The 576,716-nt window shown below is 38.1% G+C and overlaps 3 protein-coding genes and 2 long non-coding RNA genes across 8 annotated transcripts in view; 3 read left to right on the top strand and 2 right to left on the bottom strand.

Annotated features, from left to right (window-relative positions):
- Nucleotides 1-30,520, bottom strand: part of GRIK2 (glutamate ionotropic receptor kainate type subunit 2) — a 522,039-nt gene extending 491,519 nt beyond the window's left edge. The window contains exons 1-2 of one of the 3 annotated variants that reach the window (XM_087882606.1): nucleotides 30,341-30,520; nucleotides 21,729-22,216 (exon numbers count right to left, since the gene is read on the bottom strand). In XM_087882606.1, coding sequence (XP_087738732.1) covers nucleotides 21,729-21,843 — 115 coding nt within the window. In that variant the 5' untranslated portion in view covers nucleotides 21,844-22,216; nucleotides 30,341-30,520. Of the gene's footprint in view, nucleotides 1-21,728; nucleotides 22,445-29,196; nucleotides 29,327-30,340 lie in introns of those variants that run through there. The other 2 variants (XM_034409067.3, XM_087882605.1) reach the window with 2 other exon arrangements.
- Nucleotides 30,521-46,948: 16,428 nt separating this feature from the next.
- On the bottom strand, nucleotides 46,949-61,950 carry LOC117660804 (uncharacterized). Its single transcript, XR_004589805.3, has 3 exons — nucleotides 61,723-61,950; nucleotides 59,501-59,573; nucleotides 46,949-47,309 (listed from the first exon to the last, which is right to left on the bottom strand). It is a non-coding gene; the product is annotated as an uncharacterized LOC117660804 (long non-coding RNA).
- Nucleotides 61,639-66,773, top strand: LOC117660805 (uncharacterized). The gene is made up of 3 exons (XR_004589806.3): nucleotides 61,639-61,667; nucleotides 63,244-63,444; nucleotides 66,391-66,773. It is a non-coding gene; the product is annotated as an uncharacterized LOC117660805 (long non-coding RNA).
- A 129,844-nt stretch (nucleotides 66,774-196,617) lies between these two features.
- On the top strand, nucleotides 196,618-407,832 carry ASCC3 (activating signal cointegrator 1 complex subunit 3). The gene is made up of 42 exons (XM_060689118.2): nucleotides 196,618-196,768; nucleotides 201,407-201,557; nucleotides 204,408-204,558; nucleotides 205,371-205,954; nucleotides 217,644-217,764; nucleotides 218,616-218,823; nucleotides 220,503-220,644; nucleotides 222,371-222,496; nucleotides 237,375-237,575; nucleotides 238,023-238,163; nucleotides 260,255-260,419; nucleotides 271,608-271,784; nucleotides 274,244-274,315; nucleotides 292,550-292,684; nucleotides 303,240-303,431; nucleotides 303,754-303,978; nucleotides 312,999-313,118; nucleotides 314,164-314,328; nucleotides 315,060-315,146; nucleotides 317,514-317,690; nucleotides 318,717-318,942; nucleotides 320,548-320,702; nucleotides 322,998-323,096; nucleotides 325,994-326,162; nucleotides 330,046-330,266; nucleotides 330,829-330,914; nucleotides 331,627-331,793; nucleotides 331,893-332,038; nucleotides 332,138-332,258; nucleotides 333,710-333,852; nucleotides 340,378-340,515; nucleotides 342,162-342,282; nucleotides 343,229-343,361; nucleotides 344,535-344,660; nucleotides 355,127-355,238; nucleotides 355,957-356,091; nucleotides 381,743-381,967; nucleotides 396,733-396,884; nucleotides 398,796-398,937; nucleotides 405,733-405,942; nucleotides 406,760-406,935; nucleotides 407,025-407,832. Exons 2-42 carry the CDS (start codon nucleotides 201,468-201,470, stop codon nucleotides 407,170-407,172), a joined length of 6,630 nt encoding a protein of 2,209 aa, XP_060545101.2. The 5' UTR covers nucleotides 196,618-196,768; nucleotides 201,407-201,467; the 3' UTR covers nucleotides 407,173-407,832.
- An 8,906-nt stretch (nucleotides 407,833-416,738) lies between these two features.
- Nucleotides 416,739-505,466, top strand: SIM1 (SIM bHLH transcription factor 1). Of its 2 annotated transcripts, none has more exons than XM_034409063.3 (12): nucleotides 416,739-426,441; nucleotides 427,627-428,273; nucleotides 456,774-456,856; nucleotides 458,336-458,425; nucleotides 460,187-460,295; nucleotides 460,426-460,511; nucleotides 464,003-464,202; nucleotides 464,993-465,099; nucleotides 469,566-469,713; nucleotides 482,084-482,249; nucleotides 493,371-493,779; nucleotides 497,950-505,466. In XM_034409063.3, exons 2-12 carry the CDS (start codon nucleotides 428,099-428,101, stop codon nucleotides 498,684-498,686), a joined length of 2,310 nt encoding a protein of 769 aa, XP_034264954.1. In that variant the 5' UTR covers nucleotides 416,739-426,441; nucleotides 427,627-428,098; the 3' UTR covers nucleotides 498,687-505,466. The 2 variants fall into 2 exon arrangements, with proteins under 2 accessions (XP_034264954.1, XP_034264952.1); XM_034409061.3 differs by having other exon boundaries at nucleotides 464,993-465,159.
- Nucleotides 505,467-576,716: the final 71,250 nt, after the last annotated feature.

The following is a 576,716-nucleotide window of genomic DNA, read 5'->3' as shown; positions in this document are numbered from 1 at the left end:
TAATGCTAAGAACCACCACTAGAATAGGCAAATCTGAGCTACCGACAATCATCCAGTTTTATCAAACTAATAAAACCAAATTAAGCTCCCAAAAAAATGATGTTATATTCCTCTTGGCTGCAAAGTGTATCTTGGGATTATAAATTTTCCAGATTTTAGGGATTTGAGCAATTTGAAAAGTCCTTAATGCAATGAATTAAAACAGATTTATTATTAATGGTCTTAATTACATTTTGAAAAGATTATCTACAGCATTTTAATCAGATCTTTTCAGCTTCACTATACAGAAAAAATAAATCTTCGGTTTTTAGAAAGCTTGCATGTTTTTCTTGTAGCCCAAAATGAATGGCTCATCCCACCCATCCACCCACCCACCCAAAAAAAAATCAGCCCAGAATTCTCATTCGAGGAACAACTGACCAGATTCAAATCATCCTACTTTGGAAACATGATGTGAAGACTTAACTATAGAAAAGGTCTAATACTGGAGGAAATAGAAGTGAAGTGAAGAGGACAACTAGAAGCAAGGTGGATGGACTCTGTTACAACGGTGATGGGGGCACCATTGGAAGACCTGAAATTCTAGGTTAGGAGTGATCGTCACGGAGAAAAATCTATCTATGTGGTCACTAAGAGTCAACTTGAGTTAACTTGATGGCACATAATTAACCAATCAAGGGTTAAGTGCACAATAGACATTTAACATAAATGGGATAAACCATTTCCCTAAAAACAGAATGCATGGAATCCTAGGCTGCATCAACAAAGGGCTAGTATCAAGATCACATGAAGTGTTAGCACTGCTTTTTACTGCACTGGCAAGACCACACTTGTAATACTGCATCCAGTTTTGGTCACCACAATACAAAAAAGATGCTGAGACTCTAGAAAGAATGCAGAAAAGAGCAACAAAGATTAGGGGACTGGAGGATAAAACATGTGATGAATAGGTTGCAGGAACTGGTTATGTCTAGGGAAGGGAAGGACTAGGAGTGCCTTGATAGCAGTCTTGAGGGGCTGTCACAGAGAGGAGAGAATTGACCTATTCTCCAAAGCACCTAAGGACAAGAAATGACAGTTGGAAACTTATCAAAGAGCCAACCTAGAACTAAGGAGAAATTTCCTGGCAGTGAAAACAATTAATCAGTGGAACTGAGTTGGACTAGAAAATCCCCAAGGTCCCTTCTAACTTTGTTATACTGTTACTGTAATTGCTGTACTGAATTATCAAAATGTTATTTCTTATTTTTTGAAATACATAAATAAAATAGTTTTTAAATTAGCCTGAACCTACCATACCTACTTTTCCAAACTTCAGAACAATCTGCTGAACCATTTTCTCAGTTATAACTTTTATTGTCCAACAATTCCCAAATTCCTGGATATAATAGCAGTACGTGATTCATCTATTTTGCCCTTAATACAGGGTCATAAAGGCCATTCTCTCATATTGCAGTTTCAAAATCTTCTATACTCCTGGAAATGATTCAGTGGAAGAATTCTTCCTCGTCTAAATAAACACGACAAACACTATTTAAGTCCCATTGCCTGCATGACTGCATTTCCAAAAAGTAAATCAAAACAATTCACACAGAATTATTTTAGTTCAAAATATAATAAGTCAATATGCAAAATCTTAAATTAATGAACTGACTCACAGTAGACATTCCCCATTCCACTGGTTCCTATGAAGGTGACCCTACCTCAAAAAAGTCAGCAAAGAGGTGAAGAAAATAATATAGTTAATTTCAAAAGCATATTTTATTTTCTTTATGTTGAATATCTCCATTGGGCTATGAGGATCGAATGCATATATGAGTTACCAATCCTGCCTTCCTTTTTATGCTATGATATTAAATAATCTGTAATTCTTCAGGTAACAAAAAGAAAAAAATGATCATCACTGAATGAAATTGTTATTAAGTGTAAGCTGACTTGCTAAACAATTTCTCAGATCACATTTTCTCAGGTAAGGTGCAGCTCTTTGATGTATACAGTTGAAGTATATAACTGATGACTATAATTGAGCCTGTAATTACGGTCATATATCATGATGGTTGTTAAATGAGTCATTGTGTGATGATGTCTGATTTTACATCCTTTTTTGTGTCAGCCATTAAGTGAACAGAGCAGTTGATAAGCAAGCACAGCAGTCAATAAGCAAACCCATTGTTCGCTATGGGCATTTTTTGCTGGAAACTGGAAGTAAATGCTGTTTCCAGCAAAACTGTTGTTAAGTTGTGGTCACAGGACTATGAGATGCTGCAAATCATTGCATTTTCTTTTGTAAAATCCTGCTAATCATGATCTGGTCAGCACTGTAATTTAGCCTTTTATCTAAATTATGGATTTGGCTTTTCTTTCTTTTTTAATATAGCTGATTTATCTTTTGTAAGATTGATCTTTCTCCTAGAGAAAAGCTATATCCACGATGCTCTGTGCCAGAAGATGTCTTTCTAGATAGAAACTATTTCACTTTTTCTGTTTTGAGTTTTTAATTGCCAGAAAGGCAGCACAGGATGTGTTCTACCTTTTGCATACACTGGGATAGGAGATGAATACTGGATGAGGTGCCATGTCAGCCCTTCATGGTAGTCCAGTCCAAAAAGCCAAAGTTATGACTTTTATTATAATATTTCAATAACTTGCAAGTCTGAAGGCACCTCTCCCATCTTTATTTGTACATTACTCTTAGGTGGGTCAAAACTTAGGTGCTTTCTCAAATTACAGTCCTGCGTTGGCCTCAGATTTCTCTTATCCAACCAAAATCTTAGTTTGAATCTTCTTCCTGTTCCTCAAGGTTATTCTCACATCCCATTACATGCCTCCCAGAAGATAGATTACAGTGGCAGGATCTACCATCCCAAAGCAAGAGGCAGGCTTAGTTCAGTTGTAAGAACCCAGAGGTGTTCAGGGAGAGAAGTTTTCAGACTTTCCACTTTACAGGTTTACATTCCTTTACAGTATTTATTTTATTAATGTTTTATATCTGAAACAAGTGAACTCCCTGTGGAAGCTTCATGTAAGAGCATACAAGGATGCCTTAAATTGAGGTAGATAATTGATCTATCTAGCTCAATATTATCCACATTCAACTGTAGCAGATATCTAGATTTCCCACAGAATTCCTTCCTGGCCCCACTTGTGTTAGCCCCACTAGATAGACCAAACCAGAAAATCAACTCCACAGGAAGACTAAAACCATAGCTACTTGAGACAGGCTATAATAACAGAACCTTGCAAGTCTGATTGTGCTTTACCTGTCCTCTTTCTTATATCCCTGTAAATTAGGGAGGTGGGCCATTTCCAGATATTATCTTGTTTCTTAGGACTTAAATAATGTTTCAGCCCACTTTGTCTTTTTCTGTCAAGATCACCTCCCTTATCCCCTACAACTTTGAATTCCCTCCAAGGGGAGTTCACACAAGCATGAGACAAAGTACAAAGTGGGTTGCTTCACAGGTTCTTATGTCTAGTATGCTATGTCATCCATCTGTACAGTGACAGAAAACTCTTCATCTTCCACTGAGGAGGAAACTCAAATGAGCCAGATCGTTTTCTCACACAAAAGAGTTTTGTATGTCTACATCACTATGGATGTACTTTAGTCTTTAATTCACGCTGTCTGAATTTCTGAATCCATGCATCAGTCCATACTGATGCATGGATTCAGAAATTCAGACAGCGTGAATTAAAGTCTAAGCTACATGTAGCATGGACTTTATTCCATTCTATCTGAATTTTCAAACGGTGGGAAGTGTTTCCACAATGTTGGCCTCTTGGTGGCGTGTCTAGGATATGAAGAAATGAAAGGCCCTAGTCTACATGATATTATACTCACATAGAAACATCACAGGTGTCACATTAATGATCATTAAAATAGATTATTAATATGAGGGATAAATTTGGAGCCATTGTAACGTCAGAATATTAAGGTTCTATTAAGGAACAAAAGTATATTATTCATTTTAATTTTTGTGTTTTGGAGATGTATTGATTATAGAGTAGAGTAGAGTAGAATAGAATAGAATAGAATAGAATAGAATAGAATAGAATAGAATAGAATAGAATAGAATAGAATAGAATAGAATTCTTTATTGGCCAAGTGTGATTGGACACACAAGGAATTTGTCTTTGGTGCATATGCTTTCAGTGTACATAAAGAAAGAAAAAATAAAATATATTTGTCAAGAATCATAAGATACAACACTTAGTGATAGTCATAGGATACTAATAAGCAATCAAATCATACTACAATCAAACAATAAAAACAATATAAGTTGTAAAGATACAAGCAACATGGATATAGCCATACGTGGGAAGAGATAGGTACTAGTAAGGATGAGAAGAAGAATCTTCTACTAAGAAGTCTTAGTAATTAATTTGACAGTTGTGGGAATTAGTTGTTTAGCAGAGTGGTGGCATTCGGGAAAAAACTGTCCTTGTGTCTAGTTGTCTTGGTGTGCAGTGCCCTGTAATGTCGTTTTGAAGATAGAAGTTGAAACAGTTTATGTCCAGGATGTGAGGGGTCTGTAGATATTTTCACAGCTCTCTTTTTGACTCGTGCAGTATACACGAGTATAGAAGGCAGGTTCGTAGCAATTATTTTTTCTGCAGTTCTAATTATCCTCTGAAGTCTGTGTCTGTCTTGTTTGGTTGCAGAGCCAAACCAGACAGTTATAGAGGTGCAGATGACAACTCAATTTTCTGACCTGAATTGTCATTGCATTGGGGAATGCTAAAAAAATTTGCTCTACTGTTTTTTCTTTCTTTCTTTAACTATCAAATTAATTCTGGAATTCTATTCACATTGCTGCAAATCTTAAAACTGGCTTTTAATTTTTATTTTATGGTTGTTAATTACCAAACATGGTTAACAAGAACATGAAAGAGTAATGCTTTACCAAAAAGGAATAAAATAAAGCTATCTGAATCACTTAAGATTTTTCTCCCTTATCAAAGTTTATAAAGTATTTGAGTAAAATTATATCTTGGTATAAAGGTATAAATTAACCTGTAAAATGTTGGTGATGTAATACAAAAGATCAGCACTGCCCACTGCTGAAGATAATGTCCATTTGCTAGCTAATGTTATTTTGATTTTAAATGTATCTTTCTTTTCAGGTATTTAAGATGATATTTTTAATGTTTTCTTTTTACATTGTATTTTTTTTTAAATTACTTGGCACAAATTGCAACCTAAATGAGTAGGCTGATACAAAGAGTGTTGAAATTCTTCTATACAGGCATAGAAACATTACTAAGAGTCATTGTTTCTATTCTTTTCATTCTAAAATATTGTGTGTGTATGTGTGGATATACACACAGAGAGACATTTCATTAGTCTAACCATAGCACATAATTAAGCACTCTATTGGTGTCCCTGAGCTACTCAGAGTTTAAGGAATATATATATGTATTCTTATACCTTGTATCCCAAACAGTCCACTCATCATGCACTGTTTGAAATTCAAACATTTTTACACAATGGTAGCTTTTGGATTCACTTCTTTTGTTATCGAAATGTTTTGTAGTTTTTCCAGAGACCAAACTGGTTTTTAAAAGATCAGTAAAAAGTATGTTCAGGGTTTTTTTTTCTTCAAGGCAATAAAACTATGTTCACTATTTTCAATCTTAATGCAAACATACAGTATTTTTTAATAAATAAAGGAGTTACAAAAAGAGTAGAGTGGAAGATGCTGAGAGATAGACCAGTAAAAGTCTGAAACAAACGACTATACAACATGTATCAATAAACACATGTGAAAAGAAGTTTGTTCTTACTGCACACTTTCTGATTTTGAATCTTTCAAGTTTTGTTGGGAGCTCTCTAACCTCATGTAACTGTTTGAAGGGTTGTGATATGTTTGTTATACAGATAGTCCTCACTTAGTGCCACAATTGGGATCAGCAACTGTACTGTTAAGCACCATGGCTGCTAAGCAGAAAATCATACGACCATGGTGGACTTACGATATCACTTCCCATCTGGTCATTAAAGAAAACATCATGTGACCACAATTTAAGATTTCATTTCTTCCTTCTCCATTAACTCTGCTTGTCACAAGACAGTTGGGAAGCATAGAAATGGCAATCATATGATGATGGGACTTTCTGACAGTCATAAATGCAATAATTGGTTGCAAATCTCTTTTTTTGTCAGCATCATAACCTTGAAAAGTCATTAAACGAGGCAGTCAGTAAGCGAGGACAACCTGTATGTGCAATCACCCTTGGGATTGACCCAGTAATTTTAATAGGGCAGAATGAACTTTACAGTTTACATAAGGGGAATATTGTTGGAAATTCTTGTTTCTCAATTCGTATTCTACTTGAGGCACAGGTGCACAAGCTGAAGAGGCAACAAAAGGCAACAAAAGACACACCATCTTATGATGACTGATTTGAAGGAAAGCTTGTAAAACCAGATCAAAATTAAAGAAATAAGATGCTGCGAACAAATCTTCCCAAGATGCTGAGTCATCAGATTGGTTTTGATTAAGAAAAGTAATGGGCAAGCAGAAGAATGGATGATTTATGTAATATTTGACCTTGTTCTTAGAATTTCTGTAGGATTCTAGTGGAGGAAGGATAAGAATAAGACTGACTTTCAGCTGCTGAGATGAGCAAAAAGTTTATGAGAGCAAATTAAGCATGCATTCTAGAGATGTTTGTGCTACTATAAATAGTAAATAGAATAGAATTATTCCATTAGAAATTGCTTTGATTGCAAGAGAATAATTATGATTTTAATGTACTGAAAAGAAGGAGCTTGTTGGTGAACAAAGGGAATATGTAGGTCCATTATTTTCATCATTATGGAGCCATAGTGGCGTAGTGGTTAGAGTGCAGTACTGCAGGCTACTTCTGCTGACTGCCAGCTGCCTACGGTTTGGCAGTTTGAATCTCACCAGGCTTCCACCCTTCCAAGGTTGGTAAAATGAGGACCCAGATTGTTGGGGCAATATGTTGACTCTGTAAATCACTTAGAGAGGGCTGTAAAGAACTGTGAAGTGGTATATAAGTCTAAGTGCTAATTGTCAGGTCTCCGACAAATGCCCTAATTAACTCATGAGCCTTGAGCCAAGTTTCAAAAGAAATCCAGTTATTTATTAGGAGCTTGCCATGTCGGCAGCTTGCCAAGTGTAGTCAACTCTACTGCACATAATTTACGTCTCACCTATGACCCTAATTCCCCCCCTCCTCCCAGGCTGTATCATAAATCACATTCTCCAGTGAGGCACTTCCGCGGGCTGTAGAAACTACGCCTCACAAACTGCCTCTGGTAATCCAAGATCTGAAGTTGAAGGAAGGAATGTGTGAAATGAGCTTGTAAATGTGGCTGCTGAACTTCTCCAACAGATCTCCCCCCTTTCAGCCCATGACAACTCGAGAGTGAACTATAAATGCTTTGCGAGTTGACACTATTGCTATTATTAATCCTTCTTCATAGAAAGACTTCTAAGAATCTGTAGTATTCATGATAAACTATATAATAGAAGGTCCTATTGGTCATTATGCAGTAAGTACAGGATTATAATTTTAACTTTAAAAATGTGGTAGATTTTAGGGAAACCAAGATATCATTTGAAATGCAGAATGATTTTAATTTGTTGTTTGGCTTGCTTTGGTTTTAAACTTTGTTAGTCCAATTTTCCCTCTATGAACTCAAAACAGCATTAATGCTGCTCTCTTTCTTCAATTTTTACATCTGTAATGACTCCCTATGGGGAAGGTTTAAATCAACAGATGATAATTGGTCCAAAGCCAGTTAATGAATCTTAATTGCTGAGTAGGTATGAGTCTGGTTATTTACAGTCTAAATTCTACTACACCATACTATTTAAGTTAGTATGCTAGTTCTTCATAGTATCTTTCAGATGCAGATTGTCCTTGATTTATGACCACAATTGGAACCACGGTTTGTATAGTAAGTTGTTATGGTCATAAAAATTAAGTCAGATCTGATGTTTTGACCATTTTTACATCAGTTGTTAAGTCAATTTCCATGGACGTTAAGAAAATCCGGATTCTCCAATGAGCACTTTTACCATAAATTGGCACAGAACAAAACCATAAATTATGATTGTTTGACTGCAGGATGCTGCAACTAGTCATAAATGTGAGCCATTTACTAGTCATAAATGTGAGCCAGTTGCCAAGCATCCAAATTGTAATCCCGGGACCCCGAGGGCAATATGAAAGTCATCATTGAGAGTACAGATTATATAGTCACTTTTCCTGAGGTTGTCGTAACTTGAAACTATTTAAACTATTGTTAAATGAAAGGTTGAAAGTGGAGGACTAGTATGCTAGAATTCAATTTCCATAATTGCATGCCTGCACAGGGAAAGTGAGAGTCATCATATCTGAATAGCAGCAGGTTGAGTCCAAACTGTGCAGTGGTAGCAACTCAATTCACATTATTCAATTCAGAGTTCACATTACTCAATTCAGAGTACTCAATTCACATTACTCAATTCAGAGTTCACATTACTCAATTCAGAGTACTCAATTCACATTACTCAATTCAGAGTTCACATTACTCAATTCAGAGTACTCAATTCACATTACTCAATTCAGAGTTCACATTACTCAATTCAGAGTACTCAATTCAGAGTACTCAATTCAGAGTACGCAATTCACATTACTCAATTCAGAGTAAGAGTGCAATAAGCAGGTGTAAAATCCCTAAAGAAATAAAACAGTTTTCCATATATTTTTCAATCAGTTTTGTGATCTTTGTTTTACACTCTCCTCCCGTGTTCTTTGCCCCACCACTCTTTCTCATTTGGTGAGATATACTGAATAAATTCTGAGTCATGGCAAGAGAAGGATTCAGGACATTCTGTGTGATAGGCAATTTAAGTTTAAAGTTAAAATGTCTTGTAGCAATTTGCTGTTCCTTTTAAACAGAGCTTTATTTTAGTTTTAGTTTTTTTATGATATATTTATTTTATCAATGAGAATGAAATAGAAAACAGGAAAAAAACCATACATCCAACAGTAACAAAACAAAACAAAACAAAAATAAAAATGTGTACAAAAAAGAAAAATAATGACCCAAATATCAAAGAAGTCCAACATTAAACATAGAAAAATTAATCTTGGCTGGATGCTGAAAATAAAATTAAAAAACCAGATCAATTCTCTTCTCTTTGCATAATGGGTTCCGACCAGTTCGCAAGAACCGGTAGTAAAACTGGTGGGAGGCCCCGCCCACCACCCCAGATGTCGTCATCAGCGATCTGCACATGCAGAGATCCTGTTGCGAACCGGTAGAAAAGGTAAGTAGAACCCACCCCTGATAATGGGTCTGCAAATAGTTATAACCTTTGTCACCCTTATTTAATAAGAAAAATATATAAACAAATATTTCAGATGAAGATGAAGAGGTCTCTATCTAATAAAACTGAGCCAACATCTAATATATACAAAAAGTGAAAGAAAAAAAGTAAAAAACAAACAAACAATAGTCAACAGGTAAGCCCAAATATTACACTAGTCTTCAAACATATCCAACACCTTCCTCCTCCTATTTTCTTCACAATAATCCTGTGACATGAGTTGGGTTGAGAGAGAGTGATTGGCCCAAAGTCACCCATCTTAACCCAGTCAAAATATATATAGGCTTTCCAGCAAGAGCCCCAGAAAATTCAACCCTGAAAAAGTTCCTGTTTCTCTTTGGTTCCATCCAACTGATACATACCCAATTAAGAGTAGGTATGCAGTTGGAAGTGGAATGGATGTTTAGGTGCCCACCATTGGCCGTGCCCCCTTCACCCGCAGCCACCTGCCTCAGCTGATTCACAGCCAGCTTTCTTCCTCCACTGCTCTTCCCTCAGTGATGCTCCATGGCCAATGGCCCTCTGGCCCTTCACCCTTTGTTCTTTGTCCCTGCCCATTTGCCCAGACACCATTTGACTGGGGCCTTTGGCTTCACAGGACAAGAAGCCGCCAGCAATTGGGGGCAGCGGCAGCGAGTAATTGATGGCAGGCTGAGAAGGGTAAGCATGCCATTGCTTGGACCATTGGGGGGGAGAGATGTGCCAGGTAACTGGCAGTGGTAGCCAGGACTTGAGGATTCTATCAGCTGCGATAAGCAAAACTTTAAAAGAATGATGTGCATTTATCATAGTCAACACTGCAAGAAAACTCAAGGTCAAATGGGATTCTGCATGTTTCATGATTGTAATCTTTGTAGGAATTGAGAAAAAGTTTCACATCTTTGCAAACTAAACTGAGTTTCTCCATTCCCAGAACTCTGTCTCCACAAGGGAATGATAAAAGGCCCAAACCTTCCTTCTTAAAAAGGGTAGGATCATTCACTGAGCAGGAGAGAGAAGAACAGAGCTATCGTTCTCTGTAGATATTTTGCAAAGTGTAGATAACAAATGGGGAGAATTGTGTTCTGAGTACTCACCTCATGTTTTTAAATTCCATTCCAGTTTAGGCATTGCTAAGTACTTCAATAATGTTGTGCGCTAATTAAGATAAGAATATTGATTTTTGGATGTGGAAGTTTTTTTCTCCTATACAGGAGAATCCATATTTCATTTTTATAATTACTTAATTGTTAATTTTGGGACATGCATTTCATTACTGGTCAGAGCACTTTACTGATGGAACATCCATGCAAAGCTTCAGTCTCTGGAGTTGTTTTTAAAGAAAAATAAGTGGAGTCAAGAATACCTTTCTTACAGACTGTGGACAAATATTAAAGAGCAATTTGAGTAGTAACAATAGCACTTGGACTTATATACCACTTCATAGCACTTTACAGTTAATAAATATATGCATTTATCTATGCATATATGCATACTAGTAGATTTGATGATTTCAGCAATCTCATATTTAATGCATAATATTCAATAAAGTATCTCGTGAAGGGGGAAGTACATAATGTTTCCCTAAAATATAAATGGTCCAGCTATTATGGTTCCTTTTTCTCCTCTATTGTCTGGACTTGAAATTTTTGTTGAATCAACATGTAAAAGTCATGGCCTACATGTTTTGGCTGGTGCACCATTTTGTGGCTAATTGTAGAACAAACATGCTGACTCTGTAACTCATGGTCATTATAACTCATGGTCACTGTAACTCACTCTTTATGGGGCTGCTCTTGAAGATTATTCAGAAGCTACAGCTGATACAAAATGCAGCAGCTTGTCTAATGATAAGTGAGAACCAGTGGTGGGTTTCTACCGGTTTGCCCCAGTTTAGGAGAACTGGTAGTGGCGGCCACCCACCCGGACATCATCACGGACGCTCTGGACATGTGTGCAAGCAAAGAGAGCATGAGCACGCTCCCGATTCCGAACCAATAGCGAAGGTAAGTGGAACCCACTACTGGTGAGAACCATTGCAGCCATATCATATCACTGTTGGCAGCAGTGACTATTTCCTTCTATGTGATTTTAAAAGCTTTGTTCTATCCATTAAAAGAAAGTTATCATCTTCCCTTAATATTTGTGAACTAGAAGTATTTAAAGAGCTGTCGTGTTTAAGCATCACTTCTGACATTTGCTACACATTGCTGCACAATATGAATGCATAAGTGTATATTATATCTGTATCTTAAGTCTGTTTCTGCGTCTACATATGGAAATATAAGCTGCATTGTGACAAAAATGATATATCTAAAATCTTGATCCAAATCAATGAGCATAAATTTGGAAGAACAAAATGATGGCTGCACTTTTATTCAGCTAGCCTTTTTTATTCTCCAGCTATGAAAATATGACTATATATTGTTATGTATTACATTTTCTCTGATATCCCAAAACACATGATAGTACCACATTTATAATGAGGAGTCTTTAAATCAAAAGTGTGTGTAGACATCCCACCATCCAGTTATTTATTTTTAGTTCTGAGTAGGCATCTAACAATACATCATTATCAGACATTTAAGAAACAAAAATACTAAACTTAAGTAGAAAAATGAGGCTTCCTCCCTTATCTCTAAAGAAGAAAGCACATCATTCATTATTGCTCACATTTGCACTGATAGTGTTAATTGAATTCAGAATACACACAAAAAATAAATACAGGCGCTAAAAATAAAAAGGATGTATTTATAACCAGCAGGATATTCTTTCATTCAAATTGACTTGACTTGAAATGTATGAGTAAGGATCCCCAAAGATTTTTTTTTCCATATGAGACTCTTCATTTGACCTCCCTTAAAACTTGATAATGTATTAATGAGTCATTTTAAAAGGATCATGTTAATTTCCCTGTCTCTGGTCATAAAGACAGCATATATCTAATCAGGTTTGCCCTTTCAATTAAACGTGTTCCGGGACATTCTATTTAGTCAGCACCCTGAATGGATCATTAAAATTCTCGTTCGGTAAGAGTTGTGCATGGAGCACTGTTGTTTTTAAATTCCATTAAATCCAAATGGTCTTTATCGCCCCATGACCACTGTGACTTCAATCAGCCAATTTAATTACCTTACAAAATAGTTGGCACACGCAGCAAAGAAAAACAGGAAGGACTATGACGTTATCAAATTGAAATCTTCCTCTCTGCTCTTTAATCTGGACCAGTCAATAACCATGCTCTACATCCCTTTCCTTCCTTCAGGGGACTCTTAACCTCCACTTTCCTCCAAATGTCTTGCTCTTTCTCTCTCTCTCTCTCTCTCTTTCTCTCTCCCTTTTTTTTTTTTTTTTTTTTTTTGCTTTTAGCATTTTACTATTGAAGCCTTATTCTCTACCTTCTTGCAGCCCTTGCCTTTAGCACACAAAATTTCCCCCTGGTTCCTGGTAACCAAATAGAGGTGGGTGGGTCTGGACTTCTCCCTGTGACCCCCTAAGCAGTTTTTCTACATCATCCCTAAATCAAAAGATCAAAATTAGCTTCTACTATATAATGTGCTACTATACAATGTGCTATGTGCTACTTCAAGCACAGTTTAAACACCTGCAGAAAAATAGTGAGGGGGTAGTGATGATTTATTCAAGTTTAATGTGTTAATACATAATTCAGCTTGACTTTATTTTCCTATGCAGAGGATTGACTGCAAGAACCAGCAAGAATCCTTTTTCTGGACTGAGAGCAAATCTTTGTAAAGAAATCTGACTCGAAGTCCCTGCTGTGGGCACATTCAAGTAAAAGACACTATTACCATTCAGGAAAAGACCACGGAAAGCACATAGACAATCCCAATACCAGCCGTTTTCGCTCCCTGTACCTATAATAATGGCTTTGTAAAAGCAACCATCCAGCTGTCAGTACTATATCATTACATCGCCATTAGCAAGAATACCATGCAGGCCATTCTATTCTAAAACCCTCGCTGGGTTTCATTTCCCATCATCAAAGATAGAGTAGAAGGTGAGATTTAATTCTGGCTGTCTGCGTGGCCATTTTCATTTCTGATTTCTTTTACCTACCCTGAGAAAAGCAATAGTAACACACTTTCAGCAATGATTAGATCACATTGTTTGTTGTCACTTCTGATATTCTAACCAGAGACCTTTTCCAACAGTCTTCAGTTAGCTGCTTCTAGCAGAAGTCACACCGAAGAGTTTTAGTTTCTACCTTGTCTATGAAAGTCTCTATTTCTTAACCTTCCTATAAAAGCATGAGCACCCTTAACTAGCCGCCAGGGCTCACAGAATGTGCTCGATAATGGAGTGCCATTATTTCAACCATAATCTTTAGAGTACTATAAAGTTTTAAAGAAGTGCTAGATATGGGTGAAAATCTAAAGCAGGGATGTCAAACTCGATTTCATTGAAGGCTGCATCAGGGTTGTTTTTGACCTCGGGGGCTGGGGGGGTTGGTCAGAGGGCATGGTCAGCTCAGTGTCACTTGTCAAGGCTCCATTTTCGACTGCAACAGCTTCCTGCAGCCCTCTGTCAGCAAAAATGGATTCCCCCTGAGCTCTGTTTTTGCTGGCAGAGGGCTGCAGGAGGCCATCGTGGCCAAAAATGGAGCCTGAGAGGGACACATGCAGCCCACCTGAACTCCATTTTTGCTGGCAGAGGCACCGTGAACTGGTCCTTCACTGTTTCCAGGAAGGCCAGATGTAAGCACCGGCCCACCAGCCCACTGGCCCACCGGCCCACGGGCCTTGAGTTTGACACCCCTGATCTAAAGCAAGATTCATTACCTTGTGTGTAGTCAACTTGAAATCTCCAAAAGATACAGTGGATTGAAAATACGGCTGTCACAACTTCATAAACAGAATCTTTGCTGCTCCAGAGGAGTATCTGTTTTTGATATAAATGTTCTCCCTGGCTCCAGTAACTAAATTCCCCTTGTCACAAGATTCACTAAAACAGCATATTGTTTAAAGGTCATGTACAAACAAAAATAAAAGTCATAAGTGAAAATGTTAATATCCTTTTATGTCTAGTTTGTTCCTTTGTTACTCAAGATGCCTGTAATTATATAATAATTTTCCAAAAGAGTAATCAGGCAGACTTGACTCAAGAGGCCCTGCAAGTTCAGAATTCAGAAAAATGACACACGCAAATAAAAACACCAGAAGTCCTTGAAAAATCCGTATGACAAAATGTAAGAGCCTTTCTACTGCAAAGATGACTCTCGAGATGTTACTTTACCAATTTTCTGAACTCAGTTAAAAGTGCTGATTTTAATTTTTTTTTAAGTCCGTAAACTCTTGTTATTTGATAAGTTTTAATCTTGTTTCTGGACCTAACAAGTCTAAAAAAAAATCCTTCTGAAGATGATCCTTCCTACAGAAGCCTCTTGTCACCCAGGCAGGAAAGTTCTATCACTCTAACTTCTAATATACTCTCTCACAATGCATGACTGCAAAATCTAAACCTCCCGGCCAGGTGCTTCCAAAGTGTTGATATTCTATTTACTTTTGATAAGTGAATTGGGAAAATAATGAGCCTTGGTGGCACAGCAGACTAAAGTACTATTAAATAACACCAGCTGCCTGCAATAACTGCAAGTTCAAATCTCACCAGGCTCAAGGTTGACTCAGCCTTCCATCCTTTTGAGGTAGGTAAAATGAGGACCCGGATTGTGGGGGCAATAAGCTGATTTTGTATAAAAAAGAACACCGCTTGGGGGGCCCGAAAGCCCTACTAAGCAGATATATACAAAAGTATGAAGGCTACTGCTTAACGCATTGTAAGCCACCCTGAGTCTCCGGAGAAGGGCTGCATATAAATTGAACTAATAAATAAATAATAAATAAATAATCTTGATTTAATTGACTTTAAAATAAATAATGGCTTTTATCCTGGCCATGCCTATCTTTTTTTTGGAATCCAACCCTTGAATGAGAAGCTAAATGCAATTGTTGACCTATACTTTACTTTTGTAGGACATCATCATCATCATTGTAGCTATTGTATATTCACTGCAGGAGGAAGGCCTCTTCTGCATGTTTCCAACCAATATGGTCTTGAATCTTTGTAGGACGTATCTGCTTTGAAGCTAGAACTGACCCTTATTCTTATTCTTCGGTACAAATGTATCTTTTTCAATCTGAGTCTTGAATTACTTTTAATTATGTATTTCGATTTTATTTGTTTTAACCATTCTTTCGTATTGCTTTGTTATGGCTTTTTCTATTTTTTTTTTTTATTACACACTGAGTTTGTTGCATTTTAACAGTAAGAAAGAAACCAAAGGCTATAATAATAATAAATAATTGGTTCAAAATATAAAAATGATAAATACATGTTGCTCCCTTAGCTGCCATTATTATACATTTGCATACCCTTGAATAGTTTTTGGAATGAAGAAGCAAAAGAAGATAACATAAGAATGAAGAAAAAAAATGAAGAGATGCTGCATTTTATGGCATTAAGCAATATACTACTCACTCTATGAGGTGAAGTATGCAGGATAATTTAGATGATAGTGTAGAGTAAATTCAAGACTTATATGTACCTCAGCTTTAAAGATAATTCGTATGTGAGCCCTGAGACGCTATATATTACGTCTCAGCTAGGCCTCAAAGAAATTTCAAAGGAAAATAAATGGTTAATTCAGAAGAAACATGGACCTAAATACTGTATTTGTCCTGAAGCTCTTCATCATAGACACCATGATGATGATGATGATGATGATGATGTATTGCAAATTCATGTAAATATAAGGTTAGCATTATATTTCCAAAGTATTTGATTCTACACTATATGATACTTCATTAGTTATGACTAATAGTTCCAAAGGAAGAATGAGAAATTCATGCTGCTTATGACACAATCTCAAAAGAAAAATTTACACATTTTATCCTTTCTGCAGTAATTTCTTATTTTCCACACTTCTCAGGAAATTTATTTCTATGCTGTATATATATTTTTATTAACTTTGTATCAAACTTTAAATTCTGATTTATATCTCTCAGTCCCTGTAGGCCATTGTTACAGAATTGTAGAGAGATACCATAAAGAAATAAAAATTGTATTTGCAGTCAGTCTTTATGGTCAATTGTAGATGTTGTGAGTACAATCAGTTTAGGATTTTATAGAAAATATATTGAAAAGTTTAAAATAATTAATTTAAAATTTTCTATAATATTCTATCTATTATTCTGGAAACAGCTAATAAAATATTATTTTAGTGTTTATGAAAAGTATAGATTACAAGAGCAATTAGAAAATCTGTATTCTGTCATGCATTTAGGAGATAGAATGCCTCTTCCAAAATCCTGGTTATTTAGCAGCAAGAATATAATTTAACTCAAAGAAACCAACCTGTCTACTTTTATGCCACTGCTATTATTCATATGCAAATGTATGCAAATAGATGAATTGAATACAAGTTATATAATATAGCACTTATACATTGGTTATGATTTCTTTAATCAGATGACATGCCTAAGTTTAATCATTACTTTCTCAAGATTGATAGATCAATTGTACACACAGACATTATTATGAACAGCTTGTTAAAATATATAAATTCTCATACCAGCAAGAAAACGTTACACACGTTTAAGTGAGGAAGTAACTAGGCAGATAGATTTGACATAAAACTGATTTCAAAAGAGAAATGTTGCCAGTTTAAAAACAGGGTAGTAAAAAGCCTCAATATTAAAAACATGCAAGTCATAAATGCACAAAGCTGAATTGTGCATATCGATGCTTAGAGATGGATGTGCAAATTGACAGAGAAAAATGCAAAACAATGAAATAAGCTTTCCATCAGATCAGTATAATCTCCCATAGCTTATATTTTTATGGTTAATTTTATTATTATTTATTTATTTATTTTGGTGGTTGTCCTTATATTGCTTTTTTTGTTTTTAATTCTGTAAATTGGCAAGGGGAACAATCCTGATATAGCGGTTAAGGCATCAGGTTAGAAAACTGGGAGGCCATGAGTTCTTCCCGCCTTGGCACAAAGCCAGCTGGGTGACTTTGGACTAACCTCTTTCTTTTAGCCCTAGAATGCCAAACCACTTTTGAAAAGCCTTGCCAAGAAAACTGCCGGAAGTTGTCCAAGCAGTCTCTGAGAATCCCACAAGATCACAGGGACACAGACACAATTCCATAGAAGAAGGGAAAAAATGAAAGCTTCCAATGAGATGAGCAACTACATAAATGTGTTAGAGTGTTTTTGGCGGGGGAAAAAAACCCCTCAAAACAACATGTACTTTATCAGGTTTTGAAATGATACCACAACGTACATTCACTTGGCTTTTTCCCACGGTAATTATAAAATAAATCTGCATTCAAAAAAAATATTGACGTGGAAAAAAGTCTCAAACCTGTCTTCAAAAGGAAGGACCATGCACTGAACTGCACACCCTCACGAATATTTAGCTTTTGTTTGCCTGCCACCTTCCCTTAAAGAAAGAATCTAAAGATTGAAAGCTTTCATCAGATTGTTTAATGAATATCTGGGAGACCAGTCTGAAACTCCCACATCAATCCTTTTCCTTCTGCTGGTCCTAGGACTGTCCCATTGCAATAAATCTTTCCTTGGGCTTTTCTCTCACTTCCATGACCCCTTCAGATCTGAATGTAACCACCAGGATGGTGTTCTAAATATTTTTTGAAGGGATTGTTTTTCCCCAGAAAGATTGGGAATTTTCATATTTGTTGGTGGCAAAGAATAAGCTAGCGAAACAATAGGCAGCCAAAAGCTGGTCTGTTTTCTTGGCCAAGAATCTGATTTGGCATTTGGTTTTTGTTTCCCTGGCCTTGATGGCCACTGGCCTTAATATCTCTTTCTCTCCCTTCCTAGCTCCCTCTTTCCCTTCCTCTCCCTCCCACAGGATTAATTATTATTGTCTAACATAGGGCTACCGTTTCTAGGCTGCAAAACCGCTACATTTACTATTACATGCATCTAATGCCAAATAATACAAGAATAATGCCAATGTTTAACCACAAACATAGTAGCTCTTTTCTAGCACCACTTTCCATTGAGGTTGACTGTACAAATGCACACTCATGTGCAAGTGTTAATGGGATAAGCCTGGGCAACAGCTGTATGGATTTATGCATAATGGCATTAAAGATTCCCCAGTCGCCCAGAAGGAACTTGGGGGGGGGGGAAAGAAAGCAATGGACAAAATTATTTGCTGACTATGCTTTAGATTAGTGATTCTCAAACTTTTCTTCACCATGGACTCCCTTTAAATATCTTTTGTGGCCAGAGACCACAGACCACCAAGACTTAACTCAAGATTTAAATCATAACATTTCTTCAAGCCTTCGTGGACCCCCTGTGATGACCCCTGTGCCCCCCCCCAGGGGTCCGTGGACCACAGGTTGAGAACCACTACTTTAAATCAAGGACCAAAAATACCAGCTGAAGACACAGGACAGCTAGTGTGACAGAGCAATTAAGATGCGCAGAAGTCTATCCACAGCCCCAAAGACCCTTTAGATGACTTTTGGCCAGTCAATATTTCTTAGGCTTGCTCTGAGGAAAATTGGGAGGAGGAGTACAACATATATTCCCTTGATCACCTGAAGAAAAGATGAGATAACAGTCTACCAAATGTTTGATGAGGCAGGGAGGAGGAGTAACAGAATAAAAAGAGGAGGGGACTGGTGGTTGGAGAACCCTTACTGTCAATGTTCCAAGTTCAGTAGAGCAGAAAGAACAAACAGCAAATGTCTGGGCATGTTCCCTTATCTGCTCAAAGGATGCTTTCTTCCTTTAGCCAGATATTCCCTCAGAGTGAAACTTCTGTTTGTTTTGGATGGATTTCATTCATTTTTATTTCCCTACAACGGTTGATTCCTACTCCAACAATCCAAGGGAGTGCTTATTTTGAAGTTTGAGCACACACAGTGCCTGCACACACGCACGCACACGCACACACATACATACACCATGCGTCAGTGCTTCAACAAATTCTTTGACATTCTCTGGCGAAATCAGGCAATATACACAGCTGACAATTACCAGGGTCCCCTCGCCTGCACATCCTTGCATCTCCAGTTTTGCTGCCTCTGATCAATAAAACTACGCTGGGAAAAGGCAAATCTCTGAAATCTCCGGATTTCATCCCTTTTCTGCCTCAGCTACCTTCTGTGGCAGAATAAAGCTCTGGTTGCTGTTTATTCATATCTCTTTTACCCAGAACATAGTTTGGGGAGTGAGAATGGTATCCGATTCTGATGAAATTGAAAAAAAAGGGGGGGGATTTAGATGAGCTTCAGATCCATTGCCCCCATTGGGGTTACACAGACTTAACCCACCCAGATCTATCTTCCACCGGACAAGTCTGGAGAAGTGAGAAGGACATCCCGCAAAAAATAAAAAATAAAATTCCAGTGCTTGGAGAAGGAGGGAGCGAAACCTTCATTGTCTGATCAATTAACATTTCACTAAACTATTCCTTGAAACAAGCCTAATGGGATGAAGTTGCCCACAGGGGCAGCTTTAATTAACCCCACAGAACCTCTCTGGTGAAAGTTGCAGAGAAAGCATAATATTGTCATCCAAAGCCCAGCGGATGTCTGTGCTCAGTCAACATTTAGTGACAGTGTCACAAGCAACGTCCATCTGCTTGGTGCTTTCAGCAGGCTACGGATCAGTTCCCTGCCAGCCATGCCCCACAGGTGTTTCAGAACTACCTCGCGCTTCATTCCAAAGAAGGGGGCATTCCTGATGATGGTTGCTAACAGCAACGCGACAAGAATTGTGGACAGGGGCTTGGAGGGGGGGCAGGAAAAGAGAGAGGGGGGGGAAAGGTAGCTAGGAATAATCTACCTTGTCACATAAAGATCACTGAGCATCCTCACTTCTTCCCAGATCCCAGCTGCGAGTTCCTTCCTCAATTTTTAACCATCTATCTTGTTCCAACGCACACACAAAGCAACGTTGTCGATGCTCACTGGGAAGGAATTGTTTCAGCGGCAGGAGAAAGCTCGGAAGACAAACACGCCTTGAATTAGGCACAACTTTATCCCAATATTATTTATTTCTCATTGTTCTAATAACGACAATCTGGAATGATTCCAATCGAACCCTCAGTTTAGCTATGGGCTTCATATGAGGAGCCGCTGTTTCGGACCTTAACTTTCTCTTTCTGCCAGACTTAACTTTTCTTGGATAGATTTACAGCCCAGGGATGCCAAGAAGCCTGACCTTGAACCCTTCCTCCCCAACATTGTCTATTTTGCTTGCATTACCCTCCAAAGCTTGAGTTTGCACCCTGTTTATTAAATAGCAAGGTTTCTCAAGAATGCAGGACGGAAAGGGAGACGTAAACTCCTTTGAAAAAAGTCAAGACTGAAATGTCCCCTCCGAATAATTTTTTTTTAAAAAAAAAAAATCCAACGATCACAGCCATCCAGCGCCTCTTTCGAAGAAACTCTGGCCTTCAGGCAGCCTACTAGAGCGACTACTTCAGGACACAGTATTGACATCTCCAACCAAGCCAGGTACTTTGCTGCTAAAGAACTCGCCTACCGTCCCACTTGAGAAAACCACCCCCGTCCTTCTCCGCCACTGGCTTCTGGGGGGTCTAGATTGCCATTGTAGTCTCAGGCACACTTCCTCCTAAAGTAAAAGCCCTTGCCTGGCTCAAGGTAGGCATGCTTCACCCCTCTCCATATACCGGTAACAAACGAACCCTTCCCAGCTCATTTGGAGGAAGGCGGAATGGGGCGGGAAAGAAAAGTACGAGCGTTAAGGAGTTTCCACAACTGCCTGTTCGCCAATCATCGATCCGTGGATGAAAGTGCTTTGTAAACCAAGGAAACGGCGCGAGAGGGACCTTTCTATCCGGCCGGGAATTTAAAAGCTTGGAAGCCACTGACTCGATCAGACGGACAATGCCTTCGATCCTGGCAAATCAGAAGGGAGCCAACTTCGAAAAAGGCATACAGAGGCTCGCATACCACCACCCCCTTGCAACTCCGGGGGGGAGGGGAGAGAGAGAGAGAGAGAGAGAGAGAGAGAGAGAACTACAAAAGCCAGCTTTTCTTTGCTAAAGAGAAGTCCAGCCCGCCCTGCCTGGCTTGGCTTAGCTTGGCTTGGCTTGGCTTGGCGGGGCGGGCGCTCCCTGGCTAAGCGGTTTTTCCCTCGGCTTGTTTTCGCTCCTTAAGCCGCTTCGCTTCCAAGTCAGACGGTGGGAAGGAAGGGGCGCCTCAAATGCAACCGGGAAGAGTCTAAATAGCGATTAGCCCGGAAGTAGCTTCCTCTCCTCTTCCCTCCGACCTCCCTTTCCCTTCCCTGACCAAATCCTGGGGACACAACATAAAGGCAAAGCGAGTAAGGGGGCGAGGAGGAGGAGGAGGAGAATAAAACGGCCGCCTTACCGAATCTCAACACATGTGTGGTGCCTTGGGAATATCCAATCCACATTAAGCAAAGCAGGAGCCGAGCGGTGCCTCTGAAGACTGGATGAGTTAGAATCGGGGAAATAATCTTCATGGTGTTTTCCCTACGCACACCCGCGCCGCTTCCCTTTCGGCCCCCTTTTGCTTCAGCGTCAAGGTTTTTTTATTTTTCCCCCCCCACGCGGGTCGGGTTAAAAGCGCCGAGGAAGCCGTCCGTAGTCAAAAGTGCCTGGCCCTGAGACGCGATCACGGCATGGTCACAACAGAGGCAAGGGACTCTCCGCTTCCCAACGCCGCTAGCCGAGCCTGCATGCTCTTCATTCACTGCGCCAAGGAGCAGCCTTCGCCTGCAAGGAATGGTGGGACATCCATGGTAGTCGGGCGAGCGGGAGCGGAAGGAGGGGAGAGAGGAATCCGGGAGAAATCCAAAGAGGGAGGCTGGGGGCGCCTTGGCCAGCCGGGCGAACCTGAGGAGAAAAGCGAAAGGAGGGAGGGGGGGGGCGAAAGAGAGAGAGAGAGAGAGAGAGATCAATAGGCGATCCGAGCGGGCGAAACCGCCACCGAGCAAGAGGCGGGCGCTCGCTTTGGCCGATGGGTTTCCCTTCCACTGAACTGCCGCACAGCTTCTGACGCGCAGCCAAAGATGAAGTGTGAGAAACGGAGACAGCTCGCCTTGTCTTGAGGCCGCCAGCTAAGGCGGCCTTCCCCCCCCCCCCCAAACCCGCTTTCTCTTATTCAAGCCGATGCCATCGCCAACCCAACCTTTGGGAGTAAACCATGTTACAGTTTGAAAGAAACGTGGCGGTCGTGACGTGCCTGGCGTTTGGGTGATTTCCTTCCAATAACCTGTTGTTGTTGTTGTTGTTTTGTTTTTGTTTTTTTTTCCTGGGGCGATGAGCAAATGGGCTACTTGAAGCGAGAATGGTACTATAACGCAGCCGAAACTGAGACTAGGGAGTCTGCGGGAAGTCTGGGGTCAAAGTGAGTGACGGGGAGGGAGGTTTGCATCCCGGATTCACCTGTCTGGGGAGCCCGAAGTCCCATGCTGGGCCCTTCTCAACATTGCTCCTCCGATTGTGAGATTGGCGTCAGTTTCAGTTCCAAAGTCTTGAAACTGAGAGCGGATCGATTTCCATAGAAGCAGCTTCAGGCTTAGCATGAAGAGCAAACAAGACCGCTCCATCAAAATTAAGTCACTGCTGACTGATGGGTGACAGAACATCCTTTCTTAAGACTTGGGGGAAAATGACGTTTCTGTTGATTCCAAATGTATACAAAGAAGCAATAGGCATTTGCTTTTTCACAAGTATTCATTCATTCGTTCAATCAATCAATCAATCAATCCACACAACTAATTTTGCATAAACCCATAGGAAGAATGACAACCAGAATTAAACGCTTATCTACAACCAAAGCTGTAATTTGATGTCAGATTATCTGGAAGGAAGTTATACTGAACCCAGGAAGCTTACTTTATGTAGACCTATATTGTATAGGTGTATATATGCTGTTGTCAGAAATAACAGTGAGTGAAGGAAACTTTTTTTCCCCACGTTTCTAAACTCTGCTCTCATGTATATCCTATTACAAAAGTTCTGTTTTTAATGTCCTTTATATACTTTTGTAACAATGGCTAAGTTTTGTAAGACTAAAAACACCATATAAACATAGGTAGCAAATGCAACCTAAAATGTATTCATCAGGTTCATGTGTAGTTCTTAGTGAAGGCCTTATTAATGTAGAAATTGAGATATCTGGAAGTTTTAGATACCTTTAAACTTAATAGGAATTCATCTTGTCTAGAGTTGAATAGAGTAATCTGAGAAACTTTTCATCTCTATTTTCACTACTCTCCCTCAGTCTGTCATACAGATATACTTATCAGATTAAAGACATATTTACTAGGGTCATATTTCAACAATTGAGGGGCTTTTTTAAAAAATGGAGAGGGGGACTCATTAAACCACATTTTGTGGAGAACACAAATCTTTTTGCATTTCTTGAAAGAAAGACATTGTCATTCAAATTGTTAGGCACTGATTATGGTTCAATAGGGGGAGAGGGAAGGGTAACTTTTATTACTGTCCTATGAAAATGAATGGAGATTTATTCTGTCTTGGAATGCGCCCCTCCCCACTTTAATGCAGAAGAAGATCCAAAAGACATTCTATAAATTAAGATGACATAGAACCACATCAACAAGTGTGACGATCTATCTCTCCGTAAGACTGTGGAATGAAAAAAAAAAAGGATAGGCCCAACTGCACCAAGAAATTTAGAATCTGATTCTTCTTATGCTGTTTTGTGCCTTGCTTTATCTAAACCTGGATTCATTTGGTTCATCTAGAAGAATAACAATTGGATATTAATATGATAGGTTGCACCTTTCATGCATCTATTTCAGACCAAACGTGTTAGGAAGCCATTCCTTGATGTGATGCCCTCCATGTGTAAGCAACTACAGTTTTCATAACCTCCCAGGAATACTGCAGAGGGGATTTGATGTCAAGATGGGTAAGGCTACTCCTTGTCATGAAATAACTAAGATTTATGACTGTTAAAGCTTGTGTTATGGGAAAACAAATCAGAATAGCTTTCTACTATTAAGGTATTTATCGTATCTGCAATTGAACTGAAATTTACATATTAATAAGGGATAAATAAATAACCTTGGGATTTTTTTTAAACTATTAAAATTTGGGACTTACAGTGATGTCAAAAGTAAGTATCAGCAATGGCTACTTCTGCAGACTAACAGGCAATTCAATGAACTGGAAGGGGAGGGAATTAATAATGAAAAGAAGGGGATCTAGCGACCCCTTCAGTGCACTTCTGGAATATTTTACCATGAAACTGCAGTGTGAGATTGTCTCTATTGGATATATTATTCATTTCATAATACTTTAATTTGGATCAAAAACAAATACAAGGTAATACAAGGTAAAACCAAGCTTATATTAAAATGAATAAATATAATTCTAGTTTGGTGCCTCTAGATGAGACAACATAGTTTTGAAAATAATTTCTTTTATTTGTAAGACTTCCCTTTCCAAAAATGTTGTAACTTAACTTTTATTAACAGCCACTGCTAGATTTGAATCCCGTTATTAATTTCATGAGGATTTCTGCATTTTCTTTGTTTTTCTATCTAGTCAGCTTGACATTATTTTATAAGACTCACCAGATTCTTTTATCTAGGGAATTGAATTCTGGCATGAGATATTGCATCTGTTTTTACTTTGCAAAATTATTTACTCTCAACTTTTGTTGGATGATTGTGAATCAGAAAGATATCATCAAATCTACTTTGCTGGATTCTTCTTTTTCTTCTTCCATCCTGTCCTATTTTTGGAGACTGCCTGGACAAATCCCTACAGTTTTCTTGGCAAGGATTTTCAGAAGTGGTTTGCCCTTGTCTCCTTCCCAGGGCTGAGAGAAAGTGACTGGCACAAGGTCACCCATCTGGGCTTTGTGCTTAAAATGGAATTAAAACTCACAGTCTCTTGATTTTTAGCCTGATGCCTTACCACTATGCTAAACTGGAATTTTAGCAACTAAATATTGGTTCCCTTTTTCAGTACCATGGAGAGCGACACACATTTGAACTTCCTAACATGCTGAATGCTTTATATATGTGCAAAATATGTTGTAAAATATAAAACTAAAATCACCCTGTCAGGGTATTTTGAAAAAGCAGACAAACAGGATTGAACAAGATTTAGGGCTGATTAAATTACAGGACAAAATTATCATTTTGGGTGATAAGTAGGGTATTCAAACCTTATAAATGATTACTTGCAATGGTTGTAAGTTTCCTTCTATAAGCAAAGTCCTTTCCTCAAATATGTAACTCATTTTGGTCCTAGATTTTTTTTTTAAATAAATATTTAAATATGTTCATTTAAAAAAAAATGAACATGCCTCAAGAGGTATGCACCACTTTTATGATAATTTTCTGAAATAATTAGTTTTTAATTTATTTTTCTAGAGGTGGCAGATCTGTTATATATACATGTATTTCAGATAAATGGAACCTTGACTGTGCTCTTTGTTTCTGCCTCTTTCACTGAATTGCAGTGAGTAGAGGAGAAGCTAGAGGAGTAGCTGTGCGTGTCAGTTCCATGCTTGGGTGCCATTGGCAACTTGATGTACTCTTTTTCTTCAATATTTAAAGCCTAGGAAAGAACATATTTTCTTTCCTGCCCGAGCCAAGTGTGCAGGTAAAATGGAAATTCAAATGCATACATCAAGAATAGAAGGCTGGTCTGTTAAAAGCATGAAGCCAATCCAAAATTGTCTGTGCTGGACAATAATGTTACGTCAGGCTTTAGAGTTGCATGATGTTGAGAGATCATTTCTTGGTACTATCCCCAATCAGCACTTTCCTCATCGCTACCACTAGCGATGGAAAAGAACAGTTCCTCCAGTTTGCTTTCATGAAAGCATACATATGCTTCCCCAAAAAGCTTGCAAATTTTGTTTCATCTACAGGTTAAATTGACTCCATCTGGGAAGGACTTAACAAGACTAACGGCATGTCTATGGAGAATTAATTAGATTGAATTCATTAGGATTTATTCCCAGGTATTACATCCTGACAAAACTAGGATGGCTTTAAAGTTGTAAAGCTAGGTGCACTCTACAAATCTTAGGAGTTCAATCCCAGCAGAGGGGCTTGAAACAAGAAAATCTTGAGTAAATATACATAAAAGGTGTGGGCAGTCTTTTTGGCTTTTCCTGTCCTGTCCTTTGTTTGATGCACCTTTCCTTTCTCATCAATATATTTAGAACCTATCTTTGACAGATTGAGTCTCCAATATGCTTTCCCCCCTCCTAAAGAAAATATTTTTTTAAAATCTGCTGGCAGTCAGCAGAGTTCAAATCCTGCTGTGGCCGAAGTATTTTGAGATGTTCTTTCTTAATATACAGTTGTTATCTTCTGTATCTTCCAAAACTCTGCTTGTAAGTAGAAAGAGACCTGTCACAGCTTTTCAGAAATAAACCAGGCCACCTTCTTTCTGTTGGCTATTCAAAGTATGCAAATAAATGTTGATAGTTCTGTAAATGTTGATATTCTGTTTCTTTAAAACATCCCATGGACCTCACAGAATCCACTTGTTTTCCACTCCAAAGAAACGATAGATTCCCCTTTGCCTGTTATTAGCTCAGCCAAAGATTCACCGTCTTTCCGTTTCTGCCGAGCCCATGATTAATGGCATTTTAAGATGGTAATTAATTTTTAGCTGCCTAAGAGTTGTGCATCCTAATTAAGGATCTGAGGAGATGATAGATTTACTTGTTCGAGCACTTTTTGGGGGGAGGACTCCATCGCAATGCAATTCTTCGCAGATTTTTAACCATGGGAATGCAAATATTTGTGATTTGATCCATTCATCACTCCTACACCCCTGCCACCTTCTCTTGAAGCCCCCTGCTTGCCTTCCTTCTTCTTTCTTTTCGGTCAACACTCAGGTTCTCCTTTATCCTCCTTTTCCTAAAGTTTTTACACTATATGCAACACTTCAATGTAAGGTTTGTTCCTACCGCTGCACAAAGAAGCTTCTGATTAACATTTTCATTGTTGGGAATAGACTGCTGGATTCTTTTAAAAGCATGACAACTGGGTCCGATTCCGTAAAGTAGGTTTCGCTTTTTGAAACCCCAGTTTATTTAACAAAGTGCCAGATTATAAAACACAATATTTGAAAAAAAAAATTGGCTTTGGTGGTTGAATGTATAGCACAATCTATCCAAGCTAAAAGCCTAATCTAGAAATCAATTAAACAGAGATGCTTGGCTTTCAGCCGAATAAGGATCGCTTGGCAGCAATAAGTCCTAGATAAGCCGGAATGTATTAAAACGGCTGAGTCCGATTGGATTCAGTCCAAGAACTTCGGTGTATCTTGGCGATAGGTCGGACTGAGAACAGGGTTCAGTGCCAGAAGGATGGCTTAGCTGATTGCCGATCAGGTGGCGAACAAGACGGCGTTTTTCTGACTTCTGCACAAAGGCTGCATCCCACATACTTTCAAGCAATTCTACTGCAAACAGGGGTTGTAGTGAGAAGCCGAACGTGGTCGCGAAAACTAAGTAAGGCATTTTCCTTTCCCGCAAACCAGATTTAGTGACTTGTTCTACAGAACAAGTCTTTTAGCAGGCTTTTTTGAGGTTCTCGCGCGCTCTCTCTCTCTCTCTCCCTCTCTCTCTCTCTCACACACACACACACACACACACACACACACAGAGAGAGAGAGAGAGAGAGAGAGAGAGAGAGAGAGAGAGAGAGAGAGAGAGACTGTTGCTATGGAGAAGAAAGCTTCAGGATGAGGGAGGGCAAGGGAAAGAAAGAAGCAGACGGAGATCGACGCCCGCAAGCCTTACTCCGGAGCCCCACTGCCTCCCTTCCAACGCTCCGGGTTCCCGCTTTACAAAACTAGCGGGCAGGTCGGAAGGAGGCTACAGCGAAGGTCCAGTTTGGGGGTAGGGTTCCCTTGCCAACAGGCAGGGTGGGGAAAGAAGGGATTTTTAGACTGATGAGTGGCTGGCTGGCTGGTGACAGCAAAGTTACTGCTCAGCCTTGGCCTTGACTTGGAAAGGAGCCGCGGCGATTACTGTTAAAGTTGTTTCCAAGTCCCGTAAGTGGATTTAAGATTGCAGAAGGAGAGGGAGAGAGCAAGAGCGAACAGGAGAACGGATTGTTAAATTAGATAGATCGAGTAATCAAAGATGTGGGGGCAATTATTATTATTATCTTTAGGGGAAAAAATATGCTTTTGCTAAAGAGTTTGGCTGGTCGGGTCGCTTTCATTGCGCTCTCGCCTGGATTTGCTTTCAAGAACGCTGAGCAAGGTAGCTGTCCGCAGAGGTCCGGTGTCTTCACCACTTGGTCGCTCTGGGATGCTTTTCTTTCGGTCTTGGTAGTTATTCATCCTCCCTTCATCCTCTCTTTCTCTCTTTCTCTTCCCCCCCCTCTCTCTATCTTTCTCTCCCTCTCTCCCTCTCTCACTGTGTCCCTCTCTGCCCTTCTCTCTCTCTCTCTCTCTGTGTGTGTGTGTGTCGCTCTGTCTCTCTCTCTCTGCCTCTCTCTGTCTGTCTCTCTCTCTCTCCCACTCTCTCCCTCTCTTTCTCTCTCCCTCTCTCTGTCTCTCTGTGTGTGTGTCTTTCTCTCCCTCTTTCCCTTTCTCTCTGTCCTTCTTTCTCTGTGTCCTTCTTTCTCTCCCTCTCTTTCTCTGTCTCGTGTGTGTGTCTCTCTGTTTCTCTTTCTGCTTCTCTCTGTCTTTCTCTCTGCCTCTGTCTGTCTGTCTGTCTGTCTGTCTGTCTGTCTCTCTCTCTCTCTCTCTCTCTCTCTCTCTCTCACACACACACACACACACACACACACACACTAACAGCCTGTTGGGGATTTTTTTAAGCGGGGGAGGGCGACCAAATATGCAAGTCCCCTTACCTTGTCGGCCGTTCGGAGAAGCTAGGCAGGTGGCAGGGACGGTCCTACCGCAAAAAAGTCGCGGAGCTGCTGTAGTCAGACCGGGCTCTGGACTGAAAAGCAGAGGCGGCGCGCGGAGCTCAATTGAAAGCAGCAGCCGCGGCAGCCGAGCAGAGGCGGGCGGACAAGCTAAAGAGAGGTACGCCTCCTGCCGGGAGCTCCGCGCAGAGCCCTTTAAAGACACAGCGCCTCTTTTTCCGTCAGGATTCCGGCCTCAAACCAAGGCGGGAGCAAGGGAGAAGCGACGGCGGGAGCTCCGGAGAGGGGCGGCGGTGGATCTAGAGAAGACCCGGGCAATAGGCTCTTCGTTTTCGGAGAGTCATTCGGAGCCAGTCCCAGTCACCCCCACCCCGAGCCCGGTTGCCTTTCCTACGGGCCTCGATCCCACTTTGCGGACACGTCTCAGAACTTCTGACTTCAGACACCGCTGTTACCGAGAAGTCAGTAACACCGTTTAGCAAGCAAGAAGTCCCGGGAACCCATCGGTGTGAAATAGGACCCGGGCGGAAGAGATCACTCCTAAGCATGTGCAGAGTGTGTTTCCCTTACCAGAATGCTTGGTTACCCCCTTGGGAGTCTCAGAAAGTGGCAATCTTAGCAGCATCGGAGAAGGATGGTGAAAGGATGGACCCCAATCAGGTTTGCGTGTTTTACTGCCATGAGGATCGCCGAGCTTCCCCGATCTGCCCCCACTCGCCTTTCTCTTTTCTTTTTCTTTCTTTTTTTTTTTAAAGCACCTTGTAGTACGAATGGTTTGTGAACCACGGCACTTTTTCGCCGGCAGTTCTCATGTTATTTTAACCCCCCCCCCAAAAAAAAGGGGGGGGGATCGAAGCCCCTTCCGCTTCTCATGCCGATTGTAGCCGTGCCATCTTGGGGAGGCTAAAAACGAAGGGCAACCGGTCCCAACGATCTGCCTGGTTTGCTTCTTCAAAGAGAAGGGAATAGGGATGAACAGCCTCAAGCTCTTTAGGGTTAAAAGTAGCGGGGAGCGGGACGCGCCTTTATAAACCAGGCGTGGGTAAGGGGACTGGTGACCCTGAATGTCTTCTGACGGGGTGTGGGGGGGGGAGATCTGTGTTCATTCCATGCTGCTTTAACTAACCTATAAGACTTTCGCTCACTTTTCATCGGTTCCGTAAAGACTCTGGCGTCCAGCTTTTTGAGGGATTGTTTGGGGAGATCCAAGGGAGTTCGGCCTGGCAGCCTTCTGCCCGCCCTCCAATTCACAGCGTTGGAGATTTTGCAGCCGCCTCCCCTCTGGCTAATTTTCGAAAGTAGCCAAAGTCAGCTAGGTGAGCTGCAATTACAGTAACAGTAAAGCTTTTGCAGCCCTCTGGAAATACGAGCTGGCGGAGAGTATTTTCACACACACACACACACACACACACACACACACACACACACACACACACACACACACACACACACCTCAAATCGTAAAGCCACGGCACTTCTGGCTCTGTCAGTGGTTCTGAACTTGCAAGCAAGCGCATCTCAGGTGAGGATCTCCAACTCATCTCCCTCTAACTCTGAACAAGACCGTTTTTCCAGCCACCCCGCTTGGGGGTCTGCCTTGCATCAGAAGACCGTTGGGGAAATCCCTCGCTCTTTTCTCGACCTGCTGCAGTGACAGCTGGGGCTTTGCCTTTTGGCCATTATTTCGTGGTTCCCAGTGGTGTCCCCCTCCCCACCGCCACTTCCCTTCCCCTCCCCCCCCCCCCCGCCCTCGCCGCAGGCAATCCCCAGCCAGGGATCTCCAGCCCCAATCTATTTGTTTTCCTAACTCCTTTCTGATTGGACAGCTAAGAGGGATCCGCCTACATATAAAAGTGGGGATAAGCCGGCAGTTCGCCCCGTCTCTCTCTCTCTCTCTCTCTCTCTCTCTCTCTCTCTCTCTCTCTCTCTCTCTCTCTCTCTCTCTCTCTCTCTGCCTCTGTCTGTCTGTCTCTCCCTCTCCCTCCCTTCCTCCCTCCCTCCCTCTCTCTCTCTCTCTATCCCTCCCTCCCTCTCTCCCCCTCCCTCCCTCCCTCTGTCTCCCTCTCCCTCTCTCTCTCTCTCTCTCTCTCTCTTTCTCTCAGGTGACGCTTGCAGCCGGCTAACAGCTGGGTCCTGATGAGAGAGGGGAAGGGGACGGGAGAGAGAATGAGAGATGAACCGTGGAGCATCCGCGCCTTACTCTCTCTGTTACTTAACTAAAAAGGCTCCTCTGACTTGAGCAAACAGCAGCCTTGTTGTACGGCGTAAATAAATGGTCAATGCGAACCATTGTGCGGCAAAAGAAAGAGGCAGCGCGTAACTCGGAGCGGGTTTCGCCTGGGCGGGTGGGCTGGCTGGCTGGCTGTGACTTGCAGCTTAATCGACCTCAGAGCAAGCAACGACGATTCCCTGGACGTCCCCCCACCCACCCACCCCGGACGATAATCAAAAGAGGAGATGCGGGAATTGAGGGACCGCCTTCCTGCAGAAGGCATGTCAAAGCGGAGTGCTCCTTACAGTTAGCTTGAGGCTGGGCGCAAGAGCAGTTCTAGTTCGGCAAAGAAAGGGAGAAGGCTGTGGCAATGGAAATCTTAAACTGGTATAAAAGGGAAAAGGGAATCTTGGGGTCCAAAAGGGTTAGTTTTTAATATTGAAAGAAGGGGGAGGAGGAGGAGAGCCTCCTTTGGTAGGGGATTCAATGGGAATTGGGAGATGATTTTATTTGTCATTTGCTCTGCTACCTAAGGAAAAACTAGCGCGAATTAGAGACTGCACTTGTCCCAAAGGTGCTTTTTCAAGAGGCAACTGAACTTTCTGGTTTTTCTTTGAAGACATTTCGCTTCTCATCCAAGAAGCTTCTTCAGCTCTGACTGGATGGTGGGGAGAATGGGGAATCATCCAGTCAGGGCTGAAGAAGCTTCTTGGATGAGAAAGCAAAACGTCTTCAAAGAAAAACCAGAAAGTTCACTTGCCTCTTGAAAAAGCACCTTTGGGACAACCATGACCTGGATGACTGAGAATCTCCATATGCACTAGTGCATCCTGTTTGGTGCTAAGAGGGCTTGATTCTCTGTGCAGACTCTTCCTAATGTACCTGAGCAATAGTGAGAGTGGAAAAGAAGGATTGTAACCAGTGAAAATGGGGGCTCCCTTTCCCTGCTGAAGCATCTTCTAATCCTCTGAGTTTAAAATGGCAAGAGTATATTTTCCCAAAGCAAAGGATACACAGGTACTGTCGGTGGCTGGGCAAAGTAATGATGAATAGAGCTAACTCTCTTTATCGAGCATGTACAGATAGCCCGTGGCCACAACTGAGCCCAAAATTTCTGTTGCTAAGTGAGACAATCATTCATTTTGCCTCATTTAACGACCTTTCTTGCTGCAGCTGTTAAGTGAATAACCAGAGTTAATAACCCAGTTAAGTGAATCTGGCTTCTCCCATTGACTTTGCTTGTCAGAAGGTTGCAAAAGATGATCCTGGGACACTGCAATTGTCATAAATATGAGTCAGTTGCCAAGCAACTGAATTTTGGTCACGTGATCACAGGGATGGGGCAACTGTCGCGTGAAAAACAGTCATAAGTCACTTTTTTCAATGCTGTTGTAGCTTGGAATGGTCACTAAATGAACTGTTGTAAGTCGAGGGCTACCTGTATCACTGCAAAAACAACTTGAGCCAAATCTTCATGGGCCGTTTTTTGCATCCTCTTTCCGAATATCCTGATTTCCAGCTGCTTCTCCTATCCTGTTCTTTTCCTGAAAGCCAGCTGAGGGTTTCTTGTTAGGGTTATAAAGAATGCAAATTTTCCTCTCCACCACCAACTTTTACATGTAGTTTACAAATATTTATCCTTCTTACTTTATTTGGGAAAATGTGAGGAATCTGGCCTATTGAATATTTTTACTTGCCAAAGGAGATTGACACGATGAGGAGTTAAATTGCATATATGCCTGTAATTTGGCAGTTCAAATCCCACCAGGCTCAAGGTTGACTCAGTCTTCCATCCTTCTGAGGTCGGTAAAATGAGGACCCAAAATTGTTGGGGGCAATATGCTGATTCTGTAAACTGCTTAGAGAGGGCTGTAAAGCAGTATATAAGTCTTAAGTGCTATATCTATTGCTATATATAAAAGACTAGAAATTCATATTTATTTCTTGGTTTCAAAAAGTATTGTGTGTCCTGCTGCCACTGTAAGATCCTGGATATTCTTACATTGCAGCAGCATGATCATACCAAAAGGAATCAGAACTACTTTTCAGATTAGAATAGAATAACAGAGTTGGAAAGGACCTTGGAGGTTTTAGTCCAACCCCCTGCCCAGGCAGGAAACCCTACACCACTTCAGACAAATGGTTATCCAACATTTTTTTAAAAATTTCCAGTGTTGGGACATTCATAACTTCTGCAGGCAAGTTGTTCCACTGATTAATTGTTCTAAGTGTCAGGAAATTTCTCCTTAGTTCTGAATTCTATCAAATGTATAGAGCTACCTAAACCCAAATGTGACTTTATCCACTCCTCAGATTCAACCTCTGGAATTGCAGTGTACTTTTTCAGAAAGGATAAGGAAAGAGGGGGAGGGGAAATCAAGAGATGAACTCAGCCTTTTGGACTGAGTAGGTTAGAAATAGAGAAAAAAACAATAACAGAACAGCACTTTAAGTCATTTGGATAAGATGTCAAGGATGATATTGTTAATAAGGCTTTGCCTGCACTGAAAATTACTGTATTTGGAGGAAGGCTTTCAAATCTAGGGCGAGGACAGTGCTTTTATGATATTTCCTAAAGGATTCTGACCTTTCTCATGCTTTACTGCAAGCCTGAATTTGCATTAACTTTAATAAATGGATTCCTTAAATCAGAGCCTTGGTAGTACAGGGGTTTAAGGCACCCTGTTATTAAGCTGGTTATTAAGACCAGCTGCCTGCAATTACTCCAGGGTTTGAATCTCGCCAAGGCTCAAGGTTGACTCAGCCTTCCATCCTTTCTAAGGTAGGTGAAATGAGGACCCAGTTTGTGGGGGCAATAAGCTGACTTTGTATAAATATACAAAAGGATGAAGGCTATTGCTGGGCACATTGTAAGCCGCCCTGAGTCTTCGGAGAAGGGCGGCATATAAATCAAATTAAAAGAAAAAAAAAAGATGGATTCCTTTTTTTTTAGACTAGCAAAGATAAGGTGATACTTTTGGATCATTTTAGAAGTGTGCATAAGCATACATGTCAAAAAGTATTTAACACAAAGGTAGACTGTGCTCTGTGCATTAGACACCCGTGTGGATTCAATTTGAATAGCAACTTTTTACACATTGAAAGGATCAAAATATCCAGCTGCCTGCTTCATTCCTCAAAGCTTTTTAAGCAGAAGATTTCCTCGGTTTCCTGAAGTTCTGAAAGCTCTTGAATTTTTCTTTTAAACCAGCAGGCACTTTCTCCAACCGGCCAATGGATCAGCACTAAAGGGCACCTAAGTAAAATTGTGCTCCTTTTGCATCTTGCAGTGAAAAAGAAAAGCAGAAAAGTGGCAACCAAGGGACTATTGAAGGACCAGAAGCCAGAGGAAAAACAGCACAAGGCAGCCTGGCACATTTCACAAAAGGGAGGGAGGGAGAGACCCAGGAATCCAGTGGCAAGATGACCCAAAAGTTCCCTCCAATGGGGAATAAGCTGTCTTTGCTGCCTGTCTCTGGAGCAGTGTTTCCCAACCTTGGCAACTTAAAGAGGACTGGGGAATTCTGGAAATTTAAATCCACTCATTTTAAAGTTGCTAAGATTGAGAAACACTACTTTGGAGCACCAATAGGCAAATAAGCTTCTGAAGTCAATTGGTCCAGGATGTGAAGGCCACTAGAAACTTTATAAGTTATAGTACAAGGGCAGCATTGATCCCAGACAAACACAACCTTATGTGAAGGAGGGATTCAAGCCACAAAATGAGGCTTTTTGTGACCTTTTTACCCAGGGAAACAATAACAAAGGAATCCAAGAGCAGACTAGTGGCTTAACTACCTTTACTTATAAAGGCTAGGTTATAAAGGCTAGGTTTGAAAGATAATGGCTTGGTTATGCACTGTTTGGTTCAACAGGAAACAAACTGACAATATTTTTAAACAAATTTAGTATAGAGAAACTTTCACCCAAGTGGATAATCATGGATTATGAAACATAATCAACATGATCTACACCCAAGACCAATCTTGTTGGATATCCTGGAGTTTTATTGCACCAGAGAGTGAATTTTAAATGTTCCGTAGGATGTTCTCTGTACCCCAACATTTTGCAACCTCAAAATATGTGAAGGAAATAAATTGTTTTTATGCAAAAAAAAAAAATTTGAAGGATAATCACACTAACATCCATGCATAATGATAAATGCCAAAGGATGGCATTTCTGCAATTAATAGAAAAACTAAATTATGGAGTTTGGAAATGTGTCATCATAGTCTTTGGTTAATCTTTGCCCAAAATCTGGGGGGGAGGGGGGTGACAATTCAATAGTAGCTCCTGGTAATAAAAAACGGGGGGAAAGGCTGGAAGTATTTCTTCAGTGTAAGGTTTTCTTCGGAATTTAATTTAATAAATGGATCGAGGACTGATTAAAAAGCCATTCATTTATGAGACTATGCCAAGCAGAAGGGGCAGTCAGGATCCAGAAACACCTTTTTCCAAGACAAAACAACTACTCTGATTTGCTGCTGATTCATGTTTTAATTATTATTTTTATATAATTATTTTTAATAAGAAATGTAAATGCAGGCAATTGTCAGGCGCAAGAGATCAGGAACCAGGGTTAGGTCCAAAATGAGTACAAGTTTATTCCATGCTACTTCCAAACAAAAATCTGAACTACTAATGGTCAAGACAAATTGATGGTAGATAAGAGTCAACAGAATTCAAGGAAGGCTGGAGTTTGATCTCTTGTGGGTGCGAAGGGACTCCAAACTAATGATGCGCTTGACCCCTCCCTTGAGCTCAGCCTGGTCATCTCCTACATCATTTTTCTGATGATTTCTCTCTTAAAATGCTTGTGCATGGAATATGAGAATATTAATCTATAACAAAGCACAGCAATTATTTACACAGAGCTTCTTGGTTGCTCCCAAGCCATGAAATGCTCCCTCAAATACCACATCCACCTCTCACTCTTCTGGTTTTTCTAGGAAAGCAGCTAAGACCTCCTCTTGATCAGTGGCTAGTAGTTTATGCTTTTATTATTTAGTTATTTGCTGTTTTGAAGGCTTACTAGAGGAGAGAAAACTGGTATAATGTATTGTTACACTTATTGAATAATCTTTTCTGGTGTTACCATTGTCTTTTTGTTGATCGTAGTTCTATTGAGGTGAACTATTCTTTGAAGTGCATGGAAATCATGCACATACTAGACTAGTTTTAGTTCAAAGGAGCTAAGAGAACAGAGCAACTGATATCCCAGTTCACAATTTAATTTGTGGTTTTGAACGGGAGCTTTCTGTTGGTACAAGAAAAGAGCCCTCTTCAAAATTTTAAACCAGCTGCATCATCCAGGAAAGGTCAGCTAGGGTATTTCAAAGGTGTTCCCCAGCTGTACAGAGACCAACACTTTCAGTTCACATCATCTGTGAAGTAAAATGGTCATGCTTGTACATGCCACAGGCAGACCACAGGAAAGCCTTTGAAGCAGCCATGCCAATCTTTCTGGAATATGCAGCTATTTTAGTGCTTTGAGGATTGTTCTGCTTCAAAAAGCACCCCTCTTTAATCTTTTGCATAGCCTATTAAGATGAAGCAATTTAAATCAATATACACAAACACACATACATGACTTGACTGACAGAATTATGACACCCAAATACAAATCCATAAGTTAGATTGTTTGGGAATTCCTAAGTTGAAACATTATCAATACCAATAGAAGAGAACAGACAGTATAAGGATTGTAGCAGCCATTACTTAACATACATAGACAGAATACTAGCAGAACATATTCATGAATACCACAGCTGTCAGAAGACACAAGGAGAGCTCCTTAATTTCACAACATATAGTCTCAACTAGAGTTTTAGCTGGGAAACCATCAGCATCCTAGACCAAGCTAAACCTAAAAAAACTCTAGGGGATTCCTGGATGCTTGGCATTCAGCTATCAATAGACCCATCAAGATAAACTACACTTACACACTATTTTTTTTTTTTTAAATTTGATTTATATGCCGCCCTTCTCCGGAGACTCAGGGTGGCTTACAATGTGCTCAGCAATAGCCTTCATCCTTTTGTATATTTTATACAAAGTCAGCTTATTGCCCCCACAAACTGGGTCCTCATTTCACCTACCTTAGAAAGGATGGAAGGCTGAGTCAACCTTGAGCCTGGTAAGATTCAAACCTGCAGTAATTGCAGGCAGCTGTGTTAATAACAGGGTGCTTTAAACCACTGTGCTATCAAGGCTCCTTCCATTTGAAAGAGACAATAAAATAAAGGTAAGAAGGTCAGAGAAAGACCAGAACACATACTATCCAGCAACCAACGCCCAGATAAGCAGGGATTAACACCAGACAAATAAGCAGAAAGCAATATGCTAATCAAGGAGAAAACTACATTTTTACCAACACTGGCAGGGCAAATATTGTATATAAAACCCTATACTCACTAGCTGATGTTACCTAATCAGGTAATGAAATGCCTGCAAGCAAATAAGAGCACCAAGGACTCTATATTATTGCTAACCCAATTTATACTGGATTTATTAATATTTCCTATTTATTAGGGATTTTTAATGTTGTAAGCCATCTGCAGTCAACATGCATTAATTGGGCAGCCATATAAATTGTTTAGTAAATAAATGAAAATCACTCTAGAGAATTAAGATAGAATCTACTGAATACAGTTTCCATGTGCAGTGCTCCTGTGCATGTGGGATTCCCCCTCCCATGTTAATAATTTCAAAAGCTGAATGGGTTGGTTCTCTCGAGATGCCAGGAGAAAAGGTTTGAAGTGGATCCTGGAGTCATCATCCTGCTGTCAAGGAATCCTGTTGATTTCCAGCTATTGAAACTTTTTTTTTGATCAGCAGAATCCCTAAAAAGGACACGATGCAATTTTTTTTTTGCATTGTGTCCTCAAATATCTAATGTAGATTTTTAATATTCTACATTATTGTACACTCAATAAATGCGAAGTATTGGTGGGTTTTGTTTTGTTGTGTTCCTCCTTTGTAAAAAAAATAAATAAAAATCTTCATTTGTAATTGTTCCCATGAAAAAACCAATTCTGATATTAACTGTGGGCAAAAGCTATCTAAGGATGTTGTGCCAAGCTCTTTCTGGATATAAAATTCCATTAGTGTCAATGGGATTCTACAATCAAAATAAATTTCTCCCTCTGGCCCTATGGTACATTGTTGCTGCAGTAAATAGGAATGAGAAAGGCAACACAGAATACTGGAATAAAATCATTTACATATAATAGAAACACTACAGTATTAAATATATTATGTAATGCTTTGTTATTAAAAAAATATTTCTTGCTCATTTAGCAACTTGGCAATTGGTGCACAAGTTGAAGTATACAAACAGTCAAGACTGCTACACAATTCCTTTTTTCACCAGGAAAACAGCTTTTTGACCTGGGCAGCCAACCTCACCAAGATTGGTATAACACAGAAAGTGCTGGCCTTCCATTTTCTGTACTGTACCTGCACATTTTTCTCTCTACCTTCATGCTTAGAAGTCAGTTGAAATGTTCTTGAATGCATAATTTGTGGCAATTTTTGTACACTAAACTCTGGAGTGGATGGATCATGGCTTTTACTTGTAGTATGTGACTGAATGAAACTAACTACCAATATCCTCAACATACAACCACAATTGAGCCCAAAATTTCTATTGCTAAGCTAGATAGTTGTTAAGTGAATTCTTCCCCATTTTATGACCTTTCTTGCCACAGTTGTGAAGTGAATCACTGCAGTTGTTAAGTTAGTAACACGGTTGTTAAGTAAATCTGGCTTCCCCCATTGATCTTGCTTGTCAGAAGGTCTCAAAAGGTGATCACATGACTCCGGGACACCGCAACCGTCATAAGTATGAATCAGTTGCCAAGTGTCTGAATTTTGATCATGGGGATGCTGGTCGTAAATGTGAAAAACAGTCATAAGTCATTATTTTTCAGTGCCGTTGTAACTTTAAATAGTCACTAAATGAACTGTTGTAAGTAGAGGACTACTGTAGTTTTTTAAAGAAACAGAGACGGCCCTGTTGAAGATGATTCACTGCCGTAAGCTTACCCAGAAAAACACTTTGTCCTTTGTGGCTAAGCTAAGGAATACTGTCCGGAAAGAAATGTGATTCCCACAACATTTCCAATATTTTGAAATTTGTCAAAAACAAATGTCTTCCACCAAGCTCTTAATTATTTATTATTTTAAGGATTAGATTTTAATTCTATTCTATTGATTTTGCTTTGCTTTATGCTTTTTAAAAATTGCTATAAGTATTTGAATAAATAAAAAAGACATAAATTCAACACTAAATAAATAACAATACAATTCTGGGGTTGACTGGCAGCACAACTATTGATATTTTATCACCGCTGCACACAGCCAAATAATTTTATGTTGTGTGCACACTAGCATTAGGCAATTAAGGCAACATATAACCTGATTTTATAATAGCATTACAAAATAATAACTCTCCCATTATTTGGAAGATGACAAAAGCACATCTTTTGATCAAGCTTTTAAATGTTAAATTATATTTATTGTATTTATTTTAATTTTAATTTTACATATTTGACTATTCTGTAATTTTTTAATTGTTGTAAGCTATTTTGAAGCTATACTAGCAGAAAAGTGGGGTATATATTTAATACAAAAATAAATAAAATAAAATATATTGTTCTGCTTCTGCTATGAAAGATTGTTCTGTAAAAATCTATTTCTGCATTTCTAGTTAGCAGATAAAATTAACTTTGTTGACCTTAAAAGACATCTCCTTTACCCGTGATGGATTTTCTAGCTATTTCCTTAAGCTATCCTTAGGATGCCAATAACCATATGTTGGATTATGCTACAGTGTGGCTTTTCCTAAATTAAATAGTTTCTTTCAATTGTACGATGTTCCTAATTTATCCTATCATATGGAACATGGACTATAGAAACATTTAAGGCTGCAAAAATGGGTCTGTGATGCAATGATGCAATTCGTAATAAATGGACATTTTCTGTTTACATTAAAATTTAGTAATATATCAATATACAATCACTTCCAGGTCTGCTATTTAGTTCACAGGCCAGTCTACAATTCTATAGCAATGCTTTCCAGATGCAGGAATGAAAGGTTTTCAGGCTATGTTGCTAGAACTACCAGATGTGAAAACCAGCCACACTTTGCAGTAAGAGGCTAAGGGCTTGTTTTGTTATGTGTGTCAGTAAATTGCCTGCTCATCATTTAGGGCTGCCTAATATTTAAATAACAAGAGAGGAAAAATGACATTATAGCACTGATTGTATGGTGTCACAGTGCAATTAAGAGGTGCTATTTTTTCAATCAGTCCATTATTGCACTGGTTTTGTGTTTGCAGGTATTCTATCATACGGGAGCGGTTAAACTCAAAGAATGGACAGGGAGCATCTAATGTTGTGGAGTAATTAAAAAAAAAACCAAGCAGGTCCCAACTTAATTAACAATCAAGGTAGTATATCACTGGATTTGGTATAATATACAAGATAGTTTTCATCACATTTTGATTCAGTTGATTTTTAAAAAAATTCTTGTAAGCAATTGTGGTTGAAGATCATAGATGTTTGGCCACTTGGTCCCACGTATTAAACACACACAGACACACACACACATGATTAAATGTATAGATGGATGGATGGATGGATGGATGGATGGATTGATGGATTGATGGATGGATACTACTGATAATATACTGCTCAAAAAAATAAAGGGAACACAAGCAGAAGACATCCAAGATCTGAATGAATGAAATAGCCTTATTAAATACTTTGTTCGTTACATACAGTAGTTTTGTGTTCCCTTTAGTTGTTTGAGCAGTGTATAAACTACTGTATGTAAAGAACAAAGTATTTAATAAGGCTATTTCATTCATTCAGATCTCGGATGTCTTCTGCTTGTGTTCCCTTTAATTTTTGAGCAGTGTATAAGTTAAGTAACACAGACAAATCTTTTAAAGAAATATCATTTAGAGCAGAGCTGTCAAACTCCCAGCCTATGGGCCAGATGCGTCACACACCGGCCACGCACATGCCCGGTTTAGCAAAGGGAGGGAAAGTCTAGATACATCACGTGATGCCACCATGACGACATGAGTTTGACACCCTTGCTTTGGAGCAAGGGTGTCCAAACATTTGGCTTGCCCGGACCACATTGGATGAAGAGGAATAAGTGGCATATAAAATGTGCAATATAATTGAAGTATATAAATCACATAATAATGTTAATGTTTATGATCTTGTGGGATGCATTACTAGCTGTCCAGGGCTGCATGCAGCTTGCAGACCACTCGCCTGCTTTAGAGAGTCAAGCTATTGACTCACTGAAACACATAGAATAAAAAAGCCATTACTTTTTTTTTAGGCTAATGGCAATTTCTTCTATCTATGCTTTTATTACCTCTGATTTTACTAAAATGTCTTTAATCAGGAATCCTGCAGTCTAAATGACTGAATTGGTTAGTCAATGTATTAATTGCTGAAATTGTGGGACTTCTCCTAACAAACATTTGGACTGAGTCTGCTTCACTTCAATAGCAATAGCACTTAGGCTGAGTCAACCTTGAGCCATTGAGATTTGAACTGCCAAGCTGCAGCTAGCAGTCAACTGAAGTAGCCTGCAATGCTGCAGTCTAACCACTGCGCCACCTCGGCTCACCTCAATAGGTCATTCCAATACATGAATTATGTTCAACTGAACTTGTACTGAGCAGACAATAAGCATGCCAAATTGGGCAATGGATTGGGTTGCAATTCATTGTAAAGATAAAGATTTCAAACTTGATTCTCAATGAGCTGATCTATAGAGTAGGTTGTGCAGTTTTTGGCAAAAGGGTTTTGCAACTGTCTTTTTCTGGGACTTTATTCAGGCAGGCCTATAATTATCAGATGGCTCCTCATCCAAATGTTAAGCAGGGTTGACTCAGCTTAACTATTATAATTTAGCAAATAAGAAAAAAAAATACTTTCATTATCCTGAGAGTAGCTTAGAATGGCAAGAAAAGCTTTCTTTACATAATCAAGTGCTATCTCACAGCAATAATATGTTTACAATTCTTAAAAGCAAAAATGATTAAATACTTGGCTATATCCCCAGAGCCAGTACCAGTTTGGAGAGGCAATTTGGTTAACTTCTGTGGAGAAAAAATTCAGTAAAATTAGCAGGAGCATCAGCAAGATTTAACATGAGTGGTAAAATAGATCATCAAATAATTTCCTAATGAGAATTAATACAACCACATGCTTAAGAGGAAAAATCCATAGCAACTTTTACAGATTATGATTTCAGTATGTATAAATGTACCATACTTTACACCTATTGATTCAGCCCCAGTTTGGAAAATCATGAATTGTGATTCTAACTAAATCAGAGACTTTCTAATTTGATTTAGTGCCCAAATCCAAAGAGACATTTTGCAACCCAAAGCTTGGTGCATCACAACGACCAGACCATGAAATAAACAAATTCAACTAGGGGGAAGAGAGGTAGGATTGACAGAATCTTTTTGTAGAAATTTTGCTCAATAAAATTCATTATTATGTAATACAAAATATACAAATTTCCTCAAACATCTCCCAACAGTATCACAAAATATTTCCAGAAGAAAATATGTATAAATAGCCTCAATCCCTCACAATAGTCACAAATAATCCTTATAATATTTACAAATGATACAAAGATGTCTTTTCCCGGAATGGGACAACTTGCTACAGTCAACTCGCTGCAGGCCAACTCATCACAGCCAACTCACCATGGGACAACTCTCTGCGGGACAATTTAACAATTCTATTTAATTATTTAAAATAAATAAAAACATTATTCATTTTGTGTTGTCTTATCTTAAAACATCTACTTTGTTAAGGTTCATCTTATTTTATCCACAGAATTCACTGACCATGCAAAGTTACAGTGTGCATTCCTTATTTGTAGTTTAGCACTATGTATATATTTCACTATTGCTGTTTCTAAATCATGGCTTATAACTTCATATTTTATAAACCTGTAATAAAGCATAGTTAATCCTGTCCTGCCTCTGTATCAGTGGTGGGTTTCAAATTTTTTTACTACCGGTTCTGTGGGTGTGGCTTGGTGGGTGTGGCTTGGTGGGTGTGGCAGGGGAAGGATACTGTAAAATCTCCATTCCCTCCCCAATCCAGGGGAAGGTTACTGCAAAATCCCAATTTCCTCCCAATCAGCTGGGACTCAGGAGGCAGAGAATAGACGGGGGCGGGGCCAGTCAGAATTTTTACTACCGGTTCTCCGAACTATTCAAAATTTCCGCTACCGGTTCTCCAGAACTGGTCAGAACCCGCTGAAACCCACCTCTGCTCTGTATCCCCCTGACCTAAGGCTGGACCAATTAAAATAAGGTTTTTGTGATAGATTGGAACTTCTAATCATTTGACAACATTTGATAGTCTACCCTGTAACTTTGTATATAGGTCTATATGTTGTGGGATTCTGTAAACAGACTTATATTTTAGTCCATTTACAGCCATCTTTATTTATATCTACGACATTAATATCTATTGCTTAGGAACATAAGTTTCACTTGACAACATATTGGGGAGAGATTAACAAACAGAAGTTTTTAATTTTTAGAAATTCCAACAATAAAACTGAATGCCTTTATTCATGGACTGTGTTTAAATCAAAATAGGGTTGGCTTGGTTTCACCTTTAATATAAAATGTGACACTCCTTCTGGCAAACAAAATCATTATGGCTTTTTCAACAAACTGGAGTTATAACAAACCATGGCTTAGTGAAAGATTTGGGCACAATGAGATAATGAAGATCTCTTTAAAGATACAGATTTGAAATATGCATCTTGATCTAACTCCTGTAATCTTCCAATCTGAGCAGTAAAAGGACAATTGTTGTACAAGTACACAAGCAACTAATATTTTTGATTACTTTAGAATAAAAAATGAATTAAGATTTGATTAGAATAGTTTTAACTGCTGCTACATTAATAAACGTCTCCCATCTTCCTTTTCTTTTCCAAGTCAGGTGAAATGCAAGCACAAGAGACAATATTTGCAAATTTAATATCTTCCTAAGCAATAATCAGTTATAAAATTCCTCCTAGAGTTTGTCAGGACCTGGAAAATACACTCCCAACAAGACTTGTGTGCAATTATATCAGTTCCTGTGTAAATGGCCAGAGGAATTTAGTATTGACAAAGTGTAATATGCCTGAGACAGATTGTGTAAATGTCAGTATATTGTTAGGTGTAATTTACTGGAGAGCCTTGCTAAATATAGAAATGATGCAGTAGATCATTCTCCTACCACACCTGGTTTGCAGCATTAAATAATCAGGAAAGAATACCAGCTACTTAGCTAGCAAGAATGGTCATTAATAGACTTCTTATCTTTTAGCTATTAAAGATAATAGGTTTTTATCATATGCTTAATAATTAAATTCCCAGAAGAGTTTCTTATTTTTATTCGCATGCCAACAGATTAGAGCCCAGCTCTTAATGACAGTTGGTTTTAACTATATTAACTTGATGTTGCCTGAAAATAATGACATTTATCATGGTGTATGTGCAATGAGTACACGCTACTGGCCCTGATACAGATTTTTTTTAAAAAAAAATCCTAAATCAAAGCTACAATATTTTAGTAGAAAATTAAAGATCTGGGAAAGAGGAATTTGGACAAGTGCCTATTGCTTAGCAAAAAGACACACACATCCTCCTTGTTTTTACATTGCACTAAGCTGTTATGTGTTACAGCTATGCGTGTTACGTAATTTTGAATATTGTAATTAGTGAGCCATGCTTTTTGACTCGGTATGTTGCATGAAATTAGAAAATTCAGGTTTATATACCATTGGGGTAGAAGTAAAGTATCCTTCAGTGCCTGTTTGAATGTGTCCATAATGTAACATTTCTGTCTTTCTTTGCTTCCAATCCATTCCATCAGGAATTTATTTTAACCTGATATTCAACCTTTAGCCTGAACTCTCAACAGAAACCATACCAACCCTTCTCTATGAACTGTAAAGGCTGCAAATAATACCCTGTTTTCCCCAAAATAAGGCATCCCCTAATAATAAGCCCAATCAGGCTTTTGAGCGCATGTGCTAAAATAAGCCCTCCCGAAAATAAGCCCTCCCTGAAAATATTTAATTGCAGAGCTGGAAATCAGGTAAGACGGCAAGAGGTGCTCCATCTTGCTCCACGCACCCCAAAATAATTTATTTATTTATTATTATTTATTAATCAAATTTCTATACCGCCCTACTCCTGAAGGACTCAGGGCGGTGAACAGCCAAGATAAAATACAGATAATACAAATATTTTAAAAAAATCCCTTAAAATTATTAAATATTCGGCCGAAACACAGATTAAAACACCCAATTTGTAAAATCACAAATTTAAAAATTTAAAAATTTAAAAGATGGGAGTTAGGCCAGGCCAGCTTGCTGAAATAGAAAAGTTTTGAGAGCACGGCGAAACGTGCGCAGGTCCGGGATCTTCCGTATCTCTGGGGAGAGCTCGTTCCAGATGGTAGGTGCCCCCACAGAGAAGGCTCTCCCCCTGGGGGCCGCCAGTCGACACTGTTTGGCCGACGGCAGCCTGAGGAGCCCCTCTCTATGGGAGCGTACTGGTCGGTGAGAGGCTATAATAAGGCCTCCCTGAAAATAAGGTCAAGCGCTTATTTCGGGGTTCAAAAAAATATGACGGTCTTATTTTCGGGGAAACACAGTAGGCTTTGGTTACATGGACAAGAGAGACATAATTTTAAAAGGAACTAGTGAGTCATGTGTACAGTCCTCCATTTGTGCAAGCCAGAGATAGACTAAACCTGTAAAAATTTCCAGCTGCTACTTGTGCTTGTTCTTCTTGTACTGCTCCTATAATAAGAAGAGGAAATGTTTTATGAGAGGCCACACCACTTGTCATCCGCAACTCATATTCTATTCATCAGCTGAGAGACTCTGAACTGAGATTTGAACTTTTATTTGTTTCGCTTGTGTGTCTGCTTTGTGGTTATACAGATGCAGTAAAAAGAGACTGTTAACCTTTGAATCTAAATCAGGTTGTTTTTTTAAACCTGGCAATTTTAAGATGAATGTACTTCAATTCTCATGTTGGGATTTCTGTACTTCCGATATGTAGATTTCAACTCCCATGCTGGCTGGGGAATACTTGGAGTTGAGGTCCACGCATCTTAAGGCCATTATTATTCTTTGCTTATACATTCCCATTCTTTTTTCCACCTCTTTTCACAGCTACGAAGAGATTGGAAACTTTCACTTTTAAACTAACTATCATTTCCCATGATGACTGAATAGTGGAAATGATAACAATTTCATAATGGCTATCATTTTAGATCCTAACTTGTTCTGAATCCATTGTTCCACAATTCCCTCAGCTTAAATGCTTAGATAATTATTGATCAACACACACACACACGTCCAAAATGAGAATGCATAAAACCAAGGTTTGTCATAGCTGTTTATGGAGGAGAAAAAAAAGATTTTCTGTTTTGTGTGAGTCAAAACATATGAAATTTGTGCCAGTTTTATGTTTTTATTGTTAATTTCATTTTTTAAAAGCAGAAAGAACCAGCATTCTGTTTATACAGAGAAAACATCCAGCTTAATATATCAAAACAGGCTCTTCTTAGGAACTGGATGGTAGATAAAGATCTACCTTTACCAAAGAAAAGCCCCTGTACAATGTAAACAGCAGGAATTTCATTCCAGAAAGTATAAACAGTGCTATAAAATTAAACATTGGGGACTGTGTAGCTGAAAGCTTTGTCAAGGCTTCACAAAAAAAAAAAAAAAGATCCATCTTCCTTTGCTTTGCTCTTTAACATCCTTTTGATCTGCTCAGTAGAAATACATTCATTGGCTCCGTCTGTTCTTCTGCAGCATTTCAAATAAAAAGAAAGGAAAGGAAAGGAAACATTACTAAATGCTAAAACAAAAGTAATTTTTTTAAAATTCAATTTGCTTTATTACTGCAAATGTAACAAATGATCAACAATATTTTTGATGTTTACATTAACCCTGGCATAGTTTTTGACAGCTGAATACAGCCAAGGAAAAAAAAAAAGGCATTTTCCTTAATTTAATCATCCAAGCGGGAATGCTATCAACATACTCTCGTTGCTCAATTTGAGTCTCCCACGTCTATTATGCCAGATGTTAAAATAGCATGCCTTGAAGTGAAGAGATGGGTTGCCATTTTCTCCTGAGGCAATTGTGGCATACGTGTCTTGCTGCTGAGCTGCCAAAAGCCCCAAAGAGAAGGCTGGAGGGCTTACATCCAGCTGTTCACCATTATATCCCCTGATATTTCACATATTCAAATGAATTTTTCAAGACAGGGAAGGCAGCTCCTAACTAACTCATGCTTGTATTAATCGCAATAGATAATGACATATATATTTCTAGATAGATTTTCTATGTTCTTTGTTGAATATTGTCTTTGTGCAGATTTACTGTTATTATTATTATTATTATTATTATTATTATTATTATTATTATTATTATTATTATTATTAATCAAATTTCTATACCGCCCTACTCCCGAAGGACTCAGGGCGGTGAACAGCCAAGATAAAATACAGATAATACAAATATTAAAAATCCCTTAAAATTATTAAAAATTTTGGCCAAAACACAGATTAAAACACCCAATTTATAAAATCACGAATTAAAAAATTTAAAAGAGGAGAGTTAGGCCAGGCCAGCCTGCTGAAATAGAAAAGTTTTGAGAGCACGGCGAAACGTGCCCAGGTCCGGGATCCTCCATATCTCTGGGGGGAGCTCGTTCCAGATGGTAGGTGCCCCCACAGAGAAGGCTCTCCCCCTGGGGGCCGCCAGTCAACACTGTTTGGCCGACGGCACCCTGAGGAGCCCCTCTCTATGGGAGCGTACTGGTCGGTGAGAGGCTATTGGTAGCAGAAGGCGGTCTCGTAAATACCCCGGTCCGATGCCATGGAGCGCTCTAAAGGTGGTAACCAAAACCTTGAAGCGCATCCGGAAGACCACCGGGAGCCAGTGCAGCTCGCGCAGGAGGGGGGTCACATGGGAGCGCCACGTCGCTCCCATAACCACCCGCGCGGCCGCATTCTGGACCAGCTGGAGCCTCCGGGTGCTCCTCAAGGGGAGCCCCATGTAGAGAGCATTGCAGTAGTCCAAGCGGGAAGGTATAATACATCACCAGGTATAAAAATATGATACAATTAAATATAGTAGATAAAGGATAGGGATGCCAAGCTCTGAATAAAAAGGTTGTCGAGATCTATTATAAGTAAATCTGCATGAACCACGTCTAATTGGAAATGGGAACTAGAAAAATGTTTTCAGAATTTATAGAACTATCCCACAATCAACCTTCTCCATCCTTAGCTTAAATCCAGCATCTCTCTCTCTCTCTCTCTCTCTCTCTCTCTCTCTCTCTCTCCCTCCCCCTTTCCGTCTCTCTCTCTCTCTCTCTCTCTTTCTTTTTCCTGTTTTGACCACCTAATGCTCTAATTTCTTTGTGTATGTTATAAAGTGTCAGTTTGTACTACATACAGTCCTCAACCTGCAGTTTGTTTAGTAACTGTTCAAAGTTATAACAGCACTGAAAAAAGTAACTTCAACAAATCCTCATGCTTATGACCATTACAGCATGGTCATGTGATCAAAATTTGAGTGCTTGGCAACCAGCATATATTTAAAAAGGTTGCACTGTTCCCAGGTCACATGACTACCATTTGTGACCTTCCCAGACAGCTTTTGACAAGCAAAGTCAGTGTGGGAAGCCAGATTTGCTTAAGGGCCACATGATTCACTACAATGATTTGCTTAACAACTATAGTGAAAAAGTTTGTAACATCAGGCCCAACTCACTTAACAATTGCCTTGCTTAGTAGAGGCAATTCTGATCCTAATTGTGATCATAAGTCAAGGACTACCTGTATTGAACTGTTGTTTTATTAGAACTATAAGGCAATTACATGATCATCATCAGCCTGGAAAGTAGGGACAGGAGATATGGGAAGAAGAATAAAATGTAAAGGTAGATGAACTTTTATTTAAAAGTAGTTAAGCTTGACTTTATTCTCATGATTCTAACTCCCACATAAGGTTTTCATAATCAGATTTAATATGCTCGAATAGCATAGATCAGAGCTAAATTATCATAGATGTATGTTAATGTATATATTGGGAAGCACTCCGCTGGGAGGAAGGATCAAGTGTATAGCTAGCCTGGAAAAGGCTAAAAGGACAAGGACTTAGTTCCTTGGAGCCTTATCTAATTGTTCTCAAGAAGAGGCTGCAAGACTGAGAAGATCCCTGTACATAATAAAGTAGAACATAATAAAGTAGTTAGCTTGAATTCTGAACATGTGGGTCAGGTTCTTCATGCCCAACAGTATACAAATAGGTTAAAAGAAAGAATCAAAACTTTAATATAACCCAGAAATATGTACATCATGGAAATATATATTATGGGCAGATGGTCTCATAGAATTAAGATTCATAGAAATATTTTTGTTGTGATGTGTTAAAGAACATACTATAAATTTAGCTCTCTGCAATATGCAATTTTAAATTGATTTGTGGGAACTCTTGAAAAGGCTTTCATGAAAAGGAAGATGCTTTTAGCTGAACAGTTGTTTCAATCTCAAAGAAGCAACAGAATTTAAATAGTACTATTCTGGGACTAATTCAATAGCTGCTCCTAAATAAACCAAATTCATAACAGGAGGTTAAGCAGAACTCAACATTTTTTTAATAAAATAATTTATAACTAAAATTTTAAAAAGTTAGCAAACAGTATATATATATATACATACAGTATGTATGTGTATATATATATATATATATATATATATATATATATATATATATATATATATATATATATATATATATATATATATATATATATATAATATTTTTGTAGTCAGGGTTTTTTCCTATGTAGATCAAGTTGTTAAATGGCCATAGTGGGATGATATCTCAAATCATCACTTTCAGGCTTGTCAGACATTTTGTGTTGTTTGTTCTGAGACTTATGGGAGACTGGGATAGCACTATTTCTGTCTTTTTGGACTTCATCGGCCAGCCACACCCATATTTTATGACTCCTCCCTGTAAAGGTCAAATATTTATTCTTTTGAATAAATATTTTTGAACCTATGAATTAAAAGAATAAATATTTGACCTTTACAGGGAGGAGTCATAAAATATGGGTGTGGCTGGCCGATGAAGTCCAAAAAGACAGAAATAGTGCTATCCCATTCTCCCATAAGTCTCAGAACAAACAACACAAAATGTCTGACAAGCCTGAAAGTGATGATTTGACGTATCATCCCACTATGGCCATTTAACAACTTGATCTACATAGGAAAAAACCCTGACTACAAAAATATTATACATTTGAGATGTTAGATGTTAAAGCTTATTTCACTCTTTATTATTATTCCATTTTTTAAAAAATTGCTGTAATTTACACTTAATAAAGCTCTTACACTTAACAAAGATCTGGTGTGTTCTTATTATTTGCTCATGAAATTTGTCTTGAATTTTAGCTTTTACTTTCATTGACCATAACCTAAACAAGATAAGAATATTTATAAATTCCTATAGAGGGAAAGGCCTTGAGGGATAGGATGCAGAGCTGCTACCAAAGCAATTATATAATAAAAAGTGTCTGGGCCTGACCAAGAAAATAACTTTAAAAAAAAAAATCTCAGACAAGACCCTCTCTAGTTCAAATTCAAACTTGCAAGATTCTCTTACAATAAAAGTACTAATGACCTGCATTGGTCTACCTCATAAAGTGACATCAAACTTGCAAATCTCCTAATCTCTTTCTAGAGAAGAGATTAGAAGAGATTATTAGAAGAGATTCTGAGAGATCATTTTGGGTATTGGAGATGGCCTTTGATCTTCAGGGGTGGAGTGGGGGGCTCACTGCTATCTATTGATCACCTCATTGAAGCATTGTTGCAACACCAGCAGTAAATGGTTATACAAATGACTGATTTATAAAATGCCATGATGCAGCAAGCAACAATTGGGATATAATCTGCCTCAACCTGCCCTGGCACAGCAGCCTACAGCATAGCTGGTGTTTCTGAGTTCTCTTGGGAGCTTGCCAGAAAAAAATTGGAGGAGACCAGGACCAATTCCTGACCTTCTTGACTTAATATGAACTGTTTATGGTTGGCAGACCAGCGTAGTTTCACACAGATGACACCAAGGTGACTTTTATGCTAAGTTTACTAAAAGCTGGAGCAGCTAAATGGGCCTCACCAATCATTGATAGCAATTGCCTGGTACTGGACAATTATTGAAAATTTATGTGAAGATTTACACGTTGCTTTGATGATACCTTGGAGCACCTGACTTCCATCTATGAGATCTGCAAAGGTCAGTGGAGAATGAGGTTATATATATAACCTGAGAAAACAAATATATATATATATATATATATTGGATTTTAAATTACTTGCCAGAGATGTAGATGAAATGACCTGGACCTGATTGACCAGTTCAGAGAAGATTTGCTGAAGAACTAAGATAAGCATGTGAGACAACGCAACACACCACATAATTTGAGAAAATATTTCCAAAGTTGTGTGATAATAGATGACATGTTGGAATTGTTGAGGCAAGGAAGAAATGGCCCGGGGGGGAGGGGGGGTTTACAGTCTCTCTTTCCCCCTTCCTCCATTCTGCTGACCATCTTGGAATCCAGGAAAATGAGAGGCTGTATGAAGTATGAACTTGAGCACCCAAGAGAACATCAAGAAAGAAACATCTGACCCTCTGTTTTTACTGTTTTTACTTTTACTATGGAGCTTGTATGTACTTTTACTATGGAGCTTGTATGCACACTGAAATTTCAGGATTCTGACATAGCAGCAAAATGCAAGACTTACAAGTCTCTGGAGCATGTAGCAAGCAAGTGCCCAACTCGTTTCAAAATTCATCAGGAAACTTTGCAAGGCCCTCTCTCAGGGGTTTCAAGACAACTAAGATAGCCAATAGCAAGCAATCATACTTTATTGTGCTTTTTACTCTTTGTTTACATTCAAGCCAGTAAAATGTTTTGATCTTCTGGACTCAGGGGCAATCTCTGATTTCTAGATGAAGCCACAATGCAAAATTAAAGTAGCTGAACCAGAGTCTCAAAAGATAGTGATGATAGAGACAGTAGATGGACAGCGTTGGAAAACAAACATTGTCTTACCTGAATGTTCCTTTTCGGAGTACTGCGACTGCAGTCCATAGCTGGGTTCCTTCATCTTCAGTTCCTTTTGACTGGGTGATCTTTAAGAATATTTCTCTCTTCGCCCTGTGGCCACGCCCACTGCTCCCATAATGCACCAGTCTTTGAACGAAGGCGCGACCACCTAACATAGTCCAAGAAAAGACCAACAGGCCGACAACAATAACAAGTCCAGACATCAATAGTCCAATAATAGAAGAAAGGAAAAAAAACAAGGGAGGGGATGGACTGCAGTCGCAGTACTCTGAAAAGGAACATTCAGGTAAGACAATGTTCGTTTTCCAGAGTACTGCTCCTGCAGTCCATAGCTGGGATATACCCAAGCTCAGAAAAAAACAAGGGTGGGAAACTAAAGGCCCCCGGAGTCCTGCGTCGCTAGCACACTCTGCAGGACACGACGGCCAAAAGAAGCCTCAGCCGAGAAAAATGAATCCACCCTATAATGTCTGATAAAAGGTGTCACAGAGGACCAGGTGGCAGCCCGGCAAATGTCAGAAACAGATGCCTGAGTGGCCCAAGCAGCTGACGTTGCTGCACTACGAGTAGAGTGAGGCAAAATCCCGGATGGGACCTGCCTGGCCTGACGTTCATAAGCGGTAGAGATGCACGCCTTAATCCACCTGCCCACAGTCGATGGAGATATTTTTTGACCCAAGGATCTTGGATGGAAAGATATCAAAAGGGCCTCCGTTTTCCGGAATGACTCAGTCCTGCGAATATAACGCCTGAGGGCCCTGCGCACGTCAAGCGTGTGCCAATCTCTCTCACGTTGGTGCTTGGGTGACGGACAAAAGTCAGGAAGGATTAATTCCTAAGCGTGATGAAAATAAGAGTTCACTTTCAGCAAAAAAGCCGGGTCCAGGCGAAGAACAACCGTATTAGCATGGAAAATACACAAGTCGTTCCAGATCGACAGAGCTGAAAGTTCGGCTATCCGTCTGGCGGATGTGATCGCCAAGAGGAAGGCGACCTTATAAGACAAGTACTTAAGAGACACAGAGCCCAGCGGTTCGAAAGGGGGACTCATAAGCGATTGAAGAACAAGGGAAAGGTCCCAGGACGGGTATCGACGAACCGGAGGTGGACGCAAGTTCATAGCCCCATGCAAGAATTCTCTGATTTGGGGATGGTGAGACAGAGACGAGTAAGGCGGACAGCGAACTACAGTGGACAAAGCAGCAGTCTGTCGACGAAGGGTAGACGGTGACAAGCCCTTGTCCAGGCCAGACTGTAAGAAGCAGAGGATGTCCACGACCTGAGCCGACGTAGGGTCCACCAAGTTGTCAGCACACCAGGCGCAGAAAGCCCTCCACGAGGACTTGTATATGCGCGATGTCGAAGGTCTGCGAGATGCCTGTATAGTGGTTATGACAGAATCGGGGAGACGGTCCTTGCGCAGGATGACCTGCTCAAACGCCAAACAGCCAATCGGAGCCATCCTGGATCTGGGTGGAACACCGCTCCTTGGCGTAGAGAGAGACGGCTCAGTGGGATCTCCCATGCAGGGAGTATGGACAAAGCCACCAGGTCGGCATACCACGGCCGACGAGGCCAACTGGGAGCCACCAGCAGAAGTTCTGCACGTTCGTCCAACAACTTTCGAATGACTTGAGGAATCAACAGAAGTGGGGGAAAGGCGTACAAGAGGCCGGGAGGCCAGCGGCACCATAGGGCGTTGTGGTCCTCTGCCATCCGAGTTGGATAACGTGACACAAATCTGGGAAGCTGGGCGTTCGCCGGACTGGCGAAGAGGTCTACAACAGGCAGGCCGAAGATGGTGACAGCCTCCTGGAAAATCTCGGGATCCAGTTGCCATTCCGACTGGTCTATCAGTTGCCTGCTGAGCCAATCTGCCCTCACATTGTCCACGCCCGAGATGTGATCGGCCTTCAGAGACAGAACGTGACCCTCGGCCCAAGAGAACAGCTTCTCTGCCTCCAGCATCAGGTCCCTTGACCTCGTGCCCCCTTCCTTGTTTATATGGGCCTTGGCAGAGATATTGTCCGTGAGGACGAGGACATGCCGGTCTTGCAACAGGGGGCGAAAATGACAGAGAGCCAGGCGAATCGCTCTCAACTCCAAGAGGTTGATGCTCAACGTCTGTTCCGATGGAGACCAGCGGCCCTGCACCATCTGATCGTTGAGATGGGCTCCCCAGCCCAAGAGGCTGGCATCTGAGGTCAAGGTCAGCCGATCCGGGATCAGAAACTGTGTACCGAGGAGAAGCTTGGGGCCTGTCCACCAGTTGAAGGACAGGGCGATTTGAGGGGGGAGCGAAACCTTGTGGAGAGAATCGCTGCGACCCGAGCGTTGAAACGGTAGCAGGAACCACTGCAACGGCCTCGTGTGTCTGCGCGCCCATGGCACTATCGAGAAACATGAGACCATTTTCCCCAACAACTGGGATAGATGTAGAAGAGGAACAGTCCGCTTGGATTGGATGAGTCGAATCAGGTTGCGAATGCTTTCCGCCCTGTCCGGAGATAGGGAGACCTGGCCCCGAGCGGAGTCGATCACCGCCCCCAAGTGTTGGAGAACAGTGGTTGGGTGTAGATGACTCTTCGGGAAGTTGATCGAAAACCCGTGGTCTTGAAAGGATTCGATGACCAGGGCCAGGTCCCGAGAGGCTTGGCTTCTGGAGGAGGACAGGACTAGAATGTCGTCCAGATAGCACAACACCCTTACAGGTAACACTCGGAGAGCAGCCGCCACAACCGCCACCAGCTTTGTGAACGTCCTTGGCGCAGATGACAAGCCGAAGGGCATTGCACAGTACTGATAATGGTCCTCCCCAATCTGGAAACGTAGGTATTGGCGGTGGGCCGGAAGGACCGGAACGTGCAGATAAGCCTCCTTGAGATCGACAGACTGGAGGAAGTCGTCCCGTCGAACACCTGCAAGGATGGATCCCAAGGAGTGCATTTTGAATCTGCGGTAGCGGACCGACAGATTCAGCTGCTTTAAATTTAAGATGGCTCTCCAACCCCCCGAATGTTTGGGGACCAAGAATAGGGTTGAATAGAAGCCCTTGCCCTGCTGATCCCGAGGAACAGGTTCTATTGCTCGGATAAGGAATAAGTGGAGGACCTCCTTCCTCAGAAGAGTCTCTTTGTCGGGGGACAGGTGGGCCGGACAGCGGACATAACGAACCGGAGGACGTCCCAGAAAGTCGATGGCCAGGCCTTGAGATACCGTCCAAAGAATCCAGGCGTCCTTGGTTGAGCGTTCCCATCGGTGGCTGAAGTGTTGAAGATGCCCCCCGATGGGATCCTGCGACCCATAGTCATTTGCCCCGACGGGCCTGGCGGAAGCCCGATCCACGGAAAGGGCGTCTGTAGCTGTTGGCCCTGGACCTGTCTCGAAACCGCTGCCTATCCGATGAACGGTCGGGTCCAGGAAACGAACCTCGCTGTGGATAGGGCCCCCCTGAGCCCGACGAAGTCCGAAAGGGCTGACGTTGGGAATAGGGCGTGTAGCGTCGTTCTGGTCTGCGGTAAGAGGACGCGGGCATCACCTTCCTTTTGTCCTTGTCCTCGACCAGGACAGGGTCTAGAGCAGGACCAAAGAGGTTCGGGGCCTTAAAGGGGGCTGCCGCCAATTTCCACTTTGCTCTGGCATCAGCTCTCCAATTTCTGAGCCAAAATAGTCTGCGAGATGTCACAGAAGAGGCCAAGGCCCTTGAGGCAAACTTCACCGAGTTTAACGAGGCGTCTGCCGAGTATTCGGTGGCCGCTACGATCTTATTTATATCTTGGTGAAGCCGTGTGTCTTCCGGTGGTAGTTTTTCTTGAAGCTGCCTCAGCCATATCAATGTGGCCCTATTAAAGAACGACGTAGCCATCGCCGTCTTAATTGTCCAAGCAAGGGATTGATGTTCCTTACGAAAGGAAAGTTCAGTCTTTCTGTCCTCTGACTTAAGAACGTCCAAAGCATCCGAGGACAAAAGTGAGGAGGACGAAAGGCTCGCAATTGGAGGGTCCACCGCAGGTAAGGCCAATAAGGAGTCCAACTCAGGAGCCCCACAGTATAACTTTTTGTCCAGGCTGGTGGGGCCCATCAGAGACCCCGGTTGAGACCAGGGGGACTGTAGAACATCTGCAAACAGTTGAGGGCAGGGAATAAAATCCTTCCCTGGTTTGGATGATGAAAACAAAGCCTCATGAGGGGCTGCAGACGTAGACGGTTCAGTAAGTGGAACTCCCATATTGGTGGTCTGTCGAGCTTTATGCAGCAAAGACTTAAATAGCGAAGGTCGGAATAAGCCGGAGAAGGCGGGAGTGTCCGGTGGAAGGTCCTCATCCTCTGAGAATTCCAATTCTTCAGGTAGCTCCTCATCCTGCTCGGATTCCCCAGAGGAAATGTGAACCAACCGAGATGGAGATCTGGAACGAGCAGGAATTGCTGATTGGGAAGAGCAGGCCTGAACTGGAAGCGTCTGTTGAAGGACAGATTGGTGAATCCCCGCAGCCAATATGGAGGACAGGGCATTGGACAACGCCGCCTGTAAATCCACCTGGGGGGCCAACAACTGACCATCCGGGCCCCGTAAGCCCGCAGCAGTAGGTGTAAATGTAGCCTCAGCCCGACTGGAAGCAGGAGCATGAGTCTCTGCAAGGCCCATGGTCGAGACGTCAGGTAAGGACATTGAGGCCCTCTTAGTAAGAGACAAGCCAGATGGGGCCCGAGATGTGGAAGTGCCACGATCCTCACTGGGACCAGGAGTGGCATCGGGTGTCACAGAGGAGTCCTCTCGAGGACAAAGCCGTTGAGCAGGAGCAAAGACAGAGGACGAAGTGGCCAATCTGGCTCTATCATACTGCTTCTCAAGCGCCCTATGCCGGCGCTGGGCGTCCTTCTCCGCCGCTGACGAAGGTCTACGCTGGTGAGGTTCAGTGGAAGCGGCAGTAGACCTCCCTCGTGACTTAGACCTGTGTTTGGACGGGGCCCTAGGTGGACTGGGCTCCCTCTCCGAGTCAGAGGACAAATAGGAATCCGCCATCTCAGGAAGGCAAGGTAAATATATTTATGTATGTACAAGACTTATTATTGTCCTTTTTTTTTTTTTTTATGAAATTTTTTTTTTTTGGAGATTTTGAATTTGTATTTTATATATATATATATATATATATAACAACAAGAAAACTATATACAGGAGACGCCCAAAGTCTTGTAAGATGGGGTGCGACCAGAAGGCGTAGGCCTAAGGAGCCCCCAATATCACGGGCAAACAGTCCGGCTTAGATCAAAGAAGGTCTGCCTCTGGCCCGCGCACCACAGGGCAACAATGAGGCGGAGACAGTTAACGAGCGTGCCAAGCACTCAACGTGGCGAGATCAAAGGCCTGCCGAAAAATCACCAGAAAATGGCCGCCGGAACGATGACAGTTCTAAAATGGTGCCCGCAGCTGCAGGGGACTGCGTGGGCTAATGGCGGCTAGCTGAGGGCGCGCTCGAACAGATCCAAAATGGCGCCCGCTGCTGCTCTAGGCTGCGCTGGGTAGACGGCTAATGACTCGGAGGGGTGCCGGACACAAAGCGAAGGCACCACAACAACACGCGCCTCCGTCCCGGCAATAAACTTTAAAGGGGGCGCCGCCCAAAGGTCGGGCGCCTCGATCTCTCACCGCCGGCAGCTTGGGACAGCGCGAAGCTCCAGAGATCGACGCTTGAAAAATGTCGTCAGCGCAGCAAGTTCGGCACTAAAGGGAGGCCCCGGCTGAGTTGGCCAGTAATCGCAGCAGCAAGCTAGCATCGAGAAATCAACATCAGAGCCTGCAGGGCAAACCATGCACAACTCCGGAGCCGCTACTACGAGAGCCGATTCAAACCAAATTAAATAGAATGGTGTGGGGGTGATCACGGCGACTCGCAACCCCGCGCTCACACCAGCGGCTAGAAGCAAGGACGGGGAACCGCCCCGAAGGGTCGGAAAGCCCCTGCTGCGGTCTGACGGCCGTCAGATGCCCGGGGGGAGAACGGACTGGCGCCCCAGCTCCGATTCCAGCTCCCTGCAGCTTTCTGAAATAGGCTCTCACCGAGAGAAAAAACACTAAATGAAAAATAAATAAAATCCTAAACGCTAAAGGCTAATTCAAGCAAAGGTGAACACGAAGAGAGAAAAAAACACACCAGTCTTCAGTGACTGAGTGAAAAGACTGGTGCATTATGGGAGCAGTGGGCGTGGCCACAGGGCGAAGAGAGAAATATTCTTAAAGATCACCCAGTCAAAAGGAACTGAAGATGAAGGAACCCAGCTATGGACTGCAGGAGCAGTACTCTGGAAAATAGGACCACTTTTGCAGCACACAAACCTATTGCAACTGACAATGCAAGATTATAAAGCCTCTTTTGAACACCAACCATGAATTACTGGGTTTTGAGGCAGATGTATCATTTTGGGTTTTGCAGCAGCTGAGATCCCAGTGAGTGGGCAGTGGCTGTTGTCATCTGTGAGTCCATACAGGTTCACAGAGGCAGATTTAAGGGACTTAGTTGAAAGTGAGTTTAAGGAAACAGTTAAAATTGCTGCTGATGTATTGTACTCCCAGCTGTCCATAATTACCCCTTTTTGTTGGATTTTGTCTGGCAATAGAGTCTCCAAGGCTGCTGGTGTTCAGGAATTTCAATCTGCCATCTGGTGGCATTAAGACTGGGGTAGCCCAGGAGTTCGTGGCCTCCATAGCCATCCTAAACCTATGTATAGTCATTGATGGTCAAATATGTACCAGTGGCTGCATATGTATGATGCACACAAAAACATGCAGAGCTCTGATTGCTCCATTATAGTTGCCATCTTGACTTTTTTACCACATGTTGCAGACTTGCTTGGTAGTAGTATAGCAATGGTTTGCCATTGTCACCTTCTGGATTTTCTTTTCACCTTCCCAATTTAGTCTGCAATCAGAGAAAGGAGAACCAGTTAACTAGAGTTCACCCATCCCCAATCCCCAAAGCTGATGCAGAAAGAGACCATGGTCACAGGTATTGAAGACTTCTGAAAGGTCAAACAGAGCAAGGATGGATGCATTAGTCTCAAGGGTGAAATCCAGCAAGTTCTGACAGGTTCTGGAGAACCAGTAGTGGAAATTTTGAGCAGTTTGGAGAACCAGTAGCGCAAATTTTGAGTAGTTTGGAGAACCAGCGAATACCACCTCTGGCTGGCCCCAGAGTGGGGAGAGAACGGGGATTTTGCAGTATCCTTCCCCTGGAGTGGGGTGGGAATGGAGATTTTGCAGTATCCTTCCCCAACAGGCCCACCAAGCCACACCATACCACACCCACCAAGCCACACCCACAGAACTGGCAGTAAAAAAATTTGGATTTCGCTACTGATTAAACCCCACCGTGTCTGGTAAGAGATCATCTAAAAGTGCAACCATTTCTGTTTCCATTATCAGGCCTGAATTCTGACTGAATTTATGTACTGTACAAGAAAGTGAGAAGATTTTTAATGGCTCTCCTTTTATAATTTAACTGGCACAAACATGATTTGCTCTCCTTTGCCAGGTATCTTAGATTGTTTGGTGTCTGGACCATAACATTTTGTATGTCAGCACTTCAACCTGCATTTACTCTAATGCTGACATAAGAAGGAGAAGAGCACATTGTAGCAATTGTGGCTTTCCTTTATACATAGCTTGTGTAATAGTGGCTTAATATCAATTTCCCTCAAGTTAGTTAAATATACCATATATATATTGTATGTTTATTGTATATTTATTGAGATTGTTTTATCACTGAGAGGTGTTTGAAAAAGTTCACTTTGGCTGAGGTATATAAATTACAAATGAAAACAATAAAATTCCTCTAAGCAATTTGACATGCCTATTTCCTTTATTTAAAAGAGTCAATGGTTGCTTGGACCATCTCCTCTTAATAGGAGAACAGTTAAAATGGTGTTAATTTAAGATTCTGACTTATATAAACCATCCAGATGGAGACCTTCTTAAAAATCTATTTCGATTCTGGTTTACAAAAAACAATAATTCAGTGTTAAAATTATTTATCAGTCTTATAAATATACCTGTGTATGTGTAACCCCTAAAAGATAGAATGAAAAGGCTATTTTACACAGACATATATAAATTCTTGAGAGCTTTCTACGGAGTAAAAGAATTCTTCAGAGCTTTCCATTCAAGGGCCAAGAGCGGTCCCCTATTCCTTTTGCAGCACACCAAATAGCAAAGAAAGTACCGGGACAAGATTTTTGCATCAAAATGTGTCAAGTACCAAATTCAATGAGTTTTGAAGCAGAATATTGAGGTTCCATTGTATATAACTTTACGTAGTAGAAAAATGCATGGAGAGAGAAGCACTAAAATTTAGAAGTATAACTCTAGTAAAGAAGTATTCTTGTGGCTGGTGTTTATGTGAAAAACAAGAAAGATAATCTTTATTTGGGAAAACTTGAGTCTGTATAGAGCAATGAGCCTTGGCTCTTCTCAAGAGGCCATCACTAAACTACCCTGAACAATTATCATTCACTCTCCAATTGTCCCTTTATGGGAAAGTTGATTGGGCCGCAATTACAGAGGGTCCTAGACAAAACAGATTATCAAGACCCCTTTTTATCATTCTCTCTCTCTCATGTATCTTACATATTTTCAGGTTGTTGCTCTTCAACTGAAGCACTCAACTAATGCTCAGGGAACAATCTGTCCAGAGCCATCTCCTTTGGTGCTCATTTGACTTTTCTGAGTTTTAAAAAACTTTTTTTTAATTAAAAAAAAAATGGCAGCCTACATAGCAAATGCAATCCTCTGGCATCATCTTTATTTCCAACTAGCTGATAACCCGGCGCTGCCCGGGTATTTATAGACATCAAAGTGTTTGTCTGATAGGGAGCCATTAAGAGGGGCCTTCCTTCCCCCTACTCCCATGCCCATCATCCCTGCCCTCTCCCATCCCCCTCCCACCCCCCTACCTGTGCCACCATCCGTTTTACCATTTCCTCAAACTGGGCCTGGGGCTGGAACATAAATCCCTGAGGTGGGCCATGCTGCGCCTCCTCCACTCCTGCTGAAATAGGCTGTGGCCTCCATACCTGTTTCACCTCGGTTGGTGTGGTCCCGTCCTTCATGCGATGAGTTGGGGCAAAGGACGATCCTGGGAAAATGGGCCGAAGCTGTGAGGAGGGGGCGGACGATCTGGTTAGGCCGTGGCCAGTCTAAGTCCTCTGTACTGGTCTAATCAGGCTCCCTTAGCTTCATAGGCCTACTGTGTGAGGGAGGCCTAGGCCTTAAAGGCCCACTGTGTGAGGGAGCACGCTCAATCAAAGGTCTCTGTACTGGCCTAATCAGGCTCCCTTCCCCCTCCCATGACATCACAAACAAATGTTGCTATAGGACACCGCACTCACTCTCCTTAAAGGCCCAGGCTTTCCAGAGTTAGGCTGGGACACACACATATACAGACACACACACACACACACACCAGGGGTGTCTTAACCCCACAGTTCTTGTCTCCAGAGGATAAGTCATCTGTGTGCCAAGTTTGGTTGGAATTGCTCAAGGTGTTGCAGAGTTATGCTTAAACAAACATACATACATACATACATAGATCCTGATAGATAGATAGATAGATAGATAGATAGATAGATAAGAAGATAAAGTGACAATGTGATGCAACTTTGTGATTTCCCTCAACACTTTGCTCTATGTTGTATGCAGTGGTGGGTTCCTCCCGGATCCGCCTGGTTCCGCTGAGCTGGTAGCGGTGATGATATGACATCACCGAACCGGTTCTGCCCCCACCCACCCCGCGTTATTCTTACCTTTTATTTGGCCCAACCCAAATCTATTGCTGCCTCCTGAGTCCCAGCTGATGGCTAGAGAGAAAAAAACTGTTTAAACTCTTGCCGCAGGGCTTCAAAGGGCCGCCCTACAGCTGATCAGTGTTAAAAGAAAACAAATGAGTAGACCGGTGCCTGCAAAAATACATGAGTAGATCAGTGCCTGCAAAAATACATGAGTAGATCAGTGCCTGCAAAAATAAATGGGTAGATTGGTACAGCTCTGCAAGCAGTTAAAAGCCTGGTAGACCAGTACCTCTGCTAAATCCTAAATAATTGTCACATGACCATCAAGCCACGCCCACAAAATAAGCCATGCCCACAGAACCAGTAGTAAAAAAATTTAGAACCCACCTCTGGTTGTATGTCTTATGCTTTTAGTTTATGGAGTATTCCAGAGCTATTTGGAAGAAGCTATTTGGAATGCAACAACTAAATAAATAAATCAGATAAGTATCTAAACTGAACAGAACAGTCAGAAGACAAAAGGAAGTGGACTTAGATAAAAGCCCTAAGAATATCACTATAATATCAAGAGGCATGTTATGTAGAAACATGAGAAGTAAGTCCTGTAAACAAGGAAAGGAGATCAATGTGAAGATTCCCTCTGATAATTATTTCTATATCTATGTCCCCTAAGCAATCAATAGTATATAAGGGCAAAAAGCCAGCATTTGAACAGCTGAATTCCAACATCAAGCTTCCTTCATGAATCTGTGGAATAATTTCCAGCTGTTTATTTCTATATTTAAAGTCATTTTGGTATCATTTCAGGATCTGAAGATCTGAAGAATGCAAACTTTTCACATGTTCTAATGTGCTAAAGATACAGTGATATGTTATTGATGCCAGTCCAACTGTAATTAATTTATTCTGTTTGGAATCTGTGAAAGGAAAACAGGGTAGGAGCAAAAGGAAATTCTCTTCCAAACATTTTTATATCTTCACCCAAACAGTATCTTTCATCCAAAGATGGTGAGTTCAGAAATATGCTAAAAACTTAAGACAATTTCCTTGAACCCCATATAGGTAGGCCTCGCTTGACAACAATAATTAGGGCCAGCAACTTTGTCATTAAGTGAAGTGGTTGTAAGGCATGATGTCACATGACCGTGCCAACGTATGACAACAGTTCCAGTAGTCCAAGTTGAATCCTCTGATGTTGCAGGATCTCACAGTCAGGTGCTTCCCATTTGCCTCCTTCTGCTGGTTTCTGTATTGATTTTGCTTCTCAGAAGCCAGCTCTAAAAGTTGCAAATGGCAAGCCCATAATTATGAGATGCTGCAACTGTTGTAATTGTAAGCTTGTTGCCAAGTACACAAATCATGATCACATGACTGTGGAGATGCTGTGATGGCCACAACTACAAGGAGAAGTTGTAAGTGTCCTCATTTAGCACCCCTGAAATTTTGAACCTTCTCTGAATGAGCAGTCCCTGAACAGGGACCACCTGTACTGCTAGTGAACAAATACTCATGATACGACTTATATGCCTTCACCTAAATATTTAACCTTGTTAATGCACTGAGGCTGAATTACCTCCTTGCTCTATAGCAAGGGGGTCAAACTTGCATCATCACGGAGTTGTCACATGACCTATCATGAGTTTTTCCCCCTTCGCTAAACCGGATGTGGGCATGGCCAGTGCATGACGCATCCGGCCCGTGGGCCACGAGTTTGACACCCCTACTTTATAGAATTAAGAGTTAGTCAGATTGATGGAGGTAGATAGTAGTGATCTGATGTGACAGCTGCCTTCCTTTATCATGTTTATCATTTGATGAGTGCACTGCAAGTGACAATCTCTGACCAAGATGTCATGCATTTCCATTATATTCAACTGTAAATTAAAAATAAGCATTGAAATTGCTAATGTTACATGGATGTAAATGGAGCTCAAATGAGATGCAATCAAAGCTTTATTTCTTAATAAATTTACTGAGTCACCCATTTCGATTTTTTTAAAAGCACTTATTCTGTGATGTAAGCAAAACAATAAAATATACAGCATTAAGGCTCAGTATTGCATAGCATAAACTTGTTTCCATTTAAGCCACTTTCCCCAAAATAACTCATTAAATGTATCAGCAATAACAAATATTTTCCAGGAAGTTATCTTTTAGTCGCAACATATCTTGGACACTCCTGTTTTCATACACTCCTGATTCAGACTATTTGAAAATTAAGGACAGAACAGAACAGATTATTTGCTCAATAGGACATACTCACAAATAAGGACAAACTGGGATATATTTGGTGGTAATATTGTGCCAGGGGTGACATCTACTTACTTTCCCAACCGGTTCGGAAGTGCACGCACTGGACCCTTTGCGCATGCACAAACTCTTTTGCGCATGCGCAGAGGGTAAACGACCAGGCATGTGGGTGGAGCCTCACGCCGCCATCACTACTGGTTCTCCAAACCACCGGCCGCCATCGCTATCGGTTCGGCCGAACCTGTCCAAACAGGGAGCATTTCACCCCTGTACTTTGCCCATACCCACTCATTGTTCACACCCACACTTATCAAGGTTAGATTGGTTTTTTTTAAAGATTTTAAGAAGAAATATACCACTTTTTAAAATTCCACAAAACTTTTGGTTTTATGTAACCCTTACCTATATTTTTCAAGTGGATTATATTTTATTTTGGTAATCTCTGGTTTCCTGTTTTAATGTTGTAAATTCTGTTATGGAACCTTTTGAAGGCCTCAAAGCATTTATAAAGTGATTTAAATATAAATATATTGGATTATTACCAGGTCTCCTTGCTAAAATAGAGCTAAGGATGTCTGTAAAAGTATCATTCCCTCTCCCATATATTTTACCTATTTTCAATTTATTGCTCTTCAACTGAAGCACTCAACTAATGCTTAGCAAACGCTCTGTCCATAACCATTTCTCTCGGTATTCATTTAACTTTTTTGACTTTAAAAAACATTTTTAAATTTTTTTAAAGAAAAAGTTGGCAGCCTATATAGCAAATGCTATGGCATCATCTTTATTTCCCATAATGCCCCTAAGTGTCCAGTGCTTCCTGAAAGTGTTCTTAGAACATAAAGACATTATGGGGCTGCATCCCAGTGTTGGGTGGTTTGGAAGACTGTTCATCTGCCTAGAAAAAGAATAAAGATGAGCAGGGGGAAAAAAGCAGTCCCCTGTAGAAAGAGAAGGATATAGTGAGAACAGCAAGCAGCTTATTTTGCACGGCGGCCATTTTATTAAAGAACAAGTTCCTGTAACAGCCTTTTCCCAGCTCTCTGGTGGTTGCAAACAATGGCCAGCTACCATGTAATTTCAAATGAATTTGATGGAGGTGTAGAGTGACAAAACCTTGCCCAGTAATAAAACACATTTTACTTGAGGAAGGTATTTTGTGAAGGACACCTCTGTCTCTAAAGTGGATAAACTTGTTTGGAAAAACCAGTGCAGCATATACTACAAGGCCAAGTATTATTTTCATGTACAGTATTGCTTTTTGCACTGCCAAATTATAGCTATCTTTTTAACAGGAAATGTTGATACCACCTTTCTACAACTTTCATTGTTTGTTTTTAATGTTAGGGGTTGGGTGGGAAGGAAAAGAGACAGGGTAAGGTTTCTTTCTTCTTAAACAAATTACTCTGCTCCCATCTTCTTTAAGTTCACCTAGTTCAGAAGTGTCAAACTGGCGGCCCATGGGCCAGATGCGTCACGCAGAGGCCACGCCCACCCCAGCTCTGCGAAAGGAAAAAACGTTACGAAACATCATGTGATAGCAACATGTGACATGGCGAGTTTGACACCCGTGACTTAGTTAGTGGAGTAGATGTTATTTCCCTTTAATTGTTCTTCTGATCCACAGTTAGCTTATTATGCTGTTGCAGTTATTCCTTATTTCAATGCTAGTCTCGCTTACCACTTTGCAATTCTTCTTTTCAGATGAGGAGATGGCTTCAGAGAATTGGGATGCCCTTGGGGCATCAGGCTGTGGATGACTGGTTTCAGGACTGAGATCTGTACCCAGCCAAAGTGTGCAAAGCAGGTTCCAGCTGTAGGAATGGATACATTGCAATAAGCAGTCAAGAGCAGGAGGCTTTTAATAGAACTGCATTCATTGTTCCTCTGCCTCAGATGTGGGCAACTAGATACAACTGCTTCAAAGATCGCTTCTACTGAACACAGAAGCAAAGCTACTCACTGTGTCTTATTCCACCAATGCCTGGTCAAATCACAATCCACGAAGTACATTCTGAGTTAATGACTGTTTAGCGTTCTTCAATTATACCAAAATTAAGCATTAAAAAGTCTTTGTATAAAGCACAGCCTTCTCGTACCTCACTGTTTAACATTCCACATTGGGCTTCACATCAAACCCATGCATCTGTTTGTACACTATCTGCCCCATTGCTAGATGAGGTATGTTTTTTTTTAAAGAGACATTTTGGAGACAACCCTGAAGCCCTCATAAAGTTTGCTTAAATTCCCACATATTCAGTGCAAAACCTTTATGAGGTTAGACTGATTTAGGACTGGCCTCTCAAGAATTACCTTACATCAGCTTTCTCATAAATCTTATTGTAATCCCAAACTTCCATCTATATGTTGAGTATTTCCATCTCAACAGTAAATGACCGGGGATTTATTTGTTTGTTTGTTTGTTTGTTTGTTTGTTTGTTGGTTGGTTGGTTGGTTGGTTGGTTGGTTGGTTGGTTGGTTGGTTGGTTGGTTGGTTCAATTTATATGCCACCCTTTTCTGGAGACTCAGGGCGGCTTACAATGCGTTAAGCAATAGCCTTCATACTTTTGTATATACCTGCTTAGTAGGGCTTTCGGCCCTACACCTAAGCAGTGTTCTTTTTTATACAAAGTCAGCTTATTCCCCCCACAATCCGGGTCCTCATTTTACCTACCTCGAAAGGATGGAAGGCTGAGTCAACCTTGAGCCTGGTGAGATTTGAACTCGCAGTAATTGCAGGCAGCTGGCAGCTAAGTGCTACTTAACAACACTTTAGTCTGCTGCACCACCAATCTGATTGGTTATCAGAGTCTCAATTTCAGAATCAACCATAGCAATAGGGGGAGATTTCTACACCACTTGTGGTATAGCAGCATTCCCCTTATCCCTGCAAACAACAGATCTATATTCCCTTGTGTTCAAAGCAGTGTTTCCAGTTCCTGATAAATTCAGCCAGGATGTTGATGGTATCAAAGTTTCTACTTCGGCATTTAAGCTCCTGAATTCTTTGAAACCCAGTAATGTATTTCTTAGGACAAACAGACCCTGAAGTTAAGCCTCATTTTTCACTGTAGCTGACATCATTCTCTTAGGCATTCTTTTATTGCAGAAATCTGCACACAGTTGATGGCTTTTCTAGTTCAATTCCTGGCTGGTTCTGCCAGAAGACAACAAGACTACTCTAACCAAATTTGGGTTAAATGAAATATTTCTTATAATTAGGGATTAAAGAGACTGCATGACTTTCATCCAGGGGTTTATACTTTAGCACTTTCCAATATTGAAAGAAATGGTATAACGGAGCAGGAGAGGGAAAGCATCCCCATCTATTTCACCAGCAGAAATACTCTGCTGGATGATGTTACTCCAGGGAATTCCTTACAAGAAAGATAAGTGAGAAGAAAGGAAGTCTTATAGGACCAGTTTTTCTTGTCCACCCATCATATTCAATGCCCATGTTCTGAAATTTATATTCCTTTGCTTTTTTTCTGGAAAAGAATAGTAATATCTGTTGGTGAATTGACAGGAGGGAATTGTGAGGGCCAATCTTAGAATTGTTATGCTGCTGCAAATGGCATAAGCATGACCTTCCCCCCCACCCAATCCATGAAGCCTTATTTGGTCTTTCCAGGCTTCACCCAGTGTAAGCAGAATCTGACAGGTTGTCCAGGAAGGATGGAAAGGTCGAAATATTTTTCCCCCAGTGGAAGACAAGCAATCTGGTGAGATTCTTGTAACATAGGTGATAAACAATAAAGTTATACCTTGAAGCTATTCATGGATGGTTCTGGTTGTTTGTGCCTCACATTATCCTTGAAAAGGCCTTCTGCAGTCATGAAGGATATACTGACCTTGATTTTTATTTATTTCATTGTAATTGGTTAGTGGGCCTAAAATACCAGAAACAGATGCTCAGTTGGTGGTTATCAACCAACTTATCTGAGCGGCTTTCTAAGCTTTTCCTAGAATTTCTTTGCTGGAATAACAAAATTTCACATTTGCTTCAGAAGAAAAATTTTCCATGATGGAACTACTGTTATCCAAAGTTCTAGGATGACATCATATTTTAGAGAAAACAAAGCCCTCAAGAAACAGATTTCAGAAGAAAATATTTCAGTCTTCTCCACACTACTTAGTAAGAAGACAGTAGTGTTGATTGCTACATATTGCAATCTCTTCCGAAGCTGCTCAGTATGCAAACAACACATATTTAAAATGTGAAATGTCTGGCATAACTATCAAATGAAGCACATTTCTATCAATCCATTATTGACTCATCAAGTTGTGACTCTGAATCACAGCACAAGTGTACCCTATGCGAAAGCACAGATTGTTCCAAGTCTCTGTCACCACATGCAATTTCTTCCTTCTCGAAACCCTAACAAAAATGTATTTTGTAGGGCAAATTACCCACAGGCTGATGTATTGAAGTTTGAATTTATTTTGATAGTGAAAGGGAGCTTCAAGGAATTGTTATCTTGAGTATAGAAGCAGTGAGAATGAGGCCGGGGGGGGGGGAGGCAATTGCTAGAATCCAGTTAAAATTAGAGGCTTTTACAGGTACATATTCCTTTAAAAAATTAGATAATCAATACAAGATCTCTAACCAGCTTCCTTCATTTGTTCCTGAACCTTCAGTTTATCAGACAGTAAATAACAAAGCTGGATGATTGTTAAAGTAGGCTGCCTGCCTGACAACCTAAGGATATTTTTATTGTTCATTTGCTTTAGCAAATCTGTAAACAGAAACATAGATGTTATCAACCAACGTGCTCAGCAGCCCCTTTTGTAAATCTTTAGTAAAGATATTAAATAAACAGGGACTTAATAAAGTTCCCTCTAACAGGCAAAGCCAAAAGATTGCGCTTGAAGGCTGTGTGAAAACATATATATTAGAACTATTTATAATTCAAGCCAACAGTCATTTTTCCTCTTTGTGAACTATTTGCATCAATTTGCACGCACGCAGACATAAGCCACGCACCAGGTTTTCTTCTACTTTTCAGGCAGTTCAAAGGGATTTTAAAAATATAGAAGAATTCCATGCTGCATCCCAATTTGCTTCAGTCCCATGGTACTTCCAGTTTTTTTTTCCTGAACCAGCTGCAGAAATTCTGGTCCAGATTACAGTGGCTGGCAAGAGGTCCAGACTGATCTATGGTCACTGCAAAACCTGTTTCTCTTCCTTCTTGTCTTTCTTATCCAAGCAAATCAGGCCAGCCTCACTAACTAGCTCCTTTGTGGACCAGTTTCCTAGTGCCTCTAAAAAAAAAAAAAAGATTGTTCCCTCCTCACTAGTCCACCCACGTGCCTTTCTATTGTTTTCCCAGATGTTTGCACAGATGGAAGCCTTCACACACACTCCCCTTCCCATGTTATCTCTTTTGACACTAACGCAGACTGCTTTATTTTCTTTTTTCCCCTTATGCTACCATTATACTCTGATGCTACACTGATCAAAGCAATAGCAAACAGGTTGTTCTTTTGTTCTTTTCTTCCTCTGTAGTTTCATACAAACTTTGTAACAAAGAATGATAGTTCAGCTTTTTAGAAACAAAGTTCTTGTGTTGCAACTTCCAGATGTTTAAAAGGAGTTAAGGAAGTTTTGCAAGTATTGAGGGTGGGAAAGCTAGAGGAACAGGCTTCGCCCAGTCTAAGAATCTGAAAAGCTGTCCAGGGAGGATAGAAAGGTGGAAAAGTAGCAGATAAGAATCTAAAGTTGTGGATATTTTATTGACTTAATGGACTGACATGGATCGACCTCCAAGATTATAAAAATAACAGGAACTAATGACCATGACAAAATATAGAAAGCCAGCAGCAGCCCAGAATAAAATGACCAAGTGCTGGAGGGGAAGGTCCTGCCGTACTCCGCAGCCAATCAGACCTGGGGCCGCTGCTCGAATGGAATGAAGTACTGAAGATCATCGATTTTGAAGGGCACAGAAGTTTTAAATCCAAGTTAGAAAGCACTGCCCACTCTTAGCATTGGCTAAGAGTGGGCAGAAGATGCTGTCACCCATCACTCATTCCTATATTCAGGAAGTGATGAGTGGCCTATACTGGCAATGGACCAGGAAGAATGTATGGATCGCTATTTCATGGGGTTTTTTAAATTTGATTTATATGCCGCCCTTCTCCGGAGACTCAGGGCGGCTTACAATGCGTTAAGCAATAGCGTTTATACTTTTTGTATATTTATACAAAGTCAGCTTATTGCCCTCACAATCTATTTCATGTCATTCCAACTATTCTTATTTTTCATTAACACACTGAAGGATGTGCACACTACTGTTCCCTGTAGACAGCAACATGTTTAGATGGGTAGTTATTTCATGCATCAGCCCATCTCAGACACAAAATATCAGATCCACAAGGCTTCAATTAAACCACTTTACTGCTAAAGCCTATGCACAGAATCTTCTCAACTAAAAGTTGACACCTGGTTAGAGTTAGATGATAGCCAAAAGGACTCAAGGGGGTTATGTCCATCGCTTCTAGGCTGATCCCCCTTTTCATGCCATCCCCAGGCCCTGCTACTCCTTCTCCTATGTCCCATAGACTTTACGTCTGCTGGACTATTGGTACAGTGATATATGAATGTATGTCATGTTATTTTTCATGTTGTGCCAATGCCATAAGGTTCCTTTGTAAACATGGTATCTGGAGTACCCAGCATTAAGTAATCAGTTCTTTAAAGCTAGTACACATAATCCCTATTGATATTGTGGACTGGATAAGGATCAAGATAGAAGTAATGACAACTATACAGAAAAAGAAAGAACTTTGGAAGATAACACTGAGATGTCACAGGGAAGAGAAAACTATTGCTTTATATTATTTTTACTCACAGTGTGTTTTGAGTTATTCTAACAATCAAATATTTCTTAATTTCCTGAAAAGACATAAGCTTGTGAAATCCATAATTTCCTCAATTTGGTTTCTCCCACCACACCAACAAATTCTTTACCCTAGCTGTAGATAATGGCTAGTCTTCATTAACTAAAATGTATAGGAAAAGTATATACTTTTTCATTTAGATTGCTTTAGATAAGGGGCAGGAGGAGAATGGTGATGGGAGGCAGCAGAGAATGGCGAAGCTTCCCCCATTTTCTGAGATGTTGTACATATAGGATATAATGTGGTTATATAAACTGTTTCAACTCCTACCCTCAAAACGACGCTATAGAGCACTGCACACCAGAACAACTAGACACAAGAACAGTTTTTTCCCAAATGCCATCACTCTGCTAAACAAATAATTCCCTCAACACTGTCAAACTAGTTACTAAGTTTGCACTACTATTAATCTTGTCATCGCTCCTATCACCCATCTCCTCCCACTTATGACTGTATGACTGTAACCTTGTTGCTGGTATCCTTATGATTTATATTGACTGTTTCCTAATATGATTTGATTTTATTTGTACCCTATGACTATCAAGTTTTTTTTAAAAAATTTGATTTATATGCCGCCCTTCTCCGGAGACTCAGGGCGGCTTACAATGCGTTAAGCAATAGCCTTCATACTTTTGTATATTTATACAAAGTCAGCTTATTGCCCCCACAAACTGGGTCCTCAATTTACCTACCTTAGAAAGGATGGAAGGCTGAGTCAACCTTGAGCCTGGTGAGATTCGAACTTACAGTAATTGCAGACAGCTGGTGTTAATCACAATGCTATCAGTCTGCTGAGCCATGAGGAAGTGTTGTTCCTTATGACTCTTGACGAACATATCTTTTCTTTTATGTACACTGAGACAGGGGTGGGTTCTACTTACCTTTACTACCGGTTTGCAGTGGGACCGTGCGCGTGCGCTCTCTTCACTCGCACGTGCACGCTCTTCTGCGCAAGTGCAGAAACTTTTGCGCATGCACAGAAGAATTTTGATGATGTTGGGGTCAGTGGGCGGAAACTCCTGCCGGTTTTACTACTGGTTCTAGAACTGGTGAGAACCGGGGCAACCCACCACTGCACTGAGAGCATATGCACCAAAACAAATTCCTTGTGTGTCCAATCACTCTTGGCCAATAAAATTCTGTTCTGTTCTGTTCTGTTCTGTTCTGTTCTGTTCTATTCTATTCTATTCTATTCTATTCTATTCTTTCCTTCTGTAACCCCTAAAGACACCATCCTTTAGAAGCAATACAAATATTCATGCATTTATTATTTTAGCTTCAACTGATCCTGTCCACGCATTTGAATTAAAATATATATTTCTTAGTAAATGGTTACAATTTGAGCATTCTGCTCATTGGAATGTCCTGGAACAATTGATTTCTTCCTCTGTAAAAGAAATATACAGCTGCCTAGACACAAAAATTATGAGTCAAAAAGCTTTAGCTGATGAATATTAAAACAGCTGATTCAACTCGTCAAGACTAGAATTTATAGAATATGTAACACTCATTTTCTTCCAAAGTCTGGTATACATTGAGTGTAATTATAATTTATCTGTTTTCATAATTGTGGCCCAGCTGCAATTTCACACATATTATAAGAGAAACATTTGGGAGAAGTCATATGTATTGGTCTTTATAAATTGCTAGAATACACTGACCTCTAGTAATCTACTACCTAGAAAATTTGCTAAAATCATTTTTGGAAACTTACATATTTAAAACACTAATCTAGTAACTAGTAAAGGAATTCTCTTGATGTGCTTTAGTCTGCCAATTCCATTAATTTTAGCAGTCAAGGATTCAATTTATTTTGATTTTTATTGATGATGGTGGTGACTCTTAAACATATAAATCAGAGATCGGTTTCAGCAGGTTTTGACCAGTTCTGGAGAACCGGTAGCGGAAATTTTGAGTAGTTTGAAGAACCGGTAAATAGCACCTCTGCCTGGCCCTGCCTCCATCTATTCTCTGCCTCCCGAGTCCCAGCTGATTGGGAGGAAATGGGGGATTTTGCAGTAACCCTCCCCTGGAGAGGAGTGGGAATGGAGATTTTATGGTATCCTTCCCCTGCCACGCCCACCAAGCCACACCCACAGAACGGGCAGTCAATTTTTTTGAAACCCAGCACTGATATAAATAGACTTTCTAAAAGATGATCTGTCTCCAACTTGACCCTTCAGATTTTCTAGCGGTATACCCATCCCAGCTACAATTGAGTCTATTCACCTCACTGCTAGTCATCCTCTTTTCTTTTATCTTCTACGTTTCCCAGCATTATAGACTTCTTTTTTTAAAAAAAAAACCTAGGTCTTCATATATTATGTGTAAAATTTGACCATTTGAACCTGATCGTTTGTGTCTTGAGTTAGAATTCTGGTTCAATTCTTGTATGATCCATTTGTTGTTTTTCTGATTATCCTTGCTATTCCCAAAACTCTTTTGAGAAAGTATGCAAACGTGTCTCATTTTTGTGCCAACTTGCAACCATTCTGTTTATCATTTCCTCTATAGTCTTAACCCTGTGTATAGTGTTTGCTTGAGGACAATCAGATGTCCTGGGGACTCATTTTCCTAAGCATATCACACAGTTTGACATGGTAGACATTAATGAAAGTCTTTCCATAAGCATAACATACTCTTTTTGGTATTCTTTTTCAGTATACATCCATAGTAATGTTTGAGAGGTCCTTGGTACTCTCTGAGCTTGGATGTTTTCTAGCAGATGTTTCATTACTCAAACTAGGTAACATCATCAGGGCTAGTGATGATGTTACCTAATTTGGATAATGAAAAGTTTGCAAAAAAAAAAACCCAACAACAACCAAGCTCAGAGAGCACCAAGGACCCCTCATTTCAACCCTGAGCTACACATATTCTCCTTTATTGGTACAGTAATGTTTTTTATTCCTTGATCTTTTCTAAAACTATTTTGAATATCTGGCATCTCTGTTTTCAGGTGTGTCTTTAATCTGCATTGGATGATCCTAAGCATTATTTAACTAGAATCTTTATAGATGTTGTAACACTACTTCTTCTCTCTGGAACCTCTTCAGGAACGACTCTGAAATTCTTTCATAAATTCATTCCCGAGAATTTTGTCTTTCCTGGTTTTGGCTTATCTTTTTGACAATTTTCTCCATTTGTGAATCTCAAATGAGCATTCTTGGAGCATTCTTGAACAATTGTTAGTTCACCTAATTGTTAATCCACCTAAGAACAGTTCTTTCTAGCCCATTGTTTACCATTTCTTTAAAAAAAAGAATAATAACCTAAAAGACTTTCTTGAGGGCTTTATTCAAATATAATTGTGCTATGTCTACAGTATTCTTCTAGTCTACTAAACTAGATTACTATCATAGAAGGAGCTAACTAACTTTACTCTGAAATAATTTAATTGCAACAGAACCGAATTTGCAGCATGCCTATCCAAGTGTTCAGGAACATGTCTAAATAATCAGTTCAAGGACCTTGCCCAGCACAGACATCAAGCTGACTTTTACTTTCCTCCTTTATTCTATTCTTGAAGATGAAAGTAACATTTGCTTTCCTCCAGTCTTCTGGGACCAAGCCAGTCCTTCAGGAGTTCTCAAAAATTACAGAGAGCTGTTCTGTTATTATTTCTGCTACTTCATTCGGTACTCTGGGATATAATCCATCTGACCTGCAAAATCGAATGTATTTAAATTAAGTTCCCTCTTACATTCTCCTTGTCTATTTTAGATCTCAATTCCTTCTTCTACCAGTGGCATAATTATATGACTAGTTAAGATTCCATTTCCATTCTATGGAATACTGTTGCAAATTTGGAATTAAGTTTTGCTTTTGCAGTCATCCGCATTGCCAGTTGGCAATGTATCCCTTCTTTCTAATGTGTCCAAAGAGAGCCTTTTTGATGATTTTTGTATTTTTCACAATACTCAAGATTTTCCTTTTCTGATACAGTTCTTTCAGTTTCACAAGATTCCCTTGTATCTCTCTTTAGTTATGTGTCCTCCTTCAATTTCCTTTGTGTTTCCCTTTGTGTTTTTTTATTATTATTATTATTATTATTTTGAAGAGCTTGATATGTATTCCTACTGGCTCTTTTAAATTTCTTCCATTTTTTAGAATGATGAATTTTCATAGAGTTTTCCATCTGCCTGGGCATATTTCTTCTTCAGGATTTCAAACCAATGCATCTGGCTTATCTTCCTTCAGAGGACCTCAAAATCTGCTTTTCTGAAATCAATTCCTCCTCCAAGGGATAACATTTTATAATCACCTTCATTTCTTCAATCAATTCTTCACTGTTGGCAGGACCAGCTCTTGATATTTTGGCATCCTAGGCAAAGTCATATTCTGGTACCCCTTTTGGTTTAGCTCATCTTCCAATTTTGTTAGGAATTTCAAAAAGGCACCTGCTTGTTCCCTTTTTTCTTCAAGTTTTTGAGCTTTATACGTAAGATTTTCAGCCCTGGACAATTATTTTTTGTTTCTTGGACTTTTCATACTATTTATGTGATGTACAAATAATGGGAATCACAGTAAATAATGTTAATTACATCAGTGCCCATTGTTGTCATATGGCAATACATCTGTGAAATTATATTTAGTCTTTAATAGCAGCACTGATCCATAGAATATGCCATTACTACTTTTCGCTTTTTATTGTGTTTTTCTTTTCAATTTTGGCATTCCCTAAAATTTGGTGTCTTAGCCCACTGGCTAGGTTGCTTAAGCCTAGAACTGTCCCTGCTGCTGATAAGGATTAAGTCTAAGATAGCAAATCTTTTTATCTTTTTTCAACCTTTAGCTATGTAACCATGATGAACAGGAAGAAGAGCCTGAACCAAACCACAGATAAAAGAAATACGAGTCCAGGGCAGAAATGTAATTTAAGAAAACATCTTAAATTCTATTGAAGATAAAAAGGGAGGAAGGGGGGGGGAGTTAATTCAAACTTGCAAGATTTTATTACTATAACCTTATAATAAAAGTAGCTTTAACTTACATATCTTTGGTTTCAAAGTTTGGTCTATCTTGGAGGGCTGACAGACAAGTGAAGTTGCTATCAAGAGAGGGCAATATTTTGTTGAGCCTTAGCAAAGTTTGGTTGCCAGCAGATGTTAGGATAATTGAAATTTCCTATTAACAGAATTGCATATATCTTTAAAAGACTGGTCATCTGACACAGAAAGAACCCATGCATATCTTCCAACTGTAAAATCAAACACACTTTCCAAATAACTTTTTTTTCCAGATTGTGGCCCTTATTTTAATGTAGTGAATCCTTTTTTATGATAAGATGAAAAAGATCTTTCAGTCAGACTTGAGTAGAAATCTTATAAATACCAGATATAAACCATACATAGAATGAAGTTTGGGCCAATTTGAAGCACACATCACAAAAATTAAACAAAGGAGGAAATGAAGCATAGAGGTTGATATGTCATTTTCCAAAATGATCCAAATATTCCAAATACATGGATTCCAAATATTCTGGATCATATTTTCATATAGTAGCATCTACCCAGTGCTCTCAACATCAAATGCCACAATCAAGATTGTGTAGGACATCTTTAGAATTCATTGTTTCTTTAAAAGAGAGAGCCAGTGTAAATATTGTGCCATTGTAAATTTAACAGTTATTGAGACAATGCCAGATGCAGATTTATCCTAGAAGATTTTATGTTTGTTGCAGAAGCGCATCTCATAAAAATGGCAATAAATATGCTAATTTTAATGTCTTTTTAGTTTAGTTTCATATTTTATCAATGTATAAAACAAAGATTAAATGTATATGGATATTGTATTTCTGGGCATTGCTTTCAAGGGTGATATGATAAGGGGACTATCAAGATTAATATTTCAATAAAGAGGGCGCAACTATTTTTCATTTGGAATTTGGCAGGCCTGAATCTCAGCCTCAAGGTGATATGATCAATTAATGGAATTAATGGAATTGGCACCTTTACTTTCATCTTAACTGTGTAATACTAATGTATATTGGTAGCTTGCTTCTTTATGAATGGCTCTGTGCCCTCAGGCATTTCATTAAAATAGGGGAAAGTGACCTAAGGAAAATACAACATATCCTGCAATTTTAACAACAGTAGAGAAGTGGTTTGTCACAGTCATCTTCTAGGATGACTTACTTATCCCCTAGTTCAGGGGTGGGCAATTGTGGCTCTTTTACAACCTGTGGACTTCAACTCCCAGGCTGTCTCAGAAATTCTGGGAGTTGAAGTCCACAGGTTGTAAAAGAGCCACAATTGCCCACCCCTGCCCTAGTGCACCCCACATCTTTTAGATTTCCTGGTAATCTATCATTCTAGCTCCTTTGTGGCCCTACGAAGTATTACCAATAAAAGAGAACATTTGTAGCTCAGGATTGAAAGAAGGGATCCTTGGTGCCCTCTGAGCTTGGTTGTTTTTCAAAAGGCAACTGGACTTTTGGGGTTTTTTCCTTTCAAAACATTTCACTTCTCATCCAAGAAGCTTCTTCAGTTCTGAATTCTTAGAACTGAAGAAGCTTCTTGGATGAGAAGCAAAACGTTTTGAAAAGCACCTTTGGGACAACCATGACCTGGATGACTGAGAATTTCCATAGACACTCTGAGCTTGGTTATTTTCTTGCAGACATTTCATTACCCAAACTACTGTAGGTAACATCATCATCAGTGCTAGCAAGAAAACAGCCAAGCTCAGAGAGCACAAAGGACCCCTGCAAAATGTATTCTGAAGAGAGAAAAGGTTACAGTTTGATGGATAAACAAAACAGATGTAGGTATTACTGTTTGTTACAAATCATGCAAATCAAAGTGTCTCTAGGTAATCACTGATTTTGACTTTCAAAGAAATGGAAACATATGAACAGAAACTCTGCATGTGAAGTGCTTCTCTATGATTATGAAATTACCTCAAATCTAAATGTAGATGAGACACTGACAGGGATTTTGAAAATACTTTTGCTTAGGAAACTGACTTGAAAATGCCATAATAAGTTCCGGCATTACTGCCTTCAGTAAATTCCATATTGTTAAATCTGTCCCCTCTGTGGATCATCTTACCTACAAGTCTAGATCCACAAATGTAAAGCTTTCATTCCAGGGTTAAAAAAAAAAAACATTTGTAGCTACCTGAGTAGCTTCTAAAATGTTATTTTTCAAATGACTTTCTAAAAATCAGTTTGCTACATTAACTTGTGATTATGCACAATCAAGTGATTAGATATGTTCTTATTCATGTGCAAAACCCCTTGTAAAATTTCCATGTGTAATTTCCCTTTAAAAATCAGTTCCACCTTGCCAATTAATGCCTCAAAATGAAACTGCAACAATCCCACCTGATTTGTCTAAGCAAATAAGAATGGATGGCAGAAGCAAACTTTTTTTTTATTTGAACTTTGAAGGGAAGACAAAATAGCATCCTTCAAATAAAATAACCAAAGTGGAACATACATATGGTTATATTTAAAAAAGGAAGGCAGAAAAGCAGAAAAACTGCAAATTCACTAGTCAAGGGAGTAGAGTTCATTGTGCTTGTATATTCTGTGATGATTCTCATGCAAATATATATCAGGACTGATGTTGATAACCAAATGATTAAGAAAAAGGTTATGTTATAACCCTGGTTCTACCCTTGTTTGTGCCTGGTTCCAAGGTGATTTTTCCCAAAACATCATTCTCAGCTTCTGCCAGTTGAGTCTACTTTCTCTTTTCTGTGCTGTGAGTTCAATAGCAGCAATTTGGAACTGAAAGAGAGAGAGGCATATACAGTGGATTAAGGTCAGAATTCGGGGATATAGTGCACTGTCTTCAATTAATAGAGGTGAGAAGGAATGTCTCATTCTCTTGAGAGTGAGGAGGACAGTACAGGGTTGCTTGCCTCCCCACCCACTGCCAGAAAATTGATTGGCAGTTTTATTGGGTGGTTCATTGACTCCAGAGGTAGTGAATGAACTTTGATTTTGAGTTGTGCTTTACCTGTTCAAGCAGCACAGTTTGTACTTGGCTCTCTATGGCTGGACCAGGAAGAGTCACCTTTGCAGAGCATTCCTTAAGAGACTTTGAGTGGCTGTTTACCTATGTAGCAGTGATAATAGCAGCAGTGTCCTGTGCTATCCTCAGAGGCATGGATAGCCAGCATCGAAAGCAGGTCCTTTCAAGGAAAAAGAAGGATAGTTCTTTGCTGAGTGTTACTTCTCTTCTGGATGGGATTATACCAGGTGATTCATTAGTTTGGGTGCAGTATAAACTTCTGTTGGTCTATTGGGTTGCAAACATCTGCAGGATTAAGGGGATAATTCAGCACATTATTTCTGGAGTTTGTCTCTTTGTGTATATTGTTTAGAATGTATTCTTTATCTCTTGAACTATTACTGGGGAAATGGAAAATGATACCAGTGGGTTTGTAGTTGTTGCAAAAAAGTGGATATTCTTAGGGTTTGTGTACTAGATAAAGCAAGTAGCATAATCCTATCCAAGACTTTGCATGTCCATCTTGTTAGGATAGAACAATTCATTTGTTGATTTTTTTTCTACTGCCATCATATCTTACAGTATTCTCCTTGATTACTCAAGAGTAGCTCTTCAGGAGGGATACAAGGAGGTACAATAAATAGGAAATAACTGTGAACGCTAAGCAAAGCTAACATTGGATATTTCCCTAATTATACCATGCTAAGAGTGAGAGCGGAAGACAATTAAGGCTATGTATAAGATACTTATGGACCAATAGGCATATTTTGAATATTGAGAGAACATAATGACCATTCTGTTATAACCACAATGATTGCTATGGAGGGGAACTTACCCCTGTTCACAAAATGATTGCCAGGATGGGTGAATTGAATATTTTTTTTCAATAGGAGGCAATTTGGTTAGGTTGCTTCTCTAACCACAATAATGGGGTGCACCTTTACTTTCTAAACCTGCGGAGCAGAGGTGGAATTCAACATTTTTTTAATACTGGCTCTGTGGGCGTGGCTTGGTGGATGTGGTGTGGCTTGGTGGACATGGCAGGGGAAGGATACTGCAAAAGCTCCATTCCCACCCCATTCCAGGGGAAGAATACTGCAAAATCCCCATTCACTCCCCACTCTGGGACCAGCCAGAGGTGGTATTTGCCAGTTCTCGGAACAACTCAAAATTTCCACTACTGGTTCTCCAGAACCTGTCAGAACCTGCTGAATAGCACCCTTCCTGCAGAGAGACATTGTTGGAATGATTATGTTAAAGGACTTCTGGTACCCCATATTATCTCTTCTACTTTTAAGTTAATATAATGTTTTTAAAAAACAGGTCAGAAAATCTAGGAGGAGTCTTCTCAAAGGTGCTTTTCCAAAAGGCAACCAATTTGCCTTGTTTTTTTTTTCTTTGAAAATGTTTCATTTCTCATCCTAGAAACTTCTTCAGTTCTAACTTATTGGTGGGGAATTCTTCTTATCAATAAAAAAAAAAACAAGAAAGTCCAGTTGCTTTTTGGAAAAGCACCTTTGGAGCAACCAGGACCTGGATAATTGAAAGTCTCCATAGACACAGAAGGAATCGTCTTCATTTACAGTTGTTCCTAGGAACATTGTATTGCCTATATCTAACCAAGCAACATTGAAGCGAGTGAGATGAAGCATTATAACAATAATGTAGAAGCAATTAAGATTAAAACTCATACACAGAACCTAGTTCAATTCAAAACAAGATGTTAGAATGTCATAACAATAATTCTATATTGATGGTATTGACATCATTTAATAACAGACTGAAAAAAACTGTGGTACAGCATTGTAATTTCACCTGCTCTTCTTTAAATTGACCCAACCACACATTAAAAAAATTAAAATAAATAAATAAATAAAATTATATAGTAAGATATTTTGAGGAAAAGAGTAGACACCAACCTATTACAAGGAACTTTCATTACTGAGATGTACCAGGAGAAAAGCCTGGATGTATTAGCTAATACTGACAATGAAATGACATCTTATATTTGCTAGTGGAGTCCTTTAATTCATCTTATCCCTCCATATTTGCACTGAATCTGCTTCAGAAAAGGGCATTTATTAATCTTAGATGTTGCCTACACCAGCATATTTTGCTTTTGACATTAAAAAGTACTTTTGAATCCTGCAACATCAGTGTTCTTCTTTGCATATTAGTCACTCAGTAATTAATTACTTTCATTATTCTTTCACTTTATACCTATTTTTATCAAGCAATTTGCATATTTTTAACAGATGCTTCTGAGAAGTGAAATATTTTAGCATTACATCCTTAGATGTATCATGCAGAGTTCCAGTTTGCAATGGCATCAAATCATGGCATAGAAAAATCTACATCAGAAAGTTTAATAGGATTTTGAAAACTAGAGAGATTCAATTCTAATGTAATATTTTATTAATATTACATGTAATGAATTTTCTTTCTAGCCCTATGTGTCCTCCAGTGAGTTTTAACACTTTAATTCTACTAGTAACTTGATCAGTAGTAAGATTTTGCTTTATATTTTTGAGGAAAAATGACTATTAGTCAGGATTCATTAGTGAAGAACATTGCATAGTTGGTGAAAAGACACCAGAGTTTGTATACATAGAAATAAAACTCCAATGCCTCCGTTTTCTAGTTCCTTCCCATCTCTTTTCTTTATTTTTAAAAATCTAGATAATGTCTGTGTAGATAATCAGAAAGCATTTTGCTGTCATAGCTACAGCCTCTGGAAGAGTACTCATGCTGAATGTTAAATACACAGATGTACTCTTGAGAATCACATGCATGTCACAAAGTTACATGCAGATATAATACAAGAATGATGATATGCAAACTAGCCCAGAGACAAAGCTGAAAATTACCATATGGCAGTTAGAATATCACCAGAAATCATGCAGATATGCCTTTAATTGTAGCATGTGCTGCTTATCAATATCTTAAAAACAGCATGGTTGGTAAAAAATATATATCTAGTTTTGAATATTTTTTTCCTGTCAGGGTAGTCTTTACATATTCAAATAACCAATATAGAAAAAAGCTTAACAAAAGATCCAAAGATCTATATAAAAATAACTTGGAAAGTCTGCTTAGATCAATTGCTTGCAGAGATGGAGTTCAACTGCCAAGCCTTCACTTTTGAGAAAAGCTATTTTACTGAGATACATCTAAAATGAAAATGTTTAGGGCAGATCAGGGGTGAAATGCTCCCGGTTTGGACCGGATCGCCCAATCCAGTAGCGATGGAGGCGGGTGGTTCAGAGAACCGGTAGCAAAAATCCCTGCCCCCCCCCCCCATGCCCAGCTGAGCCGCACAATCATCAGAGGCTTTTTTTTTTTTACTTTTAAAAGCATTTTTTCTACAATCTCTTCGGCCGAAAAAATGCTTTTAAAAGTAAAAAAAAAAAAAAAAAGCCTCTGATGATCACGCGGTTCAGCTGGGATCATCAAAGGCTTTTAAAAGAAAAAGACCCTTTTTTTCTTTTAAATGCCTCTGACTATACAAGCTGAGTTGCCTGATCGTTAGAGGCATTTAAAAGAAAAAAAGCCTCTGCCGATCAGGCAAGTCAGCTGGGATCGTCAGAGCCTTTTGAAAACATTTTTTTACAACCTCTTCGCCAAAATGGTTTTAAAAGTAAAAAAAATGGCCACCCCCACTCAGTCACATTACACACACCCCACCAAGCCACGCCCACAGAACCGGTAGTAACAAATTTTAGATTTCACCACTGGGGCAGATCTCCCATTTTCCCCATTTTGTGAATGACATCAGCTTCCTCCTAGTTCCAACCTTTTGCATGTGTACCCCATCTTTAATTGAGTATATTAAGCTCTTCAGGAAGGATGGTCTATAGCCGTAATGGCGAACCTATGGCATGTGTGCCCAAAGTGGCACATGAAGCCATGTCACCCAGCATGTGTGGCCTTGCCTGTTTGTCTTCTGGGTTTCTGGCGTGCATGCACATGTGACGATCAGCTGTCCTTCGCATGCGTGACAGTGCTGAAAACCAGTGTGAGCAGGCATGCCGGCCAGCTGATCATTGGGTGCGCATGCGTGCCAAAACCAGAAGTTTGGCTTTTCCAGAGTGTGATCCCTTCATGCACACAGCAGTGCTGAAAACTGGCCTGTGCATACGCACCGGCCAGCTGATCATCGGGTGTGCATGCATGCTAGAATTCGGAAATTTGGCTTTTCTAGAGTGCGGCCCCAACGAGCGTGTGTGCCATTTCCGCGCAATCTGGTCACTGGTCTATAGCAATGTTTCTTAACCTCAGCAACTTTAAGATGTATGGACTTCAGCTCACAAAATTCCTCAGTCAGCATACTGGCTGGTCTATATAGTATTTAGTTCCTTTGTAGTAACAGCCCTGGCTCTGATTGGCTGTAGTGCCTGGCACATCCTTAACACCTGATCTGCGAGGGGAACCTTTACCTTTAAAGGGAAAACACCTGGTTACAATTTTATATTTGTTTTAAAAATCTTCTGAATTAAGACAAAAATCTAACTGCAATATGTCTTTATCACAAGTCCATCACAAGTCTGATATTTTCAAATACTGTAAGATGTTATTGTGTTTGCTGAAATTTTTGGAATACTTTAAATGCAGAGGTAACATTCAGCAATAATATTAGGTGGATTGCAAGTTTAAGTATCTTGGCAGCATACAGATAGTCCTCGATTTATGATCATTCACTTACTGAATGATTCATTCAAAGTTATGACAGACCTCACCAGGACTACTATTTACAACCCAGATTTGAAGTTCTGACAGCCAGGGGGGAGGGGAACAAGGGTCATGTGATTTCATTTATGGCATTTTTTGCCAGAAAACAATGTCTACTTCCAGTTTCTAGCAAAAATTACACTTTATGGACAATGGATTTGCTTGATGATCATGGTGTTCACTTAATGACTGACACAAAAAAGGTTGTAAAATCAGATATGTTCACATAATGACCCATATAATGACTTATAACCATAATTACGGGCTCAGTTATGGTTGTAAGTTGAGGACTACCTTTCTTGCTATCTTTTGCCAGCAGCAACATTTGTTTACCAAAGTATCTACTTACTCACCATACAATAGAAAGCCAAAAGTTGACAATATACCAGATACATAGTCCTATACCAACTCTTGACATGTAACCCATAACTTGAAGTATTTTTAATCTATAAAGTCCAATTGCAATTCTACAGATCTATTGATTTATTAAATGTGCAAATAGCCCAACCAGCATTACAGAAGCTTATATCGCAGCAATGAATTTTAGATTATATGAGGCCCATTCTCCTAAAATAGTGCGAAGTGGTTCTTTTTAACTGGGTCTGTGAAATCTGGGCCTGATTTCAGATGATAAACAGATGTCAGCAAAGAATGAGAGTTTCTGTGCATCTTTGCTGCCATCTGAGGGTCATTTGGATTTTGAGCACAGATGAACTGTATGCCTAGCTATCCCCAATAAACTAATAATATAAAAATGTGCTTTAGCATTCTCCTCATGTAAATGAACTCCATGCTTAATAAGCATTTTTTCTAACAGCTAATTATAAAAAATCAAATTTTAAATATAACTCAGAATTAGTTTGCATTCACGAATTGATTAAAGTCTAATGAATAAGAAATCCAGCTAATTTGGTCTAATTGTTGTGTCCCTCTGTTACAACGAGTCTTGTTAGTTTCCACTTTTTGCTCAAAATGTTTCAGAATACTATATTACATCCCACTACTGTTGGTGTCTAATGACCTATGTTGGTCATTAGTTGATATCTAAAAGCCTAAGTCATTCATGTTGAAGCCTGTAAGCAGCTATATATTCTTCCACGTAGTTTTTTTAAAAAATCTCAATTAACATAGAACATTGTGGAATACTTGGGCCCTGGCCTTGAAACAAATGGATCTAAAAGACCTTTCATCTAAGAAGACTTTTCAAGGAAATGTCAGGATTCCTCTTTAAACAAGATCATGTGTGGAATTCAAAGAATCATACGGGGAATGTATAAAATAAAGTTTACTTACTGGATGGCTGAAATCAGCTTTTGTGGAAATAGCACAGTACAATGTCTTTAACTTAAAAAAAATTAAGCAACAGGGGAAATGAGGCAAGAAATACAGTTGTCCTGCTTCTAGTTTCAACATCCACACAACCAGCTACAGAAATTAATTTATTCTAGGCCAAGGAGATAACACAGACAAAGAATGAATACCAAAGCAGAATCTCTAAAGAAAACCTTGCCTGAATGGTTTTGCTTTTAACTAGTGCACGCAGAGGAATAGTCAAAATCCAATCCACAGTTCCAAGATCCAGGTCAGAGTTGTCAGACAAGTCAGAGATCAGAATTCCATGAGCAGAATCTACATGAACATCACACAAGAGTCAAAAATCAGATGGTTGATTCCAATGAAAGATCATGGGTTGAGGTTGCCTCTTAAATCAGGCTGCAGTCAGCTGCCTTTAATCAACCTTGCTAGGTAAGGAGCCTCATAGAATGTCTCTACTCTGTTCTCCAGTCTACTTGCTGGGTGTCATGGCTGGGAGGCCTGACATCATTATCATCTAACTGCTCCAGCTGTTCAGGTGGTTCCTGTGTTTGATCAACTTCAGTTGATTCTTGGCTGAGGCCGATATTCCATAGGTTTCATCAAATTCAGATTCTGTCTGAGTTCTCAGTCATAATAGCAGCTTATAAATTTCAATGGAATAAAATATTCCTGCAAGACCACCATATTACTGTACACCATTTTGGGAAACAATTGGATGGATAAACCATGTTTTATCTATATGACAAAAAACAAAAGAACATTTCAGTGAAAGTGTGTTTGTGTTATAAAGTCAGCAAAGTACAGTTTGTATATCAATATCTTCACTGTCCTCAACCCAACTTCAGCTTCCCCAACTTCAGTTAAATATTAGTATGATTTTCAGATTTGGAAACAGGTCCAACCAAAAAAGCCACAGAATTATCAAAAGGTCTGTAACAAACCAAAATAGTCTTCAGTTACTCACAATAATTATATAACCACAAAACTAACTTCAAACAAAATTCTAAAACCATAATAATTTAATAGATGTGGAAATAAGGCCGGGCTGGCTTAGAAAATGAATTTTAATTGGGTGTATGTAGTTTTTAATATAAGGGCCAAATTTTTAATATATTTTAAACTGTTTTTAAATTTTGTGGGTATATGTTCTTTTAATATGGCTGTACACCGCCCTGGGTCCTTCGGGAGAAGGGTAGTATAAAAATTTAATAAATTTAAATAATAATAATAATAATAATAATAATAATAATAATAATAATAATAATAATAATAATAATAATAAAAAGCAATGGTGCAAAGACAGTCAAGAAAAGTGAAGAACTGGAGTGCACCTGGACCGGATGAGCTGCATGGCTTCTGGTTAAAGGCACTTACAAGTCTGCACAAAAGATTGGCAACCCAGAAGAACCAGATCCTAAAAACACCTGAAAATGATGGATGGATGACAACTGGAAGGACATTTTTGATCCAAAAAGATAAAGAAAAAGGAAAGGACCCTGGAAACTATAGGCCAATCACCTGCTTGCCAACAACATACAAGCTTCTTACTGGTATCATTGCAAATCAAATCTATGGATACCTGGAAAGAAATAACTTGCTTCCTGTAGAACAGAAAGGATGCTGCAAAAACTCAAGAGGAACAAAAGATCAATTGCTGATCGACAAGATAATCCTAAAGAACTCAAAGAAAAGACGAACCAACCTGTTCATGGCTTGGATAGACTATAAGAAAGCATTTGATTCAGTTCCCCATAGCTGGATCAAGAAATGCCTGGAAATATTAGGCATCAGCAGCAACATACAAAAATTCATGGAATCTTCAATGAACCTCTGGAAAACAAAACTTATGGCTAATGAAGAAGAACTGGGTGAAGTTGAAATTAAACGAGGCATTTTCCAGGGCGATTCCCTTTCACCCCTACTTTTTATACTCTCAATGCTACCACTGACAATCATTTTGAAGAAGATGAACTGTGGATACGAACTTGCAAAGAAAGGACTGAAAATCTCACACTTGATGTACATGGATGATTTGAAGCTGTTTGGTAAAACAAAAGCTGAACTGAATTTATTAATTGAAAACACAAAAGAATTCAGCCAAGACATTGGTATGCAGTTTGGAATTGACAAATGTGCAACAATAACAACCAAAGCAGGCAAGATCATAGAAGAGGATGGAATAGAACTAGAGAATGAAGAAATGATAAAGGCAGTAAAATCAGAAGAAGGCTACAAGTACTTGGGAATTTTAGAAGCCTCTGACTTAATGCATAATAAAGTCAAGGAATTAACTTCAGCCAAGTACATTCGATGAATTCGTAAGATATTAATGTCCAAATTGAGTGGAGGAAACATCATAAAAGCCATAAATACCTGGGCTATACCTGTGATTAGATACTCTGCAGGAATAATTGACTGGACCCAGATGGAGTTAGACAATTTGGACAGAAAAACAAGGAAGCTTATGACAATGAATCATGCCTTGCACCCTAAAAGTGATGTTGACCGATTATATTTACCAAGAGCAGAGGGTGGTCGAGGACTCCTACAAGTAAAGCAGACTGTGGAAGAAGAAAAATGCAGCTTGAATGATTACATCCAGAAAAGTGAAGAACCAATGATTAAGGAAGTAAATAAAGGAGGCCTTTTAAAGACAACTAAAACAAAAGCAGAATATAAGAAAGAAGTAACTGAGCAGCGAGCTGAAAATTGGAAACACAAAGCTCTGCATGGCCAATACCTGAAAAGTATTGAAGGCAAAGCTGACCAGAAACTAACTTGGAACTGGTTAAGATCAGGAGTACTGAAAAAAGAAACAGAAAGCTTTATTTTGGCAGCTCAAGAACAAGCCCTAGCCACAAACTGTATGAAGGCAAAAATTCAACATGTTACCACCAACAGCAAATGCCGCCTCTGCAATGAAAAAGAAGAGACAGTCGACCACCTGATCAGTGGGTGCAGCAAAATTTCACAAACTGACTACCTACAACGCCATGACCGTGTTGCTAAAATCATTCACTGGAAATTGTGCCAGAAGTTTGGATTTGAGTACAGCAAAAACCACTGGGAACATCAGGTTGAGAAAGTTTTAGAGAATGAGAAACTCAAGATCTTGTGGGACTTTAGGATTCAGACTGACAGGCACTTGGTCCACAACACACCTGACATAACAATAGTTGAAAAGAAAAAAGTATGGTTCATTGACATTGCAATACCTGGTGATGCACGAATTGAAGATAAGCAGCAAGAAAAAATCACAAAGTACCGGGACTTACAAATTGAAGTTGAGCGACTGTGGAAAAAGAAATCGTGTGTTGTCCCGATTGTAATTGGAGCCCTCGGAGCAATACCCAAAGGGCTACCCCGCTATTTAGAAATTCTAAATTTGCCGGACTTGAACATTTTGACTCTACAAAAAACTACCTTACTCGGAACAGCTTACATCCTCCGACGATACCTTAACAGTTCCTAGGTCCTTGGTTAGGACTCGAGCTGCTGAGCTATTAACCAGCCTCAAAGGCTGTGAATCTCACTAAAGATTAACCAATAAATAATAATAATAATAATAATAATAATAATAATAATAATAATAATAATAATAATAATAATAATAATAATAATAATAATATCTGGACGAGAAACTAGAAAGATAATTTATATCAATCCATGACATAAATATAAAGCAGTAGTCTTATTTTTAATCTCATGTGCCCCATTTTTTTCAATTTAAATATGAATTGGATCCTCTCAGAAAATCTCATAATGAACAGTAGGTTAAAAAATCAAAGCCACAATAATTCAGCCAGTCTAAGAAAATGTAGTAACAAAATCCAATAAATAAGCAAATTTATCAGCAAATGCTGTAGGAAGGGGGAGGGGGTAACTAAATTCTGAATGCCAAAGGCACACAAAATTCAATTAGGCTTATTTAACTGTAACTGAGCTCTCCAGAAAATACAAACATAAAGTACAAATAATGACAACATACTAATCATCTTGAGTTTGCCAGCATCCTTAATAACACCTTTAAATATTATGGATTGAACACAGTCTTTCTTACACTGTATTTAGAGATATCTAAAATAAGTCCATCTGATATTGGTGATGTCTACATCTGGGTTGAACTTAATTCAACTTAATCCAGATATTAAACCTCATTCATGTAACCTATTATAAATAGCAAGATTACCCCTAAACAGGAAAGTTATAGTGATACCTAAATGTTGCCCACAGTTTATGTAAACTTATATTCTTATACTGTCATTCTCATCTGCACTGAGATATTCTGAATTGAATAACAAAATAATTTTGCTTGCACCTTTTTAATATGTAAATTAATATATTAATAGTATTTTCATGTTATCTATTAATTTTAATCTGACCAAATAATCATTAATCTTATAAATCTTAATCTTATAAATGAAGTGATTGTATTTACTTCATTGACCAAAATAATAGTCATTTCTAGAATTGAAAAGATAACAGTTATTATATTTGTCTATACCTAGCCATAATGATAGCAAAATTACAAAATGCCTATAATCAGTGGTGGGATTCAGCCAGTTCTCACCACTTCGGGAGAACTGGTTGTTAACTTTCTGAGCAGTTTGGCAAACTGGTTGTTGGAAGAAATCATTAGGGCAGAGAACCGGTTGTTAAATTACTTGAATCCCACCACTGCCTATAATGGACTTATGGTACAAGAGCCACTCTTTGGTACTTGGGTTGTAATGTTACATACAAGTCCATAAGCGTAGAGTGTATATGACAATGATGCAACACTTATTCTATCGCTTGCTCTCTCATCCAGGTGCATATGAAGAAGCTGCTGTTCCATCCAGCAGCTTTACAGAAAGTATAGCATGGATTTCCATTCAGACACTGGTTATTGATGTGACTTGATGAAGAACCTATCAACTTCGATGGCCAATTGAGCAGAAGCATGAAAGACCCCCTAACTGGGCGTGCCCCAGGCAATGGTGATGCCACCATTCATTCTTTCGACTTGGAAGTGCTCCGGTATGCCCGACACGACTGTAGTAATTGACCATATCTGCAAAAATCTGTCTGTCTGTCTATCTACCTAAGCACAATCTACTCTTAACTACTATCACAGGCTTCTAACATTACAAAATTCTTTCATCAACTCCATTTATGTATCCGGTCTAATTGTCAGACACTGCAGCCAGCCTACATTTTTGTTGCCTCTTCTTTTACTCAACTCATGTTTTTCTTATGATGTTGAATGTTAACATACTATGCATATATCAGGAATTCAGCCAATGATTGTGGGTCTGTCTGTCTGTATATGTGAGGAGATTAGCTTCCACAGCATTACAGTTCTGTAGGTAGGGCACCTGTAGACTACATAAACCTAAGAAAGCCTTCACCATTGTTCTCTCCAACTATTTATTTATTTATTTATTTATTTACTTATTTATTTATTTATTTATTTATTTATTTATTTATTTATTTATTTATTTATTTATTTATTTATTTATTTATTTATTGGTTCGATTTATATGCCACCCTTCTCCGGAGACTCAGGGCGACTTACAATCCTTTTAAGCAATAGCCTTCATACTTTTGTATATACCTGCTTAGTAGGGCTTTCAGGGCCCCCTAAGCGGTGTTCTTTTTTATACAAAGTCAGTTTATTGCCCCAACAATCCGGGTCCTCATTTTACCTACCTTGAAAGGATGGAAGGCTGAGTCAACCTTGAGCCTGGTAAGATTTGAACTTGCAGTAATTGCAGGCAGCTGGTGTTGCTTAACAGCACTTTAGTCTGCTGCACCACCAAGGCTCTTCATCTAGCTATATTAGATGTTCAATTCTCAATTTTCCAAATCATAACATGTAGAGTCATAGTAGTTGAGGACTACAAGAATTAAGTTCAGACTGACTCAACAGTATTTGTTGGCTTATATTATACAACTTTACAAACCAATTTTTGTTGGTTCTGGGTTTTAATGTTGACAAAATAAATATCTTAATGTGGCATGATTGTTGGAAGAAAGGAGAAAGAAATATACAATTGATTACTTTATTTACATGTATTAAATAAAACAAATTACAATGAAATCTGACTGAGCTAAGGAACATCAAAAGCATACAAATTATCAAACGCTAGTAGTAGGACTCCAGTGAATAAATGGATAAAAACAAAGCACAGCAAATTCAAATTACCTGTGAAATTTTGACAACGTGATTTGGACAGGCACCAATAATGTCAGTTTTATTGCATTAAAAATGAAGCAATTATATACAGGGAACATTTTTATTATAATGCCACTTACCATTTATACCGTGCTATTTAATCTTCAAAGTGCACCATTAACTTAACTAATTAATGGAGCTTCTTTGTATATAAAAGCTCTGATAAATTCTTCTGCATAAAGCTATTAAAGGAATTTAGTAAGCACTCAGTGAAATGCAAAAATGTTTCTTATCTGAAGATGGGCTCTGAAATGAAGAAAAACAAAGGTTAAGAACAGAAGATTAGTTACAGAGAGGTGAAGATTTAACAGGAATATGTTCTGGTAGAATTGTATTTGTGCATTAGTTTAGTTATCTATGGATAGGGAGAAAAAATGCAACCAAGCCATTTAAAATCCCTCTAAAACACTCAGGCGCACACAAATACATATATGGCAGTTTCTGAACAATAATGTTTTCTGATATAATGACCAGTGAATAATTTCATATGGATAGAATAATGTATATGTTAAATTGGGGGGGGAGGATTGATGAAAAATCTGTAAACGTTTTGAGCGGTGGCTCGGTGGCTAAGACACTGAGCTTTTTGGTCAAAAGGTCGGCAGTTCAGCGGTTCAAATCCCTAGTGCTGCGTAACAAGGTGAGCTCCTGTTACTTCTCCCAGCTTCTGCCAGCCTACCAGTTTGAAAGCACATAAAAAATGCAAGTAGAAAAATAGGGACCACCTTTGGTGGGAAGGTAACAGCGTTTCCATGCACCTTTGGCATTTAGTCATGCCGGCCACATGACCACGGAGACGTCTTCGGATAGTACTGGCTCTTCGGCTTTGAAACGGAGATGAGCACTGCCCCCTAGAATCAAAAACGACTAGCACATATGTGCAAGGGGAACCTTTACCTTTTTAGAGTATTTTGGACTATAAGCAGATCATTTATTTATTTAATAAAATGTACAGATCATCAGCATATAATGTCCATTTCAGTGGTGGGTTCCTCCCGGTTCGGTCCAGTTCGGCCGAGCCGGTAGCGGTGACGATATTACGTCACCAAACCGGTTCTTCCCCCCCGCCCTCCCACCCCCCCCACCCACATTATTCTTACCTTTTATTTGGTCCCACCCCCAATCTATTGCTGCCTCCTGAGTCCCAGCTGATGACTAGAGGGAAAAAAACTGTTTAAACTCTTGCCGCGGGGCTTCAAAGGGCCGTCCTACAGCTGATCAGTGTTAAAAGCAAACAAATGAGTTGGGTCGTAAGTGCGAGGATTGGTTGTAAGTGCGAGGATCTTCCAGAAATGACTGACCAGCTAGCCACACCCACCTAGTCACATGACCTCCAAGCCACACCCACAAAATAAGCCACGCCCACAGAACCAGTAGTAAAAAAATTTAGAACCCACCCCTGGTCCATTTGATATTTGTATGCCAGCTACTAGCAAAAATCTTCACATTCTTACAGTAAATAAGCCTTCTTCCTTATCAGTAATATAATCCATCTTCAATAATTAAATCAGCATGTGCACATGGGTCAGCGAACCATCCAAGTTCCTATTCCAATTTTCAATATCATTCATTGATCTGATTAAAATTTACATTTTAATTTGAAAACATAGCTTGGTTTAGTTGGAATATTTGATCTGAAAAATGGGCCAAAGCCCACGGATCGTCTGAATAAAATCAAAGGCACATGATTCAATTTGACATATAAAATTAATGCAATATCTTGATTTAAAAATTAGATAAAAATTTGATTTGATTACAGCTATAAAAATCTGATCATGGTATAGCAACAACAGAATCCAAAACACTTTTTGCTGTCGTCCATTTATCTAGAGTTTGGAGTCCACATGTATTATTATTATTTATTATTATTATTTATTTGAATTTATTGGCCACCCAATTCCAATGGAATCTATCATCAAGTTACCTTCAGGTTGAATTTTTGCTCAGCCCTACATATATAGGTTCAAATATGCATGGCAAAGGCTTGCAACTGCATAATGATTTAGAGAATAAAGAGGATCTTGACACATGTGTGATCCATTACTAGATCAATAAGGCAAAAACATGGCTTAAGCCCAAGTCGTGTAGAAGGCATGCAAAAACATCTTACGTGGACACTTCCCTAATTCACAGGAATATAAGAGAAGGTAAACTTTAATCTGAATATTTTTATTGTTTTTATTGTTTTAAAATATTTTTTAAATGCAATGTATTTTTTAACTGTAAACCACCCAGAGTCATTGACCGACATAAGCAGCTATATAAATGAGTGAATGTATGAATGTATGAATATATTAATTAATTAATTAATTAATTAATTAACAAAATCAAAACAACATGTCCTTGGTGATTGGCAAGGCCCAACAGAGACTTCATTTCCTTAGAGTCCTGCAAAAAAAAGCAGGTGGAACAACGGCTGATGACCTCTTTGTATCGGTCCACGATATAAAGTATGCTCACATACTGCATTATAGTATGGTACACTGGTTTAACTGTTGTGGACAGGAAGGCACTACAGAGAGTGTTCAATTCGGCACAAGAAACCATTGGTTGCCCTCTAACTCCTTCCATCGAGACCTAAAGATTTGGCTGTTTCTACAAATGGGTTGATTTGGATTCCTGGGTTTTATTATTTATTGTCGCTGTTTTAAATTGGTTTTAAATACGTTTTCTTTTATTATTGTATGTTTTTAACCTGTGTTCCCCGCCCTGAGTCCTTAGGGAGAAGGGCGGCATATAAATTTGTGTAAGTAAATAAATAAATAACACCACCGGATGACATCGCCAGGTCTCACTGCTTTAGCAGACTAAAGAAGATACTCAGAGATGATTCACACCCTGGCCAGTGTCTCTTTGCATTTCTACCATCGGGCAGAAGACATCGAAGCATAGCCAGCCGAACAAATAGATTTAAAAATAGTTTCTATCCTTGGGCTGTCAGATTCTTAAACACAACCACAATCACTCCACGTCCACGCAGAAACATATGACTAGTTTTTCTTTTTCTTTCTTTTTCTTTTCCCCCCCTTAATTACTTGCATAGGGATTATTCTTTATACTATTTATATTGTTTGTATTTTTTGTCATGGATTGCACCAGTGAGGCTAAAACCAATTTCGTTGTATACATGATATACAATGACAGTAAAGGCTATACTATACTACATGATGCTACCTAGTTTGGATAATGAAAAATCTGGAAGAAAAGAACCAAGCTCAGAGAGAACCAAGGACCCCTAATTTCAGCCCTGAGCTACAAATATTCTCCTTTATGGACTGAAGCACAGATTTGCAAGACACTATTATTCTAATCTTAATTTAGCCGTAAGATGGAACTGATATTTTGGTCTGGTCTACATCATGGAGCTGGTAGTTTTAAAGTAGGAAGGACCTTAAATATGTAAAAGTATTTCATCTGTAAATCATTCTCATTGGAGGAAATGTAAATTTTATATTATGGTTAACTGTACCCCACTGAGAGTGCATTATGAATTAAAGTTTTGTTTGTTTTTTGTTTGTTTGTTTATAATCAGTGGTAAAATAATTAGAAAAAATATATCAAGAAGTAATATGATAGTGTCTTTCATAAATATTTATTGTGAAAATATAATATACAAAACAATGTACAGATTTAGGGTTAGGATTAGGGTTACTAAATAAGTTAAATATTTTGAAACATTTCTCACTCTTCGTAGTTTGTTTATTATGTAAAAAGTGCCAGCCTTTAAAAAGATTTATTTTTCAGATAGATTTATTTTCACTCATTAATTTGTTCTAATTTTATTTTAGAACATTGTGTTGGTATGGCGTAATGCAATAACAAATCTAATATGGCTTGAGCTGGCAACTTTTTTAGGAATGTTGCAGAACATAAAATAATTATGGTTATTGTTCTTTCTTAATTACAATGATAATTATCTCTGAAAAGATTTAAAATGTATAAATTAAAAAGCAATAACATTACCACCATGCAACTAAAACAGCATACTTACGTTGATAATACAAGTTCAATGTAGACAATATATAAAATGTTTATCAAAGGTATAAATAACATATATAGACAGTCCTCAACTTACAACCATTCATTTAGTTCAAAATTACAATGGCACTAAAAAAAATGACATGACTGTTTTACATACTTAGGACCATTGCAGTATCCTCAGGGTCACGTGATCAAAATTTGGATGCTTGCCAGCTGATTGTATTTATGATGGCTGCAGTGTCCTGGGCTCATGTTGTTCCTTTTTGTGACTTTCTGACAAGCAAAGTCAATGGAGAAGCCAGATTCACTTAACAGTCATGTTACTAACAACTGCAGTGATTCACTTAATAACTGTGTCAAGAAAGGTCATAAAATGGGGCAAAACTCACTTAGCAAATATTTTGTTTAGCCATGAAAATTTTGGGCTCAATTGTGGTTGAGGACTACCTGTTTTATGATCGCATTTTGTGATCCTTATGTATTTCAAATAAAAGGGGACTAAATCCTAATAAATGATTCCTAAATCTATTTATTTCCATTGAATACTTTCTATTTCTTTAATTTTAGAAATGTGAGTTTGTGGCAGTTAATTTTTTTTTTTTTAAGAAATGGGTAAATGCATTTGAAATAGATAGACAAAATAGTAATCTCTGCATTTTATTACATAAAATATTTTTTTTAGAAACTAGAATAAAAGGAAAAGGAAGACCATCTCTGCTAGTAAAGGAATGATTTGATATAAGTATGGAGTAATTATATCAGACTTCTCTGAACTGATGTTATCCAGTTGTAGTCAACTGAAACTCACACAACTTCATTAGCAATTAACAACAAAAAAATCAAGATATCTAAGAAGTATTAGACTCTAGCTAGTTGGATTTCATATAGTTGGGCAGAATCTGGAATTTTCCATTTGGATTAGGACAATCAATTTTCATGTCCTTTTCTATTTTTGCTGGGAATGAGGTAGCATTATAAATTTAATAAATTATCTATGTTGGAGGAAGATTACTGTATTTTTCGGAGTATAAGACGCACATACCTTTTTTGGTGAGGAAAAGAAGAAAAAGAAATCTCCCTCCGCCCTCTGAGCAATTTTGCCTCGTTGCAGCAAACAGCAAACACCCTACTTTACTTTCATTTTCGTTTTCAGCATAGCTTGATTAGCACAAGGAAAAAAAATCTGTTCCAGCAATTTATCTCTTTGCAGCAAGCAGCACAGCCCTGCGCAAAACACCTGAGAGCAAATCAGCTGAGAATCGGGAGGCCAATCCAAACAACTTGTGCTAATTAGGCTGTGCTGAAGCTGAAAGGAGCTGTTTTTTCTTGCTGTTTGCTTGCAAGGTAGTAACTGCTGCGAGGCAGAGGCCAAAGGGTGGAGGTCAGTGGGTGGGCGGGGCTACATTCGGTGTATAAGGCGCACCTAAATTTTCATCCCCTTTTAGGGGTGAAAACGGTGTGTCTTATACTCCCAAAAATACAGTATATCTGTTAGAACAGAGGCATCCAATAACAAAAGCAGCATGGTGCTACTTGTGGCACAAGATATGCTTCTTTTCTATGTTTGTGTGTACACGCACATGTGTGCAGAACAATTGCATGCATACATGCAATTCACATACAACATTGCATCTCAACCACCTGGTGATGTTTTATGCTAATAAGCCATTTTTAGAACAATTCTGGAAAGAAACCCTGCACAAACACAGAATGAAGGTTCACAAAACACAATGATTGAATTCCCATATTAATCTCAGCCAGAATGAAATCAATGAATCTAATCTCAAAGTCAGCAGATGGAGTGTACCTTGCAGCCAACCATCTATGTAAAATGGAATTAATTACTCCATGAGATATCACTTTGCCCATCCAAATGTTTGGCAGGAAACACACTATGTGATATTAATTAGCCCCAGCTTTGGGTAAGAAGATAGGAAATTGCATTCTGCAGAGACAGATCATTGATCCATCTTCTCTGGTACTGTCAATGTAGACACCTTCACTATGTCAGTGCTTTGCGGAAGCGCAATGGCTGATTTGGAGAATGGAGTTGATATATTTCTGGCTCTGACTTCTTTAAAAAAGCTTGTTTTTTTGTGTGTGTGTATCTTGTAGCCAACAAAAGATACACAAATCTTGTGTGTTGTTGGTTTTTGTTTTTGTTTTTTTGCATATGAGCTCTGCAGTGCTCATAGGATGGTTGCTTTCTCACTGATTTAACTCAGTGGTGGGATCCTTCTGGCTTAACAACCGGTTTGCTGATCGCGCGTGCCCAGAGCCTAATGCATGCTGTGGACGTGTGCATAGTTTGAACAAATCTTCGATTCCAGGTTTCTTTGGAGGAGTAACACAGCTTATTCGCACTGCAATCAACTCTGCCGCGTGAATCAGCTGAGGAGATAAAGATAGGAAAATAGCGTGGGTGGGCAGGTGAGTCCATCTGAATGTTGGGGCGAACCAGTTCGCTCCCAGCTGATCATCAGAGCTATTGGTTCACCTGAACCGGTCCAAACTGGTAGAATCCCACCAGTGGTCTAACTTTGGCCAACTCCTGCTTCCTGGATCTTAGATTCAAAGTAATAATTTACCCCTCCAACCCTCAGGGAGACAGGGATTAGAATGTATCTCCCTTTCCTAGCCATCAGAACCATACTCCAGAGCAGTGTTTCTCAATCTTGGCAACTTTAAGAAGAATGGATTTCAACTTCCTGAATCTCCTAGCTGGGGAATTCCAGAAGCTGAAGTTCACTCATCTTATAATTGCCAGAGTTGAAAAACACTGCTTAAGAAGACTACAGGTAGTCTTTGACTTACAACCACAATTGAGACCAAAATTTTCATTGTTGAGCAAGACAGTTGTTAAGTGAGTTTTGCCCCATTTTACAATCTTTCTTGACACATTTGTTAAGTGAGTCGCTGTAGTTGTTAGTAACACAGTTGTTAAGTGAAACTGACTTTGCCATTGACTTTGTTAGTCAGAAGGTTGCAAAAGGTGATCACATAACCATGGGACACTGCAATCATCATAAATACATGCCAGTTGCCAAGCATCCGAATTTCGATGTGAATGCTGCAATGGTCATAAGTGTGAAAAACAGTCATAACCAGGGGTGGGTTCTACTTACCTTTACTACTGGTTTGCAACGGGGCATGCGTTCTGATGACGTCAGGGTTGGTGGGCGGAGCCTCCCGCCGGTTTTACTACCGGTTCTATAGAACCGGTGCGAACTGGGGGCAACCCACCACTGGTCATAACCCACTTTTTTTCAGTGCCATTGTAACTTTGAACAGTCACTAAATGAATCGTTGTAAATCAAGGACTACTTGTAAGGAAAATCTATTATTTCATTATCTGGGTTTGCAAGAATTTTCAAATTAGCAGCAATATCTTTACAGCTTAGAGGTTTCCGATTTTCTGTCCTTCCTTCAAAACATGATATAAATACAAACAGTTCATTTTTCATCAAGGAACTCAAGGACAAGATAACATAATTTTTCTTTCTGAAGTCCTGGGAAGGAAAAGTTTCCAGCAGACTTGTGAAGGTTAGGGAAAAAAGAAAGGTATGCAGAGGAGGTTGTAAAGGTTTTTGCAGCAGATTTTTAACCCTTGGGTTGTCCTTATGAATTGATTAAACATGCCTATGATCTAATATAGTTATTTGATTATCTTATGCTGATGTATGCATGGCATATTTTTTTGAATTATTTCTATAAACTGAATAAACAGCATAAATCCTACTCCAAATTCTAACATCATTAAAGTCACAACTTTAACTGTGAGAGAGATCTAGGTTTCCTGATGGACCACATACTTAAATAAGTGCCAGCAGTGTGGTGCAGTTATCAAAAATTAAACAAACAATGCAGTTGTGGGCTGTATCAACAGAGGATAATATCAATATCATGACAAGTGACAATACCCTTTTATACTGCACTAGTAAGGCCACATTTGAAATGCTGCATCCAGTTCTGGTCATCATGATACAAAAAAAGACAATGAGAAATTGTCTAAAAATTGTGAGGAGAAGAGCAACAAAGATGGTAAAGTGTCTGGAGGCTAAACCATATGGTGAACAGTTGAGGGAGTTAGGTATGTCTAGCCAATCAAAGAGTATTAGGGAGGACATGATAACTGTCTCCCAGTACTTGAGGGGCTGTCACAGAAAATAGGAATATTCTCCAAAGTACCAGAGAACAGGACAAGAAGTAATGGGTGAAAGCTTGTTAAGAAGAGATCCAACCTAGGAGTGTCAGAAGAATAATTTGGGGTTTCAACTCGAGCCTGGCTTGAAATCCAGACAGCTGTGAGGAAAGGAGATGTATTTATTCCCAAAAGCAAAGAGGTTTGCTTGTGGGAATAGCCAGAGAGAAAATGAGGTACAAAAAGGCTGTTTTATAAGGCCTTGTCCTTGGTCTGGGTCTTGAGAGGTATGTAGGTGTGTACATGCTAGTGTCACTTGAGGGGTGTGGGCACATGGGTACATGTCATCTATGAGGTTTATTCTGGTGAACATGCAGTTCCACTGGGAAACAGTTTTAATTAACTCTCTGTGTTTCCAGACATTCTTCTTTGCTGTGTGGATTAAGCCTGGATAATTTATTTAGAGGTTTAAGGAAGTTTGAATTTAGAAAAATTACCCCGTTTGCTATTTTTACTTAATTAACTTAGTTTCAGCTTGACTATCAATTATCGGGTAGAGATGCTGATTCTCAGTCCATTGTGGATTCTGTTAATGCTTAAGAGAAGATGGAGACAGTGTAAGGAATAAAATAGATTTTTATATAAAACTTCCCACAGAACAAGAAATGTTCGGACAGTGAGAACAATTAATGGGTTAGAATGTCCTCTGATTTCTATGCTGATTTTGTTCTTAAATAATATTTTTCCACATTAGACTCTTTCACAGGTACTTCACTCAAAGGTCAGCATTCAGAGCAACATGTTTAAGCAGTTCCTCCTGTTCACATCGGTGCAATTGTGAGTTTTCACACAAGCAGGGAATCCCTTCCGTGCCAAACCCTAACTAACTGAGCTTCAAAATCTAAGGAATCCTATGTGCATTCAGATATCCAACAGGCCATGTCAGTTGCGTATTTAAAGTTTGGATGACTCAAAAATGGTCAGGAGCACAGCTAAAGGTTTCTCTTCTGAATATGTTTTGTATCTTCATAATTATTCCAGGTTAGTCCAAAATGGGTATATAAATTTGGAGACTTCTGTAAAAATGTTTTAGAATGTGGAGAGATTATGTACTATACTACTTCAGACACTATTATTTTTGCATGTTTCTAAGTGTTTTATTTTTAAACACCAAATGTCCCTGAAGATAAAATTTACCTTTTCTTCAGCTTCCAGCCTTTGGAGAAATTTTAATTTGGGGTGCATCCAAAAATATCTGAAAAAATATAGTCCACTCTATTATTTGGGCATTCTGCCATTCACACTGCTGTCACTTAGAGATTTTATTCAGTTGTGCTCCGAAATAGCCATATACATTCACCCACTGTATTTCTCCCACTGCTTCCTATTTTTAATAGCAATAGAACAGTTGTTTTTAGTTTCTATCATTTCAACCCCAGCCTTGAGTAATGTTAATTAGGGCACAAGTGATTTTATATTTTGACAGCTAAAAGTTGGTTTGGGTGCATACCTATGTCCTTGTAGTTTCGTTTGTCACTGCTTGGTGACTCAGCACTTGCTGACTCACAGATTCATACATGAATTGACTGTGACAGTAGTACTGAAGAAACCCATAAAGTAGAATGAAAAATTCATCCTTGGCTTTCAGTACTGAGTAATGATGGCAACATTATTATTCTTGGCAAAACAAGAAACAGTGGATGCCTTTAACATTTAGTATTTGCTTAAAAATCAAAATGGGAAAAGAAAACCAAAAATTCCAGTTTCCCTCTTCCCCAATTCCAGTTGCATCATTTTGTCAATAATGGTAGAAATGTTTCTCACAGTTGTGCTAGACCATTAGGAAAGTTACACTTGATTTTTCTGAATTACTGCTGATGCCATTTTCAAGAGCTGTGGAATTTTCTATGCTTATTTAAAATAATTCTTTCTGTATTTTCTGTGAATAAAAAAAATTGAGTTCCATTATTTCCATGTTCTCTTACTTTTATTTATTATACTTTCTTTTTTCATACTTAAAAACACAAAATCGTTCCATAAGATTTTCATTCATGTTTTTTTACCTAGTATACCCAAGAAGAGTCACTTGTAAACTTAAGATGCTAAGTGGAAGATGGTCATTCTTTTCAGCTGTTAACTAAGTTCTCACTGATCCAACTCTGGAGTACTTATTTAAACAGTTACCAGAGGTAAGATGTTACTTCCTCAAAAACATTATCAAGGAGAAAAAAATATTGACTGTTTTACTATTACTTTCTCAGTGATAATGTACAAAACACTGCCAATATCAAATTATATATACAAATGCTAGTATATGGGGAAAGTACAGACTAGAATTATGTTGCCATGGAAAATAAATATAGAAATGTTCCATTTATGTTAATACCACTAGGATACATTATTAGATAAATGTGCAATAACTGCTTGTTCCTTCAGTGCAAAACTGTTTTCCCTGTTTTCTAGTGCTATATAATGAATGCTGTTCTTTTTAAACATACGCACACAAACTCATTTCATCTAGCATATTAAATTTCTAGGATCTAGCCCAATAACTCTCAGTAATTCATCAATAACAGAAATAACTTATTTATTTATTTTTGAGAATATAACTTAAACTATTCATATACATCTATAACCTTGCTTCTGTATCTCATAGGTATTCATCTAAATCTGAGGGAGAAGTTTTACAGACAAGGACTTATATACCTGGAGGGAGGAGTCAAAGGTAAGGCGGAGTTGGGAATGGGATGGGTTTAAGGGATTTAACCCATGCTAAACCATAGAGTGCAGAATAAATACAAGAGTTAGACATTTTATCTGACAAAACCCCCTCTAAATGTCTAACTGATAGGTAGATTTTGAACATATATACATATATATACATATATTTGTATAAGCATTACATATATACACACAGTTTTGACATTAAATAGGCATGTTGTTTACGTTGTAAAGGCTTGGTGAGGATATCCGCAGTTTGCTCTTCGGTTTCACAATGAACGGCCTTAATAAATCCAATTTCTGCTAGTTGTCTAACGTGTTTGTATTTAATGTCTATGTGACGTGATCTTTGTCCAATAGCATCAGACTTGGATATATCGATGGCAGCTTTATTGTCTTCATGAACAATAATTGGATATGAAGGTTTAGTCCAGATGTCGCAGAACAAATCGTCGAACCAGGTTAGGTTGTTAATGGCCATGGATAAGCATACAAACTCTGCCTCTGTGGTGGAGGTAGATACAAGCTTCTGTTTGCCCGTATACCAGTGTATAGGGCTATTATTGAGGAAGAAAATGTATCCAGAAGTACTTTTTCTACTTTTGATGTCTCCTGCCCAGTCAGCGTCTGCATAGCAGGATAATTTTGTTTCTTTCGAGACATCTGGTTCAAGGCATAAGTATGCATCAGAGCTGTATTTTAAGTATTTGAGTAGTTTCTTGATTGCATCCCAATGGTAAACGGTGGGATCACTGACATGCCTGGACAAAAGATTGACTGGTAAAGCAATATCAGGTCTTGTCCAGTTGGCTATGTATAACAGTGAACCTATAGTGGATCTGTATAGTTTGTTGTCTGTGAATGGTTCTGATTCGTTGTACATGTTATTAATAAAATCAGGCTGCATAGGTATCTCGCTGGGTTTGGTTTCTGTCATGTTGCATCTATGGAGCAGTTCTATGATTTTTTCTTTTTGGGAGAGTTGAAATCCTTTATCTGTCTTGGTGATATGGACTCCCAAATATTTGTCAATAGTCCCCAGGGATTTAAGTGAAAAGTGTTTTTTAAGTTCAGCAGCAAAAGCATAAACATTTGGATTTATGTTTACCAATATATAATATATCGTCTACATAAACAAGAACATTTTCAATTAAATTATTATTTAATAATAAATTTAATAATAAATTATTTTCCCTCTTTACAAAAAAACATTTATCTGCTGAGGTAGCCATAAAACCTATTGATTTGAGAGTCCTAGCTAGGCAGTCATACCATCTCTTGCCAGATTGTTTTAGGCCATACAGACTCTTATTTAAGAGCCACGTTTTACCGTCCCTATCATCGATTCCTGGTGGGGCTTTAACATAGATTCTTTTATCTAATCTAGCATATAGGTATGCTGTTTGGACATCGAATTGATATACTTCAAGCCTTAATATGGAAGCTATTACTAGGTGTTGTTAACGCTCTCGGCTCTGGCTTTGGGGGAATAGGTGTTGGTGTAATCATTTCTATATTTTTGTGCAAAACCTTGGGCAACTAGTCTTGCCTTGTATAATACCTTGTTGTTTTCTAAAGGTTTGATTTTGTAAATCCATTTTGTTCCAATTAGTGTCTTGTGCTTTGGTGCTTCAGCTGGTTTATATACCTGTAAGTCTCTGAGTCTATTCATTTCCGTTGCCATGGCCTGTTCCCAATTCTTTCTTTCTTCCTGGGGCAATTTGAGTACTTCCTCATATGATTTAGGAGTGGTGTTATATGTATGTATGGAAACAATATAGTCTTCGAATCTTTTGGGTGTTTTGTACCTATTTGTTTTGACTGGCCTGTCTGGTGGTGTGTCTGCTTCGTGTAGGTATTTGGCTTCTTTATCAGTGAGTTTGTCTATTCTTAATGTTGGGTGTCCTTCCTTCCACTCTTTGATCTTAACCTCGTGATGTTTAGTTCTATATTTTTTGTGTTCTTTTGCATTGTCTGTGTCTTGGTTTCTGTTATCTTGTTCTCTTTTAAATAAAATATCGTTTAAGTGTATTTTTGACCAGTTGGAGTGTTCGTGAAACTCTGCTGATCATGATACTATGAATTTGTTATTATTGTCTATGAATCTAAAACCTTTTGTCCCTGGTTCGTATCCTGTGAATCTCAGTCTCTTGGAGACCTTGTCTCCTTTCCTTCTTAATTGTTTGGGTATGTGAACATCGGCGGTGACACCGAATACATGTAGGTGTGCTAGGTTGGGTTTTCTTTTGTGCATTATTTCATATGGTGTTTTGTTTATTATGCTGGACCATAATCTATTTAGTGTATAATTGGAGTAAAAAAGAGCTTCTGACCAAAAAACCTGACTCATCCCTGCGTCTTCTAGAACGCATCTCATCATGGTTTGGAGAATTCCATTTCTGCATTTCGACACTCCGTTCTGAAAGGCTGAAAAAGGAGAAGAGGTGAAACGCAATACGCCATGTTCTTTTAGCCATTTTGAGAAATCCCTGGACATAAACTCTGAGCCTCGGTCTGTCATTATTTGTCTGATCCTAATGTTATGTTGAGTTTCTATCCTTTTGTAAAACTCTTTGAATTTCTGGAATGCCTCGCTTTTCTTCCTAAGAGTGTATACAAAGCCGTAACGACTAAAGTCATCTACAATTGTTAAAAAGAATCTTTCTTTGTGTCTAATAGAAGGTTTAAGTGGGCCTACTAGGTCCATATGCATTAATTGAAAAATAGAGTTAGTGGTGCGTCCTGACCTTTTTGGTCTTGGCTTTACCTTAAGTTTCGAACTTTTACAGACAGCGCATTCAAGGTAATTTTCACAACTTTTTACTTTCAAACCTTCAGTACAGTTAACCATCTTTTTTATAACCGGGAAACTAATGTGGCCCAACCTTCTGTGAAGGAGATGGGCACAATTGTCGTGTATGGGTTTCCCTATAGAAAATTCATTATCTTTAGGCAAATTACAATCATTGTCAGCATTTTTTAGATCGACCCCCTCTATTTCTCTATTCCTTTTTACATTGGTTGAACTTGCATATACACATTGTTGACTACTCTTTTTTTTGGTACAAAATATGATAAACCACCGTTTACTATGACATCTCCTATTCCTTCGCCATTATTGGACATGAATACTCTACCATTTTTGAACACAACCTCCACATTGGTATCTTGGCATAGTTTTATGGTGGCTAGTACATTGTATAGTATTTCAGGTACAAATAGTACCCCTCTATTTTACAAATCCCTGGTATGAATACGTTCTTTTTACCTACTACCCTGGCGTTGTTTTGATTTGCTACCTTTATTATGAAATCCACTTCAGTAAATGAAGTAAATAGTTTGACATTAAATGTTGTATGGCTAGTGGCTCCTGAGTCTATGAGCCATATGTTCTCCTTCTCTTTTTGGCTAAAGATAAAATTTCCATTTCTAAAACCATATATGGAACCCATATTGCTGTCTTGTGAGTTGTCCCTGCGTTCTCTTACTTGTCTGGGGATAGGGGACCCTCTACGCCCTCTCCCGCCTCTGGGTCTGCGTTCTGGGGAATGCCTTCCCTGATACCTTTGCCTGGAATCAGATCTTTCTCTGCATTGATTGTATTCTCTATTTCCTCCTTCCTCTTGTTTTCCTCACAACAACCCCCTGTGGTAGAGTCAGCTGAGAAAGAGTAACTACCCCAAACTCACCCAGCTGACTTTCAAGCCTAAAATGAAACTAGAACTCACAGTCTCCTGGTTTCTAGTCAGCACCTTAACCACTAGGCCAAATTGTCCGAATCATCTCTGATTTCCATTGATCACTGATTTGTCACCTTTCACATATATTAATGCCAATATGGTTTTGTCTCTAGCCTCTGGGACTAATCTTTATAAAGTTTCTCTCTGGGTCAACCATATGACCTTTAGCATATCTATATTAGCATATTTTCTCATAAGTGCACATGTAATATATTGCTAGTGGATTAACTATAATAGAAATTTTAATTACAAAGGACTTTTACTTAAATCCCTGAAAAATCTAGCAAAAAAGTAATTGAAATACATTAAAATGTAATGCATTTTACAATGTAATTCGTGGTTTGTTTGAAACATGATTTTAATAGCTTATGAATCATGCCAATCATTCTTAACGCACGTTAAAACCCATCAGCTTAATTCCTTTAAATTGTCAGGACAATGTAGCATTCTCAGGAGACTGTGCCACATTGTTTATTCCTGCACTACAGAAATTTTACTGTATTTACTGTACAGACGACATATACTGATATGAGAGATAAGCGATAAGCAGAAGCACAAGAGATAAGTAATTATGGCTTTACAAAAAAATAAATAATATTTATATACATATACTGATATCAGCGATAAGAGATAAGTATATGCATAAGTGATAAGTAATTATGGCTTTACATAAATCAAAAGCTGAAGGCATGATGCATAGCAGTTTAAACCAAACTGCTGAAGAAATATTTATTTCTGAAGACACAGAACTACTCAACATCTCCTCCTTGTGACAAATTGTAAGGTTTCAGAGAAACTTCATCCTTATCAGAAAGATATATTAGCCTTTATCAGTTTATGAATGTTAGCAATATTCTGGTCCTTTATATTTCCTGCCAAGTTTTTGTACCCAGTCACTCTACTCCTATAAATAGCCAATTGGAAAATTCCTGTCTAACAGCATTAGACATCAAGCTTACTGTAGATATGCAAGAACAAAAATACAGAGAATTTAGGGAAGGGAAAGATATTTTTTTGCAATATGGGTCTTATTCTTTTTAGTACATATCAGCTATCCAGTATAATCAGTAAACAGTTCATACTTTGGAGGAGATAAGGGCAAAGAATGTGCACGTAGCTTCTCAATGACATTTCAAAAATATCAAAGTGAAAAATGAGAAAAAACCCAGCTCTGTATTTCCATCATGTTTATTGAGGGTCAAACTGGTTGTAGTTTTAGGATTTCCATATCTAGGCAACTTTTCCTCCCAGTTTTTGAAAGAGCAACTGGTGACTTGTTTGTGTGTTTGGTTAAATGTTCTCATTCTCTGTCAGAAATAGTAGAGGAAAATATGAGCTCTATAAGCAGAGGTGGAATTCAACCAGTGTAACAACTGGTTCTCTGAGTGCATGCGTGCCAAACATGCACTCCACGCACATGCGGTACATTTCAAAACCGGTCTAAAACTTACCTTCAACTGCAGCCCCAGTGAGTAAAACAGCTGAGGCGTGGCAATCCGCTCTGCCGTGCCTATCAGTTGGGCTTCAAAAAAAAAGAAAGAAAATAAAGGTCAGGATAGTGCAGTGACAGGCAGGGACAGGCAGGCAGGCGGGCCCACATGATAGTTGGAGCGAACCGGTTCGCTCTCAGCTGATCGTTGGAGTAACCGGATCACCCGAACCGGTCTGAATAGGCTGAATCCACCCCTGTCTATAAGCTTTGCTTTTTTATCACAGAAGCCTTTGTACTTTGTCATTAGGCATTCATTTCTGCTGTTTTGCAAAATCTGTAAGTTTCTTGTATGCTATGCACCATGATACCTTAATACTGTTGCCTATCTTCATAAAAGCTATTAAGAAATATGAAAAAATCATTTGCAAAAGCACTTAGAAATATATATTGCCCCATAGTGCTTTGCAGCTCTCTCTAAGCAGTTACAAAGCTTATTGCCCCCAACAATCTGGGTGCAACCTTGGAAGGATAGAATGCTGAATCTACCTTGAGCCGGTCAGGATCAAATTCCAGACTGTGGGCAGAGCTTGCCTGCAATACTGTATTCTAACCATTGCACCACCAAGGCTCCACTAATTACCTCTGATAGATTCTCTCTCTTCTGTTGTATCTCTTCAATGAATTATTGACTCTTAGTTCATCTCATTTACTAGCAAGACCAACTCTTTTGGCACATACATGTACAATACGTTTCTAATTAATTCAGAGCAAGGATAGCTGGTTAGTTACTAAAGGATAATACTGTTAAAACGTTCTGCTTCTGATCCAAATAAATGGAGCGGATATTGAATAAGTATTGCTATATTATATATAATATATTATAAGCTTAACCATGAGTTAGAGTGCTGCTGCCAAAAAAGCCAATGCAGTCCTAGGCTGCGTACATAGAGTGATAGCATCAACAACCTAGGAATAGAATAGAATAGAATAGAATAGAATAGAATAGAATAGAATAGAATAGAATAGAATAGAATAGAATAGAATAGAATAGAATAGAATAGAATAGAAACAACATCATAAGGTACAACACTTAATGATAGTCGTAGGGTACAAATAAGCAATCGAATCATACTAGGAAACAGTCAATATAAATCTTAAGGATACCAGCAACAAGTTACAATCATACAGTCATAAGTGGGAGGAGATGGGTGATAGGAATGATGAGAAGATTAATAGTAATAGTAATGCAGACTTATTGAATAGTTAGACAGGGAGATCCTTGACAGTGAGAATGATTAATGAATGAAACAGCTTGCCTCCTGTAGTTGTGGGTGCTCTATCAGTGGAAGTTTTCAAGAAAAGATTGGATAACCTTGGGAACGACTAATAGACCTCCAAGGTCCCTTCTAACCCTATGACTTTATGAACATAAAAACAAATTAAAGCAAATAAAGCAATACAAAATAACAATATATGGTTACGGAGCAGCAGTATTGCCCATGGATGCTAATACACTCATGAAACGGGGCCCTTCACACATATGGGGCCCTGTTTTGTGGTTTGGGCACAAAGTCAGGTCTTCAATAACTTACAAAAGGCCAACAGAGTTGGGGTTATCCTCAACTCTACAACAGAGAAGGCACATCTCCTGGTACCCACCAGTTAACATAACTTGGCTGATGGGACCCATAAAATGCTTAACCTGCCACATTAAATTAAATAAGACATTTCAGAGTCTAATCTACATTCTCCCTCCTTCACATCACTTTTTCACTTTCTGTTTTTCTAGCTACCTACAGCACATTTTACAGTTTTACAATGCTCTGTGAAACTGAATCAGCCAAATCTTAAAATTCTGAAACCTATCATAAGAATGCTCTTATAGGAATATAAAGGAAAATCCATGCCCATTTTGTTCATTATATCAGTGGTGAAATGCAGCCAGTTCTATCTGGCTTGGGTGAATCAGTAGCGTCAGCAGCGGGAGCATCTGCCCACCTGCCTGGACATCATCACATCCCATTTTTGATGCTCTGCGCATGCACAGAAGGTCCTGCACATGCGCAGAGGTGTTGCACACTTGCTTTGCTTGCGTACTCGCTTTGCTTGCAGGCATCCGCACGCTCCCATTTGCAAACCGGCAGTGAAGGTAAGTGGATTTTACCCAGGGGTGAAATGCTCCCAGTTCGGACTGGATCGCCTGATTCAGTAGCAATGGCAGTGGGTGGTTCGGAGAACCGGTACAAAAATCTCTGCCCCACCCCCCCATGCCCAGCTGAGCCGCGTGATCATCAGAGGCTGTTTTTTTTACTTTTAAAAGCATTTTTTCTACAACCTCTTCAGCTGAAAAAATGCTTTTAAAAGTAAAAAAAAAAACAGCCTCTGATGATCGCGCGGCTCAGCTGGGATCATCAGAGGCTTCGGTTCTTCGGCCGAAGAGGCTGTAGAAAAAAAAATGCCTTTAAAAGTCTCTGGTGATCCCAGCTGAGTTGCCTGATCGTCAGAGGCTTCTAAAAGCATTTTTTTTCCTGCAACCTCTTCAGCCAAAGAGGTTGTAGGAAAAAAAAAAAGCCTTTAATAGCCTCTTGCAATCCCAGCTGAGCTGCCTGATCACCAGAGGCTTCTAAAAGCATTTTTTTCTGCAACCTCTTCGGCCGAAGAGGTTGTAGAAAAGATGCTTTTAAAAGTAAAAAAAAAAAAAGTTGGCCATGCTCACCCAGTCACATTACCCACCCCACCAAGCCACGCCCACAGAACCGGTAGTAACAAATTTTAGATTTCACCCCTGAGTTTACCCCTGCATTAAAACCCAAAGTTTTTATGTAAGTTATACTCAACAACATAATAATTATTAAGATAAGCTACTATAAATTCTGTCCAAAATCACTAAGAGTGCATTCCTATCTATGCCTACAACACCCAAGTCCTCCAGCATTCAGTCAGGATTTTCTTCCTAACAAGCATGATTACTGTCAGCCCTTCTCTTCCATATAATTGTCTGTATATAGTTTAGGCCCATAATCTTGTTCATTTATCTCTTTCTTAAACATTAGTTGCTAAGCAAATTTGTGAATGTCAATTAGTTACACATATAATAGGATGTTTTTAATTATGCTAAGAATATTGCTTTTAAAACAATCAGTACTATAATTAGACATAAAATATGTAAGTCTACTTCAAGAAATGAAGTTTTGAAATGACTGACATTCTGTTCAATGAGGCATAATGAAACACAAAACTTGGATATAGAACTGCATCAAAATGTGAAATACTTGCCATCAACAACATTTCTTTTAATGTCTTTACTGGTGCTGCAATTCCTATACATAAATATTCAGAAATAAGTTATTTCAATTTAAAGGAGGATATGATGAAAGAAGAGGGAAATAGTGAGAAACATTTTTAATAGCTAAATGTACCTTCAACTAAAATAAGATGATAATGATAATAACAACAACAACAACAATAATAATAGCCATATTAAAAACTATATTAATATTAATAAATAATATTAATATCGTTTATACTAGTAGATGACAGGCTAACAATTTGTAAGCAGATATAGTAGTTTAACAGTTTAAAATTATTTTGGCCTGTTTCACAAGGGAAACAAACATTGTTGTATTATACTAATCAGCATTCAACTAGGGAGTAAGATATATATGTGTGTGTTAGGGTTTTTTAAAGACAATTTTGGTTAAGGTATTTTTGTTGTATTTTTTTTAATAATTTGACATTTTGTATTTTAATCTTCTTTGCAAATTAAAAAAATAATAATAGCCAGTAGTGTTAGATGATCACTCACTAGATTATAGACTCTTCCCACTCATGATACTAGTTTGTTTTTTCTAAACATATAGAGCTTTCACTGTGTTTTTTCCTCATCCTTCATTCACACACACATGCACATGGATTTTGGGGATTTTTTTAACCAATTGATTATGATTATGCAAACAAGGTAAATTAACACAAATGACAGGCCTTGTGTAAATTCAGTTTTAACAGACATTTGGATCTGAAATATATTTGTTCAAATAATTCAGTAATTCAAACCTTTACTATACTCAATTATAAACAATAACTTGACCTAGAGAAGCCTAGGACAACTTTCATGGATGTGATATGGATTTGCAAAGGGTTGGGAGAGCACAAAGCAGTGTACTGGCAAAGGGTTAAGCAGAAAGTGTGCATCTGCCTTAACAAGTGAATGAAGGATTGATGTGGGACAAGTTAGGGGAAAGGATAGCACTCTTTTGGGAAAGTTCTAAGCTTTAAATTCTAAGGTGGGTTGGAAGAACAAAGGAAAAAAGAGGAGTACAGGATGAACCAAGAGAGAGATTATCCGATACTTCTTCCATGCTGTTTCACTTATCACTCCAACTGTGAGAAGCACTGGACAACTTCTCTCTTATTTTGTCCCATGCCCTGCACTATGCCTATAATCTTTTTCCCAGTTAATTCTTGTTAATTTTACCCCAACTCCCTTATATCCCAGATTGATAAGTGTTCAAGGGAATGGCAGTACTGGGAGAAAGTAGCTGTAACCAGCAATATCCAGAGTGCTTGACTACGTGTTGTTGGGTACCCCACTGGAAGGTCTGAAGAACCAGGTTGGGGACAGATCATCCTAAGCAAGTTCTACCTATGTGGTGACTAAAGGTTGGCCCCAACTTGAGGGCATGGAATCAATCAATCAAATGTTTGTTTTGGTTCTTTGGGATTGTTAGAAAGAATTCTGAAACAATAAATCATGTCAGGCTTCGAAATGTAAAGATGTATAAAAAATGGTTTTTTAAAAAAAAATGCCCAATGAGGCATTTTTTTAAAAAAATAGGAGACAGATCATCCTAAACACTTTTAGCGTTCACTAAAAGTTGGCCCCAATTTAAGGGCATTAAATCAATCAATCAAATATTTGTTTTAGTACTTTGTTATTAAAAAAAATTGAAACAGTAAATTGTGTCAGGCTTAGAAATGTAAAGATCTGAAAAAAATGAGTCGCTCCCAGAGGAATTTAAAAAAATAAAAATAAAATAAGTTAAACTACTTTTGTTTTACAAACATGGTTTAAGAAATTGGAGAATTTGGGGACAGACGAAAGAAATATTTCTTAATATTTTAAAGTAATATAGAACAGGGATCCTCAACTCCCTGGTCGCAGCCCAGTACTGGGCTGCAGCCCATTCAGAACTTGGCTGTGGAAGCGATGAGCAAGTGCACTCAGTTCCATTTGTGAGAGTGGTGCATGTGCACACACATAGCTCCATTTGTGCAAGTAGTGGATGCGTGCTTGCCTACCACTCACACAGAACCATCCTCCCTGCTCTGGCGGTCCACAAAGCCAGAAATTTTGGGGAACCCTGAAATAGATCCAGTGACATTATGTTTGGAAATAATCCAGATCAAATTTACAGATTAAAGGGAATTTTCCAGAAAGCATTGAAAATGAAAAATAATACTGTACAACGAAAGGCACAGATGTAGGAACTTTTGATAATATTTCAGATTCAAGAAGTGAGACAAATTATACAAAATGCTATAGGACAAGATATGTATTTAAATGGAAAGATGCTCAATTCCTTTTAACGCAGCAGTTTTTGCTTCTATTTGTAATGAAAGGAAAACACTCAAAATTGAGTCAATACACCTATAATTATTTGGAGTAAAGCATATTTTTCAGAAACATCCACCAAATGTACTTGTATAAGCAATCAAGATACACAGAATACATTTTGTACAGTTAAGAAAATAACATTATATTTATAGAGTTCATTTTGCGAAATTAAGCATCACATATATTTTCCCCAAAACTTTTGAATTTTTCTTTAAAAAAGAAAAAAAATCTTTCAATGTTTCTGGATATTTGAAATCTCAATACTTTATTTGAATTTTGAAAGGACAATGATAAAAAAAGATGTGACATAGGATGAATATATCCCATTGTCACAGTGATAACAATTGATCTTTGTCAAAGGTTAACTTGTAAGCAGTAATCAAGGTACCTTGCCTTGACTGAGTTCACACATAATAGCAGTAGCAATTAGACTTATATACCACTTCACATCCCTCTCTAAGTGGTTTACAGAGTCAGCATACTGCCCCAACAATCTGGTCCTTATTTTACCAACCTCGGAAAGATGGAAGGTTGAGTCAACCTTGAGTTGGTGAGACTCAAACTGCCAAATTGCAGGCCACCAGCAGTCAGCAGAAGTAGCCTGCAGTGTTGCATTTTAACCACTGCACCACCATTGTTCCTGATAATGATAAGCAATTGTTTTTTTGATTATGTATTTCAAACAAACCAATAGGAGTTTGTTTATGAATCTTGGCACAAGTCTAAATCAGCATTACCTTTAGACTATTTAATTAAACTATTTAATTAAGCTTTTCAGCAGAGGTGGGTTTCAGCAGGTTCTGACCAGTTCTGGAGAACCGGTAGTGGAAATTTTGAGTAGTTCAGAGAACCGGTAAATACCACCTCTGACTGGCTCTGCCCCCCATCTATTCTCTGCCTCCCGAGTCCCAGTTGATCGGGAGGAAATGGGGATTTTGCGGTATCCTTCCCCTGGAGTGGGATGGGAATGGAGATTTTACAGTATCCTTTCCCTGACATGCCCACCAAGCCACACCCACAGAACCGGTAGTAAAAAAATTTGAAATCCACCACTGCTTTTCAAGTAGAATATAGGAAGTATATTATCATAGGTGTCCATGGGGAAGGAGAAAATGTATGTAACAGAAGAATCATTCTCCCTTACAAACTTGCGTATAGCACTGCTAGGCCACTATAAAACAATATAGCTTGCATTATGATGTCACAATGCACATTTTGTCCTTCGAGTAACCATGTATATTCATGGTTATGGACTATTGTTTATACACAAATTTCTCCTAATATAACTCTGTTTGAGCTATTTGCTTACTAGTTATTACACACAATAATGGATATTGGTCTCCTGTAATTTAAACACACAGTATTTGTCATACCCTGGCAAATCAGACCTCCTTGCAATTTGTCTATTGAGCAAATAGATTGACAGATGATGCTGTTAATATGACTCTGCACTACATCCTACAACATCTTGAATCTCCAAAGACCTATGCAAGGGTCCTCTTTGTAGACTTCAGCTCAGCATTCAATACCATAATTCCAGATATTTAAGTTTGCAGATGATGCAACAGTGATTAGTCTCATTCAAGACAATGATGAATCTGCATACAGACGGGAGGTTGAACAACTAGCCTTTTGGTGCAACCAGAACAATCTTGAACTAAATACACTCAAAACCGTAGAAATGGTGGTATTTTAGAAGAAAACCTCCTATACTACCACCTCTTACAATACTAGACAACACAGTATCAACAGTGTGTTGATACACTTAAAGTTGATACTTTAAGTTTCTAGGTTCTATCATATCTCAAGGCTTAAAATGGACACCTAACATCAAAAACATCATTAAAGAAACTCAACAAAGAATGTTCTTTCTGCACAAATTCAGAAAGCTCAAACTGCCCAAAGAGCTGCTGATTCAGTTCTACAGAGGAATTATTGAATCTGCCATCTGTACCTCCATAACTGTCTGGTTTGGCTCTGCAACCAAATAAGACAAACACTGACTTCAACGGATAATTAGAACTGCAGAAAAAACAATTGCTACCAACCTGCCTTCCATTGAGGAGCTGTATACTGCACGAGTCAGAAAGAGGGCTGTGAAAATATCTACAGACCCTCACATCCTGGACATAAATTGTTTCAACTTCTACCCTCAAAAAGACACTATAGGGCACTGCACACCAAAACAACTAAACACAAGGACAGTTTTTTCCCGAATGCCATCACTCTGCTTAACAACTAATTCCCACAACACTGTCAAATAATTTACTAAGACTGTATTACTATTATTATTCTCTTCCTTACTAGTATCTATCTCTTCCCACTTATTACTATAACCATGTTGCTTGTATCTTTCAATTATATTGTTTTTATTTGTTTGCTAGTACGATTTGATAGCTTATTAGTAGTGTTATGTCTTTTTATTCTTTTTTTTTTTTTTATTTGTTTTTTTTTTTTATTGAAAAGGTTTTCAAATACAAATTTTTCCCCCTTTTTCCCCCCCCTCCCCCCCTCCCTAACCCCCCCTCCCCACCCTTCCCCCCCTGTGACTTCTTCGTAACAAAAAAAAACCCTAATTCATAACAGATTACTTACTCCCTCCTCAAAATACTGACCTTTACTTACTAAAAGTATTATAAATCCCCCTTTATCCATACATTTCAGAAAAGAAGAAGAGAAAAAAAAAAACAAAAAAAAACAAACACATTATACTATAACTATTATAAAATAACTCTAATTTAGCATAATAGTGTTTTATATCTATGCATTATTGCAACAATTCAAAACCACCTTCCACTTTAAAACTATACAATAAGTCCTACTTTAATAACATTTCAAAGCGGACTCCCCATAAAATCTAATTTAACATTTATTCCACTCTATCCATTTCCTCCACTCCCCTAAATGTATCACTTAAAAATCCCTTTTCTTAAACTAATCAGTCTGTAGCTAGCTTATTCACCCACTGTCTTACAAATTTACCATACACAACAATTCTTGATATCTTTAATTCACTGCCCACACTACTTAAAAATATATATATATATATATTCCATTATATCTAAATAAAAAAAGAAAAGACAATAACTTTAAATTTATAGTCCATATAATATCTTCTTGAAGTCTTTCCACTGGATTGTTAAAACCAACATCCATAATAGGGTGACATAGCTTGCGGATGCAACAGTTTATTCAAGATCTCCAATCATATCTGCCCCCATCAGTAGTAAACATCTTCTTATATATATAAAAGTAAAAACAACCACCCGAGTGACATTATAATTGTATTCCATATAATAATAATTGTGGGTTTCATCAGGATTATTAATTTCCATCATCGTATTGGGTAACAACCCGATCTTCTGCATGTCCCAATGTGATTCTCTTGCCTTATAATTCAAGATAATTATAATATATTTATCAACACAAAAAGAAGTTTCAAAGTAGATAATTCAAAACCATCAATTTGAGGCTCTTTCCATGTCCCAAAATTACGGCAATGCAGAGATCTGCCACTATCCTCAGGATGATATTGACCAATATGTCGCCTCCTCTATGTTTTCACATAATCATTCATATTTTAAAATCACTGGCTTCACTGTTGCTTGGGTTAGAAATTTCTATTTTTGTACAACCTATTTCTTTTTTTGTTTTCTTTTTGTGGGTTTGACCTCCATCCTAATTTTTTGTGTCTCGCATTTCTTTTTTATCCCTTGTATATCCTCTAATTGGTTTCCATGCTTGTCCTTGCCTTGATAAGTCATCACATTAAAATCAGATGGCACTTCTCTCAAATTTGTAGATAATCCAGCTGGGGTATCCGATAAATCCAAAGGCAATTTATCTGGTACAGTCTCTGTCTTTAGTTCCAGCTCCTTCTGCTTATCCTGTATTATATCTAAAGACGTTAAATTCATTTTCAACCTATTTTGATAAAATTCTTCCGCCCTTTCAACAGTATTTAACTGGTATCTTTCTCCTTGATATCTCAATATAATACCAACTGGGACGTCCCACCGGAATTGAATATTTCTCCTTTTTAACTCAGACACCAGAAAGCCAAATTTCTTCCTTTCCATTAGTATCTTAGGTGGGAGTTCCTTGTAAATCCAAATCTTTCTTCCATACAATTGCAAATTAGAATTGAAGGAATTTTGCACAATTTTATTCCTAATTTCTTTATCTGAAAAATAGATTACCACATCTCTAGGCAATTGCCTTTGCTTGGCAGTCCAGGAGTTTATTCGATAAGCTCTGTCAATCCTACAAAACACTTCCTCAGGTTGAATCTTTAAAATCCCAGCTAGAAATTCAGAAGATATTTTCCTTAAGTCATCTCTGTTATTTTCCTGCAAACCTCTAAGTCTTATTGCATATTCTGTGAAATTATATTGTATCTTTAGAACCTCTTTTTGAATCCTCTGTTCCAGATATTCTACATTACCAGACTTTTGGTCAGCATCCATTTTAAATTTTTCTTCTGAACTATAATCCTGAATATTTAACAAATCATTTTCAATTTTTTGAATTCTATTGTCCAATTTATCTTGAATTTCATCCATTTTTGACTCTAGTAAATTAGTATTTGTATCCAACCGAATCATGAATTCTGACAATTTTAAAATTTTTTGCTGCAAAAAGTCAAACTTGGATTTCACCAATTCCTTAGTTTCCTGCTTAAATTTTTCAAGTTGCTGATTCACAATCTCATCCCTTCTTTCAATCTCCTCTAAGAGAAATTCTATTATATTAAAATCAGGTTTCTGGGACTGAAGAGTTAAAACTTGTTTCTTTAAATTCTTAGTGGGGGAATCCCCCCCACCTATTTGTTTGTCTGACTTCACAAGCCTCAGTGCCATGTTTCCGCCTAAGCAGGCTTTGTTAGAAGAAGAAAAAAAAAAAAAAACAAGACAAAAGACTTCCAGCCAGCAACACTCAAGCCTCCAGGGAAAAAAGAGAAAAACAAAAACAGGAGCGGAGTTTTGTCTACAAATGTAGCCAGTGGTATTTATTCCGCTACATTGTAATAATAAAAAACGGAAGAACTTTCCCTCTCAAACTCTTCTCCAGCCGCAGCAGACGCCATTTTAAAAAGAAACTTTTTTCCTCTTTCTCTTCCTCTATTCTCTTAAGTAATTTTTAAAAGATAAGTAAAATACTTGCGCTTCAGTATTACAGGTCCAGCTCACATTTTCTTGAGTAATCTGTCAAATTCGCAGGCTTGCTTTTGACGCCTGGCTCTGCATTAGCAGAGGTCTCCCAAAGCCCGGAGCAGCGGCTGGGGATATGGGGCATCTCATCCGCTCCATCCCAAAAGTAAAAGAAAAACTTTTGGGACTCTGCAGAGAGTTCTACCCACCCCTGCCGGCTCTATCTCCGTTTCCTCATGGGAACGGAGTTTTTTCGAGCCGCCGTTCCGTTGTGAAGGCGGCTCTATGTCTTTTTATTCTTTTTTTTTTTTTTATTGCAAAAGTTTTACAATTACATTTTCACCCCTTTTTTTCACCCCCCCACCTCCCTCCCCAAACTTCCCGTCCTCCCTAACCCTCCCTAACCCTCCCCCCCCCAGACTTCCCTATTATGTACTCATAACTAATAACACTGATATATATACCTGAACCCATCCCTCCCCCTACATAATTTTCCCTCTTTGTCTCTTTATATTAAAATATTTCTAATACATTGTTTTCAAATAAAAGCTATTTGATACTTTCTAATTTGGTATTTGTTCTGAACATATTCTATCCACCTTTTCCATTCCCATTCATAAGTCTCTTGTGAACAATCTTTTAAATATGCTGAAATCTTCGCCATCTCTGCAAAACTGGCCATCTTCGAAGTCCATTCCTCGATAGTAGGCAAAGCTTCATTCTTCCAATATTTACCTATCAACAATCTTGCTGCTGTTATCATATACAATATTAATTTTGTTTCATCCCGTGTAAAACCCTTAACTATGCCCAATAAAAACAATTGTGGAGAAAATTGAATTTTTTTCTTCAAAACATTCTGCATGACCCACCATATTTTTATCCAAAAAGCCTTAACTTTCCTACAGGTCCACCAAACATGATAATACGTAGCATCCAAACATTCACATCTCCAACATTTTGGCTGAACATTAGGGTACATACATGACAACTTTTTAGGATCTAGATGCCATCTATAAAACATTTTATAGAAATTTTCCCTCAAATTCTGCGACTGTGTAAATTTAACATTCTGAACCCAAATTTTTTCCCATGTTTCCAACATCACTGGTTCTTCAAAATTTTGTGCCCACTTAATCATACAATCTTTAACTAATTCCGTTTCTGAATCCCTTTCTAGCAAAACATTGTAAAGCCTTTTAATATGCATTGGACCTTTCTCTCTTATATGTCTAACCAATTCTTCCTCATGCAACATAATACCAGTTTTTTGGTCCTCTTTCCATCTCAATTGTAATTGATTATATTGTAACCAGGTTAAATTAATCCCTTCGTCCAACAGTGTCTGCAATGTCTTCAACTGCCATCTGCCCGCATCTGTAAAAAGAACCTCTTTGTATAAAAACCCCCCGAGTGACATTATATTTGTATTCCACAAGGTATGACCAAGATCCAGCCATAGCGGTATTTTATAATCCCATTTGAGTCGGTGCTTCTTCCAAACTCTCATCAAAGAGTCTCTAAGTATATGACTTTTAAATACTTTATCAACTTTGTCATCATAAAATAGGTAAGCATGCCATCCAAATTCAAGATCAAAACTTTCTGCATTCAATATTCCAGCCTTTTTACTTCCAAACCAATCATTTGTTAAAGTTAAAGCTGCTGCATCATAATATAACTGTAGGTTTGGAAGTTTAAGGCCTCCTCTTTCTGGAACATCTTGCATAATTTTCAATTTCACTCTCGGCTTTTTCTCGTTCCAGACAAACTTATTAAGTCCAGTTTGCCAAACTTTCAGTTGTTTATCACTTTTAAGCACCGGAATCATTTGAAACAAAAACAGAAATCTTGGCAAAATGTTCATCTTAACTGCTGCTATTCTTCCAAGTAAAGACAGTTGCAGCTTTTTCCAAGTCTCCATGTCTTTCTGAACCTCTCGCCACAACACCTCATAGTTATTTTGAAACAATTTCATGTTTGATTCTGCAACCTGAACTCCAAGATATTTTACCTTAGGTACAATTTCAAAACCTGCCCTCCTTTCAAACTCATATTTACGATCTTGTGTCATATTTTTGACTATCATTTTAGTCTTTTTTGAGTTCACTCTGAAACCTGAAACTCTACCATAGTCTTGTATAATGTCGTTCATCAAGATTATTGATTCCATTGGTTGTGATAGGGTAACCACCAGATCATCTGCAAATGCCTTTACTCTATAATCCTCTTGCCTTATCATTATGCCTTTCAAAATTTTTGAGTCCCGTATTGTATTTAGCAAGACTTCCAATGTTAAAATAAATAAAAGTGGGGACAACGGACATCCCTGTCTTGTTCCTTTTTCAATTTTAAACTCTGTCGTCAAACTTCCATTAATAATAATCTGTGCTTTTTGCTCTTGATAAATTGCTGAAATTGCCTGTGTAAACTGGTCCCCAAAGCCCATCTTTTTTAAAGTCTTTAGTAGAAAATTCCAATCCACTCTATCAAAGGCCTTCTCCGCATCCAAAAAGACCAGCACTGCAGAAATCTGTTTATTCTTATCAAGATATTCCAATAAGTCTATTACTTGCCTTACATTGTCCTTCATGTATCTACCCTCAATAAATCCCGCTTGGTCCTCATGAATCACCTTTTGGATTACTGGCATCAACCTGTTGGCTAATACCTTCGCGTAAATTTTATAGTCTGTATTCAAAAGAGATATTGGTCTATAGTTCTCTGGTTTTTTAGGACCAACTTGTTCTTTTGGTATCAAAGATATATAAGCAGTTGTCCAGGATGGGGGTATTTTACCCCCTTGTTGAATATTGCAAAATAAATCTCTAAGTTGTCCCACCATTTCAGCTTGTAAAGTTTTATAATACACTGCAGTCAAACCATCCGTGCCAGGAGCTTTGGCTGTTTTTAGCTGTTTAATTGCTGCTGTTATCTCCTCCTCTGTTATAGGATAATTCATTCTTTCCTTTTGTTGATCAGTAATTTTTGTAACTCTCTTATCCTTTAAATATTTTTCTATAAGTCCATTCTGCACCTCATCTTTGGCATATAGTTTAGTGTAATAATCCACAAAAGCTTCTTTAATTAGTTTTTGTTGAAAGATTTCTTTCCCTCCAATATCAATACTATCAATAGTCCGTATACTTTGTTTTTTCCTCAATGTGTAAGCCAACCATCTGCCCGGTTTATTAGCATTGCAAAATGTATTATGCTTCGCGTATTGTAAACTTGTTGCAACTTGTTCCGCCATAAGCATTTGGAATTGGTCTTTCAAAAGTTTTATAGCACTTCGTATTCTTTCATCTGTTGGGTTTTTAATAAGTAACTGTTCTTTATTCTTTATTTCCATTTCCAACTCAGATCTTTTCTTTTGTCGGAACAGTCTATGTTTAGAATTCATGTAGATAAGTACCCCTCTCATATAAGCTTTACTTGCATCCCAAACAATTTCAACTGGGGTACCTTTATTCAAATTTATTTCAAAAAATTCTTTCAAATGCTTTTTAAGTTCTATTATATTTTTTTCATATCTAAACAGGTTCTCATTTAATCTCCAAGAACGTCTCTCAACCTTATCCATCTCGATTTCTATCCATACAGGACTATGATCAGTCAAAATTCTTGGAAAAATCTTTGTTCTTTTTGTCTTAACAAGTAGATCATTTGACAACAAGATAAAATCAATCCTAGAAAAAGATCTATGTCTATCAGAAAAAAAAGTGTAATCCAATTCATTTGGGTTATGTATTCTCCAAACATCTTTTAGTTCCATATCTTCTTTCATATCAAAAAAGGTCTGTGGTAATCTAATTCTAGACTTTGCCAAGCTCTTTTTATCTAATTTAGAATCAATTACTCCATTCCAATCTCCCATAATTAAAATAGATCTGTAGTCCCATTGCAATATTTTAGTATGTAACATCTTGTAAAAATAATCCTGTTGTTGGTTGGGAGCATAAATTCCAATCAAAAGAATTTGTCCATTTGCTGTAAACAATTCAATTGCTACAAATCTACCATCTTGATCTACTTCTATAACTTTTGCTGTTAATTTTTTATTTACATAAATAACCACACCATTCTTTTTCTGCGAAGTTGAAGATATATAATGTGCTCCTAGTTTTGAGTTTATCAAATATTTTTGATCTTGAGTTGTAATGTGCGTTTCTTGTAAACATATTATATCATTATTAAATTGTTTCAAATATGTAAATAATTTTTCCCTTTTCTGTGCTGAATTCAACCCATTGACATTCCAAGATAAACACTTAAAGGTCATTAGCCTCTTCATGGAGCGCGGAGCAATATGCTTGAAGTTCATCCACAAGCTTCGATCTCGCTCCTCCCATAGCGCCAATCTCTTGTGCAGTGCTCTTAACTGCCTTCTTGTCTTGTCTTTCCTGTTGTTGTTGTTGCTTCTGTTTAAGTAGCTTGGATTGAGCTCTAGTTATACGTTGATCTTTAACTTCAGTCAACTGAATCAAATCCAAAATTGGAGAAGAATCCAGCGATGGCTCACTCAGAATACCTCCTTCTGCACCTTGCACGTTTTCTAATTCCTGCTTAGACTGTTCTTTCAATTGCCTCTCTTCACTCTCCTTAATCTCCAGAACTGTAGATGTACGTGGAGATGGTGTTCTTTCCATAAGAATAGTACTGTAAAAGTGTTGCGCCTTCTCCACGGTATTCAACCGATATCCTTCTCCCTTATATCTGAAAATTACCCCAGCTGGTGCATCCCACCGGAAGGGTATCTGTAAATTTTTCAATTCCTTAACAAGAAAACCAAATTCTTTTCTAGCTTTCAGCATTTTAGGAGGTAACTCTTTAAAAATTACAAGCCGTGAGCCCCCCACTTGTATAGAGGTGTGGAAAGATTTTTGCAGGATATCATTTCTAATTTCTCTCTCAGTAAAGTATATGACCACATCTCTGGGTAATTGTCTTTGCCTGGCCACCCAAGAGTTCACTCTGTAAATTTTATCTATTTTATGAAATACCAAATCAGGATTAACTTGTAGAATCTTAGCCAGGGCTTCAGAGCAAACTTGTCTCAAGTCCTGTCTTTCCTCCTCTCGAATTCCCCGAAGCCGTATGGCAAATTCCATCGCCCGGAATTGTATCATAACAATCTCATCTTCCATTCTCTGCATTTTATTGTCAACTTCATCAATTTTATAATCATTGTCTTTCATCCTAACATTAACTTCTGATTTAAATTCTTCAACTTTAAAATCAACTTTCCCAATAAAATCTGCCAGGCCAGACGCCACTTCTGATATTTTTTTGGTCACCATAATTTGATTCTGTTTCACCATGTCTTTAATTTCATTAATTTCCTGCAAAAATTCCTGATGTGATTTTTGAAGTTCCTGTTGTGATTCTTGAAATTTATCATCCAAAGTTTTAGAAATAAATTCTTTTAAATCTGCCACATCAAATTCTTTTTTCTGAGTTTGTAACTGTTGAGCAGGGGGAAGTTGCGTTTGCTGTTTGTGTGTGGGGGATCCCCCCCCTAATGCCTTCCCTTCCTGCTTCTTTGAAGCCATCCTGGCTCGTGATCTAGTTTTTCTAAAGAGGGAGGTTCCTTTTCCTTTCCCTCCTGCACAAAGACTTCTAAAAAAGTCCCCCAGATTTGATCAAACAAGGGTTAAAGTAAAGCAAAGTCCAATATTGAAAAGGGAAAAAATTTCCGAGTTATTTCTCTTATAACAAGCAAGGCAGCTTAGTAGCAACTTGGAAACTTTGTAGCAAAACAAAGTAACTTCACCAATCCACACTCGCTGGCTCGTTAACTCTGAAGCTAGGCGCCATGTTTTTTCAAAGCACTTTCACTCATTTGCATTTTCTCAGATTGAAAAGTCAACAAAGTGCTAATACTTGCGTTTCCAAATTTCAGGATTCAGGTAGTTTCGCTGTTTATTAAAGCTGGTTCTTTCGCTTTAAGTTTCCTGCAGCCGGCTTGTTCTGCAGAAGCAGAATCGTCCCACGCCGCCCGGAGTCTCAGCAGGTTGGAAGGGAGCCGCGCCTGTTTCCTCCCCAGAAACAATTCCCTGGGGGGTTACAGGGGCTCGACCTGTGCCCTGCTATCTCTCCTCCAACAATCCTCAGGATTTTGAAGTTTTCGAGCCGCTTCTCGATCGCGAAGCGGCTCTACAGGCGGCGGGGCTGGCGGAGCTTCAAAGAGCGCCGCCGTCGCCGAAGACAAGGAAACCGGAAGTCAATGTCTTTTTATTCTTGATGAATGTATTTTATTCTCCTTATGTACACTGAGAGCATATACAACTAAGACAAATTCCTTGTATGTCCAATAACTCTTGGCCAATAAAGAATTCTATTCTAGTCTATTCAAAAAGTGTTCCCTTTCCCTCCCTCCCTCCCTCTCTCTCTATCCTGAAATGTAAGAATTTGTGTCTATTCCTGGTTACATCAAGTTAAAATAGTATCAGACAATTGTAGAAATAGGATACTATAGGACAACATTCATCTAATCAACTCACTAATACATTTCTACATTAAGATGTATAAAAATAACTTCCCCATCTGTCTGAACCAGGAAAAAAGAAAATTGAGTTAGCCTTTCCTTTACTGGTTTCTCTAATTAATAGCCTAATATTTATGTCTGATGATTACTAGTCATAGGCATTGGAGTTAATGTACAGTGATCTGTAAAATGTCTTTCTCTCTCTATACAACATATTGGCTTAGATAAAAATATATGGAATTGTCCTTCCAAAAGTTGAGATCTCTATGCCTTGTTTTTTATCAGCTTTTCTATAACTTTTGGGAGGCTAGTTATCTAAGGAACAAGAAGGAATGTATGCCTTATTTTTGAGGGTTTCTTCTACAATTAATTTCTCTGTCTGGGTACACTGGAAGGCAGACAAAGGAATGTAGATGCAGTTTGTCTTCAATCTCTTGTCAGGGATTTCTACTGTTGGAGAAATGTCCATCTGGATTCTGTTCCAAGTGGGGAGAAAGACACTGGAAACATGAAGGCTGTTTGGCAAGATGGTGGACAGGACCACATGGTTTGAGGTCCTGGGCAATTGAGCACATGGGAGAGAGAGAGAGAGAGAGAGAGGGAGAGAGGGGGAGGGAGGGAGGGAGGGAGGGAGGGAGAGAGAGAGAGAGAGAGAGAGAGAGAGAGAGAGAGAGAGAGAGAGAGATACCCTCTCTTGGGCTTTGAACTTGCTTCCTGTTTCTGTGGCAAGGCCATGTATTCTGATTGGTTGTCAGGCTGGGGCCATGCAGGGGTAACTTTATAGGCTGTCTTGAGTCCCAGGCTTGGTTAAACCTTGCTGGGTGATGCAATCTTCTCAGGTGCCTTGTGGTAAGATGGGTAGAGGGCTAATCCTATTATGTCCTGAGGGTGAAGGTCCTTTGTTTTGTAGATAAGTGGCCCAGCCTTTTGTCTTGTAGATAGTCTTTCTGGGGCTATTAAGAAAGGTGCGGGCTGCTATCCAAGAGCATGTTTCTTCTTTTCTCATCCAGGGAGGTAAAATATTCTGCCTTTTTAATATTTCCTAAAATATTTCATTCTTCTAGGAGAAGTGTGGATGCTAACTTTGTACACTACATTTCATTCACTTTATACCACCAAATGTTATTTTCTTGAAGCTCATATCTATTTGTACTTCATTTACCTATATCCTCTTCAAATTGTGACCTTTTTTTTTATTTATGGTACTTACTTTAAAAATGTTGTACTGTATGTCACCATTCAAAACAATGAATTTGGCTTAATAATATTTAAAGTGCTCTTCCAAAAGGAACTGGACTTTCTTGGGAGGTGTTTCTTGAAAAGTTTCATTTCTTATCCAAGAAACTTCTGAAATGAGAAGCGAAAAGTTTTCAAGGAAGCTTCTTGGTGTAGGAAGTTAGCACCCACCCCTCTCCTAGAAGAATGAAATATTTTAGAAAATATTAAGAAGGCAGAATATATTTCCCTGGATGAGGAATGGAGAAACATGTTTTAAAGACAAAGCAACTCCCACCTTCCTTCCTCCTCCCCCCCCTTTGTTAATGGGCCAGAGGCAGAAACCCAATCCTTCCCCACCTTTGTCAATGGACCATCATCTGCAACACAATAGGACCCATCTAGCAACAGAAACTCACCACATGGCATCTGGGAAGATTGCATCAGCCAGCAAGGCTAGCTAAGACCCCCACCCCCTGGGAGTCTGACAACCAATCAGGATACTCTTCCTATGCCCCAGGAAGTTGAGGGCTCAGAGAGGCCATAAAACCCAGGGACTCGCAGCATCTCTGCTCTTTTTCTGTTCAGGAACTCAAACCATGTGATCCTGTCCACCATTAAACCATCTTTCCAAGCAGTCTCCATGTTTCCAGTATCTTTTTCCCCACTTGGAACTGAATCCAGAAGGATATTTCTTCCAACATTGGATAGAAGTAAAACATTTTTGAGGAAAAAAGTCCAGTTGTCTTTTGGAAAAGCACCTTTGGGATAACCATGACCTGGATAATTTAGAATGTCTAAGGACACTTGGGCCAGTCACTGTGTCTCAGTCCAACCTGCTTCACGGGATTGTTGTTATGGAGAAAAGAGAAGGAAAGAGTGTAATTTGTAGACTAGCACTGAGATTGTTACCTAGTTTGGGTAATGAAACATTTGCAAGAAAACAAGCAAGCTCAGAGAGCACCAAGGACCCCTCAAGAGTATAATTTGTCACATTGAGTTACTTATTAAAAACAATAAAGGCCGGATAAAAATCTAATAATAAATACAAATACAATAAATTATGACCTATCTGTACCATCCAAAGGACTAATTCTATTTCAGTGACATAGAAATTGTTTTTGGGAAAATACTTATTCACCAGATGGCCAGATGCACCTGTAAACAAAAATAGAAACTGTTACAAAGAAAGAAAAAGTTCACTGTACACCAGTGAAAATTGTTATTTGAAAAGCCACTGAGCTTTATTGTGTTGTAAATGTGATTAAACACTGCCAGCTCATGCCAATCAGTTGTTAATGAGTCTATTGTTCATTTTTCGAAGTACTGTTATATAATGCAGGCAGTTATCTGAAGCATCATCAAAGCTATTTACCAGCCATTCATCAACATTAACTCCCATTGTGGAAATTGTGCCTCAGTTTTAGGAGCAGTTGTTAAAACTACACACAAAAGGCAGGAATTGCAAGCCCTGATCAGTTCAGATGTTTGCTCTACACCCTCTTGCTACTACTGGATTGTGCTCTGGATCTATACAGATGTAATAGCCTGAAAGAACAGAGGAGAATTATAATAATAACAAAGTGAAAATGGAAGGCTTTCTAAGGTCTAGAATAATGGTGCCTGTAAGTAATAAGACTCAGCAATCTAGAATGAGGGTGACCGCTTGAAGCTGACACACAGCACGTAAGGGCAAAAATACTCCTTCAGATGGCAAAAGCTGCTGGGAACAAGGGGAAAATGTACATTTATTGTGTTCTCAGTGTGAGCAAAACTAGGTGGCTCATTAATGCTTCACCATTAGAACTTCAAGCTAAAATGGTTCAACAATCTTCCTTGAACTTTATGTGAATTATACCCTTTTTTGCTGAAAAGGTTCAACTTTGTGTATTTTGAAAAGAGCTTGACCAACAGAAAAACACATAGTTTCCATATTAAAGCTTATCCTAAATAATGATATTATTATTGATTTAGATTTCTATTCCTTCCTTCCACAGTGAAGTAGCTTCTCTGAGAGACTATCCTATTAATTCAATGGCTTCTGTTAATTCAATAGATATGAAAAGAATAATTTTATTTTTATTATTTATTTTATTTTGGATTTATATACCGTCCTACTCCCGATAGGAGAGTAGGTATTAGTATTAAAACTAATACTTTTAGTTAGTATGCACAACACTTAACTGGCATATAAGCATATATTTTAGAATTTGCATTAACAATATATTTTACTGTAGCTTAGTTTTATAATATACAACCTAGTTGGATATAAAGACAATTTCAGGCTGCTTTAATACCACTAAAATCAATATAGTTTTTGTTTTTCTTTTCATTACATACAAAAATAAAAGGACAGAAGAAGGAACAACCTTTGTGTGCAAAATCATATATCTACCATGTGTTAGATCAAGGTCTAAATATGCTATAAAATTAAACCATTAATATTTTTCAGCTCACTTTAAAGGGGAAAAAAAATAAACTAATTTCTTCAGCAATTCAAATTTTTCAATGGTTCTTATATGGGAAATTTGGCAGTAAAATGTATATTGAAATCCAGAAAAAGAGATAAACTCAAAATGGGTAATCATGAAGACTTGGTGAAATGCCAAAACAATGAGATAGATAAAATACTGTGCTTTCTGGCACTCTCTGGGCAGTTTATAATGTAGAAGCATGATTTGCCAATCTGGGTCCTGATTTTACCAACCACAGAAGGATGGAAGGCTGAGTCAACCTCGAGCTCCATTAGAATCAAACTTCAGACTATGAACAGAGTTTGCTTGCAATACTGAACTTTAACCACTTATGCCACCAGGGCTCCTACGTTCCACCATAACAGAGAAGATTCTATCCTAACCAGGGGTGAAATGTAAAATCTGTTACTACCGGTTCTGTGGGCGTGGCTTGGTGGGTGGTTGGGGGTAATGTGACTGGGTGGGCATGGCCAACTTTTTTTTTAACTTTTCAAAGCATTTTTTCTAATGCTTTGAAAAGCCTCTCTGCCGATCAGGGAACTCAACTGGGATCGTCAGAGACTTTTCAAAGCATTTTTTAAATCACCTCTTCAGCGAAGAGGTTGCAGAAAAAAATGCTTTGAAAAGCCTCTGATGATCCCAGCTGAGCCGCGCGATCATCAGAGGCTTTTTTTTTTCACTTTTAAAAGCATTTTTTCATCAGAAGAGGTTGTAGAAAAAATGCTTTTAAAAGTTAAAAAAAAAGCCTCTGATGATCGTGCAACTCAGCTGGGCATGGTTTGGTGGAGGGGTGCAGAGATTTTTTCTACCGGTTCTCCGAACCACCCGCCACCATCGCTACCGGATCCGGCAATCTGGTCCGAACCGAAAGCATTTCACCCCTGATCGTAACATAACATCATAACAGACTTTTCAAGATTTTGATGATTGATTTTTTAAAGAAACTATTATGTGAGATACTTGCAGCCAGACTTGTGTCCCTTCTAGGATATTCTATGGCATGGCTTGGTGGGCATGGCTTGGTGGGCGTGACAGAGAAAAGATACTGTAAAATCTCCATTCCCTCCCCAATCCAGGGGAAAGTTACTGCAAAATCCTCATTTCCTCCAGATCAGCTGGGACTCAGGAGACAGAGAATAGATGGGGGCGGGGCCAGTCAAAGGTGATATTTATCGGTTCTCCAAACTATTCAAAATTTCCCTTTCTGATTCTCCAGAACTGGACAGAACCTGCTGAAACCCACCTCTGGTTCTTCCCATTCAGCTGCCGATACTATCACAGAGTCTTGCTAGACTATACTAATAGATCATATTTATTTATAAATAAATATTTTTAAAATATGATTGCTGATCATGAATGGATAGTACCATTTGCCTCTTGAAAAAAGGACATCAAAAATGAGTTATGTTTAAGTTTCTATTAGAGACTGGCCATTTTGGATAGTTGCACTTAACATTTGAGTGGAGGGGCAAAGGCCATAATGGATATGTAAAAGTTGATTAATGTATGAAGCTAGAATTTGCACTTTTGGGATAAAGTTAAGAGGATAGTTTAATTTTTTTTTTTTTGAAAAAATTATATTTACAAAAAACATGCATTTGCTTACAGTATTCCAGCTCCAAGCAGCAGGTAATCCTGTCACCCATTTTAACAATTACTAGAAAGGGCTCAGAAGAGAAGAAAGAAATGTTTGTTGGGGCTACCGAACAGGCTGGGTGCTGAAGGTTATAATTCTTGTGCATACAAGAGCTATTTCCATAACATTTCTTGATAAGGTATCCTAGTTGGAACCAATGTTGCAGAGTGATTTAAGTGTTGGGTAAAATGAGGGAGACCTGGCACAGTTCCAGAGTTGAACATGGAATGCATTGACTTTGGGTGAGTCACCATCTTTTAGCCCAACCAATTTCAGAGGGTGGATGGGATTGAAAGAAAATAGGGACAGAAAGAAGGAAGCGTCTTCTTCACTCTTCCCCACATATTCTGTCTTGTTCTTGCAGAGATAAATATAATGTGCTGCACAGAGTTGGATTTATCAAAAAATGCAGATCTATCTGAACACTTATGTGGATGTCCTTTTGGTGATGTTCTAGGAGTTAGGCCAGAACGTGATGGTGTAAAGACCTTCCACAATGATCAAACTACTCATTCAGTCCTCTTTCTATGCAGCTCAGCCTTTTTAGGGGAAAAAAGAAGAAAATAAAACACACATCACAACAATGGTGTGTGAGAGGTCTCCATCACCTGCATGGGAATACCCCCCAGAGCCATCTAATTGGTCATTGTGAGAAACAAATGGTGGATAAGGATTTGACTCAGGAGAGTTATATTCTCATTATTTTCTTATTTAGGTGTGTAAGTCACCATGTTTTGCCCAGATATGTAGGAGAGTTGTATACCTTTGGGGGCTTTAAGATGCAGTCTACCATCTGAATCAGCTGAAGTTGCATATACTGTGAAGTCAAATAGAACCTCGGTGATGAAGAATTGGGGAGAGTCCATTGTCACACCTAGAATTTGCCCCATCAGCTACCCAAAGCAAGATATAACTCGAACCATGGGTGACTTTGCTGTTCTGCATTTATTTTCTCCAAACAATCCCTGTGTTTAGTCAGAAATTAGCAACTCCATAAACTGTTGCCACAGTCAATCAGGCTGGCATTTGAATAAAAATTACTGTGCTTTTTGTCCTATAAATCACCATCTGTCAAAAAGATGCTGCAATTAGATGTAGCTGATGATACATGTGCCAGACGAAACAAAGTCCAACTCATTTTCTGTCATTTCACTGAATAATGAAAACAGCTTCAATTCAGAGATCCATTGAGATCAATATGCCTGGTAACAATGTGATGCTTCTGCTCACACTGGATTATAATTTTAATTTTTAAATATTGGTATTGAATGTTCACCGGTATTCTGAAATCTGCAGAAGCAACCTCTAATTATTATTATTTTGGTTTTTTGTACAGTCAGCCAGATGATTAAACTGGATTTGGCATTTTTATCTACCTATTGAATCCTGCTCAATGACTTAGGATAGGCAGATATTGTTGTTTGAGTGTATTAAAGGTACTGCTGCAGGATGTAAGCTGTTCCAAGTAAGGCTGCTTTTTGCAATTGACTGATGGTGATTTTGTCAATGCCGATGGTCCTCCAAATATTTTGGGATTGCACCCAATTACAGATAATCATTTCTTTGATTTTCATCTTTGTATATCTTTTCTTCCAGTAGTACTGCAGCTTCTGGCCCTCTGTTGCTCAGCCATTATTATTATTTCTGGGTTGGGTGGGGAGGGTTGCAGCAGAGAAATTCTCTCATATGAAAACAAATATATTGTATGATAAGAAAAGCTAACTCAGTGGTAGGGAGTCCAGATCAAATCTAAGTTTCATTTTTTAATTTGAGTTTTCATTTGTAATTTACATTCTCTTAACATTATCATATTTTCACATGCCATTAGACAAAAAAAAAAAAGTCAGGTAACAATGCAGTGCTAAGAGCCACAAATGTAAGATATCATTCATTTTTTATTTTCTCCCCTCATTTGAACACTGGCAGCATTTATATATTGCCCCAAAGATCCTCAGTTTTGCAGCTAAGTAATTTGGAATTTATATTGTTACATGGTGTGATTTCCCTTTACTTAAGGATGAGCAATATTTTATTGCAGAACAGTTAAGGACAATTTGTTTTAAAGTGAAATAAAGATAGAAACCTCTGGAGCCACCGTAGTACTGGGACTGAGATAAACTTTAAAGGGTGGTTTCCAGAGGAGATTTGAACTAATCAATCTTTCACACTACAACTTCGACCAAATGATCATGTTAATTCAAACAATCAAGTTGAATCAGTGCCTTCAGGTCACTTTAGAGAGATTTGAAGGTGATTTGGCGATTCAGTAGACTTGGTATTTTTGCAAAGTCTCAAACATTACTCCCATACATGGGCAAAGTGAAAAGAGAGATTGAATAGCCTCTTTTGATATTAACACAAGTGATTGCTTTATTATTTATCATGAAGTCAATGTCAATAGATAGATAGATTTTTCTCCATGACAATCTGTTCCCCAACCTGGAATACTACATCCGGTTTTGGTAGGCACAATGTGAAAAAGATGTTGAGACTCTAGAAAGAGTGCAGAGAAGAGCAACAAAGGTGATTAGGGGACTGAAGGCTAAAACATACAAAGAACATTTGCTGGAATTAGGTATGTCTAGTTTAATGAAAAGAAGGACTAGGGGTGACATGATAGTAGTGTTTCAATATCTCAGGGGTTGCCACAAAGAAGAGGGAGTCAAGCTATTCTCCAAAGCACCTGGGGGCAGAACAAGAAGCAATGGATGAAGCTAATCAAGGAGAGAATCAATCTAGAGCTAAGGAGAAATTTCCTGACAGTTAGAACAATTAATCAGTGGAACAACTTGCCTCCAGAAGTTGTAAATGCTCCAACATTGGAAGTTTTTAAGAAGCGATTGGACAACCATTTGTCTGAAATTATATAGGCTTTCCTGCCTAAGCAAGACATTGGACTAGAAGACTCCAAGGTCCCTTCCAATTCTGCTATTCTATTCTATTCTATTCTATTCTATTCTATTCTATTCTATTCTATTCTATTCTATTCTATTCATTACCCCTTTTTTCAGGTCTTCCAACAGTATAACCAATTGTCATCGTCACTGTGTTCATTCACCTTGCTGCTAGCAGCTCTCTTCTTTTCTTTCCTTCTACCTTTCCCAGCATTAGATTAATATGTGTATGTATGTATGTATGTATGTATGTATGTATGTATGTATGTATGTATGTATGTATGTATGTGTGAATGTAGTCCTTAACTTACAACAGTTCATTTAGTTACTGTTCAAAGTTACAATGGTGCTGGAAAAAGTGACTTATGACTGTTTTTCATACTTATGACGGTTGCAGCATCCTGTGCTCACGTGATCAAAATTTAGATGCTTGGGAACTGACTCATATTTATCACAGTTGCAGTAACAACCATGTGACTAACTTAACAACGGCAGTGATTCGTTTATTTATAGTGGCAAGAATGGTTGTAAAGTGGAGCAAAAGTCACTTAACAAATGTCTCACTTAGCAACAGAAATTTTGGCCTCAATCATGGTCATAAGTATACAGTATACACACACACACACACACACACATATGCCGATTCTGTCTATCAAACACTTAGAGACTGCTGCTCTGCAGTCTACTGATAGAATTTGTTTATGTAGGTTTACTTGAAATAGAGAAAGGGATTCAGAGATATTAATCTGTTCTTTCAAAGGAGTTGCTATGTCCGTTCTTGTTTAATCTACTGTCTTTCTCAATTCCATTGCTCTTATTTGTATCTTACTTTCATTCTCAACTTGTTTGACTTAAAACATAATCTCTCTTAATATTCAATTTATCTGCAGTCATTCAGTTTTTTCAATTCAACTATATATTGTATTTATTTAACAAAGTTATAGAGCCACCAATCTCACTAAATATGATTCTGGATGGTATACAACTAACAATTACAAGAATGTCACAACTGTTAAAACGAGAGAGAGAGAGAGAGAGAGAGAGAGAGAGAGAGAGAGAGAGAGAGAGAGAGAGAGAGAGAGAGAGAGAGAGAGATAAAAGCAAGATTGTGGGAATGGCCCCTCTTTTCTATGTATATATTTCATAGCTAAAGCAGTGAAAAAAAGATATTTTTTCCTCCTATCTATTCCATTAATTTAGGCCTTTAATGAAATTAAATGGAGAACATTTGTAATACAAGTTATAAAAACTAGTGGGTCTGTCAAGCTTCCAGTATACCACAGCTTTTTCTTGGGTTGCCAATAAAAGCAGATGCATAAATTTCCTGAAATGTTTACATTGCAAGGCAGTTCATTTATATGCTGAAAAAGACAGATGTCAGAATGGGGGTGAGCAAGGGAAGATGATGGCAGAACTCCTAATCATACTGACGGTATAAGCTATGCTGTTCCAGTATCTCAATATGAATTTAATTCTTCTTCCATTAAAGTCAATATGAATGTGGATGTTGAATTTAATAAGACCAGAAGATAACGTACAAAGGCAGACAACAACTGGCTGTGAACAGAGAACCATTTTACATCTTGAATGGTTAAACAGCAAACTCAGTGAATTTCTTTTCCTAGAGTTATGGTCAATCGTAGGTAGATTTGTTTGTGGAAAAATAACCAGGGCATGCCACTTGAGTAGCCAAAAGAAAGACAAGTTGATAACAAGATGAAGGCTAGTTTTTTATGCTTGTAACAATTGTAAGCCATTGTTCTGTCCCTGTCGCACGCACACACACAAACAGACAGCCAGGAGTTCATGAATCAAACAGTCAGGAATTCCTTTAAGATAACAGTCTTAGCAGCGACCCATGAACTGCCTGCCAAGAGATTTTACTCACTAAGGGAGGTTTTTTTCTCCTCAGTCTGATATACCAAATTAATTCCACAAAGCAAAGAATTGTCAAAGTCCAGTCCGAAGAGATCCCAAAAGAGATTCTAACAGGGTTCTAGAAACACGATATGACTTCCGAGCTTTTCAATTTGTCCGTCACAAGGCCTGAAGAGCCAACACACCCACTTTTATCCCTTGTGGGGTGTGGTCCAGTGACTAAGCTCAATCTCTGGCCCTCCCATGCATCTTCTGTTGCTGCACACGCTTCTCCCTCCGACGCTGCCTGGGATCAAGCCAGGATTCATCATCCTTGCTCCCTATCAATTGGTGCTCCAATATGCCTTCCTCCTGGCACATCCCAGGCTGTTTCTCCTGGCCTTCGGATGGAACCTGAGGCATTGCCAGAGAGGAGGGTCCTGGAGAAGGAGGCCTTGCCAAATCCTCTCCTTCACCTTCTGAGTCCTCTCCCTCTGTTAGGACAGGCTCAGGGGTCAGAGTTACAACAGCCATGTACCTTTCAATCTTTTCCAGATTACTTCCCTAAAATTTTGCTTGAGATCTGAGATTTCCCTCCAGGTACTGGCTAGGCTAAAGCAAAGCTTATGACTATTTAATTGCTGTCAGCACTATAATAACTATGAATAAGGGACAGCACGGGGGTTCAGCGGTTAAGATGCTGGGCTTCTCAGATGGAAAGCCAGCAGCCCAGGTTCGAACCGACATTCAGTGGTTAAATCCAAATTTTTTTACTACCGGTTCTGTGGGCGTGGCTTGGTGGGCGTGATATGGCTTGGTGGGCATGGCTTGGTGGCATGATAGGGGAAGGATACTGCAAAATCTCCATTCTCTCCCCACTCCTGGAAGAAGGATATTGCAAAATCTCCATTCCCACCCCACTCTGGGGCCAGCCAGAGGTGATATTTGCCAGTTCTCTGAACTACTCAAAATTTCCGCAACCGGTTCTCTAGAACCTGTCAGAACCTGCTGGATTTCACACCTGCCGACATCCATGTGATGCAGTGAGCTCCCACCCTCACCTAGAAGTTTGAAAACATACAAATGCAAGTAGATAAATAGGTACCACTTCATTGGGAAGGTAACAATGCTCTGTGGTGTCATGCTGGCCACCTAACCATGGAAATGTCTTCAGACAGCGCTGGCTTAATGGCCTTGAAACAGAGATGAGCACTACCCCCTATAGTCAACAATGATTAGTAGAATAAAATCTGTAGGGACTCCTTTACCCTTTTTTTACCATAATCTTGGTAATGATTATGTGGTAATTCTTCCAAGATGAGTTCTTTATTGTTTCACACCTATAGGGAAAATCTTGCCCGACTGAAGACTCTACCATGTGCAAACACAATATACTCTGTGAACTATTAAGGGAGGAGCTGTCTTTACCCTCTTTCTCGCATATATAATATCTGGAGTGAGTTGCTTCTTACTCCTCTAGGATGCACCCCCTCCCTCCTGGGAATCCATCTCCTCATTTCATTCCCTCATAACAATGCTCTGATTAAACCTCTCCAGCGAGTTGCTATCCATGCCCTAAGTTAGCCAGTAGACATCTCTCAGTTTTACTTTATGCTGACTATGGAGTTCTTCTAGCCTCATATAGGTTTGAAGCAGGCCCTGTGAATCTTGTCATCCTACTGTAATGAGGAACAATTAATAACACTTAAACTGTGTATGACTAAAACAGTTTCCAAACTATTATATGGGATATAATTTGGCTCACAACCCAAGGGTTTATAAAAGAAAAAAAATCCAGCAGAGTAAGATTGATAGGTGTCCATGGCAAATAATATCCAGGAGTCAAGACTAACTGAAAGGCAATCTAGTTAAAACTATTTCAGCTAGGTAATCTCTTTCTAATTCCCCCTCTTTTCTGATGGCAGTCAGGTGTCATTCCATGCATGGACATCCTTCTTTTTTCCCGCAGGTTAATACATTTTATTCCTCCAGGAAGAAATATATATTTTAACCACAATGTCTGATAGGAAGAGCATCAAACTTTAAAATATAGGGACAGGGGCATCCAGTTATCAGAAAATTTATCTTTTCTAGACTGGCTAATGATTGTTTGTTTCCTTTGTGTGGTAATTTGCTCCTTATAACATATATAATCAGCCATCAAGTACAGGTAGTACTTGACTTACTACCACAATTGGGGCCAGAATTTCCACTGGTAAGCAGGGGATTGTTAAACGAGTTGTGCCTGATTATATGACCTTTTTTGAAATGGTTGTTAAGTGAACCACTGGAATTGTTAAAAATTGCCACATGCTTATTAAGCAAACTTAGCTTTCCCCATTGACTTTGCTTCTCAGAAGCCAGTTAGGAAGGTTGCAAATGGGATGTTGCAACCATCGCAAATACAAGACGGTTGCCAAATGCCCAAGTTGGGATCATGTGACTGGGGGAAAGCTACAATGGTTATAAGTGTGAGGAACAATTATAAGTTACTTTTTTCAGTGCTGTTGCTAAATGAATGGTTACAAGTCGAGGACTGCTTGTGTCTTAAAACTTTAAGTTTTCACTCACCAGGTTAAATGAAAAATCCTTATATAACATTTTGATGATACCACTGCAATAGGCTTTTACCCATATTTATAGCTTCTATGGATGAATACAGACATCTTCTCTATTGCAAATTAGAGGCTCTGTGCAATCCTATTTGTGTTTCCCACATTGGTCCACATAAAGACAACACAGCTTCTGGAATATAGCACAGGGAGTCATTGATAAATGCAGGTTCTGGGTTTATGTGAAATCCCCTTAGACAAGGAAGATATATTTTTTTTCTGAATACTCTATGAAATCAAGGATGGCATTAAAAACAAGTTCCAAATTAGCATTAACTTTATATAAATACATCATCATCTTGGGGACATTGATTAAGGGATTATGTGCCATCAAGTCATTTTCAATTCCTAACGATCACATAGATTTCCACCACAACACTCTATTCTTAAACTGTTGGCTTCAAGTCTCCCAATAGTGCATTTATCACCTCTGTAAATCCATCCACCCTGTTCCTTGAAATCCTCGTCTCTATCTTTTCACTTTTCTTAGCATTACAGCATCTTCCAGAGAATTCAGTTTTCATGTAACGTCTCCATAATAAATTAATATGAACCTGGCCATTTGTGGCTCAAGTGAGAATTTTGGATTGATTTGTTCAATAATCCATTGCTTTGTTTTCTTAACTGTCCACAATATTCTCAGGAATCTTCTCCAACATCAAAGTTCAAAAATGTCAATATTTTTGCTTCCATAGAGTGTCACGGGTAATACCATGGCTTGTATGATTCTGATCTTTGTAAGATCATGGCATTTAATACATTTTTTCCAATGGCCTCATGCTCCACCAAGTGTTAGTCTGCTGCATATTTCTTGACTGCTTGTTTCTTTATTGTCCCAAAGGTGCTTTTTCAAGAGGCAACTGGACTTTCTGGTTTTTCTTTGAAGATGTTTTCGTCTGAAAAAACGAAATATCTTAAAAGAAAAACCAGAAAGTCCAGTTGCCTCTTGAAAAAGCACCTTTGGGACAACCATGACCTGGATGACTGAGAATCTCCATAGACATTTGTTTCTTTACTATTAATGGTTGATCCCCAGGGGCAGAAATTATCTACTATTTCAGTATCCTGGAACTGTCAGTTCTAAGACTCAGTGTTCCACCAACTGTCATTAGTTTGGTCTTCATTAGATTTAATTTTAGTCTCATTTGTTCCATCTGCTCTTTGACTTTTAATGCTAAGGCTTGCAGATCTTCAATATTTTTGGCTATCAGGACAGTATCATCAGCATAGCTGTTGTGGTCCACCAGCAGCCTGCAGAACTGGCAGTGGAGTCAGACAATGAGGAGGCTGGAGAGGAACATGGGCCAGTCCTGGAGTCTGGGGAAGGCCCTGATGAGGGCTCTAGGTCGGAAGCAGAGATGGGACCAGGGCCATCTGGGAGTGTTCTGTCCCCCTTCCTCACACAGGCTAACGTAATACCAAGCACGCCTGCCAATATTTTATTAGGTAAACAGATTAGAATTCTTGGCAGACCAAGGTTTTGGCAGCAAACTGCCAAATGCCTGCCAAGACCGTTTTCATTCCCATAAAGCAGAAGAGGACTTATCTTCAGTCCGTTCCAGGAGCAACAAATTATCCACGAGACAAGAGTTTAGTCAATGTTCAGTCCAAAATATATCCAAGCCGAATTTCAGAGATCACGATGTGACTTTCAGGGTTTAACTTTGTCCGTCACAAAGCCTGAAGAGCAATCCCACCCACTTTTATTTCTGGTGGGGCATGGCTCCGTGACTCAGCTCAATCTCTGGCCCTCCCATGCCTCTTCCGTTGCTGCACCTGCTTCTCCCTCCGACGCTGCCTGGGATCAAGTCAGGATTCATCATCCTCGCTTCCTATCAATTCGTGCTCCAATATGCCTTCCTCCTGGCACATCCCAGGCTGTTCCTCCTGGCCTTCGGATGGAACCTGAGGCATTGCCAGAAAGGAGGGTCCTGGAGAGGGAGGCCTTGTCAGTTCCTCCTTTCCTCTGTTAGGACAGGCTCAGGAGTCGGGTTCACAACAGGGAGTGATGTGCGGACTCCGGAGCCCCCAGAGTTGGACAGCAGAGAGGCAGAGGAACAGGAGGAGCCTGTTCATAGTGCATGCATGCGCAGAGCTGCCAGAAGGCAAGAGCAGCTAAAGCAAAAGGGATGACTCGGGAGTAAGGCCAGGAGATGATTGGCCCCTCCCATAAAGCTTAAAAGAGAAACAGAGGCACTTGGGCCATTTTGTAGGAAAGCAACATTGCTAACTCTGTTTCCAGTCGGTGTCTCTTGTTTGTTTCTGAACTTTGTAGGGCTTTGCCAAGTAAGGCCTTTGGCAGGGTGTCAAAGAAGATAAAGGTTGGTGATTATCCCGAAGGACTTCTTCTGAAGGACTTGTTTTGCAATTAATTGGGACTCAGCTGGGAATGAACATAATTCTCAGCTGTTAAAATAAAATAGGTTTGTTGGGAATAATTGTGTATTGTAATTACTCAGTAAGCCTAGGTCACAACAATAGCACAGTTTATTGAGTTTCTTCTTCCCACTTTAAAACCACACTCATCTTCTTCCAATCCAGATTCCCTGTATATTAATACAATATATTCAACATATAAGTAAACTCCATAAGAGAGAATATGCATTCTTGTCACCCTCCCTTCCTGATTTTGCCAGTCAATTTCACCACATTCTGTTCCCATTGTGGTTTCCTGGCCTGTATGTAAGTTTCTCACAAGAGAAAAGAGTCTATGGTCAGTTGCATGATGATAAACTGCTCTTAAGGTAGCATTACTGTTCAAAGTCACACATATTCGGATTTCAGTATTGTTGCCACTGATATATGCTGTTTTTGTTCTGGTAAGCCTTTGGCTTAGCTGATAATTGGATTGCATTTTTAGACCTTAATATGATGCAAACTGTCACTCTGTGCTATTAATTTTGTATATATTTTATTTTGACTTGCTTGGAACTGATCTCTATTTTTTTTCTGAATAGCCTTGAATGCCAAACATTGATACATAATAGGACACCCATCATATGTGTATATGTGAATTTAAAAAATACTAAATAGTATCAACTCAGATCTACCACACAATTACTTACAATTATTATTTTACATTTATCAATTATTTGTAATTCCCAACAAACTTTAAATGCAACCAATATTTGTCCTTGCTATCTGCAAATAAAAAATGCATTCTACATACTATAGTTCAGGGGTGTCAAACGCGTGTCGTCACGTGATGTATCACAATTTTTTTTCCTTTGCTAAACCGGGCATGGGTGTGGCCAGCTTGTGATGCAACTGGCCCGTGGGCCACGAGTTTGACAGCCCTGCTATAGGTGGTTAAACTGTACCACCTGCAAGATTTGAAAAGGCATACTGTTGTGGCCCGTCAGCGGCCTGTGCAGCTAGTAGCTGATTCTGACTGTGAGGAGGCTGGTATGGTGCTGCGCCAGCAGTCTGTGCAGCTGGCACTCATGTCAGATAATGAGGAGGCTGGAGAAGATGTGGTGCCAGAGGCGGGGATTCAGCCAGGGCCTTCAGAACCTCCAGAAGTTCCCATAAGTGAAGAGGAAGAAGAGGAGGAGCCTCTTCTCAATGCATAGGCACGCAAAGCTGCCAAAAGGCAGGAGTGGCTCCTCAGGAGGAGGTCTCCTCAAGAGTAAGGCTTGGGGCTAATTGGCCACTCCCTTAGCCTATTTAAGGAAGGATGACGACTGAAGCAATTTGCAGGAAACAACTTTGTTCACTCTCCTTCGCGTCTTGATCTTAGTGCTCTTATCAGTTTCCTGCAAATTGCTTCTGGACTTTCTGCCAACCATAGTAAGATTATGATTATTTATTCTTTGGATTCTTGTAGGCTGTTAAGAAAGTTAATTAACAGCCTTTGTTTGAAAAAGACTGATTTAATTTAGTAAACTAAGGTTTGTATAGACTTTGTGTGTGCTGAGTTCTTTGGTGTCCGTAGCTGGGGCAGAACACATACCCTGTAATCTCTCCCTTTTTCCACTGCATTTAAACAGCTACACAAGCCTACACTGATGGATCTAGGTAGCACAAAGTGCAAGAATTTAGAGTGCAGAGGGGAAATGTGTAAAAGAAAGACATGGAGATGTCCCCCCCGCCCCTATACATTAGAGTAATAGGGTGGGGGGTGAGAAACTAAAAAAAAATACTGCTGTTCATAAAAAGAAGTGGTAAAGCTTTTTTCCCTTAAACTAAAGAGCTGGGAGTAGCTAATGCCAAAAAGAAAACAACAGCTAGCTAATCTTTTAGGCTACAGCAGCTGAAGCAGGCGAAAAGAAGGCAGCCTGAAGGATAAGGCCCAGCAGGAATTGGAATATCAAGTCATCAGGGTCTTTAGGGAATATAGGCCTTTGTAAAAGGTTGACAATAGATTTGCTATGGGAGGCCAGAAGCCACCCAGGAAGAGGATCCACCAGTATTAGTGGCACAGTAACTTTCAAAATAGCACAGTAGTGGTTCATGTGCCCTGCCAAGAATCCCTGACCGTCATAGCAGTAACCCTCCAAAGCAAGTCCACCACCTTTTGGTAGCAGAAGGCTCGGATTGGCTGAGGTGACTTTCTGGAAGAAGATCATGGGAGGCCCAAAGGAAGAAAGAGTTTGTGCAAGGTCTCACAGGCACTTAGCCTCAATAGACATTTAGCCACCAAAATATCCATTGAGAAAGCACAGAAACCTCTGTAGTTTCCAAGGCAAGAAGGGAAAAGACCTCTGAGTTGGCAGCATGAAGAAAGTCAAATTCTTTAACTATCCTGTAATCAAACAATCTAATAAACTGTCCATCACAGGACTTCTGCCCAACCTGTCTGACTTTGTCATCCTTACCTAAACCTATCCTAATGATTTGTGAGTCAGGCAAATCTGACTAAAGCCAATCATTGCTCTGCCTTGGTTAACCAAGAGCTGAATACAGAAAACGAAAGCCTATCACTATTCACTTTCTTCATTTCAAACTTGCTAATCAATGAAGTCATTGCTTCCCCACAAGCTTCCAGCACTCAGTGAAAAGCAAATAGCAAACAGCTTTCTTTTGGAGGAGGGAGGGAGGGAGGGAGGGAGGGAGGGAGGGAGGGAGGGAGAAGGAAGGAAGGAAGGAAGGAAGGAAGGAAGGAAGGAAGGAAGGAAGGAAGGAAGGAAGGAAGGAAGGAAGGAAGGTTGGTTGGTTGGTTTCTGGCATCCCGTTCTCCAAATATACACAATCCAGATATTTGTCCATTTGTGTTTCTAGGCATTTGTCTGATGGTTTATAAAATCCTCTTAATAGGCTATTATGGAGCCAATCTCAATGAAAGGCTAACTACTAAAATTATTATCAAGCATAAAGGACTTAAAACAATATTCCCTTTACCACATCACCACATCTGCAAATCCTAAACTAGGTGGCAACTTTGTAAGCATCCAAAATATTTATCCTAGGCTGGAATAAATTAGGAAAGTTTAAAGTGGGAGACGAGGAAGGGGGCATGATAATGAAAACAGACACTTGCAAACATGGGAGAAACAGGCTATGAATGTAATCCATCCCATTGGGAAGCAAGGGGAATAAACCGTAAACAGCTGTTTTTTCAATAATGAAACTAGTTCTTTGCAGTTTTAATGTGTTACCTTTTGCAATGTCTACAGGGAAAAGATACATGTAGCCGTAGAAACATCATTAAACATAGGGTGTGGCAAGGCTGGATTGTTTTTTTCTCACTATATACAGTTGAACATAAATATCTTTATCATTTGCATTCCTGAAAGTTATGAATTTATAATACTATTCTGGCTATAAAATGATTCTGCATACCTTTTATAAATATGAGCAGTGAGCAGTAATAACTATCTTTCCCCCGTTACATAAATCAGGGTATTCCAACCTTTTCACCCTGGGGGCCATATTATGACTTTCTATCCAGTCTGATTCTATGAGGAGGTGGCCAGTAATGTGGCAATTAGAGTTGCCAGATCTGGGACAAAAATCCCCTTAACTCCCTCAAAAAAAAGTTTTAAAAACTGGGGACTCTGGTAAACACAAATTGAATGCTAGAGAAAATAAGGCCCATGGGAGATTCTCATTATGGAAGATAAATAGAAAGCCAGAATTTCTCAAGCAGATGGGTAAATTATGCCATCAATCAATAGTTGCCTAGCTTTAAGGCCTAAAAATGGAGGAGAAACACCTGTTTAAAAAATTAGGGAGGGAGAAACAAATATTCTATAGTGGATCTAAAAGAAGAATTACGTTTTTGTGTTGCAGCTAGTTTTAAAAGAAAGCTGGCCACATCCAACACATCTGATCATGATGTACATGGAATTTGTCTTTTTCCAATCACTTTCTTCATATTATTGCATTTACTAAATCTGAAGTGCCAATGTGCAATTAACATAAAGTAAAAACAAATGTGCTTTTCTACCATGCCATGTTTTATGTCTGAAAGCATTAACCCAAATGTGAGTCTAGAGCCTAATCAGAAATCCTCAGAAATGGAGTATCTCGTAATTTTTGCCTAAGTCTTAAAAGTGAGCCTGACGATGTTATTAGTTCTTCACCTATTCCTACCACACTGTTTGAGGATCAGAAGGATGGCTACCAAAGCCTTAAGAAGTCAGCTGATCATAAAAAACCTTCAGCCAGTATTGGAATCGATGGACTATCCAGATGGATTGTCTCTAGCCTATGAATCATCTAGTTCAATAGTTATGACAGAATGAATTACCTCCATAAGATGTCAGGGTTTTAAGTAACATACCCGTAGCAAACAAAATTTTGAGACAGGTAGATTACTCAAAGAATAAGTTTATTGGATATATCATATTGTCTCAGGATGGTTAAAACCGATTCTGATTATTTCCCCAGTTTTCACCTAATTAAAAGTAAAAGTTTTTCACTTTCTCAAAACAATCAGTCACATGGTCCAATCAGGATACTGTCCAGTTACTAGGTGACTCCAGTCCCCTCCTTCTGAGCACCTACAGGAATGTCCTTGGTTCCCAAGAGAAAGTATTTTATTTTGACTACAACACCTCAACTATCTCTATTCCCTCCCCCTCTCCCTGTCCCTCTTCTCCAGTGTGTCAGTGCTGAAGTCTCAAAATGGCCTCAATCAAGCCAGCTTCAGGGTTGACATAAGAACTGGACATACTACCAACAGGCTGATCCTGTAGCTACTACCAAAACATTTTGAACTGGCGTTGTTCCTGCTACAAACTTTCAACAAGTGTGTACTCTATTGCCATACAAATAGCACAGGGGAATTCAAAGAAATGTATGGAATTCACCACCTATTGAGCCTGCATACCTTTTGTGATAATTTAATAACAAAGGGTTGCAAAGTGGACAGAATCACTTCTGTCTGAATTAGCATATGCATTTTGTGGCATGCCTGATAGTTAATTTTGAACAAACATTAGGAAAAAATAGACTCTAATAGAGAAAGAATTTTGTTTGCTCATTTTTAAAAAACTATTGAATATGTAAGGAGGTAGTAAGGCTTATACTAAGCAAAAACAATCAAAGATACTCAGTATGATTGAAAGGATCCAGATATTGTTGTTCTATTGTTGTTATCACTGTTATTACTAAGTCTTTAAGGGTGGATTTATACTTGTGAAGAGGCCAGTTCTGATTTATTACCATATGTGCAGTAAAATAGTTATTGATTACGACCATAATGGAATCTACCCATTATGGTCATAAGTGATGAATATTGTAAAGCAGGTAATCAGTGAGGGACTTGATTTTTTGATTTTTGCAGTGGTTGTTAAGCAAATTAATGGTCATTAAGCAAACACTGCAATCATTAGGCAAATCCATTCTTTGTTATGGATTAGTTTTGCCAGAAGTAAATGCCAGGTTTTGGCAAAAATGTTGTAAATCACAGACGTATGACTGTAGGATGCTACAAATGGCTGGAAATGTTGCGCCGAGTACCTGAAATGTGGTCATATGACCACGGGAGTGGACAGCTGTTGGAATTTTGGAACCAGGTCATAAGTAACTTTTTGGGAGGAGGTCCATTGTAACTTCAAACAGTGACTGGTCGTAAATCAAGGACTATCTGCAATATGAAGAAAGCGGCTGCAAAAGATAAATTCCACATACAGACTGATGTAATGGATGTTGTGACTTTCTTTTAAAACTAGCTGCAACATGTTCCAGTCTTAGAATATGTCACGGTATCTATGGGGTGTAGACAGCTTTCTTGATTCTTCCTGAGCTTGAGCAATGCTAAAAGAGGAACAATAAGCCAAATAAGGTGAACATGAGTTAATGGGAATTTCAAAATCCCACGACAAGATGTATTTTCTTTGAGTTCATATATCTTATCCATCACACTATGTTTCGCATAGCCATTAGTCATTGGGATAGTCTCAGTGAAGGTGAAAAGAGGCAAGCATTGTATTTTTTATTCCAGCAGGCTCCTGTAACTATCAGGAACATTTTAATAAAGGAGGTGGGAAAAGAAATGTCTCTCTAAGCCAGGGATGGGCAATTAATTTTCCCACGGACCATATGAGAGTCACTGCTGCCCCCTCCCCTGCCACTGTCCCTGGGGCAGTGGTGGAATTCAAAAAATTTTACTACCGATTCTGTGGGTGTGGTTTGGTGGGTGTGGCATGGCTTGGTGGGCATGGCAGGGGAAGGAAACTGTAAACTCTCCATTCCCTCCCCACTCCAGGGGAAGGTTACTGCAAAATCCCCATTTCCTCCCAATCAGCTGGGACTCCAGAGGCAGAGAATAGATGGGAGTGGGGCCAGTCAGAGGTGGTATTTACCGGTTCTCCAAACTACTCAAAATTTCCGCTACCGGTTCTCCAGAACTGGTCAGAACCTGCTGAATACCACCTCAGCACTGCCCCCTGTCTGCTGTGGACCAGACAGGGTCAGTGAAAGGACTAGCTGTGTCCACAGGCTATAAAATGCCCAGGTCTGCCCTAAGCAAATTTTCACTGACATCCAGTTTGGTCAGGTTGTTGCTCTGTTCCATCCCATTTTTATTTTATTTTATTTTATATTACTATGTTCTCCCTTTGATTGAATGACTTGGTATCAGCTCCCTGACTTGCCTTGCCCTCTCTCTAATTTGAGAATGCAACTCTGCAGTGTAATGAATTTTAAGGCAATCCAACTCTGTATTGCCATACAAAGAAGTCCTATGGTGGTTTCTTAAATGTGGCTGTATTTCTTACAACGTCTTTGTTGAATTTGTAAAAGCCATCCATCTGAGCAATCCATTCCCTGTCCTGAAGTGGAGGACCTCTTCTCTGATCTAGGCAGCTGTAGCCATAACTTTCCACCATTCTGAATTAATTAGTCATCCGTAGCTAAACAAAGACGTTCTACAGAGATTCACAATGTATGGGCTGGATTACCAAGTGCTATTTACAGATTGCCTTTTTTAAAATATATATATATATGTTCCTGAACATATGGAGAAAACAGGATTAGTTATTCCTAGAGCTGGTGCAAAGAGAAGGAGAAACAGACATTTAAACAGCTATACCAAATAAAATTATTGTGCTGGAAGATTGAATTATTCAGTTGGTTGCTGGATTCAGCTCCAAGTCTGATATAAATAGGCAGAGTAAAGCCATTGACAGTCAAGGGACTGCCCTGACATCTGAATTTGGCATACTGTTTCCATGATGCTTTTATAATTGTTTGAATTAAGAATGTCATCATTGTGTTCAGTGTAAATCTGGGGAGTGCGGTTTGGATGCAGTGGGCCACAAATTCAATAGACCAATTCAGAGAGTACTATAATCAATCATGTCCAACTTCAGCATCTTCACTATCCGGCAAAGTTGCCACCTGAGAGTCGGTCTAAAATAACATGAATATCCTATCGATTGAATACACCACACAAAGAGTTGGTTTTAGAAAAACAGAAAGGTTGAATTTCAGAAACTGACTCAGCCTCACATGTTTAAAGCAAACTTTTTATTGTGCATTCAAATTTTAGCCTTGAGATCTTAAATTTATTGTGCTTATTCATGGTTTGTTTCAAACACACTTTACAATTTAATGATGTTACTTAACTAGCCTCCAAGCTGAAGCAGCCAATTTCCTGTTAATTCCATCCTAGCCTATACATACAAGATGATGCAAATTCCTAGAAGCAACATAGGAACCATTTTGTGTTAGAGAAAATGGGTTCCTTAGAGAGAGGAAATGTCATAAATTAGACTTATCCTGCCCCTTTAATGTGAGTGGTGCCAAAATGATTTGTGAATCAAATGCCTTCTCATCAACTTTCCATTGCAGTCCTGTTAAGAATGAATTAATGGTTGACTGATTTAAGCAGCTAATTTTTAAAATATGTATTGTCAAGTTTCTGGTTCCCGTATGCTGACATTTGCTGTTTCTGTACTATAAGCTACCATTAATTTTTCTTTGGCTACAGTGTGCATGTTTTAGTAGCTCAATGTTAGCTTTCAGTTCTGAAATAGTTGAATGCTAACAAAGTGAAATGATATTAAGCATAACAGAAAAACTCTTTTATAATCCTTTAGAATAATCCTTGACAGCGCTACTTAAATAAGCAAGAGAAACCATTGTTGTAAACTTGAAAAAAACTCTCTAAAAGCCAACTATATCATAGTTTACCATGTATTAAATGTGTGAAATATACACATTTTAAAAAATATATTATTCAGAAGAACAGCTTATCAGAAGCACACATGCATCCTTCATCTCATCCTTCATCACTGAGCTGTGGTGGCGCAGTGGTTAGAATGCAGTATTGCAGGCTTATTCTGCCAACTGCCAGTAGTTCAATTCTCATTGGCTTGACACAGCCTTCCATCCTTCCAAGGTTGGTAAAATGAGACCTAGATTGTTGGAGGCAATATGTTGACTCTGTAAACCGCTTAGGGAGAGCTGTAAAGCACTATGAAGCCGTATATAAATCTGAGTGCTATTGCTAGGGCTATCTTGCAACACCATATTTAAAGGAATCCATCTGTAGTGGACCTTGCAAATCTCATGTTTTAATGGGCCCCAAATTTCTTAAATCAATTCTGATTGGTGCGAACTCTTAATTTGTCCTGTTTCCTTCACCTTCTCTCCCTCCTGGTTGAAATCAATGTGACATACTGCTATGTCATAGTACTTTATAAATTATGTGATTTTTAAAAATAATTAATACACAAGTCATATAAATAAATAACCATGAAGGACAGGATGCAGTCTCAATACCAATTATTATGCCCCTTTATGAATTAGCTAGAGATGGCATTGGTTGGCTTAGAGAATATGTCAGGGATTATAAAATCAAAAGCAGTGAAGACGCATTTGAAACAGGGCAAAAATGTCTCAGAGATTTAAGGCAAATGGTCAACAGCTGTGTGGAAGTGAGTGACTTACTTGAGGCACTTGTTGGGGAAATTTTGTTATACAATTTCAACTTTTTGGATCAGATCCTGGAGGAGAGGGGGACATGGAAGTAGCTAAAGAAAGGAAGTGGAATTGGCAACAGCCACCTCTCTTTCTGCTCCAGGAAATTGTGCATGCAATCATTGGCATTTGCTCTTGTGATGTTTCAGTGATTGAACTCTAAGGATGCATATCATCAGTATTCGGCCAGGAGTCATTACACTAAATGGGTAGATTATCTAGTCATTTGCAAAGGCCATATCACTTTTCAAAGACATGTTGAGAAATACAGATGTAAAGGAGATAAATATTATCTAAAGCACAATACCATTCACCTATCCATCATGAGAAACATCAGCACAATGTATTTGAATGTGAATATTTCATGTGCCTATAGAAGTCTTGAAGTCTTATGGACAACTAAATCATTTGTACTGGCAATGGTTAATGGTTTGTTTACTCCTCATTTTTCATCATGTTTCTGTCCAACTTTAAAATGTTGTCCAGTGAATCATATTTTCCCAATATGACTAACAAGAATCGTATTAGTCATTTATCATCTTAAATCAGGTGAACCACTAATCTTTTGGGAACTCTTGTATTTCAGGCTACCTTGAAGAATATAATCAATTCTAATTTTAATAAAACATGAAAACCTGTTTGGCAGATTTAACAAGTCTGTTGGTGGTTACTTGTTCATGACATAATTTCTGGCCTTGCACAGCGTTCACACAGAAGAAATTCTCAAATGGAATTCTTCTTTATTTATTCACTTGTTATGTACTGCTTTTCAGCAGTTCACAATATAACAGAAAAACATTTAAAAATATGACAAAATAACAGACTGACATCAGCTCTTCGCCAGGAGTTAATAGCATGATAAATTCTGTAAATTAGTTAAAATCCAGCAAATTGTTCCTATTCATGCAAAGGGATCTAGACCAGGTCTGTCAAACTTGTGGCATGTGGGCCATATATGTCACGTGCAGGCCAACCCACTCTGGCTCCGCAAAGGCAAAAAACATCACGATACATCACGATCTGGCCCTTGACGTGCTTGAGTTTGATCAAGCACGTTATCCCTGATCTAGGCTGTACTTAGAACCATAGTATTTATCTATGACAAAATACAAAGCAGTAACCAAATCTAAAACTCATCATTTTAATTCAATCCTTATTTAAAAGAAATAATTGTGTTCCTGAATTTATAAATAAATAAATACACATGAGATCCCTACAACCAATATATGCATGTAGAGCCCTAGTTGCTGTACTTTGGGGAAAAGAGTAAGTTATAACAATTGACATCATATTTCTTGGCTACTCTGAACACGCTTAACACAGTTTAAGACAATTTTTAAAAAATCTAATTGCCTAGGAATCAAATACAACCAAGCCTGGAATGAATGAATGAATGAATGAATGAATGAATGAATGAATGAATGAATGAATGAATGAATGAATGAATGAATGAATCTATCTATCTATCTATCTATCTATCTATCTATCTATCTACCTATCTATCATTTATTATGTTCTGTGATCAGTATATTATATACCCGTGATGGCGAACCTATGGCACACGTGCCAGAGGTAACACACAGAGCCTCCCTATGGACCCATCTGCCATCACCAGCTGCTCTTCTGGTTTCCGGCATCCACATGCATGCCGGTTAGTTGGTCTTCAGGGCAGGGGTGGGTTCTAAATTTTTTTACTACCAGTTCTGTGGGCGTGGCTTATTTTGTGGGCGTGGCTTGATGGTTATGTGACAATTCTTTAGGATTTAGCAGAGGTATTAGTCTACCAGGCTTTTAACTGCTTACAGAGCTGTACTGGTCTACCCATTTATTTTTGCAGGCACCGGTCTACTCATTTGTTTTTGGAGGCTCCGGTTTACCACCACACTGCCTTTTAACACTGATCAGCTGTAGGGCGGCCCTTTGAAGCCCCACGGCAAGAGTTTAAACAGTTTTTTTCCTTCTAGCCAATCAACTGGGACTCAGGAGGCAGCAATAGATTGGGGGTGGGGCCAAATAAAAGGTAAGTATGATGCGGGGGCGGGGGGGCAGAACTGGTTCAGTGACATCATATCATCACTGCTACTGGCTCGGCGGAACTGGGCGGAACCGGGAGGAACCCACCACTGCTTCAGGGGCACCAGAGTGCCAGAAAACAGCCTGAAAACAGCCAAAAACCAAGCCATTTTCCGGGCCATTTCTGGGCCGTTTTCTGGACCCAAAAAACTGCCCCAAAACAGCCTGGAAACTGGCCCGAAACTGGCCCAAAAATGGCCTGAAAACAGCTGGGAAACAGGCATGCGTGCACCGGCCAGTTAGTCTGGTGCGCGCACATGCATGCACATGCATGCGTGTTCCGGTTTGGGCACTCGGTCCCGAAAAGGTTGCCATCACTGTTATATACCAGTGGTCCCCAACCTTCTTATCGCCGCGGCCCGCTGAGCGCGCGCAGGGGTGGGAGCACGGCCCAGGAGCTTTTGCGCACAGCCCATTGCGCACGGCCCAGGAGCCTTTGCGCTGCAGCGTTCATGTCCCCCGGCTGCTGCGCGGCCCGGTGCCAGGTACTCCACGGCCCGGCACCGATCCGCAGACCGGGGGTTGGGGACCACTGTTATATACAGTCCTAGACTTATAATCACAATTGGGACTGGAACTTCCATCACTAATAATGCAGTCATTAAATGAGTTATGTCCAATGCTATGACTCTTTTGCCAGCACCATTAAGCGAATCACCACAGTCAATAAGTTTTCTTTTCCCTTGCTTGTCTCATAAATTCTAGTTTTCATACATCGTGCCAAGTCAGAATATGGTTTGCTTGCTCTTAGGATCATCACAGTGTTCCCCAGTCATGTAACCAGGGTGATTGGCAACCAGCATATATTTACAATGGTTGCAGCCTCCCAGGATCATGTGATTGCCATTTGCAATCTTCCCAGGGGCTTTTCAACAAACTTAATGGGAAAAGGTGGCTTTACTTAATGACTATGTGATTTGCTTATTGACTGTGGTGATTCGTTTAATGGTGGTGGCGAAAGAGTCATAGCATTGGACACAACTCATTTAATGACTGCAAACTTGGCAAGGATGGATTTCTCACCTCTGCAAGAATTTATGGAAACTTGGGATGACTTTTTCTTAAGCTTAAATGGGCAATAGAGCCAGTTAAGCAGGCTCACAAGAATCTGAGACTTGCTGGTAAATAATTTTTACTGAAAAAAATTTAGGTAACCATTATGAAAGAATCCAGCAAATGCTGTGTTTCAAGAGCAAGGGTTATTTATAGAATCAATATTGAAGTCCTTCTGTTCCTTTTTCTTTAGCCCACTCTACTGTATATCATAGCAGACTGACTGCCTCTTTTGGTTTTAATCTGTTCTTTGTTCTGGCAATGGTCAGATCTGCTATCATGTTTTCTCTGACTTGAAAACTCTTACATTCTTAATGGAAGATGGGCTGAAAATGTTGTAATTACATAAAAGAAATAGTGACTCTCAGATCATATTGGGCAGGCAATGCAACCCTTCAACCAGCCTTTTTTTATCAATGTTGTGACATGCTCTTACTCATCATTCTGTTGTTTAATCAATTTACCAAGAATGGATTATTCATCTTCTTTGTCTTCTTATTGCAGGGTTATGAAAATAATTTGCATGGAGTCCAGTTACAGACACGCTCCCCCCAACCTTTCCATTACCCAGACCTTTTGACTTCACGATTAAAACTAATCAACCGTTCAAATTATTGGAGTATGCCAGGATGCACAAAAACTTACTAGATTGCAAGTGTTCAATGCTAATGGAGAACTAACAACCAATCCATTTTTGCTAGTTATAATGAAAAAACAAACACAGAAATCAGTCAGCTGCTCAATATTCATCTACCAGGCAGCAAGGAGTACCTTATTCTACCCTTCAGTTTTGTGCTGCAAAAAACAGCTACAATTGTTTTTTCTGGTCCATTAAAAGAAAGAATAATTCGTTAAGACAACAAACTATTTATGCTGCCCTTTCATCCAGTTCTGATATTCAACCCAATAGTCTGGGAGATGAGGAGCTGGGATACAGAGCAAGCCAAAAATTCCCTGCAATAGTCACACGGGATGCTTAATGGAGCCCAGCTCAGTTCAACACAGTTATGTGTGTAATGACATTTACGCTTGCAAACAGAAATCCCCAACTGATGAAAACATCCATACTGCAACAGAAAAAAGCTAAGATACAGGCAATGGTGAGTCTCCATTGGGGGGGTCCATCAATTTGCACCCGATTTTGAGAGTTTTCTGCACTCATCCATAACTCCTTGGAGAGAAGGACGTTTTAAAGAATCATACCTCACAACCTCTATGCTTTGACAAAACTGGAAAATCAATGTTCATTAATCTTATAGGATGGCACCATTAAGGAGAAGCAGTTACCCCTTCTATAGAGCAAAGCCAGAGCTTTGTTCATGCCCCAGGAGTGCTGAAGTGACCAGACATCCAAAGCTCAATCATCATGCCTCTTCAAAAGCATCTCCATGAGAAAGAAACATTCTTTCTCATTGGGATGTGACTTTACTATGTGTAAAGGGGAGACACCCCTTTTTTTCTCCTGAGCAATGCAGTTAAATGGAATTACAGTTGAGGCATCTCTCTGAAGCCCTTTGATGAAAAGAAGAGCCTTCTAAAAAGCAGATGAGGATCTGTGCTGCTTTTCATCACTCAAGAAAAGCACCATACTCATACAGAGCAGCCATGTTTTTAGACCACAAATTGGCCATTTGAAGCAAACCTGCTCTACCAGAGGTGAAATCCAATTTTTTTTACTACCGGTTCTATGGGTGTGGCTTGGTGGGCATGGCTTGGTGGGCGTGGCAGGGGAAGGATGCTGCAAAATCTCCATTACCACCCCACTCCAGGGGAAAAGATATTGCAAAATCCCCATTCCCTCTCCACTCCTGGGGGAAGGATATTGCAAAATCTCCATTCCCACCCCACTCTGGGGCCAGCCAGAGGTGGTATTTGCCGGTTCTCCCAATTACTCAAAATTTCCGTTACCGGTTCTCCGACCTGCTCAAAATATCTGCTACCGGTTCTCCAGAACCTGTCAGAACCTGCTGGATTTCAACCCTGTGCTCTACCTTGTTGCGTTCACTGAAAGCACTGAAGAATACTGTAACAGACAACAAGTGGTCAAAATAGGAAGCACTCTATCAAATCCTGTACATGTTAATATCAGTGTTCCCCAAGGCAGTGTTTTAGGTCCAACACTCTTCATACTTTACATAAATGACCTTTGTGATCATATTAAAAGCAACTGTGTTCTCTTCGCTGATGATGTTAAACTATTCAACACCACCAACAATGCAACTACCCTTCAAAAAGACCTTGACTATGTGTCAGATTGGTCTAACAAGTGGCAACTTCAAATCTCAACCAACAAATACTCTGTCTTGCACATTGAAAGATCAAAACATAAAATACAAATTAGATGGACATGACCTTGTAGATGACCCTCACTCTGTCAAGGACCTTGGAGTACTCATTTCTAAAGATCTAAGTGCCCTAGCCCACTGTAACAACATTGCCAAAAAGGTATTAAGAGTTGTTAACCTAATCTTGCATAGCTTCTTCTCTGGTAATGTTGTACTACTAACTAGAGCATACAAAACATTTGCTAGACCAGTTCTTGAATATAGCTCATCTGTATATGCACTGCATATTGGACATAAATACAATCGACAGAGTTCAGAGATATTTTAGGTGAAGAGTCCTCCATTCCTCTAACTGCAATAAAATACCTTATGCCACCAGACTCCAAATTTTGGGCTTAGACAACTTAGAACTTCAGTCTGACCTAAGCATAGTACATAAAATTATCTGCCACAATGTCCTTCCTGTCAATGACTACTTCAGCTTCAACCACAACAATACATGAGCAAATAATAGATACAAACTCAAGGTAAATCGCTCCAAACTCAATTGCAGAAAATATGACTTCAGTAACAGAGTGGTCAATGCTTAGAATGTACTACCTGACTCTGTAGTTTCTTCCCCAAACCCCCAAAACTTTAACCTTAAACTGTCTACTGTTGACCTCACCCCATTCCTAAGAGGTCTGTAAGGGGAGTGCATAAAAGCACCAGCGTGCCTACCATCCCTGTCCTAATATTCCTTTTTACTTTTTTTATGTATTCAAATTATGTTTATACTTTTACCTGTTATCTTATATATGCTTGACAAATCAATCAATCAATAAATAAATAAAAATCTGCTCTCAGATGAAGATACAATTAGATTGATGTTTACCTCTAGGATTTCCATGGTCTAGATTGCAAAATCATAGCACTGACTTCAAATCTCAGAAATGAAAGCATTATGATTATGACTATTCAACTCTGTGATTTAATATGATTTAATACAAGTTCTTTTGAGCATCAGTTGCTTTTAATTACATTTCACTTGTCTACTTTTTCTCTGTAGATGGCAAACCTCACAGTATGAAGGGAGTTTTCAGAGATCTTGATTGATGGATAGATTGATAGTTATGATGTTAAATTTCCAATGTTCTGCTCAGCTTTTATTGTATGTATTATTGCAGAATCTTATGAGCATTCTGAATAATATAAAATTTCCAAGTATCTCTATGGGAATAAAGGGATTAAGAAAGCATTAATTAAGACAAAAAAGAGATATTTTGGGTTACATTCTTGAAATTCCTGAGGTCATTCTTCCCTCTTCAGCCACGTTTCATTTTTGTTATATAGCAAGAAAAAAAATCTTACTACAAATGCTCATAATCCTGGAAGCTCCTGGAACATTTGCTGAAGAACAATGTATCAAGATGGGTGTAAGAGACTTGCTCGGAATCATTCTGTTAGCAGAATGGCAGATTTATTTATTTAGTGTATGATGATGTTACATTAGCCAGGAGACTACAGTGTATTAACAAAGTAGTTGTTTGATTGTTGACAATTGTTCAGTTCACACTTGCACTCTATCCAGAGTGCAACACAGGGGACAAGCTAGCTCCATATTCAGAAGGCTTGACGGCATTCTGTAGCATCACCCAGAGTTTTTCCCACCACCTATGTCACTCTGCATTTGGACAGGGTAGACAGCCATCCGGCAATGGTTGAATTCATATTACCATACAAAGTACCATTTTTTCCCACTGAAGTAGTACCTATTTATCTACTTGTATGCAACAGGCTTTCAGACTGCTAGTTTGGCAGAAGCTGAGGCAAGTGATGGGAGCTCACTCCATCACATGGTGCTAGGACTTGAACAACTGGGATACAGACCTTCTCCAGCATCATTAAGCCATTAAGCTACTAAGCCACCATGCCTCTGTGAGAAGAGCAGAAACAAAAAGGGAATATAATTCTTAAAACAATACTGTCTATGCAGGGGTGGGTTCTACTTACCTTTACTACAAGTTCGCAATGTTTTGCTTCGCTCGCATGCGCGCTTCTGAGCATATGCAGATCATCCATTTTGACATTCAGGTGGGTGAGCGGAGCCTCCCGCCGCTGTTACTACCAGTTCGCAAGAACCAGACAGAACCGGGAGCAACCCACCACTGTGTCTACGGGAACAAATTCTGTAAAAGGAAAATAAAAGTCAGTCATCCAACTTTAATAACCATGCTGATTTTATTAGTCAAAAGCAGTGCCCATTGTTGTCACACACACAATCAGCACACCACAAGACATTACTACTAGATGATCATTTCTTCTCATTATCTGCTGTAATGCCTGCCAGTACAGAATTAACATTTTAGAAATATTTTATAACATTTTAGAGAAGACAGAAATACCTTTTGCCCATGCACATAGAATACAGAGAAAATAATGTAAAGACCAAAGCTAAACAAGAAAAGAAACTTTTTGGTTAAAATGTGACCGTTTGTGATTCTAAATCTCAAGTCGGAAAAATAGATCTTTTGAATTAGGATACGATGAAAGATCCTTTTTTAGGACACATCTTCATCCCCCAACTATGGCATGAACATGTCCTAGTAACCACTTTTGTATGACATTGTCAGGATGCAATTTGCAATCTCTTTAATTAGGTCAGTCACACACTTCAGTGGCTTATCTTCTGGATGACAATCCAAATTCACCACCATGTATTTTGTTTCTATTTGGCACAGTTTACATCTAGAGTCAAAGTGACCTGTCCTTTTAAAAAGGCTCATTTAGTTTTCTGCTATGCCAAATAATGACTGCTCATGGGATAGCAAGAAAAATCATGCACTGAGAATCCTACACACATTACACAAGCTTCACATTTACAGATCTGATCCTGACTATGTTGCTGCAAGGAAATACAAGCACCAAAAATAATCAATTTATTATCAATACCTTATGTAAAAAGTCATTATAGAAGTAATGTCAGTGAATGGGTGATTACCAAGACACAATGTAGATATTAAGGAACAGCCCAACATTTCTTTTACGAGATGTCTCTTATGAGTAGATTTAGATTAAGGATGCTATCATGCAGTATGAATGGAAGGTGTGCACACAAGTCTGATGATCATCTTCATTACTAGGTCAGTTTAAGGGAAATCTTATTTGCTTCAGGTCCAGACTTTGTACTGGAATTCTTTTCTCTCTAAGTAGCCAGGTTCACATCATCTGACTCTGGTCTGCCCATATTATCATACCTTAATAACATGTCTTCATGATATTGTAATGGTCTGTTAGAATGTCCATTAGAGACAGGACCAATAGCAGATCAGAAAAGAGACAGCGTACCCTACAGAAGCAATGGAGGCATGACAAATGTCTCCGAAGGAACCCTCACTAGTTTCTAGGACTGCAAAGGTGAGGGGGCAGAGATTTATTTTCAGACTTGCAACACTTTGCTAGTTAGTGCTTCTTGTCTAGACAACCTCTAAAGCAGGGGTGAAATCCATCAGGTTCTGACAGGTTCTGGAGAACCGGTAGCAGAAATTTTGAGCAGTTCAGAGATCCGGTAGCGGAAATTTTGAGTAGTTCAGAGAACTGGCAAATACCACCTCTGGCTGGCCCTAGAGTGGGGTGGAAATGGAGATTTTGCAATATCCTTTCCCCAGGAGTAGGGAGGGAATGGGGATTTTGCAGTATCCTTCCCCTGGAGTGGGGTGGGAATGGAGATTTTGCAGTATCCTTACCCTGCCACACCCACCAAGCCACACCACGCCCACCAAGCCACGCCCACAGAATCAGTAGTAAAAAAAATTGGATTTCACTACTGCTCTAAAGGCTGACTGCATTGCTTGTGTAAGTCCCAATCCATAGCTGAAACAGCGTCAAACTAACTTTAGCTGTTCCAGTTTTAATGTATTTTTCTTCTGAAACAATTTTTGATGTGGATACAATCAAAAGGAGGAGGCTTAGTCAACTATATAGTTGATGACATGGTCAGGACTGGAATTTGCAGAGGTCCAACCTGTGACCTGTTGTTAGGATAACCCACCTTTAAAAGACCCGTGAGACACAAAAATTGCCCTATCACAATTAAGGAAAGAGATAGTGGTTTGTGTTTTCTTCGTCATGGCAGGCAATGTTTGGTAAGAGAACAAGGCTAAAGGGATTGCTGTCCTTGTCCCATATTAAAACAGGGAGGGCAGAAGTATTTGCTGGTCTCATCACTGAGACAGAAAAGTCACTGGCAACAAGGACTAAGGTGTAATATGAGCTGACCTACTATCCTTCAAGCACAAGGACTAAGATTGTATTTTAACATGGCTGCCCGGTTATCACTTCAGAATGAGAGTTAAGAGTTAACTATCAAATTCTCATCTATAAAGCTAAGAAAACTTTAAAAATTCAATTCAAAGGATGGCAATTAAATGTTGGATAGGGTCAAAATAAGAAAAGGCAAGTGTATCTAAGGGAGGGGAATATATACAAAAAGGGGAAACCTGTGAAATCTGTGCAAATTGCCTATGACAAATTTACTATTCATTTTGAAAGTAATCATAACAACATAGATTCATTGGTATATTTTTAAAAATGAAACAATTTATACCCTATACTAACTGTTCATTAAGGCTATTGTTAAATAACATTTTAATCTTTAATTATCAATTTGTCCTCTGAGTAAAGAAGATATAGAATTATTATACTAGGAATATATTGGCCCACATTCCATCCAAACTACGATGCTTCCAGGAAAAAAGCCAATAAGCAAGGCATAAAGATGCATGGTATATGAATTAATTCTCAACATATGAATTCTAAGCTTCACAATTTTGGGGTCGTGACAGAAGACTCTCAAAGTTTATGCTATTTTTTCCCATATCTGCTTTGGGCACAATGTGATCTAACCCCCAATGGGGTCTGTGATTGAGAGAGAGAAATGTTAGGAATTAAAGAGGCTATTTGGATTGGGAAAGGTACAAATCAATGCATCTGATAATTGATGGGAGGGAACTGTTGCCATGGCGGCATCAAAATGAAAGATTGGGAAATTAAGAAGATTATGGAGATAGTGGAGTTTATTTGGAAGGATTGTAAGGGTTGGATTATTGCAAATGTTTCTTGTCTAAGAGACTAAATTTCTTTTATTAATGTTTTTAGTCATGGCCTCTGATTGGATCATTCTAATCCCAATTAAGAATTAGGAGTTTCACACAGCTCAGATTCAGCAGACTGGAGTAATGTATAAGCCCTGTACATAAATAACATAAATAAATGTACTGAAGAAGTGGCAGAGCAACAGTAAATAATGCAATGGTGAAGTCAGTGCCTTTATTGAATAACGAAGTAAAAGGTATGTTAGGTTCCCCAGGATTGTTGTAATTCCAGAGCATCTCAGCGGAGAGACCCTTATGGAACCAGATCTAGCTTAGCAACTCATTCATGTTGTACAATATCAAGTTTGCAAGCTTCAGCCTTGAACAAATAGATTAGTTAATCCTTATAGTTGGTTTATTCTTTCTTAAATTTCATAGAGAATGGAAGATGGAATATATACTGTACCTGCAGGAGATTGGGTTAGTCCATATCAAATATTAGAAACTAACTGGTGGACTTAAAAAAAATACCTTTGCCTTGCCTCTGGAATTCTTTTTTATATTGAGAAAGTTCTAGGAATTGACCCAGGTTGGGATATTCTTGACAAAAGTCGAAATAGAGGGTTTTTTTTGGGAGGGAGGGGATTGTAAGTGCGAACATCTGATGTCTTGCAGGAAAATTTCATTATAAGACAGACATTTATAAAGAGGCCATTGGTTGAAAATCATTGATTCGATTATGCAGCAATTTACAAGTTATATAGGATGTCTTGCCTAGAAGGCTAACTGTAATTATTGTAAAAGGATGAGGCATTTTGCCAGTATTTGTTGTAAAAGCCAAGCCAGTATAATCAGCAAGTGCATGTAATTTTGGTAGCAGATGTTAATTTCTTGAGTACAGTCAGGTTTAGGTCTATAAACAATACAAATCAAGTAAAACACTAGGGATAGTGACGGATACAGAAATGATGCTAAATGCTGACTCAGCAATTTCTACATTACCTATATTAGCTGGTTTTCATGACTCTTTGGGTTTTCCAGTCATTATCATAACTGCATATTTTGTTATGTGATAATTCACCTTTTTATACAAGTGTTTGTCTATAATATCTACAGAGCTTTATTTTGGCCTTATGCCAGGGGTGAAATCTACTTACCTTCCCTACTGGTTCTGAAGTGCATGCGCGCGTGCACATGTCTCATGCGTGCGCTGACCCTCTGCACATACGCAAACCCTTCTGCGCATGCGCAGAGTAAAAAACAGGTTACTTCCTGGTTAAAACCAGGAAGTAACGACTACCGGGCGTGTGGGCGGAGCCTAGCGCTGCCAACACTACCGGTTCTCCTAACCACCCGCCACCATCATTACCGGTTCAGCCGAACCGGTCTGAACCGGTAGCATTTCACCCCTGCCTTATGCCCATACTGACATGAGGGGCTCAATTGTAAAAACACCCAAGAAGGTTTAATTTAATAGAACAATTAATCAGTGGAACAACTTGCCTCTAGAAATTGTGGGTACTCCAACACTGGAGGTTTTTAAGAAGAGATTGGACAACCATTTGCCTGAAATGATATAGGATTTCCTGCTTGAGTAGATGGTTGGACTAGAAAACCTCCAAGATCCCTTCCAACTCTGTTATTCTGTTCTATTCTGACCCAGTGAACTAACTTAACAGAGTTAAATCTGTTAAACTTAACAGATCCATTCAGGTACAAGAACATATCCAACCCTGATGCCATTGGTCATAAGGAAATCAAACCACCTCCTCCAGTCTTAATATAAGCCCTGATAACCAGCAATAAAAGAAAACGGAGCAGTCTCTTTTGCTTAAGTGGCTGAGATAATTGCACATGTTCCCATGTGTCCCATGAACTTGTCCTGTGGCAGCAATTGAAATGCAAGAATGCAAGAACTCAGGAAAGCAAATATGTTTATTTCAGAAGCCGAAATTCCACACTGAAAAAAAATCCAAGTTCCAGGAATCAGAGTGAAGACTACTCTTGTACTAGTCCAAAGGTCAGTTGGGGAATCGTAAAGAACATACGTATAGGGAGTCAGGTCCAAAGTTAAAAAGCTGTTTACCAAAAGAAGTCTGGCTTTCAATTCCTTATTTTAAATAATAATAATATTTAAAGAAAATCCGGAGAGTGGACATGATAGTACCTGGAGACTGAAAAATAGAAGAGAAAGAACTGGAGAAAATAACAAAATACAAAGACCTGCAAATAGAAGTAGAATGACTGAGGCAAAAAAAGCAAAGACGGTATCGATAATGATAGGCGCCTCGGGTGCAATTCCAAAACATTTGGAACACCACTTAATACCATCAGCATTAACAAAATCACCATCGGTCAATTGCAAAAGGTAGCTTTACTTGAATACCGTACACCCTAGGCTATACACCATTAAGTATAAGGGTCTGCTGCTCCCAGGTGCTTGGGAAGGACTCAGTCGGTGAATAAAAATGCAAATCCAGTCTAAACTACTGCCTGACTATGCAACCAACCATAATATCACAATGATAATACTTTATTGATTAGTCAGTTGAGCATATCAAAGCATGAGCATCAGCCACAATAAAATTTAATAAAATGAGGTAAGGTAAGACACAGTGCAATAAGATAGAATAGGCTACAGAGAGATAAAAATGGAATTAATTACAATACGGTAAAATAAAATCAAGATTAAAAGGTAAGATAAAAGAGCATAAGATAAAATAGAAAACAAGGATGTATAATAAAATGAATATTAAATTTAAAAGTGTGTGTTTAGCTGAATTCATTACCTTTGTGCACAGCCCCAATGTGTTCTATAAAATGTGTTCTCTGGTGGACAGCCCTGATTATAAACTTAAAAATTCTAGTGACTATATATACAGTATATTTATGTACTGAGGTAAATAAGATAACCTTTTATTAGAATATATGGTTCTTTCAAATAGTATCTCTAAGCTCTGAGATCCTTCTGAAGCATATCATTGATAATCAAATGTAGACATGCAATGTCTTCTATTTCTTTTTTTTTTAATTGAAAAAGTTTTTCAAATACAAATTTTCCCCCCCTTTCCCCCCCCTCCTCCCTAACCCCCCCTCGCCCTCCCCTCCCCCTGTGGCTTCTTCAAGGTACAACCCAAATTCATAACAGATTATATAATACTTTACCATCCCCTTGCTCCATCCCCCATATGCTGATCCTTTCTTTCTAATAATATTATTATATCCCCCTTATACTATACATTTTGAAATAACATTCTACTATAACATTATATAATAACTCCTAATTTAGCATAGTAATATTATTATATCCCCCAATTTAACAATTTCTACTCATGCTCTACTCTTTTACTCCTCCCCCATACATATATCTCTTAAATCAAATCTTTTTTGTATATTAATATGACATTTCAAAGCAACCTTCCACTATAAAACTATATAATAAATCCTAATTTAACATTTATTCAACTCATAGTCTGCCCATTTCCTCCACCCCCATAGATATATCTCTTAACTCAAATCTTTTACATATATTCATATCTAAACATAATATCCCTTTTCTTCAACTAAACAATCAATAAGCTAACCTATCTCCACCCACTTTCCTACAGAACTACCATACATAATAGTTCTTGATATCTTTATTCTTCTGCCCACACCACTAAGAAGTATTCCCTTATATAAATAAAATCCTCAAATGACTTTAAGCTTGTAATCCATATAATATCTTCTGTAGTGTCTTTCAGCTGGATTGTTAACTCCATCACCCATATTAGGGTAACATCACATCCAAATTCCAACAGTATGTTCGGTATCTTCAATTACCATCTGCCCCCGTCAACAATAGATGTCTTGATATATAAAAAACAACCACCCGAGTGACTTTATATTTGTATTCCATATAGTGTCTATAGTAGTGTCTTTCATCTAAATTATTAATTCCAACCACCGTAATAGGGTAGCAACCAGATCTTCTGCGTGCCCAATCCCATAACTCTCTTGCCTTGTAGCTCAACATAAACGTAATACATTTATCAAAGAATCCAGAATAGATAATTCCAATCCATTCAGTTTAAGGCCCTTTTCACATCCCAAAAGTAGAGCACTGCAGAGGTCTGTCACTCTCCTCAGAATAATATAACAATGTCTTCTATTTCTGAGGCTCCACAAATACGTTCTCTCAAAATATGGCACAAATATATCATCCATATTTGGCCATAAAATCTGCTTGAATTGTGCTCTTACACTATTGAATCAAACCTATGACACAGACAAACATTTACAGATATTTATTACACTCATTTGTAGATTATTCTGTAAGTGTATGGAATTGTGTAAGTAATATAGGCAATGGCTTTTCCCCAAGACCAAAACTGAATCTGGACGATTTCCTTGACATTTATTCAAAGTTAAAATATATTTAATAAGATTAAATATGCATTCAGTAATTCTCCACTTCTGATACTTAAAAGAATGTTCTCAGTAACAACTTTTAAAACTCTCAGAGAGTCTTAAATGAGGTTTCAGTGCTCACAAGCTGCCTTGGGAAGCTTCAGATTGCTCTCTTTTGATTTATTGTCTTTTAAGCTTGTCATTACTTCTTAAGCCTGAAATCCCTTCTTATTTTTATTTAGATGCTGTATATCATGCTTGGGAATACTCCAGGAGAACAGCCAGGGAACAACTATTTGATGTATAGCTATTATCAGTTCAGCAGACTTAATATTTAATGCGGACACATGTACATTTAGGCAAAGTATTATGGAACCTGGCTACTGGGGGCATGTTACCTTGTTCAGAGGAAATGAAATTTGCTCCTGGTCATTTGTTAATAGTTTACAAGCATCTCTTCCAAGAACTGTGCAAATGTTAGGTTCCTTTTTTTGGCTCTTATCTCCTGATATGCAAAACTCAATACACCATGCATCTGTTATTGACTCCTCTGGGAACTTTTGCAAGGAAGTAGTGATTTGGTTAGCAGCTGTACATATTAGTTTTGAGAATGTGGAAAAAACGTATTGTTGACAATCTGGACATGCATTATTTAATTACGCGTCAGCTTTAATGTAGTGATAGATGCTGTGATCCTTCACCAAGTGCAGAGCTAGAAAATATTTTTTGCAGCAACAAGCCCTATTATTACTATTACTGGCAGTTAAGGATTACAGGCAGTTTAGCAAAGGTGAGATGATCTCACTAGAGGAAGAGAGATCTGGATTCTTGACTTTCAAAATTAGGGGGGGCAGTGGTGGGTTGCCCCCGGTTTGCACCAATTCTATAGAACCGGTAGTAAAAGCGGTGGGAGGCCCCGCCCACCAACCCCGACATCATCAAAACGCTTCTGCGCATGTGCAGAAGAGCGTGCGCATGCAGGAGCAAAGCAAACGTGTGCGTGCGGCCCCGTTGCGAACCAGTAGTAAAGGTAAGTAGAACCCACCCCTGGGAGGGGGAATATCAGTGGTTAAAATAATTAAGTTCATCAAATCTTAATATATCTATTTCATTTATTTTACTTTAAACATGCTGTTATTTAAAGATTTGCTGCTGAATTTCATTTGTGCCTGGGGAGGATATTGAATTGGGCTTTTATGTATAAATATCCTCAATTTCTTCTATTTTTTCCATGCATATTATTCATTTTGGTTAATTATTGCAGTTATTCTAGTCTCTTTCTTAATAAGAAATTTTAATCATCGTCTTTATTAAAAAGCTACCATTAAATGTATTCATTTTTAAAAACAGCTCATGATATTCTTCTGGATTTCAAATATTTCATGATGACATAATTGATTGCTGCAAACTATTTGGATTTTTAATGCAAGGGCTTCATTCACATGAGTAAATATGCTTGAATTTATACCTTTATCACTGGATTAAGCACCAGTATTTGAGTTTCAGCTAGTTTCACATTTTAGTGGTATTAACCATACACACACACACACACACACACACACACACACACATATATATATATATATATATATATATATATATATATATATAGAGAGAGAGAGAGAGAGAGAGAGAGAGAGAGAGAGAGAGAGAGAGAGAGAGAGAGAGAGAGAGTGTTTTTCTATCGAGTCACCTGGTCTACCCCAGCATGTGGGAGGGAGCGTACTGCATCCCTTTTGCCTTTCAGCTCCAATCCAGGAGCCCTCAAGCAATCACATTCATGACAAACCATTTTATACCAAATTTATATTTCGCTGATAAATGGAAATATAAATTCGATACACACACACACACACACACACACATACACACATATCTACGAAACTATGTGATCAGGCGTGATAAATTGGCACTTAAAGCCTGAAAGTTAATGTAGAATGTGTAACTCCGTAGCATCAGGGCATGTTAATATAAGGCAACTGGCAGTTGGAACAGAGAGGGAGTAGAGTGTCTCAGCCCGCAGGCTGGATGAGTCATGCAGTGACCACGCCCACGCCTGGTTTAGCGAAGGGGTAGCATCAGAGCGTGTTAATATAAGGCAACTGGCAGTTGAAACAAGAGTTCCTTTCAGGTGGGGAGGGAGAGTAGAATGTCTAACTCCTTAGAATCAGAGCATGTGAACATAATACTGTATATGAAATACTAATGATCCGATAGGCATTTCGAAAAATCCTTTCTTAGTGAGCACCTAGAAGCCAAGAGGAACATACGTGCCAAATTTCAAGTTTGTAGGCTTTATTGTTCTGGAGATGATTTCGTCTGCCAGGCAAAATTTCAGTCACTCAGAGACACCCTATTAGGGAAATTGGCAGCATATACATTTAATAGATAAATAAAAAATATATAAAAATAAATTTCAGAAGTGGCAATGAGGCAATGAGAGACAGTGACCCAATGGCTTTGTGCCTAAAGTGGGACTAGAAATCACGCTATCCTAGTTTTTAACCTATGACCTTAACCACTGCACCAAATTGGCTCTTATAGAAAAACAGAACCATATAATTAATAGTCTGCCTTCAATATTCTGAAAGGCTAAATGTTCTGAATATTTTCAAAGGCTGTCTACACGTTATACAGTTAATGCACACATGAGGCAAATATTGCTTGTATAGTTCACCCATATAGGTGAGACACCATGCCAGAAGTAAATAACACATTTCACAATGCTATTATGAGGCAATTGGATGGATGGATGGTGATTCAGAAAGTAATTATGATTAATGGCATCAGAAGTTACATAGGAGTCCAATGGAATCAACAGCAAGTTCATTTCCTAGAGGAGAACATCCACAAAGGAGATCAAGCCTGTCTCTGTCTTTAAACCAGTCATGAAGCCATAATGAAATGGGCATAGATAATCCACATCATTCAAAAACTAATTAATATTACATTGTTCAATCTCTTGCCTAAGCAGAAATTACCCAATGCATGCAGGAGTTAGAATGATGCAGTGATTGCTCCTTTAATTTGAAAAGTCACATTCTGTTGTGTCACCACATGGGATGCCATTTCTTATTAGGTAAAGATATTCTTGGAATTTAAAAAGGAGGATAAGATATAACTTTCTGTAGCTACTGCCCTTACATATCACCTGCTTCCTGTAACTCTCCCTTGCAGGGAGCTTTTGTCCGGAGACTTCCTTTTTTCCTGCCTGTTGCAGTAAAATTCTAACTTCAGAATGAAAGTCATAAATTATAAAGATACACTTCAGGATCCTACATATAATAGAACAAATGTCCTGCTCAATACAGGGCTGCAGCTGTTTCTAGTAAACACCGAGGAAAAGCTTTCTCCATGCAATTGATCTCCCAGACAATCACATGAACAGATGGAGAACCACATCCACAAAGACAAGTTGAAAACATCAAAATCAGAAATGAATCATGCTGTGTTTTCTTATTGATTCCATTAAAGTAACAGTGTTCCACACAATCCTGTTTTCTACTTTTCACCAAGGGGGGCCTGTTATTAGGATGTCAACATATATCTAAGACACTTTTTGCATGTTTTGGGGGATGTTTTTATAAAGGTAAAGGTTGTGCTAGTTGTTCCCAACTCTAGGGGGCGGTGCTCATCTCCGTTTCTAAGCCAAAGAGCCAGCACTATCCAAAGATGTCTCCGTGGTTATGTGACCGGCATGACTGAACGCCGAAGGTTCACGGAATGCTGTTACCTTCCCACCAAGGTGGTCCCTATTTTTCTACTTGCATTTTTACATGCTTTCGAGCTGCTAGGTTGGCAGAAGCTGGGACAAGTAACGGGAGCTCACTCCGTTACGTGGTGCTAGGGATTCGAACCGCCGAACTGCCAACCTTGCTGATCGACAAGCTCAGCGTCTTAGCCACTAAGCCACCGCATCCCCCTTTTTATACTTATCTAGGGTCAAAATTCTTTTATGCTAAGCATCAAGGTGATGCTGATTTTGCATGGGAGCTACAATAGCAAAAGACTGAAGTAGAAGGTGATACAATCCTGGAAGTCCAGTAGCAAATATGGGATGTTCTTCAAAATATAATAGGGGCAAGAAATCAGTATTTCAGTACAAGACACAGCTATTAATGATGCTGAATTCCTGCCCTCTGGAATGAGGTTCCCCCTGAGATCTAGGAGGTCCTGTCCTTATGGTATTTGGGAAAGCCTTAAATACCTGTTTGTTCTCCCAGGTCTTGAGGACATGTGGTGGCACAGTGGTTAGAATGCAGTGTTGCAGACTAACTCTGCGTTCCAACTGCCAGGAGTTCAATCCTGAGGGGCTCAAGGGCCTTCCTAGGTCAGTAAAATGAGGAACCAGATTGTTAGAGGAAATATGCTGACTCTGTAAACCACTTAGAGAGTGCTACAAAACACTATGAAGCAGTATATAAATCTAAGTACTATTGCTATTGCAATTGGTGGCTAGAGCCCTTTGTGTTTTCTCTTTCTCTTTCTCTTTCTCTTTCTCTTTCTCTTTCTCTTTCTCTTTCTCTTTCTCTTTCTCTTTCTCTCTCTGATGTTGGCCAGGTTTGTCCCCTTCTTTGGTTTTTTTTTCAATTTTTTTTTAATTTACAGTATACTCTATTTTTATCTTGTTCATTGTATTGTGAGTCATCCACAGTAGGTCTGAAGTGAGATGCCATCTAAATCAAATTAATACATAGATGAGCTAGTGCCAAGAATTATCCATATAGAGTTCTAAATCGGTTGAATTCCATAGAGTTAAACCTATATTTATTTTTCATGACTGGGCACTCCCCTGTACTTAACTGGTTCATACCTTGAGGGTCCTCCTGGACTCACCATCTTTGAGGGAGACTGAGGGTTGGATATCCTCTGAAGTGTGGGGATATTATTATGAATAGGTTTTCCTCAGCATTTTACGACTGGGTTAATTTTTGGTTATTTATTATATATTTGTGTTTTCAGGGTATATAAAGTTATTATGCTTTAATCATTATTGGATTGACGTGTAATACCATTGGTTGGTTTTGTACTAAGGCATCATGCACTCCTGTGAAATAAATGAATAAATACATATTCCTTGTGGCAATTATTTAGTCAGTGGCAATGTAGAAGCATTTTTAAAAGATGGCAAAGTGAAAAATGCTGTGTGCACAATGATTCCATGTCAGAATGTTTTCCTAATGCTGTTTGAACACTTTTGTCCATTATCAAGGGTAAATCTTTATAAGAGCGATGAAAATAATTTTCTGCTTAGGTCTGCTGTCCATAAAATGCTGATCTCTAAACTAAGCTTTGAGGAAAATACCTTTCAAAACTTTCAAGGCACTTTTTAAATTTCCGCTAGTGAGGACATTTCTGTGATGCAGCAGACATGTGGATCATATGCATTGTTTTGGCAAGAGATGCAGCTATATACATTTAAACGAATAAATAAAATGGGTGCTATGTCTAAAAAAATAAAGCAATATGTGTCCACCGGAAGACTATCTTCTTCCAACTCTGGCTTTTCACATCACATCGCATCCTACTGTGTTTCCCTGAAAATAAGCTCTCCTCTGAAAATAAACCCTCCCAAAAAATATTTAAACACATGCACGGCCAGTCCCCGCCATTTCTTCTGATTAGGGTTAGGGAGACAGAGCTGGAAATCATGTAAGACAGCAAGAGGATTCCCATCTTGCTCCATGTGCCCCAAAATAATAAGACCTCCCCGAAAATAAGGCCAAGCGCTTATTTTGGGTTCAAAAAATATAAGACGGGTCTTATTTTTGGAGAAACACAGTTGACTAGAAGGTCCTAACTCCTCAGAAGTAGGAGTGGGTTCAGGACAGTGGGCTTCCAAGTGGGTTCAGGATAGTAGGCCTAGGCAGAAAGTACAGTCTAGTAACATTTAGGTACCTATCCTGAGAACAGGTGCTTTCTGTTGACATAAAGCTACTAATTTATGTAAAATTGTATGTTTTTCTTCACTGAAAGAAAGTCCTGAAGACAGGTCTACCTACAGTACTTCTCCATCTGATTTGTAGGATGTTTGTTAGAAGAAAATTCTATCAATGCAACTTAGAAAAACAAAATCCCATATTGTCATCATCACCATTATCATCATCCTCAACCTCACGACAAGCTTAATAAAACTAAGAGTTAATCAATCAACCAATTTAAACACATATATGCAAGCACATAAGATTTGTTAGATAATTAATCCTTTAAGGAGAGGATTGCATGAATAAATAACTATTTAAGGTTTCTTTAAAGCTGGTGTTTCAAATAGCACCCCATTCCTGATGTTAAATGGTAAGGTTGAAGGCAGGCCTTCAAATAATTTGATTCCCCACTGTGTTAAGTCTTTTAATGCATATGTTATGTTTCTCCCACCCAGAAACATCCGGGAAGCTGCTTTTTGCAGTAACAGAAATGTTCAGATCAACTTCAAAAATAGATCAGCTGCAAGGAGCACAATTTCCATTCAAAGTAATTCTTGCAGTACAGTATATCTCAAAATGCAAATAAAAGCTGCTGAATCCTGAGCCTATCGTGGATTTCATCGGTGCAAAAATATTAGAAGCCTGTAAAACTGCACTATTTCCTTCCCCTCCAGTGTGTTCTTCATACGGGCATAACTCAGCAGAAACCCGTTGGACTCAAATAAGCTCTCTTTCGATAAGTGTAAGAACTCAATGCTACATACATTTGCCCTCCTATATGTGGCAGAACTTGGCAGAAATGTTGAAGTTAGTCAGTGGTGAAATCCAAAACTTTTTACTACCAGTTCTGTGGCTGTGGCTTGGTAGGGGTGGTGTGGCTTGGTGGGCATGGCTTGGTAGGCATGGCAGGGGAAGGATACTGCAAAATTTCTATTACCACCCCACTCCAGGGGAAGGATACTGCAAAATCCCCATTCCCTTCCCACTCCTGGGGGAAGGATATTGCAAAATCTTCATTCCCACCCCACTTTGGGGCCAGCCAGAGGTGGCATTTGCCAGTTCTCTGAACTACTCAAAATTTCCGCTACCGGTTCTCCAGAACCTGTCAGAACCTGCTGGATTTCACCCCTGGAGATAGTGCAAACATCCTATAAGCCTGTGGGCTCTTCTGCAGAATCCCCTGATAGTATTTTTGCTGATTTGGTTGGCTAAGAACCTGGAGAACTTTCTAGACTTCTATAATGATCTGATCGCAAGCACTGATAATTGGAATGAACAAGATAATTCTTGACTTAATGACTAGCTGCTTAAGAGGAACATTTTGCTATTATTGTAAATCAACACTCTCTCAAACTCAGAATTCTGCCAATTTTTATTTATTATCCTAGCACTGCAGACACTTGCTTCTTCCCATTTAGAAACATTATTCGACATACAGTAATGTTGCCTTCTGTCTGTGACCTTAGATGAGAAGCAGGGGGCTTGTAAAAGGAATAAGAAAAATCTGTCCATCTTGATTATACTTTGGGTATTGTAAAGGCAAAGGCAGGACACCTATAACCTATTCTGATTTGGCTGAAGATGAAAGGCAGTTCCTAGTATTCACATAATCACCAATATCTGCTGCTGGTGCTTCATATTTATTCATAGGATGCTGAAACATTTTGAATAATTTCACACACATCCATGCCTATAATTGTGATAGGCAGCCCACTAGCACACGCTTCATTACTTTGTGCAATTCCAGTAGGACTAGTTTCTCTCAACGTATCTGTGAAGAACAATGGAAGCCAATCTTGGTGGGTCCCGTTACTCTTGCTACCAAGGCACTTACTTTGGTAAAGGGTTTTAGAAACTTCCATTGAAAACAATCCAAAGGACCAAGCAACAAGAAATATTTAAAGCAGCTTTCCATGTAAGCCTCAGAAATAAGATGAGTTATACAGAAAGGTTGGGGCTGCAACACGTGTCTTTCATTCAAAAGAAATAAAAAATATACATGCTTCCTTAGTGAAAGAATTCTCATTTCCAACATAAAGCACGTACTAAGAGTTTGAAATAAACAATATTCAAGCATTGCAATATATCTGTTTGATATTTGCACACACAGCATGGATTCACGCATGTGAACGACGGGAGTTTAAAAGAAAAATCAAACCTATTCTGAATCCACATTCAGAAGCTGCTTATATACTACAATAGATCTATCCTTCTATTAACGTGGAATGGAACTGAAAAGAGAAACAGAAAACCAAATATACTTTCTTATTGCTTTGCTGATACAGGTAGTCTTTGACTTACAACAGTTCATTTAGTGACTGTTCTAAGTTACAATGGCATTGAAAAAAATGACTTATGACCAGTTTTCATACTTACAACCATTGCAGCATCACTCTGGTCACATAATTAAAATTCAGATACTTGGCAACTGGTTCATATTTATGACAGTTGCAGTGTCCAGGGATCATGTGATCACCTTTTGTGAGAAGGTGATCATGTGATCACCTTCTGACAAGCAAAGTCAACTTAACAACTGTATTACTAAGTTAACAACTGCAGTCATTCACTCAACAAATGTGGCAAGAAAAGTCGTAAAATGGGACAAAATTCATTTAACAAATGTCTCACTTGACAATAGAAATTTTGGTCTCAATTATAGTTGTATGTCAAGGTCTATCTGTAATTTAGCCCTGGGGCCAGTTGGGGGTTAAGACACCAGGTTAGAAAGTGGCAGATCCTGAGTTCAAGTCCCACCTTAGCCATGAAAGCCAGCTGGGTTACTTTAGGGCAGTCACTCTCGCTCTCAGCTCAATATACCTCACAGAGTTGTTGTTGTGGGGAAAAGAGGAGGAGAAAGAGGTGTTGAACATGTTCACCACCTGGAGTTATTTGTAAAAATAATAAAGGCAGGATACAAATAATTTAAATCAATAAGATTTGAGGTTCCTTTTTTTTTCTCTCAGATATTTTTGTTTCTGCATAAAAGGGGAAAATAAATACCTGAACATTTTCTCCGATTGAAGATGCATTTCATATGACTGAGAGTAGCACAGATCCATTATTAACGTGATAAAAATAATTGATGAGTCTAAAGTATCCATCAGCATATTCCTTTGACAAAACTGCTATACATTTAGTACCATACCCCGAAAGAATAAAACACAGAAGCATCTGAAATTTCCTTATGCTGCTAAAGGTTCACCTGATGAACTTTGGTATTTCATATACCTTTCTAGTAAACTGTGGCAGTCCATTTTTAGGGCCTATTTTTTTAGGATCAATTGAACAGTCACTGAATTCTCTGACTTGTGGTCCTGGAGTGCTGGAGGATTCCTCTCAGAAATTGCAGTCTACAAGTCCATTGCAGGCCTCTGCAACTCATGACTCCCCGAGGTGGAGATAATTGGACTTGTTTTTATGCAATAACGTCTTGGGCTAGAAGTCTTAATATCCAACCTAATGTCAGCTCATCGCAGAAATAGAGAAGGAAAGGGATGCATTTTCTGTTCAAACTGCTTTCAGACAACTATTGAAAAATAGGAGGATTGTACCACTGAGAAAGACTCAAGACTATTTACTTTATTTTCAGTTAAATGGCTTTCGTTTATGGACTATTTTCCTCTTATATGATACTTATTTGTATAGAGAAGGATAGAAGAAGATGTGAGAAAATGCAGAAGGTCAACAAATAGATATTATTACCTGCAGGCAGGAGAATTGCACTTCTGCATGCATGTGCACACACAATATGTACATGTGTGCGCAAACACACACACACTCATACATCTACAGACAGATCCCAGCTCTCTGGCTAACTCTATTCAGGCAACAAAGAAGAAAGGTGATGAAATAGGAGAGGCAGGTAGATTGCTATTAAAGAGGGCTCCATATTAATACAGTAGTTGAGCTGTTTTTCATTTAGCCCATGTTCATTCATATCACATTGGCAATATGTAGGGAGTTCTGAACATACAGAAGTGGCATGGTAACAATTCCAGAATTTCAACCATTCCCAAAATTTCAAACATCACTCCTCAAAGTTTTAGTCAACATATTTGTCATAGGGCAATGAAGGCTAACCTTTTACGTCACCGTGTGCTGGCCTACGTGCCGGAAATGGCATGTGAAACCATCCTGCGAGGAATGCGCGGCCCCACTGACCTTCGCAGGCATGGGAGCACTGATACCCAGAAGAGCGGCAGTCTATCGCACATGAGGGAGCCGGCACCCAAACTTCCGGTTTCTGGCACGGATGTGCGCCTGACAAACAGCTGGCCATCACGCATGCGCGCGACGGTAACCCAGAAGTTCGGGTGCCCAGCTGACCGGTGTGTGTGTTTGTGTGTGTGCACACACGCGCGTGCACAGGAATGCAGAAGAGAAGCCAGCAAGGCCGCGCATTCCTCATGGAATGCATGCCGCTTCCAGCACACGTTCCATAGGTTCGCCAACACGGTGATAGGGTGTATACCCTGTATTAAAAGGGATTCAAACTGACAGTACCACACAGTATTCCAGCTTTTTTCTTTTACCTTAAAAGAGAGTGAAAAGCAGTTTTGGTTTCCCAGTTTCCAGTTTCCAACTATGCAAAAGCTTTATATCCCCTTAATCACTTTACATTCCACAGAGAGTAGTTCCTCCCCATCCTATAAAAGTACAGGAAATGATAGGTTTTTTTTCAGCTAACATTTAGCTTGAAGCCATTTCACCCATGCGTATCTTCGCAAGTTATTATTTGAACTTAAGATATGTGTGTATTCAAGCATGTTTGCATCTCACTGTATGGTTACATAGTAAAATTACTCTATGTGGTGTTAAGAAAAGAGGTTATAGAACTTATTGGCCATTTCCATCTTAGTAGGATGAACTGGGCTTCGTTTTAGGATCACAAGCCATCGCTTTTCCAGATTAAAACTAACATACCATCTTCAACAAATTCTAGAGCTGTCTAAGTATATCTAACCTGCCATCTATCACCTCCATTTCCAATCTCCTTCTTCCTAGATGTGTTACGACTTCCTCCTGTTGCTTCTCCAGGACCTCTGAGCACTGTGTCCTATGAGACTCTAATCTATCTTCTGTTAATTTATTCCTAATCAAGAAGATGTAGCATAAAGTCAGTACAGATACTTTGGGTATGGATAAAGTCATGATTATATGAGGAACCAGCAAATATCTATGGCTGAAAGCAGACATGATTAATAATAATAAAAGTTATAAACCACAACATTCGACGACCACAACATTGACTGTGTGATGATTATCAATGAGATCTGTTAGTGCTTTTCTGCTTATCCACCCACCTACCCTATGGCTTATTTAGCCATATGTAAGGAGCAAATTTTGAATGCCAATGTAACACATGGATTTCCAAGATCAATTGGTCTTAGAACTTGGAGTTGCTGATAATCCCATTGATAGGACTGGCTAGTAGTATGGTGCTTTCAGAATATACTCTTTTCAGTGGCAGCTCCCAAGGTATCAAACTCTTTCCAATGGGAAACTTAATTGATTGATGGTTGCTTTACCCGTTCCCAATACCGTTATATTTAAAAAATCTACTAAAGACATACTTGTTCACCTGACATTTTTCTGTGTAATAACTGTCACTAAACTACTTTGCCTTTGAGACATACTTTTAATACTTTATTTCCATTCTGTACTTTAATGTAGGTTTCTACTACTACAGTTTTGTGGAAGATTTTTAAAATTGTTTATTGAGTTTTGGATACCCAAAAATTAAAAAGTTATTTAAATCCTATTGCAATTCTCAAATTTTTTGAGATGGGGGGGGGGATCATGAAACCTACTGCCTTAATCCAAGAATATTCAAAGAATGAAAAGAAAAGAAAATTACATCTAGAAACAGACATATGGGCACATCTCTTAACTATTTTGGATATTGATTTTAAATACTCCAAAATATATAGGGAAGACAGTTTGAAATGTTCATTGACTGAACTCTTTTATTTCTATATTACAATTCCATTCATTCAAACTAAGAAATAATGCCACACAACTAAAATAATGACTCAGGCAGTAATGAAACAATTAATTATAATGTGAACACAAATTGCAACCAACCTATTATTGGGATTCTATGCCCATTAAGCACTCAGAGAATGACAACAAATCAGGACTAGTCAAAGTGTTCTAAAAACAGAAAACAAGGTCACAGTATTGAAATAAATTACTCATTATAACAATGTTTCTCTGTAATTATATTGGCCTTTTTCAAAAAAATATCATGACGTGGAAAGTTTCTTTTGTGTTTGCTTGTTAATAAGAAAGTAATGTGTGTTCTGATGCTCTGAGGATGCCTAAGCCTGATGGTAAGAACTTAGAAAATGGCTTGCCCTTTTTAAAAATCTTTAAAACTTTGAAGTGATAAGTACAGCAACAAATGAGCTTGATGTCAGAGGGTCAAGCAGGGAAAATGATGAAAGTACCATTGCATTGTGTCAATGCCAGTTCTGCCCTTGCGGTTACATGCACTGTGATTATGCAAGGATGTATGAAAAGGTTAGGTCTTGCATTGCAATGCCACAACACTGCTTTTGTTGTTTGTGTTTTTGCCAAAAAACCTTTGATCCTACAGATGTCTCTGCTTGCTATGCAATCAGTGAAAGCATGGCCTTGTTTAGCTACAGCCAAGAATATCTTGACATTTAATTTAGTTGATATCCTGGCCTGTAAATATTCTGGAACTGTTCAGAGAAGACAGTGCTAAAGGTAATATGGATCCAAGCCATAAGTCAAAACCCAGCACTTTGTACTCAAAAACAGACTGGCAGCCAATGCATTCCCAACGATAAAGGTGTAACACAGCTGAAGCAGCTCTCATCCATCAACATGCATGCTGCCACATTCTATGCTACTTTAAAATTGTAGATAGTTTACAATGGCAACCACAGATGATAGTGCTGCAATCATCCAAGCTCAAGGTAACTCAGACAGAGTGACTTTTATTAGGGTCTGTCATTAAAGAAATAGTTGAAAGGTGAAGTAACTGACTCTGGTGCTGGCCTCAACTGATGCTGAAGCAAAAACTATGAATTCAGGACTTCCTCTGAGTCATGGATGGACCTGCTCTTTCTGGCTAGGTACCTCTATGAAATCTAATAGCTTCTAGACCAAGAGCAATTCCATCTTGCTACAATTTAGTTTCAGTTTATTTTCTTCCATCTAATTCTTTACTGTCTCCAGATGCTAAATACGTTCATCTGTAGTACCCTTTATCCAGCATAGGGTAAATTACAGCATAACTGGTATTGAGAACAAATTAATTATACCTCATCCTAAATCAATAAAAGACATAATCCACGAATTTCATGTAGAAGCTAAACAACATGGAACTAAGAACCAAACCTCATGCAGGAATGGCCAGGAACTCCATTGCTCATCCCCCATTACATCAGTTGGAGATGTCTATTCAAATAGAAGCCGAAACACTAAAACCCTAAAACACCCCCAATTATTGCAAGCAGTCTCAAAGGTTACTAGGATCAATTATATCAAATATCATTGGGAGATCCATTAGCACCAGAGACCATTCCTGAGAAAGAACAATATAGTTTCAGTCGTCTATGAAGATTCTCAATCATCCAGGTCATGGTTGTCCCAAAAGTGCTTTTCACAAGGCAACTGGACTTTCGTGGTTTTTTTCCTTGAAAATGTTTAACTTCTCATCCAAGAAACTTCATCAGTTCTGGAAGAACTGAAAGTCCAGTTGCCTTTTGAAAAGCATCTTTGGAATTAGGTGTTCACTCTGCTGAACACCTAATTCCCACACTACTGTCTTATGTCTAAATATATCTACAGTACCCATGTAGTATGGCTGTATTACTTTTATCCTTCTCATTTGTTCCCTTATTGGTATCATTATTATGATTATTATTATTTTGATATTATGATTATTATTACTTGGTTGTTTTGCATGTACACTGGCAGCCTATGCACCAGAGACAAATTCCTTGTGTATCTAATCACACTTGGCCAGTAAAGTATTCTATCCTGTCCTGTCCTGTCCTGTCCTGTCCTGTCCTGTCCTGTCCTATCCTATCCTATCCTATCCTACCCTACCCTACCCTACCCTACCCTACCCTACCCTACCCTACCCTATCCTATCCTATCCTATCCTATCCTATCCTATCCTATCCTGTTTTAGTCCCATATCTGGGTCTGAAGCCCAGCTGAGAAGAATAGAATCAATCTACTTCATCCAGGGCTCCCTGTAGCTGCATTTTTTATTGCTTTTTTCCCCAGAAAGAAAAAAATTAAGTTGAAGTTATTCAACACTGCTGGATCAATAGATGGCCTCATGTATCCAGGAACCCAGCATACATCCATAAAGTCTAAAAAAATCAAAGTAACCTTAGATAACCCTCAAGATGTTGTTCCACTTATCATGCTTGTTCTTGTCAATGTCTATTTCTATATCAAAATGAATCTTGAAAACAAATCACAGCTGTCTGAAGGGAGATTAACCCAACCATTTTTTCCCAATAGCATACAAGACTTATTAAAGAGCAGTGTTGGATGAGATTCTGCCTATGCATTAATATTTCACTGAATATTAATATCTCAGTGCCCTCATCATTTGAGGGCTGTTCCTCCAATGTGTGTGAGGATATCCTTCCCTGAGCAGAGGGGAGAGGAAATCCCTTGGTGCACTGAGGAAACTAATCTCAAATCCTCCACTTTCAGCCTTCCTATTGACTTTCTGAAGAAGCTGGTAGAAAAGATTGCAAACTGCAATCATCTGATCACAGGGCATTTGGCAAGAGGTTGTAAATTAGAAGAGATTGCCAAGCACCCAAAATGCTTGGGTGGGGAGGGATGACAACCATTTACGATGATTGAAGTTGCTTTACCAGCCATTGTGAAGCACCCATTTCAAAGCCATTGTAAATGCAAACAGTTGTAAAACTAAAGGTTGTAATTCAAGAATTGCCTGTATATACATTGTGCTAGTAATCACCAGAAATAAGCTCAGCATTATCATTTTGGCTGTAACTCCTGAGCCATTCCAGATCCCACCTCTAGAGCATAGAAATTGAAAATTCCTAGCATAAATAGACCTGTAATAATACCTAGCAATTCAGCTGCAGAAGCCAGAGTGGGTAGTATACAGGATGTTAGACTATTTTATTCTACTCTGCTCTATAGCCTGACCTCAGGGACAGATATTTGCAGAGTGCGGTATCTGGTCATCACCAAAGCCTCTCACAGAATCATTGCCACTTCACCCCATGCCATGGAATATTAGTGGAGAAGAGCAACAGCAGACAGCTTTGGCAGTGGCAGGAAAGAACATTGAAACACATCAACCACATAGCAGAGAGGATCAGGGTGCTGGAAGTCATCTTCATTGGGCCCAGAATGGAAGTGAGGTCCAGGGCACTGGCAACTGCACAAGGAAGCCAAGAGCACTGCCAAGGTAGCCCAGCTCTGTAGCAATAGTAAGAATTCTAGAATACCCAACCCAGGAAGCTAAAATACACCCAGAGTACCAACAGTGCAATACAAAAGCCCAGGATGGAGATTCAGAGTGCTTTCAATTCTTTCAATGATTAGGAGCCCTGGCAGTTACCTCATCAAAGTTCACGATGGTGGCCATAACTGGCAAGGGAGCTGAAGGTCTAGCACAGTGATGGAGAACCTTTTTGCCATCACCTGCCAAAAGCAGGGGGAGCGCAGGGGGGTTGTGCGCGTGCGTGCCTACACCCACAATTCAATGCATCCCACCCACCCCCATGCACGTACGAACCCCCCCCACGCTCACCCCACTTTTAGCATACAATGGCACAGTGGGCCTGGGAGGCCCGTTTTTCGCCCTCCCCAAGCTACAGAGGCTTGCTTGGAGCCTGGAAAGGGCGAAAATGGCCTTCCCCACCCCCGCAGGGGCCCTCCAGAGGCCAGAAACATCCCATTTCCTGACTTCCGGTAGGCCTGGAAGGCCCGAAAATCAGCTGGCCGGTATGCACATGCGCACTGGAGCTGAACTAGGGCTCACGTGGCCACCAATATGCCTCCACGTGCCACCTGTTGCACGTGTGCCATAGGTTTGCCATCATGGGTCTAGCATAAAGTCAGGAACTTCAGTTAGCCCAAACAGCAGCAGAATAAGGGCCTGTGAAAACTTTTACATTCTCAGCCCAAACTTCAACTCTAGAGAGGAAGTCCAAATGAACAACCAAGCCACAGCATCGATATCAAAAGCATCTTGGGGTGGACAATGCAAAGATGTGCTTACATTCTACTCCATATAATTTATCGAACAAAGCAAAGCAGCCCCTGCTTAGGAATTTTCATTGATAAATAAGACCCTGTCTTATATTTTTTTGAACCCTGAAATAAATACTTGGCCTTATTGCCATGCGCTCAGAAGCCCGATTTGGCTTATTATCAGGGGATGTCTTATTTTGGGGAAAACAGGGTAGCAACAAGCAATGGTATCTCATTCCTATTTCTGCAATACTAATGGATGAATGACAATACATTCTGCAATACAGAATGAAGGACAACCTCTAGAGAAGCAAATTAGACTTGCAGATGTTCATGCAGTAGCAGCACCTTTTTTGAGGCATAGTGTTTAGTTCCAAAACCAACAGACCACTTAGTGTCTTCCTGTTATTTTGAAAGGAGGCATTAAGCCATAGCAACAAGTTCACAGGGAAGAATGACAGCTGATTCTAAATGATACAAACTCAGTAAAGTGCACTGCTGTTGTTTTCCATGAACAGTATGATCACTTCATAATCATGGGCAATAGAAATGTTGGATATTTTCTGAGGAAGTTGCATTGTCCCTACATAATAATACTGATTTAGGATGCTTCTCACAATTTCCGTGACAGTAGCATCTGCCGAGAGGAATTTCATTTCAATTACTTGATACACACATTTAAACAGAGAGCACTTGGAGATCAGTGATGAGTCAAATATGTTTGCTTGAATGGGCCAAGAGATGAGCACATAAATTAATTTGTATGACAGAAAAATGAATGCATGTATATGTATAAATGTGTGTTTGTGTGTGTTTATGGCTCTTGGCAACTGCCTGGAGGTCTCTGCAGTTTTCTTAGCAAGATTTCAGAAATAGTTTGCCCTAGCCTCCTTCCTAGGGCGGAGCGAGAGGGACTGGTCCAAGGTCACCGAGTTGGCTTTGTGCCTATTGTGGGTCTAGAACTCATAGTCTCCTGTTTTCTAGCCTGATATGTGAACCAGTATACCAGCTCTACAGGGTATATTAAAATCAGTTCCCCATCACACCAGTATGTTTTATTAATTTTATTTTTTTAGATAAAATGTTACTGTATGTACAAATGGTCATGATCATATGCCAAATGAATAAGAAAGTGTTTAGAAGAAAATGGCAATTAATTTGAACATTTAGTATATTTTAGTGTATAATAAATCGTTCATGGGTCTGAAAAAATTCTTGCTCATTATCCAGCTCAACTTATATGTAGAGTAATTAATACTGTGTAGAATTGCTCTGAGTCTCTTTCTCACACTTCTTCTCTCTCATGGGCTGAGATATTGTTTTTCCAATGCACCTGTTTTCTCTGTTAGACATCCAATCACAAAAAGGTATGTTTCTAGCTCAACATCATATTCATTATCTAATGGGAGCACGAGGACTACACGAACACTTAATAAGTATACATACATACTATGTTTCAATGTTTCCTTAAACACTACCCCCATATTCTGTATCACGATTCGACAAACTATGAGGAAGAGGAAGAAACACAGCTGCCCTTTTCTCTCAAAAAATCCTGCTTGCCAGGGATAAACTAGCTGTCTGGTTGAAAATAACTGGTTTCCTGCTGCCACTAGCAGTGTGAATCCATCTATTTTATCTCTGGCAATTTTCTGAACGCAGCTTGCCAAATCCGTGGGAACACCCAAGGAGCTGTGAAGAGTTTCATGAAGAATGACCATCCATTATACGAATCATATTATTATTATTCATATTTATATTATTATTACACATAATTCTGCAATATATTCTTAAGGTATATTTATGAATCTTACTACTGTCATTGGGGAGCTATTTGTTTGTGATACCATCAGAGGCATCTGCAGGATTCAGTGCTTTTGTCAGTGACTCAACTCGTAACATCATGCTGTCATGCTGTACTCTGACCCTTCTAACCTGCACTCTAGACATCTCTGAATACCACACGACACATCTAGGGGTCACCTAAGGGTCTTTGCCCACTGTTAAAGTCCTAAGCACTCATTCTTATGTCATCAACAGAAAACTTACCAGGATGACATTTGCTGCTTCACTGCTGATCCCTATCTTGCCTTTAGTGCATCTGTTCTGAGCCACTGCTAAATGCTCCTGTCCTGATTATGTTTGAGCAGTATGTGATAAGCAAAGTGTTTGGCTGATTCCTATGGCTTTGCTGCCCTTCCATTTCAATGTGTCAGCTGCGGGCAGCAGAAACAACCATAACACTGCGACAGGAATGGATTGCATCTAACAGTATGTCTTTTATTTTTAGGCTACTTCCTGTGTCCGTCCTTGTTCAGCTGTAACGAAACCAACCAAATCAGACTGAGTCATAAAGAGAACTGAATCCCAAGCAACACTTTTATTTATGTTTTTTTTTTTTAACCCCACCACTTAAACAGTAACAAATGTAACTTCCAGTTGGGAGATAATGGGGAAGGGGGCAGAATTGGTCCCATCATTTCAACATTATGCCATTTCAGTCTTGCATTAAACTGATAAAGGTCATAGAGTTAAAGCATTTACAAGACTATTCACTGAGCACTCTAATGCTTTTATTCAGTTCCCACAGATCTCTATTCAAATTTATTGGCTCTTGAGTGCTTCCAATATTCTCTAAGGGATATAAAATGGCAGCACCCATATGTTTGTCTTGTTTCTTTACTGCTTTAACTGCTGCTAAACAAATTAAATAATTCATTTACCATTTACTTTACAATAAACTGTGCTTTATTAAAATAAATAATAAACGGTTCCTGTTGTATAGATAGACATGTGGGTGTGGCAGGAAAATATTTGTATAATGACAAATGAAGATTGCCTATGGTACCCCAGTGCCTAAAACAATATAGTTTGATAAGTAAGCTTCCAGGTACAATTCAAGATGCTGGTTAATTCCTTTAAAGGTCTACATCAGAGTTCCCCAAACTTTCCAGGCTGCTGGCCTGGAGCAGAGGGGGGGAAGGGGGAAAGAGGGGATGATTTTGCGGGAGGGGCAGGCACAAAAGGCTAATGCAAATGGGGCTGTGCACAGGCACATGCACACCAGCCAGCCACTCATGTGGCCTGGTGGCAATTAGACCATGACCCGGTAATGGGCCATGGCCCACAGGTTAGGGACCTCTGATCTAAGAGACTGTCTGTCTTTCATGACTTTCTCTAAAACAGCATCCTCATAGAGATCCATATGGCCCTCATCTACCTACATGTAAGCAAAGTTTAAAAACCTGGTTATTACCCCAAGGCTTGGGTTGCTGTAGGAACTGACCCTTTTAAATGGATGAATAGTGGGGTGGGAGTGTTTCTTTTCTTTTTTCTTTTGTTCTTTCCAAGCAACAATTGTATATAATAGCAATAGCACTTAGACTTATATACTGCTTCACAGTTCTTACAGCCCTCAGTGGTTTACAGAGTCAGCATATTGCCCACAACAATCTGGGTCCTCATTTTACCCACCTTGGAAGGATAAAATGCTGAATCAACCTTGAGCCGGTGACAATTGAGCTTCTGAACTGCAGGCAGCTTGGCAGTCAGCAGTACTGCATTCTAACCACTGCACCACCGCGGTTTGTAATAATGTTTAAAATAATGTCATTTTTATCTGTTTTCTTTTTTCTCGTAAAGCTGTCTGAAATGATTCTGGAGTTGAGTAGCTCAGGAATTGGATGAATGAAGAAATGAACAAATGAATTCTTGCAAAAATCAAAAGAACCACCAGCACAGCACTGCTATGTCTGATCCTTTAGGGAGGCTATTACAGAGTGATGGTGAATGAGGTTGTCAAGTGATAGGAGATTATTCATATTAACCTGAAACAGCCAAGAATCCCCTATCTGATTTTACCTACTATACTGATAATGAGTGAGAATACACAACAGGCTTCATATCTTCTGCAGGACTCTTTGGATGCTGTCAGTGGAAAGGAAAAGCACAACTTTAATAGTGGAATAGATTTAAACTCCTTTCACTTATGGCCTGAAGGTGACATAAATATAACATCAGGAAGAGATAGCAGGAAAAAAAATTATTGCCAGGACATGTTTATACTTAGTTGGGCTCCAGGGCAGTGGTGGGTTGCTACCAGTTCGTCCTGGATCGGGCAAACCAGTAGCGGCGGTGGCAGGAGGCTCCATCCACTTGCCCGGACACTTCTGCGCATACAAACTGAATTAAAACCCACTACTGTTCCAGGGGTGAGATGGGAAAGCGCTCATGATGTTGCATTCAAATGAATAGGACAATCATATACCATTCCCACTAAGTCATATGTCTTTAATGGGTCCTGTCTATCTTCATCACTCAAAGAAGCCACTGCTGGCAACATCACCTTGCAAAGTCCTAGAAGAGTGGAGTTGATGAAGACCAATAGTGTGTCATTGGGGAAAGTGCGTGTTGCAACAAAGTATTGTGTACAGATTTGTGTCAAGTCCTTGAAGAGCAAAGAGCCCCCACAGGATACAGCTACATTTAAGTTATATTATTTATGATCTTCAAGGGAGATCATGCATTGCATTAAAATATTTACAGTCTGGTAAAATGGACCAAGTTTGAAAACTTTCAGATTTATCTGGGAAGAAATTCTGCTTGAATTTTAATTTTAAACAAAAAAGGACCTGGCTTCCCTTTTGAATTACAACTTGTCAAAAGACTCTTCTGTGGAATGGAAAGATCTGCTTCCTAAAACAAAAAAGTCTTGGTGTTCTGGGAGAAAACCATTCTAAAAGTCTATCTGAATTGTAATCTCACTTTAAAAAAAAAAAAAGATATCTGAAACCTGTGTAGTAATGGAATGTTCAACCAAAAGGTCTTAAAAGATAGTTACAATCTTAATGAGAAGGCACTTTTGGGGTGTTGTTAAATAATTAATTGAAGTTCCCAATATTGTCTGAGTAGTGAAAGGGAAATGTTTTCAGAAAATTGCTGGAAAGCCTCATTACACCATATAATAGCTTTTTTTCCCCACAGTGAATTGCTTTGGGGAGCCATCATTAAAATTTCTATTAGATTTTCAAGGCAAACATTTTCTTACTGAAGTAGTTTCCTAAGCTTGTCTAAATCCACAAAATCTCAACTAACACCCGCTTGATATTTTAAAAGGCTGTATTTATTTTAAAATTCTTAATAAAAAATACAGTATTCATAACCTCATTGCTGCTTGCAAAATGTTGTGACTGACTGTAACAAAAATCAGATCATGCGCCGCTGACATTAAATTGGAATATGCCTGCAAAGAAAGAACAGGTAGTTATTCTGAGATACAACAGCAAAATAATAATAATAATAATAATAATAATAATAATAATAATAATAATAATAATAATTGTTTGTCTTTTAATTCTCCTTTGAAGGTTACATTTAAAAAGTTTAATTTAATTTATACTAAAGCAAGATTACAAAGTATATACTAAAGCAAGATTACATTCGTAGGATCCCCGACCTTCACACCTTTCGCCGCGCCCTCAAAACGCTATTGTTTCACCAAGCAGGGCTGGCCTAAATGCTATTTTAATGGGTGGTTTCTATTTTAGCTCTTTCGGCCAAATTATTTAATATTTTTAAATTGTCTTTTAACTTTCATATAGTTGTGGGTTTTATTTTTGGCTGTACACCGCCCTGAGTCCTTTGGGAGAAGGGCGGTATAAAAATTTAATAAATAAATAAATAATAAATAAATAAATAAAAACTCACCTATTTACTTGTTCTGGGTGCTATTTTGAAAACTGAAATATAGTATTCTATAAAGGAAAAATAATCCAAAACCTGATAGCAATTCATATCAGGAGGGGCAAGCTCCATGTCTTGGCTGCTGGCTGGCAGGGCCCAGGAGGAGAGTCCTTTCCGCCATAGCATCTGCCCTGTGGGGTATCATCATTTTGGAGATTAGTTTGTCCTATCCATGATGACCTTCCATAAAGTTTTGAAGACTTAGCTCTGTGATTGAGCTCGGGGTCCAAATGTGTGACACAGCCCGGTTCTTCATTGTGTTGAGTGATGCGCTGCCTCTGCTGTTTGGAAAGTGGCAATTGGCACATTATTCAAAATTCAAGGACCCTCTATGATCCAAAAGAGATAACTCACAAACAGATTTCAGATTTTGGCTCTCAGTTAAGGACAGCAGTCCCTTGGAATTAACCTGTTTGGATTCATATGTGAAGGACTAGAAGTGGGTAAAGTTACAGCCCCAAATAGAAGGAGGTCTATACTGTTTGTAGCATATCCCTTTCTTTCAGTTTCTGACATATTTCCTATCCGTCTCTCATTCTCTGACACTCTCGTCTCTCTCTCCATTTCGAACAACAAAACTCTTAGCTGGCCTCTCAGAAATCAATTCTTTGCTGGGCACTTTTGAAAGGAAGCAGAAGATTGCAGGCATTCTTAGGGACACAGGCTTTTCACCTCTGTTTTACCTGCTATATTCTGGGAGGTCACCTTTAGACAGCCATGTAGTGAAGCCTCAGTTTAATTAATACATTATTTTAAACTCTTCAGCTTTTCAGTATTATTTCAGTTGTGAAGCGCATAAATAATATCCCTGCTCCCTGTCACAGTGCTATTTCTGGTTTTGTAGTTGCTGCTAAATTACAAGACAATTTGCCAGCTCTGATTAAAAACAAATAACAAAAACAAAACTGCTCTAAATATGTGCAGCTTCGTATTTAAAATTCAACTTACAGCATCCTCGTGACTACAGGATTAAGAAGAACTGGTTCATGCTTTCACGATAATAAACCCATTTTGCTGGTAAGGAGGAGATTTGAAAGACAAAAAGAGAGGACGAAATAAAATAAAATGGTCATCCATAATGTATTGATAGATGGTCCAGGTGTCAAGGATGAATCTGGTGAAAGGATCAGAGGTGGGTTCCAGCAGGTTCTGACCAGTTCTGGAGAACCGGTAGTGGAAATTTTGAGTAGTTCGGAAAACCGGTAGTAAAAATACTGACTGGCCCCATCCCCATTTATTCTCTGCCTCCCAAGTCCCAGCTGATCAGGAGGAAATGGGGATTTTTCAATATCCTTTCCCCGGAGTGGGGTGGGAATGGAGATTTTACATTATCCTTCCCCTGCCATGCCCAAGCCATGCCCACCAAGCCACGCCCACTAAGCCACGCCATGCCCACCAAGCCACACCCACAGAACCGGTAGTAAAAAAATTTGAAACCCACCACAGGAAAGGAGTGGTGAGCAGCATCAGTGCCATGTGCCATAGGCCAGTGATGTTCAGGAAGGTCCAGAGATTGGATGCTGTTTCAAGCATCTACTTTGCACCTTTCCAGGTTTCCAGATTTCCTTACTATTCCAGGTTTCCTTACTATTGAATTTTAACTGGGCTCTCACATCACACTAAGCCATAGTTAGTTTTAACTCAATTTCTAGAATAAGTGCAACAGACGAAGTTCAAATAATACACTGAGCAGTAAAGCATGGCTTTAAAAACAGATTGGCTGGGTTAATGGAACATGCTTAGCCAAATTGAAAAAAGCCACATTATTGCTTAATATGATCAGTGAATCCATCCTCTTCATTGAAGTTGTGGAGTGTAATCTACCATGCTGTCCCACTACAAATTGGTAGGTGTATGTTTTTTTAATTGACCCAATCTAGGATTTCTACTCTAGTGACTTGAACTACATAGTACACCAAACTGCCTCTCAAATAATGCTATTATTTAGTTTCAAGCAAATTGTTTAACAGCAGCTCGCAATTTGGATACAGGTACTCCCGAACTTCAGACCATTTGTTTCATGACGTTTGAATTTATAGTGGCACTGAAAAAAGTGACTTATGACTTTTTTGCCATTATGACCATTGCAGTCCATGCAGTCACATGATCAAAATCCAGGCACTTGGCAATTAATATGTATTTACAACAGTTGCGGCATTCCAGGGTGAATTATCACCATTTGTGACCTTCCCAGGGGGCTTTCAGTATACAAAGTCAATGGGAAAAGATAGATTCATTTAATGAATACATGATTTACTTAACAACTGTGTCAAAAATATCATAAAAATCAGGCCTGACTCACTTATCAACTGCCTTGTTTAAGAACAGAAATTCCAGACCCAATTGTAGTCATAAATGAGGATCAGTTGTATATGTGTGTTTGTATATATCCAAATACAATATTCTTATTATTTATTACTTTTATTTCTTATTTAATCAATTTATATAGCTGCTTAATTGACATACAACTCAGGACAATATACACAGATTAAAAACAGAATAAAATGTTGCTTGTATCATTTTATTACTATAAGGCAAAATTGCATTATTAGTATCATGCAATTTTATTTAATTTCTATTTTAATATCTGTAGAATGCTTATAGTCTAGGAGAATTAAGATGCCTGATAAATTGCATAATAGGTAAATTGCATTACCTATTTAATAATTACAAATACTAATTACTATTATTACCAATTGTATTTATATTACCGTAATTCTATTGGATTTTTTTTCCTTCCCCACCAAACTGCCCAAATGGGTGGACCCATTATTGTTTTTTTACAGTAACAGAGTTGTTTACTATGTGGGATTTTTAAAAAAAACTTGCCAGGTTTGTATGTCCAGTAGAGTTTGAGAAAAATCGGCCTGTTCTTCTCTCTTGCTTTTTCTTTCCTTTCTTTCGTGTTTTACTATAAAAGAACTCACATTGCCATCTTGCTCACAATATCCTCACTAGCTTATGCTAGAAGTGCAGGCAGGCTGCCCAGAAGAAGTGGGCAGCAGCTGGTGGATTGGTTTTCAGTTTGCATACGGTGGAGTGTTTAAGGGAAAGCTGTACTTCTTTTTATTAGGAAGAAGAGCAAATCAGTGCTAATTTTAAATTGTCCTCAGCACAATACAAAATAATGAAAAAGGAAATGGCCATTTGCTCTTCAGATGGATAATAAATTGTATCAAAGGTGCCTCTGCTTGTTTTACTAAAACCCCAGTATAGTATTGAGCCCTCAATAATTTATTGTACATTTCAGTACTAACACTACTAACATGTCTGATCAGAAGCACTGCTAGTGTCATTGAAAACAGCTTCTAAGAGTAAGAATTTATCAGGAGCAATCTAATAAACTGATCTAAAGCAATTGGTCAAGTATCAATCTGCTTTCTAATGTTTAATACAGTTGAGGTAAATATACTTGTGTGATAGCCAGTGCTGGCAGTAGTGGGTTTCAAAACCCGGTGCTACCGGTTCGTTATCGGTAGCATGTGGCGCTTCTGCGCATGTGCAGAAGCTTCTGCGCATATGCAGATTGTTTTTGATGACATCTGGGAGGGTAGGTGGAATCTCCCGCCACAACCACTACCTGTTCGCCTGAATTGGGGCGAACCGGGAGCAACCCACCACTGAGTGCTGGGTTAGAAACGGGGAGACTGTGAGTTCTAGTCCCTCTTTAGGCAAGAACCCAGTTGGGTGATCTTGGGCCAATCATTTTCTCTCAGCTCTAGCAAGGAGGAAACGACAAACCACTTCTGGAAAAACTTGCCAAGAAAACTTCAGGAATCAATCCAACATTGATTCAAAGGCACAAAAAAAAATCTTGTGAATAGGATAGTTTAATATGAGTTAGGATTTTACAACCTCTTTGTCTTCCAACCCACATTGTGGCGGTATTTTTTAATTATTCATTTGTTTTACAGATTTCATGTGCCATTCCAGTCATTAGGACCCTTTGCAGGATGCACCAAAATACAAAAAAGAAAAAAAAAGATAATCTATTCTCACTAGAACAAAAAAACAACAGTCCAGAAACTATGTTATGGGCCAATGGCCAACTGAAATAGATGATTGTGGGGCATCCCTGAATGAAAGGAAAATCAAGGCCAAGCAGCATTTTTCAAAATGTGGATATTACCAAGACCTGATGACATGTTTAAAGGCCATGGGCCCCCAGAAGAACACAGAAGAAATAAAGTGTAATGATGCCAATTGAGACATGTCAAGCAATAGTAGACTATGAAACTAAATTCTAATAAATGTAACCCATTGAAGAAAAAATTGAGTAGTGAGATTTATCTGCTTGCTTTACCCTTCCTAAGACAGCTACCTTTGTTACATATATTTCTGCCATGGGTTAGTTTTTATGATGGTTTAATGATAATTTAATTTTATGGAGATTCAAAAGTTTGGATAGAATTCTCATTGTCACCGAACAGAGCATCAAGCCTAAAATGGTATTCAAAACTGTAAAAATTAAAGATAAAAGTTGTGAGTAATGTAGTTTCAAATTATGTAAAATCCATCTAAGACCACCAGGAGAAGACACTGGTCAAGATCAAACTAGGTAAACATGTGGGAAGAATCAGAGGGATAATTTATAGTATTATGATTTATAAAATGGAGTTGTTTCAAAACAATTTCAAAGAAGGAAACAGGGAGAAAGTCCTATTTTACTATATTTGATCATTTAATCAGTAATTAACAGAAAGCTTAATTAATTCTAACCTAATAAGATACTATATATAAAGCCATGTTAGCATTTATTTTTTTTGTTCAATCCCGTAAGGATCAAGGGATTCTTAAAACATGGCCCAGGTTTGAGAGTCCAAACAGCTACCAAGGGACTACATGCTCTACATACACCATTACACCAGCCAAAGTCTGCTTTATGCATTTATAGACAATCAGTTTGGAGATTGACTGTTGAGTGCTGGAGAGATTAGGACAAGATACTGAGAGACTCTTAACATTTCCAGCATGACTGTATCCACCAAAGGACAGTGGCCAGAGCCCACCCTCCAATGCAGTCCTTGCCTCATGTAGCAAATGAACACTTAATTTTCGTGTAAACATTTTGGCATAACATCAGGTGGGATTCTACAAATGCAGGGAATGGCAAGTCATTCTCAAATACATTAATTGTTCTTTTATTCACTGAAAATTGTGGATTTCCACATGTTCAAAGATGAAAATATGTGGTGTATGTGTGTGAATTGGGTAGTCTTTGTATATTATTATTATTTAACCAGATTATGCCAGAGCCTCCTAACCTCATCAACAAGATAATTCCTTAACTTGGGTCCTGAGTTCTGACCTTCAGAAAACCCTAACCCTCACGCACTCCATAAAGGGCTTTATATCTGAAGTTAGTAAGTGACTATAATGGAACCTAATGAAATGAAACACCTCAACTAATGAATCCCCCCCAAACCTGCTTTCCCCAATGAATCATTAAATGAGCCCTGGCCTTCCCAAGACCTCCCCCACCCTCCAGGATGTCCCGTGTTCTGCTTCCCAACCGTTCAGTCCCCACAGGCCTTTCCCCATTCCCACCAAGTTCCCCCAGGCCTTAGGCCCAATTCCCACCCCACTAGGCCAAATACCGTCCTATTCATTTACTTTTTGAAGAGTTCTGAGGCTTTCCAAGATGGTTGGAACAGATTGCTTCATTTATATGGTGAGATTCTGGAAGCAGTTGCCATATTTCCAGCAGCCAAATTCTGGTATCACTGCAGAACTCATTAACGCACTTTGTTCTCGGGCTGCACAGTGGTGACCTGGAAGCAGCCACCTTTTTGTTCCACCCACAAAATGACAGCCGCTTCCAGATCACTCCCCATGCAATTTAGGGACAAACTTTGTTTTGCTACTTTAACAAGATCTGCATAACGCTGCAGAAACTTTCTGCAGCATTCAGAAAGTTTCTGAGCATTGTGCACACCAGCAGTTTGTCTGGCAGCTTCAATTTTATCCCTGCTGAAGGCCAATTATGGCTTTTTAGACTCGTGCCTTGGCATCCATATTTTCCAATGAGATAAACTGAGACAAGAAGATCATTTTATTACAATTTATCAGAATATTCAGACAAAAGGAATCCCTGTCATTCAAAGAAAGAACCCCAATCCTTAGCTTAGTAAAGGTAAAGGTTCCCCTGCACATGCGTGCTACTCGTTTACGGCTCTAGGGGGTGGTGCTCATCTCCATTTCAAAGCCAGCGCTGTCTGAAGATGTCTCCATGGTCATGTGGCTGGCATGACCAAATGCCGCAGGTGCACGGAGCACTGTTACCTTCCCACCAAATTGATCCCTATTTTTCTACTTGCATTTTTTACATGCTTTCGAACTGCTAGGTTGGCAGAAGCTGGGACAAGTAATGGGAGCTCACTCCATCACGTGGTGCTAGAGATTTGAACCACTGAACTGCCAACCTTCTGATCGACAAGCTCAGCATCCTAGCCACTGAACCACCGGGTCCCTATTGCATCCCTTAATTTACACCCCCTTAGCTTTTTATTCCTTAGCTTTCATCCCCTTTTATAGTTAACATACAAAGAAAAATGAAAGTAACTTTCCTTTTGCATAGGAAATCAGTTACATGTAGTCAAACATGTTACATGTTTGCATCCCATAATATCACACATGTTCATTAAAATGAACATCAGAAGGAGTGTAAATTGTAAGGAAAAACGTTTTTTGGAGTTCACAAAAGAGATAAACCAGACCCCAATTTGCACTAACAAACTTTTTCTTATCTGGAGCTAGTCTCCAGCTTGTTTATAAGTTTAGGAATGTTAAAAGTTAATAAACCTGAATATCATTTTAAAAGAAAGAAAATAAATCAAATTAAAATACAAAGTAACTATGTTAGTTAGCAAATTACAAAATCCATGTCATGTACTCCTCAACTCCCACAAGCAGCAGCACAACTTGGCCATGTTCAGCAGGGGTGGGTTCTACTTACCTTTACTACCGGTTCACAATGGGATCGTGCCGATAATGACATCCAGGGCGGTGGGCGGGGCCTCCTGCTGGTTTTACTACCGGTTCTTGTGAACCGGTCCAAACCACTGGTGTTCAGGTTGCTGCTGTGCAGTCCAGGGACACATGGCCTGCCCTCCTTTCCCAACACGAGGTCCAGAGAGCTTCAAAGGGTAAGCGTGGAGGGAGATGGGTATGTGGGAAGCTGACGCGAGCACTGCAGTATTCTAGAAGGGTGGGATGGGATAAGAGAGACATGGGGGTTGCTGCAGTATCTCTGAGGTCAGTCATAGGGTCAATGACCACAGGAGGAGTGCAACTGTCGTAACTTTGAAACAGGGTCACATGTAATTTTTGGGACATTTGTTGTAATTTTAAACATACATTAAGTGACCTGTCGTATCTTAAGGACTACCTGTATTGTAAAACCCCGAAGTGTCAGGCAGCTTCTGAGAGCCCCATCAAGTCACTTTGCAAAATTTTCATTCCCACCCCACTCTGGGGCAGCCACAGGTGGTATTTGCCGGTTCTCCGAACTACTCGAAATTTTCGCTACTGGTTCTCCAGAACCTGTCAGAACCTGCTGAATAGCACCCCTGTCTTGTACCCAACACTCTCCTGAATTTCTGAGAATTATGGCAATTATTTAGCTATTTCCACTTTGAGAAGCATTTAGGTATGTTGGACTACAGATCCCAAGTAATTCCTGCTTCATCAGTACGGAAAAAAGTTGGAGAATGTAGGTCTCACTTTTGTTTTTCAAAATAAGCAGACTTTTTGGCATAGCTTTGGGAAAATAATGGAAATTTGGAGTGGAAACATTTTTATGAACAGACCCATTACATTTAGTTTTCTCTTTCCCACGGCATGCCTCTGCCAAAACAATCAATCAATCAATGATATTTATTGAGCCAAGGACCAGCAAAAATGTAAAAGAAAAGCAGAATGAAGCAAATAAATACAATACTATACTAGACAGATTAGACAGATTAACAGACTTGGAAAGGACCTTGTAGGTCATCTAGTCCAACCCCCCCCCAAGCAGAAGACCCTACACCAGGGGTGTCAAACTCGATTTCATTGAGGGCCGCATCAGGTTTGTGTTTGATGTCGTGGGGGAGGGGGTGTGGCCAAGGTGGGAAAGGTCAGCTCAATGTCACTCATGTTGGGAACACCTGTGGTAGCCTGAGCACTCTGCTAGCGAAAACAGGCTCCCGAGCTCCATTTTTTGCTGCAACGGCGTCCTGCAACCCTCTGCCAGCAAAACGGTCCTCAGCCCTCCCGAGCTCCATTTTTGCTGGCAGAGGCACCATGGACTGGTTCTTTAGTTTTCAGAATGGCCCTGCAGGCCAGATCTAAGCACCTTGTGGGCCGGATCTGGGCCCCGGGCCTTCACCCCTGCTGAAGGCAAACTTCACAACTTCTGAAGGCAAACTGTTCCATTGGTTGCTTGTTCTCACTGTCAGAAAGTTTCTCCTTATTTCTAGGTTGAATCTCTCCTTGATCAGTTTCCATCCATTATTCCTTGTCTGGCCTTCAGGTGCTTTGGAAAATAGCTTGACCCCCCTCCTCTCTGTACCAGCCCCTCAAATATTGGAACACTGTTATCATGTCTTCCCTGGTCCTTCTCTTCACTAGACTAGCTATGCCCAATTCTTGGAACTGTTCATCATGTTTTAGATTCGTGTCTTGGCTGCACTTCTTTGCACTTTTTCTAGAGTCTCAACATCTTTTTTATAGTGTGGTGACCAAAACTAACAACTAGCAGATTTAAATAGCAGAATATAACATTCATACCTCTATTACTATATTACCTGTGTGATCAATCTAGAACATTAATAGTTTAAAAATAAAAACTATATTCCCTACAATTTATTAGTTAAGATGTAGCAAATCAAATGTTTTAAAAGTGTCAACCTAAAAGCAACAGCAACTCTTGGGAGTGATTTTCTAGCCAGCTGAAAAACTCAGCCTTTTGTCCTTTTAAGCTTTGAGTGTCTTCTCACCTGAAGGCAATCAAGAGTCATGAATTCAATAAATGGGTTTACAGGGTTCTAAAGTAGAATGATGGGATTAAGACCTTGCTCACAATGCCTACGTGACATTGTAGAATGAGAGGACTGATGGGATTAAGCCCCCACTCATGGTGTACGTGACATCTCACCTGTGCTGAGTGACCCCGGCAGGACCAAGGAAGTGGGCATGTCATACCTATATATGGTAATCATGTGTACATCCGGAAATGAATATACTGACTGAAAAGAATATATAAACTTGTATGAACCTTGCGCAATAAACCTTTCTTTTCGATAAAGAGCTGGTGTGATCTCTTTTCTGTAACAGTTCAAACTCGGAATGTGACTGATAAATTGAAGCAGGTCTACCCAAATCTTGATTCAAGTTAGCGGTGTTACGTATTAGCAGGGAAAGGAGCATTAGAAGCGCAAACCAAATACGAACTGCTGGGAATCTTTCTCAAGAGGCAACTGGACTTTCAGGTTTGTCTTTGAAGACTTTTTGCTTCTCATTCAAGAAGTTTCTTCAGCTTTGCACCACTCAGGTGACCCTGATGACACAGATAACCCTCCAGGGGACCTTAACAACCCGCTAAAAGAATGCAAATGTCCAGCTGTCTGCAAGGACAAGAAATCCTTCCATTCCCTACCATCCAGCCAGACCTGAAGAAGCTTCTTGAATGAGAAGCAAAATGTTTTCAAGGAAAAACAAGGAAGTCCAGTTGCTTCTTGGAAAAAAACACTTTTGGGATGTTGGAAGAAATATCCTTCTGGGTTCAGCTCAAAGTGGGGAAAAAGACACTGGAAACATGGAGACTGTTTGGAAAGATGGTTTAATGGTGGATAGGGTCACATGGCTTGAGTTCCTGAACAGAAAAGGGGCGAAATACAGAGTCCCAGGGTTTTTATGTTCTCCCTGGCTTTGAACTTCCTGGGCCCCCAAAAGAGTATCCTGATTGATTGTCAGACTCCCAGGGGGTGGGGGTCTTAGCTAGCCTTGCTGGCTGATGTAATCTTCCCAGGTGCCATGTGGTGAGTTTCTGTCCTAGATGGGTCCTATTGTGTTGCAGATGATGGTCCTTTGACAAAGGATTGAGTTTCTGCCTCTGGCACATTAACAAGGGGTGTGGGGGGGGGGAGGCAGGAAGCTGCTTTGTCTTTAAAACATGTTTCTCCATTTCTCATCCAGGGAAATATAATATTCTGCCTTTTTAATATTTCCTAAAATATATAATTCTTCCAGGAAAGGGGTGGGTGCTAACTTCCTACAGGGATAACCATGATCTGGATGGCTGAGCATCTCCATAGACATCGAACTGCTGGGAACAAATCACTAAATGAAGTTTTTGAACGCTCCCGTTTGCTTCAACTCTCCAAGTTTGGCTGGATTTGCTCTTCTCCTGGATCTATAGGCGGAGAGGTAATTTTAGCCCGCAAGGCACTGCTGGGGAGAGGGAGGGGTGGGGGGGGGCGAGAGCTTCCAACGCAAACCGGAAGTCTTTCTGTCAACCAGCGAGCGGCCGCTCTCTCAGCCTTCATCCAGCCGATGATGACGTGCGCTTTTCCCAAGCCAGGAAGCGCTTGGAGGAAGCGAAAGAGAAAGTCGCAGATTCTCCAAGGGGGCGGGGCTCCGCGCTCCACCCCAAGCAACGTTCACGCGCGCCGGGAGCGCTCCAGTCAGGGCGGCAGCCCCGCCCGCTGGGCTCAGCCGGCAAAAGCAGCGGAAGGACTGGGCCGCGCCTGCGCTTGGAGAGAAACCCGGAAGCGGCCGAGTCGAAAGAGTGTGAAGGCAAGTACAGCCCTTGGGAGGGGGAGGAGCAGCAGCAGCCGGAGTGGCAGCGTGGCCGGTCGTGGCTGGGGGAGGGTGAGAAAGCTGAGCAAGGTAAGCGGAGCAGGTTCATTCGGTGCCCTTCTTTCCCCCTGGTCTCCAGCGCTTCCCGATCTTCTCCCGCGAGTGATCTGAACATGAAAAGGAGGGATGGTTCGAGCCTCTTGGCACGTTTTACCTATCACACGAATAAGCGTTGTGAGTGCTGGCAACCCCCTTGAAGGGCATCGCTCTCGTTGCCAGTGAGAAAAGAAGCTCCAGTTGTTGGTTTCTTTTTCCCCTTGGGGGGGGGATCTTGAGTTTCCATTACTCCGTCCCCTGCTGACCTCCTCCTAGGGAAGGTTTTGGGATGTTAAGCCTCCCTGAACTCTTGCAGACTCATCTCTGGTGGTGTGTGTGTGTGTGTGTGTGTGTTACCATTGGGGGGTGGGTATCCTGAGCTGCCCGTACTTCTAAAGAGTTGGTTAGAAATTTGACTTGGTACTAATTGCGTCTTGGAAGTTTTATGCTCTGCTGATGAGAAAAGGACTTTGATCTTGGTTAGAAGAATCACAGCTGTGCACTCTGTGTGTGTGTGTGTGTCTGTGTGTGTCAGGCTTATGCTGATAGGGAAGCAAGGCCTGCTGGGGTCCATCATGAGTCTTTATTTCCAAAGCAGTGTCCATTGCTGAGGATCTTTTACAGGTTGTTATCTCCCTTCAACAGGAGTTAAGAGAATTTGCTGAGTTATAAGAACTGGGGGGAACTGAGGGAAATTGAGGGAAATAGGCAAAGCTCATTATAAAAGCAAAGAAGGGGATGGTAATGTTTGGATGGATGATAGATAGATAGATAGATAGATAGATAGATAGATCGTTAGATAGATAGATAGATAGGCAGGCAGGCAGGCAGGCAGGCAGGCAGACAAGATGGTATTTGGAAATGGCTTAAGGTAACACCTGTCTGAGACACTGGGATATAAGAGTGAGGAAGAATGGTCAAGCACAATCAGGCTTGCAGGATTCTGTTATTATTTATTTATTGGTTCAATTTATATGCTGCCCTTTTCCGGAGACTCAGGGCAGTTTACAATGTGTTAAGCAATAGCCTTCATACTTTTTTGTATATACCTGCTTAGTAGGGCTTTCGCCCCCGCCCCAGCGGTGTTCTTTTTTATATAAAGTCAGCTTATTGCCCCCACAATCTGGGTCCTCATTTTACCTACCTCGAAAGGATGTAAGGCTGAGTCAACCTTGAGCCTGGTGAGATTTGAACTTGCAGTAATTGCAGGCAGCTGGTGTTACTTAACAGTGCTTTAGTCTGCTGGGCCACCAAGGCTCTTTATGAATAACTTGCTGCATCATTTCTGCAAACATTTTGTTTAAAGTGAAAAGAATAAACAAAATCAACATCATATGGCATGTTTGTTGTTTCTAATACAGTAAAAGCCTATGAAAATAGATATTTGTGCACATAAAGTCACTTTCTAGATTCATATGCTAAGATATAATGTGGTGTGTTGGTTTCTAATTAGCAAAACATATGAGCTAAGTTTTACTATTTCTAATAATTAAAGTTTCCTTTTCATTGTTGGCCTGCTGGAAATAAAATTATGAATTCCTGAAGCCGGCACTGTAAACTGAGAATGCACATTTTTTCTTTTCTGCCTAGCATAAATTCTTTATTTTAAGAATTAAATTATTAAAAACCAACTAGTTAATGTAAGCATTTATTTTATTTTTTGCCTCAAATATAAAATTTATACTTAACACAGTGCCACAGTGGCTAAGACGCTGATCTTGTCGATCGAAAGATAGGCAGTTCAGCGGTTCGAATCCCTAGTGCCGTGTAATGGGGTGAGCTCCCGTTACTTGTCCCAGCTTCTGCCAACCTAGCAGTTCGAAAGCACGTAAAAAATGCAAGTAGAAAAATAGGAACCACCTTTGGTGGGAAGGTAACAGTGTTCCATGCACCTTTGGCATTTAGTTATGCTGGCCACATGACCACGGAGACGTCTTCGGACAGTGCTGGCTCTTTGGCTTTGAAACGGAGATGAGCACCGTCCCCTAGAGTCAGGAACAACTAGCACATAGGTGCGACGGGAACCGTTACCTTTACAATTATAAAATGACTCTAGATGGCTTATGCAATAGGACTAAACTTCAAATAAATTCCAAGTAAAAGCAAACAAAAGAATCTTCAAAGAATATGTGGAACACATTGGGGAGGATAACAACAAACACAATCTCCCTTACCAAATTATCATTGTGCAATAGACACTTGATTCTACCTCAGGATGAATAAGTTAAGCCAGGTTTTAATGGTTTTATGAAAGCCAAAGATGATAGGGCCCATGTGGGTTGCGAGAGTATGCTGAATAACCCAACTACTGGAAAGCTGACAGTGCTTTACCACTGGGGCCTGGAGTTACCAGATCTTCCAGATCTTACTGAGGGTAGGACAAGAAGCAATGGGTGGAAACTAATCAAGGAGAGAAGCAACCTAGAACTAAGGAGAAATTTCCTGACAGTTAGAACAATTAATCAGTGGAACAACTTGCCTCCAGAAGTTGTGAATGCTCCAACACTGGAAGTTTTTAAGGAGATATTGGATAACCATTTGTTTGAAGTGGTGTAGGATTTCCTGCCTAAGCAGGGGGTTGGACTAGAAGACCTCCAAGATCCCTTCCAACTCTGTTATTTTGTTATACTGTTACTACTTGGACAGAAAAAGGAAAGATAATCCAGTAGATAAAAGGATATGATAAAGTTAGCTATGCCTTGAACATTATAGAATAATCTCATAAAACAAGTAAAGTAGTAACTGTTTAATTTGAGGGCACTAAAGAGTAATATGTAAATGTATTTCTCACATATTACACTCATACTATGTTAAACTATGAATTTTTTTATAGTGGCTCATTGAATAAATCATGGTTGGGTTCAAACAACAAGTCATATAGCATAACATATTAAAAAAGAATGAATTCATACTCCAGTTAAGCCAAAATTAACTCCCATAACACATTACAATTTAACTCCTAGCTAACTAGGAAGAAATGACTTTGTATCAAAGGAGAGGTGCAGTATGCACTCCTTAGCCTGAATTCCATTTTGCCTAATGTAGTTTTCTGAATTTGAATTGATTCATTGTTGTTCCCCTCCAGCTCTGTTTTTGTTTTTACCAGAAAGAATAATGGATCATTAAAAAAAAGAGGTGGGGTATATTTCTTTAAGCTTCTACCAATCATTGCAGGAGGTGATGAGTACTTTATGATGTCAGTCTTTGGAAACATCTCTACCAGAACATGAAAAGCTATTCTTCCTGTTTCTTTTTATAGGAGGGGGATGAAATAATTATAGACTGTGATATCATTAATTATACTTCTGAAATGTGAATGTTAGTGAGCTATCAATAGGGATACTGAAAAAACTCGGTGCTTTAAATAATTTATAAATATGTCTGGACTTAGACAACATTTGTTATATAATAATTCAAAGGTTAACAATGTTTTCTTATATGTCAGTTCGGTAAGGCATAATCAAAGGTATACACTATCCCCAAGGATATACATTTAGTTATTGATAAATATGACCTAGTTATTGATATAGTATAAAACACAAAACATTTCTTCTCCTCTTAATGGATATCTGATTTCTCTGTTAATTAGAAGTAAATATATTAAGAAACAATATTATTGGCAATATTTGCTTCAGGTAACATATTCAGATTCCACACTACATAACAGGAAATAGATAAATAAAAATATAGTCCAGTGAGTGATAATGCTTCCAGTTACAGATTGTTATTCCAAGTATAAATTATTAGATCAAATGGTCTAACATGATTTGATCTAAAAAACACACAATCGGAATATTAGCCAGCTATAAGGAACATATTCAGAACATATAAGTTATATGACATAGAATATGAGGAGAGTTATGAGAAGAGAGAGTGAAAATAGAACTGCAATGCCCATGTTATCAATCCAACCCCAACCAAAGAAAGATGATTGGGAAAATCATCTTTCTCAAGCGGCAGAAAATGGCAATTGAATGCAGGGTTTCATTACCAAGCAATGAATAAGGAAGATACCTCAGCCATAAATTTCAACAAGTAGAGGAAAATAATAGGAAAAAGAGAAAAAAAAAAACTAGACATGTTTATAAGAAAGTCAGAAAACATGCAGGGCAATTGACAGCTAAGGTACGAATAGTCAAGAGTAATCAGGGAATAAATTTAATAGAATAAATGAGGTTACAGAAAGATGGAAAGGCTATAAAAAACCTCTTAAACTAGCATTATGAAATTTGAGAAATATTGTAATGAAGGAACATACAAGAATCAGTTCTAGCAATTAGGTTCAAGAGTTATCAAATAGAAGAGTATCAGATACAGTGTATTTAAAGTTGCCTGAAAAGGGAAAACATTCACTTTATCAGTTCTGCTGACTATTTAAATTACATATTGTGGAAGGGCGGGGGGACTGCTTCATTACAGGGTTTTTTTTTTCTTTCCAGATTGTTTCTGTTTGTTTGAGCTGGTAAAGCTATACTCTGAGCTTTGAAAATAGAGAATATTGCTGCTTGGATGCCTACTTACAGAAAAGCCTACTGCATAGCAGTATTGGAGTCATTCAGATAATTGTTCTGTTTTGCCCTTAAAGTTTTTAAGCAGTTACCCAAACTTTAATTTTATCTCGTTCATTTTCAGGACTTCATAAATTGGAAATGAATTTAATGTACCTTCATATGGATCGCTGAATGGATAATAAATGGCCCTTCCTCGCTTAACAGGAGCTCTCCGTTCCTTTTCAAATGTCAGTAAACAAGAAGATTATAGTGAAGAATCTGCTGACATAACAGTAAGTTATTTGAATGAATGTTAAGCACAAAAAGGATTTTAACATGTTGGGTAGAGTTAACATATATATAATGTAAGTAACTTTATCACAAAGTCTCTTCCATATGTTGCATTAGTGGTTTCTTCTAGTTAAATTCACATAATCCAAGCTAAGTTTCCTCTTGTTGGCAACAATGGCCATTTTAGAGGAGGGGTTGCCAGCATCCACCAAGTTGATCAAAAACTCTGTGTCTGTTTTACCATAGGACCATGATTCCATAGATTAATTGTATATTATTGCATAAGTATATACAATTAGTATATTTACATAGTTATAATTATTAATGTAATTGTAATTATGTAAATTTATACAAATGATGTAAATTTGCAGAATATTACATTGCCATATCAGCAATATTGGAGCAGTTTGGAGAGAGCTTTGGGAGCAACAGACTTTGTTACTTAACTACTTATGGACTAAAATGTCAATTCCTTCTAAAGTCAACTGAATGGGAATACATTGAATTGAGGTTTTATTGTATGTTGTTATGTTTCTGTTATCTTGTAAGCAAAGTTCTAAATGGTGTCATCAGAAATTATTGATATAATAATTAGGGACTAGATTAATTTTTCATGCGTACAAAATTCCTGCTGCTTAGTCAAACTTCTCTCCGATGCCAATATTTATGAAACAAAAAGCAAGGTAGAATAGTGTCATCACTTTAAATACAAAATGAAATTGCTCCAATCACTTACATCTCTTCAGTAAATTTAAAAGAAAGAAATTGGCACTTCTCAGTTTGATAGTAAGATGCTATCAACACCTACACATACTTAAGCTCTTTAGGACTGATCCTGATTTCCATTATGTCAGTATAACTCACAGTAACTCTACTGATCATATTTTTTATTCCAGGGGAGTTTCTTTTTTATCTCTGAACTAGAAAGGCAATTTGGCTCTTTCTTTCTATGTCATTTGAGATAGTGCACTTACACAACTAAATGAGCCATTAAAAGAGAATCCATTCACTGAAACAAGCATCAGCAACAACTAATATAGCATAAATTGAAGGAACATACTGCACAGCACTCTAATGCATTTTTCTTAAATAATCGCTTGATGGATGTCATAGACGAGTTTGAATACTTGTTATATTTAATAATCTGGATGTACTGCTCTTCTAGCTGCCACTGCTTTCAGTATAACTGGCATGGCATTAGATGGGTCCATAATGAGATTGTATTTGTGCTGATACATTTGTATGTATTCATGTTCTATTTCCTTTGGAATCTTGTCTTTTGGAAAAATTGAAAACCATAATAAAAAACCTGGTGGTGAAATGGAGAAGGATAAGAAAGGAAGAATTAAAAATGAAAAATGTCACTGGAAATTGCAATTCTGGGGGTGAGATAGGAGTTTCTTAAATAAATAACCAGTTCTACCTTTTCTCATAATGGAAAGGAAAAAAATGTGAAGAAAGAGAGAGAGAATGAGAATGAATAGAAGCTATTGTCATGCATTTGAACTTGGAAAAGTGGGGAATGGAGTAGATGGTAGACAATCCTAAGCTTTTTAATTGTAGCACTAGTATTTTTAAAAGGGAATATTATCTATTTTAGTTTATATGGTGCCTGTCTCTCTGTTTCTCGTATTTGTGTAACAAAGGGCATAGTTTTGGTTTCAGGCCTTTTCTCAGCATTTTTATCATGTGGCATTTGTAGGAGGAAATGCAAATATCTTCATAAGCCTCCTATATTCTCTTTTATAAGCCATCACTTTTAAAATCAATTTGTTAGCATCTATCAGGGTGGATAAAAATCAATTATTTCTTTTTAAATAAAAAAAATCAGATCTTTTTTATTTAAATCAGATTTTTTTTATTTAAATCGGATTTTTTTTATTTTTATCAAATTTATTTTAATAAAATGCTTTGGGAGTAAAAATCTATCTAAAGATAGTTTTCTATTTAAGATACATTAATAATTTAGTTTAATCAGCATGGAATGGACCTTAGTTATGTAGCATGAGGCTGTATATTCTCCAATATTGGGACTGTTGGTGAGTCAACAGCGGGTCAGAGGAGGAGCCGCTGCCAGAAAAGACATGTCAGCTGCTCTTTAAAAATTATGATTTAAATCGAGTTGATTTAAATCAAGGCTTTTTACTAGTGATTTAAATCATGATTTAAATTGTGATTTAAATCAACTTGATTTAAATCAAATCCACCCTGGCATCTATTATACATTTCTCCCTGGATATCTTGAAACAAAGTCATCAGATGTTAAATGGCAGCAGAATTAAGTGTGTGCATAGCTTCCTCATAACTTAGTTGCAGAAATCCTGCAGTTGTTATAACTACCAGACTTTCAAGAATTTTGGGGGGGGGCGGGAAGAGGGACTTGTATGCCTAATAGCTGATTTGAATTTGTCCCGCATAATATGTGAAATAAAACAGGTTCCTCTCAAAGATGATGCTTGGATCTGTTGCACATACTGTAAGGTAATCAGCCTGATTCAGAATCCATAGTTTGCATCCATGGTTTTTCCATGAGTAAAAGATTCCCTATTAATGTCATTATGAGGCAGATATTTTATTGGAGTGAGTGCATTTTTATTAAAGAGAAGATGCAATTCGGTTTCTAAATTTTTAGGTTTTATCCTATTCTAAGTGATTTAAATGCTGATACTGTTGTATTTAACATATGAATGCAATCTTTTCAATTTATAATGTTCATTTTTACTAAGAAACCTGACAGGATGTACATTAAATTTTAACGTGTGGTGAAAACTTGCATCTGTCACTTTACCTAAATGAAGATCAATGGATTCAAAGAAAGGCTGACTATTGACTATGAATTATTGTGTTCATAGGATAAAAGATCCAAGTTACAAGAACAGCTGTGCAATTCGGATCTCACTTGGAAGAAAATAGTAACATTTATTGATGAAAACACACTCAAGGAACAGCAGCAATCTGTACATGGTGATTTAAGAACACTATTTCATGCTGCCAAACAAATAGGTAAGTAGGGTTTGGACTGGATACAATAGCAACAGGCAGTTGACCCTTGATTTAGGTAGGAATTGAAGCTTTATTTATTTATTAAAAATAATTATATGCCCAACTCACTCTCAATGACTATAGGTGACTTACAAAGATAAAACCCCAATACAAAAGCCAATAGTTCCTCAGCGTCCTGATAACAATGGTTAGTCCAGCCACTTGATGGGCTCCATATAATTCTGGGGATCCCAGACCAGTGGTGGGTTGCCCCCGGTTCGCACCGGTTCTATAGAACCGGTAGTAAAACGGCAGGAGGTTCCGCCCACCAACCCCGATATCATCAAAATGCTTCTGTGCATGCGCAGAAGAGGGTGCACGCGAGCGGCCCCACTGCGAACCGGTAGTAAGGGTAAGTAGAACCCACCCCTGTCCCAGACCCATTGTCAGAACCATATCTTCAGGGCCTTGTCAAATAGTGTCAAACTGGGATTGGGGAGCACATTTGATTTGATCTGGGCACGATCTAGAAATTTCCACCACATTTTGTCTCTAGAGGTAGAATATTTTGCAAGAATCTACACTGTAATTACAAATAAATGTTTTTCCTTCTCCTCTCACCTTTTTGAGTTATACATTTTTGTTAACAATAAAATAAACTATTTTAATCTTATTCCTTCCATTTTCATGTTTTAAAATGTCCCTGCTTCAAGATGTTTATACAAAAAAAACATCACCCAAGGTTAAGTCTCATCAAATGTAATTGTATTATGAATAGTTAATTCGTCAAACTTGTCATTTTTTCCCCTCTGCTTTCGTTTTCCTACATCCAGTGGGATCTGAGAATGGCGAAGAAGCAATTGAAAGTGGCGCTACCTTCCTTTTTAAAATGCTTTACGCCAAGGACTGTATTGGTCGTGATGAAACTCAAGCCATTAAGCAGGTCTTTGGACCTTTTCCCTCGTCCTCTGCCACTGCAGCCTGTGATGCCGCCAGTCGGATTGTTTCATATTTTACCGAAGAACAGCTTGCTACTCTTCTGCAAAGTTCTGAAGAGTTAAACAGTGACCCAAAGCTGTCCTTTGGCAGAAATATTGCATTTTCTTTTGACATGCACGATTTGGACAACTTTGAAGAATTGCTTTTAAACGGTGAAATGGATGACCAGAAAGTCATTAGCCTGGATTATGAGAAGATTTTTAATAACCAGTTTGAACATTATCCAAATAACTGTGGTGAAACGTCTGACGCAAGGTCTTCTGGGAAAATTGATGATACTTTCCTGTGGTGTGAAGTTGGGAAGTATCTGAATGATTCCCTGCAAGGAAATACTCCAGGCCCAACAATGGAACACCTTTGCTGTACTTTGTATGAGATGCTTGCCTCCCATAAAAGTGGTGATGAGCTTCAGAATGAGGTAGGGGTGCACTTAATGTTCTTTTCTGTTGTCAACATAACAAGCATAAATCGTTCAAATCTAAAGTTGGAATCAAAGCTATTTGTACATTAGAGTTTCTTTCTCCCCACAATTAGCCTCTGCAAAAACCTTTGCACATATTCGCTCAAAGCGAAAATAGCATGAAGGTGATCTTGGTGGCTAGCATATCAGGCAGCTTTGGAGGATTGTATCAGATTTGTTCCTCTTTTTTTTTTTTTTTTTTTGTTCCTTTGTTTTGAATGCAAAATGAAGCGGCATTTTGAACCAATGGAAAATGGTAATGTGATGCATTGATATGAGAAAAATAATTTCACACCAAACTTGATCTTGAGTTTGTTATTCCTATCGTGTATTTCCTTTAGCTGATTGCATAAGAAAATGCAGTCTTGGATTTAATTATCACACAGTTGTTCTGCAGAAACTTTATGTGCTGTCGATTGACTGCTGCCCATACTTAGAAGAACCTTGAAAGCTGGGTGGGTAAAGCAATGACCTGAAAGGAAAATTGACTAATCTTCATTGCATGTGAAGCACTGGTTCTTAGAACAGCAGGGATGCAATCCATTCCAACTATGAACTTGGGATCTAGAGTTAAGTGGACTCAGAGTTTGGGTTGAGAGCATGTCAAGGTACTATGAGGCTTACTGAATAGTGTAGATTGGATCTAATTATTAAATTTATTATATTTGCTGATTATAAAACCAAAACCTAAATAGTTGAATACAAATAGTCCTCAACTTACAATAGTTCATTTAGTGACCATTCAAAAAGTCACTGAAAAAAGTGACTTAAGACTGTTTTTCACACTTATGACTATTTTTCACCCTTATAACTATTGCAGCATCCCCATTGTCATGTGATCAGATGGTTGCAGTGTCCCAGGGTCATGTGATCAGCTTTAGTGACCTCCTCCTGACAAGCAAAGTCAATGGGCAAGCTTTACAACCATGTTGCTAACTTAACAAAAGCAGTAATTCACTTAACAACCATGGCAAGAAAAGTTGTAAAATGGGGCAAGATCACTTAACAAATGCTTCACTTAGCAGCATACATTTTGAGGTTACAAATTGCATGGTTGTAACTCGAGGACTACCTGTATAAAATGCATTGTGAACTAAATGGAGAATGTAAAGCAGATTTACAGATGTGGGATCACTCTTGGCTTTTCAATGACATGTCAAGAGCTACTTTCAAAGTAGGCCAGAACAAAGTCATTAGTAGGATCGCTCAATTTCTTCAACTTTCTCTTCACAAACTGGAAGATTTTTTGGAAGGAGGAATTGGTGGCGAAGCACTGTTATTTATATCTTGCCTGCCTGCTAGATATTCAATAAGGCCACTTACCAACAGTAATAAAATACATTATAAAAAAAAAAAAATAACCAGTTAAAAATAATTCTATTTACATATCAATTTAAATGCCAAAAATCTGTCTGCAAATAATTATATTATGTTGGCTACTTTGTGTTGTGAAAATGTTTTCCCATGATAAAATGAGAAGTAGGATAAGTTTCCCTTTAACTTTATTTTCTGGCTCAATTAATACTATCTGTAGAAGCTTGTATTTGTGTATTATTTCATTTCTTATTGTGTAAAAGACTTGAATGTCCTATGAGAGATCACAGCACCCTGGCAAAAATATATCTAAATTATGTAGGTGACTGTTAGGTTCAATATCCTGTTTTTTTTGTTGTTTTGGGGAAATCAATCCTTTTTCTCAACTACAGATATGTTACTCTAGCACCCTCTGCTGGAACTGTGTGATAAATCGATACAAATTCTGCTTGCAAAAGAAGGAAAAAAAGTATTTTCAAATATCTTTTAGTTTGAACTACCAGATGCAAGGTCTCAAAATACCTTTTTATCACCTCCCTCCCTCCCTCCCTGCATGTTGATGTTGAGGTTCCTGTTGAATTTCTTAGACAAAGTACAATATCTGAATTCGGATTTTGGTTTTGTTGTAAAAATCCTTGGACTAAAATATTCATACAACTGGACTGGTTTGCATGCAGCTGTCACTGATTTGATGTTTTTGTGTTAGGTATTTTATCTGTTGTACAAGTAATCCTTGACTTATCACCATTCATTTAGTGACCATTTGAAGTTTCAATGTCACTGAAAAAAGTGACTTATAACTGTTTTTCACATTTATGACTACTGTGCCATCCCTGTGATCATGTGATCAAAATTCAGGCAGTTGGCAATTGGCATGTAGTTATGACATTTGCAGTGTCCCAGCGTCATGTTATCACTTTTTGTGATCGGAAAAGCAAAGTTAATGGGGAAATCAGATTCACTTAACAACTGTGTTACCAACTTAACCACCAGGGTGGATAAAAATCGATGATTTTTTTTTAAAAAAATCAAAAAATCGGATTAAAAAAAGTTAAGTTCAATTTTTTAAAATTTAAATTGGATTTTTTTTAATTTTTATCAAATTCATTTTAATAAAATGCTTTTGGAGTAAAAATCTATCTAAAGATAGTTTTCTATTTAAGAGACATTAATAAATTAGTTTATTCAGCATGAAATGGAGCTTAGTTATGTAGCGTGAGGCTGTATATTCTGCAATATTGGGACTGTTGGTGAGTCAACAGCAGGTCAGAGGAGGAGCTGCTGTGGGACAGAGATGACAGTTGCTCTTTAAAAATTATGATTTAAATCTTGATTTAAATTGCCTTGATTTAAATCAAATCTACTCTTAAAAACTGCAGCGATTCACTGAATAACTGTAGCAAGAAAGGTCATAAAATGGGGCAAAACTCACTTAACAACTTTCTTTGAGAAATGCCAGTATTTAGTTTAAATCAGTGGTGGGTTGCTACCGGTTGGCCCCGGTTCAGGCGAATGATAGTAGCAGTGGTGGGAGGCTCCACCCATCCACCCGGACATCATCAAATACCTCTGTGCGAGTGAACCAGTAGCAAAGGTAACTTTATTTTGAACAGTGATTTATAACATCTTTAAAAATGATGTATCAGTGGGCAACTGTAAAGCCTCAAATGTGGGTGTGCTTGCTATCCCCATTTCTGCTTATCAGGAGGAGAAATTAACACATTTTCGTTATTCCACTTGCAATCTTGTTAACATGAACTAGGAATCCTAGGTAAAAATTATTTAAGCAATTTGCTAAAACATGGTTACTTCAAGAAGCAGATTATAAATTATCAGGTTATCTTTCATTCAGACCTGTGTGGGATAGAAATAGTCATGCTTCTGAATAATCTCTGACAAGGACTGGATGAGAGATGTGCATCTGTCCTTGCCCTACTTGACTTCTACAGCTTTCAGTACCATAAACCTCGAAAATCTTCTGAATAAACTCAGAAGATTGGAGGTGGGTGGCATGGTGCTGTGCTACTTCCCCTCCTTTCTCTGGGATCAATTCCAGGTAATTGGGGAGGAGAGATCTTGCTCTCAGCACCTGCTCTGTGGGGTACCACACAGGTTTTGGTACTCTAACCCACCCTGTTTATCTGAGGCCACTGGATTAGCTCCTCCTCCACCATGGGATGAGATATAATTGGTATGCTGATGATATTCAATTATACATTTCTGCCCCTTATGAATTATGTGATGCTGCAAATGTCTTATCCTTGTGCTGCTGTGAGTGTCTGGATGGGGTACAGCAGAATTCAGTTGAACCCTGGAAACACTGAGTAGCTTTGGATTTTGGTGCCTTCTATTTTAGATCCATGCCATCTTTTGTGCCGGAACGGGGTTATATAGCCTCAGGTAAACCTGGTACACTATCTTGGGGGTCTTCCTGTACTCATGACTCTTACTCAAAGGCCAAGTGGCGCTCATGGCTCGGAGGGCTTTTGAACAGCTTCCTATTATGTGCCGATTGCAGCTCTTCCTAGATCAGGGGACTCTGCTCAATTTCACTCATGCCCTAGTCACTTTTTGTATACATTTCTGTAATATGCTCTACGTGGGGATGCCTTGGAAGCTTCTGCTGATGCAAAAATGCACCAGTGGGCAGGCATTTATGTGTGCCCCTAGAACAGTACACATTATACCACTGCTCTGTCAGCTGCCTTGGTTTCTGGTTTGCTTCCAGGTCCAATTCAAGTGTTGTTTTTGACCTTTTAAAGCCCTCCATAGCATGGGGCCTGGTTATCTGCTGCTTTCTCATCACATCTGCTCACCCCATCCAGTCTGGCAAAGAAGGCATGTTGTGGGTCCTGTCTTCCAGGAGATTACATTTTGCAGGTCTCGTGAGTTGGGTCTTCTATGCTATGGCACCCCCTTGTGGAATCTTGTCCCTCCCCAAAGAGAGATTAGATAAAAGGTGGCTACATTATGACATTTGGATCCCTGGGGACATTTTGCAGTGACTCCCTTACTATAGTTAGTATCATCAACCGTGGTGGCGCAGTGGTTAGAATGCAACACTGCAGGCTACTTCTGCTGATTTGTCAACTGCCAGCAGTTCGGCATTTCGAGTCTCACCAGCTCAAGGTTGACTCAGCCTTCTCTCCTGCCAAGGTCTGTAAAATGAGGACCCAGATTGTTAGGTACAATATGCTGATTCTGTAAACCTGCTTAGAGAGGGCTGTAAAGCACTGTGAAGCGGTATGTAAGTCTTAAGTGCTATTGTTATCCTCTTCTGTTTTGTGTGCCTTTTTATAGTTATTTTTTAATTGTGACTATGTTTTTTTTTTAATTAAGAATGATATGCCACCCAGAATCAATTTCATGTGAGACGGGCAGCTACGCAAATATGTTAAACAAATAAAGTTTGTTGAACAAATTAGTATATGAGAGAAGCCAAGAATTAGGAAAAAGGAAATGAATTATAATTTCTTCCTGCCCTTAGTCACGAGGGAAGAATAAAGAGCTGGATTTTGAGTATTCCACAGTAGTTTACAGAAGTTCATGCCAATACAGCATGGCTATAAATGGTACGTTACTTTTAAATGTGAGCCAGACCACTGCAACATGTAATCTGACATATAATATGACAGTGCCTTGATTTGGAAAATTGAATTGCTACTCTGTGGTTGAACCAAGCTGATTTGATCCCTTCATTCTGCTAGAAAGGGCCTCATGCTTTTAAGCCAGTTTTAGCATTCAGATCAAAGCAGCATAGCCCCATTTCAATATTAACATGCTCTTTGAAGCTCCCAACAGCTGTAGTTCAATGCTGGATTTAAAAGTATTGATGTGCCTCATCTTACCTTTTCCATTTATATTCTTTAATTAACTTTTTCTGCAACACTACACAGTCCAGGAACTCAAACTAATTGCCTTTGGCATTGGTGGGACCATCTTATTCAATAAACCTTCAAAGTGTATTATTTTAAATTGAGAGACTACAGTAACCCTTATAAAATCCATCCCTGAAAGAAAAGGCAATCCAGTGCCCTCAAAGTATTTGGGGGGCTTTTTAAAAATCTTTTGCTGCTGGCTTCATCAGCAGAAGCTGCTGTACATTGAAATACAAATTATTTGGAAGGACCCAGTTTGTATAGTTGCACTTTTTTTTTTACAGCATTAACCCACAGACTGTTTTTCATTCCTTGTTTGGGTATAATTCTCAAGTGGTAGAGGTAGTCCTAGAGTTACAACAGTTCATTTAATGACTGTTCAAAGTTACAACGGCACTGAAAAAAGTTATGATCATTTTTCACAGTTATGACCTTTCTAGCATCCCCACGATCATGTGATCAAAATTCAGATGTTTGGCAACTTACTCATATTTATGATGGCTGCAGTGTCCTGGGGTCATGTGATTGCGTCTTGCGATCTTTTGACCAGCAAAGTCAATGGGGAAATTCAGATTCACTTAACAACTGAGGCAAGAAAGGACATAAAATGGGCCAAAATTCACTTAACAAATGTCTCATTTAACAACAGAAATTTGGGGCTCAATTGGGGTTGTATGTCGAGGACTATCTGTATTATGCACACTCACTTTGGATTGCAGCTATTTCTTCATGTTTTCCAATAATGCTGTTTGGTGATACATTCTAAAATCTCTTATTGCGATGATTTTCATTTAGTTTTCTGTTTGCTCAGTTGTTTTCATTAGCAATTCCCATGTCCTCCTCTATGTACATTATACTAAGAATCCATATAGCAGGATCCATCCATCCTGGGACACGTATATTCGCCTTCATTTGTGAGTCCATATAGCAATTAAAATTTTGAATTTGGACTTTGATGGAGGGTTGTGGTTCATTTGAGTACAGAACTAAACTACATCCAGATTTTACTAACAGATGCAGAATTTTCTTCTGCCCATCTCTGTACTGGGAGATGAGTAACTGTTTGTCCTTTAGAAAGTGGGAATTTCAAGAGTTTATATAAGATGCTTTCCTTTCAACCTAAATGTCACTTCTGAGTGTTTTAAAAATGGGGACCTAGACAGTAAGGACTGATATTCTTTTGAACACTTTCCTGGCTTACCAAATGATTTTTTTATTTTAAAAAAACAAGCAAGCAAAAGACACCAGCATCATATATAATTCCAAAAGGTTTCAAGAAATGTGTCATACAAAAATAAATGAACCTTGTTGTTAAAGGTCTCTTTTAAAAGGGAAATAAAAAGCACTTCTCGTCACAACTTTTCCTGTACTCTTTATCAAACACAAAATGCGTATGAAATCTAGCATGTGCTTTTGTTTACAGTAGCAGGAAAACGGGGTCTTAATTGTTGCAAACCAGATGCTTCCAAATCTTCCATACTAGTCCACCCATGTTCCCTGCTGGCACATTTGTCTCTAATGGCATCCAAGACTTTGCTTTTTCGTATTAGCTGTTGCCCTTTCCCTCTCCCTTTAGATGCATCAACATCCAAATCTGCCAGATGCCTTCCAGCTGCTGCTTTTCTTTGCTGAAATAGGACCAAAGTTTGCTTTCAGCGCTCTTCCATTGCAGCTGCTTCTTTCCTAACATACACAGTGCTTGTAAACTGCTATGTAATCAATTGGCTTCTTTTGAAATGGGGAAGGGCTCTGGCAAAGCTCTGTCTAAAACCCGATCTTGTAAAACCAATGTAATAATAGTAATTATTACTATTACTAAATACTACTATTACTAATAAAATAAACTAATTTGACTCACATTTTTTATTACATGGTATTGGGCTTTTATCTTTGTAAGCTGCCTTTGTAAGTCACTGAGAGTGAATTTAGGCAGCCCCATAAATTTTCCTCATAAATAAATCTTGTCCATATAATCTGATGACACTTGAGTTCTCATGCTTATTCAGGACCAATTAAATTGGAGCTGATCCATTTACCAGGGTGGATAAAAATCAATGATTTTTTTAAAAAAAAATCAAAAAAATTGGATTTTTTAAAATTTAAATCGGATTTTTTAAAATTTAAATCGGATTTTTTAAAATTTAAATCGGATTTTTTTGATTTTTATCGAATTTATTTTAATAAAAAACTTTTGGGGTAAAAATCTATTGTAAAATAGTTTTCTATTTAAGATACATAAATAATTTAGTTTATTCAGCATGAAATGGAGCTTAGTTATGTAGCATGAGGCTGTATATTCTGCAACACTGGGACTATCGGTGAGTCAACAGTGGGTAAAAGAAGTAGCAGAGATGACAGTTGCTCTTTAAAATTTATGATTTAAATCGAGTTGATTTAAATCAAGCCTTTTTACTAGTGATTTAAATCATGATTTAAATTGTGATTTAAATCAACTCGATTTAAATCAAATCCACCCTGCCATTTACTGCTACATATTTAGTACAGTATTTAAACTGAAATTGGTAGCAACTCACACAGCTCAGCATAGTTGCCGTTATTCATAAAACTGCAATTAACTGCAATTTATTGTTGAGACGCATTTGGATTGGAAACAGTTTTCTTAATGCCTGTTGTATCTTTTTTGGCTTCTTTATCAATGCATGTGTTATAAAGACCTAATTATCTAAACAGGGGCACATTTTCCTTGATGGTCTCAAGCAGTTCAATGTCAAACAATGCTATAAGTACAGGATTGTTCATTTAGAAATAAACAGTGCATTTTTTAATGTATGAAATGGGCCAATTCGGATGGCCAACTTTAAGTACACAAGGGGGAAATTGCAGCCTAGAATTCTGGCCTAGGATGTTACTAAGGAATTCAGATGTATTATTTACAGCTGCTAGGTTTAAGCATCTGTCTATAGCCAAGGATAGAAACCTTGTGCTACATATTGGTGAAAACAAGCATGTGCTTTTTGGTCTAGACCAGTGATGGCTAACCTTTTTGCCATCGCATGCCAGGAGAGGGGGGGGGCTGGGGAGGGTTGCGCACGCAGGTGCCCATGCGCATGAGTGTGCAACCCCCTTCCCCCTCCCCCCCCGCTCCTGGCACATGATGGCCTGGTAGGCCCGTTTTTCTTTCTTACCTGGTTCCAGATCCTCTCTGTGTATCTGGGAAGGGCGAAAACAGCCTTTCCCACTCCCTTGGAGGTCCTACGGAGGCTGAAAGGGCCCATTTCCCAACTCTCGGTGGAACAGGAAATGACATTTTTTGCTGTTCCCAGCCTCCAGAACCTCTTTAGGAGTCTGTAGGAGCCTCTCTAGGAGTCTGTAGGAGCCTCTCTAGGAGTCTCTGGAGGCTGGGGACAGGAAAAAACGTCACTTCCTGTCCCACCAGGAGTTGGGAAATGGGCCCTTTCAGCCTCCGTAGGGCCTCCAAGGGGGTGGGAAAGGCTGTTTTCACCCTTCCCAGATACACAGAGAGGATCTGGAGCCAGGTAAGAAAGAAAAATGGGCCTTCCCCACCCCGCCCCCCAGGCCCTCCCCAGGCAGGAAACAGCCTGTTTCCCTACTTCTGGTGGGCTCAGAAGCCCCGAAAATCAGCTGGCCGGTGCACGCATGCGCCCCAGAGCTGAGCTGGCATGCCCACTAATATGGCTCCGCGTGCCACCTGTGGCACACGTGCCATAGGTTCGCCATCACGGGTCTAGACCTTTTCTGTGGCATCTTCATCTTGTCAACAAATTTCCTCCTCCAACTGTGCCAAACATAAACTTTGTTTTGTATGATGTACTAATCAGATTCAATCGACTAATTTCCTCTAGTTATATAACAGTAATTAAGAGTCAAGATTTCCAAAATCTTAACATTTTGCCAGAAGAAATGAAAATGACTATATTTACAAAGACACAGATCCAAAATCTTTCAAGTACAGTTTGTATTATTTTAAATTATCATTTTTTATTTTAATAATATAACTCTATGCCTGTTGGGAAATAGAATTAAAAATCCCCTTACTTTCCAAGCTGTTTTGCCAAGTGGTGTTTTGCCAGATTCTTCATGTAAAAATAAAAACTGATTTAGATCCTTTATATCCCATCCTGTATTCTTATGGAAAATAAACTTCATAAGAGCAAAAGTAAGCAATGTATGACCTTCCAAATGTCCACAGAATAAAGATGCTGTAAGGACCACCAGTTGCTTACCTAGTTTTAATCCAGTTTTCCCCTAATTAATGCTGGAAGTTTTTCTATTGGTACAGTCCTCGACTTACAGCTATTTGTTTAGTGACCAATTGAAGTTACAACAGCATAAAAAAAGTGACTTTTGACCATTTTTCACACTTAAGACCATTATGACAACCCCATGGTCATGTGATTACTATTTGGACACTTGGCAAGTGGCATGTATTTATGACATGCTACCTGCCAATTATATGGAGTCATGTAATCACCTTTTGCGACCTTCTGACAAGTGAAGTCAATGGGGAAGCCAGATTCACTTAACAACTAATTAACTCATTGTTACTAACTTAACTGCAGTGATTTCATCTAACAACTGTGTCAACAAAGGTCAAAACTCAGTCAAACCTGGGGCAAAAGTCACTTAACTATCTAGTTTAGCAATGGAAACGTTGGGCTCAATTGTGGCCATATGTTGAGATCTACCTGTATACAAGAAGTGTAATAATAGTTAAGGTTTTTTTGTAATTATACCATGATTTTGTGATATTGTGATATTCATGGTATTCACTAATCAATATAGTGTCAAGATACAGATATAACTACTAGCAATAGTGTGAAAATTGCCTATTGGACTATTCAAGATATTAGTATGACTTATTGGAGTTAAGTCATGACTTAACATGGTTGATGTTGATGGTTTTCTGACACTTGAAAGAACATTTTGATGGCTTTATATGGAAGAAATGCAAATGAGAATTGAGAGAATTATATATGAACTTTTTAGTATTTCATTGTGATTTTTTTTTTCACGTATACAGAATGTATCAGGTTTGGGAAAATTTATAGATTTGCATACATAAATAGTAACATTCTCCTTTCTTGTGACTACACGTGAATACATTCTTAGCAATGCTATTTAAATATTGTTTTAAATATCACACAAGGACAATTTATGCTTCCTCAGACCAAAAAACCCCAAAAGCCCCCCCCTTTTCTTTTTCTCTTTTAATAATTTTTAAAACATGCAACTACACAAATGGCTTTTCCTAGGAATGCAAAATAAGAGGCTCATTGATATTGGATATTAAGTTTTATCTTGAGTAAAAGCAGATTTCAGCAACTAATTTATATAATACTGTAATGTAATTTCATAAGTGGTTTTTAAAGATTATTAACATACTTTTTTAAACTTACAAAAAATGGAGGAGTTGATTTTGCTGCTGTTTAGAAATTATGAAGTTATGTTATTTGACATTATAGATCTAGTGTTGTGGAAGATGTGGTTGTTTCATTAAGTAGCATGATGGTATTTTGTATAATGGATTTAAATTATGGATTGTGAAGAAAATATCTACAAAGCTTCAGTCAGGGGAAAAAAATCCTGTGTTCTATTTTGAATACTGTATAAAATTACTTGGAGTTTTCAGGGGGATGTTAAGGATCCCTTTAGGCAAGCTTGTCTCCTGATGATTTTATGAATACATTTGTGGAGTTTTGGGGGCAACATATGGCATTACTTTTTGGTGTGTTTTCCAACTTCTTAGACTAGTCTAGTCATCTAGATACCAGTTCGGTTTAGCTTTTTGAGAAAAATGTAGTTTACTCAACTTGCTAAGTGGGACTTTATAAGGTGGCCAATCGTACCTCCTTCACCCAGGACTAGATATTTTCCAACAAAACTAAGTTTCTTTTTTAATGCACTAATATACAGAGAAGATTTGTAATTTTCTATAAATTAATTAATTTTCTGCTGTTCAGCAAGTATGACTGATAGTATGATAATTTAGTTTTTTTTTTTTAATAGCTTGATTCATTTGAATTCATCTCCCAGTGTTCGTAAGAACTGGTGTAAATTTGGACTTCCATGCGTGGATCATGTTTTGAATTGGATTAGGCAATAATTTTTGACAGTGTTGATAGCGGTATCTTTCTGTGTAGTGTATTCATGCTGCTTGATGCTGAAATGAATCTATATATAAGAAATATAATATAAGAAAATATATAAGAAATATAAGAAAATGGGCTCTCTTAATCAGCTTTTGATCCTTTGTAGGTCATCCCCTAATGTCACTAGTAAAATCTTATAGTACCTTCATGTGCATAGATTCCATGTATAATGGCAAATAGAAAAAACACTGAACGTTTTTCAATTGTTGAACATGGTAGCTTCAAATTGTGAATATGCAGACTTTTGTGAATAGATAGCATCAATGAAAATGATAAAATCATATATATTTTATTTCTCTCCCCCCCCTACCCCCAAATGTTCAGTTGTTTGAATTACTAGGACCTGAAGGATTTGAATTAATAGAAAAGCTCCTGCAGAACAGAATTGACATTGTGGAAAGATCTTTCTCTGGGCCAAATGATTACAGACTACAATCTTTACAAGGTAAGTATCAAGTTTACAAAGTTGCATAGTTCAATTCTTTCTGTAAGAAAAATAAATTATTTTATAAATTATAGTGAGACTGATAAAAACAAAAATTTTAAATGCATGGTTTATTTAATCTGTAAAGAGTTTAAAAATCACATCTTTTTGAGATGTATTTTTTTTTAAAAAATAGGTGAACATGATTGTCAATAGTTTGATAGATAGATAGTTTGATTGCATTTTTCGTTGGGAGATGATCCATCAGAATGCTCCAAATATTCCGAGTCTATGATAAAGGAATTTGCCTTCTAGTGTTCCAGAATAATCAGGTTTAAAATACATCACTGTGATATCTCAGTCTGTGTAAAAAAAAAAATCACATTTGTGGGATGGGTAGCTATATAAATTTGATAAATAAGTAATAAAGGGTTGTACTATTGAATATTAGATAACCGATACAAACATCTTCCAGACTAGCAAGCCCTTATACCCAAATTGAATTAAGCATTTAATAGGCCAAATCGAAGCTAGCTCTATTGAAATCTGCAAGAATACTGGAGGAGGAATGAACTTGCAGTGCATTAATTTAAGGTCTTTAATTTTGTTGAGTATTTTATAGAAAGAAGCTTTGTTCTATATATGCTTCCTTTTTCAGGGTTAGATTATATTCTGATGATGGGATCTTCTTGAATCTATTCTATTTTGTACAAGGATATCTGAAATACAACTGATACATCATTTTTTTTTCAAGATTTTAGTCAACTTTAAATACTTCATAAAGTTACTTTTAAGCTTTCATAGTGTTGCTCAGAACCAAGAGTGCAGAGAACAGGAATCTATAAATAACTGAGTGTGTTTCCGTGTTACAGAACAGTGCAGAAAATTTACAGGAGAAAATTCTAAGCCAAATTATGGCTGCCAAGTCACCATTCAGTCTGAACAAGAGAAGCAGCTAATGAAATTATATCGCCGTGAAGAAAAACGAAATGCCAGGCGAGAAAAACGAACTGGGGATGAAGGAGAAATTCTTGTTGATGCAGGAATCTCTTTCGACCCGAAAGAGTTACGGATGCAAAGGTAAGACGTTTCAGTGTAATGCTGTCCTTGATGTTTGCCAAGCATTTAGTTGGCTCTATTGATGAGAAAGTTTCAATTATAAATCGAATTTTAATTAAAGTAAAGGTAGTCCTCGACTTACAACCACAATTGAGCCCAAAATTTCTGTTGCTAAGCGAGACATTAATGTATGGGTGAACCTAGTCAATGCCAAATTGGAAGGGGTTCACAAACATTACTGACCTTTGAAAAAGCTATATGGAGGTAGCAAAACTCTATTTCTGGTTAAAGAAGGAGATATTCTAAAAGGCATGAATGGATGGCTGATTTGAATAATTGCTTGTTAACCCTTTTTTAAAATTAATATTTTGCTCTGCATTCTCCACTCAGAAGATCCATCACACACACACACACACCAGCACCCTCCTTGCACTTGTATGCACACATGCGAACACCAGCATCCACCTTCCCCAGCCTCCCTGTGCTTTTTATAGGCATTAATCCATTATAAACCTAACCCAGCCTTCCTGTGTTTAGACACAGGCAGACACTCACTCATGCCCTCCTTCCCTGGGCCTTTCTGCACTGCCACCCACCCACATACCAGTGGTGGGTTTCAAATTTTTTTACTACCGGTTCTGTGGGCGTGGCTTGGTGGGCGTGGCATGGCTTGGTGGGCTTGGCAGGGGAAGGATACTGTAAAATCTTCATTTCCTTCCGATCAGCTGGGACTCGGGAGGCAGAGAATAGATGGGGGCAGGACCAGTCAGAATTTTTGCTACCGGTTCTCCGAACTACTCAAAATTTCTGCTACCGGTTCTCCAGAACTGGTCAGAATCTGCTGAAACCCACCTCTGTCACATACCCACTAGCACCCTCTTTCCACGGCCACCCTGTGATCGCACTTACCCAACGCCCTCTTTCCTTGGCCTGCCTGCATATTCATGCACCTCTGTCCCCCTCTTTTCTCAGGCCACCCTGCCCTTGCAAACTCACGCACCCTGCACCCGCTTTGTATGGCCTCCCTGGGATCACATGCACCACACCTCCTCCTCCTTTAGCTTATCTGCACTCGTATACACACGTGCCCTGCACCCTCTTTCTTTGGCCTCCTTGGACTTGCACACAGGCATCCCACACTCTCATTCTCTGACTTTTCTGATCTCGGACACCAAGTTCCCCTTTCCTAACTTGTGCATTACCTACGAAGGGCCTCCACCCTATGGCACCTCGGCATTTCTTACCTGGTACCTTTTTCACATTCCACTTAATGACCTGCATATCTTGGGATTGTTCGGTTTGTGATCATTAAGCAATGTGGTTACATAACATCATGTTTTCCAAGCACATCACTTAGCATCAAGAATCCCAGTCCTATTTGCAATCATAACTTGAGTAGTACCTGTATATCTATGCATAATTATATAGCTTTCATTTGACTGAAGGGGACAGGTGAGAATTGTTCCCTGTTTCTGCTTCCCTAAAAGGGGCCATCATGGATGATGTTAATGTGTGCAGACTTCTTTGCTCAAAGAGCGTTTGAAATGTAACACCACTCTGATGTCCGTTATGAAGCTCTCTAACCCTAATGTTGAATTTGATTAGAATTTGTAACAATTTCCATGGTGTCACTGCATTCTGCGTTGAGTTCCTATGTGCTGCAGTTTTGATTGTCACTGGTTTTCCTTTTGTGGTAACAGAGAACAAGCGCTTTTGAACGCTCGCACGATGCCAGTTTTAGGCAGACAGCGAGACATGGAATTTGACAAAATTCATTATCCGCATGTTTATGACTCACAAGCCGAAGCTAGGAAAACATCAGCTTTTATTGGCGGATCAAAGGTATGCCTTTAAAGTTTCCTTCTGAGTAATGACTTTAAGTGAGCTTCCTTAGAATAGTTTAAGATGGTATTTGAAGAGATAATTTTTGTTCCTACTGTTTATCCCCCGCCCCTTGATAGGTGCCTGCATATTTTCTTATGTTGAGAAATGTCAATCACTTAGCCCTAAAGAAATCTTAAAGAATTCATTCCCATTAGTTCCATGAAATGGTTTGGGGGCTTGGGTGACTTTTGCTATATTCAGCTGTTTTTTCCTTGAAATATTGAAATCCTTTTATTGGCAAGAACATATATTAGTGGACCACCCAAGGGGTGAAAGATGTTACTTCAAGTTATAAATTAGATCTGCTCTTGAAGAGAACTGTATTGTTCCTAATGGCTCTCGAGTTACAGAATGTTAGGTATTCTCAGCTGGAACAATGGAAAAATGAATGTATTCATTTGTTACAAATCTCTGGGCCATAGATTTAGAATTTTGCGTTGTATATTAATTTGGAATCTAAAGAAGTCATAACCAGATGGTAAAGCAAGCCAGAATTCCTGATTATTTCATTTTCATTAGAACACAGGGAACATATTCAAACTGTCCTACATTTACCACATTTTTATTTTTCTTTCTTCTGCGTCATTCTTATTTGCTTTCACATTTGCTTTAATCATGCTGTGATATCTATCTGTGTTATAATGCTGATTATAATTAGTTGAATTCAGTTTTGAAGCCAGTTTGCAAACTTAGTTTTATTCATTGGTGCAGATGTTTCTGTATTATGAAGTAATACGAATGACAAGAAAAAAATTCAATAAAAGGAGAGAGACAAAATAGAGAGACCCATTTTATCCAAAAGCTTTGTAGAAGTATTCCTACACTTTGCCAGTCCTTTGTTTTTAAATAAGCTTGCAGCCATCTAGTTCAAATTATTGATTGACCAACTGAAAGATGCCCTCTCTGACCACGTGTACAAATAATTTTGCTGTTGAAGTAAACAGCAAAAAGCATGCAGCCTTATTCTTACCAAAATGTATTTCATTGGATAACCTAATACTGTACAGATTTCTGCAGCTAATGTTCCTCCAGATGTGTTAGGACTGTTATGTCTTGAAATTTCCTGCTGTCATGCCCTTTCTGGGAGTTACAGTCTATCTTACATAGAGGACAGCTAGTCTTAAAAGGGATCTATAATCTACAATAATATGTTAAAACTGTGTGCAATAGAAAGGGAACCATATGTTTTTTTTCTCCCCCTGAAAACAAGCTCATTATTTTCTTGGCTGCTTGCCATGAATTTTCCCAATCCTGAGCAGATAGTGGAAAGACCATCTTAAATAGTCACATTTGCAAGCAGAAACTTGGCTCTAGTTTCAGTAAGTGGAAGATATAATGACATGTATTCAGATTATTGTATTCCAAAACAATTTTCTGATTTCTCTTTTTTTAAAAAAAATAATAATAATAATTTTTACAGTCACTGTAGAATTGGAAACATATCTAACACACCAGAAATATTAAGTGGAGTGAATTAACTTTAATAGAATTCCAAAGATTTGCTTTATCCGTTTTTAGAAACCTTTGCTTGTTTTAGAGTATGTTTAAACTGATACTTAGTTTGCTAACTGTTTAGTTAGCTGTAGTTTGACGCTGCTAACTGAGAAGAAATTGTTCTGTGTCCAATTCATTACTTTAAACTGTTTTTCTTTCCCCTTCCCTTTCTTCTTTTTAATTTTTACAGATGCTTTTGCCAGAAGCTATTGAGAGAGAAAATAATAAAATGTATGAAGAAGTAAAAATACCTCACAGTGAAGCAATGCCAATGGGTTTAGTGGAAAAGCCAGTTTATATAAAGGATTTAGATGAGGTAAGGAGAAATTCTGTTCTGAGGCATTTGTAGAAACTTCAGCCTTTTATTGTTCTACAATATATACATTGGAACAGTATTATGGAGATAAAGTAAAATTACTGTTGTTGTTATTATTCTTATTCAAATTATTTGAATAAGGAGTGATTATATTTCTTTAGTAATATATACATTTTTCTAATTTAAAGATTTTTTTAAAATCATAAATATAAATTTCTTAGAAATAAGATATGTTGTAGATATATCATATCCAAGATGGAAAATATAGGATGAAAATAAACAATGGTTTATTTGTAAATGATTACTAAGCCAAAAGTGACAACACTGAAACACTAAGTTCCTATATGTACAGGTAGTCCTCTACTTACAACCACAATTGACCCTGAAATTTAGATTAAGTGAGAAATTTGTTAAGTGAGTTTCCCCTCCATTTTACGACGTTTCTTGCCACATTTGTTAAGTGAATCATTGCAGTTGTTAAATTATTAACATGGTTGTTAAATGAACCCATTGACTTTGCTTGTCGGAAGTTTGCAAAAGGTGATTGCATGACTCCTGGACATTGCAACTGTCATAAATGCGAATCAGTTGTCAAGCATCCAAATATAAATCACGTGACCATGGGGATGCTACAACAGTTGTGTAAAAAATGGTCATAAGTCACTTTTTTCAAGGACGTTGTAACTTTGAACAGTCACTTAATGAACTGTTGTAAGTCGAGGGCTACCTGTAGTTCTGAATTTTATTCTCTGTGCTGCTTATCATACTGCTATTACACTAGGCAAGAGTATATGTAAATTCCCTTTTGTGCCTGGGAGTGGGGTTGAAGAGGTCATATGTGATCTTTTCACTGTTGGAAATAACACTGAGATTTATTCCTTTTTTCCCAAAGACCTTGACCTGTCCTGTATTCTTAGAAACAGGTAGTTTCATTTTGATGATTGTTCATTCGATGTGTGAAGTTATGATGGTGCTAAATAAGTGGTAGTTATGACTAGCCTTTGAAGTTCCATCCAGTATCATTGTGGTCAAATAACAGAATAACAGAGTTGGGAGGGACCTTAGTCCAACCCCCTGCCCAAGCAGGAAACCCTGTACCGTTTCAGACAAAGTGATCACAATCTGGGAGCTTGGCAATTGACTCACATTTGCAACAATTGCAGCATCTTGTGGACACATGATCACCATTTGCAGCCAGTTTTCCACAAGCAAAATAAATGAAGTCAGCAGGGAAAGTCGCAAGTCACTGTAGTCAGTTGCTTGCACCGTCCCCTCCTGGCAGCAGTCTTCCCCAGCCTGAGGTGCTTGCACCTCACAGCCACCTGTATAACCTCCTCCCTCTGATAGCAGCCATTTACCTGCATGCCACCTTACAGCTCACATGTTACTTGCTTAACAACACAAAATCTCTGCTTAATGATGGTAATAGGCACTAGGGGATTGTTGTCACTAAGTGATGCTGTCATGTAATGTTATGCATCATTGCTGCATCACTCAGTGATGGAAATCCCAGCAATCCCTGATGCTTTTTTTAATATTTATATTTATTTGTAAAATAAAATGTCCTAGGAAGAAATATATGCTATTTTTTTTGAAACCTTGTTCCCTTGGATCACACAGCCTTAAAAATATTCAAAATGCTTCTGCAGTGCTTTCAAGATGTAGTGCCTGATATACCATGTTTCCCCGAAAATAAGATTCTGTCTTACATTTTTTTTGAACCCTGAAATAAGTGTTTGGCTTAGAGGTCTTTGAAAGTATTAACCTAACTTTAGACTATTTTAAATGTGAGAGCAATACTTTTTATAACTAATGCTAAGAACACTTTTTTTCAGCTTGATGCTTCAGATGAGTGGTTGTACAGCTCTCATCATACCCTAGAAGTATATTGTTGTCTTTGAATAACATATACTCTACCTATGAGTAGCTTTACATATTTATCCTATGAATAAATAACACACATTTCTTTTATCCCATTTATAGTACTTATTCAGCAATATGTGCAGTAAAGATTCATGGATTAGAACATTATTGCAAAAATAATCTCAGTATCAGAAAAAATGCATGAAATATATTTTAGGAACAAAATTGTACAAATATCCTATCAAATAAACATTCAGTAAAGGCAGAGGAAACATAATTTCTATCAATATATTATTTTAATGTTCTAAATACAGTCAGCAAAAGAAAGAAAGGTGGCGTATTTGCCATAAAGTATTCACAGCTTTCTAAAGTTGCAATTTTCTTGAGGACAGCCTTAACATATACTAGTTTCAAAATAGATAAAAATTTCCTTTCTGTATCTGACACAAATCTAATGTTTTAACTTCTGGATCTGCCAATAGCTGCATTCACATAACCCACAGTGACAAGATGTTTAAAAACATGGTTTACTGAACAAGCTATTGTGGCCTGGCTTTTACCGAATACTACATCATAATGGATATATTTGCATATCATATTAATCCAAAAGCAAACAAATATTCTGGAACAGTGTGGTTGAGGTATGTGATCTGCTAGATGACTCCTAATTATGTGCATATTAGAGCAGAGCAGTGGAGAAGATAGTTCAGGTTCTTAAGACAGTACACCTTACAGTAGCCATCTGCCACTAATGAATATAGGAATTATATCTCTTGAGCAAATCTAGTGTAGAAAATAAGTATCAGTATTAGTGACTATAGAGAATTTCCTTGTGCATTTTATTTAAGAAAAGCATCAATTATATAGACTTTAAATAAACCAGTTAAGTGGGCCTTGCTGATAGAATCTGGGGGCTGGAAATCATCTACATTGATTTTAGCCATGATATTAATTACCAAGCAGAAAGCCCCAATTTAAATTATTGATTTTAATCAACCCTTTTATCTGTATGTCAGTTAGACACAAAAGGTACACTGCGTGATTTATTCAGCTGAGTAAGACTCTTCTTCCCCTATTGATATAATAGTACCACACAAAAAAAGATATAACTAAACATTTATTTAGAATCTTTTCATTTTATCAGGTATTGTGGCTTATCAGTTTATAAAATAGTCTGAGAATAGTAAATATAGAACCTCTCATATACCTTTGGAATTTCTTGTACTTGAAACAATGTCCTAATCTATGATTTTGTGGAGAAATTCCTGGAAGAGAGATTATGTCTGCAACTGAAAAATCAGTCTAAATATTTTTTTTGTTTTCTGGCCATTTCCAGCTTTATAGAAAGATCAGTCCAATCCTTTGCTTCCTTCTCCCCGATCTGTATCCAGCTGCTCGCTTTATAGGCATTGCAATTTTAAAGATTGGTGCCAATGTATATTTTATCCTCCTTGTATTTTTCATCCTCTTTTTCATGTTTTTTAGACCTGCAGGTGGGTGGGGCTATCAGTGATTGTAAGTACTGAAAATCTTTATGGCAGTGGACCAGGATTAAAATTCCAGGAAGTAATTAAAGATCTGGGCATAATTCAAAACATGTACGCTCTAATACTGACAGGATTGTTTTGATCTCAGAGCCATTTACTATGAAAAAGAAGGTGATAGGACGAAGTTAGAAACAGAATAACAGAGTCTTTTCAATGCTGAATTTCTCTTTCATTGTCCCATTTTTGGCCTTTTAGGGTTTCCTAAAACTGGCATTTTATGACTTTGGAAATCACCTAGTTTCTAATCTATGGCTCTGGATTTCACCAAAGGATTTGATCCCAAAGGTGTTCTGAGCGTTCTTATTGTGTCAAACTCCTTGTTATGACCCGGGGCAGGGCTCTAGAGAGTTCTTTACTTCTCTTAACAAATGTTTCAGCCAAAGGCCCTCCAACAACCAATAAGACTCCACCCTTACACTACTCTGAAGGTAACCACTCTCAGACTCCCAAACCCAGCCCCAGTAGTACAGAGAAAGTCCAGAGAGTAGGAACATGCTCACAAGGCAAGGTCCAGATTTCTAAATCCAATCCACCAAGCAGAATCCACGCACAATACAAAGGCAGTCCTCAGGACAAAAAAGACAAATCACAAAAAAGAAGCAGTTCCAAAGCTCCAGTGAAGCAGAGGCCAAATGCAATCCACAAGAGAAGGGCTAGGTCCAAACCAAAACATGAAAAGCAATCTTCCAAGCAAGGCAAACAGCAAACAGGCATGAGTTGAAGCGGGGGAGTATAAACCAAAGTAAACAATTGTTCCTGGCAAAGACTAATTCCCCAAGGTTTCTCCTTAAGATACTCCTCTCCAGATGTTCCTTGTGAGGAGGGGTGGGACGACCGTCTCCAGAGTACCCTTGCAGCCCTTCTCTGGACTTTCCTGCGCTCCACTCTCCTTGCCCTTGGATTGAGTGGAGTAGACAGTTATTACTCATCAGAAGAGATTGGCTGCCTATCAGCCCCACTGTTGGTCAGCAGCCGATCCTCCTCTTCATCTGTGCAGGTAGGCAGCTCTCCGTCTGGTCAACCACCTCTATTAGGGAAATACTTTAAGAGCTGACCAGCTGCTACAGTGATATAAGACAGGGAATGAGTAGCAAGGTTTTTGGGCTGATATGACTTTAAGAGGCTGTATATATATATAAGAGAGGCCCTGTGAGGGCATCTGTCTCTCTGTGTGTGCTTCTGTGCTATAGTTGATTGATTGATTGCCTGGCTTTCCTAGTATGTGTATGTATATATTCCTTGTAGATAAACCACTATTTGAAAGACAAACCTCTGTTTACTGTATTTTGCTCTTGGGTTGTCTCAAAATAGTCACACTGTGTGCACACTGACAACCTCCCCCAATGCCTGAGGGTCCTAGGACAGCATAGTCCTCAGTCCCTGGTGTACCTTCCCTGTCAGACAGTCCCAGTTCCAACTCCTCCTCCGAACCGGGTTCTGAGGGGGCCCATGACACTCCTAGCCTCTAACCATAGAAAGGGTATAAATTTATGTTATGCCACAGTTGAACAATAGTCTACTGAACAAGGTAGAGTTAACTAGGTTCACACAACCTAGCTAACTTATTTAAAGGAGTTATATTGGTAACAGTTATGAAGAACTATGAATGACATCTATATGACACTGTCTTTGCTAATGTATTTTGATAAATTTTCTGGAATTTAAAAGGTGAATACTTTGTTTTCATTCAGTTGAAAAAGAATGGCTGTATCTTGTGAAATTAAGTTCATGATTTCTAAATGCAAGTGTTATGTAATTTCTACTTTAGGAAATTTAGATTGTCTTTTTCCATATAATTACTAAGTAACAACTAAAATTTAAATACTGTTATTAACTAGAGTTAAACTTTTGTGACAAAATGGCATACATAGTGAAAGTTACAAAAGCAGATAATTATTTTGAGTTTTACACATTAAAAATCTGCTCTGGGTAAGAACAAAATAGTGCCCTCTTTTTGTCAGTGTTAGGCACTAACTGAATACATATTATGTGCCCTACAAATTTATAGACAATAATTAGGAAAAAAAGGTGCCTTCAGCCACCTCGCCTAAATGCTGTGATATCTGGAAATGTTCTTGTTGGAATGGTAGAAATTAGAAATGCAACTTCTCTAAAAACTTTAGCCAAGCTAGACTCAAATGAGTTTGGTTTGCACATGCAAAAAGCCACCTACCATAATTCTGTCCTGCTATTCAGCAGGTTGCAGAAGAAATTATAGCATTATTTTGGCATTTGGGGAGATATCAGAATTTCATTCATTTCGTTCATTTTATTAAATTTGTATACCGCCCTACTCCCGAAGGACTCAGGGCGGTGAACAGCCATAGAATAAAACATATAAATACAAAATTTAAAATAGAATAAAACAAATTAAATAATTTGGCTGAATTTTAAAACCCCAATAATTTAAAACCAAATTTAAAATTTCCATTTAAAAAGGGGAAAAATCTTAGGTCAGGCCAGCTTGATGAAATAAGAACGTCTTGAGCGTGCGACGGAAGGTGCGCAGATCCGGGATCCTCCGTATCTCCGGGGGGAGCTCGTTCCAGATAGTAGGTGCCCCCACAGAGAAGGCTCTCCCCCTGGGGGCCACCAGTCGACATTGTTTGGCCGACGGCACCCAGAGGAGCCCTTCTCTATGGGAGCGTACTGATCGGTGGGAGGCTATTGGTGGTAACAGGCAGTCCCGTAAATAACCAGGTCCTAAGCCATGGAGCGCTCTAAAGGTGATAACCAAAACCTTGAAGCGCACTCGGAAGACCACCGGGAGCCAGTGCAGCTTGCGCAGGAGAGGCGTTACATGGGAGCGCCACGTCACTCCCATCACCACCCGCGCGGCCACCATTCTATTAGAAGAGCATATATTACAGATTTCATTTATACCATTTGCCCCCCCAAAACCATATGAAGTGACAATGCAAATTAGTTATAATGACTTTTTTTTATCTTTCACCAAATAAATATAAAACTTTTAAAAAACAAAAGTTCTAAAACTTTGAAATAATTTGTAAATAAATAAATGTTTCTAGTTTGAAACATCTAGTATGAGCCATGGTGGTGCAGTGCTTAGAATGCAGTACTGCAGGCTACTTCTGCTGACTGTGGGCTGCCAGCACTTTGGCAGTTCGAGTCTCACCGGCTCCAGGTTGACTCAGGCATCCATCCTTCTGAGGTCGGTAAAATGAGGACCCAGCTTTTTGGGAGCAATATGCTGACTCTGTAGACTGCTTAGGAAGGGCTGTAAGGCATTGTGAAGAGGTATATAAGTCTAAGTGCTATTGCTATTACCAGAAAAATAAAATATAAGGCCTGGAGAAGAAACAAATTGCATTTTAGAGCAACTCAGTGCAGTAGTAAAGCTTGAGATGTACAGGTCTCAAGTGTGCATTTTGATCAAAATATCAATTGATACTGAGGATGCCGAACAAAAGGTAGACTTGAAATTCTTAGAACAAGAATTAAAAATATACCACCTGTATCACAGTCCCTTTATGTGATGGGGACCTTGCTTGAACTAGATTATACAGTTTTAAAACTGGAAAGGATGAATTCTAAGGAAGCCAGAATGGTCTCTAAAGGGTGGGAGAAGAAATATTACGTTATTTGATGAGAGTTAGCTTAAGGAAAAGGGCAAATAAGAACAGGGCATGGTAGAAGAATATAAAACTATACATAGTATAGTAAAATAAAGCAACTCTGAAGTCATTCTGTCAAACTGAACATTGAGAGAATCAAAGTAGGCAAAAACAATCACTGCACATAGTTCAGGTGTGGCATTTCCAACCGTAAGATGTACTGTTGGTCATCACTTTGGACCATTTTAAAACTGAGATAGACAAATTCATGAAATACAAGGCTATAATGCTTAGTCACATTTGCCTTTGGATGCCAACTGTTGAAAAACCATTGGCAGCAGAGTACCATTATTCTTGTTGCAATTACTCTTATAATTTTGTCATAGGCATTTGTTTGTTCATGAGGGGAGCTTGGATTAGATAGGTACTTAATATGATCCAGCTGATTGCTGCTGTTACAGCCACATCATACCTGCCTGTACTGTGAGAAATTTTCATTTCAATAACATGACAAATAAATTGAGTGTGCGTGTGTGCATATATATAGCAAATAACTCACAAAATCTATGCACTATATGAAATGCCATGGAATATGCTTGAATTATATATTGTATTATACTTCCAAAATGCTTAACTAACACTGTTTGGCTGTTGGCCAAACAGTGTCGACTGGCGGCCCCCAGGGGGGAGAGCCTTCTCTGTGGGAGCACCTACCATCTGGAACGAGCTCCCCCCAGAGATACGGAGGATCCCGGATCCGCGCACGTTTCGTCGTGCTCTCAAAATATTTTTATTTCAGCAGGCTGGCCTGGCCTAACTCTCCCTTTTAAATTTTTAAATCGTTTAATCTGTTTTACAAATTGGGTGTTTTAAATTTGTTTTCGGCCAAAATATTTAATAATTTTAATGGACTTTTAATGTTTGTATTATCTGTGTTTTATCTTGGCTGTTCACCGCCCTGAGTCCCCCGGGAGTAGGGCAGTATAGAAATTTGATAAATGAATTAATTAATTAATTAACAAAGAATGCCAGCTGCTATGAAAAAAGAAAACTGCTCAGTTACTGAGGGCCAGCTGCAAGCAACTAGAAACTATATAAAACACTATTCTTTTGCCCACCAGTTTAACTAGTTTTACATATAATGTTACAGCATACCCAGTGTCAGTAACCTGAAAACTGTTGATTGCTGAATGCATTTGTTTAAATATTCTGTTCTAAAACAAAATGGGGAAGAAAAAGTAAGTCATACTGATAATTAATAGCTTGCAGTCTCTTCTAAATATGATTACTCAAAACAATAAGCATATTCTGGTTCATGAGTTTTACAGTTTTCCCCCTAAGAAGTATATTTTAAAATGAATATGAAGTATTTAATTGTAATACAGTAGTAGCTTGGTACTCAATTGCTTTGAAACGCATCAAATTTGGTACTCAATACATTTTGACACAAAAATGTTGTTCCGGTTCTCATCATTTGTTTCGTGCTCAATGCACAAACTAGAACTTGTTGGTGTTGGTTGCCTTGGGACTCACTACATTATTCCTTATGGGAAACATTTATTTGGCACTCATCATTTTTGGTACTCATCGCACTTCCCAGAAACAATTAATGATGAGTATCAAGGTACTACTACATTCATGTTTAAAATGCCTGCAGTTGTTTAAGTCTTCCAAATGGCCATTGTTAAAGTTGTGTGGTAACTTTTGACTAAAAGTCCTTAGAGTATCCATAAACTATTCAGATAGCACAATCCAATGTGGTTTCCTGAAATTCCAGAGGATTTCTTTAAAGAATTTAATGATTGCTAGAGCGACATACTATATATTATTTTAGAAAATCTCTGCAGGTCTTAAACTTGAAGTCTGTCTCTTTTAGATTCTGTTGCACAAAGTGCTTCCCTCTTCTTTGACTGCTTTCAGCATCTTTATGCTGTTTTCCAAATTTCCAAGTAACTTATAAAATTATCAGAATTATGGAGTACATTTAGTGTGTTTTGAAGATGGAGCTCAGTTCCATTTTACACATCTATCTCGCAATGTAACCATTTGAGGCTCTCTACTAAATTGAGTGATGCTGTTTAGAGTTGTGTGACTTCAATTCTGAAAGACTGATGGCAACTCTAGAACCAGGGGTCCCTGTAGCTAGAGCTATATGGAGCGTAAATAAAATCCAGTGTTCAATGTGTCCTCAAAAGGGAGATGTTGAAGAACATGTTTTGTGTGACAAAGATTCGGATGAAAGCCTAGAGGGTGGTGGATAACATTCTTCTACCAGTTTGTACATACACATATATATGTTATTAATAGACTTTTACTCTGGTTAGTTATTGTATGAAGTGAAGAACTTGAGAAAAACGAGTTGTATTAAAACAGAGCCCATGACATTAATGTTTATTCTTGGAATAATGTTCTTTGTATTCACAATTGCCTCACTCCTCCTTGATGGGTTAAGTTTATTACCTCTGTCAGCTATAATTACCCTTTAAAATAGTGTTTGTCAGTTCTGCCCCCTTTTTGTTAAATAGATATTGTAGCACCAAGCTTGAAGGAGGTGGTTTATCTCCCATCATAGGAGAACAGGCAAATTAAATATGTACTCTGAAAAATCATTATTCGGTATGTGTGGAGATCCCTAAAGTGGTAAGATTGTTGAAGGCTTTAATCGTGACTCATGCACAAACAGCTGGAAACTGTACCATTAGTAATGCCTGTAGAGAAGGAAATCTTACTCTGGGCCTTTGTGCTCCACAGTTTTATTGCGCAATAAATACACACCAGTTGAGTGCATTTTCTGACAATTTTGCGCTTCTGTTGGTGTGAAATTATGTTTTCTAGGAACTCAAAGCATATATAGGAAAATTGGGTTCTTTCCTAGAAAACATAGCTTCTGTAGTAAGGCTTCCAGAATTGAGTGGAAGATGGCTGACTGAGTATCATGAACACATCTGGGCATTGCTGTGGTGAATGTCATTACTCCATTTATTGTCTTCCTTATTTGCCTATTTGCTATTGTGAACTATAAAGTATGTGCTATGAACAAGTGGGGAATACCAAGGAAGCTTCTATCTGCTGGAGCGCTCTGATGTTTTATGTATGTACAAATCTCGGTGTTTTTTTAATATACAGCTTTAAACATTATCTACTCTTTAACTGTATGTGTTTCTAAATTATTATATCTGTATCCTCCATCAGTTGTGCTAACAATGTAACCTAACACAATAAAATTAAGAAACAAAAGGAGAATTAAAGTAGTGGTTTAAATATCATTAAATCTACATTTAAAATAGCAGAGGAACTATAACAGGAATAAAATTAGAGACGTAAATTGACTACATTCCTTAGTTAAATCTGAGAATACATACCATAATTTTTTCCCAACTAGTTGCAGTTCTTCAGAGTTGTTTCTAAACAGGTGATCTTTGAAGGACAATGCTGATCTTGAGTGTCATGATAGACAGGCAAGCTGTTATCATTATCTCCTTAATTAGCCATTAAAGGACGAATATCTTCAGATGACTTTATGCAGAATCATACAAAAAGGTGAGATAACACCAATATCTCATAATGTGATCTATATCAAGGGAAAGTAACTTGCAATTATCCATATTTTCCAAAAGTATACAGGGTCTCCCACTATTGAGCATATTGGGAATTATAGTTTGGGAACATTTGGAAGGCCTCAAGTCTCCTATTCTGCTGTATAGGTTTAAATTAGTACACTGAAATGTACTAATTTATCTAGATGTATGGCAAACTGTTCTAGGATGGGAAAAGTAGCTGAATGTTTTAGATTGGGTGATAAAACAAGAATATCAAAATAACATTCTTACTACTAGGTTTTCTTGGATACCAAAATGCTATGACCTCTCTAAGCTATATCTTGCACATTACTCCTACCGCGAGTTATTTTTCCACATTGCCTCTATCTCACATAATTTTATTTGCAGCAACACAGTTTATATCTTTAATTTTGCACTCAACAGGCAGATGAAACAAGGAGCACTTGAAAATTAAAAATTATCAGCTGTGGGAGAAATGCCACTATTTTCAATGTCTGTCTAAAAAATCAGACTTTTGGCCTTACGTGCTTTGATCAAACGGAGAAGTGTATTTAAGTTCAGTTGGCTACAATTTTGCTATCTTAATGGAATATGCATCTGTCTTTGAGATGTACTAGTGACCTGCCTTCCCCTTTCTTGGATGACCTCCAGCTATGCAGTGATCTAGTCCCCACTAGAGTTGAGAAGTGCTTTGAGCTGTCTGTCTTTCTTTTAGAAAAGACAGTGTGATAGCAATATGCTCGCTTATGTCACTGATGCTATGAAGGTTTTTTCCTTTCTTCCAGTTTTATTGTGAATGTGACCTGAGACCTTACAGCAGGATAACACAACCTGTTCCCCTCTGAATACTCTAAACTTCAATTTCCCTGTAGGCTGGGACTCAGGGCCTTTGTATTGAAAATGATCTGGAGGATATCAGGTTGACCACCTTTTCCTTTCTGGATCTCATGAGTTTGGGGTGCACTTGTCCCCTGTGTGTTTTTCTTCTAAAGAATGGAATGAAGTTTGTCCTACAACCGAAGTAAATGTAGGGCAGGAGAAAGGCTGGCTGGTGTATCTTCTCAAAAAGGAGGTGGATAGATTTTAAAGCAGGTTTAAAACTAACTCAATATACTTTTGCTTTCTGTTTTTAATGTTTGTGTTTCAATTTATCATTTCTTGATTTTATGCCCCAGGTTTTCATACATAGTTATTGCTGTTAAGAATGGCATAGAGAAAAGATTGGAGCGCATCACTGTTTTTGCAACACAAGCAGCAGGGCTGTTTTCATCTAGCGTAACAGAGCCCAACATGCTGGCTGTATTCATATGATTAGCTGGAGGGTGGTTAATTAGCTTTTTCCAAGCCTTGTCATGATCTAGAAATGCAACTGTTCACTAGTCAAGATTCCTTTTTGTCAATATGTTGTTCTATGGATGCTAGAATCAAATAAAGCAAGTAGTTGTATTCTCTTGGGTATCGATTACGTAATATTAATGTCCCTCCAAGTATTCTTAAATGCAAGTGCAACCTATTATGCCAGTAGGTTATCCAGTGATTTAATAGGTTATCAAATTTAAATATATAAAAACCATTATTTCAGTATAGTGCATTGAAATTAACATTTGGTTTCAGTATAGCAGATGCATACTCAAATTCTTTCTCAGGTATAGAATCCAGAAATAGAGTTTTTCCACTGAGCTTATTTGCTTTTTTTTAACTTTATCTTTTCTTTCTTGGTTTCCATTATTTTTTTTTCTTTAAGTATTGTTTTGTTTAATTATGGCTTCAGTGTATTATGGAGTTTTGCTATTATTTTATTTTATTTTTTAAATAGCATTGTTAAAAAGTTTCTTATGGTACAGACACTGTTAGCTGTTGGATTTTACTGTCTGCCTTTTTAATTGCACATAATGTATGAGAGAAATACACAACTGCATTTCTTTTTTCATAAACGATGGAATAGGTTGAAATAGAGTATATGATATATATGATAAATCTGGAAGATTGATGATAGGGATTTTGAATTATAGTCTCCTAGGTCCTGTGACATTTAACTACTGCACTTCACTGGCTACCAAAAGTTAAATTCCAGATAGAGTTTCATACTGACAGATGGTACTTCTGAAATAAGCTTTTGGGCAGTACCTTGTAATAAGCCAAATTGAAATGAGTCTATTTTCCATTGTTCAATTTCTTTTCCTTCTTTTGCAAGAAATACAAAAATTCAGAGGCCAGGTGCTAGGGTCTGCAGTTTGCAAGAATTATGATGAAAAATGGTAAAAGCTTTGTAAAAAAGTAAATGATGTGAAGTGGGTACACGGGTAGTCCTTGGCTTGTGACCATTTGTTCAGCAACCATTCAGACTTGCTAAGCAGTGAACGAAGGGACTTATAAGGTGTGTCTGCCGTTACAGCCATTTCAGCACCCCCGTTGTTACATGATAAAAATTCAGGTGACTGGCAGACTGCCCACAGTCTTTGACCACAAAGGCATTGCCACTCCCCCACCTGTATATCTCCCCCCACCATCTAACCTAAGCCACCTTGCATAGCAGCTCTCTGTCTCAGCACTGGGCTACACCTGAAGTAGAGGCCCAGGGCAGGGGTAAAATCCACTTACCATCGCTACGGATTTGCAAAGGAGAGCGTGCGCACGCCTCCTCCATGCACGCCTCCTCCAGGGCCTTCTGCACATGCGCAGAGGGTCAAAAACAGGACATGATGACATCCGGGCGGGTGGGCAGAGCCTCCCACCGTTGGCACTACCAGTTCGCCCGAGTCGGATAAAACCAGCTGAATTTCACCACTGGCCCAGAGACTTCAGCAGTCTCAGCCAGTTTCCACTATCCTGAGGCCTCAACTTCAGCCCTTGCACCATCACTGTCATTGAGAAATGCTACTTCGCTCCTTTCTCCAAGGCTCGATTGTCAAGGCTGACTCATAATGCGCCTCTATTCACAGCTTGACAATAGAAATGAAGGGAGTGGGGAGGAGAATGCTTGGAATGTATTGGGAGCTGGGAGGGAGGTGAGGAAGTTATGTGAGCCGTTTGCAGCCAGAGAAGATCCTGATACTTCAAGGCCATGCGATGGCAACCTTCCGAAGGCGCAGACTGTTTTCCTAAAATAAAAAGAATGTGTTGAATTGGTGGAAATGGATGGCTCAAATGGAGAAAAGGGGAAATTAAGTAGGCTTTTTGTCATGCGAAAACCTCAGAGCTAGCTTCGCTTCTTGTGTGCTTGCATGGATCTATCAGTAAAGTTATACTCTTGGTAAAATAATGTCCCAGGAGTTTCTTTTGCTACATATGCCAACAGAACAGTTGACACTGATTTTCCCCCATCACCCAGCATTCCCTAAGATCTGCCACACCCTATTCACCTTCAGACATTTTTCTCCTGCTGCTGAAAGGCCTGCACAGCCTATCTGAAATAACGCATGGACATACCAGACTTTCAAAGCTGCCTCACGCCATTCCACAAGCCTCACATAATTTGGAGAATGAGGCTTCCGAAGCACTATGAGAATGGGTCCTTACTTGGGACTCCATCCGCTTAACAACCTGCAAGATTGTTAAATGAAATAACTGGAAGCGCCAGGATTGTGGTTATTGAGTGAAGCAATCCTGTGATGTCCCACTTAATGTCTGTTTCTCTCAACAACTAAGATTCTGATCCTAGTTCTGGTCAAAACTCAAGATCTCTCTCTCCCTCCCTCCCTCTCTGTGCACGCACATGCATACACCCACACATGGAATCTAGGGTAATTTCAGAATGTATCTAATGAATTAAACTTTCAAGGGGCCCAGGAGGGAAGAGGGATCAAAATCCTTGCTCTGTCTACCATTTAGTAGACACTGAGCACAAATTGGGGTTTACTCCAGTATTTTCTGTTTGTTCCACAAATGCTGACAGAGAAGTGAAGTATAAAGTTTGCATGTGTGTTCATATAAGTACAATAAAAAATAGCATGCAACAGAAACTGAATTGAATATGAACAACAAAAATCTTTAAGAGGAATTAGATAATTGTTAGGCATTTAATGTACAGTAAGTCAGGATGATGGCGTAGAGATGAATTAAGAAAGAAACAGAAGAGATGAATGACACCTATGAAAGTTCTTCCAAGAAGAAAAGCTGAAGAAATATTTTGAAATGTCAGATTGAATTGAAAGTTCCCATGCCTCACAATAAAAATAAATGTTGTTCAGTGCTTGCTCAATAAATGATAATACATTTTGTTGTTCAGAGATATTTGCTACTATTTGCATAGTAGTATTTTTGCCCACCAGTAACTATTTCATTCATTGTTTAATTGGAATGCTTTTTTTCTCTTTCTGAATTTTCCTTGCAGATTGGACAACTTGCTTTCAAAGGCATGAAACGATTAAACCGAATCCAGTCTATTGTTTTTGAAACTGCCTACAACACAAATGAGAACATGCTAATATGCGCACCTACTGGGGCCGGAAAAACGAACATTGCCATGTTAACAGTTTTGCATGAAATCCGTCAGCACGTCCAGCAGGGTGTTATCAAAAAGGATGAATTTAAGGTAGGAATTCAGTGAAGTAGTTTGACAGAGCTTCATGTATGATTGTCATGTTTATATCAATCTAAGAAATTTTCAAAGACCTCTTGTTTTCTCCAATACATACAGCTACAAAGCTTGTTGATTTAGTTGATTGCTGGTTCACAATTCCTTTTTTGGTTCTGGAAATGTTGCTTGCCTGTGTGAAAGGAGTTGGAAATATATTTAACTTAGGTGCAAAACAAATGTTCAAAACAATAGGCCTTTATAAATAAAATACATTGTTTTGTTTAAAAATAGCTGAGCATTTATTCTGAAAATAACCAAAATCCACATGCAGCTATTAATTTTCTTGCTGTCTATGTGCTCAGTTTCATTTTTTTACATAAATTATTATTGTTATTAGTTGATGTGAATATTCAGGGTTGAACATTTTGCTTATTTATCAATCTAGCATCTTTTTCACTGCAGATAGTTTATGTTGCTCCTATGAAGGCATTGGCAGCTGAAATGACAAATTATTTCAGCAAACGTCTGGAACCACTGGGCATCATGGTGAAAGAGCTGACAGGCGACATGCAGTTGTCAAAAAGTGAAATTCTCCGAACTCAGGTACCTATTTACTTTCTAGGGCACTCTTGACAGTTTATAAAGAATAACAGTTGAGCCCATTGTGTCTCATTACTACCCTACATGAGATGAGAACACACACATCATTCCCTGCCTGAGCAGTGCAAGGAATGGATTGGTGGTGCTAAGCAAACTGTCTTCAAACAAAACTTTCTCCATCATTTATTATCTGGAATCAGTGGCACTGTTTGATGTTCCAAAATGCTGTCCAGTGACTGACACAGCTGGAGTTTTTAATAGGCCTTAAAAGAGAAGGTGGAAAATCTTCCCGATGGTAATGTGGTAATAACATTCAAAATTCCATATTAAGAAGTGCTTTATTGGATTAGGGCAGGGGTGAAATGGTCCCAGTTCAGACCGGATCGCCCAATCCAGTAGCAATGGCGGCGGGTGGTTCGGAGAACCAGTAGCAAAAATCCCTGTGCCCCCCCACACCATGCCCAGCTGAGCTGCACGATCATCAGAGGCTTTTTTTTTTTTTTAACTTTTCAAAGCATTTTTTCTACAACCTCTTTTGCCGAAAAAATGCTTTTAAAAGTTAAAAAAAAAAAAGCCTCTGATGATCGCACGGCTCAGCTGGATCGTTGGAGGCTTTTCAAAGCATTTTTTTTCTGCAACTTCTTCGGCTGAAGAGGTGGTAAAAAAAATGCTTTGAAAGCCTCTGACGATCCCAGCTGAGTTGCCTGATTGGCAGAGGCTTTTCAAAGCATTTTTTTGCAACCTTTTCGGCTGAAGAGGTTGTAGAAAAAATGCTTTGAAAAGTTAAAAAAAAAAAAGTTGGTCACGCCCACCCAGTCACATTACCCCCCCTCCCACCAAGCCACACCCACAGAACCGGTAGTAACAAATTTTACATTTCATCCCTGGATGAGGGCCAGCTAAGTGAGAACCAACCACATCTTCCTAGAAATGTATGGATATGATTGTCTGGCTTCTTCGTAGTATCTAGGTAGGCAGGAGGTGAATGATCCATTCAGTTCTCCTAGCTCAGCTTTCTGTAACTACTGCACAAAAGGATGGGTATTCCTAGCATTCACAGGCAGCACAACTGCTAAATTGGGTAGGAATTTTGCAAGTTTCCATCTCAAATATCTGGTGACACTAGTTTAGGAAAGGTTGTAGTTATTTCTGGTTTTCTCTGCTTTTTATAAATCCTTTTTGAAATGAGCGTCCCATCCTTCTCTTGATGAGGTAGAGAATTCAGGAAGTCCATTATATGTTAATTAAAGAGGCATGCTTCCTTTTTCTTTATTTTGAGCTATTGATGATCCATTTGAAGGAAGGATTCTGAGGAGTCAGACTTTTTAAAAGTAGTTTCTCTATACTGTTTAAAATGATATGCAGTGCTATTAACTGTTCCTTCAGTGGCTTTTTAAAAAAACAAAAGCCTTACAGCTTTATTTCTGAAAGAAGATGTTTCATAAATTTCATAAAGAAGAGAAATCCAGCAACTAATTTGTCCTTTAGGATTTCCATTTTTGTTTTTGTTCTTGTTTTAAGACTTTATTCTAAATTGAAAAGTCACTTATGTTGTCACTAGCATTTCCTAATAACACTTCCTCGTCCAAGGCAGTGTTGGAACTTCAAATCAACCAGTCGTAAGTCAAGATTACCTGTAAATATGCTTATGCATACACACACACATACCCACATGCACACATAAATACACCTTAGGTACTTTATAGGAATATAACAAAATAATGATTTCATGAATTAATACATAATACTAAGCCATAATTTATTTCATCTGTGGTTTGGCTAGATAAACTAGGTGTAAACTAAGCTATAAACCATCACTGATAAACCATAGCGTGTCCAAATATTATGTAGATTCTAACGTAGTATTTAAATAGTTCTCATGAATGAAGGCAAATATACGTGTCCTGGAATAATGTTGCAGGATCCAATCTGAGTCAGACTAAAGGTTTATTCTTCCAAGCTTTCAGGCAAGTGCTGGAGCCCATCCCCAGAGAACTTCTCCAGAACGTGTGAACAGCTCAGTGAATGAGAGAGAAGTTCCCTGAGGATGGACTCCAGCATGAGCCCAAAAGCCACAACGAATAAACCTTTGGTCTCGGTGACCGTCTGGATCCTTAAATATTTCTGTTATTAATTTTTAGTCCAAAGGTACTTGTATCATACGAAGGGCCTAATGTGTTTAAACAAATAATCTGTAAAAGGAAATGTACCTCATTATGGATGTGACTACCCTGTTTCCCCCAAAATAAGACATCCTCTGATAATAAGCCCAATTGGGCTTTTGAGTGCATGGCAATAAGGCCAAGCTCTTATTTCAGGGTTCAAAAAAATATAAGACAAGGTCTTATTTTGGGGGAAACACGGTATTTAGATACATAGTGGATACCTGCTATTTAAAACAAATGAATCAGCTTGTTCTCTGCTGGAATTCTATGTGCAAAGAAAAATCCTTAGAAACTGACTGTTGATCCCATAAACGCTTGATAGGTAGATTAGCACTCAGAAAATCAGATCATAGAAGATTTTTTTCTAAAGAACTGGTAATTGTAACATCAAATTTAACCACACAATTTATGGTTCGTGCATTAAATGAGATGGCTGTTGATGTGTTTTATTTTGATATAATATTCAAATTCTGAGTGAGAATCCTTAAGTAATCCCTTAAAAAGTCATCAGCACAATTCCTACATATTAACTGGTTTACTATTTTATAGAAATACAGGCTGATTTTAGTGAAGTGGAAGATTTTTTGCTTAGTTGTGCTTTTTCACGAATGGAGGAAATCGTTCAGAGGACTAAATAGAAGGCCATCTCAAAGTTTGAGTGATTGATTGCTCTTGCACTGACAGTGAAGGAGTAAGCAGTAAAACAGACAATCTAAGAGTTGAGGCTGGCAAATGATATTGAGAACTTTTGAAATGGGATGAGGATCTGATGGATTTCAAAAACTTGAGCTACGAAGATTTTATACCTCAATTGCAATTGAACATAATGCATAGATATTTTTTAATGTTAAGTCTCTTAAAAATAAGAAATGCAATTATTTGGTTCCAGAAGTGCCTAAAACAAGGATCGATATCAGTACTGCCATTTTGAACAGTTGAAGATGCAACATATTCTAAGGCATGTGTGTCAAACCTGATCGCATCATGTGACATATCGTGACTTTTTTGCCTGGGGTGGGCATGGCCTGAGCGTGATGCATCCAGCCCGCAAGCCGCCAGTTTAACACTCCTGTTCTAAGGCAATGTAGGTAGTTAACAACCACTTGTTTGGCAACCATTTGAAGTTACGGTGATGCTGAGAGAATGGCGGTTACAGCCAGTCCTTGAAGTCCTGGCTGTCCCAGCACCCCGCAATCATATGATTGCAATCTGGGCACTTGACAACTGACTCACCACATTTGCAGCATCCCACAGTCACACGATCATGATTTGCAACCTTCCCTGCCAGTTCCCCACAAGCAAAGTCAATGGGAAAGCTGGCATGGAAGGTTGCAAGTTGCTTAACACTCCCTGTCTGTGTTATCTCCCCAACTCCTCTGTGCTCATGCCACACCTCTGTTAGTCACTCCCTCATCCTCAAGACCCTCCCTGACCCTTTTATGTGCTCAAGCTGCACCTCCCTGCCACTTGTACACCTTCCCCCACCTGGCAGCAGCCAATCCAAGCCCCTCAATAGTTGCGCCAGGCTTCCTCACCACTCATGCAAACCTCCCTAAGCCGCACTGCGCTCAAGCCATTAAAAATGAAGTTCACATAACCTCAGCAGCAGCTAGTAGCATTGAAGCAGCCCTCACCTTCCACAATTTCATTCCCATGTGAGTCATGGGCCCTAGGATTTAGTCACATTCTGTAAGTTAGTCCATTTGAGATATTTCAAAAATCATTGATGCATAATTTTGCCCAGTTGAAGGCAATGAAAATAGGAGTTTTAGAGATGGTAGGTAGGTAGGTGGGTGGGTGGGGGGATGGATGGATGGATGTTGTACTTGGATAATAAAATGATGCACTGCAAATACTGTGTCTTTATTACATTTTTCAAATAGGGGTTCTTGTTCTTTTTATGCTTTCAGTTTTATTTACTTTCCTTTTTGTATATTTTTTGGAAAGAATCAGAATGAAATTGTTATTGGTTGCTGATCTGATCTGGTTCATAACTGACAATTGAATTATTATTTAAAGACTTGGACTTTTCAATAAACGAGAATACATATAGCCCAGGTTTGCATTCTGGAGTCCTTGCTGCTCTCTGTTGCTTGCTTGCAGGTATTTCAGTGTCATAAATAACATCATCATCACTTGGACATTTATTACGACAAGCAGTTGGTTAACACTGCTAAGTCTACAAGTATAATGAGCACCAATGTTTCTAGAGTTTTGCTCTGTTAAGCATGTGTGACAATTATTTCCTGAACAATTATCTTATTCTCAAGTGGGGGATTATATTTTGGATTTTGGGTTCTATTTTTTCTTACAAATAATTAAGAAATTAGTAGTTTTCCAGTTACTTCTCTGCTAAATATTCCATTTCTTCCCGTTATGTCTGCTGCATTTCCACCAGAAGGATTCTTTAATGCTAGAAAAGATAGCTATGTTTATGTCCTCCTTGCTCAGTCTGTAGCAGTGTTTCTTAAATTTGAGAAATTTAAGATGTGGGGACTGAAGAATTCTGGGAGTTGAAGTCCACATACCTTAAAGTTTCCAAGTTTGAGAAACACTGGCTTATAGCACATGCATTGTCCTCGTGCCTTTTCTACCCACTTCCAGGTGCCAGTGTGCTTTTCATATAAATGCTACGCCACCGGCTATGCCATAGGGCCCCTAAATAATGTCTGCATCATATTGTGGCAGTTGTTTCCACTGCTTTTTATCATGGTGAGGGAGGGTAGTATCGCATTCCCTTTTGCTAGTGCTTGCCTTTTTATTGCTAACCAAAATTTAAACCACCTCAACTTTTGGGGTAGGTAGACATATAGAGATTGACAGGAGCTGCTAGAAAGTTGTCATGATGGGATCAGCAGAGTTTCTGATGATAAGCAAGATTGGAACTAATGCTATTCCTGACTTAAGTTAGAAGAGTACTCTGTTAAAATTGATACATTTGACAAAGTACTTGTATTCTCCCCCCTCCCCGCCTCCACCCCCTGTAATAAATAACTAGGGAAAGGATTAATGCTGTATGTTTTGCACACAATCAGAATGCCTTCTTTTGATCAACATTTTGGCAAGGTTGTGTAACACTAAATAAGATTTATTCCGTTACTTTGCAGAGAAATCTAGCATTTCTAAGTGGCACAGCTAAACTGAGAGTAATTAATTTTTTCACAATGAGATCTTTTTGTCCCTTAAAAAAACTACAAATGGAAGTACAATAATGTACCCATTTTTCTTTTAAAAAATATAAGTAGAATATTCCCAAAGGCTTGTAATGGTGTTCAGAGCTAAATAAAGGGTTAAATCTGAAGCTCTCTTTAGTGAATTTAGCATTGTTTGGGGTATGTCTTTCAGAATGACATGTGTCCTAAACAAACTGTAACTTGCTGCTTCATTGTAAATGTAATTGGTCTTAGAACGGAATTCCATTGGTAAATTTGCACCCTTTCCACCCTAAATTAATTGTTAGTAGAGAACTTTGAGATCATTCTTTCCTTTCCCTGTGTGCAAATTTGTAGAACAATCAACAAGATCAAAGTAGCTGTTCTCTCTCTTTTTTTTTTAAAGGAGGGGGAGCTTTGGCTCCTAGTGAATTTGTCATATGCACTGCTGATGAATTTAGATGAGATTCTGTCTCATGGACAAATAATGTATTGCAAAGTGAAGATCCTAGGTTCATTTTGTGATGTGGAAAAGACCAATAGCAAGGATGCCCCCCACTTCCAAATCTGCCTGGGGAAAAAACTGCCAAAATCCAGGCTTCTGCTGAGTGGAAAGTAATCAAATGTTGGATACTGAATTCAATTTCTAGCAAAAGATGGAAGAAATTGTACTTCTACAGATAAACCCCAAGCTATGGGTATACTACATTGATGATACCTTTGTGATAATCAAGCACAACCAGGTTGATTAAACCTACCAAAGGATCAACAATGTCTTCACGGATATCCGATTTACAATAGAAACTCAGAATGACAACAAAGTATCATTTCTGGATGTCCTTGTAACCAGAACCACCAGTGGCCAATTTCTAACATCTCTGTACAGGAAGGCAACACATAAAGATCAAATCCTCAACTTCCTCAGCAACTACCCAAAATGCCATAAGCAAAGCTGCATCAGAACACTATTTGGGAGAGGGGAATCCCATTGTAACATGACGAGTCCAGATCAGCAGAACAAAAACACCTATACAAAGTCTTCAAGAGAAATGGATACCCATGAAACTTCATCCGGAGATGCCTACATACAAACAATACAGACACTCAAAGCAATACAATGAATACAACAGGAACAACAACAACAATCAGATGAATCACAATCCCCTACATACAGAATGTCTGAGAAATGACAGTAAGACTACTGTGCCAACGTGACCTCATAGTAGCTCACAAACCAACCTCAACTCTCAGACGGACCCTGTCAAAACCGAAAGGGTAGACAGAAACAAACAAAAGATCAGGCGTCATATACGGAATCCAGTGCAGCAACTGTGAAAACAACAATGTTGGACAAACAGGAAGAAAACTATCAACCAGACTTCCTGGCTGTCAAAAGACATGACCTACTATCCCTCATGTCACTCCACGAAGATTCAGAAGGTCACAAATTTGATCTAACTGGGACCACAGTTGTAACCCAGGTGAAATCAAGGAGAGAAAGAGAATTTCTCGAACCCTGATTTTCCACCAATAAGTCAATAAACAGACACATTGACATCTACCCAGTCTGCCAATCATTGAGAACGAAAGCTAGCATTTAGAACTAACAAACAGGAACCACATTATGCAGCAACAAAATTATAACCCATCGGCTCACAAGAAATCTGATCACGTCTCAGTAACAACAGCCAGCCATTCAAACTATCAAACAATCCAAAACCATACCATGACTCAGAAGCACCCAGATAAACAACTCTAATCCTAATCTGCATCACAGACACTACCTAACTATAGCCCAGCAACAACAGCCAGCCAATCAAACAGTCCGAAAACAGATCATGATTGAGAAATATTCAAAGAAACAACAGTCAGCCTAATTTGCATCTCATAAAAAGGTATTTAAAGGTGTGTGTTCTGACAGAAGAGCACAATTCAAAACGCACTGACGATGTCTCCTCGAATGGTAACGAAATGTTTGCAACCAAATTGCCAAGCTCAGAGCTCAAACCAACAGCCTAACTACCAACCCGAGCTACTAATATTCAAACACATTTCAATCAGACACTAATTTAAATAAGACACTAACAGGGTCGTGTGATCCCCTTTTACAACCTTCTGACAAGCAAAGTTAATGGGGAAACCAGTTTCACTTAACAACCATGTTACTAATTTAACAACTGCAGTGATTCACTTCACAAATGGGGCAAGAAACGTCATAAAATGAGGCAAACTCACTCAACAATTTTCTCACTTAGCAACATAAATTTTGGGCTCAATTGTGGTCGTAAGTTGAGGACTATCTGTGAAGCTTTCTTCAATTTTCTTAATCATTCAGTGTGTATCAGCAATAATGTCTTGTGTTTTTTGGCCTTTTCTAAAACCTTCTTAAACATCTGACATCTCTCTTCTGTGTAGGACTCTGAACTGTGTTGGATGATCCTAAGCATTGTTTTGCTAGCATGTGAAATTAAGAATATTGTACAATGGTTTGCATACTCTATTGATTCTCCTTTTTTGATGTTTGAAAGTAGACTTAAATGTTTCAATCTGTTGGTCACTGTCTCCAAATTTACTGGCGTAGTTCGGTTAGAACCTTGATTGATTCTTCTTCTATTTCTTATTTCAGTGGGTATTCTATTAGTTCCTGTAGCCTTCCAACTTGGTAATGATCTACCTTGATCTTCTAATACTAAAGATTCTTCTAAGCAAGGAATATCTTCTAAAATATTTTGGACATTGACTGTATAGTATTTCAGTATATGCCTTCCATCTTAATTTGCTCTCTTTTGAATTGGTTGCTATCCATACATTGATGTCCATACCAAGTTGAGGTTAGAACTTTGTTCTGAATTCAGAAATCTTTTGAAAGACTTTATTTTTCCATGCCTGTTTTCATATTTGACTTTCTCTTATCTTTTACATAATGTCCTAGGGGCAGCAGTGTCATACACTAAAAGTACTATCGTTATGTTATGTAAAATAGATAATCCTCACGTTACAACCACTCATTCAGCAATCATTCAAAATTATGACAGCACTAAACAAGTGGGGCATATGACCAGTCCTAAGAGTTCTGGCTGTTGCAGCATCCCTGTAGTGACTTGATCGAGATTTAAGTGCTCAGTTTTGTTATGTGACTTATGTTGACAGAGCTGTGGTTCTGTTTGTAATTCTGAAGGCAGATAGGTATGCCAGAATTGCCAAATAATATTACTAAATGTTAAAGGCATCAAAGTATAAAATAATACAACATGAAAGCTTTATTAACTTGCCTTTAGGTAATGTCTCTATAAAACTGAATGTTAATATGCAGAGATCATCTGTATTTTTAATTTACTTATAAAAAATATATATACAGTTAGACTTTCATATAATAAATGTATTTTTTAATTACAGTATATAAAATTAGAAGATTTTTAGCAGTGCACTCTGTGCAAATATGATTTTAATAATGCACTTCTCATAAAACAAACAAGATTCTCCTTAAGAGAAATATTTCATTACCTCTATTAATAAGTAGGACATTGTGGAATCCCAAGAGTTAGTTATTGACTTTCTTCTTCAAGATTTAAGGTTTGTCATAAATTCTTTTTGTTGAGAGAAACCCACACTTCTGTAAAATTGCTATATAATTCTTCTGCACTTTCTCTCTAGATACCTAAAAGCACTATAAACATTAAGAGATAATAAAACACTCTTTATAGTTAATGCAAATGATACATTAAACTAGATTCTTTTCCTCTTAGACTATAATTTAAAGGTATTCTGAAGTCCAATTATCTTTGATTTGCCTGTAACAAAAAATTCAGAGAAATAACCATGCTTTTTAAGTGAGTATTTCTCAGTAGACTAATGTACCTGAGTGGAAAAAGCACGAAAATTGAGAAGTGAGATGCAAGTGAATTATGCCTGTTTGGCGATGATTTTTTAAAAACTCCTCTAAGAAAAATCTATTCGTAAAATGGGAATCAGCAGGGCATTTACCTAAAGTAATAAGTAAAAAAAAAAACCCATTGGGCCCATGTTGTTCTGGAGTGGATCTTTTCACCGTGCAGATATTTGGAGCTAAACTTAAGACCTTCAGATGAATTGTCCATAATAAATGGAATATACTTCATCCCATCTATCACTGGAATATCCAGGGCTTTGGAAGAAGACAAATTGGAAAGGAGGAAGGACCAGGCAGGCTCATCAGATCCTGCTCCAATTATTACCACTCAGCATGCCAATTCTGCCCTGTTCAGTTTTCTATTCATTCCCTGAACAAATGTATGCTATCATTGAGATTATAGTATAGAAGTGATTTCATAGAAATAAGAGAATGGGATATTCTAGCATGTGTTATGTGTTTCTTTGTTTGTAGTATGTTTTTATGTATGTATGTATGTATGTATGTATGTATGTATGTATGTATGTATATAAATATATACAGATGGTCCTCAACGTATGACCACAATTGAGCCCAAAATGTCTATTGCTAAGCAAGACATTTGGTAAGTGAGTTTTGCCCCATTTTATGACCTTCCTTGCCACATTTATTAAGCGAATCACTGGAGTTGCCAAGTTAGCAATATATGGTTAACTGAATCTGGCTTCTCCATTGACATTGCTTGTCAGAAGGTCGCAAAAGGTGATCACAATACCCTGGGACAGTAGAACAGTCATTAAACAAACTCTTGTAAGCTGAGTGTGTGTATGTATGTATGTATGTGTGTGTGTGTGTGTGTGTGTATATATATATATATATATATATATATATATATATATATATATATATATATATATGTAGGTCTTTGGTTATTCGGGTCTTCTCCCACGTAAAATTGGAAGTGTCTTGGCGACGTTTCGACGAAGTCTCATTCGTCATCTTCAGGCTGGTGTTCTCGGCTTCGTGCTTCTAGGAGCAATGTGAGATCGCAGCTGTCTCTTCCTTTTAACTGCTAGTGGGGATGTGAGCTGATTGGGTGGGAACTTGGCTGTGTTCTGATTGGGTGGAGGTGTGTTCTGATTGGTTAGGGGCTTGGCTGTGCTCTGATTGGATGGGGGGTTGGTTGTGCTCTGATTGGATGGGGGTGTGTTCTGTTTGGGTGGGGGCTTGGTTGTGCTCAGCTTAGTCTGAGTTGCAGGGGGATTTGAGCTGGTGAGCTGCGTTGTTGTTGTTTGGCTTCGTGTTTGTGGCCGTGCGAGCTCTTCATGGTGGGTGTCAGTCTGCTTCATGTATGGATTGGCGGGGTTTAAAGTGGCTAATGATGCAGCTGCGGTCTGGCTTCTGGTCCTTGGTCGTGGCTCATTATCAGTGTGGGTTTGAGTCTGCTTTCTGCGTGGATGTGTAGTGGTGACATCCTGTGTGGCTCTTGTGAGTGTGGGTCTGGTGTCATTCGTCGTGTTAGGGACTCGTTTGTCAATAAGGGCGGGTTTCCAAATGGCTGGTAGGCGGGAGGTATCGTCTCGTTTGTTCATGCTGTGTGGGGGGTTTTCTATCTCGATGGCTTCTCTGATTTTTCTGTTGTTAAAGTGTTCAGTTTTGGCGATAGTTCTGGTCTTTTTAAAGTCAATATCATGTCCTGTGGCTTTAAGGTGTTGGACCAGGGAAGAAGTTGGTTCCTCTTTTCTGACTGAGTTCTTGTGTTCTTCTATGCGTGCACTTATTCGTCTGTTGGTTTGTCTGATGTATGTGGTGGGGCAGGCGGTGCATGGGATTTCATATACTCCTTGATTTTCTAACTCAATTTTGTCTTTGGGGTTCCTTAGGATGGTGGATATTTTTCGGTTTGTGCAGAATGCTGTCTTGATGTTATGTTTGTGGAGGATTTTGCTTATTCTGTCTGTGGTGCCTTTTATGTATGGGAGGAGGGCTTTGCCGTTTTCTTGTTCTCTGTCTTGGATTTTAGTGGGGGTTTCTTTTTGGATTAGGTTGGTGATCTTATTTCTTTGGAATCCATTGGATGTTAGTACGTTAGTGAGAGTGTGTAGTTCGGTTTTTTAGGTGTTGTTCGTCAGCTAAGTGTTTTGTTCTGGAAATGAGTGTCTTGGCTACAGAGTTGATCTGGGCAGGCTGGTGGTGTGAGAGTGCGTGCAGATAGTGGTTTGTGTGTGTTTTCTTCTGGTAGATAGTGTGTCCTAGGGAGCCATTGGATTTTCTGTAGACTAAGACATCCAGGAAGGGAAGTTGGTTGTTCGCTTCTGTTTCCATGGTGAACTGTATTTTGGGGTGTAGGCTGTTGAGGTGTGTGAGGAAGTTGTCCAGTTTTTCTTTCCCATGTGGCCAGATTATGAAGGTGTCATCCACATATCTGAGCCAGAGTTTGGATTTGTGATCAGATTTTTCTAGAGCTTGGGTTTCAAAGTATTCCATATAGAGGTTGGCAATGACAGGTGAGAGGGGTGATCCCATGGGTGCTCCTTCTTTTGTTTGTATTTCTGTCCATTATAGATGAAGTATGTGTTGGATAGGCAGTGGTTGGTCAGATCTAAGATGTGCTTGGGGGGGTTATATTTGTTTTGGATAACTGTCAAGGCTTCTTTGATTGGTACTTGCGTGAAGAGGGATATGACATCGAAGCTCACGAGTAGGTCACTGGGCTGTAAGTTTTGTTGCTTTATGATGTCTATGAACTGGAATGAGTTTTTTACGTATGAGGTGATGGATTCTGCATAGGGCTGTAGTTGTTTGGCGAGAAATTTGGCTAGGTTTTGTAGAGGTGAGCCTATGGAGCTGACTATGGGTCTAAGTGGGGTTCCTTCTTTGTGTATCTTGGGGAGACCATAAAGCTTAGGGCATCTGGATGATTTCTCTCTGGGAATGATTCTTTGCTGAATCTCTTCGCTGATGGGGGAGGCTTTTATTTTGGATCTGGTAGTTTTTTCCAGGTAGGTGGTGGGGTCTGTGTTTAGGGGTTTGTATATGGAGTCTTGGAGTAGGTTGGTTAATTTGGTTTGGTAGTCAGATGTGTTCATAACCACCGTGGCATTGCCCTTGTCTGCTGGTAGGATTATTATGCTGGTGTCTTCTTTCAGGTTAAGTAGTGCTGTCTGTTCCTCTTTGGGTAAGTTACTTTGGTGCAGAGGATGTTGGTGATTTCGAGTCTGATTCTGTTTGCGTCGTCGGGGTTGATTTTGGTCAGGCTGGTTTCAACTCCGCATATAATGGTTTCAGTGGGGATGCTTTTGGGAGCAACTGCAAAGTTGAATCCTTTGGAAAGGACATTGGTTTCGGCTTTGGTGAGGATCCTATCTGAGATGTTATGCACTGTTTGTTTCATGTGTGGCTGTGAGGGTGGAGGGGATTGTTTCTGGCGTTCTTGTAGTCTTCGGAGTTTGTTGGTGTGTGTGTCTGTCTTGAGGGTGGTCTGTGTTTCGGCTCTCCAGATGGCAAGTTGTTTGGATTTGTCCCAAAGTGCGGGGTGGATCTTGTTGCTGAGTTTGAGGTGAAGTGTGAGGAGATCCTTGTTGATTTGATCTAGGAGGAATCGTTTTCTGTGGCTAATCATTTCTGATTAGGGCTAGTTCTGTTCTTTTCAGAATGCGTTTGGTGGCTGCAGAGTTGGAGTGGAATTTCAGTTGGAAGCCTGTGGGGATTAAATTTTGATCTCGGCAGTTGCGTAGGAATGCAAGGTCACATAAATATGTGTGTGTGTGTGTATATATATATATATATATGCAAAAAACTAGAATATTTTTAAACAAGGAAGTTAGACAGTAAAAACACAAACACCCATACATATATACATGCACATGCCTATAGAAAATAGAAACTTTTTTACCTTGCTCCTACACCACCACTCCGCCAACTTCAAATTGCAGTGCTGTCTTAATATTAAAGAAATGTAAGATCGTGGATTAATTCCAATATTCCAAATTATATTTTATATATGGCAACTTTTCACATTTTGTTTAGGTTCCCTCAGTAATAACTTTCTGATTAATATGGGTAATAAAAGGAAGAAAAAACCATTCACAGGTTCATTGCTGTTTGCTGTGAGACACAATAATGGAACGTTGTCGTACCTGATTAAGTAGCTAATTAGCATCAATCAACTCTGGCTGTAGCATAGCAGAGGTTAGTGTAACCATGATTACTGAGGCAAAAAGAGCAAATGGGAAGGGGGAGGATGATAATGATAGGTTAATAATATGGATCTTATCTATTTTAAAAAACATTTTGATCATAATTCATATTTGCCGACTGCTAAGTCTCCAGACTGTAATCATAAGTTTTGTAAGATGAATTTCACAAACCATAAATGTTTTTCTATTTTTACTTCAAAATCTTACATGATTTAACGGGCATGGTGCTGTGTACAAACAAAGCAAACACATCATGAGCATTCACACTTCCACATATCTCACTTTTCCTAAGCTTTATTCAGTTTCATTCTTTCCTGCCATAATTATTTCATTAAGTAACAAACAGTAAACTAGGCTTTAACAGTTAAACAAATACCTTAAAGAGTTCGTTTGTTTTTCTTTTATACTTTGTCTAAACAGGAGCACTAAAACTGATGACTGTTGGATACAGTATTCAAAATGTATCTGCTAGTAAAAGCTCTTCCGGTTTTCTGTCATCTAGGGATACTGATGGGTTGACAGTAGGTTTTGAGAAGTAGGAGCACACTCTCCAAAAACTAGCAGAACAAGGCCAAAATGAAATACGATTTAATTAACTTACAGTTACTTTTAGATATGATTAAAACTATTAATCATTTTATGTTATTAATATTTTACTGTAATAAATCCTATGTATATTTTTCAATTACTGAATATTTAAATATTAACTTAAATATGTATGTAAGATGGATTTAGAATTTATTTAAATGAGAAAATAAATTTTCATTTGTATTTTGTTACTGCCCAGCTCCCAAAACTCTAGGCAATTTACAATGAGATAGTTTAAAAAAGGAATCCAAATATAATAAAAATATATTAATCAGCAAGCTCAAACAAAACTAAAACAACCCATTTACCATAAAAACAAATTATCCAAATTAAAAATCAATTACTAAATGCCCATTGAAACATCACCTTTACAGCTTTGTGAAACTCCGCTACCAAAGATGCCTAGTGTACCTCCAAGGGCAAGGTGTTTTGCTGTGTGGGACCAATTACAGCCAAAGATCTATCGATCGATCTATTTATCATCACAACACAGCATCTTGACAATTTTGAAGATATGAAAAAATTTAAAACACTCATGGTATAAGTCAAGATTTTTTTAAAAAAAAATCTATATATAATACCAAACCTAGTAAATCATCCTTAATCACAAGGATAAAAAGGGAGAAAAAAAGCGGAAAAAGTAGAAGATGATGCAATTGTGAGCTCAACCAAAGAGCTCAGTTTTTAACATCCATTACCAGGGAGGGACCTCCTCCGATCTCCCTTAGGTGACTATTCCAAAGCACCAATACCATAGAAAAGCATCGCCTTCTATATCTGCCTCCTTTCAATTACAAGCATTTCTCTTTAGATGATCTAGTGTAGGGGTGTCAAACCCTCCGATCCGGTCTGCAGGGTGCTTAGATTTGGCCTGCGGGGCCACCATGGTAACATCAAAGGAATGGCTGTGGTGCCTGTGCCACCAAAAATGGAGCTCGGGAGGGCCATGGACTGAGCTACATTTTCGCTGGCAAAGGGTTGTAGGAGACCGTCACAGCCGAAAATGGAGCTCGCGAGCCTATTTTCGCTGGCAGAGTGCTCGGGCTGCCACAACAGCTGGACCTGACAAGAGTGACGTTGAGCTGGCCACGCCCACCCTGGTCTCTGAGGTCAAACACAACCCTGATGCAGCCCTCAATGAAATCAAGTTTGACACCCCTGATCTAGTGGGTTCAGGCAATTAAGGTTGGACCAGCCAGCCTGAGGGTACCCAAGTGTCCGTCATGAAAGGCTTTATAGGTCAAAGCTAGCATTTTAAATTGTATCTGGAAACCAACTGCTCACAACTGCAGGATGCTCGGTATTGGAGCTACATGTTCCCAACATTAGGAACCAATTAATACAGAGGCCAATGTATTCTGGACCATCAGTAGTTTCAGAGTAGCCTTTAAAGGCAGTCCCATTACAGAGACTGAGTGGTAATGACAACATCATTATCATAGTCAGATAAGACTGCAGTTGGTGCACCAAATGAAGGTGGGAAAAAATCTTTTAGCCATGGCTTCTATTCGTTGCTTAAGGAAGTTTATTCCAGAAAGGCCTCTAATTACAAATCGGCTCCTTCACAGAAAGTGCAAGCCTATTCAGAGATCATTCTGGTGTCAAATGGAGAATCATAATGAATTTCATCTTGCTTGGGTTTAATTTCAGTCTATTCTCTCCCATTCAGACTCTTAGAGCCTCCAAGCACTAGAATATAACATTGACAGCTTTCTCCCTATACCCTGGAATGGTGATGTAAAGCTTAACATGGTCAACATCCTGATGGTATCAGATCAGAAAGAGTTGAATAACCTCTCTCAAAAGTTTCATGTAATGGGTTAAGGAGTAGAGGAGAAGGGACTGAGCCTTGGAGCATTATCAAAAGCAGAAAGTATCCAGTTGATTTTTCATTGCTTAAAACTGAAGTCTATGGAGAATATAACAGGACCATTGGAAAAGAGTGTTCCCAATCGCTAACCCTCTGAAGATAATCTAGTAATGGTTGAGGGTATCAAAAGCTGTCAAGATATCCAAAATAACCAGGAAAGGTATACGGCGCTCATCAGGTCCTAACATAAATTATCCAGGAGAGCAACCAGTACATCTGACTCTGACCCTTGACTGAAAAGATTCCAGATGAACCACTCTTCTAGGGTGCTGGGTAGCTGCTTTACTATTACCATCTTAACAACATTTCCTAAATCGGAAATATGGAGCACAACAGATGGCTTTCTAAAACCACCATATCCAAGGACAACCATTTCAGAAAAGGGCATAGTATAGTTTCCTTCAAGGACTGAGCAACGTCTTATCTGTAGTGAAGCATAAACAATGCCCAAGATCCAAGTAGTACACACCTCTCCTGCTCCAAGTAAAAGCTAGAGTCGAAGCCACAAGCCACACTTTCACTTTCTAGTTTACCAACCTAAAGGAATCTGAGATAACACAGTACGAAAATGCTGTAATCACCTTTAACTCTGGACACCACTCTGTCCATGAGAAGTTGTGTTAAGAACTTTGGTGAACACCTTTGTCAGAAGAATGCTGAACAAATTGGTCAGAACAGCCAGACAGGAGTTTGCAATGCTACCTGCTTCCTGAAAAGGAGTTTGTAACCCTCTACAGGATAGCTGGACAACAACCCACCAATATAATAAAGGAGAAAACTGAGATTACTTTGCCTCCCTCATTGCCACAACTGAACCTATAGCAAGTACCTATAGTCAGTCAAATTCCCTTTTTGTCTTCTTCCACAGGCACTCAAAACATTTTTTTTTCTTTTGAACCAGTCCCCTTGATTTTTGGCAAGGACAGAAACCCAATCCTCCTCTTCTTAAAATGCATGTATGAATCAGACAGATTCTGCTGAGAGAAGGTAGTCCTCAGTGCACTGGCCATAGCAGCTGTCACCAGCTAAAATCTTGACTACCACATTTTATACCAGTGGCAATATCCTGATCAATTTCAGAGACAGCACCATGCAGAGCACGTTCTAGTAGTCTAAATATATGGTGATAAGGATGTAAGATATTGTTAAATTGTTGGTCTTTGTTCAGTGGCGTTAATTTCAAGTTTACAACCCATTTTTACATTTGGCAAGCAATGATCATCTGCACACACCAAGACTCTGCAATGATGAACATCATTCTTCTGCCTGATAAAAATCTAAGCAGTGCTAGGGTACTGGGGAGAAAATTACATGGGCAGAGAAAAATGTAAGTTGACAGTTAAAATATTGACAGTTAACCCATTTCTATTTTGTCATGCCCTAATATAGAAGCCAGATTGAAATGTCTTGCATGAGTTCCATTGCATTAAACAAATGTGACACTTTATTTTCTGGCCGTTTTTGTGCTGAGGGAAGTGAAGTGGTATAATAGCAATATAAATGAAAATGCTTTGCGGCACTGGTTGCTAAAGTAAAAGACAACAAGAATCTAGAAAAGTATTTTAAGAGGTTTTGATTTTGAAGATGAAATGGTTTTTTTCAGATGCTTAAATTAAGAATGTTATCACTCCATGAAATTTATTATAGTGTTGCAAGTTAATTATGATAATGATGATGAAATTTTAATAGTATGTGTCAGCAGCATTCTGTATTATCATTATACTTTTACCGATGTTCACCTAGTCCCTATTGTCCTTCAGCATGAATGGAAATGTTCATTCAAAGCGCTGTAATAGTCTGATTATGTAGGTCACCTTATGCCCTTCAGATATTATGGGTTATCTAAGCAAATGATCTGACAGTGACTGTTTTGAGCAACGTAATAACTTACTGTATTAACTGGGGTGAGTTTCCTGTTTTACACAGGAAAATCCCTAAGCATTCATGGATCCCGTTTCCCCCATGCCTGAAGAGACTGGATGGGGCTGAATTTTGGGGGACTGTTTTTAAAGGGATGAGGTGAGTTTATAACTCCTTAAGATCACCTGTAGTAAGACAAAACTCAAGAATCAGCTCTCACCCATTCCTACAATGCCATTTTATTGCTGTCTCATGAAGTGCGCCCTGATTAAAATAAGAAGCCCATCAACGTTTGATCAGTTTGAATATCCCTTAGCTTCTGTTTCCCAGTGTGCCTATTAAACTATATTTCTATGTTTTGTTTACCTTTAAGCATGCAGGATGCTTAAACATAAATGAGCCCAAAAAAAGACAGTTCAATAGCCCTACTGTTGGAGGGTATACAACACTCCTGTGACTTCTTTCTTGTTAACCAAGGTTATGGCTTACAGTATTTATTTTCATGTATTTATCCAACAGGCCTTATTGTGATTTTTTCTTCTTCTCTCTTTATTAAAAAAGTAACAAGGTTACTATCTTCGCTTTCAGGCATATATTGCTTTTCTTCCTTCTCCCTCTCCCTCTCCCCCTCCCTCTCCCTCTCTCTCTCTCTCTCTCTCTCTCTCTCTCTCTCTCTCTCTCTTCCCTTTGACAAAGATGGAGAGAATATATACACTTCATTGACAATTCTGTCCCTTTTTAAGTTTTAGAGAAGTCTGTGACAGATTACCATCTGTCAGACGTCCCTCACAGATCCTTCCTCTCATGCTACTGTACTATGTTCAAAGGTAGAAAGAACAAAGTTTGTTTCAAATACAGCTGAATTATGCCAATGATTTGTTCTTCAAACATGTGTGACTATCACTAAAGTATGAAACTGTCCTTTGAACTATGTATATAGGGACCTTGGACCAATGAACAATGGCATTGATTTAATCAATTTATGCGTGACCCATCTTCCTCTGAAAAGCATTCTGGAGATCTCCTTAAGCTTGCAGCAATGCCTTTGACTCATGTTGTGTCTTATTTGAATATTTTGGGAAAAGCCCAGAAGAGATGAGTAGAGATCAATCTGCTTTTTTCTAAACCATCACCTAAAGTGGCTTAGAAATGGGAAATAGAATAGAGGGGCATGTGGCTTGTAACCCTGAATAGTTCCTCTAATTTAGCATAGTAGCACAGTAGCATTTTTGGACCTTGAACAAAGTTTGATTATTTTTTATTAAACATTTTTTTAAAGTACCTGTTCTTGTTCTAATAAATTCCCACTTTTGTAACACTGAAAAGAAAAGAACTTGTAACTGGTTGTCATATCCTGATCTGGGATGAAAATTAGATTGGGAGATGCCTACTGCATCTAATTTTTGGTGAGCCTGTGAATCTTTGATTTTCATTTTTCAGGAAATTACATTTCAGCATCAGATTGCTGAGACTCTAAGCAGGCTGAGAATGAAACTGCCTACTTAAATCCCAGGGCATAGAAAAGGCTTACTATTGTGTTTTAACCTGGACATCTCAAAGTTGTTTGTTATTCTCCCAGATTTTCTGGCTTCACAAGATTTTAGGCATAAATCTTAAAGGAAAGTGTTATTGTTATTCATCTTCTAACTTTGGATTCAGCCCATGTGGTCTCTGTCCTCAGTTTGTCTAAATTGTGTTTCTGTCAGAGCTCTATTGAAATTCAGAACAACTGCATACAATAAGTTTGCACTGTCTTCAGGGCAACAATGTACACAATTTCACATTTAATTACTGTATTGTCATTCTTTAGAGTTCCAACAGCAAGTTTTAATTATAACTTAACCATAAAAAAGCACTTCATTGATACAGGATGTTTCCAAATGCTATAAAATGAAAAGAAGGGTGGGGAGGCATACATTTCTTTTTTATTTCTTTCTTTCTTTATTTTCTTTTATTATTTCTTTTAAGTTGTGACAGTGTAACTGTGGCACAAGAAGAAGTGTGATCACAGCAGTACCAGTTTAGCTCTGGCAAATCAACTAAATAGCTAGTATTTGGATCATTTCACACTTTAAATTCTTAATATGCATTGCTAAATATATTTCATCACAGTTTGCTAATTAATTACAGCTGCTAATTTTTGTAGTTGACATCGTTCATTTCAAAGTGTTAATATGTTGCATCAATAATAGGTGTGACAACGGTTTGTAAAATCTGGTTGAACATGCACTATTTAGAGTTATCATATACTCATTAAATACTGCAATTAGTATGCAAGAAAACTGCTGCTCCTGGCGTTGATATTATCATCTGATCTGTGCCTAGTTCTTTGGTGACTAGCATCTTCAGCTTTTCTCATCGTAGCAGTTACAATACAACAGTGTTTGCAAAAATACTGTTTTTGCTCCTCAATTACTTTCATTTGCCCATGATTTATTTACTTATTTATTTACTATATAGCCACCTTTATTATTTTTGCAAATAACTCAAAACAGTGAACATATCCAGCACACTTTCCTCCTGTTTTCCCCACAACAACAACCCTGTGAGGTGAATTGGGCTGAAAAAGAGCGACTGGCCCAAGGTTACCCAGCTGGCTTTAATGGCTAAGGTTGAATTAGAACTCATGGTCTTCTGCTTTCTAGCCTGGTGCCTTATCTACTAAACCAAACTGGTTCTTAATGTAAGTATTGTAATGACTCATTGGACTTTTGGACTTTTAATGTTTCACTGTCCACTAACTATTTTCATTTTAGCAAGCTATAAAATGTCAACCTTGATATTATTTTGTTGGGATATTCGAAGGTATCCCTTCAAAAAATGGTTTTAGTTGCTATAGAATCAATGAAGCAGGAAAGTCAGGAAGAATTCCAATGTGAAAAGGTTTTCACATTGCCCAAACTAAAACATCAATGATTACTATGTATGTTACTAAATTAAATGTCTACATGAAATAAGAAGCTTAATGAAAAATCTCCCACATGTAGTCTATTGCATTTCCAAATAACAATTTGAGAGAATCAAATCCGAAACGATATAAACTCCCTACATTTCCTGAGGTTCAAATGTGGGAAAACCCAGTAAAGGTACTGAGGTTCTTTCTCTCTCCCTCCCTCTCCCTCCCTGCCTCTCTCGCTCACTCTCTCTCTCTGTCCCTCCCTGCCTCGTTCTCTCATTTCATTTGGCTATCTAGCTCATTTTGTGATATCCTCCTTCTAACAAGTCTGAATAGGTAACATGCAAACGTTTTGTTGTTAAAACTATACTTACTGAAAGATGTAACTAGTTTAAACCATGTTCAAGTGCAGCAAGGCAATTCTATTCCAAATCAACTGTTAATAAACATAAACTCAATTTTGTGCTTACAGATTTTATGACCGCTTGCTCAGTTTTTTCTGTGTTTTAAAACCTGCAAGTGCGGTGGGATGTAAGGATCAATTAAAATCTTTTGCTCCATTTTATTTATAAGATAGTTCTTAAATGTGAAGTTGTACAGTTACCCTATTTTAATGGATATTAATTTTCATATGCTCTTGAAGCCTGAGATTTATTATTTCCAAGACAATGATTTATCCTTTGTGCTTAAGAGATGCAAATGTGCAACAAATACCATGTCTTAAATTTCAGTAGTTAATTGCCTATGTTTTGGTCTGTTTTCTGGACTATGCAATTGAAATTCTGTAGTCTTAAAACAACAATATTGACATTTTAAGGGATTGGCAACAAGTTTTATGCATATGTGCCAATAAGCTTCAATCGTAGCCCAGGGAATTTGGGCAATATTGCATTCCCAGCTTTTGCTCACTGTTTTCTAGGTACTTGCCAGGTTACAATTTTGGACCTTAGCTGCTTCTGAAAGTTGCAGGGGAACTTGATATAACAAGCCATTGACAGTTCACTCTCTCAATGGTCATTCACTAAAGCAAGCAGAGCATACTTCAGCCTTCCCAATTCCATTAAGATTGTGTGTGTGTGTGTGTGTGTGTGTGTGTGTGTGTGTGTGTGTGGTATAACTATTTAGATTAACACAAGCACAATTGCAAGAAATGCCTCTGCCTATTAATCTCTAAACAACACAGGGAGTCTGTCCCAATCAAAGGGTGAGATGCAAATGTTTTAATGTGAGAAGTTACAAGTGCATATTTGGAATGGCTGGAGATGAAGATAACTACTGTAGGATTGGGCATACTTTAGAAAGTTTATAAATAGCTGTACTTAGTTAATAGATTTTCTATTGCAGTTTCAGGTACAAAGAAGAAAGTTTTAATGCTGCCATTTCAAATTTATCTACCTAACTTCATTACTTTTCAAGTTGTTCTCGACACCTCAGCAAATCAGTGAAAAATAAATTTAAAGACTTCAACATTGTTTTCTTGTCTTTTCCTTTTTCAGATGCTTGTAACCACTCCAGAAAAATGGGATGTTGTGACCAGAAAGAGTGTTGGAGATGTCGCTCTCTCTCAACTAGTGAAGCTCCTTATTCTTGATGAGGTACACCTACTCCATGAAGATAGAGGTCCCGTACTAGAAAGTTTGGTAGCCCGCACTTTACGCCAGGTATGTCAAGGTTGATTGTTAGAACAAATGTATGTAATATCGTATGCTAGAGACAACTCCAATGACTAATTAAATCCTTCATTATGTCTAAGCTGCTTCCAGTAGCAGTCATCATAAAGATCACTGTGAGAAGATAATGCATTTTTGTCTCTTTCCTTTTGGAACAGAAGGAATATAGAGTATATATAGGGTGCTTAAAATTTTGTGAACCATTTTGAATTTTCACTATTTCTATATTAATATGATCCAAAACATTCTCCACACAAATCCTAAAATTAGATAGAGAGAACCCAATTTAAAAAATGAATCAAAAGTATACTTCTTCGTTTATTTATTAAGTACTAATGCATATATGTTTCTAAATGCTAATCTTAATTAAGCAAACCACATACAAAACACAGGGATGTGCTGATATTAAATCATGCTATTACTCTTTGTTAGAAAACTTTACTGTTGCTCAAATCTGCCATTTTGTTTTCTCATAAGCCAAAGACTTCTCCAATAAAAATCATACTGGAGAAAAATAATTCTACATAGATAGACTTGATAATGGATTTATATAGAGTTCTGGAATTGTTTATATTTGCTCATAGTTCTCATACTGTGACACATCTTCCAAAAGCCTTTTGTATCCTTCAGTAAAATGTATTTTCAGTTATTGCTATTTTGAAATCACATCACTTTTTTTTCAAAAAAAATAATAAATGAAAGCATTATTTACTAAATTACACATCAAATGGCCAAGTAATTGCAGATCTAAGATCTCAATGTGGGTAAAGATATTTTTATTTATGATTGGAAAAATAATCCAAGCACATAATTTTAGCAAATTAATCTCTGCTTCCCTCCTCAAGTCCTATTGCCTCATTTTGGAAGGAAAGAAAGGATATTCCTGGAAGTGCTGCTGAATAACTTGAGTGTTTTATTGGTTATTGAATAAAATTAGAGAAAATTAGTTAAGTAATACCATGTTTCCCCGAAAATAAGACCCTGTCTTATATTTTTTTGAACCCTGAAATAAGCTCTTGGCCTTATTGCCATGCACTCAAAAGCCCGATTGGGCTTATTATCAGGGGATGTCTTATTTTGTGGGAAACAGGGTACCATGCTACAATTCCTAATTCATCTATGATTCTATATTAGATACAAAGCAGGTTAATAATCCTAGTAAAGAAGAAAAAGGATTACTGAAAACTAAAACTATCTGATGTTATGTTTAAAATAATAACAGCAGGGTAAAATAACAAAAGAGCAATGTGCTATTTGGGATGGAGGAGAGTCACCACTATGGTGGAAAGTTCAGTAGAAATTAATAGCAGAATTCTTAGAATATAGATAGGATCACAAATCTCTGCAAAGGAATTACTTTTTTATTTATCTTTTTAAATATCTATTGTAAAGATCAGTTTTTAGTCTGTTTAGCCCTGAGGTCAAGTTACAGCTACCATGTAAGGAAGGAGCTTTGAGGTCACTGATTTGGTCTTGAATAAGAATATAAAAACATGTTTGCACATTATGCACTTTTTGCTTTTACATGTAACTCAAATTGAATTGATAAAACATTTTGGAAGAAAAAGCTTTGAGCTTTACTCCTATGCTGGGGTTAGAACATCAAAAGAATCCTCTGAAACCAATTTGCACTTTGATGTTTAAAGTTACACATTACTGAAAATAGCACAGATGTAAAATGAAAATGTTTAAAGTGGAGGGCGGGAATGAGAGCAGAAGGGTCTAGACTTCAATGATATTTACCCAACAAATTAGTGCAATTGAAATTTATTTATATATTTATTCATTTATATGGCCACCCATCTCAAACAAGTGGGTGGCAACAATTATAAAAGCAATTAAAACCAAATTACAGGGACAATGCAGAAGAAAATTAAATACATATAGAGGCTGAGAGATATTATAATCTGTAGATGTTGGCATAACCAGGAAACGGAACCCTTAGCACACTTTGGACCCCAGGCTTGGGCTCATAACCAAATAATCAAGATCTTACAAAAGGCCAAAAGGGTTGGAGCCATCCTAATCTCTGAAGGGAGAATGTTCAAGAGGCCAGGCACTATCTCTTTGGCTGATGGGACCTGGATCATGCAAATTAATCTCTAGAAAGGATGCTTGGTACTCTCCCTGTTCACATGAGAGAGAACCAATGTCACATCCCAGAAAAAAAATCAAATCAGATGCATGAGTCATTTTTCAGTTTTCTAAAATTTCAGACTTCAGTAGCTAGCAATAGCAACAGCAATAGCGTTTAACCTTATATACCGCTTCACAGTGCTTTACAGACCTCTCTAAGCAGTTTACAGAGTCAGCCTATTGCCCTCAAAAGTCTGGGTCCTCATTTTACTGACCTCAGAAGGATGGAAGGCTGAGTCAACCTTGAGCTTGGTGAGATTCAAACTGCCAAATTGCAGGCAGTCAGCAGAAGTAGCCTGAAGTACTGCATTCTAACCACTGCACCACCGCGGCTCTTACTATATTAGATACTATAATTATTATGTTTTTAATTATTTTTAAGTGAAGTGTTGGATCTAGCATATATACGATTTTTTTTTCTGTCTTCCTTCTTTTCTCAATGTCTGGTGGAAATTGTATGTTTTTTCAAGACAGCTACAGCTTATTTCTTTCTAAACCAAACCAATTAGAACATCACTACTCCAGATATTTTGAAGTCTACACAACTACCCAGGTCATCATTTTAATTTGATATATGGGAAGCTGGGGGAGTGATTCCCAAATAAGTAGTTAGTACTAGCCCACTTCAAGTGTTAGACAAAACAGTGATATTCTACGTACATTCAAGATTATTGGAAAGAAATGTATTGGTCCTAATCCTCCTTGCATTGTCTTCTGTGTATAAAAAATAGCTGCAGTAAAGAAATATTTGCCTGTAGAGGGTCTCCATTAAGTTAAAAAGTAGAAAATCAGGATTCTTGTTGATGAGAAATGTCTCTTTGGATAGAAGGTCTATTACTACAGGCATTCACCTACTAAGCATGTGGATGGGACATGCAGTTTGCTCCACCTTAAAACAGATAAGAATGTCACTATTTTATCTGGAGTAACAGTAGGTTTCTATGAAGTCCATCTGCATATGTCTGTAATGAGAGAAGGAAAAAATTAGTACTTTATATGATTTGTGTTTATCCAAAATTGCACTGCTGTTCTTCCTTACAGTCTGTGTGTATTTGTTTTCCCTATTTGAACACTTGCAATGTTGTCAGATATTTGCATTAATAAAAATTGCAGATGCTCTTGGAAATTGGCACCAGATTTATGAGATTTCTGTTCTGAGGAACATTGGAATTTTTCAATTCAAATAGTGCAAACATATGTTGTCTGGAGAAATCCTAATGCTCTCATTTCTATGAGTTCATAAGGGTTATCTTTGTTCCCAGGATTGCTTATATACTTGTCAGCTTGCTTTGGTTTTACTTTACATACTGGATATACCTGCTTATGACAGCTTCCAGAGAGATTGTCAACTTATACCAGATTCATCAGTAGATAAGATATTTTTAAGCATACTGTTTTTTTAAAGATCGTCATCTTTAGTAAAGAAATGAAAGGATGCCAATAATCATTTGATTTAATGTTTTTTGAGCTTCTGATGCTAGAGTAAATGGAGGCAGGTGTGGGCCTCGTGCTAAATTGCAGCATTGTAGTATTAGGAATTATGGTTGAATGCTCCATGAATCCAATCACTGTCGGAAAAAAATGAATGTTTTTTTTTTTTAAGTTGGAAATATTTCTTAGAATAATATGAAGATATGAAAAGAATAATTCTATCAAGATAGAATCAGAGGTATTAAATGCCATTATTGTGTATGTTTCTATTATTTGCGATAAAAGCCCTTTTAGATGCTTGTGAAATCAGAATACTTTAAACACCAGGATTCATTTGATACAATTCATTATTAAATAGTATTACTAAGATAGTTATGACATACTTATTTTTCTAGACATTTGTATCTTTGTACTTTGGCACCCAAAGAATTACAAAAACTAAGTAATCAATATTATTACATTTACAATTTAAATAATTTTCCTTATGCTCAAAGAAGTACAAAAACTAAGTAATAAATATTACCAAATTTAGAATTTAGATAATTTTCCTTATGCCTACCATATAGGCCTGTGAGAAGGACATAATGAATTGATAAGGGCAATGAAATAGCAATGTAGTCCTGTCAAAGTAAGATGCATAAGGAAGCAACTCAGAATAACTTCACTTGATTCTGTATAAGATGAAGCAGAGAGAAATTCTGAGAGACTTTGAAGATTCTGTTATACTCTACAACAATAAAACATTATTCCTGGAATCCTTGAAGTGTCTGTTTCCTAACCAGGCCTACTCAAATATCTGATAGGTTGGGACTGAATATCCATATATTTAGAATATTCAATCCTAAATATAAGGGGAGGGGGAGTTGGTGGAATGATGACTTGTACTATATTGTCATTCTTAGTAACTTCACTAGCATATTGAATATATTAATGCAAAGAATAAATTCTGTTCTACTTGGACAGTGAGCTAATATGGATCTGCCTCAGGTGAAATGCTCCCGGTTCGGACCAGATTGCCTGATCCGGTAGCGATGGCGGCGGGTGGTTCGGAAAACCGGTAGCAAAAATCCCTGCGCCGCCCCCCCCCCCCCATGCCCAGCTGAGCCACACGATCATCAGAGGCTTTTTTTTTTTTTACTTTTAAAAGCATTTTTTCTACAACCTCTTCCAATGAAAAAATGCTTTTAAAAGTTAAAAAAAAAGCCTCTGATGATCGCGCGGCTCAGCTGGGATCATCAGAGGCTTTTCAAAGCATTTTTTTCTGCAACCTCTTGGCCGAAGAGGTGTAAAAAAAATGCTTGGAAAAGTCTCTGACGATCCTAGCTGAGTTCCCTGATCGGCAGAGAGGCTTTTCAAAGCATTAGAAAAAATGCTTTGAAAAGTTTAAAAAAAAAAAAAGTTGGCCATGCCCACCCAGTCACATTACCCCCCCCCCTACCAAGTCATGCCCACAGAACCAGTAGTAACAGATTTTACATTTCACCCCTGAACTGCCTTGTATTTAAATGTCAGCTATGTAATCAATTAATAGATAAACAAAAATAATCACTATAGTTATTTGTAGTTGCATATTTTGCTTATGATGACTTTCTATTTACATGTTTAACACATGAACTAATGCAGGACCATACTATGAAATGTATGCAAAAAAGAGTGGCATTTAATTATGTGATACTTATATATTTATTACTAATAATTGCATCAGAAAGATCAGTTTGAGGATTAGCAATAACTTCTTATTCTTTTTTATAAAAACAAAAATGTAGAATTATAAAATTGGAAGGGCCGTTAAATCCAACTTCTGTTCAGTTTTTAAGGATAACATTGTCCAATTCATTTCTTTGTCATCTGCAGATTGAAACGTATACCCTCCACCATGTAAAGGCCATTGATAGTGCTGAACAGCCCAGAGCCCAGATCTGAACTTTTGGGTACCCTACTCAGTGCCTCTTACCAAAATTATTTCACAAGGCAAAATAATAAAATACAATTCTATATAACAGCAAAGAGAATTAAAAGATAAACATAATAACAAAATTAACATGCATAGCAATTTTTAGAATAAAAAGGGGGCTAGAAGTCTGATAAGTAATTCCAAAAAAAATGACCATATTGCTAAATCTTCATTGTCCTCTGATCCAAAAAATATTAATTCAATACATTTAAACAATTCATTGCTGCAAACCAAGTGTGGATTTTTTTTCCTTTCCAATACAATATAATATTTTTAGTCGATCCCAAGGCTTGAAAAATTATTGATTTCTTAATAGCTTCTAAATCCTAGGATATAACTAAGAAGAACTCATGCTTCTTAATATAAAATAATTGATTCTAAGTCATATTAATAATCCTGTTGTTGTCAGCTCCAAATGCAATAGTAATAGGAGATAATCAAACCATGTATCTTAATGTTCCAAGTTTAGGGATAAATTTCCAATAGCGGGTGATTGTAAATAGTCCCTATTAAATATTCCCTGAGGTTTCAATAGACACAAATATTATCCTCCTGTTAAAGTTATAGATTACAGTGTTCATGTTGTTTAATATGTTCTTTCATTGATTTACCAGAACAAGACATTCTAGCTTGTTATTCCAAAGGTCACATAAATAACTAATGTCAACTTCATCAGCATCCAGTAAAGATGGGTTACTGGCTTAGGTTCCATGAATAATTCCTCCAAAACTACTAACTGCTGTGGATCGCCAGAAACAATAATTGCATATGGAGAAAATAAATGAAACAATGTGCCTAAATTTGAATATACTGCATAAGTATATTTTCTGTAAAGTTCTCTAGAGAAGTTCAAATTTATTTCTAATTCTGTGAAAAAATTCTACCAAAGTTTTAAAAGTGGTTTCTTCAGAGTTGAGTTGATTCTAAGTAGTAATATTACAAGAGGTCCAGTTTACAAACCTTTCTTCACTTTTAGATTCTACTTGTTCCATTTTGTTCTCCATCCAGAGTAGATAGGTCACTATCTAAATTTGTTAAATAAATCAATAAATTCTATTATTCTATGTTATAAGAATTTCGTAGGTGAGTGGGTGATATTTATATCCCTCACACAATATTTATCATATATTTCTTGCAGTTTTTGAGCCGGCTTTACAGCTAGTTAATTGTCACGTCATCTAGATTGGAGATTTGCAGAACTTCAGATTAGAAACTGAAAAGATACTGTAGAGTGGATAATACACAATGCCTGTTTGGAATCTTCTTTTTAAAAGTTGCATCTTTTCATAGGCCTGCATGGCATCTGCATCATCTTAGGAAAATATGAAAGTGTATTATGTGCTTTGGAAAGAGTATGGATTCTCTTTTGTTAACTTATCTAAAATGTGTATTTTGTTGGAATTGCACAGCGACTGTGGAAGCCCAGTAAAAGATGCAACTGTTTTATAAAGGTTCAGCATGTGTACACAATGCATATTCCAAGGCATCAGATCTAAAGCATTTCATCTCCATAATGTAAACCATACTTGACTAGCTAATTATCACTGTGTTCTTTGTCAAATGCTTTGTTAAAAGGGCCTGGTGGCTCAGCAGACTAATAGCATTGTGATTAACACCAGCTGTCTGCAATTACTGTAAGTTCGAATCTCACCAGGCTCAAGGTTGACTCAGCCTTCCATCCTTTCTAAGGTAGGTAAATTGAGGACCCAGTTTGTGGGGGCAATAAGCTGATTTTGTATAAATATACAAAAGTATGAAGGCTATTGCTTAACGCATTGTAAGGTGCCCTGAGTCTCCGGAGAAGGGCAGCATATAAATCATTTTTTTTTAAAAAAAAAAGTCAAGCATTCCAGGAATATGTTGAGGAAGTTGCTTAATTAAAAATGAGTCTGAGAAAACTTCTACATGGCAAACGTATGCTGAGTTCCGGTGATCACTGCATTGTTTTCAGAATGCTTATATTTTATAATATTCTCTAGGATCTCCCTAAATTTCAATCTTACTCTAGTTTTGAAATTAGAGACATTTATCCTCAGATTTCTCCAAGATGATTTATAAAGTTTTACCAGATCATAAGCAACTTTAGTCAGTACCCTAAATAGGCATTCCTTAATCATTTCTGTCTCCAGCATCCCTCCTCCTCCTCCTCCTCCTCCTCCTCCTCCTCCTCCTCCTCCTCCTCCTCCTCCTCCTCCTCCTCCTCCTCCTCCTCCTCCTCCTCCTCCTCCTCTTCTTCTTCTTCTTCTTCTTCTTCTTCTTCTTCTTCTTCTTCTTCTTCTTCTACTTCTTCTTCTTCTTCTTCTTCTTCTTCTTCTTCTTCTTCTTGTTTCTGCCCCTTCCTCTCATTTTCATTTAGCTTTCCTGATAACAAGATTGGCTAGCAAATTTCTATCATCCATCGTGAGCAATTTTATCACTACATCTGCAAACCTATGAAATATCTGCAATTTATTTTCTAGAAAGTATTATTTCTATTTTTTTGAACTGGTCACTGACTGCAATAAGAATTATTTTTCTTTATATTTTATTTTCCTGATAAATAACCAACAACAAACTGCCTTATACTGTATCTCTTCTTCCATTTATTTTAATCCAGATGTTCTCTGCAATATCATTGTCTTCATTTCCTTGAATTTCAGTGCAGATGTGGGAATTATTATCATAGAGTACAAGTCCTACTTTCTATTACTTCTATTCCCCTTGAACAAATTGTATCTTTCAATTGCTATTTTCCAATCATGGGAGTCACTCCACCAGTGTATTTAGATATGCTTGCCTTCCCATTCTTGTTTGTGTTTCATACTTTGAGCCTCAGTGTGTACATAGCAAAAGCTATGCATTTTATAAGACAATATTCTTTCAGATTTTTAGTGTGTACTGTAAAGGAAATTGCTGTAACAAGGCTTTTCTCTGAATCTTTACTTCAGGGGTTTTCATTTCACAGGAATTAGTTCAGTTTAAAGACTTCATGATCAATCAAATCTATATGCTGCATCTTTTAGGCCTTCAGAAAAATATCCAGATGGAAGGGGGTTGCTGCTTCTCTAAGATTCAGTCAAGAAATGAAAGTTATTGAATCCACTCAATTTTTAGCTGTGTTTCATAAGTAACTATTTTTCCTTCTCTTTTGCTCCCATTCATGACCCTGGGAATTTTTCTTTGCAACAAGAGTAATAAAGGAATCTGAATGATGTATCAAACTCCCTTGTATATACAGTAGGGCATTATTTTCAGTCTTTTCAGTCAAATAAAAATATTTTCAAATAAACTTCATAAGATCCATAGTTGTTCTATTTTATATATTAATTGTAATTGCTGATAACTTATTACATTTCAAAATCCTCAGTTCTGTAATTATTATTACTACTCACAAAATAGTATGAAAATTATTAAAAACACAACCAAATTATGGTGCTGACATTATAAAGTGATGTTTTTATTTGCCTTGTTCTCTTGATCCAAAGAAAACACAAGCCATGGGTGCATTTTAATTTAAGATAGATTATTTTAAAAATTAGATACAAAGGTTATATTAAATATGACTGTCTTCCATTTTGTTGAATTCCTCCTTTCATTAACCTAATCTGTTTTGACGGTATAAAAGACATGTATTATATGGCATCATTCTGATGGAACTGGTTTCATGTCACCTCATTTAGGTTAACATGAGCAGGTTTTTAGTTATTTCTATATATAATAAGAGTTTAATTTTTAATATTTCTAATAAAATTGACATAATAGGTTTTGACCCTACCTAGAATTATTTTCTCCTCCTTCCCCCCCATTCATACCTGATATTTATATAAACAAAATATATAAATCTATGCTAAAACAAGTACATTTGACAACTTTAAAACTTCTAAAACAACTATTCCCTTAAAAAACTGAACAATTGGTTTTTCAGACAGAATTAAAATCTGCAGTTATATCCTCAATTACTCCCATAATGCAGGTTCATTCTTATTCTTCAACTTTCCTATGGCACTACCTAGAATTACACTTAATATTCTTTTTAATATTACCATATCAAGCATTGGTGCAGTGAATTTCAAAGATGTTACTTAAGATTCAAACAAAGTTACATTGATTAAAATATTTTCCAGGTTCTAAAACCTCATGGCTTTTAAATATAGAATAAGATGTACATTTTAAGTCATGAATATACATTCATTTCTGTAGCCTTTAAGACTGGAACTCTATTTCTGCTTCTCCTGTCTGAATTTCTTGCAGTAAAGTTAGTTGATATTAAGAAGCATTCTTAACATAACCGTAAAAAGGTCTGTGCTTCTACTTTTCATGCACTAGTTTTCAGTAATTGCAAAGTTGAAACGATGCTCATGTTCCTCTCACTGTTACAGTAACCAATACATTTGATACACCTCTAAATCATGACAGGATTGGTTGTCTCAAATCTATTTTGGTTTTCCCTTCATAATGTGGAACCATGTTGCCTTCAGTCTATTTAGTGTACAAAATTAAAGTGCTCATTTTCAAGCAAGCTTTGTCAGTTCTTAATTCTTGAAAATAGAATTTAGCTGTACAGTTTCTCCAGTTGAAGTCCCTGAGGCAATTCTTCCCATTTAGCTATTATTGTAATCATCTGCTGATTTGTCTATGCATTTTTTCCCATTTCTATTTTATTTTTATTTCTACTATTTCCAATGATGGTTATTACGGTATGGTAATATGGATATGTGTGTAGATAGTGAATGTAGGGAAATGAATAACAACAAAAACCACAAAATAAATATCAACATCCCAATGTGTATTTTAAACAGTCACATACAATCAGTTTCTTGGTTAAAAGCAAATGAGAAGAATTAGGTCTTCCAAACCATTTGAACCTATAATAAAAAAACAGATCTCCTAACATGTTTGCAGAAGACATTCCACATTGTAGCACCATTAATTTAGTATACGGTGGTTGATAACACTTGTTGCAATAATAAGAATGTCTGCTGAAGCAACCCAGGAATTCATGGCTATCATAACAATCATAGACTTGACTCGAATGTGGTATTAATCTTAATAAGAATATGTGGTATGTTGTTATAATGTATAATGTTAATGCCATAATGACTGCAACCAGATGTGCCAGGACTGTTGTCACTAAGCAGTGCAATTATGTGATGATGTGTTTTACATCAACAATCAATGGAAAGTGATGGAAATTCCAGTCTCACTTAGCAATGGAAATTCCAGTCTCAGTTACGATTGTTGAGAGAAAGCTATAAGTAGTCTTTGACTTGCAACCGATCATTTAGTAACTGTTTGAAATTACCACTGACCACCTCGAAGGTCCTTATGACCTGGTTCTTAAAGTACCAACAGTTGCCCCCCAGTTCACATCACTGCATATTGGGCACTTGGCAGTCAGCCCACATTTGCAGCATCCCACAGTTATGGGACCACATTTCATGACCCTTTTTCCATTTACTTCCAACTTTCGGCAAAACCAGGTCATTGTTTCGCTTAACAACCATCATGACTTAAGACTCTGATGGGCAACTCCATTATGATTATCAGTCAAGGACTACCTGTGTCTGGCTTTCTGTCTCAATTAAAATGCAATATAGATTCAATCAATATGAAATCTTTAATTTATATACTATCTAATAAAATTAAGATAACTTGCTTTTTCCTTTGTTCTTTTTTCAGGTTGAATCTACCCAAAGCATGATTAGGATTTTGGGGCTCTCAGCCACATTACCTAATTATCTTGATGTTGCTACATTTCTGCATGTTAATCCTTATATTGGGTTATTTTATTTTGATGGTCGTTTTCGACCTGTTCCTCTTGGCCAGACATTTATAGGAATCAAGACAACTAATAAGGTAATATTTAATAATAGGATATGAAGTTGAATTCATTTTTCTCAACAATATGTTTAAGCATGACTATTAAGGAATGTATGTTTTGCAACCATCCATATGTAAGTTTAGACATTCTACACAAAGTTGCTACGTGAAACCTGAGAAGATGCTAGTCATGATAGATAATTTTGATTAGGTTAGAGGTAGGAGGATCATGAATCTCTAGATCTATCCCTTGGTGCTTAAGAGCCCCATCTAATTCCTTTAATAAAAAAAAGATAGTCAGAAAAATTACATGCTGTAAAGCATTATACCAGTCCCCAATATAATTATTTTCAGCAAAAATATTTCAACCCCACAAAGTTGTCACTGAGATGTAGAGAACATCCTGTAAATGTCACCTGCCATCTGTTACATGACTGTTTATGACTGGCTATGCTCACCCTGGTAGGCAAAGGTTGTGCACATGAGATTTGGAGACTGAGAAAGAAACAGGATTATCTCAAAACATTATTAACAGTAAACAGATGGATATACTTACAGTTATACTTAAAGTTTTTGAGCTCTTTTGAATTTTTACTATTTCTGCATAAGTATGACCTAAAATACTATCTGTTTCCCATGCAAATCCTAAAATTATATAGTATTCTTTTTTCCTTATGTTTACATGAATGTAAGCAATAATACTATCTAATATTTGTTTATATATTTGTTTTGTTTTCAGTAATTACCTAAATAATTCTGAAAATCGGAAGCACCAGGTTTCTTGATCGCTTATCTATTGCAAATTAGGAAGTCTGACTTATAGTGAGTCTTTAGCTCAGTTTAAATTTGAATTTGTAACTCAAGTTCTATCACACTGGGTAGCAAAACTTCTGAATAGAGTGCATTGTTAGTACTATGTAAACCTCTTGTTTTCAGTTGCTGTGGAATAGAAATGATTTGTGAGATACTGTATTTTTGTAACTGACAGTATTTAGTAATAGAGTAACTGTGGTATGTAGGAAGAGTGACTATTTATCATCATTTTTCCTCACTGAAAATACTAGTAATGTTATGCTTCATTAACTTTGGAATAAAGAATTCTGTGTAGGCAGTACTGAATGTGTTTTGTTCTCATTTTTGCATAGTTTGCTGAATAAAGACAGATGATGATTTTTATTTTTTCCTGCACTGTAGATTATTTATTCAGTGTGGTCAATTACTATTTTAGTCAGGATATGCTGTGGACAGAATACCAAATTCTGAATTTGAATCCCTTAGCTTCATTCAACAATATTTCAATAATATATGAAATGAGAACAATCAGAGTTACCGAAAATACAAGCTGCTTTCAGAGTGGGCCGAAACACCTGGGATCACATTGCAAATGCCCCCATAAAAGAAGAGAGTTTTAAAAATGCAGTTATTTTTGCTTTATTGATTAGGGGGGCTTTTAATTGCATAGATCACAAGAAATTGTGGACAGCCCTTAAAAACATGGTTATAACCAGTTCGCATCTGCATATGAAGAATTTATGTGCTGACAGTTAAAGTGGAAATGTGGAATAGCTAATTGATTCAAAATTGAGGAAGGTGTGTGCCAAGGCTGCATACCAACCCACTTTCATCTTAACTTATATTGGGAACATATAATGAGATCTATTCCATTAGAAGAAATACAATATGAAGTTAAAATTGATGGAAGAAATACTAATCTTAGATGAAGTTTGGTGGCTGGAAGTGAGGAAAGTCTCAAGGAATCTCTTGCTAAAGGTGAAAGAAAAAAATGTGAAAGGTGGACTGCTGATCAGTTGTTGTTTTTTAATGACCTCAACTAATAGTGCCAATACAATAGTTAGTTGAAGGAGTAGTTTCTTGTCTCTGATCTTTCAGTCATAACATAGCTGGACCATCAGAGAAGTGACTATCAAAAAAATCAGCAGCTTTGAAATCCTGAGGCTGGAGAAACTGGTTGAGAGACCATTGGATAGCAATAACAAATTAAGCAATACTAGCTGAAGTAAATTCAGGCGGCTCATTGAAAGCACCAGTAATGAAGCTAAAGCTTTATATATTTTGGACATGTACTTCAGAAGCAAAAAACTTCAGAGAAGATATCCTGATTCATGAAAGAACTGAAGCCAATTAGAAAAAAGATTGGCAAAAAACAAGATTGATAGATATTATCAATATCAAAAAAGCAGTTCCTAACTGCAGACAATCCTAACTTACTATTATCAAGTGGTCATGAAGGACCAGAAATGACTGAGCGACAGCAACATTTTCATTTTAAGCTGTGTCTTTTCTTAACCACTACTTTATGTTTGAAAGTAATATATACTGTGTGTTTCTACCACTGATGGAAAGAGAAATACATAATACCTTTTGCTTACCAAATGGTGGGATATATTATGTGAATTTTAAAAATATGCATCTTATTTTAAAAATATAGATCAAAACTGTGATTCTAAAATAAAATTTTGTGTCCTGAATTTCAGGTACAGCAGCTGATTAATATGGATGAAGTTTGTTATGAAAATGTGTTGAAGCAAGTAACAGCTGGGCATCAGGTAAACTTGGCTTATTGGTTTTTATTCAGAATGTATTTGTGTATAACATCATCTAGAACTTATACTTTTCATATATCAATACTTTGATTTTTCTCAATTCCATCTGGAAATCAGATAAGTCATCCTTTTAAAGACTTTTGAATAAAGGATGTCTAAAAATGACAGCCTGTGGAATCAAAGTTTATAGTATGCAAATGTAGGATTTCTTATCTGTTCTTGCTCTTCTTCTGTATTATAAACATATTAATAAATATACCCTGGCCTAATGAAATAATGTATTCTTCCGCAAACAAACTACATCCCTATTTTAACAAATAAAACACTTAATTGGATTGCGGACACATGATCCATGGAAAATGACTGCTCTAACAATCACCTGCAATCTAATAGGCTGAATGGTGTCTTCTAGTTTATCAGGTTGGTTGCTACAATGCCAGGAAAACTGAGTGGCCAAAATCTTGCTTTTCATTTCTTGATATGGACACATTTTTGTGGCAGGCTTGATCAACTGAGACAGCTTAGCTATTTTATAATTTCAATACATACATTCAAGAGAGTGATCCAACCTGAAAGTCACTGAATTTCACTTAAGGTTTCTGTGAAGATTGTAGGCTTTGGTTGCTCAAATTCTTTTCCCTCTATCCCCAAGGATGTAGAACTCTCCAACTGCAAATAAGAATACGACATATAGCATCCCATTGTAATGAAGTTGTATAGTTGCATCCCCATTTCTAAGTATGAGAAGAGCAACTGATTTATAAATTTAATACTTCATCATCCTATTACTATCCAGTTATCTTTCATTCAGGGGTATGGGTACCAATATTTGGGAAACCCATTTTATATATGCAAAGTTTCCTGGGTATTAGATTTGTTGGAAAGGAAAAATTCTTTCTACAGATGGGGTTACCACTACGCTTGCAAATACTGTGATATCTGAGATATATGGATTTGTATTAAGAGAAATTAAAAATACGTCCATTTTCAGCCTGGTAGTCCTTTGGGGAAAAAGTTAAATACATAAAAACAATATGAGTAATGAAAATTAATTTGATTTCAGGGAATAGGGTCATTATATGAACAAATGGGAATTATTAAGAAAAATAAAAGCAATAGATTGTTTTTGGTGTTTGCTTTACCCTATTTTCCACTGATTAAAAAAAGAGGTTGAAAAATGCATAACAAAACAATCTAATTTTTCTTTTCTGGCATTAACCACCTAGACAGTGATTCCATAATAAATACTGTTCAATATTTAATTCAGAAGTCATTTAAAACATGCCTGTTATTAAAGCAGGGGTCTCCAACCTGACAACTTTAATATTTGTGGACTCGCCCCTTCGTTTCAACATTTATGTGAAGCCACTGGGTGAGATCATCCGTGGTTTTGGAGTGAGAGTCCACCTGTACGCTGATGATACTCAGCTGTACATCTCCACCCCAGACCACCCCAACGATGCCCTTGATGTGATGTCTCGCTGCCTGGAGGCCGTGCGGGTCTGGATGGGGAGAAATAGGCTCAGACTCAAACCCTCCAAGACTGAGTGGCTGTGGCTCCCGGCATCACAATATAGTCAGCTGGTGCCATCGCTGACTATTGGGGGTGAGTCTTTACCCCCCACAGAGAGGGCTCGCAATCTGGGCGTCCTCCTGGACGCATGGCTGCATTTAGAAGAACATATGACGGCCGTGGCCAGGGGGGCTTTTCAGGTTCGCCTGATCCGCCAGTTGCAGCCTTTTCTGGATCGCGACGCCTTGCGCACAGTCACTCATGCCCTTGTCACCTCCCAACTGGACTACTGCAATGCTCTCTACATGGGGCTCCCCTTGAAAAGCACCCGGAGGCTCCAACTGGTCCAGAATGCGGCCGTGCGGGTGGTTATGGGCGCAACTCGTTGTGCCCATGTGACATCCTCCTGCGCGAGCTGCACTGGCTCCCAGTGGTCTTCCGGGTGCGATTCAAGGTGTTGGTTACCACCTTTAAAGCGCTCCATGGCATTGGACCTGGATACCTTTGAGACCGTCTTCTGCCACCAGTAGCCTCCCACCGGCCAGTTCGCTCCCACAGAGAGGGTCTCCTCAGGGTGCCATCGGCCAAATTATGTCAGCTGGCGACACCCAGGGGGAGGCCTTCTCTGTGGGAGCCCCTGCCCTTTGGAATGAACTGCCCCCAGAAATTCGTAAAATCTCTGATCTCCGTGTATTTCGCTGTGCCCTCAAAACCTTGTTGTTCCGCCAGGCTGGGCTATCAATGTAAAGATTTTAATTGGTTTTTAAATATGGGATTTTAAATTTGGGGTTTTACAAATTGGGCCTATTATTTAATAATTTTAATTATTTTTAAATTTTATCTGTCTTTGTGTTTTTAATTAGGCTGTACACCGCCCTGAGTCCTTTGGGAGAAGGGCGGTATAGAAATAATAATAATAATAATAATAATAATAATAATAATAATAATAATAATAATAATAATAATAATAATAATAATAATAACGGCAGCTCAAGAACAAGCCCTAGCCACAATGGCAGCTCAAGAACAAGCCCTAGCCACAAACTGTATGAAGGCAAAAATTCAACATGTTACCACCAACAGCAAATGCCGCCTCTGCAATGAAAAAGAAGAGACAGTCGACCACCTGATCAGTGGGTGCAGCAAAATTTCACAAACTGACTACCTACAACGCCATGACCGTGTTGCTAAAATCATTCACTGGAAATTGTGCCAGAAGTTTGGATTTGAGTACAGCAAAAACCACTGGGAACATCAGGTTGAGAAAGTTTTAGAGAATGAGAAACTCAAGATCTTGTGGGACTTTAGGATTCAGACTGACAGGCACTTGATCCACAACGCACCTGACATAACAATAGTTGAAAAGAAAAAAGTATGGTTCATTGACATTGCAATACCTGGTGATGCATGAATTGAAGATAAGCAGCAAGAAAAAATCACAAAGTACCGGGACTTACAAATTGAAGTTGAGCGACTGTGGAAAAAGAAATCGTGTGTTGTCCCGATTGTAATTGGAGCCCTCGGAGCAATACCCAAAGGGCTACCCCGCTATTTAGAAATTCTAAATTTGCCGGACTTGAACATTTTGACTCTACAAAAAACCACCTTACTCGGAACAGCTTACATCCTCCGACGATACCTTAACAGTTCCTAGGTCCTTGGTTAGGACTCGAGCTGCTGAGCTATTAACCAGCCTCAAAGGCTGTGAATCTCACTAAAGATTAACCAATAAATAATAATGATGATGATCCCATTTCTAAATTCATCTTGATTTTTTCTTTGCCTAAAAAAGTGTAATTCAGAATAAGTTCAGATAAAAGCTTCCATATAACTTATGGAAGAGTAAATCTCTGGTCCCAGTGACCAACCCAGATTCGATCTTGCAACATTATTCTGGGTCACATATATTTGCCTTCATTCTTAAATTCAGATATTTTGTAATAAATTATACATTTGGAATGGCATAAGGAGAACATCAGAGGAGAATCTAGTGCTGACATAAAGTCTTGTTCATTTTTCTTTTAATTCTTCTTACTTCCCTTCTTTAAAATATGCCCTACATGTGACCCAAACATTGATAACTAATGCCTTTGAAAAGCTCCATAAAATGTTCTTGGCATCTATTCAGTTAACTTCCTAATTGCATTTTTCTTTAAAAAGAAGAAAGAAGAACATTCTATCTGTCCTTCAGGAAAGCTTGTTCTAATGAACATTCAGGAGATAATTTTTACTTAACTTTATTGCAGTCATTAACCGGCACCAGAGAATTGGTATTCAAATATTCAAAATATCCAACACTAAATTGACGATGTCAGGATAGTTAATAAAAGTGCATGCAGACAAAAAAAGATAGTATTAAATTAGAATATGCTAAAAGTCTTGCAAAGGCTACATGTATACAGCAAGAAGAAATTAAAATTAACAATCTGGAAAAGTTAAAGCTGGAATAGCAGTATAAAATACAACTACTACATAAATAGGCACAAATGCACACAAAATGTATATCCGTAAATAAAACAATAAAATTATCGAAAAGGGATTTAAGAATTACTAACTTATTTTATAGACCCCTGTCAAACCAGAGAAAAATATGGTATAATAGGTGACATAGCATGTTCACCCCAAAGCCAATGGTTAATGCTGAGCCTGAACTATTTCTGGCTATCCATACTCAGGCAGATTTAGTTTTTAATTATTCTTTGCCTGATTTTACATAAAATAAGTGGCAACTTAGCTGAGATATCATGCGTGAGAGAAAAAGAATGAGGACAGAACTTCCCTAATGTTTCAAAGAATATATTGTAGATGTGAATAATGGAGTCCTCAGTCTGGCAAGATTTTGTCTGTAGATGTGAAATAACAAAGAACTCAGCTTGGATGAATTATCATGTGTCATTCAGGGTTTTGGGCCTAACAGTATGTGACAATTCAATTATTTTTTTCATGAACTGGAGTATTTTTCACAGACTAGAATCATTGGGGAGGAGGGTATACAAGTTTAATAATAAATTTAATACGTTAAAAATTAGAGTTTCTCTTGTCAAACCAGCTATCTGAATGTGGTATACTCCTAGTATATGACTCCAGGGAGTTCTTTACTATAGAAACAAATTTATAGAAAAGAACCGGTCTATTATTTGCACTATGGAATGAACACTATTTTTTTCTAGAAGTTGCTGTAGTTATAATATTTTAAACAATATTTGGAAAGTAATCTCAACACCAGTAAGATTGAACCGACTGAGAATTATGGTGATGGAACCTTCACAAATTCGAACAGGATGATCCAATGCACCAGACTATAAAATATTAGATCAACATGAAATAGGTTCATTAAATGATTCTTTGAAAGACTTAATTGTAGATGTGGGTAAAAGAGCACTAGAGAAATACGTTTCAATACATTTGACCTAAAGGTAGTCATTGACTTATAACCATTCATTTAGTGACTTCAAGGAAAGATGCAACCTAGAACTAAGGAGACATTTCCTGACAGAACAATTAATCAGTGGAACAACTTGCCTCCAGAAGTTGTGAATGCTTTAACACTGGAAGTTTTTAAGAAGAGATGGACAATAATTTGTCTGAAATGATATAAGGTTTCCTGCCTGAGCAGTGGGTTGGACTAGAAGACCTCCAAGGATCCTTCCAATTCCAATTCTTCAATTTGAAGTTACAATGGCACTAAAAAAAAGGACTTATAACTATCTCTTACAGCAGTGGTTCTCAACCTGTGGGTCGGGACCCCTTTGGGGGTCGAACAACCCTTTCACAGGGGTCGCCTAAGACCATCGGAAAACACATATTTTCAATGGTTTTAGGTATAATTTTATGGTTGGGGGTCACCAGAAGATGAGGAACTGTATTAAAGGGTCGCGGCATTAGGAAGGTTGAGACCCACTGCCTTACAGCCATTGAGCATCCCCATGGTCACATAATCAAAATTCGGACACTTGGCAACTGGTTTACATTTATGATGGTTGCAATGTCCCTGGGTCATGTTTTGCGACCTTCTGACAAGCAAAGTCAATGAGGAAACCAGATTTACTTAACAACTGTGTTACTAAGCTAACAACTTCAGTGATTAACAACCGTGACAAGAAAGGTCGTAAAAGGGGGCAAAATTCACTTAACAAATGTCTTAGAAATTTTGGGCTCAATTATGATCGTAAGTCAAGGGCTACCTGTGTACCCATTCCAAAGGTTGATAGAGGGCACATAAGGCCTCCAGTCCATGCTATTTAGTGTTGAGTTATTGTAATTGGCAACACAGTAATAATAATTATATTGTCATGAGAAAAGCTGTTTATAATATGTGTTTGTTAAACCCAAGATAAATCATATCAGTTAGAAATAAACTATTCAAATATTTTTCCTTAAACTTAAAATATCAGAACATTGCTTATTCATTCAGTTAAACATGCCTTTTCATTGAAGTACTTCTTTCATTAAAAATATAAGCAGAAGTGTTAGAGGAGAAATGGCTTTAATTTTATTTAACTTATTAATTATCTCTCTCTCTCACACACACACACACTATGTTTACAGCAACTATTTGCATTGTAAAAAAGAGTAATAATTATCAATAATTTGCCATTATTAATAATAGCATTTTGCTATATATCATAGGCTAAATGTATTATTAATACTGACTGTGAAAATAGTAGTCATGCATTTTTTGTCCTGCTCAAATCTCAGTAGGTTTTTTACCCTCCTGGATCTATTTTGAGTCCTTTGTACCTTAAAACATTATGTCTATAGGCTGTCTTTTATACATTATTCCCAGCTCTTTAAAAAGAAAAATAAATGGAATGAAGTTCCATGCATTAGTAGTATTACAGAATAAGTAACGTAGGAAGATAGTGCTATTCTGTGAAAGCATACGTTACAACAGATGGAGAAAACGTTTTAGCTGTCCTACTCCAGGCCTCTTGGCTTTGAGCTCTGCTTTGCTACTGGGAAATTAAAAGTTGGGAATTCAGCTTTTTTTTTATCCAAGTGCTCAAATGAAAGCAATAACTTATTTGTAGGTTTCTCTTTGAATTAGTCAATATATGTATAATAACACATTCTTGCTTTACCAACTTAATTGCTGTTGAGGATAATCTTTTTATTTTATACAGAATTAGTTTGCTTTTACCATATGAATTTTTAGGACAGATTTTTTTTGTTAAGAAAATTTTTAATCCTGTCCATTCAAATACTTATAGAATCTCTTTTAATTGAAATGTTAAAATTCTTACAAGTTCTTACAGTATCCACTGCAGAGGGGTTGGACCTATTAAATTGGTCATCCCCCAGCGACTGATGAACCCAGAGGGGTTGCAGAGGGCACTGAGGGTCTGTGTTCATCTGCTGTATGGTCCATCCAAAGCTTTGATTGCTGCTTGGAAAATGGGGGCAGTTTAGGCCTTGAATTGGTTTACACCTATGTGACCTCTCTCTTGGGGATCCTATCACTCCCCATAGTTTATGGAGGAGCTGAGGGAGATGAAACAGGAGAAGAGATGTCTAGAGTGTTGCTGACACTCAACAAAGGATGAAGTCGATCAAACAGGGTAAAAGCTGCTATTAAGGCCTACTTTGTCTCAGTAAGGGCACAAAAATGAATGATAATAAGATATCCAAACAAAGGGATGGCATGCATACTTATGGGAAGACAAACCCACAAAACAAGAACAATTCCGTAGACACATTGTGAGAAATACCCTGATCAAAACCTGGAACGAAATCAGAAAGATTCACTATGATAAGATACCACGTTGGATCTCTACAATGGAAGCACAAATCTACCCAAATACAATGGACCCAAATAAAATGAAAACATATCAGGATCTTTTAAATGAAGAAGGAAAACTAAAAACAATAGAACAATTAAGAACTCAAGGGCTTGAAATGGACCATACTTACAATTACAATCCAGACACAAAACAGATATGGAGAAATTTGGAATCCAAAAAGAACTAAACCAACTGGACAAAATCTTATTGGGCCCCAATGAGAAATTAATAACAAAGTCTATAATTTCTTACTGGCATATAAATTAGAGTAGGAGATAATCAAGGAAAATATGATTACATGGGCGATGAACTTTGGATACCCTATAGAATTAAACAAATGGGAAAAACTATGGAAAATTAACAGTAAATTAACCTTATCAGTACTGTACAAAGAAAATATTTACAAGATGTTTTATAGATGGCATCTCCCACCGGCACAAATCTCCAAAATGTTCCCCAATACATCTTCACTCTGCTGGAAATGCAAAGCACAAAAAGGGACATACTACCACATGTGGTGGTCGTGTCCCAAAGCCAAACAATTCTGGAATAATATCAAAACCCAATTGGAACAAATAACAGCCCAAAAAGTACCACTAAGACCGGAAACATATTTATTAGGCATATTTACAAGTAATTACGACAGAGAAACAATATACTTGATCATACATATTTTGACTGCCTCAAGGATCACTTATGCACAAAATTGGAAATTGGAAGAAGTCCCAACACAAGATAGAATAATATCTAAAGTCATGGAATGTGCTGAGATGGACAGATTCACCAAGGAAATTCAAGGAAAGGAAGAATCTGACTACTACCTGGTTTGGCAAAGGTGGTATCAATGGTTAGAGGGGAAAAACAAAAAACCAAAAGAGGATCCTAAAAGAGTAAAACAAAATTCTGTACCAAATAAGATATAACAACGCATAATTAAAGATTAAAAAATAGTATCGTTATATAAGGCGAGAGGAAGGAATATATATTAAGGAATTTAGGTTATTGATGTCGGATAAAATCAGACACTACATTTAGATGTCATTTATGTTATTAATGTCGTATTTGTCGCATTTGTATGTGTATGTGTATGTGTTTTTTTTGTGTGTTTATATATGTAATTAAAAAAATTTAAAAAAAAAAGATATCCAAACAAGAAAGAACCAAATCTTTAGTACACTTGCTTAAAAGATGCAAGGATTGAAATACAAATTTCTGGAAGATGCCAATGCAGAGGTCAGGTGCCATGACAGAGAAAGCACACTTCCTGTGAGTCTTCAGATGTCATTGATTTAAGGATGGAATCAGAACAAGCCTACTCTGTTGATACCTATAGGGCAGGCAATAAAAATGGGAGAAAGGTAGTCCCTGAAAATTCCATGCCTCTGCTTGAAGATCTTTATATGTTACAACCAGCACCTTGAATTTCACCTGAAATCACACTGGCAACCAGAAATTACATACAGTGCTTTAGGAAGCTAAAATGTCATTCCTACTGAGCACACCTATAAATTCCCATGCAGCCATTTTTTGAACTAGTTGAAACTTTAGAATGGTCTTCAAGGGCAGCCCCATATGATTGTGAAAATGAAATCATGGTCCAGACAAGGGTGCAATTGATAAACAAGACCAATCTGGACAAAGGTCTTCCTGGCTAGAGCTAGATCTATTCTTCATGCGGGAGCTAGCCCTCACCCCACCCCCACCTTAATGTGCACCAGTTCTCTCTCTGGAACTGCAGTTTAATTTATTTATTTTATTGTATTGCCTTTACAAATAGCCTAAGATGGCAAACATATCCAGGCCATGCAAAACAAAGATGGCAAATCTCCAGTTCTTAAAAACCTGAGAAACCACATCCACTATGTGTCAGTCAGTTTTGAGCTTAAGCCTTTATCTCTTCTTCCAGATCTTCACAGCCACCAGGCAGTGGAAAAATATTGTAATAGCATTTCTTGTCTGCCCAGTGTTGATAGACAATGTATATTAATAATCCATTAATACAAATAGAGTGTAGAATACATCTTCACTATTGTATCATAAATCATTTTTATCTTCAATATAAAGTATTACAAAAATAGTACAAACATGAACCATGTGAGTTACTGTTCTATCCCCTTAATTCAATCTCTAGTAGTACAATGTTTGCAATCAGTCCTTACTGAACAATCACTGAGAAAAAATATTTGATGTTGCATTATCCTAATATTAAGATCAAAAGAATTGATTTTGCCTACTTTAAGGCAGTTGTCCACTCATTTACACAAAAAGGACTTTGAAGATTATTCTTGCAGTCATCAAGTAAATATTTAATATGTGTGCAAAACCTACTCCCAAAAACTGAATGTTCAGAACACATCATTCTGAGAATAGGTAACAGTAACAGAGTTGAGAGGGACCTTAGAGGTCATCTAGTCCAACCCCCTGCTTATGCAGTAGACCTCTACTAGGGATTCGAACCACCGAACTGCCAACCTTTCTAATCGACAAGTTCAGTGTCTTAGCCACCGAGCCACCTAGTCCAGCTGTTTTCTGGAAGTTAATTCAGAAAAAAGAAAAAGTTTTGGCCAAAATGAAAGTAGCCCGTGTTGGAATACCATAGATAACTTTTGGTTTGGAAGATCAACTTCTAAAAAGAGACCGCATTCCTGGCATGGTCATATCAGTGTTAAGGGTAACTATTGCTTACAAAAAGGTTGACTATTCCTGTCAGTTTTTCATGGGCAGAAAACTTAAAATTGTATCTAAGCTGTAATAGTCTCTGCAATTATCTGAGACTATTAAGAATTTGTTTTAGAACCAATCCTTAAACAAGATTACAGAATTTGCTACGGTTTCAGTGGGATCAATCAATGCTCTGAAAGTATAGGAGACATGGTGATAGATACTGTATACTTGTGCTAATGGTAATGAATTATATCTAATGTTTTATAGTTCCACAAGTTTTAGAAGAGAATAGAATTTTTTTATTGGCCAAGTGTGATTGGACACACAAGGAATTTGTCTTGGTGCATATGCTCTCAGTGTACATAAAAGAAAAGATACGTTCATCAAGAATCATAAGGTACAACACTTAATGATAGTCATAGGGTACAAATAAGCAATCAGGAAACAATATCAATATAAATCGTAGGGATACAAGCAACAAAATTACAGTCATACAGTCATAAGTGGAAGGAGATGGGTGGTGGGAATGATGAAAAAATTAATAGTAGTGCAGACTTAGTAAATAGTTTACTTTAAAATTTACTTTTTGGGATGGAATTGATTCTATTCAATGGCCTTCCATCTAATCTAACCTCTCAAATTATATAGAAAGTGAATAATGAAAATTAAATTAAAAAGCTATAAACATAAATAACAGATGACATGAGAGATTTTGTTTTTGACCCTTTGACACATGTTCCAGTTTTAATCAGCTTTCATGATTTATTATAGTAGTATACTTGATTCAGTTCAGAAGTAAATTTAAAAGAAATGTAGATATAATGTTTGTATGCCATATGTTGGCTTTCTTTTATTATGTTTTCTCTTAGACTAAGAAAGTCATTTCATAACTAATTAGTAGCTATAGTGAATGTGCATATCAGTAACTCTCAAAGTATGTGATCAGAATATTAGTACTTTTTTTTGGTAGACCAGATTATACAACTCTTTAATTCAGAGTTAAGGATAAGTAATTCAGATGTAATCCTGCTGAAAAAAATACCATTAGAATACTGCATAAGAGAACGATATATCTTGCTGACTGACAAAACAGAAGAAGATACCATTTAGGTGAACTAAATTGGAAGAAGAGATTTTGACTTTTAAGCAGAAGATATTTTGTCTTAATTCAATTCAAAACACAAGAATTTTTTCGAAACACAGAAGATTGAACTAGATACAAATGGAAGTAGCTACACAATTAACATCAAAGGAAGCTGGGGAAGATACTATTTCTAGATGCAAGGCAAACTACCAAAAATATTCTTTGACATAATGGATAACCTTGAATTAATTGATATATAGAGACATAAAAATGGTGATGCTAAAGAATATATTTTTCAGAAAGACATCGATTTTAATCTGGAATGTTTTGGCTTTCAAAAAGTTTGGACGCTTCTGTTAATAAAGTTGAAATATTGCCAAAGAATTTTTCTGACCATAATCCAATGACTTTAATATACAAGAAGAAAGCTAGAACTTCTAAATGAAGACTAAATGAAATATTATCTAAAGATGAATTAATAGTGAAAGAATTTTTTGAGAAGAACCTCAGTAAGGATACTGATAGTAAAATAATATGGAATGCCAGCAAAGCATTTATGTGAGGACAATTTATTCAGCAGAACAATAAATTTAAATTGAATTTTTAAAAAAGACCAAAAAATGCAAAGGATTCTAAGTGATATAAAGGTAAAGAAGGATGAACTAATGAGATCACCAGGGAGAAAAGAGATCTCATTTCAAATTAAACTCCTACAGTATCAACATCCTATGTTAATGGTGAGACAGATGGAAATAAAATTGAATTTTCTTAAATAAAGGAATTTTGAGTCAGCCAATAAACCAGGGAAATTGCTTAGAAAGGAAAGGGAAAAGAAAATTTACAAAAAACTACGGTGACCAATAATGTAAAATATTCAAGAAAATTTCATCAGTAATATATATTGCACAAAACAAGAAATTTCATCAACAAGGGCAGATTTTTTAAAGAAACAAAATCTACTGAATTTAACACAGGCCCAAAGATGAATGATGAAGTGGACCAATAATAAAAAGGGAAATTTGGACTGCTATAAGGAAGATAAGTACAAGTAGAGCTCCTGACAGATTATCTTCTTCTATTCTAATAAATATTTTGAAGATGAACTTTTATTACCTTTGCAAAAAATCATGAACTCCATTTTAGATAGATACTGGACAATTAAACAGGAGCACATACAGCACTGATTCCTAAAGAAGAATTTTTGACTTTGTTAAAAATATATATAGGCCAATATCATTACTGAATAATGATTATAAGATATTCACAATGATTTTAGCTGAAAGACTGAAAAATATTTTACAACATTTTATCCATGAAGACCAATGTTGTTTTTCACCTAAGAGACAATTAAGAGATAAGAGAAACGGTTTCCTGTAGTGATTAAAGTACAGGCCAACAAACCTGGAGACTGTGAGTTTTAGTCCTGCCTTGGGTATGAAAGCTGGCTGGGTGAGTTTGGGCCATTTACTTTTTCTCAGTCCAACTGGCCTCACAGAGTTGTTGTTGTGGTTTACTTATAGAAATAATAAAGGCAATTTTTTAAATACCCAAATAAATAATAATAGAAATGTTCTTAATGTATTAGAGTACTTGGACTAACAGAATGAAAACAAAAAACTGCCTTAATAAGGTATTTCTTGATGCTTAGAAAGGTTTTGACAATTTAAAGTAGAGTTTTCAGTTTAAAATTTTTGGAAAGTATAGATTCTGGAGAGAAAGTTAACATATAGGTGATATATTGCTTTGGTGAAGCAAAACAAGGACACAGATAGCAACTGAAATGACAGAATGGTATCAGAGTGGGAAGAATATTATGTTTGATTCACATTTTATTGAATATAATATAGCATGAGAAGGAAACAAAATAGACAAATAATGTCAGTATAAGGAAAAAAATGAAAATTATTCAACAACATTATTCAAAAATACATTATATTATCTTGATTAATCCTTAATTGGGAAACTCAACCTAGACTGGATTCACATGTGGCTGTGAATATATCGATGCAACAATCAACAGGGTGCCTTGCTTTTGGAGTATGTTTGCAAATATTCAGGTTAAACGTGTTATTAGTGTTCGATATAGCTGTTCTTATTTTTTTAATCAAAGATATAATATATTTTCTTAAGCCCATGTTTTGTTGCTATAAATCATATCAATGGAACATTGAGATTTTCTTTTGCATCTTGATTTATCTTTTGTTCTAATAAGTGTTTCTATTTAATGCATTTATTATATTTTAATATGCATTTTTGTAAGGCATGTGAAATAACCTTTCTTGGAAACTAAGGTGAAATATTTTTCAGTCAATTTAATATTTTGTTACGTATGCTAAAATTCAAATTTGTAACTCCTGTCAAATTAAAAGCAGGAGATTGTGGCATTTTTGTTACGTTTTTAACATGTTATTCATCCTCAGGTTATTTCTGAATAATAGCCAAATTAAAGATGAGTTTCCAGCAGATGTTTTCTCTAAATCACCCCTGACAATGTGAGCTAGTAATGCTGTGCCCATAGATTTTTCTAACTATCCTATATTTTGTGTAGAAAATTATAATGAAGCACTGTAGTAGGTAAGTGTCCAAATCAGTAGGCATTTGTATGCTGTTCTCCCAAGTTGGCAGGTGGATCAATCAGAGAAAAGACACCTGGATAAATCAGCTGATATAGGGTTTGCTGCAATTTATATGCCTTAGCAAATGTTGAAGAGCAGCTCTGTAAATCCAGACAGCAAGAAGTAAAATTTACACAGCACAATGAATACAGATTCCTTGCTTATCAACTATTTTTTGGGACTGAAAGGAAATAAGACTGTTACTTGTAAATAGTGTACCTTTGGGTGGCTAGGTACCAAGATATTAAGGGAAGATTTTGGAATTCAGAGAGGTTGAAAGAAGTTCCTAGTTAAAAAGATTTTCATCATTTGCAATGAGCATGAATAATGTAATGGAAAAGGGTTCAAAGCTGATGTCAAGTTTTGAAATAAATGTTCTTATATTATTATTCCACTAACAACAAGTTGCATACATGGGTCAAAAAATATAAATCTTAATCCTTTTTAATTCTGAGTACTTATTAAAAATATGACCTATGAGCTCAATTTCATATTTTTCAGTAGTATTTTCTCATCTATATTCATGTAAGTGTCGAGTATGTCTGCACACAGGCTCAATTCTCTCTGCGTTTCAGATTCCATCACCAAAGTAAAATATATGTTCATTTATATTAGAAGCACTAAGCCATCAGTGTCTCAAGTGTCTGGCATAAGGTTACAGTCGGGAAAACAGACGTGGGAAGGGATTGGAGGAGAATGGTTTTTTTATACTTCTTCTATGCCAATCCTCCAAAATAATTATCCTTATATATGGGTGCCCTACTAAGTAGAAAAAGTACGGTTTGGGGAGAGGATTTACAAAATTTGAATAAAAGCATTAACCATTAATGGGAACTCCATATCACCACCTCTAACTCTGAAATGAGCTTTTCAGGGAAATGCCACAGAAGTCATATGTAGCCTAACCTCTCTGTGCACATTTGCAAAAATAATCCTTAGTTATAAGTCATCTAGTCAATTAACTAAAAGATCAAGTATATTGTAGCATAAATATTTCTCTGATGCTTCTTTTTTGTTTCCACATACAAAATAACACTTTTACTTTGTTTATTTTACACCAGCAATCAGCAAAACAAGTAATTAAAAGCAACTAACTGTTTACCATTTTCATAGATCTCTGTGCAGGTTTTGATTCCATAAAGAGAAACATTTATGGAAGAAATTGATCACTTTAAACTTGGCATTCACAGTTTTACTCAGGCACCCACTTCAAAACATGTATAGGTGTAAATGATTCTCTAACTCAGACTATACCTGCCCATAAATGTGTTAACACAGGGTTGTATTCTACCCCAAGGCTTTTTAACCCCTGAATCAACAATATTGCAGAATACCTATATGCTTAAGATACTGATATGTGAAAGGCCCATGATCTTATCTCTTTATTAATAGATAAGATAAAGCTGATGAATAAGAGAAAACTTTCAGTGGGATGACAACTGATAGCTATATTGTTAATATAAAATTGGAGCATCACTATAATGACACAGCAGAAATGTTCTGTGTCATGCATTTACAAAGATTTTGACTGAATTTTCAAGCCTCCTCGGGTACTTGTGAAGATAGTTTGTTCTTAAAGATATTCAAAGGGCTCTGGTTTATGTTCCAAAGTTAATATTTATTTATATTCACTATCCTAGAAGTATTTCAAACTTGGAACATTTCTGTTTCGGTTTTAAGATGTACATTTTTAACTAGATGTGGAATGTTTCAAATTCAAAATAAAATATTTTGAATTTGAAATGTTTTGCACACTTCTACCGCCTATCAATCAAAAATATCACATTCAAAAGAGAATTTTAGTGGAAGTTATGTGATTGATGTTTTAAGTTGTAGGAATCTTTGTTCTTGTGCAGTGTAAAATAATTTAGAGGTAAGTTGTACACCATAGCAATCAAAATTGAATTTATGTCATATATTTGTAAAGAGATTTTTGAAATGTTTTAGTTTAAAATGAATTCTTATAAAAAGTATCATTATGGTATTATTTCTTTACACCAATCACTAGTTAAAAAAATAAAATTTCCTTCACCCACCCACTCACCTACCGAATATTCTGTAGTGCTAACCTGGAGACATTTCCTTTGTGCTTTGCTTGCATATTTTGTCATTTAAAAGTTTAGTTTTCCTGAAAAAAGCTACACAAGCTCTCGGCTCTTGAGACACCGGAGCTAGCTTTGAACTTCAGAGTACAGATCTAATTACACAGCTTGTAGCTGTGGAACCACTTTTCTCTATTCCAAATTACTTTTTCCAACTTATTTGCATAATGTAATGCATAGAGGTTAGCCACTGAAATAAAAAATTCTCTTGACATAGTTAGGACAGGCTGTGTTAACCCTCTTCTGTCTGTGATGTTTTGTTTTTTGAGCTCATTTTATAGGCTGAATAAAAGGGATGCCTTTTAAAAAATTGTTGGTCTTGGACCAATGCTGCTCTATTTTTTTCTTCCTTATAGTATGTTTTGGAAGTAATGATAAATGAGGCTTGTATTCTACATGATTAATTCCTTGCTGATGCAGGAACTGATGCTATTCACATATTCCCATCTGGGTATGAGACAATGGAATTCCCACATTTTAGCACTCACCACATACAGCTTTAGTTTTCAAAAATTCTTCTCATTTTACAGGCTTGTAAAAAATATGTCTACTGTAAAGAAAGTGGATAGATATACATTTCCTCCTTTTCTTCAATCGTTAGAACACTGGCTGCTTCATTGAAATTTATTGGTAGCAGGTTGAAGTCAGACAAAAGTTGTTTTTCGTGCATTGCTTATTGATTTAAGAATCCATTGCTACAAGATATGGTGCCAACTACTGGCTCTTGGGCTTGTTTTAAAAGAAGAATTTGTGATTGAAAAGTAGATGATTCTATTCTGTTGAAGTCCCTCTTCTAAGCATACCTCTTAATGAGAATTAATTATTTTTTTATTTAAAAGATTTGTATCTTAGAGCACAACTCTGGGTTCATATCAAAATTAAAACATCAAAGCAATAAAACCATAAAAACAAAGACTAAAACATAGTGCTTTGATAGTCCTCCTAGGATGCCCCAATCAACATCTACAGGCTCTCATCACTCTACCTTAGCACCTGGGAGAAAAGCCAGTTCTTTATGGCTTTCTGGAAAGCTAAAAGGATCAGGTCCTACTGGGTTGCCTGTAGGAAGGTATTCCACAGGGTAGGGGCAACCATAGAAAATATTTTCAATATTTTAGAGAATGGAACATGCCCATTCAGGTAACTTTGTAGGCAAACAACTATTTTCAAGGAAAGGCAGTCTCACAAACAACCAATCTGCATGCCACATAAGGCTTTAAATGGAATAATCAGCATCTTGAATTGCACTCAAAAGAAAATCGGGAGCTAGTGCAGCTTGCACAACAATGGTGTGACATGGACAAACTGAGAAGCACCCAATACTGTTGTACATCACCTCTCATAACTTATGGGTGGCCTTCAAGGGTAGTCCAATGTAGAGCACAGTGCAGTAATATAACCAAAAAGTGAGCAAGGCCTCCTTGTCCAGGAATGTGGCATGGATGATGAATCTGTGTAAAAGTCCAATAGGCATGGCTGCTACTTGCTGTTTGAGGAAGATCAGTAAGTCCAGGAGAACCCCTAAATTACATTCCAGCTCTGTCCATGGAAATGTCGAGGATTAAAGGTGACATTTCACCAGACCCTGGAGGCCAGAAACCCAACCCCAGCCCCAAAAGTATTAGCATGGGGCATTTTTAGTATTTTAGTCTTTATATTTTCCAAAACATTTCACTTCAGTGTGCATACCAATGTTCAGGCAGAATTTGTTTGTTTGTTTGTTTTTGTTTTAATTTGTATACCGCCCTTCTCCAGCAGGACTCAGGGCGGTGAACAGCCAGAATAAAACAGAACATACAAAATTTAAAAACAGTTTAAAAAATAATTAAATATTTTTGGCCACAATTTAAAACAACCCAATTAAAATCAATTCAATTTAACCCAAACAGTGGGATCAAGCCAGCCCGGCTAGGTGAAATAAATAAGTTTTCAGGGCCCGACAAAAAGTCCGGAGGTCTGGTATTGTGCGTATCTCTGGGGGGAGGTTGTTCCAGAGGGCGGGCGCTGCCACAGAGAAGGCTCTCCCCCTGGGGGTCGCCAGCCGACATTGTCTGGCGGACAGCACCCTGAGGAGGCCCTCTCTGTGCGAGCGTACTTTGTTATCTATTTTTACTTGAGATTCTTCTCAATTTTATGTGCACATGATTATGCTTTACATTTTAGGAGTGCCAGGGATAAATTTTATTTTAACACTCCATTATATAAATTCTTAAAAGTATTCTAGTCTACACACCGTTCATTCATATGATACATTTTTCATAACTGTTCCTCTATGAAAGCTAATTATATATTATAATTTCTAAATGCTGCTTTAAACATATTTATGTTGCTATTTATTCATATTCATGTCAGTATGTAGCAGAAACATCATTGTTAACTTCCTTTGGATTAGAAGAATTAGCTTAAAGATGCCCACAAATCTTCTGTTACAGAAAAATAAATATAAAACTAACATATATTATATCTTTTTTGTGCCAAGGTGATGGTATTTGTTCATGCTCGAAATGCTACGGTCCGAACCGCTATGGGTCTTCGTGAAAAAGCTAAAAACAATGGTCATATTTGCTACTTTTTACCAACTCAAGGTCCTGATTATGGACAATCAGAAAAGCAAGTAAGTGACAGTTTTGCTTTATTAAAAGAAGATCCATTTATGTACAATTTCCCATCAGATATAGTAAAAATTTATAAGGATCAATGTGGTATAGTAATTTAAGATGCTGGAATAGGAGTTAGCGACCCATGTTCTAGTCTCCCTTAGCTGTCTGTGTGATACTGTCTCCTAGATGGGAAGTCATAAAATACCTGTCTACAAACCCACACTCTACCAGTGTGGCAGATTATGATTCATAACTATCAATGAGGAAACTTTCATCCAGCAGTGGATAAGAACAGCAGCAGGAAAAGGGAAATCTCACCTAATAATAAGAAATGTTTTTGCTGCTTTTCTTAATTATTTCTTCAAGTTTTTTCCCCAAGAAGCAGAGTGATTATCACTGAAAATTAATGTATGTATTTTCACCTGCATATCTAAAGAGTTCCTATGTAGAATAAAATGGGGGAGCATATAAATTTAATTAAAAATATCTGCTGCTAAGTATAAAAGGTATTGGGAGGATTGCTTAAAGCCATTGCTGTTACCTTTTGGGATATGCCCTTTATCTCAACCTCAAAAGATGTCAGCTGTGTAAAAAATGTCACCAATCTGTTACATTCCCATGCCACTTTTTGTACTATTGTCACAAGCCTGAAACTGGCTTGAGAAGAAGCGTATTGCAGCATAGTGTTCTCTCCTCCAGTCTGGTGGCTACAGACAGTTTAGACTTCAACTCAGCACCAAATTCTATAGGGATTGTATTCTAGGGTCCAATCTGGGTTGGTCCCTGGGACCAGAGGTTTTGTTTTTCGAGCTTTCAGACTCATGCTGGAGCCCATCTTCAGGGAACCTCTCTCTAGCAAAGGTGTGGTATTTATATGGTGCCTGTTGTATGTGACTAATTGGATTGGATCCTGCAACATTATCCTGGGACACGTATATTTGCCTTCATTCATGGATTGTACTCTAGTACATCTAGAGGACACTATGCATCCTGGAAAAATACCAAGTCTCTTACTGCAATGGACTCTGATTCTTGTCAAAGTCATGACTCCCTAATCTCCGGTGTAAAAAAAATGGGTATTAGGGAACAGCTTTATTTGTTGAAAGAAGGTATAATTTGATTCAGCATCTAGTTTCCTTGGAACATAAAACTGAAGAGAAGCATTTTCATTTCTCTTTATATAATAGGAGAAAAAGCTTTTTTATTAAGCCATCTCATTATATCCTCTTTATAGTACAGTTCAGTTGTCCCCTCTTTTTAAACAAAAATGCTTGTTTGATTGGGTCCAACTGACCTAATTTGGTATTCTACATAGTGGTTATATTTATATTCTTCTTATTTATTTTGAGGTGTTTTTTTTTAATCTTGAGCTTTAGAATCACAAATAGAGATTTTGTTCTGTCAGAAATTATGTTTCTAACATGAGCAAGTTATGTCAGGATATTTCCATCATCACCCCTTTCCTACTCCCAAAAATTAAACAGAAAAGTAAACCTACCCCATTGCAGTATTTTCAATAAAATCAGGATAATTCTTCCCATTCTAATATCAATTTGTTTGGGGGGAAATGTAGTCTTCTTTTCAGGGAAAGACAACAATGGAGAAATTTTATGAGTTTCAGTATCTTAAATTAGCATACAAAGTGAAATGGAGCTGAAATACATTCCTTAAAAGGAATAAGGATATGAGTATCTAACTTTATCAAACCTATTTGCTACAATTTTTCTTCATAAACTTGCCAGCAGTTGCAGGAATTTTGTAGTTAAGCTAACCAAACTAAGGCTTAAGTCCCTGTTCTCATTTCCTAAATCAACTAAAACAAAGCTAATAAAGTTTCTGCCTTATTCAATTCCCCACTCCTTATTCTTTACTTTCTTTCTTCTTTCCAACTACAATGCAAACCAAAGGTCACTCAATAGCTAACTCACATTAGAAGAATATGTTATGTCGACTGATGAAATTTCACAAAGAAATTTGAGTATATTCAGATTTTTCTTTTTATTGGTACTTCATGACATGCTTTTCTAAGTAAGATAAATTTGTTCAGTAACGTCTGCATCTCACTAAAAGATTAATATTTCCTGTAAGTGATGACTTGCTCCATAAGTCCTTTAGTCGCTCTCTCATTAGAGATAATTAATGGAGATACTTCACTGCCCAGTGAGACATGTGAACAAAAGAGATGTTTTCATCCACTGAAGTTTTCAGAAAAGAATAATTTATAATTCCTATCAAGATTTGCCTCACTTATGTAAAAGATCATAACAAAATGTACATCAAAGATTTGATTCAGATATAACCTTGTTTAATCATTCAGTAGCTTGCTTCTTTTAGTCACCTTTGTATATTTTTGCTATAAATGTTCACAGCAACTAAATTTTGCTTTTTACAAAACAGTATAATGAGTGTATGAAAAGGAAAGATTTAATGTATGTAGTATACTAAGATGACATACTATCAACTAACTAGCTGTTCTTACCCCATATATATTGTGGTACATTTCTACAAGTATTGACCAGTTTCATCCTGTTTCATTTGGATTTCAGGCTAGGATTTAGTACTAAGACAGCCTTGGTCATGCTTGCTGATGACCTGCAGCAGAGCTAAGGTGGAAACAGTGCATCCATTCTTATGTTCCTTGATCTCTCAGTGCTTTTGATAACATCAACATAGTATCCTTTGGAGTCAACTGGTAATTCTCTTCCATTCTCTGAGGCCAAACCCAGTCAACATTGGGTGGAGAGGAGAGATAGCAATAGCAATAGCACTTAGACTTATTTGCCATTTCATAGTGACATACAACCCTCTCTAAGCAGCTCACAGAGTCAGCATGTTGCCCCCAACAATCTGTATCTTCATTTTATTGACCTCGGAAGGATGGAAGTCTGAGTCAGTCTTGAGTCAGTCAGGATCAAATTCCTGGCAGAGCCTTCAATACTGCATTCTAACTACTGTGCCACCATGGCTCTTACAGGCCCACCTGTATGGGATAAGACAAAGTTCTACTCTCTCCCTGCTTTTTCAACATTTATATGAAATTATTGGTAAGGTCATCCACCAGTTTGGGGTTCTATTATAAATATACTGATGATTTATTTATTTATTTATTTATTTATTTATTTATTTATTTATTTATTTATTTATTTATTTATTTATTTATTTATTGGTTTGATTTATATGCCGCCCTTCTCCGGAGACTCAGGGCGGCTTACAATGCATTAAGCAATAGCCTTCATACTTTTGTATATACCTGCTTAGTAGGGCTTTCGGGGGGCCCTAAGCGGTGTTCTTTTTTATACAAAGTCAGCTTATTACCCCCACAATCCGGGTTCTCATTTTACCTACCTCGAAAGGATGGAAGACTGAGTCAGCCTTGGAAAGGCCAGCCAAGTGAAGCTATAAAAGTTCTAGAGGCTGTGTGGTTTTGGATGTGCAGGAATCACCTCTGACATAATCCTACCAAAACCAAATGGCTGTGAGTGATTTGGCTCCCCAGATCCGCAGATATTCCACTTTGATCTTGGATGAGGATCTTCCTAAATTTACAGCTCCTGTTCAACAAGTTGGTGACAACTGTGGCCAATATGGCCTTTACATAATTTCATCTGTTGTAGCATTTGCACCTTTTCCTAGATTAGGAGGCCCTTCAGAAAGTAGCTCATGCCTTGATCATCTCATGGCCTGACTAATCCAATGGGCTGCCCTTGAAGACTATTTAGAAGTCCCAACTAGTCCAAACTCAGTGGTGCAGGTAATGATGGCACACTTTGGTATGCAAATGTAACATATCATCAGCACTAGTTGCCAGTTTATTATTTATTTATTTATTTATTTATTTATTTATTTATTTATTTATTTGTCAACGAGGAGAAGGAAACAAGTAACAGTATAGACATGGACACATGAAAAAAATTGGTACAAATAAAAGGATATAAATAGGCAAAACATAGCCATAAACACATAGAATTATTACATATAAATGGGGACAGTAGGACAGGGAGGGTAGGCACGCTGGTGCGCTTATGCATGCCCCCTTAGGGACCTCTTAAGAAATGTGAAAGGTCCACAGTAGACAGTTTAAGGTAAAAGATATGGGGATTAACGAGACTAACAACAGGATCAGGTAGAGTGTTCCAGTTATTTACTATTCTATTGCAGAAGTCATATTTCCTACAATCAAAGATTAGAGCGAATTACATTGAGTTTGAATCTATTGATAGCCCTTGTGTTATTACTGTTGAAATTAAAGTAGTCATTTACAGGTAGGACTTTTTTGTAAAAAAGTTTGCTCCTGGGTGCCATTAATGGTGTTAATTGTTACCTATTAAACTCTCCATAGCATAGGGCCTGGTTACTTGAGGGACTGCCTGTCAATCTTGCAGGTGTGTGTGTGTGTAAAATATAATTGTGTGTGTATACATACACATATACATACACACACATACTGTATACATATATTTCATTTCTTATCCTAGGGGAGGAATATTCCCAGATCTTCAGAAGGGTGCTCTTCCTCTGTGAACATTTTAAAAACGGCTTTATGATTTTGACTGGCATCATCCTTAGTATCTGAAAACTTTAGTTGAAAATAAATTGCTAAAAGTAACTGCTTTGAGAAATTTTATGTCAAAATTTATAGGTTGTATTCTAAAATACAGTACAAAATTATAGTAATTTGGCTTGTTTATTTGTTCATCTTTAATGTTAATGCAGGTATAAATTGACAGTAAGTATTTGAATTGAACTAAACAATGCAGTAGAGGGGGATATTTTTTTTAAAAAAAACCCTATTATCAGACATAATATACTATTGGCCTAGGAAAGGGGGAAAAACTTATTTCATGATGCACCCAGAAAATACTGGGAACTTCTGAAAAACATTAAAGTTCTGAAAAATGCTGTTTTAGGGTATCACTGTCCCCATGCAACTAGAATTGTGATCCTGGAACCCTTAAATTGATAAAACAGTAATTCACTATGGCAATTAATTTCTCTGAATAATTTGTTTTGGAACTTCCAGACTACTTTTGTTAGTCTGAATATACAGTGTCTCCAAATAAGGGCAATAGAAGAACAATAGATGCTATTTCATTTGAATCCTGCAGACAATAAAAGCAAATCAGAATAATGTACTTTGTATGAGAACCCAACTTCTCATAACCCTGAGGACATGTCCGTGTAGTTTTCTAAGCAGTAGAAATACTATATTTTATTTTGAGTTTATGTTTTCTTGACTTCCAACTGAAAAAAAAATGAATTCCAAGAATCTTATTCAAGTATATCTATTGTTAGGGTTACCAATAATACCTCCAGAATTGTTGGGTTGACATCTATCATTTGTTGAATTAATCCTGAGAATTTGAGAATAATACAATCAGATGGTTCTATTGTAGTACTTTTGAAATGTTTTCTTTCTTAGACCAGCATAAAGATAATTCATAATAAATACTGTTCATGGACTTGAAATGAACCTTATGAAGGAGTAGTAAAATGAAGAGGGCTTTTTGACATTTCTCTTCTTATTGTGTTGAAATTGTATTGGAAATGTAATGCTGGTGGTACAAATCTTAGACAACTGGTTCTGACATATTTAGCTAATAAAAAACTCTCCATACCTGAACTTAAAAAAATGTCTGAGGTGTTGTTAGACATTTTATTAGTTTTCTAATTCCAAAAATAAAACTAGTAACTACCCTAAAAATTAGAAAAGTACATAAATAATGTACATAATCAGATGTGTCCTAAGATTTTTGGAATCCAATATAATACTTTTCATTAAAAATTAAAAGAAACAATACATATGCTCCATCGTTTTATTTAGAAACAATTGTATAAGATTTGAGATTATCGAAAACCTGCATGGAAAACGTGTTACTGTAAATGCTAAGCAGCATTATTTTAACTCATCTGTAAGTCAGTTGTCTATAAGGTAACTTCAGAATATAATTAAAGATAGCTCCATATAATCTATATGTAAGATAGCCTCATTTTGTGTGTTTGAGAAAGAGAGAGTGGGAGAGATACGCATTGAGAGCCATCTTGTGGCTTTCTTGTTATTACATATTTTCTTCATTGGGTTTTTCTGTATATGTGAATTTGCTGTGTTTGGAGATGCCTTGATTTAGGGTATCTGTGTGTCATAATTACTTATTGTTTCTCTAAAAATATAGAAAGGTATCTGCATGCATAATAGTTGTGAATATAATTGAATGAGGCATGTTATATTTGCCAAAACTGGATTACTAAATTCTAAAAGTCAGAGATTTCTAAGTGAAAGCCAGTGCTAGAGAGGCACTGTGTCTTCTGTGGGTAACCTAGTAATGTCTCCCTCTTCTTAATAACTGGATAATTAAGTGTATTCCCTGATTAACGTTGGTTGTATGAATGTGTTTTTTGTAGTATCTATTCTATGTTTAACAGAGAATATCCAGCAGATATTTATTTTAATAAAAAATTATTTGAAATATTTATTTACTACCATACAGAGCAGGTCTAGTGTAGTGGTTAAAGGCACTGGGCTAGAAACTGAGAGAGTTCTAGCCAACATGAATTACAGCCAGCTGGGTGATGTTGGATCAGTTACTCTTTCTCATCTGTAGGAAGAAAGCAATGGCAAAATACTTCTAGAAAATGCTGCCAATAAAATTGCTTAGATTTATCCATGTAGTCACCAGAGGTCAAGACTGATTTGAAGGCATTAAAAGATTGATTCTTTATTATTTGGAGTAACGCTCTTGCTTAGTGAAATTTTGCAGGCTCATTCTTCTTTTAGGCCCATTGATGACAATCACTATAACTACCTTTCCTGAGATCATCATCAAAGACCAGCTGACTAATGGATAGTTGTGCTTGCTTGTATTTCCATCACTTGTGCTCTAGTTGTCTGTGAGTCTTTTCCCAAAATTGTGACCACTCACCCACAGTTCATCCATAAGGAGGGCCTATTAGACTTCTCACAGCAGTCCTCATGTTACAACCACTTGTTCAGCGATCAGACAAAATTATGATGGTGCTGAATAAGGTGGACTTATGATCGGTCTGCAACGTTGCAGTGATCGCAACATCCCCACATGATTACAACATTGCAGCTAGCTATTGTCACATGATTGCCATTTGCAACCTTCCCTGCAGGTTTCCCACAAGCCAAGTCAATGGGAAAGCAGCAAGGAAGGTGCAATGGAATGGAATGCATGGGTGACGTTGGGGAAAGAGGAGATGAGATGCTGCTTAGGAAGCAATCAGACAAGAGAGGCAGGAATCCACAATCATTAAGAATCAGAGAAAGACATTAAGGAAGGTGGGTTTATCTAAAGGAGCAAGCGGTCACAATTGGAAAGAAGTTTCTACTTTCAGACATACAAGATTATCTGAGGGACCGTCTCTTGCCGTCACATCTACCTGACCCATCAGAGCAGGGAGGCAGGGAATGTTGCGGGTCCCATCCCCGAGGGAGCTATATTTGATGGGACCCAGAAGAAGGGCCTTCTCTGTGGTGGCTCCTTCTCTCTTGAACATCATTCCCCCAGAGATTAGAATGGACCCCATTCTAATACTCTTCCGGAAGGTGCTGAAGACCTGGTTCTGCCAGCGGGCCTGGGGAACCCAGAGCAGGATGGAGCTCATTAAATGGCTTGTGTGATCTGCTGGGGCAGGGTGTGGGAGGTGAGGAGTGATTTTGTTATATTGTACTATATTAATTTATTTGATTCTTTTTGTTAGTTTTTATTGCTTTAAATGTGGTCTTATATTGTGTAAGCCGTCTTGAGTCGCCATGGGGAAATAGGCGGCAATATAAATTCAATAAATAAATAAATAAATAAATATGTAAATGTAAGCTTACAATAAAGTAAATTTAGCCCATCTGTCATGTTTCCTGTCTGGTTTACCTGGGAGGTAGATCACAAGTCGTTCCCATAAGTCTCTCCTGCATTTTCTCCTGACAACTCCCACTATGGAGTATGAAACCCCTGGCAACCCAAACTCCTCCACACCTAACACTAAGCAATCATATGTACAAGTGTCTATGGAGATTCTCAGTCATCCAGGTCATAGTTGTCCGAAAGGTGCTTTTTTTTCAAGAGGCAATTAGACTTTCTGGTTTTCCATTGAAGGCGTTTCGTTTCTCGTCCAAGAAGCTTCTTCAGCTTTGCACCACTCAGGTCACCCTGATGACACAGATAAACCTCCAGGTGACCTTAACGACCCGCTAAAAGAATGCAAATGTCCAGCTGTCTGCAAGGAGTATAAATACTTCCATTGCCCACCGTCCAGCCAGAGCTGAAGAAGCTTCTTGGATGAGAAGTGAAACGTCTTCAAAGAAAAACCAGAAAGTCCAGTTGCCTCTTGAAAAAGAAGCACCTTTGGGACATGTGTACAAGTGTTTTGCTTAGCAACAACAATCCTGATCCCAGTTGCAATTGCTGTTGTAAGCCAAGGACTACCTGTAGTCTGCTTTATGTCATCAAACTTGGGCAGAATACTAGAGCCTCTTTATTTCTGTCGTTACACACACACACACACACACATATTCGCACTCACACATACCTATTCAGTAGGCTTGTAAAACAATAATATTATCAACAAGTAAGAGAAATATCTCTGTGAACCAGCACAGATCACTTTATTGATCTTCCATCCATTATTGCATCCTCAACTGATTGAGGGGAAAAAGCACATGTGGCAGGTGCAAACTTCACTATTAGGGGTTGTGAATGGGGAGGAGAAATTAAAGAAAAAGGGTGTCCTGCATTGTGAGATATATACAGTATGGCTGTTGAGGTGACAGACATGAACCAGTTTGGGACAATCTATAAATACTTTTAAACAAATAATGCTCCTTCCCCTTCCCCCTTCCCCGGCCAAATGACTGTTGCATTGGAAGGTTCTTCAATTGGCAAATTGCATATTAGACAACATTTATCATAAGGCAAGTTTTACCATTGAAATTTGTAGCTGACAGTGCCTGTATTGGGTTTTCATTAAGGCATTTATTTATAACCTTGTTGTTTACACAAGGTTGAACAAATACAATCAGAAGCATCTATAACTGTGATAGAAGTATGAAGATTATAGCAGTATTGACAATCCATTATATTATGAACAATACTAAATCAAAGTAGCAAACTATCAGTTACACTGTACTGCCTTTCTCCAAATGGTTGCAGGCACACTTTCTTTCAAAATACTTCCAAAATAAGTAGATTTGAAGCCCGCTGCCATTTTTTATTCTTTGTGGAATGCCTGTTTTATGTTGATAAATATATATCTGAATGTTAGGATTTGTTTTGCTTTGTTCCTATACAAATTGTGTCAAATTAAGTTTCTGACATTGCAGTTTCTCAGTACATATCTCAAGAAACTAATAGCCTTGAAATAATCTCTGTGGTATCCATACAAATGAAATAGGAAATACAGATAAGGGTTTAAACTGCTTATCCAGTTTGGATACTTTAAATTCCTCCAGTATAGGTTGCTCTGAGGTGTGCCTTTGAATTGACCTAAAAAGTCGGTTTTGGAATATTATTTTCTGTGTTGACCTCAGTAAATATTTTTTTGGGGGGTGGAGGAGATATTTTGTAGCAAATAGTGGCCCAAATTTGGGAAGCCTTTCTTTTCAAGAGATAGGGTAGGTATGGGAGTGAGGATTCTGGGGGGGAAAACCCCCACCCCTTTTACTCTCCTTCCCATCTGCCCAAGAACCATTTTTCCACTAATAGAAGAGTTTCACATTTTTGTTGGTTTTAGGTTTGATTTATGAGGGAAGCTTGAAATTGTTTGCATATTACCAGCTTTCCATCACCATTCTTTTATTTATTTATTTTTATTTTTTATTTTATTTATATGCCGCCCTTCTCCGGAGACTCAGGGCGGCTTACAAGGCATTAAGCAATAGCCTTCATACTTTTGTATATTTTATACAAAGTCAGCTTATTGCCCCCACAAACTGGGTCCTCATTTTACCTACCTTAGAAAAGATGGAAGGCTGAGTCAACCTTGAGCCTGGTGAGAATTGAACTCACAGTAATTGCAGGCAGCTGGAAGCTAAATACTACCTTTAACAGTAGCTAAATACTACCTTTAACAGTAGCATTAGTCTGCTGCGCCACTCAGGCTCTTTTATTTAACTGTCCTGCCCCTCACATTAGAGCAAAGTTTTCCCAGTGTGATAGTACCCTCCCCCACTCCTCCCCCATTACAAGGTTATGGAGCACATCATAACAATAATGGGTCAGGTGGCTTTTTCATCACCTTTGGCATATTAAATTTCTGATTTTGCAAATTCAGTGGGGTATTTTTTCCTCATGTTTGTCTTAATGAGCATAGTTCAAATCTTAACCTAACAAACTCTCTTCAAATAACAGATGATTCTAAAAATATTTTATTGTATGTATTGCTTGGGATCTTACTAAGAGCTATCAGTTCTGCAGAACATACAACTAGAGGTGCGTTAAGTTTAAATCCTATTAATGTACATGTGGAAAATCTGTGGGTTTTGTACATGCTTGAATTGCTATGTTTTTCTGTAAACACTGCATTAATTTTGTATGTATTTCCTTTACCAATGAAAAGGTGCAGAAGTCCAGAAACAAGCAATTACGTGAAATGTTTCCAGATGGATTCAGTATTCATCATGCAGGAATGCTCCGGCAAGACAGAAGTTTGGTGGAAAACTTGTTTTCTCGTGGTTACATAAAAGTCTTGGTTTGTACAGCTACATTAGCCTGGGGTGTCAATCTTCCAGCTCATGCAGTCATCATTAAGGTAAAAGCATATGCTCTGTCTATTTTGGCCATTAGACATCCATAAAGTGTCATGGAACATTATTTTTTTCACTGTTTGCAGAAGAGGAGAGGAAAGATCTGCTAATTATCTAGCAGTGTTCAGAGAGGTTGGTTGTTAAACTGACTCTCTCCTCTGGGAACCAAGTTGGCTAGTAAAGATTTAAATATATCACAGGTTATAAAAGGATCACCTTAAGTACACTTTTGAAAGCCTGTTGTATTTGCGTAATTTTGGTCTCCAGCTCATCTGATTTATAATGATGTGTGTTTATGTTAATTTTTATTAACTTTTTGTCAAACAGGGAACACAGATCTATGCTGCAAAAAGAGGATCCTTTGTTGACCTTGGAATTTTAGATGTCATGCAGATATTTGGTCGAGCTGGACGGCCCCAGTTTGATAAATTTGGAGAAGGTGTCATTATTACAACACATGACAAACTCAGTCATTATCTGACTCTGCTTACTCAGCAGAATCCAATTGAAAGTCAGTTTCTTGAAAGTCTTGCTGACCACTTGAATGCAGAGGTATGTTTTATTAATCAATTCCACATTCTTAATATATATATATAGGCCTTTAGAGAATAGTATAAAGGCCTTTAGAGAATAGTATAAATAAAATGGAGGAGGAAGAGGGGAAACCAATGCTATTTATATTCAGATCTACAAATTATAACTCTTTTGTAAACTGTTTTGCATGAATATGCCGTGACATTGGTAACATACTGTATTAAATAAGAAATATGATGCTTCAAAGGGTGGAGTAGTTTAAAGGAAGTTACACAATATCTCAATATTGTTTCTGTGAAATTATGTGTACTTCTAAAATCAAGAAATAATACAGATAGTATCCTACGAATAGTACTGAATTGAGTATGTTATTCGCCATATCTGGAGGCCTGGCTCATTGTAATCTGTTGTGTTCTTTTTAAGAGTTTGCTTTTCAAGATCACATGATTTGAAAAGACAATCCTTCCCCTCATTTTTTTTTCCAATCTGGAATGTGCAAAATGTTTTTCAAAATGTTTTTCTTGTCTTCCGGAATAAAATAAAGTACTCCCGTTTGAATACCATTGCTTTTCCAGAAGTAAATGCCATAAATCATTTCCAATTTACTTAAGGTACATTTCTGGACGGTCCTTTGGACAAATGGATTGGCGTAATCCAAGAGGGAAAAAAATGAAATGCTTTAATATTCCCTGGAATTTACTGTCCCTTCAAATCATTTTGTGGATTGCTAATTCTGAGCAAGACTTCACTGGTAGAAAAGAATTTGATTGGCATGAGTCAATTTCTACCCCAGAGACCTCAAATTTAGAAGTGCAGAGCTCCCTATAGGAGTAATTAACACAGCTTTCCAGAAATGAAACGGAGGCAGATTTGGCTTTGTCTCTAAAGCCCCTCTCTTATCCTGATGGGCCCAAGATTTGACACTTAAGAAGAAAGTAATTTGATGCTGAAACAACTAATTTATTCCTGTGAGTTTTGAGGGGAGATCATTTAGAGCTGACTGTTTGTCTCTCTATCTATCCATCTGTCTGTCTCCCTATCCTAAGGTATCCAAGTCTTCTGAAGAATGGGTCTAGTTGAATACTTAGGGAAGTGGTGCTTTCCCTGTGCCAGTGTATTTTGCAAAGGGATTGTTTCAGTTGCTTTGCACAACCCATATTGACCCAGTATGGTATGAAGTAGGGTAGAAATGGTGCTAGGGTAAAGAAACAACTTGGCCCTAAATCTGAAACATTTGGGAATGAAAGAGATTTTTTTTTAATTTAACTTATATGCCGCCCTTCTCCGGAGACTCAGGGCGGCTTACAATGCGCTAAGCAATAGCCTTCATTCTTTTGTATATTTATACAAAGTCAGCTTATTGCCCCCACAACTGGGTCCTCAATTTACCTACCTTAGAAAGGATGGAAGGCTGAGTCAACCTTGAGCCTGGCGAGATTCGAAGCTGCAGTAATTGCAGGCAGATAGTCTTAATAACAGGGTGCTTTAGACCACTGTACTACCAAGGCTAATTGGGAGCCAATTTGCAATGCTATCATCACATGTTATGTTTCAGTTTGTTTGTGTATAATATAGGTGCCCAAAGATTTTAAACCCTAAGTTGCCAAAAGAGTATTTTCAGAAGAAACATGTCTGACTCAATAACCTTCCACAGTGGAACAACTGTGGAAGGTTGTTTTGTGAATAAAACATTATTTCAGCATATTTCTTGCATACTTTTATCATGCAAGAAGAAATTCGTGTAGTTAATTTAGCAGATTCAATTTCACAGTTTGTGATTATGGGTGTTGCCTTACTTTGTTTTAAATGAGAATTAGAGAAATATGTTCACTGTATAAGAATTAGTATAGTTCTGAATACCAGTTGCTAGGAACAATCAATGGAAAGGATCAGTTATATTTATATCCTGATGGTTCGATTTGTAAATGAATATGGTTGGCCATGGGAGGGAATAGAACAATAAAGTAGAGAGGGTTGCCGTTATGTCCATTTTCATTATGGACAGCATTGATATGGAGATTACTAAGGAATAAAATCAATGAGGAGACAACTCATTCAGTAGACCTCCTTTCGTCACATTTGGTGCAATGCAACGTTTTGCAACGTTGCATTGCACCAATCATTTTAATCACTTGTTTTTTCCCAATGTTCCAGGAAAATAATGTGATTTTTAGAAGTAATAACAGAGAACTAAATGGAAAAGAAAGGCAGCTATGCTTGTTTTAAACTTCTCTTTTAATTTTGAATTAGAATGCTGTCCGCACGGAAGCAATTTGATTTCATTTCTTATTTCTATTTCTGCCTGTTTTATAGAAGAAAGGCTATGAAAACTAATTTTTCTTTGGCCTTCCCAAAATGCAATTTTGTTTTTTTGAAAAAGTTTAATTGTTGTTTAAAAGATCTAGTGCTGCAGTAAGCATAAAATTAATCTTCAGTGGTCAGGAACCATGCCAGTTTTGACAAACGAGGGTCAGTGCTGAAGTGTGTTAATGATTTCAAATAAACTTATGTTAGTGAAAATGGCAATGTATCTCTGCTAGTGTTACTGAAAATGCAGATAAGCAAAAGCGTGAAACCCTGACAGGGCCATGAAACCATAATTTTTTATATACTTTGGAACACTGGACATGACTTTTCCTGCTGACATGATAAGGCATGAAATATCGTTATTTGCTTGATTCCAGAAAATCAATTGTAAGTCAGGCCAATTACAAAAGTTTTTCATTTCCCTTGGTTGTAACTCCGTCATTTATCTCTTTCAGATCAGATCTTCATATAAATATCTTTCTTTTTTGCTTAACTAGCTTTTGCAATGATCTGAGAAAAAATGGTTTTGGAGTCTTCTTGAAGAATAGGTTTAACATTATATTTTGTGTGCAATGCTGCCTGAGAAAGAACAAATGAAACCTGCAATCAGCTTTCAATTTAAAAGCAATTAAAATTATGTTAATTGAATACAGTTCAGATGATCCTTCCACTTATCCACATTAATATTACAATTTGGTAGGGAAATGTTTGGAATGATTCTAGAGTTTGCCTCTGAATTTTTTTTGTAGAAGAAGGTTTGTGTAGCACTGAGGCTTCCAGATATATATCCCTGCAAGAGATGTGCCATTCATACCATGAAATATTTCATCCATCTCTCTTTTTCCCATTGCAATTCCTTGTACCTTTGAAAATGCTGTTCTTGAATATATATTTTTTTCATGACTGGTATTTAGCCAACACTCTAATAGGAAGAGAGGTTAGGGTTAGGGTTAGGGTTGAAACTGGTCTAATCATATTAGAGTCCCAATTGTAAGTCAAGGACTATCTGTACAGCTTCTTTTAAGAATTGAGTATACAGACAAAAAAGCAGAAATTACCTTAAGTTGTAGGAAGATTGGCTGACGTTAAATATTTATGTCTGAAATTCAAACCTGCAACAAAATAATACAATATTTAGCATTTATGTCCAAGATGGAACTTTTCTATGGCATTCTGTTTTCATTTATCATATTTTGCCCTTTCTAGACATTTGAAGTTTTCTCTACTTTTTGGTTTTCTTTACTCTAAGCTTTTTTCTGTATTTATACAAATTGGATTTTTCCCAGCCAGCTAATAATTTTGTCATGGCATCTTTATGGCTCCATGTGAGCTATTACTATTTGGGATTTTGAGCTTGTTATTACAATGCACTATGATTCATTGATGCAGTAAGCATTTAACCATAGTTATGGATTCTGTCTGTGATACCTGATCTTTAAACTAAAATAGATGTCCTTGTGGGACAATGCACACAAATATTTTCTAAGGTGTGATTGTGAGCGTGTGTAGGTGCACGCTCATGCACGTACATACACACACACACACACACACACACACACACAAATACTACTTCAGATGTAGTTACCTTAAAACAATTTAATAGATAAAATGTTTAAATACTGCATCAGTGTATTGAATGTATTAAAAGGATAGAAAATATCTTTCCCATTTATCTAGAGAAGATCTACTGTATATAGACAGATCGTTCAACAGGGATCTAAAAGACAAAATAATAGGTGCCTTACAGTTCTGAATAAGCAGGAATTCCAAAAAGCAGGCTCCACTTTAGAGTACTTGCAGGTATAAAAATGTACTAGGAGTTGCAGAGAAACTGTCTGTCGTTTGCCTTGAATTGAAACTCTCATAACTCACCATTTGGAAATGCATTTGTGTGTGTGTGTGTGTCTAGGAAGACCACACTTCCTAGTTAAGCCAGCATCTTGGGAAACTTAGTTTAAGAATGAGACACAGAAGATCATTGGCTTGATCTTCTGTGTCTATAGATTACTCTGGTTCAGGCATACAACGGCCTGGCAGGAATGGAGAATGTTACTCTGCAACTAGTTCTGTCAGTCTCTGGTTAGGGATCAGGACTGATACCTATATGCCCGAATCATCGTTTATCATAGGTAAAATGGGCAATAAATGGTATAGAGACAGTGGGTGGTAGGGTGGAAAGAAGCAATAGCTAGAAAACATCTGTAGTGTTGCCTTGGTTTTCTTTACCGTTAATCCTGTCCAGTTTTCAGATATTGGCTGGACAAGTCCCTGCAGTTTTCTTGGCAAGGTTTTTCAGAAGTGGCTCGCCTTTGCCTCCTTCCAGGGCTGAGAGAAAGTGACTGGTCCAAGCAAGGTCTTTGGCCCTAAATTGGCACTAGAGCTCACAGTCCCTTGGTTTCAAGCCTGATGCTTTAACCACTAAACCAAACTGGCTATCAGTGTTGCATTTATTACTTGAGGTAACACAGAGGCTGGATCCAACTCTCTTCCGTGACACCTAGGTCCAAAGATAATGATTTAAAAACAATAAGTGCATAGAAGATTGCTTAGCTAGGGCATAAAATGTTAAAACAGCTGGTATGCATGTGTTGGAGAGAAGAAATGGCCATCCAGCATTCCAAAGCAAGCAATCTGGGAAAACTAAGAAGGACGATAGCACACTGGAGAAAATAATTGATGTTGTATCAGTTTTTTTAAAAAAATACTTAGCCTTCTGGACAGATTTTTTCCCCTTCAAATATAAAAATTTTGACTGAAACTTTTGTATATACATAGTATATACTTATCTTTGTAAAGGTTTCTTTCATTATAATGTTCTCTCAGCTTAACTCGTGTTTTCTTAACTATATACCTTTGCTGATACATATGTTTAAATTGTTCCCATGTGGAAAATATTTGAATAAAGGCATGTTTCAGTGTTTTAGATGTCTCAATAAAATGACAAATATTAGACAGGCATTATTTTTCTCTAGAGTTATTTTGGTAATTAGATTTCAGTTTTATATTGTATAACTTCCATTGAAGGTTATCATTTGAAATGCCTTTTCTCCCATTCGGATTCTATTGTTTATTTGTAAAGAGGTTAAAAAATAATCACTGAGGAAACTATGCTGGAAACTATGATTCAGCACTATCTGAAGAACTCAAGTTTCTCACTACACCTTTAGGTGTATTTGATGGCTGATTGATGGCTTAATTGAGATAGAGGAATTATGCAAGAGGAACAAAAGTCCACATTATTTTGCTATTTATAAAAAATCTGGTGCATTAAATCTCCCAAAGTCTGGTTTTTAAAGTTTCAAAAATCATGCAACTGGGGTAGTTGTTTATAAATCAGAGAAATATGCAAATTCCCTGCTTAAGGAACAACCTAACTAAAATTTCTAGATATAGTTGCAGTAAAGCCTGTCCATTTGGTTTGCAATAGACTTATTTTCAGTCATATGTGTTTGTAATTTTCTGAGTATCTTTCAAGCTGAGCTCAACTCTTAGCAACTTCATAGACAATACAGTTATTTTGGGCAACATTATGGGTTTCCATTGCTTTCTTTTGTCTTTCAATTCCTTATTGTACACTAATTGATTTCAGTTTAATACTGCTTTTTCTTCCAATACTTAAATTCTTAAAAGCTCACATTGAAATGACCACCAGGTGGCAGCAAATATTCAGAAGTAATTTTTCCTGCCAGTCTTTTTCAGCATTGAGTGAACTGTAATAGTAGTATTGCATTGTCTTATCACATCTGGATCTAAGCCACTATTCCCTGCAAGCATTTTGTTTGCATACATATACATCTTAAAGTGTTGAACAGGTAGACAAGTGCATGAATAATGAGAAGAAATTTAACAATCTGTAATATACTAGCCAAGTAATGTTTTCTCTCTCTCTCTTTTTTTTTTTATTGAGCTGCACTCATTTTGTATAGATGTGTGCTATGTAGCTTCAGGTATCAAACTTACATTTGACTTTTAATTTCCTTGATAATAAAGTGATGCAATTTGCTTCATATCAGCTGGGTGATATGGCCAGTCACACTCTCTCAGCCCAACACACCACATAGGGCTATTGTGAATAAAATAGGAGGAGGAAGGAATATTAGATATGTTCATTGCCTTGAGTTATTTATAAAGTAAGAAAGGCAGAATAAAAATCTAATACATACATACATAAATACATGGAATTGCTTTCTCTAATGATAGTAGGATAAGTTTCTGGTGTGTGGTGGTTCTAATTTAACAATTTCATGCCATCATTATAAAATACATAGGAAACTAGAGACAAGGTACATGGCTGACACAAGTAAATATGAAAAGAAGACTAAGAAAGAATTGATTTGTCACCTTTGGGACAAAGGGAAGTACATATGGCATAGTTCCATTCTATGGTACTGTGAGGTTTCTTGGTACAAGAATATTAAATTTAGTTAATTTGCTGGATGGCATTTCTAACCAATGAAGATTGATTCAGGGATTCTAAATGCACTTATCTAGTAAATGTCAGAGAATTTTTTAAAAAATAAGTTGTGTTTAAATGTAAATTTCAAAGTAAAGTCCATTTGTTTATATGTTAAAGTCTGTTTATTCAAGAGTCTGTTTGTTTTTTTATTGAAGACAGGGTGGGCTTCAAAAATTTTAGCAAGGGGTTCTCTGCCCAGTTGCTGGGTGGGCTTGGCCATGGTGGGCGTGGCCTAGTCAGCCTCCTGCACCACTGTGGGGGAGCGTTTTTGCCCTCCCTGGGCTCCAGAGGCTTTTGTCGAGCCTCCAGGAGGGAAAAAACAGCCTCCCCAGGCTCTGGAGGCTTCCCGAACTTCCAGTAGTCTTGTTTTTCACCCTCCCCGAGCCTCCGCGCGCACCCTGCACTTACCTGCCTCCAAAACGGGCCACATGGGGACTCTTGGGGAGGGGAGGGGGGAGGGGCCAGACAGGAGTGGGATTTGGTGGTTCTCCAAACTGCACAGAATCTTAGCTAGAGGTTCTCCCGAACCCCTGCGAACCTCCAGCAGCCCACCCCTGATTGAAGGCTTTTCACCCTCTGAGTCACCATTTGTCCTTGCAGAGCAAGTTTCTTAAGTCCAAATTGACTCCTGGGCATATCCTGGATATGTCCATATAGTTTTTTGGTAACAATTTAGAACTTATCTTTTGTTTATTAACTAATTTACTCACTTACTTACCAATTGAGCCCTGGTCTTTATCTTAGTTTTGATATGTTCTACCCATCTTCCATCCAGGTACCTGGTTCAATTCTGATTAGCTTTCTGAAGTCAGCTAAGGTTAGCTAAATACTGTAGGAGAAAAAGGAACTCTTGCTGGAGCAAATTTTAAAAATGCATGAAGATCTGTATAATTAAGAATGGCAGTTACACCTTGTCTTCCTTTCAGGAAGTTTTAAAGAATCATTAAAGTCGATTCTTGAAATTTTGAAAAATAATTTGCATTTACTGTTTTTTTAACTGTGATTCTACCCGAACTCATTGATCTTACAGTAGGGGTAAGGCCATACCAGCAGTGGAATATGATTATCTCGAAACTCAAAAAAAAGTGGTATTATTAGCCATCAAACCTCAAAAATACACTTTTCCCAAAAGGTTTCCACAATTTTGGCCACTACTGTACTTTCCACAATTAAATGAATTTTTAGAATTGTAGATGTTCCAGTGTGGAGGGGTGGGAGAATTGATTATGTGGGATCAATTCATTGTCAATGCTAAATGACCGCATAGATAGCTGGTGCATTATAGCACAAGATTATCAAAGAGGAAGTGTAGTCATTTAGCTTTTTGGGGGGTCCCAACTAATTCTATCCTTTGTGTGATTTTCCAGCAAGTCAGCTTTCAAATTCAGCTATATTATACTTTATCAAATATGTCAGTTACCTTGGATAGATGGCAGTTGCTTATTTAAGCAACTGACCAGCCAGCCGGCAGGCCTATCTTCCTCCCTCCCTCCCTTTTTCCTTCCTCCCTTTGAAAAATCCTCTCAGAATGTCATTTGAATCCATGAATAAAAACTGGCTTTATTTATAAAATGGATAGTTAAAATTTTGCCCAATGTACCAGTGGTGGGTTGCCTCCAGTTCGGACCGTACTAAAACCGGCCGGAGACTCCACCCACTGACCCGGACATCATCAAGAAGTTTCTGTGCATGCACAGAAGCTTCTGTGCACGCGCAGAAGTGCACACACGAGCGGTTCCATTGCAAACCGGTAGTAAAGTTAAATAGAATCCCTGCAATGTACATAATTCAGGTGTTCAGGATAGTTGAGCGTATATATTCCATCATAGTAATTACAAAATGGAAAATATGATTTCTGAAGTAAATATAAAGTGACAATCTGAAAAGTGCTTTGCTTTTGAGTATTAGAAAAATATAACCCAATCTTCAGCAGAAAACTGATGATAGAAGGCTTCTCAGACTAGCAGCAAACAAGGGAATGAAATATACATGTTCCCCCTACTCAGTCTAATGTCACATAATTGTCCTTCCTTTCCATATTTTACTTAACGTTTTACTCTTCATCTCAAAAAAATAAATGGTGGTGTTAAGGAATATATTTTGTTCTAAAAGTACATTTCAACCACTTCATTGGTAAGTTTTCAATCTTTCGCTGTAATACTCCTCTGGAATATTCAGATCTGCTCATTTAAAACTTGGAACATTATAAATCCTATTTATAAACCATTTTAACCTTTTAACATGAAAATTTGTTTTTATTTTTCCCCACTTGCAGATTGCTCTTGGAACAGTGACAAATGTTGAGGAAGCAGTAAAGTGGATAAGTTACACTTACCTTTATGTACGGATGAGAGCAAACCCATTAGTATATGGCATCAGTCACAAAGCTTATCAGGTAGAAAATGTGCAGAAAACCTAACTTGCTTTCTGGTTCTGTAATCCTTTCCTGATGGGAGATTAAATATTTGCCCTTGTTGGTTTTCCTGAGATCAGCAACTCCTATATGTTTTGAAAATGTTCAGCATGAAACACGGAAAAGAACATCCTTAGATATATTTTTGGGACATCGTGGTAGGTGAAGTTTTCAACAGTTAGGCTAAATATGTGGAACATGTTCAAATTACTCACATTTGTGTATCCTATGTGCAATTTTTGTTTATCAGTCTCTGCCAGCTTTTTAGTCTTAAATGTCAGGTTTACATAAAAATGAAATATAAATATCACAGCCATTATAGTCTGTCATCAAATATAATTAGAATAGGTATTCACACATGCACAGTGTTGAGCTAGTAAAGACTAAAGGAAATGCTCAAAGTTCCTCATACAGTTCTAAATATGAAAGTTTTACATGTAGGCACTGGTGAAAATAACACTACTTTGCCCCCTTTCGTTTCAGAATGACCAGGCACAGAAAGAAAAAGTGTATTAGTTATATAATCTCAAGTCTTGGTGTTAGATTTAGACACGGATCTTGCAATTGTGTAGGATTGTAAGTAGAAAATTAATGAAGATGGGGCCTTTCCATCTCTGCCAGAAATAAATAGCAAATAAAGATTCCCCTCATCACCATTTCATAAGGATGGATAAAACCTAAAATCTAATATCGTTTGGAACAAGAGTTAGTTATAATCATCTATAATTATATCTATTCTTTTCTTAATTTACCTTGAGGATTTCCTGTCTCCTTTTGGGCTACAAAGGGTAGAGTATTCTAAATATTATGTCACGATAAGGGGATCAGAATAACTTAATAAATATTTTAATTCTAAGTATTCTCAATCAATAGTTTATTAATTCCACAATAAAATCCACTAAAATATACCCATCGCTATGTGTTTTGCTAGAGGAGAGGGAAAAAATAAAACAAGATCATATTTACTTTCTGTCTTATACATCTGTCCATCCATCCTTAACATATGCAATTCCTTACGTTATTTCAGATGGATCCAAGTTTAGAGAAGCACAGAGAACAGTTGGTGATTGAAGTTGGCCGAAAACTGGATAAAGCCCGGATGATTCGGTTTGAAGAGAGAACTGGATTTTTTTCTTCAACTGATTTAGGCAGAATTGCAAGCCACTACTACATTAAATATAACACAATTGAGGTAATGTTCCCTATAATTTGGTATATTATGAAGCAAAAGCATGGCATTATATTTAACAGCCTTGTTATCTTTCTTTAGGGAGTAATTTGTAATCCTGTTTCTGATTAGAGGTCTAAAACAGCAATGTGGAAATAATAATTGCAGATCTACATTATAGTTCACATTTTGTAATAAAAGAGGATTCTAAAATCACAAGAATGATTTTATAAAATAACATATAGGAAACATAAAAGGTCTATTAGCATGTTTACGCATATAGGGGTACGCACAAACCTTGGCAATTGTGATGTACTTCTAAAAAGTGCTGCCCTTTATTTTTCTGAATTTCAAAGAGGTTCTATGAGTGAATCTTATTCAATTTTTGTTTTATTTTTCAATGGACTTTATATCAGTTCATTTTTGCCCTGGTAATTAATCAATTTGCATTTCAATATGGGTAGCTTAAATTTATTTTTAATAGTAATATGTTGGCTGTTATTTTTTTCTTGATAAAAACCCTCTGGAAATCTGTGGCATAGCAGAGTTCAGTTTGACATTTTAAATTACAGCATATGAAAACTGTGCATTTGTTTTCAAAGTTAAATAGTGTGTGTGTGTGTGTTTCCTAATGGAAATTGCCATTTGTTGTGCGATTTGTTCCTTCCTATCTTTATTCAGTGTCTAGCGGGTGGATGGGAGTGTATTTGTAAATAATGCTTTAAACAGCAGACTGATGTTTCTTGGTTTTGCAGACTTTCAATGAACTCTTTGATGCTCATAAAACAGAAGGTGACATTCTTGCTATTGTGTCTAAAGCCGAAGAATTTGAACAAATCAAGGTTAGAATGTTTCACACTTCTTTTTTTAAAAAAAACCTGCTATTGTGAGTGCCCTGAAAGAACCTTATATAATGTGTCCAGAAGTGTTTTAGTCAGTTTTTTAAAACAAAATAAAACAAAAATCTGAATCAGAATATTTCTGGAAAATGTTTGTGTGCAATATTATTCTAATGAATATGTTATCTCAGTGGTGATCTTACTTTTCTGCAACTTCTTCAGATGCTTTTTCCTTTTTCTCAGTCACTAGTCAGGTCAGACAGAGCCATAAAAACCCTGCTTCTCAGTTTTATAGAACAATCATTTGTAAAGCAAATATAGTTTTGGTACTACTATTAAACTTGCTTGAAGGCAGAATGTTTTTATTTTATTTTCAGTCAGAATCTCTGTTTTCAGTGAAATGTGATTTCCTGAAATGGTTACATTTCTGAATTAAGCCCATCTATGCATTTATACATATGGGGGATCTATGTATCTTGGGGACAGTAATTTAGCACTGAATTAAACCAGCTACATTCTCATTCTCTCTCTCTCTCTCTCTCTCTCTCTCTCTCTCTCTCTCTCTCTCTCTCTCTCTCTCTCTCTCTCTGTGTGTGTGTGTCTCATTCTCATAAAATATATAGAGGGATGTTCATGACATTATAATGAATACCAGAGTTTGTATTAGGAGAGGCTCCAGAAGATTGATCGTTAAATAAAAATAAATACATAAAAAATGATAAGACGCAGTTGCATCAACCAGAGCAGGAAAAATTATACTTATTTTTCTGAAATTTTGGTTGAGAGAGCAGCAAAGACCAAAGACCAATCTACTGGGCATATACAGCATATTAATATTCACTGGATTTATGACTGTGCTGTGTACTAACTCTTGCATGAATAATAGTTAACATTGCCAGAAACAAAAATATTGTTCTAGTTCTTCTAATCAGCAGAACCTATATTTAAAATATTACTCTGTTACTCCTTGCCTAGTTGACGACAAAGCTGGGAGAAAATTTTAAGGACAAATTTAGTAACAAGCCACAAAATAAAACCAGTTGTAACTTGAAACTCTCAAAGCAACACATTATCACATTTTGTTTCAAATCTGAAAATATCAAAAGGGCCATTTCAAACTAGATTTTTTTTTTATTTTTATGCACCAAATATTTTACCTAGAAAAAGTTTTTATACCAGTATCTGTGCTAGATTTGGTTTTAATTCACTAAAATTTTGATTAAATTGAATCAATATTTGGTATATCCCAGAGTATTACAAAAAAAGTGCCTTCTAACAGTATTTTAAGAATGAAAGAATGTGGTAGGGGATCCTTTGCTTTGATTTACTAAGATGTGTTTGGGATTTCATTGACTAGTTTTTCTTGGTTTAGAATTAACAACCACTGCAACTTCCCAAATCTGTTTTGAAATTGGATACATGGTCTAACCAGTAGGCAATGAGATTCTCCTTTCTAATAAGCAAAATTGACATGATAGAAGAGCAGAATAGCTGCATCTGATCAAGCCATTGATTGGCCTGATTGACCATTGATTTTTTTATATATATATACCTGAGCTAACAACATGTGCCAACATACAAAATGCAATCATTTGGTTGTTAACAAAATTGAGTCTCTTTTAAGATGAAAGATGGAGACTGGGGAAAAAAAACAATGCTGAAAATTATTTAATGTGAGTTTCTTTCTTAGCTTTCATATTGCATAAATGGTCAGTGTTTGAGGGAAATGGCCTTCAGATGATCCCCATCAAGTGCAAACATGCACCTTCTTTAAACAAGTTTTAGGCTAAGAACATTTCACAAAATCAAAGAATATGTAAATTCACCTCTGCTTTGCAAGTAAGAATGAGAAATTGGAATACTATGCATAATTCAAAGTGTAGATTTGAATACATCTTTAGTTATATTAAATCTTAATCTTATTAACAGTAAAAGCCTTAATATCATGAATCATAGTACTTCAGAGTTTTAAGCTAAAAACATAATATGCCCCATGCAAACTGTATAATTTTAATGAATGCATTTAAAGTTAATTCAAGTTTGCTCTAATCCAAAAAGAGTAGAGGTCAGATAAAAAGGGAAATCTTATCAGGTGAAGCATGGCATGGTCAAAATATTTAATTTGTGAGGTACATTTCTATCTGTCAATGGCAATCTTAATAAAAGGTGACGCATAATGAAATATAATTGTGTCGTTATTAAGATTGTTTCAATTAGGCTCCATTAAGTACAGTGCTGGGAGACTTGTTTTTCAGAAACTGTAGAATGTTTTAAAACACATTTATTGAGAGATAATTGACATTTAATTTGCATGTGGAAGATTTAACAAGTTGCACCAGCCTTTTCAAAGTCCATTAATTTGTATTTCAGGTGAGAGAAGAAGAAATAGAAGAGCTGGAAGCCTTGCTGAGCAATTTCTGTGAACTTGCTGCACCTGGTGGTGTGGAGAACAGTTACGGGAAAATAAATATCCTTCTGCAAACATATGTTAGCCGAGGAGAGATGGATAGCTTTTCCCTAATTTCAGATTCTGCTTATGTTGCGCAGGTAAAATTTAGTTCTTCCTCCTATCAATGACTTACCTAAGATACATAGAAAGCCAAAAGTCTGTGTGTTTATGTCCACATTTAATTGTCAAGCAATTTAGAACTGGAAGCTGGGAGTACTATTTTCGTTTTTAAAAGCTACAGCTTTCCAACGTAAGATCTTTTTCACACCGACTTTGCATCCCAACATACTTGTCTGTCTCTACTGACATCCATAAGTGCTGCAAAGGGCTATAGAGTATGTTCCCTTAATTCAGCAATCTTGCTGATCCTGAATATTATTATATAGAAGTAAGGATTATAGAATATACCCAACAATTATTTCAGTGGCTACCCAGATTATTTATTTTTATTTTTATTTTTATTTTTATTTTTTATTATTATTATTATTATTATTATTATTATTATTATTATTATTATTATTTTGGAGTCTTCTTTCTTCTTCTTCTTTCAAAGTGATATATAAAGATAAAAAAGGCATTAATGAACAAATGCAAACCAAATTATTGTATATCCTGGCAAAAGAAAAAATAATTCCCTGGTGCCAGCTAACATCTGAAAATGTCATGCAGAACAAAGTTGTGTGAGAAAATGTGAAACTCCCAGTTACATCTTTCTGGTGGAATTTTCACAATGTAAGTTCCATAACAGAGAAGGTCCCAAATGCCAGCTAATATTGTGACTATCTGATTCAAGCCAGTGAACATGGCTTGACAAGAAGTAATGGATGGAAACTAGTCAAGGAGAGAAGCAACCTTGAACTAAGGAGAAATTTCCTGACAGTTAGAACAATTAATCAGTGGAACAACTTGCCTCCAGAAGTTGTGAATGCTCCAACACTGGAAGTTTTTAAGAAGAAATTGGATAACCATTTGTCTGAAATGGTATAGGGTTTCCTGCCTAAGTAGGGGGTTGGACTAGCAGACCTCCAAGGTCCCTTCCAACTCTGTTATTCTATTCTATTCTAGCATAATAGTGGCAAAGGAATAGATGTGATATAATGTGCTACCATTGTTTTATTTGACAGAATGCTGCACGTATTGTTCGAGCTCTTTTTGAAATAGCCCTTCGTAAGCGATGGCCGGCAATGACATACCGACTGCTAAATCTCAGCAAGGTTATTGACAAGCGACTGTGGGGTTGGGTCAGTCCTTTGCGGCAGTTCACTGTCCTGCCCCCACCAGTCCTTACCAAGCTGGAACAGAAGAATCTCACCATTGATAAGCTGAAGGACATGAGGAAAGATGAAATAGGTAAGATACCAAGGGAAAATTAATGTGTCTTAATATTTAACACTCTGAGGGGTCCTTGGTGTTCTCCGAGCTTACTTGTTTTCTTGCAGACGTTTCTTTACCTTAACTAGGTAACATCATCAGTGATAGTAAGGAGTGTTGTTTGCTGTCAGTTTATATTCTGGTGTCTTGCCTATCTGTGTGGGTGGGGGCGATCTGAGAGATTCTTTGGTTGGGCTGTTTATTAGTGGCTCTTTGGTAATTTCTTGATTGGGGTGTTGCTTACTTGATTGTTGGTCTGAAGTTGACCTTGGAGTTAATCTATGCTGATCTGAATGCTGATCAGCCCCATCAAGAGATACCAAGAATTTCAAACTGGGATCTTTTTCCTGCAACTCTGTCTATGTATGCGGACCTTTACAAAACATTAGTTTATTTCCGTGCTGCCCATTTTAGTTATAAAATTCCCTGTTTTATCCGAGCTTCATGATAACAGCATTTGGCATAAAACTACAGATCTATTCATACACTTCATATCTTCCTTTTCTTTTATAACCTACTAGGGGGCCTTAGCTGAATCCCTTTTCTTGCAAGTATGGTGACTAAGATCTGCATGAGACTTTGGATAATTGCCAATGGTAGAGAGTCGTGGGATTAGAGGGACCTGTGCACATCTGGTCCTCTTCATAGGAGTTCTGTTACAAAACTGGCTCTTTTTCCCAGGGACTAAGAAGAAAGTAGCACTTCTATATCTCAACGTTTTTCAATATATCCTTGCCTGGGATGTTTTTTAGTCAGACTTAATTTACTAGCCACGCCCCTCAGAAATTTTCTATTTTGTCTATGTGACATTGTCAGGGTAATGAAGATTTAAAGCTGGCCAGCCCCTTTAAGACTGAGGATGAGTCAGCAGTTATTGCACTTTAAGAAGCTGTCTATATAAGGGAGGCCATTAGAGGGTGTCTCTCTCTCTCTCTCTCTCCTCGTATATCACTCTCCTCGTCGCTGTTCTATGTGCATTGTAGTTCTCCATGTAGAGTTGAAGAAGATTGATTGCTTGCCTGGTATGTGCCTACCACGTGTATGTATGTATATAGAAGTCTTGTATATAAACCACTGTTTGTAAGACAAACCCCTGTGTCTTGTATTTTGCTCCTGGGTGGTCTCAAAATAGTAGTCAGGCTGTAAACACTCTGTCAGACATAACATAACTTAGAATTCTAAGGATTCAATGAAAACATCCTTTCTTTCAGTAAGGTCCCATTTTATATTTAGGAAAATACATAATGGATTTTATGTCTGAGGTCAGTATTTTTAAGTAAAAGAAGACTGGTATTAATCAAAATTGTTAGGAGGTATTTAATCAGTGACTTATAATATAAAAATCATTTTCTGAGCTACAAATAAAAATTTAAATTAAATATTACTTTGTTTATATCAAGTGTCAAGATCTGCTTGTACAGCAAGAATACCCCTTGATTTGCTTCCCCCTGTCAGGGAAGGCTAGTCAGGGTAACAGTCAGATAAAGCCTTGAAACTATGAAAGACAAGCAATTTCACTTTGCCTTCACTTGCTTTAGATATTTATAAGCATTCTTTTGTTTCAAATTTCATATTATTTTGCAGGTCATATGCTCCATCATGTAAATATTGGATTAAAGGTCAAACAATGTGTCCACCAAATTCCCTCTATCGCAGTGGAAGCCACCATCCAGCCAATTACTCGTACTGTATTGAGAGTTAGGTTAAATATTATCCCTGATTTCAAGTGGAATGATCAGGTAAGAATACCTAGAATATAAAGTCTACAGGACATGTTGAGAATGTAAGCTCATCTAGATGTAACTTACAGGATATATAATAATAGGGCTGGAAGGGATTTTGGAGGCACTTTTCTGATCCAGCCTTAGCAGAAGCAAGAAACAGACTATTTGTGACGAAAACCCCCTCTTTATTTACCTCTTGTGAATTAATTGCATTCACCCACCGAAAAGTCCAGGCAATAGTCCTGCAAGGAGTTAACGGCAACAACAGACCTTATGATCTGTCCCCGTCCACACACACACACAAACACAGCCAGCCGAGGGTTAAGGAAACACTTTGGCACACACCCAGGTCTTTATCTCCAACTTGGCAGCGATATACACACCGTCTGCCAAGTGCATTTATTTCCACAAAACAGAAAGATAAGATACTTAGCGTACAAAAGTCCAATCAGAATAATATTCCTCTCAGCAGTTTCCGGATGAGGCTTTAGTGACTATCCAAGGTTTACTTTTGTTCGTCACAAGGATCACTGGCCACCACCCTCTATTATATAGTCTCTGGGGTGTGGTCCAGTGACTCAGTTCTAATCCCTAGCACGCCTCCTGAGCTGCTGCAATCGTTTATCACGCCTTCGGAGGCGTGCGTCCAGGAATGATGTCTCTCCCTTGCTCTCATCCGAGCCACCTGTCTCCCTGCTAATCTCCTCTCCCTCGGCCGGCACCTGAGACAGTGCCAGAGGGGAGGGGCCTGGAGAGGGAGGCCTGGCTGACTCCTCTTCCTCATGCTCGGAGCTTTCTTCCTCCGGTGGGACAGGCTCAGAGGGCGGGGCCACAACACCTTATCAGTTCCTTGCGACAATTGCAAGGCTGTGAGCTCCCAGCCGAAAGGCTGCAAATTAAGTTCTGACAAGCAGTCTTTGATGCACAAAACACAATGAGCAAAATCTCCAGAAATATGAACTGTTGTCTTCTACAACAACCATTCCCCTTTCCTTCTGTTTATTCCCCAGCCAGGGAGGGGCCATTCAGCATCCACATGTGCTTTGCTTCCCGAGTCAACTCCTTGTCCTCCGTTGTTTACCTCTCCTAACTGCTCTGCGCATACGTGCATCTGGAACAGGCCCCAGCTGTTCTTCCTCCTCACTCATCTCAGCCTCCAAAGGCAGCTGCCTCTCCAATGGCTGGAAAATGTCAGGCAGCCCTGGCTCTATCTCTGCATCTGACACAGAGCATCCATCAGAGCCTTCCCCAGACTCCAGAACTGGCCCAAGATCCTCCCCAACCTCCTCATTGTTTGAGTCTGCCAACAGCTCCGCTGGCAGCTGGCGGGCCACAACAGGCACTGCTGTTTCTCCTTACCTCTTAAAAACCTTCAGATATGTTCTAAGTAAATAATAGAATATGTTTCTTAACTGTACTATAACACAGCAACTTTAGTAAACTTGGAAGTACAATGGAAATTATGGTTCTCATAGTCTTTAGCTATGCATATTAGTTTATTCAGGTTGACATGCCGAAGTCTGATCCCATATCCCTACTCCACTTATAATCTTTGTACAAGAAAATAAAACAAAAGAAAACAAAAGAAAAGGTGTATCTCTCACCTTCTCCATCTTCAGATTTACTCTTTCATTTAAGTTTATAAGTAGGACTAGATTGTTTTCAGTTACCATACATGCATTTTAAACAGTCTTGTGAAACAATCTGAACTTAAATTTCATAGTGTGTGGTCTGAATTCCACATAGTTCAGCTTTTATAATAAGCTTATAAGAAAATGAACCTATTAATCCTCTTGTGGATGAGGGCATGTAAGTAGAAAGCAGACCCCTTGCTTCCTATATTAAAAGGGCTCAAATCAGTGGTGGGTTGCCCCCGGTTCGCACTGGTTCTATAGAACCGGTAGTAAAACCGGCAGGAGGCTCCGCCCACTGACCCTGACATCATCAGAATGCTTCTCGCTTCGCTCGCACACAGCCCCATTGCAAACTGGTAGTAAAGGTAAGTAGAACCCACCCCTGGCTCAAATGTTCCTCATAGTGCTATGGTCAGTAAACTGTCTTTCATTTATCAAAATGATTTATTCACAGATTTAGTATAACATATTCCTCAGCATCGGGATATTTTATTATTGACATGGTTGATCGTTGATTATTTTTGTCATTTTTAACTAGCCTCACATAAGTCAGGAATGTCAGTCTTCTCAGTTAGATGAATGGAGTGCCATATGAGCCTAGCGAAATAAATAAATAAAATTAGAAAAAAAATAAGAGAACACATGTATAACATTGCTTATTTACTTTACCTCATAGGTGCATGGAACCGGTGGAGAGCCCTGGTGGATTTGGGTGGAAGATCCCACCAACGATCACATTTATCATTCAGAATATTTTATTATTCAAAAAAAGCAGGTAAATCTATGCTGTATAACAGCATAGAACACCTATGTTATGAGCTGGTTTCCTAAGCATTCTTATATTTCATATTTATATTTTTATATTTTTATTTATTTATTTACAGTGCCTTGAAAAAAATAGAAGAGAAACAACGCCACATGTACTAGATCACACTAAAATACTAATTAAGATTTTTTTTAAAAAAAATAGATAATTTATATATTTTATACTTATTAATAGTTACTGGTTTACTAATTATTATATGAGTATAACATGATTGCACACATTATTATTGTAAAATATCAAAAAACATCCACCATAGTATTATACATTGCTGCATCCTGGCAGGAATAGCCAACACTTCAGAAGATAGGCCCTATCTAATAAATTAAAATTCAATAGTGAAAAAGTAAGGTTCCACATTTAGGCAAGAAAAGCCAAATGCACAGGTGTAGTATAGGTGGTACCTGGCTCAATATTAGTAATTGTGAGGGATCTTGGAGTCCTAGTGGATAATCATTTAAATATGAGCCAGCAGTGTGCTGTAGCTGCCAAAAAAGCCAATGCAATGCAGTCCTAGGCTGCATTAACAGAGGGATAGAATCAAGATCACGTGAAGTGTTAATACCTCTTTATAATGCCTTGGTAAGACCACACTTGGAATACTGCATCCAGTTTTGGTTGCCACAATGTAAAAAAAGATGTTGAGACTCCAGAAAGAGTGCAAAGAAGAACAACAAAGATGTTTAGGGGACTGGAACCTAAAACATATAAAGAATGGTTGCTGGAATTGGGTATGTCTAATTTAATTAAAAGAAGGACTGTGGTGACATGATAGCAGTGTTCGAATATCTAAAGGATTGCCACAAAGAAGAGGGAATCAACTTATTCTCCAAAGCACCCGAAAGCAGGATAAGAAGCAATGGGTGAAAACTAATCAAGGAGAGAAGCAATCTAGAACTAAGGAGAAATTTCCTGACAGAACAATTAATCAGTGGAACAACTTGCCTCCAGAAGTTGTGGGTGCTCCAACAGTGGAAGTTTTCTAGAAGAGATTGGACAACTATTTGTCTGAAATTGTATAGGATTTCCTGCCTGAGTAGGGTGTTGGACTAGAAGATCTCCAGGGTCCCTTCCTACTCTGTTATTCTGTTATCTTTTGAGTAGTAAAAATATTGCTTTTCCAAATTAGATCACATTTTTCTGTAAACTATTTCTTGACTTACGGAACAACATCACATTTCCAACTTCTCAGTGTGAACCTTTTACCACCACCCCCCCATGCCCAGTACATCCCTACATCCTGTTAAGCACTCAAATTACATAGCTTTGGTATATAGCTCAACATTACTGCAACATATTTAACATTTAAAGATTTTCCCATAAACCTGGTTATATCCATTGTTACACTACCCTGAAAAGATACCACGTTATCACATAATCATATATGTGAATGAACCCTTTAAAACTTTTACACCTCCAACATAGATGTCCATCCTTTCAGATATGGTCTTTGGGAAGTCCAGTGTACCTAAATACAGTGCTTAATGAATCAGCTTAAATCTCAGATCTGTTGATATCATTTTAACATTTTAAAGGACATGAATCCAGGGTTGAAATGCTCCCGGTTTGGACCGGATTGCCCGATCCGGTAGCGATGGCGGCAGATGGTTCAGAGAACTGGTAGCAAAAATCCCTTGACCTTCCCCCCCCATGCCCAGCTGAGCCGCGATCATCAGAGCCTTTCTTATTTATTTTTAAAAACATTTTTTCTATAACCTCTTGAGCTGAAAAAATACTTTTAAAAGTAAAAAAAAAAGCCTCTGATGATTGCAAAGAGGTTGTAGAAAAAATGCTTTTAAAAGCCTCTGACAATCCCAGCTGAGTTGCCTGATTGTCAGAGACTTTTAAAAGCATTTTTTTTTACAACCTCTTCGGCCGAAGAGGTTGTAGCAAAAATGTTTTTAAAAGAATAAAAGTCTCTACCGATCAGGCAACTCAGCTGGGATCATCAGAGGCTTTAAACATTTTTTTTTTACAAAAAAATGGTTTTAAAAGTAAAAAAGTTGGCTACGCCCACCCAGTCACATTACCACCGCCACCACCCCAACCAAGCCATGCCCACAGAACTGGTAGTAACAAATTTTACATTTCACCACTGCATGAATCCATTGTTGGGGCTTTATTGGAGATTCTAGTTCTTTTGTCCATGTTTGAATTATCCCAGAAATATCTACTATAAAAATTCTTGAGCCTCTGATAGAGATATATAATAGATTTTAATTTTGTCATGACTTAAAGTATAAGAGCAACTCAGGTCTTTGAAGCACCCAAAGAGTCTAGCTCATATTGATCCATTAGAACAGCGCCCCGCGCCCCCCCGTGCCGCCCCGCCCCCCCCAATCTCCATGGTTTGGCCCACTCGGCCATTTGAAACCGCTCACACACGTGAAGTTCCATTTGCACAAGTGGAGGACATGTGCACCCGCTGCTTGTGCAAATGGAGCTGCTTGCACACATGCCTGCCACACACACAGAACCATTCCTTCTCCCACCCCCACCAGGCTGTCAAGCCAGAAAGATTAAGAGCTGCTGCATTAGAAAATGCCTAAGTTGAAGATACCGCCACTGTTATGATTTAGGAAGGTCAGCTTCAATTTGGTCAATCTTTAAGACAATCATACATAACAGTTGATTCAAAGCCATGACTCATCTTCCGCCCAAATTTTCCACCAATTTTTGAAATAGAAGTTTTCCACAGAGTTAAGTATTTGAGTCTCATTATCAAACCTGAGGCTCCTTTTTTCCTTACCTTGTTTCATTTCCTTATTTGTATACATCTATATAATAAAATAGACGATAATGTTAACCACTTGAGGAGAAAATAATTATTCATTTTTTTTTCAACCTAGGTCATTGCAAAGGAAACTCAACTGTTAGTATTTACAATCCCAATTTTTGAACCGTTGCCCTCGCAATACTATATCCGGGCTGTCTCTGACCGATGGCTAGGAGCTGAGGCTGTGTGCATTATTAATTTCCAGCATCTGATTCTGCCAGAGAGACATCCACCTCATACAGGTAACATTGTATTGAGAACTGCATTCCTGCATAATTATATAGAATTTATTTCTTGAATTATTTACAACTATTAAATATTGAAGTGTTTGGTGGGGGGGGGTTCTTCTACTTGTAGTTTAGATTTTCATTGATTCTCAACAGCAGTGAGATCTATCATGGATGAATGTATGTATGTACTAATTTATACATAACTTATAAATCTGACCAATTGCCCATTGGTCATAAATCTGACCAATTGCCCATTAATAGCTATATTTTCTTCATTTGCTTACTGATGCCTTAAAGTAAGAATTTACTTTATGTTGTACCATTTTTCTATAGTCTCTGGTTTACATAGAGACAGGTGGTGCACTGCCTTTTTGCATAAAAAATACTGGCACGTGAACTTGTTCACCAAAGGCCTTTTTACCAGTATGCCTATTGTTGTAGTGACCTCTATTATCGTTAAGCCTAGATCATTTGCAATTCAGCTTAGAGAATGCTTTCAGAAATATTCATCTCATTTGATATATGCAGGGTTTTTTTTTTTAAGCATGTATAAATTCATATGTGTGTCTGCTGTGTTTGGCATTGTTGCTCTGTATCTAATCTGTCTGGCTAAACATGTGTACCTATTTATCTAATTGACTGATCAATGAGTGCTATTCAAAAGAAGCAAAAAGATATTTACACATCAGCAAATAGGAGACTTTGAGGATTTATGGTAATTGACTGCCATTCCCATCTGGTTCCTCTGAAACAATGAAGTGTAGAGAGGTCCTGCTAGACAAAGATAAAGAAAAAGGCCTTTCACACACACACATCCCACCCCTCTGACAGATCCCAAGAAATAACAGCATTAGCAGGGGATGATGAAAGAGTTCTAAAGTATCTATGAAAAGTATGTTAAGAATATCAAGGCTTGAAGCCTCCACAAATTTTATGGCTCTCCAGCCATACCTTACTGCGAAGCATCCTGAAAGGGGTACTGAAATCTTGAGCCAAACTAAACTTCAAAGAAGGCATCTGTGTAACAGAATTGTCACAGTTCTCCGCCAATTTAATAAGAGTCAGGCTATATACATGCTCCAACCTCTGTAAACCAAATTTAACACTAAGATGTAGGTGCGTATGGTTCTAGTTGAATCTGTGTGGTTTTATATGATAATGTGTCGTGTCTCTTGTTGCATAATGTTAATTAACTGCCTTTACTCAAATTTGCCCTTTGAATTTCCCCCTTTGGCAGAAATATCACACTGATATTTCTGAATATCACACTGGAATATCACACTGAATATCACTCTGTTACTAGCAGTGCTATTACTACCGTTGTATTTTAATACCATCTTTCCAAAATTTTAAATATAATTTCTAACACTTTAATTTGGCCCTGCCTGAAAGCTGACAATCAGTTGGAGCTATGTATGCGATATGTGGTTGGTTCACAAAGGCAACTACATTCAACCCTGACTGAAAGCTTCTTTAAAGGCCAGGCATATAATAATCCGGTTTAAGTGCATGGTATAATTTACCACAGCAACATTGTTTCCTTTAAGCTGACAAATTGGCAAATTAATGAATTTATTATATTCCTTGCAGTCAGTGTCTCACAGGGTTTCTAGAGATAGCACCAAATGCTGGAGAATGCCAATCTGCATAATTGACCCTTTATGGAATATAGCTTATTATCCATTTCCAGTCTTTAGCTAGGGGGAAATATTTTTTTTACCCATAAAAGCCCTGATCAAGCACTGTCCTCACATATAAGTCTGAACAAAGAAGGATGGTGAGTTCTTTACCTCTCTTAACAGTCCTGATAAGGTTACTGAATAGTAGTTCTCCATAAATCCTGTACACACTTCAAAAATGCTTACCCTACATTCCCATGTATTCCAAAGTATTTCTTCCTACTCATTTCCAAAGCATGTTCCTCTTTCTGGAGTTTGGGTTGTATTTTTGTCCCTTTCATAAAAAGAAGTAGATCTTCCATTCAGAGAAGAGGCATACCATCTGTTTATTTTTTGATAAGTATATTTTGCATTTTGTTGTGTGGTCTGATAAATGTGATTAAATGTGACTTAATAAGATTAAATGAAAGAGATAGTAAAGTATGTCCTTGTATCATTCTTGATTAAAGTAAACTACTTACAATTTTACAGTTTTTATAAATATATGCATCATATCTAAGAGGCTGAATCAGTTTATAAATTAAATTGATCCTGCTTTTCAAGTATGATACCGTATTGGAATAATAACTCAGGAATTTTTTTAAAAAAATATCTACAACAAATTTCCCATTTTATGTTCTATTCAATTAAATGGGTCTTCAGTATTAGCAGAATATTATAAAGCCATCACAAAGGCAAAATAAAATCAAATAAACAGATTAATAGCTACTAAATAAAATGTCTAAGAAAAATAAGGTTTTTCATTAATTTTTAATTCCAGAACTTCCTGGATTATTCTGTCTTCAAACACCTCAAAAACATACATACATCCTCTTCTCTTGTCTCCGTGCAGTAGAAACAACCAAAAAGAAGAAGAAAACTTGATAGCAATAACACTTAGACTTCTATACCGCTTCATAGTGCTTTACAGCCCTTTCTAAGCAGTTTACAGCATCAGCATATTGTCCCCAACAATCTGGGTCCTCATGTTGATGATCTACTTGGGAAGAAAGAATAACCTAGAGCAGTGATGGCGAACCTTTTTGACACCGAGTGTCCAAACTGCCCGCGCGCATGCCCAAACGGAAAGATGCGCAAGCGAACATGCACACATGCATGCACAGACATTCATGTGCGTGTGCGCAGCAGAGACCTGAAGACCAGCTGGCCGGCGGGAGGCAGGGCATCCCAACACCGGCAGAGTGGCAAGAGGTAAGATCTTTTTCTTTCGTGAGCTTCTGTTTCGTCGTTTGCAGGGATACAGAAGCTCGTGAAAGAAACGCCATGGAGAGCTGAGCTGGGGCAACAGCATGCGTGCCAGCAGAGAGGGCTCTGTGTGCCACCTCTGGCACGTGTGCCATAGGTTCGCCATCACGAACCTAGAGGAACAAGAGAAAAAGCCTGTATGTCTTGAATGCGTTCTCTCTCTCTCTTCTCTCTCCCTCTCTCCCTCCCTCCCTCCCTCCCTCCCTCTCTCTCTCTCTCTCTCTCTCTATCACACACGCACACACACAATTTTTTTAAAGAAGTGTGAGAACTAGAGAATGTCTTTTTTGAGACAATTACTTAGATTACACTTCTGTCCCAACTACAATTTTGTTTGATTTGACTGTTATCTTGATAGTGGCTCTTCCTCTTGTTCATCAAGGTTATTCTTTCTGCCCATTACAGATGGGAGTAAGCAGTGAAGAGGAGGAGGGGTATTGGTAAGGAAAGAGAAATGTAGAGAGATGAAGTTACAGTAAAAGATAATTGAAGGGAAGAAAAGAAAAGAGAGAGAAAAACTCTATATAGGCATTACCCAAAGTATTAAATTTACAGCATAAGCAGCCCTTCCCAAGCAATGGCTAATCTGCAAGAGTATCTCAGGTTTGAAGATTTGGAGAAGTCTCACTTCCCCTTTTTTCACTTTCAAGTCAGTATTGACTCCTGGCAACTTCCTGGACAATCCCCTACAGTGTTCTTAGCAAGATTGTGGAAGTGTTTTGCCATTGCCTGCTTCCTAAGATTGAGAGTCCCAAGGTTACTCAGCTGTCTTTGCGCCTAAGGCAGGACTAGAATTCACAGTCTCCCAGTTTTTAATTTGATGCCTTAACCACACCACCAAACTAGCTTTCAGGAATGAATTAAGCTAGAAAATTATATCTTCGTGTCCATCTATATGAATCCTTGGATGATGTTTATTGAGATTTTGATAAATGTTTTGTATTAATTAATATTTATTATTCAATTTTCAGAGTTACTGGACCTCCAGCCTTTACCCATCACAGCTTTAGGACATCCCAAATATGAAGCTCTCTACAAATTTACTCATTTCAACCCAATTCAGACTCAGATATTCTATACATTATATCACACTGATAGTAATGTACTACTTGGAGCTCCCACTGGTTCTGGAAAGACAGTTGCAGCAGAATTAGCCATCTTCAGAATTTTTAATAACTATCCCACTACAAAGGTTCGCAATAATTTTTTTTTCTCTGAGAAATATTTGTAATCTGGTTTTCATAAGAACTAAATGAGATTGTGCATTTAATGAAAAATTCTAAAGTGAAAAAACCCTGCTTAAAATGAAGGATGGGGGAATGCTTTCTATTTAAAAAAATTATATGACTGATGGAATTTGTCACTGTTTTACAATATTTCTATATTCCATAACATCAAACTGTTCTCTGGGTAGTTCACAGATAAATATGAACATGAAATAGAAAGATAGGCATGAAAACCAAACAGCTAAAATGTGTTAAGGAAAAAGAATACTGCGAAAAAAATACAAATATATTAAAACTAGGCATTCTAGAAAATAAAAGGTTTATCTGGTATCAGAAAAGCAGTTTTTATACTTTAATTTCACTTGGATTTAATTGCTTTGAAGAATAAAACAAAATTTTGAACATTATCAGTGGTAGTTTAATATCAATAACAGTGAAGCTTTAAATACTGTACAGGCCCTGAAATCTATATACTGTATTATAGTGATTTTGTATACTTTAATCTGCTTCTCTTGACTTGTTTTGTAGGCAGTATATATTGCGCCCCTTAAGGCACTGGTGCGGGAAAGAATTGAAGACTGGAAAATTAGGATTGAAGAAAAGCTTGGTAAAAAGTAAGTTTTTAAAAAGAATTTAAGAGATGGAAAGGTTTCTTTCCTTGATACCTGCTTGCTGCAGTCTTGAGAACTTTGAGCTAATACATAAATATTGATGTGTGTAGAATTGGTATATTTATGAATATTCCTTACCATAATACCACATGAAATCTGAAAACTCTTCTCTTAAGAATATATTTATGTACAGATAGCAAGCTCTGGGGACTTTTTAAATATTTCTTTCTTAATATATCTATGTATACGAGTCCAGCTTAATAAAAGTTCCCTGTGTTATTGATTTAGCCTCAGTTTATAATCTGGACATGAAACAGTTCAAAATATTTCTAGACATTTTGCAGTTTGCCTTCGCTTTGAAAAAATATTTCTATGCATCATGACTTGGATAGAAAATTAGGCAAACCTTTCTCTCCTAGAGAATGGATTTTCTTTAACCTCTGTGTTGCCATCTTTCCCTCCTAATTACCGCCTAGGACTTGCCTGTGAAAGGAATTACATTAATTAGGATGGCAACACACTCCTTTTTTTGTTGGGGGGGTGGAATATGTATAAGAAATACACACAATATTAGGAATGTTGTGGTGTCATCCTTATGTTCAGAGAAAATACTGTTATTCCTGTTAGTCCTTAATATTCAGGACTAAATCACCACAAATAAAAATAAAAGTGTGTGTTCTAATACTTCACAATGACCACGTGACTCATTTTACAGGGTTGTAGAGTTGACAGGGGATGTAACTCCTGACATGAGATCCATTGCCCAAGCTGATCTTATTGTTACTACACCAGAGAAATGGGATGGAGTCAGCCGAAGCTGGCAGAATAGAAGTTATGTCCAAAAGGTTTCTGTCCTCATCATAGATGAGATTCATCTGCTAGGTAGGAATTGCTTTAATCTTTACCGTTGTTGGAACTGAAATGTGTTGGCCGCATCTATCTGTATCTGTATATCTATATCTCCTTTATATGTTTTCCTAGGGGATGAGAGAGGGCCTGTCCTAGAGGTTATTGTGTCTCGGACTAATTTCATCTCGTCTCACACAGAGAAGCCTGTCAGAGTAGTTGGTCTGTCAACAGCATTAGCCAATGCCAAGGATCTAGCTGATTGGCTAAATATTAATCAAGTACGTAAATGATGCTTACTGTTGAAGTTCTGAGCATTATCTTTAAAATATTTACAATTTTAAGCATGGGGGGGAAAATAATCTTATTTATCTCTTTAGATGGGGCTATTCAACTTTAGGCCATCTGTGCGTCCAGTTCCATTGGAAGTTCACATACAAGGTTTCCCAGGCCAGCATTACTGTCCTCGCATGGCTAGCATGAACAAACCAGCCTTTCAGGGTATGCAACCTTAGCTATTTCTTTCACCTCACACTATGGGCAGACCCATTTATAATACATGTTTCTTGTCTTTTATTTCTATCTTTAAAGAATATCTTTTTAACAGCATGGCTTATGTGTGGGCTCTATACATTTAGAGAGCTAACAGTACAGAGTGCAACTGAAATATATTTCAGACAGAATAATTACTGTTAACATTTGACACTGTGAAAATATTTTCCTATTAGTGTGTTGAGATTTACAACATGTAAATCATTCTCAGTATTAATTCACTAGGAGAATCACTCCTAATGGAATCTTTACGAAAAATGTAAACAGAAATTGGACATCAAGTTAAGCTTGCATAATTCTAATTTCACAGCATAGCCATAAACTTCAGAAATGTAAGTGTATCCAGAGATGTCTTCGTTTTCAACTTTTTATTCTTACACTGGAAAGGATAAATTTAAGAACCACCTTCATATTTTATTAAAGCATGTACTGTGTAGGTTCCATAAGGAATATTTATTATATCAATTAAAAAGAAGTCCCCAAATAAATTTTGAATTGTGAACTGCTGTTGATTGTAAGGAGACAGTTGTGAGGTGGCTTTTTAGCTGATCTAATTAGCCTTATGACAGAAGCGAAGTATTGATTGGAGACTAGAGACCAATCTTGGCAGTTCAGATTATTTACACCTCAAAGAAGAGCATTGTAGAAAAACACTAATGAACTATAAATCTGTCCAGAGCTGTTCAGCCACACCTGTTCCTGAATGAACAAAAATGCATTATCTGTCAAGCTTTCTATCAGGAAACAGATGTATTGATTTCTATATGAAGAAGAGGCAGTGTCAGCATTGTCATTTGTTATATGTATACACGTGCACATGCCTATGCTCCTACCTGTATATTGTCATTTGTTTTAAAATTAGATTGTCAGGTATCATTCATCATTCCAAGAAGTAATAGTTATTTTTACATTCAGTAATATTTTTTATTTTAAATACTCTGTGTGTGTGTGATTATACCTGAAGGAATGCTATTAATACTTCTGTTAATACTTTTATATTCTGATCAAATTACTGTAGCAGTATAATTTAGGGAACATTTTTGTTTCCATATGTTTGATGGAATATCGATATGTATATGTCAACAGCTGCCATTATAAACTTTATTTCTCAACCCATAAAATTGCGCTAAAAGCTGGAGCTTTTCATTTTGTGCATTTTATAAAATGCCGTTTTGACTTCTTTCCTCTTTTGCTGTATTAATTGTTAAACCCCCATTTTCCCTCCATTCCAAGAAAGTTGATTTTGCTATAAATTTAGATTTTTGAAATAATTTAGAAGAAAAGTATAATTAATTTATAATTCACAACAATCATTGACACTCCGAGAAGAAGCTGCTGAAGGAGATACTAGAATGAGAAACTGCATTCCATTATATGATTTTTCTTTTGTGTTTTAACAGCCATTAGAAGTCATTCTCCAGCCAAGCCAGTTCTTATCTTTGTATCATCCAGACGACAAACTAGACTTACAGCTTTGGAGCTCATTGCATTTTTGGCAACTGAAGATGATCCAAAACAATGGCTGAATATGGATGAAAGAGAGGTAAATTTGATATTACTTGAATTAAGTGAATTATATTTGAAAATTATATTTAAAAATTAGAATTTGATGACTTTGATCGTATTTTTGTCTTACTTTTCTGTACCACTTTTATTGACATAAAGTTGGCACACGCAATACTTTTGATACATTAGTTGAGAATGGGCTTCAGGGTTTCATGTTCCTTTAATCATTCCTTGACCTCTTCTTTCAAAACACAAGTTCCCATAACTTCATGTTTCATCATTACGAAAGGAGAGTTTATTTCTATAAAAGGAGTTGTAACCAGAGTTATGAGAATGCTATTTGCTTTTCAAGAGCAAAAAGCTGGAAAGATGTGTGCTGTCTTGATTCCTTAGGCATTATCCCATAGTATTGCATATATGTCTGCATGCATGCTTGAAATAAACTGTGACTTATGTGGTTCACGTTGTCAGATATATCATATTTTCTATCTATCTGTGTTTTTAAAACTGTGAACCATTATCTTTGGTATTTTCAAGATCTCACGATAAGTAGGTTTTAGCAAGCAGCTGAAACCCAAACTTAAACTGGCTTGGGATATTTATGTATGATTTTCACTATGGCATAATCGGATAGAGTTTAATTTTTCAATGCTGTCATGTATTTCTCCCTCTTTTTATAGACTATTTAGGGTTTTTCCATGAGCTTCTTTAATCAACAAGCATCACACAACCAAAAAAACCCCAAGAATGTATCATTTTATTTCACATGTCCTCAAACGCCTTCCCAATCCACTACATTGTTCTTAGACACTGAAGGTTAGGACACTTCTGAACAGAAGGTCCTGAACAGGACACACAGACATTTGACCCCACAAAGAACAGTAATCACAAATAAATAATCACTCTTCTCTCTCTTTCTCTCTCTCTATAACATGTATGTATGTATGTATGTATGTATGTATGTATGTATGTATGTATGTATGTATATACAGAGCATACCAAAGGTCAGGTCCCACAAATAATTTATTATATCAGTTATATTAAATGTTTGAATGGGTTGCCATTTTCTTATAAACTCAAAATTGTTTGTTTGTTTGTTTGATATATAAACCTTAAACATTATTAAGTACAGCTACATTTTTTTCTGATGTTCGCAAATTCTGACCTAATAATAGAATCTTTAGATCGTTTGTTGGCCTCTGAGATCTATCTTGGTACATCCTGTATATTAAAATAAAAATGCACACATACTTTCAAAATGTACTCTTATTTATAGATATAACCAATAAAAAAAAGCTTGTTGTGTAGCTTTTTATTAAGCAAACAGTAATAGAGATCAGTGCAGTGGTGGGTTGCTACCGGTTCGCCCCGGTTCGGGCAAATCGGTAGCAGCGGTGGCAGGAGGCTCCACCCACCCGTCCGGATGTCATCAAATACGATATGCGCATGCATGAGCAAATCAGTAGCAAAGGTAAGAGAAACCCACCCCTGGATCAGTGGCCTCTTTTTGTTTTTGCCAGCTATGCCACTGCTGTGCATGTTATAGCAGTTTGTTTCAGACAGGACATCAATTTCAGATGTCTTTTTACAGATTTCTGAGGGAAGTAGTGTAAGAGGGAGGATTAGGCTTTGGCTTCCACTAAGTATAGCCATCCTTTCTTAACTATATATTTTTCTTCTGTGGTGTAAGATTTTTTTCTACAAGCAAAGGTTGGGGGTGCTATCTTCTCTTTGAAAAATAAATGTGAAAGCTGCATAAAATACATACTCAGCATAGACTAAGAGTAAAGCAGTTGTCCCGCTCAGCTGAGTTTTGAGATCCCTTGAAAGCAATTTATAAATACATTTTCATTATTCTATTTTTACCACAAGAAAGTTTAAGAGGCACATGGCTGGACATTTTGTTTGTAGTGCCCAAACAACTCTAATATTGAACATATTGGCTTCAGGGAACAGAGACTTGAAGGGCTATTGCTATTCCATCTGAAGCAGTAAAAATGTCACAGAGTAGTCCTGGATAAAATAAAGCAAAAAAAATGTACATTGGGCATAATAGCACAAGGGGAAAAATTTCAGGTTTAGTCTGAAGGATGCAGTAATGATTGCAATATTTTCTAAACTAAAGAATTTGCTTAATAAAAATTCTACTGCCTATGGGAGTATATAAAAGTTGAATACATGAAATTTGTATCTATTTGTCTAAGATTGTTGTGCTGTGTTGTAGTTTGGAATTTCCACTGCTTTTATAGAAGAAGAAAATTTAGTAATCGTAAAAAAAAAATTACAACATATTTAACACTGTAAACATGTGAAGGATCTTAAGATTATAGTACAGCTATTCAGTTAAATAGTCACAATATTTTGAACCTGTGATGTTTGGTAATACTTAAAACACTTCATCCAAATCCAGGAATGTAATTGAAAAGCCAATTACACCTATTGAAGAAATTGATGAATATCTGTGTGATTTCTGAACAGGAAGCTACATGTAGAACTGAGACTGTTGCAGTGGGTGCAGATATGTTTTCTTTACGGCATTAAAAACAAGGAAACAAAATATGTCCACCTGTAATTTTGCTGTATTTTGAACTGAATTACTGTCAAGCATGTGATTCTATTTTTGCTACTTATACCAGTAACTAATATCAGTGTGATTTTCACAATTGCATAATCAGATTATGTGTGATTTTGGGGTGTTCTGTGTTTCACCTTTTCACATAATACGTGTGGCTTTTTCATGAACTTGTTTAAGCAGCAAGAATCACACAGACATACACATATACATATATACAAAACAAGAACGGCAATAAAACTCCAGCTTGATGTCCTTCATACCAGGTCAGCACAGCCCACAACAAAGAATGATGGAAGTTGTAAACTGGAGGTCATATCCTGCCCGCCTGTTTGTAAAGTGTTAACACTGAGTTAGAATCTGTTAATGTTATTTCTTAAATTATATTTCTTTATTGCTGGTATATTTACCTCCTTTTTACCCTAGAATGAAGAGTAAGTTGCATAAGTTGTTGTTGACCTTCCCTAGATAGTTTGTGTTCCTGGGAAACAGATTAGGTGGAAAAGATATAACTGCCTGAAAATTAGTGTCTAATTTAGATTCAGTTCTAACGCTATGCCCAGTATTAAGTCACAACACTTAGAGTGATGCATATCAGCATTTTTGTCCATAAATAATGTGAAAGAAGGATGTGGAGAATCTGTCTTTGCATTTTCAACACCATTTTCTTTTGCAGTTTTGAATGATGTCAGTTTTTTTAAAAAAAAAAAAACAAAGTACCTTAGCACAGGGGCATTTTAACATTGCACAACATCTGTGCCAGATGTTAAATGTGTGATTATATTTTGTTTTAAGACTTCATCACTTTCCTGATTCTTTGTAAAACCAATCTTTCTTTACTGGCCATTTTCAGACCATCGATAAGCATTATGCAGTGGCATATGGTCTGAGTCTGAGGTGCTTTGAAAAGGCTACAGAGTACTAATAATGAGGATTCCCCGAAAATGGGAAAACCAGGACAGCAGATAATGCTTTGAGAAAGTATGGGGTTTTAGCATCTTGAAACAATATATCACACTCAAAGGGACAGAATTGGACTGCACAATCTGTTAGCTCATTCTTGTCCAATCTGGTCTCCTCCTTTCTTTCGGAGCCAGCAGTGTTGTCATCAGCTTGCTGAATTATACCCTGACTGGAATGAATTTCAGACATAGGGTAATGTATCTACTTAAATGGAATTCTGCCTTTTTTTTTTTTTTTAACAAAAGCTTTTTAGGTATATTTTTAAAAATATATTCATGTTATATCATTCCTAATTTTATATGCGTGTAATAAATAAAAGAAAAAAATCTACTTCCAAGCTTGGCAACGTTTTCCATAACCTTGTCATAAACTTTATTTATTTCTTTACTTCATTTTTGCTATTTTAAGATTATGTAAAAGCATATTACTGTATGCTTTGAAAGGAATCTTAGGCTCAGATTTTAGAGATCACAATAAGATGAATGTGCTTATAATTAAGTCAAGTAACAACAACAGGTTTTTTTTTTATTTTTAGTATCAACAATTGATTTATTAGGAAAAAATCTATTTTTTTATTTGTGGCATTAATATTACAATCAGCCTTTTCAATGGATTTAAAAGAAATTTTATTTGTCATGTGAAAATGTAAGTTTTCTTTGAGCTTAGAATAAATTTGGATGTGTTTCAGGCAAATTACCCTTGATCGTAAAAATGATTCATTCTTTCAAAAGAAAACTGCAGTGTATGCATATGGATTTGTAGAGAATGGTATCTTGAGTAAAATAAAAAATGTTTTTATTACTTACTCCTTTACAAAGTTTTACACAAATAGAAGTCTTCTGAGTTCACTGAAATTTAGGATCATAACAAAAAATGTATTTTGTACTTTGAAGAATAGTTGTTAAACAAATGCTACCATAAACAATGGTAGTCCCTTCTAGATTAATTAACTTATTCTTGTGCAGCAGTAACTTTAACACTTTTGCCTCAATTTGTTAAGATAATAAATAATATCTATTTAAAAAAATAATCACACAGGAATTTTTCACAAGATGTTTTCAGAATCTGCAGGCATAGTATGTGCTCATAGGTGAGCAAGATAGTATTGTAATTTTTGCTGTGTTGCTCTACTGATTTCTGTGAAAATGTAAGAAATAAGTAAAATCACCCGTTATTAACATGACAAAATGGCAAGATATATGGCAGAACTCCTGATAAAGGTCCTTTGGTTTTATTGTGATAAATACATGGCATTGCAAATATAATCAACAATACCTCAGGTCACAACTCTAGTATAAGACAGTGGGCAGATTTGATCTTGAATGCCATCCCCCAGCCTAGCAACTCTTAAATGCATCTCCTCTGAATAAACACCCAGTGGTGTAAATCAGAGCCTATGGGGTGGGAATGTTTTATGATGAAGCTTTGCTAACAAAATGTACAGTTAATATTACAAAATCTGTGATCCAGTATGAATAGGAAAGAAGCTGATGTGAAACACTCACATTATGGTCCGTATTTAAAGGAGTAAGTGAGCAAACGCAGTGTCTGTATTTGAATTATTTAGTATTATTTGTTCTAAGGAGAAACCAGATGCTTCAGTCACAGAACAGAACCTAGAGAAATCTTATCTTCTGTTTTTGTTCTTCAACATTTGTTTCTGACTCAAAGTATTATTTGAAAAAATAGGATTTGTGTAGTAAATTCCCTGTCTAATTCACTGTACTTCTCAGTTCATTTGGATTACAGTAGCATCTTTTTTTTCCCTGCGAGAGGACTCATCTAGAGTTTTCTTAATGCCATATAAATGTATTAGTAGCAAGACTACAACAGATAGTGTCCACATTGCAATCATTATCAAAATGCGACATTTGCATTTTATTGCTTTCTGATGGTTTTTCTTTTTCAAATTAATCTAAATGTAAATAGATTATAAAACTGATCTTTGGAGTGTCTTGTATTCATGTAATTATTTTCCTTCATTAGCCAATTGGGGGTTGGGGGGAACAGTTCCTTCATTATTGATAGATGTACAGTAATATTGATGCTGTAAACAAATCTATCTGCTACTATGCTGCAATAAGATAAATTGTTCCATTTAACATTTTAAAGAAAGTAATAATGCTTTCCTGTCTAAAGGTTTCTGGTATTGTCCTTGTATTTTTATGTGTCGTTCTGTGTAAAAGCTTAAGAAAAATCCTTACACACTTCATGAGACAGTGTTTCTGAGGTTTGCCAACTTTTCAGAAGCAGTTGAGTGGGTGTGTGGAAGATAGCTTTCAAAAAGGAATTCTAAAGTTTTACTTATATTTGTCATATGTTTATGCCTTTGCTGCTTGGCCTATAATTATTTATTATCTGAAAAATGTTTTGACTTAAATTGGATGTTATTTTGTGTGGCTGGCTTGATCTATAACACTTACTTTGTGCCAAACCCTATTACTTTAATGGTTTGTTAATCCTAAATAAACCTGTTTGTGAAGAGTCTGACTATTTCTGTTCTGCCATGCTGAACTCCACTTATCCCTTATTTGGAACTAAGTTATACCAGCATCACATTTGCTATTCCTATAGCTTGTCCTTATCCTGTTTCTGTTTCTTCTGTTCCCAGTAATGCCAGTCCTCTGATTTTTCTACAAGAGAATAGGCAACAAAGCCTAGCAAATTATACCCACATTCAGGTGGTTGCTGAAGAAGAGTAAAACACTACTTTTAACACCAGATGTTATTGAGTTCAATGTAAGCCTGTCCCACTTACAGGCTGAGGATGATATGAAGATACCACTATAGGTGGACCATAGAAAATAAATGTTGCCATGACAAATTTATGCCAAGGTTAATTTTAAGGGGCAAAAAGGCTTTTAAATAATTTAGCAGCAGAACTGTTTTTTTCCTTTATTTATAAAATATTGTGAGTAATACTATGTTTTGAAAACCCTTTTTAATTAACATTCCTGCTATTGATGAAAATGTTCTGAAAGATTCTCAAGTAAATCTGTCTTATACCATTAAACTTATGTATTACAGATGAATGTCATCATTTCAACAGTACGAGAGTCTAATCTTAAACTGACCCTGGCATTTGGAATAGGCATCCACCATGCTGGCCTTCACGAACGGGACAGAAAAACTGTGGAAGAGCTATTTGTGAATTGTAAAATCCAAGTATGTTTACTATATGCATAATAGCATACAGGTAGTCCTTGCTTACTGACCATTTGTACAGCAACCATTCAAAGTTGTGATGGTGCTGAACAAGTGGTCCTCAAAATTCCATTTTTCTCACTACCCCTACCCCTGACAAGATCACAAGTCCGGTACTTGGCAACCTGCTCATACTTATGACAGTTGTGGTGCTTCACAGTCATGTGAGCTCCATTTCCAACATTTCCTCATTGGCTTCCCACAAACAAAGTCAACAAGGAAGGTTGCAGAGTGTTCTGGTAAATCACCCCGGACTCCCTGGCCTCGTGTGATACCACATTCTCCTGCCCCCAGCCTCCCTGCACTTGTGCCAATCTGCAGCCTCCTTCCCCTGGCCTCCCTGTTCTTGGGCCAACCCTTTCCAGCCTCACTCTCTTGTGTGGTGACCCAGGGCAAGACACAGAGGCAACATAGCTGATAGTTCAAATCGCCCCTTTATTGCTCCAACTTTCCCCCAAACACTCCCACATTATTACAAGTCGCAGAGCTAAGTGATCACACAACTCACACACACACACCTCCATCAGCCTCTGGCTGCAAGTAGTCCTGCAAAATCCTGTGAGCACAACAGCTGCAAAGTAAGAAATCCAGCAGGGCAAGGGAATAAGTCAATGAGTCCAGGAAGCAAAGGAACACGGCAATGGAAGCTAGAAATAAAGCAAGACGTCCAGGAAACTCCAAACGTCAGCAATGGCACCCAAAACCATGAATTCAGCGTTTGTTCCTGACAAATGCCCCTCCCCACAGCACCTCCTTAAGTCTCAAACCCCAGATGTGCCTTGGGAAGAGAGGCGGGGTGCTCTCATCCCAAGTCATCAGGTTGGCCTGCTTTGTTCCCGCCTCCTCTCCACTCTCCGTGCTCAGGAATCGGGAGGGGAAGTGTCTTGCTCATCGCCTGAGTTCCTTCATTTCTCATTTCCACTGCCTGGCCTCTGTTGGTCGTCCTGACCCCGTTCCTCCCTGCTAGCAAGCCATCCCACTCCTGAGGGGCCCTGGCCTGCCTCCTCCCCAGATTCCTCTGAAGCCAACGAAGCCGCCCCCTCAGTCTCCCTTGGCTCCAGCTCCCACTCATCTTCCTCTACAGATTCAGGCCCCAACGGGGACATAACAGCTTGCATGGCACTGTGCCCTGCTTTTCTTGGCATCCCTGTGTTCATGCAGCACCATACCCTGCTTTCACCAGCCTCCACATGGCCTCCTTTCCCTGTTTCCTTGGCCTCTCTATGTTTGCACAGCACCACAACCATCTTTCCCTGGCTATTCTGCTTCTCTGCACTGGTGTATCACCACACCCTACTTCCCCTGGCCTCTCTGTGCTTGTGCATAGCATGTATCGCGCCTCCCAGATCCTCCCCACCCACACTGCCCACTCCTTGCCTGGAACTTCCACCACTGTCAATGACCCACATATCTTGGGGTGACATCAGCAAAAGGGACTGCTAGGATTGTTGTCATTAAGCAACTTTACAATCGCATCACTTAACAACACAATCTCAATTGCTGTTGCAACCCAAGGATTATCTGTATGAGAATTTTGAAAACATAAGTTTTGTTTACACTTTTTGAAAAAAAAAAAGTTTACACAGTTACATCTTTTTTCTTTTTAGGTTCTTATTGCTACAAGTACATTAGCCTGGGGTGTCAATTTTCCAGCACATTTAGTAATTGTTAAAGGAACAGAATTTTATGATGGGAAAACCAGGCGTTATGTGGATTATCCAATTACAGGTATAGTCACAAATTGAAAAGGACTATTTTACTCTACGAAAGATTAATCCTTATTCCTGAAAATGAAAGAGAATTAAGCTAAATTACATATGCCACATGATTTATTCAGATTTTTCATAATAACAAGATTTTTTAATTTTTTATAGGTTTAAAGAAAATCAGAGAATTTACAAAAATTTATTATCTATCTTCACTTCTCACCCACTAAACAATATAATGGGTTTGATTTAAAAGTTAAAAATAATACTTTCAATAGAATGTAAGAAATATCATTAGAGCTGAAAATAGGTAACTTTATCCGTATCAGTTGCAAAGAGAAAATAAGGTGAAATAGATATGTAAGTTATATAGCTGATATGGTACAGAAGCTACAATCAGAATAATTCATTTATGTAAATAAGCACCGAAAGGATACACAGTTTAAAAGTTCTCAAATCATGCCTGGGATTTTATGTTCATTTCCTTGTTCTATTATTTATCAGAGACGTGAGATTATAATGGCTATTTTTCTATGGCATTTGGAATCTTGGAGACAATATTTCCGGTCCCCATTATTTCTTGCCTTTTATGAAACCAAATTTCACACTTTGGATTTGGGATGATATTGTTGGATCTTTCATGTAAGCACTTGAAGCTTATTTTAACTTTCTTTTTATAAACTGGAAATAACTGGAAATAACTTTTTAATGTTTTTTTAATGGTTAAAGGTTTACATTTTATCTGCCATGAATAACATTTCCAAGCAGAATACAACATTTAAAAAAGGATTATTGTATAAGCAAAATAAATGCATGTCTCTTAGGTAATATTTCTGTGTTTAAAAATATCACTTGATGTTTCTGGAAATCTACTTTAAAATAAAAAGTGTGTATATGAGAGAGAGAGAGAGAAAGATATACTATATAGAGAGAATCTATCTTATGTTATTACTGTTTCACTTTCATAGATGTTCTTCAGATGATGGGACGTGCTGGTCGACCTCAGTTTGATGATCAAGGGAAAGCAGTGATTCTGGTTCATGACATCAAGAAAGACTTTTACAAAAAATTCCTTTATGAGCCTTTTCCAGTAGAATCAAGGTAAAAGAGGCACATATATTATCTTGATATGAAGATATCATATTCCATTCATAATTATCTTTTCTATACCTGCATACTGAACATTGACCAAAATTCATAAAACTTTCTGGATCTTTTTTTCCCCTCCAGATAGCTTTCTTTCATAGATCTTGAGCTTAAATGATCAAACAGTGTTACCAAATAAGTCTATGTCAAGTTTTAATTATATGTCTCCAATGTGGGGTATATGTATGTATGTATTTTTCTAATGTGTAGATAAATCATTATATCTGTAGTAAAATCTGGGTTTATTCCAGTGGTGAAATTCAATTTTTTTTAGTACCGGTTCTGTGGGTGTGGCTTGGTGGGCATGGTGTGGCTTGGTGGTTGTGGCTTGGTAGGTGTGCCAGGGGAAGGATACTGCAAAATCTCCATTCCCACCCCACTCTAGGGGAAGGATACTGCAAAATCTCCATTCCCACCCCACTCCAGGGAAGGATACTGCAAAATCCCATTCCCACCCCACTCTGGGACCAGCCAGAGGTGGCATTTGCTGGTTCTCCGAACTTCTCAAAATTTCCACTACCAGTTCTCCAGAACCTGCTGGATTTCACCCCTGGTTTATTCTCTTTCTTTGTGTTTTCATGCATAAATATATCAGGTCCTGGTTTAGAAAGTCTTAATGGGTAGATGGTTGTCAGAGTGGATATCACAAGAACTAAAATAGTAAAATAGTAATATTATTTACAACCAACAGTGTTCTTTTAAAGTATCTGTATTTTGATGGCTCAGCAGTTTTACAATGGGAATTAATTCTGTGTTTTTCTATTCATGTCTTCCAAATAAGAAAATAAAAAGAGTAACAATCTTCCTTCAAAATAATTTTGCATTTATGTACTCAATAGTACTAGAATAGCAGATCCCTAGTGTAGAAATCTAAAATACCTAGTAGGTTGACTAATATCTGTAATCAGATTGAACTGTAGCCAGGTATTAAAACTGCTTATCTGCTAAATGAAATTTTGTGGGGTTTTATAGCAACATTTCAAATTAATATAAATTATCTCAAGAAAGTTGGTATATAATTTATTTGTTTATTTTTGTTCAGTTTACTAGAAATTCTGTCTCATCATTTAAAGGCTGAAACTGCAGCGGAAACTATAACTGATACACTATTTGTTTGTTTTTGTTCAGTTTACTAGAAGTTTTGTCTGATCACTTAAATGCTGAAATTGCAGCTGGAACTATAACTTCAAAGCAAGATGCAATGGATTATATCACCTGGACCTACTTTTTCCGCCGTCTTATTATGAATCCCAGGTAAGCTATTACATTCTTCGTCCCCATCTGAAGTGCCAAATGAAAGACAAGAGTTTACGCTATTTATTTATTTCAATTTTTGTGCAAAATACATTGTTCTTCCTATGAACTGTACTGTTCTGGGGACAGTTTTGCAGTTTCTAGATACAGATCCTCCAAACCAAAACCAGTTCATAGTATCGTATTATGGAAACTAGCTTGTTTTGCAGCTGGTCTACAGCTCCAGAACCTTCAATCACTTCCAGTTCAGAGGATTTACTTCTAGAAACCATTGAATTATGTTGGCAATGGCATGCCCTGCAAGAGTAAAAAAAAATTCCAGGATTTTGCAACACATTTCTCATCAATCATCTATACCAGGAATCTCCAAATTTGGCAACTTTAAGACCCATGGACTTCAATTTCCAGAATTCTCTCAGCCATCATGGAGGAATTCTGGGAATTGAAGTCCACAAGTCTTGAAATTGCCAAATTTAGAGACCCCTGTTATAGATGATTGATGAAGTGCCGTGAAATCTTAAGGAATAATGTTGTTATGTATTTTCAGGTGAAATTCTATAGATGGTTAGAAAGAAAGGGCATTATTGGCTAACCCCACCAATTACAGATCAATCCCACACACTTTAATCAAAATTGCAATGTTGCTTATCAAGCTTTTAACTGGTGAGGAGGCAAACCATCTCTTAAGTTTTAATTATTACAGTATAATTTCTATTTAGGTTCTTTAAAGATATATTCAAAATTCAGAAACAATTAATTTTGTCATCAGCTTTTCAAACTTGTATTGATTTCCTTGTCCCCCCCCCCAAAAAAAAAATAGCACACAGGACTATTATTGATTGGGCAAAAGGGGAATCATGCTGCTTTTTTAAAATTTCTCTAATTCCTGACCATGTTTCATTACTAATTCTGTATTTTCATTAAGCACTAAATAATTCCATGTTTTGCAAAGCACTGATTTTAAATTTCAGAATGAGTAATAGTAATGATATGACAAGTTTTAAACAGCAGCTTCTAATGTTCAATCAGTATGACATTCATTATGATATTCCAGTTTAAATATTTTGAGAATTGCAGTGCAGAATGAGAGTTAAGTACTCAGCCATATCAGCCATAATGTTGGGGAAGCAGCTATCTGAAAAAACAGAACAACTGTATTACTGGTACAGATAGCTTGATCTGGAGAACAAATGTGTTTCAAGATATTCAGTGCTATGAGAAGAGAATAGTAGTTGTAATCTACTATTACAGTAGTCTGTAATCCCTGACTAGCCCTTTTCTAAGACTAGGAGGTGTCAGATTCCTGAAATATTCAACCTTCTCCACATGTATAATTCACAATTTGTATCCATTAAAAAAAACCTATAAATGCATCCATTGGCCACCAAATATTTCCTACCCCTGTATAACAAATATGAGATTTGGCCGTCCAAAAATAATTTAATACAGTATGAACTTGAGCATTCTCTGATAGTCACTTTTTACTTTTCTGATTTTTAACCAATAATTAAAATCATGTTTGTTTGCAGAAAAAAATATTAAACACTAATACTAAATACTAAGAAACCATTACAATACAATATTTGCTAGAGAAAAAAAGTAGTCCTGACTCCATGACAAAGCACATAACATTGATTTGCTATCAGTTTATGTTGTCTTGATTTCAACAGAATATAATCTCTGGAATGATATTTTTTCATTAAATATTCAGTTCCACTTTAGTATTTTTTACTTTTGCATATAGGACTTAATTCTCAGAACAAAGGCAAGGATAGTGTGTCTTTTGTTACAGAATTGCCAATCTGTTGCTTAAAATCCCTAGGGCTGTGCACACTTTTCAAGTGATTCAGAAGAAGTAACACAGCACCTCTTTGATGTTTATTTTAAAAAATTGACTTCTTTCAACCTTCTGCACAAGCCTAGTTTAAGGATCTATTTGGTAGAATTAATATGATATTTAAAGCAGAACGTTTGCACAGGAACCTGGAACGGGGCTGGGCAACTCTACTGAAGAGAGTTGCTGCTTTTGTGTAATGTCCAAACATTTTTTCTCCTGAATTATTATCAAACTATGCACAAGCCTATCATTCTTCAGAATTGTTTGAAGGTGCAATTTATAACCCACAGGAATTGAGCATAATGGCTTCTACTCTTTCTGAATTGGCAGCATCATTCTAATGAGTAGAAGCCAATTATGTGTTTTGTTAAATAGAAACAGTGCCCCAAACCTTTGGAACAGATTTTGAGGATGTATATCAAGCCTCAAGAGAAAGAAAAACAATGCCTGTTGAGCAGATGGATGTCTACCTATTGAATTTAAATTATGTCACACAATTTACTTTCTAAAAAGACTTTATATGGGGAGGGGAATTCAATGTTCAGTCTTTCCGGAAAGCTGTTCCTAGATGGTATTCGTCCATTGCTTCACTTTTTTTATATCTTGATTCAGACTTTCCAGAGGTCTATTCCATCCTCTTATCCATTTAATATAGTATTTTCCAGTCTGAATCTCCTCCAGCTGGGTGGGCTACAGTTTCCTCAATTCCTCAGTTAGTGTGACCATTAAGTAGTAAAGATTTGTGTCCATGTGTGTATGTGTGCACACGCACACATGCATATTTACATGCGCAAATATGCATATTTACATGCACACTCATATGCATATACAGTACATACATACTGGTCTGCTTATGTTGTACAAGCTTCTATGTCTGTTTTTTCAAAATTTATTTTGTTTAATTAACAAAACTGCCCGCTTCAATATAAAGCCTTCCCAATTATAATTATAATTAGCATTGTATAGGACCCAGAATATAAAGTCTAGATATGACTCTTTCTTAGCAGTTGCAAAGACCCCATCAGGGCTGTAAAAATATATAAATAGTGATTTCATCAGGCAAAGCAGTCCATAAGTCAGTTTAGGCATGCTTCAGAGTAATAATTCTCACACTATTGCTTTGCTGTCCAGCTTTTCCTGGCATACTAACCAGCTAGTTACTTTCATTCTCTGCTATCTTATCATACTATATTAAGGACCTAAATGAATTTGACATAAATGGTAAAATGCTTGTTAGAGTGAATATTCCATGCACATCCTGCTATGTTCATATGTAGTCACCCTGTGTGCAAGCTGATTTTCACATAGTTTTAAATGTCACCAATTGCTAAAACCTAAGTTGCAAATTGGTCAAGTAGTAACAAATGAGCTAAGACACTAGAAAGTGTGTTCATGACAGAGTGAATAGATAGACTTCAAGGACTTCATCCATTACTTCCATCCTAATTATGAAAGGGAAGAGCTAGAAGGGACACAGACTCCATAATGTGTTTTAAATATTCTCTCTCCCAGCTCTTCTTTAACAGTTAAGCCCTAGATAAATAGCTGTTCTCTAGAATTAAACAATCATATGTGTTAATAATTGGAATGATAAGCGTTCAGTCTTCATTGTTCTCAGTCATTTGGATCTGGCACAGTAATACTGTAGCAAATGCCATTAATTTTAGTGGAACTCAATTCCTTTATAAATGTACTTAAGATCACAGTATTGTCAACACTTCCCTTTTTGCTAATGCTTCTTAATATTTGTTTTAAAAAATAAAATTTCTGTCAAGTTATAAGAAAAACAAAGAAACTATACACTTTTTTTAATATGCTCCATTATCGGAACATGCCATAACTTACCCATCCCCCCTTTCTTTCTCTTAAGTATCTTTTTGACTGGAGCATAATACCCTCTGCGTTTATGGAGTCACACACCAGTGTAGGAGAAGAAACCAGAGTAGAAGTCATCATATATCTTTGGATGTAAAGAAAAGAATCTTGTTTGGCAATCAAAACTCCTCTCTAATTTCTTTGGTTTAGGAAAGATGTAAAAAAATGAAGTTGCACCTTTCATAAGGCATCAAATTCATTTGCAAACATTGAGAGTCACAATTAAATACTAAACTTAATGTCAGAAAGATGTTTTAATCTTTTGGTTATTTATCCTTTCTATTTATTGCTCCTGGGGTTCAGCTAGAGGTTATATGCTAGAAACAGAAAACCTCTCCTTTTAAAAAGATAACCAAGCTAAAGTCCAATAAAAGTTTCCACTAGAATGAGAGAATATTTTTTTACATATTCCTTTCCCACTTCTGCCTAACATCTCTTATGGCTATTTGGATGGTCTCTCAACTCTTCAGAGCCTCTTTGAGTGCAGCATAAGGAGCTGTACAGTTGTGCAGCATAATTTGTTGTTTAACTATCATTCTGCAATTATATGAGATATTCTATGAAAGCAAAAATATAATAAGTAAGTTATTTTTACTACAATCTCTGGCAAGAATTCTACAGGTTGAAAAATTGAACAATTTCTACTTCAAATAAAATAAGACAAACAATTTTAAATATAAATCATTTTAGATATAAATCAAGATATATCTAAATCATTGAGGCCTTCAAAGCATGTCTGGTTTTGTAGACAGCCTAACAAATTGTATTGATCAGATAAAAGTAACTCTACAGTTTGGTTCCATTTTTGATTACCAGTCAAAAATGATAATAATGGCCATTCAATGTATTAATGGCAGAAATTCCTTTTCTCTTGCAAATGAAATGGCTCTCCAGGGAAGGCCATTTTCCTATCCATTGAGGCATGTTGAACCACAACTCTTGGATTAGATACAGAAAAGACATTGATTGGGTCATCTCCCCAGTGTTTCATCTATCAGAGCTATGAATAGAATAGCCCAAGCATCCTATCTCTGGCCTGAGGTTAAACAAATCCTTATCTATAGTATCACCTAAATTGCACAATGTTGAAAATGTTTTAAGTGAATAAAATGGGACACCGTTTGTTAAAATGGCTGTTCATGTTATATTTATATGAGATTTCTACGTTTCAAGAAAATTACAATAATCATGAACTGGGTTCTTGTGAGATTTTTTTTTCTTCACAACATTCTTTGAATAGAAGCAGATATTAAAAACAAAAAATTCTGGAACCTGCTTTCATTATCTGTGTCGTTGCCTCTACCATATAATCCGAACATTAAAAACATGGTGTTTTGTAACAAATGACTTACTGGCCTGACAGTTTTAGCAGCACCATTTCAAGGCTGATAAAAAATTTCCCAGGGAGATTGTGGATCACTAAACAGGAAGCTATTGCCACCATCATCCACATTAAACCCAAAACGGTCCTTGTAACTTCATCTACATTTTATGTCTCTGCACGTCTCTGTTTCTCAGCTGATGAAATTCCAGGCTTGTTTATATAAGAAAAAAATAGTTCTTTGTGTGTGTGTGTGAGCATGTGTGAAACGGTTATTTTGAATATTTGCTATTTTAATGGCTTGTTTTTGTTGTCATCTGTTATTTCAGGGCCAGTGAGGAAAAAAAAGGTAGCTGCATTAGTGTTTTGATTATTTAAATCTTACACACTTAGTAAATTTTTATGGTACCTTGGAGTTTGTTGTTGCATTGTTCCCCAATGGGCTACTAATGGAAGTTACCCTGTCTAGTCCATGTGCTAGATGCTGTTAGTATAAAACTGCCTTTGACTTTCACACCTCTCAGGGGACCAGTAATTGTTGTGTTCAAACAGCCTGTAATTGTGATCCCGCTGGCTTTCTCAGTACGCTTCTGGCTATTAGAATCATTAAACAACTCAGCACCTGTTAACAGCATTGTAAATATTCAACCTTGCTTGTGTGCAGGTTGAGCAGAATATAGGAGAAAGCTTACAGAGCCCAGCCTCATAAATTAAAGCTCCTGACAAGTCAATTATTGTAAAACTGGGTTTCACTGAGAAATAAATGAAATGGGGTGCTGACAAAAAAGGAGGGCTGTCTGTTTGCAGCAGAGGGGAAATAATGACTAGATGATTCAATGCAAGGACCATGAAACTGCATTGTTTTTATTCTTTATCCTCAATTAAATAGTTAGATAATACAGTTACCCAGAAAAGGGGGAGTAGTGTAGCTATATAGTGTAGCTTTATGCAGCTTTGAACATATGAACATTTAAAGTGCATAAAAGTGATAATAGTAGCAGTGTCTAATAAAAGGGGGAGATAATCCTTTTAGCTGGATTCCCGTTTGACAGGATAGAAGTTTGTGTTAACTCCGAGTGTTAACTCGGAAATCTAGTGCATGTTAATGCAAAAGTAAGTCCTACTGAATGTAAATGGTATAACTCATAAGTTTATTTAGAGTTACAGCCAAATAATTAAATATAACATTATCTAAGGAAGCCTCTAGTTGCAGAAGTATGCTTTTATTCTTCACCCTCACACTTGCCCAAATCTATTCTAAAGAGTCTCTCTAAATTGAGATATTTGGGAAAGGAAAATATATTTGCCTATGCTATGGTGTTTGAATAAAACCTAGGAAAAGTTTGATTCAGTTGAATTTTCTTCTGGCATTTTAGTTTTTTCTCTTCAAGCTGGGAAACTAGAAGATTTATTCAAGAAATTCTATGTAATCTTCAGTCTATTTTATTCTTTTTAAAAGAATGTTATTCTGTTACATGGTTCATGATTTGTTTTGTAGCCTTGCTACAAAACACACCATTCAGAGGAGAATGGTGCGATATATATAATGCTCTACAAAAATGTTCATAATTTATTTAGTTGTATATGTACTGAATTAGTTAATATGCAATAATATTATGATATAAAATTATCTTCCATTGCAATTAACCCCTCTCCCAGACTCTGTTGAAATTATAAATGAAGCATTAGTAGAAATTAATCTCATAATTACATTGGCGTATATATAAGGAGAATGTTTTTTTTTATAGAGGATCAAATCATAATATTTCCAAAGATTATTACTTAATCTATACCTTACAAAGGAACTGTCATGTTCAGTGCATAGTTTTTCAGTCTTGGTAGCAAATTTATTTCAGAATCAGTTGCCTTGAATTTTATTTCTTGAAAATCATAAATAGAATTGTATTGCAAACATAGATTTGTTTAAAAGCATGTATTTTGTACAAATATTGTAATAAAGGTAGGCAATACTTGTGTTATTGTCCAATAAATGTACAATATTGACAGCATCTGCTCATAAAAATTTTTTTAAAGCACAAAGGTGGCTCAGAAGTAATCACTCCAATTGGCATAACAGATGATTCATGAATTGCTTTAAGCCATTATCTAGTTGGTTTGATTTTAATTTAGCATGTTGTACAATCCAGATTTACAATGTGGTTTACAAACCATGAATTATGAACAAGCACATTGTGTGAATTTAGGAGATTTATTTTGATTTAATGAACCATAGTTTAGCGTAACATCTGCATTCAGTTATAATCTGAGAAGAAATATAAGCAAAACATTGATAATAGTCTGAATAGAAAAATCCTGTAATATTCCATTTGCTGCATGGTAGGATTTCATCTTTGGAGCATAATAGTTATTTTTTAAATTTTTCTCATATGAATCAGTTAACTCAATTCTAAGCCTTGTATACAGCTGAATAATTTTCATTGAAATTAATACAAAATTAAATAATTAAGATCTTTACAATGTTTAATTTCACACTGGATGATAACTTCCTAAAATGATAAGTTAGAATAAAACATACTTTCCTTTCTGTTCTGTAATTTCAGTTAAAATGTAGTGTGTCATTTTAATTATTGTCCAAAATTTATATATCAGCAATTATTTAGAATAATTTCCAGAATAGTAATAACTAAAGTATGACTAATGTCACATGCTATCATGATTACATTACTGTTCATGTGGCTATAGTTATGAACACCATTAAGTTTTAAACAACATCCTTGTGATTCATAATTAAAAACACAGTTCATAATCTGTCTCCTTATATGTAAATGAATTGTTTCACTGAAAAAACTAAAAATGTTATTATGGTTATTCTGAACAAAAGTCAAAAATTTATCCCTTTCCTTGGCCATAATCTCATTCTCCCGGAGGAAACTAAGTTAGTATGCTAAATGCTGGAATTGTTCAACTGTGGTTTTTTTAGTAGATGTTATTTTCAAGATGCAAGACTACTTTATCACCCTACATCAAAAATTTTATCAAGACTTTTGAGGGGGGGATAGGGGGAGATAAAATATATAACAATAAGATAAAATGACAAAAGTTGTAAGCTGCTGAGGAACGTGAATGACAACAAATTCACAGAAGTGGGCAAACACAGATTGCTAGTAGAATATGAAATGCACCAGCCAATACTCGTTCAGTGTACAATAATATAGAGAGATATTTATATGAAAGTATTAAGGTAGTGTGCGAAATCTAGGAGCTAAGCATTTATAAGAGATCTTTCTTATGTACAATTTATTTCCAAACTACATATTGATATATCAAATGCATGCTGTAACCTTTCATAAAATAACGGTTATACATGTCTCCTCAAATTTATACCTCATAGCAAATTGTGCAGTAAATACATTGTTTGATAGCTAAAGGAAGCCACTTGGAGCTAAAAGAAACTACTTACAGTGGACAACAAGCATAAATTGATATATCTGAACACTATTTATTCTCAAAATATTTTGCTAAGTTTTACCTAAATGGTGCTTTTGTAACAGGGAGCACAAACAGTACAAATTCGGAATCAGAATAATTGGGAACACATCATCTACAGTATTTGACATGTGCATTTTAATAAAACACATACACCTAAAGTAATAAAGACATTTGTGGAAAAATCATTATGATTGTACAGCAAGACACAAAGATGTGACAGTACAGAAGTATCTAGTGTTGAGAAATGGATTGTGAAGATGGCAGAACTTGCAAAGATGGCAAAAGTGACCTGTTTAATAAGGGACAAACAATACTTGTTTTTATAAAAGACTAGTAATATTTTATGGACTTTTGTTAGGATTGGATAAAAGTTAGCTGATGATTTCTAGGTTTGCTGAAGAGGTTGAATATAGGAAGAAGGGTAATACTATAATATATTTCTAAAGGGGAAGAAATGATAAAAGTTTAGTTGCAACTGTAAATAAGATCCAAAGATGCTGCTTAACTAGAGCCGTGGTGGCGCAGTGGTTAGAGTGCAGTACTGCAGGCCACTTCTGCTGAGTGCTGGTTGCCTGCAATTTGGCAGATCGAATCTCACCAGGCTCAAGGTTGACTCAGCCTTCCATACGTCCGAAGTGGGTAAAATGAGGAGCCAGACTTTTGGGGCAATAGGCTGATTCTGTAAACCACTTAGAAAGGTCTGTAAAGTACTGTGAACCTATATATAAGTCTAAGTGCTATTGCTATTAACTTTTTTTTTTCTCTTTCTCTCTCTATATGTTTCTAGCACTTCTTCTTTTACCCTTTTTCTTTTATACATTTGATCTCCTTTATCTTTTAATTATGTAAAACTCTCAATAACATTATAAAAATATTATGACTGGTACTGATCATTTTGTGTTTTTCATTTTGTGTTGAAAATCCACATAGAATGATAACTAGAAAGCATCCATATATCTGTCAATTGTAATATACCTTTACAATGAAATGATCATATTCTAAAATGTATTTATTTGATTCATTTATTTATTTTTATCCTGGCTATATTATTTTTATAAATAAGAAAAGGCCGCAAATATAATCTTACCTCCTCCTATTTTCCCAACAACAACCTGAGAAGTGCTTTGGGCTGAGAGTGACTGGCTCAAAATTCCCCCAACTGATTTTCATGCCTAAGGTGGAACATTGATGGACTGATTTTTATCGCATCCTTATTTCGTTCAACCCAAGGCAGTGTACAGTATATACACAATACAGGTAGTTCTCCACTTATAATTCATTTAGTGACCATTTGAAGTTACAATGGCATTGAAAAGGTCACTTATGATCATTTTTCACAGTTATGATCATTGCAGCATCCCCTTGATCACATGATCAAAATTCAGACGCTTGGCAACTGAGTCATATTTATGACACTTATATTGTCCCAAGGTCATGTGATCTCGTTTTGTAACATTCTGACAAGCAATGGGGAATCTAGATTCACAACTGTGTTACTAATTTAACAATTGTAGTGATTCATTTAACATCTGTGGCAAGAAAAGTCATAAATAGGGTAAAACTCACTTAACAAAATGTCTTACGTAGTAGAAGAACTTTTGGACTCAATTGTGGTTGTAGGTCGAGGACTACCTGTACTCCTGCTTCCTATTTTCCTCACAACAACTCTATGAAGTGGATTGGAGTGAGAAAAAATGACTGATCCAAAGTCAACCAATTGGCTGTTATACCTAGAACTCTCAGTCTCCCAATTTCGATCCAGCATCTTAAGGGAAAATAGAACTACTTATCTTTTTATCTCAATTATATTCCCTCAAGCATTCTAAATTACAGTCAGGGAAATGTAATATATAAACTGGCCACTGATTTACACCTAAAGTGAATGACATTCCACACTACATGTACATGTTGGGCAGTGTTACATTATATTGTTATTTGCATATAAACAATATTTTTAAATCTGTCCTATTTTCATTTGTGCAGTTACTATAACTTAGAGGATGTGAGCCATGATAACATGAACAAGTTTCTTTCCAACCTTGTTGAGAAATCACTTCTTGATCTGGAATACTCCTACTGCATTAAAATAGGAGAGGTAAGGTTAATTTATATTCCATCCAACATTTTGAGAGAAGAATTGGTAAAGGTTATTAGGACTTATTATTATGGAATTCTTGGGGTACCCAAGAATCCCAATCCAGTGGGATTTTTCTGTCAATTTGGCATTTAAATCAGTAAGGGTCATTTATATATATATATATATTTGTATCGATTCAAAAGCTACAAGTGACACAAAGTGGAAAGATACACGATCGGCATTACAAGATAAGATATAAAGAGCTGCACATAGATTAGAGAACAAATGAAAGTATGCAATATCATTCAAGAGAGTAAAAGAATTGAAATGGAAATGGGCTAGTCACATAGCAAGAAGAATTGATGGCAGGTGGACTAAGGCAGTCACAGAATGGATCCTACTTGATAAAAAGCGTCTACAAAAGAGACCTAAAACCAGATAGATCTACAACAGCAGCAAGTATGGCGGGCCCAATTGACAAAAGAAAGCTCAGGACCATATAGGTTAGAAACATGAGGAAGAGGTCTTCATCCTGCAGTGGGTAGACAATGGCTAAAATGATGATGATGATGATGATGATGATGATGATGATGATGATGATGATATATATTTTTAATTCCAATCTCAGCACAATGCAATTTACGCACCTCTGATATGCTATCTAAAATGTGTTTGTCTCATGTACACTCTGCAATTACTTCTATATATAATGTGTATTTTTTTTAATGTCTGATAGGATGACCGCAATATTGAACCTCTGACGTATGGCCGCATTGCTTCTTATTACTATTTGAAGCATCCAACCATCAGAATGTTCAAGGAACGTTTAAAACCTGAGTGTAGCGTGAAAGATCTGCTCTCTATTTTGACAGTAAGTTATTTCGTTTTATTAATTAGGATGAAGCCAAAGAAAATACTCTTCCTCTGCTGTCATGGTAAAATGAACAAAACAAGATATTTGCTAAAATCTTTCTGAGATCTTAAATTATCAGAAATGACATAGCAGGAAATATGAAGGCAGTGCATTTGGGAATTCATCCATTAGTTTATAACTAGATTTCAGCAAGGGGTGGAACTTCCATCTGCATCATGCAAAATACACAAATATATTTGGGAGCATTGTAGTACCTGGTTGCACAGTGGTTAAAATGCAATTTTCACCCACAGCCTAGAGTTCAAGCCTGACTGGCTCAAGATTGAGTCAGCCTTCCATCATTGTGAGATGAGTAAAATGAGGACCCAGATTGTTTGGGGCAATATGCTGACAATATGCAGTAAATCACCCAGAGAGCGCTATAAAGCACTATGGCGTGGTATATAAGCCTAAACTATTGTTATTGCTACCTCTTTTTCTGTCACTAAACCGAGAATTGTTTCCTTACTGTTTTGGGATCTTCAGACTGAATAATATAAAAATTACATATATTAATTACATTCATATTTATGTTTATTAACTTTCAGACAAGGGTAATAGAACTATTTTTGTAGGAATAAAAAATCTTCCCAGCAAAATTTTATATATGCGGAAAGCAGCTCTTGGGTCTTTTTTTTCAAGTACTAATTTTATTTTTATTTTATTTTTTAAGGAAAGATATCATACTGCTGAATATAATTAAAAATTGTGCTGGAAGATTGGAGTGCTTTCATGGTTTTAATTTTAAACTTTGTCTATGCCAGCTTAATGTGTTGTCTGGCAGCCACAGGCAGCTGTTAGGAGCAATGGAGTACATTTTTATTCAGTAGTGTAATTTTTATTATAAAAAAGAGAGAGGCAAATATATTGGCCAGCATCCAGAGAGCTACTTTGGGCACACCCAGGGGAATTATTAGTTATTTTTTTTCTTTTTGAACAATAAAACTCCCTTTTCCTGTTGCTAATTGTTTTTGAAAGTTGCCTCAATTTCCAACCAAGTGGGTTTTATTTTTAAATCAGAAATCCAGAATGTTCTTGGTCATATAGAACTACCGGTACATATAGGGTGATTGGAGCCAGACAATTGATAAGATAATGGATCAGTACCCTATTCCTAACTTTTGTCTCCCTTTTTCCTCATTGTGACATGAATTTATCTTAAGTACATCTCTTCATGTCAGCTCTTCAAGGCAGAACAAACTACGAAACCAAAGTCGTTCATGCTAATGCTATTTTTATTATGGGATACAGTAACAGAATCCTACAACTCTAAATGTGCATCCCCCTCCCTCTCTTTATTTTCATGTGAACTAGGAAGGGTCTTGTCTGAGATTCCTACTCGGATTGCAGTCCTATCCAAACTCAGATTTCTTTTAGCTGCCTTTTTGTCATCATAGTGACTCTTCTTTCAGTTCCTCAAGATTATTCCTTTTCCCATTATACTTGTTGTCATTGCGAACCAAGGAAGAATCAGTGACTTGCCTCCTCTCTATTTTGTCCTTTATGTGTCACATAGATTTAACAGAGAATTGGAGATCTTAAGAATGAGCCAATTTAAGGGCTGGTTATGTGATCCATCCAGAATGTGGGCAGTTGTGTTTAAATCAAGTCAGTCAAGTAACATTTTTAGGCATTAGCTAAGTTTAACAATAGAAACGCATTGGTTAAAAAATTTAAAAAATGAATTAGATCATAGAAGTGTTCAGTTCAATGTCTAAGTATATTTGCCCATGTTGTATAGCTATAATATTATCCTTTTCATCTTCTCTACTACCCCCTCTTATTGGTTTCATATTATAATTATTATTACTCTGTTGTTTTGTATGTACATTGAGAGTTTATGCACTGGAGACAAAGTCCTTGTGTGTCTAATCACACTTGGCCAAATAAACCTGTTCTGTTCTGTTCCATTCCATTCCATTCTACTTTACTCTACACTCCACTCTACTCCACTCTAATCCAGACCTTCAGTCCTTTCTAAAGAAGGATAGGATTTGCAAATCTTCCCATTTGGGAACAGCTTAAGAAGGCTGATTTCACACCCTCCTCTCCCTACAGCCCTAGCCCCACCCATTTTTCTCAAGTGCTGTCTTGGATTACCTCCAAAAGGGTGTTAGGAGAAGCAATATTGTAGCTGATAAATACGGCTTTTCTCTTTGCATGAGAGTCCTACTGGTGGAAATCAAGCTTCAGATAATGTAGATCTCTCCTTCTGTAAATAAATGAGTAAAAAAGTATAATTATTTCTATCAAATGTAGGTTGCCTTAATAGAAGAACTATGATTGTAGCTGTATTCTTCATTTTAAAAAATTACATTTCTGAAAATACCAGTTAGACACTTTAGTTAAGCTTTTGCTTACAAATAATTGATTCACTTTTTCAATAATGGTTTTGGCTGCCATCCTAAATTATTTGTCCCATGCTTCATGCAGTGCATTCTACTTAATACAGATTTATTTGATGAAAGGTATATCTTTGGTTTGCTTTTTTGCCAACATCAGATCTTCTCTTAAAATGTAGTTTGCTTCTTTCATTTGTCATCCCAGAATAAATAAAATTAAATTTCCAATATAATTGGAATGTGAAGATTTTTATAAATGTAAATTGAAGTGTAAATAATAAAATTATCACATTTTCTTTATTAACATTCAGCCTAAGAGTTTTAGTTTCTTTTATGTTGTTTTACTAAGAGACAGAGTTTTTCTGAAATTGTTTGTTTTGTAGAAGATATTAGGTATTTTAACAGAATTGTCTCTTAAGTACCCTCCCATAGATTCCCACAACCCACACACATATGCAAACTATGCATTAATGAGCTTCATAATTAAAGGAGTCAATTCACACCTCTATTATTAACTAGTGGCATTGCATCTGTCCTGTTCTATTGATGCCTTTCTCACTTACTTATTGAAGCATTTAACAGTTTTAGCAATAGGGAATTACATAGCATGGGGTAAGTAGTCTAATTAGATGCAAGTGAAAGTCCTTGGGGGGAGAGATATTTAAAAAGTAATTTGAAGAATCTCTTAATGATGCTGGCAGTGAAAACTGTAGGCCAAAGTGAAAAAATGCATGTCAACATTGCAAAACATGGTTGCAATAATAGCCATGTTCACAATTTACTCATAAGGTTTGGAGGGTTGAGAGATGTTTGTTTTAATTTATCTTGAATAAAAATGTAAATTGTTTTTTTTTTCTTATTTTGGGATGCATTGATTGTCTTTTTAATTTGATAACCTTTCAAAGCTTATCTTATAAATAATAATGTATTTACCAACAGTAAACCAACAGTCACAGAAAGCAGATAGTATACTCCATGCTGGCTCCTTTATTTTACTTGCAGAAAGTTTCAGAAATAAAAAAGATTGCTAATATGTTCTGAGGATAAAAAAGGATAATGAATCTTAAATAGCAGAAATTGACTTCTGATTCCATTGTAAAAATCACCCCACAGAACAATCTGAGCACTGCCGCCATAATACACACGTTCTAAATCTGGAAGTTACAAACCTAAAGTATGTTCGATGTGTATTTTGAATTTGTTTTATTCTATCAACATCATTCCAGGGGTGAAATGCTCCCGATTCGGACCGGATCGCCTGATCCAGTAGCGATGGAGGTGGTGGTTCGGAGAACCGGTAGCAAAAATCCCTGCCCCCACCTCATGCCCAGCTGAGCCGCGCGATCATCAGAGGCTTTTTTTTTTACTTTTAAAAGCATTTTTTCTACAACCTCTTCGGCTGAAAAAATGTTTTTAAAAGTTAAAAAAAAAAAGCCTCTGATGATTGTGCGGTTCAGCTGGGAACTTCAAAGGCTTTTAAAAGAAAAAACCCTTTTTTTTCTTTTAAATGCCTCTGATAATCCAAGCTGAGTTGCCTGATCAGCAGAGACTTTTTAAAAAAACTCAGCTTGGATCGTCAGAGGCATTTAAAAGAAAAAAACCCTTTCTTTCCTTTAAATGCCTCTGACGATCCAAGCTGAGTTGCCTGATCATCAGAGCCTTTTGAAAGCATTTTTTTACAACCTCTTCGCCGAAGAGGTTGTAGAAAAAATGGTTTTAAAAGTAAAAAAAAAAAAAAATTGGCCATGCCCACCCAGTCACATTACCCCTCCACCACCAAGCCACGCCCACAGAACCGGTAGTAACAAATTTTAAATTTCATCACTGCATCATCCCTTCCCAACAACTTTGTGAATACAAAGAAAATTGTCAAAATGCTAGATTTCCAGACCCAAGAGTCTTCTTCTTCTTCAAAGGAACTCATCAGCAATCTGCATAAAGATGTCAGAGTTTAGATTCTAGATGGATATGAGGTTCACTTTTATCACTGTAGAATAATTCCTGCTAATCTTCTAGGCCCAACTTCCCCAGCGTGTTAAATCTGGATGATGGGAATGTAGTACAACATATCTGGTTTTAAAAGGTTACTATAGAGTTATGGTTGATTTCCTTTCTTCCTAGTTATAAATAAAACTATTATTTCGGAAGATGACAGGTTTTTGATATGTATGAACTAGTACTAGGCAAAAGGGAAAAAAAGACTATTTGAATGCTTAATTAAAACAGAACTTTTCTGATCTTGCTCCAAAACCAGTCAAGAAAATTGGCAGAATGAAGTATAGAAGATCTGGCTTAAGATTAGTTTTTCTACAGCTTCAAGAGTTGGACTGCTAAATTTCTTTGTCTGAGATGAAGGTGTTTTAGGGCACTTCAGGCATCCAAATTTTATGGGCCCTCCTGTACCCTTGGTTCCATACTGTGAGACCCTTCATTGCACATATCCTTACTTTCTATTCTATCCATGTGCGTGTGTTTTTCTCTCTTTACCAGCTCTTTGGTTTATTTTTCCCACAAGAGGGAGCTCACAGGATCCTTCCTGCTTTTCAACAGAAGCTATGTGGATAAGACTTCATTTCCCTTTTTATTTGCTATTCATTTTCTAAAGGCTTGTAACACACAAAGCAGCTTTTGAAATCCAGTTGCACTAATAAAATATTGAAGGTGTTACCCTTGATTTAAATATCTTACCTTAAGAATCAAACTTTGCTTAATTCTTTTGAGCCATAACCTACAGTACTACTAAAAGAAACTTCATGATATTACTCTTTTCTTTCAACTTTATAAGTAACCGAGTGTTTTAACAATTTTATCACATAATTGAGCAGTGACATTTAAAAATATTGTTTCAGATGAAGGCTTTTTTGGTTATGAAAAATATGGAAGGCCACTCTTATAGATTATAACCATATTAAACAGAAAAGCAGATTACAGTACAGGATCTTATTTATTGTCAAGAGTACAGGCTTTTCTCAAGGACAAATTAATGAAAATGAATAACTTCATTAACAGTATTGATCATCATTGTATAAAGCTTTGTCACAGAAGTTCAGTAAAGATACATTTTAAAATGCCTCAATAGATTGAAACAAATAAATGAAGCAAACTAAATACACTATAAATATAATAATGTAAATTTAAATACATATTTTTCAATTAAATCGCCAAAAAATTTCTAAATGATAATTAGTTTGAATTAAATGCTAACATAGCAAGTGAGTAAAATATTTTTACTAAACCTTAATTATATAAAAATGTTGCTTTAATAATTCATTAAATTATTATTAAAATGTTTGATAATATTAGTAATTGATCTATCACTTTCTCAGAGTTAAGTGCCAACATTTAAATGTCATGCAGTCTCTATAATATTCTACATCCAATAACTCTTAACTCATTTTATATTTAGCTGCTCCTTATAACATGATGCAAAACAACATTTTGCTACATGCTGTATTGTTTTAAGTACAATCTGGAATTATTGATATCTTTCTCATATATTCTTCTGTATGGACAGAGTCTTCTATTCTGTGGGATATTCTTATAACTATTTTCAAGAGTTTATCAAAGTATAATCAGTTTATCAGTATATTTAAGTGGGGTAGGAAATATTGTGTTTGTGTTTATTTCAGGCACAGAAATTTTACAGTCTTCCTTTCCATTTCTGTATCTCCTGCATATCTTCCCCATTTATTTGGGGAGGTCTCTCAGCTATTCATTGTGGATTTGGACGGGGTTCAAAGGTAAATATTTGAGACTGTTGGAAAACTGAAAGGGGATACTTGTTTTCATTGGAAGACTGATATACGGTAGTTGGGCACAATCCTGAGCAGCAGAGAAGAGTCCAAATTTGGAAAGTCTTCTCTTTCTAACTCATTTTGGTTTTCCAATCAGGTCTGGAGAGTTTAGGAATGATAGGAGAAGGCCATTTTGAATGTACCTCCCAAGAGAATATAAGTGGAGGTTTTCATTAGATGATTTAATCTGTCTTTTTACCTCCTTCACTAGAGTCCAGAAAAAGATGGTCCCTGAAAAAGTTGATCTTTCAAGCAGCATTTTAAATTATCCTGATTGAATTATCCTGAGGCAAACAAATTAGGCAACAGTTTAAAGGGAAATGACAATTTTATTTCCCTGTATTGAGACTGGATATGAACCTGAGAATATAGAATGTGGAATGTAGTTTCGAGTCACAGGAGAGAGAAGTTCTTTGCCCTTTGGACACCACCACCCCCAACTTCAGAATACATTCCACCACACATTTAGGGATGACAAACCAAACAGCATTGTTCACCTCAGCTTACTTAGTGAACATGAAATATTCCACATAATAGAATTTATTTGATCAACAATTGCATTTCTGTTGAAGAGCATTCTCCTTTATTTGGAGCTATACTACAGTAGTAATACAATGAACTTTAACTTTCTTTAAGGGCTGCAAGAGCATTAGTAAACATTTAAACTGACTTTGAAACCTATATAACTGGTGCCTGCTCATTACTTTCTTAAGAAAAGTATTTTATGGTATAGCTAGTGGTAGCTTTGACAGTGGGATGAAAACATGACTTTTTTACACCATATCTTACTGAGATAGGAAACTCAGTAAAATAAATGTGCAGGCTCTTCTTTAATTTTCTCTGCATTCAGGTGAGAAAGAAGGAAATATATTTGATAAGGCTTTTAGGTATTTTAGAACTGAGTTGTTTTTTTTTAAATCCTTTGGATTTTTTTCCTTTGGATGTTTTAAAGGGATATAAATGGATGCCCATCTGCAACTCTTTAAAGCAACCGCCTCCTTTCCTGGTATCATGGGGCAGCTACATAATCCTGGGAAAGAGACGGTTGCTTTAAGAGATACAGAGAGGATCTGCATTCATGCCCCTATGCACTTTAACAGACCTTTTGCACACTGAATCTGAAGCACTCTATAACCCTAATACGAGACTCCTGTCAATATCAAAGTTGTCACAGAACTATAATCCCAGTTGTTTGCTGCCTTGCATAGGGACAAAACCTATCCCTAGGCTTTACCATAAAAGAATTTACAGGGTAAAACATCAGATGTAGCTTAGACAAAGTAAGTTAATGCTTATAATACATAGTTTAAAATAGGAAAAGTAACATCACGCTATCAATGTTACAAGCTGTAAATTTCTGAAAAGTATTTTAAACTATTATACAGGCAAGATTTTCTATGTAAAACAGACTTGAGATTATCTCAGTAATATGTCACAGTTTACTTGCATTCTTCTTACGCAGGGAACCTTCCTCACTCCAATAAGTTAAAGTCTTCTTTAAATCCAGCAGACTTTTCTTTATTCTCTTCTCTTTTCCAGCAGTCACATAAATAATTATGACTGCCTTTTTTTCAATCTTTCCCAACCCGGCTCTCTCTGACAACTTCAGTCCCTATGCATTAGAAATTACCAGGTTGGTAAAAGCTGTTTGTGTCTGTGTACTTAATACTGGGGCATCCTAGAGCTATGAATTCCATTTAAATCTTCTTTTTGCAACTTAACTGATTTATGGCAGAGCCTTTAGCCCTATAGCAAGAAATTACAAATTAACACTGGCACAGGAATACATTTGTTTTGATTTTCCATAATACATATAAATAGGTGAAATTGTTTTATGAGCTGCAGTTATATTTTCTAGGATCTAGTGGCATTCTGCATTTTTTTTTCCTGCACATACATTCCATGGTTTGCGTGACCTAAGTTCTAAGGGTCTCCCCAGACGTAAGTAATTCCTTCATATTCCCCCACCCCTGAAGTTCTAAAGCAAACTTTAAACTAAAACCACCTGTTGCTCTCAGCCATTCCAACAAAGCACAATCAGTAGGTAAATCAAGATGACAGTGCCCACCACTCATTGCTGACTTAGTATGCCATATCGTATTTTTATGCAGTGCAATGATGGGAGAAAATGGGGAGAGGAAAACCAAGTTCAGAAGAATGTGTATACACACACACACACACACACACACACACACACACACACACAATATCGTTTTATCATTCCTAGTGATCCAGATCTAGAAAAAAGCAGTTACATGTTTCTCTTCTTTTTGACAGTTATTATTACATGATTACTGATAATATTTAATCCTTTCTATTTAAAAAAAACTGCAAAAGAAAAATAATTACAAGAAATATAGCATAACTGTTATTTTTTGGAATTTATTTTAGTAATTCTATGCCATAGGGAAAAAATAGTTCACGTAGAAACTTAAAAAATCGGTGCAGTTTAAATGTTGATTCATTTAAGGAAGTCAAATTAAAAGAGGGGTGCAATAACAACCAGCAGTCCAGCAAAATAAAATAATAATAATAAAAAACCAAAACAGAAATGGTCTCCATATACTGTAAGTAGTATAATATGATTTTTTTCTGATCTCGCTATTGTACAGCTGGAATAAGCTGGAATAAGTTAATATGGCACCTGGACAATGGTGCTAATTTTAACACATAATTCTGTCCCAAACCTAAAACTCAAACATGTTTTTAAAAAAACATATAAAATAGAACACACCCTCAAATATACATGCAATTTATTAGAATCTAATGCTTTTTTCAGCCCAGAAAATAATGTCCATCATTTCCATCATGGGGACAGTCTTTGTATAATAGGTTGAATACTATACTAATTAGATCCCTTGGAGCACTTCAGAGCTGGCATTTAAATCTAACATTTAGCCATAAAAATAAGTGTTATACTTACCACATAGTCTTCTGGAATCCTGACATCTAAGCATAGCCTATAAATTAATATGCTGTATATTAGGATTATCCTAGCAACCACAGTGAGGTGAGATGGAGTAAACCATAAAGAACCAGTCAGTACACAAAGATTATTAATTGCAAGTAAAGGTAATGTGACTGTTTATTTATTTATAAATGTTATAGTTGCTTATGTCACCTTTAGGCAGCTCAAAATTAAAATATAAAAGTACCACAGTACATTAAAAAACACAATACTGTATTATAACATCAGAAAAGCTCCTAGAAACAGTCACACAATTATAATCCCATACGAGGTGTGCCTAGTTAATAACTAGCCAACACTTCTGGTCTTTAAGAGTTTCTGGAATGCAAACAGGGTTAGAGTTGTCAGGATCTCAAGGGCAGGTGCCCTTCCATAAGGCAGGTTCCACAGCAAAGATGGCGTCCTTCCTAGGACTTACTAGATGACATTCTTTCACTGCAGAGGCCTGGATCATGCTTATCTTACTATATTGGTGGGACCCACGGAAATCATTGGGGAGAGGGACAGAAATAACTTGGTTCTATGCAATATAGGGATTTATAGGGTTAAACTAAACTTCTTTTTCCCTATCCTGATTTTCAATTATTCTAGGCACTAAGAAAAACCCTAATAGATGGACAAGGATGGAAATGTATAGCTAAGATATCATCAAAATACTGGTGGTATTTACCTCACACCTAAAATGATCACACCTAAAATTAAGGATAGTTGGAAAAGGATGGAACCCTGAGACACCCGTATCTATCTATCTATCTATCTATCTATCTATCTATCTATCTATCTATCTATCTATCCCCCTCCCTCCCTCCCCCCTCTCTTTCTCTCTCTCTCTCTCTCTCTCTCTCTCTCTCTCTCTCTCTCTCTCTCTCTCTCTCTCTCTCTCTCTCTCTCTCACACACACACACACACACACACACACACACACACACACACACCATTCATTTAGAACCAGCCCTAGTGGAAAGAGAAGAGCTAACACAAAACAAGTGTCCCCTACTCCAACCCTTTAAGCCAGCTTAGAAAGATAACATGATAATATAAAAACCTCTGAAAAATCAAGGAGGGTACTGGATGCAGTACCCCATCCTAAGCATATCAGAAATGATTCATAAATGTGATCAATTCCATTTTGGTACTATAACCTGATCTGAAATACAGTTGAAAATACCTTCAGGTACTATACTACATTATTTCTCCCTTCAATTCTCTGTGATACAGGATAGATTTTTTTTCTCTTGTGGACTTTTCTTAAGAGTTAAGAAACAAAACCAGTTGAAAATGCTAGCAACTGATCAATCTTTGTCTTCAAATGTCTTTTGGGGAGTCATATACATCTGTCCTACTGAGGCAGATTCTGCCCCTACTTCCATTAAAAGTCTTTATTTTTGTTTTTCTATCAGATAGTGTGCTTCTGTTCTTTTCAGCCATCTCAATAATAGTAGTCATTTGTTTTTCTTTGATCCATTTATTAACTTCATGGTTGTTTTTCCATATTGTTGTTAGTTGCGAAGTTGTGTCCGACCCATTGCGACCCCATGGACAACGTTTCTGCAGGTTTTCCTGTCCTCTGCCATCCTCTGGAGTCCATTTAAGCTCACGTCTACTGCTTCAGTGACTCCATCCAGCCACCTCGTTCTCTGTCGTCCCCTTATTTCATGCAAATATTGAAATATGAGTGAAGAAAATGGATGAGACTAAAGTCCTGATCACTTAGAGAAAAATGTGGTTGTTTATGTAAATATATATATGTGTGTGTGTGTGTGTGTGTGTGAGAGAGAGAGAGAGAGAGAGAGAGAGAGAGAGTTGCGTCCCCCAATGTTTTTTTTTCTTTTTGAGAATTTATCTCCCCAATGTCAACATTGTCACTTAAGACAGTCAAATGAAAAATTACATATTTGGGAAATGATCTATAGGACTTAATTTCTCCTGCATTACATTCTGTTTCAAATATTTGATCTGATGTTCAGAATGTAAATAGCGGGTGGGCTATCCAGTCCATAAGACAGAAGGAAAATGTTTGTAGTTTATGTCTTACAGAGATAACAAATAGATCAATGCTATTTAAAATAGTGTGCTACTGTAGAAAATAGGGAATGTTTCTTTATTCTTTCGGAATTTTTTTATCATTTGGTTAACTGGGGTTCTAAAAGATGTTACTGTTGAATGCTATGTAAGCTGTAAGAATGCATGTTCACCTTCTCTCACATAGAGCAGATGGATGCTTGACTGGCTGCTAATCCACAGCTGGAATGGTTTCAGCATTTTCCATGTTGCTGAGTTAGAGTGGTTTTCTAGTGGACTGAGAGGGCAGCAGGAGAGGGATATCATTATTCATCCGTATCCCAGTGGGATTGCTGCCAGGAGAGATTAATTTTTTCTCTTATGCTTGTAAAACAAGCTCAGGTGGAGTCTGTAATCCTCAGGGCACGGGTGGCAGATCAAGGAAGATGCTACAAAGCTAGTTAATTTTCAGATTCTAGGGGAAACAGAAGCTCTGTTAGATATATAAATACATGATTGCAAATTTAAGTAGCTCAAATCCAAATGGGATCTTTCCAGACATCTGGTACTGAAATCTCTATTTTTCTTTGTTTTTAATAGAAGTTCTTGCTAGTTCGAATTGCAGCAAAAGTAGCTCTCTTCAGTTACCTTCCTCTTGGCAGATCTATGAAATATATTTTACAAGTAGTAAATAGGAATGTAAGATGAGTCGAAGTATAGAAAGCACAGGTTTATTGAATGTGCACACTGCATCCTTTATTACAAAATAGCCAAGTTAAATTTTCCACTTTTCACTCTGTTTGTTCCCTCTTCCCCAGTCACCAAAATATAAAAATAGCATTCATTTAAAGTCCAGTGCTCAGCAACTCAAGCAGATTTCTACATAAACATTTAAGGATTTCTATTATTGGGGGTGGGGAGTGTCTTTAAAGATAGAGCCATCAGCCAATATTTAGCGTACTGTCAATGCCCCTGCCATTATGGTCACCAAAGAATAGACTGGTTTTAAATTACTGAGATTTAGTAAAATATGTTTTTATCATATGACTTTATATAGTGGCTTCAAACAGCAGCAAGACTTTAGCCCAGTTAGCTGGATTAGTTATGGAGATGGTCTTTCAAGTTTCAATATCCCCTGTAGATCCAGCCTCTTTTATCCCAGAAGTCTTAGAAGATGAGAATTGGCTCAGTGATACTGGAAGGCTATTGTCACTTAAGGGATTCATAGCCAGAAATCCCTTAAGGCTCTCCACTATTTAGATAGGAGGGGGTACTCTTATCCAAGGGGATTAAAGCACCTTAGTTAAACCTGGATTCTGTGCAAATGCATTGTTCACTTACATTTATACAATATCTTAAAATTCTAGCTGATACAACTCACTGTTCAAACCATTACATATCTCTTGTATAACATGGGTCCCCATTTGTGGTCCATATAGAATATTCTTCATCAAGAAAAACATAATGGAACTCCGCTCATAAAACTGGACTTTCCTATCTTTTATATGGCACTTTGGAAAATCATCTCCCATTATAGCAATAACACTTAGACTTCTATAGCGCTTCACAGTGCTTTACAGCCCTTTCTAAGTGGTTTACAGAGTCAGCATATTTCCCCCAACAATCTGGGTCCTCATTTTACCCGCCTCAGAAGGATGGAAGGCTGAGTCAACCTTGAGCCGGTCAGAATCAAACTACCGAACTGCTGGCAGTCGGCAATCAGCAGAATTAGCCTGCAATTTTGGGATAGGGAAATTGACAGGGACAAATTTCTCCACTCATAGTAACTTTCCCTATTCAATTTATTCAATTTAGAAAATTTCCCATCCCCCTAGCTATTGGGAATCCGAAAGAGCTCACTTATAGTTTAAAAGAAAGCCATGCTGACTGGAAGGTTATTAAATCAAAGAAGCTTGATTTGCAATCAGTAATAACTTGTTTCTGGGCAGCTTTTTCAACAAACATTCTGCTATTTTCATATTGTCATCAACTTGTATAAACCATGCCAAACTAAGAGGTAGAAAGTTAAACTTTTTAAAAGAATTCCTGATTACAGTATTTTAAATGTTTCTTAACTTTTTGTCAATGTATAATAATAGTGAATATAATACCTTGCAATCGGTTATTATGTCTGACAAGAATTAGTCTAAAGCAGGGGTGTCAAACTCCCGACACACAAGCTGGCTGCATTATGCGCTGCCTACACCTGGTTTAACGAAGGGGGAAAGGGTCATGATACATCATGTGACAATGCCCTGATGATGCAAGTTTGACACCCCTGGTCTAAAGCATCTCTGAGATGCCCGAATATCCCTATCTTCGGTTTTATACTTTCCCCCATGCTGAGCATTTTTTAGAAGGTTCTAAGTCCTTGTCTTTGGGATCAGTTAGATAGAAATGCACTGCTACTGTTACGGAGTATCAATATAACAGATGTGGAAAATTGAAGTAATTACTTTGTGAGCAAGAGATATCTTTCATGGATGATTATCCAGACACCATCCTATACAATTGTCATACAGATGTCCACATGTTTTACATGTGGTACAGTAAGATTGCACCGCAGGCTTGAGAACTTGGGCTAATATTTTGGAGAACATATTGTATATCAGGGCATAAGAAAACACAACTGTGATTAATGGGACAATGGAACTTGCATGGATTTTGATTCTCTTGAAAGACTTTACATACATGTACGAAATTAATATGGTAAAGATGGAAACCAAACAACCCTTAATTTTGGGGTTGTTAACTAGCATAGGTGTTATTAGTACTTGGTCTGCTTTGTTTAGGTATCAATGAATATATATGCTCTCACTGTGCACATTATTAAAAATTCAGTCTGCAGATATTCTTATGGAAAAGAGACATCCATAAATACATTTTTAAAAAATTGCTTAAGTGAGGCTAATGTTTTAACATATAAAAGGGAACCATGTCCTATGAATTCCTTTTAGTAGGGTCTAAAATAGTTCCTGACTTGAAAAAGAATTGATTTTCATCATTAAGCTGCTAAGCTATTGAAAGCCACAAACCACAAGCAAAATTGTGCTGACAGATACCAGCATTCTGTGCTGTGTGCTGGGTTTTTTTGTTGGAAAGAAAAACACCGTTACTTGAGGCTAACAATAGTATTAGATCTGTGAGCTTATGAGAGAAGAGCAAGTTTTGAACCTTTTTGAGGAAGTGCCCTGTATGATGGGTAGTGAAAGAAGAAATATAAGTTAGAGAACAAATTAAGAAAATGATTAGATTGTATAGGCTGTTGGTTTATTAAGTGAGAAATATTTCATATACAGTTTGGCTAGATAATTTTTACTGAAAATAAGAATGAAGCCAAATGAAACAGTTGCTTTCCCTCTGCCATTCTAAATAAGCAAGTTCCTCTTACATCCACACAGTGTCCCACACCTGTAGCCTATTCTTCCTTCTCACAAATTAACCAAACTGTTTGTATGGCACTTAGTGGCCTTAAAACTGAGCAGTTATTGAGTGTTCACATAGCTACAAAGTGGGAACCCTTCCTCCCAATTTATTCCTCACATCGACTCATCAACATCAGCTCCATCTTGTCTGAATATAATTTATTATTGTTCACCTTCACTCAGCCCAGTAGCAAATTCAAGCTACCAACTGCTTCTTGGACTGGATTATAAATAGTAGTAGAGCTGGGTGCCATTGCCATACTGAGAACTTCAAATTTCATACAGATATTGAATAGCATGAGGAATAGTATATCTCAGTGGCCTAGAGATTAACTAGTAGATACCATCACTATTTTCTGAAAACCATCTGATGTGAAGAACTAGAATATTGTCACAAGGTTCAGTACAATCAGATGATGCAGAAGGATTCCATGGTCACTGACTTCCAGTTTCCAATTTAGGTATCCATGAAGGTAACAAAAGTAGTCCCCTTATCAGTATCATTCAAATGTACTTGGAGATACAAAATCCATTCAGTAAAGAATTCCTTCAATAGAAATCTTAAAAATTAGACATAGGCACCACATACCATCTGCAGGAGCCTCGGTGGCGCAGTGGTTAGAGTGCAGTACTGCAGGCCACTTCTGCTGGCTATCAGCTGCCTGAAATTTGGCAGTTCTAATCCCACCAGGCTCAAGGTTGACTCAGCCTTCCATCCTTCCGAGGTGGGTAAAATGAGGATCCGGATTGTTGGGGAAAATATGCTGACTCTGTAAAACTGCTTAGAGAGGGCTGTAAAAGCACTATAAAACGATATATAAGTCTAATTTGTCCATTCCCATCCTCATCAGTTTAAGCAACCACCTTAGAAGAGTCAACTATTTTGACAATTATCATCCAATCTCCAGTTTCACTTGTGGAAAAGCCCTGAGCTCTAGCTCTCAATGGAAAACAGTTTATATAAATCCTTCTGAGACTATCTTGGGAACAGGTTTTGGCACAAAGATAGCCTTTGTCTCATTAATAAACATCTGGTATGTTGTGACTTTTGAGACTACTGGTCGCAATATTATTCTGAAGTTCTTGAGAGAATTGGATGGGTAGGTGTTGGGAACATTTTTTCAAGATTGTCTTGTTCCAATATTTCTGGACACAGTCACTGGCATTGAAATAAATCTTCTTGGCCCTTTCAGAATTATTCCTGGGGTCCTATAAGAGCCTCTGTTACTTCTGCCTCAGTTGTTGGATCTACTTTTAGCAGAGCCATCTTCAGTTTGTCATTTCTGTCCCATTCTTCGTAAAGAAAAGGACCTGAGCTCATCTACAAGTGTTCCATACAGATGCTCCTCATGAGGAGACCACAAGACTGATGGGGGAGACCAGGGAATAAGCCATTTTACTCCAAAATAGTTGGCACTTTTAAAAGGACACTAGATTCACACTATGTCCTTTTCTAATCACTTTTGGAAATTGCTTCTTATCTCCTTTTCAGCTATTATGAACCTTTGGATCAACAGATTTTACAGCACAGAGTGAATTTCCTTCTATCCTTAGTGCAAGAAGTTTTAAATAATAGTTTAAAAACTTTTTAAAAAATTCTTTTGGACAAACAGCAAAAGGATGATTAGAACTTTAATTTTGGAAAGTTACAAATAAGGACTTGAAATAACATTTTGGGATTAATTATAAAAATCCTTCTTGTGAGAAAGGATGAGGATAAGGAGAACTCATGGAGTTCTCTTTAAAAAAACTGAACAGGATGAGACTTTAAAGTTGGACACTAGAGGGTACCAGAAGGAACTAAAGATTACAATTAAAAGAGTACATTTAAATTTGACTTTCTATGCAGAACGAAGAGAAATATTTTAACATTCAATATATTGAAGGATATTTTTAACAATTGCTCCAGCTGCGTGTTTCCTTTTGTGCAAACCTAGACTTAAATATATGCAGAGTCTTCATATGCCTTCATTTTGTAAAGAACCAGATACAGGAAAACAAATCAAAGCTGAATTTGTATTAGATTAAGATGTTATTGATTCCAAGTATGACACATCAAGGAAATATACCTGATCAGGACAGGTTTGCACTTTTCTTTAATTGTTATCTTCATACCATGGGGATCTTCCAGAATTCAAGTTAGTCATATACCGGTAATATCAATGAAAGGATGGCCTTTTATAAGATTTATTCTATAAACCCACTGCAAATAAACAAATTGCACACTGTCATATTCAAAGTCTTACCTTTGTCTTGTGCCTTTACCTTACCTTTGCCTGGTGCCCAAATTGCCTGCAGATCTCCTCTGCTACATTTTACCTTAATTCTTAAGTCATTATTAAAGGGTCAGTTTTTGCTGGTCTCACTATGAGAATGAGCAGCTAATTCTGCTTTTCTGCAATGGGCTCTAGATTATGAAATAACATAACTGGAATTGAGATGTGGCAGCTCTTTTTTATCGTTTAAAGAGATTTTAAAAAACCTATACCAATTTTGGATTTTTAGACTTAAAAAGAAAGACAATATTTTTTTAAAAAAAATTAAATTGCTGGATTGTATGTGATCATTAGAATATTACGGGATGTTTGCAAACTGACTATAGCCATAAAATAGGAATAAATCTCATATTTTTTAAGAAGAGAAAGATGAAGATTCATATTTGAAAGTCCTGTTCATATCTTAACTTGTCTGCTGCACACCCTCCTTTACACCCTCTTGATTCAGTTCTGCACTGAATGTGTTATTTCTCCAGCTATTTTCTAAGGTCATTGCAAGTAATGGAGATTTAAAATAGGGGGTCAGAGAAGTGTTACTTCCAGATAATGCATGACTGTTTCCCTGGCATACCTGAAAGGGAGAAGCGGACTGAAACTATAACATTTGATAGCCAGGCAGATGAATTGGTACATGATACTTTGATTGAGCAGGCCAAAAATAAACAAACAAACAAATAGCAACCCTTAAATCATCCTGAAGGTACAAGCAGAATTTTGCCCTATGTATTCAAAGCAGGAGAGAAAAAACAACACTCACATTTGTCCTTTCAAACCATGTAGCAAATGTGTCCTCAGTTCTGTATCTCCCTGAACAAATAAAAATTCATTTGCATTCATAAAACTTTAAAAACTATATATCCTATGAAGCTGGTACCACAAACCAAATCTTGTGGAGTAGAAATAAACTTCTAGAAATAGAAAGTTGTATAAAAATTAATATCACAGAAGTAAATTTAACTACAATATTGTTAGGAGCCATTTTAATAAAGGCGTTTCCTTTTGCTTTGTTTGCTACTTATAAATTTAGGACTGGCTTAATTCCATCTGTTTGCTAGTAGATGGTGGGGAAAGCTAGCTCATATATTAGGCTTATAATTAATAAATCACCCAAGAGTTGAATACTCTCTCTCTCACACACACACATATCAATAGGTTAAATGACTTGGTGAAAGAAGCAAAATTTTAAAATGTATATGTTTAATCTTATAGCTATAAAAGTAAATCTTAAAAACTGAGCAAATAATTTAGAGAAAATGTGCTTAAAAGTGAATCAGTACAGGGCAAATATTTTTACTAGCCTTCATCTATTTCTTAGCAAGTGTTGCTTTTCCTTGGATCCAGAGAATGGTGGGGTTATATTTTGCTCGTAACTTAGTCAAGGTACATTGTATGTTTCTCCATTTTATTTTGTGATAAAACAAACCAAACAGAAGATTTGTAGCAGCCTTTTTTGTTAGTACAAGCTTCATAGTTACTGTATTGATTTCTTTTACCCATTTTTTTCCATAATGAGAGAACAAGATGAGGATTGGCCCGATAACTAGGATAAATAGGCTTCTCTCCTATCTCTAGGTTACAATAATTTCAGATCTTTTTTTTTCTATCCTACCTCAACTCAAATGAATTTGATAGTAAAGTTGAAAGCTGCTCTATTGTCTAGTAGGCCAGAAAATATTGGCATATTGAAGTTGAAAAACATTGTAATAATGATAGTCTGACTTTATCACAAACTACAGAAAACAGGTGTTCTGAGGTAGCACTTTTGGTAGCAAGTAGACCAAAACACATGCTTCAGCATCTAATTTTATATCCACTTGTCTTTAGATGAAATTAAAGAGCATTGAGATACATATGTTAATGTTTTATTTTATGTTAACCTGCTTTGTTATGCTTAAAAGTATATTAAATATACTGTATTTTTCAGAGTATAAGACGCACCTTTTTCCCCCAAAAAAGAGGGTGAAAATCTGGGTGTGTCTTATACTCTGAATGTAGCCCCATCCAGCCTCTCAAAGGAGGTGTCAGAGGCTGAAAATGCCTCCGAAAAAAAGCTTCAGAAAAAAAGCCTCTGAAACAAAGCCTCAGAAAAAAAGCCTCCAAAACAGAGCTTCAGAAAAAAAGCCTCTGAAACGGAGGTTTCAGATGCTGAAAAAGCAAGGTGCAGAGCTCACAACCAATGAACCTGTTGCTAAAATTCACCTCTGGGAACATCTGATTGGGAGTATTCCGGGAGGCCAATCCACCCGCCAATCAGCTTTTTTCTTATTTTCCTCCCCAAAAATTTATACTCTGGTGTGCCTTATAGTCCGAAAAATACGGTATGTAAGTGCTTTTAAAGTTATTTTAAATAATTTACTTGATATTGTTTTGATTTTTTTCCTTAAGATGCTTTTCCGTAAGACTGTTACAGGTTGAAACACTAAAAAAAGAGATGCCTTTAATGCATCACTAATTGTGGGGTGATGATTCAGGTATGTGCTTTCATACTGGTGGAAGTGTATCTTTCTACATTTTCTCCACATAGCAGTTTCGCCATCATCCCCATAAAATAGAGATGAGATTAAATGAGGCATAATGCAATATCAAAGTCAGTATTGTGTAATAACTAAGTTGGCTAGAAACCCAAAGACTGTAACTAGAACTCCTGGCTAGAAGCCAGGAGACTGTGAGTTCTAGTCCTCCCATAGGCATAAAAATAGGCTGGGAAAATTTGAGCTAGTCATTCTCTTTCCAAATTCATAGGTATGTTCTTGTGAGGAAAAGATGAGGTAGGGAAAAAATATATATGCACATTTTTATTCACAGTGTATGGAATATGAATACTGACTTTATCTAAAGATTTGTTTAATTGTTATAGACATCCTTCCATTATACGTAAGTGTTGCTCGTGAGTGCTAAACAGTTTTGACTGTAAAACATTATTTATAATGCTCTTTGTTTACTCTTCCTGTTCATTCCAATTTCCATGGTACTTCCAAAGTCCTTGTTCAAACTTTTTATTTTCTGTATTTCTAAAACCTTTTATTTATTTGTATCTTGTTCAGAATTTATAATCTGTGCCAATCCCAAAGATTCTAGGTGACTAAGTACAAAATAGCTGAAATAGAAACAATGCAAACAGTAGACTAGAACTGGGGGTGGGGGGTGGGGGGGGGCAGAATAATAATACAGTATCAAAATCTGGAATGGCAATCTCTAATCAACCACAACTGAAGGCTGATTGGAACAGTACTGCTTTTAATGTTTCCTAAAACTGAGTACCGTTAGCACTGAAGAGACCTCCAGAAAGAGGTTGGGGAGGGGGCTATTATGGAGAAGGCCTGCCATTTGGTCCACCTCCTATGAACCTTTCAAATAAGGGACCTCCAGGAAACCCTCTCTGGATGACCCCACTAGATTCATTCATCACAAGATAATGCCTAACATTTATCAGTGCTGTGCCATTTATGATTTTAAGGGTCATAAGTAGCATTTTGAACTGAGTCTGGAAGCTTATTGGTAGCCAATGAAACAACATTAAAATAGAGACTATTCTATTTTAGTCAGTTTAGAATAATGACTTAACAAAAATAACTAGTAACTTTGCTGCCAAAACTTACAGCCATTGTAGCTTTGTAGATCATCTCTGAGGCAGCCCCGATGTATTACAATAGTCCAGCTGAGTTGTTATTTTTATTGTTGGCAAGTAGCAACTTAGAATTCAAGAGAACACCTAAATTTTAAATCATGCCCATTGTTGTTGGAAGTCAGAGAACCTAGGAAGTTTTAATAATCTACATAATATATGTGTGGATCCAAGCAATGTGGCCATTTGCAATTGATGGGTGGAAATGTTGTCAATACAGAGATTTTCTAAGTGTCTTCCAAGATTTTTTTGGTATGGCACCCAGTGTGTCAATAACTATTTGTATTATTGGGAGAGCATTATCCTATCCAGAGCAATTACCAGGGCCAATTTTCTTAAGATTCTGTGTTTATGAACAAACGAGTTTTGACTTGGAAAGATTTAACATGAGCTTGCTTTGCTCCATTCAAATTGTCACAGTCTCCAGTCACCTATTCAGGACTTCCAAAACCTCTCCTTTATTTCCTACAGAAATTATGTATAGCTAGGTATACTTCACCCCAACCTGATGGATAAATTCTCTAAAAAACAGTTCATCTAGATGTTAAATAACATGAGAGAAAGCACTGGGCTCTGTTGAACTAGAATAGAGTACAGGAAAAGAAAGTACAAGTTCTCAACCAAAAAGTTTTATAAGATAAAGATTTCAATAGAATGAATGAAAAGATTGTTAATGTAAGAGGATAGGGAAGTTGCTTGGACAGAGTGAAAAATTTTCTTGAAAAGAAAATTATGTTACAGACTACCACAGAAGTATGGATATATACTAATAGAAAGAATACTTGCTGGAATGATGAAATGAAAGATGACGCAAGTGAGAAAAAATGTATATAAGAAAATAATTGATGAACACATACATATATGTACATCACCTTTTAAATATTGTCGGAAAAGCCTGGCTGCAGTGCTAAATTTACATAATATATTACTAGTGCCTCAAATACCACATTAAACAAGCTTCCCAGTATAGTGTTGATAAAGAGGACAGTTGCATTTACAAGCTCAGGGAATGTGAGAGGCTGATTTGGTTTGGTTTGGTTTGGTTTGGTTTAGTTTAAGACTCTTAGTGTTACAAATTAATCAGTTTGGCCTGAGAAGTCTACAACTCATTAACTTTAAAGGCTTTGCTATTTCTCATGGTTGAACTTAAGTTTTAACATAAATAAGGCTTTCTTTTGTCACCTGCATTGGTCAATCTATTTCACATCTCACAACTCTGTCCAATGTATATTTGCCTAGGAGTATTACTGATTTTAATGGTACTTGGTCCTTAGTTATTTTGCACCAGATTGTGATTGTGCTGCATAATATTATACAGGCTGACTAGATGTTAGTCTCATTGTATAGAAGACTTAGTGCCTGCAGCCTTAAATCACTATAAAATATGTTACTAAAATATAGCATAATTGTTTTTTAATAACTCTAGGAACTGGTATACAATATAAATCTACACTGGAGTAAAGTAATTATATGCTTAAAATAATTTGGAATAGAGAATAACAGTGATGAAATAAAAAGAGCTTACAAATAATATTAATTGAATAGAAAAAATGCTGTAATTTCAAGCTATTATTTTCCCAACCTCTTCTGATAGAAAACTATGTATTTTAAGACTTTTGGATTTTACCCCTTGGTATATCTGTTTTTGTGAATTTTCACTTGATACTATATGTGACTGATTAACATTTGGATAGCAGTGATTTAAAATTAGTTTTAATTAGGGAATATAGTGGGGGCCTTTAGGTTTTATTAGGGACCAGTAAAGTATCCATTGTAGCTTTTTTATAATTATGGTACCAATATCTCCTGAACAAAACAAATCTATTTCATTATTTCTTCTCTTTGGAATATTGGTTTTGAACTGCTAGGTAAGACAAGAGAAAACTCAGAATAAATGTTAACTTCAATAACACAGGAAAAGTTTTTGGATTTGGAACTGATTTTTAGGCAAAAAGATGAATGAATGAATGAATGAATGAATGAATGAATGAATGAATGAATGAATTATTTTATTTATTTATTTATTATATTTCTATACCGCCTTTCTCCTGTAGGACTCAAGGCGGTGTACAGTCAAGAAAAATATAGACACACAAACATCATAAAATTGCTAATTAAAATTATTACTTAGTTTGGTCAATTAAATAAAACCCAGAATTAGATAACATTTAAAAAATCATTCACATGTTCGTATGTTTAGCCCCGCCTGTTGGAACATCAGGGTCTTGAGGGCACGGCGGAAAGCACAGAGATCAGGGATATTCCGTATCTCCGGGGGCAGTTCATTCCAAAGGGTTGGAGCCCCCACAGAGAAGGCCCTTCCCCTGGGAGTCGCCAGTCGACATAATTTGACTGACGGTACCCTGAGTAGTCCCTCCCTGTGAGAACGAACTGGTCGGTGGGAGGCTATTGGTGGCAAAAGACGGTCTCGTAGGTACCCAGGTCCTAAGCCATGGAGCGCTTTAAAGGTGATAACTAACACCTTGAATTGCACCCGGAAGACCACCGGGAGCCAGTGCAGCTCGCGTAGGAGAGGTGTTACATGGGCGTAACGAGCTGCGCCCATAATCACCCGTGCAGCTACGTTCTGGACCAGTTGGAGCCTCCGGGTGCTTTTCAAGGGGAGCCCCATGTAGAGAGCATTATAGTAGTCCATACGGGAGGTAACTAGGGCATGAGTGACCGTGCGCAAGGCGTCCCGATCCAGAAAGGGACACAACTGGCGGATCAGGCGAACCTGATAAAAGGCACCCCTGGCCACGGCCGTCAAATGATCTTCTAAAGATAACCGTGAATCCAGGAGGACACCCAAGTTGCGGGCCCTCTCTGTGGGGAGCAAGATCTCATCCCCTATTGTCAGTGATGGTACTAGCTGACTATACCGGGACGCCGGAAGCCACAGCCATGAATGAATGAATGAATATGCAAAGTGCTTCTAATTTTAGCTTTGACACAGAATTGTATAGAAATATAAAAGGACCATCTTGTGATACCCTAAAATCAATAAATATGATCTTCCATCATTTTGGGAGATTTGAGTAGATTTGAATGCAAATAAAAACTTGTAATTGCTAACAGTTGTGAAAATCCCTCAGTCTGAGAACTGAATGGCCATTGGCTATTCAAATGTAGAATGATAACTGAGATGTAGACAGCCTCAGTTCTATTTTAAGGCTGCATGATGTTAGCTACCAACGTTTTATTTTTGTTTACTTTTGTTCTTGGCAATTTAGAAAGGAATAGATTTTATGGTCTATTGTAGCTCTTTTTCCAAGAAATGCTATGGCATATATTTTTGAAATTGCTGTTTGGTTACTAAATCCTGGTATATGATTTTTTTTCACTTTGTAAAAAAAGAAAGGGGGAGAAGGTTGAGAGGAATCAGAATAAATATTTGTATCAGTGCAACCAAAAACTGTTGGGGACTCTATAAATACTTTATTTCTCAGCTGCTTCACTTTTCTTCCTCATTATTTCCTGTTGGCCAAAAGGAAACCCAGAAAGCTTCCAAATCTTATGTGATTTTTATCCCTTATATATCAGCAGATACATCAGATCTTGTTGAATTTCCAAATTCATTCAGCTTCTTACTGGCACTTAAGGGAAATGAAGGAACAGTTCATTTGGCATTCTTAATGTTCTTATTGATGTACCCGTTCTCCAATTATGAACAGTCTTTTTAAAGTGGTGCTGCCAGGATCTTGTTTTTGTTATTCATAAATTGGCATTGTGTAGTCTGTGGAACTTGCAGGGCAGGTTTCTGCTAAAAAGGGAAATGAATGTAGAAAAAAACTGAGTGAACAGCAAGGCCACTTTGATTTGATTATGAAGGATGTTTCTTTATTCCGTCTTCTTCCTGCAATCTGAAAACAGTAGCAGGGGGTTACAAGCTGAGTTCATCATAGAGTTGTCAATCACTGCCATTTCACATTTGCAGTGGAAGATGTCTTTATTCAAGGACAGCTGGGCAAATCAGAAGCACAGATTTGCAGTTAGTAGCCTGTCCTGCCGATGCTAAGCAAACAGGGACAGGGCAGGCAGACCAGCCTGTCACATAAAAATATAATGGACTAGGGTGACCTTGGTGCCCTACATTCAGCTTCGTTCCCAGATGCATAAAAGCTCCAGTGCTCATTCTCAATTTCCTTTAATTACTTACATGATGTAGATAAGAAAATGAACTTCACTTACAATCATCCATCACACACACATAGGAAATGAAGTAGGCAAAGTGTTTGAAACCAGAGGAGTATTTTGGAAGTAAATAAAACAGGTTGTTTAAGGGGGAGAAAGGAGACTTTTTTCTGTTTTCCAGAAATACCTACTCAGCTGCAGCCATTCTGCTGATCCCACCCCTTAGCCTGTCTCATGGCTAGAGCTACCAAGCCCAAAAAGAAAAAAATCTCCTTGGTAAATATCCCTTAAAATATTGTTAAGGGATGTGGCTTAAATAAGAGTGAAACAAACATGAAGAATTCTATAGGGCTTAAAATGGCACTGACCCTTTGGTTCAGAAAATAAATGACCACAGTTTTCACAAAAGAATGGAAAAGACCTCAAGGATTAGGTAGCAGTTGTCTGCAGTCTGTCTTTAAAAAAAAAAAAAAAAAACACTGTTCAAAGACCATGACATTTTTAGAGGTTGCTTAGGTTTTATTTCTAGGGTTTTCTGAATTATTATTCAAGTTTTTTATCCTCTTGTCTTGAGGCTTTACCTGTCAATTAAAAGGAATACTTTATTGTACAGTAACCATGTGCGCACAAGTAAAACTTATTACAATTAATTCTCATACACAGCTTTCACACAGTTAACTTTAATTAATCTGCAGTTGGCCAAATTTACAACTGAGAGAGCATTTTCTTCTGAAAAGCATTTGAACTTTTGCCAAAAAACATTACTATATTGTAAATGTAGCCCAGCCTTTCTCTAGTGCTTCTTGTGCTTATGGATGAGCAATAAATCTGAAAGCTTTAGGAACACTTGGGTAACTTTTTCCAATCTGTGCTTCCAACTGTGGCCCTTTGTAGCTACAGAGGTCCGTATTTCTCATAAGTGGTTTTATTAGGGGCTTGGGTAAAATTTGCCAAAGCAAGCTCCTGGTTGTCTATATCCCAGTTCTTTCTATTATTATTTTTTTACACTGATGTTCTCTCTCTGTCTCTTTCTCTCTCTTTCAGGATGCTGAAGAATACACAGACCTCCCAGTGAGGCACAATGAGGATCAAATGAATAGCGAACTGGCCAAATGTCTCCCCATTGAAGTCAACCCACATTCTTTTGACAGCTCACACACCAAATGTCATCTTCTGTTGCAAGCCCACTTTGAACGTGCGGTGCTTCCATGTCCAGATTATGTCACTGATACCAAAACGGTGTTAGACCAGTCAATCAGAATATGTCAGGTACAATTAATTTTTTTATGCTTAATGATCTAGTTTGGTATTTATAGCTGCCAGAATCTAGATTTGAAAATGTGCCTGCATTGTTGATATTGATTATTACATCATAATGTAGTCACACATTTTAATGCATAATATTTCATAGGCTTTATCTCTTTTTTTATTAGTTTATAATATAAAATACAAAAATACAAAAGAAAATAGTAGAGAAAATAAGGGAGGGAAAAAGGGGGGAAAGAAAGAAAAGGCACTGATGTTAAACTCCCTTTGGTGCAGTAGAATAAGATTATAACATCAACTTTTTATTTTTACATAATAGTATAAACTAGCCATTTCTATAACAACAAATCTTTCTAGTCGGTAAACTCCAAAATCAAAGTTTCTTTTTTTTCCCACCCAAAGCACAAAGTCCAGAAGTTTCCAAGCAGAAACAAAAGTAATTGTGTTTTTTTCTTTAATCAAAGCAGTCAATTTAGCCATCTCTGCTAACTCCATTAACTTCCATTGTGGGAATCAAAGTGTCCTTCTGTTTCATAGGACTTATCTCATGCATCATTACATCAGTCATATGAGGTAGATGGGCCTTAATTAACAAAATATCTTACCTATTTTATTCAAACAAAATATATTGGCTTGATATATGGTATTTTGGGAATATGGATACGAGTTTATAAATGCTCAAAAAATACAGGCCTCAGATAATTACTATGAAAATCACTTTAGTGTATATACATTTTTAACATTGCCACTCTATTGTTTATGTCAGTGCAGGTTCTCTCTGCCTGTTTCTGAACAATATATGTAATGAATTTCATGAAAGGTCAAAAGTTAAATAGGAATTTGATAAGCCTTTATCAATTTTTAAGCCAAGATCATTATGTATTTCTTTCCCTTCAGAGTTGATAAGAAACAGTTCCACCTAACACTGATTAAATATGATTACCAAAACAGAAGCAATTTTTCTCATGATTACTAAAAATTTAATATGTCAGTACTTCTGTGACATTAGGCTACTCGTATGATATTCAGCCTTAATCTTTTGAAAAGTATTTACCCTGTATATGTTACACACATTTCAGCAGCGTATCTATGCTTTGAGAACAGAGTTTTCTTTGAAAACAGAGTTATGGCCATATTTTGTTCCGTACCTAGTAATCATACCTTGCATTGCTATATCTGTTTTTTGTGTCAAAATAAGAAAAGGTTCTTGTCTCATAATCATAGTCTCATATAGTGGTACTTATATGCTTTTGAACCCTTTTGAATGTTCATGATTTCTGCATAAATATGACCTAAAACATGATCTGTTGTCCACACAAGTTCTAAAATTAGATAACGAAAACCCAATTAATCAAATGAATCAAAATCTTTATACTTATTTATTTATTTGTTGAGGAAAATGATACATAGCTATATATTTGTGGCAGAAGTTATTAATCTTTGCCTTCTATAAATGGTGTGCCTCCCTTGGCAGCAATAATAGCAACTAAACATTTTTGATAATGTTTATCAGTTCTGCACGTCAACTTGAAGGCATTTTAGCCTTTCTCTCCTCACAGAATGGCTTTAATTCAGGGATGTTGATAGGTTTCCATGCATAAACTGTCCACTTCAAATGCTGGTACAACATTTTTATGGGATTAATGCCAGGACTTTGATCAGGGGTTAAATGCTCCCGGTTCGGACCAGATCGCCCAATCCAGTAGCGATGGAAGCGGGTGGTTCGGAGAACCGGTAGCAAAAACCCCTGCCCCCCCCCCAATGCCCAGCTGAGCCGCACAATCATCAGAGGCTTTTTTTTTTTTTACTTTTAAAAGCATTTTTTCTATAACCTCTTCGGCCGAAAAAATGCTTTGAAAAGTAAAAAAAAAAGCTTCTGATGATCGCGCAGCTCAGCTGGGATCATCCAAGGCTTTTAAAAGAAAAAAAGCCTCTACTGATCAGGCAACTCAGCTTGGATCATCAGAGGCATTTAAAAGAAAAAAAGCCTTTTTTTTCTTTTAAATGCCTCTGACAATCCAAGCTGAGTTGCCTGATCGTCAGAGGCATTTCATTTAAAAGAAAAAAAGCCTCTGCCGATCAGGCAACTCAGCTGGGATCGTCAGAGCCTTTTGAAAGCATTTTTTTACAACCTCTTTGGAGAAGAGGTTGTAGAAAAAATGGTTTTAAAAGTTAAAAAAAAATTGGTCACGCTCACCCAGTCACATTATCCCCCCCTCACCAAGCCACACCCACAGAACCGGTAGTAACAAATTTTAGATTTCACCACTGACTTTGATCCATTCCTTGTGTGAGGAACAGATGATGTTTTAGTTCATAAACTAAACTAAAACATGCTGGAGTCCATCTTCAGGAAACTTCTCTTTAGCACAGTGTGTGCTGTTTGTGTTCTGTGTAGAGAACTCTGCTAGAGAGAAGTTCCCTGAAGACGGGCTGCAGAACGAGTCTGAAAGCTCGGAAGACAAAACCTCTGGTCCTGGTGACCGACCCAGATTGGATCCTGCAACATTATCCTGGGACACATATATTTGCCTTCATTCCTGGCATGACAGCTATTGAAAAATCTTCCTTTCCAGTATTCCAATCCCAAGTGTCAGGATTCTGCAGTGTTGATGTTTCATCTTTTACTAGCATAACAGTTACAAGGGAGCGTGCTGAGATATTACAGGAGTCCTCACTCTCCAACCACAGTCAGAAGCGATACTAAAAACAGGGTTGTAAAGTGAAACATCATGTGACTGTGCCCAACTTACAATGTCAGTTCTTGTACAGTCATTAGCTAATCATGCTGTTGTTATTAAGCATGATATCACGTGACTGCAACTTGCAACTTTCTGCTGGCTTCCCCATTGACTTTGCTTTGTATGAAACTGGCTGTGAAGATCACAAATGGTCCACAGTCACGTGACTATCGGATGCTGTGACCATTGTAAACGCATGCCAGTTGCCAAACACTTGAATTGTAATTCTGTGACTGCAGGGATGGCCACAGTTTCAAGAACTGGTCAAAAATGTCTTTTTTCAGTGCCGTCATTACACTGGTCACTAAACAAGCAGTTGGTAAGCAAGGACTACCAACTACCTATATTTGATTCCTGGTGGTTGGTGCTTGTGACACTCATTTGTATCTGGCCTTAGGGCACAATAAATTTGATTTGATGACACACATTTCAATTACATGAAGCAGTCAATCCATGTAGTTTTGAGAAATGCTAGGGACTCCGTGGTTAAAGTTAGCCAGGATAAACTTTATGGAATTTTTTTAAAAATCCCCTACTATCAGCACCTCCATTCACTTTATACAAAGCACCTTATATTTGATGGGGTTAATACTTGTTTTGAAAGGAAGATAAATATGAATATTTATCAGTATAGCATGAACATAACTGAGCATGCCTGTGTTTATTACAGCAGTACATAAATAAAGAAAAAAAAATAAGCCTCCTTATAGTACTAGTTGAATAGTTTCCACCTGCCCTCAAATGGAGAATTCATTTCCAGTGTTTGTGATTTTTTACATGTTTGTTTTTGAACACTCCAGATAGCCATAAGAACTGTTGCATGGTAATATATTTGCTGACAGTTTGATGATACGGTTCTCCTGAAGTACAATTACTCCTTCCTCCTAAACTCATGACAAACCTTTTTCCCAGTTGGTGCTGGAGGAAATGACTAATGCTTAACCCATTTGTGTGATCAATTCACTTAAGCAGCTACTGTGAAATGTTAATCACAACTTTAATTTGTACTGCATTAGCATTTTGATTAACTTGTAGGCTTGCTAGCATACTTGAAGCACTTTTACTCATAGTTACTGCTCGGAAATGACTTTTTGATTAATTAAGTTTGTTAGATAGCAGCTGAGCTTCCTGAATGCTAACCTTATGGGGCTAAAAGTTCAGCAGAAAGTTACTATGAACTGTTGCCATTGAATAGAATTCTTGAAAATGTACTTTCAGTTCTAAGGTGTTTACACAATATTGAATGTTGTGAGAAAATGGACCTTAACCCTCCAAAGAATGCCAATTTATCTGGATAAAATAATTGTAAAGTTTTATTTGTACTTTAAAAAAAATGGGTATGACCTTAGAAATTGATTTAAATTTGGCATCTTTTTAAACTCATTTAAATTTTTTAAATTTAAATTTAAATTAATTTTTTAAACTCATTTAAAGTCATATTTTTGTTCTTTACAGAATCATTTTTGGACAATTATATGATGTTGTTTTGTAAAACATTTCATAAAATTAATTACCATCTTTAGAATGTAGTGCATTATTCAGTGAGTATTACCATACACAAAATGAAAGATCTATAGAGCTTTTTCCTCCTTGAACCTTTATCCCTTCAGAATTCTGGAATTTGAAAGGTTTGTTTGCACTGGCCTTTACTGAGCAAACTGCAAATCAGTTCTGCATTATTGTAGCTTACGTAGTCATAATTCAAAACTCTCATCCATCTTCATTTCAATTGGTTGGATTCAAAGTTAGTATACTCATGAACTCCCTGCTCTTTAGAATTGTCATGGATTCTATGTTTTGATGCCAACCTTTACTTAAGAGGTTCTCCAACTTTCTCAGTTCACAGCTTCTTTAGTGTCTCAATTTTTTTTTTCACAGTGTACCTGTAGGCCAAAACTATAGCAATCTTGAGGTGACTGACAAATTTTGAATACCGCTGCAGGAGTGAAATGCTCCCGGTTCAGACCGGATCACCTGATCCAGTAGCGATGGAGGCGGGTGGTTTGGAGAACCGGTAGCAAAAATCCCTGCCCCCCCCCCATGCTCAGTTTAGCCGCGCGATCATCAGAGGTTTTTTTTTTTTTTTTAATTTTTAAAAGCATTTTTTCTACAACCCCTTCGGCAGAAAAAATGCTTTTAAAATTAAAAAAAAAAGCCTCTGATGATCACGCGGCTCAGCTGGGATCGTCAGAGGCTTTTAAAAGCATTTTTTTCTACAACCTCTTCGGCCGAATGGTTTTAAAAGTAAAAAAAAAAAAAAGTTGGCCGCGCCCACCCAGTCACATTACCCCACCACCAAGCCACAGAACCGGTAGTAACAAATTTTAGATTTCACCACTGTACCGCTGTGTTTCACTCAAACTTTAAAATATCCCATAGTGTCCCTGTACGTTTGCTGTGGTGCCCTAGGATGCCGTAACACTCAACTGGTAACTCACTCATAGTTGTATAAGCTCTCTCATCACGCCTTTCATATGTTTCTCTGTTTACAGAATCTGGATTTGCCTATAAAAAGGAAACTAAAAAAATAATCCCTTCTCCTCTCATAGATTATCTCTGCTATCAAGGAAACAGTTATACAAGCTATAGTCTCCTGAATGCAAGATATTTGTAGCAAAGTAAGGACTAGAACATGGGCTTTAGCTATTGAGCAGCATGACAGTCATGACTTCAGTCATTTATTTCACCCATGTTTGGATTTGCTCAGAGATGTGGTACTTTTATACTGTCCTCTTTGCTTAGCAAGTTCAACAGCTCCTTCTCTTGTCCCCTTCCTTCCATCAAAAAGTCCATGCAGTGGTAGCTGGTTAGAATATCTTACCAAATGTATAACTTTCATGTGTCCTTCCTTGATGTTCTCAACACTGACCATGTATCTTAGAGATGGAAGCTCATCTCTAATCTTTTTGCATGTAAAATACATAGATCATACTTAAGATTTTGTGGCATATCAATGTTTGAATGTAAGTTCAATGTCTTTAACAGTTTGGAAACAATTTGAGGTTTTTTTAGGCTCTCTTCGGTACAAATGGTATCAAGTAATGCTATGAATGCAAATAAAGACAAACAAATGGAACAAGGCCCATCCTACTTTTACATCTTACACTGCAGATATGGCACTGATGATCTTGCATTCTATATTATTCCTATCAATATGCTTGAAAATGACAGCATCCTGGTTGATCATTTGGGCCACTCAAAATCAGTCTTTTTCCATCTCAGGTCTACCCCAAAGTTTATGCAGAAAAGTCAAAATAAATACCTAGTCTCTAAGGTTGCACCTTTCTGTTTTCTTGGAAGAAATTGCTTCCATATTCTTTTCTAGTGATCTCCTTCTAATCAGAATCTTGAAAATATTACAGGATTTTGATCAACTGAATTCTTGTTTTGACAACTAAATTTTCCTCCTATGCTGCATCTTGGTCACTGTCTCCTGAACTATCCTGATAGCTCAATAAGCAGGAGCAGTTGTAAACTTCAATTTTTGATTCACAACATCTTAACAGTTTGGAGGATTTTTTTTTCCATCTCAGCTCAAAATCAAGACAGAAGAGGTCCTCTGGGTTTCTCAGAAACTATCCATAATGGCTTCCTATTCTCTAAGTAGAAAATCTTTTGGAAATTTTTAACATAATGAAAATTGTTGCAGAAATAACCATCACTTGCAATAATCCAGTTCATCATATTTTGGCATTCTTTTTACACTTGAGACTGTCTTCCATAAGAGTACATCTTGTAGCCATCTTTTCTTTTTCTCCTTCAGGATTGTATCCCCTTTTTTTCTAATTAACTGGAAAAGCACTTCATGAAAAGCCTTGCTTGCCTGTATCTGCCAGTGATTCCATTAGTCCATGCCTAGAATTCTCTCCATGTTGATGGTAAAACCTTTTGAGTCAATGGCTATCATTCCTTTTCATCAATTGTCCTGGAGGATGGCATTTTGAGTCACAGTAATGTTGGCTCATTTAAAGAGGAGTTTGTTATGTTCCTTTTGTAATTCTCCCTTCACTATTTTTTATAGAAATAAAATAGTACTTCATTCAAATACTTCTTTTATTCCAGAACTGATGTCTATGCCTGCGTCAAGACATTATATTGTTTGTTTGTTTGTATCCCACCTTTATTATTTCTACAAATAACCCAACACACATACTCAACACACCTTCCTCCTCCTATTACCATTGTTTTGTAGGTACCATTGTACCTTTCTCAATTAGTTGAGAAATTACTTCATCCTCATGCTGTCCAAATAGCCCTTTTCTGCTACAGCTTCATCTCAAAGGGTCCAGTACCTATTTTTGATCTTCCAATATCTATCTAAAGGATTGGGTCTCTCTCCCCAACATTTGATTAAATGGAAATAGCAGCAATCAAGTTTTATTATGAAATGGCAGAGCAACAGAATTTTCTTTAAATCTATGCACATTCTAGAAAAGGGCAACATTTGCAGTTTTTCTTCGTGTAAACCCTCTATTGAGCTATCACAGACACTTGAACTCTCTTTTCACTTAAAACTACAATTGGACTTCCTCTCCCAGTAACAATTTTTGGAATAGCAATTCTTTCCCGGTTATCTTATGACTGAAGATGCATCTTCAGATAATTAGCTGACTGAGTCATAGAGATTATGATGAATTATAGAGATTATGATGCAGAACTGGTTCATCTGTGAATTCACACATCCTACCCTCATAATGTGCATGAAATCATGTGACCTGTAAGTTCCTTATGTATTCTGCTATGTTATTTTCAGAGTCAGGGGTTTACTCCGAGCTGTTTGTAGTTATTCTTAATAGGCCTGCAGGACTTGGTTCCTGATAGGAAATCTGTAACTAACAAAAGATTTGAAATGGGCCCTGCAGCAGCGCATAATTTCTATGCAAATTCACAGATGATCACTCAAAGAACTTCAACTACAGACAAGAACTAGGCCCTATGACAAATAATGTGTATTTTCAAAATATACCCATTTATGTAATAAACTTAACTTGATATACTTTCTTAATTATATTTTATATAGCTTCCTACTGATAGAATCAATGGAAGGCAATTCTCTTGTGGAAAACTATATTTCATTCTTTGTTCCTATGCTTTAAAAAATATGCAGGAATAAGTATTTCCTGCATGTATCATCTGTTTCATCTGAAGCTGCTAGTGGGGTTTAATGGTTAGGTTGAACTTTCTTAAACCATCTTCCATAATAAAAATAAAAGTGCAGTAGGAAATTTCGTTTCATTTCATTTTCCTAAACTGTGCCGTTTTTCACCCAAAATGAATTGGGTGAAGGCTTTATCAAAACTTAAAATAAATCCTAATTAAAATTCAGGATTTGAATTTCTTTGAATTAATTAATCCACCCTGAAAATAATGAAAACTAAGAATTAGCAGCAAGTATTAAAGAATTGAGCCTTTTTTATGTCAAAGAAAAATTCTGCTTTCACAAATGGAATGCTTATATTGTGCCTGCTTCAGAGTTTATTATTACTATTAAAAATGTGGCATAACAGCAGCATAACTGATGTTGACTTTCATACACATAGAGTTTTTCCCAAGAACCTAGGATGTCTTAAGGTAGCATAGTATATGTGTGAATACAGGAAGTGTGCCCTTTTGTCATTGTAATGGTTGGTCACTCCCTCAGCCAGATGTTTAGACTGGATTTGACATCTTCATTGACTGTAGAGTCCTTCCCAAGGACCTGGGATAGGCAAATATTCTTGTTTCAAGGTGTCACAAAATGTAAGCTGTTCCAAGTAAAGCTGTCTTTTGCAGTTGACTGGTGGTGATTTTGTCAATGCCAATGATGTTCAAGTGGTGCTTCAGATATTTTGGGATTGCACCCAAGGCAACTATCACTATTGGTGCCATTTTTGCTTTCTTTTGCCACAGTCATTCTACTTCTACTTGCAGGTGTTTATATTTTGGGATTTTCTCCAGTTCTTTCCCTTCTATTCTGCTTTCTCCAGGTACTGCCATGTCTACTATCCAGGGTTTTTTTTGTCTTTCTTATTGACAATTGTTAAATCTGAGATATTATGTGGCAGGTGCTTGCTTGAATTCTAAAGTCCAAGAGCACTTTAGCTTCTTCATTTTCTATTACTTTGTCTAATTTGTGATCCTACCACATCTTGCTTGCAAGCAAATAATAATTCTTGCAGCTATTCCAATGTACCATTGCTACTTTGTCATGCCTTTGTTCGTAATCAGTCTGTGCAGTCTTCTTCCAGTAGATAACTAGGTGGTCCAATGTTTCTTCAGCTTCTTTACAGAGACAGAATTTGCTGTCTGTGGCTATCTTCTCAATTCTGGCTTTGTATGCATTTATTTGTTATTATTAAATTTATATGGCTATCCCTTTCACCATGTTTATTTGGGGTGACTAACAGTTGGCATTGACATTACCATTACACACAGAGTGACTGCCTCAACTTTTTTTAATCAATACAAAAATACCATTTGGACCGCCATCATAAAGTCTTGGTTTAGTTTTGGTTCATTTCTCCTTCCCTCATTTTTCTGCACTGTGATCTTTCTGCCATATATTCCAAATTAATAGCACTGTTGAATAACAAATCAGTGGCACTATTGAATAACAGATCAATGGCACTATTGAACAACAAATAAGTAGCAATATTGAAGAATAAGTCCAACTAGAATGAATGTTTCTTGAAGTGTTTGCCACATGAGCGTTTGCCTCCCCTTGGAGGGTTTTATTGCTCTTCTCCAGTCTTGTGGTTGACGACTGGTTTGTACAGTAGATTCTGCTGTATACAGGGCCACTGTTTTGTTCATCTAATCTTACAAAATGTAAGTTAAACATGGAAACTATAGAACAAAAGGAAAGAAAGCAAAGGAACATTTTTATTAAGAGAGTGAATACTCCTCCTTGCCTGGAATCATAATGAATGGGATATTTTTTAACACATAAACACTATTTAACCCTGTTATCATGATCACTGCTTAATCAGAACTAGTAATTCCAAAGCAAAGATCTTAGATTATTTGCTTCTGGAATACAGTGCATATGAAAATTAGTCAATTTGCCCCCATTGAGTATTAGTTGCAATTTCCACTTCTGTTGAAGTGTCAAGTATTTGTACATTCTGCACTTAGTTAATGAATGAAAAATGAGAGTAGATTTCCAAGCAACAAATGGAAGAACCCAGCCATTTGGGTAAAAATGTCCCTCTCCTGGATTACACATCAGGATAAAGATGCAAAGAATAAATATGATGGGTGGGAAAGCATAAAAGAGGATTAATTTTATTCAGTTTTAGGCACAGTGTGGCACATACGCTAATATCTTTGCTGTTCTTGATTCAATATGAGTAATCTCTGTCAGTTTCTGCCTAGCTTTGGGGACGCCAGAGGACCCTAATATAAATCTTGGTAACTAAGTGGGATGCAGAATTGCTTACTCAATTTCCTATTTTTTTGTCCCTAAATCTGCTTCATTGACACAATACAAAAACTGCAGTAGTAAATGAACTACATTCTTCATCACATGCTACACATTTTTTGTCATTACGGGTATCTCTGTATGCAGATTTCTAAATAGGTAATAAATGGAACGACAGCTAACGACAGCAGTAAATATTGAAAGGAACATAAAAGGGAAAGTGTAGTTTAGGAGAAGGAAAAAAATAAAAGAACACATGGTCTATTGGAAGTATGGCTAGAATGTTGTTTTCAAAACATGTAGAATATCTGTTGGATAGTCTGTATGCCTGAATACCCTGAAATACAAGTCATTCTAAAATTGGGGCACTTTGCTTGGCTGTGGCTGCTTCGGCTCTCAAGACTATTGGGGTTTCGGACTTGAAAGTGCCACCCAGTTTGAGTGATTCTTTGGGAATTGTGACCAGAAAACAGAATTGTATCCCAAATGACCCTCAATATATATTGGATTTGGTGATATTTAACAAGAGAGGAACTATTGATAAAATTGCCCTAGAGATTCTGAATTCCTTTGAACTGCTTTGTTTGAATGTGTCAGCAGCTGTTCTGTCCCAGCTCCGGATTTCCGAGGATATTGACACACACCAATGGTCCTTATCAAATTTATTAAGTAGCAAGAATAAACCAAAGTCCGGCAAAGGTTGGCAACCAGCCCAGAAAACAAAATACGATAAGACTTTTCCAGAAATGATCTGATGATAATTACAAGTTGTTTCCAGCAAGAAACTTACTAACCGCGTGTGACTTAAATAGGCTAAGGGAGTGGCCAATTATACTCAAGCCATACTCTCGAGGAGACCTTCTCCTCCTGAGTAGCCACTCCTGCCTTTTGGCAGCCCTGCATGCTCGAGCATTGAGAAGAGGCTCCTCCACTTCGCTCTCTCCACTTGAAGGAGCCTCTGGAGGTTCTGAAGGCCCTGGCTGAGTCTCTGCCTCTGGCACCACATCCTCTTCAGCCTCCTCGCTGACCAATGCGAGCGCCGGCTGCGCAGGCTGCTGGCGCGACACCACACCAGCCTCGTCGGGATCAGCCACGATCCGCACAGGCCACTGGCGGGCCACAACAGCAGCAGAAGTGTTGGTGGGTTGCACAGAGGGTATGAGATTGGCTGCAATCTCTGAAAGGGTTTGGTATTTTGGGTGGCAGAGGCATCAGGAAACAGCAGCCTTTGCAGCAGGGAAGTCTTCCTCTGGTGCCGAGTGTCTTCTGAGGTGGAAGCGGTGTGATTGAAAGAGGAAATGAGGCAAACATGGAGCTTAACAACTAGGCTAAAGGCTAATCCATATAGAGTGTCACTATCATCTATTTTGTTTGCTAATGTGTTCCTAAAATGGCATATATAAAGCTAGAATTAATAACAAACTGTCAGGTGAGAAACTGCTGTGTCATCATTGCAACGGAAATTTGGTTAAATCGCTCTGTCCCGGATAGTGCTGTTAGCTTGGGTGGGCTTTCAACATTTCAGCTTATTTTCTTTTGAGAGCGGGCATCAGAATTTCTTTTTTTTTTTAAGGTATCCAGTGTGTTCAGAGAAAAAGATGGCAATAAAGGTTATCTTATATCATCTCACATCACCTCACCTCATCCTACCCTATCCTACCTTATCTTATCTATATAACAGCTGGATGTATTTCTGAACTGTTGGATAACTGAATGGGCTCTTAGGAAAGAATGTACATATAAAACTCAATTGTGTCTTAGCAGGGAATTCATCCCACATGAGACCCATGATCCATCTGTGGCAGTAGGAAACCTTTTCCATATATATCTGACCCAAAGATGTCAGTCCTGTTGTAGAGAAAGGAAGTCATCTTGCAATATATAAGGATAAAGGCCCAAAGACTGCAGGGACTCAATACTGAGATGTGGCATCTCAGTATGTACTCAGTTACCTTTTCGGTTCACCTACCTCTTAGTTGAGGAATTCAAAAATTACTGCCAACAACCAGTGAACTCCATTTGCTGTCCTTGGACTGCAACTCATATGCAAGTGTAGAATAGAGAATAGAGAAATTGGATTGTTGTTCTGGGGGATTTCAGGGGGACAGGAGAGTATCACATCACCATTTAATAAAATATATCCTTTTTTTTTTCTTTTTATTTCATGCTTTACATTTAAAGGAAATGTTTTAAAACTGTGTTGAAGATAGACAAACAGGTACCGCAGATATATCTCAACCTCTTAATTTTTTTTCCCTCGATCCAAATGAAAAGGATAAGCTATCATTTTTAAACCGAGCCTCTCCCACATAACTGAAACCAGCTTTGTGTACTTTTTTAAACTCTACATTTCTCCAGGATCAGTGTAATTTAATTGAAATAGTGCTGCATGTGTAAACAGCTCCTTTGTTTAAAGAAGATTCCACTGTTTAGTTTGCCTTAAGTAAATGCAGCCTTTTGTTTGTCTGTAAAACATTTGATTAAATGTACGGGCTAATATAGACAGCTAACATTCCTCTAGTGGGCTGTATGAGAAGTTGGAAATACATTCTAGCATCAAACTGCAGAGTAAATGCCCCTTTTAAAAACTGAAAAACAAACCACAACTCTAGATTCTTTTATAATTAAAAAAACATTATCTTTCCAGCATTCTTGGTGTTCGTATAGTTTTGCAATAATATTTTAATGGTCACCTTTTCAATCTTGGACATTTCCTTAAGGTCCATCCTTTGCTGTTAAAATAGAAATGAGGTGGAATTTGTTGACCTGCATATTTTTAGTAATATTTGTCAAAATTCATCTTTCATAAACACAAAAGGAATATCTTGACGGGGAGGTTAATAATTGCAGGAAGCAAAAGAAAAAAGAAAAGAAAACTAGGTATCTACCTCTATTGTGAAGGTCAATGTGTGTTTTTTAAATAGTCACAGGACTTTCTAAGAGAGACCAAATGCACACGGTTGGTGCGTACATTCCAGAATGTGAGGTCTCCTGTGAAATAATTAATGCCAACTTGGGCATGTTACATTTAATTATTTAAGTTCTCTTTTTTGTCTTCATGTAAGGCACTCAGGGCAGTTTAAAAAATGATCAACAGAAATAATTAAAAATACAAGAACATCTGTAACTGAAATTGTCACCGTCTCCTCTCCTTGTTTGCAAGAAAAGAGGACTGGTGGAAGGAATTGTCAGGTGCCGTGCAATTAATGACTTCAGAATCTTTGTTGGATGATGAAGATGAAGTTGCAAGTTGCCATCTGCTAATTTATACCATAACTACCAGAGAGCTATAGCTAAATCGGTTCTTTGTGTGTAATTTGAGATTATAAGGATGGAATGATAACAGAGATAAACATATCACCCAGAACAGAGCCTAAGAATAGATGATTATCAGATATTGACAGTGTACATGAAATAATCTCCCAGAAAGTTCACAAATGTCCAGCTCCTATTAGTTAATATTACTTATAATGAAGGATCTCCATAATGCTAATTCTGTTGTCTCTCATTTGCACTCAAATGAATTTAGTTTATTTGTATAAAATGACAAGTGTGTATAGAAGCTACTTTCTCACTGATTTGAATATACTTCTCTCATAACCAAGATATGTGAAATCACATTATTTTTATTTTTAAAAAGTAAAATATGCACATATCTTTTGTATTTGTATAAAAGATTCATCATAAACATTGACCTAATTCAAATATTCCCAACAATGGAGTATTCAATTCAATGATTGCAATTCAGCCCCTAGGTGGGACTGGTAAGGTGTTTATATCTCATTCTAGTGTAGCTCTTCAATGCTGGGGATCAGAGATGTTAGAATGGAAAATAACTCCTGGTAGGCCCATCTTAATTCAAGTTTTCCAACAGTGTACAGTGTCAATGAAGCCAGAGTACTGGTAGTTATATTTGAACCAAGACATAATCTCTTGTTACGTATATTAAATAATAATTAAGTTTTCCCTGTTGTATGCACTAAATTGTTCTTGGGGAAGCTGTTAGCAGGTACAGTGTTACAGCTCCAAATCCTGAAATGAGTTATAAAATTTTGATTTCCTAACTTGATATAGGAGAAGGAAAGAATAGCAGGTTTACCATCAAATATACAAATTTTGTGTTTTGTAAATAATTCTAAAGAACCTTATGCCAAAAAAGCTTCCGTGTATAGCTCTCTTCTACAAAGTAAATATGATAGTCAAATTGTAAAAATTGGACAGTAAGCTATAGGTGAAGCCAGAAGTGATGTTCCTTAAATAAATTATAACAATATAGCAAACAAGCTCTTGAGTTTGTTTTAGGTTGGAATAAAAAAAAGGCCTTATATTGTGACAAGATAGGCAGGGTGAAGAAACAATGGCTTCTCATATAAAGGAAATTAGCCATCACAAAAGTTGGCTGCCTTTGCCGTTTATTTGTTTGTTTACCTGGTCATAATTTAGATTCATATGACCTCCTTTGCTGTTATATATGACATACTTTATTTCCATCCATACAGATTTTGTGGCGCTCAATATCATATCACCATTCATAATAATAGACAAATATGCATCCAGAATCATAGAAGGTATTTTAAAATAACTTTTCGTTTATTTGTATAATTAATATAGTTTTCTTCTTGATTTAGGCAATGCTGGATGTTGCGGCAAATGAGGGCTGGCTGGTGACAGTACTAAATCTTACCAATTTGGTACAGATGCTGATTCAGGGACGATGGATCCATGACTCCTCTTTGCTTACTTTACCTAACATAGAATACCATCATCTTCATCTTTTCAGGTATACAGTTAATTATTTATAAAACTGATCTTTATGATGCAGGACGATAATAGTGTTGTTGTCTGTCCACTCTCTTCTTGTTGAAACTTGTGATATAACATTAAGATTATTCATATTTCAGTCACTCACATGCTTTGGAGATTTTGTTTTCTACTGGGTTCTTACCCCTTTCATGAAATTAGAATCTTCCAATAAAGCTGAATAATCAGTCAATGAAGAGAGACCAAAGAAAATTCCCCTTCATTTTATCATACTGGTTTTGTTCTCCAAGATATATCAAATGTAGCAATGTCTTCCAAATTAGACATTTTTAAAGAAATTAATCAAACTGAAGGAGAATAAAGCTGTCAGCAGATAGCAATAGTAACAGCTACACATTACCTGATATGGACAGAGATAAGTAATCTCTATGAATAGGAGTGGCTAGAGAATGAGACCAAGAATTGATTATTGTACTCACAACCTGCATATTGGCTTCCTATATAATGTTTATCTTGTTGCCAGATGTGAATCAGGCCGTTGAACTAAATAAGCCCATGGTACGGTTCACTTCTCATGAGCTACCTTTGTATTTGTATAAACAAACTTCAACTTACATAATGGATCTCCTTGGATTCATTTTGAAATGTCCAATATAGCAAATTTAGAAATATATGCTTATCAATGTTAAGGGAAAGACAACATATGAGGTAGATGTACAAGGCTGGGCATAACATTGGAGTGTCCTTTGAAAAGTTTTGGTTTGTCATCAAGGATAGGTTGAGATGATGACCATATGTCTATGAAGTTTCCAGGAATCACGTTTGATTCAGGGGCACTTAACTAATTCTGAGAAAGGGAAGACCCTTTAAGATTGATTTCTATTCTAATGCAAACAGTCAGCATCGGATCAAACTTTGATTTCCATACAATTTGCTGATTATATACAGCATTAAATCAAATGTTGCTAATCTTCTGATGATTACATGCCTATGAAATGCCAGATCTTTCCATCTTTGTGCCTACAATAATCCCGCTGCAGTTATCATATACAAAAATAAAGTTTCATTACTTATTTTCAACTGTTTGTCCATCAGTCTCAAAAAGAAAGTTCTCTGGTCTCAATATTATATTAATCTTTAAAATCCTCTGAATCAGTGTATGCATTACCCACAATGAAGGATGTGAAGATGATGGATTTTGATCAGAAAAGATAAATCTCTTAAGGACTTTTTGCAGAAAAACAGAGAAAATGAATTTGTGACATGGTTTTGAGGACTAAACGTAACAGAATATAGATAGAAAAGAGTCATGTAATCTAAACATAAGATGTAAATTTATAATTATACTTATAAATGGAGTACAATTTGTACTACTGTGAAGATTTGAAGACACTATGTTTTCTATTCTTCCTTTACTTTTTTCTTCTTGCATTTTCAGCTTTCTTTCCAATTTCTTTTTAGTTTTCTCCTTCTTACTGTATATTAGTTTTTCTTTCTTATAAAAATTGTAGTAAAATCATACAAAACTACATAACCCTATGAAAGAAATCACCATATCATTAATTTTAAATTGTAATTTAAAGTAGTAATGTTAATCTACATGATACTTTTAATCCATGCAGTTTAAAAACAAGAGGCAAATTGCTTAATAATCTGCAATCTTGAGCTATGGTACAATTGTCAATGTGGTACTTTTAGACATGGAGCAGGCAGCATGCCAGCTTTAGAAGCAGTCTGTCATTTTAACTTTATTAAATCCAAAAAGTATTTTTGTGAAAGGCTAAGACAACCCTGTACTTCAAATAGCTTTTACATTTTTTTTCTTTTAAAATGTCTTCACAACTTCATATTCTTATTTTTGACTTTTTTTAAAGAAGGGGATGTTCCCTGAACTGAAATCTCAATGACTGTACGTTTTCTATTTTATTAGGAAATGGAGCCAAGGGAAAAGAAAAGGTGCTTACCAAGGGCCCATTGAATGTCTTCCTGAACTGATGGCTGCCTGTGATGGAAAAGAGGATATTTTTGCTTCCCTTGTGGACTGTGATTTGACTTCCGCACACATTATACAGGTAACAATTGTCTATCTAACCCACTTAATATTACTAAAGAAATAAAGCTGCATGGTATAAATGCACTAACTGATCATCTTTCTTAGAACTGCATAGAAGATTTGTAGTAGCTCAGTTCAGTCTGTTCTACAGCATAAATTTCCTCCTGCCTTTCTTTCTCCCTCCAAACTCTGCATTGCTGGAGCCCAAACTTACTGGTCAAAGCCAGACATACTGTAATTGCTTTGGACCAAAAGTTCACACACACTCACCTGTAGGTGGGTTGTAAAGATATCCATTAACTATTTGTGTGTGTCGTGCTGTGCAATTGCTGTAATGTCAAAGAGGTTGTTGCTAATCCAGTACAGCATCCTCACTGGGATGCGGGTTTTTTATTTATAGACCCATTATCTGTCCAGCTTTATTTTATTTCATTTTATGCATTAAAAAATTAAATGTCATCTTTTTTTTAAAAAAAAACAAATTCTATTGTAATTTATTGCTTTTTTCACAGTTCCTGCCATTTCCTAATATATAGTTCATCATTTAAAAAGGATTAGAAATAGGATACAATATTTATGCTCATCAGAAAAGAATCTTTGCTTATAATAGATCTTGAGTTCCCTGCCATTTTAGAGCCACAAAGATACACTACAGAGTGGCTAGTGTATTCTGCTATCCACTTAGTCCACAATTGTCAGTACACATGTATGGCTCATCACAAAAATGAGTTTCATATTGCTATATGATGATACCTGCCTATATAGTGTGTAAACTATATTTTGCATGCCTTGATTGCTTCTTATACACCAGAAATTCCTGGAAAGTAAGATGATACAGTAGTCTTGCTGTAGAATTTCTTTAGGAAATCAAACTAATATTCTCCCTTTAAATTCTGAGAAAATGGAACTATGAGGAAAATGAAACTTATACATAACACCGCACATATTGATCATAACAATGAAAAATATTTAAATAAAAACAAAACCATTATTACCACAAATTTCAAATGCAATATATGTTGACTTCAGTCCAAGTTATAGATGTGTTGAAAAATTAGAACATTGTTATAATTAGTTCAGGGAAAACTCAGAAGTAAACTAACTTAATTTATTTGCATAAATTGCCGTTCTGTTATCTTTAAAACCAAATGCAAATTGTCTCCATCTGATACGATGATGGTTATTTGGCTCAAAAGTGCTTCAATTTGCGTAGCAATCTGGTGTCGTCTCTGCAGTGAGACGATCTCAGGTAACATACAAATCCTGAATTATTCCAGAAATTAGTATGTTTAAAGCATCAATTTAAGTGCTAATTGCAGTAGTAATGAGAAAAAGCAGTACTACTGTGAGATTTGCATCTACTTCCCCATCAGTATGCCCGGAACAGCGGCTGACTGGCAGAGGATTTGGCTGCTAATTAAATAATTGTATGCATGGTAGTGTTCGCGTCTGATTCAATAGATGAAGATTAATCCTCAGATAAATATGTTTGGCTGGTATTGAAATGTCTTAGCAGTTTCTTCAAAAATAGCTTTTGTGTATGGAGCGCATCCATCTCTTTCATGTGTCTTTTTAATATGTCAATAACATAAACTGCTTACACCACACATCTAGATGCATGTAACTGTAAATAAAAATACATTCTGCTACAACATAAAAGGAACCAGTCAAATGTCTTGGCAAGGAAAATGAGCACTGAGGAAACCTTTTATTATACTTTGCTCTTAAATCTTATCACTCTGCTACATGTGTATACCTGCCACATACTTTTAAAAGGGAACCTATGGTAGAAATACGTTGCTGGAATTAATTGGGCTTAAGTTTTCATCTACTTCTTTCTAAACCTACCACTAATCCAATGAAATAAAAATCTGTAGAAAATGCAAATCACTTTGATTAGGAATATAATCAAGTCGTCCAATGAAGGCCACATCCACCAGCAACAGAGTCCAAAAGGATAGACTTCTTCTCCCTTGTGCTGCCTGCCATTGTATACAGGCAAGCAGTATGATGAGAACTGGCATCCTCTAGATCACGGGTGACAAACTCGCTACATCACGTTGCCGTCACGTGACGTTTTGTGTCATTTTTCCCATTTGCAGAGTTGGGGTGGGCGTGGTCTGCACATGACGCATGATGCATCCAGCCCACAGGCTGCAAGTTTGACACCTCTGCTGTAGATGTTGAATTTGAGATTGAGTGTTCTACATACATTCATGTGTATTTACACACTGTTCATTCGCTGACCAGATCTGTATATTACCAAAACAAGAAACAGGCTTACCGCCCAAAAGATATGGCCCACTGCATTACTCAAGAGGGAGAAAGACATAGAAAAAATTAGTGAGTTACGGTGTTGCACTGGCACTGGAGAGATCTAGGTTCAGAACTGTCCTTAGCCTTGGAAGCTCTATGAAGAAAAGTTGGAGGAGGAAGTGCTGTGCACACCACTTTGAAGTCCTGAAAAGGGTAGATGAGGTAGAAACTATGAATAAGGTTTGCATTAGATACACTGGAATTCTGTCATAATAGCTTTATAGGTGTCTGTAATAAACAAACTTGTCTGAGATTCTAGTTCCTTGAATTGATTGTATTGCATTGCCTTAGCAGCCAAGGGAAACCCAACACTAGGGTTTTTCAGAATATTTGAAAGAAAGGAATTTTTCCCAGATTTCCATAACAAAATATTAATTTTTATATTATAATTTGGAGACTCATTTCATTGTTGAAAGAGACCATTTTTACTTTTTTGTTGATATTTAAGTTTCACACCAAGCATTGAATGATGAATTCCTAATTGGAAAAATATGTAAACAGCTAAAAAAGTGTGTATATGCATGTGCTACACTAAATGAGAATTTTCATGTTGTAAGGATGTGATCAGCTCATATAGAGAGATGTATAGTGTTGAGCTTAAGATGCCCTTGCTGCTAAAGATCAGTGAATCAGTGCTAAAGAGTTAGGTAAACAAGATTTTTGTACATATGCTGAATAATAGATTCAAAGACTAGAAAGTCTCCGGTTTTATCCAAAGCAAGAGAAAGTCCATAGTCTTTGTTTTCAGAACCAGAGAATCCACCAATGCTCTCTTATCCAAGAAAACTAGGTATAATAGTAGACCTGCAATGCTGAGCCATGAAGCAGATTACATTCTCCATCTTCAGACTAATTTCTAAGCTGAAGGTCTTACGGCCGCAATAAGTAGCTTAGTTTTTGTATTCTGCTTCACTCCTTTGTCTACAATCTAACCCCAGGGTCTACATCTCTGGGGGATGATGGGCAAATGTTGAGTTTTAGAATATATGTAGGTACTGCACCAAAATGGCTGCTAGATAAATTGCCTATTCCCAAATACTATGGAAGTACAGAATCAGTTTAAGAGAATGCTGCCTTATCTTCTGGTCCCTTTTCCCAAATAATTCTCCCATTCTCTCATACTTAAGTTGGTTCTTTTTAGAACAGGAGGCCATAGTCACCCTTCATTTTATTTTCCGAGAAAAGTTTTGGAGTACATTTGAAGCTAAAAGGGATTTCCTCATTGACATCCTTCAGTCTCAAGAGACTATGATATCATGCTCTGGAAAGAGGTCCTAAAACAGCATCTAGTGTGACTAAAAAGGCCAATTTGAGAGTGGCAATCCCTTCCATATGGAGGGCAGATACATTCTGTCCCCTGCCCAGCCCCCAGGTTTCGCTGGTTCCGGGACTGCCTCTTTGCCTCAGCCTGCCAAACAAGTGTCTCTTCGAATTGGGGAAGGCCCTGCTGCGTCTTTAGCCTCCAAGCTGAACGATCGAAGGTCAAGGTTTCCCAGTTGTTAATGTCCATTCCCAGGGCCTTTAAGTTTTCCTAGAATAAAGGTTATACTGGAGGTTTTTAAATTGCTTCCTTAGCTTGCTGGATTCTATGTTACAACTAAAAATTATGTTTACACTTGTATCTGTTAAAATACTTGCTTGACAAATAAAATAAAATAAAATAAAATAAAATAATAAAATAAATAAAATAAATAAAATAAAATAATAAAATAAAATATAATAAAATAAAATAAATAAAAATAAAATAAATAAAAATAAAAATAAAATAAATAAAAATAAAAATAAATAAATAGGAGAAGTGGGAGAGGGAGGACCCCTAATAGGCACTAAGTAAGAGAAATGCCTGCAGGCATGTTGAAATACAATGAGCCATTTGAGGGGATTCAGGATCTTGTTAGTCTTGTCACTTTTTCTGGGCCAATGACAGCCTAACATTATTATTACATATTTCAACAACATTTCAACCTTGGTAGCTTAAAGGAATTTCACTATTGGAAGTACACTAAGTAGGCTTCTTATGAAGGCCTTCTTAAATGAGAAAATGCATACGAGACTTCAGTACCAGAATTCCAAAATGGAGCCTGGAGGATAACTAATAACTTGAGGATCAATATGATATCCATAAAGTATATTACTATTGTTGTTACACTGATTGCAGTTTGAGGGGAAATCATTCGCATGCTAACCCTTTTTCTGTTGGTAGCAAAAACAATTAAGAGAAAGTCTGACAGTATATTCATTCTTCAACTATTCTCTGAAAACCAAATCAGCATTAAAGGAAATTGAGCACCTAAAAAAACAGACATTTTAACAAAATCTGTTTTGTTATATGTGGTGCAGAGATAGTTGGATTCTCTATGGAATCTATATGTATGGAAGTTGACTCATCAAACATAGCCAGTGATAGAGGTAATCCTCAGGTTAGGATGGCAATTGGGACTGAGATTGCCATTGCTAAATGATGCAATCATAAAGTTCATGTCATGTGACTGCATTGCTCAGCAATTGTCACTGTAGCCTGTAGACCAGACAAGTTGTTCAACAGGAAAAAGTGGATGTCCCAGGCAAGGAGTAGTGAGACATGAGTACTATGGGCAGGCCTGTGGAGAGTAGACAAGCAAGTGAAGGCCATAGGTAGGCTCTAGGGAATTAAGATGGGCAAGGGCCACAGGCAAAACAAGCCAAGGACCATGGACAGGGGTGACATGGAGTGTAAGATCTTCAGGAGATCTCATACTCAGTAATGGGGCTCTTCGGGAGAAAAATCAGCACAGCAACTTAAGAAAGTGACTTGTAACCTTTCCCATTGACTTGTTTATGGGTTGCCAGTAAGGAAGGTTGCAAATCAGTGGTGGGTTGCCCCCGGTTCGCACCGGTTCTATAGAACCGGTAGTAAAACCAGCGGGAAGCCCCACCCACTGACCCTGACATCATGAAAACGCTTCTGCACTTGCGCAGAACAGCACATATGTGCGCTTGGTTCGCTCGCGTGTACGCACAGCCCCATTACGAACCGGTAGTAAAGGTAAATAGAACCCACCCCTGTTGCAAATGATGATCACATGTTGGTAACTCATTGTGATGTTGTAATCATGAGCCATGGTATCTGAACACCTGGCTTGTGACCACAAGGACACTGCGGCAGCTGGAATTTCACAGACCAATCTAAATCCCCCTTATGCTGCAGCGCCATAATTTTGAACAGTCATATATGACTCCTGAATAAGAGGTCATAAGTTGAGGAATACCTGTACTAGTTCTTAGCTCTTATTCAGTTTGCAGGATAGCTTCACCTGATTGAACACATAAACAATTGTTGGGACATCTAATCTGGAAGAGTATAACAAACTATAGCTCATGTAATCATTGATATTTTTAAGAACATTTAATATGTTATGTTATATTTATTATATTTGTATACCGCCCTTCTCCCGAAGGACTCGGAGCGGTGAACAGCCAGCAGATAAAATACAAAAAATACAAAATTTAAAACAATATTAAAATCCAATTAAATTAATTTGGCCCACAGTTAAAACACCCCTACATTAAAACCCATAATTTAACAATTTAAAATTAAAACAATTTAAAGAAGTTAGGTCAGGTCAGCCCGGCTTGATGAAACAGAAACGTCTTTAGGGCACAGCGGAAAGTGCGCAGATCCGGAATCCGCCGAAATGAAGATTCATTTCAAAAAAGCCCAGAAACTTGGAAGTATGGAAACTTTAAATAAGAATTTAGATTTGGAATAATTACGTCAAATAATCCTCTTAATTCTGTATTTGCTTTATCATTAATCAGTGTTTCATTCATGGATTGTGTTGGGGAGATTAACTTAAAATATAATTATAAATAGAATTCAGTAATTGAAAACATTGAAAACATACTTAGCTTAATAAGTGTGTTACTCTTGAGTAGTTCCATGCTTACTTGGATAGAAGTAGCCAAAGCACAGAATATTGATTATAATTATTTGAGTTGTTTTATTAAAGTACTACTGACTTTTGTGGAAATTTAAGGAAAACTTACTTATATATCAGTGATGGCTGAACTTTTCCAGACCAAGTGTGCAAAGTGTGCATGCCTGAATGTGCACGCTCACCTGAACCCCCAAAATGCAACACGTGGGTGGCCCCCACGTATGCCCCCCGCTCCCCCCACATGTGCCCCACCACATGCGCAGCAGAGACCCGATGACCAGCTGGACTGCAGGAGGCGCGCGTGCATGCGCAGCAGAACTGAACTGGGGCGACGGCTTGTGTGCCCACAGAGAGGGCGCTGCGTGCCACCTGTGGCACGCATGCCATAGGTTCGCCATTACAGTTATATATGATTCTCCCAAGGAAGCATTTCTAAATTATCTACATTCCATTTCTATGTAACTTTCGTGACAGATCTTTGGGGGGAAAGCCTGTGTAGGCTCAATTTAATATAATATTTTAATAAAGTTGGAATAACTGGAAAAGTTTGTTTATCTTCTTGCTCTTTGCTCTTTTCACAGGCTTGGCATTACTTGTCCCACTTGCCGGTAATAGAGATTAGTATGATTATTAAAGGTTGCTGGGATGACACAGTCCACGAACAAAAGGAAATGATTGTCCCAATGTTGTCAATGAACATTCGGGATGATAAAAAATGGTTAAAATTGCATGCAGATCAAGAATATGTTCTCCAGATTAACTTGCATAGACTGCGTATTGGTTTCACCAAGGTAAGGTATCCTAGGGTATCGCTTAATACCCATTTTTATTTTTTTCCATCTACTGTATATTTTAGAGTCATTATAGTAGACTTATAGCAAATCAGTTTTATATTTAATTAATATAATTAATTAATATTTTGATGTTATATGGCTGATGTTTTTTCTATTAACAACTTTATTATCAGTTGTGCAAAAGGTAATATCTTGATAATTGAGTCCTATTTTACTCCATCTGGTCCCATTCTTTCATACTGTTTTGAAAAAATATTGTCAAAACTGTATGCCATGTGAATAAATAAGTACGTGGATCTCTTTATGTATTATTTTAAAATAATGTTATTACAGTGTTTAAAAAGAAACAGAGAAAATAATATACCGAAGCAAATTAAGACTGTAATACATATACACCCAACAAATTAATTAGCTATTAAGTTAGAATATCAAAACAAACAAAAGGGAAAAAATAAACCTCTAAAAATGATATAATAAATTGACATAAAACAACTAAACATATCACATATTTATTTAATAACAATAAATCTAATGATGCATATAAATTATTTTTCTGAAATACTATAAAATCTATGCCAATGGTTACACTATCATTTTTATGAGGAAAAAAATTAGCTTTTTCAAAGATTGACAATACATACAATATTTCTTGAATTCAGTCTTTAATAACTGAAGTTATAGTAGTTGCCTAGCCTCAGTATTGTCTATTTCTCGTATCAAAGATAGCCAGTGTTCCTGAAGAACAGCCATTTCTGTATTTTACATTTTAATATGGAGAATAGATTTATGTGGCAGTCTTAAATTATATTTTCAGGGCAAGCAAGACACCAAAGCAATTGCACCTCGATTCCCTAAAGTCAAGGAGGAAGGATGGTTTGTGATCCTAGGAGAAGTGGACAAAAAAGAGCTGGTGGCTCTGAAAAGAGTGGGCTATGTCAGAAATCAGAGTGTGATCTCAGTTGCTTTTTATACCCCAGAAATTCCTGGAAGGTAAGATGATGTAGCTTGGGTTTTTAAATTATTATTTTGAAAGAAGATTGATTTGGAAATGAAAACCAATGTCCTTTCTTCTCTTCCAGATATATCTACACATTGTATCTTATGAGTGACAGTTACCTCGGAATTGACCAACAGTATGACATTTTTCTCAACGTCTTACCAGCTAGCACCTCAGCACAGGTCAACACTGAAATCTCTGATACTTTTAATGACTTAGGCTTGAAATAATATGCCATATGGACTTTCCTTTTCTAGCATTTTCACTCGGGGAATAGGGAAGTATGTTTGCCTTAGTGCAATCAGCATCCAGCTTCAACACCAGAAAATTGAAAATGACTGCTGTATTGATTCTGATGACAGAGTTAGCCTCAGTGGCCTTTTTGACCTGATAAACCAGTTGCATTTTTAAACATTAGTTTTGTAGCCTTGTAAAAGCGGGTCGGTTTTTCTATTGATATAAATGCCACTGTTCCTTCCAGACAGATTGGTATTTGTCAGGAATAGACATTTTAATTGGCAAGAACTAATTTTTCCATTACTTGTCAGGCAGTCGTGCTTGCAACCGCTTCTCGAGATCCAAAGATACAATTTGTATAGATATAAAGGAGCTACCTGTGCAACTGAAGAAGCCACTACAGTAACTACTGCTCCAAAAGAGATGAGTTGATAACATCACAAGACAGTTTCAGCGATGTGGACATGGCCAGTGGATTTCACTCACAGCCATTTGGTACATCTAATCCATTACCTACCCTAATAATAAAAAAGATTGCTAGGATATATCACAAGATTTTGTAATTGAAGACAAACCCTTGTGACAAATTTGTCATTTCACAATTTTCTATGTGAAATATGTATGACATGGAAATAAAGTTCAGCACTTAAGAACATTGTGTGTTTGTAGAGTCACTGGAACCTCAAGAATTTCACTAGTCAGTGTATATGTTATGAGCTCCGATTTTCCAGCAGTGTAAAAATAATCAAGTTGATATGGGGAGCATAAAAGAAATCAAGTATATCTTATTAAGCATTTAAAGGGTTTCTGGCCCACCTTTCAAAACACACGGCATCAAAAATTTATTTTTGCAAAAAAAGAAAGTATTGTAAAAAAAAACATTAAAAAAGAAATGTTCACTTCCAAAGTGGACATGTCCAAAGTGATTAATTAAATCTTGCAATAAATATAAAAAGTTCAGAGAATAAATTGCAATGCAATTTTTGCAATATGCACAAGTTGATACACATTGGTATGTGGAATTCTATATACAGGGCTTGGAATACTTGTCTAAGAAATATTTTTAGAGGAAAGTAATTTATTGTTAGAACAAAGTAAGCCTTCTGTAGTGGTAAAGATTTTAGTAATAAAAACTGCTTATTTTACTTTAGTGAATTTTTGGGAGGCCTGAATAAAAACCAAATGCAGTAGTTCAGACTTTTCTCCTAACTATCACCTAATTAGTAGCAGGGGCAAGCAGTTAATTTTATATTAAAGTAATACATAGCATAGTACGTAACACTTAAGTTTTCTGACTTTTAACAGAAGATTCCTCATTCTTTCTTGTGTTACTCCATATCCTTTGGCATTATTTTTATAGTAATCAGAAAATAAATATTTTGTTCCAAGTTTCCAGTTGTAAGGAACTGAATTATTCAAAACAATATATAGCACAAAAACCTCATGTTATCTTATTTTGTTCTAGGCTCAGAATTTTCAAAAGTGGTTTTTCATACTTGGAATGTTTTAAGCCCAACTTATTGTTATGATTGTTTGCAAAGTCAGCCAGATGTTTAGACTGGATTTGGCATTCTTATCCCACTTATTGAGTCTTTCCCAAGGACGTGGGATAGGGAGATGTTCTTGTTTGATGGTATTAAAGGTGTCATCAGCAGGATATAAGTTGTTCCAAGTAACACTGCCTTTTATTTATTTATTTATTTATTTATTTATTTATTTATTTATTTAATTTCTATACCGCCCTTCTCCCGAAGGACTCAAGGCGGTGTACAGCCTGATTAAAAGCACTTTTGCACTTGACTGTGCTTTTGTCAATGCAATGATGTTCAAGTACTACTCCAGATGTTTTGGGATTGCACCCAAGCCACCTGTTGTTACTAATCAGTGGTGAAATCCAAATTTTTTTACTACTGGTTCTGTGGGTGTGGTTTGCTGGGCGTGGTGTGGTGTGGCTTGGTGGGCGTGGCAGGAGAAGGATACTGCAAAATCTCCATTCCCACCCACTCCAGGGGAAGGATACTGCAAAATCCCCATTCCCTCCCCACTCCTGAGGGAAGGATATTGTAAAATCTCCATTCCCACCCCACTCTGGGACCAGCAAGAGGTGGCATTTGCCAGTTCTCCGAACTACTCAAAATTTCTGCTACCGGTTCGCCGAACTACTCAAAATTTCCACTACCAGTTCTCCAGAACCTGTCAGAACCTGCTGGATTTCACCCCTGCTACTAATGCTATCTTTGTTTTCTTCTGCTACACACATTTTATTTGCAGATCTTTGTATTTTGTGATTTTTGCCAGTTCTTTCTCTTCTATTTTGTTGTCAGGTACTTCCACCTTCTGTTAGCCAAACTTTTTTTGTCTTTCTTAACAGTTGTTAAGCCTGGGTGTTGCGTGGCAGATGCTTATCTGTCTGAATTCTAAGAGCCCAGAATTAGCTTAATTAATTAATACTGTACTATATAATTAATAATGTACTATAATTAGTATAGTATAGCAATACTATAGTATAGTATTTTGTTCACAGCCACAATACAATAAAGGTGCGAGGCAACATAATAAAAATTATGAATTTATCAGAAAGGCATTATTAGCATTTATCTTAATCTTCACTTTTGAAGAGTGTTCCACAGAACTTAGATGCAATATTTAAGTGGCTCAGACAATTAATTACTCTGCAAGATTGTTACCAAGGTTCATTCTCACCTACTGTCTTCAGTTCACTCAGCTCTAAACAAACTGGATTTTATTCAGATTTGCTTGTCTCCAAATAAAAGGGGTTTTTCCCTTTATAAAAAGAGTCACTATCCAAGATAAGTTCTTATTGCAAAAAGATTAAGATGACATTCATGCTCCTGCAGTCACGCACGTCAAGACCTATACTGATTCACAAAAGCTTCTGAAACAGTTTTTCTACTGGCCACAGCAATGCTGGCAGTCCCAGGTACCATCGTAACCTAAGGATCATGCGGGTTATTAAATGAGGACCTCAAGTTTTCACGGCTTCCAATTTCCTGCTGGCTTCCCCATTGCCTTTGCTTGTGGAAAACTAACAGAGGGCATCAGAAACTGCAATCATGTGACTATTGCTCAATGCAATATACAGTAATCATAAGCCAGGTGCCAACCACCCAAATTGCAATCACATGACCAAAGAGTCACTGAGACGGTCAGAACTATGAGGATCACTCATATTCGTTCTGCACATTGTTACTTTGAATGGTTGCTAAGTGAATGGTCATAACTTGATAACTGCCTGTAAACAAAAATCATCATCTTTTCTCTGTTCCTCTCCCTTCCCATTCCAGTCTTCCCCATTGAAGGGAGAATTCTTTAAGCAAAGTGTTACAATTTAATCTCAGTTACTGATTAAATCAAATACTCTGAATATAAAGGGGTTCTTTAGAAAGAATTACCGTACATTTGTACCTAAAGACAAAAAAATTGCCTATTTATATGCTTCTGAATATTTAGATGGTCATTGCCATTTCATATTACTTGCTTGCCACCCCTGATTCTCAAATGGCAATAATTTGGTCAATATTGCTTGTTAATGCATCAGATTTAATTCCAAAAAAAGATGCTTTGGAGCACAGAGGGATATGATTGTAACATCTATCTGCAATTCTTTAAAACGCTGCATCTTAGGGGGCACCATGCAGCTGGTTGAATGAATTGCAAACAGCTGCTACATTTGGGTCCCCATGCATTCCAAAGCAACTGTATGGAACAGAATCTGAAGCACTGCATCATTGTACTTGTTGGCGTTCATTGTGAATTGGTCTGTATTTTATTTTGGGATAATATTTTCAATTTTAAAAAAAGATTATATGAGCAGCTCAGGCAATGCTACAAAAATAACAAACTAAGCGTAGTGATAGAATGATTAATTCCAGATGAGGAAAAAAAATAGTAGGTTACAGAAACATTTTGACAGTGTTATCAATGGGGGGAGGGGGTGTTAAATTATGTTTTTAAGGATCACTGATCTAGGCTGCCTCTTGGGTTTTCTTGAAGGAGATGCGTATAAATGCAATTTATAAAATGTGCATGGGGTGTAATTTTTTTTAATGAAAACAAGAGATGCTTCTCCAACAAACTCAAATCGAAATATCAGTGTTGCAAAATACCAGAGTGGACTAATCAATGCTCAACTTACTTCATTAGTTTTAATTTATCTCTGTTTAATATAATGAGTATTTCTGCCTGATTATTATACATTACTACATTATTTTACATGTTTTACTTGTGATATTCTACTAGGTCTTGGTGAAGATAATGTAAATTGATGATCTTCAGTTTTAGTTAACCATTTTGGATTTTATATATCTGAAAAGATGACTGGCAGCAATGTTAGTTTATCTGATTTTAGAATGAATAATTTTTGGATTTCTGGATTATTTTGAGAAAGATGTCTAAGAAATTTACTGCTTAGATATCTTTGTTTCTTCCTCTATAGAAAAAAAAATTCTCCAAAGAGGAAATAATCTCTATACATTACAGATTCTCCAGAGATCATATTGCATAACAAATATATTGTCTAAGAATCTTGGTTCTGGTGAAGTTCCAAATTGTTCGTGGTAACTTGATTCTTCTGTTCTCTAAATTGATGAGTCCTCTTAATGAACCATTTATCTCTGGAAAATTACAATCTTCTCTGCTCTTGGTAATCGAAGGAAGTTCTTTTCTTTTCTTTTTTTTTTTTTTTGCACTTTATATGGTATACTAGTAGTTCTCCTTTAGAACTCCCTTATGAAATACACTTAGAAACAGTAGATCATATTTTAAGAAATCCCCATGTAATTTTAAAAATCTGTCCATTTATTTATCTGCAATTAAAACCCATTAAATGTTAAAATCACTACAATTTTATGTAGATATATGCATTGTATTTTTAAAGAAACATAATGGCATTATATTACACAATATAACACAGGGTTTTACTTCAAATACATATTTCTATGAGGATTGATTCATGTTCCCCTTGTAGTAATGCTTTATACTCTCATAAACTGTAGTAGTAGTTTCTAATATACTCAATTTAATTTTAAAATACAGCTCCAGATATATTAGAATCAATTCACCATCTCTTTCTACCATTTTAATAAGGCCCTCAAAACTACTCCAGAATCCGATGCTTCTGGAACAAACTTAGGGCATACATTAAGGCGGTGATAAAAAAGGAACAAAGGAGAATGAAGAAAGGCAAGCGGATACCCATTGACAATACATAATGCTATCCAATTATTTAGAATAAAACACAAAACATTTAGAAGAAAAAAGCACAGACAAATTCAGAATGGAAATTAAAGTTCAAAAGTGATTATATTTCTATATATTCCATGTCATGGGCTATTCTCTTCATGCTCTTTCAGTGACACTCGTCCTGGTTTTGCTTTATCACTTATTAACAAATTGTAAAGTATTCCTGCAAGTTCCTTTTGAGTTTTAAAGTACTTATGCATTAAGCAGAAATAAGCATGTTTAACGGGTAAGTAGCATTAACCTAGGGAAAATCTTTCACACTAGGCACGGTAACCTCTTCCTTGCCACTAAGTGTTAATCTCTTCTGTTCCGAGCAGGTTTCAGATGCCAATAACAGTTGGAGAAAGGTTGGTGAGATTTTTTTTTTTTTTTTTGCATGCAACTTTATTTGACCGCAGATCTATATCATTAGGGACTAATTACTCTGTGTAATATTGCTACCAAGGTCAGTTTCTGACAAATGTTCATTGTTGTCTTTTCAAGGATGTTAAAAATTACGTTTTACTGAAATCATTATGTAGAAATCCAAATGTGGATGCTCTTCTGTTTGATTCAAGAGAAGATGTTTGTATAGGAGAGTGTCTTCCTATTGAAACATTTCACTCTTCTTGTTCCAAGTGTTTAACATTTTTCAAACAAGTATTTTTCTAAAAGCCATTAAGTATCCTTTGGGACCATATCTCAGTGGCAGAATATATGGTTTGCAGGTTCCTGGTATTTCCGGAGTTTGTCTTTTTAAAAAAATCCTTTCTGGTAGTAGAGGAAGGCTTCTTGTGTGATCTGGGAGAGCTGCTGCTGCTACTTAAAATAACTCAGTCTCGAATCAACTTTATCTGAAAAACAGAGTGATGGCAATATGGAAGGTAAATGTAGTGATGGCAATATGGAAAGTAAAAAAGAAATTTCTTTGTGTAGGAAGTTTCCTTTTAAGAATCCTTGAGAAATTCCAATGTGAAATGGCTGGTCTTCTAACAAAATAAATAAATGAATAGCAAATCCTTAAAGTTGACTCTACTAGAAGACTGTATTCCAAGTGGTCAATACTGCATTATTTTTAAGAGGCTTTCTTAAGTAAAGAACTCAAATTATTGTGAGTTTTTGCAGACATGTTAAAGGTAAAATGATTGCAGGTGAACAAAGACTTTGGATTTTATTTCAAAAAAGTGCACAGAAGCCCAAATGCAGAACCTCTGCTTTAAAGAGTCTTTTCATGAGATACTAAACTGCCCTTTTCAGATGACATGCAATTCTGGGGAAAGACCTAGAAAAGTTCACATTTGCATTCTTTTCTCTTCCAAAGCACCATTTTTTAATCAAATCCAAAGCAATATTAAGAGCCATAAAATTTTGTAAAGAAGGTGACATGATAGCAGTGTTCCAATATCCAAGGGATTGTCATAAAGAAGAGGGGGATAACCTATTCTCCATAGCACCTGAAGGCAGGACAAGAAGCAATGGATGGAAACTAATCAAGGAGAGAAGCAACCTAGAACTAAGGAGAAATTTCCTGACAGAACAATTAATCAGTGGATAAGGATAAGGATAATTTTATTTCTATACCGCCCCTCTCCCGAAGGACTCGGGGCGGTGTATAGCCAGGTAAAAACAAAATACAAATATCACAATTTAAATTTAAAAATTATTAATAGTATTACATTCAGGGCCAATTAGCTAAAAAACCCAAAAATTTAAGAATTCCAAATTTAAAACTCAATTATGAAGCTAGCCCTGCCTGTCGGAAGAGCAGGGTCTTAAGAGCACAGCGGAAAACTCGGAGGTCAGAGATCTTGCATATGTCCGTGGGCAGTTCATTCCAAAGGGCAGGTGCCCCCACAGAGAAGACTCTCCCCCCTGGGTGTCGCCAGCCGACATAATTTGGCCGACGGCACCCTGAGGAGTCCCTCTCTGTGGGAGCGAACTGGTCGGTGGGAGGCTATCGGTGGCAGAAGGCAGTCTCGTAGGTACCCAGGTCCTGAGCCATGGAGCGCTTTAAAGGTGGTAACCAGCACCGTGAATCGCACCCGGAAGACCACTGGGAGCCAGTGCAGCTCGCGCAGGAGAGGTGTTACATGGGCACAACAAGTTGCACCCATAATTACCCGCGCGGCCGCATTCTGGACCAGTTGGAGCCTCCGAGTGCTCTTCAAGGGGAGCCCCATGTAAAGAACATTACAGTATTCCAGCCGGGCGGTAACAAGGGTGTGAGTGACTGTGCGCAAGGCATCCCGGTCCAGAAAGGGACGCAACTGGAGAATCAGGCGGACCTGATAAAAAGCCCCCCTGGCCATGGCCGTCATATGCTCTTCTAAAGACAGCCGTGCATCCAGGAGGACGGCCAGATTGCGAGCCCTCTCTGTGGGGGGTAGAGATTAACCCCCTATAGACAGCGATGGCGTCAGCTGACTATACTGGGACGCCGGTAGCCACAGCCACTCGGTCTTGGGAGGGTTGAGTCTGAGCCTATTTCTCCCCATCCAGACCCGTACGGCCTCCAGGCAGCGGGACATCATGTCAAGGGCATCATTGGGATGGTCTGGGGTGGAGATGTACAGCTGAGTGTCATCAGTGTGATGCTCCAACACTGGAAGTTTTTTTAAGAAGAGATTGGACAACCATTTGTTTCCTGCCTGAGCAAGGTCCCTTCCACCTGTGTTATTCTATTATATAACAGAGCAGGTCGTGCTACAGAGAAATGAAAATCACTTCTATGCCCATTCCATTTTTTTCAGTACAAATATTCCTGAATAGGAATTATCCTGTAGATCTGATATATTGAGACTTTCAACATTTTTGGAATAAAATCCCTTACAAAATACTCCTGAGAAAATTTAGGAATGAAAAAGTAGAAGGGTAGATTATTACAAGGACAGTTTACTTAAATGAACAGAGGCAGACATAAATGAATACTTGTCAGAATATAAAGATTTTAAGCAATGGACGTCCTAAATATTTGTATTCAGATTTCTACTTTGTAACTTGATTTAGGGATGGGTAAACACCAACAATATGGAAAGATGCTTTAGGAGCATTTCGTTAAGTAGAAATAAAGAAAATTAATATGTAAACAGTACTAGCAGGTTCAGTAATCCTAACATGACGACAAATAAAAGGGATATTGAAACTATACTTGATAGTTCAAAGTTAGGCCAGGGCACAGAACAAAGAGTCCAAAAATGAAAGAGCTAATTTATCCATCAAGATTTATACAAATAAAATTTTGCAACCACATCTGCAATGTTCTGTACCATTGTTGCTTGCTACAGAATTGTAGATGGAAGAGAGGGGGGGAGAGAGAAGAAAGGAAAAAGAAAGAAAGAGAAAGAAAGAAAGAAAGAAAGAAAGAAAGAAAGAAAGAAAGAAAGAAAGAAAGAAAGAAAGAAAGAAAGAAAGAAAGAAAGAAAAAGAATCCATAATCATCAGAAGAAAGAGGAATGCCCTAATGAAGACAAAACTTGGACTTGATTTTAGGAGGGGAAAGTAGTGATTGAGGAAAAAAACAATGATTTACAACTACATATTTGCATGTGGTAAATTGATGGAATCTTTTCATCACCAAATGATCAGAATCAGGATCAATTAATTAATTACATTTTTATCTTGCCGGTCTTATTTTATAAGTCACTCAAGGCAGTGAACATACCTAAAACTCCTTTTTCCTCCTATTTTCCCCACAAGGAGCAAACCTCGTGTTGAGAGATACAGTAGTGACTGCCTTAAAGTCCCCCCAGCCGGCTTTCATGCCTGAAACAGGACTAAAACTCAGTCTCCTGATTTTAAGGACAGGGTTTAAAATTATGAAGGAAAAAATAATCTGTGTTATTGGACATGATGCTTTATTACTCTCATATCCCACTTCTGCCTTTGGCACAAGTATCTGATTGGCTAGTGCACAATTCAAAGGAGCATTATTGGATCATGCTTGGTGAACCTACTGCACTTCGCTTTACATGGCAGATCATATTAAACTGGAGAAGCTAAGGTAAGTACAATTTCTATGAAAAGTGTTCCAACAAAATTATTCTTGTTGGGATTTGTTTTCCTTGCATATTAAAAGATAAGACCATCTTTTAAGGTTTTCTATTCAGTTAAGTCTGTCAATTTTATTTCAGTTCTTACATCCTTAGGCTTCTGCCATTATGTCCTGATTTAGTTCAACTTTAAGCTTTGAAGAGGCAATAATTTATATCTAGTTTGTGATACAAAATTGAAAGAGAAATGAAACCAGGTACCTTCAAAATGCATGTGGTTTTTTTTTAATGTCCAGAGTTCATAATGGAAAAGCATTAGAATGCTTTTCTTTTCTTCTTCTTCTTTTTTTGCAGAATGAGATTAAAATAAGAATAGTTGATTTTTTAAAGGACATTAACCTTGCAAGGTTTCAGCAGAATATATTCCCAGATTTCTCCGCAATGTATTTTTTGAAATAATCCCTCCCTACCACTTTTAATCTCTTGAAAAGGCTCTAAGGCTGGCAAAGGTGGAAGGAAAGAAAGAAAAGAGGATGACTAGCAGTAAGGTGGATGAATTTAGTCACAGTGGAGATGAATGCACCATCAGGAGACTTGAAACAACAGGTTAAGGATAGATCTGCTTAGTTAAATATATATAAATATATATGCATATGGTTGATAAGATTCAAAAACAAGCTGATGGCACATAATCAACTAACCTCTTTTAAAGCAATGAATGCAGGGATAAAGAAAGTAAGAGTAACAGAGTTGGAAGGGACCTTGGAGGTCATCTAGTCCAACCCCATGCTCAAGCAGAAGACCTATACTAGGGATTCGAACGGCCAACCTTTCTGATCGACAAGCTCAGCATCTTAGCCACAGCCTCCATTTTGCCCAATAAAGAGCTCAAGTTGTGATGAACCAATGCTCCGTGTCCAAAAAAATCTTTTAAAAATACGATAAGTTCTTTTACACTTCCTTTGTCAAACAATACCAAAAAAATAAAATAATTGAGCATTAATTTATGCTTGTGGGATGACGTGCCGCGCTGTCTCTTGATCCCTGGGTTTTGTGAGGTGCCAGGAGAATTGGCGGAGCAGACTGGCAATCTTGTTCTATGCTTAAAAGACCCAGGTTATTTTCTCTGAGATTTCCCCATTTTGAAAAAAAAAGGCAAACGAGCTGACCGACTGCAGGCTCATTTTCTGCACCAGGGGTTGTATTCCCAGTCAGAATGAGAATATGTGGTTCAAGATTCATGTATGGTAAATCTTTCTCAGCTCTTTTCTTTCCCCTAGCTACAAAAGCCCATGCATTCATTAGGGTTAAGCTCAGGCCTTTTTCCTCATTTTACCTTTTTTTCAAACCACAGAGCTATATTTAAAAATCCAAATGCAGGTTTGACAGGCAGACCGCAGCCTGTGTGTTTTTTTTCAGAAGTGGACACTTCATGCTTATTCATGCACAGGATATGGAATTCTTTGCATCTTCGACTTGAAACAAGGAAACCTCCCCATAATAAAGACCTGATCTTGGGAAGACAGCCACGCAGGCAATTTCCAACACAGAGGATTGCTATTTGGTGTCATGGGGAGTCAGGAGTTGCCATGGAATCCATTTGCTTCTAAACCAGCTCCTCCTGCTGGAATACTTTCTCATTATCATTTCTGCCAGGAGCATTAAAAAAAGCCAAGTGGAAGAAATGCTGGGGTAGAGCAAAGTCACTCATACATCTGGAATGAGTCTAGAAATCTAAAATCTACATTCAGAGCTAGTTCCCAGCTCCAGGTCAGAAGAATGCAAATGGCAAATGTCCTTTGAAGTCTTTTAAAATCATTATCCCAAAACTTATAATAATGCAAAGCATAAACAATAGTTTATGCCAGATGCAACATTCTTTTTCTCAAGAGAATCTCCTCTTAGATGGCCTGGACTTTTGTTCCCATTTTAAAGCTGGGGAACTGAGGTTGGAAAGCAATGGAAAAAACACCACGGTAAGAACTCAAGTTTCTCCTATTTGTGGTTGATTGTATTAATTGCATTGTTCATTAATACAATTGATGGCTTAGCGTAAGCTCTGCACTCAGGCAAGTGTTGTTTAACCATAGTTACATACTGATATGGCATGCTATTGAATAGTCACATTTATCTGCGTAATAGTCATGATAAGAAGAATGCATTGTCTGTGATTGGGTCAAAATCTCCCAATAAAATAAGGCCAGGTTTCGTCAGTTTCCACTAAGCAATATTTTCCATTCCAAGGAGCAACTTAAAGATGCTTTATTATTATTATTATCATCCCTCTGGACAATTTACACAATTAGAATTCTTTAGCTTTAGCATTGAAATTACAGCCCAGCTTCTTGAACTTGGAGATATTAGGAGTGTAATTCAGAAGAGATCAGGTACTTTAAAATACTATACTATTAAAGCCACTGGGACATGAAAACAGTTTTGGATAGTTTAATGTCTACAAAGATTATAAAGTATAATTAAAATGGGGTTCCAAATTGGAAACTAGCTGAGGAGAAGGATTACATCCTAGGCTTGCAGTCCTGAAGCGCAGGGATCATCCCAAGCTGTGGACATCTTCCAGAGTTGTTCCATCAAGGAACGATAAAAACAATTTATCATTTCTCCATTCATGGGGGGAGTGGGGTTTAAAGCAACCTTTATTCTGAAAATCCAAGTGGATATACGTTATATATATACTATATGTTGGAAATATTCAGAAATACTTTCCCAAGTACCAGTGACAAATTTAGAAGAAAATAAAGCATGAGATGATTGCATAACTCTGAATAACTGTATTGATTTTGCATCTCTTTTACATCACACCAGAATTATTTGCCCTTTTCGGGTTTCCTGAAAACCTTCATTGATCATAGGCAGTTTCTTTTCTTCTGAATATTTCAAACCATGTTTTCATCCCTCTGTTGTATGTAGTGCTCATTTTTAAGGTTTAATTGGAATGCCAAAAATAGCAGCTGCTGATGCTACCAATATTTTTCTTCATTTTGACACTTTCTCAGAAAATGCTAACCTTCAGAGGTAGATATGATGAAATCCTTCATATTTGTCTACAGCCATTTATTGCCAGTTAGATTTGTTATTGTGTATTTGTTAGGGAAATCAACACCCCTTCCCTTGCAATATTGACTGGGATCCATCCCTGCCATTTCTCTTAGTTGTTTACTCTCTTACTGGCTACACTCACACACTACTTTTTATAATCACAGTTAGGATATTTAGCAGTACACATCATATTGCTTCATCTAATTTCTCTTTTTGTCCCATACACACATCTATTCACTGCACACGTAACTATTACCACTGCAATATGCCCTTAAGAAAAGATAGTTTTGCAAAGCAATTAGGCATATGACTGTTAGAACCAGAAAAGGAGAAATAAATATTTCTAATAATAATGTGTTTGATCATTGTGATTCACTCAGCACCATTAGAAACAGGAGGCATACAAGTTTAATAAATCATCATTACCCTCATCTCAGGAAGACACAAAAGCCCTATACCTCCTTGTTAGAGTGCTGAGGTTTGTGTAAATTTCTTGCTAGTTAATAAAAAGAAAGGTGACAATGCTAGAGAAAAGGAGAAGAGTGTTTTAGCATATCTAAGAGGGAAGACAACACATTCACTAGAAATGTGACAAACCCAGGATGGAATCAATGCGCCAGAAACCACATTTGTAACAGCAATCTCTTTTGCCAACATGAGGAGGAGTGAATAGCACTTAAGTCAAGAGTGGGGATGTGGTCTGAATCTTTAGTTAGTGGGGCTTATTATTAGGAAAGGGGTGCCTATCAGGATTGTAATCTGGCAGTGCAGTTTTGTACACATCAAATCAAAATATCATTCTACTGAATTCAACCTATTTCTTGGTAAATGGGAAAAGAACTCCAGTCAACATTTGAATCATCCTCACTTACCCAAAGCTTGTGCTTAAATAAATGAGTATTTGGATCCCAAATCCCTTCTCACTTTCATAGTATTTCCAAAGGGCCTGCCTGGTTCAATGTGTTGGCATACACACATCTTTTAAGTTCCTAGCTTTTAAATCTAAGAAAACTATATTTTGTTTTACTTGTGGTTTTATTAGAGTTCTAGAATTGTTATGAATTGTTTTCTATTCAATCAGAAAAGTGAGCTATATATTTTATAAGTACAGTAAAACGGGGGAGAGTCCATTTCTAAAAGGGATTAGAATGAGGTTCCTCAATAGACTGTAATATAAATATTCCATTTTATTTACTATACAAAGACAAGATTCTAGAAAAAGTCTAAGCATCCTGGTATCTTCCAGGCATTATGTATATTGCTGGTGTGCTCCCATAATCCCTTGCCATGCTATCTGGAGTTTATGGGAATTGAAGTCTAAAACATTTGGACATTGCCTTATTCTTGTTTTTATGTTATATGGTGACCTGTTCAAACTAAGCAATTTAATTTAAAAAAGAGGCAATACAATACAATGGTAGTATCTAAAAAGACAGATTATTCTATCCTAAAGAATATGCTGCAGAAGATAATAGTAATTTGATTAGTTTACACCACAATTTATAATTAAATTAATTACTGAAGGCCAACCAGCAGACTAATTTAAAGCATAATTGATTTCTTCATAATCCAATATTTCAACGGGCAACTCTGTTAAAAAATAAAATCTGTTTCCAGTAGAATAGGCTAATAACTGCATGGACAAATCTATGAAGTTTTCTTGGCTTGCCATTTCTGTTTTTAAGAAGTTTGGCAACTTCTGGTCCAGCCTATAGTCTGGCAAGTTTTTGATGGTCTCCTATCAAGCATTAGTCAGGTCCAAACCTACTTAATTTTTCAAGATCAGCAAAAGTTGGTCAGGTTTTGCCAACTACATGGGTTCTCCTGAATTGTTAGATAGGAAATCTGTTCAAATTCACTTTGCTGGGGCATTCTCACTTTAGAGAGCTCACTCAAACACACACTGAAGGTATATAACAGCCCTCAACAGAGGAGGATGAATCCAGAGTATTCTGAGATATTTCCTTTGAATCCAGTTCCTCCATTTGTGGAAGTGTGTTTTGTGCATGTTAGCTTGTCACATGAAGATATTTCCCACTTTACTTCAACAAGCTGACATCAGTGATTCAGTCGCAATGCTAAATCCCGCACCAGAAAGGGACTCTGTAATTTGCCCTTTCTCCAAATCAAGTCCCAAAAGAACAGATTGGAGGACTTCCATTTCCTCAAGATACCTGTAAGCTACTGCTTAATTTCAGTGGATCCAAATCTTGATATGAAGCATTTCATGAATTGTATGGATTTCTCCTAACTGGGGAAAAAAGCTTATCCTGGCATAGTTTGTAGTTAAGTGTGAAGAATTTAACTAAGGGAATTTCTGGGCTAGCAGGACTCCAGGCCAGAAGTTCATTAATCATATAGGAGTGAGTTTACAGGATCAAGAAAGATGGGAGAGTATTTCAAAACAAGCAATGGTCTTCCTTCCTATCATTATTCCTTAGCTAGGAATATCCAAAAACTGAGAAGCAATAAAATGGGAGAAGAGTCCCAGAGACTCAATTTATAATCCAACCAGTTCCTGTCTCCAAAAGTGGTCCACCAATGATGGATAAGCCACTGCTTCTCTCCTTGCCCAGACAGGTATCTTGTATTCAAGGACACAGTGCCCATTTTGCAGCTAGTGCTGCTATCGCCTTTTTTTTTTTTAATTTGATTTATATGCCACCCTTCTCTGGAGACTCAGGGCAGCTTACAATGCGTTAAGCAATAGCCTTCATACTTTTGTATATTTTATACAAAGTCAGCTTATTGCCCCCACAAACTGGGTCCTCAATTTACCTACCTTAGAAAGGATGGAAGGCTGAGTCAACCTTGAGCCTGGTGAGATTCGAACTTACAGTAATTGCAGACAGCTGGTGTTAATCACAATGCTATTAGTCTGCTGAGCCACCAGGCCTTCTTCAAGCTAATGCCTTAAACTTGGAACTACAATTCCCATTGGCCATTGAGAACACTGGAGGGCTTGGTCCCTACATCACTGCCTGAATGGATAGATGCTGCAATCCAGGGGTGAAATCCAGCAGGTTCTGGAGGACCGGTAGCAGAAAATTTGAGCAGTTTGGAGAACCGGCAAATACCACCTCTGGCTGGCCCCAGAGTGGGGTGGGAATGGAGATTTTGCAATATCCTTCCCCCAGGAGTGGGATGGGAATGGAGATTTTGCAGTATCCTTCTGCCACGCCCACCAAGTCACGCCCACAGAACCGGTAGTAAAAAAAATTGGATTTCACCACTACTGCAATCCTTATATCCCCTTCACCTAATTGCGCCTATAATGCGTCTCCCTTGGCTCTTTCTCCTTCCCGCCACTCTCAGACTTCCCGGAGGCCAAAGGAAACCGCTAATTTCGCACAAACACGTTGAGTCCGTTTCCGGCTTTCCTACAGAGCCGGCAATGGCGGCGGGGCCTTCACAGCCGCGGCGGTAAACTTCCCAGCGGCCATTGGGATCCGCTGCTGCTGCCAACAGGCTTGGAAAGAAGGCCAAGCCGCCGGCCTCGGAGGCATTTTAAGCGCAGTGTTTACTTCAGAATAAACGTATTCTAGGCCGCTGGGCACCTGCAGATTTGTTCCGGGGCTGAGTGGCGCTAAAAGAAGGGGGGGGGAGCCTCGACGATGTCTCGCCACAACCACGGCCCGCTGTGGAAACACTAGAAATCCCGCGTGGGGAACCGGCTTTTGAGGCACCGACCCATCCGGCGCCTTTCAGGACCTGCTTCTCGCTCCCTCGCGTGTTTTTCCCCCCATGTGTCTGCCGAGAAGAACGACCGCTGGGAGATTTTGGAGGTGTTTCGACGCCGGGACTTGCCCGATTTCTCCTTCGGGATTCAGAATCAGATTGCCGGCAAATCTAGACGGGCCAACGCTTCTCCGGCCTCGCCTCTCTCCTCTGTTTCTTATACACCGCTTGATTCTGCTTTCCTCATCGTTTCATTTTTGCAACGGGTTTAAAAAAAAAAAAAGAGGTTGCTAACAGACGGAGCGTAGCAGAGATTTGTTTACATTTAGCGTGGGCCGCAAACTGCCAAGATGCTGTCAGATGCTAATCGTTTATTTATTTACTTCTTGCATTTGTGTTTCGGATTTGCTTCTGAGAGGCTCGAGAGACCCGACCGAAGGGTCTCCCTTCATTTTATTCTCACAACAGTTCTGGGAAGTCAGCTCTGGGTGTCCAATAGCTTTTTAATCGGTCTCTCCGATCCAGATCCAAAGCTGCAAATATACTGACTCTTTTACTGTGTTTATTAAAAAATCCCGTTATGACAAACGAACAGGAATAAGCATGCATTAGGATTTTTGGCCGATGGAAAATCGGACTTTCAAATAAGTGGCTCTAAAATCCAGCCATCCGTACCTTTTTTTTTAAAAAAAAAATCACATTTGAAAGGACACGGCGGGAACTGCGTTCAACTTGGGAGTAGGAACACTTGTTGCAACCACTTGATGGCATTCTGACTTCAGATCTTTGAAAGAACAATGAACGTCATAGCCGAAGTGATCGGGACTATCTTTAAGCAGTATCGTTTAGGTTGGAAAAGAACCCCCCCCCCACAAACCTTACATACACCATTCACAATCAGGTTTTTTTTTTTACAGTGGGTGCTTGAATAAGTCACATTTCCTTGGGTTCACATAGCACGGTGAGCTACAAATCACAGGTCTGGGTTTATAAAATACCTTAAGCCGAAACAAAACATTATGGCTTAATGTGTGTGTAAAGCAGATCCTACACGCGCGCGCCCGCGTGAACACACCTGGTGTTCAAGACCAAGCTGGGCCGAATGGGAACCTTCGCTTCTCGTTCTCACTTAATGGGGTATAATCTTACTTGGCGCTGGTCAACACCAACGAATTCGGAGAACATCTGCACCTCACCTCAAAAGGCATCCTTCCGCAATTTCTAAATCTATCAGCTATTGTGCAAAACAAACGCCGGAGTAAGGGAAAGGAATACCTTTTGAAGCTACTCTACCTGGTAAGCAGATCCTCCTCTATTCAGGCTGGCTCTCATCAAGGACCTGGATCCTCGAAGTCTCAAAACTCACGAGGGTTTTGAGCCTTTCAAACCTCCTTGGACCGGGGCCTGTGGCCGTCCGCTCCCTTCAAAACCCGAGCAGATATTTTCAACACATCAGACAGGAGGCTGCAGGAAATTTTCACTACAATGTTCTGCGCTAGATTTGCGTTCGGAGATGCTAAATTTCCTTACAATCAAGGCGATCCTATATCCACGCAGGGGAGCATGCGAAGATTCATATTCGGCCACAAGACAACGCAGTTTATGCGCATACATGTGCGAGGGTACATTGGTCTTTGGATTTATTTTAATTTTTTAACAATTCGAGCGATATTTGAGCGGAGGAAGGCGAAAGAGCATTTTGAGAGATCTGCAGCGTTGCAAAAGCAAAACGATTAGGTTTTTGCAATCTTGCCGTTTGAAAAAGAAAAGTCGGATTTAAACCCTGCATACTTAGCGGGAATCAATTGCATTCGATTCAGTGGGATTTTTTTCCCCAAGAACCAGCAGCTCTCACGAGTTGGATGAGATTCTGTCTCCAACTTTCCAATACTACATTTCTTTCTAACCCGGATCGCTACTCTCCTACCTTCTGCTTTTAAAGAGGGATAAAGTGTGTATGAAAGAGTTTGGCTGTTCTATTGACCTGAACCCCCGTTTCTGCCAAAACAGATTTTTTTCATTTTATTACACCGTCAAGCCTGGCGGAATTAACCACCCGACTGTGGGTGGGACTGTTCCTGAAATTGAGAAGAGAGGCTTTTAATGGGTGCGTTGGGGAAGGTCGAGTTGTAAAATAGCCAAAATAATTCCTGTTATATTCCCTATTCCCCGAAGAAGCATGTTAAGTACCTCAAATCCAAATTCAGCTAATAAATAGAAAGGCGTTCTGCAGAAAATTTCTTTAACGGCATATTTCCAATATTGTGGAATTCATTTCCGAGTACTTAGGATCGGATTCCTTTGAACAACTCGAGCTGCGGAACTAATCTCCGTGTTGCAATCTCTGGGGTATTCAGTTGGACGAAATAACTTTTAAGACCGTCTTAGATTTCAAGTCAACATTGATACAGGTTTTTTTTTTTAAAAAAACTGGCAAGGTATAAAGACCTTGCAAAGGAATGGCTTTCCACCACCAAATATATTTAAACCCCGGACTCCGTGATTACTTATATTACACGTGTGCATTCTTTTCCCCGTTTCCTACGACGATAAGTGCAAGTCGCCTGACCTGCAAGACCTAATGGAAACTCGATATTTACTCGCGGGGAAGCGGACATTTTGGTACAGGTTTAGAAAAGTCTTTTCTACAAACTTTTCCCCGTCCCCTCTTGCCAGAAGTAAAGGCTTTTTTTAACTGAGCAGCGCCTTGTAGGAGAGAACAGAAAGACCCGCTTGTTCCCAGTTTGCTCCGTTTCCCGGGACGGGGCAGTTCCTTAGCTTCTTTCTGGGACTCCGCAGAAGAAGCGAGCCAGGTGTCCTTTCCCACGTCCACTCGGGAGCCGAGAGGTCACAAACTGGACGCAGCTCCGGTGTTTTCAGGCCCTCACAAGGGTAAAAAGGGGTGTGTCCAGAAACGGGTGACGTGACTCCGCCGCTCAACCAGTAAGAGGCCGGCCCTTCGGAGCTCTGTTCCAATAGGAAGCCAGCTTGCCGTGTGAGTGGCATTAAGGCCGGGCAGACTGAAGCAGGGCTGAGAAATGAAGTTAGGTAAAAAGCCCTTTTGGCTATCCAGAAGTTTATTAGGCATTTCTCAGCCTGAAAATTAAGGATTCCTCATTAACTGTCGCTTCCTCTCGATTACAATCCTGGACGAGCCGGACAGCAACGCTAGAGGATGAGAAGGCACAGATCCCCACTTCCCACCCGTGGGAGAAGAACTTTTCCACCTTTGACGGATCTCCCTGATCTTTATTAAAGTCTCGCTCGCCACTGTCACCTTGGGCTTGGGGAGTGCAGGTAGGTGGAGGGGGCGGCAGTTGGGGGAGGGAGAAACAGGAGACACCCGGAGGCTGCTGCGGTGGGAGGGGGGACTGGGCGGGAGAGGGAAAGTAACTCTTGTCTTTGGATCGGCAAGGAGTCACCCTCGTTCTTCTCCTGGGCGGCTTGTCTAGCTGAAAGATGCGCTTTTTGGCTCCACGTATCTCTGCACAAGGGGAAAGGGGGGAGGGAAGGCAGGCGGGGACCCTTTTAAAAACTTTCACACCGCAAAAGAGCGATTTCGAAACGGGGGTGAATGGAAAACGCCGAGCGGTAAGCGGTCACTTTGCTCTATGCTTCGACTTATGGGATGGGAGGGAGGGAGAAGACAGGTATTATTTACCAAAGGGATCGCCATCCTCGAGGCGTTTAAATCGGAGCTCCGGGTTTAAGTTGGGGTTCGTGATAATGACTTCCAAACGGGACTTTGGCCAAGGCGTAAGAAAGTTGACTAGCAGATCAAGTAAGGCGTAAGTGGGGTTTGTGGATGGAGAGTTTATGAGGAAGTGGCTGGCTTACAGTTTAGCTAAACGAAGCCGACCGTCCCTCAAAGAAGGAGTGGCTGCTAGAAGGAAATGGGGAAATTATAAATTGGTATCTGAGCATTTTTTATATATAAACAGACGCGCGTGGTCATTCGAATGGGCCCCTTTATCTCCTTATAACTTCTTTATGTATAAATTACATATCGCACGAAGCCCATCTCTGCTTAACATGGAGAAAGTCCAGAGGGATGGGGGGCTCTCCTCAAAAATTATTGCTGTGAACATTCTTTTCAAAACTCTGGAGCGACCCTGAAGGTTATTTGGAATCGGCCAGATGCGAAGCCGCAGTGGAAAGAGACCTCATTTTCCGACCCGTATCAATTCCCTTCGGTATTTCCGTCCGGGAGCCTCCAAGGGCCTTTAAATCCCCTCGACTTTATTCCTTTCCAGCCGTTGCTTAAAAGCAACAGTCTCTCTCAGTCTTCCTTTCGCAGCCTTGCGCGGCACCTATGGCAGAATCCTATGTTGACTTCTTTCAAAGTCCCCGTAATGTATTCGTGGGCTTAAAGAATGGGCGAATGGATTCCCGCTTGGCAGATTTTATCAAAAGAGGACCCTTGTCAGAATATTAACCTTTGACTTTTTCTGTCTCCCTCTCCCGCCGCTATTGTCTTCACAGCTGCTTGAAGGAAGGGGGCCTAGGTCGGCCGATTGCCAAAGGCCTGCGCCCCGAAGCCTGGAGATCCTGAGAAAGAGGAAGGGGTGCCCAAAAGAGAAGCGCTATGAGGTCTCCTGGGCGGAGGAGTTACTTTGGCCAACAGAAAAGGAAGAGAAACGCCGGGGTCCTGGGCTAAATTTCTGAGAGTCAACCACGCCTTTGGGACTCTTTCCTCTGGATTCCTCTCTTGGTGGGTTCTCTCGGCGGCTTTGTTGAAATCGAGGGTTTCATATAATGCTGCTCCTCAGCTGGTAGGGCCGCTCTGCGCTCGCCTCCTCCCCACTTGAACCCCAGCGCCGGAGGTTTTGGAGAAATGGCTTAGACTAGGGACGCCAAGCCAAGCGGAGCTGGCCATGCTTTGCTGGGAGTGATCTTTCTTCTTGGATGCATCTGCGGAGCTGGCCTGGTCGCAGAGAAGGGGAAAGAAAGCACCATGAAAGAGAAATCCAAAAATGCTGCCCGAACTAGGCGGGAGAAAGAAAACAGCGAATTCTACGAACTGGCCAAGCTTCTGCCTTTGCCTTCGGCTATCACCTCGCAACTGGACAAGGCCTCCATCATTCGGCTCACTACCAGCTACTTAAAAATGAGGGTGGTCTTCCCGGAAGGTAAGTAGCACCCCTCCTGAGCCTTCCATCTCCCTAATGCCTTGGGGAGAGTGGAACCAATAGGGTTATTCTTCCTGGCTGGGCCAACTTTCCGCATCTTTTGTTTACTCAAGAGAACTTCCAGAGCGACTGTTCTTAGGGCAGAAGTTGTGTGGATTTTGCAGGAAGTTCTGTAGAGACTTTCCTCTTTTGTCTGCTACTTCTTCTTCCTCCTCCTCCTCCTCCTCCTCCCCCTCCTCCTCCCCCCCCAAACCTTTTCCTCTTTGGTACATAGGGCCTGTTTGGCTGGGGGAACCAGAGGCACCTTTGTCAATGAAGCTGTGAGCGCAGCTGCCACTTCCAGTGACTAAAACAAACCATCCCACTCACCCCTCTGCCCGGTCAAGCCACGTGGATTGCCCCAACGGGCATCTCCCTCATATTTACAATAGAAAAAAATGGGGAGGAGGGAAGAAGGAAGGCAAGAAATTAATACCAAGTTAAATATTGATCCAGATCCTAAGCCCTGGTTTCTATTGTGTGGACCAAAGCGGCACAACTCCAAGTGAGGGAAGAAAGAGATGAATAAGAAAGAAATCTCAAATATGAATATGTATGAATGTGGCACATCTGGATCGAATATCCATGATACTTTGGAAACCAAGTAGAAATTACAGTCTTTACCTGGGTTCTGCATCCAGGTGATTGGGGAAATAAAAACCTTCCTTGGAATAAGGCCTCTTTGGCTAGGAAAGTCATATTTCATCCCTCAGATGAACATGTTCTTATCTTTAGGGTGGGAAAACACTGTTGTCATGCCTGGCACAGGATGGAAATCAAAACCTGAGTGAGAAAAAGTCAGTAAACTCCACACTGAAGAAAGTGAGGCCAGAAACTGGAATATGAGGCACTTTTTTTTCCTCCTCTCCCAGCCTTTAAAGAAAAAAACAAATCCTTACAAGTAGGTAGGTAGAGCATAAAGTCTAAGGAGCTTTCATACAACTCTAAGGGTTTTCTAGTGAAATCTGAGCAAGAGAATTTTCTTTTGCAGAGCCCAAATTCTAACTATCTCTATAACTATTACTGTTTCCTAGAGTAAAGGTCCCAAGAGTAGTTCTGTAAAACTAAAAAAAAAAAAAAAGACGTTCAGAATTTATCACATCTGGAAGTCTAATGAGACAATCCTATGTAGATTTATCAGGAAAATTGATGTAGGATTAACAAATATCTCAGCAGATTTAATTTTTTCAAGGGTTTTGTGTATTGGGATATGTAAGTACTTTAAAATTTTATTCTAGCTAGGGATCGGAAAAAGTCAGCAAAGATGGGCTGGCCATTGAGGCTTGTAGTTTTTCCCAGTGGAATTTATGGACACATGTAATATTATAGATACAAAACAATGTTATGAACCAGAGTAAGAAAACAGTAGGAAGAGATTTGTATTTCCACATCTGTTAATGAAAGTGAATTTTCAATCAATTTGTCAAGTTAGAATTTAATAGAAACTGAATCTTTATCCTATTGCCTTTGAAGTTTTTACAAACCCTTTAAAATGGAACTTCTTTCCAAGTAAGCTTGTGATGTAAACATAGAACATATGTATACATCTGGGATCAGAACAACAAAGTAACTAGATTTGGGACTGGGGTTTTTTAGCTGTTTCCCGATTTGACGATGTCCAATACAGTGTATTAACATGACAGCCAAGCTGTTTGCACGGCAGGAGAGCCAGGTTATATTTCTTTAAGCCCTACTGACTTCAAGAGCAGCAGAACTAACCGCTTGCTTGAAGAACCGCACTAAAAGGAGCGCGGGGAGGGAACAAGCGCTTGATTTGAGCTGGATCGTGACCAGCGAAAGATAATGGAAAGGGCTATTATTGCCATAGGTTTACTTTGAAATAATTCACTTTGAAATAAGGTTCCCGTTGCATTCCAACAGGGTGTTTTTTGTTTTTTTTTTTTTTTGTTTTTTGTATGGGGTAGCCAAAGATTTCGAGAATTCGTGTATTTACGGAGGTTTACAACGCGGGGATCAGCGGGATATAAAAGCAAACCATTTGTTCGCAAGGAAGCCTCTTTGCTTTCAATGGAAATTATCTGCGGGTACCTTTGGGCGCGCTTTAGGGAAAATGGAGCATTTCTTCTACCTGATGCTTCCACCCAGAGACCGAAACCTACTCAGCGGTGACCGAATTGCGCTGTCGCCTTGGGAAAGCCACCCAGTAACGCGGCATTTTAAAAAAGACAGGCTGGGGAGTTTTAGCGTTAGGTGCCCTCCATCCGGGGAGAAAAAACCTTTGAAAGAAAGCGCCGGCAAAGGCATTGAAGATTTGATTTTTAAATATATTTCTCTTCGGAGAGCTTTGCTGGAGGTCACCTTTCAGGTGAACGTAAGCGGGATGCCGTTGTTGTGACGATTATTATTATCATGATTATGGTTCGTCGCACAGCCAGCCAGATGTTTAGACTGGTTTTGGCATTTTTGTCGCGAGGGAACGGATGGAAGGGAGCCAAACGGGTAAGAGCCGGTGCAGCTTCTCCAAGACGATTAGCCGCGCTTTTCCCACCGCTTCGATCTCGGCGGGCTACCTCGAGTTCGTGCTTCGCGGCGGATCTGCTCAATTACCCGCACCTCCCTGGCGGGCTTGTTCGATCAGAAGCAGCATATGGTGCGGCTAGTGGCCTGCGAGTAATCAGAGCGGCCGGAGGAGAAGGACTCTCCCGTCTCTGCTCCTCTTGACTTGGAAAGCCGCCGAATATCTGGGCAGGAAGGGGGTGAAACGGGCTGGGGAGGAGAGGTCAAGCCTCAGGGGGATTAGCGGCGGCCAAGTACAAGCCGCTGGACTCAACGCGCACGGGTATGGAGCGGTTATACTGGGGCAGCCGGAGAGCCGCTTGCGATGCTGAAGGCGCTTGGTGGGAAGGAGGCTGGCTAAAAATAAACGGATTTCTGGCGGTATTTAGAAAGAGGGCATGCTGTGTACGCAAGTCGAGTTTTCAGAAAGCGGCTCCGGCTTTTAAAGCGTTCGAATCCCCTGAAATCTATCCTGGCCTGAACAAGTCCCTCCTTGGCTCGGAAAGCAATCGCCGGAGGTGGCTTCTGTTTCCCCTCCAGGTAGTTGTGGCACCTTCTTTAGGCACCCTTTCCTGCGGCCTGCCTCCCTTCCGATTCTTCTTCTTCCGGCCCGACTGCGGTTCGATCCCGCGTTTACCTTGTGGATCTTGTTCTTAAGCAGAAACGGTCCGGCAGTCCTCTCCTCCTCACTCGCCTCCCCCTTTTCAGGGCAGGCTTCTTTAAAACCCGGGGTCCTCCAGGGATGCCAGGCTAGGCCATGCCCGACCGGCAGGGAATTTAAACCACTCACCCGGAAAAAAAAACTTCGAGGACTAGAGAAAAGAAAAGGCGGCGGGTTGGATCAGCGGGCAAAAGCTTTGATTGCCTGTGTAGGAATCGATACGAGCCAAAATTGGGCCAGGAGAAAAAGCGACACTGAATATTAGATTCTAAACACGCACCTGGATCTAAATCCCATTGATTCCCAGGCAGCTTCCTTGCTTTTCAGCAAGCGGGTAGGATCCTCACCTTACAGACTGAGCCTTCCAATATTTGCTCAGTGCTAAATCCCATCGATTTCAGTGAAGCCTATTTATTTCCAAGGAGGATCTGAGTGGCAGCTGCCTTCCGGCTTGTTTGTAAGAGCCTCACCTATTTACCTATGAAGTAAACCCCCTCGCTTTAAACCTACCTAGGGGATAGAGCAAGCCCCTTCCGGATCCCCACACAGCTGTATGAGAAAGGAGGGGATCTCGGGGGAAGGGTGAGTTAGGCGCCAATACAACGCTACAGATTGTCGAAGAAGAAGAGGCGGGGGCAATTTTGATTTAAAAGTTCTAGATTCACTCTTTTGGGGATAGTGTCGCCTTCTTTCCTTTTCACTCGGGTTCTTCAATCACTTGCCAAATACCGAACGATTTGAAAGCCAAGCACTCTTCTTCGCTCTTTGTGAAGCCCCCACTTTATAAAAGGCAGCAAGGAAGCGGGCGCGGGGGTGGGGGGGCGAAGTCGTTTTCTCGGGTTTGGGCTGAAACGGACGAGAAACTTTAAGATTGGTGGTCGGGAAAGGGTGTGAGGGAGGATGTTCTAGACTCAGCGAACAACGGTGGATTGCACTTACTCATAAATAACTTTCCTTTCATGATCCCCACTCCCACCCCAATTGGGATTTTTATGTAGTCTCTAATACGGGTTGGCGTTTCGTGATCCTCTTGGGGGGAAGGCTCCTGATTATATTATGCGGGGCGGAAAAAAAGGGTCCCTAAGGGCCTTTGATTTTGAATTCCTTACCGATGTTGGAGTCACAGGGAAATCGGTCCCCCACTCTCCCCGACTGTGCAAAAGCGAGGAGGTAGGTAGATTTGAAGGAGTCGGTTGAAGAGAAGGGCTGATAACCTTCCCAGCGAAAAGCTGAGGCTGAAAGATGGGGTGAATGTCACAGGCTGTGCCGCAAAGGCCGAGCTGGGTTCACTTCTCTCGCCAGTCCTTGACTCGGGCGGGGCCTGCTCACCAAACTATCCCAGGGATCAGAGAGTCCTTCGCTGGTTGGCATTGGAAAGGGGAGATTTGAAAGGAGTAAACCGCAGCGGAAGGGACAGGAGTTCTCGTGAATTAGAAAGTCACCTAGTCCTAATCATTTTCGTCGTCGTCTTCCTTCTCCCCTCTTCCTCCTCCTCCTCCTCCTCCTCCTCCTCCTCCTCCTCCTCCTCCTCCTCCTCCTCCTCCAAAAAACTAGGAAGAAATCTGTGGCTCCTTTTAAGACTTCCACTTTTATTTTGCCACAATCTCCCACAAATTCAGTTCGCTCAATATAATTGATATCCCCCAAACTGTAGATACATCCGTTTTCTGCAAATGGGCAGCATCCATTGTGCTAGGAACAGGGCCCTAGGGTTATCTGCTAGTGTTTTAGAGTCATTTCACAATTTTTTTTTTAAAGGAAGACAAGTCAACAGTGCGGTTGCACTGAAACCGCATTTCTGTATCCCCTTTGCTTACTAGGAAGGCGTGGTTTAATACTGGCAGGTATGCATGTATAGAACCCACTGGGTTGTCCCTTTCTAAAAATTAAAACGTGACAATCCCACGCAGAAAAATATTAAACTGGTTCCGTGGAAGGCACATACCGGTGTGGAAGGTGCATACTCCTCTCTTGCACAGCCCCGGGTGGATATAGAGAGGAGAGTTAGCGGCAACTCTTCCTCGTTTACCACGTAACCCGGCCAAAGTCGGAGGACAGGCTTCCTCAATCTGCTTTCGTGCAAATGTGCGTGGAGGGTGGTTCATGCACCAGTTGGGGACGATGGGAGCTGTAGCCCAACGCATCTTTAAAGGGCTCCAGTCCAGATCGAAAAAGGGTGAGGTAGAGTGCGCACAGTGGTCTGTGTTAAAGCTCCTCCACTTCTGGGGTGATAACCCCGAGGGAAATGGGAGGTGGAGGGATGGAAGGAAAAAGCGGCCGTGGGTTGGCTGCTATCGTGGGAAAGAGGTAGACAGAAAGAGATTGGGGGGGGGGCTTTATTTTCATTGCTGAACTGAGGAGGGGGAGTTAAAATGCTATTTTCGGGGGAGGGGAGCGCCCTTCAAATATTTGGATTTTGCATCCGGTCTGCTGCTTCCACTGCGGAGAACTACAGAGAGCGCTAACAAAAACTGACTAGGTGGCTCAGTGGCTAAAACACGGAGCTTGTGGATCAGAAAGGTCGGTGGTTCGAATCCCTAGTACAGGTCTCCTGCGTGTGCAGGCGGTTGGACTAGATGACCTCCAAGGTCCCTTCCAACCCTGTTACTCTTAAAAAAAAAACGTCCTTTGGAGATCCGGAAGGTTTTCGAATCCAAGCAGGAAGAGGAAGGGGGTGGGGGGTGTGTGCGATGCTGGACCTGCAACCGCAGGAGCCTTCCACCGCGGCAGGAGTCGTCTCCCAAGCAAATCGCTCCCAAAAACCGAGACCGCTGGCTCCTCCAAAGGGAACTTTTGCTTTCCTAGAGCAGATGATGCCAATCTGGGAACACCTGCAGAAAGCGGGCAAGCGTGTGTGAGGCGACCCAATCTTGCCAGGGGAGGAATAAAAGAGTCCGCGGTTGGGCTGCTGAGATAAGGAAAGCCTGGGCAGGCAGGAATAGGGAACCGCTTCCTTTTTCATCCGGTCCGGGGACTCAAAAGCTGCGCCCAGAATTCCCCCCCCCCTTCCAAGTGAAGATCGGTGCAGGTTCTAATAAAAGAAGTAACAGTATCAACAACGTAGGGACGTCGGCTAGCCCGACTCTCCTCCGGAGTGCTGAGAGAAACTGGAGAATAAAGAAGGAAGTTATTCTTGCGATTGCTTCTGGGAGTTTTGTTGTTTGTTTGTTTAAGAAATAAAAAGCTCAATTTATGGTGAAATAACAACTCCTGAAGCTACTTTCCATGCGATTTTCAATGAATATCACCGAGTTCCCATTTAAGTCTAGGGACCCGGTGATTGGATTTATGGGTTTGACTTGCTTTTGCAATTGTGGTGCCCTTCCCTTGATGCGAATATGCCCCCCGCTAGTCCAGAAATAATAAAACTTTGCCAAAAACCGTTCTGTCCTCTCTGAAAATAAATAATTAAACTGGCGGATGACACCCTGTTTAATCACTGTTTGTTTTTGTTTTTTTTAAAGAAAGAAATAAAATTGTAGTAGGCTTAATTTGATTCCTGAAGTGACTGACCAGGGTAACGTATTTCAACCGCACATCTGCTCAGAAATCTCAAATAAGTTTTTTTATTTATCTCTCTTTGCTCACTTAAGTGTAGGCCATTTAAAATTGTTTTCTGAAATTAATGAATGAATGAAAGCGGCTTAGATTTTCACCACTAAAGGCATCGTTATTTTCAGAGACAGAAGAAAAGGGAAGCAAGCTTCGTTTCCCATGTGGGTGATTGAATGTTGTTTTTCTTGCTGCTGGGAGAAAGGGTTGAGCCTCGGGTTTCAGTGTTTATTTTCTTACAGACGTTTTTCTCATTTAAGCTAACCTTTGTTTAATTCCAGTTTTGATCTGGACTTGAAATGTGAAGTGCAGAACGAAAGCCCTCCCATAACTGCTACAGAAGTAGATTTATGGAAAACAGAGATCAGATTGATTGGCAAATTGTGTGTGTGTGTGTGTGTGTGTGTGTGTGTGTGTAGGGAGGGACTGAGCCTGTCTTTTGCCAGAATGGGTTTTTAAAATTATAATAAAATTCATGATCAAGGTAGCAGATCATTGGTCCTGTGAAAATCCTACATGGTGATATGCTTTTGCTTCTGATTTTCCCTTGATGGATGTTTGTCTGAAATATGAAAAATGTCTTTTCCTTTGTTGCTGTTTGCATGAAAAATCTGAGTAGCATTTTACAGCCCAATAAAACCTGTGTACGCATTGCCCTGGAAAAATATGATTCTGATCTCTACCGGTAATAACAACCCATGATTTTACTCACAGCAATCTTTATTTCGAGAAAGCTGCTTTTTCACAATCTGCTTCTGTTTTTCTTTTCACTAGACGTGATAAACTATGGTGCTCATCAGATTTCTGCATCAGAAAAATCAAACTGCATGATTTGTATAATTATTGATACGTAAAAGTAAATTAATTATTTTATAGATGTACACTAGAGAGCCTAACTAATTATTTACAATTAGAATTGTAATAAATATTTTGCGATTTAATTGATCACTTTAATAATTTACAGTTGTTTGTTTTGGGGGGAAATAAGGCATATTTTCTTTAACACAGCAGCCAGGCGCTGTGAGCACTGAATAAGAAACTGAACTGCAGGACAGGGAATGAGCATTTGGTTTGGCAACCCCCACTTTCAAAGTGGTGGGGATTTTGCTTTTTTAATTTAAAATGCCCCCTCCTCCTTTTTCAAGGCCACTGTTCATTTATGGATGTGAAGACTATTTTCAAACTAGAGTAAGAACACATTTAAGTAAACAACCAAAAAGGATAAATTGAATGGCATAAGCCTTGCATAGGAGATTAGTTTCCGTTTCAGTCCAGATCTGACTGCTTTGCCAAAGGTTTAAAGAGATCCTTTTCCTCCACCTATTTTTTTCCTGCCCACATTTCAGCAGAGATAGGTATCTAAGGACCAGGGATGCCCACAGAGCCTGGTCAAAAAAGTCAAAATGGCAGCTACAACAGTGTTCACGTAAAACATAGGCAGAACTGCCATTTTTGACCATCCTAGGCAGACAGACACTCCTGCAGAGGAGTGCTTGTGAACTCATATGCTCCTGTCAAACCAACACAGCCCCTTCCCTGAAAGGAAAGAAAGGTGGCACCGAGTGTTTGAGGTTTGGTCCTATATGCAGAGGGCTGAGGTCAAGGGCACCTGTAAGAAGTAGGAAGTGGCATGGATGGGCAAATGAGAAGAATTAGACCGTCTGCTTCCTTTGAAGGCAAAGCCTTTGGAACTTGTGCCAGATGCTTGTAGCTGTGCATCAGAAATGGATTGGGTTTAGGGGCTTTATGGGAAGGAAAGCCACACTTAGGAGTTTTCCAGTTGAATCAATTCGCTTTGTTCAAAAACAAGTCACCAATTTCTCTCCCTTCACCTGGGAAGAATGAAATCCTCGTGGGTCAAATAAGAATTAAGAGGAAAGGTCAGCGAGACGGAGGGTTTCCTCGTTAGCAGTTTATAGCATCACCCAGCCCTCGCCCTGGCAATATAAACCCTGCCTGCATTAATGATAGATTGCCCAGGCAATGACTGAACCACACTATAAATCTGGTGTGGAAATCCTCCAATTGCCTACCAGGTTTCTTAAAGAAAAGCTTCCATGGTTCCAGGCTGAAAAGACTGCACAGAAGCAGCCCAACAACTAAGTTTTCTCAGGAAGCTATGAAAACACCTGACTGAAGAGGAATAAACTAGATAAAAGATGCAGGCCTCTCCAGAGCCTGGCCAGAGATAACTCCATCCCTTTCCTTTGTCACCCATTCAGATAAATGAATAGTGCCATATAGTATCAAATAGGTCTTTCCAAACTTTAACTGAGGAAGATGGAGTATCTTAGACATGCAGAGTGCTTTAGTCTGTTTTCCCTAAGGTGGTCCAAAATCTTTAGGCTTACTAACAAGCAGTACCCTGTGGAATGGCCTGGCATTTGTAGAGCCTCTTCAATAAAAGCTCTCCAATTCCTCTGCAACCGTTCAGCACTCAGTCCCACAAATGTCTTTAAAACATGGTCCAGGTTTAGTGCCACTTCCTAAATCACATTTGGAAAGGACCTTAGAGGCCAACTAGTCTAATCTCCTGCTGAAGTCAGAATCTGCTTGTTCTCCTAAAAAGAAAGATTGGATTCTGCTTGGCCATGGTTATTTTAACCATTTTAGGACTACTGGCCAAAGATAGGCTAGTTCTCTGTGAATTTGTTTAAACCCTTGAAAGCCCCACTCTGATCTTCATTGATGCCTTACAAAAGAATCTCAATGGCCAAGCAGAATCTAGTCTTTCTTTTTAGGAGAACAAGCAGATTCTGACTTCAGCAGGAGATTAGACTAGTTGACCTCTAAGGTCCTTTCCAAATGTGATTTAGGAAGTGGCACTAAACCTGGACCATGTTTTAAAGACATTTGTGGGACTGAGTGCTGAATTCTATATGAAAGGAAACTTGCCATGCCACAAACAACTTTGTGAAGTAGACCTTCTTGAATGTCAACACATCCCATGAATGATAACAGTCTTCAGAAAGTTGAAGAGTTGTCCCGTAAAGGCGTGAGTGGATTTTCTAGTGTCCTAGAAGGCAGGGCCAGAAAACAGGGCTTAAAACTACTAGGGCAAATGTCAGGAAGCACTTCCTGAATATATGAGTCATTCGGGTGAATGGCTTCCATTACACCATTCCAGGGGAATCAACTGCCAAACAAAATGAGTGCTCCAGAGAATCCTGCATCTAGCAAGAGGTAGACTAGATAACCTCTAAGATTTCTTCCCACTATGTGCTTCTATGATCAGGCCATTTCCACTCTAGCATATCTCCAACCTACCTATGAACATATTAAGTCTGCCTATCTTCATTACTGAGGCATCTGTACAAAGAACTGGCTGCTTGTGCAAGACCAGGCAAATCAGGAATAGGAGACAGGGTATGGTTTATCCTGTGAATCCTTCTATGAACAACATTCCAGCTGACAAAATGCAATCAAGGCTGACCAAAAATCTTCTCATTTCTCAGAAGACCAAGGTCTTCTCATTTCTCAGAAGACCAAGGTCTTCTCATTGTCCCAGGCACTAGTAGCAGATTTTTGCTTCAGCTACAAGTGGGCATTACAATCTGGTTAAAAGCCTCCATCAAGTTAGTGGACTCACATAGAAAGGAACCAAGAGCGAAGCTGTCCCTCCATCCATAACTCTCTTAAGTTGAAGATCAGAAATGGTGGTGAAAATTCCATCTTCTTTGGACAAAAAATTGTGATAGTAGTTGAGTGATTGGCAGGAGAAGCAAAGACACTATTTCAGAATTCACAAGATCAGATCAAGTGGGAGCCTTTAGCTACAGCTAAATGCATGGGATATTATCTTTAGTTATACAATAGGAAGGCATATCCATAATCAGTGAATTCAATAGAGGTGGTTTGTTTCTCACTGAAGTGCCCCATCAGGCTTGCCCAATTAGGTATTGTCCTGTCTTCTTTTTTCTAAGAGGAAACCTCCTCTACTTACAGAAAGGATAGGTCTCTTCTCCATCCTTGATACTAAAAGCCTTCTAGCGGAAGATAAATTTTGTTAGGATTGCATGAGAACCTGAAATGGAAGCTTCAGTTTCCTTTATCACTTCTTGGCAACCAATCCTAAACATTGAAGGGGCTGAATTCCCACATCACACTAACCCAAATCTTATGTAACTATAGATTATTGAATAAACCACCATTGACTTGATTCACACAATATGCCCAGCCAAAATCAAACCATATTATGTTGTGTGAATTCTGCCCAGGATCACTTCTAAAATCTTTAACAGGTGTAAAAAAAAACCAATCCAGGATACAAACACCCAAATACTGTAGCTTAAGGGGAAGTTTTCAAAGAAAATATTTGTTGAATAATTTCTGCTTGAAGTGATAGATTGATGACCATGAATAGCAATTCCAGTTGTGCCCAGCCTTCTCTGCGGCCTTAAGGTTTTCTGTTAAACTCACATTTCATATGCTTGACTCTGCAAAATTCTGTGGTTGGCCTCAAAAGAAAAATGACCCATCCTTCACTGCTTCTTTCCAGATGGGTTTCAAAGCAATTAACAGGATGACTTGGAATTCTGGGAATTGTAGTCTCCCCACATAGAGAGGGGACCATCTTGGGGAAGATTGAGGTATGGAAGCATTTCTCAATTTCAACAACTTTTAAGTTGTGTGGAATTCAAGTTGAAGTGAAGTTCTGGGGTTGAGAAACACTGCTGTACATGATAATTTAGATTAAAAGATTTTTTTGTGTGGCTAGAATCTATTTTTGTTTTATTTTATGTTGACCAAATTCTCTTAAGAACTAGATACACCAATAGCATTCTACTACTCCAAAAATCTATAATATTGATTATAGATAAGTACAATTGGATGAAATCAATGCAGGAGAATCTAACTGAAGGTAAAAATTTAGGAAGATGCAAGAGAGGGGACAGGATACCATACCATCATGGGGAGATCTGCAAAATCTCTGGTTGAATTAGGACTGCAAACTAGGTTGAAACTGGTTGGCTGTCTGTAACTTTAATGTCTGTGGGATGTCTCCCCCTCACCAGCTGAAGGAAGAAAAGAATGGGGATTCATCCATCTGCATACACTAGGTAGCCTTCCTCCATGTTGGCTGTTCCTGAACATCTTTTGAAAGACTCACTAGCACTTTGAACATAGCAAAAGCACTACAGAAATGCAAAAGGAGCCGATCTCTAAAATGCCTCAAATACCTAAGACTCAAAGCCCACTCCTCCTTAAATTAATTTGGTCATAGCTGCTTATTGTCAGGGTTCCAAGTAATAAAGATGGCTTTGGACAGGCCAGTTTCAGGGTTGACACTTATCCTTTAAATGTTAACCCTGCAAGTCCTTGGGTGTTCCCCTCCCTCTTTTTTATGTTGTATGTTTTAACACTGTGTTTAATAGACACAAATAGTTGTTCTATTTTTGTACAGAACAACTCTTGAAAAGGCTGATTACTTTCTAGGGCAGCTCCATCTTTTGCAAGTTCACCTAGAAGTAAGTTCTAGTAGAGGCTACTCCTATTGTGACTGTAGTCTTAGATCCTTTCAAACCAGGCCTCCTGTGAAAGGAGAGACAAGTAAAGAGTCAGACATCTACTAAGCTTTCAGAACTGATTTTCCCTGTTAGTTTATTGGAGAACTGTGTCCTCAAGGCATGCTTCACTGTGATTTACTTACCCATGATTTTATTAATTAACTTTACTTTCTGGCTTCTTTAGACACCCTAAACCAGTGATGGCAAACCTATGGCACACGTGCCAGAAGTGGCATGCAGAGCCATCTCTCCAGGAACACCAGCCATTGCCCATTGCTCTTCCGGGTTCCAGCGCACACATATGCACCAGCCAATTGGTCTTTGTGTGCGTGGGAGCACCGGAAACCAGAAGAGCAGTTCCCTGGCCCGCATGTGCGCACTGGGAAGCTGAGCTGCTGGTCTTTATGCATGCATGTGCGCCAGAAGACCAGGTGACCAGCGTGCATGCACACGCCGGAAACCAGCAGCTCAGCTTCCCGATGCACATATGAGTGCCAGCGAGCTGCTCTTCTGGTTTCTTGAGCAACCACTCTCCTGCACGTGCGCACTCCTGTTTCGGCACTTGATGACGAAAAGCTTCACCAACACTGCCCTAAACCATAAAGATCTATAGGGGCTAAGCTCATACAGCTAAACTAAAAAGTGGGGACAGCCATTTTTGCAGTGGATACATTGCAGGAAAGATGACTGTCCATTTCCAAGTATTCTGTGCCTACTATTTACTGAAACCAGGAGGATTTCATTTAGTCACACTAAGCCATCTTCATTTCAGCTGCAATTTATTGAGTAAATCACAACAGCTCTACTGCTCAACTCGTATCACACACTGAATCCAAACCAAACAAATTACATTAGGGCTTAGTGTGTTGTGTCAGCCAGGGCCATGTATCTAGGACCTGATTAAAGCCCTTTTTAAAGAGGGAAACTGGACTTAATTTGGATTTGTAATATGGAACTTCAGGCCAACCAACACAACTGAAGCAACCATTAAGGCTGCAGTCCTGTATCTTCTTACATGGGAATAAGCTCCAAAGAATTTACCACCTCTCTTGAGCAGATATAAAAATATACTAATTGAAGTACTGCTAAAGGAATAACTAAGAATATGCAACTACGGTTCCAGAGTTATATTCTTGATATGCTGGAGTTGACAAATGTCAACCCTGACAATATGTCTACTTTATAGAATTTGACATAGTGGTAAATTTTGAGTTACTTATTTTATTTTTGTCCTGCCACAAAAGAGAATGATGTCTGAAGAAGTATTATTTAATAGTAAATTAAACCTAAAGAGCTCTCTTTATTGCTCTTCCTCCACCTTTCCCCCTCAATTTCTAATATTACAAGCACATTTGCTTTTCATCAAATTATTTGCAAAGACAAGAAAAAGATTTTTTCCCTGACTGTAATGTGCTCTGACTGCAACTATAAATAGTGTGCATATTTCTGTACTAATGGTAACTCTTTCTTATAGTAGGAAGTACCTATTACAATTAGGGAAACATTTTTGCTTCTGCTGGTAAATACATGCATTTTTCTAGTATACTACATGGGGGTTGGGTGGGGTGCATACACTGGAGTAAAATCAATCCTATCTTCTCTCTCTACCAGGTTATCTTCCTCTTAAATGAAATCTTCCATATTGATTTGAGGAGGGTGGGATTAGAATTATCTTTTTAAAAAACCTGAACACCTGAAAAATGCTAATTGCCCATTTCATTTAGTTTTGTCTTGTTCAGAATCAAGTTTCCTTTAATGGGCATTGTATCAAAAAATCAGGACTCTGGTAGCACTTTTTTAGATTAAAATGTCATTAAAAGTCATTAAGCTTTTGTGAAGCTTCTGAAAAGGTGGTATCAAATTATTTCTTTTGGTAGTAGTAGTTCTAGCCCAATGTAGCCAAGATATAACATTTTAGGAAGGGTGTATTTATTATGAGCTGTAGCAGAAATTAACCACATCTCTTCTATGGACACAGAGAATGGCATTGTATAGCATTGCTTCATAACCCACCTTAAGATCACTCTGGGAAAGATTTGCTCCATTTTCCACTTAGTATGAGAGTTTCCTAGCAGCTTTCATTGAGACAACTCAAAATTCAGTTGGGGGGGGATCTTAATTCTCATTTGTGGATGTTACTACTGATAGCTTTGTGTGGTTAAGCAAAATTGCTTGTGTGAAATGTCCTGAAAATATCCCTGCAGGAGACACCGAGCTATTTCTTTGAGTTTTTCCTCATTAGCAGAGTCCACATGATCCATTCCTCCCTGCAGCATATTGATAAAAAGAACTGTAGCCAGAAATTGGATTGTTCAGATGACAATTTTCATTGTCTGGCCAACCAATGCCTCAACCCCTCAGGGGGGCCCATATTTTCAAGGCTGGCAACTGGTCAATGTCTGTTCAGTGGGTGGACATTCCACCAGCTGGTGACCCCCAGGAGAGGGTACAGTTACACCTTGGCAAGGGCTCAGAAACCCATGTCTAATTCCTTCTGAACAGGTCGCCTGCCTTCACCTCTTGACAAAATGATCACTGAAGGAGATATTTTGACAATCTTGTAGCAATAGCTAGAGGAATCCATTCATTTGTTTTCCAGAATCAGAAAGAGCGGGAAAGATGATATTTTTGGAGATTCTCAGTCGTCCAAGGTCATGGTTGTCCCAAAGGTGCTTTTTTTTTCTGGAGGCAACTGGACTTTCTTGTTTTTCTCTGAAGACGTTTCACTTCTCATCCAAGAAGCTTCTTCAGCTCTGGCTCCATTCCCCACCATCCAGTCAGAGCAGAAGAAGCTTCTTGGATGAGAAGGGAAACATTTTCAAAGAAAAACAAGAAAGTCCAGTTGCCTCCTGAAAAAAAAAAAAAGCACCTTTGGGGGGACAATTGGGCAATATAAGGCCAACCCAGGGCGGTCGAGGAGAAGAAGGACGACTGCAGTGGTCGAGACCGATTGCTCTTGAAAGCGAAAAGACAAGCGAGGGGTGGTCCATACAGTTTATTTGGCGGGAATCACATCTACCATAGCTCGGGCCTCAGTCCTGGGACTGCGCGCGCAGGACCACGTGGCCCGCTGCTAAATCCGAGCTCGGAGCTAATCGGGGTTAGTATAGCGTGGAAATGTCTTGATCCAGCAGGACGGTCGGCCTAAGAGCTTGAAAGATCGAGCCTTGCTCGGCCTCTCCGCGCTAAGAAGCCGGCGCTGGTCTTCGGCTGCTCTTGCCAGCCGCCGGTAACACTGGGTGGGAGGAACTGTGGGTGGCTGCTGGTCCCCGCCTGCCTTGTCAACGCGGCCGCCGATGGGGCGAGGTCCCTCCGAGTGGATCTTCTTCTGCCTCATTTGGCTTGCTAATCGGGGTCTTGTTTTCGCAATCGAAATCTCGTTTTCGGGGAAGAAACAACGGCTCCGTAGGCAGGCCGCGAAAATAATCCGAGGCTGGAGGCTTTGGAAGAAAAGCAGCCACAGGCGTCTCTTTAGATCCGTAATAGATACATCCTCCGCCGGAGCTGCTCTCTCCCTTCCCTCCCTCCCAGCCTTTATGTAAATATGATAAAGAAGCGAGGCGTGAAAAGATTAAAAAAAAAAAGATCACGACTCGAGGCAAGACAACAAAACAAAACAAACAACCCCCCCCCCAAAAAAAAGACCCGAAAAAGAAATGCAATGTAGCGCAGCATGGAGATTTTCTAAAAGAGTTTAGGTTTGCTTTTTTTTTTTTTTGCTTTTTTTTTTTTTTACCTCCCCCTTCAGATTATAAATCCCGGAGTGATTCTTTTTTTTTCTTGCTTTTCCTTTCTTCATCTTGGGGGCCCACCGAATGACAAGATAAAGCTTTCTGGGTTAGTTTTTATCACCCCCACTCCTTCCGTTTAAAAGACAATCATGGGATTTGTAAAACAAAAATGCTATGGTAGGTCAAGTGTAAAAAGGAAAGTAAAACATTGGTATTTAAGTTTAAGAAAAATCCTTAAGAAAAATCCTTGACAAACAAGCTTTTAAAAATGAAAACAAAGCAGAAGATGTTGGAACAAGGAATTCTACCAGGACAGTAAGTTTTATTTCATTTAGGGTACTACTACTCAGTAAATATATTGGAATTAATCTTATCCTATGGATTTGTACACACACCTCCATTTGCTTGGAGATTATGGTGTTGTTTACCATCATTTGTAATATGTAAAGCATGCCTACTCAGAAGAAAACTCCTGAATTGAGGTGCATAATCCAATTAAGGAAAATGGCATAAGATTACTTGAAAAATTTTATACACTTTTTAAAATCTCAAAAAAATGGAAGTTATTCCAAGCATTCCTGATAAAATTACAATGTGTGCTAATTTACTTCAGAGTAAATGTCCACTACCTTGTTTCCAAATAAAACAAAGTTGCTGTTAGGCACAACCAAATAGTCCACACGTGTAAAGTTCAAACTTATTTGTTTTATTTTATTCTGCCTATAGTACAGGAATCTCCCCAGATTGCTTGCCTTCCCTTGAAAAAAGTTAGATAAGGTTCCATGGAGCTTGGTGGTGGTGGTGGTTCAGAGGGGAGGCAGTCTTGGGTCTCTTGTGGCTGTGCAATGATTCGAAGCTAATTCTCTACTTGATTCTTTCTTCCTGTCTGGCTGATCATTTTCCAACAGCTGTGATCTAACCATATTTGATTTTGCCTGAATCTTCTTATACTGGAGTTACCGTATTTTTGGGAGTATAAGACCAGAGTATAAGATGCACCTTAGTTTTTGGGGAGGAAAATAAGAAAAAAAGCTGATTGGCAGGTGGATCTGCCTCCCAGAATACCCCCCAATCAGCTGTTCCCAGAGGTGAATTTTAGCAACAGGTTCCTTGGTTGTGAGCTCTGTGACTTGCTTTTTTTCTGCCTCTGAAAGCCTCTGAAACAGACCTTCAGAAAAAAAACATCTGAAGCTCTGTTTCTAAGGTTTTTTTTTCTGAAGCTCTGTTTGGGGGCTTCTTTTCTGAAGCTTCGTTTCTGATGCTTTTTTCAGCCTCTGAAACCTCCGTTTGAGAAGCTGGGTGGGGCTACATTCGGAGTATAAGACGCACCCAGATTTTCACCCTCTATTTTGGGGGGGAAAGGTGCGTCTTATACTCTGAAAAATATGGTACTTCTGAGTAGGCAAGTATAATAGGTGAGGGCACCAAACAAGTTCAGCTGCCCATATTTGGCTTCCTTTGAGAAAGTAACCTTAAAAACAGTGCAGCTAATTATTTGTACAGCAAGATGAGACTCACTCAGGCCAGACTGAACTACTGAATTTAAAAATAATAAAAATATTTTCCAGACAATGAATTCAAAAGAGATGATTGGTGCATTTCTGGCAAAATTCCTGTCCAGATTTTCATTAGTTTGGGAAATAAATGACTGAGAAAGCAATGGGGTTATTTCTTATTATTTGACTTCGTGACATGTCACTTGTGAACATGAAAGCATTCATTCACCAGAGCTTTCTTCAATTTAGTCTCCCAGAAATACTGGACTACAACTCCCATCTCTCTCTTAGCCAAGAGAGGGGTAATAGCCAAGGTTTTGCTCATATGTAGTCAATTTGGAAAATATTAACTTGACCTGATTAGGTAGGAAGGAAAATGGCATCTGTAGTAGGAAAAAAAACAGTCCAATTGCAAGAATACAAGTGACAGAGTTAATTTCTGCCCCAAAGTTAACCTGTAAATGTAGATGGCTATTCAACCTGTAAATGCAGGTGGCTATTCATTAACCTATGCAGGTAGGGGTCAATTTCTCCTTTTTCAGGGGCCTAAGGAGAAAGCCCACTCAATTCCAATCTTGGGAGCATTTCTGTCTTTGGATTAATCAACAACTGACAAAAGTTTCCAGGGCAGTGTAGAATAGAAGTCCCTGGATCATCCACATCCTGCTAAAATATCAGGGTGCGATTATTTTCAAACACACTAGGCCTTAATGTGGATTTCCTGTTTACAGTTTAGCATGTTCTCTGAACCCAGCTAAGGGTGGTTTAGTCAATAAACCATTTAAGAAAACCATTCCTTAGTGCACTGGGTAATTATAGCCCAGGTATATGTCCATCTGGATTTGAAGTCAAGCTACAAAAGAAAAAGGTAAAGATAAAGGTTCCCCTCACACATATGTGCTAGTTGTTCTTGATTCTAGGGGGCGGTGCTCATCTTCGTTTCAAAGCCGAAGAGCAGCGCTGTCTGAAGACGTCTCTGTGGTCATGTGGCCAGCATGACTAAACGCCAAAGGTGCATAGAACGCTGTTGCCTTCCACCAAAGGTGGTCCCTATTTTTCTATTTTCATTTTTTACGAGCTTTCGAACTGCTAGGTTGGCAGAAGCTGGGACAAGTAACGGGAGCTCACCCCGTTACGTGGCACTAGGGATTCAAACCACTGAACTGCTGACCTTTCGATTGACAAGCTCAGCGTCTTAGCTACTGAGCCACCGCATTCCTCTTCACAAAAGAAAAGGGTGTTCATAAATCACATCATAATGTAGTTTGTTTGCTTTTGGCTTGGGCTGTTGTGCATGCCCATTTATTTAGGTTTGCAAATCACAGTTTAGAGATTAGCATTATGTGTGTCTTTGCTTATTTGGCAGACTATGACTAAAGCAAGCCATGGTTTAGTATGATACGTGAACTCATCCCATAGTCTGACTATTTTACATCAGTGATTTACAACATCACTCAGTCTTTGGTGTGATGATTCAAAGTTTTTGTTCATTAGCATACTGCACCAATGAGGCTTTGTGTCAACTTCAAACCATAGCTGAGGCAGTCTAACTTTGCATTTATCTAATCTGATGTTGTGTTGATTTCCAATTTCTCTGATGTGAAGACTTAACTGTTTGTAGCCTTTCTGGTGCTTCAGCAGTGATCATCTTGATGACACAGTCAGGGACTAAGAGCTATCCAATTCCTACAGGCCATGTCTAATTGCAGCATATATGGTCACTGGTCATTGTTCTCCTTTGCCACTTTGGTCTCTGCTGCCTGGAATGATATGGCATCAATCACAAAATCAATAGTGAAACCAATAGATCTCTCTAAATCCCATCCTCCAAGAACTGCTTTGAAGCAGTAATTACAAAGACCAACAACTGGACAACTTGCAAGATGGCACGGGGAATTTATTTATTTTGTTTTCCAAATTACAGTTAAACATTCACAGTACAGGAGCTACTGGGGGAAGACAGTGGTCTCTAATTCGCAAATTCCCATTGCCCCATCCCACCCACTGGAGGGTAATTGATGGTTGGTTTTCCTATCTGACATATGGGAGTGGGAATTCTAGCAGGAAAAGAAACTCAGCTACAGATCGGCCCTATATTAAATTTTTGGGACTCCTATACACTGGCTGTGTTATTGAGGCAGAATCAAGAGAAATGATAATGGCATATGTTTGTTCTGCCTCCTAAATAGAATAAAAGCGTATTAAAGAGGATACTAAAACTCTGCCCATAGTAGGGACAGGATCCCTACTAGTGACTTACAGCATTGTCTACCATCATTGTAATGAAGACAAGTTTACACTGCCACAACAATGACTGGGAAATGTTAGAAAATGCTATAAAGTCATTAATAGGGCATCAAATTATGATAATCCTGTAGCCCTGTAGTAATATGAAATATTCATGTTACTTGTGAATATTTCTGCTATCATAGCTGGTTCACTCTTCAATATTAAAAAAAAAAAATTCAGCAGGTAGTGCTAATCAGTATAGTCAGAGAACTAATTGATTTGTTTTTCTTCCCAGTATTTTTCCCCATAATACAGGGTCCACTTATTTGTTATTGTTGATCAGGGGTATCAAACTCAATTTCATTGAGGGCTGCATCAGGTTGTGTATGACCTTGGGGGGGGGGGAGTGGGCATGGCCATGGTGGGCATGGCCAGTTTGACATCCTGCAGTCCTCTGCCAGTGAAAATGGAGCTTGTTTTTGCTGGCAGAGGGCTGCAGGAGGCTGTTGCAGCTGAAAACAGAGCCCAAGAGGGCCGCACACAGCCTTCCTGAGCTCCATTTTCGCTGGCAGAGGCACCACGGGCCAGTCCTTTCTGTTTCCAGGGCAGCCCCATGGGCCAGATTTAAGCACCCTGTGGGCCGGATCCGGCCCTCGGGTCTTGAGTTTGACACCCTCTATCATGGCATAGAGACTGGCTTTCGTGCTTAAGGTGGAACTAGAACTCACAGTCCCCTGGTTTCCAGCCTTAGTCACTAGACCAAACGGGTTCTCTGAGAATAAATTGACATTGTAAACATTATGATTGGGAAGATCATGGTCTTGACAATATACCCCTTTGTTGTCACTGTGATGTAACCCTAACCCTTCAAAATATTGTCTAAATATTTATCTTCCTATGCTCAAAATTTGACAGGGACAGAGAAACACTATGCTCATTTTAGACAATATTTTGAAGGGCAGAGACATCACTGTGACAACAAAGGTACATATTGTCAAGACCAAGGACTTCCCAATCATAATGTTTACAATAGTGAAAGCTGGAGAATCATAAAGATGGAATTAAGAAAAATTTATGGTTTTGGATTCCAGCGCTGGAGAAAATAGTTGAGAATGTCGTGAACCGCAAAAAGAACAAATTGTTCGGTACAGAGTGAAATCAAACCAGACTGTTCCTTGGAAGCAAAATACTAAAGCTAAAGCTAAAATATTTTGAACATGTAATGCGAAGGCAAGAATCATTGGACAGGGCATTAATGCTTAAAAATAATTGGAGACAATTGAAAAAGTGGCTTATAGAAGGTACATATGAGACAGGCTTTATAAGAATTCAAAGAAGCAGTTACTAACCAGACCGACCAGACAAAATTATAGCCACCGGGTTGTAATAGATAGAAGTGCCTGAAAACCAGTGTCACAGCTTTGGCTGTGGCAAAGAAAGCCCATCTTCATTAGTAATACTGTGCTACAGCCATGACTACATCATGCCAAAAGATGGTATAAATCACTCTTGTGGAAAAGATTGTATAAATCACTCTGTGGGTTCAGCCATAGCAAAAAATACGGGTGCTTTGTCATTCTTTTTGGAAAACTTAGGGTGTGGCTGAAGTTATGCTGAGAATCACCCAAAGATCTGGTTATAAGATCTGGATATAGTTTCTGTATGTCCCTGCTGTATATGGCTTCAATCAACTTCCAAGGATCTCAAAGAATAAGCTTAACTGAGACAGAAGCAGGGCCTAAAGGGAGACCAAAACAAGCATTTGGTCTAAGTCCACGGTTGGAGAAAGCTCGAATTTAGACACTTGTATTTGTTTGTCTCTTTGCGTTTCATAGATGTATATGCTGATTTCCATGAAAGAGTTCAAAACAACTTTTAAGTACCGTAGGAATTTCCATTTTAAATGAAAATGTAAATGCCTCCTTATTTTGCCTTTTGCTTTTTGAACGTGTCATTTTTATCAAAAGCTCGAAGTAGTCCAGATACACTGGATCTCTGACAGAGCTAAACCAGAGAATTTCCTTTCGAGGAAACCTGGACCAGATTGGCAACCTTGTATTTGGCTTTCAGAAAGGTAAATGCTCCTGGACTTAGAGCTCTAGTCCTCATGACTAGCTAAGCCACAATGTGGTATATTTGATTTTTGCTTAAGGTGTTCTACATATTAATCCATTATGACTGCAACTTTCTATTGTGGCTTGGCTTAGCATAATAGATGAACCAGCTGATCATGGTTTATTTAGCAGTGTTTTAGATCAACATGGGACACAAGTCAGTGAGACTAATTTCTTCCAATCCATAAAAGTAATTTCTTGAAATGTCTTACTTCTGTATACTTACTTCTTACTTCTGCGTACTTTGATTCCTAGATATTTGGATACAAAGAAGAAATACCAATAACATGCCTGCATTTTATTGGATTTTCCCTGAAAAAAGGCATCTTTCTTTCTCATTATTACAAATCACCCCAGACGTCTTCCAGTAGAAATGGAACCTGTAGGAGTAATCTGTATTACACGTTTCTTGTTTGTGAACTCAGGACACCTATCTAAAATCAGACATACTTGAGTTTCCCACATGCAACTCTTATTTTCAAGTGATAGAATATCTAAATGGGGCTGGAGAAGACCTCTGTTTCAAACATTAGAGAAAAGTTACTGCTAAATTGTGAAAACATCCTGAACCCCAAGCAGCTAACCACAATTTAACCTACTGTTCTGGGTAATTCTAGCCTCTGTTTATGACACAGTGTGTTACGTGAAGAAAGTATGGATTAAGGCACAGATGCTTATTTGGGGTTTATTCACTTAGGTTCTTATCTGCCGTGGCCTTTTTTTCATAACTGATTCAAACCATAGTATTAATTCCTGGCCCTTTAACTGGAAGAAAATATGCCCGCATAAATTATGCTCTCCTTATAACTGGTTCCTATTTTGTGACAGTAATGAGGTTAGTGACTGACCCTGACCTTACCTGGCAATTGCAAGTCAAATGAAGGAAAGGGATATAGGTGGGTTTCTCAATCACTCTAATCTGAGACGCTTACAATGGCAGATTAGGCATCTGTTGAGCTTCCTGACTAACAGGTTGTAGGAATAAGATGAAGTGGGGGGGAGCTTTATGTTCTACACATTTCCCCCCCCCCCCTCTCTGTTTGGCTATTTCTGAGCAAGGTTGTAACACTCTTCTGAAAGAGCCGAGTTTATGGTCAAAATGACAAATCCCAGGCACAGAGGGGCTTTACTCTAGGAAAAAACAAGGAAGGAATGTCAAAGACAACCATTGACTAGTTGTTGCTATTGAGCTATTGACTGGTGCTGTAAAGGAGCAGAGATGCTGGGAGTGAGTGACCAATACTTTTATTTCTGATCTTGTAGCTGGCAAGCTAGGAAGTACTAGTGGAAAACCCTGGAGAACATACATGCACACTTCTGATTTACACAATTATAATTAGCTTGCCCAGTTATCAACATGGTTCTCGGTGCCACCAAAGCTGGAATGGACTAAGACAACATACAGTAAGTAACTGTGGTGCAATGTGGTGCATTGCATAAAGAGCTGAACTGTAGACCCTGCAACTTACGAATGGGAGAATTGGCTGGACAGGGAGACAATTTTTAGAGGATTTTTTGCAGGTCTTCAGACACCACCACAACAAGAACATGGCTGTGAAACCTCTTGTCAGCAGAAGAGGAAAACTTGTAATGAATCCAGTGGAGACAGAACTGGCAACATGCAGCTACAGAATCCATACCTCCCAATTTACATTGATCTTTTGTGAAGCCCAAGAGTAGAGCTCTTTCACAAGAGACCACATCCCTGTTAAAAAGCAAGCCTATCATTCTTACAAAAGTGCACTAGACTCATGTTTGTAAAGAATCTGCATAAGATCAGACAAGCACTGGCAGGTGTCTCTGAGGATGTCAGAATGCAGCTCTACCATGTTTCCTGGGGATTGAGGCACTTGCAGCAACTGAAAGAGGAACTGAACAGACAAATGGTTGGTGAAGCATGCCAGATCACATCCATTGCGAGAATGATGTCAGGATAAGAAGGAAAGCACAAGCTTAAAAGTACAGCAGCTCCTTGCTTCATATTTCAGATTGCCTCAGTTATAGGGTGAAGATGAGGCAGAAAATAGATTGGACAAGGCATGCCCATACTGTGGTTAAGGGCAAGTATGGAAGGAAACTCTCAATCTTGGTTTCTTACATTCACATGTCTTATTTCTTAGGAATCCAAAATAACACCTTGCCCTTCAGTTTTATGTTAGCCATTTTCACATCAATCCTGTGAGATAGGTGAGGCTGAACTAAAGTGAGTGTCTCGAATCCCGCACAATGCTTTATGGCTCAGGGGGGCTCTGTTTAATAGTTCAACCAGTATGTCATGTTTTCCTGTCCTTCCCTGCCTGATAAATGGAAAATGCTAATGGACATCTAGTACTTCAGTAATTCATCCTGCTTCCCTGTCTGGGATATGTCAAGTCAGAAAATGTACCCATTGTTTTAGGTCTGTTCTTCATTTATTTTCTGCTGTTTCAAGGCTTTTTTTCTGGGGTAAAGGAGGATGAATCAATCCAGTGGGAACATCATCCAGAAATGGTCAAAAACAAAGCTGTTGCTGGACTTTCTTTCTAGACTTTAGCAAGTTCTAAGTGGGATCTAACACCAACTTTTGAAGGCCATTTTAAAAAAAGCATGATTGATTTAAGAGGCCTTGATTGCACAATTAAGGAATAAATGTCCTTAAACTGATGATCATCTATTGGGATGTCTAGATAATAATCATGGATCATGAGGTGAAGAGCAGAATTCTGTCCATGCTTAGAACTGAGTTCCACTGACTGATTGCCAGGAAAATGGATGCAGGATTGCAAACTGAAACTTATTTGCTAGTGGGTCTGTAAGATACCTCAGATCGAAGTTCATTAGGATGCACAGGATTGCAGACTAGGCTGTTCTGAAGGGACAGTAGAGCAAATTCATCCCACATTGGTACTTGAGGAAGTGGATGGAAGAGCAGAAACAGGAGTCCCAAAGCTGCTTTTTCAAGAGGCAACTGGACTTCCTGGTTTTTCTTTGAAGGCATTTCGCTTCTCATCCAAGAAGCTTCTTCAGCTCTGAAGCGGAAGGTTGCCTCTTGAAAAAGCACCTTTGGGACAATCCTGATCTGGATGACTGAGAATCTCCATAGACATTTAGAAACAGGAATCTTCACTGAGCATGGATTAAAAAAAGAGGTGACTGCAACAGTCCGAACAAAGTTGATAAATAATACGTATTTTTAAAAAAAACAGGCAAAGTTTCATTCACACACTTTTCCCCCATTTTTTGCTGACACCCTTAAGTAAAGGTATGCAAAGTGAAGGAGAAAGTTATACACAGAATTGATGTGTTTCAGAAATTATGTATGTATGTATGTATGTATGTATGTATGTATGTATGTATGTATATAAAATTTGTTTGCCGCCCATTCAAGGACTCTGGGTGTACAACATACACAAATAATACAACATATTATTTTCCAAGGTGCAGCCTTTCCTATACCTTTATGAGCTGCGAGACAACCCCAGACCAGTGTTTTCAACACCCATATTCTAGACTTCAGAATCCCAGAGAAAGAAACGAGAGGAGAAAAGGTGGCGGAATGGAATGGTGAGCCACTAACGGTGGAGGTGCCGCACATGGGTGAGAAGAAGAAGGAACAGAAGGTGGGCAGCTGGTAGGAATGCCCGGCCTTCGCCCGGCCCCAGAGAGATCGAGTTGCGCCGGCAAGAAGGGAAAGCGCAGATCTTGCGTGGGAGTCCTGACAGCGTGGCGCTGCTTTCAAGAAAATGAAGGCGAGACGCCTATTGGAGAAGAAGGCAGGGGAAAGGAGGCGTGGCGAAGCGGGATTGCCAGCTCCTTATCCAGGCCTGTCCTAGGCGCTCCTGGATTTTAAGCTCCCTCTTCCCCGCGATGTTCACGAAGCAGCCATTTCCTCCATCTGTGTCTCCTTCGCCCTTGTCCCTTAGTAGTAAAATTAGTCCGTTTTGCCTTTGGGAAACGGTCCTGTTGATTGAAGTGGCTTCGGAGTCAGTCACATTTAAGGTTGTGTCCAAGTCCCTCGGTTAAAGTCGGTCAGTGGAAAAGGCGTGGCACACAAAACGCCATTTTTGGTTTCGCACCCCGCCTTCTCTCTACAAGGGGCGAAGAAACGAGGCCACGTGAAGGGGCCCGATGTCACACAAGGGCGCCTGACTGATCTGGTTGTGGCTATCGCAAGATGGGGCCAGTTTTGTTTGTGAATTATTCAGGACATAGGGGGCAGATAGAGAAGGGAACGGGTAAGAAAAATAAAGGGTCGTCCTTCTTTTTAATTGATCGACAAGTCCCTGCAGTTTTCTCTGTTCTGCTACTGCCTATTTTCTCGAATTCAGGGAGAGTGACCAAGATCACCTAACTGGCTTTCTGCCTAAAGCTGGACTAGAACTCACCGTCTCCTGGTTTCTAGCCTAGTGTGGTGTCTTATCACTACACCAAAGTACTCTCTCTTTCGTTGTATTGGGTGGGGTGGAGTTGAGGGGAACTTGCTATCCTGGTGAGTCAAAAGGTCTCCCCAATCCTCCACCCCACCGGCCAACCAAAGGTCTGTCTGGATTTCGTTCCTGGAAGATGGAATAGTTTTAAAGATCTTGGCCAGGTTTTTGCACCACATATATACAGATTGAAAACACTTGTAAAAAAAAAAAGTAGTTTTTTTATATCTTGCCCCACTGTAACTCTTGTGAAATAACCGATTTGATTCACGGAAAGAGGTCAAGACCAAAAACCATTGACCATTTTAGGGGGTTCCAAAGCCACGAAGTTTGATAACCATAGCACCAAAGGTGGGGGGGGGGTCACCGTGGAGTCTTACGTGGCGCTAGGCAAAGACCAAACAAATGCTAATTCGGTAGGGTTCGCACAACACAAGGACCCCGCTGAAAGGAGGTTGGGCTGAACTGTGGGAACGGAGCCAAAGGTTTTGTTGAGATGTGACCCTCTTCTGCTGGCAGCTCACAAAGGAAACTAAAAAATAAATAATAAGTGTGTGTGAGAGAGAGAGGGCACGATCGTATAGGAAAGACTATCCCACTTATGTGTCGCGGGGCTGGGTGGGTGGGTTAGAGCCTAAGAATTATTTTTCTTGGATCCGAGAGAACCGCATTAGAATCTAAGGCAAAACCAATGGAATCAGGGTTGCTACTTAAGGAAAGCGCCGGGCAGCTCTTCGAAGTTTTAGAAACAAGGAGTCAGCAATGCATTTATCGGGCTGGATGGCTTACCAAGCCCATCCTGGCTGGCGTTGTCTGGGTATAAAAACTGAACAAGGTGGGACTAACGACGGTAGAATCTCAGGTGTGGGTCCCACTAGGAAGTCACTAGATATCCCCAGAAGAAAGTAACGACCCTCGGCCTCCTCCTTAACTACCCGCGAACTCCCCAGGAGCTTCACTCAGCGGAGAAGTGTCGTCCGTCCCCCGTCCCCCCCCCCGAATAAAGTTCTGTCAAATAACGGGATAAGAGAAATATTTTTAAAAGTGCCTTTTCTTATTGTAAGCATCTTATTGTTTATTGCTCCGCCGTCACTAATCCACGAAAGTATTATTAGCCTCTGGGAGGTCGATTTCCCCCGAGTTTGAACGCGAAAGCTGGGGATTTGTCACGGTTAGACTTTCTTCGAGTCTAAACGGAAGACTTTGCTGCGGACCAGTGGTGCTTGCAGGGTCTTCGGGTCGCCACGGCTTGTTTGTTACAGTTTCGGCCATCCTAATTTTGGGAGGCCCAAGGATTTGGTGCGAGATAAGCGGGCAAGGAAAGACTTTGGGGCTCAAATGGCCAAGTCGCTGTGTTTCGATTCTTTGAAATATTAATTAATTCTAGTCTTTGGAGGGAGGGAAATCACTCTTCGATCCTGGGTTTATTGAGCAAACGATACCGTCCGTAATAGTGCAATAAACCGCTTCAATTTCAAAGTAGCGGTTTGGATGGGACTACCTGCTCTTTTGTAGACTGAGGTGGTGGAAGGATTGCAGTTTAACAGGATGACACTCGTCGGAAACGCTATTTTCCTAAGCCCATACACGGAAAGGACGACAATCCCCGTGGCTATCGCTGTCTGTAGACGATGGAAGTTGTCTGTTCGATCATTCCGGTTCCGCTAATTTAAGAAACACTCTTATAAATTACGACGACCAGGAGACCTGTGACACCTAGAAGACGAAAGCGTTTATTAGTGCATCGGTTGCAGAGGATTCCGGGTCTCCTCAGATATTCGGGCGACTCCTGAGAGAGGAATACCACAAAGATACGCTGAGTAGTACTGGTGTGTTTATATTGGGCGGGGGGGAGGGGTGATGCAAAAAAAGAGAGGGAGAGAAAGAGAGAGAGAGAGAGAGAGAGAGAGAGAGAGAGAGAGATGATCAGAGGATTGATGCTACACAATTTTTCTGTTCTTTGAGCCCTAAAATACAGTCCCTAGAAAAATGCTGATAGCGTTCTCGCGATTCCCTTCCCTGCCAGTCCAACCCTTGATGTTTAGGATCCATCAAAGGCAGAGAACAATCTCGGGCTCTGTCTCCGTTTCTCCCTCTCCCCCCTCCCTCTTTCCCTCCCTCTCTCTCTCCGTTTCTCTCCCTCTCTCTTTCCCTCCCTCCCTCTCTCCCTCTCTCCCTCCCTCTCTCTCTCCGTTTCTCTCTCCCTCTCCCTCCCTCCCTCTCTTTCTCACGCGTTTTGTCTCAACAGGACTCGGGGAGGCCTGGGGCCACTCAAGTCGAACCAGCACTCTGGACAACGTCGGTCGAGAGCTGGGGTCCCACCTGCTTCAGGTAGGAATACGCAGGGGGGGGGGCGGGCAGCTCTTTCCTGCCAGGCTTCAGGACAAGGCCTGAAGGACAGACTTTTAGCACCGAAGGAGCAGTGACTTGAGCTGAAGGCTTTCATAAACTTAGACAAGCAGGGTCAGTTCGGCCCGGTAATGTTTCAGGTGGCCTCGTGTAAAAAGGGAAAGTTGCAATACATTTCTAAGCATCTTGGCTTCAACTCCCATCATTCCCTACCACTGTGGCTTTTCTGAACCCTGAAACCCAATCCATCTGGAAGGCATCCGGTGACAAAACGGCTCCGGCTCGACGGAGCTCTTATCGTGTAAATTTTTTTTATGCGTTTTATAAAACGTGCTTACGTTCCAACACCATCAGGGCCTCAGAAGAAATATATAGGGATTTCAGAAACTCCCTAGAAATGAAAGATTCATAGACCAAGGGTTAGTTATTAACATGGGTGCATGAAGGATATAATGCCCAAAGGCATTTTTTTTTTGTATTGTCTGATTTTGTATTGTCTGAATCTTAGATAGAAAGGTGGAATATACATTTAATTGTTAAAAGAGGGGAAAAACCCACCTTACTCCCATGAACCTTGTTTACCGTCAGTTTGTTGCGTTCCATATATTTTGGACTCTACTCTCGATCATTCCCACACATGATGATGCTGGGGTAGGGAATGATGGAATGATGGTCCATTGAGGCAGAAGGAGAGCCAGGCTTCTAAAGACTAAAGCGTAACATTGCAGCCCTTTGCCTCGGAAGTTGAGGGCTATAGTTGCCGTTTAGGTGATTAGGATTTGGCTTGGCAAGGACACTTGCGCTATCCTAGAACCAACCCTTTCCTGAGCCTCTTCTTTGGACGTCCTTCGTTTTGTATGCCACCTAACCATCCTTGCTCTAAAGCAAGTCTCATTTTTGTTTATGCGGATTGCTACATTTTTTTCTTGCTGGCTCGCTCGCTCTCCAGGTTCAGTCGTGTCCGATTCTCAGAGACCTCCGGGAAAGGTCTTCTTGGCAAGGTTTTCAGAAGTGCTTTGCCCTTGCCCCCTTCCTAGGGCTGAGATGAAGTGACTAACTCAAGGTTACCCAGCTGGCTTTGTGCCTTAGGTGGGACTAGAACTCACAGTCTCCCGGTCTCTAAACTAATGGCTTTAACCACTCCAAAGTCCTTCCAGGTTTGCAATTTTTAGCGCCATCCAGCCACTGCTGGGGCAAGAAGACATGAGGAATATAGAAAGAAAAAAAAAAAAAAAGGAAGCCCAGTTGCCTCTTGAAAAAGCAGCTTTGGGATAGACAGATTTTAGACGTCCACACATATAGGGGAGGGAAGGGCGGCGGCGGTGGTAAAGACTGAAATCGCCAGACAAGAAATGGTCAAAAGTGGAGCCTGCAGTTTTCCACTTCTTGTTAACAAAGCCAGGAGTAGGACTTTACCCGGTCGGAGAAACTTGATCGCTCTTTGCTCTCTCTTTCTTACAGACTTTGGATGGTTTCATTTTTGTGGTAGCTCCTGATGGCAAGATCATGTATATCTCGGAGACCGCCTCGGTGCACTTGGGTTTATCGCAGGTACGTTAATGATCCCAATGGAATCGACCTCAACAGAGGCCACCAATTTTTTTTTTTTTTGCAGCGTTCAAAGTTAGGTTAAACAGGGTTTTGGAGTCCATCCTCTTTTTTTTTCCTTTTAAATGCTCCCTCTTCAACAGGTCAAATCAATCTGAAATCCAAAGTGCAGATCCCTGGGAGAGACCCCTATTAAAAACAAGGCCACTCGTATTCTAAAGAGACAAAATAATTTCTGTCCACTCCTTTAGTTCAGTGGACCTGATTTCTAAAAGCCTTTTCTAGGACGCTGCATTTTTGTGAATGCCTTGAATCCATCTGGTTCCAAATAAAGAACCTGTTTTCAAATCCACTTGAAGGCGAGACTCCAGTGGAGTGAGGCCGTCAAGGTTGACTTCAGGTCTTCTCACAGTGACCAGAAGGGCACCAAGAGCAATAGGGATAAACTGACATTTGGGGGAACCTCTATGGAATAAAGCAGGCGGTGATCGAAATTATTATGCCTCAATTTCCAACTTTAATCTCTTTCACAGTGCTGCCCTAACAGTCTGCTCCAATCTGGAAGCTGCCTTGGAGTCAATGGTAGTTATTCCAGGAGATATAGAGAATTGAAACCTCAGGCTGCATTCCATTCCGCTCATTGGGATTTGCTGGTTTTGATTAAACATCCTTAAACTGCAGCCTCAAGAGTGGTGCTATTCTGGCCAGGCTGCCTTCTCATGTCCCACTGACTTGTAATGAAACTAGACTAAAACTCAGAGATCCTCTTGTTCCACCAGAATATCTCCATATAGAAAATCTGATGTGGGAACAGTCTTTTGGCCCAACCTTATCTTAACCTGCTTGCCTTAGGTGAAAGGGCACTCCCCCCCCCCTAAACTCCCAGGAAGCAGAGGAATGTCAAGATTAGCCATTTAATTTAATGGCTTACCCTGGGATACATTCCCATTTAAGGTTCCATCCAAAACCTTCAGCCTAGGGCAGCCTTCTGTAGCCTCTGACCCTTCACAACTGAGGGATCCTTCATGCTACCATCCCTCCAAACAAGATGAGGATCATGGCCTGGAGGGCCAGAAGTTGTTGAATGTTGGTTAGCTTGCTCGGCAGGCAGGGCAAGCAAAAGCCTAATGGCCAGTCACTGTATTCACACACACCACTGATTCACAAGACCTGGGTTCACAGAGGTAGTCCTCTACGTACAACTACAATTGAGGCCAACATTTATGTTGTTAAGTGAATTTTGCCCCATTTAACTACCTTTCTTGTCACAGTTGTTAAGTGAATCACTGCAAGTGTTAAATTAATGACACAGTTGTTAAGTGAATCTGGCTTCCCCACTGACTTTACTCGTCGCCTTTGCTTGCAAAGGGTGATCAAGCGACTGAGGACACTGCAACCGTCATAAATATGAGTCAGTTGCCAAGCATCTGGATTTTGACCGTGGGGATGCTGAAATGGCCCCTAAGTGTGGAAAACAGTCATGTCACTTTTTTCAGCGCCCTTGTAACTTCGAATGGTCACTACATGACCTGTTGTAAATCGAGGACTACCTGTAGAGTTAAAATCCTAACCAGAGCATGTGTGAATCCAGGGTTTGAGTGAATGGAACCCATTGCGCCATTGATTGCGTGGATCTGGGTGCTTCCTGGTCTTAAGCCTCTTCTCCCAGCCTCGGACCCGGGTGGCTAAACTGGTCCGAACTGGCAGCCTTGCCGCAACACGCGGCAGCGCTCTTCTCCCCGCGCTCCGCTTCCCTTCTTTCAGGTAGAGCTGACCGGCAACAGCATTTACGAATACATCCACCCGGCCGATCACGACGAGATGACCGCCGTCCTCACCGCTCATCAGCCCTACCATTCCCACTTCGTGCAGGGTAAGACGCTCCGGGAAGGCGAGTGGGCGGGGCGGGGAAGGGTAAGGCGGCGATGTGGGAGAGAGAGAGAGAGAGAGAGAGAGAGCAGCCTCCTCCCCTGACATGCGCATTGTGCTCCTTTGCCTCGCAGAGTACGAGATCGAGCGCTCCTTTTTCCTCCGGATGAAATGCGTCTTGGCCAAGAGGAACGCGGGCCTCACCTGTGGAGGCTACAAGGTAGGTAGTGGCGCGAGCGCCAACTGGTGGCCGAGCTGAGAACTGCTGGAGTCCCGGCTGGCTGAAGGTGATAATTTAAAGGGGCCTTCAAAAACTCCAAATGTGCTCTTTCAACTTGGTGGTTTTCTTGCAGACGTTTCATTATCCAAACTAGATAACATCAACAGTGCTATCCCAAAGGTGCTTTTTCAAGAGGCAACTAGACTTTCTGGTTCTTTCTTTGAAGACGTTTGGCTTCTCATCCAAGAAGCTTCTTCAGCTCTGACTTGAAGAAGCTTCTTGGAGGAGAAACGAAATGTCTTCAAAGAAAAACCAGAAAGTCCAGTTGCCTCTTGAAAAAGCACCTTTTGGACAACCATGACCTGGATGATGAGAACTTCCATAGACATTGTCAGTGCTAGTATGCTACTAACTCTAAGTATCCCCAGCTTGCCCAACTTGGTGCTCTCCATTAGCTTTGAAACAGCAAATCCCTGCCATTGGAAACTGGCAGCTCTGAAAGTTGCAATCCCAGCCTATCTGGGAAGGGTCGGATTGGAGTGGTTTTCCTTTGATGTCTTCTTCTTTTTTTTTTTTTAATTTGATTTATATGCTGCCCTTCTCCGGAGACTTAGGGTGGCTTACAATGCGTTAAGCAATAGCCTTCATACTTTTGTATATTTATACAAAGTCAGTTTATTGCCCCCACAAACTGGGTCCTCAATTTACCTACCTTAGAAAGGATGGAAGGCTGAGTCAACCTTGAGCCTGGGGAGATTCGAACTTACAGTAATTGCAGGCAGCTGAATGTTAATAACAGGCTATTAGTCTGCTGCACCACCAGGCTCTTTTTTGAAGTTGAAGTCTTGAAGTTCAATCAATCAGAATAGAGTTGAAAGGAACCTTGGAGATTTTCTAGTCCAACCCCCTGCTCATGCAGGAAACCCTATACCCATAATGGCAAACCTATGGCACACGTGCCAGAGGAGGCACACAGAGCCCTCTCTGCTGGCGCACGCGCCGTCATCCCAGGTCAGATCACCGTGGCGTTTCTTTAGTGAGCTTCTGTTTTCCCTGCAAACGACGAAACAGAAGCTCACGAAAGAAAAAGATCTTACCTCTTGCCACTCTGCCGGTGTTGGGATGCCCCACCTCCTGCCGGCCAGCTGGTCTTCAGGTCTCTGCTGCGCATGCACACATATCCATGCATGTGCACGCACATGTCCATGCATGTGCATGTGTGCGCATACACACACACATGCCAGCACATGTGCGCATTCATGCATGTGTGCACACCTTTCAATTTGGGCGTGTGCGCACACGCAGTTTGGGCACTCGGTGTCTTAAAGGTTCACCATCATTGCCCTATACCATTTCAGACAAGTGGCTGTCCAGTCTCCTCTTAAAAACCTTCAGTGATGAAGCACCCACAACTTCTGTAGGCAAGCTGTTCCATTGGTTAATAGTTCTCACTGTTAGGAAGTTTCTCCTGAATTCCAAGTTGCTTCTCTCCTTGATTAGTTTCCATCCATTGTTTCTTGTCTTGCCTTCTGGTGCTTTGGAAAATAAGTTGTTGGTCCGGGTAATGGCTACATTCTTGTCTTGCAGATAGGAGGTTTTTCCTCCGAAACTTCATGCTAATTAAAATAAAGATGTTGCCCACACATATTTAGGAGGAAGCACCACACTATGAAATTGATAGCTGAGTAAACAGGCATAAGATTAGTTTGTAAAGCAGCAATGCTCTGCATACTTGGGAGTAAGCCCCCTGAAATCCACTTAAGCCCCTGTGATTTCATTCAGCTTAAATTTAGGGAAATCTATACATCCCCAGCACAGAGAAAACAAGTTTGCCTTCTTCATTACAGTTATGGAGAAACCCTCAATGCACTGAATGGCTGTAGGCCTGAACGCTAAAAATCACTGGATGTGCACTCCAATTCCCAGGATCCTTATTTGGTAGGGAGATCCTCAAGAATTCACGTTCAGAAAGTGTCCGTTAATTTTAAAGGCTGAATATTGTGTTGTCGATGGAAATTTTTTTCAGCGGAGACTGAAAATTAGAATTTTATTTAAGGCTACAACCTATGTGGTCAATAATTTTACACTACTTGGCAGAACTGTCTGAGCAGAGGCATAGAGGGTTGAGGGCTGAGTTTTAAAAGCACCCCCAAATAGGTTTTGGTCTAAGCTTCATTAATTGCAGGACATTCATATCTGAAAGAAAGCCTATAAAATAATTATTTCCAAAGAAAAAAAAGATAGGGCTTGAAGGAGCCTTAGTGTATTTACTTGTTGAATGAAAATAACTGAATTGTCTAAGGAAGTCTATAGTATTTCTTGGGATTGGTTCTGTGCAATCTTGTTTTGGAGGTTTTTATTTATGTAACCTGGATCTCTCCTCTTGTTCCATATTGTACCTCCAGCCATTAATGCAGCCTGTCTCAAAACCCATGCAGTCTACTGAGCTGTTACAAAGCTGTAATCCTTTTGAATTTTTGCATATTATAATGCTTTTCTCCACTAATAGGAAAGATTCCCTCCAGACAGGTTACATTTACTGTAGCTCCTAAGGCTATATTCACATTTTCTTAAAAGCTGCTATGTTCACATTAGAGATTTACAGCAACTTATGGACCATTCCTTCATTAGAAATTAATAGCAAATTATAGCACACACCGAACATCACTGTGCTGATCTAAGGAAGGAAAAGAAGGAAAGCAGGTTTTATATCACCAGAATAATGGCTGAGTAATGTTAGAAGAGCTATAAATTGCTGCTGAGGAAATGCCCTATAAAATCATTAGCGCCATGAATTTCTATAATGATGGCTAGATGTCTCTGTTGCAAGCTGTGGTTTACAAAAAGGGAAATGGCTTAAGGTTGCAATTCTATATACAAATCCCATAGGATACTTGGATTTATTTCAAAATCAGCATGCATAGGGGTTTTGTGCTGAAAATATCACTAGAAGTAATAGTTTTATTCCATGCTTGAGGGTAAAATAATACTTGTCGAGGGCTCATTATTAGGACTGCTGAAACATTGGTGCATGCTATTTGATTGTTACTATATAGTTGAAAGCTGGCAGTGAATATAATTTAACTTCATTCAGGGTGCACCAAAGGTGATTCTTTGGAAATATAAATAAATGTGTGAAGAGACGAGCAATGAGAAGATACAAAATGGACCACAGGGTGCTCTCACTAAGAAGCATTGAAGTGTAGGGAGGAGAAATCATCCATGTTCCTTTTGGAATTCCCTCATTCAGACATGCATGTCATTCTAATGTGCCTATCATGTGGAAAACCTGGTTAACCATGTGATTGGGCCCTGATGCACCGTACTCTGCATAGTATTTGCATTGGCAAAAACCTGCAAGGGGGGCTTGCTGTTATGTAGATCAGAAGGATCGCTCACAGACCTGATGAGCGATCCTACTGAGATCACACTTTGTTATGTGAACCCTTATCACATTGACATGACTTTTTTTGTCTCTTTGCCCCTGACAGGTGATTCATTGCAGTGGTTATCTAAAGATCCGCCAATACAGCTTGGACATGTCCCCTTTTGATGGCTGCTACCAAAATGTTGGACTGGTGGCAGTGGGCCACTCCTTACCCCCCAGTGCTGTGACGGAGATTAAGCTGCACAGCAATATGTTTATGTTTCGGGCCAGCCTGGATATGAAGCTCATCTTCCTTGATTCACGGTAAGTCATCACTTGAACTTCCTTTAGACCAGGGGTGTCAAACTCGCAATCCATGGGCCAGATGTGTCATGTGCTGGCCACCTCAACCACCGTTCTAGCGAAGGGGGGAAAAGTTGCTAGACAACATGTGTCGACAACGTGACACTGCGAGTTTGATACCCCGGCTCTAGACCAACAATAGCCCAAATAAGATAAGGTGGCTGGTTGCCCTTGTCTTCTCTGAATCTTTTTGGGCTTCCATCTCACTCTAATAACACAGGTAGTCCTCAACGTATGGCCACAATTGAGCCCAAAATTTATGTTGCTAAGTGAGAAATTTGTTAAGTGAGCTTTGCCTCATTTTACAACTTTTCTCACCACATTTGTTAAGTGAATCACTGCAGTCCTTAAATTAGTAACACAGTTGTTAAGTGAATCTGATGTCTCCATTGACTTTGCTTGTCAGAAGGTTGGAAAAGGGGGATCACGTGACTCTGGGACACTGCAAACATCATAAATGTGAGTCATGAATGTAAATTATGTGAGCTGCAACGGTCATAAGTAGGAAAAATGGTCATCAGTCAGGTTTTTTTCAGTGCCGTTGTAACTTCACTAAACAAACTATTGTAAGTTGAGGACTACCTATACAGTAATAGGATTGGTTTGCTTTGATTTTGATCTAGTCTGTTGGTAAGCTGAAGCTTATTGAGGCTTATTAACAAACCATGATTAAAAATCTGGCTTGGCACGATGTGAGAAGCCAATCTCATTCTCTGTCTTTCTCTCTCTCCCTTTCTCTCTTTCTGGGTAGGGTAGCTGAGCTGACTGGTTATGAACCTCAGGACTTGATTGAGAAGACACTGTACCACCATGTCCATGGCTGTGACACTTTCCATTTGCGCTGCGCTCACCACCTGCGTAAGGAGCCTCTTCCCTTTGAGCCTTTGAAGCCCTCAGCTGAGCCCTGTTTACTCAGAAGTAAGTCACACTGAGTTCAGAGGGACTTACTCCCAAAGTAAAGTGGGCTGACTGGCTGGGACTTTTCCAAGCAGAAGAGCAATTGAACTCACCTTTGCTAGTAAGACAGTCTCAACACATAGTTGGAAAGAGATGGATAACAAAACCAAGCTATATTTTTCAACAGGTTGATGAAAAAAGGGAGAGGAAGGGATAGATAGATTGCAAAGGACAATATCTCCTATGGTTCTAGTCAGGCACACTTTGGGGAAGTTAGTAAGCCAAGATGGTGATTGTGGCCAGATGAGCAAAGTCCCACCCCTTTATCTGTCTCTTGATGTTACATGAGCATACAAAGAAGTGGGACTTTAAAAATCACCAGTTTTTAAAATTGTCTTCTTCAGTCGGTACGGCTGCTTTCAATATGTTACACAAGAGTGCATCCTCTTGTCATTTTCCCATCCATTGAGCACATGGCAGCAGAGGCTGGAGATGCAATCTTATAAAAGAATAGTATCAACTTTTAAAGATGTTTTATACAAGAAATGAATTTGTTGCCTAAAGGAGCATTGTTTGATCTACTAAGAATTGTGTTGTTGGGCTCACAACCACTAAATTCTTAATGTTACCTTTTCCACCCAGTATTTCTCTAGTACTGTACTATTACTAGCAGTAGATGCTATGATTTCCTTGCTTGCAGTGAACATTGGGATAATGACTTGTAATGACTTCTTAGAATCAATCCATTATTCTTGAAGTAATAGAAAGCCTATTGCCATGTCTGTTATTATGACACATACAGGTGACTCTAGAAGGTTATTTCACCAGTAGGGAAATAACAATCACAACAATGACAAAAGCAGCAATCTAATGTTTTACTTGGGAATTAACCTCAGTGAATTCAATGAGACTCACTTCCAGCAATAGCAATAACACTTAGACTTACATACTGCTTCATAGTGCTTTACAGCCCTTCTAAGTGGTTTACAGAATCAGCATATTGCCCCCAACAATCTGTGTTCTTATTTTACTGACCTTGGAAAGCTAGAAGGCTGAGTCAATCTTGAGCCAGTCAGGATTGAGCTGCTGGCAGTCGGCAGAATTAACCTGCAATTCTGCATTCTCACCACTGCGCCACCATATAAACACTACGTATACAGTATGTATGTATGTATGTATGTATGTATGTATGTATGTATGTATGTAAAACTGTAGGATAGACAGGACACCATGTGTGGATAGGGGAGACCATGAGTTCTACTCCCGCCTTAGTCATGAAAGCCAGCTGGGTGACTTTGGGCTGTCTCTCATCCCAAATTACCTCACAGAGTTGTTGTTATTGTGAGGCAAATAGGAAGAGAAAGGTGTGTTGTCTATGCTGGCAGGCTTGAGTTGTTTATACAATAATAATAAAGGTGGGATCTAAAGCAATCAATCAGTCAATACATAAATAGTGATAGTTAGAAACAAATTATTCTTCTGATTGCTACAGAAAGCTACTGAGGAATCATTCTCATATCCCCTAAATGTAACAAAGAAATGTAACAAAGAACCATTTTCATATACCATATATTTGTAACATTACCTTTGTCTACAGCTCAGAGTTGAGGCAGCTTAAAATCATATTTAGCTGTTCCAGTTTTGAAGTAGGGTTTCCCATATTTTGCCAACTGTTTTTTTTGCCATGCACATGATCTGGCAGACTTTAAATGACAATAGCTTGACAATGCTAATTATGTGGTGTATTATTTGAATTAGCAAGATGGGATGGGGGAGTTGCATAGCCATATATTTTACTGTTTTCATAACTGGCAATGGTGATGAAGGATCAGTAGCATTGTTTTCGCTTACTTAGTTGGCAAGTAAAAAATGGAGCTTGCTTGCTATTAGTTGCTCCTTACCCTTCATCATCTACCCCTCCTCTACATCTATAACCCATCAGCAGGGTTCGATTTTGTAGTTTTTTGTTTTATTTTTGATATTCAAAAGAATGCCGGACTGTGTCCCCAAACAGTCCAATAGGCAGGTTTCTAGATGAGGAATACCTAGTAAGCTGCTAGTTGGGCAACATGCAATGTGACTTCACCCAATTTTCTCTCCCTCCACCCTCCCAACACACACACATTAAAGAAAGCCATTTTTGATTGTTTATCCCATTGGTAGGTGATGCTTGGTGGGTAAGAAAATCTGCAGTTCCAATTCATCTTTAGAAAATGCCAGTTTGAGAAAGCTTATGACGTTTTATAAATATTCATGGTGACTTTTACAACAGAGGGAGGGAGGGAGGGAGGGGGAGAGAGAGAGAGAGAATGTTTCCAAGAGGATTTGTTAACATGTTTCCCCAAAGAATCTGAGACCTATTAAGAAAATGGAATAACCAGCTCCACTTCTTAGAAGGTTTATTTTCATCAAGCAATAAACACGCATGTTCCCCTGCCTCTGATTTTGCTCTGTTCTATGATGTGCATGAGAATAGTGCATGAGACTGATTGAAAGTGGCCTCTATGGAGTAACATCTCAATTCTAAAAGAGCTATTACAGTGACATTCTTTGCTGATCCAGAACAGTTCAAATCAAGGGAGGTTTGGGATTTTGGTCATTCTTATTTTCTTACAACTCACTCTGATGACTAAAATCTATTTTATAACTATATGCACAATGGAATAATACCATTGATTTTACCTTAACCTCCTGGTAAACGAGTCTAGGATAGCTTTTCAGGTTATGTTAGGATATACTTTCCCAAAGAAAGTTGTTTCACTGCTTTCCATAATTTGCCATTCCCCTTCTTGAGTTCTGTGTCTTTTGTCTTCTGCCATACTGTAAGTGGAAAAGCAGATAAAACCTCTTCTAATGTTTCAGCTCCACATGTAGGAAAAGTGATCCCATGAGAGCTAAGATACCATCTAGAATTAACAAGCAGGTTTAAAGTCTGAAGCCTTTTTTTTTTACTTTATGCATATGTGATACCTTTAATTTTTAAAGTCCTATGTATAATACATACACCTCAACCATCTTTTAAGTATACACGATTCAGAATGACTTGAAAAATGCTCTTATTTTAATCCTTTCAAATCTCTTACAAAAACCAGGTTCATTTCAATGCTTTATTTTATAAGTAAAATTGAGACCAGGAAAGAATTTATATTACACATTTAATGCCCTGTAAAATAGAGAATTATGCTGGCCATTTACTGAAGAGAATGGATCATCTGCTTACAGAAATTATTGCATTGAAGTTCCACTTTAAAGAAAATCAAGTACTGTCCAGGACCATTTAGTACTGTAGACACTAGAAAATCTGAAGCCATTATATTGATTAACAAAAAGTATTTGCAAAAATAGCTCTTTGAGTACTTAAATTACCTGCCGCTTCTATTACTGTCATTAAATAATTGCATTCTGAAACATCATTTTGTAACTGATGAATAATTATCTGGTCAGGTGCTGCAATTTTATAGCCAATTTTACATAACTAAAATCCCTCAACCTGCTGGGATTTACCTCTGATACATAGAAATGTAGACATCTGATACATACTTCTGAGACATAGATTACTACCATAGGTAGTCTTCTACATACTAGTTTCTTCAATCCAGATGTATTGGATTACAACTCCCAATAAATTGGTAAGCACCAAGTTGAGGAGCGGCAGGCACTCTGTAAATATGAGATTGAGTCTCATTTAACTCACTGCAGTTTACTTCTTAGCAGTCATGTGTGGAATCACATTGTTAATAATCATTTATGCTTCCTATGCTCTTCATGGAACAAACTGACTTTGCAGAATCCCTCTGATAGCAATAGTAAAGGGCATGGCTCCATAGAAAACAAACAGGTTGTGGGGATAAGAAGCATTTCTTTTTGAAAAGTAAATTAGTTTATGTGCTCTATAGAATGCATTGATAGTCTTTCCATAATGTTTTTAACTTCATGAAGCCTGTTATTGATTGGCTGGGTAGAAGGTTTTGAAAGGATTGATACAAACAAAAATTGGTTTGAACTGGAGGTCTCCAAGCTTTCCTGAATATTAATAAAATGTCAATGAAGCATTGATAAAGTGCACAGAGGGTCAAAAACGGGACGTGATGACGTCCGGGTGCATTGGTGGAGCCTCCCTCAGCCGCTACTACCGGTTTGCCTGAACCGGTTAGAACCAGCCGAATACCACCACTGACTAGGACTGTGTCAATTCAGGTACAAGAATTGACACAGCTTCCACCTTAAGTCATGGAAGCTTATTGGGAGATTTGGTCAATTGGTAGAAAGGAATACAAAGTATGTTCCTCAAGCTCCTGGAGGGGGAAAAAAAACCAAGATATAAGTCATCATGAGTATCACGGTCTATATGCTGGTCTTCTGCCCTGAGAGAACAGACTCTGCGATATCCCTTCCGTAATTAAATCTGCTACTGTTTTCTTTTTCAGTGCTAGTGAAAGGGCAAGTCACCACTAAATATTACCGTTTCCTGGCCAAACAAGGTGGCTGGGTCTGGGTGCAGAGCTACGCCACCATCGTTCACAACAGCCGGTCTTCCCGGCCCCATTGCATCGTCAGCGTCAACTATGTGCTCACGTAAGTCCATGTTCTGGAAGCTCCGTGGTACTTCTCAAAAGAGGGGCACCTGAGTGCTGGCAGAAGCCTGGAGATACCAGGCGTCCAGGTTTGGAATGCATTAAGTGCATGTGGGGGCAGTTGCTTCAGAGCTGGATTGCATTAAAAAAAAAATGAACTACTTTTCCTTTGCCTGTCATGAGAACACTTTAAGTAGGGCTGTAAAAAAAAGACCAATATTTCAATCTTCCCCTCCCACCCAAATCCACTTTGGCTGAAGTTTTTAGTTCATGGGTACTGCCCTTCCTACAAGTTTGGCTAGGATATCTGGAGTTCTTTCATCTGCCTGAAAGCTTTCCTTTCCTGTCTTCTTCTGTTCTCCTAGAGGGAAATGAGCAAGATTTAGGGCTTTGTCACCCTTCATGTTTGCTCACTTTCTGCCTTCTTATAGCTGAAGGGGCACCCTGCATTAAATAAAATCTAATGCAGCGTAAAAGAAAGGTTTCAACGTACGGAGTTATTTATACTTAACAAACAGGACATCTGTTTTTCTTTTTCTCTGAAACAGGGGGTCAGAACCTGGGAGTTTGAAGTTCTTAATTTTATCCAGAGTATCTATCAAAGCTTTGTGATTTCTTTCTTGTTCAAAGGAATGGAGCATTAGATGGAGAGAGGAAAGGGGTAGGGAAAGAGTTGGGGTGACTAGAAGGGGTTCAGTTAGCGAGACAATAGCCTATAAGAGAAAAACATAAGCAGGGCAAGGAAAGAGCATTGGAAATGTTGAAAATGCCCCATGTTCTATCATTAATTAATACTTAGGCAGTGTTAGGAGTGAATGTCTGCACAATTGTACTTGCAGAGAGAATGTGAAATTATATGCAAAGCTCTGTCTTTCACTCTCCCTCTCAAAAGTCTCTCTGATATAGCTATTGTTGCTCTTTTATTCCATGGATCCTGGTTGCTAAACAACAATGATCGCATCAGAGTCCCATTTTCCTTTCTAATTTCTATTGGCAAGCATGATGGTTAGTGTATGAAGACAGATAGCCAGATGATAGAGTAGGAACATTCAGCAACATATGAACCGTGGTAGTTATGATACCATAAGGTATCCATTGGCCCCTCAATTTAAAGATCCACCTTATATATTAAAAAAACAAAAAGAGCCTGGACCTTAAAAGATAGCTAAATCTCATAGATTTCCATGTTCTTGCGTAAGATTTCAAAAAGAAATGGATATTTCATTTTTTTTTAAAAAAGAATAAATGGTATTTCCTTTTAAAGTTTTCTTTTTAATGGTTTGATGCCTGGACACTGTGAAAAATTGTACAGTTTTTCAGGGTCTGAAAAAGATGCTGGTTGGGCTATAACATGTCACTAAAACTCAGCTGACCTTGGTTTATGGAAAACTTAAAGATGGAAAACTTTAAGTTGTTAGGCAACTACCCTAGGACTTCATGCTAACCTGGAAATATAAAGATTTATTCTAGAAGGCAGCTGTAGCTATTGCTGCTAAGAAAGCTACATGGTTATCTTCATAAAGTCATCAAGAATCAGTCCCAACTCAAGGAAATCTCTGCCTTTGTAGGTGCTGACGGAAGTATATTTTTCCATCTCTAGATTGATTAAGTAGATCAACCTTATCACATAAATATTGTGTGCTGGATCTTCTGTCACCTTAGGGTTAAGATAGATTGTTATAGAAAGTCATATAGGAAGTCATTGTGTTTAGTTTATTTACATACGGGGATATTCTGCCAGTGCATCTTACAGCAACCCATATACTGTAGGTAGGTTTAAAAACAGAGAAACCATCAAAGAGTAACTAAGAACCCAGCATACTTATCCTTTGTATGATCTTCCCTCTCATTCTCAAATGCTTTCTGGAAGTCCCACATTTCTAATGGCTAATCAAAAGCTGTATAAGAAGGGGCAGTCTGAATATCTGGGAGAAAACTATTCCAGGGCTGGGAGGTTTTACTGAGAAAGCATGACAGGATCTTGGTGCCTGTCTGTGCAAAAGTGTCAGCAACTAGTGGGAGAGGAAATGTTGCATCTGAAACTGGGTGTAATTAGAGAATAAAGTTAGAGGGATGTGGAGTGGGGGCATACAACTTTAATAAATAAAATAGATAAAAGTTCGTAGATTTCCTTCACTCTCCCACCTTTTCTCCCTTAATGCAGAGATAATGTTTGATATAATCTTTCCGTTACCTCCCCTTCTTGGGTTAATTTAATAATTGGCTGAATAATCTCAAAGATGTTTTTTACAAATGGCAACTGGATTTTCTTGTTTTTTCCTTGAAGATAGTTCGCTTCTCATCCAAGAAACTTCTTGAGTTCTGACTTCAGAAATCAGAGCTGAAAAAACTTTCTGTATGAAAAGTGAAAGGTTTTCAAGGAAAAAACAAGGAAGTCCAGTTGCCTTTTGAAGAAAACAAAACACTTCGGGGACAACCATGTTCTGGATGATTGAGAATCCGCATAGACAACAGGCTTAATAGTGTTATTAGACACGGCCATAATGTTTGCTAATCTTCCAATTGTCTGTCTTGATTCATTTTTCATGTGAAGTAGAGTAAAGAACAGACATTATCACAAAACACTGCTGCTCCTTTGCTTGTTTGTACCCTGTGATATCATTAGCTTCTGTAACTTTCCTACTTGGGTGCTTTTAAGTGAAAATAGAACGTCAGTAGTCTCAAGTACAGGCAGCTATCACAGAATATTAATTTCTTAGAGGAGAGGTGTACAATGTAAGATGTAGAAAGTCCAACTTTAAAAAAAAATATTAACAGCAGCTGAAAGATCCAGAGAGCAAAGAATATAGAATTTGGAGACTATTTATTTATTTATATTTACACACCTTCTGGGTATTGTGCAGTTAAAAATGATTTTAAAAAAGTTTTAAAATGTTAAGTGAAAAAGGATAACATTGAACATAACAGAGTATACACCAATGGGCATGACAACAGTCTATCCCAGAGCCAGATTTTTAAAGATGGTTTAAAAATGTGTAAAATCAGGTTAATTTGAATCCTGAAGGCGAAATTTAGGGACATACATAAACGATGACCCAGAGTTTGTCCAGTTCAGGTTGAACTTGCATTTATTCTGCCTCTCTTTTATTACTTTAATAGGCATTTTTGGACACTGTATAACTAATTGTGAGTCCAATAACATTGCCCCTTCCTCAGTCAGATCTTCCAACCTAGCCCTGAGATTTGGATTTTTCAATATTTTAAAAGAGCTCCTCCTACCATTCTCACTCCCCAAATCCTTTCAATTGCTAAGCCAGGTAAACAATTCAATTGAGGTGCTCTGTTGATGTCATTCTCTGACATGGACTGCATGCTGGCTTAGCCCGGGCTTTCTTTACTGCGAGAGACATTCTGGAAATTATTGATATAACACAAAAAGTACATCATAATATATCTCCTATTAAGAAACACATTCCAGTTTCCCAGAACTGTAGAACATATTTCCAATAAATGTATATAGAATTACAGTCATAGAAATCATTGGTACAATATTATGTTCTGAGTGGATTGGGTTTCCCACTTTATTATAAAGTATATACATTTCCATCTTACTTACTAGTCTTTGAGGAATAATTCTGTCTAACGTGTGATTAAAGCAAATATGTTTTAATATACAATGAATATAAAAATATATTTATTCTCATGGATACCTGCATCCATTAATAGACTGAGTGAATAATTTGCAGGTTGCAAAGACCCCAAATAATGCTGGTTAATTAATATTGCCCAGATAATTAATTTAATTTTGTTTTTCTGCATTTTGACGAGAGCTGTTTTTATTTTGAATACTTTGTAGTATTAGTATAGTATATATACTACTACTGTATATACTATACTGTAGTATATGTAGTATTAGTATTATTTTGTAGTATTAGGGACCTGTCCTGTTCCATTTATTGGCTGTTATCCATAAATAGGTCCAGGAGGCAGTTATTAACATTTAGTTCAGGAAAACATATATTTGTGAACATTGTTTGATGAAGTTCCAACATTTGTCCCAGCATTTAATCACTTGTTAAATCTGAGTAGGGAAACAACTCATTTGTTTTCCTACTCAAAAATATTTATGATAATTTCTTTTCCCGATAGCAATTCCTCCATTTCACCTGTACAGCCTCATCCCTTCATCTGTATAAGCCCTTTTCCAGTTCTGTATAAAGATGAAAAAAAATGCTAAAAACTGGTTATTAACCAAATAAATAAAAATGTGTATACACACAAACACACATATTATGCTAGTAGGTTCGGAATTAATACATATAAACATATGGAAATAAATTCTTAATGGATTAAAGTCTCATAATACTGTAGATTAAAGTACCAAATTGCTGGTAGAGAAACAGTTTATATGATCCACAGTACTTTTATTTCATAGAGAAGAGATCAAAGCAATTGAGACCATCAAGTCTGTGTTATTGTTGAGGACCAACTTTGAACTGCCTTCACATGCATCAAAATATGGGCTATTAAATTAATATATATTTATTTATATACAGACACAAGGCTAACATTCTCAGTGTGTTGTGTCTGTTTTATATACTGAAGGCATATCTTCTTGAAACCAGCTTTTTTAAAAAGATCAATATTAAGCAATGTTTACAACAGCCTTTCTAAATGAGTGCTTGGGGCCACAGATTCTACACTTGTGCAGAATCATTTTTAGAGTTTGCATAGCCTTACTAGCAGTGGTGAAATCCAAATTTTTTTACCACCGGTTCTGTGGGCATGGCTTGGTGTGGCTTGGTGGGCGTGGCAGGGGAAGGATACTGCAAAATCTCCATTCCCACCCCACTCCAGTGGAAGGATACTGCAAAATCTCCATTCCCATCCCACTCTGGGCCCAACCAGAGGTGGTATTTGCTGGTTCTCCGAACTGCTCAAAAACTCTGCTACCGGTTCTCCAGAACCTGTCAGAACCTGCTGGATTTCACTCCTGCTTCCTAGGAATATTGGTCTGGAGGATTTTGGCTGTGTGCTTTATGATCACTGTCACAAGGATAAGGGCCTTTTGATGATGTTAACAAACTTAACTGATGCTAAAGAATTCCATTCTAGTATTATTATCTAGTGTAGGGACAAATGCCACATTGTGAATTGTCTTCAGTGATACCATTCAAAGCAGTCAATTTAGCCATCTCTGCTAACTCCATCAATTTTTGCAGCCATTCAACCATTGTGGGGATCGAGGTAACCTTCCATTTCTGTGTATAGAGCAGTCTTGCTGCTATCAACATATACAACATCAAAGTTCCAAAAATTTTTCAAAGTCTTTTTCCATTAAACCCAAAAGAAAAATCTCTGGTTTTCTCTTTATATTCACTTGAAGAATTTTCTGTATTAAGATATGAATCCTAATCCAATATTTCTTTGCTTTATCACATGTCCACCATAAATGATAAAAGTCCCTTCTTTATATTTACATTTCCAACATTCATTTTAAATGCCTTTATACATTCTTGACAACTTGTCTGGAGTTAAATACCAACGATACATCATCTTATAGAAATTTTCTTTTAAATTATAGTTTAATGTAAATTTTAAACCTCCCTTCCATATATTCTCCCATTGTTCAAGCATTACATTATATCCAAAGTTCCTTGCTCACTGAATCATACAATGCTTTTTCATTTTCCATTTAAATTCAATAACATTTTATAGACTCAAGCAATAATATCTTCATCACTGCCACACATTAGGATTTTCAATTCATTTTTAAGAAAGTTAAACTCATATTCTTTTTGGTCTAATTTGAATCTTTCTTTCAATTATACAGAAGAGATGTAACCAAATGGCAGACATGACCTTTTGATTCTAACTCCTCCTTAGACTTGAGGGTAGGGTCACCCAATTGGAAGATATTATTTTATCATAATTCACCTTTGTAATATATCATTCACTGATATCAGAGTTCCCCAACCTTTTCAGCTTTGCAGACTGGTGGTGGAGTGGCGGTGGGGGAGAGGCAATGGTTCTGCACACCCACCACTGACTGCCAGCTTAGCATGAAGAATTCAAACAGAAATCTTTTCCAGCCCTATTTGATGATGCTGAGAATAGATCTGGGTGCTTTGGCATGCAAAAGCAAACACATGTTCTGCCACTAAGTGATGTGGAAAGAGCAACCTTTTTAATTTTTTGGAGAGTGGTGGTGGGGGGGTATAAAGACTTTAAAGATAAAACTGTAGTCCAGCATTATCCCTTTCCAAACAGGTATCCTTGGTCTGAAGTTTTTAAAATTTGTTCTTTTCTCCTGGCCTCCTTTCAATTTGAGAAGAACTGCGCATCTAGTGGTGAGTTGCAAAGATTACCTTTTACTAAGAAAAGGTCTTTGAACATCACACATCCAACTTTCAATGCTATTTTATATACTTACTAGGGAGAAAGTCTTAGTGAACACAATAAAATAAGAATAACGGTTACAGTATATTCTTCAAAGCTATGTTGTAGTAGTTCAAAGTGCAAGCAGATTACATAATGTTTACATAGTGCTAATTCCAACATCAGTCTAAGCACAGGACAAAGCATTTATGAGTATTATAAATGAATTTAACAGAATAGCACAGTTGGATGGGACCTTGGAGGTTTTCTAGTCCAACCCCCTGCTCAGGCAGGAAACCCTATACCATTTCGGACAAATGGTTATCCAGTCTTTTCTTAAAAACTTCTAGTGTTGGAGCATTCACAACTTCTGGAGGCAAGTTTTTCCATTGATTAATTGTTCTAAGTGTCTTGAAATTTCTCCTTAGTACTAGGTTGCTTCTCTTCTTGGTTAGTTTCCATCCATTGCTTCTTATCCTGCCTTCAGGTGCTTTGGACAACAGATTGATTCCTTCTTCTTCTTCTATATGGCAACTTCCTAATTTAACAGAAAATTCAATAGAAGTCACCTCAAGAATGACCTATTAGTGATATGCAGATGTTGGAAACAGGGAAAGTACTCAGGATAGATAAGTTGTTCTTCTGATACCATGGCAAGAGGTAGCAATCTTCACTGACTGGAAATGAAGCTCAGGTGCAGACAATCCAATGTAAAATCCTTCTAAAAGAACAATATCACTACCGCATGGCATTGTTTTTACACGTAAATATCCTAGTTTAGGTCCTCTAGATTAGATGGCGAAACAAAAAGATCTGGTTCCAACCTGCTTCATTATACTTCTATATTTAATCTGTCTGAAGTGAGCAGATTTATCCTTGTTATTTTATGGAAGAAATAGTAAAAATTATATTTTTCAAAAGGATTACTGTGAGAGATTTCTATATTGTTACTTAAGTAGATTTCTACATTGTTTCTTAGCTGCTGCTTCCAAATGAGCTCATAATTTATATTTTCGTGAAGTAGAAATGTAGGATTCATGCAGATTCACTCTCAGTTCATTTTTTTTTAAATCTAGGAAAATGCTAGAAATCCCACTAATAGCTTTAAACACCAAGTGGGAGAGAACTAACCTGGACTCCCATGTCAAGTACTTCTGGAAATTTCACAGAGACTGACTAGCCCAAGGTTGTCTGAAATACTTTTTGTAGTAGAGTGAGAAATTGAACCTGGATCTTCTGACACTCAATCCAACATCGCTGGTATTAATGGTTTCATTTTTTTCGATATATAAGAAAGATTGCATTGAAGATTGAGGTGAAAATGTCTAGTCTGAGAAACAGTCGGGGGTCCCTATTAACTTTGCATATAATGGGAGATGCTATTCTACTGATATGTGAGGATTTACATTCCTGTGCTATTAATATAAATAAGAGATACTGTTTATGCATAAATGCTCAGATATTAAAGAGGAAATGTAGTCCAGAGACTGGCTTTGAGAAGATGCCAGTCTTCTTTAAAAGTTGAAGAAAGAAAACTAGCTGCTTTACGTCTCATTTAATAGCTTTTCAGCACATTCTCGGCCAATATGCCGCTAAAAAAAATACTTTGACTTTTAAGTAATGAGAAAGGGTAATATCAGGAATAAATGAACACACTAACATGTTCAGAATGTTGATATTATATGATCCTGTCATGAGATTCATCACTGATTATACTCTATAGTATTCTTTTCATATGAAACGCTGAATCAAGTTCTCCTTTTAATATTTTGGTATCTATCCAGGGTGCTATTAAGTGTTCTTATGGCAGCTTCTTTTAATCTTGGCCAACTTTCTCATTATTACATGATTTCATTTTCTAGCATTTAAATGCTTTTTGTGAGTCACAACTAAGTGCATTTTTCTATTTTTTATTTATTTATAGAATTGCTGCATTAGAGCAAGATAGTGCTCCTAGCATGTATTGAAAAGATGTACCCCTTGGTAGTTTTCTAAGGGGCTTGGGGATGGTCACCTCTGGTGCTCATTACAGCATTTCTATAGCCTGCACCAGATGTGCGCAGTCTAGAAAATTCTTTGATGAGCTCAAGGGAGCCTTAGGTTGACCATCTCTGGCACGTGTTGTAACATTCCCAACAATCTACACCAGAATCACTAACCTTGAGAAATGCCTTTGTAAATTATTGCAGGAGGAGGCTCCTACAGCACTCACCATAGAAGGCGCTTCGTAGCTTCATTCTAAGATGCAATAAGCTTAGAGAAGCTCCTGAAGTTGACCAAAGGAAAGCAAAACAGTGCAAGGCAATCAGGGGTGAAATGCTCGCGGTTTGGACCAGATCGCCCAATCCGGTAGCGATGGCGGTGGGTGGTTTGGAGAACTGGTAGCAAAAATCCCTGCACCCCCCACAATGCCCAGCTGAGCCGCGCGATCATCAGAAGCTGTTTTTTTTACTTTTAAAAGCATTTTTTCTACAACCTCTTCGACCAAAAAAATGCTTTTAAAAGTAAAAAAAAAAAAAGCCTCTGATGATTGCGTGGCTCAGCTGGGATTACCAGAGGCTTTTCAAAGCATTTTTTTCTGCAACCCCTTCGGCCGAAGAGGTTGTAGGAAAAAAAAATTCCTTTAAAAGCCTCTGGCGATCCCAGCTGACTTGCCTGATCATCAGAGGCTTCTAAAAGCATTTTTTTCTGCCACTTCTTAAGGTTGTAGAAAAAATGCTTTTAAAAATAAAAAAAGAAAAAGTTGGCCACACCCACCCAGTCACATTACACCCCCACCCCACCACCACCACCAAGCCGTGCCCACAGAACCGGTAGTAACAAATTTTAGATTTCACCCCTGAAGGCAATGAATGTCCTTCAGTCCTGAAGAAGTTCTTCAGAACTCAAGAAGCTTCTTGGATGAGAAGTGAAACATTTTCAAAGAAAAAAAACCCAAGAAAGTCCAGTTGCCTTTTGAGAAAGCACCTTTCGAACAATCATGACCTTGATGTTTGAGAATTTCCATAAATAAGGCAACGAATGCTTTCTTCAATTCTTCCTCTAAATATTGATACAGCTTCATATACTTCTATTACAGTCTAATATGTTTTCATTAAAGTATTAATTCAGTCCAACTTGTATCTGTATGGAGTTGAAATGAGTTGTTTGGAATTTCAATTCTATGTCTCTGAAAATGGGTTTCAGATACTATTTTTTATCAAGTGAACCTTGATCGTGGCAAGATGAATAAAAAAAACCTGGCAACTCTTTCTAGATGAGCCTTCTCCAAACTGATACTCCTCTAAGTTTTTAATCAGCTCTAATATCCCAAAGCAGCATGATGAAGTAGTCATAATGGCTGCATAAATGGCTGCATATTGGGTAGGCATCAGGCTATAAAAACTTTCTTGTGACAAGAAAAACCTTCCTAAGTGTTGAAGATAATATCCAGCCACTCTCTGTCCACACCCTAAAAATATATATCTCGGATGAAAAATCTTTTTTAAACTTTTCTATTTTCTATTTTTCATTTATTGCTTCTCATAACATCCTTAGTGGTGGAACACTTATGTGACAATTTAAATACCCACTTTTTAATAGTAATACCTGCCAATGTATTTTAGGGTTTTTTTCCCCCTCATGAAATAAAATAGGTGAGATGGTGCCTTTTGGAAAGCATAATTTGTAAATTATCCCTTTGAGAAAGATTGGTTATATAAAGAATGCAATTTAAAGTAGCCATCTCAGGACTCTCTGCTTGAAGCAAAATTAGATATTCAAGCTTTTTTTTTTTTGAGCCTCATTAGTTGAACTCATAAAACCACATCGAATGATAGTCTCATTTAGTCTTAGCTTTCCAAAACCAATAAGACAATTACAGCTGCTTTCCCAGAAAGGGAAGGAAATGCAGAATTTTAACTTATCTGAAAAACTGTGGTCTTTTCTGCTTGCTAAAAACTTGGTCTCTTGAGTCAGGATGGCCTTTTTTTTCAAGGCTGTGCCATTTTCTATCATCTCTTTAGTTAAAATCTACATGAAAGGATGAGATAGGTGATTTACCCATTTCTTCAGTTGATTTAAGACTAAAATACAGACCGAGTCAAGCGTTCTAGGCAAAATAAGCTACATATGATATATTCATAAATCCTGTTTTTTATGTCAAATGTTGTATTTTTATGGGACTCAAGATGCAAGAACCCCTTTGCCTTTTACTCTCAATTTTGAAGTTAGCTGGATAAGTAAAAGTAATCACTAGTCACTGATTTTATTAACTGACTTCCCTAGCATTTCCCTTTCTAATCTCTCTCCCTCACTCTGTTTTTTTTAGATGGGTTTCAGTAGGAGAAAGGAAAATTCATGTCCTGTTCAGCTATATTTAATTTAATTTAATTTAAATTTAATTTAATTTAATTAATTAAATTTATATGTCACCCCTCTCTGAAGACTCAGGGCGACTCACAATACATTTAAAAATCATTCAATCAGTCAAAAGACATTGAAAAATTAAAAACATTAAAAACTCATTCACACCATTCATGGCCGGATCTCGCCATACACTTGAGAGTAATATCTTAAGTTGTTGTATTATTTTTCTTAAAGCCAGAAATACAGATGTTGATAAATTTTTTTCAAGCATTTTCTCAAGCTTGATGGTGACAATTTAATCCAGAAAATACCATTACATGAGTGGAACATGATGAAAAAGAATACCTTCAAGAATATATTTTCAACAACTGCACAACAATTGTGACAAGCATTGATCTGTTCATTTGGTCTTATCATCCTTTCAATTGCATTTGCAAGTAACAATGACATATTCAGTGGTAGCTGTTATGGAGTTAAAAGGAATCCAAGGCTTGTGTTTCATTATATAGGTTAAATAATGCAAGTTCCCAATATACTCACAACCATGTGAAAAGTCAGAATATACCTATTGTTTTGGAGGAGACCTCTTCTTTACGTGTACATCACAACAGGAGGACTAAAGACTATTTTCTCTTATCTAATTAATGGATGGCGGTACTAACTGGCTGGATATATTTCCAAATGATGGAAACAAGTATACTTTCCACCATTTAAGACAGATGCTAAACTAATCCCATGTAATTAGTGTCCAACATTTTTAATAGTCCTTTTCTCTGTCCTGATCCTCCCAAGATTCAATTTCATTGGATGACCTCTAGTGATACCGTAGTATTTGGGGAAGGGGAAAATAAATTCTTGTCCAGTTTATCCACAGTATGCATAATTTTGTACATCTCAAATCATGTTCCTTCTAATCTGCTTCCTTTCTAGATTAAAAAGTCCCAAGTGTCACAACCTTTCTTCATAGGGAAGTTGCTCCAGCCCTTTGACCATCTTATTGCCATCCTCTGAACCTTCTCCAGTACTACTTCATATGACTATTACAAGAGCTGTTTGAAGTTCAAATGCTAAATTATCTTATAGGGCAGTTTTGTGAATTAGATTACTTTTGTCTAAACTGGAAGCAGATGTGTATTTAGAAAGTAACGATTTATCATTTTAAACTATCATTGAAAAATCAGAAAAGCATCACAAAATATTATTTCACATAGCTGAAAAAAACCTCTATGCCATCTTATCACGTTTCCTAAGTTTAGCACTATTAAGTATTAACAAACCTGGATATATAGTTCAGATCCTACAAAGACTGTAATATATAATGCACACTTGTTCAGCTTTGGAAATCTCATCTATTTATATAATAAATTACACCTGGCTGCAGTTTGGGAAAGAGAATGGCAAGAGGAAGTTTTCAGGATGAAACAATATATTGAGTGGAGATTCCCCCCCCCCCACCATATCTTTTCAAAGATAAACATTCACTAATTCTTAATAAACCATTTCAAATGAAATTGTTGAGAGTTTGTTTAGTTACTATTTATGAACTGGTTCCACCTTTTAATTTTTTTAATCTGGAAAAAGACACATATCTGTACACATTTTAAATAATGAAAAAATAAAAGTTGAATAATTGATCATAAGTATTTATGGGATTGTATTAAATATATTTTATACTTTTTATTTAGGGATACAGAATACAAAGGACTTCAACTCTCCCTTGATCAGGTTTCGGCTACAAAACCGGCGTTCCCATATGCAAACTCTATTCCAACTATAACTGACAATAGAAAAGGAAGCAAATCACGTCTCTCTGGCACAAAGTCCAAATCTAGGACATCACCTTATCCACAGGTAAGAGCAACTTTGATTTCATAAGCTTAGAAAAGATTCTTGAGTTCCCTTTTGAAATGTTTTGCAATGAAGCATAACTGTATAATTGTTGGTAGAGGTTTAGTCTATGTTGTCACTGGGCAACATATTTGCACCAAGGGAATGTCCAAGGAAATGTAAACAGCATCAGGATTTTAATTACTACAGATCTAATGTTGGAAGCTATTTCATATTACTTTGAAGACATACCATAAATCTTATAACACACACAATTTCAAACGCTCATCAATAACCCATATAGAGTTATTAAAGGAAAAATACAAAGTTAAATTTGATTTCTGTTGGAAATTCTAGGCTTTTGTGCATTCACCTATGTAACTCACAAGATTCCATTCAATCTAAATTGGCATTCTGTGACTTCGATCTTCGATATTGTTGCCAATCCTAAATGATTAGGTTGGTCTTCCCTAATTTAATACCTCTAAATATATTGCTCAATTCTCACTATTCCCAGCAAGTATAAACAGTAACTATGCTGCTTGGACACAATGGGAATTGTAGTCCAATTTATATGGAGGGATACAAGTTTAGTAAAAGGTGAGGATACCTGGGATAAAAATGGAAACCCTACATTAAGGGAGGAAAAGTCAATTAAAATGTAAACAAGAAGTTCTGTAATTTATGAGTTTGCTTTTCAAGTTTTGATGCAGCCTTAATTTAGGTACATTATAGAATTATATAACTTTGACACTAGAGATAACTCTATTTACATCAGGCCATCCTTACTTTCATAAATATTATATGCCTACATAATTTTGATTATCTGCTTTGAATGAGATCCCTGGACTGATTTTTTTCTATGATCCAATTTTTTGTTTTCTTGGTTATCCAGTGCATTAAGAGTCTTCTGCAATGCTAAGTTTAAAAGTGTCAATATTTCTAAACTGCTTCTTCAAAGTCCAACTTAGAATGTCACAGAAAAAAACATTAACTGTAGGTATAGAGATGTCATGGCATTTAATCCATATTCTTAGCTATTATGGTATTCTGCCAAGTGCTGATTTGTGGCATATTTCTTGACTGCTAGCTATTTTACTGTTCACTGATTCTAAAAGGTAGGAACTATCCACTATTTCATTGTAGTGATATACAGTATCTCTGTTTGCATATTTTGTTCTTCTTTATGTATAATCTTAATCCCATTTTCCCCATATATTTTTTTTTGCTCATCGATTTTTCCTCACTAGAGCTTGCAGTTTATTTGCATTTTCATCTCTCAGTATGTCATAAGTATGGTGCAAGTGATTGGTATTTCTTCCCTAAAGTTTAAAACCGCATTTTTCTTCTAAAGCAGCCTCTCTCAATATTGTCAAACAGGAACCAGTCATTTTGGCAGGTTTAAATTTTTTTGTGGCTTCTTGTCCTATGTTAGATTTTGTAAGAGTGCAAGAAATTGTTCTGAATTCCTATTTTCCTAAGAACATTCTCTAGCTTGCCATGGTTGGCATAATCAAATAATTTTCTATAATCAATGAAGTACATACTGACTTCATTTTTATATTGTTTGGCTTTCTCAAGTACCCAATATACATCAGCAATAATATTTCTTGTACCTCAGCTTTTTCTAAAGCCATCTTGAATATCTGGCATCCCCTTCCCATGAAGAGTTTTGGATGATCTAATCAATCTTTTTCTAGCCTGTAAGCCTACATAATTATGAATATTCATTGCAATGTTGTGTTAATGTTTCTTTTTAAGTTAAAGGCATACAAGGCACTCAGCTCATAACTACATTATATCATTTTTCTAGAGCCATGTCCTAAATATTACCATCACTGTCATCAAATCAAACTTCTACTTTTCTAAGCATAATCTTGGTAAAAGAATGCAGTGCAACAAACCTAATCTACTGTAAATCTTTCATTTCATTGTTTATGTGGATTGTCATTCTTTGTAAGGGCCCTTAAAAAGAACCCCAAGTACATACATAAATGAATACACTCTGAAGTAAGCAAAGGGAAGTTGATCCATATTCTCAAGCACTGATATAGTTCATTTACTTACAGCAAGGGTGGGAAACTACGGCCACTTTATGATTTGTGGACTTCAGCTCCAGCCATGCTGGTTCAGGAATTCTAGGAGTTGAAGTTATAAAGGGGCCATAGTCCCCCACCTCTGGTTTTCAGCATGGAATATATTTTCCTCCTTTGAAAAGAGTTGGAAAGTAGCACAAGTTTTTTTTTTATTTATTATGAAGTGAAAAGATACAAAACATGAGAAAGTGTTCATTTTTTTAAAAAAAATATTGACACCCCATCCCCAACAAAATCAATCCTATTCATAAATTAAAGTTTCAAGCAGAACCTAAATATTATTTAATTCAATTGATAGAACTTGGCTTCTTTCTGTTTAATAAGATGTAACTAATAAGATGTTTATTGCTGGGCTATGTATCATTTCCTATCCTTACAAAGGGACCAAATAAATTTTGAATCCATTTATTCTAAATTCCTGAAACCTTATTTATTCGACACAGATAATAGAGCAATAACATTAATAAGAAGCATTGTTTATCATGAGCTCCTGAGTTTTATTTTTATTGCAATGATCACATCATGAAAAGTATGATTTCTATAGTAAAACATTTGGTTTGCATTAGATTCAACCTGTTGAGCAACATCCCTAATTCAAGTGTATCACTTTTATTAAACTTGGTTTAGTCGCAGTTTTGAGTGTTGTTTGCATGAATAAAACTAAGTTTATCAAGGACAATTACTGCACTGGTTATAAACATCACTAAAATAATGTGTTTGTTTTTTAATAGCTATTGATATTTAATTAATACTGAAAGTTTGTTTTTATTTTGGTTATTTTTGTTAGTAGCAAAGAGAAGAGAAATATTTTAAATAAAACCAAATCATACTGAATCATGTTTCTTTAATGATACATTATCTAATTTATTCAATCTATTAATTAAATAGATTGAATAAACTATTTAATGTCTTAGTTAGAATATTATACATCAAACTTTGCAAATTTGAAAGTGAAAGGAAACTTTTAAAAGTTCTAAAGTAGATTCAAAACTGGTACAGAATCACCATTAGTAGAGGTTATTTTAATGGTTATGCTGCATTACTTTAACCGAAGCCTTCCACCATCTGTTCTGCCTATAACAGAAGACCATACTTTATATTTCAGGGTTAGATTAGTTAAAAAGGCAAGATAAAAGTGATTTAAAAGCACACATATGTTCTCTGTGTAAAGTAGATTGCATCTGTGATCTCCTACTTGTTTAATCAAGAAGGAAGTTGCAGATGCTCAGTGCAACAGACGTTTTTGATGGCTGGAGAGATTTTGGTATAAAAGGATTCTCTTTGTATAACCAGACATGTTTTGGGAGGTGAGATAAAGATTGATAACTGTTTATCTATCAAGAGCTGGAGGAATAGCAATAGATAGTGCAAATTTCGCTATCAGTGAACACCAATATCTGAAATAGGCTGGTGCTTAGTAGCTTAATAAATTCTGGCATACCGTAGTTGATACTTAATTATCTAAGCTAAAAATCTCCTGCATGCCATCTATTTTTTCAAGTCTTTCTTCATTAACCTACATATTATATTTCCTTAATTATCAATTTATATAGTCACCCATCTCAGTAATACGATGCTGGGCAGTATGCAACAAAGCAAACAATTAAAACAAATCTTAAATAATCAGTAAAACAATTACTGTGAATTATAAATAAAACCACAGGAGAATGCACCAAAACCCCATATATAATACAACAATCTAGTAGGCTCCCTATTACTATGATGTGCTAAAAAGAACACATTTCAAGAGTTTGCTGGAAGAACAATAGGATCAGGGCTAATTTAGCATACAGAACCCATCATATATCCCTCCTTGATGAGACAGGTACAGGTAGGTGTAATTGGGAGAGGCATTCCTTCAAATAACCTTGCTCCATGTCATTTAAGGCTTTAAAGGTTAGAACCAGCACCTTGGAACCTGAGAACAAATTAGCGACCCGTACAGTTCACTGAACAGAAGTTTAACATGTGCCATTCTAGAGTCATACATAACTGCTCATGTCACTGCATATTGCTTCAGATGAAGCTTCTTGATACTTTTCAAGGGCAGTACCATGAGGAGGATGTTGGGAGGTGACAGGGCACAAGTAACTATCCCAAAATTTGGGGGGAAGAGCCAGTTTTTAAGTAGTATCTGGAAAGCTAAATGGGTAAAGGTCTGTCAAATCTCAGACAGGAGATCCATATGGCAGGGCTTCAATGGAAAAGGCTCATTTCCAAGGAACCACAAGATGTCAATGTTTAAGGGGAAGGGACCCGGAGTGTGTCCCCTATATCCATTCTGACCTCAGGAAGTGGCAGTCCTGCAGTTAACTTGGTCCCATGCCATGTAGGGCTTTAAAGGTAATAATCAGCACCTTAAATTGAACCCAGAAAAAAATAGGGGGGAAGGGGGGCAATGCATCTCACTCAACAGAGCCGTAATATGGGCAAATTTGGGGATAATGAACACTGTGTGTGTCACAGTAATTTATGCATGAACATTTATATGACCACTCAACTCACCTTCAGTGACTCTGTGTAGCTTACAATAAAAACCTAGTATAAAACAATAAATATCAATAACCCCTCAACCCACTAGTGTCAATAATGAAACGAACTTTTTTTTTTTTTTAATTTGATTTATATGCCGCCCTTCTCCAGAGACTCAGGGCGGCTTACAATGTGCTCAGCAATAGCCTTCATCCTTTTGTATATTTATACAAAGTCAGCTTATTGCCCCCACAACTGGGTCCTTTAATAGGCTGTATCCCATTCTGGGGTTTCCAGGTCTGGCAAAACCAGGTCTTCAAGTCCTTGTGAAAGAGTGTGGGAGCCAATCTTATCTCCATGCAGATGATGTTCCACAGGGAGGGAACTACCCTAAGAAGACTCTTCTTCTTGGTCCTGCAAGATGGACCTCCTTAGGAGAGAAGACCCATAGCATTCTCTGCTTCCCCACTCTGATGGGTCAGATAGATGAGATTTGGAAAAGACTGTCCTTCAAATAACCTGGTCCCAAGCCATGTAGGTTTTTGAAGGCGAGAACCAGCACCCTGAATTGGACCTGAAAGCAAATTGACAACCAATGCAACTCCAGCAGGAGAAGTGACACATCTGCACATCTAGGCCTGCACAAAGTAATGTAAGCCACAGCATTTTGAACCAACTGAAGTTTCCGGATACTTTTCAAGGTCCGCCCCATGTAGGCTGCGTTACAATAGTCAAGATGAGAGGTGATTAGGGCATCAGTGACAGTGAGCAGAGATTGTTGGCCCAGAAAAGGGCATAACTGGCACACAACTCACAGTTGTGCAAAGGTTCTCCTGGCCATGACTGCAACCTGCTCTTCACGCAAGAGTCCTGATTCCAGAAGAACCCTCAGGTCTGACCACGGGGTCAGACTGGGGCAATGGCACCCCATTCAAGACTAAAGGTGACAGTTCTCCAAAGGTATTTTGGACCAAAGGACTTGTAACTTCCAGGTGGCCTTCAAGGGTAGCTCCATGTAGACATATTGCAGTAATCCATACCTTATTTATATACCTATCCCTTAGATAATGAGAAACTTTTAACTCATTTTAAATGCAGTCAAGAAACTATTTAAACATTTTTTTGACATTTGTTTTATTCTAACCACTTTGCTAAATGTATTTTTTAAAAAAATTAATATAAGAATTAATGCTTAATTACTAAGAACGGTTATAAAACCTGCTGACAAAACCTACTGATGATTGCAGTCCATTTTAGTCGGAATGTGTATTTGTAAGTAGGCTCAATCTACTGTATTTTTGCCTTTGTTTCACAGAAATTAATTATCAAACATTATGCAACTGAGAGTGAAGGCAGAACTTCCAGGTCAAGCATACAGGAAAAAGGAATCTTCAGAACAGCTCCATTTTGGAGGGGCTGTTATGAAGTTAAAATTGGAGGAGAGAGAATTGTGTGTGCAATTATAAACTGTTGGAAGAAGGAAAGGACATATCAATGTAATGCATTGAGCCTGCTAGGTATAAAGTTGCTGTGAGGAATTAATTTAGAATCTGTTTCAAGAGCCTGGAATTGGGTTCTTTGGCTTGAATTTATTCCCACCAGGTTGCTATAAAGTAGGCTTGTGCAGACTGTTTTGATTCTAGTTCAAGATTTAAAGACAGAATGATTTAATTAAAGTTTATGATTCAAGCCCCAAGAGGAAACCCATTCCATTTCATCCATCTTGAGATTTGATTTTTTAAAAAATGTTCCTAGGCAATGTTCAAAGGGAAACATCTAAATTTCTTCTTCTTCTTCTTCTTCTTCTTCTTCTTCTTCTTCTTCTTCTTCTTCTTCTTCTTCTTCTTCTTCTTCTTCTTCTTCTTCTTCTTCTTCTTCTTCTTCTTCTTCTTCTTCTTCTTCTTCTTCTTCTTCTTCTTCTTCTTCTCTTCCTCCTCTTCTTCCTTCTCCTTCTTCTTCTCCTTCTTCTTCTTCTTCTCCTCCTCCTCCTCTTCTCCTTCTCCTTCTCTTCTTCTCCTCCTCCTCCTCCTCTTCTCCTTCTCCTTCTCTTCTTCTTCTTCCTCCTCCTCCTCCTCTTCTCCTCCTCCTCCTCTTCTCCTCCTCCTCCTCCTCCTCTTCTTCTTCTTCTCCTCCTCCTCCTCCTCTTCTTCTTCTTCTTCTCCTCCTCCTCCTCCTCCTCCTCCTCCTCTTCTTCTTCTTCTTCTGCTTCTTCTTCTTCTTCTTCTTCTTCTTCTTCTTCTTCTTCTTCTTCTTCTTCTTCTCCTTCTCCTTCTCTTCCTCCTCTTCTTCTTCCTTCTCCTTCTTCTTCTCCTTCTTCTTCTTCCTCCTCCTCCTCCTCTTCTCCTCCTCCTCCTCTTCTCCTCCTCCTCCTCCTCCTCCTCCTCTTCTCCTCCTCCTCCTCCTCCTCCTCCTCCTCCTCCTCCTCTTCTTCTTCTTCTTCTTCTTCTTCTTCTTCTTCTTCTTCTTCTTCTTCTTCTTCTTCTTCTCTTCCTCCTCTTCTTCTTCCTTCTCCTTCTTCTTCTCCTTCTCCTTCTTCTCCTCCTCCTCCTCTTCTCCTTCTCCTTCTCTTCTTCTTCTTCCTCCTCCTCCTCCTCTTCTCCTCCTCCTCCTCCTCCTCCTCTTCTTCTTCTTCTTCTCCTTCTCCTCCTCCTCCTCCTCCTCCTCCTCCTCCTCCTCCTCCTGAAAAAATGGATTTAAAAAAACTGTCAATTTTCAAGAGTATATTTATGAAATATCCCCCTACAGGCAGTCATAGTAGGAATGAAGTAAGAACAGCAGTCTCCAGATTATTCAGAAAAGAGCCTAGGCTGAGTTTATTGAACTAATGCAGCAAGTGTCCTAACCTTATTTTAAAATTGAAATGTTTAAAAAATGGTTAAAAAATGGTAAGCACTTACTTTTTCATTTGTTTTTCTAGATGGTCAAATGCCAAAGTTTGCCCACGGGATAGGGTAGTCTTCCTTCTGAACTTTGGATCTGGGGGCAGGATGCTGGGAGATGAGAAAGTTTGTAAGCCTGATTTCACTTTGGAAGAGCCTTTTCCTCACTAGCTTTGATGGGGCACCAGGCTGAGCAGGACATAATGATAAAGTTTGGCCTCTTTGGGACCAGACCACCTCAACCCTGGCAGAATTCAGTTGTGTACAGATTAGAACTTGTTAGTAATGTTCTCTGAGTTGATTAATTAGTAGAGACAGGAAAACAGCAGAAACAGACCAGCATAATTGGATACAGTGTCATGGAGGCTGACACAAAACAAATATGATTGATAGACGTTATCACATTATTTGAAAAACAATAAATTTTTGAGCCAATGCTTGACTTAACCTGTCCCCCATTTGCTATACACTTTGTAAAGAAAAATAAAGTGTTTTGAACGAAGCTTCATCATTCTCAAGTTCTGATAATCCTCCTCTTCCACTGCTGTCCTCAAGATCTGTTTTCTGCAAAGAGATTCCAGAATTTTGCAGCTTCTTTTTTCTCAAAATAAAAGCAGATGAATTAAAAACACTTCTTTGAATTCATAACAAAGTTCCCTTAGGGCTTATGAACTGCCACTTACATACACTGATTAGAACCTATACTATTTCTATTAATGAAACGTTCTGTTTGCGTGACCATTGAGGAAAAATATACATTCCAGGATGACTCTTCAGCTGATCCCTAAAATTAAGTATTCTTGAAGATTTTCTTGGCTTAATAGAACTTTCAGGATTCTAATAATGGCACTGAATGTCAGACCATCTTTCAGGAATTGTCAGCCCTTCTTTGTCAGCATCTAGCGATCCATCTTTGTTGGGATCGTTCTGCACTGGGAAGCACTTGGTGACTAAACATGGTCAGAAATAGATTATATGAACTCCTTGAGTGCTAGAGGCCCTTTCAGTTTGAGAAGGCACTAATTGATTTCAGGCATAATTCCTAGCCAAGTAAACTCTTAGCGTTTGCCCCAGTCCTTGCCTTGTAATTTGACTAGACAAGCTACATTAAAATTTGTAGGAATTATGATGTGGGAAAAAAAATGAAATGAAACCACTTCCAAATATGGATGAAAAAGCTTCCCCATCTCCCTGCATATTTTCTGCCAAATGTCATCTGAAGCTGAGTGGTAACCCCTTTGTGCTTGTCCTTTGACCAAAGATCAACTTTCTAATTTAAGTTCAGGCATGTTGGGTTCTGATGCTGTTCCCTTTTTCATACCACTTGGAGAGGTCTTCTTCCTCTCCAGTGTTGTGCCTTCATCCTTCCATCTTAGAGAAGGCCAGTCAAAACAAGACATTAAATGTAACAACACCATGTCACTTAGACCGAAACAAGGCTTGGGTTTTGTTTTTGTTTTTTTGCACATTTTAATTAGTGTGGGCTTGTGGAGATGTAAATCCTAGTGAATTGTTCCTGTGTTCATGGTTTCCGATTCAGATATCTTCACGTGAGGTGAAGATAGGATAAATACTGAAAATCAGTCAAAGGCAGTATAAAAATAGTTAATACCCTGTTTCCCCCAAAATAAGACATCACCTGATAATAAGCCCAATCAGGCTTTTGAGCGCATGGCAATAAGGCCAAGCGCTTATTTCAGGAGTCAAAAAAATATAAGTCAGGGTCTTATTTTTGGGGAAACACTGTATTTGATAACAAGATGGCCTTTTAGCCGTGCTTATTCTAGAACTGCTTGAGAATGAGTCTCAATATTTCATTGACAGAAGAAAGCAAAATTCATCTAAACTGTAAAAATATTGGGTGAAGAGAAAGGTTTCCTCCAGAGCAGATTTCCAAGGGATCCATTTTCAGTAAATCTAATTCAGAAGCAGAGATGGGGAGAGTGAGAAAAGTCAAAATGGGGGATGCAGCCATACACTCAAAACCCCAATGTGTCAGTCAAGCTGTTGAAACCATTTTTCTGACTTTTTGACAAGTTTCCCTCCCCACACACATGCACACCATGAATTAAGTATTGCTTAAAACTAGAGAAGATACTTGTATAAAACTGTTTACAATTATACATGATGCTATACTGTAAAAATAGGTAATTCTAAATATTTGTTCTGAAGAATTTGGGATGAGTAATCCTGTTAGCAATAAGGCATGCTGAGGCATAGTATGCCAGAAGGAATTTAAAAATGATTGCTTGCAGGTGAGAAGTCAGGAATGTTTCCCAAAATACGTTTCTGTTTTACATATTAATTTTTGGGATGGGAAATAGCATCTTAGTTTGTTGACATTTAATCTGAGGAGTTTAAATGTAAAACTCACTGGAGCAGCATTTTTCATGAATTCCAGTTTGAATAGATTTGACCTGGACCTCCCAAATTAATATGTAGGTTGAAATATTTTAGATTTCATGTTGTTCTGAATTTTGTGATGCAGTTCTTTCAAAACATCAAACACGCTTATAGAGATCTGAAGGGTTTTTTTGTCTCAGTGCAGTAATATTGTGATTTGGGTTAGAGGGATGTTAACATTAGTACCTTACCATAGACAGATTATGTCCATCTTGGACCTGGAGGTTTCCATGGCCTCTGTCCTGTCCTCCAAATTCCAGCAGATTCCCCATTTACTAGTCTTTCCGAAGGCCTTAAAAAGAACGCTTTCCCCCAGTTGTTGGGATAGGATGAGACTGAATCCCAGTGATTAAGACTGTTTATGTATTAGGAAGGATTGTTTTAGGGCACCGAGGGTTGTGTTTTGGAGACTGAGGTGCGTGGATATTGTTTCTTTTATATTTTCATCACTGTTGCAGTGAACTGCCCATAGTTATGACACATGTTAGATGGACATGTAAGTCTCTTAAAGTAAATGAATAAAATATGAACTCCACATATTAGGGTAAAGTATGATAAAGGATACATGTTTCGAAAAACTTTATGCTAGAAACACACACACACACATTTCAGTTGTAAATAAAGGGATGGAATGGATTGATTGATGAATGGATAGACCAATCTGTTCTTCCCTACTAAAGGAGATTAAACCAAGCAGGACAGTTTTCAGTGGATATAATTTCAGAGACGATGTCTTCGTCAGCTCAATGCCCTGAAATGTGTTGGTCTAAAATTCTCATGAATGAGAATGATGGCAAAGGCAGGACCAGCAGATCTTGAGAGCATCCAGTTGATGAATAGTAGAATGAAATGCTTTAATGATCCAGTAAGCTGCTTAAAAAAGTCTACTTGCTGCAACAGAAATGAATACCTGCTGGTATGTATAATGGCAGCCTCACCAGATAAATCGTAGCTTTGTAATGAAAAGCTATTGCAAAATACAGAAGAGGCTGGAGCTGGCTTTCCAGTGGGGTTACAACTGAAAAGAGAATGTAGCTTCATTTGATTTCCGTAAGAGGTATTTGCAGGAAGAATGAAATAGAGGTGGATATGCACTGAACAAACAATTAAAAAAAATAATATACCTCCTGATTCATAAGCCGGTTGTGTGATATTACACATAACTGCATGTAGATTTTTTTTTTATTCAGGAACATTGATTTGCACCTGGTCTTAAACACCTTGAAAATCAAATTACTGATCAGCACTTATCTACCCTTAATTTCTTCTTCTCTTCCCCCCTTTCTTTTATCCAGCAGTATTCTGGGTTTCATACAGAAAGATCTGAATCTGATCATGAAAGCCAGTGGGGTGGAAGTCCACTGACTGACACTGCATCTCCACAATTAATGGATCCCACTGAAAGACCAAACTCTCAGCATCATGATGTTTCCTGTGCCTATAGACAATATTCGGATCGTGGTGCCCTCTGCTATGGTTTTGCAGTTGACCATTCTAGGTTAGCGGATGATAGACACTTCCAAAGTCAAACCTGTGAAGGGGGCAGGTGTGAGGCTGGTCGGTACTTTCTTGGCACACCACAGCCTGGAAGGGAAGCATGGTGGGGTTCTCGATCTGGCCTTCCACTAACCAAATCTTCTCCTGAGAGCCGAGAAGCCTATGAAAGCAACATGCCACACATAACATCCATTCACAGGATTCATGGTAAGTTGTAAACCAACCTGAACTATTGCTTGTGTAAGCAACCTTGAGCCAGAGGTTAAAAATGTGTTTGCAGTTTTTTCCCTCAGCCTACAGGCAATTTAGACATATTTGTTCTATAGCTGCTGTAGTTTCTCATATTGTTACAGATTCAGTATATTTTCTTTTTTTTTCATGACTGCCAAAAAGTCTTTAAAAGTTAGATAGAGTTTTAAGCACTAGCTCTCCTTTAAAACCTATATAAAATTGATTTTATGTACACTGGGTATCAGCTAAGAGTTCTTGATATGTTCTTGATACTTTAAAATGTAGTTGTAGGGATTACCTGCAGATTAAAAGCTCTCTACACATTGCTTCTCAACCAGGTAAGAAATGTTGTGCTGGCCTTCTTGATTAGGATAGGATGGGATGGGATGGGATGGGATGGGATGGGATGGGATGGGATAGGATGAATAGGAAAGTCTCTTTTCAAAATATATCTTCATTTAATGGATTATTTATGCAAATACTCAGCTAAGAAGTGCTAAAGTTTAACAAATTTATTGATCAAATCCAAAAAAGGTTAGACTTGTTGAGAAGGGAACAAAAAGTAGTTTAGATACTCAATACTGGAAATAACAAAACTGTAAAGGGAGAAGTTTGAAAGACCAAACTTTAGGAAGTATTCCATACAGAGAGACCTACCAAAAATTCAGGAAATTAAGGGAAAAAAGAAAGTGACTCTTTGTGAAATGATAACCCGTGTCTCCACATGAAAACAATTACTTGGGTTAAAGAATGTGGGTTGTGCTACAGAGACTGAGTGAACCTGTATAATTAATATTCTATATATATATATCTTGCTTTATATATAACCTGTATAATTAAAAAGCAATATATATATATTCTATTCATTTTGGGCTTTCATTTTATTCAATTATATAACATATGCTATATAATTGAATAAAATGAAAGCCCAAAATGAATAGAATGGCTTAACAAATGAATGGCAACATAGTAGAGAAGAGGGGAATGAATTAATTAAAAAGGCATGGAGAAAAATGGAATAGAACAGAAGTATTACAACATTCTTGCTGTTAATTTTTCCTGTACATATGGTGCTTTCAGGATTTTTTCCCAAGACACCAAGTGCCAAGAATGTTTAATTGACCCTTCCCTTGTTTTTACTGGATCCATCCCCCCCCCCCCGGTTAAAGACAATAGAGTGCACTGAGAAATCCAAAAGACGGAAGCATGGTTCTGATGATGTTCATGATGCATAGGCAATTGCCATCATTACTCCCCATTCAGAAAGGAGCTTGGATGCATTGATTAATGCTAGGCCAGCATCAGAACTTAGGTTAACAGTAAGTTTTGAGGACCCTCAGAACAGCTGAAAACTTCAGGTCCAAGCTTTTGTTATAAGAGACTTGCAAAATTATAGAAACACAGCTTAATTTAGAAAGATGAGCTACAGTATATAAGTAGGCATCCAGTCATCTGAAACAGGTAATAGAATCACAAATAAATAGGTGTAATATTTGAATCTTGACTCGAGTTGACATTCTTAGAAAAAGCAGGGTCTTATCATATCCAGAGGGTTGTTAGGTTGTGCTAAATACTTTTATTTATAAAAGACTTGTATATTATTATGATATTACTAGTGTTGTGCTATTACTACAAGATAGAATTTGCTCTTTTTCACACATCTTTTGCTGAGTTCCTTGCTTACAAGTGCAGCATTAAATATCTTTAAAATAGAAAACATTTCAATACTTAGTGTCTGTCTCATTAGATATATTGAAGTATACACAATAACACTATAATTCCTGATTCAGCAATTTTGTTATATGGCTGCAAAACTAGCTTCAGCTACTGTTAGAAAGCCTGAACTACCAATTTTGTTATGAACATTAATGGATTCAATTTAGCAGTTTTTTTCCCTTTCTTAAGAGTCATTGAGTTTTGTATCATCAGTCTATAAACATTAATAGGAGTGGAAGTAATTTAAGTTAAAAATGAATTTCATTGGTAAGAGTTATTGCACAATCCAAATGTTCCTGAACCAATAATTGATTGTGCAATTCAGTGCATAAGGCACTGAACGTGACTAGACAAACTTATGTCATTTGATTCTGAATGCAAATGCTAATATATGTTGACAAGATATATTGCATCTCTGCCTGCCTTACAAAGAAGCATTTCAAAACAAAACTAAGTGGCATCACTTGATTTGATTTGTTTTAATTTTCAGATGCTTTGGATGTACATTCTTTCCTTTATAGTATCTTCACATGTATGCTTTGTGCACTGTGCAGGCATATGTTAGTACAAGAGACAGCAATCTTTTTTTGTCCCTATATACCAGCGCATGGTTTTGCAGTTACCCAGCCATTAAGGGGGAAAAAAGCTGAAATGTCAAGAGATGATATAAGGTCATAATATTCGACTAATACAACCTGAAATAGTGTAATTATTTTCATATTCTCATGTGAGATCTCATGAGATCTTGTGTGGGATTGCCAACATCTTATGAAATATTGAAAGACTTTTAAAAATATTTTCTTTTGTTTGGAATTGGGGATATCTTCTGGAGAATTTGTACTAGGCAGTTGATGGCCAGGGATAACAGCACTCTGACATTTATTTGAACTGCATGCTAATGCTGGGAAAAAAAACTGGGAAAAAATCTAGAAGCATTGTGCATGTGGCGATACGCAGTCAGTAATGTAGGAACTATCTTACGGAAAGTCAAATGGGATTCCCTTTGGGACGATTCTTCCTATGCTTTCTGCATAGGAAACCAGCTGCAGAGAGTTCACAGGCTCTGCTGGCCTCTGCTAACTATGAACCAGTTAGGAGCTAAGCAGGGATGAAAGTTTGCAAAACCAAATTTTCCTGTGAGTTGAACCCAGTCTCTTTTTCTAGATAAATGGAGAAATTATAATAGCAATAGCACCTAGACTTACATACCACTTCACAGTGCTTGACAGTCCTCTCTAAGTAGTTTACAGAGCCAGCATATTTGAAATTATAATATAATGATAATATAGCAATAATGACAGAGACAAAGGAACAACTTTTTTTTTGTACCATATGGAACTACCCTGATAGATACATAGACTAAATTCCATGGAATATGTGCTAATGAAGATTTTTCACCACATTTACTATTAACATTTTGTCCTGTGTTGTGATTCGAAGATGATGTTTTGATATTTATTTTATTTATTGGTTCGATTTATATGCCGCCCTTCTCCGGAGACTCAGGGCGGCTTACAATGCGTTAAGCAATAGCCATCATACTTTTGAATATACCTGCTTAGTAGGGCTTTTGCCCCCCCCCCAAAAAAGCGGTGTTCTTTTTTATATGAATTGGTTGAGTCAGGGAAATGGCATGATAGTGCTTTGTTGCCCAAAGGAGAGGAAAAGACTTTGAATTCTAGCCATTGGAAATGTAGGGAGAAATGAACTGAGAATCCACCATTGATAGAGGACTGGAAAGCAGTAACAGAGAATTAGAACCAGTTATATTATAGTAGCAGATGGTAGCAGATGTGGAATTATAGATGTCACTTTTGTTTTAGTTATTGTACAGATATTTAAAAATTTATAAAATATACCCTGTTTCCCCCAAAATAAGCCATCCCCTGATAATAAGCCCAATCGGGCTTTTGAGCGCATGGCAATAAGGCCAAGCACTTGTTTCAGGGTTCAGAAAAATATAAGACAGGGTCTTATTTTCAGGGAAACATGGTATGTATCTCTATGCATCTCCTTTCTCAAGCAGCACATGGTTTTTTCCTGTAAGCAGTATAGTTCGTATACAAAGTAGGAAGATGCAATGATATGTTACAGAGACATCCCCAAACAGAAACAGAGAAGGAGTGAAGCTTTCATGATTTCTGTGAATTCAGACATCCAAAGTGAGAAGACTCAAAGTCAGGAGACAAGAGGTTCCTCAGTTGAATCTGAACTTGACAAGAGAATCCTGCTAACATAGATACAATATTGGCAGTAAGTCAGTGTGGGCCAAGATATATGCTGGAACTTCATGTGGTTGTAAACGGCTTAAAATTCTTAATACTGTTATTTTGTCTGTAGGAGGTCATCAATTCTGAATGATCTGCTGGACTTGATGCAAAATCCACTGTTCCTTATTTATACTCTTTGTTTTGCTCATTTTTTTTTTAGGACGAGGGCACTGGGATGAAGAAAGTGTGGTTAGTTCCCCAGATCCTGGTTCGGCTAGTGAGTCAGGGGACCGATACCACTCTGAGCAGTATCAGGGCAGCCCACATGAGCCCAGCAAAATCGAAACTCTAATTAGAGCGACTCAGCAAATGATTAAAGAAGAAGAGAACAGGCTACAGCAGCGGAAATCTACCCCTGATCAGCTGGTTTCCATGAATGGAGCTGGGAAAAAGCACTCTGTTTGTTTTACAAACTACCATCAGCAGCAACAGCTGAGAGAGGCCTGCCGAGTCCCCAGCATCACCACTACACCTCCTTGTGAACACACACAGCAACAACGGGATGGGAAACTGATGAGCCCCCAGGAGAATGACTATGACAACAGCCCCACAACGCTATCTAGAATAAACAGTCCTGGGTCTGATCGAATGTCTAAATCAGGCTTGCTCTTGGCTAAAGACTATTTTCATTCTGACATATCCCCCCATCAGACACCAGGGGACCATCAGCCCACAAGTTCTCCCAATTATTATACTTCCCATAGGCAATACTTTGACAAGCATGCCTACACCTTAACAGGATTTGCTTTGGAGCACCTTTATGACAGTGAAACGATTAGGAACTATTCTTTGGGTTGCAATGGATCACACTTTGATGTGACTTCTCACCTACGGATACAGCAAGATCCAGCCCAGGGACACAAGGGGACATCTGTTATAATAACCAATGGGAGCTGATGGGTCTTTCTCTCTTCCCTACCCTACCCCACCCCACCTCACTCCCTTTTTAAGGTCGTCCTAGGAAAAGTATCTTTGCAGAGTAATAACCACAGACGCATATGTTTTAAAATTCTTGTTGCAACCAACATTTGATGCGCTACAGTGCACTAAAAGAGTTCTTGTAGTGTTGAGTGTTGGTTTATCCCAATTGCTGTTTCAAATGCATTGGTCTCAAGGTTAAGGTAAAGCAAATAAAATAAAATCAAACCATAAAGCTAGCACCACATTGTGAAGGAGATCTAAGTTGGGAGCACTCTTGCTATGCAAAATTAGCCATTTTGCTTGCATGGACATACATGATGAACTAGTTAAGGAAAATCTATATAAGTTAGTGGTGTCTCTCAGGCCTTAATAAAGCAAGACCACTATGCACTGAATATGTGTATGTGTGTACTTATGCAAAAAAATGCACACACACATACACACATACGTTCAGAAACATACATAGACATAGAGGCATACATACATATATATATATGCACACACACAAAGCAGAATGCAAAGCATTTTGAGTTAATAATTCCCTGTTGGCCACATTGGAAGTGATATAATGGCATAGGTTTGGAGGAAAGAGCACTTTTGAAAGCCGATCACATTAGAAGTTCTATTTGTTGGTAAACTAGGAAAGTCCTAATGAAAAAGTGGTAGATAGGTGGAAATGGTTAAAAAACCAGATAAAAGCAACTTGTTATGAACATAGCAAAAGAGAAAATGGCTGCAGGTTTTGGGTTTGGCTAGTCTAAAGAAAAGAAGGGGTTAGTAGTATTCTACTATTTGAGAGGCTGCCACAAAGAAGAGGGGGTCAAATTATTTTCCAAAACATCAAAGGGCAGGACAAGAAACAATGATTGGAAACTAATCAAAGAGAGAAGCAACCTGGAATTAAGGAGAAACTTCCTAACAGTGAGGACAATTGACCAGGGGAACAGCTTGCCTTCAGAAATCGTGGGCACTCCATCACTGGAAGTTTTTAAGAAGAGACTAGTCAGTCATTTATCTGAAATAGTATAGGTTCTCCTGCTTAAGCAGGGGGCTGGACTAGAATTCCTCCAAGGTCCCTCTTCTCTTCTCTTCTCTTCTCTTCTCTTCTCTTCTCTTCTCTTCTCTTCTCTTCTCTTCTCTTCTCTTCTCTTCTATTCAAGAAAAAGCTAACACAATATAGGCAGTCCTTGAACTATGACCACAATTGAGCCCAAAATTTATATTGCTAAATGAGACCGTTGTTAAGTGAATTTTGCCCCATTTTATTACCTTTCTTGCCACAGTTGTTAGCTGAATCACTGGAGTTGTTAGTGACACAGCTGTTAAGTGAAGCTGACTTTCCCATTGACTTTGCTTGTCAAAAGATCAAGAATTGCAATTTGAATGCCCAGTGTGTTTCTGAAGAGCAAGTTTGTTTGTTCGTTCATTCATTCATTCATTCATTCATTCATTCATTCATTCATTCATTCATTCAATAGTGCTTGTTCCAAAGTAATATGAAGTAGGACTAGGGGTTGAATATGGGTAGACCCCCATGAGAACCTGTTCAGTTATATTTGGCTACATATGTCACAAGATGTAACAATATAAATGGTATAGTTATAGGGAACCAGATGTTGGATTAAATATCCTTCTGCAACAAACGAGCAGGCTGGGGCTTATTGGAACTGAAATCCAGGATTACCTGAATGGTTACAAGTAATTTTACTTTTATGATATAACCATGGGATCAGTAAACATAAATTTATTGAAATCAACCAGAAAATATATTGTAATTGAATAAATGTGTTATGGCTCTTCAATTACATAGGGAACTCAGGTATTTCTCATACGATAGTCTTTTGTTTTCAGTGCTATCGCATTCTCTTAGTATTTTAAATTGCAGCATTCTGCTTCATTATGCAAAAGGCATTGATCTGTTAAATTGGATGTAATGCATAGGTAAGACTTAATGCAATTTTTCACAGTGATGGAGTACATAAGGCCCATGGACCTCCAGGTGCTGCTGAACTACAGTACCACTGAGTTCTCAACATTTTTGATATTATGGTTAGGAACAGATTCCTATGCTTTTGAGAAAGATTATTTATTAAGATCGTTGCATTTAATCTTCATCAAAGTTCTCAAACTTGAAATTTGTATGTGGAAGTAAAAAATGGAATTCTTCCAATCTCTCTTTCCTAAATTTCAGTGTTGGCAGAGAAACACCTTGTATCTGCAGAAACAGATGTTTAAAAGTAAGATGACTTGTAATCAGTGAAACTGTTAGAAGATGGCTGGCATTATGGCTTTCAATTGAAATCACAAATTTGGAAGTTGGTCCTACCAAAATCAAAAAGACACTATAAAAAGTGTTTAGATGGAATTATTACTTTAATTACACCGTTGAATAAGATCTATGTAAGGCATTGATAAACATGTGGGTTCAGCACAGAACAGCATAAAATTAGGTAGTTAGAAGCATAAAGAAAACTATAAATATTTACAGTTTTAATAGTTTTTTGGACAGAAAATTGGATCTAAGACCAAGGGTACTGCTTGTGGTTTTTCCCCACCAAGCAAAGTCCATCTTTGAGTTGACAGAAAAACATACTGACATGACACTTATTGTCCTCATTGCTAATCCCTATACTATCTCTCTTCCTTTTGTTTCCAGACACAGTAATTACATTCAGGTTCAAAGATAAAACCAAATTGAATTGAGGCTATTGTTGGATAGTGTCAAAATAAAAAGGGGAATGTTTCTTTAATACTAGAATAGCCAAGAACAAGGCTGCTGACTTACAGAACCCTCTGCTGTCTTACAGAATTTTCATGCCATCACTGGAGTTATATAAAGCCTGTTTCCAGTATGATTATTGTGGTATAACAATGGGTTGAGTGTATTGCAGAAGTTACTGTGCATCATTAGCAGGGCTGGGGAAAAGATTAAGATAACATCATGGGAAGAGAGCAGAGAAAATGTGTTGCCAGGGAATGTTTGTTCCATGGTTAAGTACAAATAGACACATGGGGTTAGTATAGCAAACAGTGGCTATGATCCAGCCAACATTAAGCCTATTTATTTCAGATAGATTGTTTAAAAGCTTTCCTCATAAAATTAATTTAGAAATGTGCATGTGCAAATCCTTAACAGGTTCATCTCAAGAGAGTAAAAGTACCTTGAAAAAGTACTGGCTACTCCCAACCACCATATTTTTAAAAATCTAGGATGTAATCTAGCGAAGTAAAATTGTGCAGTATTTCATTTTTACTTAGATAAGTAAATATTTGTGCTTCATTTCCCCCCTATCTTCCCATAATAAGAATAATGATGAATTTTCACAGAGAAGCTTAATGCAATATGTAGACAAGTGCTCAGTCTAGTATGAACTTCCTCAAAGGTCTTCTAGGTCTAATCACAGACTGTTGGGAGTATTGTAAAATGTTTTGTTTTCAGGATCTACACCGTAGCTCTTGGGTTCCAAGCACAACAATTAATAACTAATAATCAATAAATTTCTCATTCAGAGAAGGAGCATCATCCAAGAATAGAATAATAGCCTCAGCTACTTTTTTTGTGCTTCAGTAAAAGCGCAAAACCGCATTTTCAAAAAACTATAGGAGCCATGCAGGCTGTTAGGTCTGCCACTCCAGTCAATGCAGGAATATATAACAAAAATGAGAAACAGTTACCAAATGAATAAACAAATAACTGTGAATCAGCAAGTCAACAATAGTTCTTGGTTTATTCAATATATTTATATTTAATAAAGAGAGAGATTTCACTAAGATTAAAAATGACACCATCATAAATATTTTACTTAGGATGTGTATAGCGAATAACAACATTCTGTAGAACAGCCTATAGATTTAATATGTGGCACACAATTTAATATAAAGCTATGGAGAAAATAGGCATTCTAGGTCAAATGTTGGTGTATCATAGGTCCACAATATTAATGCACTGATAATGAAAATGTTAAGCATAAAAGCTAACATATAAATTAATAAGAATAATTTCCAGTCACATTCTAAAGGGAAGGCTTAAAATGATTATACAGATTTACAAAATGAGTTTACATTCTAAAATTAAAAATCCCAGATGATTATTATATTGGACACAAAACAAGGCCCATTACTAATTTCTTAAATAGAAGAAACTTACAAATTATAGCCAGATTGTCACATTACACGTTATGAAACAAATTGTATTCAGTATAATACAGCTACAGGTTGCAACCTTCTTATTCAGATTGCGCATATAACTACTAGGTAACTAGTATTACCTACTACTTATAGGAATCTGTTCTGTGTAGTGTGTTGCCAATATGTAACCATTCTGCATGTACAGCTGTGTACAGTGTACAGTAGAGTACACTCAGTCTAGTACTTCCGGGTAGAAATATTTTGGATTTCAATATAAGAATTTCTAAAAATGAAAGGAGAGACTAAGAATCCCAACAAAGTTGTCAAGGTTCAGTAGCATACGTATCAGATTTTCATCAGGCCTAAAATGCTTTTCCTGTTATTCAAGAAAATCTCCATGATTAAAACTCAGCTAGATCTCTTCACAATGATGTGTTCATATAATATCTTTCCCAGATTGTGACCATTACCAAGCATTAATCTGACATACAGTAGATAGATTTTTGTGTTACATTCTAAATGCAGACCATATACAGCTGCCAAATCTTTTTGCAAAATGCAGGAATCTTGAATCAACTGAATTTGGGTAGAAATGCTTGGTTGGCCCTGTTCTCTTTGTTTTTCCTTTGTATTTTTTAAACATCTGGTATGGTCTTTTGTGTATTGTCAAAAAGTAGGCACTAAGTTTTCATCCCTCCTGATTGGTTTTAATATTGGATACCATTTTGGAGCACGTACATTTTACAGGATAACTATGAACATGATACTTTCTTCATCTGGGGTGTTAGGGCAAATCAGAATAAATGTTTGAATTTTGGATCCTTACTGTATTTGATTGATTGATATATGGCCCCTTTGACCTGCCCACTGACCTCTATCTCTCAAGCTTGAATTTGAAACAGGGCATTTAAATTTTAGCTTTCCTGTGGATTTTGAATTACAAATTGCATTTGAATGCAGTTCTTCTCATATTTCAGTCCATTTCCCTATGTAGTATTGCAATGCTTTCCTCAAATAAAATAAATGCCAACTTCTGCGTTTCATAAACTTAGAGGTTTTGTACACCAAGTTGGACTTTCAGGTGGGAGAAATATATTCATTGTAGAAAGATGATGCATTTTTACACTTCATGACTGGAAGGAGCAACATTGGATCATTAGACTGGCTTTCTTCAACCTGTTGCCCTAAACTTGTGCTGCCATTATAATCTCCTAAACTCTGGCCTTCACTGAGTTTTGGGAATTGTAGTCCAGCCTATGTGGGGGAAGCTATGTTGAGGAAAGCTGTCTTATAGATAAACAATGAAGATCTAAAGTTGGTGGTATATGAGGATGATTCTTCCTTCTGCAGTTTGCTTTCTGTTTCCAGTCTATTTTATAAGATCCTCTAGATTTTTGGAATGGGCTTGGTGGTGTCTCTGTGTTGAGGGGCTGCAGAGGGAAGCAGAAGGTAGGAAAATTCCACTCTACGTCCAATACAAACCAAAGAATCTGCTCCTATCCAAATTAGGTGGACTTTAGCTGTTGAAATCAATAGCCTTCACTTTGCACAGGATTTGGCTAATAATCAAAGTTTTCAGCTCTATTCAGTAACTTCTTTTTTCAAACAGTAAAGGCAAATGTGTTCATTTATTATTGTAGTCATTTACTCTATTTAAAAAAAGAAACTATTATTTATTTTAATGCATGTAGCTTAGTTTTCAAATGAAAAAAAGGTTCTCAAACCCAAATATGTAAGCTGATTATAAATGAACAGTGTTTTATGTTATTAAAAAAAAAGAAATTATGCACAGTTCTTTTATGTTAAGTATTGACACTTTCTTATTTTTCCCTAAAGGCTATTAAAGATTTTTTTTAAAGGCCTAAATTGTATTTCTGTACTTAAGAGCACTCTCTTTTCCCATGGTATCATTTATGCTTGCTTTTTTTTTGTTTTTACTGAAATGCAGAACAGTCTCTTTCTAAATTAATTGATCTCACAGGACCCATGAATTCTAAAGGGAATTATTTCCAGATAAGCATGTTTAGAATCAGTAAATGGGGTTATTTATTTGGAAATAAATTGAAGAGAAATCCTAGTAATAATATCTGGGATTTTTGTGTTTGTGTGCTCCAGTGCTCTTGCATGCCTTTCATTTCAACAGAAAGGAGTGTTTTGAGCTGACATAAAGGAGCACATACACCTTCTGCATTGAAATAGATGGGGAAACTAATGCCAACCCTTCAGGATATCCATGTAACTTGTGAGTCTGGAGCCCCATGTATGTCAGAAGCTGAAAGTGATGACGCGGCTGTGTGTCCAAATTACAAAATTGACAGCATCACAAACGACATGTAATGGGTGGAGTCTAATGCCCTTGTCAAGTTACATTTGTAATTTGAAGTTTTCCTTTGGAATGTAATGTAGGAAATTCAATTTAGCTTTGTTGCTAATATCTTGAAAATTGTTCCCATTTATAATTATTTATATTGTACATAGATTTCTGAGGTAAATTTGAAGTCCGTGTGTATAAGATGTATTTATTATGTGAAGATTTTTTTTTCTTTAAAAAATACAGCTATCAGTATGTAGCCTGAATCTGGTCTCTTGATTCTGTTCACAATTAAAGGTTCATCTTTTGTGCCTATATGTTTTTAGTCCTGCTAGCTCTTCCTTAGAAACCAAGTAGCTATTTAAACAATTACAAAAAGATGTGGGTTATATCAGTTATATAAAAAGTCTGGTCTACTGGTAAAATAGACCACACTAATTGACACAAAGCTTTCTATGTTATCTCATGCCTTCTGGAGCTTTTGGGTGGAAGCTTCTGGAGGATATGCAGTGATGACGATGTGAAAATCTTCTTACCTGGCCAGAAGTCTTTAAATGTCTATAAGCACTTCTGACAAAGTTTGTACCTTATTCAAATGCTTTTTCTTCCTTTAAAATCCTGGAACATTCTGAACCTGATAGTTCTGCTTTGAAATTTCACTTTGGGCCAAAATGGAGTGGTGGCGTCAGATTACAATTACTGTGATTCCCACTTGTGGATGTGATCCTAACAATCATATTAATTGCAATAACTGATACACATGGACACTTCATATAATGCTTTCCCTCGGCATTATTGCAAAGTAATAATATATATTTGAATAAGTGATAATGCCATTGAAGGAATTAACTGTGCCTAATTTCATTCCAGTCATACCTCATTGCGATAGTTCATTTATTCTGATAAATTGACAAATTGCAAGACCTTGAAAAAATATTTAGAACTGAACCAGTAGCCTTAGCTGTAGATGTAGATTACTTTAAAAAGCTTATTATATTGATTATAATAAGCATTTTTAAGCAATCTACATTTTGATCCTGAAACTTACTTGATGACAGTTGTTCTGAGTAAACATAACCATACTCCAGCAACTCACACTCCATTAAGAGGAATTTGAGAAACATTTTAATATGCTTTAAAAAAAAAATCCCAATCTAGCATAGTCGTGGTGCTTTCCCAAATAAGATTTAGCAGTTCAGTCATAACGCTAAAGAGGTAACCCTTTTCATTTTATTTACTAATGGCAGGTTATCTACTGTTGGGACATCACTAAAACCAAGAAGTAAGAGAGGCTCACCAATTATTGGACAGGAGAAAATATAGCTCCTCCCACTTTTTTAGTTCTTCCACAATGGCAGCCAATGAAAGCATCTCACGCTCCATTAAGAGGAATTTGAGAAACATTTTAATCTGCTTAAAAAAACCAAAACCCTGATAATTGCTTAGAAATCTTAAGGCAAAATGTGACATAGCTCTATAACAGCTTATGGCTGGCAAGGAAGGAAGAATTATTAGTGGTTTTCCATCTTGATTATTGCTAGTTATGGATAAATATCCAAATGAAAAAATGGAAGCAACTCACATTTATCTCATATCTGAGCCTTTTTTGTCCCTCAATGCATAAAATGAACAAAACAAGTACCTGGAATGTTCTTCTGGATGGTCATCCAGATTTTGTCTTTTTGTTTTTTAAAAAATGACTAGGCTTCACTTCTGATAGGTACAATAGTAAATATGCTAAACTGCAAACCTGAGTAAGCTTTTAAGGCATCTGGATACAGCAACATAAAATGCTTCCGCTTTATATTGTTGTCAGAATAGTCAACCATGAGTTATCTATTAGTTGTTCCATGATTCTCCACTATGTATACAATTATATATTTACTTTGGAATCCTATACAAAGTCTAGGAGATATGTATGGTTTAGGAATCTGTGTGTGTATGTATGGAAATATGTATATCACATGGAATAATTCCATATGACAATTTGGTTTACGCTTAGTCAATAAAAAATCTAAAATAAATTTTTTAAAAATTAATTAAATAAATAAAAGGGTACGCCAAAAACTACTTTATTACTTCATCAGAAAACCGTTTTCGATTTTTGTAGGGATTTCTGGTGGCTTTCTCTAGTATATTTTTCTTTTCTAAATCCTGCTCCCTTAAATGAACTTTAGTGGTTGCTGAGTTCATTTGGGAAGAGGTAAAAAAGACAGCTTGTTATATCAGCAGCATAATATCCAACACAAGCAATATTTAAGATACTGTAGAGTTCATAAAATAATCTCAGCTCCTGTATAGTCCCAGTGATGGGATTTTCTGAGGGAAAATTGGAATGCTATCTAAAATACTTTGTGTCTAATATTGCTCCAAAGTAAGATTCACAAGAGAAAAATCTAGATTCCCTTCCACAAAGATTCTGAATGTAATGTATTTTTTTCCAATAAAGTGTACCTTTATATTTGCATTATGTGGAGAGTGATCAGCTATAATACCATTCTTATTTTGAAACTTGATGGAAAGTTGTCCTTACCAAGATAGTAATGTCACTACCGGTAGTAAATCTATATTCATGAAGGTCAAATTCTTTTCCATTAACATTTTTCACAGATTCTAACATCTCTTCCAGAGGATTTCCAATCATAAATGATACAGAAAAAAAAAAAAAAGCAATACAGTGTTACAGAAGGTCAGAAACACCATTTAATAAGGTATCTTTGGGAGATAAATCAAGGAGCCAGTAAAAAGTTAAACCAATTAAACTTCACAAATTACAGAAATATGTGGGTAGCATAATCCTAGCTGCAGTGACAATTTTGGAGGCCTCTGACAGAATTGATTTTTTTCTGCCAGCTGCACTTGCCAGCTGTTAAATGAGAATGGAGAAACATTTACCACAAGCTTGCTTTTTTTTTTGTTAAAGAAGTTTCCCTCTTATGGTATGGACTTAAAGAGAAAATAGCTAAAATAGACAAATGACTCACCTACATTTCATTGTTACCAGCCAGGAGGGGATACAATTAAAAATGACATTGGTAAGCCCATTATTTCAAGAATTCTTCAGCAAACTGAACTTTCTGGCCTCCTGAAAGATTCTTAGTCTTTCTACCAAGGCCTTTTCCTTTCATCATAGCTCTTATCAAAGTAAAAGATGATGGGTTGGACTCTCCTACCCAAAGTTCCAATTTTACATAATTTAACTACAATAAATCTTCTGCAAATTGTGAAACACAAGGGGTAGCTGTTTAACCATACATTCTTGTATATGGAGAAGAGTTTAATGAGAAAGTCCCTTATTAAGTGAGAGTAGCTGAAAGACATTTATTAAAAAGGAATTTACTGAGATTTTCAGACATCAATACACTTAACCCAGGTAACAAGTTGTTTATCATCTCCCTGAGTATGATTCTGAATTTCAGCACACGTTGCTGAGTATATTATTGGATAAAGATCATTTGGCCTTCTTGCTTAAATAGTCATAAACAGACCCTTCAACTTCTGTTTCCATTTTTTTTGCTCCTCTATCAAATGTGGAAGACAATTGAAATCACAATATTTTTTTTTGAAAGATTGACTGTTACTTTGTCCAATGAAGGAAAATGCTCCTTACCTTGTATCCAAGGTCTAACCAACAACTAAGTAATTCTGTCTATGCACTACATGACATTTCCAATGGCTATCCAGAAAGAAACATTAATGTGTCTACTATCTAATTATTCAAAGTACTACAATCTGAAACCTGTGATAAATACACACAAACTCTTGGAAATGCAGGTGACAAAGTTCTATCGAATTTAGATGAACAATATCTCATGCTGCACATCTTGGGGAAGCTACCATTGGAGCTATGATGTAGTGGCCTGTTAGTTTGATGTGCCCCAGGACCTGTCTCATAAAGTCCTTTCCTAAGAATAGCATTGTCTATTTTAATATAGCCTTTGTTGGTATTGATGTTCTTCAATGCTAATGTAAAGTTTACAAAGAGAAGAACTGTGTCTTTATTGGCTACTTAGGATAACTTCAGAAGTGTCATGATCTTGCACATGATGTAACAGTTGACAGAGTTCAAGCTCTATTTTTTAATGAAATCTGTTTACACACATATTCCAGCACTCTAGGAATTCAATCCTAGATAGCCATGCAGTTTTCATGTAAGGTACAATTTGATTAGGCTCTTTTCAATGGTTTGATTCAATGGTTTTAGTTACAGGTAATATATAAAGCAAAACACATTGGCAATTTAAATGTACCCTGCACCACTCTTTGAGTGTGACGTATGAAATATGAAACCAGAATACATTATTGTCAAAATGTAAATGGAAGGTAGAATAGGGTGTGTGATGCTAGGTCTCATTAATTGCCACCATTTATTTATTCAATTGCAGATTTGGATGATGCTCATAAATTGATGATTTGATCTAATGGTTAAGGCACCAGGCAAAGAAACTGAGAGTCTCTGTCTCTCTCTGTCTCTCCCCCTCCATCCCTCTGTCTGTCTATCCTCTATCTATCTATCTATCTATCTATCTATCTATCTATCTATCTATCTATCTATCATCTATCTATCTATCTATCTATCTATCTATCTCTATCTATCTATCTATCTATCTATCTACAGTATCTATCATATATCTCTCTTTCTATCATCTATCTCTATCTATCTATCTATCTATCTATCTATCTATCTATCTATCTATCTATCTATCTATCTATCATATCTTTCTCTCTCTCTATCATCTCTCCCTGTTTCTCTCTCTCTCTCTATCTATCTATCACTATCTATCTATCTCTATCTATCTATCTCTATCTATCATCTATCTATCTATCTATCTATCTATCTATCTATCTACCTATCTATCATCTATCTATCATATCTTTCTCTTTCTCTCTCTCTCTCTCTCATCTATCTATCTATCTATCTATCTATCTATCTATCTATCTATCTATCTATCATCTATCATCTATCTAACTATCTAGATACATGTGTGTTATCTATAGCCTACGGGATTTCATGTAGATTTTTTTCTGTTGGCTTTTCTTGTATGTTTTTAAATCAAGGGTAAAGAATTAGGTCCAATCCAGAAGCTGGAATTTGGGCTGGGGATTTGATGTCTTAAGGTGGAGCTTAATGGATTCATGTGATCCCATAAGCCTTGCTCTGACACCATTAGTTCTTCTGCGTAAGTGGAAGGATGTGGGTGGCCATAATTATAAGTTTCGTGGAAGGGATAGGCCTGGGGGAAGGTAGAGTGATCATCCTTGACCAGATGTGCTGGTCTGGTATGCAGTATTAGGCCTATAATTACTCATTTTCCCTGTTTAAATATATATTCCTTTTATGTCGGTCTGCTTAAGTGCTTCTTAAATGCTTTTTAAAAAAGCCTTAACCACTTAATTTTACTACCTCTTTCTAATGAATTGTTTATTCTCTAGTCCAGCTTTTAGATTTGTTTTGAAAAAATATCATGCATTCATGCATGTCAAAGAATCCCGAACAATGTGACTGAGACTCTAGCAAGCATGCACAGGAGTGAGATTTTATTTTTTTATTTATTTATTGAATTTCTATACTGGTCATCTCACTAATCAGCGACTATAGGTGGCTTAAAATATAATAAAAAGTCCTAAAATAATGAAAATTAGAATAAAAATATTAAAAGTTAAGATGCAAGGTGTTGGGCAGCCTGGGAGTGACAATCTTTTCTACACCATTAGCCACCACCAATGGAGCAGGCCCTTATTGGGGACCCTGGTCAAGGGGCAGAGTCAAGTTTTGACTCATCCAGAAGGCCAGAAGTGTGCATGTGTGGGCAGATCTCACCTCTGATAGGAGAATTTTCCAGGAGGCAGGGCCCACAGCAGAAAAGGCTCTTCTCTTGGACTCCCATTGAGGTGGCTCCTCTGATATTTGAGCCCATGCCATAAAAGGCTTTATAGGTAATATGGCCAACACATGACTGCACCACCCATCCCCAGCTTCCACAGCTGGCCCAAAAGGATACTATGTTCAAAGGTATAGAAAGTTGGTGAGAGATCAAGAAGAAAATTTTATGTGAGAGTGTACCATATGTAATCTAAAAATGCATGAACTGAGACTGTTTCCTAGTCTTCTTGGTTATTGTACTAAACCCGTGATGGCGAACAAATGGCAGGCGTGCCACAGGTGGCATGCAGAGCCCTCTCTGCAGGCATGCCAGCCATCGCCCCAGCCCAGCTCCACTGCACATGCATGCGTGCCTCCCGCTGGCCAGCTGATCTTCAGTCTCTGCTGCACATGCGCAGGGGCCGGGACATGTGGGGGAAGCACAATGCATGCATGAGGGGCAGGGTACATGCATGAGGGTGCTCGCCTTGCATTTTGGGGGTTCGCGCATGTGTCCCCTGCAGCCCATTTTGGGCATCCATGGGGACGCAGGGCACATGCGCAGGGGAGTACTCCCATTGCATTTTGGGGGTTTGGGCATGTGCGCGTGCATTCGTGCACACTTACACTTTGGGCACTTGGCACCAAAAAGGTTAACCATCATTGTACTAAACCAGTACTGGGTATGATTAGAGTAACCACTGTTCATACATACAGATCACTATGGATAGTTTGCATTACAGGTTCATCGCTATCATGACTTTTTCTCATAAACTGGAAAGATATGGTTTGGAAGAGCACTGTATCGATCTCCATTCCATTGGAATTGGAATATGAATATGAATATGAACAGTACCAGCATAATCAAAAATGTCTACCAAAGCATTATATTGTGAATCTCTCCCAAATATTACCTGCATCTATCGCCTGTAGATGCAAAAGGAGCTCATTAAAAGAATAGCATAATATGGTGTCTTGTATTTTTTTCAACACCTCAGAATAAATAAGATGAGGTAGCATCTACTGTAGGAATCTGCTCAGAAAAAGATCTGCAGGATAGAGTTGCTAAAACTTGGATGGGAGATTAGCAGGGAATTCCAGGGCTGCAGGATAGACTGAGAAGGTGAAAAAACATCCCAGAAAAATGAAAATGAAACTGTAGCCATATTGCTGGCAAGATAATTTCATCACTATCTCCATGAGATCGCCAAGAGTTTTGCTATCTGAATGCCATATTAAGGACGGTACTTCATGGAACACATTCTACCAATTCTCTCTGTAGATATGAACTGCACCAAGTCTACAGTCCTGGCATCAGATCTGTATGCTTTTATTAAAGAAATTCAAAGAATACTGTCCAGTCACAACAAGACATAACATAAAAATACATAACAGTCTGATGTTAAATTCTCTCTCTCTCTCTCTCTCTCTCTCTCTCTCTCTCTCTCTCTCTCTCTCTCTCTCTCTCTCTCTCTCTCTCTCTCTCTGGAATAGTTTATCACTTTTCACTAAAAGATACAAACATTTGGATATGGATGACTTCTGAACAGTCTTGTAACTCATCTGGATATTTACTAAATATGTTTACTAAACATAGTACATTTTTTAAAAAAACCCTACATGACGCATCATTCTTCATCTTTAGGCAGCAAAGACATCAAAGGTTCATTTAAAGAAGGTTTTAAGATGTTTCCTAAAAGTTAGGCATGAAGGTCAAACATATTCCCAAGGACTACTTGTTCCATAGAATTGGGCCCCAGAAAAGAAGGTTTGCCTTTGGGCCCAACACTTCCTCACTTTATTTAGTTTTCTCTTGAGCTAATAGAGTGGGGTGGCTCAGCTGGGACAAGATGATCCTTTATGTATTTCAATGCCACTAATACTGCCTGAATGATTAGATTTGTAGCTTTTCACAACCCTATATGTCTATATATATATGGGATATATGGGATACACATACATATACACAGACACACACATACATACATACATACATACATATATTCTTTCTATATATATTGGAAGTTTATTTCTAAGATAACATATTGTTTTAAAGGAGTTGTGGGAAAAGCAGATGAGAAAGCTCTATGAATGTATCTTCTTGTGATAGCCTCATTTTATTCTTATGCTTTCATTTGTTTTTGCAATCATTCACCAGATTCTGCACTTAAGGTGTTTATTTTAGTATTATAATCAAGGGTGCTGTAATGCTGTCTTCATAAACTGTCTCAGCTTCAGAATCCAACTGTAATTAGCACAGAGTTATTCATGGTGCACACCACCAGACATTAATGTAACACCAATATAAATTCTACGGAATGATTCATAAGTTGGAGAAAGCTTGCAAATTCATCATGCTGTGATGTTTTTGCAATATGGATTGCACTTATCTTTTTATTCTCTACAGACAGTGCAAGTTATGTGCAACAGAATGGTGATCCATATCCTGTAGCATCTGTACAATACTATAAATTACGGAGTTCGCTGCTCACTAGAGGAAATGGAAAGTTACTTGTACCCAGCCCAGCAATTTGACATTTACAGGCAACTTGCAGAAACTAATGATGAATTTAAACTAGGAGGCTGAGGTTTGAGAGGTTTGGGGTTCGAGAAATCCAGAGGTTGGATGTTATCTAATTAAATACATTTCCCCACTTAAATAAGAACAGCAGTGCAACACCCTAGTCAACTATTCATAAATCTCACTCACATCTTACAGGTGACATCAAATAAACTATTAAAGTCAGTTTCATTGTTTGCCAGCCTCAAGCTAAATACCTGGGATTATTGACCTACAGTAATACCATGTTTTCCCGAAAATAAGATCCTGTCTTATATTTTTTTGAACCCTGAAATAAGTGCTTGGCCTTATTGCCATGCGCTCAAAAAGCCCGATTGGGCTTATTATCAGGGGATGTTCTTATTTTGTGGGAAACAGGGTATATCTTGAGTAGATGTATACAATGTGCCATAAAGTAACATCCAACTAAAGGAAAAGTCAATACATTCTGCTTCTTGTGTTTCATGGTGTTTTGTGATGTCCTAGTCTTGCAATCCTAGTCTTACTAGGATTGCAAGTATTTCTCAGGCCTGCACCATCAGATAAAATAATCATAAAGATCACAGTTGCTTGCTAGCATTTACTTTAGCTAAATAAGATAATAAAAATGCTCTTCTTCCTAATAACTGAGTAATTCCAATGAGCTTAGAAAATAAAGTCTTGAACTGCTTCCCCTTTTGAAGCCATCGGAATTCTTTAATTGGTTTGACTCTATAGTTTGTCATGATGTCAATGACAAAACTTTTGACCACAGCAAATTTATGTTAAGCCTGAAATATGGCACAGCAGTTATAAATCAGACCACAGATGGTTCTAATTGATCAAATTATTCTTGTGAATTTTAATGCTATTAATGCCAAATCTGGAGAAAATTAGATTGATGGCTTTGACGAGAAACACACACAGAAAGGGAGATAATGTAAATTGCACTTTAAATGTACACTTAAATTGCAGGCATTTGGGCTCTCGGTATACTGGAGCTTATGACACTGGTAGTTAATTCATTACGTGAATGCTAGTTTAGTCCAGTGGTTAAGGCACTTGTCTAGAAATTGGGAGACTGCGAGTTCCAAGCCTACCTTAGAATCTGATGGAGAACAGGAATCAAAATATAAAATATTTGCCTTGGTATAATATTAATCACCACATTTCTAATTCTAGTTGGATAGTTGAGAAGGCAGGCTCTGGCATAAATTTTATGATTTATTGGCTAAATCTCTAATATCACAAGTGGGATTTATCATAATCACATTATTGGAAAAAAACTGCTTGCTATTGATTAAGGACTAATTTTTAACTTTCAGAGTCAATTTCCTCTAAAAAGAGAAGGTGGTTGTTTTTTTTTTACAGACAAATCCTGCCCCAAGTTTAGCAAGTTTCTAAGAAACTAAACTTTCCAATACAATCTGAATCTAAAATACTGTTAAACAGATCATTCATAACAACAAAATTAAATGGGCTTCACTGAGTGAATTTGAAATTCTGCAATAATGAAGTTTTTCCTATTTTTTTCTTATTTTTTTTTACATCTGTACATTTAGATTGAATTATTTTTAAAAAAGGAATCTCTCAGAAAGCTTTCTCACATCCATAAATGCATTCGTGTTTTTAGAATTTTCAAAAAGTTTCACTAAATTTTCTTTTTCTTGGATTTGACCAAGATCATTCAAAGAAGGTCTCTTCCATTTTCCCCCTATTGTTGGAGTAGTAGAAGATGATAGCAATCCCAGTTAAACAGTCTAAAGTGTGGGGAAGGTTTAACCTGATCCATGCAAACAACTAATTAGAAATAGAATTGCATCATAGCAGAAAATAATCTTTCTTCCCAGATCTGAAACATGTATATATAAATGACATATAAACTATATTCTAAACATTGCCGTTACATAGACTTTCACTGTTTGAGGTAAAGCACATACTCATATATACAGTATATAAAACATCTATTTCAGTTTTAGCAAATTCAACATAGAGGAAATAAAAATTGGAAGAAAACATATATAACTAAATCTTCCCCCCAAAGTTCATCTTTCTTTGAGGTCTAAAATGGATCAGTCTTCTAATTTCCACATCCTATAGCTGGCCAGGAAGAGAATATTAATGTACCACAAGAAAGTCTCCTTCTCCATCATTTCCAGAAAGGACAGAAAAATGTAGCTAGTATAGAATAGTTTCCATGCCTAGTTAGTTTCCTGGATAAAAATCAGAGGATTTTCCTAATATAATTGGGATTACTTCCTGTATGAATTGGAACTACTACAACACTGAAGATTTGATTGAAAATGTTGTGAGAAGATGAAAAAGCCCAACTTAGATTCTAGCTTTGTTAAAGTAGTTTAAAGCAGTTTGGGTCTCAAATGAAAGCAAGCCACATCAGCTGTCTGCAATTTGTCAGATCACAGAGAGATCCTGTGTGGAATAACCCCTCACTCCCTCAAAACTATCCCTAATTTTAGCGATGTATGTTTATATTCCTAAGTGAGTTCTCAATACTGGTTCTGAGAACTGGTACATTAATAGAAAACATGACAGGTAGTCCTTGACGTATGACCACGATTAAGCCCAAAATTTCTGTTACTAAGTGAGACATGTGTTAAGTGAGTTTTGCTCCATTTCACAGCCTTGCTTGCCCCTGTTGTTAAGTGAATCACTGACGTTGTTAAGGGAATCCAGCTTCCTCATAGACTTTGCTTGTCAGAAGGTCGCAAAAGGTGATCACATGATCCCAGGACACTGTAACCATCATAAATATGAGTCAGTTTGCAGCTGTCTGAATTTCGATCATGTGACCATGGGGATGCCGTAATGCTCATCAGTGTGAAAAATGGTCATAAGCCACTTTTTTCAATAATGTTGTAACTAATGTAATGTAAAACTAATGTAACTAATGTAGCTAAGGTTGTCACTAATTGAACTACCTGAACTTGTGTCACAAAAATGTATGTATAGCAATTTTACAAGGATACTCTAATTAGGTTCTGCCATTAGTGATTCTTTCCTTTTTTATATTAGAATAAAAAAAATACCCACTACTGTATATTAACTTACTGCGCATGCCCCAAGATGGCACTCCGGCGCTGAGTCTCGGCTTCTTGGGGGTGATGCCTCGGCTTGGGGGGGCTCAGGGGGGTCATTTCGAACATCTATGACCCCCCCGCCCGGACGAAGCAGCATCTGAGGAGCCCGTTGGAAGCTTTGTCGGCTCCCCGGACCATCCCAGCGCTGAGGGGGATGACATCAGGACGGCGGTGGGTGACGGCGGTCTGCGGCCTGCAGGGGAGCGGCACCGGCGGCGGCGGTCGCGGGCGGTCATGGCGGCGGCGGCGGCAGCTCCTGGACGACGTCGGCGTTGTGAGGCCCCTACGGAGGTTCCCCACGCCCCTGGATGCCTCGAGGTGGATCTTTGGAGGCAGGGGGCGGCTGGGGACGTCCGTGGGGGGGCCGATGGCGACGATGGCGATGGGGACTGCGGAGGCCGCGGCGGTGGTCGTGACGGGGGCGCCTAAGGTTGGGGTGGCTCCCAAGGGCCTAAAGACTTCCAAACAGACGGCCCAGGACTCTTCAGCAGCAGTTTTAGGTCAGATTTTGGGGTGACTGGAGAGTATATGACCTTTGAGGGAAGGGTTACCCCCAGGGAGACCCAGAGACCCCCCCCAGGATGAGCTGGATGGGGGGGACGAAATTGGGGAGCTTTACCCTCTAGAATGGAAGGTTGAGGGTTATTGGGGCTGGAAAATGACTACAAACTTATGCGGTTTGAATCCCCCCCCTCCTTCCTTCAGACTGAGTTTTGGCCTATTGGCCTACTACGATCATAGCTTCCCATCCATCTTGGCCTGCTGAACTACTCCTAATTTTTTCCTATTTCCATCTGGCCTGTCTGGATTCCCTACCATGTAGAACTTCTCTGACGAACATTTACGAACTTAAACCTCCTTTGAGCTGGATATTGGATTCCCTGATGCTGCTAATCCCAGGAGGGATACTGGTTCTATGGACATGGGGCCGAGGAGGCGGAATATGGCTATCCTCACCCTTGAGCTTTCTATCAAAGTCTCCATGGATTGGCCTGGTGAGAGACGGCCACCCTGGAAACTTTCGGGGTCGAATGATATGCACCTCCTTAGCCACTGTCGTGAGAGGACAGTGGAGCTTGGCAGCCTGACCATGGACTGGAATTTTCCCTACGCTTATAACATCAGTGGTCCCCCACCCTTGGACTGTTTCCCCTGATAGCTATATGTACTCGGTGTCGGAACTCCTCGCCCTGCGAGATTCTCCCCTCTCGCAGATTTGGCCCCCCACATTATCGAGGGCCTATCTCGATGACGGACTTTGGAGTCCGGAGAGATGGCATGGAGCAAGGAAGAATTTATGGGGTTTTTTAGGGAAATTTTTAAAGATTTTAAGGGGTTCTGGGGGAGGGGGTTGTAATTATTCTTTTAAAGATATTGGGAAGACGACTAGGGCGGATTGGGGGGGAAATCCACCAGGGTCAGAGCCGTGCCCGGCACAGGGTAACGATCCGGGGGGCACCGGACGAGGGATTGGGAAAGGGATGGGGGACGATATCTATGAGGGCTGTACCATCGGCACGGTGAATGGGAGGGGCAGATATGGCGGGAGCAGGGGACCACATCAGGGGCTGGGGGCTCGCACTTGCTGTCTGAGAGCAATTGCTTGCCCCGGTCCCCAAGGCTCTGCTCGGATACTAGGTGGCTTAGATACTCAGGAGCTGGGCCTTCGGCTGATGCTGTGCAATGCCAGGTCCGTGGTCAATAAGGCCCCCCTCATCCACGATCTTATACAAGAGGGAGGAGCGGACCTGGCGGGTATTATGGAGACCTGGTTGGGCCCGGAGGGTGGCGTCCCTCTGGTTGAAATGTGCCCACCAGGCTTCAGAGCATTCCATCAGCCGAGGGCTCAGGGGAGGGGCGGGGGGGTGGCGGTTATTATTAACGAGGATCTGGGTCCGAGGGAGACCACTGTGCCTCAGATAGCCGGATGTGAGTCCCTCCTTGTGAGGTGGGGCCGTGGGGTTCAGATGGGCTTGTTGCTTACGTACCTGGCTCCCTGCCGCGTGGCAACAGCCCTACCTGAGCTACTCGACGTGATAGCCACGGTGGCAGTAGATACACCCAGGCTTTTAGTCATGGGTGATTTCAACTTGCCATCCGTCGGTGAAACGTCTGAGGTGGCTCGGGAGTTCATGGCTTCCATGACGGCCATGGACCTGACCCAGTTAGTTCATGGCCCTACTCACAGGGGAGGTCACACTCTGGATCTGATTTTTGTCTCTGGCCAGTGGTTGAGTGGTCTTGTTATAGGGGATATAGACATGGAACCCTTGTCATGGTCTGACCACTCACTCCTTCGCCTAGATCTTCGAACCGCGACCCCTCGCCGCAGGGAGGCGGATCCAATTAGATGGATCCGCCCCAGGCGCCTGATGGATCCTGATAGGTTCCAGACGGAGCTTGGGCCATTTCCTGAGGATCTAGCACATGACTCGGCCGAGGACCTGGTAGCCGCCTGGGATCGGGCGGCTGGTGGGGCCTTGGACCGAGTTGTGCCTTTGCGGCCTCTGACCCGATGCCGATCCCGTGCGGCTCCTTGGTTTATTGAGGAGCTGAGGGAAATGAAGCGCCGGAAAAGACGCCTGGAGAGCGGTTGGAGGGCCAGTCTCGCTGAATCTGATCGAACACTGGTAAGGTCGCATATTAAGGCCTACCTAGTGGCGATAGAGACGGCAAAGTCTAACTACTTTTCCGCCTCTATTGCGTCATCAGGGAATCGTCCAGCCGCCCTGTTTAGGGTGACCCGCGCCCTGCTCCATCCAGGAGTGCGGGAGGATCCCTTAGAAGGCAGGGCGGAGGATTTCGGACAATACCTGTATGACAAAATCGCCCAGATCCGGGGGGATTTGGACTCTGACTGGGTAGATCAGGGCAGGGTGACGAGGAATAGTCTTGAGAATGTTATCTGGGAGGAGTTTGATGCTGTGACTCCTGATGATGTGGACAGGATTTTGGGGAGACTTAGTGCGGCCACATGTTTACTGGACCCGTGTCCCTCCTGGTTGGTACTGGCTTCCCGGGAGGTTACACGAGGCTGGCTCTAGGGTGTTATCAACGCTTCGTTGAGTGAGGGTTACTTCCCCACCGCCTTGAAAGAGGCGGTGGTGAGGCCTCTCCTCAAGAAGCCGTCCCTGGATCCGGCAATATTGGCCAACTATCGTCCTGTCTCCAACCTTCGCTTTATGGCGAAGGTTGTTGAGAGTGTGGTCGCACGACAGTTTCCGCAATTCCTGGAGGAAACATCTTATCTAGATCCGTTCCAGTCGGGTTTCAGGTCTGGGCACAGCACAGAAACGGCATTGGTCGCGTTGGTTGATGATCTCTGGAGGGCTCGGGACAGGGGTTGTTCCTCTGTTCTGGTCCTGTTAGACCTCTCAGCGGCTTTTGATACCATCGACCATGGTATCATGCTGCACCGGCTGGAAGAGTTGGGGGTGGGAGGCACCGTGTTGCGGTGGTTCTCCTCCTTTCTCTCCGACCGGTCGCAGTTTGTGTTGGCAGGGGGGCAGAGGTCGACCTCGAGGCCTCTCATTTGTGGAGTGCCGCAGGGATCGGTCCTCTCGCCTCTCCTGTTCAACATTTATGTGAAGCCGCTGGGTGAGATCATCCGTGGCTTTGGGGTGAGATACCACCAGTACGCTGATGACACCCAGCTGTACATCTCCACCCCAGGCCACCCCAACGATGCCCTTGAAGTGATGTCCCAGTGCCTGGAGGCTGTACGGATCTGGATGGGGAGGAACAGGCTCAAGCTCAACCCTTCCAAGACTGAGTGGCTGTGGCTCCCGGCATCCCGATATAGTCAGTTGACTCCATCACTGACTATTGGGGGCGAGTCATTGGCCCCCACAGAGAGGGCTCGCAATCTGGGAGTCCTCCTGGATATGCAGCTGTCCTTGGAGGAACATCTGACGGCTGTAACCAGGGGGACCTTTTGTCAGGTTCGCCTGATTCGCCAGTTGCGGCCCTTTCTTGATCGGGATTCCCTGTGCACAGTCACTCACGCCCTCGTCACCTCTCGCCTTGACTATTGCAACGCTCTCTACATGGGGCTCCCCTTGAGGAGCACCCGGAGGCTCCAGCTGGTCCAGAACGCAGCAGCGCGGGTAGTGACGGGAGCAGCATGGCGCTCCCATGTAACACCGCTCCTGCGCGAGCTGCACTGGCTCCCAGTTGTCTTCCGGGTGCGCTTCAAGGTGTTGGTTATCACCTTTAAAGCGCTCCATGGCATAGGGCCTAGCTATCTTCGAGACCGCCTGCTGCTACCAACGACCTCCCATCGACCCGTGCGCTCCCACAGAGAGGGCCTCCTCGGGGTGCCATCAGCCAGACAATGTAGGCTGGTGACCCCCAGGGGGAGAGCCTTCTCTGTGGGGGCACCTACCCTCTGGAATCAGCTCCCCCCAGAGATAAGGAGAATCCAAGACCTCAGTGCCTTCCGTCGCGCCCTTAAAACCCATTTATTTAAACAAGCCGGGCTGGCTTAAGATGAAATTTTTAACTGTTTTTAAATGTTTTAAACGTTTTTAATTGGTAAATGAGTTTTAATTGGGCCAAATTTATATATCTTTTAATTGTTTTTAATATTTGTTCTGCATGTTTTTTAATCTGGCTGTACACCGCCCTGAGTCCTCAGGGAGAAGGGCGGTATAGAAATCCAATATAAAATAAAATAAAATAAATAAAAAACTTACCAAATGTTCGTTGTATATAGCTATAATTGCACTCAACAATGAACTAAAGGCCACCAGCAGTGAGCTGTTGGACAGTATTACTTGGTCTCTTGTGTGGATGTTTGGGTGGTTTAGGGGTGGGGAATTGTGCTGGGTGGGAGTGTGTTTGGGGATTGTTATGTGTGTTGGACCTGGTCTTTGGGTGTTAAGTTAATTTTGTTGTATGGGTATACTGTGTATAGACGTAAAATGACAATAAAGTTATTATTATTATTATAGTAGAAATGTCTTCGTTTTGCAAGGAACAATTGTAGAGAGATAAGAAGATGAATGTGCCTCTCTTTATGTGGAGTTTTCGAGGTGGGGGGTATGACAGAATAAGCATGAGAATACATGGTGTCTAGCCTCACCCCACCAACCTCCCTATGTTAAAAGAGAAGATCTGCAGCACAATTTCTATTCTTTAGGTTTCGTGGGTTTTTAAAGGGTATTATGAACATTAAACTTGCTGATGAGTCAACTGTAAACTGTTGATTTACAGTTTGGCCATTATGGATAAGAATCATTATTTGTTGAGATTGGCAGGAAGTGTTCTATAACTATAAATATAGGAAAATAAGATGTTCCGTTTGTTCAAAGTGAAAACTTGTGAGGTCTTCTGATTGCTGTGGTTTCTGATTTCCCCCAATAAAAATAGAACCAAAGTCTGCTGTCACAGATCAAAGAGACTAGTTGCATGGTTCTATCCTTAGTTAGTTGCCTTCTGAGAGCACAATTTTTGTATTTTATAGCGTATTTTATTTCAGGATGTACTGCTACGTGGATTATTTTTCAGATATAATAGAAACATGTTTTTCTCCAAGTGTAAATATAAAATTTAAAGTTGCTAACATAAGCTCCTGAAAAAGTATCTGTACTACAGTTCAGGGAAGCAGATATTTAAAATATTGCTCAGTTTTAGAAAAATCAAACCGAAAACATCAGAAAGACATCAGTTATTATTTAACAGCAGATGTTCATTAACAAAAGAATCTCCTAAGAGGAATATTACAGTTATTTAGAAAAATCCCTCATTCAAAGATAATGCAATTTTTTTCTGTGTGATGAAAAAGAACTCTGAAAAAGAACAGCGATAAAACAAGAAAGTAAAATTTAGAGGAACTTTTTTAAAAATGGGATTTATCTTAGAATTTAAAAATAGCAAACAAACAAAACCTAACTATGGATACATTATTGGGGGCTGAAATTATTAACCTTGAAAGAAATCTTAGGACGCTGGTAAACAGCTCAGTAAAAAATATTCAATACAATATAGCAATTACAAACTCTTATTATTACAAATAGCCATGAAAGGAATTGAAAAAAAATACTGTTTATTGACAGCCAAACTGGTTGACCAAAATATTGACAAAAAGGATACAGCTAAAAATATACATAAATATCGCTGCAGTTGGAAGCATAAAAATAAACAATTACTAAATCAGTAAAATTATTGTTTTAAGCCAATTCAAAAAACTACATGAAAAAGAGGCATGAACATAGAGTTGTTCCCAATGTTATGTTTCCTTTTGCTTACAACACAAAGCTTAATATTACCAGTCTGCATGTCTTTATAGATTCTCTACCAAGCAATTACAGGAAGTAGAACTGAAAAGGTGCAATGTTGAATTATTTAGCATATGGCATCCATGAAAATCATGTAATCACTAATAAACAAATATACGTTTAAATAAAGCATCATAAAGCATAAATTTATGTGCACAATGCAATATATGAGCTAAAATTAAGATAAAACTGTAATAAAATCGCCATAGTATGGTGCTATAGAATCACAATGGTATAGATATTATACTTCTCTGTGGCTGCCCCAGCTTTCTGGAACCAGTTACCTCCTGAGGTCCGGACCATCCCCACCCTATTGGGCTTCCGAAAAGCGGTGAAGACCTGGCTTTTCCGGCAGGCCTGGGGCCGTTGATCTCGCTTTGCGATCTGACAAGATCCGGCCATGAATGGTGTGAATGGGTTTTAATGTCTTTAATGTTTTTAATTTTTAAGTATTTGTATAGTGATTTTTTGAGTGTATTGTGAGCCGCCCTGGGTCTTCGGAGAGGGGCGGCATATAAATTGAATAAAATAAATAAATAAATAAATAAATAAATAAATAAATAAATAAATAAATAAATAAATAAATAAATTTGATATCTAAGGAAGCTAACATCTAACTGCTTCTGGTGTGGCTGTGATGAGATAATCCCAGGTGTCTTGAAATGTCCTGAGAAGACATTCTTGAACTATATGTGTTATTGTTTGTTCCGGTGCTCTACAGTCACATTGCAGGATCTCGGCCATTCCTCACTTAAAGAGCTTTGCCTTATCCCAGAGGTGCTTTTTCAAGAGGCAACTGAGGACTTTTTGGTTTTTCTTTGAAGATGTTTCGCTTCTCATTCAAGAAGTTTCTTCAGCTTCTTGAATGAGAAGCGAAACGTCTTCAAAGAAAATTCTTGGTCTTCAAAGAAAAACCAGAAAGTCCAGTTGCCTCTTGAAAAAGCATCTTTGGGACAACCATGACCTGGATGACTGAGAATCTCTATAGACATTGAGCTTTGTCTTAGTTCTGGAACGGCCTGCTAGTTTTTATTTAATCTTTCTTAATTTTTAATTGTTTTGCATTACCTTTTTATTATGTTGGAAGCAGCTTCTGCCAACCTAGCAGTTCAAAAGCACATAAAAAATTAAGTAGAAAACTAGGAACCACATTTAGTGGGAAGGCAACAGCGTTCAGTGCGCCCTTGGTGTTTACTCATACCGGCCACATGACCACGGCGACGTCTTCAGACAGTGCTGGCTCTTGGGCTTTGAAACGGAGATGAGCAACGCCCCCTAGAGTCGGGAACAACTAGCACATATGTGTGAGGGGAATCTTACCTTATCTTAAGCTGCCCAGAGTTGCTGTAACAGTGAAATAAGCAGCATATAAATATTAAATCAATCAATTCTGCATAAATATTATAAATTGCGAAAGGGTTGGTGGTTTGCAGCATGGCAACGTATCTTCCTCCTCATCCTCTAATACAGGTAGGGGGAAAAAAGAAAGAAAGTCAGATGGAAGAATGAACCTGGTGCCTAAGCCTGATATGGGATGTTTTCTCTTTAAAAATCCTTAGAAATATTAGAAATAGAAATAGATAATCCAAGAATTTTAGAGATATAGGATGTATTGTAGTTATATGATATTATTTCTCAGAGGTGTGTGTGTGTGTGTGTGTGTGTCATAACTGGTATTTTAGTGATTGCATAAGGAAAGCCTTTTTTCCTCTAGCATTGATTTCCCAGTCATTTTGTGAAAATAATACTTATTCTTCCCTGGCTTATTCCTACAGGTGGCTACCATTTGTAGAATTATCAATTTCTTTGCCTGTTTAAAAGCACCTATTATTTATTTAAGCCTCTGCTTATCCTCTTTTTTATTCATTTGGACAAGAGGTGTTACAAAACATTTTAAATAGCCTGAGGTAAGGTCAAGTTCTAAGATCACACGTTATCATGCGCAGCCTCAAAATAAATAGGTAAAGTCTGTTCTAACACAATGTTCAGAAGCGGTGTCTTAATGTGCATTTAATTTGTGCCACTCTTTCAGATGTGAAAATATAAGCCAGGTTTTTTAAAAAAAACAATCTATGGGCTAGAAAGAAAATCATCTGCAATAGGTTAAAGAATACAGTGTGTGCTTTTTCCTGGTCCTTTTGCTGAGAATTATGAGGACTTTTAAAGCCCTTAACATTTTTTATGGCTATATACAACCTCCCCAAACGGATGTTCTTGTTGCATGGTTCTCACTAAACATGTGCTTTCTGAGAATTACATATTTATCTTACATGTAATTTTTAGAAGGTTCCTGATTAAAATTAATCAATGGTTAGTTTTCTGCCCCCTTTCAAAACTGTAAATTATCATCCCATGTCTCAGCAAAGAAAAAGACTACTTAGTCATTCAGCATTGCTTCGGATGCTGTCCAGATGTTACATATGAATTTTTTACTGGCATATTACCAAGTTAATCTGTTGTTTGGGACACTGAGGGAATTGTTAACAGTCTGCTAAACTTTACAGGAGCCTAGTTTTCTCTTTAGATATTTGAGGAGGCGAGGAAGAAATCTTTTTTTTTGCTTTAGTGATCCTTCTTTCACAATACTCCGCACTGCATAGTTGTTACTTTGGCCTCTACAACATAATTTTATGGTAATCCTTAAACTGCAGGATGGATGTTTACATTAACACAATACTTTCCCTCTGCAGTCAAAATAGTCACTTTATAGTCCTTAGTGATGGCTTATTAAGTCTAGCCATTTCTTTGATTTTTGGAGATGTAACGAATTATCATTTCTTCTAACTGTAAGTATATCATGCATTTGTTCCAATTGGTGAGAGCTTGGAACTTTCATCTTTGGATTGGAATATGGCCCAGATAAGAGATTTCAAAGCAGTTAAAAAGAAAGACAATGATGTTACCTCAAATCCCAGTTCAAATAATCTCAGGCTTTATACTAAAACACAAATGTTGACCTTGTTGGGTAGCTCTCTCCCTTCCCTCCCCAACCTTCAGAATAATATATAAAAGTTTTCTCTCCCTCCCCTCCTTTTAAATATTTGTGAATAGAATGGAGGAAGGAATGTTGGTGAAACATCTTTTGGTTGTCCTTAGTTGTGTTTAAATCCAATGGAAATAGTCCAAATTCTGTGGCATTTTCAGCACTTTGATTCATCTCCTCATCGTAGTCCAAGCGCTCGATTGCTTGTGTACTTTAGTTCCCACTTATTTTTCCAGTTTTGATTTCAGACTAGACAGCTCTGTCAACTCAAAGCAACATTCTTTTTTCAAACTATTGATCTCTGTTGCTTTTCCAAATCCTTTAGTATTGGCCCTTAGGATTACTATAATGCTATAATCATTTTGTTAAGGATTCAGATTCATGGTGGACTCAAAAATGGAAACATCAAAAGGATTTAAATGCCCTTGGGAAAAAAATCAATTTTTGCCCATCAAATACAAATGCTGAGAGGCTGCTTTCAGCTAATAATTTATAACTGAATTAATGCCGCTTGGCTTTCCCTTGTAATGGCCTTTCTCCTTTCCCCTTACTTTCCTTTTTTTTCCCCTGCCCCTTGTTAGAATTTTTTGTCCTTTAAGTGGTATTTTATTCTCTGGGGGTAAAAAACAACAACCACATGCTAAAGAATTTATAATTTAAGAAAGACTGTTATATGAATGGCTTCCCCCTCTTTTTCTCAATCATTGGACTATTAATATGTGTTCTGTATTTTTGAACATGGATTTTATATTTCCCCCCCAAAAAAGACAGACTTAATTGATAGCAATAATAACTCTCTTAGAGTATTCTCAGGCTTTCTTCATTTTTAGAGGATGGATAGATTTATTTAGTTAGCTAAAACAAACATTTCTTGTTTTTCTTTTTTCTTCTTTTACATTTTATGTGGTAAGAGTTTCTGTTCGCAAATAAAGCTATTTTTGGCTTCATGGTTCTAAACATTACAAGTATGGCTTCCTTCCCATTTTCTTTTCCCATCAGCCATTAGCCTGCCTCCATCTTTGCTGCTAGTAAATATACTATGCCTGTTCTACACAGTGTATGATATATTAACGCCCAGGTTGTCCTCAATTTTCAAACGTTTGTTTAGAGATCATTCATTGATATAATGGTACTGAAAAAAGTGACTTATGACTGTTTTTCACATGACTGTTGCAGCGACCCCAGGTCACATGATTAAAATTTGGTTGTTTGGCAACTGGTTCATATTTATGACAGTTGCTGTGTCCTGGGATTACCATTTGCGACCTTCGGATAAACAAAGACAGTAGGGAAGCCAGATTCACATAACAACCTTGTTACTAACTTAACAACTGCCGAGCCACTTAACAAGCGTGGTAAGAAAGATAGTAAAGTGGGACAAAGCTCACTTAATGACTGTCTTGCTTACCAACAGAAATTTTGAGCTCAATTGTGGTTGTAAATTGATTATCTGTACTTGGAATTTGTATCACCAGAAATTTAGGATTATTAATATAGTTTTGGCCAAAGGAAATTCCAACTGAAGAAGAGCCAAAACCAGACTGGAATTACAGAAAGTGGCAGAGACAAAACTTCTAAACACATTTGACTTCCCATCTGGATCAGACTCTATAGACTGCTAAAACTCTCATTGTCATGACCTTTAACTGGGTGAACTACTATATCACAGGGCAACAGGTTTTGAACCAAAGTACTCCAAATGGGCTAATTTACAGAATACGTCCAAAATTCTGGACTCATGATTCCCAAGGGAATGAAATTTGGGGAAGCAGTGGCTGCTTTTATGCTACTGGCTACTGCTACAGTCACATGATCTTCATCTTCAATATTCCATGACAGTTTCCCAGCCACTCACAATCTGTTGTTCTGTCCCTCCCACAGCAATAGTAGCTACTCAGGGAAGGGAAGGGGAGGGGAGGGGTGAGGAGAGGAGAGGAGAGGAGAGGAAGAGAAGAGAAGAGAAGAGAAGAGAAGAGAAGAGAAGAGAAGGGAAGGGAAGAGAAGGGAAGGGGAGGGGAGGGGAGGGGAGGGGTGAGGAGAGGAGAGGAGAGGAAGAGGAGGGAAGGGAAGGGAAGGGAAGGGAAGGGGAAGGGAAGGGAAGGGAAGGGACAGGAAGGGAGGGGAGGGGAGAGGAGAAAGGGAGGGAAGAGAAGGGAAGGGAAGGAAGAGAAGAGAAGAGAAGAGAAGAGAAGAGAAGAGAAGAGAAGAGAAGAGAAGAGAAGAGAAGAGATGCCATGCACACTTCCTTGCCTATCCCACCCATCCCCTGTATGCTTTGTCGATCTATGCCACTCTCCCAGACATGTTCCGTGACCCATGCTGCCCCTGCACACTGTCTCTGAACTGTACATCACCCATTGTGCACTTTGAAATACTCCCCTGGCATCCTTTCTAACTCCTGGAATCTCGTCACACATTTTTTCTTGACCTGTGCTGCCACCCCCTGCAGACTCTACCTGATCTGGCCAGCACTTCAAGCACACACCTATGTACCATTTCTGACCCTGCACCACCTCATTCCCTTTCCTACTTGCAACAGCCACTTACCTGCCTGCTGGCCAGGAACTTGCAACTTCCTTCTGGCTTCCCCAGTGATTTCTCCCTGCAAGTTTCCCACAAGCAATGGGGAATTCTACAGAGGGAGAGAAGATGATAATGAGAAAATGACAGACAGACAGATGAGGGAGGGAGGGAGGGAGGGAGGGAGGGAGGGAGGAAGAAAGATTCTGTCATTCTTGTTTCTTTGTTTAGGTAAGAAAATATTTTCACAATTATGCTCAATGGGGTATAGCATTGGCTAAACTGCTGGCTATGTCTTTAAGGTAACTATATCTTATTAGACCTGATATTAAGTTAGGTGGTACAATTGGTGAATAGCAATAGCACTTAGACTTATATACCACTTCATAGTGCTTTACAGTACTCTCTAAGTAGTTTACAATGTCAACATATTGCCTCTTGATCCTCATTTTATCCAGCTCAGAAGGATGGAAGGCTGAGTCAACTTTGAGCCGGTCTGGATCGAACTCCTGGTTTATAATTAATAATCCCTTCTAAGATTAACATTCAAATTCAACTTTAAAAAAATAATTTATTCAAATTTTCAATGAGGTTCAATTCAATTTTGCTATATTATCATGATGAATGAGAATATATGGATGGATGGATAGATGATAGATGATAGATAGATAGATAGATAGATAGATAGATAGATAGATAGATAGATAGATAGATGATAGATAGATGAAAAATAAATAGATCAGAGAGAGAGAGAGATGAAAAATAAATAGATGATAGAGAGAGAGGGGAGGAAGAGAGTGAGAGAGACTGAGAGGGAGGGAGGGAGAGAGACGCTCAAATGTACATATATACACCCATATTTTAATTCCTTTAAAAATCCAGCCATTTTGACAGCCTAAAAAGAACACCGAGTATTTTTAAAACTATCAAGGGCATTTCAAGTTTTTCCAAATAGGAGTTACAAAATAACTGAACAAGTAGACTGAAAATGGACCATAAAAAAAGCTTTTAAACTAATTGAAAACATCATAACATTAACTTCTCTGAGAACAATGGATTTTAAAAAGCAGCCAAAACATGCAGAGTTTGGCAACCAATGTTCATTTCCAACCTTTCCCACCCAATAGCTGAATACTGTCCAAATATCTTTCTTTGACTTACCAAATCAAGGGTTTTCTGAGCTAGAACAAGAAGTAAGAGTGATCTCACCTCACTTACATCTCACACCTCATATTTTAACCAATTAGTCATTGTAACCAGAATCATAGGCATTAGGTAATGCCCAGTGTTTTCTGAGCTAGATTCTAGGAGTGCAGCAAAAGTTCTCTGCCTCTCCTCTTCCTGCTCATCCATTACCCCCAACTTGATCGGGATATAGGCAGTGGTGGAATTCATTTTTTTAACAACCGGTTCTGTGTGCATGGCTTATTTGGCAGCGTGGCTTAGTGGTCATGTGACTGGATGGGCATGGCTAGCTGGTGATGTGACCAGTTGGGCGTGGCTATGTGCATAGGGACTACTCAGAGGGCTGAAAAAAGTCATTTCTGACCGGTCCTCACACTTTTGACCACCCTCACATTTATGCCCGTTGCAGCATTCTTAACAATCATGTGACTCATTTCACAACAGTTTCTCTTCACCATGGTGACAAGATAGGGTGCAAAATGTAAAATGTGAGGACAGTCATAAGTGTGAGGACCGGTCAAAAATAATTTTTTCAGCCCTCTGAGTAGTCCCTATGCACATAGGGACTGCCCAGAGGGCTGAAAAAAGTGATTTCTGACAGGTCCTTGCACTTTTGTCTGGTCCTCGCACTTATGACCACTCATCATTTAGGCCCGTTGCAGCATTCTTAACAACCGTGTCACTCATTTCATAACTGTGGTGCTTCATGTGATCGGGGAGGCATGACCAGGTGGTCATGTGGCATCGCTTCTTTGCCCTAATGACAGTTTGCTGCAATGGTCGTAAGTGTGAAAAACGGTCATAAGTCACTTTTTTCAGTGCCATTGTAACTGTTGTAAATCAAGGATTACCTGTACAAAAATACAAAAAGCTTCTTTGCTTGCAAAAAGCTGTCCTAAATACCAATCATTAGATTAGAAATACCTGCAAACTGGAGTTACAAATCAGGCAGGGTGCCAGAGCACCTTGAGGAATTAAAATAGTTAAAATGCAATGATAACTATCAGCAGCCAACTCTTGCTCATAAAGTGAAACTCTTTAGCAGAGAAGTCATATAAGCTCTCCAAAATGAAGCAAAGGAGCAAAAAGAGTATCTGTTGCTTATTAAACCAATTACCAGAACAAATAGACACAGGAACTAGTCAGATTTCCGAAGCTGCTTCTTTTCAGGAACAGAGATTAACTTTTTTCCTTCCAAACAAAGCTGAATAGGGAAAATTATCTCATCACTAAACACAGGATTAAACATCACCAAGCACAGAATTAAACTTCACCAAAAACCAGTTTTAGACCAAAAGTCAGAAAGGGTATGTAAACTCACATTTGAATGTCAATCTTTCTAGCTAGCCAATAAGCTTTGCTTAATGTCACTCATCTTGGTTCCTTGTCATTAAAAACTTCTGCTTCGTTATTCAATTATTTCTTCAAAGTGCTGATCATTGCACCCTGGCTGGTAGAACTCCAACAGGGGAGTATTTCCTCCCAACAGCGATGTAAAAAGCATAAAACAACCCTTCCCCTTTAAGAAAGTCAAGCAAAAAAAAAACAACCCCACCCTCCGAGAAGCTCCGGAACCAGAAGCGACAGTAAGTCTAGGCATACTGCCAAGAATGTAATAAGGGTTAACCGAGAGGCAGTTTCTATAAGCAGGGCAATAAAGATTAGGCTAGGAAACAACACCAGAAAGTTATAATTCCTTACAGGATTAACCCTGTAAAGTGGAAAAAAAACAAAAGGAGATTTCTTCTAAGAACCAGCTCTCCGAATTGCTTAACTATTTAACAACTGGTTCTACCGAACCAGTGCGAACCAGTAGAATCCCACCACTGGATATAGGGGTGAAAGAGAATGGAAAGGAAAACAAGTGCTCCAATATCAATGTCAGCACAGTATATTGGGGACAAAGCCTAGAGCTGTGATGGCAAATCTATGGCACGCGTGCCAGAGATGGCACGCATGCGCCCTCTCTGACGGCATGCAAGCCATTGCCCCACTTCAGCTCTGCTACAGGTGCGTGTGTGTCTCCCGCCAGCCAGCTGGTCTTCAGGTCTCTGCCGCACATGTGCGGGGCGTATGCGGGGAGCCCATGTGCGCATGCAGAGGGGGTGGGGGGCATGCGGGGGGCATGCGCATGCATGGGAAGATAGGGGCATGGGGGGGCATGCATTGCATTTTGGGGGTTTGGCCGCACACATATTCCCCTGTGCGTGTGCGCTTTGGGCACTCAGTCCAGAAAAGATTAGCCATCACTGGCCTAGAGATTGAGAAAAAAAAACATTTTGAGACGAAATTTTCATTTCCTTCATCTCTTTGCTCTTAAAAGAGAGAAATACAGAAATGTTAAGGATTTAGCAAGTGCTCCATTGCTTTCTGGGCCATTGACAGTTTTCCATCACTGGTCTCTCAGTGATAAAGTATTCTTTGGTGTTGGCTACAAAATTCTCCCAAACCAGAAATTATTATTTTACTTGACATTAGGAAGCTGGACACAGTAAAGCCTTGGAACCCCTCACTAACACCCCTATCCAGTGTAGGTGAGCAGAGGTCCATCATAATTGTAGTACAGGTAGTCCTCAACTAATGATACAAACAAGCCCACAATTTCTGAGGTTAAGCAGGACAGTTGCTAAGTGAGTTTTGCCTCATTTTGAAACCTCTCTTGCCACACTTGTTAAGTGAATCACTGCAATTGTCAATTAATAACATGGTTGTAAAATGAAATCTGGATTCCCCCTTGACTCAGCTTGTCAGAAAGTCTCAAAAAGTGATCTGCTTCCTTTTGTTCCTTCTTCTGCTTCTCCCACTCTTGCAAGTATGTGGGAAAATTTCCACTTGCAAATTTCAGAACATTCCTACTTTATTTGTAAAAGGATATAGCAACACTGGACTTCAGCTGAAAGGGAAAAAGGGTGAATTGTACAGGGAGACATATCTATTGGAAAAATTTGAAGTTCTGACCTCATGTGTTTCTGCTCAAAGAGCATTCTCCAAGGCTGCAAAGATATATGGCTAGGATCTGAAATGTGTACACAGGTGGCAAATCAGCAGTGTTGTTGAGGCTTGCCAGAGCAAATGTGTAATCTCAAAGTAGTACATGCTCTCTGGAGCTAAACTTTCAGAAATAAAACATTTTGACTGGTTTTGATTTTAAAAAGAATAGCTACCATGTATCTAGATATATAATGTGATACTGTTAAACCTATTACATACATACGTTATATATTAATTACTTAGCAGAATCAAAAATATTCAACTAAAAGATCTGAACTCATTTAAGTCTTAGATTGCCACAGGAATTTCAAAATATTACCAGATTTAGATTATTTCTGTTTAAACTGAGCTGAGCTGAACTAAACTATAAACTAAATTACTAAACTAAAAACTAAACTAAACCAGTTAAATTAGCTGGACAATATATAGATAATTATAATGACACAGCCATATAATTTCAGAGCATAATGTTATTTTCCTTATTCAGAAGAAAGTCTTCACTGAAATTTTATATTATTTTATTTTTAAAAAACATTGAGTTCAATGGAGCACACTCTGATAGGATTTCTTCTTAAAATCTTGTTTGGCATGGTATAACTATATCCAAGAACTGGCTGGATTTTAAGTAATAGAGAGGAGGCATCAGCGAAATAAATCAGTCTTATGTCATTCCTCAGTCAACACTGAAATGCTACAGTTAGTAAAACTGCCAAGCTGAGCTCATTGAACAGAGTGACTATAAGGCTCATCAGCTGGATTTTTATAACCTTGTAGCTGTAACACTCAGCACAGCTGCTGGCCTGATGTCTTCTTGCATGTTGGATGTACTCTATTCACTCTGTAAGTTTCCTGTTGGATGAGTTGTGTAAAATATATATAACATCAAATATTTGTGGGGGTTCTGTCCAGTTTTTCCTCCAGAGTTTGTGTAAAACCTCCATAATATAACATATTTCTGACTGGTTGTATCCTTTTTATTTCCCAAAATTGATTTGCTGGTTTCAAGGAAACATATACTGTAGGAGAGATCAATAAACCTGGATCTGCCTACCAAATGTGCTCACAAGATCTTTCTATGCTCTACTGTCATCAGTTCTACAGATAGAAAAACTCTTGACTATCTTCAGAATTAGATGATAGTGTTGTATTGGTCTCTAAATATAGTCTCAACATGCTAGTTCATACAAAATATGACCTGAAGATTACTAACTGGGACTGGATACTTTGATCATATTTATGGCAATGTTTCTTCATCAGCATTAAATCCTATGTGTTTTCTAAACTGAATTTGAATTTCGTATATAAAATTATTAAGATCTCGAGAGCCTCTTCTTGTGCCCCAGTCAACTAAAGAGGGAAGATTTCCAACAAATAATCACTGGATTACTTTTTTATTGTTGTCTCCCCATGTCTAGAGATTAGATTAGGATTAGGATTAGGATTAGAGTGATCTTTAAAGTCATTTGTATTTAAATGACAGTGGTGGGATTCTACTGGTTCGGACCGGTTCGGGTGAAAAGTTTTCTCCAACTTTCAGCTGTGAGTGAACCGGTTCTCTCTTTCTTTGAAGTGGGCCTGCCTGCCCACACCTGCATTATACTTACCTATATTTCTGCTTCTGAAGCCCAGATGATAGGGGCGGCAGATGATAGGGGTGGATTGCTGCTCCTCAGCTGTTATCCTTGCTCTCAGCAATGTGGAAGTTCAATTTTCTGCAAAGCGTGCATGCAAGCGCAGCGAACCAGTTGTTAAACCGGTAGGATCCCACTATTGATTTAAACCAACAAAATCTAGTCTCTATTGACTGGAAAGAAAGAAAGGAAGGAAGGAAGGAAGGAAGGAAGGAAGGAAGGAAGGAAGGAAGGAAGGAAGGAAGAAAGAAAGAAAGAAAGAAAGAAAGAAAGAAAGAAAGAAAGAAATTTACCCTAGTCTTGATACTATATTAGTATGCTTTTATTGTGAACCAAGAAATTATAAATGAGAGCATTTGGGGATAAATGACTCATTGTGTGAGAACAAAGATAGGGCTCTTATTCAGTAACTGGGACTAGAACTTTCAGTCAATAAATTTCTGAAATAAGCACATTTGGTTTTATTATGTGGGAACAACATACATAAATTGATAGACATCCATTACACTTGCTCAATTCAAACACTACTATGCTATTAATTTGGTAGGATCCTTGAAAAACTGATTCGTTCTTTATAACAGTTCATAGATTTTCCTCAGAGATGGAGATATTCCAGATTACAGATCTGAGTCTTGATCTTTTTTTGATTTTCCATAAAGCATTTTTAACTAATTAGGCATTTTAAAGTTTGGCCAGTAACCAATAATCCAAGAGTGTTGACAAACTGTAACACTGTAGTATTGTAACATGAAAAGCAAAAATATTTCTCTAAAATATGCTTGAACTCATTTATAATTTATATTACATTAAGAGAGGAATCACTCATAACAGTCACCAACCAAGGAAACTATTTTCAATGAAAAAGTCAATGGTGTTTAAAAACCCTTTTCCATGAGAATTGGAAAACACTGCATCAGGAAGAAGCCTCATAGTTCAATAGCCAGCCATGACTCAACAGTAGTTGGCCTCAACATTTTTTTCTGTGAAATTTGATCCCATCTGTTGGAATTTTGCTCCAAATCTAAACTTCAGGTTTTACTGCTTCAAATTGCCTGGCTTATCTTGAGTAGAAACACAGAACAAAATTTGATCCACACAGGGTTCAACATACAGCATTAAAGTTTTCAGATTAAAATGACCTACAAAGTAATTCTTTCCTATTATTATCTCCCATGTACTTATGGGATTCTAATTGGGTTTTCAATTAAAGTATAAGTATAAAAGTATAAAACCTGGAATTGCAATTGAGCTCCAAGATTTATCACTAGGGTAAAGCAAAGGAGATAGCAAACAGTAGCTGGGTTCATAGAATATGCTAAACCCTAATCCTGGGATAACAAAACACAATTGTTATGCTAACGTGCTACCCTCAGATAAACTATATTAGGGCTTTATATAACAGCCTAGTTCACTCAATATGTTATAATATTTGAATCCCTTTAACACTCTGAACCACAAACTCTCCAGTCCCATTTTAGCCTAAACTAAACACATTCAGACACTTTTATTGGGTCTTTCTTACAGCCAGAGGACAATTTTGATTTTTCCTTTGTCGCTCATTTGTTAAGAAGGAAAATGTGATTCCCCTCCCAGAGAATAGCTGCTTATTGCTTTGCTGGGTCCACATTTCACTTAAAATGTGTACTAGTAGTATTCTTTCTAACTCTGAAGTCATCCATATAGCAAGATTTTGAAACAGGGAAATCTGAGGCATCAACTTACGTCCTTTTATTTATTTTTATGTAGAATTGAAAAAATGTGCTGGAAGTGATACCGTTTTCAATAACACAAGATCTGGTTGTTTAAGTTAACCTTAGAAAATCCTTCTCTTTCTTTCCATACTTATAACAAATCGCTTACTTGACCCTCCTTGTTTCTAAAAGAAATCTTGGAAAATCAATTTAGCAAAACCTAAAGCCCATGTCTTGAACAGATTTAATAATAGGCCACAGCAGTGGAAAGTTAGTAAAAAAAAATGGGCTGCATTCTTGTCCAAGTTATTTTTATAATTCCTTAGAACATCCTGCTATTCCCCATATTTCTTTTCTGATTTGCATTGACTTCCCCAGCTGGAGAAAGATAGCATCTTGGATACGAATAACTGCTGGATAACTATTTTTCCATCCAAATGTTTCATACTTGCCCCTTTAAACTTTGTAAATAGAGATCTTACTAAGCCTTTGCCCATGTGTTACTCATGTGATATTTATTTAGCTGTGATAGTGATGCTGCTGACATTTTTGGAACTATCTTGGATCCCCATGCTAAACTTCTGCAGGTGTTGGATTTCTTATCTTATAGTAGTTTAGTATTGCTTGATAAAGTCAATATTTGGCTACTGGAATCCTTTCCACTAGATTACTAGTTACATATATGTGTATTCATCAGCTGTGTCTCCTTTTCTTATCTCAAGACATTAACTACTAGCCAAACACCCAGTGATGTTCAAGGAAAAGCCTAGCATTTAAAAGACTGGACTGCAATTCTAAAACTTGACATTTTTCTTTGTAACATGCATCTACATTCACAAACATAAACTAAATGGAACTCAGTTCCCAACCAGAAAAAAATCCAACACTTGCTATTTCATGCACATGAAATATCTAACTAAAAGTGAAAGGCTTTAATATAGTAGTTGTGTCAACAGCCAAACCTCTTAGTCCTGTCCATTTTGCTCTGATTAGACATGGGTATGTTATATCATCTGTTTTAATGCTACTACACAGCATCAAGGCAATTAACAATATTGTGAAGTGATTTGTAGGAATAATCTGACAGCATTGGAAAAGAAACCAGGATCATGGGATCCTTCTTTTTCTCCTGAAAAACAACAAAAACACAAAACAAGGTGATGGAGGAATGAATAAAGTATTCCTTGCAAATCTAATCCTACTATTTTTTCTATAACCAAGCAAACTATATTCTATTGCATAGCTAATATCACATAAACTGAATAGACTACAGCATATTTATGTCCACCTATAAAGATTCCTTTGTAACAATACAGTCATCCTTCTAGTAGATTTATTTGCAGCTGTACAAAGCCAATATTTCTGCATCAAGAATATATCAGTCTTTTAACCAAACTGGATGAATGCCTCATTTTTTTAGTTTCACATAGCAATGGACCACATTGATATTTAGTAAAATATAGCCGCTTAACAATGGAAGAGAAACCTTTCAGTAATAAAGAAATTTAAAAGACTGCAGTCATTTCAACTTGGCAGAGGAATAAAGTTTTGAAATGGAATTGGTTCCTTTGAAAATCTCCTAAATTTCCCAGCGCTTCATACACAGATCATAATTGATTCATCTCTCAAAGAAAAAAAAATCATACATAGTCATGTTTACCTGAGATGGAAGCTAAACCATAAAATCACTGGCAGGACTGTGTCTTGAGAAAACACAGAAAAAGATAATTTTTAAAAGGTCAGGTCTTTTATGCTGGAAGAAAGAGGGAAAATGATATATCATGGCAACCAGCCATTTTGGCAAAGCTTAAAAATAATCCATTCAAAGTACTTCCACAATTTAAAAACAGCACACACAGTTTCTCTCTCTCTCTCTCTCTCTCTCTCTCTCTCTCTCTCTCTCTCTCTCTCTCTCTCTCTCTCTCTCTCTCTCTCTCTCCCTCCCTCCCCCCCCTCCCTCCCTCCCTCCCTCCCTCCTCCTTTAATGTAAAAGTCAGAAATCTGTTCATTCATTGTCTCTGGCCAAATTCTTAAGAAGCTCTTTAAATATAGTAAGCAATTAGGAGCCTCAGTGGAGCAGGAGAAGGTGATACTGTGACAAATAGATTGGAAAATTCCACCATGACAAGTACTGAGGGAATTATTGTGATGGAATTACTCGGGAACTGTGATAGAATGGCCATTGCTTTTGAAGCCAGAAGCAGAGGAATCTTAAACACTGCTATTATAAGCTTGTGTGAGTTACATATTAGTATGAGAATGTAAATGTGAAGTAACTTTATTCAGGGAACAAAGCCAAAGGGACTGCCTGGAGGAGTCAACAGAAGAATATTTATGCTTTTAATGTATATTCTACCATTTCCCAAGACAAAACATAAAACAAGTAATGTGTCTGTTATTCTACCATATCTTGTTCTTATTTTAATTTTTTGGTTTGCGGCTGTCCATCCATTGTTTCAAACCTAATTTATATTTAATTTGGCAGAGATCATGGTTAGAGGACCCAGGCAAAGCACATTTTTTGATGGTATCACCCACATGACTTAGTCCATCATGTTGAAACCAATGATAATTCAAAAGCTCTTATTTTTGGCTGGATGATGTCCAATAGCTAAAATCCAACACAGAATTAAACCTCTGATTGCAGAAGTGCAAGAAAACAAAACTTAAGGGGTGAGCTCTCCCCTTATACTGCCATGGCTCCTAAATATCCTCTACAGCATTGTACTTCACACTTGACAGCATTAAGATGTATGGACTTTAACTCTCAGAATTCCCCAGTCAGTAATTCTGAGAGTTGAAGTCCACAAATTTTAAAATTGCCAAGATTGAGAAACATTGCTCTGGAGACTCTTCCAACCTTTTGGACAACTATAAGTGGTAGACTGGTCAGAAGAAATCTATTTTGCTGGCAGATGGACCCTATTAGATTCACTAGCAAAGCTCCATGTTGGAGAAAGGGGTGGGGTGGTTCAGAGATCCCAGGATCTCTTTCCCATGGAGAGAGCAAGGAAAATGATGGCAGAAGGGGTAAATAACATATTTGCCCCAAATCTTTTAAAACAGGAGAAATCTTTCCTTTTATCAACATATCAGAAGACTACATATCCCTGTAGCAAAACTATCGGTCAAATTATCACCAAATAAAGGATGAGTGGGAAAATGTAGTAATGAAGTTGTTAGGAGTTGGGCAGCATAGAAATTTTGTAAATACCGAATAACAGAGTTATTCCAACCCCCTGCCTATACCAACCCCCTGCCTATACCAGACAAAAAAGGCCAGCAGGACTATGTGCCCTGTCTATGATACAGAATTTCACACTGTTTGATTGCTGGATAGCAATCGTATTGGTTCATTTCAATGAACTTGTAGACCTGGGAGGAAAATTGTTCCCTTGCAACCATCATAGCCGGATGGAGAAGTGGAAGGAATCGCACAAAACCCGGTGGGGGTGGAATGAAACTGGGTCCTAACTGCCAACAGTTGAAGCTTCTTTGTTGTTACAGTCATTTATGTATTTTTGAGAAAAGTGAATAACTTAATAAGAAAGAATATCTTCTGGTAATACACTTTCCAAGTCTCTTGCTATTCATCTGACCTGTCCCATGTTCATCCCATTTAAAGATCTGTTATTGTTAGTCCTTACATTGCACTAAATAATGGTGTTGTACAAGATTATCACAGGATGATAACTCCAAAGAATGCAGAAGTACTTTTAATGGAAACAGAAACAACAACAACAACAACAACATTTTTTTTGTATACAAAGCCAGAATTGACAGTTAGTGCTGCCAGCAACAGTTAGTGCTGCCTATGTAAAGAAGCTGAAGAAACAGTGGACTACCTGGTAAGCTGCTACAAGAAGATTGCACAAACTGACTACAAGCAGCAGCATGTCAAAGTAGCAACAATGGTGCATTGGAAGAGCTGCAAGAAATATCATTTGCCTGTAATCAAGAACTGGTGGGACCATAAAATAGAAAAAGTCATAGAAAATGAAGAAGTTAAATTGCTTTGTCAATAACACTGTCTTGAACGTCATGGAAATTTCAATTCCATGGGAATAAGGGGTCCCAGATTTTTAAGCATTCTTTAAGGTAGCAATTTTGAGATTTCTTGATTCAAAAAATTGTTGTGCTATTTGCACTGTTGGGGCTAATTTGAGGAGACAAATAGATAAATCCAATGAGAATTTTAGTCGTATAGAAATAGATAATAATGTTAGTTTCCTCTATAAAAACTTTCATTGAAATTCTACTGCTTATGCTCTGTCTCATATTTCTTTGTAAAAGGCACATCATTTTTATTTGACACTGTATTAAAATATTGGTATTTTTGTTTTGCAACTCTTTGTGGCTGTACCATTAGCCAAAACAAAACACAGAATGCAATAACAAATGCCCCTTTTTATGGCTGCTGTCAAGACTATATCTTGCATAATGCTCCAGCATGATAACCAATCTCATCTTAAATTGTCATAGCTCCAACTCTATGAAGTCAAAGATGTAAGTATAAATCTCTGCAAGGCCCTGCTTTGAACTAGGAATACTAAAAATTTGGGCAATCAATTACCACAAGTTCCAAAGGTTTTTTGTTTTATTTTGTTTTTATATCCTTACACAGGAATCCTTATTCAGACAGCAATATAGAAAGGTTCTAAGAGAAAGACATAAAGGAAAAGTAACGAAGAGCATACAAAAATGGAGGTGGCCTAAGCCTCTGAGAGGAAATTCAAAGGTGAGAAAAGCAGAGAAGCCATGATGTTTCCATTTTAATGCTGGCCACCAATTTTAGCTCCTGTTTTAAAAGACTTTCCATCCTATGGTTTGTGTTGTTCCATGATTGTTTGGGGGCAGCCACTTACGATTTCAGTATCAAGTCTGAATTCAGTGGCAAATATCCTACAAGCATGGTAAAGCCCCACCTTTAAATTTTCCTTCCTATCTACCATTTAAAAGGTAGTGCAAAAACCTCGCTTGTTTTTGCAGTATTGTTTGTCCTGTTGCTTGAGTCCTTTCGCTATTCCTTTTTCATTATGCTCTTGTGAATGCAACTCACATATGAGCATTGATTTATTAGTCAAGGAAAACCTCCCAACGTCACAATCAGACTGTGATGGCAGAGATGGGAGTACATTTGGGTTTTTACTAGATGAAATTGCGGCAGCTTTGCAAAAACAGTTTCATGCTGCTATAATCTTAAAGAAAACTATCTTGAACTGGCAAGGAAGAGATGAGAATTTATTGATAACCACGGGCATTAATATTCTTTTGAAGCAGATGGAGGCAGGCCTGGAACAGGTACAAAGCAAATTCCTCTATGGTTGTTACGTCAAGAAACTTTTTTATAGAAAATAAATGATAGTTACACAAACCTCGCTGACTTACATAGACCTGCTGACTTTTTTCTGAAAGAGAACCTAAATTAAAAACAAGAGGATTGGAAATGGAGGTTTATACTGGTGAAGAGTTTGCTTATACTCAGTTGATAAGCGGAGATACGGCGGATCCCGGATCTGCGCACTTTCCGCCGTGCCTTAAAGACGTTTTTGTTTCATCAAGCCGGGCTGACCTGACCAAACTTTTTAAATTGCTTTAATTTTAAATTGTTAAATTATGGGTTTTAATATGGGGGTGTCTTAACTGTGGGCCAAATTAATTTAATTGGATTTTAATATTGTTTTAATTTTTGTATTCTCTGTATTTTATCTGCTGGCTGTTCACCGCCCCGAGTCCTTCGGGAGAAGGGCAGTATACAAATATAATAAACATAACATAACATAACATAACATAACATAACATAACATAACATAACATAACATAACATAACATAACATAACATAACATAACATAACATAACATAACATAACATAGAAAGATTTAAATTGGACAAATGTAAGAATTTTTATTTTACCAATGAGAGAGCTTACATTGAATTAGATCTGTGTATCAGTGTTGAGCATGCTATAGTTAAGATCTACAAACTATTTTTGAAAATGAGTATATAAGAGGAATATTTTAAATACCGTATGACTAAATGATATGGATATACAATGCTTGATTAATTGGAGAATATGTGGAGTAAAGAACTGAAATTCATATTCTAAACTTCTGTACTCCAACAAATAGAATCCATTTTTAACTTCTAGCAACAAATAATAAAACTTCTGTAGTCTCAATAATGTATTTAAGATTGGAATATAGATATAGTCGCATTAGTGCCTAATCCAAGGACCATTTAGATTTAAATCAATTAAAACTGACAAAAGTCAATAATGTTACTAATAGCTCAGTTATCTCCACTGTGGAAGTGTGATATATTTCAGTCGCCACTTAATGCACTTAGAATCTGGGTGCCAGTTGGTTTAAAGCAGGCACTTCCATTCACATGGTTTCAGGAGCAGGCTATAATTAAACACGTTCTCCTTCTAGCAAATGCAGTTTCTCAAATGAAAAGTATGTGTAATTTAAAACCTCATTAACAGGAAGAAAAATTTCATGTAGTTAATACCACTGATCTGTAGAGCTCAGTATAGCCTACGCCAAGGCCGTGGTAAAATCCAAATTTTTTTACTACCGGTTCTGTGGGCGTGGCTTGGTGGGCATGGTGTGGCTTGGTGGGTGTGGCTTGGTGAGCATGGTAGAGGAAGGATACTGCAAAATCTTCATTCTCACCCAACTCCATGGGAAGGATACTGCAAAATCCCCATTCCCTCCTCACTCCTGGAGTAAGAATACTGCAAAATCTCCATTCCCACCCCACTCTGGGGCTAGCCAGAGGTGGCATTTGCCAGTTCTCTGAGCTACTCAAAAATTCCGCTATCGGTTCTCCGAACTGCTCAAAATTTCCGCTATTGGTTCTCCAGAACCTATCAGAACCTGCTGGATTTCACCCCTGTGCCAAGGGTGTCAAACTCACGATGTCACATTGTCATCACGTGACATAGCACGACTTTCCCCCCCTTTGCTAAACTGGGGGTGAGCATGGCCAGCATGTGACACATCTAGCCTGCAGGCTGCGAGTTTGACACCCCTGCAACCAGCAGCAATTTTTAGAGTTTCCAGTCCCACCCAGGGATGCGGCAACTGATTGTAGGACTTTCTGAATACAAATCATATCCTCAGCATTGAGCAGAGCTAGTGCACGCAGGTTAATGTTTTGGTTGTAGATGTCACAGAACAGTATTTGTACTTATCATGTCAGTGTGGGTCAAAAATAACAACTTTGATTTAATAACTCTTTTCCCCCTGGAAATAGATGGTATGAGGCATATTTCATCTGATTTCATAAAAGGCAACACTGATATCAGCTGAGTTCTCACCCACCATTTGAAAGGTGAGGAGGATAAGGAGCGACTTCCCCACTGATCAACTTTTTGAAGAATGATAGCTATGCATCTGCTAACCCAACTTCTTGATGGAAGGTTAGCCATTCCAATAGTTTCTCTTTTCAATGCTTGGTCATATTAATAGTCCCAAGAAGGGAATGTGCCCAGTGCCGCCTTCCAGCATTTGGGCCAAGAAAATTCAAAGGTCCTATCTTGGAATTTCATTTGAGAATTCCTCATCTATTCACAATTATGCTACAGTATAAGGGAAGAATTCCCATATGGGCAGGTCAACTTATGTTGAGGGTTAGGGTTAGGATTAGAGTGGTTTCCTTTCCCACCCGACTCTTTGAAGCAAAAATAGAGCAGGGTTCTACTCTTACGCCCATTTGGATCATAACATGAAGTTCATAAAACTTCAATCTTAAACTTCTATTTGGCCCACAAAATAGAAGATTCAGCCTGAGATAGGTGAATTTTGGACTGGTACGTCTTTTAAAATGAACCCAAGCTGTTGGCCAGCACAATCGTGCCAGCCAATATTTGTATATCTTTCTCACATGAAAAAAAAAATGGGCTAGAGTAAACTTGGTTATGGTTGACAGAGGGGAGGTAACCTTCTGTGTAGTAGAAATGGCATTTCGAAGGGCAAAATTAAGGAGCTGGTGTTTTTTCCCATCATAGGGCTGCATTGGTAGAAAATGGTTTCAACTATTGGACTTCTGGCATCAAGCATCTTTTAGAGATATCAATAGGAGTGTAATCCTTCTATATAGCTGTCCACCTTCTTTTTCTCTCTCTGTCATTATCAAACTCATTTGAGCAGAAAAGTGCCCTCAAGTGTGTCACTACTAGAAAACAATGTAGAAAGAAAGAGAAAAACAAACATCTTAGGAGAGAATGTCTTCAGTTTCTCCAATGCTGAAATTTTTTTGATTTAGCAGGACTGTCAAGTATGTCATTTGCAGCCTTCCTTTCAGGATAGGTTAGGGAAAATACACACCATGACTGCCACTTACCATTATTTTGAAATGCAAATGTTAGCTGTTTTGTTTGCTTTTTTGATTAGGCAGCTTCAGTTCCAACCACCAACCAACTACGGTACAATTTTGTTTGTTCTGGATTCATTTTGCCCTGCTAGCAAACCATCCCGGCCTCCATCCCATTCAATTGTCATTTCTCTTTGTTTTTCTTTAGTTTGCTTTCTGGCTGCTCTGGCGCTTTCCACTTAAATAATTCTCTTTGCTAATCCATATCTTTTGTCATTCAGAAAACAGCAAGAAAGAAGGCTAATTTTTTTTTTTCTCCAGATCCCCCATAAGATTTCATTTTGATCTGGTTTCTTTTATTTTCGATTGCGACACTTCCCCCACCCCGTAGGCATTTTTCGCCTTTGTGTTTCATAAGCTTGTCTGAATGAAATGAAAAGCATCCCTCTGTTTGGGCACATACTGGGAAAAGCTGAAGAAAGAACAAAGAGAGAGTGATTCCAGGCAAGATCAACAAAGGGAAAGAGATCACTCCATACATACATAGATATACTGACACAAAATAAGTGCTGGGCTAATATTCCACAAAATGATATTCAACCTACACTTCCACAAGAATTACCAGACTGTTTTGGAAGTGCTGGAAGGGATACACATTTTGTTTTGGGAGATGAGATCATGACATCATCTATTACTGTGATGGCAAACCTATGGCACGCGTGCTACAGGTGGCACCCAGAGCCCTCTCTGCGGGCACGCCAGCCGTCGCTCCAGCCCAGCTTCACTGTGCATGCCTCCCGCTGACCAGCTGATCTTCAGGGTGTATGCAGAGAACATGCATGCGCATGCATGGGGCGGGGCGCACTCGCAATGCATTTGGGGGGGTTCACACGCATGTGTCCCTCGGCACCCCATTTTGGGCCTGGAAGGCTTCCTGCACCAACCTGGTAGTCAAAATGAGGCATGGGGGGGGCTGGGGCTCATGTTGGGAGGGGTGCATGCATTGCATTTTGGGGTTTTGGGCACATGCACGCTTTGGGCACTCCACACCAAAAAGGTTAACCATCATTGATCTATTCCTATGACTGGAAGGAGAAACAAATTCTTAATTTCCTCTGTTTCCTACTCTGACATCATCACAGGGACTTCAGCCTTAAGAGGACCTCATTGTGATTCAGAGAGACAATTGGTATAGTGCTGTACTATACAGGCTATACACCAGTTAACCCTAAGTTCAAGATTAGCCTTGAGCACAGAAACAGCCAGAAGACTTTGAGTCGATTATTCTCTCCCAGCTCTAGAAAAAACATATTGGAGAACTATTTCCAAAAATCTCACCAAGTAAGCAGCATGGACTTGTTCAGGCAAACACCTGAAATCAAAATGGACTCTTTATGTTGGGGGTGTAAAAAATATGAGGGTTCACTGATCACATGATATAGTAATACGATCGTTTTATTTTTGGGAGGTAGTTGTATATTGATACATGTGCTGTATGAAGATTTATGAGAAAATCACTAAATGTTAAAACAATAATATAATGTTGAACTATGAACCAAAACTCTGGACTTTAACTACTTATCAGGAATTAGGAATATTTCAAACATGAGTAGTGGCTAGAATTATATTGAGAAATAGGAAATGTAACATTATTCACATGTTAAGGAAGGGTTGTCAGATATATGTGATCTATTTGGAAAAGGCAGTATTTCCTATTATTAAAAAATGCAGCACTATGTGTTATTGTGGCAGAGATTTTGTGATATTTTACCATAATATTTTGCCCTGGCTATATTATACTAGTGTATTTATTAATAAACTAGTGACTATTGACAAATATAACATATTTTCCCCATCTTTTTTCTTTCATCGTTTGCATTTTTAATTTGCTTGGGCTTATCACTTTTCTACTTTTTTAAAGATTAAAGATCGTTTTGCTAATTTTCTATGTTAAGAATGTTACATAAAATATATTTATATTTTAAAAAGAGGATGGAATCCAAGGCACAAGAATAGTTCAGAGGATGGAAGGGGATAAGATTAAGAATGATTTATAATTCAGTCCTATTTGCTAGTAAGTTCAAACATGAGTTTATACTTCTGTTTTATATGGCAATGTTATTTCTAGTTTGTGCTGATGAGAATTCCCTGAAACTGGAAATAAATATTTATCTATTTCTCAAATATATTTAAATCTCCAAGTCAGATTAGATAAATATGCTACACCTGTAGCTGCCATTCAGACTTCAAATTAAAATGGTGTAATTAGAAATATAATTTTGGACTGCTGCAATTTAATATCTTTTTATGGAATTTTACCATCATCAGGACTGAGGATCAGCTTAAATCAGTACATTGATATACATAAAAATATATGCTACTAACTTTTGAATGTTTAATTATCTTAATGTCTTTTTACTTTAGGTCAAAATGTGTGTACAAAATGTTTCTGAAGGTTTCCCTCTACCTCCAGGAAAAGCAGCTCTGGGATAAAGTTTCTTAGCTCATTGATTTTAAGAAGAAAATTATATACCCACATCTCCTGCTTGAAGTCACTACTCAATCCTGGTCAGCCTAGAGTTAGCCAGTCTGTGGTATGCTTATGCATTCTGTACAATCAACTTAATATCTGGGGTGTCTCAAGTGGTTCAATATATAACCTATCTTTAAAAAATTCCCCTTGTTCTTGCCACTTAAATTCAGGGCAGTATACACATGAACATTCATAGTGAAAATGCCTTGTAAAGCAATTTTCTTCAAGCTCTAGGAAGAACAGGCGAAACCTGACGCTCACACTGCAGAGGGTGGTGAGAGCTAAAGAGAAATTGTTTAGATGGAGTATAGCAACCTCCTGGGGCTTTGGCTCAATGCCAACCTGTGTCTATTTCTAGCCAGGCAGCAGCAGGCACAGCAGGCAGCAAAAAGGTGCAGTTCTACTGTATTTATCACTGATTTATACCAGGATTAATTGGAACCATAGGTCACCAGGGTGTAACTCTGGTAATTATTTCCAATGGGACATCTCAGGATTGGGACTTTGACACAATAATCAAGAAAAAGTGCTGGCGAGCATGTACACATTTTCCCTCTCCAGTATTCTGGCATAATATATCCACAGTGAAGATCTAGAAATCTGGTGGGAGGGTAACTTGGTTAAACTTGATGATGTCATCTTCTGCCTCCAATAGTTTAGTTCTTCATTCTAGAACCACACCAATGCAATTGCTTTCTCAGCTTCACTGTTCACGTCCTTTCTCTGCTTGCTCATACCATTTTGATTTGAACTGTCTCATGTATTATCACCAATGTATTTTCTCTTTGAAAAGAAGGACTAGGGGTGACCTGATAGCAGTGTTCCAATATCTCAGGGGTTGCCACAAAGAAGAGGGGGTCAACCTATTCTTCAAAGCACCTGAAGGCAGAAGAAGAAGCAATGGATGGAAACTAATCAAGGAGAGAACCAATCTAGTACTAAGGACAAAATTTCCTGACAGTTAGAACAATTAATCAGTGGAACAAAAAGTCTCCAAAAGTTCTGGGTAACTTTTAAGTTTTGTAAGTTTTTAAAAAGAAATTGGACAACCATTTGTCTGAAATGGTATAGGGTTTCTTACTTGATCAGGGTGTTGGACTAGAAGACCTCCAAGGTCCCTTCCAACTCTGTTATTCTGTGATTCACTGATTTATGTTACTCATTTTCTATCCTATTACAAAGTGATTCAGGGATCCTCAACCTCACCTATCTTGATCAGTGGTCCACAATGTATTATGGCTTGTTCTACTTCCACGTATACATGCTAGCAAAGGCAAATATGAAACAGTGTAAGGTCTTGCCTCTCCAATCTTCCCAAGAAAACAGGACTCTTGAAACGGCAGATGTTCCAAAAGGAGCTTTTATTGAAAGGTTTGTGATAACAAGAGATCTAGGCAAGAACTGAAGCTTCTCACTTAAAACCACCTATTTAAAGCAATGCTAACCAAACCCCTCCCACACTATATCATTGCAGGGAAACAGAAATAGAAACTTTATATACGGATCACTCCATTCCTCCCCCTTCCTCCCATCAAAATGCCAGCGTCCCTGTAGAAATATCTGAGACCTGACAAACAATTTTCTTTTATGCTCACAATTCATGCTCTCCTTAGAAACTGATATTAGTAAGAAGAATGTCCGGTCAAAATGGGTCTGCTGGACTTAGCTAGTCTTTCACCACCCAGAGTCCCTCTTTGAGGAAAATGGGTGGTCTAGAATGCAAAACATATATAAATTTTGTATCTGCATAGTTTAGTTACTATGTAATGCCCACATTAGTTCTATTAAGCCATTTCTCTGAAGTATTGTTGTTTAATTATTTTTGAGTTGCCTTTCCTATGATACATAGAAAGGGCTATGAAAAGGCAATTTAGCCCAGCCCCTCGATATCCAGAAGCCTCCAAGAAGGACATGAATTTCTACTCTTGTCTTACTAGTCAATAATTGGGACTTTCTATCTCTAATGTATTTCTCACACTAACAACCAGTGATAGCCTTATTCTCTCTTAATGTATATAATCTACCTTTAAAGCAATCCAAGCTAGTCATCATCTGTACAACCATGTAGGAAATCTCACTGTTTTGATATTTACTTTATGAAGATATTTCTCTGTGTTGAAACTTCTACCATTCAGCATCATTGTCTTAATACTGTGTGAAAAACAAATGTCTTTCTAGACAATTGTCCACACAAGGCTTAATGGTCATGCCTCTCTCTCATTGACAGTGAACTGTCTTTTCTGTTTAGTTTGATTTAATCCTTTTAATGTTGTTCCTTGATAGGTGAGAGCAACTGACTTTGAATGTCACTAGGAATTAAGAGGCCAGATGGAAGTAAGTATAATGCATATTGAGAATTACATATATATTCTCAGTCATTTATGCATATACATGAGAATCCTCATCTGCATTATACAGGAGCAGCAGAAATTCATGTAGGGAATGTAGAAATATATCCTACACTGTGGATTCATACTAAGTGGATTGGTTAGTTCATGACAACAGAGACAGTGTCAAGTTACATCAACGGACAATCTCAGAATCCTTCCTTTTCTCCCTATACAGGTAGTTCTCGACTTACGATCACAATCGAGCCCAAAATTTCTGTTATTAAGTGACACATTTGTTAAGTGAGTTTTACCCTATTTTACAACTTTTCTTGCCATAGTTGTTAAGTGAATCACTGCAGTTGATAAGTGAGTAATCCAATTGTTAAGTGAATCTGACTTCCTTATTGACTTTGCTTGTCAGAAGGTCTCAAAAGAGGATCACATGACCTTGGGACACAGCGACGGTCATAAATATGAACCAGTTGTCAAGCATCTGAATTTTGATCACATGATCATGGGGATGCTGCAAAGGTCATAACTGTTAAAAAATGGTCATAAGTCCCATTTTTCAATGCCCTTGTAACTTTCAACAGTCACTAAATGAACTGTTGTACACTGAGGATTATCCGTATTCAGTACAATGCAACTTTTTACAGATTCATGCTCTTAAGCACGCATGCAGAGTTCTTACAATAATTTCTGGATTAAGATACCAAAATTTTATACCTGCCACAGAATTGAGATCAGACAGAGGGGCACCTGTCTGCATGAATGGATGTGGTTATAATTGCCCTAATTTGTGTGACTTCATTGATGCCCCCAAAAGTGTTTACAATCACACATTCTATGGCAAGAAACTCTTCTCATATATGGCATCTTTGTAAAAACATTACCCCACCATAACACTAATGGTGTCGCAGTGGTGGCCCTTGAAATTCAACAAGGTTCTTATGTACCTTCATTGAAGACAATGCCATTTTGTTTAATAATGTAATATAGGGTAGCTGGGTCAAGATTTGGAAAAAATCTTCTGTTTCACTTGGTACTATTTTTTCTGTTCTTTCCTGGCAGCATAGGAATACATATCCATACCTGTTGTTTATCATGCAACAGAGAATTCTTATTTTGAAAGCTTAGCTTATTTTGGATGTGTATTGTCACATCAGTGAAGAATTTAAATGGAAAAAGTATGGTGGCTTAAACACAGCCACAATTTCTATTTATTTTTTTTTAAGGGAAAAATGTGCTTCTCTTGGGATTTAGAGTTGTCCTTGCATTGTCGTTTTTTATGTCCCCATCCACCCCTTACCCCCCCGGACCAGAATGCCATGAGATAACTCTGCTATTGAGATCAGGTTGTTCCAATATTTCAAACTGTATTGAAATTCTAGCTGGGATGTTTCAAGAGTACAATATCTTTTCATTGTTCCCTAGAGTATCCACTTGTCTAGTTTAGAATATTTTTTTAAAAAAATGCAGCAATGACAGAATTTAACCTTCTTTTCTTTTGCTTAGTTTCTTCATAGTGTAAGGAGATCATTCTGTATCAGCAAAACAGTTTCTTTTTTTTTTTCTTACTTTCTCTCTCCCTCCCTTCCTTTCTCATCTCTATGGCATTTTTTAAAATGAGTTTAGTTACTTTAATTTTTAATGTTTGAATGAATATTTGGATTTAAGAAGATATGTTATTACTTAGCTAAGCAAATAGGGAGTTAAAGTGAAAAAGGGATGAAAAGAGTTTATAGATAGTAAGCATATGTTAGATTAAGATTGATAAATGGAATACCCTGTATTTCGCTCTGGGAAGTCGCGGGGGGGGGGGGAGAGAAGGGGGAGGGAAGGGAAGGGTAATGGGGAGGGAGGTGGGGCTTGAAACTTGGTTAAAATGTTTGTAAAAACTTTTCAATAAAAAAAATAATGTTGTTATTTTATGTACATTTTATTGAAAACCACTGTATTCTTTTTAGTGAAAATACAGAATATAGCCACTCTGGTATAACTATTGAGTTAGAACCCGAGAAATCCAATTCCAGTCCATCTCAGCTATGGAAGCTCACTTGGTGACCTCAAGCCAGTAGTTATTTCTCAGCTTAATCTACCCAACTGGGTTCTGGTTGGAAAAACTGGACGAATGAACCCTACATGCATGGCCTTGAGTTTTTGAAGGAAAGGTGAAGTGTAAATCTAATTAATACAACAAATGTATAAACAAACAAATATAAATTTCATAAAACTAACTAGCCAGATTGTCCCCAGAGTGAAATACATCACATCTTGCAACTATTTGTGTCTACTAAAAAAAAAAGGCAGATTGGTTTTGAATGGGTCTGTTTCATTCATAGAACATGATTCATGAGGCTCCCATCTTTAGAATGGATGAAATATCTTACTCTTCCCGGCCTGCTACATTGGCATATGTTTGTTACCCCAGTTGCTTCAGTGTCTTTAAAATTAGAAAAGGGGAAATGAGGACATAATTTATCAAGACCCTATAAATCTGGACTTCCTTGTCCAGATTTATTTCTTTTTTACTCATTTCTTTTGTACTTCTGTGAAGAGGAGAAAAGTAAGTTAAATTGGATGTCATGACAGAAAATATTTATGGAAACATGTTTCATGGTTTATGTGGGCCTACTAACCACATTCTGATAGATTTGTTAAAGGCAATGGGTGCCATGTTGGAGCAGAACAAAGAATATTCTACGGAAATTCTGTGTTAAAAAAGGTGTATTCATGGTGATAATGGAGATGCTGTATGAGCTCCCTGAAGCCTAGAATGCATATGCCCTTTACCACTGATGGGTTTCAAAAATTTTTTACTGGCTCTATGGGTGTGGCTCGATGGGCATGGCATTGCTTGGTGGGCGTGGCTTGGTGGGTGTGGCAGGGAAGGTTACTGCTAAATCCCCAGTTCCTCCCAATCAGCTGGGACTCAGGAGGCAGAGAATAGATGAGTGCGGGGCCAGTCAGAATTTTTACTACCAGTTCTCTGAACTACTCAAAAATTCCACTACCGGTTCTCCAGAACTGGTCAGAACCTGCTGAAACCCACCTCTGCCTTTTACCCTGCCAAGGTTTGATTATTTAATTAATTTATTAATTTTGGGAGGCTTTAGGAGGGTGTTACTCAAAAGTTGCTCTACAGTTGTAACTTTTTAATGGACTGCGTAGAGGAAAATAGTACATAAATGGGAATTGATATGCACTGCATTTAGGGTTGTTGTTTTTTTAAAAAAATACATTAAACTCAGTTTTGATCTTAGCCCTACTCACTTGGAGTACGGGGCCTGGCACATCACTTGAAACCAGGTGTGGCCTTTAACCCAAGGAAGGCTGTTCATTCTTCAGGTCACTTATAACATTACCACATCTGGGCAGTCAAGAATCAGTAGAAGTTAGATAAAGAGAACGAAAAGATGCTGAAAAAGTATTTCAGTTTAAATATTTAGTCATCATTCACTTCAGGCTGGAATTAAACAATAGCCAAGAATGGGGTGAGTTATTTCTGAGGAATGGTACAAGAAAAATGATTATTGGCAATAGCGCACCTTGGGAAATAGAGAAAATAGAAAAGTAATTTCAGAATTAAATTGATTTGTAGATTGTTTGAGCCTGAGGAGTCTATGTAGAAAATTATAATTTTAGAAATTTTCACTGCCACCCCTCTTGATGCACATATACACAAAAAGACTTCTTTGGCTTGGAAGGAATTTCTATTGTGGAATAATTCATTCAGATTCATGCATCAAATGTCTCTGCTCACAAAAGTTCCAAAGTTCAATATAATAATCCAAATAGGTATTGTATTGCTTCTGTTGGCACAGTATGCTAATTAGGTTAAGGGATGGGTGTGTCACGCAAACTATGTCGGGACAAGAATAGAGATGAATGGTTTTAGTCCCTCTAAACTTAATCTCCTTCCTGGTTCACCACCATTTTGTGCAAACATGAAGATCAGTGGAGCCTGTAAAACATTTCTTCCTGCTACTGAAATGGAGATGAAGTCCTACAGATGACCACAAAAATAGGCCTTCGCTAGGTAACGTATTCGGTCTCTGTCCCCAGCACCTACCATACAAAATGGGTATAGATAAGTAAGAGACTGGTATGAGTAAGTTCCTATTAGGTCATCATGATTGTACTTATTCCAGCTGGGCCACATCTTTTTGTTGAAGTTGTTCATTGAGTAGGGTTGAGAGAACGTCAACAGTGGCTTCGTCTAATTGCTTAAGCCATCTCTAGTCATGTGTTAGTGGCTGAGGGAGAAATTTCTTGGCCAGAGAAATCTTGTGAATTAAGTCACTTGGTCTCCTACGCAAATTAGATGGAAAAGTTTGCAAGCAAAATGTCTGTGTTGTGTGTGTGTCTGTGTGTATACTGCTTAGATCAGGGCCATTTATTTTGGATCCATTTATTTCAAAGGAGTCACATTTATTTTATTGAGTGAGAAAAGTGCACCTTTGGTTCAGCATCATCTAAATCAAATATGAACAACCCGGTGTCCTCCAGATGTTTTGGAATTCAATTGTCATCAATCAAAGTCAGATACTTATTTATAGGGGCTACAATCTAAAACACTTGTAGACTATCTGTCTCTACATTGATATAGTGCTTCCATTAGAAGTTTCTCCATCTTATCCTGATTACCTGAGTTCTTTTATATACAAAATATGAGTCTGTTTCTGAACTCCTGTAGACCAAATCAGAAACATTCTCTAAAATGTGCTTAAATAATAAGTATACATCTAACATATAATTGCAGATAGCCAGCATTGTTTAAAGTATTGTTTTGCAAATTATGGGAGCATTTCTAGAGCCTTCATGAGAACAGACAGTGGTGTCTTCACCTGCACTCTCAAATTGAAGCCCTCCAAGCATGCTCAATTACAGTAGAACCTCAAGTTTTCCATGACAAAATAAAAATTAAGAAGATTTTGGAGAATAACTTGCTAAGGAAATAAGGGATACACATTCAGCATAGTTACTAATACCCTTGCCCCACCTTTCTTTAAAATATTGTCTGATTCCAGTAGTCAGTAGTGTATTGATTGTGTTAGCTTCATTTGTATTCTTAAATCTGCTGTTCTTCCTTAAATATTTTTCTTTAGGGAATTTGATTTATTGGCTTCAAGTGTAAAGGAAACAAGCCTAGTTCTGCCATCTGCTAAGCATGGTTCTCATGCAATTTATGAATGATCATTTTAGTGGTAGAATACTCTGATTCCAAGCAACTGTTTCAGCTAAACAAGCAAACAAAAAGATAATTGATCCCTCAAAAGGAATCAACAATGCATCATAATGGCAGATCATCAATAGCACTACATACAGTATTTCCCCTCCAGAAGGAACCTTTTGCATAAAACTTTTCTAGTTATGTGGAAACTTAATGAAAGACTGAATATTGCTCCAGTGAACCCAAATACATACAGTAGTTGCAAAACAGTTGAAAGACAGAGAACAAATTTTTTTAAAAAAAACACCTTCCTTTTATGATATCCAGGATGATATTTGGCCTTTTTCATCCGTTTAACTGAAACATTTATTTATTGTTGCAGGATGATGTAGGGATCACTTTGAACCATTGAGGTTGATTCTAATTGATACTATTTTACTCATGCTTTTTTTCCCCATCAGAGAACATATTTTCAGTTTGAGAATGGAGCAATTCATCTTTGAAAGATCCTTACTGGATTGCTTTGCATAGCTTTCTGAACCTGGGCATCTCCAATTTTTAGATTTCTACTCCCAGATTTCCTCAGGTTGCATGGCAGCTGCTGAGATTTCTGGAGTTGAATTTCTCATTTCTGAAGAGCATCCAAGTTTTAAAAAGATCGTCTACAAAAAACAGGTAAGTCTTATGAAACATTCATACGTCATAGAGGTTAATTGGCAGTTCCTAGTTTCTGCAAGCCTATACTTTTCTTCCTGGAACCAAGATCAAGAAAAATCCAGGTTATATATATTTGGGACATATACAGTATTGGTACATAGGGTTAAAACCATGAAAATACACTGAAACTTTTTTTTAAAAAATCAGTCCTGTTAAAAGAAAAGAAAAAAGTTTACCGTGCAGTGTATTGTGACGGATTTTTTTTTAAAAAAAATTCAAAATCAGACAGAAAAACAGGATTAATAACACAATACAACATTTTAATTCTGGAAAAATCTGTTAAGACCATTGAGAAGATAATGGTTTCCTTGATGAAAAAGAAATTGCATTGGATGACCTATACATTTTGCTTCCACTCTTGGATTCTAATATTCGACCATCCCCAAGAGGAAGATACATACAGGAAGTCTTCTTATTAAGATACATCAGTATAATCCAGCCTTTCCATATCTTTTTCCTTGTCAAACTATTTGACCTCAGCTTCAATAATTTCCAGCCACTTTGCCTCTAAAGAGTAATCCTGGGCTGCCTAAATTTAATTTAAAATTTTCTTTTTATAAACTGCCTTCTTGCGAAGATTATTTAAAGAATTAATGATAATCATTCAAAGACCTTTACAGTACTCTTGCCACTGATTATAATGTATGGAAATAAAATAAATTAGCATACAGCAAACAGTACTTTTAAGTGAAAGTTTCCTGGCATTAATCTTTCCTTATTTCTGATGTCTTTACTTGAAATATCCCAGTCCATGGTAAGGAAGCCCATATCTTATGGACAGATGTGTGTTATAAGAGTTTGAATAAGTTACTTATACAAACACATCTGTTTATACAGGGCTGCCTTGTAAGATTTGTTAACATTGCCCTTTTAGGGCTAGAATATAAATTACAGGCAGGACACATGAAGAGGTGATTTCAGGAGACAAATGATTTTTGTAGACCATGTCAAATAGCTTCTGGTGTGAACAGTTTTCAAGCATCATCAATATCACAATGGTTCTTATTAATTGCATGAAACATATCATAGATAAAATAATAATTTAAAAAGTGGGAGCAATTTGTCTCCACTTCTGAAATGATATCATTTTGTCTATGTTCAGTTCTGCAAATCCAGCACTTTGAAAGCATGCAACTGCAAATACATAAATAGGTACCACTTTGGTGGGAAGATAACAGCGTTCCATCCCCCTTGGCATATGGTCATGTTGGTCAAATGACCATGGAAATGTGATTTTCACATTGTGTTCAGACAATGTTGGCTCTCTCAGCTAAAAAACAGAGATGACCATCGCCCCCTAGAGTTGGGCATGACTGGACAAGGGAAACCTTTACCTTTGGGGTTAATAGATGATGCCTATTCTAAAGAGTGAATTTGGCTTTTTCTTTCATACTACTTTTATGTTTATGTTTACTAATTTAACAGTGCTAAAATCTTTGCTCCTAGATAAATCTATGTAATATCTCAGACTGTAGATGACGAGGGATCTTCAGATGGTATAATAATAATCACACAGAAATGGAAAAAAAGAAGAGTAGAAAAGATTGTTTCAGGCTTACTGTTTTCTTATGAAAGTGACAGGCTAAGAAGAGATGAAGGTTTGAAGTCCATTTCTGTGGCTTCAGGTCCATCAAGAGCTAAATCAGTTACTAGGTATGCCTTGTTATTTATCTTCCTGGAATTCTGATACTGATGACAATGTATAGATGAAAGGACTTGAGGATTGATGACAATCTATAGATGAAAGGGATTGAGGATTGAGAATCACTGTATTCACAAAACATGGGGTCTTCTTCAGAATCTTGGAGATGAAATGCCAAAACACTAGGATATGTGTGTGTGTGTGTGTGTGTGTGTGTGTGTGTGTGTGTGTGTGTGTGTGTTTGTATGTGGAGAGAAAGAGGTGAGGGGAGAGAGAGAGAGAAAGAGAAAGAAAGGGAGAGGGGATAGAGATATATAGATAGATAGATGGGACTAAATGAATAAAGAGAACCATGGCAGCACATTGGGGGCCTGAATTTGTCAAGAATATGACTAAAGCTTGTTAGACGGTATTTAGATCAAAGCTACATTCATATTTTGTGACAGATGAAACTTATAAAGCTGTGCCATCATAAACCACTTTGACTATTTATTATTCTTATGATAGTTCCTGCTTGTATAGATTTTGTATACATATATTATTCTTATGATAGTTCCTGCTTGTATAGATTTGTATACATTGTATACAAATCTATAAAATCTTTGTATAGATTTTGTGTGTGCTGCGTTCTTTGGGGTCCGTAGCTGGGGCAGAACACATCCGTACTCAGAATCCAGTAGACACTGCCTGCTTCAGTGAAATGAATTGATTTTCTGGCTCTGATTTCCATATATTCTCAAAAGAGCACCCTGCTTTGTTTTAACTACATGTTTAATCTCTCTCTGTGTATGTATATGTGTGTATTTCAGGAGTTTGGCAGCATTGTAACAAGTATGTTGCCCAATTTGTACTTTAAAATGTGATAGTTGTATAGATAGTCCTGGCTAACTAAATGTCAAGAAATTAAATGCAGCTAATAATAACCAGGAAGATAATCAATATTTAAATCACACAGGGGACCTCGGAGTTTCAAAGTATCTGACATGATAATTGTTTTGCCTTGTAATAGATAAATAAGATGTTAAGATTTCTATGGGCAGCTCAAAAAAAAAATCAGTCAATAAAGAAAGACCATTTGAACTGGCATGAACAGATGTACAGTATGATCCACGACCTACTAAGCCAAAATATTTAGATTTCAGCTGATTTATTCTCTGGTACACTTGGAAGTGAGTTTCACAATTTATATGAACTTGTAACCAAGTTAGTGAGTGCTCAAGAATTGAGGTCACACCACTCAATTCTTTTAAACCATGACAGCTGAAGCACCACATGGACAGCCATAGTGTTTTATCTCTGGCAAGAGAGTCCAAATCAGCAGCCAGGCAACCCTTCCATAAAATGCTTTCTCTAACAGAAGAATAAATGTAGAGTCAACTGGCCATCTGTGCTTCTGCCCTACATTAGTTATGCTGCAGAATATCATGCAACTTGCCTTTATATCATGCATGGAGCAAAGGAATCTGAGGCAACAACATCAGTAGAACTATTTGGTCAAATCTAGGGCAAATGCCACCATTAGTATATCAGCCCGCTTAAGAGCATTCCATGAAACATAAAGACTATATTCCCATTTAATCATCATTAGAATATATTGCATCGAAATGCATGGCTATGGTTCTAAGCATTCTGTTGTGGCCCATTAGCGACCTGTGCAGATTGTAGCTGATTCCGACAACAAGGAGGCTGGTGTGGTGCTGCGCCAACAGCCTGTGCAGCTGGCGCTCAAGTCGGACAGTGAGGAGGCTGGAGAAGATGTGGTGCCAGAGGCAGGGATTCAGCCAGGGCCTTCAGAACCTCCAGAAGCTCCTTTAAGTGAAGAGCACGAAGAGGAGGAGCCTCTTCTCAATGCATGGGCGCGCAGAGCAGCCAAAAGGCAGGAGTGGCTCCTCAGGAGGAGGTCTCCTCGAGAGTAAGGCTTGGAGCTAATTGGCCACTCCTTTAGCCTATTTAAGGAGGAACGCCGATTGCAACAAGCTGTAGGTAACAACTTTAGTTCACTCTCCTTTGCGTCTGGATTCTCTGCAAAATTGCTTCTGGGCTTTCTGCCAACCTAGTAAGACTGTGATTACCTTATCTTAGAATTCTTAAGCACGTTTATTAACAGCCTTTGGTTGAAAACGACTGAGTTATTTGAGTAAAATAAGCTTTGTATAGATTTTGTGTGTGCTGCGTTCTTGGGGGTCCATAGCTGGGGCAGAACACATTCGTACTCAGAATAAAATTCCATTTAAAGAAATAGCCTGTTGATAGACATTGTTTAACCTTTAGCAAGACTTGGGACTCATGGCCTATTTTGAGATCAATGTGTTGAGAACCAAATCACAGGTATCTTTAAATACTTTAGCTGAACTCTGAATATGTCTCCAAAATGTGCATCTCTACTTTTTATGAAATTTCATTTTGGTGCTATTATGGTATGTGTGTGCTGAAATAAGAAAGATAGGGAATTTTTTTTTTTTTAGCTCAAGGCAGTCGTAGAGGCAATTAGTGTAAGAAATCAGACAACGTATTTTATTGTTGGACACCCTTTTTATTGTTTTATTTGTTTTATGCATATATGTTTCATACCGGTTCAGTCATTTGGATTGACTGCCGATAATAGTCTGCACTTTAGCTTCAAAAGAACGCCGTTAAGGTTTCGGGTAGAAAAGCTCTACAAATTGTCAGCTCACCTCTGAGCTCCCACAAGGATTATAGGATCAAAAGTCATTAAAATCGAATGGCTCACTTACTGTTACATGAATTGAAACCATGTTTACTGAGCAGAACATTTGGTGGTTGAATTTTATGAAAGAATCAGATTATTCGTATTGGAGTACACTATGACATTCGTGGAGCATCATTTGTGGAGCATCTGAATCACTTTAGGACGTACCCACACACTTGTATGTATGATCCTTATTATAGAAATAGCAACATTAAAAAAAAATAAGAAAAGAATGGATATTGTGGCTCACGGTTCTAGTGATTCCATGTTTCTTCTCCTTTATGCACTCAAGTTCTGTGAAGGACAGTTCTTCAACTGTTCAGATGCTTAGTTTTGTGCTTCCTGCTAGCTTAAGAAAGAAATGTTGGGCTAATAAATTCTAATATGCAGTTGGTCTCCACAGGTTGATGACCTTTCAACAGTAGGGGGTTCTATGTAAAATTCATTCTTCCTCCCTTTCTAATTCTAGTTATTTGCCTTGCCATGTGATTTATGGGTGGGCCACCAGTGGGAGAATTCACCTGCAAAAATAGTTCGCACAGTGTTGTTTATTGCACTAAGTAGCATTCATGCTGGGTTAAGGGATTTTCCAAGGAAAAGGACCTGCTGTCAGATCTTCCATCATCATAACAAAATCAGCACCAGTAATCTCTCAGATTTCAAGAGGAAACCAAAGAGTCGGAAGCCATCATGAGTTACAGGTTTTTCTAACTGCCAGAAGAACTTAATTACAGGGAGAAGATGATTAATACAATCACTTCAGCAGCATAAGTGAAAGCTACACATGAAATGCTTGCTCTTTCCTTTCTTTATCACTATTTGTTAATTATTCTTTCACTAGCTGCTACTTGAAGTATAGTTTTCCAGTCATATCCAGCTGTCTTTACAGGACAATCCAGGTATCTTCTACCCTTTTCCTATTACACATTTAATGACACAAAGTGAATGGGATGGCACTTGTAAGAGTTGTATCTTTGATTATATTCAGGGAACTGTGAATCAAGGCATTTTGTACATAATGTATAAAGCAAGCATTAGGCATACATACATCACTATCACAACCACTTATGAAGATTAACACGTAGAAATGTTTAACCATATATGAGGAATGACTATTATATATGATGGATATAACTAGTAAATAAGTAAATAGGTTATTGAATGAGTGTCCAGACCATTTGAAGTATGAGTGTGCCTATTTTTTAAAAAGTAAGCATATAAATGCATATAAGGCAGTAAATACTTTTGTTGGTTTGACTGTCTTACAAGGTCCCTATTGCCTAGGTTTACATACTGATCAGGCACCCGAGCACATAAATCAGCTGAATGGCTAAATTTGCAAAATATGTTATTAGGTGCATGTTATCATGATTTCACAGCATTCTGGCAACTTGGTAATTACTCTCCCACCAGCCTGTTCTTTTCTTGTTAATACCAATTTATTGCCTTGTTTCATTGTGGAAAATTGAGTAGGAAATAAATTGTTTTGCCCTATTTGAGCAGAAATGTGATTCTCATATTCTAGGTTCATCAGACAATTGACTCATCAATCCCTTTCTGTTTTTATTGGTATTGTAAAGACAATAAAAGAATGCACTAGGAGACATGCTAGTGTTCCAAACCAGTGGCATTGAGACCCATAAATCACCAAATGCAATTGCTGCAAGACCATAGCAATATCCAGGTTTGAACTTGCCTGACAACCATTTGTACTGCGACATTGTGCAAATTGTTTCACTGATATTCCTCGGTTAGTGTACACAATGTATGGCATTGGTAAATAGACCCCCACCCTTTTCTCCTCCCATATTTTAGTCTGTGAGTTTGTGATCTGCAGTATTTTATATACTGTAATTAGCAATGACTATCCAAACTAACTCTGCAATCTTACCGAGCTGAATTTCTTTCCTATAAGAATATATTCAATCAAAACCAATTAAAAACAAATTACAATTATGGACATCCACAGAAAGGGTCAAGAAAAGGAAGGTGAAGAATATGAGTTGTGATTTTGTGATGCAAACTCTGTTCCTGATATAGTTGCAGGCAATGTCACGATACAAGCATGAAAAGCTGAACCCTGAGTCAGGATTTCAGTATTCAAGTTCTGGTGCCCTCATTGCAACCATCATAGTTATGAATGGCAACCAGTGATCACAGGGCAATTTTCTGTATGCCTTCTCTATAAGTCAAATCTTTACACCTAACCATCCCTCGTCCCTGTGATATTACTTTAATCTCATCCTTAGATCAAGAGTGAAGATAGCCTTTCATCATCATTAGCTATACTTGTATTAAAGTACTATTTTCTTCCTTATTCCAATCTTGGTTAATGACAGCCTGGGCACAGAGGGAAGTAAAGTGATTGGCAAGTCTGAGAACAAAGACAATGGATGTAGGAGAGGCTGATCAGCAACATGGGTAGCAAAGTTTTCTGCTGATTCAAGGATAACATTTGGGCTGTATTTCACTGAGTTCAATGGGACTTAAATTACAGTTGAACTGTAAATGTAATCAAATTGAAATCCCATTAAAAGCATCTTGATTTAAGGTGATCTATATGCTATGTTGGGTGGCATGATGGCTCAGCAGTTAAGATACTGAGCTTGTCAGCTGAAAAGCCAACAGCCTGAGTTTGAGATCCGAGGGCTGCATGATAGGGTGAGCTCTCGCCCCAGCTCCCCCCCAACCTTGCAGTTTGTAGTGAGTAGATAAACAGGTACCACTTTGGCAAGAAAGTTACTATGTTCCACATTTTCATGCTGGCCACATGATGATGGAAGCCTCTCTCTGACAATACAGGTTCCCTCAGCTGAGAATCAGATATGAGCATTGGCCCCTTGAGTCGGTCACAACTGGACGGGAGAAAACGTGAAACCTTTATATGCTATGTATGTAATCTGAATCCTGCCTAGTGATTCCAAATAGTGTTATTCAGAACATGTAGGGTTTTACAGGAAAAAAAAAACTAGTAGCAAACCCTTCTTAAATATTTATACTATAGAAATAATAAAATACATTTTGTTTTGATGTTTCCTTTTGCAACCCACCTTTGCACAATTCATACATTTACTGCATAAAGTATTCCTTTAGACCAGGGGTGTCACATTCGCGGCCCGTGAGCCAGATGCATCACATGCTGGCCATGCTGAGCCCTGGTTTAGCCAAAGGGGGAAAAATTGTGATACATCACATGACAATGACTTGATGACCCAAGTTTGACACCCCTCCTTTAGACGTGTAATTGTGATCTCATTGTAATGCAAAGTGATGGCCAGGAATGGTCTGAATTTTCCTGGATTAGTACGATAATCCAAAAATAGAGAAAGGGATTGGTTGTATCAACGCAACTGTTATTGCACATGTATTAAACTCCAGCAAGAAGCTCATTTATGGCTTCTTCCCACAATAGAAAATGGTTCTTGAATTGCAACTACAACTACAAATAACCGTAATTGTTTTCAGCTAGGAGCAGTAAATGGAAAGTGAACCCAAAATGAAAGCAATTTTTGTTCCTTGAGCTTTTCTGCCTCTGCATTGCCAATTATTATTTTTCCTGATGGTTGATATTCTTAAGTATCTCAGCTATCCCGGCTTTTATATGTTTTCAAATACATCAGGGCACTTTAGTTCACATCTGAAGCTCGCAGAAAGCTGAGAATAAATCTTAAATAAAAAATAAAAAATAAAACAACTCTGAATATCTTGAGCGTAATAGAAATAAGCTAGAGATATCTAATCTAGGCATTTCTATTAGCCTTTATAATATTTCTTAAGAGACAGAATTTGAACATGTGCCTGGAAGGCCCTAGAGTACTAACCAACAATTCTACTAATGTTCATTATATCCCAAAACATTCATAAACAATCTGTAAAAAAGAGATTAGTGAACTACTTCACCAGGTTGTTACAGTCAATATTATTCCATTCCTAAACAATCTGCAAAATAATCTTAATAAATTACTTCATAGGGATATTACAGCAATGAACAAGATGAGTACTGAGTGGCATTTTACACAGGAGAGCTGCAGTGCTGTATACATTTATCTTGAAATAAGCATGCTAAACTCAGTGGGATTTACATTTAATAAATGCATAAGACCGCAGTCCCAGTACGTTGTGGAATATTTCTTTTCATTACTAATAACAGCAACATGTTTTTAAGCGAATGGGGAAAGAAAAGAAATAGTACAAATGTTTTTTTAAACTATCATTTTACATGTGAAGCATGAGTCCACTAATGGGAGGGGGGAGTTTAAACTGTACCCTGCAGTCAGTGGTGGGATTCAGCCGGTTTAGACCAGTTCGGGCGAACCGGTTTTAAATTTCTGGCTGGCCCCTCCCCTCCCTGCCCCTTCCAGGAGTCCCTACTCGCCCCATTTTGGCTCCCAGGTAAGTGCAGGGAGGCCTATTAGGCCCAAAATGGGGCACGGCAGGGTGCAGCATGGCACCCCCTGCAGCCCGTTTTTGCTCCCAGGAGGCTGCAGGGAGGCCTACTAGGCCCAAAACAGGGCAAGGGGGTGTGGTGTGGCCCCCCGCAGCCCATTTTTGCTCCCAGGGGGGTGTAGGAGGCCGAGTGCTGCCTGTCACACCCCCTGGCCATGCCCATCATGGCCACGCCCACCCAGCCAGTCATTAGGGCAGAGAACCGGTTATTAAATTATTTGAATCCCACCACTGATTTTGCATCTTTCAATCCCAATTAGAAAGTCACCTGTACTTTTACAAGTGAAAGCTGGATTTCTGTATATTTATCTGGAAGTAAATGTAGCTTAATTTAAGAGATTACCCCATATTTCCAATCTCCCTGGATTGTCACCTACTTTACCCAGCTGGACCCAAACCCAGACTTTTCCATAAATGCTGGCCCTCTGGTTTGTGACTATCTTACACTTTGGTATTCTCTATTGAATATCTCTAGTTCTTCCAGCTAGAGATTTGGATGTCTGATCTTGAGATCTCAAGCCACTGTAGCAATCTTTTCTTATACAAACAGATGAAAAACACAAAGTGTTTGTCAAAATATTCAGACATACTTTGGTTATATCTTTGTTTTATCACTCCGTTATCTTTTACTGTTTACATTTTTCTCTTTATTATTTTTTACTGTTTAGTTTGGTACTTTTACTTTTAGTAGTAAAAGTACCCAAACATAGGCCACAAGGTGTCGTATAATGACAAATGAGTACATTTGTAGGCTACCTATTCAAAAGGAAGATCCCATGGGCTCAACAATTTACTCTCTACGTAAGCAAGTATAGAATGTAACATTTCATAATGTTTGAGAAATTGCAGCAATTTTATGGCATTTCTAGTCAAAGCCAACTTGCTAGAATAAACAGGCCAAGTTCTCTAAGTGGGGATTATCTGCTTAATGGAAAGACCATAGAACGGAACTGCTATTTGCTAAAGTTTTGAATGTTCTACAAAAGTTTAGTCCATCATATATCATGTCATTAAAAAAAGTCATTTTCCCCTTAGTATATATACTGTATATGTATCTGCATTTACATGCACACACAAAAACACATATACATTATAATAAATACTAAAAGGGCATTGCATAAATTGTTATAATTTCTTATATTTTCTTAAACGGTTACCAGTAGGGTTTTTTTGCTGATATAATTCATCTTCCCAGAGAGAGAAAAAGTCCTGACCAGACTCCTTCCCTTTAACCTTGGTTTGTAGGGAAGAGTGTGTCTTGTCCAACTATTCACATACCCATAAACTAGGAATAAATAATCACAATAGAAAGGAAAAAGGGAAGATTAATAACAACAATTCTGTACCATTACTCATGACTTCCTAGCCCTGGTAGTTTTCAGCTGTGTGATCTGAGATCATAGATAGTCTTGTTCTCCTTCTAAAGAGATGAAACCCCAGCAATGAGTTGAATGGTCTTATTTCCAAGTACCCATGTTTTTTTCAAAAATAAGACCCTGTCTTATATTTTTTTTGAACCCTGAAATAAGCGCATGGCCTTGGGGGGGGGGGTCTTATTATTTTGGGGTGCATGGAGCAAAACGTGCTCCTCTTGCCATCTTACCTAATTTCCAGCTTTGTCTCCCTAACCCTAACCAGAGGAAATGGCGGGGACCGGCCGCACATGCACTTAAATATTTTCAGGGAGGGCTTATTTTTAGGGGAGGGCTTATTTTTGGGGAGGGCTTATTTTAGCACATGTGCTCAAAAGCCCGATTAGGCTTTATTATCAGGGGGATGTCTTATTTTCGGGGAAACACAATACAGCACACTTAGCCAAATGGCATGCACTTTGCAATAGACATTACAAGATTGCATTAATGAATACCTAATGGGCAATCCTATTTTTTTAAAAAATACATAATTTCTTTAAACTAGACAGAATGCTCTGAAATGAAGATTTGTCTTGTAAATACGTTAACTTGGAATCCAATTGAGCTTATTTAAATAGACCTTCATTTGATATGTTAGGAATATGCAACACTGTTCCAAGCTTCAGACAAAATGCAAGTATGCTAAATAATGATTCTGGGCTAAACTTGAAACATAACTTTGGTAGTTTTGAATGATGTTATTCCAAGTGTCACATTCATAGGAAACAACCTCAGAATGGGCTGTTTCAACTCATTTCCATTTAGTTCCAATGAAATGTTATTCTTGAAGCAAGGTTTTTGCAAGCTCAAAATAAAAGAGTTTCCAATTGCATCAGCCCACTGATGAAAATAAAGCCCACTGAAAACAATGGAACCTCTATGGGAATACATTTGCAAAGGTCTGAACTGAGGTGTGTCTTGCACCACAGATAAGATTTACTTTTTTTCACACAGATTGATGCCTAAGAAGAGACCTAGATAAAAATGTCAAACACTGGTAATTTAAGATTGATGTCAGGCATCATGAAATGTTCTTATTTACCCTAATTACAATTACTTGATTGTGGATAGTGGGATAAACTTCAGCAGCGTTTGTATTGGTTCCTGAAAAATTGTTATTCAGTCTTGGAGCCAAAGCTTTCCAACCTTCGGGAGACAGGAATCGTCCAGCCGCTAACAATAAAGTTACTCAATGGATATTCCCATTGATGATGCAAAAGTACATCCTTCTGATCCCACAAGCTTTCCAAATTTTCATTCTGAGAACTGTTGTAGCAACATAGCAGTGAATAGGCATTGGAGAAGACATATGTAAGTGCATCAAAAATAACAGTATTGAGCAATGCCCATTTAACTGCAGTTTTTATGGAGAAGCTACATAAAAATATAGAAAGCTAATATAATATTTCTGCAACAGGATATCAAACGAAAGACACATATTTATAATAAAACTACCAAAAAGTATCATGGAATCAATTTTATAAAATATTTAACTTTAAGGAATATTTCATATACAAAGCATTTAGATAAGGGATGTCAAACCCACGTTGTCATGGCGGCGTCACGTGACGTATTGGGACTTTTTCCCCCTTCGCTAAAATGAGCGAGGACGTGGCCAGCACGTGATATATCTGGGAGGGAGATAAATAGACAAACAGACACCAGACAATACAGTTCTTAAATTCCTGAAATGGAACCGGTCAGTTCCATTTACGCCAAGTTAATCTAAAATTTATGGATAAAATAAGTTGTCTGCCTTGTATGTAAATAAATAACCTCTATGAATCTGAAAATGAATCTGAAACTGGGACACGGTGGCTCTATTGGGACACGGTGGCTCAGTGGCTAAGATGCTGAGCTTGTCAATCAAAAGGTCGGCAGTTCAGCGGTTAGAATCCCTAGTGCCACGTAACGGGGTCAGCTCCCATTACTTGTCCCAGTTTCTGCCAACCTAGCAGTTTGAAAGCATGTAAAAATGCAAGTAGAAAAATAGGGGCCATCTTTGGTGGGAAGGTAACAGCTTTCTGTGCTCCTCTGGCATTTAGTCATGCTGGCCACATGACCACGGAGACGTCTTTGGACAGTGCTGGCTTTTCGGCTTTGAAATGGAGATGAGCACCACCCCCTAGAGTCAGGAACGACTAACACATATATGCGAGGGGAACCTTTACCTGAATCTGAATTGTCTGTAATTTCTGGAGTAAGAGCATTTTTTCACCACTGTGAGGGGCAGCTATGTTTGTGATCAAGCTAGATCATGGCACACACATAAGTATATTACTGGAAAGCAAACAGTAAAAAATCTAAAACTGAAATCCTACTGAGCCCTTACTTGCCATTTATTTGAGTCTAGATTCGGACTGAATAGAAATACGCTTTAAAGAATCAAGCTTAGGTTTTGTGTACATTTCTCTCTGACTGGTGTTTTTATTGCTGCAGGTAGATTGTCAGCTGAACACCTGAGCTAATACATATTCATGTGAAATCAAGAGTTTCCAACCATCATGTAGTTCTCAGAGAAGTCTATCGCCTCAGCAAAAAGCTGGATACTTATATCTGGTATAAGGCCAGTACCTAGACCAGTTTCAGTACTTAGCCCTACAGCCAATGAGCCAGACTTGTGGCTCCTCCTCCTCCTCCTTGTAAGGAGGGCTGCCTGTCTGATTTGGAGGCTCTGGCAAAAAGCCTGAGCTCATTGATTACAGATCCCTGTTAATAAAGAGCATTTGTAATGCAGCAGTGGTGCTGCAATCTCCACACGCCAGTTCATGATGGCCCTTCAGTCTCCACAATTAAGTCGTCCAGCAGGCATGCCCCCTGTTGCAGCTGCACTGTCAATCTCATTTTGTAGTACAAATGATCTTAGACCCAGTGTTTGACATGGGGGTTTAGCACCCAAGAAGGCAATTCTGCAACTTCAAATGAGCCTAATTGGTTGTGCGCTCAGGCGTTCACTCAAGCTGCTTCAGTCCATCAGAGAAAGATTTCCAACTAATTGAACAGCTCAGAAGGAAAAGAACCACGGAAATCACAATGCCTCAAGACAGCAGAGAGAGGTCTTTTTGGTGATTAAAAAACAACAACACACCTTCAAAATAATAGTTTTTTTTTTCAGAAAGGGAATTGCCACCTGTCATACAAATCACACAAAAAGAATTTCAAGTGAAAAAGCAGTTTCCTTATTAATCAGTTTGGCTCCATGGGTATCTATGTATTTATTTTATTTTAAGAGAAAATTATATATATATATATATATAATGTTTAATTTGGATTGGAATGCTTCAAAATCACACATACACAAAAAGATAACTGTGCCAATTTGGGAGGGGAGGCTATCTTTCTTATCTGAATGTCATCTGCAAGTTGCAAGTACAATGCCTAACTTGGGCAAACATCTGCATTTGTAAAACCCTTGTGAACCATGCCAGTGTTACTATTCAGTGTGTTGAAATGCTGACAGCTCAGCCTGAACTGTAGGGAGTGATTTTTAGGATCTGGGATATAACAGCATAATCATGAAACATTCTGACATGATAAAAAAAAAATATTGGCTGGCAGTTGCAGAGGAGAGAATGAAAAATGTAAACTACTTTTAAGGCTTGAAACTCCCAAATCTAAATCCATTTGTCTGACCACTCTTCTCTGAATCAGGAATGATCCAGCAACTTCTGTTACTGCTTCAAGTGAGAGAATGGATTAAATGAAGGGAATTTCTATCCCCGTCCAGTGCATGGTATATTTGTCAACCATTGCATCATTCACATTATGTCATTATTTCATGACATTGTTTTGATGTTGTCATGACTTATATACTATTTTCTCTAGTAGTATATGTGGCTAAGTAATTAAACGAAACAGAGCAGACCAAGAACAAATCTTATCTTTAAAATGCCAAGGACAAATCTTACCTTTAAAACTTGTCTACAGGTTTGTAATTTGCTTTGAGCTGACCACAGCTAAAGTCAAAATATGGGATTATAATCATGATCTTTAAAAGCTAACTTTGCCTATAAAAACCTAGCATATTTTAAGATGTTCATGATCCTTTTCCAATGGATGCTCCAGCATTCTTGACCAAAGCAGTTGGAAACAGAAATGATGGACTTCTTACCAGCAGTGCCCATTTTATGGAATAGTCTCCTCAAAGTGCCTTCTTCTGACACTAGCAGACTGATATTGATGAATTCAACCCATAAGCAAATTTGCAGAGAATTTCAAGCACATACTTCAATTAGTGAGTTGTGTTGAATTTCTACGAAGCTTTCATGTTTTCTTTTCAGAACTTTTGCTTCTGGATTGCATCACTCTGATTCAGCTTTATTTACATAGCAAAATTCAGTGCACGGTAGCTTGACCGCAGCCATAATACAGAGGATTTTCTTAAGAAAGAAAATAAGCAAGCATTGTTATTGTTAACAATGATATTGTTAACAGATAAGCAAGCATTGTTATTGTTAACAATGCTTGCTTATCTGAACTCAACATTCTTCACAATTTGCTCTCCAAATTATGAACCTGGTGTTGCAAATCTGATATTTTTTTCCTTATGACAAGATTTCTAAGTATATATGTCCTTTTATGCATAGTATCAGTCTGTGTCTTGGTAAACGGAATCTGATAAATATGATCTTTTCTACCTTCTCATGGTGCCATTCATCACAATGCATTCTTTCTCTAATAACTAGTATCTCATGGGTTTTTTTTTTTTTTATTGAAAAAGTTTTCAAATACAGATTTTTCCCCCCTTTTCCCCCCCCTCTCCCTCCCCCTCCCTAACCCCCCCTCCCCACCCCACCCATCCCCCCGTGACTTCTTCATAACAAAAAAAAACCTAATTCGTAACAGATTACTTACTCCCTCCTCTAGATATTGACCTTTACTTACTAAAAATATTATTAATATTATAACATCCCCCTTTATCCATACATTTCAGAAAAGAGAAAAGAGAAAAGAAAGGGAAAAAAAGGAAAAAGAGGAGAAAAAAAAAAAAGACGTTATACTATGACATTATAACTTCTCCACTTTAAAACTATACAATAAGTCCTACTTTAACATTTAATCTTCTATGTATATTACTATGACATTTCAAAGCAGCCTTCCCCATCAAATCTAGTTTAACATTTATTCCACTGTATCCATTTCCTCCACTCCCCTAAATATATCACTTAAAAATCCCTTTTCTTAGACTAATCAATCTACTGACTAGCTTATTCACCCACTATCAAGCAAAATTACCATACACAACATTTCTTAATATCATTGATTCACTGCCCACCCTACTTAAAAATCTATGTCTATATTTTCCATTATATCTAAATAAAAAAAAAAAAGAAAAGACAATAACTTTAAATTTATAATCCATATAATATCTTCTTTAAGATCTTTCCACTGGATTGGTAGAACCAACATCCATAATCGGGTAACATAACTTGCTGGTGCAACAGTTTATTCAAGATCTTCAATCATATCTGCCCCCATCAGTAGTAAATATCTTCTTATATATATAAAAGTAAAAACAACCACCCGAGTGACATTATAATTATATTCCATATAGTAATAATTATGGGTTTCATCAAGATTATTAATTCCCGTCATCGTAGTGGGTAACAACCCGATCTTCTGCATGCCCCAGCATAATTCTCTTGCCTTGTAATTCGAGATAATATAATATATTTATCAACACAAAAAAAAAAATTCCAAAATGGATAATTCAAATCCATCAGTTTAAGGCTCCTTTCACGTCCCCAAATTACGGCCATGCAGAGATCTGCCACAATCTTCAGGATGATATTAACCAATACGTCGCCTCTTCTGTGTTTACACATAATAATTCATATTTTAAAGTCACTGGCTTCACTGTTGCCTGATTTAGAAATTTCTATTTTTATGCCACCTATTTCTTTTTTTTTTTTCTTTTCTTTTTGTGGGTTTGGTTTCCATCCTGGTTTCTTTTCTACAAATTGTGTATCATCCGGTCGGATTTTGTTCTGCTTTGTAGATTGGTCTTGTTGGTTTTGTTTTTGTATCTCATATTTCTTTTTTATCCCTTGTATTTCACCTAATTGGTTTCCATGCTTATCCTTGCCTTGATAAGTCATCACCTTAAGGTTAGATGCCACTTCTCTCAGATTTGTAGATAGTCCAGCTGGGGTATCCAATAAATCCAAAGGCAATTCTTCTGGTACAGTCTCTATATTTTGATATTTTACCTTTATTTCCGGCTCCTTCTGCTTATCCTGTATTATACCTGAAGATGTTAAGTTCATTTTCAACCTATTTTGATAAAATTCTTCCGCTCTTTCAACAGTGTTTAGCTGATATCTTTCTCCTTGATATCTAAATATAATACCAACTGGGGCGTCCCACCTGTATAAGATATTTCTCTTTTTTAACTCATTCACCAGAAAACCAAATTTCTTCCTTTCCATCAATATCTTAGGTGGGAGTTCCTTGTAAATCCAAATCTTTCTCCCATGCAATTGCAACTTAGAATTGAAGGAATTTTGCACGATGTTATTCCTAATTTCTCTGTCTGTAAAATAAATCACCACATCTCTAGGCAATTGCCTATGCTTGGCAATCCAGGAGTTAATTCGATAAACTCTGTCAATCCTACAGAACACTTCATCAGGTTGAACCTTTAGAATCCCAGCTAGAAATTCAGAAGATATTTTCCTTAAATCATCTCTATTATTTTCCTGCAAACCTCTTAATCTTATCGCATATTCTGTGAAATTATATTGTGCCATTAAAATCTCTTTTTCAATCTTCTGTTGCAGATTTTCTGCATTACCATACTTTTGATCAGCATTCATTTTAGATTTTTCTTCTAAGCTATTATCCTGAATATTTATCAAGTCATTTTCAATTTTTTGGATTCTATTGTCCAATTTATCTTGAATTCCTTCCATTTTAGACTCTAGTACATTAGTATTTGTGTCCAACTGCATCATAAATTCTGTAAAACCATTAGCCATAGATTTCACCAATTCTTTAATTTCCTGCTTAAATTTTTCAAATTGCTGATTCACAATCTCCTCCCTTCTTTCAATCTCTTCTATAAAAAATTCTATTATATTAAAATCAGGTTTCTCAGACTGAAGAATTAAGACTTGTTCCTTTAAGTTGTTGGTGGGGGAATCCCCCCCCCTTCTTGTTTATCTGACTTTATGAGTCTCGGTGCCATGTTTCTGCCCAGGCAGACTTTGTTAAAAAAAAAGCAAGAAAGACTTCTTTCCAATCAACAACAATATCTAGTCTCCAAGGGAGAGAAAAAGAAAAAAAAACACAGGAGCGAAGTTTTGTCTACAAATGTAGCCAGTGGTATTTATTCCGCTACATTGTAGTAATAAAAAACGGAAGGACTTTTCCTTTCTGCCTCTCCTCCAGCCGACGCCATTTTTTAAAAGGCTTTTTTTTTTTCCTCTTTCTTTTCCTCCTCTCTCTTAAATAATTTCTTTTAAAAAATCAGTAAAATACTTGCAGTTCAGTATTACAGGTCCAGCTCACATTTTCTTTGAGTAGTCTGTTAAATTTGCAGGCTTGCTTTTGACGCCTGGCTCTGCATCAGCAGAGGTCTCCCAAAGCCCGGAGCAGCGGCTGGGGATACGGGGCATCTCATCCGCTCCGTCCCAAAAGTAAAGGAAAAACTTTTGGGACTCCGCAGAGAGTTCTACCCACCCCTGCCGGCTCTATCTCCGTTTCCTCATGGAAACGGAGTTTTTTCGAGCCACCATTCCGTTGTGAAGGCGGCTCTGACAGGCGATGGGAGCTGACGATCCCGAAGGAACGTCTGGCAGCGACAAACAGCAAACAGGAAGTCGTATCTCATGGGTTTTATTTCCAATAGCAGATTGGCATGAAGACACAGGAAGAAAATAAAAAAAAGGTAAAAGTGTCAACACAAATGCCTAACTACTCATCATAGGATTCAATTTCTTGTTGATGCTGTAAAGGAGACAATTCCAACCACACAGACTATACAGATGCAAAAGATATAAAATAAGGGATCTTGGATTTCATTATAAAAATGGTACAATTCTTGAGATTAAAATCAAGTCTTGTTATAGATTTTAGATTACTAATTATTTCCCAATACCAGCCAGGGATCTATCTGCCCTCCTTTCCTTCCTTTTGCATCACATTGCTCAAAAAGCCATTCAGATATGGACTTTAGCGCTGTCGAAAAGGTTATAACTGGAAAAGGAGATTGGGAAGCTCCAGTTTCCCTTCAGAAACATTTGATTGCAGACATGGAGCTGCCAATCAACTGATCGTTGCTTTTTGTAAAGTGAAACAATTCAACATAGGACATTTTTCCACTCAGGGCGCCTATCACAAATTTTACATATTGAATGAATACCATCCTCGCCAGCCATACTTTGTCTTTCATGGATGCATCTTGGCAATTAAACCCAACAAACATGAAGCAGAACAACAGCATCTGAAACAGCTGTTACAGTGTCCCCCAGTGGCAGCATTAAGGACGAGATGTTGTATTCAATTTGGAATGGAGAAGACCTCAGTTTCCCAATTTTAACTATATGGGTGGTTCAAAGATTCTTTAATGCAATATGACAGTGTGATATTCTTACTATTAGCATTTCTGACCCAGCATCTTGCACAGAACAACAATTAATCACTGATCAGCAATTAAATGTTATGACAACCCTATTGGGTTCACAACTCTATAGGTCTGGTCTCTTTCCCTTTGCTGGCTTTATCTTTATTTATCATCTCTTTTGCTAACAATATAGTTTCTATAGCAACAACCATTGGCTGTCAAAATAATGAACGCCACAGAGAGCTCTCCTGCAGTGAAACCCTTCATGCTGACAAATCTAGGCTTTATGATCATTGTCCAGTGTTATTCATTAGCTATCAAATGATCCATTTATTAGAATATACAAGTTACCAACTAATTACTTCTGGAATAGAATAATTGAAACAGGGGTATTGACTTCTTCCTGTATCTAAAAACAAAATCTCTACGTGATATATTATTTGCCTCAGAACATGAATCAATGATCTTAACTACATATGTCTTAAGCTGCATCGTTTGTATTATCAGAACTTGCCATCCTCAGTTAAAAACTCTGATTATTTGCACAGAATGCAAAGCATTAATTTTCCTGAGGATAAACTAAAACACGATGAAGGCAACTTGATGGCCATATTAGCATTTTTAATTACACCCCATTGTCTGATGAGAAATCTGTGGAGAAATGAAAATTGTAAAAGTCATTACTCTATTTTGTACAGTGACACAAATATGGGTAATTATCTCTCTTATTTAGTGACCATAATCAGCACTGGAAACTTGCTTGTAATCAAAGCAGTCACTAAGTGAAACCATGACAGTGTTTATTATCTTACTTCTACTCCCCTTTGTTTTACTGACCTGCAAAGGTTATATATGCAATCACTGTTCACAAAATTACTTTTTCATCAGATGAGGACTATCTTATACACTATTGGTAAATGATTGGTCATGGGTGTTCATCTTGGAACTGCCAATTCTTTTTTTCAAATGTTTCAAATTTCAAAATTTGAAATCTCCATGAACTCAGGTGCTTGAGTTTTACATTCTTCTCTTCTTTACTTAAGCTGTTGGCCCTTGGTCATCTCCAAAACATCTATGATTGGTACTGCATTATATTACTATACCATATCATTATATTTCTAATGAAGTTGAACCCAGAAGAATTCATCCCATCAATTACTTTAGAATGAAAACATAGGAAGTTTAAATTGTATAGTATTAGATTATTTTATAGAAATCTTACCAATTACAAAAATGACTTTATTGGTGCCTTTTTTTGAGAATAGCATGAGTTCCCTGGAGACCTATCCCAATATTTAGGAGATCATGGGATATGGAGAAAGAAGAAGAAACAATGGTTTAGGGATGGGCTATTATATGCAGTAAAATAATGATGTAATTGGTTTATTTATTTTGAATCAAAATATCTAGCTCAGCATGATCTGTCTAGACATAATGATGTTTTTAGACCTATCAAGTACGTGGAAAGGAGACTGTCTTACATACATTAGCCTCCTGTAGAATTGCTCCCAAATCATCCATTTTGCCTCTCTTACCACCTATTTTATATAAATGCAACAGTATTTGTATGGGACAGAAAGTTATTTGTTCTTACTCCTGGTTTAAGTCTCTCTGGAATCAATTTGTGTTTTGTTTGCAAAGAATCTGAGAAATATAGGATAACATCTTCATTGTGTCTTCAAGGGGTGATTTATTCCTTCTTTTAATTTACAAAGTTCAGTAATGTTATTTGAATTACTTGTCATACTAAATCATTAGCATTACAATATTTCTTTATTTCTTTAGCCTTTCCTTCTCTGCCTTTCTTCCTATTATTGTTCTGCTATCAGGATTCCATGCACACTTTATAACTTGTACCTGTAGTCAAGGGAAACTCCCGTGGGTATTGGATTCTGAGCAGTTTAAGAATAAGCAGTATAAGTCCAGGACTTCAATAGCACCAATGGGACACATTGTAGTCTTCCATAGGTAGCTGATCTATCATTTCCAATATCTCAATCAGTATTGGGATGATGCAAGTCACATAGTTTTTTTTTTTGCCTTCCGCCGTGCCCTTAAAACTTACCTTTTCCAACAAGCCAGGCTGGCCTAACAAATCTTTTAAATGATTTTAAATTTGTTTGTCTTTTTAAATTTTGGGCCAAATTGAGATATTTCCTTTTAATCTGTTCTTAATGTATTTATTATGTGTTTTTATTTGGCTGTACACTGCCCTGAGTCCCTAGGGAGAGGGGCAGTATATAAATTTGAAGTAAAATAAAATAAAATAAAATTATATGCCGCCCTTCTCCGGAGACTCAGGGTGGCTTACAATGTGCTCAGCAATAGCCTTCATCCTTTTGTATATTTATACAAAGTCAGCTTATTGCCCCCACAACTGGGTCCTCAATTTACCTACCTTAGAAAGGATGGAAGGCTGAGTCAACCTTGAGCCTCCGCGAGATTCGAACCTGCAGTAATTGCAGGCAGCTGGTCTTAATAACCAACTTAATAACAGGGTGCCTTAGACCACTGTACTACCAAGTTTAGAACTGAGCTCCTGTTTTCTGGGGACAATACATTTACATAATTGGTACTTAAGTAAAAAAGAAACCTGGTGGTGACAATCTCATTTAATATTAAATATAATTGTATTATTTTACATAACTTGTTACATCTTCAACCCCACCCCCATAACTTTAACCTTAAACTGTCTACTGTTGACCTCACCCCATTCCTAAGAGGTCTGTAAGGGGCGTACATAAGCACACCAGCATGCCTTCCGTCCCTGTCCTACTGTCTTCATTTATTCATACCCATTTCCTGTATTAATATCTATGTTTATACTTATTCTGTTATTTCATACATGTTTGACTAAATAAATAAATAAATAAATAAATAAATAAATAAATAAATAAATAAATAAATAAATTAAAAGAGCCATTGTGATTTAATGGTTAATATGT

This window comes from Pantherophis guttatus, chromosome 1 (assembly GCF_059756535.1).
Source record: "Pantherophis guttatus breed Tessera chromosome 1, ASM5975653v1, whole genome shotgun sequence".
Taxonomy (NCBI): domain Eukaryota; kingdom Metazoa; phylum Chordata; class Lepidosauria; order Squamata; family Colubridae; genus Pantherophis; species Pantherophis guttatus.
Note: the sequence above shows the minus strand (reverse complement) of the source record. Positions and strands in the feature narration are given on the sequence as shown.

Bases quoted from the DNA above. Each gene is read 5' to 3' on its own strand.
- ASCC3 (XM_060689118.2), top strand. From the start codon at position 201,468: ATGGCCCTTCCTCGCTTAACAGGAGCTCTCCGTTCCTTTTCAAATGTC. The intron at 330,267-330,828 runs GTTCGCAATAAT...CTTGTTTTGTAG, and splicing joins ATAACTATCCCACTACAAAG to GCAGTATATATTGCGCCCCT. The intron at 396,885-398,795 runs GTATACAGTTAA...CTATTTTATTAG, and splicing joins CATCATCTTCATCTTTTCAG to GAAATGGAGCCAAGGGAAAA.
- SIM1 (XM_034409061.3), top strand. From the start codon at position 428,099: ATGAAAGAGAAATCCAAAAATGCTGCCCGAACTAGGCGGGAGAAAGAA. The intron at 464,203-464,992 runs GTAAGTCATCAC...CTTTCTGGGTAG, and splicing joins CTCATCTTCCTTGATTCACG to GGTAGCTGAGCTGACTGGTT. The intron at 482,250-493,370 runs GTAAGAGCAACT...TCTTTTATCCAG, and splicing joins GGACATCACCTTATCCACAG to CAGTATTCTGGGTTTCATAC.